The 576,716-nt window shown below is 35.3% G+C and overlaps 2 protein-coding genes across 3 annotated transcripts; one reads left to right on the top strand and one right to left on the bottom strand.

The window, feature by feature from the left end:
• The first annotated feature begins 106,157 nt into the window (after positions 1-106,157).
• On the top strand, positions 106,158-518,270 carry LOC145694290 (uncharacterized). 2 transcript variants are annotated; one of them, XM_081770386.1, is made up of 4 exons: positions 106,158-106,317; positions 245,373-245,406; positions 367,687-367,762; positions 505,269-518,270. In XM_081770386.1, exon 4 carries the CDS (start codon positions 505,281-505,283, stop codon positions 506,832-506,834), a length of 1,554 nt encoding a protein of 517 aa, XP_081626512.1. In that variant the 5' UTR covers positions 106,158-106,317; positions 245,373-245,406; positions 367,687-367,762; positions 505,269-505,280; the 3' UTR covers positions 506,835-518,270. The 2 variants fall into 2 exon arrangements, with proteins under 2 accessions (XP_081626512.1, XP_081626507.1); XM_081770381.1 differs by lacking the exons at positions 106,158-106,317; positions 245,373-245,406; positions 367,687-367,762 and adding an exon at positions 489,953-490,195.
• LOC145678775 (uncharacterized) lies at positions 185,029-185,730 on the bottom strand. The gene has a single exon (XM_081749278.1). The coding sequence runs from the start codon at positions 185,728-185,730 to the stop codon at positions 185,029-185,031; it is 702 nt and encodes a 233-aa protein (XP_081605404.1).
• Positions 518,271-576,716: the final 58,446 nt, after the last annotated feature.

The raw sequence follows: 576,716 nt of genomic DNA, 5'->3' as shown, positions 1-576,716 counted from the left end.
GTTTCGTCCATGTTTATGTCCTATAAATACAGTAAAATACAGTAAACGAAGCATTTTATGAGTATTTTTCTTTACAACTCTATTCGTGGTCCCCTCAAAATACTATTTCCTCCATCCTAAAGGCTCTTTTCGCCATTTCTATCCTTGCTTTTATTTCACGTTCGCATGTCAAATCATCACTAGTAATAGTACTCAGATATCGAAAACTAATCACTTGTAGTTTTTTCCCGCTCCTACTTCTATATTTCACACCGATCGCTTCGTTTCAATCACCATGGATTTTGTCTTTCTAACATTTATTTTCATCCCATATTCTTCACAAGCCTTTCTCAAGTTTTCTACATCTTATTAATTTTCTTTTTAGATTCTACAACAACAACCATATCAACCCCAAACCGTATACACCTCACCATTCTATCTTCTACGGAAATTCCATCTTCATTATGTAGACTCGTTTTCGTTATCTCTTCTAAATAGTTATTAAATAAAATATAATCGGCGGAATATAGCCCTATAATCTCTGTTGAACTCATCTTCCAATTACACTGTCTGTCTACTGCGCATGCACCAGTGAATTTCCATGGAAAATCATGAATAATTCTGATAATTTATATAATATTTATGGCCGAATATGTAATAAAACCTATATCAATAATATATATCATTCCTCAAAGTAACGAATACGGTAAACATTAAAAAATCAATAAACATACTACAACAGGGTGAAATAGCTATAAACTTCAGACACTACAAAATACATTTTATTTGCTCTTCCCGCTGGTCTAGTGGCTAGCACGTGTGCCTCAGGTGTATGTGGTCCCGGGTTCGATTCCCCGTGGGGGAGGTTAGGAATTTTAACTGTCATACCTATGTGGATGTTTTTGTGTTCGTGTTCTTGTCGTTCAAGGTTAATGGAAAAGATTGTAAAACGTGTATAACCGAGTAGAATATAGAGACAAGTTACTCATATGTCAGATACGTTCGGTGAATCAGTTAACTTAAAGAAAAGAAAAAAGTGTCCAAGGCATTTGTCTGTAATTTGCAAAAAAAAAAAAAAAAAAAAAAACTAACTCTTAAAAGTTACATCCAAACCCACCAAAGTAACATTTTTCTTTTATCTGTTCTCGAAGTTCCTCTTCGTATTTCTATCTGATTCGATTAAATAGAGCTTCGAATAGAGACTATGTTGAATTCATTTATTGACTAAGCCTGAAATTCTGATAAAGATATGGCTATGATTTTATTACTACTACTACTATTACTACTATTATTATTATTATTATTACTATTATTATTATTATTATTATTATTATTATTATTATTATTATTATTATTATTATTATTATTATTATTATTATTATTTAAAATACGAAGTTTCAAATCAGGCGATGCAATGTTTACGTAAACTAAATGATAATTTATTTGATAATATTTACTAGTCAATTATACATTTGTGAGGTTTTGCTTTGGGAAATTAAGTGCATACAACATTGAATAGTAAGAGTATTACAATAAAAATATATTATTAAAAATATTGATTAAGTAATTGGAGTTAAACATGCTTTCCAGTAGGAACTATATATAGAGAGGATTTACTTTAAAATGTGATGCAAACGAATATTCGAGTTTTAATCCGAATAGAAATCGATAACTTACAAAAGGATATTTACTTCATTAGTTGTATAAATCTTTATGCTTATCGTATTATAATTCTATTTAAAATTATGATTTTTCCATTTCAAAACGTAGAAGGAGAAATAAATATAATATTCTATTTGTTAAGGAAACCTTTCAAACAATGATAATTTCAGGTCATGACCCGTCGGAGAATTTGAGACCCTGTCGACATAAATTTCCCCTTCGTGGCCATAAGTTATTTTCGATCATGCTCAAAGTAGACTAATAATATTTTATCAGTTTTTTCTCATTCATATCTTGACCATTACCGGGGAGAATCTTCTGAAATCGTCAATGCTTATAATTACTTTTTAATTACAAATCAAATGATAATAATGACATATTGAACATACTTAATATTTTGTTCTCAGCTGTGGATTTTAGATTAGCAATTCATATAATGTTCGCTTCTAATCGAATTTGAGAGAAAAGTAGTTTCCAAAGATTTATTCAAAGAAATGTTCTCAGTCCTCTGATGAAAATAGGAACACACTTTTAAGAAAAAAACAAAACGAATATTTTCTACAGGGTTTGAACACATAAACTTCTGATTGACAGACTAGTCACCCAAACCGCTCGACCAGTTCGTATGTCTTCAGTGACCTCTTTTGACTTTTGTGTTGTAAAGTGGTTTCCTGCTCCACACTCTTTTGTTTTGTTTATGTCGATACAACTATAAGTTTGTGGTGAGTATTTGGACGTTACAGATCTTGCAATGCATAAAAGGGTTTTTCGTATAAATTACATTCAATTTTATGTCCTAATAACTTTTATACAACAGGTTGAATCTGTGAAATGATTGGGGTTGGAGTGATCGTAAATATTTTCATAGTTAGGAGCCTGGATATGCAAACCCGCTCAGCGTGGGGATTTACTTCTGTGAAATTTGGTACAACTTTTGTTTTGATTGCTTTAACGGTTTTCAAGATATTTACTTTAAACGTACATAATTCCATGATATAATTTTTTGGATATTCAAATTTTGAAGCCCCGTAGCTCCTACCCTTCTGGTCTATAGCACTTTAAATTTTGCTCATTTTCTTTCTCATGGTGCTCTATCAGATGTGCTATGTGACAATCAAATTTTAGCGACAACTTGTGGGACCCTCCAGTGTTAGAAGAGATTCATACGTGCACGAATCCCAAACTGTCGAAGTCCTAAAAACGATTACACTAGAAAAGTTCTCAAATTCTCTTATTATCACTGGTCCTAAAGACAAGAAGCTAATTCTTGGGAAAGTCTTGAACTGAAGTGGCTATTAAAAATAACCAATATCTGTAGTACAGAGCGTTATTTATAGTTTTCCTTGGAGGGAAGGAGAACGTCCAATATTAAGAAAAAAAATTACGTGTTTCATTAATGTTGTTTTTATATACTATTGGTTTATGTACACGTGTATATATAAGGATGGACCATTTATTTTGAAACGTTCTCATAAGGTTCCAACTAATAGATAAAAATGGCTGAAAATTCGTACCATGGAAAAATCGATAGGGACATGGGCGCCCGAAGGGGAGGGCGGGGTGGGGTCCCCCTGACTCACGAAAATGTATAAATTTCTTAATATAAATTAAAAATACCAAACGTAATATAGCAACTACGAATTTGAGACCCCTAGATAATTTTCTTTGGGGTCCCACAGATAGGGAGGCATTGTTTGATATACTCTCAATACTATGAGATTAACAGCGTTGGTAACCCAACAAGAAGCTTTATTAATGCCAATGCCGTGTCATGATGTTACATATTTCAAATGTGTATGTCAAAGGAAAACTTACAACACCATATTTATTATTCAGTATTGCAAACTAAAGAAAGGACGCTAGAGTATCATAAACATCGAAAAACAACCGAACTTTGTAGGCTTCTACAACAGCAATAACGCAAGTAATACGGATAGAGCAACTTACACCGAAAGTATCTTAGTGATCCAAGTAGGTGTTTTTTTTTTTTTTTTTTTTTTTTTTTTTTTTTTTTTTTTTAGTCTTGAGAAAAAAAGTAAATTTCTCAATCCTGTGTCTTTATGTTTCTATTTGTTCGAAACTTGACACTTAATGATCATAGTAGTTATTTAACTCTAAGGTACTTGGGATCAGTGTTGAATTCAGACATTTTCACCAGGGAGGGAGAATGTCAACTTCGCGGGGGAGAGTTGTTTTTCTGTATTTTTGCAAGAAAGCAGCATATTTAACAATTCCATTCACATCTTACCTAATATTGAGACTAATTGCTGATAAATATTCAATGTGAGATTATAATTTAAAAAAAGCAATCGTTTAATTTTATCTAAAACATTAAATAAAGAGAGGCAAAAATATTTTAGACTAAACTTTAACTGCTATTTACAGTAGCTATTTTTGTTATTATTTCCTATATTCAGTAGTTACTGTTTGTTACTAATTTACAATTTTTAAAAAAGATTTAAATTAACTCGAATATTTTTTTTTTCCTAAAACAAACATACATAGGAATATCTTAACAAAAAGTTATCATTCTTTCTCACACTTCTGATTCTAAATCAAGCATGTTAGCCTTGGTTTCTTCACTGCATACACATCAATAGTTTAGTTTATGAAATCTTCAGTAGGATTAGTGTCGTGTCGTGGAAAATCAGCGCTTGGCGCGAGAGTATATGACGGCACCCCCGTATATATGAGTGAGGTAGTAGTATGGGCCCCACCTGTGGACACTTTTGGCCCCTGGGTCCCTACCTCAGGACCCATGGTCCCTGGCCCGGGGTCAATGACCTAGGGGTACATAGGACCACCCCCTCTAAATTTTGGCTGGGGTACCTTGGTCCACCCCTAAATTTTGGCAGGGGTACATAGGACCACCCCCCTTAAATTTGGAAATTGCCAAATCTAAAAATTTGGTATGGTAGCATAGGACCATAGTATGTACCTCTATTAGTATTGGGGGTCTATGTCGTTCCCTTTCATGGGTAAAAAATTGCCAAAAATTCAAATTTTGGAGGTTTTTGATCTAATTTATCGCCTTTGATGAGGAGTTACTATCCTATATGGTTACATGGGTGTATACAGGGGTCCATTACCTTTCATAAGACATGGGTATATTAATGCACCCCATTTAAATTTTTTGGAGGGGTACCTTGGCCCACCCCTTAAATTTTAGAAATTGCCCAATTTAAACATTTGGCATAATAGTAAAGAACCCTAATATATATTACTATAAATTTGGGTGGTCCACCTTTTCCCCTTTTAGGGTACAAAATTGCCAAAATATAAACGTAAGCAATACTTTGTACCACATGTTTGGTCTTTTGGCCCAATTTATCCTCTTGGATGAGGTCCTATTACCTTATATTGTTATATGGTTATGCATAGGGGTCTATTCCCTATCATAAGACATAGGTACATTTGTGCACCCCTTTAAAAATCTGGGAGGGGTACCTTGGCCCACCCCTTCAATTTTAGAAATTGCCCAATTTAAACATTTGGTATAATAGTATAGAACCCTAATATAGATTACTATAAATTTGGGTGGTCCACCTCGTTCCCTTTCATGGGTGCGAAATTGCCAAATTTTGGTAAACCACGTGTTTGGTTTTGGCTCAATTTATCCCCTTGGATGAGGTCCTATTACCTTATATGGTTATATGGTCATGTATATTGGTCCATTTTCTATTATAAGACATAGGTACATTTGTGCATCCCTTTAAAAATTTGGGAGGGGTACTTTGGCCCACCCCTTAAATTTTGGAAATAGCCCATTTATATATATTTGGTATTATAGTATAGGACCTTAATATAGATACTATAAATTTGGGTGGTTCACCTCGTTCCCTTTCATGGGTGCGAAATTGCCAAATTTTGGTAAACCACGTGTTTGGTTTTGGCTCAATTTATCCCCTTGGATGAGGTCCTATTACCTTATATGGTTATATGGTCATGTATATTGGTCCATTTCCAATTATATGACATAGGTACATTTGTGCATCCCTTTAAATTTTTTGGGAGGGGTACCTTGGGCCACCCATTTAATTTTGGAAATTGCCCATTTTATATGTTTGGTATTATAGTATAGGACCCTAATATAGATCACTATAAATTTGGGTGGTCCACCTCGTTCCATTTTATGAGTACAAAATTGCCAAATTTTAGTACAACCACGTGTTTGGTTTTTGGCCCAATTTATTTCCTTGGATGAGGTTCTATTACCTTATATGGTTATATGATCATGTATAGGTGTCCATTCTCTATCATAAAACATAGCTACATTGATGTACCCCTTTAAATTTTTGGGAGGGGTACCATGGCCAATCTTTTAAATTTTGGAAATTTTCCAGTTTAAGCATTCGGTATTATAGTACAGGACCTCAACATGTATCATGATAAATTTGGGTGGTCCACCTTGTTCCCTTTCATGGGTAAAAAAATTGCCAAAATATAAACATAAGCAATATGTTGTACCATGTGTTTGGTTTTTGGCCCAATTTTTCCCCTTTGATGAGGTTCTATTACCTCATATGGTTATATGGTCATGTATATGGGTTCATTTCCTATCATAAGACATGGGTACATTGATGCACCCTTTAAAAATTTGGGAGGAGTATCTTGGCTCATCCACTCGGTTTTAGAAATTGTTTAATATAAGCATCTGGTATCATAGTACAGGACTTCAATATGTATCAGTATAAATTTGGATGGTGCACCTCGTTCCCTTTCATGGGTACGAAATTGCCAAATTTTGGTAAACCACGTGTTTGGTTTTGGCTCAATTTATCCCCTTGGATGAGGTCCTATTACCTTATATGGTTATATGGTCATGTATATTGGTCCATTTTCTATTATAAGACATAGGTACATTTGTGCATCCCTTTAAAAATTTGGGAGGGGTACTTTGGCCCACCCCTTAAATTTTGGAAATAGCCCATTTATATATATTTGGTATTATAGTATAGGACCGTAATATAGATACTATAAATTTGGGTGGTTCATCTCGTTCCCTTTCATGGGTGCGAAATTGCCTAATTTTGGTAAACCACGTGTTTGGTTTTGGCTCAATTTATCCCCTTGGATGAGGTCCTATGACCTTATATGGTTATATGGTCATGTATATTGGTCCATTTCCTATTATAAGACATAGGTACATTTGTGCATCCCTTTAAATTTTTTGGGAGGGGTACCTTGGCCCACCCATTTAATTTTGGAAATTGCCCATTTTATATGTTTGGTATTATAGTATAGGACCCTAATATAGATTACTATAAATTTGGGTGGTCATCCTCGTTCCATTTTAGGGGTACAAAATTGCCAAATTTTAGTACAACCACGTGTTTGGTTTTTGGCCCAATTTATTCCCTTGGATGAGGTTCTATTACCTTATATGGTTATATGATCATGTATAGGTGTCCATTCTCTATCATAAAACATAGCTACATTGATGTACCCCTTTAAATTTTTGGGAGGGGTACCATGGCCAATCTTTTAAATTTTGGAAATTTTCCAGTTTAAGCATTCGGTATTATAGTACAAGACCTCAACATGTATCATGATAAATTTGGGTGGTCCACCTTGTTCCCTTTCATGGGTAAAAAAATTGCCAAAATATAAACATAAGCAATATGTTGTACCATGTGTTTGGTTTTTGGCCCAATTTTTCCCCTTTGATGAGGTTCTATTACCTCATATGGTTATATGGTCATGTATATGGGTTCATTTCCTATCATAAGACATGGGTACATTGATGCACCCTTTAAAAATTTGGGAGGAGTATCTTGGCTCATCCACTCGGTTTTAGAAATTGTTTAATATAAGCATTTGGTATCATAGTACAGGACTTCAATATGTATCACTATAAAGTTGGATGGTGCACCTCGTTCCCTTTCATGGGTAAAGAACTACCAAAGATCAAATTTCGGAGGATATTGACCCCGTTTAATAAGGATTTAACACGTTATATGGGTATGTACAGAGGTTTATTACCTTCATATGTTTATGTTCCCTTATAAATTTGGAAATTATCAAATAACAAAATTCGGTAAACGTTTTCTAGGACCCATTGTAGATGTTGGTGTTCCTCTTATGACAAAATATTCAAAATTTAAAGGTTATTGACCGGCTTTATTATTGAATATGTACAGGATTTATTACTTTTTCATAAGACACAGGTGTATTTGTGTACCAATCTTAAATTTTGGGAGGGGGACATTTCTTATTGTCGTATCAATACTTGGTAATTGTTCTTAAAATTTGATAGTATCTCATTCATTGGGTAAATCATTGTCAAATATGAGTATGATTATGTGACCTATGATGGGATTAGGAGTCCAGAACATTGGTACATTGAAATTTTGTAGGATAATTTGAGAATTGTCAAATGAAATTACGTCATTGGTTTTGATTATTCCAGCCTATGGACCAAATATAAACGTAAGCAATACGATGTACCACGTGATTGACCTTGATGACGGAGTGTACTGGGATTGATTTCCTTTGTTGTGGTACTTCTTAAGTTTGAGTACACACTTGCAGAAAAACAGTTGGTTCTACTCAGGTAAACAATTGACGGACATTATTGCCCTTATTGAACATATATTGATATGATTAATTCTAAGACTTAGGTATATCGAGAGAAGTATTCTTTAAATTTGGGAATTGTGATAAACAGATTTAACATAAGGCGCGAAATTTGAAACAATACTTTGAACTTTAGTCACAGCTCATAGTCTAAGATCATTGGTGGTGATTGATTTGACCTTGAGCTTTAGAAATCAGATAGCTAATTTTATTGAATCTTATGCCTCATAGTCTTAAGAGAATACATGCTACAACACTGAAATTTAGTCACAAGGTGATGTAATGTGACACTGGCAAAATTATTGTTAATGCAATTTGATTGGTTGATCACTATCTTTCGTGCAATCCGATTGGCTGATCACTATCTTTCGCACAGTCTGATTGGTTTATGATTTTCAAATCTTTGCTGCATTCAGTTTTGTTTTGTTTAACATTTAAAAAGTTTTGAAATTTTTGTTTGAAACTTTGGTTTGACATTTTTTCGTTTGATATTTTTAGTTTGAAAATTATTGTTTGAAAATTTTTTGAATTTTTTGTTTCAAAATTTTTGTTTGAAACTTTGGTTTGAAATTTTTTCGTTTGAAATTTTTAGTTTGAAAATTTTTGTTTCGAAATTTTTGTTTAAAAAACTTGTTTGAAATTTTTTTCAAAATTTTTGTTTGAAAATTTTTTGATTGAAATTTTTAGTTTGAAACTTTTTGTTTCGAAATTTTTGTTTGAAATTTTTGTTTCAAAATTTTTGTTTGAAAGATTTTTGTTTGAAATTTTTTTGTTTGAAATTTTTGTTTCAAAGGTTGGTTTGACATTTTTAAAAGTTTGTGCACTCATTAGTGAAGAACCGTAACTGTTTAGAACAAAAACCTCTGGCAACATTGTTTGTCATGGTGCAATAGTACACGTCAGAACATGGGGTTGTACTTGAAGAAACACAATTCATTGAAATGGATCATTTTATTACACTGCACTGGTTAATCACATACATCCATACCAGATAAAGGATCTGGATATTGTCGTTACAATGTATTTTGAACTTTTTGCACTAGTTTGTCTTTAGCGTATAATTTTAATTCCAATTGAAGTCTTTTAAGGTCTATTGCAATATCAATAAGTGGAAACTCAATGTCCATTTGATCGCAAATAAACTATTTATCAATACAGGTATGCACCCACGAACGATGTTAACAACCATCACAACATCTAGATACATGTTGTACAATATGCATGACACATTTCTCAAAATAGTATTTTCAGGAATATACTTGTTTTGTTGCACAGTTCCACTGCATGTTTAACACACTGGAATACGTTGATGAATTTGTTCCATTCCGTTTGCATTAGATACACCATATTGCGAGGGACATGGAATGTACTCTTTTTACGTAACAGCACCATCTTTTCTTCGAGGACTGTACGCAGCACCACTTCATGATTTGAGCCTAATGATTTGACTATGGTCACATTTAGCTCATCATGAAAATAATCATTCATTTCGATTCGTGAACATAATATTTGCCATTTTTCAAAGTTCAGTTGTACATCAAATTGTTCTGCTTTGCCCAATCGAATAACTGGTTCAAATGTTCTAGCACTGATACCAATCATCACATGTTTTGTTTGAAATATTTTTATTGGATAATAGCTTGCGAAGATGAATTCTTTATCGTTAGAAGTACACATCTTTCCTCCTGAAACGCACTTGCTCAAATGATTTCATGGGATAACACTGTATTGGTTGATTTATATAACTACGGCTGACGTCATTGGAAAGAAATGTGCTGACGTTTGAATTCATGATTTCATCACAGTTGCTGACATCATGCTGACCAACCAAATTCATAGATCGCATTCAGCATACAACTACGTCTGATGTCAAAGGAATGTGCTGACGTTTGAATTCATGATTTCAACACAATTGCTGACGAAACCGGCTGTGTACTAAATTCAAATTGATGACTTCGAACAAAGAATCCTTTGTAACATAAAGATACAGATCCAGTATTTAAAAAAAGCAGCAGTTCTTCTTGTTTTGATGCTTCCATGGGTAAATATCTTGCTGATAAAATTATATTCTTATCATTTTGAAGCTTCACTACAATTCTTAATCCAAACTTTGTAGGGATTTTTTTTTGCTAGCTAAGATTCTATAAGGTACATTCTGCTGTAAATCAGTAATCTTGGTAAATGATTTCATCACATCACGTGTGTTTAGAAACTGCAGACAAGTAGCCATGATGACGTTATTATGAATACTAACTCGAACGATACTTATATATGATGCAAAAACTGAAGACGTTGCATTATCATGTTCTGACGTGTACTATTGCACCATGATAAACAATGTTGCCAGAGGTTTTTGTTCTAAACAGTTACGGTTCTTTACTAATGAGTGCACAAACTTTTAAAAATGTCAAACCAATCTTTGAAAAAAAAATTTCAAACAAAAAATTTTCAAACAAAAGTTTCAAACAAAAATTTTTCAAACAAAGATTTCGAAACAAAAATTTTCAAACTAAAAATTTCAATCAAAAAATTTTCAAACAAAAATTTTGAAAAAATTTCAAACAAATTTTGTAAACAAAAATTTCGAAACAAAAAATTTCAAACTAAAAATTTCAAACGAAAAAATTTCAAACCAAAGTTTCAAACAAAAAACAGCAAAAATTTCACAAAAAGTTCAAACAAAAATTTCAAAACAAAAATTTTCAAACTAAAAACATCAAACGAAAAAATGTCAAACCAAAGTTTCAAACGAAAATTTCAAAAACTTTTTAAATGTTAAACAAAACAAAACTGAATGCAGCAAAGATTTGAAAATCATAAGCCAATCAGATTGTGCGAAAGATAGTGATCAGTCAATCAGATTGCACGAAAGATAGTGATCAACCAATCAAATTGCATTAACAATAACTTTGCCAGTGTCAGATTACATCACCTTGTGACTAAATTTCAGTGTTGTAGCATGTATTCCCTTAAGACTATGAGGCATAAGATTCAATAAAGTTAGCTATCTGATTTCTAAAGCTCAAGGTCAAATCAATCACCACCAATGATCTTAGACTATGAGCTGTGACTAAAGTTCAAAGTATTGTTTCAAATTTCGCTCCTTATGTTAAAGTTCTGTTTATCACAATTCCCAAATTTAAAGAATACTTCTCTCGATATACCTAAGTCTTAGAATTAATCATATCGTTATATGTTCAATAAGGGCAATAATGTCCGTCAATTGTTTACCTGAGTAGAACCAACTGTTTTCTACAAGTGTGTACTCAAACTTAAGAAGTACCACAACAAATGAAATGAAGCCCTCCCAAAATTTAAGATTGGTACACAAATACACCTGTGTCTTATGAAAAAGTAATAAATCCTGTACATATTTAATAATAAAGCCGGTCAATAACCTTTAAATTTTGAATATTTGGTCAGAAGAGGAACACCAACATCTACAATGAGTCCTAGAAAACGTTTACTGAATTTTGTTATTTGATAATTTCCAAATTTATAAGGGAACATAAACATATGAAGGTAATAAACCTCTGTACATACCCATATAACGTGTTAAATCCTTATCAAACGGGGTCAATATCCTCCGAAATTTGATCTTTGGTAGTTCTTTACCCATGAAAGGGAACGAGGTGGACCATCCAACTTTATAGTGATACATATTGAAGTCCTGTACTATGATACCAAATGCTTATATTAAACAATTTCTAAAACCGAGTGGATGAGCCAAGATACTCCTCCCAAATTTTTAAAGGGTGCATCAATGTACCCATGTCTTATGATAGGAAATGAACCCATATACATGACCATATAACCATATGAGGTAATAGAACCTCATCAAAGGGGAAAAATTGGGCCAAAAACCAAACACATGGTACAACATATTGCTTATGTTTATATTTTGGCATTTTTTTTACCCATGAAAGGGAACAATGTGGACCACCCAAATTTATCATGATACATGTTGAGGTCCTGTACTATAATACCGAATGCTTAAACTAGAAAATTTCCAAAATGTAAAAGATTGGCCATGGTACCTCTCCGAAAAATTTAAAGGGGTACATCAATGTAGCTATGTTTTATGATAGAGAATGGACATCTATACATGATCATATAACCATATAAGGTAATAGGACCTCATCCAAGGGAATAAATTGGGCCAAAAACCAAACACGTGGTTTTACTAAAATTTGGCAATTTTGTACCCCTAAAATGGAACGAGGTGGACCACCCAAATTTATAGTAATCTATATTAGGGTCCTATACTATAATACCAAACATATAAAATGGGCAATTTCCAAAATTAAAGGGGTGGGCCAAGGTACCCCTCCCAAAAAATTTAAAGGGATGCACAAATGCACCTATGTCTTATAATAGGAAATGGACCAATATACATGACCATAACCATATAAGGTAATAGGACCTCATCCAAGGGGATAAATTGAGGCAAAACCAAACACGTGGTTTACCAAAATTTGGCAATTTCGTACCCATGAAAGGGAAGGAGGTGAACCACCCAAATTTATAGTATCTATATTACGGTCCTATACTATAATACCAAATATATATAAATGGGCTATTTCCAAAATTTAAGGGGTGGGCCAAAGTACCCCTCCCAAATTTTTAAAGGGATGCACAAATGTACCTATGTCTTATGATAGGAAATGGGCACCTGTGTACGCCCATATGACTATATAAGGTAATAGGACCTCATCCAAGGTGATAAAATGAGCCAAAATACCAAACACGTTGTTGTAGTAAAATTTGGCAATTTCGCACCCATGAAAGGGGACGAGGTGGACCACCCAAATTTGTAGTAATCTATATCAAGGTCCTCTACTATTATACCAAATGTTTAAATTGGACAATTTCGAAAATTGAAGGGGTGGGCCAAGGTACCCTTCCCAAAAATTTAAAGGGGTGCATTAATATACCTATGTCTTGTGAAAGGTAATGGACCCTGTATACACCCATATAACCATATAGGATAGAAACACCTAATCAAAGGCGATAAATTAGATCAAAACCTCCAAAATTTGAATTTTTGGCAATTTTTTACCTGTGAAAGGGAACGACATAGACCCCCAATACTAATAGAGGTACATACTATGGTCCTAGGCTACCACACCAAATTTTTAGATTTGGCAATTTCCAAAATTTAAGGGGGGTGGTCCTATGTACCCCTGCCAAAATTTAGGGGGTGGACCAAGGTACCCCAGCCAAAATTTAGAGGGGGTGGTCCTATTTACCCCTAGGTCATTGACCCCGGGCCAGGGACCATGGGTCCTGAGGCAGGGACCCAGGGGCCAAAAGTGTCCTCAGGTGGGACCCATACTACTGAGGTCGACAGACCAGCCGCGAAAGGTGAGAAAATTTTAAAAAGTAAACCCTGCTTTTTCTTGATTTGAGCACTTTCCATTACTTTCTTTCCTTTCATTTTATATATATACACATGTGTTTCATTCCTCTGTTTTTCTTTCCTTCTTTTTTTTCTTTTTCCTTCCCGAATTTTGCGCCCCTTACTTCGGCGCCCGGGACCGTTTCCCTTCTTGCCCCTCCCCCATGGCACGGCACTGAGAAGGATCTTCATCACCTTCAATGGCAATCTTTCACTTATATACTATTATTAAATTGATAAATTCTATATAAATCTGTTACCCAGGAGGAATAACTGTTCCTCACTGAACCCTCTAAATGACACTCTCTGAATCTCACCCTTTAATTGAATTATTTTTAGTTAAAGAAAGGTGTGTTTACTTTAACAATCGAAAAATACTTTTACGTCTGATACTTTCGATGCGAGAAATGGGATTTAGGCGCTCTATTTCAAATAATGCAAGAACTGTACATTTTCAAGAACTGAAGTCTGCTAACATCAGAGATCATATGGAATGATCGAAAGATCTTCCTTATCTTTCCTTTCCTATCTCAATCTGTGCTAGTGCTATCTACTAATATATAATATAGGGCGAGAGTATAGTACCTACTAAAATACAAACCTTTCTTCAACAGTTAACAATTTCATGTTCTGCCAAACTCGGTCATAGCGTTAAGAACTACAAGTTTTATTGACTATTTGGTATTCTATCTTAGATGTTACATATTTAATATTTATATAGAATGGGTCTGCGTCATTTATATGTATATTGAGAGATCGGATTTCGTCTGCACGTGCGCGGAAAGCAAATAATTGGGTGAAGTAATTTCTACATTTTGTGACTGAAATTTTTTGTTTCTCCGGGGGGGGAATGAATTTTCTTCGGGGGGATGTCCCCACGGGCTACCCCCTCGATTCAACCCTGCTTTGGATATGCATTGTCTCATCGGCCTCGCTTGTGCTGCCACTATTGTAGAAACTTCCCCAAATTTTGTTATCTTTCGATATTTGTGATATTGAAGGGTAGCGTCATTAGATTGTAACATTGAATGATAAGTGTGGTACTATAAGGTTTCGTCTAACATGCAGTTTTGAAAAATGTAATAACCTGACTTGGTGCCATTTGGAAAAGAATAGTACAGCTTTATGTTCGGTTGGCAATGCTGTTAATCTATACTAGTCATAAAACTCATAATTTCATAATTAAGGACATATGCGGGAATTTTTAGGATGAACGTATTTCATAAACTTCTGAATATTATCCTACAGTATAAGCCCTAGAAATCTTCAGTCGAGAGTTGTATTGCACAATCCTTTACAAGAAAACTTGAATACCATTTACTGTCCTAGTTGTACTACTAATTAGATAGCTTATTTTGAGCACTTCAGAGACGGACCAAATCCTCCACAGGCATTGAAGTCGAGAAGAACATATTCTATCTAGAAGAAGCTATTAAAGTAGGATTACTACCTTTTGACAAACTTACAGCGGAACACATTTGTTGAACATGTACAGATCGTTGCTTTCTCATACGCAAATTTGTACTTGAAACAATTTGTTAAGCATAATAATAGAAAGAAATTCATGAGTGGAAATTGTAAGAAAGATTTAACCCGAAACTCACGAAACTGAAAACTGATAGCGTAAGCTTGTAGGTGGTTATTTGGTAGATTTTTAAAGCCAAAATAAATATTGTTTTATATAAAAAAAGAGTTTCTATGGTAAGAAAAACTATTAATAATTCTTATTCTTTAAATTATAAAGAAATTATACTGACATAGGCTTACACGAATCAAACGCATTGAAACTATACGTATTCTTACTCGTCTACCGTATCTATTTTCATAACGTCAATCATACGTTAACCCAATATTATAAAAAAATATGTTAACGAACAAAAAAAGAAAAAACTTAGAAAAAAATTATTATGGTTAAACGAGTTACATATAAAGATTGGCCACAGTATGTCCATTTAACAAGAGACTCATTTTCAGAGACATTTTGCAAAACAATTATTATCCACTGGAGAGAGGAAATTCTGTACGTACATGAAAAATTACAAATACATGAATTCATTGTATGATAACGATCAGGAGAACACAGGAGAGGTAAGTGCATATGGACAAAATATTGTCTACAGTAACATGCGTGGGTATTTGTTAGTAAATCATATTGTGAAATCCAAATCGTGTACATGATCTATGAGTGACAGCGACCCGTGATTAACTTAACAGATTGCGTATTCATGTGAATATGCTAGTATTGGTTTTTATCCCTCTGGAAATCCAACAATTTGTAATTGCCAAATCCAAATAAACTCTCAACATTGTGTAATAAGCAGGAGTCCAAACAAATATGTGAAAAATACAAACGTGAAAAGAGGTTTCAAACATTATTATTATTTATAGTAACTTTTTAAAACATTTTAAAATTATTTTCTTTCTTTCTAGCTCTTTTCAATTATCGCTGCTTTTTAGTGTGTGTTTTCATCTTTTTCTCGTACCATTGTCCAAAATTATAGTTTCAATCAGCAGCATCATCTTAAGTATTTCTTTGGAATGGAAAGGAAGAACTTCTGCTATATGTAAAGTTTCACATTTATCACTAGTATGTTATTATGCAATTGATTGAAAAATATCTAAATCCTAAAACTTGCGGCGGGGGAAAAAGATAGGACGTTCATGGGTTCAATAGTAACTTTGTCAGGAAAACTTGTTTTTCTTGGCACAGATTTAAAAGAATATTATTGTACCTTTCAAGAGCGTAATTCATTTCTTACTCTTTTGTCAGTATTTAACTATATCTATACCTATCTATCTATATATACCGGTAGTCGGTTTATGTATTTATCAAGTTTTCTTTCACTTTCTCGTTACTCCAGTGGTTCAGGTAAATACGTACCTAAAGTGTAGGGTAGTCTATAAAATGTGTCGATTTATGAAGCATACATGAACAACTTTGTACTTTTTCAGACCAATCTATGCGTTACGGGATTACACGTAAACGTGCACATAATAATTTTATTACTTCATTAACACTGTCAGCTGTTCGAGTTTCATGGTCTTAACACCGACGATTATCACTATACCCTGATGAAATTTGCGTGAAGTCTCCGCGGAAATATAAGTTTTCAACCAAGAAAAGGATAATTAATATCCGTGCAACGATGGTGAAGCTATGCTAAAACATACCCACAATAAACATGGTAATAACACTACCCGTTGAGAAGTTTTATGGTTAATCTCCAAAGATCTTTATCATATCGGAATGAAATTAACCATGGTTATCAAGGATGTATACTCTTTGAAGCAAACAAACGAAGAGAAAACAAATGAAATAAACATAAAAATAATAAGAGTAACCATAATCACAATCGGCGCATCTACGTTGATGTTATATGTAAAGATACAAGAATTACAGTATTAACATTGTAACCTGTTGAGAAATTAGAGTATCTAGCTCCAGATCCTGATCAAATTTATATGGAACCACCGGGAAAACATACTCCTTCATAAACAGGAAAAATAGAATAATCAAAATCGGTGGAATTACATTAAAGTTATGCATAATTAGCATATAGAAACATGAATCGAATAGAATCAAAAATCTCTTCCTCATTAAAAAAATCGGTTAAAAAATATAGTCGTGTTCAAAGATATCCAACAAACACATTCCTTCTGAAAGCTCACTCATAATTATTTCATTTGGTACTTAAATTTGACAATTATTTGCAGTAACAAGAGATGCAAAGAAACTGGCTTTTTGAGAAGGAATTTCCTCATTAAAAATGACATTTTTCAAAAAAAAAAAAAAAAAAAAAAAAGACGAAAATTTTCATTTTTGACTTTCTACGATTTTGTTATTCAAGGATCATCTTTGTTTTCCTGTAATGGATCCTGATCCTAAGACGAATATTTGGGCCAAAGAAGAACGGGAATGGGGAATGGCAAAAACTTCACTTCGAGGAACTTCATAATTTATACGGTTTACCAAACATTGAAAGGGTTATCAAGTCTATTAGGCTCAGGTAGGTAGGTCATGTAGCCAGGATGGAAGAAAGTAGGAACGCTTGCAAAGTTTTAGGTGAAAGTCGAATTGGCGAATGACAATTAGGTAGACCTAGGCGGAGGTGGGAAGACAATATTAAAATGGATCTCACAGAAATAGGAGTACAAAGTAAAACCTGGATGAGTTGGCTAAGGACAGAAGGCAATGGAGAGCTTTTGTGAACACGGTATTGAATCTCCCGGTTTCATAGGCCATAGAATTAGTTAGTAATGGATTCTACCATTTTAAAAGTATCTCATTTACTCTTACGAATCCTGTGCTCACACAGTTCTATGCCATCTTCATTCGTTTTCGAACTGGCATTTAATTGATGGCCAGCAAGCGCAAATTATGAAACCTAATATATCACACGGGTCAGATTGGTTCCTTGTCATATGTGTTGTGGGGGTTGCCTAAATTCAAACTGTCCGACAAGGAAAAAAAAGGTACAAACCCAACCACTTTCTCCGATCTGAAAAATTTTCAGTGCAGGCATTAGTGCTGAATTAGTGATAATTGGTGACAGATTTCCAGAATTAGTGCAGGCCACGTTGAAAAGTTACGGCCCAACCAAAAATTCTCAAACGACCAATTTTTACCAGAATCCCAGAATTAGTGGTGGTTTCGTTGATAAGTTAGGACACAGCAAAATTAGCTGGATCAATGTCTCACTCGCCACACTATTTTCTCTCAAACAAGCAGCAGACATACAAAATGAGAAGTTACTTGAAATTAATTTTTCTTAATCTTGACTTAAAACAAAGATACTCCATAATCAAGAAAATAGTGTTCTGTATATATACGTTGGTAGCCCTAACTTCTCAAAGAAATAATTATTAATTCTGGGGAAACGAATAATTTACACTAATTCTTGGCGCGAAAATTTTCCATTCTACGAAATCGGTTGGCTCAATGTGAAGTTATCCCAGCCAGTTTTGCTGATCTCTTACTTTTCAACTAGACCAGATGTTGCACAGGAATCGAGTACTAATTCCTGTCCTGAAAATTTTTCAATTCGGAAAAAGTGATTGGAATAGTGTGAAGTTAGCCTCGCCAAATTTGCTGGGATCTAACTTCTCAACGAGACCAGCAGTAATTGTGGGAATCGAATACTAACTATCACTAATTTCTGGCGGAAAAATTGTTCGATTCGAAGAAAGTGGTTGATGCAACTTCAAGCATGTCAATTACTAGATTCACGAGTAATTCCCAAAGAACAAAATGTGAAGAACACCTAGATCATTTTGTGATTTTAATTTTCATTAGATACTAAACTGTGTTCCGGTTTTACGTTCACAAAGCTTTACGTTTTTCTATAGGTACATTTTTATATGTATACGCTTTCTTCATATTATTTCTACTGTAGTAGTTGTACTGTTTCTCGTTAATTCTTTCCGGCTTATTTCGGATAATACCAATATATATATATATATATATATATATATATATATATATATATAGATAGATAGATAGATAGATAGATCCGGATTCATAATTGTCTGAAGGGGGTGCACCAATAACTACCAAAATAACCAGTCACACTGAAACTCTTCAAAGTGACATGTGACAATATCCTTTACCTTTGACAACGCTAACTCAAGAACAGAGAAAAGTGAAGAAGGTTGAAGGTTTTTTAAAGAGGTTGCAAGTACTCTGAAGGACAAAATGTTGTTCTTTACTCCTGGCTTTTGTTTGCTTCTTTATTTGACAAATGTTACATTGTTTTGCCTGGTGAATCCTCTTCCTTAAACCTTTAGAAATTCGACTTAAACTATTGCTTTTGCAAAGCTCTGCTTTCTTTTAAGCCCAAAACGAAACACGATGGCAGAAAGATTCGGAATGCGTTGCTATTTTCCCTGCTAGCTTCTCATTTTAGATAGTGTATATTTACAACGAATGGAGAAGGGGTTCACGTCCACCGGTGCACCCCCTAAATCCGGCTGTATATATATATATATATATATATATATATTTCTTGTCATTTTATTTCTAATGTCGATTAGTTTTGCTGTTGCAATAAATTATTTCTGTGATATTTCTATTATTATAAGCTCAACTCCTCCATCCTGTCCCTTTTCTCTAATATATTGCTGCACGTGGATAGAAGTTTTTCTTTTTTTTTTTTTATCGTGGGAGGAGCACCTACGCTATTATGGACGTTGATGTTGACACGAACAATGGCATGTTTCATTGAGTTATATCATTATTCTACTGTTTTATCCGTGTGGTTTATTTTACTTATTGGTGGTTGCAATATAGGAATATCTAGAGAATGGGTCGTGCAGCGGTGGCTCAATGGTACAGCGTTCACCTCTGGTGCGTGGGGTTCCTACTTCAATGATAGTTCGCACCAAGTGGGCTTTGTGATGGATAAACACCGTGTGCATGGGTTTGCTCGGGTTCTTCCGTTTCTCCTTCTTTGTTCATTCCACTACTTCATTCATTTCTCATCATCACTGTCTCCTTTAGCCTACATGGCATAACAGTGGGACGGAAAATTATAATATTTCTAGAGAATGCGTTGTCTGTTCTTCGTCTGCAAATTGCAGAAAACAAATGAAATGAGTTAATGTTTAGAGATATAATAAAAAAAAAAAAAAACTGTTTACTCGTGGCTGAAATGTTCGTTGATACTCCTAGAATACTCAAGATCAGAGGCATGTTTTTTTTCTTTTTCTTTTTTTTTTCGAGAAGAAGGCATGAAAGCCGAAGAGAGGCAAGAAGGGTATTGAAAAATAGTACTGTATAGAACAAGGAAAATGATGATAAATTCCTGGTAGTTCTGATACAGTACACACAAACAAAACATGATTTCTTAAATATTAATGGGAATGAATATATAACACTCCACCGATGTCAGTCCCAAGCAATAGAGATGATTGTCAAGTCTTAAACAAAATATATGTGTTTCATGAAAATTGAAATTTTTAAACAAATTATCATTGAACATAGATATAAAAATAATTATCAAATAATGGAAACGTATGAGTAAAATGCAACTTGTGGAAGATAGTGTGGAACTATTGTTGGCCCGTAGAACATGTAATTTGTCGTGAAATTGAGGCATATAAGTCATGAATGGTTTCCAGAGGAATATTGCACCACTTTTTATTTAGTGCAACGCCCAGTTCCATCAGTGAGGATGGAGGATACCTGCTGCGGATTATGAGCTCCAGAACTGATTTTAGAATGAATAATATTGAGGTCTGGGCAAACAATCAGAACCATCTGTTGAACCATGTTTTAATTACTTACTTATTTATTTTACGGAACTTATGGTTAAACAGTCAGACCTTCACGAACACTTAAATGTATACACATCGAATGGAGAATCACACTTTCACTTGCTCCAATTATACAATTAAACGCACTCATGTCGTTACTCACACCCAGGGAGATATGCATTAATGAATATACAATAGGAACATGATTCTAGTAAAGTTTACGTAGTGAATTGCAAGTAAAAATTTTGGTCACATATGTTCTGGATTCTAAACAATGAATTTTATATCATCTTTATTATGTTAACCAACAAGTAAGATTAGTAAATGATAGGAAAAGACTTATCAAATGTTTCGTGTGAAATATTGTACTCTACGAGGACTCCTATGTGAAGGCATGGAAGCTTCTTACTTTGCGGCAAGTCATCTGCCAATAATGACAGAATGCAATTACAATATGATGATGATGGCATTGTGGTGCACGGAATCTCAGTTTGGGTAAGTAATCTACCAATAAGGCATAATACAGATATGGTGATGATGATGATGGCACCGTGGTCTATGGAAGCTTCTCAGTTTGCGGCAAGGGATCTGTCAATAATGGCAGAATATAGTCTCAGTGATGATGATGATGGCATCGTGGTGCATGAAGCTCCTCATCAGTACGGCAAGTTGTCTGCCAGTAATGACAGAATAATTATTTTGATGATGATGATGGCATCGTGGTGCATGAAGCTCCTCATCAGTACGGCAAGTTGTCTGTCAGTAATCACAGAATAGTTCTTTTGATGATGATGATGATTCATTAGGATGTTAATTTCATGTAACAAACTAAATCACAAATCGTGGTCATATTGTTTACTAACATGCAATACCTTTCGAGAACTTCTTGTTTAATATGTCTTATCTGATTTGAAAATATCACTGAAGAAGGAAAAAGGATATCCCTATTTTTAGCGCTATTGGCAACGTCATGGAGGAGGAGGAAGAAAGAAAAAGAACCTTTGAACTCGACAATTTGTTACTCAGGCGATTTCATTTTCCTGTCACTTGACACATTCTCAGGAAAAGAGGGAGCTCGTATCGGTCGCTACAAAAGCAGCTGAAAATGGTGCATCACTTCATCTGAGAAAGCCACCTCGGCAGTCACCTAGCAACCTAACTCCTTCATTCCTTTCCCTTTTTCTTTCTTTCTTGCTTTCCCTCTCTCTTTTATGTTATGAGATAATGAAAAGAAAATCTTAAAGATTGTTTTTTTCTTTCTTTCTTCGCAGCACAGTTATTGGAACCATCTTGTCACGAATCGTAATTAAAGATTTTGATTAATCTGTCTACAGTACGTACTTAGTTGGTTGCCTGGAAACTTACACATAGGATTACTCTGCATCACAAATACCCATTTTGTAATTGGGGATCACTCGGGGTCTGATGAGTTCATTCATAATCCTCCAAAGGGTTCGTGCTTACTAATCTCAATGACGATCACGCTAGCACGATTAAATACTTACGCTCCGAGTCAACAGAATACCATACTATACGCAAAATACACAAGAAAGAAAATGTGTCAAACCTCTACTTCTTACTTCCCAGAAATTCAATCTTCCATTTCTTTTCGGTCTCTTTTAGAACGCCTTCTTTATAGGTTCAAACGCTGATTAGGATTAGGATTAGAAATCGTTAATTTGATTTCTGGGCTGTCGGCATCTAAGACCATTTAGCCCGTTACGTATATGAGGGATGATGTCCCTTGGCAAGCACACTATCTGACGAAAGAGAAGAAAGGAAACGACCTGGGATCATTCTCTTAGATACCATCCCGGCATTTGCCTGGTGTGAATGAGGGGAAACCCAGGAAAAAAAACTCACTCAGGATGGCTAGCCTGAAAAAGCTGTTACATTTTTTCGACAGAGTGTTCCCACCGGGAATCGAACCCGGAACCGCCTGAAGCAAAGGTGAGAGCGTTAGCGACTACGCCACGCGGGGTCGCAGGCTCAAACGTTGACTTCTAGTAGCCTTCTTCCTATGAAAGTAGTGGTTTTTATACTCAGTGACTGATTTATATTATTTTAGTTTTAGTTGTTCCTCAGAATCACTGAGAATAATTTATTATGACGTCCGTCTTTTAAGTTTTTCTAATCAAGGATAAAATTCCAAAATTAATTTTGAAATAAATAGTGATAATAATGATTTCCCAGTCATTCTATTTATATATTTTAAATTATAATATATGGACATTAAACAATTTGAGTTGTTGAAGTTCACATTGAAAGACCAGATGATTCAATGTGCTTATTTCTTTTACAAACCAGCAGTAGTTTACTTTTCGGATTACATTTAATATGTTAGGCGTTAATGCTGTATTGAAAATCAATTGATGATATAGAACTGTTTTAGATCGTGGCCATGTTTTGATAAAATTCCATCAATTTTAGTGCTTTATACGTATCTGTTTGATTTCAGTAATATATCTCTGGTTCATCTCTTATTTTCATTTTCCATTTTGGTGGTTATTTCTTCTATTTTGTTGTTAACAATGTATTTAAAACTGTAAAAAGATATTTTTATGTTCGTGTTCATTCCCGTATAAACCGCAATCTTACATAATCCATCTGTTTCTTCAGTTCATTCTATGTTTACGTTTTCCCTTGCATATAATAATGATATTTTAAAATTATCTTTCCGTAGAATATGATATACCTTTTTTTTTTAAAATTAATATATGTTTCAAGATCTCTGCAATGGCCAATTGATGTTATTTAGTGTTGATATTACACTTAAAGCATCTGTAGAAATACCGATGGATTTAAGATTGCCTTTTCTAACATGCAAGAAAGAAGTCTTGTCTTATCGCAAGTGCTTCTCTTTCAAATATTGTTTTCTAATTTTTAAATTTGAAATTTCGAGAGCAGCACCCACAGATTTGTTTCCTTGTTTAGAAGTACAATAGGATGTCTATAGTCCGAAAGTAAAAAAAAAAAAAAAAAAAAAAAAAAAAAAAAAAAAAAAAATCCGAAACGACAAAAATCCGAACGCGGTTCCTAGAAGCTCTTTACATCTAGTCTTAGCGCTAACGATAAACAAACAATAGGGTTGTCCGTTATCGGACCGACGCAATGACCTTGGTGTGTCCTTATTTTCCCTTAGGCCTATACAAGTTAAGTTTTAAGCGTGAGTTATAAGAACAATATAATTTAGTGTACCAGCAGGTTCTTCAGAAATATTAAATGTAAGTAGCCTTACATGTACCGTATTGTAATTACTGTATAGCCACTGTATCGATGAAAGAACATACGGTACAGTATATTTAAAACTAAAAGGCATTTTCTTGGTCATTTTCCGAAATCCGAACAATTTGAAAATCCGAACTACCTGTGGTCTCAATTTATTCGGATTTTTGACTTCCTACTGTATCTGTAAAAATGAGTTGATATTCTATTAGCAGAGAATCTGTGTGAAATTTTCAGATAAAATTGTATGTAATTCGGAATTATAGACGGAACTTTTATTAGATGTACGTACTTCATATTGGAATACATAAGCCACTATTGATTGTGCCTCAGATATTCTTCTCTGCAATCCTATGAATCCTATCTATGAATACTATAAAGACCTGGGGTAATATTTTATTATATAGTAATTTCTTCTTTTTATTCATGAGTTCCAGGCTCACTAATTTTTAAATAGTATCCGAAGAAATTTTAGCCATTCTGGATTACAAAAAGTTGCAGTTAATTTTAAAATATTTATTTCTAAAGATTTATTCCTAATTGTTTCTAAAATTGCATTTTTTTTTTGGACAAACGGAATTTGTAAAATAATTTTGAATGTATTATAGTGCATTATCTGTAATTTCAATAGAATAATATTATATTAGTACTGAATAGCATAAAACCATATAGAATTTTAATCATGAATATTTGTGGGTTCATTTGATTAAGAACTTGTGGCTAAATTCTCCATTTTTACAGTCAAGTTTTGCAGGATATTGTTAAATTTTTAGCTTCTTTGGTTAGGTTGCGGATACAACTTCCACGTTAACTATTTATCTAAGACCTAAATATTTTATTTGTTTAGAAAAAAATAGTTGTTTCTATAATATTAATCTAAGGAATTTGATTTGTTTCTCTCTTCGTAATAGTAAAAGTATATTTTGACCAATTAATGTCCAGTCCCTTATAGAAGCTCCATTTCTGTATCAGATCGATGATCTGGTCAATTTTACTTGCTCGTGTCTGTAGATATATTTTTTTGTTTACTAATTTAACTGAATTTAATATGAATAAGTTGAAAAGAATAGGACTTAATTTGTTGCCCTGAAGTAGACCATTGGAAATTCTTGCTATTGTGTAAATGTTGCTAATCTTTATATGAATATGCCTATCATGAAGAATGTTGTAGATAATAAGAGTATACTGTTTTGGAATGCTTAAGTTAATTAGCTTTCTTATTAATATCTCTAAATTGATGGAATCATAAGCTTTCTAAAAGTTCACGCTTACTGTTATTAAAAATTGTCTTTGTTGGTAAGTTTCCTATATATATCGATGATTAGTGGGCCTATGGAATCTAGCATAGAACTGTTTTTTTTCCTGAATCCTCTAATGTTATCAGGGAGAATCGAATGATGTTCAACTGATCATTGTGCTCTATTTAGGATTAATTGTTCGAATATTTGAAGTGCACAAGTAGTAGTGTTATATCATTACACGGTGTATCCGGTTTTAATATAGGAACTCTTAAGGATTTCTTCCAAATTTAAGCATTTTTCCGGTTTCCTATATATCATTTAGAAAAGGTAATGCTATTTATTTACCTTGTGTTGGTAAATTTTTATAATGTGAATAGTGAAATCAATTCAATCCTGTCAAAGTATTATTTAAAAAAAAACTGCTTCCAGTTCTACTAAGCTCAATGGAGGTTTCTTTGTTTCCAGCAATTAACGAATTATCACCGTTCTAAAAATCCGGAGTTAATATTCGATGAAAGTGTTCTATCCAATAATTGTCATTTGACGTCAATCTTTTGATGACATTATTTCTTTAATTTGATGAAAAAATTTCCAAATTAGTGTCTTTGGAGCTTGAAATGAAGTACTACTACATAATTCTCCCAATTGGTTCTTTTAATTGTATTTAAAGTAATCTTCATAAGTGCACAGCAAGAACTGAGGTGTTGAAACAACACACAATGACCACCACTTTAGCATGTGTTTTGATCTTTTTTAAAATATTGATTTCGATTCTTCAAAGAGACAATTTCTGGAGATAAACCTTAATTGTTAACTTTGGCTATTGAAAAATTAATTCAATCTGAACAAATCTAATTTATTGGCAGTTACAGTCACAAAATTAACAAATAGTGTAGTGGATACCAGTGAATGTATTATTCCCTCACGGGGTACTGATTTAGCTACCCAACCCACAGCTCAGAGTTCGAAGAAAAGATAAAATGACTTACACTATTGTCTCCGGTTCCATGCTCCAAAAAAGATTTGATTTCCGATCGCTTCGCAGTGGAGTAACGAGATTAGGAGAGAGACGATGAGATTCAGAGGGAAATGACCCCGCTGCTCCCACCCAGCTGTTTTATTTGGAAGTTTATCTTTGTTCTTTCCTTTTGTTTAGTTATTAAAACCCACTTTGATAGTCATTTATCTAAAGGTTGGGTGTTAGCATGAGGGGTCAGGTTTTATTTAGTTGCATACTGGTTTCCGTCGTTGTCAGTCATTTACTATCTTAAACTGTTTTTAACACTTAAAGATAAAAAGAAAATTCGTTCGTCCTTCCTGGCGGATATATAACACATGTTACTTGTGTAAATTCAACACCAACCACATCGCCTTCAGAGCATATCAGAAGTACCTCCTTACCGGCTGTGAATTTTTGCATTGTGTTTTAGTGTTTGGTATGAGCAAAGCTTTGCGAAATAAATTTCGCATTTATGCCAAATAACGAATAATCTATGTTTTCTGTAATCAGTCACAATAATATTGTTGTCAACCTGTGAATCATCTGACAACGCATGTACACAGATAGCAGTGCTCCCATCTATTTTCTTTATCTGTTATTCTTGTCTTAGCACGTATGAACAGAAGATGGCAGAACTGTTGCCGATGTAACTGTTGTCAGATGGTGCACAGGTTTTTGTGACCAATTAAGAAAACATAGATTATTCGTTAGTTGGCATAACTGCCAAATATATTTCGCAAAGCTTTGCTCACATTAAAGGATAAATACCCGTGCAAATTCTCTCAGGTAATAACGAGTGATTTCTGATATGCTTGGAAGGCGATGTGCTTGGGGCTGAATTAACACACAAGTATTACGCTAAAGTGGTAGTCATTTTGTGTTGTTTTACCACCTCATTTTTTACAGTGTGCTTTTGTATTTTTATATGTGAGGTAATCTTGTATATTCTTCTAAATTATGCATTTTTCAAATGGTATTTTTCTCGTATTGATTGCTTTAGGTGCTTCCTGGTTCCACGAAATCGATTTATGATAACTTCTTTTATATTTGATAAATGATGTTTTTACTTACTCTGTTTATTATGATACTTTTCTTTGTTTTTGCAGCTGATTGAATTATTAAGTTATTTATCTTCCAGTTTGTTTGACTTGAATGTTTTAATTTTTCCAAAAATTCTCGTTGGTATTCATGCCAGTTGAGATTGCAACAAATTTTGTTAGTTATATCAGATATAAGATTTAAGACAAGATGACTGTTTTCAAAAGTAGAATTAAGATAGATTGTATGAGTATTGATTAATATTGGCCTGTGTCCGCTACCAAAAAGATCAAAATAGACAGTCCATGATACTTGGATGTAATATTGAATATAACAAGTCCGAAATTTAAGGAATGTGGTACGGAAAATTTTTCATGGGGAAAAAACTGTCCTTAGCCAAGCAGAAATCGGTTTGTTCAGTCATTAATCACATTGATTAGATACTTGCTAATGAAATAGAGGCATGAAACTCTGCAAAAAGGTACCTTATAGTGAGTTGATACTCGATTTGCTTCTTCTTCTACGGCTTGGAAGTCACATTGAACAAACATCTTTTAACAAAACTAAGCAATTTAAATAAACAAGTTAGGACTAAACATAGCCCCCACCCTTGAACGATCTAGTTTATGATACACACAAAAATGAATTAACACAACATTTGACATGAACTATAAAAATAGATACAAAATGTAAATGAAAAACGTCTTTTCTGTCACGATAACGCAATAGTAGAGTCGAAATAGGCAATTTCATTATGTACTTTCAAACGTAATGAATTTAATATGAGATTTATCATTTTAGCTAATAGCAAAGAACCACAGAGATCTAATCGTGGCGAAGACACTTGTTTGATTGGAACAACCTTCGTTTTTTCCATAACAATGTTCACACTCACTTGGCTGTCTTGAGATACAGGCTTCATATACAGCACTCCATAATAGGCATTTTCGGAAGAATCACAGAATCCTATTAACTTTCTTCCCGTAGCTTGATTGACACTGATACACCTATTGATTTTGATGTTTTTCAATAAAGAAAGCTCTGACTAGTAATTCCTCCATTTTCTCAAAATCCATTTTTTAACTGTACTGTCCCATTCTATATTTAGCTTCCAAATTTCTTGCAATAATATTTTCGCAAAATCAAACCTAATGGATCGAACACCTTTGCACATTCTGATAAAATATTACGCTTAGTTACAACTGATTTAACTGGTACAAGATAGACATTATACGAAAATACATCAACTGATGTATACCACTGAATTCCAAACGTTTTAACTGAATTACTACTATCAAAATCTAAACTACTTGCCACTTGCTTTAAATGAGATGGTACGGAGTCCGAAACGTTGGGACTCTTGGATGCCCATTTTCTCAGTTCAAAACCTCCTTTCTGCAATAATGCACTGACTTGTTCTTGTAACTGAATTCTGCATAGAGTTGGCACCACTGATCAAGTCATCAACAAAAAGTCTTGCTGTACCATAAGTTATCATCACGAGCCTGTAATCTTTGATCGGAAGATTAGGTACTTCACGCCACACAATTCGCTGGAAGTCTCTATGATCTGGTTGGATTCTCACCTGTTTATGCATTTTCTTAATATCAGCAATCAATGCCACAATATGTTGTCTAAAACGCACAAGTAATGGAATTAAGTCACACTGCAACCTAAGTCCGACAAGTAACTTATCATTTAATGACACATTAGATGAAGTTTTACAATTACCATCAAAAACTACTCTCAGTTTTGTTGTAGAACTGGAATCTTTTACCACTGCATGATGTGGTAAATAACACACTTCACTGTTTGGTTTCAGCATTTCACTTTCTGGAATACTCTCCATATGCCTAAGTACCTCATACTCATACATAAAATCTACATTAATTGACGCATTTTAGGCCGCTTCTTCAACCGACTTTCTACTTGCTTAAGGCGTTTCATTGCCACTTCACGTGACTTGCCTAGTCATGCACTGTTATCACGAAACGGTAACTGCACATGAAACATACCTGTCTTGTCTCTTTGATTGGTCTTCTCGAAATAAATTTCACACTATTTTTCTTCTGACGACATTATATTTTGTGTAGGAATATCTTTTAATTTTCCAAAACATTTGCAAAATTCTTTCAGTGTTGCACTGGATATGTTGATGCTGTGAATTCTTTACGTTGCACTTTATCGTCACCAGTATAACCAAACAACACCCATCCTAAATTGGTGTTCACTGCTACGGGAGAACCACATCCACCAATAGTAATTGAGGATAAATAACTGCACCCAATAACAGATCAATTATATCAGGAACATTAAAATTCGGACTTGCTAATGTTAACGTTTTAATATGCGACAACTGCTTGCTCTTATGAATATACAGTTTTGGTAGCATACCTGTTACCTTTGGCAATACTAATGCCTCTACAGAAAATTCTGATTTAACATCATAACTTGATGTAAACACAATATTAACAACACCTTTTGCCCGTGTAACATTACTGGAACTCGAATATGTGCATATACAAGCTGTTTTTGTAAACCGAGCGGTTGTGTGCAGTTTTCTAACTGGCTGAATTTAACAAGGCTCTCACAGGTTGTAAATTACCATATGAATCCTTCACCAGCACTACTGCAGTTTGTAATAACATGGCAGGTTGCACATTTGTTTCATTTGAAAAGTAAGTCTCCACAGAGACACCTGAGTTCTGTTTATTTAAAAAATGAAGTAAAGGTGATGACGCTTGACACACTCACGACTCGACGCTGGTCTGCAACTGGACAGCTTATGATTAACAATTGAGGGGCTTAGTGGAAAAGGGGTATCCCACATTTGTATGTTTTCGAGATACATAAAGTTTTGCTTTGCAACTGACAAAAGTTTTACTATGGAAGAAAGGTACATAAATATAACAATATATATTAGAAGAAGGTCTGATATGTTTCAGAAAAAAATCACCTTGCATTTTACTTATCTTTAAAAAGAAATAAACATAAGATATGCACATGATCATGGTTGTCAAACCAAAACGAGCTTTCTATATTAATGGATCAAAATGAAAGTTCCAATACGCGAATATGCATATAACGTACAGAATAACACAACATGTTAAACCATGTTCGTCTCCGTAAATAACGTTTACGTATTCCTCTCAGTGAAAAAATCACACATATTCGTACCGCCACTCAAATAACATGGTTTCGATAACAAAAATATTTTCTTCGTACGGCAGCACTCTAATATGCTACAACCGTACACACTGTAAACACAACATTGCAGACAGATATGATACATATTATATTTCACAATAAACTATTATTTAGGGCACAGTACTCGCGCCTCTGAAGAGACACTTCACTTCATACAATCACTCGATATCGCTACTGTCAATATCCTCTAACCCTCCGTGGTGTTGCATTTTAGAGACCTATAATATTCGTGGTGGATATGTGGAATGTAGTTTAACATGCTCATTAGATTATCATACTTATGTTTCTGAATAGGTCTTCCTTCAGGATACTTGGAAACCAAAAACATATCTTGCAGAGAGCGCGATCGTCCTCTTCCTTGCTGCAAACTTAGAGTACTCCAAGGCTCACACGTCGAGTATGTGTATTTTACTTGGACTAGTTGGCTGCCTTTCAGAAATTTCATACTAGTTGCTGCTCTCATATTGAAGACTTTTCCATCTTCTGTTTTCTTGTGAAATGTCAGGACTGATCGCAACGTTGATACAACCTTTATGTCTTCTGTTGTCATTTCAACGACTTGAAATGGTTTGTTTTTGGGTGCTGTCTTTATCAGAGTGTCCCAATTGAGCGGGGGTGTACACAGATTGTGTTTTCCTCTTCGCTCTCTCAATAATACCGAAATCAGCGTCGCAGAGGAGAAATGTTTGGCCAGGAACGAAAAATCTATATTCTATTGTCTGGAGGTCGGTGACATCTAACAAATACAGCAAGAGTCCCATAATGACCGAATTTGTATTTTGCCCGACTCATGAATCACTGTACACTATTAAATTACGTCTGTTGCGAATATCCTCTGGTAGGTGCATCATCACTCAAAGAATACAGCTTCCAATTTCATCACTACCACGAGAAGCGACAGATACTGGCCAGACACACATAACAGCAGAATCATCATGACAGAAATGGAACCCAGAACAATATGTCCACAATTGCCGCAAATAAAAAACAGTTTCCGTGCTTATCATGATGTTGGAAATGCTTATTCCAGATCCATAGCAACAACTACGATATTCAGGTGGTCTAGGTTCTACGCTTTGCATCGAATAACAAGTTTTACATGTGTCGGTGCTTGGCATTTTAAATATGATGTTAAATTCATTATTGAACACATATAGACATGTATGTAATTTCATTGGACTGATTTCCCTTTTTTTTCATATTGTTCTACATACAAATCGTACATTTGTTGCACTGAATGCACCGAAACTATATATGAACGTTCAGGGTTTCCAGATGTGCTGTAGTGAGTATCTTGGAAACGACCTAATGTGATTCCTGACAATATCTAGTTTTTCTTCCGAAATAGCATGGGAGTGGTTGAGATGTTTACCTCGAAGGTCCTCTTTGGGAGAATGCAACGGTTTGGCAGGCATATCATTCGTATGTATTCACCACAGGCGGTACGCAGTCTACGTTCAGTGATACCATGGGTATTGCAGAATGCTTACTTGCATACATTAACTTTCATTCCTGATGATAAACGAAGAACGTAATGAAGAGTATTGGCGCGCCTGGAGACATTCACATTTTTCCTGTTTTTAATGTACACACGTTCACATTGTGGCCTCCTGATTAGCCCAAATAGATAGGCCTTTTGCGTGTTGAAATCTTGCATATTATAAAACGAAATGAAACTATTATCTTTGGTTTCAGAATCGATATTCTTCATATATCTACACCACTCAGTTTTACAACACCTCACATCACCTCGCATTTTATCCGGTACTTCCTTAACTGTGTGTCCAACGTAACTCTTTCCTGCGTTTCTCTTACGCTTACGTTCATTATCCTTCCATTTGTCTTCATTTCGTTGTCCTTTTCGTGGTTTAACAGGCGAGTCCTTCACAGCAGCCATTATTACTTTCAACAGCAACATGTATCAGCAGTCACGCTTGGCTGATTTCTAGACTTATAACCAATGACAGATAGTGTTATATCACCACAAACTCACAATATAGCTGGAAGCGGGATACGTCATTTTTCCACTAAGATTTTTGACACAAAATATTTCCTCGTTTTCGTCCTATGCTTATGGGATTCTTAAGAGACGGAGCCGAGTCATAACACTTCTGCTCAATATACAGGATAGTTCCATGTATCCAAATATGTAGGTATCTCAATTTTCCAAATTTTGTGGAATACGCCCCTTTTCGACTAAGCCCCTTATTATTAAAACTTAATGCTTTGTTTTTCACTAAGGAATGATGTTTCTTAACTGACAACGAAAAGAAAGTCATCACATTTATGCAAAGGATGATTTTTGCTTTTGCACTGACAACACGAAAATTGAGCTGAAGCATGATGCGCTATTGCTGATTTTTTATTGACGACCCATTGGGGAAAGTAATGCTTCCGGAAGTATGTTCTTTAGAGTTCTACTCTAGCCAGCTGTTTTACGCGCTATCCTAGCCAGCTGTTTCAAGTTGGTCACAAAATTTATATCATAGAGGTCACGGTGGAACAAAACGGGGCTTCTACCCCGTTCCTACTGCTAATTGTTGCAAACTTTTCACTACTAAATATGGTGCTGAAGGTGTTCCAGATTTTACTGTCACTAGAAGTGTAATCCTTGACCCGAATTGTGTGGCGTGAACAGCCCAATCTTCCGATCAAGGATTACAGGCTCGTGACGATAGCCATTAGGTGCTTCTTAATGAGATAAAGATTTGAAACTGTCCATAAAGGTACCTTATAATGGCTTGAGTTTAAATTTTGATTTTTTTTAACGGGTGAAAAACTGTTCTTACAGTCAGAAACCGGGAACGATTAAGTTATTCAACACATCATGTGCATAGTGATAATTTTGTTAATCGTATGAGTGCTTGAGTTGGCTAAGCCGAGTACATACAAGGTCTGTATGATAAGTAATGAGACTCGCCGCGCCGCGGCGCGCGTGTCGCTGGAGCGGGTTTGTCGGTGATGGAGGATGTAGGGGGGGGTCCGAGCAAAGCAACGCACCGCGCGTCAGTTGGCTCCGAGCCTTAGTGGAGCGCGGACAAGCCTTGGACAAAGCCCTTGTGAACATTCTTGTCACGGCGGAAAATCAACAAACATGGAGGGTTCCATCGAACAGCGTTATGCGATCAAATTTTGCGTTCGCCTGGGGAAAACGGCTACTCAGACGCTTTCTCTCATCACGGAGGCCTACAAAGAGGAAGCCCTATCCAAAGCCCAGGTGTTTCGTTGGCACAGTGCGTTCCGGAACGGCCGGGAAAGCGTTGAGGATCTGGAGAGGGCTGGACGCCCGACAACAGTGACTACGGACGAAACTGTGGCAAAAGTGAGGGATCTCCTGAACTCAGACCGTCGATTATCGTTGAGATTGATTGCTGATGAACTCGATATGAACCACACAACAGTGCACAAGATTGTGACGGAACAATTGGGAATGAGAAAAATCTGTGCGAAACTGGTGCCGCGAGTGTTGACTGACGAACAAAAGCAACGACGTGTTGATTGTTGTCAGGAACTGTTGAACCTCATGAACATTGACCCTAACTTTGAAGATGACGTCATAACAGGTGACGAGTCGTGGGTGTTCCAGTACCACCCTGAAACGAAACGTCAAAGCGCGGAGTGGCACACTCCTGCGTCCCCGCGCCCCAAGAAGGCCAGAATGTCGAAGTCAAAGGTGAAAACAATGTTGATTGTTTTTTTTGACCATGTGGGGGTGGTCCACAAGGAGTTTGTACCCCAAGGACAAGCCGTCAACGCCGCCTTCTACAAACAAGTCCTTGAGAGACTGCACAGGAGCGTCAAGCGGAAAAGACCGGCGATCGCTAGCCGGTGGAAGTTGCATCACGACAATGCCCCTGCCCACACCGCCTTCTTAGTGACCTCCTTTTTGATCCGGATTGGGGTGGAAGTCCTTCCACAACCACCCTACAGCCCAGATGTGAGTCCGGCCGACTTCTTCCTCTTCCCGAAGCTGAAGCCACGCTTGAAAGGAACCCGTTTTGCAGACGTCACAGCCATCCAAGCAGCCGTGACCACATTTCTAAAGGACATGCCGGCTGCTGACTTCCAGGGGGCGTTTGCAGCGTGGAAACATCGATTGCAGAAGTGCATCGACGCAAGAGGAGAGTACTTCGAAAGCTTTTAAGTCCCTGTACAGATCAGATCAATAAAACAATGTTTCCAGACCTGGTCTCATTACTTATCATACAAACCCTGTACTGCAGTAAATTTGGTGGTTGCAAACCCCGACAAGGAAAGCTAATATTTTTTCTTTTATCGGTGAATATTTTTCCTTTATTGCAGTCATTGTTATTAAATAGATATTGACATTGAAATTAAATTGATAAGAAAGAGAATACAGAGGTGGGAATATTCAGAGTTAATGAACTTTTCCAAAAAATAAGGAATCTAATTGTTCGACGTTTACATATGTTGGTGGCAAATATAATTTACAAGCTATTTAAAAGATGTATATCTCTAGGAGGAAAACCCAAGGCAGTATGAAACTGCGCAACATGCCCGCCACGTAATGAACTCCATAATTTCGCAACGTGGAAAGGTAGAGAACAACTAAGTATATTGAAACACCAGCCATGTCTAGTGATGTAGCATCGAGGATTCAGCATCAAGGGTTTTGGGGCCCTGTTGATTGCCTTTGTATTTAGGTAATGAAAAATGAGCTGTTAGCAATCTTGATTTTGTAGCTCGGATAAATGAATGAGAATCTCGTTCCGACATAACTCTCTGACAGATATTTATTGGAAGAAACCATTTCCTCTGGTCGAGTGGCTAGCACGTGCTTCCTTGTTGTACAGGAGTCTTGGGTTCGACTTCCCGTGGAGAGCCCTTGGGAACTAATGTTGCATATGGCACATTGTGACTCCTTGAAAAATGTGCAATTCTAAATTTCAATCCAACAATAGGCCACAATTGAGAATTTCAATATACTATATTAATATGGTGAACTACAAAAAGAAGTGAAATCTGAACAAAAACACTAGAGGTTCAAAGAGTGAGGCCAAGTTCATCAGCCTCAAAAAGTGTTGAGATGTGCGAGGATGATCCAAGTTCCTAGGCCACTGCACTTTCCGTATGAAACAATATAGGCGATCAGGATCTCACATACGAATGGACGTATATAACATATAGCTGACGAAGGGTGTAACGTTATATTTATATTTTAACTTGTTACATTTATTGCCCACAGTTCGAATCACTAAAATGGGTAAACATGATTAAACACCTTAATTGTTACCTATAATTGCAATATTTATTAAATATCTTGAAAATCAAGCACAATAAATGTTTGATGCAACTGACTTTTATTCTTGTTATTTCAGGAATGAATTATTCTTTTGCCATATGTAACGATTGCAAAATCGTTACATTTTTTGTTAATAGTTTCATTATGGAAATTACTTTTTTTGTTTTCCTTTTTTAAAAAAGTAAGAAGTTTACTGTTTTTGTTTTTGAAGAATTATTTTGTTATGCGTTGTTTAATTGAAATGACAGTACTTTCATTGTAAAGAGCGTGAAAAAAGCTTTAAAATGATATATATATGTTTATTTGTTAACTTAGTGAAACTTGTAATACGGCAGAGAATCAATTCTGATTTTTTTTTTAAATTACACAACCACTTCAGTTTAGCGCAGTATTCAGGAATGACGTATGTAATGAGTTGGGCGCTGCGCAGTAGCGAGAGTCTTGCTCCTATATATGGCATTCTGATCCGCTGCGCCTCATAACTGTATCGTAGTTTATTGAGCCAACACGGGTTGGACTCAAGTATTAGACATTATTACTTCGCGCCGAAAATTGTTCTTTTTAGAAAACGTGGTCGAGAGTTCGTTATAGCTGTGCCTCGTTTAAACTTGTGAAGTGTGTCTTAATTACAACTGTGATTCTAAAACTTAGTGTTAAATTACTAAGAGTTTCAGAAATATAAAATTAAATTGTGTCTAAATAAGTTCTGAAAAGCTAAATCAGTTTAAAAGTGAAAAAGTTACTTGTGTTTCTAGTGTGTGAAGTTGTGTTAAAGTAAGACGGATCTTGCCAGTGAATGAAATTAATAAGGTCTAAATTTCCTCTTAATAATACTTCCGTAGTTAAACCCTTTTAAAGGCTAAAAACTACGTTAAATTCCTAACGCTGTTTTGTGAGAGACGGAACACGTGTGTTATGTCATCGAGTCTAGTGCGTTTCTTGCTTTCGTTGTGCCACTGAAGGTCGAGTAAGAAATTTAACTGGGTAACTTTAAATGGGGGAAGAAAAATAAAAAGTAAAATCAAGTATTAAAATTCCACTTTTAAATTGCATACTCGCGTAGTAACTAATATGAGAAGGATTTCCTTAACTTATTTTCATTCATTATTAAACTTTGTCGGTAATTAATGGTAATTAAAATTCCTAATTACTTTTGTTTTTGTTCTATTAAATTTTAAAATCTAAAACAGTCTCTAATAACGTGCTTAAAGATTTGAAGAACTAAAGTAAAATATAAATTGGTATTTCCTGCTGTGGAAATAGGTTAACTAATTTACAGTGCTGTTAATGAAAAAGTCACTAGTTACCTAATTCATTAATTAACTGCTGTTAAATGCATATATTACTATTTTAGTTCTCTTGGAATTCTCGGCTAGGTGTCAATTGTAAATTTGAAGTAAAATGAATAATTTTGATTAAATCTAGAACATGCTGTCCGACCGAATAAATTTTTGCTTAATTTTTAAATGCTGGAAATATTCGCGTGCACTGTACTGTATGGAATGGTATTGTAAGGAACAGTCTCTAAACCCAAGAGGATCTGGAGTTGAGAAATGGTAACTACCTCTGCTATACTGTCACTATTATTTCCTGCTGTATTACGGTAAGTGTGAAGTAGTAATGCTAGTTAAAAGTATTGTAGTTAGTTAAAAAGTTCATAGTAGCACAAGCACTGCGAACATTCCTTAATTAAGAAATACTGAGAGAATTAAAGAGATAAATAGTTCAAAGGTTAATTGTTAATAATTATACGAGGCTACTTCGAAAGTCACGATATCTTTTTGTTACAGTTAGATTAAATTGATTGACGTGGTTGTTACCTTGCTGTTTATGAATTATAGAATTCAATTTAGCGTTTAATATTTAATGAATTGAGAGTTTTGATTGTGTTATCTTCATTCAAAATCTAATTACTGTAAATGATCTCTGCCTTTCAAAAATTAACTGTAGTTGTTAGAGTAAAGTTTTTTTCAATTAAAATATTGAACACCTCCTTCGAAAATAAGAACCTATTAAGAATTTGTTTAATTGTTATAATTGCTCTGAAGGAATCTGAATTGCATTAAATATTTTAAATTAACACTTCTGGAATTTCATTAAATAAAATCTGTAATTCTAATCACCCACCTTCACTCAGTTTAGGGAGTAAGATTGTGTGCTGGCGTGAATGGTACCTAGTTGTTATTTACTTGCTATAATAATATCTTTTTTACAGGATTTTCCAATCAGGTGTGGTTAAGTCACTCGGGGTCACATTTAGTTTCCTTTTTAACTATTTCAGCTAATAGATGCAGGAAACATTCTGACCGCGATACCGAGAATTGTGACAAAAAAGATAAACTACGAAACAGTTATATATTTGGTTTCGGTGATTCATAAATTAGCCTGTAGATTAAGTCTTTTGTAAGGTCACCGACTATTGTAAATAGAATTACAGTAATTGTTAATATTTTCATGATTGAAGTTAAATTCCGGATTAACGAGAGTTATTTAAAAGTTAAGGTGTGTAGGATCCTTCATTGTGTGAATCATTTTCGGAATTTTGATTGGGGGATAGGATTTTTAGGTCCTAAATTAATATTAATCTCCGCGTTTGCTTTTTTGAAGTCATTGTTGGTTAAAATCAGTTCAGTTGATGATTGCAAGTTTATTTTTGCTAAAAATTGGATTTGCTTGTATAGAGTTTGAAAATTTAAAGGAATTTAGTTGGAATTTAGTAAGAATTAACAGAGTTAGCTGTTTTCTAAAAACAGTTTGAAGTTTTCATAGCTCCAATTATAAATGCACGAGTGACTTGCAACTACACAAGCTGTCAGCTGTGGATGCTTTCTATTTACATTTGTTGTTAAATAAAGTGAAATTTAATAAAAATTTTGTCAACCTTTATTTGTACTGGCTTGCGTGCTAGAGATTGAATGAATGAGTTTCATTGTAGAAGTAGTTGTAGCGTAGCTAAATTGAGTATTTATATATTGTAACAGTTGAATTTGTTTCTGTGTTACTATTTCCTTATTTAAATTGTACTGTGTATTTAATTTACATTTTGTTTATTTATTGTGGTTTAAACATGGAATTTGACAATCGATCTGTTCTTTCTAATGCTAATTCAGTTTTTATTGAAGATCCTATGATAGAAGTAGTTGAAGTATCTGACATGTCGACTCAGTTTCTACAGGAGAACATTGTAGCGCCACCTAGGTTCGAAAATGATATTGTTTACCAACTAAGCGATGAATTGAATAAACTGAAAATAGAAAATGGGGTTAATAGTAAAGGCGCAAACAGGTGTTTTGCAGGATTAGGTGCTTCCAGTAAATTACCACAAAATTCTGAATCGTTTAATCGAGTTGTTGGTTCTCATCGTTATGCAAATAGAAATTTTACAGTACAACCTAACTTTAATGATAAATATCTTAGTCATAGAAGTGAACATGCGGTAAGGTTTGAGCCTGGTAGGTCGTTTGAAGTTAGTCATCAAGAACCATTTGTTGAAGGTCATAATTTAGGTAATCCAAATATACCAGTGGTGTTTAGTGGTTTAGGAGTAAATGATCATTGTCACATGCCAGATCAGAATCAACATTTAAATAAGAAGGAAATAAATTTTGATAATTTAAATCAGGAAAGTCAGGGAAATGATAGAAAATTTATTGTTCCGCCTCCTCCCTTGTATTATAAGGGTGCTATCCCTAAGGTAAGAGACGTTAGGTCTCAAATGAAGCCTAGTGTTCACAATATTTGTAAAAAAGACTCTGAAATTGAAACCGAAGTAAAGCAAAGAGTACTTGAACAACAAAACTCAGGGAACTTTGAACAACCGCCCCAGTATGTAGATAGTGTGGGAGCTCAAGTGTTTGATGGTATTCATAATACTTATAGACATAGTCAAGAATCAGTAAGGTCTCAATATTGTGAACCTCCTAGAGCCTTTATGCCTTTAAACACATACAGTGTTCCTGAGAGACTTCCGGTAGCAACAAACTGTGGGGATAATTGGAAATCTTTTAATCCTTTAATAGATAAGTATGTTTTCAATAAGATTAGTATTCTTATTGACACTAAACTTGGTTCTTTGAAAAAGATTGATGGTAATGACAGTTTTCAAGTATTTGAATTGATGCTTATTTTAAACGATCTTGTTTTAAATTACAACTTCTCTTTAAGAATGATTTTGTATGCAGTTTCTGTTAAGACTTCAGGGTTGTTGTATACAGAAATAATGAATAGCCTTACATTAAATAAAACTTGGCCCGAATTAAGGATGACTTTGTTGAATAAATTTATTTCTTTAAACGTTAGGGGATATTTAATAGGAGTTAAAGTATATAGGCCAATGAAACCTAGTGAACATGTGATGGAATTTATAGATGACGTGTATAATTCAGCCAAGGTCTTAAATGTAGGGTCAAGCGAGTTTGAAATCTTGGAAATTATCATTCATGGTTTGAATCCTGCGTATAGATACAAATGTTTTTCAGATAGGATTCCACGAAACCTTACGGAAATGAAACATATAATTGTACAACTTGATTTGTACAAAAGATCAAAAAGGGAATACTTAGAAATTAATTCATATAAAAACAGAAACTTAAAAACTTGTTTTGTTGCAAATGAAGATCAGGAGGTAAGGGTGGCCAGTAGTGGTCCATCAACTAAGAATGCTTATAAAGGCAATAGATTTAAGCCTAATTATCCTAATGGAGGGAATAGGTTTAAGGATACCATGAATTATAGATCTAATAATGATTCTAAAAAAGTTTCTGAAAATAATTTTTCAAAAAATGTCAATAAGAAAAACTTGGAATTTGAACAGGGTAAGACATGTGTAAGTGGTAATAATGTGAGGTTGTACTCAGGTAAGTCTAACCAACTCAGTCTCAACACAGGAAGTCCTGGGAAATCCATAAATGACAGAAGGAGTGTAAAAGCATCTCCTACGTACAGAGTGCCTTCTAGTGGAGATAATTGTTCTGCAACCTTTGTGATTGGGTCCATTAGTGATAAGAGACTTCCTCTTTGTATTGACAGCGGAAGTTCTGTAAATTTAGCATCGTCGACTCTAATTAATCAAATTAGTCATCTGATTAAGAGGCAACGATCTATTCCGTCGATGAAAATGAATTCTATGATGTGTTCTAATGTGACAGAACCTAGAGAAGTCACTGTGGACTTAAACTTAGGTGGATTCAGATTTGAAGTGGACTTCGTAGTGATAGCTTCTTTACCCTGTGATGCGATCTTGGGTACTCCGTTTTTGCGTTCAACTGGTGCCATGCTTGACGTACTTGGAAATAAACTTTATTTTCGAAACCAAAGAAGATACGTTCCTCTGAGATCAATGGAGACTTTAAAAAATTTCTTTGAAGTAGATGACATCCATGGTTCGAGTGGCTTGAAGGATGAGGGTCTGAAGCCTGTTTGTATTTATCTACATGGCTTCCGTCGTCGAAACAACTTCATCCCTTCCGTTCCTTCAGTGGTGTCTGGTGCTAGGGAGATTGGAATCCAGTGTGAACCAGTTCCTAATTTGGACTATCCGGAACCTGAAGATACAATAGTTAACACTTTTCCAACATCAGTTTCTGGTCTTGTGGATCAACTTGGACGTGTTAATGGACTTCGTGATCATACTAGAAAGAACCAAATATCTAAAATCGTCTTAGCAACTGGTGAAGTGTACGCCGATAAGGATGGAGTGTTAGAACGGGTAGATTCAGGTGAAACCAAAAATGCTAACGAGTGGAGTGGATCCTTTGAAGAAGAATTTAGTGAAAGATTTAAGAAGTTAAAACAACAACTTGGACTGGAATCTTCGAGTGACATAATAGTTTGTGAGAAACCACCACTTGAAGAAACTGAAATTAACTTGGATAATAAAGAACTTCATGAACCTGAGGATGAATCTCCTATTGGTAGTTCTTCGGAAGATGATAGTGATTATTGGATTGATCCAGATATAGAGTCATTTGTGCGATCTCTCAAACAGGATTTTGCTGATGTTGTGAGTGAGAAGGTGGGCTGCCTCAAAGATTTTAAATGTAAATTGTACCTTCGGGAACAAAAATATTTTAGAGAAAAACCTTTTCCCATACCCAGGGAAAAGAGACAAATTTTTGAGAATGTTATTAAATAATTAGTTGAACGAGATGTGTTAGTTGAAACAGATCATTCAAACTTTGGCAGCACTTGTTTCATTGTGAAAAACCGAGATGGTTCATCGATTAGTTGCTAACTTTGTAAAATTGAATAGTATGTTGTCAGATTATGTTTTTCCGACACCTCACATGGAAGAATGTTTAAGTAACCTGTCTGGGTGCCCCTATATATCTTTGTGTGACCTAAAGAAGGCTTATTTTCAGCTGGAGCTTGATGAAGCGAGTCGAGATTTAACTACGATAGTCACTCCGATTGGTACCTTCCAATATAAGAAGCTCCCAGCTGGAATTAAGGTTGGAAGTAGTGTTTTATCTAAATGTATGAAAGATGTACTTGGTGACCTTGAACCATATGGTGTTCATGTATACTTTGATGACATTTTAATCGCAAATAGGGATAAGGAGTCACATAAAAAGGCAATTAGAATGGTGTTAAATAGGTTTAGAGAATATGGTTTGACTATATCTCCTGATAAGAGTTTTTTCTTTAAAAAGAGGATTAAATATTTAGGTTTTATAGTCGATGGGGATAATATCACCATGGATCCTAAACGAGTTGAGTCTATTCTTAATCTTCCACCACCTAAGACCAGAAAGGCTGTTCAGCGATTCTGTGGAGTAGTTAATTTTTATTCAAGGTTTCTACCAGGATTTCAAGAAATTATAGGTCCTATATCTGAGTTAAGATCTATTAAGAAGAAGTTTGAGTGGGGGGAAGCCCAAAATAACGCCTTTTTAGAAATAAAAAGAATTTTCTCAGAACAGCTTATTCTAAAAACACCTGACCTTTCAAAGAGGTTTGTAGTACACGTCGATGGGTCCTCGCGAGGCTTAGGAGGCGTGATTTCACAGAAAAATGATAAAGGTGACTTAATTCCTGTGGGTTTCTTTTCGAAGAAACTAAGTGAGGCAGACCGTCATAGATCAATCTACGAGATTGAATTTTTAAGTCTAGTTAAAACTATAGTAAGATTCAAACATTTTTTGTTTAATGAGTTTGATTTGTATACTGATAACAAGGCCCTAAGTTGGATAATTAATAACTCTAAAAGACTACTAAAGTACGGTTCACTTATAGAACAACTTTTCCAGATCTCATTTAAAATCCACCATTTGAAAACGAATGAGAATAAAGTAGCAGATTTCCTTTCTAGGCAGTATGATATGTTTAATTTTGACCATAGTGTTAAGGTAAAGGAAAATAATGATAAAACATATTTAGTTTTGACAAATCTTTGGAAATTACCTTTTCTAAGTGAACCATTGATTGAATTACAACGTAAAGATCCTGAAATAAACGAGTTAATCGTTAAGGTAGAAGGTGGTGAGAATTGTAATGAGTATCAAATCAAACATGGGTTTTTGTTAAAAAAGACTAGGGCAAAGAATAATGAGTGGAAAATCGTTGTTCCAAAAGATCTGAGAAGTCTGGTCGAATACTATCATTTAGAATATCTTACAGGTGGTCATTCAGGGATATATAAAACTTTACGTAAAATTATGAAGCGATTTACATTTGATGGTTTACGTAAAGGAATTTGTTAGGTCTTGTCCAGAATGTCAAAAGGCTAAGCCTTTAAATACTAAGAAATATGGTAGACTAGGGTCTCATGTAACTCGCAGGATAAACTCAAACTGGATGATTGATACCGTAGGGCCTCTACCTTCTTCTGAAGGGTATACTTATCTTCTAATAGCAGTGGATAATTGTTCTAGATATTGTATGCTTGAAAAACTAAGGAGATTATCTTCAAAAATAATTTGTGACAAATTGTATGATTTGTTCTCCTGTTACGGGTTTGTAGAATCAATATCTAGTGATAACGCCTCAGTATTTACATCTGAGTATTTTCAGGGATTTATGTATAGTTTGGGTATTAAGCATATAAAACTGAGCCCTTACCATCCGGAGGCAAATATTGCTGAAAGGTTCATAAAAACTCTGAAATACTCTTTGAAATCTTACTTTGCTGAAAGACAAAACAAATGGAGTAAGGTTATTCGTGAGCTCCAGTTTAATCTTAATTTGTGTGAGCACGAAGGACTAAAAGCTGTACCTTCAGAATTATTTTTTGGTAGAGAGTTAAATAGTCCATTAGAGATCAAATGGAAGGTTATGGATGCTGATCTTAAAGGTTTGAATAGTCAAGATCTTTGGAAAAATGCAATGGATAACATGGTAAAATCTTGGGAAAAACGTCGTAAACTATTTGAAGGTAAACGAAAGGATGTAAATTTGGTAGCTGATCTTGTGTTAGTTAAAAACCACGAAAAATCATCTCTGAAAGATAAAGTAACTAAGAGTTTAACGTATCATTGGATTGGTCCATTCAAAATTGTGAAATTCTTAACTTATAACTCCGTGTTATTAGAAGATGTAAACAATTCTAATAATACTAAGAGAGCTCATGTAAGTGATATTAAAAAATACTTTGTGAGAAGGAATGGAGCAAACACCAACTGAACAAATAAAAATGAGAATCCTACACATGTAGAGTTATACTAGAAGAAATTAAACTTTAGTATGTAAGGTTAGATTAAGAAAATTTAGATTTAAGTTAGGTTTAGAAGTAGGTTAAGGTAGGAATTAAGATGTCATGTAGATTTAAGATATGATCACAATCGTTTCACGTTCATTTTTTCATGTTCATTAAAAATTTCATTTGTGAAACATGCATTAGGGTAGATTTATATCATTTATAGTGTAGTTAATAGTTGAAATGTATAACATCTGAATAATATTATCTACATGTGAAAGGGAAAATGTCGAAGATCTTATTCTCATTTTGAAAATAAATCCTTTGTTACTTTACAGGATTAACATCTTGTAATTGCCTGAAATTAATGTTTCTATTTATATTTGTAGATTGCCTTTTGTTTTCCTTACATTGATGTATTTTTATGGAGACATGTCAAAATGGTCAACGCATCCTGTAGAATGGCATATGGTCTCGAATGGAACCTAAGCTGTAAACTTGGAAGTTTGGAAATCTCTTATCTGGCTGGCTGTTCTTAAACCCAGACATTGAAAATTGGTCTACATTTGAGTGGAATGTTGAATCAAACTGGAATGGAAATTTTACTGAAATGACAAAAATTCCGAATGGACATTTTGAGAAATATCGTTAAAGGAATGATATAAAATGTGAAAATAATGGAAGTTTAACATGGAATTGTATATTGTATATAAAATTTTGTTCTACCTTAAAATTTTATATTTAACAAGGAGGTGGTGTTTGTAACGATTGCAAAATCGTTACATTTTTTGTTAATAGTTTCATTATGGAAATTACTTTTTTGTTTTCCTTTTTTAAAAAAGTAAGAAGTTTACTGTTTTTGTTTTTGAAGAATTATTTTATATGCGTTGTTGGATTGAAATGAGAGTACTTTCATTGTAAAGAGCGTGGTGAAAAAAGCTTTAAAATGATAGATATATGTTTATTTGTTAACTTAGTGAAACTTGTAATACGGCAGAGAATCAATTCTGATTTTTTTTTAAATTACACAACCACTTCAGTTTAGCGCAGTATTCAGGAATGACGTATGTAATGAGTTGGGCGCTGCGCAGTAGCGAGAGTCTTGCTCCTATATATGGCATTCTGATCCGCTGCGCCTCATAACTGTATCGTAGTTTATTGAGCCAACACGGGTTGGACTCAAGTATTAGACATCATTACTTCGCGCCGAAAATTGTTCTTTTTAGAAAACGTGGTCGAGAGTTCGTTATAGCTGTGCCTCGTTTAAACTTGTGAAGTGTGTCTTAATTACAACTGTGATTCTAAAACTTAGTGTTAAATTACTAAGAGTTTCAGAAATATAAAATTAAATTGTGTCTAAATAAGTTCTGAAAAGCTAAATCAGTTTAAAAGTGAAAAAGTTACTTGTGTTTCTAGTGTGTGAAGTTGTGTTAAAGCAAGACGGATCTTGCCAGTGAATGAAATTAATAAGGTCTAAATTTCCTCTTAATAATACTTCCGTAGTTAAACCCTTTTAAAGGCTAAAAACTACGTTAAATTCCTAACGCTGTTTTGTGAGAGACGGAACACGTGTGTTATGTCATCGAGTCTAGTGCGTTTCTTGCTTTCGTTGTGCCACTGAAGGTCGAGTAAGAAATTTAACTGGGTAACTTTAAATGGGGGAAGAAAAATAAAAAGTAAAATCAAGTATTAAAATTCCACTTTTAAATTGCATACTCGCGTAGTAACTAATATGAGAAGGATTTCCTTAACTTATTTTCATTCATTATTAAACTTTGTCGGTAATTAATGGTAATTAAAATTCCTAATTACTTTTGTTTTTGTTCTATTAAATTTTAAAATCTAAAACAGTCTCTAATAACGTGCTTAAAGATTTGAAGAACTAAAGTAAAATATAAATTGGTATTTCCTGCTGTGGAAATAGGTTAACTAATTTACAGTGCTGTTAATGAAAAAGTCACTAGTTACCTAATTCATTAATTAACTGCTGTTAAATGCATATATTACTATTTTAGTTCTCTTGGAATTCTCGGCTAGGTGTCAATTGTAAATTTGAAGTAAAATGAATAATTTTGATTAAATCTAGAACATGCTGTCCGACCGAATAAATTTTTGCTTAATTTTTAAATGCTGGAAATATTCGCGTGCACTGTACTGTATGGAATGGTATTGTAAGGAACAGTCTCTAAACCCAAGAGGATCTGGAGTTGAGAAATGGTAACTACCTCTGCTATACTGTCACTATTATTTCCTGCTGTATTACGGTAAGTGTGAAGTAGTAATGCTAGTTAAAAGTATTGTAGTTAGTTAAAAAGTTCATAGTAGCACAAGCACTGCGAACATTCCTTAATTAAGAAATACTGAGAGAATTAAAGAGATAAATAGTTCAAAGGTTAATTGTTAATAGTTATACGAGGCTACTTCGAAAGTCACGATATCTTTTTGTTACAGTTAGATTAAATTGATTGACGTGGTTGTTACCTTGCTGTTTATGAATTATAGAATTCAATTTAGCGTTTAATATTTAATGAATTGAGAGTTTTGATTGTGTTATCTTCATTCAAAATCTAATTACTGTAAATGATCTCTGCCTTTCAAAAATTAACTGTAGTTGTTAGAGTAAAGTTTTTTTCAATTAAAATATTGAACACCTCCTTCGAAAATAAGAACCTATTAAGAATTTGTTTAATTGTTATAATTGCTCTGAAGGAATCTGAATTGCATTAAATATTTTAAATTAACACTTCTGGAATTTCATTAAATAAAATCTGTAATTCTAATCACCCACCTTCACTCAGTTTAGGGAGTAAGATTGTGTGCTGGTGTGAATGGTACCTAGTTGTTATTTACTTGCTATAATAATATCTTTTTTACAGGATTTTCCAATCAGGTGTGGTTAAGTCACTCGGGGTCACATTTAGTTTCCTTTTTAACTATTTCAGCTAATAGATGCAGGAAACATTCTGACCGCGATACCGAGAATTGTGACACATAGCAACAACAGACAAATACCTATCTTCTTTTTAACAACTGACATTACATGATTATCTATATGAAATCAACATATATTCTACATTTTTTCTTCTTCTTCTTATCAACAAATTGTGCACTTCTAAGCGCCGTTGCTCAAAATAACTACAAGAAAATGGAAGTAATTTACAGATTAGATATACAATTTCGTTGTAAGGTAACATACATATACATATATATGTAATATAAGGAAAACTGTTAGAAAACTGCAACGGCATGATGTAACATTTAAGAGTAGTGCCTTTGTAGCATACGGATAATGTATTCTCCGTACTGATTTCTATAGTAAGCAAGAGTATTCCGTGTATTTGTACAATATACCGCTGTCCGGAGAACGGATTTTTCTCAGTGCAAGGTTTGGCGTTCCTCATAGAAAATGGCTATATAACCTCTATATGTCTAAGTTTGATTTATTCACCTCTATAGCTCGATATTTGGATGTTCCTTAAGTAAGATGACTAGTAAAAACAAAATACTAAACAAGAATGAAAAACAATAACAATACACATTAGCAACAATGACAGGACTGCCAACAATGACAGCTACGTAAAAGCATAGAGCTAAAGCTTCGAGTTATCAAGGACATCTGGTTATCGAAGTCCAACTATATATATATATATATATATATATATTCCATTCCAACGTTTGGTCAAATTTTGTAGCATATCTATAGATTAGTAGACCTTGTAAATTGAGAAAGAATGATTGTTTCTTGAAATTATCAAAGCTTAAAGATATCCGTGAATTATTTATTAATTTAACTGGATCTTTTTAAAACGTGTATACTTTAACTCAAGACGTAACAAACGTTCATTTATTTATTTATTTATTTGTTGAAAACCCGTTCGTCGCACTTGGAGAATAGGTTTGTGGAAATAGTTTCGGTTCTATTTTCTCCTTAGAATACGCATTTGAATTGAAAAGAGTAAGGATAAAAATTTATAAATGTCACCCCTTTCCATCCCTGCCCATTCTCACCCGCATGCAGATGGTCCTGAACTTGTTCTTTAAGAGCTTTGGCAATGCCATTATTCATCGCCTCAACCTCGCAAACTTTGGATTAGAAACTAGTATTTGTCGTTTTTGATTATATTTACATGCCGCCCGTTCCTACTTCGATGTGTTTGGGGAATAAATGTGAACTTAAAGGGCATCGAGACTGTCACTATTCATTTCAGCGTATCTGATAAGTAATAATTAGTCAATTATCTTTCCTTTTCGATTCTTTTTACATGTCACCCTTTCCCACCGTATATTGATAATATAATAAGAACCTAAATCCATGCTGCAGTCATGTACGAAAAGTCATCGAATTCGGTGCAGCTTCCTAGGAGTTGACCGTCAAACATTCTTACATTTCATTTTTATTTATATGGAAAATACTCATTTCCTTCCTTAAAACAGATATTTTTCGAAAACAACTTATTTCTAAGAGGAGTTTATACACTAAGTTTCATCTTCCATACTTGGGCTCATGAATATGTCCTGTACCTGACCAAACCCACACGGGCATTAATTTTAAAATATATGCCAAGAATTACTGCCCAATTAGTGCTGACGACCTGTAGTGTTTAAAACAAATGTGTTGTTATATAAACGTCAAAAACCAAACAAAGAGATTCTGGATAATGAATTGAGTTGATTTTAAGTTTAACGTCCCGTTCAGCAGCGAGGCTATATGAGACGGGACCTACTGATTAACGTGGAATCCGAACCACATGAGCTCCCGCCGGGAATCGAACCCGGGTCTCCCACGCTAAAGGCAGATTCTGGATAAGGCCACGTTCACACTAGCCCCACCCACTCAACCGATAGAGATAAAACTCATACACAAAGTTAATGTTAAATTAGTGCTGATGATGCCACATAGAAAGGAAATTCGTGCTATATATCTTATCATAAAAATGAGTGATCGATTTGTTTCTTTGATGATGACGCTATTAAAGATTTTCGTGTATGTTTTGGCTTTCTGATAAGAGCAGTACTGAAAATACTGTAATCGTATCAATTTGTATGGAATTTTGTATGTCTTTCTAACATTTAAACCACATAAGCGAGTTCATCCTAACACAATGACAAGATAAAGGATTGGCTTATACGTATACATCCTAACATTCTATAAAATTAACATAAAATCTGTTGGAATTTTGTGTAGTAATGGGAATTAACTGAAAATCATGGTTCTTATCTTAAATTATTATTTGCTTTGTTGTTTTGGGTACAATTGAAATATGTCGTAAGTGAAACAATCTATATTTAATAAAGTGTATGTAGCATTCATTAAGAATTCTGATATAATCAAAGAACATATATACATATAGTATTGTAGCGTCTTTAGCAAAACAAAAATAAACATAGCACAGAGGAAACAGAAATTAAATTCATTTTAATGTTATTTAGTTTTTTTACTTGGTTATTATGTATTCGGAGCTATACGCTGGTTTTGACTATGTAGGTAAGAAAAAATGGTAACAAACTGTTCAGCAATTTTAAAATTCATGTAGAAGGGAACTTTATTTATTTTTTAAAATAAAAAATAAATATGTTTTTAATTAACTTTTTTATTCTTTCTGTGTTTTGTGTTTCTGCTTTGAGCACTGAGCTGTAAGTATTACAACAACAACAAAAAAGAAGATTCCTTAATTAAATTTTGGAGAGTCAGAAATGGGAGTAAATAAATACATAAACTATTTCATTTTTAATTTCAGGTAACACCTATTACATAACTTTTTGTTATGTTCTTTGTATTTAAAAGAAGAGGAAAAAAGTAATGAAATTTTGTATTTTTGCTGTCTTACACTATCGCATTTTGGATTTAAACCGCTTTGATATATATATAGCGTGCTTCTCGAGATTTCTGCTTGTCTGCGAAAATCCGTTGAATTGATTTGTTCATGCATGCAGTCAGAAAAGTTCTTACAAGCGAACCTACAAAGTAACATCAGTGTTTCCACTTCGATATTTGAGAGATATCATATCCAGTAGCTTGAGTGGAGCAGACTGCTTCTGTATCAATTCACCAATCCCGGGTTCACTCAATTCCTCCTGGAATGATATGCGTATTTTTTTCGTAGAAGGCGGAAATAATTTTAAATGTTTAATGTCAAAAAAACATTTCAAAACGTTCATCGTCAAGCAGCATTATTCAACTCATTATGTGAATAAGTGTGATAAGTTTGTTAATAGAGAATTAAAAATGGATGTTAACAAATGTAACTAACTACTTATAATAATAATATCAATAATAATAATAATATAGCCGTATTAATAATCTATATATAAAAATGTCTATACCTATCTATCTATCTATCAAAGTATATATATCTCCGACTTCTATCAAAGTATATATATCTATCAAAGTATATATATATATATATATATATATATATACAGTGGCTCAATAAAGAAGTCGGAGATATACATACTTACACATTTCAAGAGAGAATAAGCATTCCAAGAGTACGTTTCAGAGAAGAAAATGTATATTTTAAGTACTCTATATTATTTAATTATGAAAAATAGAAACATTAAAGACAAAATTCAAATTCATGACTATAAAAAATACAAAAAGTGAAAACGTAGCTTAAATCCATGTCAAAAAAGAACTCGGACACTTTATTTGAATCAAAAGTTTAGAATGTTATTAGGTATTTTTAACATTTTAAGGGCAATCATTTGTTTTTCACGATAACTTTCAATCTTGCTGGCATGGATTTTATGTGTCCAATCCATACTTTTCGGGATCGCTGAGATGAACAGGAACAATTCCGATGCCGTTTAAGTCCAAATTCAGCCCCGCAACTTGGGGAGGTGGAGATATATCAAAATGACCGATATTCGTCCTTTATGTTCAAAATGAAACGTATTCTTCCCTTGCGATGAACGCGTGTTCTGCTAGTACTAATATAATCGTAACTAGTATTTTTAAAATTCTACTGAGCGTTAAAGGATAAGTAGTGACATCGCAGTATGTTGGTCAAATTTAAAATTTAATTTCAATGTATAGAACTGTGATATTCAAATGTAGTCCATTTGCTACCGGTGCCTTCCATTTCAACTCAGGCAAAAAAATATAAAATTGTACCATCACCATCTCATATATTGTTGAAACTTTTTTATAGCAACTAGACATGTTTTTAAGAGACCCATATTTTTTGTTTTGTCGAAAAAAAATTTTCCCGCCAAGTAATGGGACATCAAAGACGGGGAGTACAATTTATGAATTGTAGAAGACATGCAAAATGGTCAACTTCGGAACCTCACCATTCGGCTATGGAGACAGGTAGAGTTATAATTCTTGTTGTGGTATGTACATAGGGATATAAATAAACTATATTTTATTATAGTTTGGTTTGCGCATGCGTATCTTTTTGTACATAAATTAACAAATGAACGTCAATTTATCTGAAAAGTCGAAGTTTGTGAATTTTTTTCGAGCACTTTCGGTTCGAATTTTAAAATTCTGTTTTTGCGGTTGGTAAGACCTAGCTACCCGCTTTCCGAAAAAAAATTTGTATTGCTTGTATGTGCAACCGTTTTGTCGCAAAAAAATCGAGAAATTGTAAAATTTTCAAAAATCGCCATTTTTGGGCGCCATTTTCTCGAAAACACCATCTTTTAAAATTCTAAAATTTTTGTCAGATGGTTTCACTTTACATGAATAATAAACACACCAAATACCATTCTCGACTAATGCTTCATGAATTAACTGCAGCCTTTTAAAGTTAGCGTAGTTTCGTTAACTTTGATGTCACAGTTAGCAACACTGGGAACAATAAAAGTGCAATCATTTGATGATGTTTGTGGTTCACATTCATTAAATGAAGAATAACAGGTTTTCTTGACTGTTTTTTTTATTATTTTGATCAAGAAGGCTCTCTGAAATAGTAAAATGAGCCTCCCCCTACTCCTCCGTTTTCTTAAACCGAAATAATCTGAGGTGGAAATTACGATTACGAAACGCAAAAATTTCAAGTTCACTTACTTAAAATGGTCTTCGGAAACAAAATTTTACTGATTTATTATTATTATTATTATTATTATTATTATTATTATTATTATTATTATTATTATTATTATTATTATTATTATTATTATTATTATTATTATTATTATTATTTTATATAGGCCAATCATTTGCTTGGTTGGTTTCTTCTTCGCTAATAGCATGTAACCGTGCAGATGCTAAAATAGGTGTTGGCTCACTCACAACTTTTTTAAATTTTATATATAAATAAAACCGATTTCAGAGTTCGGAGCTCTCAAAAGTACCACTAAGTAGCAGTATTAACCCCCCTTCCAGAAGTCCGTCCTGGATTTGCCCCTGCGTAGCACATTATCGATAGTCACAAGTGCTGAAGGTTCATGTAGAATCATAAACAGCACTTCAACTTCACGTAATTCATGATTTATTCATAATATTTCTGCTACGCACCACTGGTTATCATACATATATGTATGTTACAAAAGTTCCTTTATGCAGATTTCTTAAATCTAGACTTTGAATTGCAGAAGTTCGATTTTGGGGGAAGCATGAAGTTAGTTCATGGTGACCCGTTACTGCCATAAAAACTTCGCCATTTTCCGAAAGCCAAAGATGACTTCGTTGAATACCAGTTACCGGTCGCATACTTTCCCTTTTTTTATTGCGGAAGTCGTCGAATTCAGTTCCAGGCAACAAAACGAGAGTAATACCCGGAGTTTGTACTTGCACTATACTCACGAATTCTTCTGCGGTTTTAGTGAGGGTGCGGTGGCTCAGTGGTAGAGCTTTCACCTCCTTTGTTTGGGGTCCCTAGTTCGATCCTAGTTCGAGCCGTGTGGGCTTTGTGGTGGACAAACACTCGTGGGTTTTCTTGGGGTTATCTCGTTTCCTCCCACTTTCTGCATTCCACCATTTCATTCATTTCTTATAATCACCGTCTTCTTTAGCCTAACCGGCATATACCTGGGACGTAAAACAAAGATTTCATTTCATTTTTTCTTCTGCGGTTTTAATACTGTGTATCTGTTTTTGCTGAAGGTTATGCCGCGTTGCCACATTCTTTACACCTCCCCCCTCAATACCGTCGCAGAAACCCTTGCATGGCCGGTTTCACTGCAAAACCACTGCTTTATCGGACCTGTCTGCATCTCGAACATCTGAAAGCGATTTTTAAAGTGGGATGCAGCACCATCAGAAATCACTGTCACGGTTGGGGAAATTGTAGACACTAATTTTCACGTATTCAAACCTTTTTCTATAAAATATATTTTCGCTTTCCTTCGAGTATTTTTAGATCTTGTCTATGGCTATGAGTACATGAGCCGAATCGTGTGTTTTATCGTCGTTTATTACAACAAAACTGTCAGTTGTTTCATATTCCGGTGATAATTCTGAATTTCACTTTGCAGAATAACAGTCCAGTTTTCAGCGAAGTCCACATGAAGTAAAATAGAATTTGTACCTTGAAATTTTATAAGGTGCTTTTCGGTAGCAATTAATTCTTGATGTAGTCATGAATTACAATTCTTACAGTTAAACCAGCAATGTACGATACGAAAACAGAAAGTGGCAGAGTTTTTAAACGAGATTATTGTTTTCCCATATGCATACGTAACATTTTCATTTTCATCAGGATCAATAATTAAATACTCCACACTTATTCCTTCCACTCCAGGATATTCACCACATTTTTGAAGAAGACAGTTGTCATTTTCTACGGATCATACTACTAAAGGAAATAGGTCACTCATGACAGCTTCAATACAGGCTGCACCTTTGATTTGTAGCAACGCAGTAGCAGCTAACTTAGAATTTGCACAACACACACACACACACACACACACACACACACACACACACACATATATATATATATATATATATATATATATATATATATATATATATATATATATATATATATATATATATATACACTTCCCTCACAGGTTGCGGACTGACCCACTTTAGTCGAATACTGTAAAATTCCGAGTGACCCATTCTTATGTTGGGATTGTTCTGTTTAAAAAGTCAGTAAATTTCTTTGGAACGCGTAAGAAAACGTTTCGATTTTTTTTTTTTTTAACATTTTGTCCTTTTTCGATCACTGTATTGACATCGAACTTAATTGAGACTTTGTCTGGAGAATTCCAAATCATCACTGAGGTAATAATTCAGGCCTTTGTAGATCATCAGAATTTATTGGATGGCCATTTCAAGTAAACTTAAAATTTGTGTGTTTCGTAATCGTAATTTCCACCTCAGATTATTTCAGTTTAAGTAAACGGAGGAGTAGGGGGAGGCTCATTTTACTATTTCAGAGAGCCTTCTTGATCAAAATAATGAAAAAAAAAGAGTCAAGAAAACTTGTTATTCTTCATTTAATGAATGTGAACCACAAACATCATCAAATCATTGCACTTTTATTGTTCCCAGTGTTGCTAACTGTGACATCAAAGTTAACGAAACTTCGCTAACTTTAAAAGGCTGCAGTTAATTCATGAAGCATTGGTCGAGAATAGTATTTGGTGTGTTTATTATTCATGTAAATTGAAACCATCTGACAAAATTTCAGAATTTTAAAAGGTGGTGTTTTTGAGAAAATGGCGCCCAAAAATGGCGATGTTTGAAAATTTTCCAATTTCTCGATTTTTTTTTGCGACAAAACGGTTGCACACAAAAACAATACAAATTTTTCTCGGAAAGCGGGTAGCTAGGTCTTACCAACCGCAAAAACAGAATTTTAAAATTCGAACCGAAAGTGCTCGAAAAAAATTCGCGAACTTCGACTTTTCAGATAAATTGACGTTCATTTGTTAATTTATGTACAAAAAGATACGCATGCGCAAACCAAACTATAATAAAATATAGTTTATTTATATCCCTATGTACATACCACAACAAGAATTATAACTCTACCTGTCTCCATAGCCAAATGGTGAGGCTCCGAAGTTCACCATTTTGCATGTCTTCTACAATTCATAAATTGTACTCCTCGTCTTTGATGGCCCATTACTTGGCGGGAATTTTTTTTTCGACAAAACAAAAAAATATGGGTCTCTTAAAAACATGTCTAGTTGCTATAAAAAAGTTTCAACAATATCTGAGATGGTGATGGTACATGCTCTGCCTGAATTGAAATGGAAGGTACCTACCGGTGATCCACGATGTGCTAATGTACGGACGGGGTGGATTTTGCAGTCATATCTAGAAGATATATGAAATGTACAGTAGGTGTTTGTAATTTTGTTTTGCTTCAAGTAGTGCTTGAATGATTCTTTTTATACTAGGTCAGGAATTACTATCTTTTTAATGAGTAGTTTGTTTGAAACCAAAAAAAAAAAAAGACAATAAACTAATAATATATAAAATTTGATTATTTTAGGTATGTGAAACAACTTTCTGAGAAATTATTCTTGTAGTTATCAACATATTCACAAAAGTTACTGATAAGATCCTATCGATAAACAACAGAAATATCAAATATTAATACTTCAATTTGACGTATTTGGTGTTAAATTCAAATATAAGTAGTCAATCTTTCTTTCTTCCTTTTAAACACCTTTATGCCAAGTGAAGAACCTTGTACCATAATTGGCAGGGGTTGAAACATAAGTATTAGCAATGCCTGAAGTTAGAATAACAGCTTATAGGAAATATCCAAATACCAAATTTCATTTCTCTAACCTTAATGATTTCGCGATATGGACATCTCTTTATAAGTTATTCCCCTATTTTACTCCCTTTCAAAAATGTTTCCTTAGTGATAACTTCCATCACAAATTCTATGTCGCGTGAGAGACTATAGTTCGATTCCCGATGAGAGCTCATATGCTGTATTTCGGATTCCCCTTTAAGCTGTATGTCCGACTATCATACAGCCTCGCAGCTGAAAGGAAACTAACTCAAATCAAATCAATCCAAAACAAATTCTATATTGTATACATTTGAAGTTTCTAGCTTCAACAGTTTGTCAAGACGCTGATCTGTCATTCAGGATTTCTTTATATATATATTTAGAGATTAACATTATCTTTAAAGGGGGACAGTCTACATCAGCTACTGGGGCTTGTAATGTACGGTGTACCTCTTCTGTAAACAGAAGAAGTCTCCTATTGCTTGCACCACTCTACCAAGGGAGGATGTGTTGATTCCTTCCAATGGTGGCATACACTTACCATTGGGTTCGGAAGGTAACAGCTACAGCATGTACATAGTACCTAAACACCTAAGAGGTAAGCAGTTCCGTATTGCTAGGATGAGGCTATCAGGAGATAAAACTACATTGGACTCCCAAATGGCAATGTCTGTGCGTGGATGGTCTACATCAGTCATTGACTTTGGTAATGTACGACGTAACTCTACCGTAATTAGAGGAAGTCTCGTATTACTTAGATGATCCTACAGTCGAGGAGGGGAATATCAGTCTATTGCCTGGAAGGAGAGTGAACGGCGACTGAGGAAAGGTGCAGATTCTATGCATCTGGGTGAAGGTTTCTGATTCCAATGGGAGAGAGGAATGTCTTTAGGATAACGGACTTGCATCAAACCCAAATGGTGATCTCACACGTACCATTGGACCCAGGATGAGATACGGGAAGTATCTCAATTTGTTTGCTGTACCTCTATACTAAAAGCGGTTACTATAGAAGAATAGAGGTAGGCAGGACAGGGAGTCAAACTCCCTCGTGCTTACCTGAGGTTCCCGCAGGGAGTTAAACTCTGCCGCGTTCTGGACAAACTTTGGGACTATGTAGCTGTTTCTTGCTCTGGCTAGAGGAGAACTTGTCTTATAACACTCTGGCATCAAGTCTACAGAGCATGGTAGCCTTAGCTTGCTAGCAACGCTGCCTTGACTTGTCGGTTAACTGGTAGGCACTTGAATTTGGTCTGGCCGCACAGTGGGTGTATCCCACTCCCTCTAACAATAGGAGGTCACAAGCTTTAAAGCTCAAGGATCGAGGAACAACCTTAGACGGTGCACTCAAACACGAGGACTAGAATAGTCTAAACATTTTGGAAATACGGGTAGGACAGTAGTTGGTACTGGCCTATTAACGTAGGCCGACTGGCTGTAGCACGTCATTTGTGATGTGTGAAATAAGTGGCAATAGGCCACCCTGTCTCTAATGTTCTAGTTTGATAATTTGGTATTTGCATCCATACAAATTAGTATTTCGTCATTTTTATGTCTCATAAGTTTATGTTGGGTTTGTTACAATTTATGGTTTTGTAACTTCCTATATGTATTTTGAGTTCTATGCCAATTGTCCTAGAATTTCAATATTGTATTAAATTTAATGTTTTTAACTTTACCGTCTGTTTACTATTACCGCAATTGGTTTCACTCATGTATAATTTTCGTTTAGTTTATCTCCTGTGCCTGGTTTCTCACCTGAATTACATTTTATAGATTTCTTTCCTACATTGATCATTTCCTTTGATCCTATATCTGTTACTTTACTATTTTGTGTAAGGTTCCTGAGTGAGGATAATGTCAATCTCTTTTTTTCTGCTAAATATTGAATATCGTTCATGAGCGTCATTAACAAGGGAAGTTCGGGAGAAAGCATTTGCCTCTAGAGAAACTAAGCATGCCATTTGAAATACTAATTCATGCTGATTACAACAAGCTAATAAAATTTCTGTAGGATTGAAAACTTTTCGAGAGATTCAACGTTAAATGCACGTTGGCGCCTCCTAGCGACCTACCATTATTATGCAGCCTGATGGTTTGAACTTACTGTTACTTGCTCACTGGGGTCCATTCGCAGACAAATTATGGATTGCAAGGTGGATGACGGATGGCAAAGACGTAATGGTTGAGAATGTGAAAAAAACTGCACACGATTTGTACAATCACTTGATGTGTTAGGATTCAGACAAATCAAAGATTATGACAGGAGATTTGTACATGGTACGGAAGGTCTTCATCCGAACGTTATGATGTACCAACAAAACAATCAAATAAAGTTCGTGTCCATGCTAGTGAATCATTCCGATCACCGCGATACATTGGATTGTTTCAGTTTGCGTTCCACAAGGCAGGTTACCGAACAAATTACACATCTTTTGAATCACATGTCGATTCGGTTCGGTTATGCGAATTGTTCCCTTGACGGATGCAACGCATTGCACATATAAAATGTTTATGGTACAAAAAAGTCTTTTTCCCGTGTCATTTCTTCATAGAACAGAAAAATAACAGTGATCAATTTTCATCTTTAACCTATCATTATTGTAAACAGTATAATGACTAATTTTAACTAACAAACCTGTTGATTATTGCAAAGCAGTTTTTTTCTGTTACCTCCGATATACTTCAATTTGTATGTCAATGTTCGTTGCTACTAATGTATTAACGCATTTAAATGCGCATACATTCAATTTCTCATATAAACTTCTAAGTTGAATCTCTCGAACAGTTATCTATCAACTGTACAGGAATTTTATCAGCTTGTTGTAATCAGTATGAATTGGTCTTATAAATGGTATGCTTAGTTTTTCTGCTTTTGAGTGCTTTCTCCCGAACTTCCCTTGTAAGTTCCCTGCGTTGATCTGGATGATTTTAATTTTGTTTTCTGTGTTTATTTTAATCATCACAGTAGTACAGGATCAAAATTTTTAACATGGCAACGTGGTCAAAGGCGATTCTTCCGTATTGTTTAGCTAATTCCCTGTACTATTTTTCCAAATATAATGGTTTTGCTCTTCTTTTATACACATTATGGATATGTTCAACAAGTGTGTGAATCAGATTTTACCCCTTTTGTCTCAAGTTATATTTCATCCATGTCTTCCAACTGTGGTTTTCCAAAGTTCGATATGTTGTCATACCAGATGTCTCAATGTCGTTCTTAATAGTTTGGATTCTTATAATTTTCCGAGAATCATCTAACTTTCAATATTCTTATAAAGCTTTGCCGTGTCTTGTATTTCTTTACTATTATGTTGTTCCTTTCTTGTCAGTAGTCTCCCCATCTTGTCAGTTGAATACCAGTCTGTTTTCTTTTCAGTCCTCTTTGATATTATCTCCTTTTGATTTTGATCTAGATCTTATCCTTTTTCTTTATATTTACGGACAATTGTATCGTGCTCTCCTTCTCATTATCTTACAGTGTCAATTTAGCCTCTTGCGATTGATTGAGGTCTTGTCAGGGGTAAAAAAAAAAAAATGCGGGGAACGCAGGGGAACGCCGTCCCTTACCTCCAAAAAATATGTACGGAGTCTCCCCAGTTACTAAGAAATTAGAATGGGCAAAGATAGACAGGGGGACTGCGTGACGTCATACCGCTACCTACCGTCCCGTTACTTTTTCAGATCTACTTTTACCTCTGAGTCTTGTGTATTGTTTCCTGCAAGAAGCGTGAACAACAATCTTGTTTTTCCCTCTAGAAATTTTGTGCTTTCTTCCTTTCTTGCAATATTTGCCATCATTAAATCCTCCATTTGTTTAGCCTACGCCACACTTATTACTAAGAACATCATTGTTATAAAATAAAGACTTTCCAGTCACTGTCATACACTGTGTAGCTGTTAATATCAGTATAACGCACGAACACTAGAGAAATAGGCTATCTTTGCATATGCTTGAACCATTAGGAGAATTAAGCATGATGTGGAATGTGACGCACAAAAGACTTACACAAAAGAGAACCATACCCACTTCCCCACCCGCACTCCGCTTGTACCGGTGCGATAGTGTGTTTGATCACGAAGTTTTGTGTTTCCTTTTTAAAGTGTTTGTAGGTATGAGTCTGAAAGTTGTTTGAATACTTTTAGTTGATTTTACCATTACAATAAGATTTTTGTTACATATATACTTTTTTCTTATCTCTATCTACGTATCTCCGACGTCAGTGGGGCTTGCACTTATATAGGTATGGGTTCACTAATCCTCAGTGGGGCTCGCGCTCACTATTCTCGTTCGGGCTTACACTTAGTCAGGCTAACATTTTTCAACGAAGCTCACCCTCACTTGCCTCCTTCGGACACTCGCTTATTGGACTCCGGTTCGCTTCATTCAGTGGGGCTCGGGCTCACTAATCTCAATTGGTGTAGTACTCATTCTCAGTTACTTTCATCAACTGGACTCAGACTCATACCATCAATGCGGCTTTCATTCATCTGGACTTTCATTCATTACCGTCAGTGGTACTCAAGCTCACTATTCTCGTCAATTATCGCGCTCACTCAGACTCGTACTCCTATTCTTCAACGATACCCGCATTCACTGGCCCCCTTGGAGTTCGCACACATTAATAACGTTCGGGCTAGTGCTCACTTGGCCTCGGACTTACTCTCAGTAGAGCAAGCGTTCACTCGGGATCGCGCTTACTAACTTCATTTGTCCTCGCACTCTCTATCTTAAGCAGGGATTGCATTCGTTTGGCCTAGCGACCAATAATTTCGTTCGGGCTTAGAGATTAAATATAGCTCGGAATCATTGTTTCCAATTCGGCTCGGGATTGCGCTCACTAATTCAATTTGAGGCTTGGGCTCCCTAACGTCAAATAGGCTCGCTCTTTGGTTCATTTTCCTCGCGCTCACTACCTTCAGTGGGACTTGCACTCATTGACTTCGAGATCAATAATTTTGTTCGGGCTCGGAGATCAAATGGATCGAACCGTCATTACTTTCAGTATGACTTGAGATCAATCGAGATCGAGCTCAAGAAGACTCGGGTTCTCTAACCTCATATCGTGTCGCACTTTTGCTCAACTGAGTTCGGGCTCACTACCCTCAATGAGGCTTCCACTCATTTAGATTCGGGCTCAAAAATTTCTTTTGGGCTTGGAGTAATTATTTTCGATGGTACTAGGTTCATTACTGATTAAAATAGGAAATAATACCTATAGAACCCACTATATGATTAATACTAATATATTCAGTATCTGAGTTTATATACTCACCAACTATAACAAAATACCCATTTAATGATCTTAATAAAAGTCTTCTGATATCTGCACTTTTCTAGCTAAAGACTGAAATTTTTTTCAAATCCACCTAATATTTTTGTGAATGATAAGCTCCTTTAGAAAGATAAAAGTTATAAAAAATTTAACTTAGAATAGTTGAAAAGCAACTTGTTCTTTAATTAATCCTCTGTTTAAGGGTTTCTTTGTCTATGTGTGTGAAACTACGTTAGAAGTTCTTGGTGAAACCGAAACGTACTTCATAAAGAGTTTGTAATTCCCTGTCTGACAGACCTGAGCCTTCTTAAAGTTTAGCCTTGCCTTTAATCCTTTCCACGTGAATATTTTATGGAAAGAAGAGAGAGAACGAGAGAGATTAAGTTGTTAAGCTATCTTTGTCTATGACACACCACCTTTTTAGATAAATAATAATGTTAAGTCAACTTTGGGGGAAAGTTCATTTAGTGAAAGTTACTTTCACAAAAAGTGGTTTCCTTAAAAAGCTCTCTTCAATCTACATGGTTAGAATATGTACTTTCGATGCAGAAGATTTCGTTGCGACTCCCGGTGGGAGCTCATGTGGTTTGGGTCTACGTTAAGCTGTAGGTCTACGTCTCATATAGCCTCGGTGCTGAAAGGGATGTTACATGCAATTCAACCAATGTTATTTCTTTAAGGGTTTTTACTAATAGATGAATCGTTTACCACTTTTTGGTGTGAGAAAATGCTTTAGCTAGACCTTGATCTATACTTACGAGGAAACCGATTCAAGTGTGACACTAAATTGTGGTCGAGTTTATGAGCAAACGAAGTGTTTTTGTGTACAATTAAATCCATTAGAAAGAAAAACCCTCGATCACAACCGTTCCGAAGATATAGAGGAATAAGGGGAAGGATGGTGTTCAGATATTTTGCGATTTTTTTTTGAATATGTAGCAATAGTACTAGGGAAAGAGACTTTTAAAAACGAAGAATTCCTTCATCCACGAAACTTTAATAATATGTAGCCTTAGACATGAAAGTTACAAAACCGAAGAGTCCATAAAAATTCTAGGGAAATAATGTTTTGGAGGGGGAAGGCGAAAATAACGGAGTTCAATTGTTGCCTGAAATAGGTGTGTGAGATGTCTATATATAGGTTTCTTGGTACGCTGAATCGAATACAAGCACCATCAGGTCAAATAGGATGAAAACTATAAAAAATGATGGCCGTTCAAACTTTCCAAACATGTATAATTTCTACAATTATTAACGGACCGGAACGAAAAATTGCCCAAAATTGCGCGTTTTACTATATAATAGTTCAGGGTGAAAATCGGAACGATCCATCGAAAAGAAGAATGAAAATGATAGCCGTTTAAACTCAGGAGAATACACATGCATATCAAGTACTGGAAACACAACTGCCATTGCATGATCTAGGATTTCAATGTATAGATCATCGTCCTCATTCCCCAGATTTAGTTCCGTCCTGACTATTACTTATTCCTGAAAATCAAATAACACTTGAAAGGTTGCCATTTTGGATCTGATAAGGGTAGTACTACTACCAGAGATGCGAGGAACAGTCTCCAGGTATTTTAACTTGTCTTCAAAAGCTGGAGCACCGTGCAAGGAAGCATTGAACTTCGCGGGGAGAATGTAAAATAACTAAAATTCTTCATTTCACTTGCATTTCTTCTAGGTTGGGCTACGAACTTTACAGCAGTTCCTCGTACATTTCTGTTCAATATGGTAGACGTCACGTCAGTGCTTTGAAGCAAAATGGAGCACTAGTACATATCAATTATTAACTAAAGACCAGCACTCTGACAGTGCATTTTATTGAAAGCTAACAATTTAATCCCATCCATTTATTGTTATTTATTATTATTATTTGCAGTAAGGGAAAGAACAACATTTTTCATATCCCTCAAAAATTAAACTCTGGTATTCACAGATTAAGCTGTTACAAGCCCATCCTATGAATACCGAATGTCGAGAATAATGTATCAGAAAAAATAGAACCTATGAAACCTCTAAAAGAAAAACAAAATGTGTAACTCAAGACTTCAAATCTGGATAAATACACACGAAAATATATATAATATAATTAATATTTTTACCTTTCATTCGTTTCTCATCGAAGTTGATCCAAGGCGAAAAAAAAGTCTTCCAACTCTACTATTGTTATTCGCTAGACAAAATGAAAGCTCTGTTTTCAGTTGAATGGGATCTACAATGTAGCCAATTCTCCAAAAAAGAATGTTGCATATTCTCACTGTGGGAAATTAAAATTCATAAGAAAGAACTATAACTAAAATTTACTGGAAAAAGTGCTAGAAAACAGAAATATACGTGCATACAAAGATATTCAAAGAAGAAAGCTTGAGCAGTAATCGCCGTACAGTAAATGCATGGATAATTACTTGTACAATCTGACAGTGAAATTAGCTATGGCATTGACGTACAAAATATCACATTTAAAATGATTTAAGAGTGTAGGAGTCTGGATGGGCAGTCATAGGGCAGGAGTAGCCACCGGGAACACTCACACTCTTGCCCCCTCTGCTGTCGTCACTGACATGAACCCCTACTTCGATTTCCGGCGTTAGCTCGTATGGTTTGGATTCCACGTTAATCATAGGTCCACGTCTCATAAGCCTCGCTGCTGAACGGGACGTTAAACTCAAAATCAACTCAAATCAACTCATGAACCCCCACCTGCATTCGAATCCGAATCTAAACATGCGCACGCTAACGAGGAAGCTCTCTAGCAGATCTAAGAATATGTGCACTTGTACTTATCGTTTTCATTTAAAATATTGAACTCCTCCTACTTTTCCATTAGAAGTGAGATAATTTTTGAAATAAGCAATTGATCGTTCGTTACGAAGTTGAAAACTACTGACTACTAAATTTATTGAATAGAAAATATATTCGATTATTTCGTTTGATATACGTAACAATGGCACCGACTTTCCAAAATTTATGTCGGTGCATATCAATGCAGGGACATGTTATATGTTTTCATTTCCTTTTAGTTAAACTCTTTTATGAACACTGTCATAAAGGGCTGTGTTATGATAAAGTAAAATATGCCGGTACTATAAGTTCGGACTGCCGTAGCTCAGTCTGTAACACGGCTGACTTAAACGCAAGAGAAACGAGTTCAAACCCGGGTCCAAGGTTAAGGATAAATTACTGTAATGAATATTTTCAACATATGTAATCGTAACATTATACTTTAAACAACTTACATGATGCACAACGATTGCAAGAGGCAATGATATTATCAACAGGTTACTAAAAGAAAATACCACATTCATACAAATTAATATGAAAAAGTCTTCATAATAATTTTAATGATATTGCAGAAAGTACTGTACAAGAGTTTTGTTGTAAACATAAATTACAAAGTGACTAACTTAAGTGTGTTCCTTGGTTGCCTTTGTACAAACACATTTTTGACTATAAAAATTTTAACTTCCATCTCAATGTTTTAATTGCTTATTATTTTTGATAATGGTAAATGGAAAATATTTATTTTATTTTAATCCTATCAAACAAAAAATCTTGTGGGTGCTGGAACCCCGGAGCACCCACGTAGTCGGCGCGCATGATACGTCGCCTAATAAAATACCTACAAAATAAGTTTTGAATCCTCGCAACTTATATTTTCATTTGATATCCAATAGAAAATATGACGCCATATACCTATTTATTTGTTGTACCAAATTGACGGCCACTGAAATAATCAATACACATTATCTAACAGTAAAGTAATTAATAAGGAAAAGTAAGCTTTTACCTGGAAACAGGTCAATTAGCTGCGGTAACTCCTATCTTCTTAAAATGTTGATTACATACTCGTCTATTTTCCAAATGAATAGTTATTTTTCTTGTGTGTCATATGGTATTTTCATTCCTTCGGATTCTTCTACGAGCAATATCACGTTTAGACACTAACCGCTAGACAAGATGCCATTTCCTTCCCATGATTACCCAGAAGTGGAGTAGATACACATGAGCTTGTAACTAAATACTTTGGTTAGGAAAGCAAAATAACTTCAGATTTGGTTGACACAACAAAATTAATCAATTGAGTGTTCTGATAAAATATATATATATATATATATATATATATATATATATATATATATATATATATATATATATATATATATATATATATATATATATATATATATATATATATATATAATGTTAATGACCGAACACATTTGATGTAAATTACTAAATTTTGATAAAACTACCCAAATAAAGTGACCAAATGGCCTGATAAAACAGATTTGGTATTCCTGACCACAATCATTTTTAAAGAGTAACGAACTGAATGTCATACGCAAGCTTGTATTACTTACATGACATAGAGAAATAATATAATATTAAAGAGACCTTTTATGAAATAAATTATTTTCGAGAAATATTGAAAAGGATAATCATACTCACTCTGCCAAGTGAAATATTACTTTTGGGGACATTAAGATAAACTAGGCGAATCTCACAGTGGTAATTTTCTTGCGGTAATGGAACTTTTAAGTAAATATAATCCCATTTTGTGTCGATAAATAAATTATAAGACAAAGACCAAAAATATATTTTCAAGTCGTGAAATACAAAATGATATTATTCAAATGTCAATGCAAATAGAAAAACAAATTATTACACGAATAAAGGAAGTTTATTTCTTTTCTTTGACTTTGGACACACTCACAATGTTTCAAAACACGACCAATTTTCACTTTTCGATACGTTCTAACAAAGAAAGATATAAATGACACCCCCGTAGGGTTCGCAATACATGAAAATTTCTTGAGATTTTTTAAAGTGTTGGACGAGGATCGGTACGAATTAGTAACCATCATTTTACAATTCATTGGAAATATGGGAATTTCAACAAGACATTGCAGGGGACAAGACTATGACAGGGTGAAAGTGATGAGCGAAGTGCATTCAGGAGTGAAGTCTTAGCAAGAGACTTGAGCCTTCAGTTAATAATGTATATTGTGCTGCTCACAACTTGAATTTAGTCCTTAGGCACGCAGCTAAAATACCACAGGTAACATCCTGTTTTTCAGTTCCAATATTAAAAGATGGTAACTTCTAGAAACTGACATGAAAGTCACAACTCTTAAAAGAGTACGTCCATCAAGGTGAGGTACAGCTTATGATGCCTTATTAGCTATCCGGTTTCGTTATTCAGATATACTTAATGCTTTAAGCAATATAATAGTTCATCTAGTAAATCAGCTGAACGTGGCGAAGCAATTTCTTCAAGAAAGCAAGTGACATCCTACGAGTTTGTAGTTCAAATGGTAGCACACTATAAAGTTCTAGGAACTACCAACATTTTATCAGAAAAATAGTCTCCAAATGAAGTTATACAAGCTATCACAAAATTACTGGGCGAGGCACTTATTTCACTTCAGGAATTAAGGAATTCTTTTGACAAAGTAACTAAAGATTCTGAAGAAATTCCACAAATGTGAGGAATCGAATGTACTTTCACAAATACATGCACAAATACGATAGAACAAAAAAGCTTTTTTAATGAATTGTGTGATGATGAAAGACTAAATAATCCCGAAGAATATTTCGTAGTTAATGTGTTCTATGGTTACTTAGATATTGTATTAAGTCAATTGCGGATGAGGTTTCAAGGCATGATGAACATTACTGAAAAACTCGAGTGTTTGCAACCTAATGTTTTTCTGAACATCAGTGACAAAGAACTCCATTTAATGACAGAAAGACTTGTAGTGAGGTATCCGGATGATGTTTATCCAGAATTCTCTCATTAGTTACTCATGAGCTGTAGTGTGCTTATAAACATATAAAAGTGGGAACAGTGATAGTCTTTGGTTCTTATTAAAAATGATATAATTATTTTCAGTATCCCTGGGTATCTCTGTGGAGTTGAAATTATACAATCTACTAATGGAAGGAGTGAAAGTAACTCTACCATCGAAGTGTCCCAATTTGGAAGATTTACCTCCTACCAAAGTATTCCGGTATAAAATAGCAGAAATGTGGTCCCTGTTAACTATTACCATTGTTTCGAGCGCCGACTCCTTGATTAGTTCTTTTACTATTTTATACTCTCTTCTTATCTTCTTGTATTCCAAGTAATTAATAGAAATAAATTTAAATATTATTATTTTGGGGTACAATGACTGTGTTTATTTTTGGGAAATTCGATTTCAACACATTAGTACTTTTTATGTATGCTAAATGGAATAAAAACATTTTCTTTGCCGTCACATTTTCGCGCCAGATAATAAGTCCAAACTTGAAAACTGTGCTGTCACTTATCAGATTCGCTGACACGGGATGTTTGGTGTATCTCCTACCTCTTGCGTGAAATCATGTATGATCAGTCAACCTTCATGTAAGGTTACTATTCTTTCAATATGACAAACGTTATATGATGCTTTGAATCATCATACTTCTCTCGTCTGTCCACTGAACATTTATCTTAGTCGTATATGTAGTTTTGAATATGTGTTAACAATTAAGGTATACCTAGGTAGTTATAACCTATGCTAGTTACAATAAAAAAAATCTTCTGACCTAAGGACCAGTTAATGAAAGCAAGCTTCACAATAATACAAATCTGAATTGATACATTGGCCTACATGTTTTGGCCGTAAATTAGAAAGGTGTTAGACTCGTATTTCTGGTTGTCATGGCGACATGACATCCGGGATTTTTCCTGCCCTGGTGACAATCTTAATATTCCAACAAAAATGTTGTTAAGAGCATATGTTACTGCACAGGCGATAATATTTCATTCTGCTCCTACTAAAGCATATACTCGTGGTACAGTTGTAAGGTAGTCTACGTGACGATTATAGGCAAAACTGAAGAAACAACTATTTATATCAGGAAGTAAATTGCATATTAAGTCGTATTTTCAGTCATACCAGAGAGGAGAAAGGAATGCAGTGTACGTTCGCAAAATCAAATAAAGAACATAATAACCAACTATTTCTATTTGTTTCTTGGATATATTCGATGAGCCCTGAAATACAAAGTAGCATTATCTTGTTATATTTAGTGTACATAGCAATTTTTTATTTAAAAAATGGACGTAAATTTCGTTGAGAATCAAGACAAGATAAGATTTTTCCCTACAATACTTCTCATCTCGTCTCGATTCTCGTGTTGTGGCCATGCGTAGAGTAGTCCTGGGTTTGATTGCTGATGGGGAGACCATCGCAAAGGTATAAGAGCTTTTTCAGACCAGCCATCCTAAGTGAGATTTTCCTGGGATTTCCTAATTTACACCAAGTAAATGCTGGGATGATATCTCGCATATTTATCCCAGGCCGCTTCTCTCCTTTCTCCTCAACTCTCTGAGCAGTGTGATCGCCAAGGCACGTCATCTCTCATATATGACAGGCTAACATACCATAGATTCCGAAAGCCCAGAAAATAATTCCTTATCCTAATTCTAATCCTAATCGCTTGTTGTCTTAAAGGCAAACGAAAATTGTAAATTGCTTCTTCTCGTCTTGGCTTCAAAATATGAATTCTCGTCTCGTCGGAAATGCTAAATTGAATGAAACGAAACGATAAAATAGTATGTATTTACCTAATGATTTGAAGGTGGAACTAGTGCAAACCATCGAAGAACGGCTATCGGAGGACCAGTTTGGATTCAGGAGAAAAAGAGGAACAAGGCAGGCAATACTAAGTCTACGGTTGATCATGAAACAGCACATCCGAATAAACAAACCAATTGTGGTTGCATTTGTAGATATAGAGAACGTAGACAACGTAGATTGGAATATCATGTTCAGAGCGTTGAAGAAGCTGAGAGTAGATTACAGAGACAGAAGAACAATATACCAACTTTATAGGAACCAGACAGCTGTTATAGGAAGAGATCAGAAGGAAGCAAGAATAAGTAAAGGAGTGAGGCAAGGATGTGGACTTTCACCTCTCCTGTTCAAGGTCTATATAGAAGAGGCTATGAAAGAATTCTTTGATAAAAACGAGAAAAGTGTAAAAGTAAATGGCCAGGTTTTCAGCAAACTAAGGTTCACTGGTGACATAATACTGATAGCGGAGAGCGAAAAGGACTTGCAGGAAGCACTTTCAAACTTGATAGACCAACTGGATAAAACATGCAAAATGAAGATAAATGCACAAGAACAGGTCGGGAAGGGGCAAACGAAAAGAACATTCAACGACTATAACATCAAGAAACGTGTCGTTGGATGTTCGTTAACGATTTATTAAGAGTCTGGTGTGGAGCGTGGCGCTTTACGGATCAGAGACTTGAACACTGAGAAAGGCTGAAATATCCAAGCTGGAAGCATTTGAAATGCAGTGTTGGCACAGAATGCTGGGCATATCATGGACCGAAAGGAAAAGGAATGAAGACGTATTAAAAGAAGCTAATAAAGGACAACAGATCATGAAGATAATAGGAAAAAGAAGAAACAGCATGCTTGGTTATCTTATTCGGCACTCCGACTGGATCATAGTGTTGATAGGCAGAAGGAAAACCAGCAAAACTAAGGCCAAGGATAGAATATCTAGATGCAGTTACAAAGAAAAGCCCTGAACAAAAAAAAAAAATAAAATGAAATCTGCGAGTTTTACGTCCCACGCTTATGGAGACTGTGATGATGAGTGATGAATGAAATGGTGGAATGAAGAAAGGGGGAGAAAACGGGAGAACCCCGAGAAAACCCACGCACACGGTGTTTGTCCACCACAAAGTTCACTTGGCGGGGGCTGAGATCGAACCCGGGACCCCAAGCACCAGAAGTGAACGCCACCGCGGCCCTCCCTTAACAAAGAAGAAAACAGCTCTCCTAAAGGAGAGAAAACTTTTAAAATTTCCATGTACATTATTAAGTTAATTACTCTAAGTATATTACTCTTAGAACAGAGTTAATTGAATTGAGTTGATTTTGAGTTTAACGTCCCTGTCAGCATCGAGGCTATATGAGACGGGACCTACTGATTAACATGGAATCCGGACCACATGGGCTCCCGCCGGGTCTCTCACGCGAAAGGCGCGTACGCTAACTGCTTAACCATGAATGAGCTCTAGAACAGAGATAATGCAAGCAATCTGGCCTTATTTATTCCTATAAATCAGATACCAGGTTTATATGTAAAATAAATTTAATAAATTTTCTTCATAATTAACGAGTTTCTCAGTAACTTTGAGGATTCCTGTTTGAATGTGTGTGTGTTTCGTTGTCAGGTATCCAAGCATAGACACGAGCAAAGCATTCAGATCCTAGCAAATTATAGGGGTCGGAGCGCCTTTGACGACCTTAGGATCGGTCCGCATCCTTACAGTATTCTTAATCTTTATTAGTGAAATCCTCGAGAATTGCAGAGTATTACAAGGAAATCATATATAGAATGTAAGAGAAATGAAATGAGAGCAAAATCAAAGCACAAATTGGAACTCAAAATCAGGTAACGTATACATTCATTTACTCTGAAGAACGAGATGAACAAGAACATAGTAATCACTGTTCACGAATAACATGATTGATTATTATTTTAATCGTTTCATATTGCTTTATGTGCGGTACAAATTCACTTGGATTAGGTTCCTGCTGTATAATTTTAAGCACTTTGGTTTACAAACCAACAGATTTGACCGTGTACTCTTCCGTCCGGAGACCCCCCCTAAAAAAACAGTTTCTGTATCCGTCCTCCGGGACACAAAATAAATCTAGAACTACTTGAACGATCACCACCAATTTTGATCAGGATATAGAGAGTTGAAAGTTTATTAATTGAGTTCGTTGATGGAGGTAATATAACTTCCGGTTTCACTATTGATCTTCATGGTGCAAAATCGATAAGGTATAGCGAAAAGCTTTTTTAAAATTATCATTCTAAAAATCTCTCTTAACCTGCTATTCAAACCGAAGTTGTTTAAGTCAACCATTTCCGGTTTTATCGTTGATTGCTAAATATATATTCCATACCCACTCTAATCTCTCAACTAAATTTACTACCACTACCTGTTTTAAATATTGAGAAAATAGCACGTCCCGAAAGCCAAACTCTTTTATGTGGTATAAATGTGATACTGCTATGTTTCCACCAATAGACTCACTAGAAAATCTTATCGTCTGCAATTGTCTACAGCCTATATTGGGAACACAATCAACTACATCTCTCTGAATTTCAGGTTCCTTGACACTACATTAAATCACATTGCTTTATATCGGGGGAATATTAATTGAGGTAAGCAAGTAATTATCTGATGCGAGAGACCAGGATTTGATTTCCAGTGGAAGCTCATACGTAGCTTCGGCACTGAAAGAGACGCTAAACTCCAATCAAACCAACCAATCAAGAAACTACCTGTGTAACGAAGCCATAATTAAGAGTTCTTTCATACGCGACATTCCTAATTCTAATTCTTAACCTAGTTACTTCTTTACCAGCACCTAATTTTGAGTCGGTCATTATTCCTTTCGAACAACAAGAGATAGAATCTTACCACTGAACTTGTGGCTTAATGGGCGTCAGATTCATAGTCAGTCCGATTTCTTAGAGGAGTCAGAAATTAATACTGGAAGAGCAATGACAGATATCAAATAACATCACGAAACTGATGTATTTATTAGCTCCCGGCGTAAGCATATGAGAGCTTATAGTTTCACTCCAGATGTACGTATGTGTGTGTATGTGTGCGCGTGTAAAACTTTATTTCTCGGCAACTATTGGCAGGATTTGAACCAAATGTGGTGGGCAAGTAAAACATGGTCCAAGGAATAAAGACCCTATTTTTCATGGCCAGGCTTGGTTCGCCTTGTATATGGCATTTTACTTCACAATAACTACTGGCAGCTCTGAATGATATTTGGTGGACAAGTAGCTCAAACGCTTGCTATATTTGGTGGCTAAGCTTGGCCAGAGACAGGCTGGGCTCGGCTCGACTTGTATTTGTAGATCTACTTTATTAATCGGTAATTACTGCGGGTCTGAAGATATTTGGTAGACAAGTAGCCCAACGTCTGAGGGACAAAATTCATTATATTTGATGGCCGATCTTGGTCAGGGACAGGCTTGGCTTGGCAACAGAGACTCTGTTTCACAGGTTTGCACACAGGAAATTTCTGAATTCACTTTATCTCGAATTGTTATTTATGGAATCTGTAATAAAGCTGTACACTTTTTTGATCTTACATTTTTGACTGATTATTCTTTTTCATATACATTTATCTAAACAAACGACTTAAAATTTGAATGGGACTTGAAGGTGGCAGCCAAGGGTGCTAACCCCCTTGGACTCCTCTTAGTCAAGAGTCTGCTCTACAGTTCATTTATGTTTGCATTTATCGTTCTGTACTATGATGCATCTCTGCTTCCACGCCTTTGATGCATGCAGAAGTAGGGATGGGTTTTGATCGGACTGAGTCAGCAAAACTTTCGGGGTCAATGGCCCTGAGGTCTCCCTGCGGTCATTGACCTAAGAGTAACTAGGAGCACCCACTACCAATTATTGCTTTTTGACCATTCCCATATTTAAGGCGTGATCCTAGGCATACCTCCCAAAATTTAAGGACGTTCCACCAATGTATCCATGTCTTATGAAAGGGAATAAACCGCTATACACAAACATATAACAATATAAGATGATAAGACCTCATCAAAGAGAATAAATTAGATAAATAATCTCCGAAATTTACAATTTTTGGCAATTTTTTTTACCCATGAAAGGGAACGAAATGTACTCCTAAAGTTACAGAGGTACATACCCAGGTCCTATACTACCATACCAGACGTTTAAATTTGACAACTTATGAAGTTTAAGTGGGGTGGACCTAGGTACCTTTCCCGAAATTTAAAGGATAAGCCAAGGTACCCTTGCCAAAATTTAGATGGGTGGTCCTTGGTATCCATAGGTACTTCTATGTCAATGACCCCGGACCAGACCTCAAGGTCATTGATCCCGGAATTTTTGCTGACTCAGTCGAATCAAAATCTATCCCTTTAACTCTTGTCATAGTGCAATAATAGAATACTGAATTTGGAATTCCTGAGAAGTGGAAAGGTCAATGGAAGATGTTTCCACCTAGCGTCTAAAAAGAAGCTTATCATTTTATGCACAAATGAATAAATTGAATTTGGTTTCATAAATAAAATTGCAAGAATTCCATATCTAGTTTTGCTTTAATTGAAAACTTCTTCACAATGTTGTTTTTTAAGGGATGGTAGAAACAATTATGGAAGGCACTACTCACTCTAGCCCCTTCCTGGATACTATGGGGCCCCTTCCTGGTGGTCGTCTATCTATGCTCAGGTAAGTGGGTTAGAAACTACTTTAGTAAAGAATACTCAGACATATTCATACACACACCTATAGATAAAAATAATAATGTTGACACTGGTAGTATTATCGCAAACACCCTGTGCATACTTTAATGTAAATTTTCAAATCAGAATTACAGCAAGATAATCGGTTTGAGAGTGGTTGATTTGATTGGAGTGTAACACAATTTTAGGCGATGAAGTGCTTCCCACATAAATAGAGAGAAACAAACAGAATTGGATTCTGGAAAGATTTAATCCAATTATTGTGGAGCCTGGAAGAGAAAATTTCCTCAGCAAATGTCAATTTTCAGAAACAGAGTTGTTTGTAATTCGTAGTAATCAGCAAATTTATCAAGATGGAACTTAGTAATTAAAAAGAGAAAGATAAAAGTTGTAAAGAGATTGTATGCAATATTTTAAACTGGAACACTAACTATATGTTTTACAATAAAACAAGCACAGTTTAAACCAGTGGTATTCATTATTATTATTATTATTATTATTATTATTATTATTATTATTATTATTAATAATAATAATAATAATAATAATAATAATAATAATAATAATAATAGCTTATCTGTAAGGACATTTTTCACTTCAAGTATGCATCATCTGATTTAAATTGTCCTTATTTCGAATTGTTGGTTACTATATGAAACAATTAGTTATAAAATTTATTATTTTTAATTCAATATTTACTATATACTGGAGAATAATGCTATAAGCTTTATACAACTATGGTACAATTAGCATAAAATAAATATTATATATGTTATGATCACAAACTTTCTGACCCTAATGATATACATACAGGCTGATAATGATATACATACATAATATGAGATGATATATGTGTATATGTGGTATGTGCGATATATTGTATACCATCACATAATATAAGATGGTATATACGTACTGTATATGATATATGTGTAATACATAATGATATATATGATTACATAAATAATGGTTGAGTTTGTGTTCTGACAACCAGCTGAATCTTTATTACTGATCATGTCAGTGGTGACTGTGGAATTAAGTGATTTCTTATAAGAAGTAAACAGTTCAAGTAATTTATGATTACGAATAAGGTAAGGCGTTCTTCTGCTCCGGTCAAATGAGCTTACAACGATGATGTATATTTTTGTATGTACTTTTTAAGTATTGTTAATATTTACGGGCAAAAGTGCTATTTTAAAGGCACAAGCAATTAAGAAGAAGAAGAAAAATATAAAGAAATAATTTAAATATTTGTATCATATCTAGATATTTCTTAATTTCGTTGCTATAACAACTTGTTTATCTATTCGATGTTGTTACGGTAACTAACAAAGATAGATAAAACGAAGAACCATCTTGTATAGACTGAATGTATAACATTTTAATGTGACAAACACGATATATGTTGAAAGGTAATATATATATATATATATATATATATATATATATATATATATATATATTCATCCTCACGGCATTGTCAAGGCTCTATATTTGTATTTTACATTTAAAGTTGCAACCGGGTGTCTGTGACTTCCGTATTCGGTAGCCCGATCATCACCCCTGTTCTTCGCGCGCAGAGTCATTGGAAGAACTGAAAACGTACTCTGTACACAAAGAGTTTATGGTTGTGAACTCGGAAAGCCTGGTACTTCTGCTTGTCAAGGTCAAAAAGTGGGAGAAAAAATGATGTGTAGAATGTAAAGAGGGTGCAACAGTGTCTGATGCTTGTAAGGGAACATATTCATTTGTAGTTCGTGCACATTCCGCCTGTAGCGCTACTGTGGCACAACGTATATTGTAACTGTATAACTCTTGTACATCGCTAGTAGGTCTATTCGCGTTAGTAACGACCGAAACTATGTTGTCAGCTCTGACTGCGATAAGGCACTGTCGTGCTGCTTTTGCTTTTCTTTTTTCCCCTTTTTCATTTGTGAGACGCCAAACATGTTGTTTTTGCTTGTTGCACGCGCTGAACGGGTTCCTGCGAGCGAAGTATTTAAGAAGTTGACTACATATTCTTGTTTGCGATAGTTTTAAATTGGTTAACTGTTGTAAAATATACGAAAATAAAGCTGTACTTGTTAAGGTATATTAGTCGACGACGTAGCTACTGACAGTGTTGATTACAGATTTTCTCGAGGAAGAATTTAATTACAGTAGAGGTGAAAAGGAGACGTCCATTTAGACAGCCCCCCCCCCCCTTATCAGACTCAATCGGAAATGGTCTCAATGTGCAGGCGAATTTTTCGTTTGTACACACTTAGGGGCGCCGTCAGAACGAAAACAAAGTGGGGGCTGTCTAAATGGTAGTCCCCCACTATGTACAATTGAATCAGAAATTGTCGCAATCGTTTGTACATCGTTCGTACAGAAATCTGCAAGCAAAATTTTCGTTTTTAGACAATTAGGGGCGTCGCCAGAACGAAAAAAGTGGGGGACTGTCTAAATGTTAGCCCCCCCAAAATGTCCAATTCAATCACAAATTATCGCAATCGTTTCTACACCTTTTGTACAGAAATGTGCAGGCAAAAGTTTTGTTTGTACACAATTAGGGGCGCCGGCAGAACGAAAACAAAGTGCGGGCTGTCTAAATGGTAGCCCCCCCCCCACCATGTCCAATTCAATCACAAATTGTCGCAATCGTTCCTACATCGTTTGTACAGAAATGTGCAGGCGAAATTTTTGTTTGTACACAATTAGGGGCGCCGCCAGAACGAAATCAAAGTGGGGTCTATCTAAATGGTATTCTCTTCCACCATGTCCAATTTAATCACAAATTGTCGCAAGCATTCCTACATGGTTTGTACAGAACTGTGCAGGCGAGATTTTCGTTTGTACAAAATTAATGGCGTCGCCAGAACGAAAAAAATGTGGGGGCTGTCTAAGTGGTAGCACCCCACCATATCCAATTCAATCACAATTTGTCGCATTCGTTTCTACATCGTTTGTACAGAAATGTGCAGGCCAAATTTTCGTTTGTACACAATTAGGGGCGCCGCCAGAACGAAAACAAAGTGGGGGCTGTTTAAGTGGTAGCACTTCACCATGTCAAATTCAAGCAAAAATTGTCGCAATCGTTTCTACATCATTTGTACAAGAATGTGCAGGCGAAATTTTTGCTTGTACATAAATGGGAGCGCCGTAAAAACTGAAACAAATTGGGGACTGTCTAAGTGATAGCCCCCCCCCCTAAATGTCCAATTCAATCACAAATTGTTGCAATCGTTTCCACATCGTTTCTACAGAAATGTGAAGGCTAAATTTTCGTTTGTACATAATTAAGGGTGCCGCCAGATCGAAAAAAAGTGGGGGTCTGTCTAAGAGATAGCCCCCCCCCACCATGTCCAATTCAATCACAAATTGTCGCAATCGTTTCTACATCGTTTGTACAGAAATGTGCATGCGAAATTTTCGTTTGTACATAATTAGGGGCGCCGCCAGGGCGAAAACAAAGTGGGGGACTTTCTAAGTGATAGCCCAATCACCATGTTCAATTCAATCACAAATTGTCGCAATCGTTTGTGCATCGTTTGTACAGAAATATGCAGGCGAAATTTTCATTTGTACGTAATTAGGGGGCGACGGCAGAACGAAAACAAAGTGGGGGGCTGTCTAAATGGTAGCCCCCCACCATGTGCAATTGAACCACAAATTGTCGCAATCGTTTGAATATAGTTATAGAGAAATGTGCAGGCGAGATTTTCGTTTGTACCAGGGCCGGCGCTAGAAGTTTTGCCGCCCTGGGCGGTTCTTTCACATGCCGCCCTTTTATTGTTTTCTTTCTCAAATTTTGCCGCCCCTGTATTCTTTTCTTTTTCAAATTTTGCCGCCCATCAGACTTGCCGCCCCGGGTGGTGGCACGGCTCGACCCCCCCGCGCTCCGGCCCTGGTTTGTACACAATTAGGGGCACCGCCAGAACGAAAACAAAGTGGGGCTGTCTAAATGGTAGCCCTCCCACCATGTTCAATTCAACCACAAACTGTCGCACTTGTTTGTACGCCTTTGTACATAAATGTGCAGCTGAAATTTTCATTTGCACATAAATGTGGCCCCGCGAAAACGATAACAAACTATGGGCTCTCTAATTGATAGCCCTCCCACCATGTCGAATTCAACCACAAACTGTCGCTCTTGTTTATTACGGTTTTGTACAGAAATTTGCAGGCGAAATTTTCGTTTGTACACAATTACGAGCGCGCCAAAACGATAACAAAGTATAGGCTGCCTAATTGGTAGCACCTCCCTACTCCGATTCAAAAGAAAATTATCTTAATTGTTTGTACATCGTTTGAGCAGTAATACGCAGGCGAAAGTTTTTTTTTCTACGCTATCAGGTGCGTGGACAGAACGAAAAAAAGGGGAGTTGTCTAAGTGCTAGCCCCACCATGTTCGATTGAACCACAAATTGTCGCGATCGTTTATACATCGTTTGTGCAGAAATGTGTAAGTAAAATTTTCGTTTGTATTAAATAATATACGGATGTGAGTATTTTTAATATCTGCGATCAACGTTAACCGGTTTGAATAACGGTTGCTGAGTTTGAAAATGGTACCTATTACACTAGTCGAAAAAAAATCTTTTTCTCTGGCACACGGAAGAAAATACCTGATTCTAATAGACCTTTTCACGTAGAATTCGAATCTGCAATCAGTTTTTCTCTATCACCCTCAGTTTTTCCGTGACAGAGGTGTTTTCGGAAATTTTCCCCTCAAATTTCTTTTCTTTTTCTTTTTTCTTTTTTTAAAAACCATTTTCACACTTGTACCTTGGGTACGTTAGGTATATAAACACACAAATTATATTGTATGTTAGCTTGATTTGTACTTAGTAAGCCCTCTAAGTAGCATTATTCTATCTAGAGAAATAAACATATTTATATAAAAATATGCTATGTGTACTGTTCATTTTACAATATTCATTATTGCAGATAAAATTACATATAACTTCCATTACAATATAAGCACGGTTTATATCTTATTGGATTTGAAATAAAACATATTTTCAATGATGTATACACCGTGTCAGCATTTTATATCTACTTAATAAATAATACAATAGAAGTGAGTGGTATCTTCTTAATAAATGGACACTTACTTACCTCAACTAATATGTTTTAGTTGTTTACTTTCTTCTGTGTTTGGTTTCTAGAACATCTCTTTTAAGTGTCCAACAGTAATCAGCTAGCATTTTTGAACTTCACCGTCACTGGTATCTCTTCTCCATGGAGGAATTGTCCTGATGAAAATGTTCCCCATACTCATCACTAACAGCACCAAAGTTTTCAGGAAAGAAATGCAGGTGGGAGTCTAGAAAGTGAACTTTAAGTGACATGTTGCAACCCATTTCATTGAATGATTGCCGGAAATCACTCACAATTTCACGGTAATTTGGGGCTTTCTTGTTTCCTAAAAATTCTCTGTTAAACATTTAAATGGACACCAAGCTACTTTCTCAACCAGAGTTAAGAGATCCTCAAATTTTTGGTCACGAATCAAACATCTTATTTGGGTGTCTGCAAAACTCCCTAGCTTCACTAACCCGAGGAATTTTTTCCTTGAGGTAACAAGATCCTGCATTACTTTTGTCCATTGCCCTAACAAAGTTTTTGAAGAGCCCCAACTTTATGTGAAGAGGAGGTAGAATTATCTAATCAGGGCTCACCAGTGAGGAATAAACAGCATTCTTCTGTCCAGGAGTTAATACATGCGTTGGCCATTCCTTCTTGATGTAATGTTCCGCTTTGTTCCTGCTGTCCCATTCGCAGAGGAAACAACAATATTTCGTATAACCAAGCTGCAAACCCATTAACAAAGAAATGACTTGTAAATCACAGCAAACGGTCCACTTGTATTTCTCATACTGAATGTTTTCTAACACTATTTCGATGTTTTCATAGGTTTCCTTCATATTAGTTGCATAAGCCAAAGGCACTGAAGGAAATTTGTTGCCATTGTGCAAAAGGACAGCCTTAAAACTAGTTTTCGAAGAGTCAATAAGCAATCTCCACTCTGTACTTATGTGCATGTCCAAGTGTATCCATCACAGCACAGACATTATTACAATACACTAAATCATTTTCTTGAGAATAATAGTTTTGAAACTCTGTATGAAGGTTTCGAAAAATACATACTTTAGTGTCACGATGGAGCAGATTCCAGCCTTAAGTTTAGTATCAAGAAGTTCTGTCTGTGTCTTGGAGAGTTTTAAATCCCGTACGAGGTCATTTAGTTCACCCGGAGTTATCAGATGGGGATCCAATGTAGATGTGCTTCCTACATAAGTAGGATCATCATCTTCATTTGGAACTTCAATAGTTGCCTCAAGTACGTAATCCTCATTTACCGTAAGATGAGGAAGAGGTACTGGTACAGGTAATTCTGCACTGTGTGGAACTGGCCTAATTGCTTATGGCAAATTAGGGTACTGTACTGTGTGGTTAGATTTACTGCTTATTTCTTTTATCTGTGTCATACAAAAGTAGCAGTCTGAAGAATGATCTTTTCGTTCCCTCCAGATCATCGGTACTGCGAAGTTCATGTTTCGTCCACCATTTGCCCACCCAGTCAGACGTTTCACGCAAGTACAACAAATGCAGTGAGGAACCCAGTTCTTATCTTGGTCTCCTACACAGCAACCAAAATATAACTGATAACACTTCCTCACAAGTGGAGTAAAACATCGACGTTGTGATTTAAATATCAGCTCCCCACATACATAACAGAAATTGTCCGGTTTATTACACACTTCCTCGACATCTTGTATCCTGTAACGTATCACACACACACACACACACACACACACACACACACACACACACACACACACACAGGAATGTACACTCCATCAAATTCCCACAAAATCCCTCTAGAAATTTCCTCATACAAAAATGGTGACATGGTGAACACATCATTGAAAATGTTTTATTGGAAGTCCAGTGAGGTATAAACCGTGGTATATTGTAATTTTCGTGGAAATTATATGTGTTGAAGACCGACCCGACCCCACCCGTGACCCGAATTGACTGACCCGACCGACAACCCGACCAGAGCTGACCCGATTGGCCCGACCCAAAGTGACCCGAGTGAACCAACCCGAAGTGACCTAACCCGACAACCGACCCGAGTGACCTGACCTTACAATCTAATCAGTTTGAGAGAGCTAGAACCTTACAAAACTGCCACCAAAAAAAAAAAAAAAATGCTGACCAATTCTTATGCATAAACCATTGTTTCGGCTTTTTTATTTGTAGTATAATTATCCTCCTCCTCCTCCTCCTCCTCAGTGTTCTGCCATTAATGACAGGCCAGTTTCTGTGAATTAGGTAAGAAGCTTCCATTTTTGCGATTTCCCGCTAATATCTGCCTCGCAACCCAACATAAAGTACCACCCTCCTTATTACAATCTATCAATTGCTACCTTCTTACACACTCTCGCTCTCCTGATATCACCCCCTTTACTACATCTCTCAGAATGCAATCCCTTAGCAAGATCGAAACTTGTGATCCGTCCATTTTTTCGCTTCCTTATATCGTCTAATATTGCTCTCGTCTCTTGCATTTTTTCAGCATTTCCTAATTCGTTTTCCTCTCTACCCTGCTAACCTTCTTTATTTTACTCCACATCCAAATTTCCAATGTTAAAATTTAGGCATTCAACTTCGAAAATCAAAATAAAATTTGACTGAGTTCTGAAGACAAGTTCTGAAGGCTAAAAGAATAAAAGTTCTGAAGACAACATTATTTTCTAGTAAGGAATGTATATAGAACTTCTTTTAATATTGTTTGCTGTGTAACAAACAACAATTTCATCACGTTAACATTCCGATTATTCTATTTAAAAACAGCGTTGCTGTCTGATAGAATCATAAGGAACTAATTGCACTGAAATATCATTCTGTAGGGAATTACCTTTTATTTTTTCTTGATTAATTTATCTAGGAGATATTTGCAACGTTATATAAAATTAGCAAGTATTTTATTGCGGAGAAAGTCAAATCACTACCCCAGCAATAATAATAATAATAATAATAATAATAATAATAATAATAATAATAATAATAATAATAATAATAATAATAATAATAATAATAATAATAATAATCTGAAGGTGACCAAGAAAGTTCTGTCTCTTTGTAGAGGTCTGTGTTCAATTGGCCCTCACACCGTGAGTTGAATGCGAATGGATATAAGGTGAAGGTCAGTTGTTGGACGAGACGAGACGAGACAGAATTTTCATGAAAGGGTACGAGATGATACAGAGCTCTTTCAATAGAAACATATGCAGTTTTCCAGACGAGACTACCTTCACGACACATTTTCGAAACGAGAATGCCCCAAACCAGGTCTCGTGAGCAACACTAGTAAGTATATCCAACATACTACTTGGTTGTGGCTGTTCAGATACACCGTGAACGTGCGTAAGGACTGAGTGAACATGGGGCCTTCACAGAGCGTCATAAGGGCTTGTTTGCTGTACGAGTTCAAATTGCTGCTCCGCGGAGCGGAAGATATGACAGGCCTTTGGTGAGGGTGTCGTGACTACGCGGAGAGTGCAGTGGTATGACGGTTTAAGGACGGTGACGAAACACTCGAAGACGCACCACGTGCCGGAAGACAAACAGATGTTCAAAATAAAGATCTTCGGGCAGCAATTGAGGCGAAGACAGACATGTGAGGAACTGGTACTACCTTTCAGTGTAAGTGGAGAAACCATTCGGCACCACCACCATCAACTTGGGAAGCACTGCAAGCTGGGTTGATAGGTCCTACATGATTTGACTTGGAGCCAGAAAGCAACGCGAGCAGACACCTGTGTTTCTTTGGTGTCTCTTCTGAGGAAGGAGCAATTTCTGAACAGGGTGTTGACATGTGATGGGAAGTGGGTCCTGTACGAAGCTCCACGGCGCCGTCATTGTTGGTTAGCATCCCATGAATCGGTTCAAAAACAGCCCAAGCCAGCACTACGCCAGAATAAGGTTCTCCTGTGCATTTTGTGGACTGTTCGAGGCATCGTCCATCGGGAACTGCTACCAGCTGGTCAGATCATCAATGCAACTGTGTACTGTCTGGATCCAGCAGTTCTGAATCGCAAAGGGGTCCTCTTGTTACAAGGCAACGCTAAGCCCCACGTGGCTAAAATGACCCAGTACATCATTCTACGCCTTGGATGGAAAACACTATTGGATCCGCCATACTCCACGTTGTACCGTCCGATTATCACCTGTTCCATTCCTTGGACAATCACCTTAGAGAACGCCAATTCAAACAGCTAGTAGAGGTTCAATATGCACTTGATACCTTCTTCACTTCACGTCCCACCAAGTTGGACTGCGATGGAATCCATGGCCTTCCAGAACGTTTTCAGAAGGTCGTCGAGGCTGATGGAGACGATTTTTGATATTCCAGGTACGTCTTAGGTTACATACCAATGTTCGAAGGTGTTGGTGAAAAGGCAGCGGAACTTTCTTGGGCACTCTTAAAGTTATAATAATAATAATAATAATAATAATAATAATAATAATAATAATAATAATAATAATAATAATAATAATAATAATAATAATAATGTGTCCTGCCCAAAGGCAGATGTTTGACCCGAAGGTCCATGGGTATTGATTCCAGCTCGTACCAAGTAAGTTTTCTGGTGGACAAACCCCATGTGCATGGGTTTTCTCGGTGTTCTCCCATTTCCTCCCACTTTCTTCATTCAACCACTTCAATTATTTCTCATCATCACTGTCTCTCTTAGCGTTGGTGCATAACGTGGGACGTTAACTAGATATTTCCTTTCAATTTCACTTAATGTGACATTTAACTTGACATAGAAACGCAGAAAGGAAAAAAGTCAGTAGTAATATTAATTACAATTACAATACCAATTAGTTAATATAGGGTAAAATTAAAATTTTATTACTATTTCACCTTCAATTAGTCACATTTATCATTCATTCACCAACTTCGAATTGAATTCCAGAACAAAGCTCTTTATAGTATTCCGTATAGAAAATAAGTGAAGAATGTGACGACCCGACCCGAGTGACCCGACACGAGCTAACCCGACTGACCCGACCCGACAACCCGACCCGTAACCCGACCCGTTTGAGAGCACTATCAGAGGGGTACTATTTACAGTACAATTTATTTTGTATGGTTTAGCGTACTTTAAGGCTACCATACTTTTTGAAAACAGAAAAAACGGGACATCTTACAAATTAGTAGTAAATATTGCATTTTGTATTAATTTTATCTTTCGAATTTTACTACAGTATCGCACTAGTTATACAACTTAAAATAATGTATTAATATAGTCCATACTCAGTGGCGTATTTAGGGGGAGGGCTTCCGGGCTCAAGCCCCCCACCGAAATCTTACTTACTATAGTAAAGTATATGAAGTATCTTGCAGAATTTTCATATTTTCAGGCAAAGCACCCCCGGAAGTTAGCAAAGCCCCTCCCGAAACAAAATCGTAAATACGCCACTGTCCATACTTAATCAACAGTGCTAAAAATTATTATAGAAGCTAGAAGCTGTTATACAATATAAACGCAATCAGTGAACATACAATATTTAGGCAAAAATTACATTTTCAATATTATTACGCATACCACCTTTACATGCTCTACATGTCTATAAAGAAAAATATCCAGATTTATGAAGTTGTTTCAAAATTTCAATAGGCTGATTTATTTTTGTTAACCTAAAATGCGAACTAAAAGAAAGCAATTTGCATAATTGTTTTTCTGAAGCAGAAAAAAAATGTGTTTTCGGGGCTGGTCTGCAACGTCACAAGAATTTGTTGCCACCTCGGGGTATACATTCTTACTTTTAGTGATAAGAGTGCTACTTAGGAGGATTTAAACATTGCATGTTATATCCGGGGAAGCAACGATTGCAATAATAATAAAGATTAGAATGCAATTGTTCCTATAGTATTGTCGGAATTGAAAGCAAAAGGAATAAGTCGATTTTATTATCTTTTCAGAAATTTTGATATGTAATTAATAATAATAATAATAAAGAAAAAACAGGACAAGAAGGAAAATTTCTGCACACCGGGACAAATTTTAAGAAACCGGGGCGTATGGTAGCCTTACATACTTATTTGCATGCGGAGTGTCAGTACGGAGCCACTACGTAGCAGAGTTGAAACAAAACCTCGTAAATAGGTTGCCAACTCAGGAAAACAAAATTACCGGCACACCCTCAAAATTATCTGTACAAATGAGAAACTGAAGACTGTATTGATCGTTATTGTATTTACCAGCAATTGCCACTTGTTTAAAATTATCGAAACAGATGAATAATACTGGATATTAATCTTTATGTAACAATAGTTGATTCATAAAATGAAATTTATTCTATAAACTTCACTTCAAACAAAGGAAATTGCTTTAAAAAGTCATTTTCTACTCTCAATAAATGAATAAAATTCTTTTACAATAAAATATAAGTGTTATCAAATTTGTTATGTTAAATAAATAAAAAAAACTGCCTTACGTTAAAAAAATATCGATAATGTATAATACAACGGAAATTTGTGTTTGTAAAGGCACTGTTGAAAAATTTCGATGTTCAATGTTATATTCTGGATTGCAGATTGCAAAATGCTCGTCAGAAGGGGGCTAATAAGAAGTTTGTACCGGTCACCGGCCTTAATCAAAATTACAGCAAATACCAGCCAGTTAGCAACTCTACTCGTAAATCAGAATGCTGAATGCACCAAAATACTTCACCATGCATTCTATAGTTTCTGCAAAATGAGTTTAATGAAGATGATCAAATAAAACAAAATACTGTGTTCTAATTTTCCCTTTAACAGTCTACTTTGTGAATTTGTTATATCTTCCACTTATCAATTTCCTGTACGAGATGAGAATAACGGTTTCTGCGCAAGATAGAAAGAAAAAAATACATTTTTCTCATAAGGATTCAGTTCACGTAAGAAATAATGAATAAGTTTAATAATAAGAGCCGAGGAGTGAAAAACTAACTCAGCAATAATCATTGTAAGTATAAATATAAATATAAAAAAACAAAAAAAAAATTAATTCCATCATCGTTAGGATAAGATCAATATAGTGAATCACACGATAGTGTGAACAAACCAAACCACACAATAGTGTGAACTAAGTCCTGTTAGAAAAATACTCCATAAATGTGACACATTTTTTTAATGCTTCTACCATTTATACAAACCCTCACATTGTTTTCGTTCTGGCGGCGCCCCTAATAGAGTACAAACAAAAATTTCGCCTGCACATTTCTGTGCAAATGATGTACAAGCGATTGATATATTTTGTTATTGAATTGGATATGGTGGGGGCTACCAATTAGACAGCCCCACTTTGTTTTCGTTCTGGCGGCGCCATTAATTGTGTACAAACGAAAATTACGCATGCATATTTCTGTACAAACGATGTACAAACGATTACGAAAATTTGTGATTCAATTGGACATGTTGGTGGGAAGCTACCACTTAGAGAGCCCCCAGTTTGTTTTCGTTCTGGCGGCGCCCCTAATTGTGTACAAACGAAAATTTTGCCTGAACATTTCTGTAAAAACGACGTACAAACGATTGCGACAATTTGTGATTGAATTGGACATGGTCGGGGGCTACCACTTAGACAGCCCCACTTAGTTTTCGTTCTGGCGGCGCCCCTAATTGTGTACAAACAAACATTTCGCCTGCTCGTTTCTGTACAAACGAAGTACAAACGATTCCGACAATTTGTGATTCAATTGGACATGGTGCGGAGGTATTACTTAGAAAGCACCCTACTTTGTTTTCGTTCTGGCGGCGTCCCTAATTGTGTACAAACAAACATTTCGCCTGCACATTTATGTACAAACGATGTACAAACGAATGCGACTATTTCTGATTGAATTGGACATGGTCGGGGGCTACCACTTAGACAGCCACCACTTTGTTTTCGTTCTGGCGGCGCCCCTAATTGTGAACAAACAAACATTTCGCCTGCCTGTTTCTGTACAAACGAAGTACAAACGATTGCGATAATTTGTGATTGAATTCGACATGGTTGGGGGCTACCACTTAGACAGCCCCTTTTTTTCTGTTCTGGCGGCGCCCCTAATTGTGTACAAACGAAACTTTTGCCTGCACATTTCTGTACACACGAAGTAGAAACGATTGCGATAATTTGTGATAGAATAGAACATGTTGGTGGGGGGCTACCAGTTAGACAGTCCCCACTTTGTTTTCGTTCTAGCGGCGCCCCTAATTGTGTACGAACATACATTCTGCCTGCACATTTCTGTACAAACGAAGTACAAACGATTGTGACAATTTGTGATTCAATTGGACATGATGGGGGGGGGAGCTACCACTTAGACAGCCCCCACTTTGTTTTCGTTCTGGCGGCGCCCCTAAGTTTGTTCAAACAAACATTTCGTCTGCACATTTCTGTACAAACGATGCACAAACAAATGCGAAAACTTGTGATTGAATTGGACATGGTGGGGGAGCTACCACTTAGACAGCCCCCATTTTTTTCTGTTCTGGCGGCGCCCTTAATTATGTACAAACGAAAATTTCGCGTGCACATTTCTGTAGAAACGAAGTACAAACGATTGCGACAATTTGTGATTGAATGGGACATGGTCTGGGGCTACCACTTAGACAGCCCCCAATTTTTTTCGTTCTGGTGGCGCCCCTAATTGCGTGCGAACATACATTTCGCCTGTACATTTCTGTACAAATGAAGTACAAACAATTGCGACAATTTGTGATTCAATTGGACATGTTGGGGGGGGGGGGCTACCACTTAGACAGCCCCCATTTTTTTCTGTTCTGGCGGCGCCCCTAATTGTGTACAAACGAAAATTTTGCCTGCACATTTCTGTACAAACGAAGTACAAACGATTGCGATAATTAGTGATTGAATAGAACATGTTGGTGGGGGGGTACCAGTTAAACAGCCCCAATTTGTTTTCGTTCTGGCGGCGCCCCTAATAGTGTACAAACGAAAATTTGGCCTGTACATTTCTGTACAAACAATGTACAAACGATTGCGGCAATTTGTGATTTAATTGGACATGGTAGGGGCTACCATTTAGGGGAACTCCCTCGAGAGGAATCACTCTACTTATTTATTGCAAAAAGCAGAATTTAAAAATTCGCATTCGTCCAAAGTTATCGTGTGAAGTAACAGCCGTTTGTATGTACGTACTAATATTGATAAGGTCCACTACGCGATCCCAATTAATAGTTCATATACCCGCGCCACACACACACACACTAGCATTTGTACACACGAAAGTATACCTGGTAGTATCCACACGCTTACGCCGGAAACTAGAAACAAACAAACACACACACACACACACACACACACACACACACACACACACACACACACACACACACACACACAGGGACAGAGAGAGAGAAAGAGAATATCTTGTTGTACCTTTATACTGAATGCACCATTACTCACAAAATCAGTTAAAAAAGAAAAAAGTTGTAAATGAAACTTTCAAAGATTGGTACCACTGCTGCGTGTTAACATGAGATTGTTTCATAATGATTGATTCGTAATATGATGTATATGGGTTTCTTAATGGTAGTATAACAAAATGCCTTCAAATTGACCACTAAATAAAAAGTGAAATTTATTTCTCAAATTTTGTAAAATCGAAGTCGGTGGGCATTATGGGAACAGTCTACAATAACAATATATGCAAATAAATATTAATATACTTCACGTTTTCCAGTGGGTGCAAGAAAGCTTCGAATAGTATTTGTTGCCAGAAGCATTAGCTGATGTAAATATATATATATATATATATATATATATATATATATATATATATATATATATATATTCAAAAGTGCTTAACTGTGTTGCGTAATTCATGATAATCTTGTGTGCTTTATAAATATTCAATATATACATTTTGAATCAGGGAATGTAACGTAATAGATTATATATAATTAACGTTTATATTTAACCTATATGATGCCGAAACTGTGGAACTTAGTCAGAAGTATTAGTCAACTATCTCACTCAGCATCTCGGATTACCTTTTACTACGAAATAAAAGAAAAATATACCGAAGACCTAAAATGAATACCAATACAGGAGTTAAAGATGTCGATATTCCTGCAATTGAGACTTCGACGGATGTGATTTTTTTTACGACAGCTAGGACAGCAGATGAATTCCATGACACAACAGATGGATTCCAAATTGGAACAAGTGACACATCAAATAGGACGGCAGATAGATTCCAGATTGGAACAAGTAAAGCAGTAGATAAATACCAAATTGGAAATAACCGACAATAGGATGGAGCAAATTATTCATAGCTTTGCAGTGGTGAGAAGTACTGTTGTGGTAGTAGACACGCAGGTCAATGAAAATACAAATCAAATTCGAAGACTGCAAGAAGAGATTCATACCACCAAAGAGAAAATCAGTACGGCCAAGTGTAATCCTGATCATTCCCTCAACGTTGTGTATGAAGAATATAGGAGACCTGAGTCAAAACCCTGTGAAGAAGATAACTCATCAGAAGTCCATTCTGAAAGGGAGGACAGCATCTCTAGTATTGAGGACGAAGAAAGAAGACCACGTCGTAGGAACTATACACACGTAAAGCATCGACATCTAAGGTATTTTAGTGCTAATAATAGTCGCGTTAAATTCAGTGAAATAAGATCATTAACTAAATTCAATGGCAGATCTGAGGACATCTCAGCGAGTACCTTTTTGGAAAATTTATTCAGATTTTAAAAATGCTTTGTTATCAAATTTTGAGAACGGGTTTATGTTAGCAGATCGGAATGCCCAAATTAGAAACCGATGTTTTGATCCTAAAGTGGACAAAAGCCTTACAGATTTTGTAATATCAGTGTATAATGACTTGAAACAGATCAATCCATATAGGAGGAATCACGTATTATCGCATCAATAAGAATATTATTACCGTTTAAGTTACAGCAAGTATTGATCTCTTCGCAATGTAATAATTTTAAACACTTAATAATGATAGTTCAGAATGATGAACGTCAGACTAGATTGCAAGGTAATAATAACAGAAATCAAGCTAACTAAATTCCTGTTCTAAATATCAACATTAGAGAAGATTGTAATCATAATACGAGAGGTAATGTTAGATTTTCTCGTAATGGCAATATGACCGAACCTAATTTCAGGAGAAGCAGAATAATAATCATATAGCTTTTAGGAATAATGAAAATAATCGAGCTAATTTCTCACTAACTCTTAGATTTCGTTGTTATTACATAGGTGGCAGAAATTTTCAAAATAGAAACCAAAGGATTGGTGAAGTGAATAACATGCAGGACTGTACTCAAGATTGTGCCATTTAATGCAACCTAATCGAATATTTTGGTAATGTAACTTAAGCTAAAAGTTATGGCATCCGTCAAGACATATTCAATTAATTCTTGTTTTGTTTCATTTTAAATATTGTTATGATTTCATTGTAATTTTTACTTCGTTCTCATTTTTATGTAATTACATCTATGCATCGATACAAATATTGTCTATCAAATTTATGCTAACTATGCCCGAATGAATGAAATAGGTCATATTGTATTTTAACACACACCAACTTTATTGTTAACGAGTATAAATGGCATTGAATTAAAGAATTAAGACCTAAAAATAACCAACAAACTTCCACATTTTGAATATGTCCTTCTCATTGATAATATAGAATTAAAATAAAATTGATTATTGTATAAATATAAGAAAGATATTGAAATAAGGTGAAATATATTATTTTATGAATTGTAATTTTTATATATATGAAGGTTATTCAAAAAGTAAGGTTACTATGTATATGAAATGTTTAGCGGTCCAGGATTCTTTCTTCAATTGTGATCAATTTAAAGAAGTCTCATGGTTCGGGAGACATATATACAACAATAATGTATATTTTTGTATGTACTTTTTAAGTATTGTTAATATTTACGGGCAAAAGTGCTCTTTTCAAGGCACAAGCAATTAAGAAGAAGAAGAAGAAGAAAAATATAAAGAAATAATTTACATATTTGTATAATATGTAGATATTTCTTAATTTCGTTGCTATGACAACTTGTTTATCTGTTTGATGTTGTTGTTCCGGTAACTAAGAAAGATGGATACAACGAAGAACCATCTTGTATGGGCTGAATGTATAATATTTTAATGTGACAAACACGATATATGTTGAAAGGTAGTATATATATTCAAAAGTGCTTAACTGTGTTGTGTAATTCATGATAATCTCGTGTGCTTTATTAATGTTCAATATATACATTTGGAATCGGGGAATGTAACGTAACAGAAGATATATAATTAACATTACAAGCTTTGTAACAGACAAATGCCATGTGAATGGATTTCCTCAGAGTTCTCCCGTTTCCTCTCAATTTCTTCACTCTACCTCTTTGCCCATTATCACCATCACCGCGTCTTGTAGCCTCAGAACATAATCGTGAGCAATTAAACTACTACTACTACTACTAATACTATACTACTACTACTACTAATGATAATAATAATAATAATAACCGCTGCAAGATTTCATTGTTTGTGTTAGACGGTACACTCATAAGCAAAAGGGATTCTTGAAACAAATAGCAATATTAATTCTGTCTGGCAGAAATAGTTTTCACTATCAATTAAGAAATATATAGAGTATACATGCATTATACAATTTTAAATTTACTACATACTTTACATTCACACTCATAAAATTAGATAATACCTTTTAACAAGGGTTATGTACTTATTGATACGAAACCCGTAAATTTGGTAAATACAAATTGTAATAGTAAACTTAAATCTCATACGATTAATAATTACTCTTTAAAAAATTCTCATCCAAGTTCGGATAACATTTAAAATGATTGATACTTGTTAATTTGAATGTGTAAAATAGACTGTAAATTAGAAGATCAAATATACTCAAGTTCATCATCACTTGAAAAATTTACTCGATTTGAAATTTTATATTTTTAATAGTAACCAGAACACTATCTCTCTTCTTACCATATTGATCCTTTTATACGCAAACCCTGTCAAAATTTCATAATAATATACATTATTATATAGCTACATTTCGTTAGGAAATATATCATACTCACTGTTAGTGTTATTCCAATCCACGTATGTTCTGATAATAAACTAGAATATTATCGATTGCTATAATTTACTTCAGTTTGGTAACATTGTCAATTAAATTTAATGTAACAACATATCTGCCCCTTCTCTCTTCTTTAGTTTATTATTTGGTCTAGGAATTAATTCGTGTGGTTGGTACGCACACATTGAAGCTGTAGTACAAACACAAAATACATAAATACCTTAAGAAAAATATTGTCCATCGCTAGCCACCACTTTCGCCCATCTGTCAGGCAATGTACGGATTCCGTGGCGAAAGAAGTCCTCATCCTTGGAAGCGATCCAGTCAGAGACCCATGTTTCGATATCTTCTGAAGAAGTAAACCGCTGTCCAATCAAATCGTTGTTCATGCAATCGAACAAGTAGTAGTCCGAAGGAGCAACGTCTGGTGAATACGGCGGGTGGGGTAAAACTTCCCATCCGACATTTTCTAAATAGGTTTTGACCGGTTTTGCGACATGTGGGCGAGCGTTATCATGTTGAACAATAAGTTTATCATGTCTGTTCTCCCATTCTGGTCGTGTTCTGGCCAGAGCTTGCTTCAAACGCATTAATTGTCGTCGATAACGTTCTCCATTCATAGTTTCACCCGGTTGCAGCAGCTCATAGTACACCACACCTTTCATATCCCACCATATGCACAGCATAACCTTTGCACAGTGAATATCTCGTTTTGGTTGTGATGGACCTGGTTCACCTGGTTTCACCCAGGTCTTTTTTTGTTTAGGGTTCTCGTAATGGATCCACTTCTCATCACCCGTAATAATTCGATGCAGAAACCCCTTTCTGCTCTGTCGTTGAAGCAGCAATTCGCAAATGGTTTTTCGTCTTTCAACGTCTCTGTCTTTCAATTCATGTGTAACCCAATGTGACATCTTTTGAATCATTCCCATGGCTTTCAAGCGTTTGGAGAATGTTGTTTGATCAACGCCTAATGCTGCTGCAAGTTGTTCCTGCGTTTGACACGAATCCTGCTCGAGCAATGCTGTCAATTCTTCGTCTTGAAATTTTTTTGGCTGTCCAGCTCGCTCTTGGTCTGCCAAGCCGAAATCACCACTTCTAAACCGTGCAAACCACTTCTGACACGTTCGCTCAGCTAGAGCATGGTCACCATACACTTCCACCAAAATACGATGACTTTCAGTCGCACTTTTCTGCATGTAAAGTAATGCAGCAGGATACCCCGCAAAAACACTTTATCAGGCACAAATTGCGCCATGTTCACTTAACTACAAACTGGTGTTGTTGACGCTTTAATCCACTGCCCTATACTACGAACGATACGCGATGACAGGGGTTTGCAACACATGTGTGGATACACGGAACTGTGTGACGCTCCGTTCGTTGCGCCATCTCTTGTCCACCCGCACGAATTAATTCCTAGACCAAATTGTACCCACAGTAACTACCCAGAAATAAACAAAATCTTTCAGCAGTGGCGGATCTAGACCGCGTTCGGGTGGCCTAGCCTCCCAATTTTTTGAGTGACAAAAATAATTGAAGCTATTATTTATATATTTTTGAAAATTTATAGTTGACTCGTAATATACCTATCATAGTCTGCGGTCTAGCTTGCCTAGTTTTTACCTTTTAGGCCCGCCACCGTCTTTCAGTTTGTTTTTCTTCTTTTCTTGTTTCCTCAAACATCTGTGACTTCAAACGGGAAAAGTACTAATTGATATAAATTGAGTGATTTGCAAGGTCGGGCTTTTACCAATGGTATTTAAGTTTATCGTGACCTTAGGCTTCCAGAATATTTCAATTTATCTGTTCTTTCAAATTTTATAATAATTTTTCCTTCCGACTAAGCCGGTAACGAATTACAGAAAACATAGTTTAACAAAACATTTTTCGATATAAACATACTCGATTTTGTTTTACATTTATAAGAATTTTGAGTGGTGTCCTAAAATATTAATCTAATTTTCACATTATTATGGGTTCAGTTTTCTGTAGAACTAGATTGTAATTGCTATCAATGTAAAGGTGGAGTATGATTTTTTTAAATTCTCTTTTTCTGTGTTACTTCTTGAAAGTAAGAAATAGTGTTACACATTATAAAGTACTACGTAAGAAATAGTGCTGTCGAAATCGGTTTTTGAAAAAACCGAAAACCGGTTTTTGAAAAAAGTGAAATTTCATAAAACCGAAATGTCGGTTTTGAAAACCGCATTTGCGGTTTCGGTTTTGAAAACCGCTTTTGCGGTTTCGGTTTCGAAAACCGCTTTTGCGGTTTCGGTTTCGAAAACCGCATTTGCGGTTTCGGTCTTGAAAACCGCATTTGCGGTTTCGGTTTTGAAAACCGCATTTGCGGTTTCGGTTTTGAAAACCGCATTTGCGGTTTCGGTTTTGAAAACCGCTTTTGCGGTTTCGGTTTTGAAAACTGCAAATGTCACAAAAAATCTACAGCACTAATATCAAGTAACGACGAGAAAACAGCAAAGAATCTTTCCCTACACCGGCTCACAGTTGCCAAATGGAGGGAAATTTCCCTCGGCGGCGTAGGGAAAAAATGATCAAAATTTGCAGAAGGAAAAGAAGGTATTTTTTCTTAAAATGTCCTAAAGTGTAGGGAAATTCTATACTTTTACAATTGGCAGAATAAAAAAAAAAGTTGCAATTTCTCAAAGAGGCACGCTATCGTTATTGGGAAGTAAAAAGATACAGAATACAATATGATCGGTGTTTCCGTCTAGTATAAACTATTGCAGGTGTCTGGGACTTGCGATAAGAAGCCAGTCGACACATGCAAAACCACAACATTCACATTTATCGGAGTGGCAACAAATCAACAATAAAATTGTGTATTGCGATAGAGATTTTCTTTCTTTCTTTTCTCTTTCTTTATATTAAGAAAGGGAGGTGGTGCCTTTTTGTTAACAAAAGAAAGAGTGGCAGTACTATTTTTAAAAATATGGGGAAAGAGTAATAATAATACAAAAGATGTCAGTCTAAGTGGATGATATTTCAAATTGATTTTCATGAGTTGCATGTGTAGTGATTTTAAATAGGGATATACCTTATTTCTATTGAGCTTAGTGTTGGCTTATTACCCTATTTTAGCGGGTACCACCCGATTTTCAGGTTATATATTCGTCCCCCGCTTAAACATATCTTAATCACGAAAAACCACCCGCTTTTTGGGATTGGAGAAAAATCTAAGAGGACTTAGTTGATAAAGTGTTGGTATGGTATATTCAACGTAAACCACTACACCTTTGACAATCTCAATCGCGATTGAGTTAAATTTGGACTCGCGCTCAGGCTCAGGTTCTGGGCTGTCTGAGCAGTGCGCGTGTGCAGAATCATTTGCTAATAAAAGATCTGCTCTAATGCACAATGGGTTTCTTTGTATAGTTCATGTGTTTTCTATGTAATGTATTGGAGGTTCTATACGAATGAATATTCGTTTGTAGATGTTGTAACAAACATACTTGAATTATTAATGCTTTCACAAGCTACAAGAATGCCGAACGACAATTTCAAGTGTAACTTTAAAGACTCTTATAGAAGCGAATTTACGTTTCTTAACCAGGGCAGAACTCAGTTTGAAGCAAAATGTATACTCTGGAAAACTGTTTCGTTTGAAAAGTAGGATGCAGAGAAGCAAATTGGACCTCCCCTGATTTTTATATATTTTGTAAACTAGATCACGAGGAACACGAATCTGAAGGCGTTTTGACATTCCGACCTCAGGAACTCGAGATATTAAAACTTAAAGTTTAATATAGACGCTATATGAAAAAAACACAATATTCTCTATACGAAACATATTATGTCCTGTGAGATATATAAAGGTAACCAAGAAAGTTCTGTCGCTTTTTGTGGAGTTCTGTGTAAAATTGACCCTCATACCGTGAGTTGAATGCGAATGGAGATAAGGCGAAGGTCAGTTGTTGGTGTGGGTATATCCGACATTCTACCTGGTTGTGGCAGTTCAGTTACAACGTAAATGTATGTAAGGACGGAGTGAATATGGAACCTCCACAGAGCGTCACAGGGGCGTGTATACTGTACGAGTTCCAACTTGGATCAAACGCCACTGTAGCGGGGCGGAAGATACCTCAGGCCTTTGATGAGGGTGTCGTGATTACGCAGACAGTGAAAGGGTGGTTTAGCAAGTTTAAGAACGGTGACGAAACACTCACGAAAGACGCACCACACGTGCCGGAAGACCAACACATGTACAAGATGAGGATCTTCAGGTAGCAATTGAACCGAACAGACATGTGAGGAACTGGTGCTAACATTCAATGTTAGTCGAGAAACCATTCGCCAGCACCTCCATTAATTTGGGAAGCACTACAAGTTGGGTCTATGTGTCCCAGATGATTTGTTTCCGGGCCAGAAGGCTACGCGTGCAGACACTTATGATTCTTTGCTGTCTCGTCTGAGGAAGGAGCCATTTCTGGACAGGATGTTGACATGTGATAAGAACTGGGTCCTGTACGAAGCTCCACGGCGCCGTCATCATTGGTTAAAATTCCATGAACCGGTTCCAAACCAGCTGAAATCAGTAATGCAGCAGAAATTCCTCCTGTGTGTTTGGTGGACTGCTCACGACATCGTGCATCGGGAACTGCTACCGGGTTGTCAGAGAAGAACATCAATGCAACTGTCTACTGTCAGCAGTTGAGCCGTGATCAAGAAAAACTCAAAATCCTGGAGCCAACACTTCTCAATCGCTAAGGGGTTCCCCATTACGGGACAACGCTATGCCCTACATAGCTAGAATGAGCCGGAACACCATCCTACACCTTGGATGGGAAACATTATTGCATTCGCCATACTGTCCGGACATTATACCGTCCGGTTATCACCTGTTCCTTTCCTTGGACACTCACTTTAGAGGACTCCAGTTCAACTCCGTAGTAGAGGTGCTAAATGCACTTGATACCTTCTTCGTTTCACGGCAAACCAAGTTCTACCGCGAAGGAATCCATGCCCATCCCGAACGTTGGCAGAAGGTCATTGATACTGATGGGTACTATTTTTGATCTTCCAGGTACGTCTTAGGTGACATATCGATGCTCTAAGTGATAGGTCAAAAAGCGACAGAACTTTCTTCGTTACTTTTATACATATTACATAAAACTACTGTATAAGTTCTAGTATCTCGAGATCGGGAAATCGGAATGTCAAAATTCGTTCAGATAATTGCTAATTTTGGTCCAGTTTACAAAATATATAAAAATCAAATAGTGTCCTTTTTGCTTCCTGGTTACTTTATGTTCGAATATCTCGAGTTCAGAAATTCGGAATGTCAAAATTCCTTCAGATTCGTGTTTCTCGTGGTTTAGTTTACAAAATATATAAAAATCAGTTGGGGTCTAGTTTGCTTCCGTTTTCACTTAATGTTCGAATATCTCGAGTTCTGACATTCGAAATGTCAAAATTCCTTCAGATTCGTGTTCCTGGTGGTCTAATTTACAACATATATGAAAATCAAGTGGGGGTCCAGTTTGCTTCCCTGCAGCCGAAAAGTACATTGAAAGTGTCGTCAAAGAAATAACTAAAAAAAAAAAAAAAGCTAAGGATCGAACATCAGTATTTGTCACCCTAATTTAGCTGTGACTTGTACAGCCATCGAACTATCCCTTTCGCACTGTGCTGCACATATTACCATAATAGTCTTGGAGCAAATAAAAAAAGTTAAAACACACATATACATCAATACATTTGTCTCGATCGATAGATGCTTTCACAATTGTTAAAAGGTGTAATTAAAAACAGCAAATATTGTTTCTGCTTTGAAAAGGACAATCCTTATAAAACCGCAAACACGGTCTCGGGCGGCTTTCTGCTTTGAAAAGAGTTTTTGTAGTTTGGAAAACCGCATTTGCGGTTTCGGTTTTGAAAACCGCATTTGCGGTTTCGGTTTTGAAAACCGCTTTAACCGCTTTTGCGGTTTCGGTTTTGAAAACCGCTTTTGCGGTTTCGGTTTTGAAAACCGCATCTGCGGTTTCGGTTTTGAAAACCGCATCTGCGGTTTCGGTTTTGAAAACCGCTTTTGCGGTTTCGGTTTTGAAAACCGCATTTGCGGTTTTCGGTTTTCAGAAAATCGGTTTTCTCAAAAACCGAAAACCGCAAATGTCACAAAAATTCAACAGCACTAGTAAGAAACACTTTTTTGTTATTATAAAACTATATTGATGACTCAACAATCAAGGAGTTGCTAAGATTTCAATTTCTTGTTTATAATAATCGAAAGTTCTCGAAGTGTGGTCCGTTTTTCCTCTTTTCTTTTTTATCCAGTAACATGAGGCTGAAACATTACATGCAGTGAAATAAATTTTCATATTAGAATTTTCAACAAATCTAGAACTGACGTTAACTTGGCTGTTGAGATTACTTAGGGACAACAGAAGGGAAAGGAACAGTGCCCTGGAACAAGACCCTCTGCAAAGGAAACTTCTACGGTTGTGTACCTTAATGGTATCTTCTTGAGGTTTCTTTTCTTATTGTAATTTGCAAGACAAAGGAGCTGAGGGCCTTTATACAATCAAGTGGCATCTTCTCAGGCCGGCAATATCCCGGAGGATACCTACAACATTAAGAAAGAGTAAAACTAAAGCGTGAGTAAGTTTAAAATTCCGTTTACTCGTTTTCGCAAAAAAAGATTGTTTCCATTATAAGATTATACAGATAAGTACATAGCGCGAAAGAAATTCGAAACTATACTCAATATTCAAGCTTTTATTATATTTTCACTTACCTTAATGTACTTTTTATACTCCTCAAAAATCCTCAGAACAGATGAAGAATAATATCTAATCTGGAAACAATGGATACAGTGTGGTCTTACATTTATGTTAGAAGGTACACATTGTACAGTTAGGGATATAATATTATGAAACGCCAAAATGGGGACACACTGATCCTACCTAGACATATAATACGCACAGTAATAGGGAATAGAATCTCAGTGTACCTACATTTAACCATTTAAATATTTGATTTTGGATTGAGTGCCCCTTTCAGGAGCAATGCTATATGACACGAGAACCTACAACTAAACGTGGGATCCGAAACAAATGAGCTCCCGCAGGAAATCAAACTCCGGTCTCTCACGTTAATATTTAAATGTCAATATTTGCACAAAACAGTAGAATAGCCTCGGATTAAAGCACAGAAAGCATAGATATGGGAGGGAATGCGGATACATCCGCATTAAGACTGCCGTATGGTGACCCTATCCAGAGCAAATACGTTTATGTGTATTTGTCACAATCATATTTGTTCAAAACTGTTTAAGTACTTTCGTTTAACACAGTTTAATCACATAAGTACTTCTTTTAAATTGACTTCTTTCAGTATTATGACATGATTCGAACCTTTCCATAACACACAGTATGACATAAAACCTTAACTGGGCCAGTTCGGTTAAGCTAATTTCTTACTGCCAAAGTATAATGGAGAGGTGGTTCATCCTATTGAAAGAACGGCTCAGCGAAGTTAGCTCTGGTGCTGAGTTATGGCACTACCACGTAACGAAGCATTTCTAGATAATTTACTCCTGTAAACTTTTAGTTGGTTGTTATTAGATTGACAGAGAGATAACTTATGATAGTAATATCTTAAACTGCTATGGCAACTAATGGCCAATAAATCCAAATACTTATAAACCTTGGAAATTCACTTTTATTAATTTAGTTAATGATTTGTACGTGTATTTTCCAGACTAAACATATATATATATATATATATATCACAATTTCGTTTTAGTACTAACACATTTTAATTTTTACTTGATAGTTTCAAATACAAAATAAAACACCAGCTATTTATATGGCCGGTAAGGAATCTGTACAGCCACCAGCCTTATTCAGAATAACAACATTATTTCTGGCCCTACCGGGTAAAATACCGATCAATTGACAACCGTATAGTTACCAAAGCCTATCCTATTTCCTCGTTTTAAATTTTAACATCTAATGCACGAGTTAATTCTTTACGATACTATAAACATTTTTACTACTTTTTTCAGAAATATCATATATTTTTATAGTATTGGGACGCTCGAAGTTGGAGCCGTTTCTCAATAAGACACCAGCCCGAAAGGATCCACCTACATCAATCCTTTCTCTGAATATTTTCGTGAGAAATTCCAAATTGTTGACCCACAAAGGTAGTATTTACAAGTATATACGAAATGTGAAAAATTTACAAAATGTGAATAGAAGTATAGGACGGTATTCGAGAAAATCATTTGAACAAAAATAAATTCCATCACTAAACTATCATGTTTCAAGTTTTATGAGGAAAGTGAAATATGCCGTGTTGGGACGTTGTTAGCGGAATGTTCATTTATGAAATACATGTAAGAATGCTAAACTCATTTTCTGAAAACCGTTTAAGAATAAATCACCCCACCATTAATTTGTTCGCTGCCACTTAACGCCATATGGTGTCATTCATGCCTATTACTGAGTGCCACTTGGCGCCATATGACGTCATTCATACCTATTGTTGTGTGCCATTGACACCAGGTGGCGACAAGAGGTAGTTCTCATTCTAGATATTCTCTGTAAAATGGCACGCATGTATTAGAGATCTGCATGGGTTGGGTCCTAGCCCTCGGACCTACAAAGCAGATATCATTTCTGGCCTGGTCCGGGCAGTGAATTTTTAAATATACCACCATATTTCTCGGGCGAAACTTTGTAAATATAAAGTACAACGATATTGATTGGACCGTTCTTTCTGGAGAACTTTAAAAGCACAACTGAAAAATTAAACTTTAATTGCTGTAAATAAAGGCTGGTGTATAGCCCGCTCTCCCAGTTCTTTGTCACTGGAACTGAAAGAGTCGTCACTACTACTACTACTTATATATAGAACAGAACCCAACCAACCCCTGCGGCGCTTCTAACCTGTTCCTACTACTACTACTAGTACTATTACTACTATTGCTATTAACTACCACTACTACTACTACTTATACTGAAGCCTCCTCACTACAAGATTTACATCTTAAATCTTTAGAACATGCGATTCCAATTCATTATGAACTAATATGAATCGTTAGAATCACTATGATTCGTTAAAAATCACTGGGAGGAGCGGGCTACACTCAATCCTAATTAAAAGTACAATTTTGCGGTAATTATTACGTTTCTGTAATTCGGGCTTATTTCGGACTCATTTGATTATCACACGTGTGCTACTCCCTTCTGTTCCCATGTAGAAGAAGGACGAAGGATCTAGATTAGAGTCGCAACTAAGACAGTGTGCCCTCGCAAGAAAGTACCTAATTGGATGTAGCTAATAAATCTGATGAATATCGTGGACATAGTTATGCTGACCTAAATGCCAATGAAAGAAAACTTGGATATTCAGACGTAAATGAGTCTTACATCCAATGTATTTTCGTACAGGTAATGTTACCTGTAGATTCCGGAGAACGTTGGTTTACATATACATCAAATTTTTCTTTTAAACTTCCTGGCAACAAACCCCTTTCGCGAAATATAGAAAGCAGAAGAATAAATAATTGTAGTTTATATCTTTAGGTGATTATTTTGTGGTGTAAAAGTACACAAAATTATTTTTCAAAATTAATTAGTAGTTTTCGTTTTAAGACAATACACTATATATTACACACTTTCTTCTTTTTCAAACTTAATTACAAAAAATTTCAAAGATTATTTATATGTCAGAGAGACAATTTTACAACATAAACATGAGGTAATTAACAAGTAATAAAAATAAACCCAATAGCGCAGATAGACATAACATCGGCATATATATAAAAATGAATAAACATAAACCAAACATTGAAACATTAACATTGAAATTAAATGAACAAATCTGTAACGGTACGTTACACACGAGCTCAGGCTGGGCTAGGGCCTAAATGCTAAAACATATTTCGGACTCGGGTCGGGCCTCACATTATAAATTCACGGGCCGGTTCGAGGCCGGGCTAAAAATTCCGACCCGTGCACACCTCTAGCAGGTATAGAGCTTTTATACTCTAGTGGCACACAGTATTGGCCTCGTCATTTTCTGTAGTGTGCTTGCTTTCGCTAGATGTAACTAGTTAGTTGCAAAAGGCTAAATGTTGGAAAAGTGTAGGTGGCACATTGGGATGGGTAACTGAAATCAAGGTGATAGCAAAAGAGTTAAACTACAATACATGAACAAAATCGAGTGAGTAATGGTCTTTTATTTCCAGATTTCCAAAATAAACCATTCTTAAATATGGGTTATATTATAAAACGGCTATATCTGCCTGTCTGTCTATTCGTCTGTCAACAGAGTGAAACGTTAAACGATAGCGAGGAATGTATTTTGATATGGATTTTAATGTCTTAAGAATATATTCCTATGTCCTTTCTCAACCGTGTATCGAACCGAAAGTGATAACAACAACTTTTAGCTTCGAAGTTGATCATCATAGAATAAAAATGGTAATAGATAAGAAGAAGCTGTTTTTTTTTAAAAAAAAAATCATCGTCTAAAATCTACGTTTCAATTTTACCCTTACCCGTCTACTAGAATCATAGCCCTAGTGGGGGCCTCGGTAGCGGAGTGGTAAAGCGTACATATCTGGTGCATAGGGTATTTCGTCCGATCCCAGCTAGCACCAACTGAACTTTGTGGTGGACAAATATCGTGTGCGTGGGCTTTCTCGGAGTTGCTCCGTTTTCACTTACTTTCTTCATTTCATTCATTTCTCATCATCACCATCTTCTTTAGCCTAGCCGTCATAAACGTGGGACGTAAAACTGAAAGATTTCACATGTTTTCAATTTTTTAGAATCATTGTGTTACAAATTTATTTATGATTTCCATATAGAACTTTATACTGTAAATCACAACGATAAGACATGAGGAGATATGACATTTTGGTATGAATTGACGTCCAAATAATAGATTTTACCTCTACCCATATCCTTCTATTTATACCTGGTGTGATACAAATCTATGATTTCCGTTTCAAACTCTGATCTTCATAGGGCAAAACCCTGCCAGATAAGGAGAAACGGTATTTCGATATGGAATCGAGGTCATAAGAATATGTTTTTCTTCTAACCCTCTATTTAAAAATAAACTATATCGACTTGGTTTCGAAAAGATCTGTGTTGTTATTTAAAGATGGAATTTAAATCTTTTATGAGCCATGAATATAAATTAGCGTCTTCATTCCATCGCGAATCTTTGGACAATTCTTTGCGCAAATATGAAATCAAACCCGGAACGAAGTTCATAAAGGACGCTTAATAAGTATTATACTCTACTGAAAACAGTTTAGTTGAAGTATAATTTTAATAATGAACCGATGTTTTAGAAATTTTAAACTGCAAATTAATTTTACTGTAAGCATTTTATATGAAAATTTAAGTTTCAGTGCAAAACAGACGCATGTCAGGTGAATCACTAAAAGCTTTCCAGTAGCTAAACGTACTTTCTTATACTGAATATGAATACTTTAAGGACGTTCACAAATTGTTTTACATAATGTTGAAGATCCTCATGCTCAGTTTCGTTCATCCTAAAAGCTTAATATTTTCAAAACATTTCACGAAACATTTAAGCAATTCAACATTTAATATAACACTTTGACAGAGATAACACTTTTAGTAACTGTTTACATCTCGATTTCAAGAAAAAAAAATCATGTCATCAGATTTCATCTGTTAGCTTTACTATGTCTAAAACAGAATGTTCATAGAGGTTATTAATATTAGGTTAGAAGATGATCAGCCAGGAGAAAAACAAACATTTTGGTTTGAAATACCACTGGCGCAAATCCCAGGGGGATGAGGGAGACATGTCCCCTCCAATCTTGGAACTTGGGGGCTGCCCCCTCAATAATCCGATTTGAAATGTGTTTTTTGGGGAGAAATTTAATTATTTGTGTCCGTTGCTACAAAGGAAAGTGAGATGAAATTGATGTCTCCTCAGAATACACCTCAAATCTGCCTGCCTCCTAATGTTGAAGACAACTCTGGTCTCCTGATCCTCCACAGCATTGGCTTTCAACTTCATATTATTTTGAACATCGCTTAAAAAAATATGGGAACGGCCTCACTCGTCCCCCCCCCCCCCAATGTTGAAGACAGATTTACGCCGCTGTAAAATACAAATGTCAAATGATGTATAGAAAAGAATTTGTGGTACGAAAACGGTTATATACCTTTCTCCACTTTCCAACATTTGCAACATACATATTCAAGTGGACATCATAGGGTGTTATCAATTTTCTGTATAATGTCATTGAAATCTGTTACAGCTAATGCAGGGCAGAAAATTTCAAAGTAAGTGGCACTAGCCAATCCAAAAATGATAGTCGCCAGTACCTCTCTCACACTCAAATTATGAGAGGTCCCCGTTCCTCACGGAGACAAACCATTTCAATTGAGGGTGGGAAAAGAGGGGCGAATTAAACGTTGTGAAGACTTCACTTTCCATGTCCGTTGTGAAGACTTCACATTCCGCGTTTTCTCTCTCTCGGTGACAATTATTTTCGTTCGGAACAGAAACGGTTCTGTGAGTTTAGACAGAAATCATTCCTACTAACCACTGGTCGCCAGCTCTAGGTTTCTAGTCGCCAATGGCGACCTGGTGACAAGAAATTTTGTGCCCTGAGCTAATACATTTAAAACGATATTGCACGTCCCCGTGATTTGATTGTTAAATTGACAGATTTCATTTCATTTTTTACAATGCGATATTGAGTTTACTAGCAATGGGAAAGTGATTTCCCGTTTATAAAGATATATCGGTGGTAGTGAATTCACAAAGCAAGTAGTGGTGAAAGACATCATCTGTGACGTATAGTTTGGTTTCATATCAACCTAAACTTTAGTATAGTGTAGTAATCATTTCAATAGCTTTTCCATTGGTAAAACAGTCTTCAGAAATATATGTGGGAAGTGTGCGAAACCCTCAAAATAATTCTCCATTGATTATTAAAATAGACGTACGAATCTTCATGAAAGTTTAAAAGTATGTAATCATGAAATGGTATTAGAAATTCACTTTTATGGTGTAGACGGTACATAAGTAATAGAATCGTTAGCTTTGGTTCGATCCCATTTCATGTAAGTATGTGGAGGATGTCATAGTGTCCAGAGATTTTCCTGAGATTTTCTTATATTTTCAATCCCCTAAATTTTCTATCATCATTCACATGGAATTGTTATACACCTTCCACCATACTTTACAGAGAATTACCATACAACAGTAATTGAAGTTGTTTTTACTATGCTTGTTTTTCGTATGTTCCAGTTATTTAGGTTCATTGTCTATTGCATAGTCTATTCTTTTTAAAAAAAAGTTTGGTCCCAGATATTTAATAACGAGTGAATATTGTTGAATATCAAATCGAATAACGTACTGTTGATCTCCTAATGATATAGTAAATGAGTAGAGGAAAATTGAAACACGATCCTGAGAATTGTCATTAATTCTAACAATGATCGTGTCAAAATATCATACAATTTCCTGTATATTTGATACTCAATTTATTATGTTGTGTTATTCTGAGGTAAAATGTGTTTCAAAGAGATGATGATGATGTACACCTATTTATTGATATAGACATTACACAACCATACTCCTCTCAGTACATTATTTCATTTAAACATTCCATTAGAAGAGAGTTTTTTTTTTCATATTCTTTGCTTTCTTTTCCCATTATATCAGTATATCTTCATCGCTGTAGTTTCAATCACTGCTCATATACATCAAATGTCTTCATAACAGGTTGTTATTACTGGCAACCGAAAGTATTTCAGTTCTTTATAGACATTTTTTCGGGGGGTTAAAGATGGAAGAATCATTAATTGTGGCCATGTAATAAACGGATATCGAAGTCAGGATTACTTTGATTTGAACGCTCGTTGATATTTTTATTGATCATGATTCTCGATATTTGGAAAGCCCAAAAGATTGGATGATTTCAGAAGCACCCCCTTCCTATTCTCTCTTTCTCCCTCCTTCCATGTAAGTGTCTGCGTGTGTTTGTCACAGAAAAAGACAATGCTTTGTCCTAGCTGTGTCCTAACCCTTTAGCGAAGGGGTTGAGGAGGAGATGGGGAGAGTTAAAAATGCGAAGAGGAAGAGACGAGCAGCAATGACAACTCCAACCAACTGGTCGCTTTCGATGGAGCTCGTTCGCTCCTCGCTGCGATCATCCATCGATCCCAGCGGGGTAGGTTGGCCCAGGCACTAGGGCTGACAAGACTTGGATGGAAGGCCCCCAGCTGAAATTGCGCCTGCGCCTGTATTGCGTTTCCCGGACTCCTGTTTGAAGCGAGCGATCGCGAAAGAGAGAGAGAGAGAAAGAGAAAGAGAGAGCTTCCCCGGTGCTATCAGTTGATTCAAGACGTGAGAAACACGCGTCTAGGGGGCGTCCTCGTCCTCGGCTCGGCCGACTGGCTGACTGGAGAAATTTTCGACCCGTGCGGAACACCACGAGACCAGCAATATAACAACAGGTGAGTGTCACGTGTTTTTACTAACGACCCCGTTAATATTTGTGAAAGCGTTACAGACACGTGCGCTGTAAATTGTGGATGTCATCCAAAAATTTCCCTTGTAGATTCACGAAAATTAGAAGCAAACTTTATGAACATATTGAACTGTCAATTATTAAAAGAAAACCCACAAACAATTAATTTATTACATAGAGCAGTCGTGTCAACTAGCTTACTAAAGCAATTGATACGTAAAATCTTCAAGTCAAAGGAGAAAATACAGTTCATACATGGAAAAGGCCCCAACAATTATTAGCAATGTCTATCACGAACTCGAAGAAGAATGACTCGGAGAACGTAGTTTTGGTAAACAATACTTGAAGGTGGAAAATCAAAGGGAGCAAATTATCAATATATTTCAAATTAAAAATTACATTATTCTTTGTATTTAGTAACTTGTTGGTTACTACTATTCTTCAGTTTAAAGAAGGAGCATGGTAGCTTAGTGGTAGAGCGCTTCTCTATGATGCAAGAGTACGGCTGGTTCGATCTTCGGCCATGTGAGTTTATGTTTCACAATATTGTATCTTTGAGTTGACTCGAGGTTCTCTCGTTTTCTTGCACATTCTCATTTCATCAAATCTTTAATAATCATGCTCGTCCTTTAAATACCCATTTCCTCTAACTTAAAGAACATAACTGTGAGGCATAAAACTGAAGTATTATTTTCCGAATTGACCTTTCCCCACTGAGATTTTAATATTTCAGCAGAACTACTACAGAAACAAACAATTTATGAGAACATTCTGGAAAGTGGAAATTTCGGAATTCATATTGAACAGCGACGGGCTATTCATTAGGTTGTTCGACACATATGTGGTAATGGTACTAATTTAATTTGAAATCGCTTCATGTACTATTTTGTAACCCAATGACAGATTTTGCTTATTTTACCTTAATTTTAGTTTAGACTCCGTTTCGGCAGCGAGGCTATATGAGATTAAACCTGCAGCTTAACGTGAGATCCGAACCACATAAGCTGCTCCCGGAAAATTTATTTTACCTTAAAACGAATTTGAAGAAAGATAATTTTTACATTTATAACGTCCAGTTTCTGTATGTGACCACATGATCACATTGCTAAATGTAATATATCAAGCTGATTTAGATAAAAGTATAGTTGCTGTGCCCGCTTGTCTAGTGGCTACCGCGCACGTCTTTGTGTACGGGGTCCCGGCTTTGATTTCCGGTGTGAGAACATTGAAGGCGTTATGGTGGTTCGAATTCCAGCTTGAACTTGAGGTTCATACCCCAGTGCTGAACAGAGACGCTAAACGTCAACCAAATAACTTGCTAACAAACTAACAACTTAAAATAGTCTAACCATTAACTAACTATAGTTTGACAATAACACACTTATAGACATACAACTAACATTGAAGGATTGCGTGGGAGAATTTGCTGTTTTTCTATATTAGTTGTATTACAAGGATAATATTAAAATAAGCAATAGCTAATCGTTGTTATTATTGGCTGTTATTTTAGTATCAATCATATTGCTTCTCTTACCCATGGCTGGTTTTAACGATAATGAACACATATATTAATGTTTTGCTATAGCGTCTAAAGGTTATTGTCTTTTGCACATTCTCTTGTTTGTCTCTGTATTTTTTCCCGAAAGTATGTTCTAAGTCTTTTAGTTATACGCTAAATCGCACAGCGTAGTTAATACGGCAAATATAGAGTAACCTGTTCTTTTCCTACGCGGTACAAAAAGGTTTGTTGAAAACTGTAAGTTTTAAAATGAAAACTATACTATAGAAATAAATTCAGAAGTAGACTAGCTGAATTGTCCATTCTTCCCGCTGAAAGAATGGCGTTGTGGAATTTAATATTTGAACTCTCTTTCCCCGCATCGGCCTTAAAATGCGTATTTGAATCTAAATGGAACGGCGAGAATCCAGCAGTGACCCAATTGCTAAATATGTTCACTTCTTTCGTGTAATTTCCTCTCAGTGTTTCTTTCAGAAACAATGTTCCGGAGGGGGGGGGCACACTTGGTATTCCGGAGGGCACTGCTGATACTATTCTATTTATTATTACATTATAGACGTATTATTTTGTTCACCGGGGGGGGGGGGCGGCAATGCCTCCCCAAAAACAGGTTTGGAAGAAACACTGTTTCCTCTTCGTCTGCAGTTGTACATTTGTCGTTGGACTTCCGTACCTAATGTACCTTCTCAAGTTTGAATGTTTCCTCGCTGTCATTGTGTGCTTTATATTGACAGTCTTAAAACAATGGAAAATATGTTATGGCGTGCAACAATACAGAACGCGTAATATTTAAATGTAGTAAGAAATGAATCCATTGTTTCGGCTATGCCCTTTAGGCTGAGAGAGACAATGATTAAGGCAAGTGAACGATGATGGAAGAACTGATGGGATGATAAATTTGGAGGAAACGGGAGTACCCCGAGAAAACCCACGGACAAGATGTTGTCATCACAAATTTACTTGGTTGGGGATCAAACCAGGGTCCCCACGCACCAGAGATAAGCGCTTTACAATTGAGCCACCGTGCCCACACCCCACTAACAAAATTACTAGCGTTTTTATTAATATAAATTAGTCATAGTGAATAAGATCTGAGGCATTATTTGAACATTTGTTTGAAAGGTTGCAATTATCTCTAAAGGTATTAAATATTTTCAAAGCGTGAAATCGGGATATTTAGCCTGGAAACTTTTCAATTGAAAGATAGGGAGTTAGAAAGCCCATGTAAAGTATTGGTAATATACTTAGCGTGAAACGGGCCACAAGAGCAAGGCAGAAGTTGGCTAGGACATACCAGAATGGATGGAGTATTATTGCTTTTGGATACAACATGCATATACGATGTTTTAAATTATACGTAGATTTTGTAAGAAAAGAACTTTTTAAATCTTAACCTACTTCATTGCACTTGTTGAGGTATTTCATGGTCTGAAAACTATAATTACATTCTGGTCAAATTTATGTGTTACCAGCCAGGAAGTAAAGTACATTGTTTCAAACATAGAAAGAATGATCGGAATCGGTCGTCGGTGCACCTACATATGTCGAAGTTCAGTGTAAATATACTCACAAACCTAGCTATATATAAACGGGTCAAATTAAGAACTTCCTTGTTTTCTCAAGTTCGTTAATTAAAAATAGGAACATTTTTGGGTACAGACTTCAAGTGCGAAAAAGTCGGAACGAGGATAAAAAGATATGAAAGAAATGTCAAATCAAAATCGGGACGTCAGATACCTTATTTATCCTTTAAGGTCCAGGATACATATTCTAAATTCTCCCGACATAAAATCTTCCCATACACAAAAAGGAAAAAAAAAGGAAAGGAAAAAGTCTTTATTCCCTAATATGCTCTTCCTCAATATAGATACTACCATGATTAAAAGTATTACTTGGAACTAAATGATATACAACTCTTACACACATTTTTACTTTATTATCGAGTTAAATATATCGTCTTTCGCCCCACTCCAAAAATTTCAATGACTTACTGCCGGTGGCATAACGTCCGATCCACTTCGGGGGCACCTATGTCATTTGCATATGTCAATCAATATGACCTACGATATAATAGAGGTCATTTTACTTCTAATAGTGTCACTACGAAGTCTAATCCTTGACCAAGAATACAGTGAATGCTGGGCTGGATTAACCCATCTGGAGGCTAGAAAAAATATGTGGCTCCTTCTGACTTCGCCAAATACTTTTCTGTCAAAGTACAGCAGGAAAATTAATGGAATGTGTTTCATATTTTTGGTCACATTTTATTTTATGATGATTGTATCTTCATGATTCTATTAAGATAGCCAGTTGAGATTTTCATCAGAGTGGAGGTCTCTGTAAATCTGGAGACCCGGGGCTATAACCCCTGCCCCGAAGCGCGCCCTTAATCCGGCCCTGGTGACATGACTTAAAGATGTGATTGAACCCATGACCCTTATCTCTAAGCAGTGTTCCTTTTTTTCCCTGAAGGTATTCAGCAACGGTACCTTTCTAAAGTTTAGAAAATATGATTTCTCTAGTCACTTTTTTTTTTTTTTTGGTATTTGTGAAATCACGTTTTTAGTTTAAATCGATTTGAAGACTCTAACAGCAATATATTATATGCATATGAAAGGTAATATGATCAGTAGTTTGCAGCACCTGCTAAGCTCTTCCACTTGATAAGAATTTGACGCTTGCCTTCGAAGTCTCTAAAATTTCGCTTAAATGAGAGAGGTGTAGTTCTCGGTTTTCGTGAGTATAAGGAAAATAGTCTCGGACTTACTCTCTAAAAATTTTCTCTAAAAAGACATTTTGGCCACAACTATAGCTTCCAGCGAATGGGCAAGGAATTTTCTCTAATGAACCTGATAGTAACTTCACCAAGGTTATCTTTGCTTGTACGGATAAATTCAGCTACCGAGATGGTACGATTGTCTCTCACAGAGTTTAACCTTTGCAAATATATGAAATTATGGCTACTCCAATGTCATCACTCAGCGGTTGATTCTAAAATCAAGCAACCTAGAGGTGATGAAGGTATATCGGACGATATGTTATGAGTGTGAAACCCTCTGTAATAACTAATTCCTTGTAGCCACTAGTACTTTCTTTTCAGAAAAAAAAAGAAAACTAGTACTGTGTCTCAATGTCCCGAAAACTTGTAAAAAGCTGCAAATAGTTTTATTGAACTATTGTCGATTTCTTGAGGACAAGACTAAACCAGATTAATCTGTCCCATTACATAAATAGATGAAAAATATACAAATGGAATAGTTTAAAATTCGTTACATTATATTATTATATTACCATGTACCGTGTACTATATACTTAGTTGTAGCCCACCCTTTTCATAGGGCATGCATAAAGAAATTAAAGCAGAACTTTTCATGTGGGTGAACACAAAAGAGATTCAAGCCCATTCACCCTCTCGCTACAACATTCTCATATGATCATTATATTGTGCTCCAAGTGTATTCAAATTAACGTTAAATGTGATTTCAACGAATAGAAGAAACAGAAGTAACGAAATTTTAGAATGCATGACAATTGACTAAAAAAATGAATCAAACTATTTTATAAGGGTGTTCTCATACACACCGCGTAATTACACCTTTGCATTACATACAAACAAAAATGTTCGTCTTGACTCCGTAAATAGAAAGAAAATTAAAGTTGACCAAACTTGCCAAAAAAATTACTTCAGACCATTTACATTAATAAGTCTTACGTTGTCAAATCTGCAATTATAGTGTGAGTAAATACTTCTACTCAAGATATATATACACCTTGACAATTTGTATGTAATTAACTGACGTTTCTTTATGAAGCGAATATCCTTTGTGCAGTGTGGCCACACCTTAGTATTCCTTCAAATCAAGGAATTAAGGAGGTAATCATTTACGTTTATATAGTAGTTACGCTGTATCAAGAATTCAGCTATTGTATTTATACATATTATTAATTAATCTCTTAATTGTAGGCAATCACTTAATGTAACGTGTTAAACAGTATTAATTTTTGATTTACACTGAAGTTGATAATATTTCGTCACAAGTTATCGGAACGCTTAGCTCAAGTGTTTAACATTTGAGGAATACAAAGATATATGCCCATTCGTGTTTTCATTGTAAATAATTAAAACTAACGGCAATGCATTAAAACATCAGGAAAAAAGTTAAACTTGTCTAATGTCGATTCTTTTTACTAAGTTTTACTCGTTTTGCTTAGTAAATCACGTTTACGTTGTTAAAACGCTTTATTGAGTTGGTTAATATTTTTAGATGTGAAATTTCAAGAATAATGAGTCGTTCTATATGTATTATTTCATTCGAGACCAAAAAATGAGAATCGCATATATACGCACCAAAGTGTAGGCTATCTTGTAACATGTATCGATGTGTAAATATATTTGAAACATTTTGGGTTTTGTGAAGATATCTAACTTAAATACTGCTTCTTTATTCTTCCAAACTATCTTCGCACTTTTAAAAATATTGTAAAAATTAGAAGATAGTAGACTACTAAACTTTAACAGCTTCATTTTTTAGTAGTTATACAAACTTTTGTGTAATTTTAATAGTTTTTCTTCATTGTTAAACAGTAATATCTTGCCGGAGGAGGGACATTAAGCGGTTTACCGCTAAATGGTTTCACTATTTCTCCGGCAAAGATTTGTGGTTACCTGTTCGTTTCATTTACCCAGGTGTGTGTGTGTGGAGAGAGAGGGGGAATAGTTTAGGAATATCTTCGTCGGGGGCAATCGAAGCACCTCAAAGTCGCGAAAATAATCGTATTACACTTTCGACTCTCGAACAGTATGTCTATAATTTATATTATGTGTTCGTGATGTACTGCTATAACGTAACTCGTTATATACAGGTCCTCACTCCAATTACATCTAGATTATGTTACTAAAAATCATTCAAAACAGTTTATGTTGCGTTTAGATTTCCTAGCTTTTATTGTGGCACACACTTATTAAATTAAATACACCTCTCATGATTATGCGTTGATTTTCGTTTATAAATAATGAATTATAACGATTATTTACAAAACGTTGTTATGACAACGTAAAGACAAAACTCATCAAAATATCATCATCATATTAGAATCAATTTTGATTCTCTTTCCATTTTTGTATTTTTTTCTTCTTCTTCAAACTGGTTAGTGCATGTTTTAAAATCATACATTGCCCGGAAATATAAGAGAAGATATTTAAAATTACACTGAAAATAAGATGTCGTTGCATCATGTCGCCCGAACTATAGGACTTTCTTTCATTGGGTTTACAATTAAAAGAAAATAATACTGGATCGTTAGGTAATACATATTAATCACTCGAGTTTTCGAATGCACCTCGTATATATGAAAATTACAATTCATATATATATATATATATATATATATATATATATATATATATATATATATATATATATATATATATTAAATTTTATCATTGACTTCATTTATTTATATATTTCAACAACGATAAGGCACATTTGAGATTTGATTTACAAGTACTTAATTTTAAGTCCATTTCCGTTCTATTAAAAAGTTGTTAGAAGTTAAATCATTTACTTGGGCATAATGAAGAAGGTTTTGAAAAAGATGTATTTATGATATTCATATGGTTGTTCTTTGAATGAAAAAGGATTGAGTACATGTATCTTCAACAATAACAATAATACTTAAAATAAAACAGGATGATTAATATCAGAAGAAAAATTAAAGTTACACTCTGAACAAAAGACAAGATCTTATCGTAATTATGAATGTACAGAATTTGAATAGAAATGCAAATAACAAACAATATCATAACGATATTTAAAGCTAAATAAAGCAAAAATCAATTGAATACATTCTTTCGGACGCCATAACTTTAGCTTAAGTTACATGACCAACAAACTCGTTTAAGTTGCATTGAAAGTCATAAATCGGAATACAATTTTGCGCGTTATTTACTTCTACAGTTCTTTGTTTCTTACCTTGAGAATTTGTACCATCTATGAAATTTCTACGAAATCCAATTCGAATGAAATTAGATCTAATGAGTACATGCTTCTTAAGTGTACGATTACTATTACTGTTGTTACTAAGATTAGGTTCGGTTACGCAATTACTATTACTGCTACTGATAAGGTTAGGTTCGGTAATCTTACCGGTAAAATTAGGTTCAGTTCTCATTCGTTTTACTGGTGGCGAAATGTCGTGTCTCCTAATGGATCTGTACTTGTCCTTTACACGATATCTACGGTAGTCTTTCCTACCACGGTTTCTGTTTCTTTTGTAATTAAGTTCGGTTACATTACCGGTACACATGAATTTAGCACCATCTTTTATAATGGTTCCATTTTAATTTCCTTAACACTGGGTTTCTTCTAAATATCTGAGTTGATACTTAAAACATTATTAATAAACGGTTGGCATTGGAAAGCAACGCTGTCACTAACAGGGATTAATTCTTGAATAATTTTGTCATCTAGTGTACGTATGGAAAATTTTTTATTCTCAAAATGTAAAACAGTACGTAATTGGGTTAAGAAATCTAATCCTATTAATACATTTTCATTTAATTCATTGATAACTAGAATGGTAATGGTAATTTCGTAATCTTGGATATTAATTACAATTTGCGTTTTACTCATTACCCTTTTCTTGTGTTTACCTGTATAATCAACTAGTATCAAATTATCCACCTTTTGCAATCGAGGATTAGAATAATCTTCCCTAAGTTCACGTCAAAATGAATAGAACAAGAGTAATACTGTAGCCCCTGTATCAATTAAAGCTTGAAGAGGAATTCCAATAATTTTAACGTGTATTTTAGCAGTACTACAGGTTTTCAGAAAAACAAAATGATCTGAAGTGTTTACCCCCCTAGTTCATCATCAAACATCCAATAACAATTGGCAATAGGAATGTATTGATAGTTATCATTTGTATCTAAAATTTTAAAATTAGTTTCATTTTCGGAAGAAAGTTCTAGTGCATTTAACGCTGATGTGGTTTTGACCCCCTCCACGTCAGCCGGATTTAGTTTAAATTACGACAATCTGCTGATTCTGATAGATCATATTGTATTCCACAATCCTGAGTATTTTCCTATCTGCTGTATGCTATTACCGTATCTTGATTTCTATTGGTGTAATTCCTGCTACATGTGAACTTATTTCGTGAAAAAGCACCACGATTATTATTTCTGTTGTAGTTTCTACGATTAGGTTCAGTTCGAGTGCCGTCAACACTTCGTTCATTTGTTCTTCTGTTATAATAAGAGCGGTTGTTGATTCGTACATTTGAAATATCTTCTTATAGAAGGATTATTTCTTCGCCGTCGACCCACAAACTTCATTACTGCTAGTTGACGAACATTCAGCGGAATCTTCACTTTCTTTCTCGTTCCTTTGATGATGCGGATGATAACGAGATGTCCGTATACCATCAATAGGAATTCTATTATCGTTCGTAGACACATTACCATGATTTTCACTAGCCACCAGAAGGTTTCCTTTAATAGAATTCACTTCTTCTTGCAATTCTTTAATCTGGTTATTGTGTTCATTTATTCGGGCGGGGTGATCATTAACTATAATTTCTACCACTTCGATGAAATTTTTCATTTCAGTGAATCTATGTATAATTTGTTCCATTTTAAGATCATTTTGTTCAATCCGTATAGTAGTCTGGTCGATTTTACTATTGAGTTGGGTCATCTGTTCACCAAGATCTTGCTTTAATTGTCCTATCTGTTGATTCGTTTGATCACAAAAATTTTGCTTTAATTGGTTCATCTGTTCCGTTTGTTGATCCATTCGGTGGTTCATCTGTTCCGTTTGTTGATCCATTCGGTTATCAAAATCTCGCTTTAATTGTTCTATCTGTTGGTTCATTTGTTCCGTCGATTTTACTGTTAAGTTGCTTCGATTATTCCATTTGTTGTTTAATGATATCGGCCAGGTCAGAAAAACTAATTTCCCTTTTCCCATCTGCTTCAGATGTATTTCCCCTACCAGTGAGACTCATTTTAATATTCCTCGGAATTTTTGTGTCACTTCTCAACACGGTAAACTCCATCTTGTTACCTCTTTAGTAAAATCACCTTGCAGCCTTATAGTCAATCTGTACTATTAACATTTATTATTTAGGAGAATGCCTACTGTACTTCGACGAATCCCCTAAAGCTTCTTGTCGGCAAACCACCAAAATTTTATAACAAACTAAGGTCCATGGAAAAATATGATGTAATCCTGCGGCGAGGACCACCAAAATTTATATAACGTAACTCGTTATATACAGGTCCTCACTCCAATTACATCTAGATTATGTTACTAAAAACTACTCAAAACAGTTTATATTGCGTTTAGATTTCCTAGCTTTTATTGTGGCACACATTTATTAAATTAAATACACGTCTCATGATTATGTGTACATCTCCGTTTATAAATAATGAATTATAACGATTATTTACAAAACGTTGTTATAACAACGTAAAGACAAAACTCATCAAAAAATCATCATCATATTAGAATCAATTTTGATTCTCTTTCCATTTTCGTATTATCTTCTTCTTCTTCAAACTGATTAGTGCATATTTTAAAATTATATATTGCCCAGAAATATAAGAGAAGATATATAAAATTACACTGAAAATACAGGATGTCGTTGCACTGCTCAAAAATAAATACTATAACGTTTTAATTACTCAAAATTACTGTATCTAAGAATTTCATCATTTTTAAAGGATACTTCGCGCTATGCTGAAAATAGTTCCTCTTTCTTCATATCGGATACCTGTAAGTGATTATGTGATATGTGTATTTCGTATACCAAGAATCTCTCTCATGCTATATGTCATGTATGTATGTTAAGTAGTTCAAAAAGAGTATTATTAATGTGTGATTTTTCCACTTGCACATTAGGGTGGAATGTCAGAAACTTTCAGGTCATGGAGATCTACCCAACTGATGACTTATTATCTTACAAATAATAATAATAATAATAATAATAATAATAATAATAATAATAATAATAATAATAATAATAATAATAATAATAATAATAATAATAATATCTGTACAGAAAACAGTCCTTTTTCATGATGTTGCACTCTCCCACCAAGAATCGAATTGGGTCTCTCCCACCGGAGGTGCGTATGAAACTCAAACAGCCACGGGGAGTTCCCAATTAATAGATTGTCATGAAATGAACAAACTAATTAACTGGAAACTTATCTTGATCTTCGAATTCGTTTTTGACCGAAAGTACGATGAAGCTTTCAAATCAATTTTCCTGCTTCATCCTTACTTTGAATTAATGTAACTAAATAACATGATGTAAAGTGAAATGTTTCTCAACAACCAAATCTTTAATGCTGATCGTCTCTCCTCCCGACTGGTGATCACCGTTTTTGTCACAAAATATTTGTACATTCTTTAATCTTCGGAGATCGTTTGGGATGGCACTCGCACTGTCTTTAAGAAAATACGCTTTAATTAATGCACTGGGATAAATGTGCTTAGATGAAATGTACGTGTATGATTTTTTTTAATTGAATTACCAGTGATTCAAGATATTGAGTTGCAATAATTATTTAAAAAACAATACCACCACGTGAGCGCTAACGTAACGTCACTTCACTCTTTAAGGCGCCCTAAGGTTAAAGCGACCACTTTACTCCAAACATGTTTTGTAGAGTAAGATACCTTCAGTGTTCAGAAATAGTTGCTAAGTAATTTTCATCTCTTGATTGTACAGGAGGGTGAACCTTGGTCTGTCATAAACATGTTTGATATCCCGCTGGGTTTGTGGAAAAGACATAAGTTCATGTAAGGATGAAGCTTTCGACGCGATGCTTGTAAGTGATATTTCATAATAAGCATCTACATGCTGCTTTTAACAGAATAGTTCTTTGAAGTAAAATTAGGATATCAGCAGCAGGAAAAATTTTCAAGCCTAGCAATTTTCAGAAACTGATTGACATAATGTTAGCCTGTAAGTGAAACCAACTGGTATAAACATTTCTTTTCTTAAAGAATACTTTTTCTTTATCTCTTCATTTTAATACTGTTCTAGGTAGTTTTCACAGAGTTTGTGTATTATTCCATGAATTCGGGAGTTTAACAAAAGCTTAAAAACAATAGTCTAAGCCGACTTCAAATGTTTTCCTTACTTCTTTGTGGATCGATATTTGTACAGTGCAGTCTTAATAACATGTCAATAAACTGTATTCTACTTGTACTTACAGTCTGATTTTTGAACTATGGCTAATACACAATGGAAAAAGAACTAAATATCACACCACTAGTAAAAAATTATACACGTTTGCATAAATTTTTAATTACGCTTTTTTATAATAATTTGCGGATCTAATGCAACTATTTCTAAACATACTTGTCCATGGAATCACGAGAAAAATAACCTCAAAATTTGGATCTTTGAGGTACAACTTATGTTAACAGTAAAAGTGCTCACACTTTGATACATTTCTAATTGTATTTTCTATACTATTTTGAGTATCGTGAATTCGACTGAATTATTTTCAAACATTTCCGTCCATGAAGTCACAGAAAAAACTTAAATTTGGGATACGTTTTGTTTATTTATATCCAGAATTTGAAATAAATTTTCTAGGCACCCTATGGATGCGTATGTTCAAAAATAGTCTCATTTTTGATTTAGGACCTAAATTAGTATAACAATTGCAACTGGAAATGTATCCAAGCATGGGCAGTTTTACTTTTAGCATAAACGGTACTGCAAGGATTTCAATTTTGAGGTCATTTTTATTGACCTCATAGACATGTATGTTTATAAATAGTTTCACTGGATTCAGTATTAGCTCGCGCCAAGTGAACTTTGTGGTGGACAAACACCGTGTGCGTGGGTTTTCTCGGGGTTCTCCCGTTCCCTCCCACTTTCTTCATCCCACCATTTCGTTCATTTCTCATCATCACCGTCTCCTTTAGCCTAGCCTTCATAACCGTGGGACGTAAAACTTAAAGATTTCATTTCATTTGATTTTGGATTCAGTATTCTCAATTAATATATATATAAAACACAATTAGAATGTATCCAAGTTTAAGCACTGTATGCTAGTGGTATGATCGTTAGATCCTTATGTGAGTAAAAGCAGTCGGACATACTAAAGATCTTACAATTTAACTAGAGTTCGGCTTATTTGAGTTTCACTCTCTGATTTGAAAATTATCGGTAAATCAATGAATCGTTTTTTAGAGTACCACGTCTCTAGACGAACGATTTTAATTGAAAATTAAGAGTGGTTGCAATTATACACTCCCTATTTTAATTCCGTGAATCAAAAAGCTTCAATTTATAAAGTTGAGTATATTACGTTAAGCGGGTTCAAAAGTTAGATACGTCATATTAATAAGATCCATTTCAACCCTTATACAAACTGAATTTTTATAAAATCTTTTTTAGTGTGTAAACCTAGCAGTTTAAAGAACAACTCTGCTAAGTTTAATTTTATGTTGTAAAGGAATTTCTACAGATTCCATTAAATATAATTGTATAAAATTTTATGACTTAATAATGTAGTTAGGACTCATATCTATTACATCCGAATATTAATCAAATAAGTTAAGTATAAATATTAAATTTTGGAACACGTTATTGTTATCATCTGATGATAAGTATATACATATATATAACGTGTATATATTTCTATAATTCATTACTCATAATTCTACTTCAATATGTCGTGTAATATTCAGTAAACATTCTTGTATAAATAAACACACAAGTCCTGATTAATTTAAAGCAAAGACCTTCAGCCGGGTTGTTGGCAGCGATGTGTTAGTGAAAATCCATTTCTACATGAAGAGTAGTAATGGCAGTGCACATTGAACTGAGTAGACAGTGATAGTATTAAATGGACGATCTGTCTAATTTCCAAAGAGGTAAACTGTTCGATCAAGGTTATATGGTGGGAGCGTGATGATAGTGGCAAGCGTGTCGTGCATGTCCAAGATAATGACAGGCTACACAACTCACGAAAGAATCATATCGGCAAAGAGGAACGGTGATCAGAAGGAAGCCCTTAGTGGCAGGTTCTACCGAACGTTAAATCACATTATCACTCAAAATAATTGTACGACTAAGGTGCAAATGGTAGAAGAACGCAAGCAACACTGGCCACAGCCTGTGCCGACAATCATAGTTCGCCGAGAACCGCTGAGAAGGAAATGAACCGCTAATGACTGGAGTCATCGTTTAATATATTTCAAATCACAGGTCATGTTTATGTGTATCGGACACCCGATGAATCACATGAACCGCAGTGTCTCTGCCCAACCTTGAAACATATCGAGGGGTCTGTCATTCTATGGGCCACAGTACCATGGTTTCTAGTGGATCTTGTAGCGACGCTAACCGGTTACGTCATTGTCCGTGATTATGTCATATTTTTGTGGATCACGTGCATCCTATAGTCCGTATGTTATTTCTGGGCAATGATTCCATATTCCAGCTCACTCAAACAGCTGGAGATGTTTCGTCAATTTAAGGAACGTTGAGATGAAGCTGAACACCTCTCGTGGCCCACCTAATCTCCGGACATAAACACAATTGGACATCTGTGTTCCGTTTTTTAAAGACACGAATCCGACTTAGATTTTCGTCTCCATTCTCTCTTACGAAACTGCGTGACGTATTGCAAATGGATTGATGTAATATTTCACTTGCTATAATTCAAGACCTCCATAACTCCAATCCACGTCACATGAAAAGTGTTCTGAAGACGAAATATGGTCCAACGCCAAATTAATCTGGTAGACTGCACCTTTTTCAAGTTTTTCTATTAAATCAATAACGATCAGTATATAAATTTAATTTTGTCTACAACTCTATATTCTTTAGCCGCAGCTATAGTTCAATATAAGCTTCCACTTCTAAACATTGTCAAACTTGAATATATTCAATTTTACTGACTTTTGAGACACTAAAGACATGAAAAAAGCAGAGAAATAGGTGTTTATAATTTTTTTTAAAAAAAATAGGCAGTAAAGTCTCAATCAAAATAATGAAGTGAAATATTCAATAACGTTCAAAAACTGAAATTCAGTCATGAATATGTGTAATATTTAATGGTTGTTTGCAGAGAACATAACAGTATTTAAAGAAAGAAACTTGAATTATTTTCATGTACAGAAATAAATGTATTTACAGCATTTTATCACAACAGTACAGTCTTTTTTCAACACTTTACACACGATAGTTTGAAGAAAGAAATTATTTGTCAATTTCAAATGAGTAGATAAATTATTAAATATATTTCAATTTAATCATTTTGCTGATCCGTCACAAGGAATCATTAATTGCGATTATATAAGTTGCCAATTGATAAAGTATGTCTTCGATTGCACGTATAATATATCTTTTAAACGGAAAACAATCTTTCTACATCTACGGATGCAATTTGAGCACTTAAAAGCACGCAAGAGCGAATGGCTCAGACTCTCTTGATACATTTTCACTTTTGAACACTTGTCAAAATACCTTTAATGCATATATATATATATATATATATATATATATATATATATATATATATATATATATATATATATATATGTCCTTATTAGCTGCAATAACTCCCTGAAATTTCTAGCTGTGTAATTTTCCCTATACATTCGAGTGAACCTACCCTGGGCATAAGTTACATTATTTACAGTTTCGTGGAACGGACAGAAACCTTTCTTCCTTTCTTGACACAAGATACTCGTGTAGCTATCTTAATGAATTCCTGAGTTTTGAAAAAGATGTAAATGATAGTTGATTTTTGGCATTTAAACAATAATATAGGAAATATAAAATAAAATAAGCAAAATATATTTTTCTGACATTCAAAAATGACCTCGAAAAAGAACTTAAAAAATTCATTGTTACTCGTATTATGTTTCTAACATTAATGAAAGGCATTTTATCTAACTTGGGGTCTCTATTAATAACATTTTCGACCGTTTACATTAACACTTCTCAACAGTTGCGAAGTTGTAGTGATTAGTAAATTAGTAGTTTTTTTTTCATTTTTGCATAAGTTCAATGTAAAGATATACTGTAATATTCAACTTACAGTACACTATACTTTTTATTATGTGTATCGATATTTGCAATTCTACCTTTAAATCCGTAATAAACTTCATTCAAATTAGATCATGACATGTTAGATTGAATTTAACTAATTATGAATTTCCATATGGGAAGTTAAACCATTTTAAAGTACTCTATGTTGTTCTTAAATAATCTCATTTGCATTAAATATACAAGTTGTTTCTAAACAACACCGAAACGTTTGGGAGATGATTCCTGACACCAAGATAAGACTAAAAGTATAGACCAACCTGGGTGCACAAATGCTTCTTTTCTTAGTTACAGGCTGCCCAAAACATGAGAAAATGAACTATTAAGGTCCATAGCTCCAAAACTGTGGGACCTACCTTAATCGGGTCAAGACTTCACTTAGGAACTAATGTGTGCGCTATCCAAAAATACATGTTTTAGAATTCTAAGGTCTCATGCAACAATGTTTATAGAGACAGTTTGCCTATAGGCGTATAAGTTAAAGTACTCACCAACTTCCTCTATAAAAAATTTTGCTGAAGTACCGCAGGATTCTGAAACTTGGATCTTTGGATAGGGCACATGCTAGTTTCTAAGTGAAGTTTTGAACCGACTACGGTAGGTCCCATAGTTTTGGAGCTATGGACCATTAAAGTTCATTTTTTCGTGTTTTCGGCATCCTATAGATCCAAAAGGAAGCATTTGTGCACCCAGGTTGGTCTATTCTTTTCGTCTTATCTTGGCGTCAGGAGTCACCTCCCAAACGTTGTCAGTGTTGTTTTGAAACATCCTTTATATTACATATGTTTACATCTTTCATGTATCATTTTTTTTTATTTCCCATTCCCTTAATTCGTTTGACAATAAGCATATAACAAATACGGTACGAAGTTTCATAGTTTTAATAAATTGAAAAGGGAATTTGCACAGACTTGTCTACAGTGCTGTATATTCTTCATTAATACTTGATATTCTTATCTAAATAAGACATTTTTATAAAGGTTTTCTAAGTATTTTACTAATTTAAATGCTTCAAGTAATATTTACTCGACCTTACAAATCGTCGATGACATACTTTATGCCAAATTTCTCTACTGTGGGCACCCTTGTATAATAAAGTCTTCATCTTACTTGGATCTGGATCATATAAAAAATGCCAGCTTGCGCAAACTAAAAGGTAAAATGTTAAAGGGTTAAAGTTTGCCGAAAGGGAGGGGGTGGATTTAAGAGTTTTTCATTTCATTAATTTTGATCATAATGTTATTCGATTCTACACTTCGTAACTACTTTACACACCAAATTTCAATTTGCAGAAGCTAAGGAGTTAAACATTGTGGAAGTCAAAGTTTGGTCAAAAGTTAGGTAGTTTTTCTTTTAATTGATTGTCTACTTAGTTCACATACCAAATTTTAAAATAAGCAAAACAAAGAATCAAAAGTAATTGAATGCAGAATTTTGTAAAATGTTATATGTAAATGGAAAAGCTTTTTGCAACTTAATTTAAAATGTCAATTAAAAGAAAATTTTTACCCTTAGGTGGCCAAAACTGCAACTTCTAACAAAGATGGAGTAGTGCAAAATGAAGCATTTTACTCACATAAATATTCTTTTTTTTTCACTTTTTTAAAAAGATAAAAGCTTTCAATTTAAACACAAACGTGTGATTTAAATTCTTACAGTTTTAATTCAATACAGCAGCGTTTATTTATATGTTTTATTTCAAAACTCTTATCTCTGAGTTACGAGTAGGAAAATGATAATTAACTGGTCAAAATTACAACTCTTAACAAAGGTGGCGTGGTGAAAAATAAGTCACCTCATTCACACAATTATACTTTTATTTAGTTTTTTCTTAAACATTCTAGGTTTTCAATTTAAACAAATTAATATATTCAAATTTTTACATGTTTTAATTCAAAACAACAGCATTTATTTATATGTTGCAATTCAAAACACATATCTCTGAGTTACGAGTAACCCTTGTGAACCTGGCCCCCCCACCTCTCGGTACAAACGATTTCCGCATATCAATAAAAAGTACTTCGTTTGTACCGGTTTGTACCGCAAATATTTTTGTTTGTACTATACTGCAGTATGAGAAATTAAGAAAACAAAGTGGGGGGGCCAACTTCACGCAGCCCCCCCACATTTTCCTAGGATCGATTTAATTGGCTCATTTGAAAGATTTTCGTTTGTACCGGATTGTACCGTAGTTTGTTTCGTTTGTACCGTTCTGAATTATGAAAAATTAACGAAACAAAATGGGGGCCCAGAACAAACAGGCCCCAAATCACGACTTAATACACCTGGTACACATGATTTTTGTATGTCATATGAAAGTACTTGATTAGTACAGGATTGTACCACAAAGAGTTTTATTTTAGCCGTAATAGATTATGAAAAATTAAGAAAACAAAATTGGGGGGGCTGTGTGAACCTGGCCCCCCCACCACGTTGTATAAACGATTTAGTTGGCTCATTTGAAAGATTTTCGTTTGTACCGGATTGTACCGTAGTTTGTTTCGTTTGTACCGTTCTGGATTATGAAAAATTAACGAAACAAAATGGGGGCCCAGATCAAACAGGCCCCCAAATCACGACTTAATACACCGGGTACCCATGAGTTTTGTATGTCATATGAAAGTACTTGATTAGTACAGGATTTTACCACAAAGAGTTTTATTTTAGCCGTAATAGATTATGAAAAATTAACAAAACAAAATTGGGGGGGCTGTGTGAACCTGGCCCCCCCATCACATAGTACAAACGATTTAGTTGGCTCATTTGAAAGATTTTCGTTTGTACCGGATTGTACCGTAGTTTGATTCGTTTGTACCGTCCTGGATTATGAAAAATTAACGAAACAAAATGGGGGCCCAGAACAAACAGGCCCCCAAATCACGACTTAATACACCGGGTACCCATGATTTTTGTATGTCATATGAAAGTACTTGGTTAGTACAGGATTTTACCACAAAGAGTTTTATTTTAGCCGTAATAGATTATGAAAAATTAAGAAAACAAAATTGGGGGGCTGTGTGAACCTGGCCCCCCACCACGTAGTAGAAACGATTTAGTTGGCTCATTTGAAAGATTTTCGTTTGTACCGGATTGTACCGTAGTTTGTTTCGTTTGTACCGTCCTGGATTATGAAAAATTAACGAAACAAAATGGGGGCCCAGATCAAACAGGCCCCCAAATCACGACTTAATACACCGGGTACCCATGATTTTTGTATGTCATATGAAAGTACTTGGTTAGTACAGGATTGTACCACAAAGAGTTTTATTTTAGCCGTAATAGATTATGAAAAATTAAGAAAACAAAATTGGGGGGGCTGTGTGAACCTGGCCCCCCCACCACGTAGTACAAACGATTTAGTTGACTGATTTGAAAGATTTTCGTTTGTACCGGATTGTACCGTAGTTTGTTTCGTTTGTACCGTTCTGGATTATGAAAAATTAACGAAACAAAATGAGGTCCAGCTCAAGCAGGCTCTCAAATCACGACTTCATACACCAGATACACATGACCTCTGTATGTCATATTAAAGCCCTTGGATAGTACCGGATTCTACGGCAAAGAGTTTTACTTTAACCGTAAGAGGTTATGATAAATTAAGGAAACAAAATTGGGGGTCTGTGTTAACCTGGCCCACCACCATGTTGAACAAACGATTTAGTTGAATCATTTGAAAGATTTTCGTTTGTACCGGATTGTACCGTAGTTTGTTTCGTTTTTCCCGCCGTAGATTATGTTAAATTAACGAAAGAAACTGGGGTCCCAATTCAAGCAAACATTCTAATCAAGTTTTAAAACACAGGATACATATGACTTTCGAGAAATTTGAATTTGTCATGGCAGGTCAACCTGGCCCGCACATGTTTGTTTTCTTTCCAATTCGAATCAAAACGTCACCAAAAATTTGTACCCAATATGTATCAATTTATTGCATCAAAGTTAGAATTTGTACCGCCATCAATTTCGAGGAATTTGAATTTTTAATGGCGCGTCAGGCTGGGCTGGAGAACTTATTTTCCTTTTCAATTCGAAGCAAAAAACTACCAAAACTAGTACCCAATATGCACCAATCTGTACCACAAAAATTCAAAATTGTACCCCGAATATTTTTTGAGAAAATTTAACTTTTGTTGGGAAGTCAGTCTGGACAGCACAAGTCATTTTTCTTCTCAATTCCAACTAAACCGTTACCAAAATTTGTACCCAATATATACCAATTTGTAGCACCAAAATTATAATCTGTACTACCACCAATTTCGACAAACATGAATTTTTATTGGCGGATCAAACTGGCCCGCACAACTCTTTTTCCTTCGAATTTGAATCAAAACGGCACCAAAAATTTGTAACCAATATGTACTATTTTTTTATTATGAAAATTACAATTTGATCCCCCATGAGTTTCGAGAAATATTAATTTTTGATGGTGAGTCAAACAGGCCCACTCAACAAATTTTTCTGTTCAATTCGAATGAAAATATCAAAAAATTTGTAAGAATTTTTACTCCCACCAATTTCTACAAATTTAAATTTTTGATGTGTCACGCTGGCCTGCACAACTTGTTTTTCTTTCCGATTCCAAGCAAGGCGTTACCAAAAATTTGTACGCAATTTGTACCACAAAATTTAGATTTGTACTCCCACCAATTTCGAGAATTGTGAATTTTAGACGGCGGATCGAAGTTACCCTCATAACTTATTTTTCTTTACAATTCGAATCAAAACGGGACCAAAAATTTGTACCAGATCTGTATCAATTCATACCACTAAAATTAGAATTAGCACCAGCATCAATATCTTGAAGTTTGAATTTTTGATGGAGGATCATTCTGGCTTGGGCAACTTATTTTTCTTTCAAATTCGAATCAACACGGTATCAAAAAATTGTAGCCAATATTTACGAATTTGCAGTATCAAAATTAGAATTTATATCCCCACCAATTTCGAGAAATACGAATTTAGATATGCGGGTTAGACTGATCCGCACAACTTATTTTTCTTTAAAATTTGAATCAAAACTGTACCAAACACCTGTACCCTATATGTAACGATTTGTACCGTCAAAATTATAATCTGTACCCTCACTAATTTCGACAAAAATGAAATTTTCATATATAACGGGTGAAGCAGAGCCGAACAACTCTTTTCCCTTCCAATTCGAATCAAAATGGCACTAAATGTTGGTACCTAATATGTACCAATTTGTACGACGACAATTAGAGTTATACTCCCAACAAATTTCGAGAAATTTGAATTTTTGTGGAGGAAAAATTTCTCCTCCACTGCTTTTTTTCATTCTAGTTCGAATCGAAACGGTACCAAAAATTTGTACCCTATATGTAGAAATTTGTATCAACAAAATTAGAATTTCTACCCCCCACTAATTTCGAGAAATTAGAATTCTTGATGGTGGACCAAATATTTGTACCCAATATGTACCAATTTATACCACCAAAATTAGAATTTGTATCTCCACCAATATCGAGAAATTTGAATTTATGTTGGCGGTTCAAGCTGCCTGCATAACTTGCTTATCTTTCCAATTCGAATCAGTACAGTATCAAAAATTTGTACTCAATATGTACCAATTTGTACCACCAAAATTAAATTTGTATCTCCAGTTATTTCGAGAAATTTGAATTTTTGGTGGCAACGTCAAGCTGGTCCCCACAACTTATTTTCTTTTCAATTCGGATCGAAATGGTATCGAAAATATGTACCTAGTATGTACCAATTTGTACCACAAAAATTAGAATTTGTGCAACTACCAATTTTGAGAAATTTGAATTCTCAATGCTCGATCCAACTTGACGTCGAAACCTGGCTCGGCCAACACATTTCTTTTATTAATTCGAATCAAAATGTTACCAAAAATTTGTGCCAAATAGATATTAGTTTGCGCCATTTATAAACACCGAAGACAAAATTATTTTAATATTTTTCTACGGTGTACCAAATGTTAGAAAGAATAAAGGAAAGCATTATCACAAAACAACTTGGTTGGGGGAGAGAGAGTCAAACATCTACATATGTTGGGGACTCCAAAATATTTATGAGTGGGTGATTTTTTTCTCCAACCATTTGTGATCATGGATAATATTAATTTTTATTATATGACTCATTCAGAGGATCAGTTCTGTGAAATCGTCTCTATCCACTCATATCTCCGTTTCGAAAACAGAGTCTAAGTTCTAATTTTGCTTATACAAATTTTTACAAATTCAGTTACCATCAATAATACACTCCAGAGTTAAAATGTTTAATGGAAATAGTAACAAATTCATTTGCGAAGTAGTGATGTCGAATTTAAAAAATATGCGTTTCTCTGGTTTACCTTGAGATCAAATAGATACACACATTTGAGTAAGCATTTCAGATTTATTGAATTGGTGCAGGTACAATGTAATATTTTTTTGTTACAAATTGTCTAAAAAATTTGGACAAACTCATATGAATTCTGAATAAGCCTTTGGCCTGGAAGAGTTGACTTGGTGATAAATTGGCCCTTCGTTGAATAACAATTTCTAATCTTTATTCGTACATGATTTTGCTCATGCAAATCATAAGCAAATTTCCGTTCCGTTTTTATGAATTGCGGGGAAATTTGTTTGCACGTTCTCGTTCGAATCGAATACTATTTTGATTGAATACCAAAAAAAAGGATTGCCATGCCCAGGAAGATTGCAATGAAAATTTAAATTTCTAGAAATTGGTAAGGTTGGAAATTCTAAATTTGAGAGTACAAACTGGTACATACTTGCCACAAACTTTTGGTAACATTTTAATCCGAATTCATAAACCAAATGTGTTGCGCGAGCCAAGTTTCGATGTTAAGTTGGCTCCAGCATTGAAAATTCAAATTTCTCCAAATCGTTGAGGGTACAAATTCTAATTTTATAGGTAGAAATTGATACATATCGAGTACACATTATTGGTACCGTTTTCATTCGAATTGCAAAGAAAAATAAGTTATACGGGCCAGTTTCACCCGCCACCAGAAATTATAATTTCTCGAAATTAGTGGGGGTACAAATTCTAATTGCGGCGGTACAAATTGGTACATATTTTGTTCAAATTTTTGGTGAGGTTTTGATTCGAATTTGAAACAAAAATAAGTTGGCCGGCCAGTTTGACCTGCAATTTAATTCATATTTCTTGAAATTGGTTGCTGTACAAATTCTAGTTTTGGTGATACAAGTTGTTACATATTGGCTACAAGTTTTTGGTACAGTTTTGATTCGAATTAGGAAGCAAAAAGTTTTGTGCTCACCAGTTCAAGTCCCTCGAAAGTTCCTCAAGTTCCTCGAAATTGATGGGGCTACAAATTCTAAGTTTTGTTGAAAAAGTTGAACATATAGGGTACAAATTTTTGAAAAATTTTGATTAAAATTGGAAAGAAAAATAAGTTGTGTGAGCAAGTTTGACCTGCCAACAAAATTCTGTCTGACGTGACTTGCCACGCTCCACGAAATTTCTTGGGATATAAATTCTAATTTTGGTGTTACAAATTGGTACACATTGGGTACAGAATTCTGGTACCGTTTTGATTTGAATTGGGAAGAAAAAGTGTGCAAGCCTACTTGACTCGTCATTAAAAATTCAATTCTCGCGAAATTGGTGAGGGTGCAAACCATAGTTTTGGAGGTACAAATTGGTATATATTGTTTACAAAGTTTTAATACAATTTTCATTCAAATTTTTTAAAAAATGTGTTCTGTAGGCCAGTTGTGGTCATGCTGATCCACTGATCCTCCATTACATCCCAATTTTGTCGAAATAAGTAGTGTGTACAAATTCTAATTTTCATGGTACAAGTGGGCGCATAATGGGTACCGTTATGATTCAAATTTTTCGATACCGTTATGATTCGAATTTGAAAGAAAAATAAGTTGTGCAATCCAGTTTGACCCGCCATCAAAACTAAAATTTCTCGAAATTGGTGGATGTACAAGTTCTAATTTGGTGGTACAAATTGGTAAGTATAGGGTACCAATTTATGGTGTCATTTTGATTCGAATTGGAAAGAAAAATAGTTGTGAGGCTCTGCTCCACCCGTTATAAAAAATCCAACCTTTTTCGAAATTGATGAGGGTACAAACTTTAATTTTGGCGTTACAAATTTGAACATATCGGGTAAAAATATTTGATACCGTTTTGATTTGAATTTTAATGAAAAATAAGTTGTGCGGGCCAGTTTAACCCACAAATCTAAATCAAACTAAAACTCATTGTGTTACAATCCGCTACTAAAAAAGTACCTTCATATGACATACAAAACTCATGTGTACCCGGTGTATTAAGTCGTGATTTGAGGGCCTGTTTCATCTGAGCCTTCATTTTGTATCGTTAATTTTTCATAATCCAGGACGGTACAAACGAAACAAACTACGGTACAATCCGGTACAAACGAAAATCTTTCAAATGAGCCAACTAAATCGTTTGTACTACGTGGTGGGGGGCCCAGGTTCATACAGCCCCCCCAATATTGTTTTCTTAATTTTTTATAATCTATTATGGCTAAAATAAAACTCTTTGTGGTACAATCCTGTACTAACCAAGTACTTTCATATGACATACAAAAATCATGGGTACCCGGTGTATTAAGTCGTGATTTGGGGGCCTGTTTGATCTGGGCCCCATTTTGTTTCGTTAATTTTTCATAATCCAGAACGGTACAAACGAAACAAACTACGGTACAATCCGGTACAAACTAAAATCTTTCAAATGAGCCAACTAAATCGTTTGTACTACGTGGTGGGGGGGCCAGGTTCTCACAGCCCCACCAATTTTGTTTTGTTAATTTTTCATAATCTATTACGGCTAAAATAAAACTCTTTGTGGTACAATCCTGTACTAACCAAGTACTTTCATATGACATACAAAAATCATGGGTACCTGGTATATTAAGTCGTGATTTGGGGGCCTGTTTGATCTGGGCCCCCATTTTGTTTCGTTAATTTTTCATAATCCAGAACGGTACAAACGAAACAAACTACGGTACAATCCGGTACAAACGAAAATCTTTCAAATGAGTCAACTAAATCGTTTGTACTACGTGGTGGGGGGGGCCAGGTTCACACAGCCCCCCAATTTTGTTTTCTTAATTTTTCATAATCTATTACGGCTAAAATAAAACTCTTTGTGGTAAAATCCTGTACTAGCCAAGTACTTTCATATGACATACAAAACTCATGGGTACCCGGTGTATTAAGTCGTGATTTGGGGGCCTGTTTGATCTGGGCCCCCATTTTGTTTCGTTAATTTTTCATAATCCAGAACGGTACAAACGAAACAAACTACGGTACAATCCGGTACAAACGAAAATCTTTCAAATGAGCCAACTAAATCGTTTGTACTACGTGGTGGGGGGCCAGGTTCTCACAGCCCCCCCAATTTTGTTTTGTTAATTTTTCATAATCTATTACGGCTAAAATAAAACTCTTTGTGGTACAATCCTGTACTAACCAAGTACTTTCATATGACATACAAAAATCATGGGTACCCGGTGTATTAAGTCGTGATTTGGGGGCCTGTTTGATCTGGGCCCCCATTTTGTTTCGTTAATTTTTCATAATCCAGGACGGTACAAACGAAACAAACTACGGTACAATCCGGTACAAACGAAAATCTTTCAAATGAGCCAACTAAATCGTTTCTACTACGTGGTGGGGGGGCCAGGTTCACACAGCCCCGAATTTTGTTTTGTTAATTTTTCATAATCTATTACGGCTAAAATAAAACTCTTTGTGGTAAAATCCTGTACTAGCCAAGTACTTTCATATGACATACAAAACTCATGGGTACCCGGTGTATTAAGTCGTGATTTGGGGGCCTGTTTGATCTGGGCCCCCATTTTGTTTCGTTAATTTTTCATAATCCAGAACGGTACAAACGAAACAAACTACGGTACAATCCGGTACAAACGAAAATCTTTCAAATGAGCCAACTAAATCGTTTATACAACGTGGTGGGGGGGCCAGGTTCACACAGCCCCCCCAATTTTGTTTTCTTAATTTTTCATAATCTATTACGGCTAAAATAAAACTCTTTGTGGTACAATCCTGTACTAATCAAGTACTTTCATATGACATACAAAAATCATGTGTACCAGGTGTATTAAGTCGTGATTTGGGGCCTGTTTGTTCTGGGCCCCCATTTTGTTTCGTTAATTTTTCATAATTCAGAACGGTACAAACGAAACAAACTACGGTACAATCCGGTACAAACGAAAATCTTTCAAATGAGCCAATTAAATCGATCCTAGGAAAATGTGGGGGGGCTGCGTGAAGTTGGCCCCCCCCACTTTGTTTTCTTAATTTCTCATACTGCAGTACAGTACAAACAAAAATATTTGCGGTACAAACCGGTACAAACGAAGTACTTTTTATTGATATGCGGAAATCGTTTGTACCGAGAGGTGGGGGGGCCAGGTTCACAAGGGTTTACGAGTAGGCCTTGCTAATCCAAAATATTCTTGTGCATGTACATTGAATTGGACAATGGATTCAAAATGTATTTCATCGAGCTAAATGGATATTGGCGATTGGCTCTCCGTTCTGGAGTTTATCTCGCAGTCCATAGTCCATCTATTATCTTGTCTCTTGCTTTCTTGATTGAGACAGGTTTAGTGACCGAATTGTCTCTGCCATAATCTTCTCTCATCAAATAGATTATTACCTTTCTATGGAAGCGATCAGCAAGTGTGAAGTGATTTACATATTGACTCTGTTCTGATTGAGTAACAAAACTATGAATCTGTGATACATATTCGGATAATACGTATTTATTTGTGTTGCAAGTCATCTCAATTGAATATCCCCAACAATATTCTTTGGTGTTGATTTGAGTAAATACCTGGTTATTTGTTCTACATGGTCATAGTTGTTACAAGCCGAAGAAAGTTGGCATACTGCACATGGCCGAACAAAGCAATGTTAAATTGTGTTGAAGAGGCAGTTTCCATTTGATAAAAATCTTTGGTCATATTGAAATTGCCCCTTCTCCCCAACCCTTTGAAGCTGTGCTATATCGATATATGTTCAAGTGGAGGAGATATTGTAAAAGTATATCGGAATGACTCATTTTTTTCCTAGTCAACTATCAAAATGATTCCTATTACTACCCGGACAAACCCTGTATATATGTGGTAACTTACGTCACAAACTCAATGTAACAACAAAATTTCAAGCTTCATGTCTGAGCAATTTAGTTTAGGCATTGATCAATCAGTTAGTGAAAAACTCTTCTAATAATCGTATATAGAGAAATTTTGTTTCTTCACGTTACTTTTTTGTTATATTATGAATAAGTAGCGTTACAGGTGAAATAGGTAGCGTGTGATGAGTCAGTCGATTTAATCAAATAGTCAACAACAATGATACCTATGTTTTGAAAAATAGTCTCATTTATTACCAAAAATAGTGTAGATGAGTCCAAAATGGCCTGATCTTTGACGTTTCGTGGGATGCAAATCATCTTATCGTTCCGGTGGTTAAAACATTGCATAAACTTGCATTGTGAATTTCAAATTTTAAGGTTGTCTTTTGTCTGAATATTTTATTCGAAGGCAAGCTAAAGTTTGCTTACTTATCGTATGTCTGTGGTGCTCTTGCCCCCCCCCCCTCAAACGAAGTCTGAAATGATTTCCCTGAATTGTTGCTTCTTGTTACAGATATTCACTTGCTTACATTAATTAATATTCTTTCTGCATAAGAACTCATTCATGTCTACATGCTTAGCGTAGACTATGCGCCTTAGGAGCGGGAGACCCCAGTTCGGTTTCTAAAGAGAGTTCATGTGGTTTGGATCCCTTGTTAAGGTGTAGATCCGTGTCTCATGGTGTCCTGAATAGGGTGTTAAACTCAAAATCAATCAATCGGACCTCGGTGACTCAGTGGTAGAGCGTTTACTTTTGGTGCTCCAGCTCGCACCAAGTGAACTTTGTGGTGCACAAACTACCGTGTGTGTGGGTTTCGTCGGGGTTCTCTCCTTTCCTCCCACTTCCTTTATTCCACCATTTCATTTATTTCTTATCATCACCGTCTCCTTTACCCTAGCCGGCATAATCGTGGGACGTAAAACACAAATATTTCATTTCATTTCTATATCAATCAACTCACCTGTATAAGGCACTCTGACCTCTTATAGTATCAAGAAGACAGATACTTCCAAGATATACTTTTAGGATCATTAACATACAATTAAGAGGAAAATGATATTTTTTTCAATAGTTTAAAAGTAATTTAATGTCAATGTGAAGATTATGTGATGCGAAACTACAGTTCTATGTGGCTTCCAAACCACAGAATAACATGAATTTAAAACAAAAATTTCTGGCAACTTTACCACTCAACAAACTTTGATTATCCTTACGTAACAGAGGTCATAAATGAAAGACTTACTATAAAAGTGGAATCAGAACGATTTCTCAAGTTTGTATCCAAGACGTTGTACTCTTAACAGGGTTTGAACATGCAAATATATATACCGTAAGCAACAAAGTACCTTCTTTAGCACACGGACAATGTGACACAGAATTCGCAATTTAACGTATAATATGATCCACATATGAACATAATATTGAAACGCATGTATACGAGTATACACAGAAATCAGTATGTAAGTAAAGACTCATCGGGAGATGAATATAACTGTACTTATTTGAATAAAACCTACATAAATATCGATTGTCAACTGTTGGTTTGTAAGAATGTTTGTTTAGAATTTTTTTAAATAAGCAATACACTGTAGTGCTGCATGTTCTAATTGCATAAAGAGCTCGTTTTAATTGTAAACACTGGAATGTTTAACTAGTGCAAATTAATTTTCACCCTTGAATTCCGTAGCTTGAATACCGTCACGACGTTATTCTAAAAGCTTATTATCATGCAGAGTTTCTCTGCAGTAGGTGCTTACATACCCTGGTCCAGCTAGTTCTTCCCGGGTGACATCCCCCGCTGCCGAATTCGCTAAGTTGGCCCGGATCAATTCCCTCTTGCACTACCCCTAGCTTTAAACGGTTCACCCAGCACGAGCCGCGAAACTTGCAGCTACATCCCTTCCATTGTACTCTCATATGAAAATGAACGTAAAAATAGTATTATAATAATAATTCTGCAATTGTTAGTGTTTAACAGAAAAATCGTTCAAAGATGAGAGATGTATCAATCGATTTGATATAATTGAACTGAATAAGATATCATGATTGTCATAGATATTCACCAATTATTGGCAGGTCACTTGCCAAAACTCAGAAGCTTCTATGATCCACGTTCTTCAGCTAACCTCTTCGTCTTTACGTACGATTTTTCTGCTGTGAACATCTAACAATTGTAGCCTCCTTCGCTCGCTCCCTCTCTTTCTTGCCGCCATACCCTCTAGCAGTTCCGTCTTAGCCAATGTTCCAACTAGTTTCTCTTCATTTTTTCAATAATTTATGCACGTGTTTCCCAATAGATGTCCAGAATACCATTTTTTAACAATTATAAATAATACGAAACTATAGCAATAATAAATATATATGTTATTTTGTTTTATTGGAGTTCACCACGTTAAAATTCAGACTTTATAATCGTCATCAGAGACCTCAAAAATATGACGAAACTAGTTTTCAGCCTGTTTGCAGAACCTCTAAAAATGTTTACCCACCATATTAGATTCGCCATTTTGATTTTTGTTTGTTTTTGACCTCATTATCGTTATTAGCAATCTCGAATACTTATATATTCATAACTAGGTTTTGGCTAGCTGGGGGCTCCGTCTTCAGACCCCCTGCATTTGCTCGGCCTACAGTCTCGCGTCTCTTATATATCAGCCTTTGTATCAAGAGTGAATTTCCTGCATTTGCTTTTAACATTTCCTAAATTTGAATCAGCGGGGGGTTTAGTCTCCTGACCTCCGTGTTTACTAAGTATACGGCCTTGCACATCTTAAACCCACAATTCTACCAAATTTCAAATTTCTTTCCGTATTTCAACTATCTAAAAAATAAGATTTTGAATCCCAAGAAAATGCGCATTTAAATTACATGGGAATGCGCTTGCGCATTTAAATTGCATTTAAATTACATGCGTAGCTACGGTGTCCCCCGTTTTGACTCCTTAAAAACTAAACATATTCACTTTTTGCAGTTTTCCTGTAGGTTAGTTCTAAAAGGCTAAAAATCATGTCAAATTTCATTCTAATCCTGCCGGAGGTGCCTAAACATTTTGGGATGTAGATGATGTTCGATATAAATAACATGGGAAAGTTTTTGAATTCGCCATAAACTAGTCTTTAGTTGGAATTTTTTATTTTTAGTGATTTATTTAGGTAACGCTAACGAAAACGTAGAAGCATACCGAATTTTAAGTTTTTATTCCAATTTCAAGTATCTAAAATATGAGATTTTCAAAAAAGTGCATTTAAATCGCATGGGGAATTAATTTATCTCCTCTTTAGAATCCCTAAAATGAAAAATATTCACTTTTGGCAATTTTCCTGTAGGTCAGTACCAAAAAGCTACACTCATGCCAAATTAATTATTGCAGCCCTATAGGAAGTGCCCAATAATTTTGAAGTATAAAACATGTCCCATAGAAATAACATGGAGAAGATTTCTCAGTTGCTCATAAAACCACTTTAAAGTTGAAATAATTTATTTTTAGTGAGTTACTTTGATAACGCTAATGAAAACGTACAAGCATACTGAATTTCAAGTTTTTATTCCAATTCTAAGTACCTAAAACATGAGATTATAGGTAAAAAAACAGGCCCATGGGGAATTTTTCATCACCCCTTAAACCCCTACATATTAAAAATATTCACTTTTGGCAATTTTCCTATGGGTTAGTTCTGGAAGGCTACTATCATACAAACTTTCAACTTTCCACATCAACAGGAAGTTCCCGTTTTCATATTTGGCCAGCTTCTTGAGACTTCGATCCGGGGGGGGGGGGAAACTAATATTTTAAATGATAAAAATGTTTGATTGATGTTTATCGGGAAGAGTATTCCAGTAAGAGTACATTGAAAAGTTAGGAAATATTTTTCCTTACTTTACGGTTAAATTCTATTTTACCTACGTAGTATAAATTTACCTGTAACTTTAGGTACTTTAAGCCATGTTTTAAAGCTAGATTCTGTGCACCATTTAGCTATTTCTCAAGGCACCTGTTGCCAACAGTGTCAAGCGCTATTCCGGAAGAGAATATTGCAAGCAATGATTTCAATACAATCGTTGTATCATGTGAATATTATTTTCCCTTATATAAGAGCGTAGATAGACAACCTTTTCGATATTGATTTGATTTTCTAATTCAAATCTAAGCACAGATATTCCTTATTCAATTGAATTATTATATTAATTAATTGACAAACACATTACCATTTATTCAACTTTAATATTAGTTTTATTGACTATATTTAGGAAAGTTTTGCCTTCTTGAAAATTCCTAATCAGGAGCTTAGAGAATAAAAAGTGAATCAGAATATTGCAGTCGGAGAAATAATACCTAAAGTAGAAGTAATAAAATTCATACAATGCTTTTTGTGACTAAGAGCTCCCTCCTGGCTATGCGGATAGCGTACGCGCCTTTATACGGGGAGACCTCATTTATTCGGATCCCACTTTAGGCTGTAGGTCCACGTCTCATATAATCTTGCTAAATTTAACTCAAATCCAAACGCAAATCTTTGTGACCAATTAGCAAACATGAGTGTTTCCTACACGTGTTGCTTTTGGTTCGATTTCTGGTGGGATTCTTGCTTTAGATACAATCCATAATAATGATTCGGAACTCATCTTAAACAGCTTCTCATATAGCTTCAGTGAAAGGGAAAGAAACAGGAATAAGAAATATAGTAGCGTTACTAGTTCAGCAGGTTGCTGGAGCGAAACGAAAAAGCATGCAAGATGTCCAGAGAACGTGCACAATGTTGTGTGAGGGAATATACACAGAACAGTCAAATCCGTTTCCAAATAATGTTGTGTTGTTAATATATTGAAGGTCTAAGGAAACTAGCAACGTTACTTTTTCATTTTATAAACGTAACCAAGAAAGTTCTGTCGCTGTTTGTGGATGTCTGTGTTCAATTGGCCCTCACACCGTGAGTTGAATGCGAAGGTCAGTTGTTGGTGTGCGTATATCCAACATACTATCTGGTTGTGGCATTCAGTTACTTGCGTAAGGAGAGAGTAAACATGAGACCTCCACAGAACGACATAAGGGCAAGTATGTTGTACGAGTTCAAACTGGAGTCAAACACCGCTGCAACTGGGTGGAAGATATATCAGGCCTTTGTTAAGGATGTCATGACTGCGCGGACTGCGCGGTGTTTGACAAGTTTAAGGAGGTTTAACAAGAAACACTCGAAGACGCATCATGTGCCGGAAGACCAACACATGAACAAAATGAAGATCTTCAGGCAGCAACTGGAGCGAACAGTGACCAGACATGTGAAGAACTGGGATTGCAATTCAGTGCAAGTAGACAAAACCATTCGGCAACACCTCCATCAACTTGGGAAGCACTACAAGTTAGGGCGATGGGTCCCACTGATTTAACTCCGGGCCAGAAGGCTACGCGAGCAAACACCTTTGCTTGAGGAAGGAGCCATTCCTGGACAGGGTGTTGACATGTGATGAGAAGTGGATCCTGTACGAAGCTGTGCAGCGCCGTCATCATTGATTAGCTTCTGTGAAAAGCGACAGAACTTTCTTGGTTACTTTTATACATAGGGTGTCTTACCAATGTGTAGCCCAAACGGATACTGCGAGTGGAAAGTTCCCACAATTTTAGATTGAAAACGACGTATTTTTTTTTTTACAAATTTTCCTCTATTTCCATTTCTTTCGTACTTTTACTCATAACGTAGTTGGCCTATGGCTCCAGAATTTTGATTCACCCTGTAGAAAAGTTTATTCTTGTAGGTAAATATAAGTTGTAGCTATTGAACTTCTCGGGAAAAGCAATGGACAACAGTAAGTCCCCATTGTAGTTTATATATATATATATATATATATATATATATATATATATATATATATATATATATATATATATATAAACAGCCAGCTTTAAATATGTCATGGTTCGGATTTCGGGAAAAGTATCAATTAACAACATGACGCTGTTGATTTAAGTCTAATAGACATAACCATACAAATAATGTTAATTTATTTAAATTTATTCACTCACAGGTACAAAGACGTATTCTCCAGGTCAAAGTTTGGAAAATTGACGGGTGCAAGCTGTTATTTTACAAAGACCAGATCTATTTCGTGAGCAGAGGCAACTACCCCAAATAGGAAACGTAGCAAGTTTACTACTTCTAATTCACTCTTCAGATTCAAAATAATCAGAGACGATGAATCATTTTTGTAGTAGGTTTTACGACTGTGAGTGTTGCGAAGTGGAGTATCACTATCATTGAAGTAAAATTTGGCACACAATCATTTATTCATGAATAATATGGAATTCTCAGCTACTACATTGGCCCTGCAATTTAATTTCGCTCCAGATCCTGTAACTCGACTGAACAACTCTGCATAGAGTAATAAAGAAATTTATGTGTAGAGTCGCTAAACTCTAACTAAAGTAAAGAAATACAGTTGATCATTAGTAGAACGCTAACCTATAATGAGAGGTGTCCTTGTTTCCATCCCAGACCATCTGTATTCTTAGTGTACAACACCGCGTACATTGAATTTCTCGGGATTTCTCATTTTCTAGCACCAATTATTTCACAATCATTCACTTGCATTAATCATACATCTCCTTTACCTTACAGGGTATAACAGCGGAACATAAAACTTAATTTTATTTCATTCTGTAACTAAAGTAATAAATACACCATTTACGTTTGTGGTCGATTCCGCACAGTCAAAGAACAATGATGTGCTTAAGAATCCAAGCGTTTCAAAAACTGTTCCTAAACAATAACAGAATTAGAAGATTTAAATCCTTATTCCACATAATTTCTTAATTTGTTTCGTTGATTTCCTTGAAAATAGCTAAAAATCCTACTCGACAAGCTTAGAATGCTTATATATAAATATAGGATGTATGATTTAAAACCAGGCACAGTGGCTCAGTGGTTCAGCGCTTACCGCTGGTGCCTGGGGCCCCTGGTGCGATCCCCGGCCAAGTAAGTTTGTGGTGGACAACATCGTGTCCGTGGAATTTTCTCGAGATAACACCACTTTCTCATCCCACCAATTTTGTCATCATCACTCACTGACTTTAATCATCGTATCCCTTAGGCTAAAGGATATAACGTGGGACGTTATTTAATATCATTTCAGTTTACAATGCTTCGAAAACTTACTGTGAACTTTTTTCGCCCTTGCGACAATATAAGTTAGTCTTCCTGCTGCCAGAAGCAGAACAAATTCTGCCTTCCTTCTTGTGTATAGTGCGTATAATTATCAGTACAGAGCTTAGAGGCTACACCATACTATTTCCCTTTCCACCTGCCACAAGGAGACATAGAAAAGAATTTGTTTAGGTACAGTGAATGTGTCATTACTGGTATATTATACGTAAGGGCTGGCTTTAAATGACTGTGGGTGGACGCTAGAAAGACCCAAATTAGAACCAGAACACACAAACAGCGAATAACATCAAGCATCATGACTTGCACCATGTTGCCAAATCTCTTATGGATATCAACCAGGTTTGTAAACTTCATATTAAATTACTAACATTTGTGCTCCCTCGTTCCTCATTTGAATCCTGAAAAAATGTCTATAAATATATGTGTTTGTCGTTTAAATTTTTGCGTAGTCATTGGTAAGGTACGTGACTTTGTAACTACATTGTAAAGCCGCTCCTAAATAAAGGCTAACATTTAGAATATTATTCTTCAGTAGGTTTTATTTTGAAGCACTTCTGTTTCGTCTTAATTTATTATTTGATTCAATAAATAGTTATACTCTGTTTTGAATCTTGTGTCCCTACTAGCAATAGAGCAAACGAATCATAGGAAGGAGTTCTATAATTTGAAGTAAGTTTTTTTCTTTAAATATATAAGTTCGTATATCGTATTCTTACTTGACAAGAACAAAAATAAAACTTCAAACAAAATTTATGCTTGAATGCGAACTCCTACTTTACGTTGAATATTTTGCAAAAGATACGTCAGTGGGCGTCTTGTGAAGGAACTCGTCCTACGGAGTTCCAGAAAGTTACAAATGCTCCAGAGATGAAGGGTAAAATATTCTCAGAAACAGTTTTCTTTTCCTTTTTTTTAAAAAAGTTACTTTTCTTTTAGAGTTATTGATAGGAAAATCTTACTTATCTTTTAGTTCCTGCTGAATGTTTGTGAAAGTTTCAGGAACTTAACTATCTCTCTTGGTTTCATTTTATGTGAGTTGATAAATACTTTGGAAATTAACTATTATATGCAGACGTGATATTCTGTTTAAAAATAACATGGCTATGATATAGAAACAAAAGTTTATTGCTTGAACTTCATAATTTTTAAGTAATGTTTAAAAAGTAAAATGTATAATTTTCAAAGTAATGTTTAAAAAAAGTAAAATGTTATAAGTTTATCACGTAGCTTAAAATTGACTAGTGGAACGTAATTATTTTCTGTTTAAAAGAGGTAAAGGGCAGAAACAATAAAGAAAGGTAATTTATCATATGTACACTGGTGGGAACGTATTTAGCAACAAGTAAGTTTCGTTTCATAGTGTAAAACTATGATAGACTTCCAAACTATGTGAATTTAATACGATCCCGTGTTCGATTCCCAGTGGGGACACTCGGTCGAACAAGTGTAAAAGTTTCTTCAAGCCAGGTATTCTGAGTGAGGTTTTCCTGGGTTTTTGCTCATTTATACTATTCAAACACCGGGATGGTACCTAACATACAGGTCCCAGGCCGCTTCATTCCTTCCGCAATTCTGTCTTCCTTCCCTTTCCTTGGATAGTGTGATCGCCGAGGGACGTCATCCTTCATATGTGATGGGCTAACATGATCATATATGCTGAAAGCCCAGAAATCTAATTCTTAATCCTAACCCAGTGAATTTAACACTCGAACTTGAAGTACTACATCTTAAACTATTAGTTACAATAGATGAATAAACTTAAAAATTGATTCTGTTCCTTAGACGCTGAATCAGTATCGAAAAGCCATTACTCGTAATCAATTACTGTTTCTCTTCTCTATGAAGATGAATATTAAAACCGGAAGTAGAAGTAAATTTTATTGCTCTTGGTTTTAGTAGAGAGATGGGGTCAGGGTAGTCTCTTTTTCCATATACTAAATCGATTCCAAGAAATTGTTTGTTATCTGCAAGCAATAAAAAATAATTTAAACATATAAACATGGGGGAGTCTTTCTAATTTTATAATAGCGCAGTACTAGTTCATTTGTGACCAGTAGTTTGCAGAAGCTATTCCAGCAGCCCTCGTAGATTAATGGTTGGAAAGGTGAAGTAAAAATCGTTCAGTTTAACGTCTCACGATTATGCCGTGCACACTAAAGGAGACAAATGATTAAAGCAATTGAGTGATGATGGAAGAAATTGTGGAGTGAAAATTAGGAGAAAACGGGAATACTCCGATGAAATCCAAGGACGTGATGCTGTTCACCATAAACTTCATAAACTTATTTGGTCGGGTATCGAACTAAGGATCTCATGCACGAGAAGTAAGCACTCTAGCAACTTTTTGTTAAAGTTAACTGATTCACAGAACGAATCTCAGTAACTTCTCTCGATTTCCTACTCGGTTATACTAGTTTTACAGTTGTTTTGTTCAGTAAGGACAGGCACACGAGGGACAGGTCAGGCAGTAAGGACACACACATCAAGGACAGTTAAAATTCCAAAGGCTCTCCCAGCGGAAATCGAACCCGGAACCTCAATACCAAAGGCGCAGATACTAGCCACTAGACCAGCGGGGAGGGCAACACTGAGCCATTGTGCCCTCACGGTAAAAGTAAGGACAACTTTTTTCAGACTGCGTGACACTCGGGTCACCAGCGGGAGATAATTTGTATAATTGTAACTGACGCTCATGATTGAGTAATTACACGTAAAAAATGTTTTCTACGTGACATGTGAAGTCCGGGTAAAATATTTAAGGTACGAAATAAATTAGAAACAGGTCTACAAATTAAAGAAAACATTTATGATGCGGTTACTGTTTGGTTTGGTACAAAGTAAAAGACTTTTAAAATGATTCTGCCGAATTTGTATGGCTTTTGCTGGATTTTGCAATTATATAAATTGCCATATTACTTTCTAAAGTAGCTTCACCTACATAAATAACAAATAAGTATTACGATTTGCGCGCAAGATTATGTTTTCAAGAAGTTCCATAATATAATCCTCCTCGGGCCCAACAATTTTTTGGGGGTAGACATTTTATGTTCTAATATTATAGTTATCTTCGGTTGTATGCCCTGTTAGCCAATTTTCAGTTATTCTTTTTTATATCTTTGTCAGTTGTCTGCTGAGTGCATGTCGCCTATATGCAGCATGGTGACTCAGTGTATACATCATGTATAATTCACATGTCGCCTATTGGCGACACGGGATCCGAGGAGGTTTTAAATATTCTATGGTCGACAAATTTTAAATCAGAGAAATCATGATAGAATGACGGACGATTGTACAATGAAACAATGCTCGTTTTGATATCTAAAGGCAGGGATCTATGAAGGGAGTGGGTCCAAGAGGTCGAGAGCCCCCTCCCCGAAGTCCTGACTTTTCTGTAAATTTTGTCTAATTTTATAGGTAATTTTACAAATGCTAATATAATCTATTCTCATATCAGAAAGCTGCGGATCTCTTTCGGAATAAATTTCTTCGTACGAGCCTGTTCATGCTCCTTCGAGGTCTTCTACACACAAAATCCCGCTCCACTTCACACTGCTGTCGGCTGTTTTGTCGCTTTTAGTTTCCAATGTTGTCTGCTACGGAGTCTATAATGAAGGTAAAACAACTAATATAATAGGATTCACACAATTTATACAAATATTTCCTTTACGTTTACACCTATTTTATAATAAGAATTTTGTTATAATAATGTTATAAGGAAAAAAAATTATTATCTTGAATGTTTGCGCAGGCTACATTAGACATCTGTTGTTGTCACGGCATGTCCATATTTAGTGTAACACTTAATGTCTGATTCTACCGGTATCCTGACAGGAAAGTGCGAGAGTAATTGAAAGTCAATGCTCCCAAGTGTAATTGGCGATATTCACACAGTTTTTTCGGCCTTGATCCAGCATGTGAATATCTAAATTTTAAGTAACTGACTCTGACTCTGTAGAAGTCCAGAAATATATTTGATGCGAGCTATTGTACTGACAAGGCAGGGTATCTCAATATAACACGCCGATTGTGATAAGTTTGCACAGACATAGAGAAGATCGAAAGAGAAGCGACACGTATTTTTTACATCGGCCAACAAGCGCATTGAAACGGTCAAACAGGGGCATGAAACTGGAGTCAAAATGAGATTATGTGGAATATAGCGAGAACGAGAAAAGATATCGGAAAAGGTTTAAATGTACGAAATACTACTCATAGTCGACGCAAGGCAATGAAGTAGAACACACCCATGCGAAGAAACCAGAACATCCGGAAATGGACCAATCACGTGTACAACATTGTCGCAATGTGTTACGGAAATGAGCGAAAAGGGTGGTAAGGAGCAGAAAGAAAGAAGAAACGAAAACATTTGCTTTGGGTGCATATGTTGCCCGTATGCGAAAGAGACGTAGATTCATCTCAATGCACGAAGATGGGATAACACGAGGAAGGATGCAAACACCATTCGTACAGGCAGAAAGTGTAACAGTACACCGAAGTGCGTAATACAACAGTAATTCATAGCAAGTTGAATGTAATAGCAGGTAGTCCACATACGGTACGTAAGATAAACAGCAACAGTAATATCAGTACCACGCATAAGTATCAACATTACATCACCATGAAAATACACGTACACCATAACAGGAATAGTAACATTTTTGTTTTTGTGTTACTACTGCCTACACACATGTTCGTTTCCAACATCCATCTCATCGTTCTTTCCATTGCGTGATATATGCAACCCACTGAGCAGTACCGTCTCGCTGGCTGCCTGTACGAATGGTGTTTGCATCCTTCCTCGTGTTATCCCATCTTCGTGCATTGAGATGAATCTACGTCTCTTTCGCATACGGGCAACATATGCACCCAAAGCAAAAACACGTATTTTATGTTTTCGTTTCTTCTTTCTTTCTGCTCCGAACGACCCTTTTCGTTCATTTCCGTAACACATTGCGACAATGTTGTACACGTGATTGGTGCATTTCCGGATGTTCTGCTTTCTTCGCATGGGTGTGTTCCACTTCATTGCCTTGCGTCGACTGTGGGTAGTATTTCGTACATTTAACCTTTTCCGATATCTCTTCTCGTTCTCGCTATATTCCACATAATCTCATTTTGAAACCATTTTATGCCCCTGTTTGACCCTTTCAATGCGCTTGTTGGCCGATATAAAAAAATACGTGTCACTTTTTTCTCGACATTCTCTATGTCTGTGCAATCTTATCACAATCGGTGTGTTACACCTGGATACCCTGCCTTGAGAGTACGTATCGCATAAGAAAAAAAAACTGACATGGGATAGAAATGTGTTGAGCAAACACTATGAAATTATAGAACACATACGTTTGTGTGATAGTACTTGTTACAGTCTACAAGATATTCATTCTGATCACGTTTCTTTTTCGGTTAATATTCGGTATCTAGGAAGATACCTGTTACAAAACAAAATGAACCTTAGCTTCTACTTTTTAATAAATTTAGGTTACCAACCTAAATTTTTTTCCATATATCTACCCTACCTGTCCGTATATATATATATATATATATATATATATATATATATATATATATATATATGTGTGTGTGTGTGTGTGTGTGTGTGTATGTGTGTCCGTCCGTCCGAAAGACAAAAAAATTCTCAAAAATTACATGATGTATCACCATCAACTCTAGCCAGGACGTAGAGGGTCAAAAAGCCAGAAATCGAGCTTGTTGATAGAGGTGGTTCATCAACCGGAAGTTGTAGAGATCAATCGTGTCTGGTTTTAACATTGATTAATATAGAGCAAAACCGGTAATGGTTATAGTGCTGCCAAAATGTCTTGAGCCGTGGCAAAAATGCGAACTAAAGCTCACACCCTCGACACATCCACGCGTTGAGCCAGTACGGGTTCAGCTGTTGCTAAGCGAGAGAGCCTTAGCGAAAGGGAGTGGAATTCCTTCAGCCGATAGCAGCGCTTCGAACGGAAGACTAGGTGTCAAGTCAATGTGGTACATATATAGCAAGAAGCGGTTTCCTGCAACCGATTAAGCTTCTCAAGAATACATCTAATATCCGTCTTTAACTCTCTTCTAAAAGCAAAAGTGATAGAAATCCATTAAAACTTCCGATGTTTCAATATTGATCTACATAGAGCAAACACGATCAGAGATAGATAGAAACGACTTTTTTAAAAATAGTCGACTTAGTATTCTAAGAATATGTGCCATAGTTTCTCTTAACTCTCTATTCAAACCGGAAATGACAGAAATCAATCTCTTCTGGTTTTAACTTTGATCTCCATAGAGTAGAAACCGTAATAGATAACGAGAAGCGGTTTCTGTAATCTGCGTCTTAAATATATATATATTCCATCTCTGCTATAACCTCATTACTAAAACCAGAAGTGGTAGAAATCTATTTCCACTTCCGGTTTCAATATTAGGTGAGGAAATATCTCACTTACAAAATCAAACTCCTTCACGTGGTGTACACGATACTGTTTCTTGTATATATGCAGTTACTAGTGGAGTTATCTAATATAGCTAAGACCTTTTTAGTCATTAAAGCAGAAGAGATTTCCAGTGCCTTACAAATTCAAAGGTAAAAAATTGAAAATGAAGGAATTAGAGTGGTAGCACAAATTTAGAAGAATTAGTATTAGGCGTATCACGTATACAAGAACGAAGTGTAATACAACTTCATTACACAAATATTCACTTGCAGACGTAAAGTAATAGTTCTCTAATTAAAGGATTTTCTCTTATAGTGTCAAGTACTAATTACAATATATGGAATAACATTCTCGTAGCAAAATATTCCTTTTCTTCCCCTCTCTCTCCTGGAAGAAAATGTCAGCAAGAGATGGATTTGCAACTTCCTACGGTTTGTAAAAGTCTTAACATTATTCAACACATGAGAGTCGACAGTGACTCCCTGGTATCGTATTTATTTTTTTTTTCTTTCTAAAACAGCAGTTACGCTTTGCTTGAAAATAAAACGCAACTTGTACCATAATTTTATGTTAAAGTGGTAAATAATAATACATAATAATTAAAATTAATCTACGTAGATTTTTCAGTCTCTTTTTAAATGATGTCTCACTGCATGTATCCACAGCCATTTTGAAGTTAAAATATAACAGAGAAAAATATTTCTGGTAAAAGTTTACAAAGTAGAAAATGAAGAAAAATTGCTATCTTATTATTCTTAAGTTGATCTCATATATAATTTGATGATAGGGTGTGTTCCTTTAGTAAAGTTTGCTACTAGGCTTTGCTCCAGATGGTTAGCGACTGTAATTTCAGCACGTGAGGTGCTGGCCTCAATACTTACTGGAGACACAAAATTTTGAACATTGACCAACATGTCTAAATGCTAAAAATAAAACATTGAGATATAATACAGTATTCTGACCAATCATGATAAGCCACTAGTTTTTGAACGAAGTCGTTAGACTGACATAAAAGTCACTGGGCACAACAGAACTGTTTGTGAGACAGTGACAGGAATCTCATTCGATCAGTCAGTGTAACACTTGTTCGTAGAATGAGAAGGCCGGTGATAAATCAGAGTTTGATAGGGAACATATTGTGATAGCTAGAGGTTGGAACGAGCATTTCGAAAACAGCGGGGGTGTTTGTGAGCTATCGTGGTTAGTGTCTTATAAAAGTAGGAAAAGAACGGTGAAATCATCACCTAATAGCAATTCATGAACGCCCACATCTTATTAAAGATGTCGGACGTCTCCACCGCAGCCGACGTCCTACATGTGTACCAAACGTCATCGTTAACCAATGGAATGAGCACATGTCCACCATCATTGAACCCACAATATTGCCTTAATCACATCGATACTGCCTTAATCTGTCGTCTTCCAGGAAAAGAGTTCCGCGAAATGTTCACATCAGGATGACAACACGCCACTTGTGGTTCCAATATGATTTGGTGAACCTTTACATGGCCCAGTAGTGTGTGTGGAAAACACCACGATAGCTCCTAGCTACCGACAGGTCATTGTTGGTCATGTACACTCATTCATTTCGATCATGTTTGTAGCTGGCACTATTACCTTTCAAAAGAACAATCCCCTTGTCACAAGGCCAAGATTGTTCTGGAGTTTTTCGAGGAGTACAATGGTGAATTTTTATTGCTGCAATGACCCCCAAACTAACCGATCTTAACACAATTGAAAGCGTCTGGTATGCCATAGGACGTCAGATCAGAGCTCCACGCTCTTTTCACAAATGTACAGGAATAGAGTAATTTGTGTGTCTTGGCGTGGTGCAAAATGTTTGCAGGCACCAACTAAGGCCTCATTGCATCCACGCAAAACCGCCTTGCTGCTATCCTGCGAGCCAAAGGTGGACATAACGGGTATTAGGTAGGTGATCATTATGTTTTGACCGGACAGTGTACATTTTGTATGTTATACCTCACGTGAAACTACCTTGATTATTGTTTTAATAGAGATTAATTGTTTGAACTTATTTTTCGTAAGATGTTATTACATAAGAAGAAAATAAAATATTAGAACATATCAAATATACACTTTAGAAAGCATTTATGAACATACACACTTCGTAATATTTTTAGGATTTATGTTTCGTTTCTGTAGTAGTATAATCTAGAATAATTCGCAATAACAATGTTGTGTCTATATTAATGTCGTACGAACAGATTATATAAAAACATCAGCCTCATCGAGATTTGAGTTCTACTGGAACCGAACCTCAGTTCTGTTGATAACAACACGGGATCAAACTCGTCTTGTCTTGTTATGTCACCTACTAATTCAGGCCAAGATAAATCTTTCTCCTATGGTATCCCAGACTTCAGTGAGAGAAAAGGTTTTAAAATGAAGAGTAATCAAAACCTGTTTCAAGCGATAAACAAAACCTTGTCACATGTGCTTCTGAATTTTACGTAATGTAACGCTGAAAGAGAATAATATAAGCAGTGGATAGAATGAGTTTCGGATGTTATCGAAGTATGGGATTAGAGCTAAATGCTTTTTGTAAAGATCTAGAAAAAAACAAACGTGTGAAAAGGAACCTTCAACAACTTTGAAATTTAAAATTAAAGTAAAAGAATATTTAAGATACCATAAAAATATAATTATAAAACTTTTTGTTTTAAAAAATCTTAACGGACTTAACACACCTAACTCACTTATTTAACATGTTACAAACAACAGAGACAATATGATGTACTATGAAAGTGTTCGAAAAAGTAGGTTGAACCCCTGTTGTGTTATGCGACCATAATTACGGCGAAGGATGTATGGTTGCCTGTAAACATGCAACTTTGTCATAATTTGCATCCTTTAAGGTGTTTCAAAGTCTAGCTGGGTAGATTACTACCAAACCCTACAGAAATTTATATGAGATCACCAGGAAGGTATGCTCTTTCAAACAAAGGGAGAATAATCAAAATTGATACACTAATGTCAAAGTTATGTGTGAACATATCCAGAACATATATATAAACAGGTTGAATTGAGAACATCCTCCTTTTTTTAAAGTCAGTTTAAAATGTTCAATGGTACTAGTCGAACTACACTTAAAATTGTTATTTGTGATTTGACTCCATATCTTTATTAGACACCCATAACTTATTACTAAAGAAGAATCTGAAGTAAAACTGTTGGAAGGACATTAGCGGTCATTTGCGGACAGCAAATGAGTCAACTGTTAACTGTTAAAAAGGCTTAACATTTGACATTGTCATCAGGAGACTCAAGAGTTGAGGCGAGAAGAACACTTTTAAATGCGATACAAGATAAGAAATTTCTCGAGTGTTGAATTTAACATTATCTAATAGTTCATTTAAGTCTTGACAGATCCCAAACACTGTTTTAGTGTTACATGATTTGTAATGCAAAAGCTATAAGTTGTTAAAATGATTGCAAATACAATTAAAGAACAGTTACATCGTACATTTATCATCATTGAAGGATACACAAAAGTCATTACATAACATACGCCAATAATAAATAGGATTTAAATGTTGCTATATAACACCGTCCACGGATGGGAAAGGTTTATGAGAACTTTTAGAAAAAAAATCAAGACATAAACATTGTACATCATTTTCCAAAATGAGACGAGACGAGAAAAACTATTTTTTGTCTCGTCCCGTGGACAATACTGATCATTGATTATATCTTCATGATTCGTTTATATTTCTAATTTGTCTTCATTTGTCCATAATTAAGAACAGTAGGAAAACGATATTGAACTGCTGTTCAAATTATTTGTGTACATTAATTTAACGTAATATATTTCTATTTTAACAAAACCTTTCAGTTGATCTAGTGACTAGTAAGTTAGGGTTTAGTAATCTCAGGTTCGATTCCCGTCTGAAAGCTTCGGTATTTGAACGCATTATAGTGATTCAAATTCTACATTAAGGAGTAGGTGTACATCTTATATAGCTTCGGTGCTGCAACGGGAAGCTAAACGTCAGTAAAAACGAGATGTGATCAAAAAATGATCACATCTCGGCCAAAAACTAGCGGACCAAAAGCAAGGTGTGGCACGGCGCGTTTCGTGGTGAAGAAGGAAGCCATTTATCCATTTAATTGGCGATTAAATGCTTTTCACTAACCCATACAAGATGTTTAGTTCTTAGGAAAGCTCTCGAATAATCATTCGCCTGTTTGAACAAATCATTTGTGTCTTTTTTTCACATTTTCATCTGTTTTTGATGTGGAATTACGTCTCGATCGTTTCTCATTTTCAACCGACTGCTTGCCGCTATTGAATCACTCATATCACTTGTAAACACTCTTCAATGCCACAGTTTCATCGCCATACACTGTTTTTGACAGTTTGTGAACTTCTTTAGCACTTTTTTGCAGCTTACCGTAGAACGAAACTTAATGTTGGTACGCGACAGACACTCTTAGCACTTTCTCATTCTTCTGTTTCTGAAAGTTACCTAACATGTCAGAACTCGTTCAAACTCGACACTGACTGTACTAAAGGTTTAGGCTACCGAACTCACTAATTGAAATGGATACAACATGATAGACGGCACTCTGTAACTACATTCACCGTACGTTTTGATCACACCTTGTAAAACAAGAATATTTTTTTTTTACCATTCTTTTACTTTCGTACATCAAATTTCTAAAGAAAATTCCCAAAACAAAGAAAACAATTTCGAATAATCCAAGAATAAAACATTTTGTTTCATTTTGTTTAACGATGGCTACAGTAGAGATTGGCTATTGAAAATTTGAATCAGAAACTAATACAGTTTACAGATGATTAATGTCTCGGAAACTAATAGTTATTGCTGCACCAAATCAATTATGGACATGCAAAGTGGTAGATGGCTTAATTAGGGGGTTCTTTAACGTCTGTCTCTATGGGAACTCTAACGAGGATTTCCAACTTCTAAACTTCAGTCCCTCGTAGCAGGTAGTTAAATACTTTACTCTCTAGAGGAATGAGCAGCGTTTATTGAATACGTGACATACACCGAGCAGGTGTATGCATTTCTAATAATAGTGTAAAGAGTTACGGAACAAAACATAATTGAACCATAACAATACAGTTCAAGATAGATAATAGACTTATTGGTTTAACCAAAAGGTCATAAAAGGTCATATTTTTTAGAATAAATATTCATAAAGCTTTATGCTACTTGATTAGCCTTATGTGTGGTGACGGCATGTGAATTGGATCACTTGCGCGTTGTCAAACATTTGGACGGTGGTGCTCGTATTAGGATTGAGTATGCACTGTATTAGTACATGTTTTTAAAACCGACTTCAAAGCAAAAGTTTGGAATACGCATTGTTTCTCACTTTTTGCGCATCGAAATACTTGTAAAATCATTACATACAGTATGTCCGTAAAGCAGTGGTGGAATGTTAAAATTTTTTGAAGCAAACCATGGTAGAGAGATTAACTATACGCTAAATTAAAGGGAAACTCTCCAAGCTTATGTATGTAAAAGCTTAAGCGCAGATGCCAATATGCTCGAGGTCTATCTAAACAAACAATCCGGTGACCAGCATCGATGTCTGATGAAACGATTCAAGCCGGGTCAACAAGTTCCTTGCGTAGTCCGAAGAAATCAGTGCGCAAATATTCTAGAAAGTTGGACATTCCTGAAACAAATGTTCATAATGTGTTAGAAACGGTTACGTTTCACTGAGTACAAAATTTAAAAGCTACAAAAACAGTATCAGAGGACAAAGTTAAAATCTTTAACTCTTCTACAGACATTCTGAAAAGGTTAGAGCAAGATTAGGATTTTTTAAACAAGTTCATTTTCAATTTATCTTCTTGACGGGTACATCAGTATAATGTTCCTATACGAGGTATTAATCTCCATATACCGTCATGGAGGAACATGAGCGTGTTAGTGAAACACTCTTTAAGAGATCGATTGTCGTCTTAGAAATGTTCCCAGGGCAACTAAGGGTGCACACATCGAAGTCTACTGCAAGAATGTACGCAGGAATTTATTTCGGGTGGGGTAAAAAATCAATATAATGATAAATTGTTTTAAAATTTGTAAATTTATTCCTAAAATTGGACTAAATTTATAGAAAAGTCGGGATTTCAGGAACTCTTCGACCACCCTTTGTGTACGTCCCTGGTCTACTGAAGAGGAAAAACATTTGGTAAGTTTCTTTTAATTTGACCTACAGTTCATCTCTCTACCATGCTTCATTCTGAATTTATGACCTTAAAATTCAACCATTATTTTACGGACACACTGTACTACTTATGCTTCTACTACTTATAGACGTTTGAATTTAGTGTCACGTGAAATTCACATGACTACTTTATATGTTAATAATTACGAATAGTGTTGCCAGGAAAATGAGACGAGGCAAGAAATAAGGCTGTCTCGTTTCGTTTTGATTCTCGAAGAATTATTTCTAATATTGTTCCGATTTTCGAAAAGCTTCTTTCTCGTCTTCTCTCGTTTTGTAATTTTATGTACAAAAATTTATGGCCTGATTTTTTTCTAAATTTCATGTAAAAGTTGTCAGAATCTTTCCGCGTCACAAGAGGTCATCGAACGTTGTAATATAACAAAATTTAAAACAATATTTCTAATTGGAGTATATTGTGAAATGACTTACAAATCTTCAAACGTTGATAAATGTTCTTTAATTGGATTTACAATCACTTTATAAATTCATAGTTCTTATACTATGAAGCAATTTACACTTGGATGACCTTGTGTTGCCCATGAAACATGTGAAATTTCTGGTGGCCTTGTATCGATGCTTGTCTCAAGGATGAGAGAATAATTATAATGTATTTTTTGACTCATGTTTTACTTGAAAGTATAGTTCTCGCTTTCGAAACAGAAATAGAGATTATACGAGAAATATTCAACCTTGTGGGAAATATTAATCGCAAATATTAATAATACTGTATATGATACAATGTTTTCATTTCTAAGGAAACAAAATGACGATGTTGCTTACATTCGGCCTCCATGGACCTAAATTTAGACCAGTAGAATTTAACAATAGCAACCACAAATTTTTAACGAGATACGCGTCCATAACACGCAATTGTTGGTGCATAAGAATAGGATTACATAACCAAATTGATTAATAACCAGCTGGTCTTATAAAATTACTCCTTACAGCAAGAAACCATAAAAAAGCGACATGATAATATTTTGTATAATTTGCCATCGTGACAACCGAATTATGCGATCATCCAGAACTTTTAGTCAAATATTTTCTTTGGTTTGCTTAGTTTCATACAAAAAGATAATCTAAGAGTAATTGATTTTTTACTAACTAAATAAAAAATAACGCGTTTATAACATGTAGTTTTTGTGGTTTAAAATACTATATGGTAGTCAGGTGTTATATGGTATCATCTATATATCTTTAATAATAATAATAATAATAATAATAATAATAATAATAATAATAATAATAATAATAATAATAATAGTAATAATAATAATATGTTTTATTGGTCTTCAGCTTTTCGCATAGAAAGGAGTAACCTAATAGAAGAGTCACCAAATAGAAGAGCTTCACTAGGTCTCATCACATATAAAGCCGCTTTTCAATTTTCGGTTCGGGAAGGATTGACGGGCTGGGAAAATTAATGAACATTTATGGCTTGCCTGCATGCAACCACCAATACATACTTGCTATGTGGCGTTGCATAACATCATAAAATAAATACCTGGACAATGGAAATATTGTGGGGACATTCTTTTCGGACCAAATTCTGCGTCTTTTTCTTTTCTACGACTCGGTAATGAAGGGTGCTTAGGTTTTGAAATGAAATGAAATGAAATATTTCAGTTTAACGTCCCACAATTAGCCCTTTAGGCTAAGGGATATAGTTGATTAAGGCAAGTGACTGATGATGAAAGAATTGGTGGAATGAAATTGCGGGAGGAAGCGGAGTGGTCTGAGAAAACCCATGAGCACGATGATCTCTACCACAAACTTATTTGACCGGGGATCGAACCACGTACCATACGCATACGGGTGCTTATACCTAGTAACAAATGTGTGGATTCCATCAGATTTTACATAGAATGAAATTGCGTAAAGCAACTAATTTTTGTATACAGATACTTTTCAAGAGATCTAATCCAATACGAACACTTTTATTTAATTTCCTGCTCCTGGGTGATTGGCACGGAGTCAAATTTATGCACGTTTCAGGTTGTTTCTTAGAACGCCTTGCCTGTATGCAACCAACAATGCATGTTTATTATATGAGTTAACGTTACAGGCTAGGATAAAGGTGTTGCTCATCTTTATTTATATAATTCACTCGTTTCTTTCATACTCCAATAATTTTCCATTAAAAATTATAAATTCCTCCAAATTCAAAGAAGGCGCTTTAGAATTATTTGTAGATATAGCAGTAGAATTAATATATTAGGCCAGAAATCGATGAATTTAGCTTTTTCAGATGAAAAATAAATAACACGCAGATTGATAATGTCCGGGTAGCCATAATATAGCTAGAAATGTAGATTTTCTCTCTTGTTATTTGCAAAAATCGGTTCCTCATACCTTTAAAGTTCATATTTTATTAGCACTCATACTATTTTCTTATCATTTACGATACATATTGAAAATTGATGACTATATTTGCAGTGTTATAGATATGCAAGGGCTGCGTAAAAAGTACATTGTTGTAATTCATAACTGGCTTTATTCACATAAAAACACCCAATATATTCATTCAATGTGATTGCTTCCCATCTCTATCACTTTCTGACTCACATATGGAGGACGTTGTACCGGTCAGCGCGTCAATCTTTGTCTATATCCCACTGCGATCGTTATATCTATGGCACGGATAATGGTTTCTCTAGTAACGTAGCGCTTCCCGCGAAGTGGTCACATTATTTCGTCAAAGAAGTCGTAATGACGTCCCTGAGAACATTGTTGTGCACTGTGTAGGTTGAAATTATTTTTTGATCCAAAATACGGACAAACCTTAAAATGACGGCCCATCCAAGATACAATGCCCAAACACAGAATAAATAATTTGAAATTTCTTACCTAAAAATCATCTTTTTACGTTATCACACAATTGTTTACTGTAATATTTAAAATACTATTGTAAAGTAAAATGTTTTATATTTTTTTCATTAACACAAATACAACAAATCATGACATTAAATTACGTATATTAAATCTAACTAAAAGAACCCTGGAATGAAAAAAATGAGACACTTTTTTAAAAAAAACATAACCTACTTTATTAATAGTAACTAAAATATAAGTTATATGAGGAAAACACAATTGTTTTCGCCCGAGATATTATCGATTCCCGACTCGGAAATTTTCGGGCAGCTTCAAAAACTGTCAAACACGGACATTTTCTGATTTCATGTTTTGTACGATACGGACACAGACCCAAAAATACAAACAGTTCGTACAAAATACGGACATACGGCAACCCTATCACTGTGCCCCTGTGAATCTTGGATCCATGCACGGTGTTCGTTTTTCTGAAACATATTGTTATAGCACTTCCATTTTCCTCCTCTACAACAATACTGCTTTTGACAATAACATTCGTTGCTACTCAAAACACTTTGTCTTATATTTCCTAATTAGCTACTGAATTCTTCTAATACTAAATGGCGTTCCCCTCACGTGAGGGCAATGTTGTCACAACTTTTTATCCAACCTATGTAATTTAAAGAAAAAAAATGAAATGGGATAATTAATTTAGCGTCCCATGCTTATTATGCCCTTTATTCTAAAGGAGATTGATCATTAATGAAAATAAATGCTAATTTAATAATTGAGAGAGTAGAAGAAAATGAGAGAACTTCGAGAAAATGCACGAACGTGATGTTATTCGTTATTAACTCACATGGCCTGGAATGTAACCAGAGACTCTTCGCACTACAGATTAATACTCTAAAAGTGACCCAACATATGAAGGTTGCCTTTTTTTCTTGTGGGTGGATGATCATTATCATAGGTATTCTGCCATTATTGGCAAATCACTTGCCGCTAACTGGGAAGCTTCCATTGAACACTGTGTTCAGCTAACCTCTTCGTCTTCATACAGCACTGCCTGCTTTACTACATCCATCAACAGTGATGGAATGGGTCACTAATTTCGTGATCCATGACCCGGAGTTAACTGGTCTGACCTAGTGACCCAGACAGACTCAGTGTAACCGGTCAGATCCATAATTCAAAGTGGTCCCATGTGACTCAGATAAAACCGGTGTACCCAGTCAGACCCATGACTTGAAGTGAGCCGCTTTGAATCAAATAGAATAAATTTTCTTTCTTCTTTGTTGTTTGCGTCTGTGTGTATTATACGTTGCGCTGAAAGATAACTACAAGGTTTATCAAACTGCAAACGCGTTGGAATCACTGAAAAGATAAATTATACATTTCTCTTGTGAGGGATCGTCTAAGTTTAATCGACCTTAGTTAAGAACTTCACACTGAGAATGAAACAAATGAATGTTCAATTCTGAGTAATGAACATCATTAATCAACTAGAAAATTCTGCAGTAATCATGCAAAGATGATTTTTCGGCTGCTTCTGGGTTGTCGGCACAGTTTGGGTCACTTCGTCTGACTGAGTCCCAGGGTATGTCCGGTTCACCGAATGTGACTGGGTCACCGGATGTGACTGAGTCACTAGGTTTCTCTGGGTCTCGTGTATGACTGAGTCGCTGGGTTTGCTTGGGTCACCGAATGTGACTATGTCTGTGGGTTACCGGGTCAGGTTTGGTCTGAGAAGCGAGATCTATACCCAAATTACTGGGACGAAGGTCGGGACTCAAGTGACTCGGTGACCCATGACCCATTCCGTCACTTCCAGCAGCTGGTGACTTTCGTTTTCTCCCTCTTTTTTCCTGACACTGTGCTTTCTATCGTATCTCATATGATACAGTTCCTTCTCAGCCAATGTCCAAACTAGTTTGTTTCTCTTCTTCTTTCCAACTAACTGTTATTTTCTCCTCTACCATACGCAACACCTCCTCATTCGTTTCAATAAACGGTGTTAGCACAAGTGCCTGGCCACCAACTATTCTACGGATAGACTCTTACAAACAAACTTGAAACTTCCAAATCACTGAGGAAAAGTAATAATCTGCATCTGGTAATGACTTCCTCAAAGATTTGCAAGTTTCCTGTTTGATTGTAACAATTTATCTGTAGTCCAGCCACACATATTAACACCATCTGGCAAAGCCAGTTTTGCCATATTACGCAATAATACCGAAAAGCGTTTTTTTTTTCTGCATTCTATTATCACGGCCGTAGTATGTTGGTGTAAATGTATCGTTCTTGTTTCACCCAGTCTACTCATTAACATTCCTACTTGTCCACAAACAATGACACAACTGTCTCCAATTCATGATTTTTCATATATCGCAAGGAAAAACTTTCATTACCTTCGTATGTTTCTGACATTCGTGAGAACGAATGTGGAAGCCCCCTCTCTATTATTTATATCTCAAAAATATCTCTCAGACAAACCTCCGCTTGGTGGCAGTTTCATTTCATTTGCACTTACGGCTGAAAAGTTCTTATCCTCCAAATTTCGGGTTACACAACTTTCCAAATATCCTGCAGAAGGATCTAAGAAATATACTTTTATTTTCCCCTTAAATGTTTCCTCACCAATATTTCATGTTCTTTTTCGAAATGACATTTGACATGTACCCTATATATATATATATATATATATATATATATATATATATATATATATATATATATATATAAGTAAGTAAGTAAATAAGTAAATTAAGTTCACGTTCAGTGGAATAGCAAAATAGAATATAGTGTCGAAGAAGTTTATGTACCAACAGAACAATGTCAGTATAATTGAAGTTGTGGTATTAGTAACAGTGCTTTCATGGTCACAGACAGCACTGTTTGATATCCCTACTCTCAAGCACTATCAGGTACCCCTACGATCAAAGTCAGGTGGAGCATTTAAGATGGCTGGCATATGTGAGTGCACCAATGACCACACACGGGACAAATAATGATACAGATAATGATTGCGTTTAGAGATCGTTATGGCAAGAACTCACCTTGTAAAAAAAAAAAAACCGCTTGATTTGGAGAAACGTGTGTCAAAATTTAGTGAGAGGTCATGGAGGATATTGAAACGTATATATCTGTTTGTACAGCACGACGGATCACATAAAGATCCGTTGGGTACTTAGTTCGTATGTGCAGCCACTCGCCTTTAGTATCTATGTAAAAGAAAAAAATGAAATGAAATGAAATCTTTAAGTTTTACGTCCCACGGTTATGCCGGTTAGGCTAAAGGAGACGGTGAGGATGAGAGATGAGTGAAATGGTGGAATGAAGAAAGTGGGAGGAAACGGGAGAACCCCGAGAAAACCCACGAGCACGGTGTTTGTCCACCACAAAGTCTATGTAAAAGAGTGTCCCATAAAGAATGTACCTTTTGAAATGCCCGCCACTTCTGCTCTGGTAAGTTGGCAGCACTGAACGTTACACGATTTTCATTTATCGTCTTTGTGGTTACCAGTTCAGGTATTGACAAGCTGGGAAAGTACATAGCATTTATCTCCATATTCCCCTTTTGATTGCTGTTATCTCATGCCCTGTAACGATGACCAACTCTAACCTTTAATATCCATTAGTTTGCAGAGCTTCCGTTTAGAGGCACAAATGATATATTACCAATACCAAACTGATTACCTGTAGAATCGTCAGTATAAGTGAAGTAAGATTTTCTTTCTTTGTAGATCTTTACTTTTGTTTGCTTTTCAAAACACGTTTTTTATTTCGTTGAAGTGAAATTGGTCATAAAGTTAAAAATACATATTGTATTAAAAGTGAAATTATTGTTAGTTATATACGATTCTTTCATTTACGTTTTACACACACATACACAGAGACACACATTATATAATATATATATGAGAGAGAGTAAGACGAAATTTCACGAATAATTTTTTAGCGACTTTTCATCCAAAATTGGAGTCAAATAGCGTATGATCGTCATCAGTTTTCTGTACTCGTAGGAACGAAGCGCTTCATGAAGGAACAGCGTGTTGTCATAGTGAAAACTTACTACAAGAGTGGTGAATTTTTTGCTGACAAATTGTGAAATTGTTCGCAAGCACTGTGAAATCTTTGGTAAATGTAATGTACCGAATAAGTCGATTGCTAAATTTGAGAAAACTGGTTTGCTTGGGGACATTAAACCGTCAGGGTGTTCTCGTGTTACTTGTTTTGTAAAACCAAAAATCACCATCATGAGTGATAATGTTACGTTCTTTAAGGGACACCCTTACTAAATAAATGAATAAACTAAAATTACATTGACATTACTCTCTTTATTGCTTAAACCTAGGGAACTTCTTGGTTATCCTATATACTTATGTATTCCTGTAATAGTATGTATTTAAAATTTGAAGATGTTATGGCAAGTTGAAAATATTATTCATAAAAATAATAGGCCTAGATTATAACCGAAAAACGCAATAATACAAAAATACTGCTTAGTCGTATCTATATATATTTTTTTTAATGTTTAGTACTAATGGCTGGAGACAAGGGGTCTCGAGATCGAATTAACAATCAATAGAAGTGGAAATGGTTCTAATGAAAGCGAGATACGAAATCTAACAAATGTTATCAGCAATTCATAGCAGTCAGTAAAATGTCCAAAATGTCCAGCCTTTTGAAATGATCTACTGTATTTGAAATTGGATTTCGATTTTGATGGAAGCACCAACTGTGTCATCTATAATAGTTCCATCTACATCCACACACAATTATTTCCAGTTAATACGAGCCATTAAAGACCATACGGCTAGAACAACATCTGTTCTTAATGGATTTGTAAAGGCTGTTCATAATGGATTTGTAATAGTGAGCATTTCATTTGTCATCTCGTCTAGTTCCACATTTAAGTAGGAAGAACATTTGCACTTCTAATTGCGATTAGGTTTGCAAAAGCTACGTTCTTTTTCTTCGTTTAATCAATATCTGGGCGTCTAATATGGCCTGTTTCCTGTTAGTAGGAGAAGTCATTTCATAGCATTAACCAACCAAAGATTTTAATGCAAAAAGTAGTTTAATTGTTGGCGGTTATTAAGCAATTAGTACTTTTTGTATGACATGTTTTTGTTTTATATGCTTATATTAACAAATATAGTTTAAGGAATCTAAAGTTCATCGTCGCAGAACAAACGAACGCTATTAGATCCTTTTCTCTGAAAAAACAACTCAGTTCTGATTCTTACACTTTGCTTCTTCAAGATTATATTTTATATTGCTCCCTCACTTTCTTCCAATAGCGATATGTTGGCTCAGTGATACAGCTCTCACCTACGGTGCGATCCAGTTCATATGAATTTGTATTGGACAACATCGTGTCTTTGAGTTTTCCGGAGGTTCTCCGACTTCTCCCCATAATGTTTCTAAATTAATTCCTATCTTAATCATTCATTTTTATTAGAACGTTTCGTTTCCTTTAGCCTAAAGGACATAGTGACGGGATATTAAACTGGAAATTTCATTTAATCTTTCATCTTCTTATAGGTCCACCCAGAGGTCTCTTACAGAGCATTATGGCTCTGTGGTAGAGATCTCATGTCTATTGCGAATGGTCTCTTCTTCGAATCCAAGCCATGTGAATTGGTGGTGAAGAACAGTCGCTGTTTTTTCTCTAGGTTCTACAGTTTTCTCCAGAGGCATCATTCCAGACTTCGCTTGAGGGGGGCAAGAGCACCACCTACATAAGACTTCACATTTTGTACTAGTATAGCAGTAGACAATATATTAAAGTATATGTATTCCTCAAACTCTTGGGGGGGCAATTGTCCTTCCTGCCCCCTAAATGACGCCCCTGGTTTTCTCCCACATTTTCATTTCACTAAATCTTTCACATCATTCACCTTCACCAATCACTCGTCTCCTTTAGCTTAAAGGGCAGAACCCTGAGGTGTTAAGGATTTCATTTCATATCTCAGAAATATCTTAATAGTTCAGTATAGCTGGCATAATTTTAGGCCAAACTGGGACATAATTGTTGAATTTCTGAAACTTTGCATACGAAGTTTTTAAGGTAAGTGTAACAACATATTAAAAGTCCCTGCCTCTCCCACGCTTGCTTCATCCACTATGGCGGACAATCAATCATGGTTATCAGCGTACTTATGGAAAGCATAATTTTGTATTTTTCTTGCTTCATGTTGCATTTACAGCAAATGTCTGTCTCAATTTCATCTCAGCTGTACTGGACTATTTGTATACTATAATTTGATAGTGAATTTTCTTTGATAGTGGCTAATTTATGCTCATTTCTTCTCTTAAGAATCAACTGGACTCCTCAAGTGTTATGCATTTTGTACAAAACGTTAATATTTCTTCTCCTTTGTAGGCAGCATTTGAACTTTTTGTACATCTACTTATTATTACTTTCTAATTAATTATTAATTTTGTTTTATTCATTATAGGAAACAATAATTGAAGGTTGCATGTGGATATAGGTTTTTCTTCAAGAAATGATTTCCAAATATGCCTGTATACACAGAAACTTGCTATCTTCTTTGTGCTAAACCTTTGAAAGATGCATCGACTGTTGAAGTAAAGAAAGGTTTATTAACTCTTATTAAAACCAGTGAGCAGAGAGGTGGTGACTTGCACCAATAGTTATACATATTGGGTGTCACAAACAATACACTCGATAAACAATTTTCATTTCCGATCTAAAGTGTAGTACTAGTGATAACACAGATACTGTAACATCGAGACCGTTCAGTCGTTTTAGTTCACTCAATTTGACTTTAAACGACAATGTATCTTTTGTAGTGAAGTAGCAGATGCAGAGGCAGAAAGGAAACTCCCATGACAATATCGTAAAAAAACATCAGTTCGGTAACTCTCTTACAGGTTAAGGAAACTAAAAGAGTAGAGGTGCAGTCACGCATTAGTAGTACCATAGACCTTGTTGCAACCGACGGTCGATACCACCAACAATTTTACAAGACATTCTGTAAGCCTAAATCATTACCTCCACTACTCTTTCGAGTGAGTCCTTGCAAAACATTGGAAATTCAGTAATGTCAGTAAAGCAAGTAATTTTGGAAAACTGTGTCAGTTCGTGAAAATTGACGATGAGTGTCAATATTCTATGGGTGAGTTAATGGAGAAGACGGTTAATTTCAAAGTGATGATTTGACGTACAGTGAGAAACAGCTGAAAATGAAACTTTTGGACTGTTTCGGAGATCGTGTAATTATTACAAATGTCCCAAGAAGGAGAAGCATAGTGACTTTGAAAGATGCAGCAGCTAATATTCTGAACGATGCATGATATTGCGAACGTAAAGCAGAACCGACGAAAGAAAAAGAGAGCATTATACTTACTCCGGCACAACTTATTTAACAAGATATACAAGAATATACATATTCGATGGGTAAATGCCCAATAACTGACGATATGGAGAAAAAAGGCGCTTCATCCATTCGAGCCTCTCTTCATATATTTCTTCACGAGATTATAGTGAAGACGAAGAAAGACAAGGGATCATAGAAAAGAAAATGAACGTCGATAGGCAATTGCATAATAGAAGCAACCAGACTTGTTTATATTCTTGCTACAGGAGTTCATGCTCATCGTCGATACGCATCTCGTCAACTGGTAGACTTTCTTCGCAGCATCGGTTTCTGTGAAGACTATAATGAAGTTATGTGATATGAAACATCTGCTCTATCACGTCCTGCAGAAGTTTCTGTAGAACGAAAGGCTTTTGTACAGTTCGTGTTTGACAACGCCGATTTTAATATCAGAACTATAAATGGTCAAGGAACATTTCACAGCCTTGGTGGAGCACAATGTATAACTCTAGGTAATGCTGTCAACTTTCTTACTGATATGAAGCAGACAAAACAAACACCATCTACAGCAATTATTGGGGAATTCAGTGCTGTTCCGATTCTGCCATACAAAAGTCCATGCCTGAAGAAATAAATCCCTACTGCAGGTGCACGGTGCTTGCACTGATGATACGTTGGACACTTGTCGTTACTTCATGTATAAGAAATATGTAGCAAGCCAATGCCTGTCTTCAAACTTCAACCTAGCCACGCTTCCACCGACTACAGATACAAGTAAACTCCACTTCTTGTGCGTCTATCATCAAGTGCAGGCATGGTTAGGGAACAATTTAAATCTAAATGAGTGTGAATGGAAAACTATGAATGGACATCTTCTTCCAGTTCCGTGTCTTCAGCTCTTAGCTCCAGATTTTCTCCTTACATTAATTTCTTGTGCATGTAAAACAGCTGAATGTATGCGTCGTTCATGTCAACATGCAGGTCTTTTATGTACAAGTTTATGTACTTACTCTAATGGTATCACCTGTGGAAATTCTCATACCTACCGTACAATGAATCTGAGACGGAAAATTCGGATGATGAACTATGTGAGGAAACAAATGTCTGTTCAGAGAAGGAAGCACGTTTTCAAACGATTCAAGTTAGCTGCTTAATAAGTGGAACATTTTTAATAACTCCATTTGTTAAATTGCTTTTAAGTACAGTTTTGCAAGGTATTTTTTGTTTAAGATAATATTCCAAAATAATCCAAATGTTTGAGCGGTCTAGGTGGCCAGACTATTATTGATGAGGTCCGGAGTTCGAGTCTGGGCATGAGGTGTTTTTGAACTTCAAATAAAAATTTAAACTTCGAAAGAGCCAATAAAGGTTTAAGTCAACCCAAGCCACCCGTATACTCGTAGAACGCATCGCGATCTGCATATAAGTAAAAAAAAATACACAATACAAAATAAAATGCCTACACATTTCAAGAATACTCATACATCTTACAAGGAAAGAAATATGAAGCATAAGATTTTGTAAAAAATTAAAAAGTTATGGAACTCAAATAGTATTTCCTATAAAGTACTCTTTACGGAACTTTGACTTTTGTAGTATACGACTATTTTTTTCAGAATGATGTCGCTGTTACTTATGCTATTTAATAGCAGAGTAATTAAAACTCAAATTGTTACTCCTTTAACAAGAAAGCCTATTTGTTTGAATCATGCTGAGAAAAGTTTAAAAGCAACATTCCTGTTTCCTGTTTTCGTACTCCATTTTAACCACTTCATCTTAATGTCCTCTGAAATACAAGTTTTGTTTGCTATTCCTTGAACAAATATAGTGAATTTCATACTAAATATTTGGAAGTTTAAGTACTTGTTTACATTGTGAATGACTGAATCAATAGAGACATGAAATATATAATGTTTACCTTTCAGTTTTTCCTTTGAATTTTGCACCGTCTCTTTGGGAGTGAAGTTTTTGATACTATGTATTTTATTCCTTTTTGGTTGGGTTATGAATTATTTATATTAATTTTTCCTGGAATATTGATAAATATTAAGAATTAGATAATAGTAATATATATATATATAATATGAACAGATAAAATTAAAGAAATCATAAGATTTCATTAAGGGAAGACAGGAGTAATGGGGATCAGTAGGAACTGGAAGACATACAAGTTTCTTAGAATCTACATGTACACTTATACACTTGCTCCGACACTTGCTACTCTCTGGCCATAATAACATTAAACACTGTAGCTAGCGGCACTATTTGATCTGTCAATGGAGAGAATTTATTGAAGCTAGTTTTGTTTTTTTTCAACATGCTTTTAAGTTTATGATTTCTTCTTAATTAAATGACATTTAGTGTTTCGAATTTTCAGTTATAGTTTTTTTTTTAATATTGTGTTTCACTTACTTTCTACTAAGTAAGTAGAATAACAATGAGATGCAAATTCGAAAATCATTAAAGGTAATCAGCCCAGACTAAACATTGAAGTCATAGGTAACGACTGTCGTAAAGGTACTTTCTTAATTCTAGAATCAACTGCAAGAAAAGAAAGATGGTGTTAAATAAGAAAATCATGAAAAGACAAAAAAGATAAAGTATATGTTTCTTTCTTTTTTTTAAAAAAAAAAAAAGGTCATATCAGCTTTTCATGAAGAGAAAACCTTAATTCCAGAAAGAAAGGAGTTTTTTGCATGTCTAATATACACACAGGTTTGTGACCAGAACACTGAGCAAGGTGGTCCGAGATAGTTTTGGTGGGCTAACTTGAATTCAATCTACTTTCAAAGAACCATATATATATATGTTAGCGCGTAAATGCAATTCTTATGAAATGTGATTTTCCTTAAACTACGTAGAAGCAAAAGCATTTCAAATGCATTGCACAATCGTCACAATTTCTTGTGATTTTAACGGGTTCTGAAAATTGATCACAAAATGAATATGTAATTCCATCAAGTGAATATAAAACACACCTTCCCTTCCTGCAGAAGACAAAACCATCTGGTAGTTTCGTGGAAAGTAAAAAATGGAAATGCCGGAGCAGCTAGATTAGCATAATACTTGAAATGCTGCTTCCGACAAGACATTAGAATTTCTGAAAACAAGAAAAAAAAATCCATCCCTTTTTAGTGGTACAAGGATCGTTCTCAAGTCAATTGGGACAGAGAAGACTCCTCTTTCATAGAAACAATAGGCTGCAAGTAATGAAACTTTAAACTGGGTTATCTATTCACACCAAAAACGAATGTGAACTTTCCGCTTTTTTTTTTTTTTTAGGGAGGGGGAAACTTGTAACGAACTAAGCTATGAGAACTTACTGATTGCTTATTTTGTGAACATATCTTTATCTAAAGGAAGAACTGGAAGTTTTAGGGGGCTACAACATGTCGCAGCATTCTCAGCTCTTCCTGCCCTACTGCCTTCAGGACAGGTCTTAACTTTCTTGTTAAAATACTTTCGTGATTATAATGTTCATGACTTGTAGATCTTGAGTCAACTAAAATTGTTTTAGAAAATACCATATGAATATAATGACTTACTGCTATGAGTAAAGTCTGATTAAGTAGGAAATTTATTTTCAAGTGTACAGTCTTGTTAAAAAAAAACACTGGCTACCCACCTCTCTTTGAAGAGCTCTGTAATGTAATCCACATTTGGAACTATATCAAACAAATTTTGATTTTTTTTAGGTCAATAAGATTTTTACCTAAAGACAAATTATTTAAATTTTCTAAGCACGGTTGTCAAAATATAACTCTTTCAAGATTTTTTGAACAAGATTGTATATAGAATAGAACATAAAACGTATTCCTTATGTTTCTGAAATTTCTTTGAGGTTTAATGTATTGAATACACGTAACTTGACTACATCATATAATTCAGTTTATAGAAAACCAATATGTAATCTAAGTACATTTGAAATGTAAAATGAAATGAACTCTTTCAGTTTTATATACGATAGACATACACTGTAGACTAAAGAAGACGAATCATTGTTAAAAGTACTCGGGGTATTGGTGTAATGACAATGTGGAAGGAAACGGGAAACCTAGAATACGATGTTGTTCACAACAAACTCAGATTGCGAGGGATGAAACGAAGAACGCTTCACACTAGAAGTGAGCACTCTAATGTTGAACCACCTTGTCTACCAAAGTGTATTTGAATAAGTTTCTGTGAATGCTGAGCGCTGGGGGATATGGTATAGAGTCTAACTCAAAATTTACCCGTTTTCTTTTGATGGAATTTTTCATTGTTTTTGTGTCAGTGATAAATGACTCGATTCTTGAATAGATTGATTATTGCTTAGTCTAACCAGTGGCGTACGCGGAGGATAGTTTTGGATATTAACTACAGACGTGTTCAAATTTAGACTCACGCTCGAAAAATGCAAAATTGATATAGTAGTCCTAATTTCAGAGTTCTAGAACATTTAACTTAATGGTTAAACCACCAATATAGGATCCTTCATTTGTTTACTGTACAGTTGAAGTGGTGATGTCACCGTAGAACAGCAGATGGTATTAGTGAGGGGGATTATTCTGAAAGTGGTGTTTCAGTTGTAGGTAGCTATGGTGGTTCCTATCAACAAGTTACAGTCTTAAGTGTTGTGGTTGCTGTCGTAAGAAGTTAATGACATTCAAAGCGTTCAACAGTTCGAATGGGCCAGTTTAAAATGATCGTGACGTGTTTCGTGTATCAATCTTTTATTCTGTGTAGTCTTGTAATTACAGCATAACGGGAAAAGTAAGAAACCTTTCTCCGCGTAAAATGGAAGTTAACAAAATGCTTCTGGTGGAAATAAAACATACACGACAATACATTGCTGATAGATTTGGGATAGGATAAAAATTTGAGTAGAATCTCTGTTGAAATGAACAAGAGGCAAAATAGGTTTGGGAAAGTGTGGGCGAAAACCAAAGGTATCGCTAAGAGGTATCAAAAAACTAAAAAGATTGGCTCTGGGAAACAGAAGTGCAACTTCTAATAGACTTAAAATTGCTGAGTATGGCGCAGACATTTGGCCCGAAAGTGTTCGAAGGATTCTTTGCGCCGAGGGAATAAAAGCACACGGGCAAGAAAGAAAACAAAAATTAGAGTCTACTCCAATCGTGGCAAAGAAGCGCCTCGAATGGGCATGAGGCCTAGAACATTGGACTGCTGACGATTGGAGAATAGTGTGTTTCAGTGATGAATCATGTATCTTTGTGTCTGATGAATGTTCACAATATGTACGACGTTGACCTAGGAAGGATTCAAGTTGGAATGTCTTTAATAAACCATGAAGCATCCTCTTCCGTCATGGTTTGGGGTATGATCTCTGTCTTCGGGCTTGGAAGACTATATATATTAGAGAGGACAATGAAGCACGACTAATACCGACAAGTTCTTCAAGAAGAATTGCTTTTCCAGACTGCACTCCGGTTTGATGACATACAATTCATCTTTATGCATGATGGAGCCCAATGCTACCGGGCCAAATCTGTGACAAAATTCTTCGAGGACAACGAAATTGGTGTTCTTCAGTGGCCAGGCACTAATCCTGATATGAACCCGATTGAAAACTTTCGGAGCTTCATTAAAGAAAAGCTAGAGAAGAAGCACATTAGAAACCAAACTTCAATTGATCAAGGATATCAACAATTTGTGGTATCATGATGCTGAATTGAAGTCAAAATGTGCCAAACTCGTACATAGGATACCACAAAGAATAAAAGACTTAACAAAGAGTAAGCAATTTCATAAGAAATATTAATCTTTGTGTGAGAGAGAGTTTTCTTGTAAGTATTTCATTTCATTTTTGTTTTCAATTTGGATATACACACTTTATAGTAATTATATTTGAATGTTACGTAAGTATTTGGTTTACTGGTATAGAAAAGCATATGCCACACCCGCTAGAAATTACGACAGAGTTACAAAATAGTAATTTGGGCTAAGTTCGAACGTATTTTCTCACGTAATATTGTAAGAACAGTAAAATATTCAGAAACTGAATGTTGAGTCTAATAATTTGAACACGTCTGTATGTTTGTTTTCTAACTCCTCCTAAACCACTTGATCGATTTTTGCGATCTTTGACACCTGTCTTTACTATTACCAAACTTAGGTTCCTACTAGTGCTGTCGAATTTTTGTGACATTTGCGGTTTTCGGTTTTTGAGAAAACCGGTTTCCTGAAAACCGAAAATGCGGTTTTCAAAACCGAAACCGCAAAACGGTTTTCAAAACCGAAACCGCAAAAACGGTTTTCAAAACCGAAACCGCAAAAACGGTTTTCAAAACCGAAACCGCAAATGCGGTTTTCGAAACCAAAACCGCAAAAGCGGATTTCCAAACGGAAACCGCAAAAGCTCTTTTCGAAAGCGAAAGCCGCCCGAAACCGTGTTTGCGGTTTTATAAGCGAAACCATGTTTGTCCTTTCCAAAGCAGAAACAATGTTTGCTGTTTTTAATTACACCGTTTAACAATATTGTGAAAGCATCTATGGATCGAGACAATTGTATTGATTTATATGTGTGTTTTAACTTTTTTATTTGCTCCAAGACTATTACGGTAATAAGTGCAGCACTGCGCGAAAGGGATAGTTCGATGGTTGTACAAGTCACAGCTAAATTAGGGTTGCCATATTTTAAAATCAGAAAAGTGGCGGGTTCTAAACCGTACGGACTGATGTGAACTTGTGTGTTACAAATACTGACCTGGGATCCTTCGCACTTTTTTTTTTTTTTTTTAGTTATTTCTTTGATGACACTTCTAATGTACTTTTCGGCTGCAGGGAAGCAAACTGGACCCTACCTGATTTTCATATATTTTGTAAATTAGACCACGAAGAACACGAATCTGAAAGAATTTTGACATTTCGAATGTTGGAACTCGAGATATTCGAACATAAAGTGACCATGGAAACAAACTGGACTCCACCTGATTTTTATATATTTTGTAGACCACGAGGAACACGAATCTGAAGGAATTTTGACATTCCGAATTTCGGAACTCCAGATGTTCGAACATAAAGTGACCACGGAAGCAAAAAGGACCCCATTTGATTTTTATATATTTTGTAAACTAGCCAAAAATGAGCAATAATATGAAGGAAGTTTGACATTCCGACTTCCCGAACTCGAGATACTAGAACTTATACAGTAGTTTTATATAGTATGTATAAAAGTAACGAAGAAAGTTCTCTCGCTTTTTGACCTATCACCTTAGAGCATCGATATGTCACCTAAGACGTACCTGGAAGATCAAAAATAGTACCCATCAGTATCAACGACCTTCTGCCAACGTTCGGGATGGGCATGGATTCCTTCGCGGTAGAAATTGGTTTGCCGTGAAGCGAAGAAAGTATCAAGGGCATTTTGCACCTCTACTACGGAGTTAAACTGGAGTTCTCTAAGGTGAGTGTCCAAGGAATGGAACAGGCGATAATCGGACGATGCAATGTCCGGGAAGTAAGGCGGATGCAATAGTGTTTCCCATCCAAGGCGTAGGATGGTGTCCCGGGTCATTCTATCCATGTGGGGCTTAGCGTTGTCCCGTAACGGGAGAACCCCTTAGCGATTGAGAAGTGCTGGCTCCAGGCTTTTGCGTTTTTCTTGAACACGGCTGAACTGTTGACAGTACACAGTTGCATTGATGCTCTACTCTGATCAGCCAGTAGTAGTTCCCGATGCGCGATGTCGCGAGCAGTCCACCAAACACACAGGAGGACTTTCTGCTGCATTACTGGTTTCAGCTGTTTTGGAACCGGTTCATGGGATTTTAACCAATGATGACGACGCCGTGGAGCTTCGTACAGGACCCACTTCTCATCACATGTCAACATCCTGTCCAGAAATGGATTCTTCCTCAGACGAGTCAGCAAAGAAACACAGGTGTCTGCTCGCGTAGCCTTCTGGACCGGAGTAAAAATCATGTGGGACCCATAGACTCAACTTGTAGTACTTCCCAAGTTGATGGAGGTGCTGCTGAATGGTTTCTCCACTCACATTGAATGTTAGCCCCAGTTCCTCACATGTCTCTCCACTGTTTGCCTCAATTGCTACCTGAAGATCTTAATTTTGTATATATGTTGGTCTTCCGTCACGTGGTGCGTCTTTCGTGAGTGTTTTGTCACCGTTCTTAAACTTTCTAAACCACCCTTGCACTGTCTGCGTAATCACGACACCCTCACGAAAGGCCTGAGATATCTTCCACCCCGCTGCAGTGGTTTTTTACAAGCACATCTTTTCGGTGGATACAATATACACAGTCCACTGGGTCTTTTATCCTCCATTCTTAAGCGTAACCATGCTTTTACTCTCATTAAAGTACTAAATGAACGTTCTACTGTGCAAGTAGCCGCTGGGAGGGGAAGGAATATTTCTGTTACATTCCCAACAGCGACAGCCGAGGCTTCGGTAGCTGTGTATAGTTGGTGAAAGCAAATGAAATGAAATCTTTAAGTTTTACGTCCCACGATTATGCCGGAGAGGCTAAAGGAGACGGTGATGATGAGTAATGAATGAAAATGGTGGAATTAAGAAAGTGGGAGAAACCGGGAGAATCCCGATAAAACCCACGCACACGGTGTTTGTCCAAAACAAAGTTCACTTGGCGCGAGTTGGGATCGAACCGAGGACCCCATGTACCAGATGTTAAAGTTGGTGAAGGCAGTCGGTGACATCTGGATGATTTTCAAACATGTCCAAAATAACTTTAATGAATTCTTGTAACTTGGAAAGATCTATTGCTTCTCCCTGTAAAGCATTTGTAGTTGGCTCTAAAATAGCACTGTATTTGGCCATGATATGCATTGATATTAATGTACCAGATGACGCTGAAGAATGTAAGTACGTAATGAGTTCTTTCTTGCGAGCTTCTGTTTCCACCAGGCAGCTGTTTTAGGCAATTCACTATTTCTGAGACTTTTCCAAAAATATTGTGATGTTTTTGTTCTTTGCAGACCACCCTGTTTCACAGAAGAGAGGCACATTATGAACAAGACAGACCTGACAGACCTTTCACGAAAAAAAATGATTATATTTTGCATAGTTGCAACTGAATTTCGAATGTGTTTAACTTCATTATTGTCATTAATAACCAAATTTAATTTATGGCTAGTACATTTATGAAGAAATAACGCCTTAGGATATTGTTTTCGTATTATTCTGTTCACACCACCTTCCGCTCCTACCATTGTGTCGCATCCGTCATAACTCTGTCCACATAATTTCGACATATCAAGGTCACATTTTGACAAAAATGATAAAACTTCAGTTACAATTACCTTTGCATTAAGATCCTGTAGAGCCACAAAACCAAGGAATTCTTCTATTTTGGGTTGATTTAGAGTTGAGTCTAAATATCTAATTCCTACTGACAACTGTTCTACACCAGAAATGTCCACACTTTCATCAGCAATTACTCAGAATGATTTTCTTTATGTGCTTCGTTAACTAAAGCAATTCCTTTTCACAAACTGAAATCAATTCATTTTGAATTCATTGTGAAGTATATTTCGCATTGCCGATCGTCATTTAATGTGTTCTTTGAACACAGTGAACTCAGTGAAGATTTCAACCAACATATGTTTCCTGCAGTAGTGAGGCCTTTAGTATGACGCTAATCATACGTCAAAACTACTCTGCGCAAAGCGGAGTGTCTCCAGGCTCGACAAGAAAGTCTAACACATCAAGGAACACATCCGAATTTGATTTATCACCTCGAAGAGATATATCATGTGTTGCGCAGAAAAAGATGGAAGATAATATAGGACCTAGCTTTCTTTCTGTTACTTTCAACTTGCTTAATTCCGGAATTCGGATAATGTTATTCTGACCTTTTTTCCTCTTAGTAAAAAAAGTAATATCCATTCTGAACACTACACCATTAACAGAAATTAAAAAAAAAAAAATCTTCGGCTTCCGAAAGCAATTAAACTCAAACTTTTGTCACCAGAAGAGCCTATAAAAGTTAAACTTTTTCGAAAATCCAAAAGGGCAATTGTCCCCTCTTGCCCTCCACCTCTATGAGCGCCTATGGTCTATATTAAACCTTAAGTTTTAATATCTCGAGTTCCAGAAGTCGGAATGTCAAAACTCCTTCAGATTCGTGGTCCTCGTGATCTAGTTTACAAAATATACAGTATAAAAATCAGATGGGGGCCGGTTTACTTCCGTGGTCACTTTATGTTCGAATATCTCGAGTTTCGAAATTCGGAATGTCAAAATTCCTTCAGATTCGTGTTCCTCGTGGTCTACTTTACAAAATATATAAAAATCAGGTGAGGACCATTTTGTTTCCCTGCAGCCTACTTTTCAAACGAAACTGAATTTTCCAGAGTGTACATTTTGCTTCAAACTGAGTTCTGCCTTGGCTAACATACGTAAATTCGCATCTATAAGAGGCTTTAAAGTTACATTTTAAATTGTCGTTCGGCATTCTTGTAGCTTATGAAGGCATGAATAATTCAAGTATGTTTGTCACAACATCTACAATCGTATAAAACTTCCAATACATTACATTAAAAACACATGAACTACACAAAGAAAACCATTGTGCATTAGAGCAGATCTCTTATTAATAAATGTACCTGCACACGCGCACTGCTCAGCCCACAGCCTGAGCTTGAGCGCGAGTCCAAATTTAACTCAATCGCGATTGAGATTGTCAGAGGTGTGGTGGTTTACGTTGAATATACCACAACTTTATCAGCTAAGTCGTCTTAGATTTTTCTCCAATCCTAAAAATCGGGTGGTTTTTCGTGATTAAGATATGTTTAAGCGGGGGACGAATATAGAACCTGAAAATCGGGTGGTACCCGTTAAAATCGGGTAATATGACATTTTATTGTTGACTTGTTGCCACTCCGATAAATGTGAATGTTATGGTTTTGCATGTGTTGACTGGTTTCTTATCGCAAGTCCCAGACACCTGCAATAGTTTATATGTGAAAGGAACACCGATCATGTTTTATTCTGTATCTTTTTAGTTCCCAATAACGATAGACATGCCTCTTTGTGAGACATTGCAACTTAGTTTTTTATTCTGCTAATTGTAAATGTATACTGAACAAGAATTTCCCTACACTTTAAGACATTTTAAGAAAAAAATATTCTTTCCCCTCTGCAAATTTTGAGCATTTTTTCACTAAGCCGAGGGAAGTTTCCCTCCATCTGGCAACTGTGAGACGAAGTAGGGAAAGATTCTTAGCTGTTTTCTCGTCGTTACTTGATATTAGTGCTGTCGAATTATTGTGACATTTTGCGGTTTTCCGTTTTTAAGAAAACCGTTTTCTGAAAACCGAAAACCGCAAAAACGGTTTTCAAAACCGAAACCGCAAAACGGTTTTCAAAACCGAAACCGAAAATGCGGTTTTCAAAACCGAAACCGCAAAACGGTTTTCAAAACCGAAACTGCAAAAACGGTTTTCAAAACCGAAACCGCAAAAGCGGTTTTCAAAACCGACATTTCCGATTTATGAAATTTCACTATTTTCAAAAACCGGTTTTCGATTTTTTCAAAAACCGATTTCGACAGCACTAGTTCCTACCTTATATCATGTTATTTTGATTAAAATAGATATCCTACGGAGGAGCAGGAAGGTGTCAGAATTTAGGCGAAAAATTGACTATTTCACAGTTCCTTCCGCTTAGGAAGATTAATTTAGTATATAAGATATTCTTTAAAATAGTAGAACCCTCAACCCAGCGTTATTAAAATTCCCGTTTTAAGGACGATAAATGAATGTGTGTATATAAATGAATGTAAACAATGATCTTTGTTTTCAAACTATTTCTAGACCACTGGACAAATTACATCTAAAAGGAAATAGCATAGTTTATACACAAACTCTCCGTGTAATATGCTATTTTATTGTTTTAGCTTTTGTTGTATTGTTGTGCAAAAAATTATGCAGTACGCAAGATACACACACGGTATTTTTCACATCGAAGATGATACATTTCAAAAATATTCCTAAAAGTATGTAAGCATTTACCTTTCTTTCCTTTTGTGTATTATTAAATATTTCGTTGGGTGGTTGATTTATCCTCCCGGAACCCGGGATAAATTTGAATGTTGCAGAAATATTTCATTATGATTTTCAGTTTTCGTGAAAGACATGTAACTGTAAAGCGAGGAGGGTTAGGTTGCTCTAGCAACCTTCAGGTCTCATTGCTACGCAACCCTTTAGAGACAGTCATTTCTGGTGTTTTCGTAGACTGTAAGTTAATGAATTATAACTCAAAGAATATTGAGTTTTAACTCAAAGACTCGATTGATATCACTAAGAACTTGTCTTTAGAAAGAAAATGAAATCTTTAAGTTTTACGTCCCACGGTTATGCCGGTTAGGCTAAAGGTGACGGTGATGATGACAGATGAGTGAAATGGTGGAATGAAGAAAGTGGGAGGAAACGGAAGAACCCCGAGAAAACCCACGAGCGCGGTGTTTGTCCACCACAAAGTCCACACGGCGCGAGCTGGGATCGAACCAGGGACCCCAAGCACCGGAGGTGAACGCTCTACCACTGAGCCACCGCGCCCCTTGTCTTTAGAAGAAGAATGTGACAATTTTATGGCGTAAGTTTGATTCCAGCGTTTCCAACGAGAGGGAAATTTTGGAGGGAAGATTTTTTGGAGCTGGCACATAAATACATGAGTCCCAGTCACCTCAACAAATTCTTTGGTGTGTTGACAACACACAGTGAAAAGGTGAAGTCGTTGGCTGCTATACAAAGACAGAAAGAAAAATCTCTCTCTCTCTCTCTCTCTCTCTCTCTCTCTCTCTCTCTCTCATTGTACACACGAAATTGTGACACCCTTTTCCTCCTGAGAAACAACAATCAACACCTAAAATCTGAAATTAAAATTTTCTGTGGCTGAAAACTGCCACCAGACAGACGCAAGCTTTCATCATTAGTATCGTGACGATATCTAATAAACTAAGCAAGTCATTAAAAAAAATACCTCATTCTATCTAAGAAAAAATGACAATTATCTTTCCACTTAAAGAAAAAAGTCTATTGTAAACGTCAAATGTACTTTCCCTAGTTATCCAAGTGAAACTTTCTATGGTGCATTGGATAGGAAAAGAACCAGGATTTCAGATCCAGGTTCAGGTTTATTCCAGTGTAGCCAACCAGAAGGAAATTGTAGAGCAGAGAAAAAATGGGATATTTTCCCAATTTCCCCCTAAAATAGAGAAAGTTCTATGGCTGGAAATACTGCTACTAGACAGACGCAATCTATCTTAATATAAACTTTAGCATACAGTTAATATATCCCATAAGTATCGTGGTAACATCTATGAAACGAAGGTTGTAATTGAAAGAAAAAAATTATGGAATATAGAAAAGTGAAAAAAAATCAAGATTTAGAACGTAAATTAGATTTTTTGTGCGCTCTTTAAAACCCAATTGTAACAATCTATATCTGCTTTTGTTCAGTAAGAACTGCTGTTTGACAGGCGTAAGTTGCCTTGCGTTCGTACATATAGCTACGGATTTATAAACATATGTGCATGATTCAAAGTTGCCTAAAAAATTAGGTATCCATATGAGGTATATACCTGACACGTCATAATTGTATCTCTCTAAAACGAAGGAAGTTATACTGAAGAAACTAAAAAAGCTACTTCGAAATTCTCAAATTTTTTACTTTGAGGTCAAATTTGAGAGGGATATTCGACAATCAGATAAAAAAAATACCATCAGAATAGACTATTGTCCAACCATATTTGGCATAGAAAAAATCATCCCGATATCTTAATTAGTGTTCACACAGCAGAGGATTAAGAAAATGACAACCCGTGTGCGTCACTTTCCCGACTCTGTCTAGAAATGGTTAAGAAGAATGTGTTTTCTGAAGTAAGCAAAAATTTTCTAATTATTTTCCCTTTACATTGCTTCTTTCATTAGAGAATGACATATACTTTGATATATATATATATATATATATATATATATATATATATATATATAATAGGGTGTAACAAACAATACTTTAAATACCTACATTGTTTAAGCCTACATTTTATAGAAGTGCATATAGCTATATAGCGCACTGGATTTCTCATATATATGCATTTCTATAAAAAGTAGACTCAAACAATGCAAGTATTTACATTATTGTTTGTTACAACTGTTTATTATAGCCTATTGGTTGTTATAGCAACCACCTACTTTCATCAAACATTACAATCAAGCTATTTACAAATTCCGACTTCTAAGTATATGTGATAATTTCTTACACATTCATTTTTACCAAAAAGCACAAATTTTGTTTGGTTACATGTCGACTGTGCTACCACTTGTGGCGGAATAAGAAACTTCTGCAATTTCCGGTATATTCCGACAAGGTTGCTCGACGAACTGTCTGGTTCACGATCATTGAAACCATGAGGCGACACATAAAATCACAAAAGAACTGATGGTTGCTTGAGCAACCAAAAATTAGCCTTAGGTCCCACGAAGTTAAAGTTAACCGTTCGTTTCCATCAGCAAAACTATATGAGACGTACAGCTTGATGTGAAATCAGAACCAGATGAGCTCCCAGGAGAATCGAATCAATATCTCTTACTTCGTAAGCATGCATGCTATTCACATAGACTTATGCTAATCATGGTCGGAACTTTTATTACAAAGTTTCTGAGAGAATGAAAGTTGTTACCTTGCTTTTTCTAATAGTTGAAAATTTTAGTTATACCTATTTGTATTACAAGATATCACGACATCTTTCAGTTTATCTTCCCACGATGTAGCCCTTTAGACTCAGGGAGATGGATGGTTTATGCAAGTGAATGATGATATTGGAATTGGTGGAATAAAATGTGGGAGGAAAGAAGAGTGCTCCGAGAAAACCTACGTACACGATGGTGACCACTTCAAACTTACATGGCCGGGATCTAATCAAGCACCCTATGTACTAGAGGTAAGAGCTCTATTACTGAACAACCTTGCTTTTTTCTATTTATATTACAAAAAAAGTAAAATCTAGATATAATAAGCGGATTTCTGTTAAGTGACCTTTCTAAAATAAGCAACCTTCAGTTCCACAAAGATTTTATTTCTCATGGTCTCCTTCAGAGGGTAAAATTTAACAAACAGCGGTGCCACGTGTACATCACTTGAAGGGCTTTGGTTTGTATGGCTTGACATTTTCTCCACTAATATTGAAACCGAAAATAGTGGTAGATTTATACCACTTCCGGTTTTAGTAGAGAGAGATTAGAGCGGAGATGAAGTATATCATTGAGGCACTTAATTGATTGTAGAAATCATATTCTCGTTCTATTATCAATTTTGCTCTGTAGTGATCAACGTTACAGCCAGAAATGGTTGATTTCTGCCACTTCCGGTTTGAATAGAAGGTTAGAAGACAAAATAGTACAAATTGTTAGAGCATTAAGACGATTAAACAGAACAGTTTCTCGCTATCGCTTATCCTATTTGCTCTATGTAGATTAATGTTGAAACCTTTAGTTGTAGTGGGTTTTTATTTTTTCCAGCTTTAACCGAGAGTTAAGGATGGGGATAAAACATATTCTTCGGGCTCTTACTTGTGTGCAGGAAACCACTTCTCATTATTCATCACCATTTTTTCTCCGCAGTGACAAATAATCAACGTTAAAACCGGAAATAATTGCTTTCTACCATTTCTGGTAAAGGGATCATCCATCAAGTGGTTCTTGAGAGTTATCGACTCCCAAGCGGAAGGAGTCGGATGGACAGAGAGCATAAATATGTAAAGAAGGTTTAGTTGGGAAAGCAATCTATATAAAAATTAATTACACGTATAAATAATGAAACAGGTCATAATGACATCATCACTACGTGATTTATGGAGTAAGTTACTGTATGTTGCCGACATTGGGAAATCAGAAGGAAGTTCAGCAACAGAAACCAACGAGTCTGTCTCCATAAACTTTCCTTTGACGACAGAGACACCTGTTGATGCACGAAACTGCGACGACACACACAGCATTCTCGTAACACTGACGAAGAAGAACTCAGTACGAAAGGAAGTTTTAAAATTGTTTTATTTACTACTTAGTTTTTCACCGTCTATAGAACGTTTCTCCTTTAGCCATCACAAGCCACAAACTCTTGTGACAGACTCGGTTGTTATTTGGTTGATAGCTTTGCGGACTTCACGCACAGGATTTTACATTCGACCGCAGTACAAGATAAAGGAGTTCCTGCTGGGAAGTTATTTCCATCTTGTTCTGACATTACAAAGGAAGAGGGAAGGAAAGAAGAGCAAACGAACCGACGGTTAAATTGTGACAAACAACATGTAACAAGCCTTTAAATGAGCACAGTAAGTATTCCATGTGTTTGAGGAAGGGGCCAAGCTTTGGGAGGAAGGCCGTCCAGTACTACAAGCCACTATGTCTATGCAATAATGAACGGGTATTATTCTGTACCCGAAAGGGTGGTAAGTACGAGGCATGTCCGAAAAGTAAATACCGTTTAGGAAAAAAAAAGTACTAAAACAGGTTTGTTCATACCAAATTTATCTTTACGTGAAAGAGGATACCTTAAACTTTTTTTCGACATAGTTTGCACCAATGTTCAAACACTTGTCATAGCTCGTGATCAACTTGTCCAAACATTCCTCAAAGGAACATTCCTCCAGTGAAAACAACCGTAACTCTATAACGTTTGAGTGTGTGTGTGTGTGTAGTCACTGAAATAACCTAAGCAGTCGGTAACAATATCATGCAAAACTGTTCTCGAAACTTGAGGAAACTCGTCTGAAAGCATTGTCATTGTGCACCATCTATTCTCATAAATTTCCTCATCCACTTTCCTCATCAACTCATCAGTTAAAACAGGCCACTCACTTCGTGGTTCGTTTGTGGACATTTGTTCGCCCTTCATTGAACTGCCTTACCCACTTTCACACCATTCCATCACTTAATAGTGCATTTTCACCGTAAATCTGTACAATTTGATGTGATGAATTTCGGCAGGCGTAACGTTCCTTGCATTCAAAAACCGGATGACAGGACGAATCTCACATTAGCGGGAAGTTTCGTTGAGAAAGGTTTGGACGAGTTGGTCACCCGCTCTAACAAGTGTTTGAATATTGGTGGAAACTATGTCGAAACATAGTTTAAGGTATGTTCTTTCATGTAAAAGATAAATTTGGCTTGAACAAAACTGCTTTAGTTTTTTTTTTTTTTTCAAAACGGTAGATTACTTACTTTTCGGACACGCCTAGTAATTGTAAAATATTTCCACCAATATTTTCAGAAAAAATGATATAACTAGACTGTTTTTATAAGAGAAAAACTACAGATGAAACGTAAAAAATTTTCGCGCGATATCAATAATTTCCCTCTTAAATAAGCATAGTTTTATAAGTGTACAAATGTATGTTGGGTTAGGAAGTATTGGAGGGGTCCGGGCCCGGAAAACTCCCTCGTGGGTGCAGATAGAACGAGAAATTTATCCCTTCTTCAATTTATAGAGTCTAAGTACAAATGCATATCAAATTCTCATTTCTGAAGAACACACTATACTATTAAACAAAAAAGTAAAAGTGGCTTACTCATAAACACGTAGACCATTTAAAACACAGATAGAAATCTAAAATTCAGACAGATAATTCCATTTACTATTAAAGCAAATGATAAGAAAGAGTGTTTGGAAATAGTACTTATCCTAAGTATGGTAAAAACTAGATTAAATTTATTTATTTATTTGTTTATTTATTTTTACCGATAATGGAGTATCTCAGAATCCCAAAGCTAGAGAAATGAAATTTGATATATGAATTTCTCGTGAAAAATATATAGCTGGAAACTTGTTTCTGCGTTTTCGAAAATTCTGCTTTTAAAGCAATTTCTGTAATATTCAAATTTCCGACATTTTATAAGGGAAACTCCCTATGTACGGGTTCACTTAAATTAGATGTGTAAAGTTGGTATATAAATTCTCCGGTAGAAATAGTGAACACGTGTTTCAACGTTTTCAAAAATTCCGCTTCTAATTGGGGAAATAGGGGTAGGATAATTTCTACAATACTGATATTTCTAGTTTTGTATTCATTACACTTTACTCTACCCGTGAAAAAAATGGACACTTCTATTAGCAAACAACCAGAGTATTTTTTTTTAATGTTCAAAGCCACGTTATTTTAAAATGTACTAAAAGTAAGTGAACAATATTTATGACCAAAAAATTGAACTGTGATCGCTCTTATTCGGAAGAGAAAGTTTTTGCTCTTTTTCGGGAATTTTCATTTTTAAAAATTTTAAGTTTCATACAATATAATGTGTATTTATTATTATTAATAAGATCTCATAATTTTGATTTCAGTCAAAAACGATGTTATTAACAGTTTTTAAAAAAGCTTTGAAAGTGCACCTTTTTATTGAAATCACTTCAAAAATCAATATTGTACTCTTTATTTTATACTTTTATGATATTTATTATATATATATATATATATATATATATATATATATATATATATATATATATATATATATATATATATGTTATACTCATTGGCAGCTACGGGGTGAGTCTGGTGTGCCTTTACACAAACCAATAAAATGGTTTGATTCCTTTTTAAATCGTTATATAAGTTTCTTCTAAATTATTTTTATTTGTAATTCATCAATTCGTTGAGATAATATTACAGTAGGATCCCTCTAATCCGTCACCTTTGGGACTACAGGTATGATCGGAACGCGAAAAAAGTTGGATTATCACAAAATATATATATAAAAAAATGCGGGAACACAAAAATGGCTGTATTGTTTTCTACAGTAAAAGCAAACGAACAATGAGCACTAAAACTGCATAGTACATACAGAAAATACGCACAACGAAAGAAACGATACAAGAGATGGCCTAGCACTAAAGCGGATATGAGGTAACAGCAAGTAAACAGCAATGCGGCGACAGTATAAACGACAATAGGCCTCGTGAATCACCGATTGTCGGATCAACCGGAGTGGCGGACTAGCCGAGGGCGGACGAGAGGGGTTCCACTGTATGTCTGATTTTCAGTATACTTAATAAAGTGGGAGGGGAAAAAATAGAACAAGTGAATAGTTTTCGATATCTGGGTAGTATTCTTAGTAATGACATGAAGTATGAACGTGAAATAAAAGCAAGGATAGGAATGGGAAAGAACCCTTTGGGGGGGGGGAGTCTGTTTTGTGGGACCTTGAATAAAGAGTTGAGAAAAAGACTCATAAAATGCTTCGTGTGGAGTGTTGTACTGTATGGGGCGGAAACGTGGACATTACGTAAAGGTAATGAAAATCGACTGGAAGCCTTCGAAATATGGCTGTGAAAAAGAATGGAGAGAATTAGTTGGGTCGAGCGGAAAACGAATGAGAGTGTTAGAAATGGTGGGTGAGAAAAGAACACTTTTAGATATTATTAGGAAGAGGAAGAGAAACTGGTTGGGACATTGCCTAAGAAGAGATTGTATCATGAGGGACGTCCTAGAGGGTATGGTGGCGGGAAAGAGAGGGAAGGGCGAAGGAGACTACAATTAATTGATGATATAAAAACAGTAAGATCATAGTGAAAACTAAGAGGTTAGCAGAGGACTGCGGAGCATGGAAGCTTCTCAGCTGCTGCAAGTGACCTGCCAGTAAGGGCAGAAAACCTATGATGATGATAATAGCCAATAAACTGTGTACATGAGAATGTTCCAGTAAGAACGAGGGTGTTCTTTATTTTTTCGTGCGTGCTTATATGAAAAGTTCTGCTTTAGTTACTCTTGTGTACACCCATACAATTATCACTCTTTTAATTTCCTTTGTGCATAACCATATGAAAAGTTCTGCTTTAGTTACCTTTGTGCAACCCATACAATTATCACTCTTTTAATTTCCTTTGTGCATAACCATATGAAAAGTTCTGCTTTAGTTACCTTTGTGCAACCCATACAATTATCACTCTTTTAATTTCCTTTGTGCATAACCATATGAAAAGTTCTGCTTTAGTTACCTTTTTACACACCCCTATGATTATCTTTGTTTTAATTTTCTTTGTCACAATAGTATGAAAAGTTCTGGCTAAACCTATGGTTATACTTTTATACTTTTAGGAAGGTTTGAGTCCTCCCTGCTCATCAATGTTCATATTAAATGTCCTAATACCTAATTATCGCTGGCTGTAGAAAGTTATAACATTCTAATACCCCGCCCTTTTAAGACAAGGTAACCAAGTTTATTGATCACTCTCAACAAGGGGTGAAAGCTGATCTAGGTATTACAGACTACTTTATTCCCGAGTTTTCATTTGGTTTGTTGAGTGTTCAAGAGTATTTTTTCACACAGAACACACTTAATTATTTTTCCTTTTTCTGCGATAAATTTTCTTCAGCCACCTTCAAAATTCTTCACGTTCCTTCGTTTCCATTGGCTATTTCAAATCGATTTTCTTCTCTCCCATTGGTCGATTTGATTGGTACCTACTCTTAGTCATTACTTCTCTGTATCTTAAGTTTCTGCATGCAGTTTTGCTTTGCATCTCTGATGAAGGGTAAAACTGCTGCAAAATATTGTGATTTGCTTACTTGGATTTTAGTTTAATGTCCCTTTCATCAGCGAGGCTATATGAGACGTAAACCTATATCTTAACGTAAGATCCGAACCACATGAACTTCCACTGGGGTTTGTAACCGGGTCCCCCACCTTAAAGGCACGTATGCTAAAAGCTTAGTCACGAGGGAGCTCTCGATTTGCTTGCAAAAAACTGTTGGTTGTTAATTATTAGTTATTCTTTATTGTTCCTGCTTGTCCATCTTTGGAGAACTAATAAAGAGACCAACCCCTGTTTATGTGACAATATTCATCTTGGTGTTTAAAAGTTTCGCTGAACCACAAACTATTTCTTTAATAAAAGTCCTTTATAGAGGCGAACATAGGCGGAATTAGAGGGGGGCCAGAAGGTGCTGGTCCCCCTAGAAGCCAAGCTGGCCCTCCCCAGAATTTTCCTACTGGATGAAAATAATGTTATTAATTTACCTCAATTTATGCATAACAATTTTAGTGATGCTTGCGTTCGACATATTTAATAGTGTCTATACTCTTCCGCCCACCGACTTTTTTTTTAAAAAAAAATATGGTCTGGTGCGTGGATGTAATAAAATCCCTGAATCTATGTGATAGTGGGCAGTATAGCGCTATGTGCTTTTTTATATTATTTCATTAATGTAAATTACTTTGTATTGTTTCAAGTAATTAACATTATGGACGTAGTAAGTTTTTCTTGTTTACATATGTATGATAAACCAGTCTTGTTATTATTTTATTTATAGCATAGTAATGTTTGAATAGTTAAGATTCTCAGTGCAAATTATTAATCTACACTAAAAACACCAGAAAGGAAAGATAGAAGCTGAATTCTTGAACTGATAAACTCAAGTGATTGTTGCCTTCTACGTACATGCATACAATACCCATTCAAAAGTCACTATTCAATGTCGTTTGTTGCTTTTCCTTATTACCATTATTATTATTATTTATGAACTGAACTTTGTGGTTACATTCTTAAAGTACGAGGGGCGTTCAGTATGCTCTAATACTCACCAAGACAGCAAAATATAATAGCAATGAAAATATGTTTATTTTTCAACATAATCCCCTGCCCTTTCAATGCTCTAGTCCATCGCCGCTCCAAAGCTTCTATACCCTGTTGCAAGATGTACTCTTGCTTCTGCAACCACGTATAAACAGCATCCATGACGGCATTGTCATCCTTTAAAACCTGTCCACGGAGATGCTGCTTCAAATGTGGAAATAATTGGAAGTCACTTGGGGCTAGGTCGGGTGAATAAAAGGGATGAGGCACCAATTTAAATACAGCTGTATGAATCGCAGCCATGGCAACACCGAACTTGTGAACGGGAGCATTGTCCTGATGCAGCAACACTCCACGTGCCAACATTCCTCGTCTCTTGCTCTTTATTGCAGCTCGCAATTTTGGTATAAAGTCAGCATAATACTGGTCCGTTATTGTGGTTCCATGTTCCAGATAGTCCACCAGCAGTATTCCCTTGGCATCCCAGAAAACAGTTGCCATCCCAGAAAACAGTTGCCATATCCTTTTTGGCTGACTGTTGAACACGAAATTTCTTCGGGGTTGGGGAGCTGGTGTGCTTCCATTGCATTGAGCTTTGTTTGGATTCGGGGTCGAAATAGTGAACCCATGTTTCGTCCACTATCACAAATCGTGTCAATAAGTCCTCTGGATCTGCACGATACCTGTCCAAAAGTTGCCTTGAAAATGTCACTCTGCTACTCTTCTGATCAGCATTCAGGTTTCGAGGGACCCATCGTGCCGAGACTTTCTTCATACACAAATGATTGGTCAAGATGTTACAGGTATGAACTGTGCCGGTTGACAACCCTATATTCTCTAATAATATACCTGATGTAACTCGTCTGTCTGCCATAACCATGTCCAGGATTTTCGCAATGTTTTCTTCGGTGGTCACTGTTACTGGTGGCCCACCTTCATGGGCATCTTCGCGTGATTGCCTGCCACATCTGAACTTACGACACCATCTCGCAACTATAGGATATGATGGAGCAGACTGTCCTAATGTTTGTACCAAGTCGTCATGAATATCACTTGGCTGCAAGTTTTTCAATTGCAGGTACTTGATGACCGCACGAACCTCACTATTTTCCATTTTCACAGAGTTCTTATAGATGCTCTACTGCAACACCTGCAAAGAAGAAAGTACATGGCCAAATAACTTGCACTGCGGCATAAAGTCATCATAAGATGTCTACTTTACAATGTTAAAATCATGATTCTACATGAAGGGGAAGGGGGTCAGTATTAGAGCATACTGAACGCCCCTCGTATGTATAAACTGTAACCAGGCACGCACACAGACATGTTTGTGCAGAGTGTCAAAGGTTGGGAGGGGTATAATATTGCAAGACACAGACACGACGTTATTCTGCACCCGAGTAAACGATAAATAATTTTCAAGTAGCGGAAGTCGTGCACCCCAGGAACACTTTTTATATTTTGCTTTTGAAAAGTGAGTATATTTACGTTATGCTAAACAAACAAACAAAAAAACAATGTTCCTGATAACCTGATATTTTAGTTTCATACTGTAGAAGTTACATGAGTATCGCAGCAATAACAAGAATCAGAGCAATTTTAGCCGAGCAAGTCATGTCGTCTCTTGTAAGGGGAGGGGGCATGTACCAAGGGACTTAAATTATTTTACCTAGGGACAACCATACACAAACCATAGCTTGCTTCCTCATTCTCAATAGAATGGGAATTCTTGCATTGTCAAGTACCTTTGTATCTAGATAAATACAAGGAATATAATGTTATATAAAACAAATAATATTGCAGTTTTATCACATTATTTGCAGAAATGGCATGCACACTGAGAAAAAAATGATATGCAGAGTACGTAAAATCGTATGTTACATTTGTAAAGCCTGTAGTTTTTGGACTTAACGTACGGCAAACGTATAACTGAAAACGCATGTTTTATAATACTTTCTGTATAAGTGTTCCATCTATACATACTTTCCGTATGAAACAATATAGGCGGTCATTATCTCACATACAAATGGACGTATATAACATATAGCTGACGAAGGAAACATACATATATGTATGTAATATAAGGAAGACTGTTAGACATCAGACATCCTGCAACGACATGATGTAACACCTAAGGGCAGTGCCTATGTAGCATACGGATAACGCATGCTCAGTTCTGATTTTTATATGTAGTAAGCAAGAGAATTACAATATACCGCTGTCCGGAGAACGATTTTTTTTCAGTGCAATGAGTATGGAACTAGGCATATTGGTTTTAGAAAAATACAAATTCATAAGTTTAATAGTTTTACATTAAATAGGTATCAATCATTATATGCAAAGTATTGTCCCTTGGTACATGAAAATTCATGTCGCTTGGTACTTGGATCGTTCTATTTATAAATAAAAGTAAATTTAACGAAAGGAGTGCATAATAAATTAATAATCAGAATGTAGAAGCAATACATAGGATCTTAAATATGCTGGAACATTTACTTGTTACTTCCACTTGCACGCAGTAAGAAAAACTCTTCAAATGTCAGAAAAAAGAAACTTTGATATACGAGGAACATGTATATTGCCTTCCAGTTCACTTGTTTCTCTCTATATGCAATTACTTTATGTTGCCCAAATGAAGCATAGAAAACTGAATTCAGTGGTAGAAAGACACGAAATTCAGGTGGGATGTAGATGCCATTTCATCTAGTACATTATGTAAGAGGAACGCACGACTTTCCCTTCTTTACCTATATTCAAAAGAAAAAAATACAGAACTAGATGAAATGGCATCTTCAGCGTTTATAAGCATCTACATGTCGCTTTTATAAGAGAGGAAATGATACAGATATAGTGTAAGATCAAATCTTTAAGCCACATTAATAATTTCTCTGTTAAAGTAAGTATAGTTTTATTAAGAAAGTGCACAAATGTCTGTCAAGTTACTAAGATTGGACGCGGTTCAGATCGGATGGAATTTCCATGAGTGTGTCCTGGTACAGACAAAACACAATCATTAAAGAAAGAAAAGATTTTTTGAGGGTTCGGATCCGTGGGTACTCCCTGGCTGTAACCATATTTATACCGACGGTTGATACTAACAATGCAACTACAACAGTATGCTCAGAAGCTCATATGTAATTCAGGAATATTATGATACAAGAGTTGACTTACATATGCTGCTAGACGTTGAATATACTAATTTTAAAATCTGATTTAATGATTTAAAATAAAAGTCAAAGATGTTATAAAATAGAGGATCTGCCCATATGTATCTTCATCCTATTAAATCAATGAAGCCAAAAAAAAAAAAAAAAAAAAAAACAACAACCGAGCACTGGCACATCTGATTGGCTACTCTCGTTTCCGCCATCGTCTGATTGGCTACTTTCGCTTCCGCCATGATTGTTGGCTCAAAACATTGCGATGCTATTGGGCGGAGTAGGCAGAGTAGGGGTGACGAAACTGTGACATATGGCTTCAAAATTTTGTTGTAAGGGCAGATCCTCTATAATATCCTTGATAAAAGTCCTTTTATACCATTTAACTCGCTTTCTTTCTCTCTCTCTTAAAATATTGGGATCAACATTATCAATCAATTCTGCTGGTTAAATCTTTGTTTCATTAAATGTTTGTTGCAGTGTTGAATTTAGACTTTTGTACAACGGGCTGATAAAAATTTAAGGGGGGTTTCTAAATTGCAATAGAGCAACAGGAGTGTGTCACAAGAAAACTCGCGACTTGTTACTGACTGGTCGGTTGCAATAACCAACATTTTGCAAGTTTTCCGTAACTTAAAGGTGTAAAGCGTTTGTTTGCGTTTGTATCTTATTTTCAAGTTTTTATTTAACTTCGACTTTATTTGAGAATGTGGTTTGTTAATTAGAACAATTAGGTTGGACAAAGGAAGAAACTAATTTCCTTTTTTTAAAAAAAATCCTTGCTTTTAAGACTTTTATTTCCGAAAAAAATAAACAAAACAAAGCAAATATTTCAATGCATGTGTAATTATAGATATTCTAGGGAGGCTCAGCCCCTTTCCGTTGAACATGCCTGAATTCAACACTGGTTTGTTGTATCAAATTTTACAATCACTTCTCCTTGCCCATTTGGACCACTTATCATAGTAGGTCTTCCCGAAATTTTTAAATTGTAAGGTGTGTAATTTAATATTTCATTGAAACTATAATGAAAAACAAATATTTTTAATAGGAAAACGAGTCTCTCAAGTCCGTCTACAAGTCTTCTCCTGCAGTAGTGTGACCTGTTTATCTTCTAATTGCATTTTTCAAAAAACATATTTTAGTTGTACGGGAAGTTAGCCAACTATATTTCTCCGATTCGGTAGTTTTACATAATATTTTTTCCTTTTTTTTAAAGTTAAAAATGTTTTGTGTATAAAATGATTATATTTCTTTCTTTGCAAAGGTTTGTGTAATTAAGCTGCAACACTAGTACACGACAATGATTTATTGTAAAACAGAATGAAAAGATTTTACACTTTACTTTAAATGCAGAAATGAATAAATATTAGTAGTATAGGAAAATTAGTTCGAAGTGCGGAAAAATAGTATAACAAGCTGAAAATTGGTGGATGTGTTCTTTGGATACCCCTGATTAACATACTCAAAATCCCAAAAAATCCCACCTGGGCAACATGCCACCATCTTGGAAAATGGCCGCCATTGAATTTTTTTTACTTAGGTTCCTTTTGAAGGCCATAACATCGGACACAAGAGAGATATTGATGTGTGGTTTGCCCGAGGTTATCGCAAACACTCCAAACTATTCACTGAAAACAACATTTAAACCTTTTATTGGAAATCTATGTAAACAAAGTATATAAAAATTACAACTGCGAAAATTTTTCGATACATATTTTCAATACAACTCGATTTTCGCTCTTTTCCGTCCGTGTTATCAAGAAAAGTAATGAAGCAAATGTTGTAGAGCACACAAAAATAGACAAGAATATATCCTAGTTTTGTCCAAAAACTCAAGTCTGAATGGTTTAATAGAGCGCGCAGTAAACGCAGTGTCACTTGCTTAACCTTAGTTAGTTGCTGCACAAGAATGTAACAAAACAACTTCCAGATGGGCAATACTTCCAAATATTTTACTTCGAGCATTTTCTTTTGAAGGACCTACGGATTTAGAGCATCCACGTCGCTTGCTTGCGGTTGATATCGGGTTCGGCATTTCGTTATCGGTCAGGTCTTCATGTTCTTCTTCATAGATCATTGAATCTGCAGTATCCTCTTGATTTGTTGTTTCCATGAATCCGCTCCATCCTACAAAATTTGACACTTTACAACTTGGTCCAGACATCCATAACAAGTCGATATTTCTAGCGAATTCAGCATTCTGTGGCTTAATGTTAAGTATGGTAACATCCTCCATAGAAAAATGCTTGAGTCCACTTTTGTAGTGCTTGCTATACGTCCTGATCTTTGTGTAACCAAACCTCCCGATATTGTTGGAAGAAGGCACTGACGCTGGACGAAGAACCTCATTTTCAATTTTCACGAAAGAAGCTGGCGTTGCACAGACGTTTCCACCCATTACATGAAAATTACCATATCCGTCAACACTGCTAACGTTGTGTTCTAAGTTATCGAACACATACTGAACGAAAGCTCTGTCGTCTATTAATGTTGGGGCATGTTCCGTTACTGAAGATTTATACTTAATCGCTTCACTGTAAGATGAACACAATCCAATGGCATGGAAAAGGTCGATAATTGAGCGGCACCGAAACCTTCTATGTAAATAAACTGATACACCCAATTGAATTGGTGACACGAATGATCTTGGCCGTACTGCTGATATAATTGCATGGGCTATGGTCAGTGTTGTTTGTGATTTGCAGTAATGTTTCTTCTTTGTTACTGTTTCCAAAAACAGTTTTAAATTTTCTGGAACCATGTCAGCACCCCCTTTTCGAATGTCTTCAGCTGATGGATATGTGTCAGTCGTGTATACAACAGAACAAATATTTTCTTTGATAATCTCTGCTGCCATTTGCACTATTCTCTTCTTTCCATTCGAAAGATTGATTTCCACTCTTTTAAACCATTCGTCCGTTAGTACACGGCTCACTACACTTCTAAATGACACTACGATGCCCGATTTGCCTTTGATGTGTGTGAAAATTACTCTTGGGCCAAAATGTTGCTGTAGTCTTTCTTTAAGGCGCCTTTCACTGTACAGTTCTACACCAGGAGACAACTCACTCATTACCCGATGAAGATCGGCTAAACGATATTGGCACTCATCATCATTTTCCATGAATTCACACAGTTTTGCAAACGCTGTATCCTTTTCCAACTCAGGCCCCCTGCCGTGATAACCCACAGATGGACGATTTTGATTTTTCGCTGCAAACGTAGAAAAACATTTTCGGTGATAGTTAGCTTCAACTGCAACAAGGTCAATCACAGAGCAGACCCGTAGAAGAACTTCTCTTCCCCATTCGTCATTTCTTCTTTTTGCTTGTGCAATGATAGTTTCTTTAAATGGCAATGTAGTAACACAACTAACTGCGGGAAAACGTTCGGGATGTTTTCTCGATTCGGCAAACTGGGTTGGTTTTCCACACAGCAAGCAGTGTGCCTTGAAATCAAACGTATCGACACTTTTACTAGGTTTATGCTAAAATCTTGTCCCTTATCTGTAACTTTCTTAATTCGATGTGTGTAGTCTTTCCTACATTTATTATGTACTGTCACTTTTTCTTTGTCCACTAAACTCTTATGCAAGTCATCTCCTCGAATTAAGCTTATGGAGTGAATAGTTTCTAACCCTCTAGTCACGATCGCAGCCTCATTTTCGGATATCGGGTCTTTGCATATAACACATACAACACTCTCCATCATATCCATTGTAAACCCTATTCAACACGAAAATTAGCACAGTTTGGTATTCATTTTCAAGCCAAAACCACTGATCCCACCAAACACTGTTCACTAGTCAAGTTTTTTTAACGCTGTCGAAACTGCATATAAAGACAGAGTTACAAACAAAAACTTCGAACCGTTGTAGATACAACAACGCTAACATGTGTTAACGCTGTTGCCAAATTTACGCGTTGCCAGGTATGCACTATTAAAGAACCTAGCTTATCAAATTTTCTTTTCCATATTTGGGGAAATAAATATACTCACATACTTGGTTTTCTCGTACGTAAGAAACTAACGAACTTATAATTTGTGAAGATATAGTTTTGTACTTTCAAGTGCAAATATTTTGATTGCTTTTCATATAAATGAAAAAGGCACATAACAACCGGAGAAAAAAAATACTGCACATGGTGCCGCGTTTACTGGGCGCTCTATTAAACCATTCAGACTTGAGTTTTTGGACAAAACTAGGATATATTCTTGTCTATTTTTGTGTGCTCTACAACATTTGCTTCATTACTTTTTTTGATAACACGGACGGAAAAGAGCGAAAATCGAGTTGTATTGAAAATATGTATCGAAAAATTTTCGCAGTTGTAATTTTTATATACTTTGTTTACATAGATTTCCAGTTAAAGGTTTAAATGTTGTTTTCAGTGAATAGTCTGGAGTGTCTTCGATAACCTCGCGCAAACCGCACATCAATATCTCTCTTGTGTCCGATGTTATGGCCTTCAAAAGGAACCTAAGTAAAAAAAAATTCAATGGCGGCCATTTTCCAAGATGGCGACATGTTGCCCAGGTGGGATTTTTTGGGATTTTGAGTATGTTAATCAGGGGTATCCAAAGAACACATCCACCAATTTTCAGCTTGTTATACTATTTTTCCGCACTTTGCCCAATTTGGGCCTAATTTTCCTATATTATAGCCCATGAATGATTTTTAGAAAGTTATAATTTTAAATTATGTTATTACTTGTATATTTATTTGTGTTTCTATTAGATGTAAGAGTAAACTGAGAACATGATAGCTAACGTTTACGAATACTTTGCTCAGAATTGCACGAATAAAACAGTAACAGAAAATTATGAGTATTCATAATTAGAGTAGATTTTAGGTAGTTATTTAGTAGCAACAGAATATAGGACATGTACAATTTTAAGCAAATTTCTGATGTAATTAGGACTGCGCACGAGACGAGTCGAGACACGGCTCTTCCAATAGAGAAATATACATTTTTCGAGTCGAGACATCACTTTTACAGCACATTTTCGAGTCGAAACAGCCACAAGTCTTTTCTCGTGCGCATTCCTAGATGTAATAGATTTTCACTGAATTGTTACATGACAATGTCGTGTTAGGAGAACTAAATAATTTGAAGAGATGATAATGAGTGCAGGGTAAGGGGCTCGGAAGAAAATCTAAAAAAAAAAAAACATTATTACAAGGTTTTCTAAAAGATATTTTCAATTTTCAGAACTAAGGGCCCGTGGCCCTCCCATAGGAAATTTTCCTAGTTACGCCAATGGAGGCGGATTCAAGGAATATATATCCTCCCAAAATACGATAGTCTTATTTGGAAGCTTCTTAAATAATACAACAGACAAGTAAATCATAAGATTCCTCTAAATCATCGTTCAGAATCAGAAGACGGATTTTTCGTACTTACGTGATTAAGTTAATTTTGTTAGTCGCATTAGGATTATTGGAATTAAACATTGAGATAATAAAAAGAACTAGAGATGCCTTTCCGTATGCCGCAGTGTTGATTCGAGCTTGCTCTCGATTGTAGCGTTCGATTCGAGATATCCTCTCTCAAGATGGCGTATTCCGTAAGTTTCAGTCAGCGTATAAGTAATGGTGTGGACCCCCAGTTGGAAGCTCTCTAATTTGTGATACAAAACCATAGGCAACACTGTATGTGAGAAGTGCGTAAACTTTACAATAACCCTGCGAAACTTGCCAATTAGTAACATTTTGGTTCTGGTACCTTTTAGAAAATATTACACTTACAAATGGTACACATATGATGGACTAGTTATTTAACCTCTGCCGTATATTGGATTACTGTCATGTTTTCAAGTGCTCTGCTCTTGTGGTATTTAACTAAGCTTAATCCCTCCAATGGTGCATATATAAGCGAAGTGGAAGTTAAGAAAATCTGTGGAAGGCAAACTTGAAACAAGTCCCTAAAAGTTACCGTAGATTTTGAACAATACCAAATGCTACAACCCATTACGTTCTACGTTCTACGCTTTACGACACTAGATCGGAAATTGTTGCTTTTAAAGGTAAATAGTAGCGCCTTTGATTTTTAACTAACAAATTCCGTCAAAACAAAAATAATTATATACTATATACGAAATATAAATTTTCAATTTGGTAGAATCGTCACGTGAACCCATTTACAAATATACTTTTTTTGTACGGAATATCGATAAATAACGGGCAACTTGTATGGGAGATAGACCTATTGTTCCTTTTAGCAGTGAGTGGGGATTATTTTATGTAGCAATTGCCATCATTATAATTTTTAACGTAGGTAAAGTATTTCTACTTCCTCTATAACCAAACAGTTGCCTTGCCAAGGTTTCACAGAACACTCGAACGTTACATAAATTTGGCACAATTTCCAACAACTCATAAACATATAGTTCAATAAACAAGCACTATATATAGCAACAAAAATAGTTTGAGAATTCTCTAGTTAGTAGTCTTTAGCAGCCTTTTGACAGTGCAGAAACAATGCACCCAATGTTCTATTCACCCAATGTTATTACAGGTACACAACGACATTATATTAATGACTGGTACAGGATAAAAGGAGAAGAAAATGACACCTTTGACATATTATGAACATCCAAAGAACGATTTTTTTCGTCGTACAATTTTTCCTAGGAGCACAGGCAATCAACAATAAAAGCCTTACGTCAAAAATACTTCTTTATCCTCTTCCAATATGGCGGATCGATTCGGATTTTTGAAGAGAAAGAGATGGTTTGGAAAGAAAAGTCCTCCGGAAGTAACGAAATTCCCACTAGGTGCCATATCACAGATCATGCTCAACATGGGTATCAGTGCACCGAAGTACTACTTTCACCTCCGTATATTGGAAATACTTCGACGGAAAACTAATGAAATCACCACTGCATGAATCTACATGTATAACTGTCCAGGAATCGAGCTCGGGTCTCAAGTATCACAGGCAGAAAAGTTTTACCATTTTATCATGAGGGAACTACTTGGTTTTGTATTCGGACTTGTTTTGTTGAACTCAATGCTTTGAAATTATACATTTGAAATGTCGACAGATACATTTTGCTAGAAGAATAGATAAATTTTGCTCCTGCACTGCACGAACACAAATTTCATATTTGTTGGTTATCGGACAGAAACTCTTTCGCTTGAACTACAAGCTAGAGTTTCTGTATTTGTTGCTGATCACTCCCTAAGCACGTCAGTTAAACGGACATCGTCTGCCAAGTATTTTGTATAGGGAATTATTCCTATTCTTCTTATTGTTATTTCCATATTTGTATTGAGGTTTTTCTCGTTTCAAAGTAAGTACGAACAATTTATACATTGTTTTATTGAAACGTAATTTCTCACACTATATACAGCACGTAAGCTCAAAATATCAGTCTATGTCCCCAATTCAATATTAAATTACGTACAAGACTACACAGGAATAAATCAGTGTTTGAACATTATTTAGAGATGACTTTTAACATATCCAAAATATTCCCTGAAGGATTTTATCAGAGGTCAAAAAACGTTCAGAATGCATTCTAACAGTTGATAATAGAAACTGCTCTAAGAGTATTCAAAATTAACTTGAGCTCCTGATTCGTTCAATGTGTATGCAGGCAGAAACGACTTGCAAATATATATATAAAGTTTCATAACACTGTTTAAAAAGTGGCTTCTGCAGGTATACTCATTGCACACATTTAGGTTCATTTTGAACTTTCTTAAAGTACTTTTTATTGACTACCGCATTCAACAGTTTTTGTTCACTGATATAGCACTTCGGGACATTTATGGACAGGTTAAACAATGAACAAAGGTGGTCTCTAAACAGAAATATATTCACACTGATTTATTTTATACAGTGTAGAATATAATTTAATGTTGAAATGGAGGCCTACACTGGTATTTTGAACTTACGTGCTGTGTAGTGTATGTGAAATAACTTGAGAATAAGAAATACTATTTAACTTATACATACTTTTGAAGCAGAAGAATCCTCATTTTACTTTAAAAAAATTATTTAAACTAACTTCATATTATGTAAATAAATAAAATAAAAAAAAATAAAATAATAGTGGAACTAATAAAATAATGTGGAATAAGGTTCACCTTCCTTAGGTCTATGGACTGTGTAAATGTATCACTGACTGGTGGTCGCGAATTTACTGGGCCCCGTGTAGGTATGCTATCAACAATCACCGATCCATTCACCAAACCTGTTGTCCCCGGAAAATGGAACTCAAAGTTTTCCAAAAAAAGATAATTCCAGAGCCTTTTCCATCACAACTCACAGCTCAGCATCTAGGCCTGCAGTACATTATTTACAACCCAACAGCTATATCTTGAACAATATTGGAGAGAAACTTTTAAAAAAATCATTCATATTAATGATTTTACAAGTTGATATTTGATGTCAGATTTGACAGAAAAATCTGGCAACATGTACTTTTCGAGGAATAATAATAATAAAAAAACATGTTGACATTCGAAAATCAATATTACTAATGACAAAACTGACCTTAAACCGACATTCATCTATGTAATCATTTTCCTTTATGTAACTATTTAGCAGATGATTGGTGGGCTAGAACTTCTCAAGTTTACTGTAATTTATTTTACCCTTGTGTCTTTGCACAGTGACTCCGGCAACAGGAGTACATTTTTCACTACCTGCGCTCTATGCTCGGAGCATCTTCACTTCGTTATGTCTTTTATTTCATATTTTCATCATAGACATAGTTTGACACAATAAAAATAATAGGGGGTCTATATATCAATACATAGTAAAACTTAAGCTAAACCTGATCTAACCTAATCTAATCTAAACTAACTTAATCTACTACAATAGAATTTTTTTTCACACATTTAACATTCCTAGCTCCCACATCACACCTGAGTCATAAAGACGTAGTAATGTAAACGTTACTGATCAAACCGAAGAAATTTTATATATATATATATATATATATATATATATATATATATATATATATATATATATATATATATATATATATAATTTTTCAGACGAAATTTAATAAATATGGTATTAAATATTTTATTTATATTCTCTTTAAACAAGATTGGATAACGTCCACGAGCTATTAAAAAGAAATTCTGTTGCCAAAAGATACCATGATGCACCCACAAAGTATACTATCTGCACCAGGTTTTCAAAGTAAATATGACACGTAATTGGGAATTTTAAATATTTCATTTGGATTCACTACTGCCAAATCAAAAAAGGTTTTAAAATTTTGTACGTTAGGAGCAGTATCTTTGTTTCTTAAAAATAACTTGTAATTTCGAGTGAAGTATTTTCCTTATGGAATTACATTTTTGAAATGTTGCTAAATAATATTAGGATGAGACTTGCACTCACAAGGGACACAAGCCTGTTTATTGCGACAATCGAATTATTTTTTGATACCCCTTCTCCCCGGCTCATCCGCGTAGGACCCGTGTTCACATGATAGACGGATGTGATCGCAGCTTCTAGGGGAACAGAATTTTTGTTTTAGCACTGCATGATAATATCATACACGAACACTACGCATATGTAAGCCACCACTTCAGTCCAAACAAAATTTCGAGGTTAAAAAGAACGATAAACCACAATTTAATGTTCCATACGGAGAGGTAAAGTACAACAGTCTAAAATTCCGTGCAATGATTAACTTTACTGCCGACTTCTTTGTATATCCTCACATTTGACTAGACAAAGAAAACAGGAAAACCTTCTCCTGCACTAGTCTTCTATACCGAATCCCACATCTTGTGCATACAAAAAAATTAAAGATACATATCCATCTTTGTCATACCTATTCTCGACAGCCACTATACAGCGATGCTAATTTGTTTAATTCTTCACCTCACCGTCCATTGAGCACTGCATCACCGCAAAATTTCTTATTTTGTTAAATTGGAGACCATTTAACATCAATCACAGTAATTTTCATAGACTTTTACACAAACTTTCCACATTCCACACAATTTCGACGAGAAATTGAATTGTATGTCCTATCTAACACGGCTTTAGGTAAAAGACAAAAAAATAACAAGGGGAAGAGAGCTAATTGGTTCTTTGGTGACGCAACAAAAGGATAACACCTAAACTCTCGACACATGAAAAGAAGCCGAACCAATGATAAAATCTGGAAAGAGCCTCAAACGAAACTGAGATTTCTCTGCTCCAATGAGAAATAATTTCTACCTAAACAAAGGGATGTGCCAAAAGACATCATGGCCGAATTTCAAAATGAAATTTTTTTGAAGAAATTACAGAACTAAATTTTTATAGTTTTCTTGCGAAGATTCCCTACATCTAAATTCCCTTGAAAATAGTACAAAACCTATAAGAAACTACAAAATATACACCTTTGAACCCACATAACATAATAATGACAAAATATGCAATATTAATAAAATATAATATTATATGTAATTTTATGGACACTACTTCTATTTTATTTTGACAGAATAGTACAATTTGAAGCTAAACCCAAAATATAATAGTTATTTAAAATCATTTTCAATTGTCTTTCTGAAGCTAAGCATGAACATGAATATACTGGGGGTTCAAAATATACATTATAATTTAACACTCATATACAAATAATAATAATAATAATAATAATACATTAATCATTTTTTTGAAAACATGTCCAAATACTGATTTATTTTTTGCAGTGTACTTTCCAATAAAAATGTGAGAATTTATCGCTGACTTTAGGTTAAAGTATGTAACTCGAGTTTCCTTACTTGTATATTAATATTAGTGCAGTGCTGTGGTACTTTACTTCGGGGAAGCTATAGGTTGTTAATTTTTTAAAAAATCCTAAAAAAAAAGTAAAGATATTTTATTGTGCTTTTTAAAGTGAAAATATTTAATATACTTAAAGAGAATAATAATTGTCCTATTTCATGTACCGTACAGAATAATCTTGTATCTTGGTTTTGATGCCATGATGTCAGTAATAATGTAATTCTTGTAGACTGATATACGGCGCGGTTACTGATTGAATGTTTTTTTAAATCACAATATTTTAAAAATGCTTTTTTGAATTATTAAAATCGGTGTTGTTCATAAAAGTGCCGTAGCTAATTCTTAATTCTGTTTAATGTTCACACAGAGTTTAATTTACTGCACCAGTTACGTCCAGCAGTCTCTATTTAAGTTTCTGTGCAAACCGTGATAGATATAACGTCGTTATATAATGTACATGCTAAATGGTTTCTTTTAGCATCAGAGTCAATAATACTCTCAAAAAAGTGTCTTCCAGCTGTAAAACACGTTTAGAACATAACTCAGTGAATAAAGCTCTCGAGTAATGTTTTCCATCTTCAAAACGTGTTAGAAAATTGGAAAAGTGGCTTTATATTGTAATAGGTACTAATATTTCAGTGCCAATGCTCCATTAAACCTCTAAAACAATGAAAATATAGTAAGACAGAAACTACTTCGTAAATCAACCAAATGCCTTAGCGTGTGGTAGGTCAAGATACATCACATAAAATATATTTTAGCAATCAGTTGAGTGAAGGAAAATTTTATGCCTCAACAATATATCTTCATGCTAATTACTTCTGGCAATAGTTGTTCACTAAAATGTCGTGGAATGAATACAAGTGAGGTTTTTCTTTTTCACGCTGAGAGAGTATAGAAAACTTCCAAGCTATGCTAATTCAATACTGGAACCAAAAGTAGGCCTAATAGATATATAACTTCCGGTTGTAATTGAGGGATACGGTCAGAGATGAAACCCGTTTTGGAGTACTGAATCCATATTAGAAAACTACTTGTCGCTATTTACATCCATGTTTTCAATATAACAATCTGTGTCGAAACTAGAAATCGTAATTTCCATCACTCCTATTTTGAATAGAAAGATAATGGACATAAAACTTATTCTTGAGACGCATACATATCTCGCTATCTGTTACTCGGTATGTTGTATAGAGAACAACATTGAAACCAGAAGTAACTGTAATTTTCTATTATTTCCAGAGGTCCATCGTGACTAAGAGGTTAGCGTACCCGCCTTTAACGTGGAGATCCGAGGTCGATTCTCGGCAGGAATCACGTAGTTCGGATTCCATGTTCAGCTGTAGCCCATGTCACATATAATCTCACTGCTGAAAGGGACGCTATAACTCAACTCAACTCTACCATTTCCAGATTTAATAGAAAGAGAAAAATGGAGGTGAAGTCTCTTCATATGTGCCGTCATATGCAGAGGATATTACAATATGTGTCTTTTGGAAGATCTCTGTGTTTCAGCTCATATTTTGTTAAGGAAATTCTGTCTCATCTCGTCTTGCCTCGTCTCATCTTCGTTAAAGATATCAAAAAAGTTCCTTTTTCGGACAGAGACATTATGAATGCAGCAAAATCTAAAATTTAGTGGAAGTGTGTACATGTGAATCTACTAACATATACATATTATTGAAAATTAAAGTAACTTGAAATCTAATGTGTTATGTTGCATGGTATATCACAATGCTATTTATTATCAAAATAATCTTATCCAGTTTCTTACTGCTTATTAAGGCAATATGGTATTAGGCACTGTAAATTAATATATTGGTTCCTTATGTACGGTACAGACGTTAACCAGTGGAAGACAATATAAATAATGCTCTTGGACTTAGAAAACAAGAGCCTGCTGAACAGGCAACATTGCTTTTTCATTTAAAATAGGGCACCTTACCAGTGTGAATCCAAACAGATGGTACAATTTTAAAAATTCCAGCATTTTAGATTGAAAACTACTTACAACAACTTCCACTTTTAATTTTTTCCGCATCTTTATTCATAATGAAGTTGTCCTACGACTTAGATTTCTGATACACCATATTATTGTTTGATGTTTCCTGGCAGAGGTACAATACTCCTAATAGTAACGCATATATTTCTAACAATGGCGCAAATACTTGTTATAAAGAGAACTTTGAAACAACAACGAAACTATATATAGACTATTACAGGTAAAGTTCTTAAATTAACATACACAATAATAAAGTATGATTAATACACTATACATAAGTCGTAGCAGTAACATAAAACATTTTTTTTTTAATTTTCAGCTTGTTTTCTTTGAGATGTAGATGTCTTTTGATTTTGGTTTAATTACAGTTTTCTGTCTAGAATTCTCTTTCTGACGCGTAGATTTTGTCGCAGTTTATCAAAAAACTGGTGTTATTTATGAGTATTCAGTATGTCTTTCAAGTGTATGACGGATGTGTTTGAGGGTGAGTCGGCAAGCATTTTACATTGACGACAAAGACTGCCAGCATTATGATTATGAGTGTGTGTGTCCGTGTATGAGTACATATGAGAGACTTCTCGTTGAGCCAGTTGTGTGGAGATGTAGGGATGAGTAAATAGACAGGAAGGCCGAGCGAGGTTCCCTACATAATAAATGTAAAAGCTCTCTCAGCCCGGAATTTGCGTACATGGAGAAAGAACCACAAGCTTAACTCTCCTTTTTGAGGTTAGTAACGGTGATGGTCGCTGGCGTTGTGTAATGATTTTCCTAAAGGCTATGAAATAACGAGCCTTCTGTTTGCAACATCTCCACTTAATCAGCTTTCGTGTTCTTCTGTCTCAGTGCAGAATTGCAGACGGTCTTTAGTTCAATTTCGTGTTACGTCACGTTCTTCCCCGAACCCTTTATTGTTTTATGAAAGAAGTAACTCTCTTTAGAAAGTAATGAAAACCATTTCTGATGTTTCTCTGAGATCCGTGACTTCTTAATTTCAACTTATCTAGAGTTTGGAAACAAAATTAAGGGGCTTCGCTTTAAAGAGTCAATGATACGATTTCTTTTCTAAATATGTTGAGTATTTTGCAGCTTTCTCCTTTCCTTTAAGTCTCTACATTAGACTTGACAGTTGATAAATTTACGAATTCTTGGTTCATAGTTTGAAATACGGAGGTCCCATGGAATATATATATACGAGGGTCATTTAACTCGAACTGGGTAACACTGCTACGATTGGAGTTTCGTGTGGGCAGGAGACAAATGACGAACGTAGTGTGTTCCGTAGATGTGTACGAGTCTTTTCAACGCTGCTGCGGTCCCATATTACTGTGATGTGGCAAATATACATTGCTAAAGTGATTGTTGTGTGAAATACCGCCCTAACGCAATGTTCAAGTGTGCAGAGCAACGTGTGTTTATGAAATTCCAGGTGGCACAAGGGCTAAATGCTAGGACTATTCACAGAGCATTAGTAGAGGCCTGTGGTGAAGCTGCTGTACCGTATCGGACAGTGGCGAGATGGGTTGCAGAATTTCAGGCGGGACGACAGTTAACAGACTAAAGGCACGGTGGAGGGCATATGCAAACGGCTACGGACGAAATTCATCTTGCAAAACTACGGACACTACTTGACAGCGATCGGCGCTGGACTTGTAGTGAACTGGCGCAGGAGCTGAACATTTCTTCCGGATCAGTGTTCCGCATGCTAACACAAGATCTTGGTATGCGGAAAATTGCGGTCAGATGGATGCCCTATGCTCTAACCGAGTTTCAAAAGTGGCATAGGTGTGCGCGCCTACACCTTCAACATTACAATGAGGAAGATGATGACTTCTTGCACCGTATTATTGCAAGTGACGAAACGTGGGGAAGATCCTACGAGCCTGAATTGAAACGGAAGATCCTACGAGCCTGAGTGAATGGCGCTACCCAGAATCTTCACGACCGAAAAAGCTTAGGCAAGAGCCAGCAAACGTGAAGGTGTTGATGATAATTTCATAAGACCCCGAAGGCGTTATCTTGTCACATCAAGTTCCACCGGGCGTTGCCGTCAATGGTGCATACTATGCTTCATACCTCAGTTATCATTTGCGACCTGCATTGCGACGCAAACGTCCACATCTCCTGGAGTCTGGACCAATTCTCCTATACGACAATGCCAGATACCATACAGCCAATCCAGTACAGACTCTGCTACGACGATGGGGTTGGGAGGTACTGGAGCACCCGCCATACTTCCCGGATATGAGCCCCTGCGATTTTGATCTTTTCCCAAAAATGAAAGAACCTCTCAGGGGAAAACATTTCAGAGACATTCCCAGCATTGTTAGTGCCTTATGGTGCACTGTCAACACACTCTCACAAAGTGGGGCTTTGACAGGTATTCAACGGTTACCAGACATCTGGCGAATGGTTCGACAAACTGGCAGAGACTACATCAAAGGACTAAGTTTCTTGAGGTGAGTGATTCCCTACATTCCATTTCACAACTATGTTGCCACTTCGAGTTAAATGACCCTAGTATATATATATATATATCACAATCTCCTGGCTTGTTACTTCAGACTTATACCTATAGGATTACGTGAAGGTAGAGATACAATGATCCTCTGTATAAAAAATTTCAAACAACTATCTACAGAGATTGTTAATCCATAACGTCAGAGACTTTGCGGGCTGTTCAACTTGAGTAATTGAAATCATTGTTAGCACATTACAACATATTAAACATATGTTATGATTTTAAGTGTAGTGAATCCAATGTAGAGTAAGAGTGCTATCTATGTATTCTTTTCGTCAATTTCGCATACAATCATATTAACAGAATATAGATTATGTCTGGTAGCCTATATATTCTGTAAATATGGTGTAACCATCATAAAAAAGTTCATCACTTACATATGGAACAAATGAAAACTTCAAATTCCTTGCCTACAAATATAATAATAATAACCATAAGAAAGTGAAGAAAGTTTATTTACATAATTTTCCTGGATCTACTTATCTAATCTTAGGAACACTATGGTTTAACCAAATAAGCCCAATCTGCTGAATAATCTATGACACACTGCCTTAGATTTATTTATATGTATAGTTCAAGATACAGTATTATGGCAATACCGCTGACGTCATTGATCACATCTCCAATTACTTCCTTCATTTATTCTGACTAGGACCTAGTTTTAAATTTGTAAATTACAATATACGAGAATAATCCAAAAATTAAGCTGCTGCCAACACTGTTGTGTTGATTTCCACCATTCCGTGCAATTTCGCACGGTGCAGTCTCACACGGTGGTCATTACCGAGCAATTACGCACGGTCTTCCTTATCGGATTAATCATTCTGCAGGTGTGGTGCATTTTCACACGGTCCACCTGTCAATCATATGATTCATCCTGAAACTGCTTTCACTATAGAGGGTGGGAGGACAGAACAAATGTCAACTAACTAAGAACAGAAACAGAGCAAACACAAGTTAAAATAAATACAAGCAATTGAATTAATACTAGCTTCAAGTATTTTTTTCTAATTGTACACTATACATGCAGATATAGGAGTAACACACAATATTGATTATACCAGTCTAGTATGCATTGATGCCAGATAAAATAGAACGAACATGTAAGGAACTGTTTACATTTCTTAAAATGTGGTCTGACCAGAACGAATCTCGAGTGCTGAAAGTTGATTCTTTTACTTGCTGCAATCAATGCAGTGCGTACGGCGTTTCCTAATTCACAGCTTTCTGGCTGCTATTGCCATTTTAACCACAGCATCTGGTGGAAGTATTTTAGGTTTCGTCGAAGGATACCTCCACAGTGAAGATGTACGTCATCATGTTCGTATGTGTAGTGCCTTAGCATTAATATAATCAGGCAGGATCGATTAAGGTTGGCTCATCATCATGGAAATCTGTCCGTCTGGCCAGAAAATCGAAAAGTTAAACGATTATTACATCGAACAATGGATGGACATTCCAAACACGTTCAGAGAAATATAGAATTGCAACGGTGAAAGACACAGAATAAGCAATCCAGTGGAGGGTTGGTGCAATAAGTTAAAACGCAGCATATCTAAGAGTAAACCACATATCTTGAAGCTTGCGAGTGTACACAAAAAAGATGTGGCGCCTAGTTTTCATGCTTTTGCGAGACAGGCTTAAAAATCGCAATCTGGAGAAGCGTGGAAAATCAACTTACATCCATCTTGAGCACAGATTGCATTTAGTCCTGAAGAAACTAGGAAATGGCGTTTACTTTAAACAAATGCTTGAGTAGCTTGAGCTTTAAGGATGGGCACGAGTCGAATTCAAGTCGAGTTTCGAGTCGAGGTAAAGGTACTTTTCTCAAGTCGAGTTTGATAAATACCTCCCTCGCTCATCTCGTTTTCACTCATTTTTGAACCATGACCTGATAAGACTGGGAAATAAAACATGAGATTTGAAACAGTAACGTCGAATACTTTCAGTGTTGCTCAAAAAAGGGGACACTGCTCGCATCTCATCTCGTCACGGTAACGAAACGACAATAGATTTTTACAACGAGACAGTCTCAAATGTTGTGAGCACAATGTAAGTATATATTGTAGTTCTTACCATCAAAGCTGAGATCTGTACGGTCGAATTGTTGAGCCCAAGCAGAAGCCCAACCCGAGTAGTGATGTCAACCGGCTCTGCTTGGTTCAACTGAGCGAACAACTCGAGTCGACTCGGTTGGGATAAATCCATCGGCTCGGCTCAATTGAGCCGATAGCTTGGGCAGGCTGGGTTGAAACGAGTCCATCAGCTTGCTTTAACTCGGCTCAACTGAGCCCATGGATCGAGCCGGCTCGGTTGGGGTAAGCCATCAGCTCGGTTCGGTTCGTCTCAGATGAGCCATCGGCTGGGTTCGGCTCAATTAAGCCGAGGACTCAAGCCAGCTCTGTTGGATGACTTGTAAGCTAGGCTAACTTCTCGGTTCGGCTCGATAGTGAATGAGCTGCAACCCGAACCACTCGAGCCGTTGACAACACTAAGCCCGGGCCGAACAGTTTTGAACATGTTTACCCAGCACCCTATAACTTTAAACAATTTTTGGCTCGAGCCCGAATACTTGCTACACCGAACTCAAAGCGAGAACCTCGTGAACGATGTCCTTGCCTCCTAGACTTCATGACTGCTGAAGTCGGTAGTCAACTAGTTTTTGGTATTCAGATAGAAACCACCTGTCTTTCTTGTTTATGTACAGTATTGTTGTAATAATAATAATAATAATAATAATAATAATTAATAATAATAATAATTAATAATAATAATAATAATAATAATAATAATAATAATAAGTAGTAGTAGTAGTAGTAGTAGTAGTAGCAGTAGTAGTAGTAGTACCAGTATGTCTATATAGGATACTTGAAGAGAGTACTTGAAACTTCACACATGATTTGGCTCACTTGACTCGAAACTTGATCTGAATTCGGGTCGAGTTGGAGGAAATTTTTCCAGCTGAGTTCTCGGGTTGAGTTCAAAGATGTCAGTTTCGAGTCGAGTCGAGTTTCAAAAAAAAACAAGACTCGCTCGAACTTGCTCCTGTCCATCTCCAAAAGCTGGAATAATGAACTATGAATTGTACAAAATGGATTGACGATGTAGAGAAGTATGAAAGTTCCAACATAATTATGAGTTATTCGCTCGGAAAAATAACAAGACGGCAAGGTTCTTCAAACCGCCTTGGAGTTTGGACTTATGTTTTGTGTTTCACAAATCACAACGTTTTTCTATGCTCGGAGCGCGCACATTGTTTTCGATTTTGAACTTCCTAACTGAATTCTCTGATGTGCTGCTTATTTAATTTTTATTTTAATTTGTGATTGTTCTATCTGCTATTCCTAATGATTACAATTTTTGAATGTTCCTTTTCGATTCTTATTTATTTTCATTTGTTATTCTTTTTTTGTTTTCATCTATTCCACTTTGCGATAGGTTTTGTTATTATTTTTCTTATTTATTTCAATTTCATATTGTTTATGTTAATATTTTCTCTCCTTCTTTACTATAACTTTTGTTTGCTTATCTTTTGTTCTGTCTTGTTCTTAGTTATTTTAATTTCCGGTTATTTTGATTACTCTTTTTGTGAAAGTGAAACATTTTCTAAGATCTCCTTCCCCAGTATTAATAGCAATTGTTCGTATTTATTTCAAGGTTCCTACTGATCAGTAGAAATCTATTTCCCTGACTTCTCCCTGACCTTTTGCAAGAAATTGCCTGGTTTTCATAACAGGTGTTGGAAGACGTTGACATATAAATATAGAATAAATAATGGCGAATATTTATATATTAGATCATTTATTCTACAGAGACAAATAGTAAGCAATTACCTGCCATAAAAATCTGAGAAACGTCCCATATTGTAATCGTTAATATCTACCTACAAACGTATGACAATCAATTACTCTCAAAATACGAAACTTATACACTTATTTAGCTGATAATGGTTGGCTAAGCTGAATTTGGTGTACAATTAATGTTAGAAAAATATATTTTATAAACTTTCTCTGACTTTCCCTGATTTCCAGTATTTTCCCCTGAGGTTCTCTGACCTGCACCATTTTCCCTGAGTTTTCCTTGACTTTCCTGACTTCCCTAGCCAGTAGAAACCCTGTATTTTAACTTGTATTTGTTATTTTTCTGATCTTATTTAGTTGATACTTGTTTTTTGTCCTCCCTCCCCCTACAATGAAAGCGTTTTCAGGATGAATCAAATGATTGACAAGTAGACCGTGTGAAAGTGCACGACACCTGCAGAATCCGATAAACAGGACTGTGTGAAATTGCTCGATAATGAACACTGTGTGAAATTGCACCGTGAGAAACTGCACGTCACCTTTTCCACGCTCCCAATGAATCCTGAGCAGATCCTGCGGGGACGCTCAGTTTTGACTTGGCAGCCGTGAGTAATGGAGCTCCTGCTTGGCGTATTTATTCACTTTTTGAAAGCAAAAGGCGCTAAACCAATTTAAATTCACCGTCAATTTACGGAAATGTATGACAAGTTGTGCATGAATGTCAAAAACGTCCGCAAGTGGAGTAGGGAGTTTACAGCTAGTCATACTGAAATTCACGACTAAGAAAGGAGCGGTAGACCATCTATTTTTGACGACACGGTCGAGAAGGTTGAACACCAGTTACCTTTTTCTTAAGAGATTAACTAAGTTGGTTAGAGGAGCAGTCAGAATGTGCTGATGAGCTGGTTTGGTGAGCATACAAAACTGCCACAGCGTCTACAGAAACGCACCGACTAAAATGGCGATTCTGTAGAAAAATAGATAAACCTACGAGCTTTAAAATGACAACAAACATTACTCATACCAAATGTTTCTTTGTATTTCTAAAAGATTTTACTTTTGGGATTACTCTCGTATAAAGTACGTAAATTTGAGATTTATTTTATACACAACATTTTAGTTGCTGGTGAGTTTAAATGCTTTAACTATTCTTTCTTCAGAATTACACTGGAATTTCAATGACTCATTTAGAGTCATCATTTACATAATGAACAAAATTGGTTTAACGGTTAAATGAAATAAGTTTGAGAACTTGCGTGTTATTGATTATACCATACTCTTTTACCATTTGACCTTCTTTCACTTCGATTATGAACTAATTGCTGTTTGGAAGGCTCATTGAAGCAGCCCATTCCGCTTGAATTACTCGATATTATACCAAAGGTATCGAATTTACAATACTGATGGCAATTGTTTGCTTACTCACGCCCTGATCTGGCAGCTTGGCAGTGCAAAATTATTCATAGAAATTCACTTGAGCGTGGAGATTCTGCTAGTGATAGTATTTGATTTACGAGATGTTTTAAAATAGATGGTAGGTTATAGACTGACAACACACAAATACTATGGGCATAGATTACAGACTGACACAAAAATCTATGAATATTAGTATAGTACGAGTATAACTAGATGAAATCGTGAGCAAAATAACAATAAGAGAAATAACACGACATTAAGTTAAATAAAAAAAGAATTATAATGATAGTAGTATGACGGATTACAGCATTCATGGCCAAAGTTTATAATACATTAGGACGTTTCTCCGAGCACCATTTTTCAAAATTCCAAGCTAGTAACATTTCAAGATGGTATGTAATAGGTGGACAACTGATGTGGTTATACAGGGTGTAACATTAATGCATATCCAAAAGTAACGAGGTGATTGCGGGTATCCAAATAAGTAAAAATTTTCTTCTAAACATGGGTCCGATACCGCTTCGTTTCCAAGATACTTGGTGTTCAAATGTTGAGTCCCTCCAGTGGCTCACTATGGGAAAGTGAATGGAAACGTTCGATCTTACGGGAATAATAAAATCAAGTGGAATTATGCCTTTGCAAATACGTTTACTACACTAACATAGAGAATGAAACTAATCAACATGTGAGGTTATTGAGTTGTCAGTGTTGCCAACCTGGTACAAAGTGTTATGTTCACAAATAGCACTAGACGTTCACACAAAGTGGGCAAACTTTGTTGTCCAATAACACTACTTTGTGGATTTTAACATTTAATTACTTTGTGGTTTTATAGGTGTTTTATAGGTGCATTCATTTGTAATAACACAATAACACTTTCATGCAAGAGTTGTGATCTATGAACCGTTGTTTCCTATTGTCCGCCGTTAATTGACTTCACACTTGGACGCCTTGTCTTTCGAAAACGAAGCGGAATCTTAAGAACATTTTGACGTCAGCAATCATATGCTACCGTGTGGATGTCTAGTGCTATTTGAAAACATAACACTTTGTCCCAGATTGGTAACACTAACAACTTAATAACCTCAAATGTTGATTAGTGTCATTCACTATGTTAATATAAATGTATTTGCACAGGCATAATTCCACTTGATTGTATTACTCCTGTAAAATTGAACATTTCCATTCACTTTCCCATAATGAGCCATTCAAGGGACTCGACATTTCGACACCCTGTATTTCGGAAACGAAGCTTCATCGGACCCATGTTTATAGGAACATTTTTACTTATTTGGGTGTCCGCAATCACCTCATCACTCTTGGACTTGTATTTATGTTACACCCTGTATATTAAAGGAGTTGGATTAGAGAATTTAATATCGATGCCAGTTTTAAAGCGTAACATTTCACATTTTCTAACCTTCTATAAACGTCTTTGTCAGTACTGATCCGAATTGTATGGCCATTTATCACACGTGCTAGAAGAAAGACCTTATTATACTTTAATAAAAACATCAGATTGAAGTTTAAAAAATGGTTAAAGCTAAATTCTTCAGAATATTTGATCTATTGATTGCTTTATTGGTTTGTTCTTAATCTTCATAAAAGTTTATCAAAAATGACGTGATTTTGTTCGAATTTTTCAAGTTTCCAAAAGTTTTGAAAACTTGTGATTTCCTTACCTATTTATAAGATAAAATTCATATTCAATCAAATTTCATAAATATGTTGTCATACTCACAGTGTTCCTACATCGGAATTCCAAGAACGAATAGGTACCGTAACATTTGTTCCAAATTTGGAACACCAGAAATGAACAGTTACAGTAACATTTGTTTCAAAATTGGAATATCAGGAACCAACAAGTAGGTATACAGTAGTATTTCTTCAACATTTCACGTTAATTGTTCTATAAACTGAATATCAAGAACGAACGAGAGCAGTAACTTTTGTTTAACTCCAACTACACATAAATATCATCATAAACTAAACGATTATTTATATATATTTATGCCTCAAATATATTACTTACATAGATCAAGAATATATGCAATGTTACAAATATCGTAGTAAAATAACGTGTATAAACAATAAGATTAGAATTTCAGCGTTATCATTTCATACTGCTAAAAGCAATGAAACAGAAATACATATGTACTTCAGAGCATGTAATTTATACATGAAGTACATTAGAAAACAAAATATTAGCTTATTATGTATTTTATACACATTGACTCTCAGAAAATATATCGAGTCTGTTAATAATTAATTTGATCATTTCAGAAAACGAAACTCTGGAAAACTAGGACTAATATATGAGGGCCAAGATGGCTCAGTACTAGAGCGTTCTCCTCTAGTGCATCTGGTCCTTGGCTCGATCCCAGCTCGCGCCAAGTAAGCCTTGTCGTGGACAAACACCGTAGGTTTTCTCTGAGTTCTCCCTTTTCTTCCCATTTTCTCCATTCCACCATTTCATTCATTTCTCATTATCACCGTCTCCTTTAGCTTAGCCGGCATAAACGTGGTACGTAAAACTTAAAGATTTCATTTTTTAGGACTAATATATTTCTTCTCTCATTTCTTAATATGTTTCAAGCAGGGTTTCAGATGTTTTCCTCCGGGGGTAAATGAATACACTGGAGATGAAAAATATCACTGCGAAAATACCGAGTACCATACTGAGCACAATAGGAGATACGGCCCAGAATGGAATTCGAATCTGCGGGCAAAGAATTGTCTAGTGGGCATCGCCCGGAAATCGTGATTGGTTTCGAGACTGTCCATAATTGGTTGTGATATAACACTAAAAGAATTAGGCTGGTCAATTAATTTATTTTTGGTATCACATTTTTGAAAGATAGAACCAATTTCCGCATAAGCAAGGAAAACCTAAGATGATGTATTGGCAGATTATTCACTGTTCCTTCTCAATGTTAACCAAGATTATCTTCCGCACTATCAGCAGCATCATGAAGTGGAATACGCTGCAACACTGGCATATTCTTCGTTTTCATCTCATGCATATAATATTTCTTGCGTATTCAAAACCTGCAATTAGAATAGAAACATTAAATTTTCACGTAACTACATTATCACAATCAATTAGTTAATATTACTAATACTACCATGGTTCACGTTATTATTATTATTATTATTATTATTATTATTATTATTATTATTATTATTATTAGTAGTAGTAGTAGTAGTAGTAGTAGTATTAGTAGTAGTAGTAGTAGTAGTAGTAGTAGTATTAGTAGTAGTAGTAGTAGTAGTAGTAGTAGTAGTAGTAGCACTTCCACTACTACTATTACTACAATAGTAGTGGAAGTGCTACTACTACTACTACTACTACTACTAATAATAATAATAATAATAATTACTAGTGGTAGTCAGTGTGGTTATGTAGAACGGAATTTAAATATCAAACTGCGATCTGAACAACTATATTGCATTCAATACCACTTCACCAGGAATTGAATTCTAGGCGCCGTACACCAAAGACATTCTCATCTGTTCAGTAAGAAGAGACATGTACAGCAAGATACATGCATTCTCTTAGTTGTTGATAGTTCACCTCACGATATGTTTAGTTCATAGAGTAGAATGTTAACTAAATAATTACTTTGACTTTATTTTCTGACACTTAAAATTTGAACATGGCTATCGGTGTCTTTCAGGGCTGGATTAACCCATCTGGAGGCCCGGAACTATAAAAAATATGTGGCCCCTGCCGACTTCACCTAGTATATAAATTGCTGTGAAAGTAAAGTGGGAAAGTTAAGGGAATATGTTTCATATTTTTGGTAATATTTTATTTTATTATGATGATTGTATCTTCATGATTGTTTTTAGATAGCCAGTTAAGATTTTGATCAGACTGGAGCCTCCTATCCATTTCGAGGCCCGAGGCTATATCCCCCCTAAGCCCCCCTTAATCCGGCCCTGGTGTCTTTGTACACTTACAACAAAGTATCTATAAACACATAGACCAGAAGCTAATCAGGTGAACATCTCATCATGGAAGATAAATGAAATTATGTTCAATATTTTAGGCTCGTAAATCAAATTTACTATTAATAAAAAGAACGTTGTCGTTCGTTCCTGGTGTTCCGTTATTGGAATATTACAGTTTGCAATGTATTGTGTAAGTTGTAGTTATTTATTTTCTTACAATTCTTGAATATGGCACCAAGTAACACCTAGTTAAGGATTATACAACAGTTAAAATGATCAAATATTTTTTTTAAAATATCACTTACATTCTTTTATCCATGGTGCAAATAAAATTTTCACTTAAAGTTATAACGTCAGTACGAGCTGAAAGAAGAGACAATACAGCAAGTGGTTCTACGCATTCTTCATTCCACACTTTCGGAACGTATTGCGTATGTTCACAACTACCCTCTATACAGTGTAGCCAGGTAAGTCAGATTTTACGACATCCTTGAAAAAAATGTTCTAATATCGAAGCACTGAAAACAAATAGGTTAAAATACTCAATCCAATCTCTTATATACCTAGTTTATTTTCTTTACGTACATAGTAAATACGCGTATTTACCTGTACTTTCAAACTAACTTATTATTGTACTACCATGCCCTGATATCTTGAATATCATGTTGAAGCATTTACGGTCCAACTAGTTTAATTTTTAAGTAAATTTAAGATCCTTTGCGTGTGGTACATTAGCAACAAATATTTGAAAAGAATCAATAAAAACATAAATTTATTGATTACAATATTACATAACAATTCATGAAATACTAACTCTGGAAAGCAATGTATTTTCAAAATGCATTAGTAGAGTAAGATATCTTTCCCTGATCAATTTTCTGTAAACTATTATATTAAATTAAAATTTGGTTTCTTCCTTCAATATTTTTTCTTGCTATTGTGGTCATTGCACATCTGCAAAACTCTGCCGGAGGAAGGAAAGATACTCAGAAAATTGTTTTATTTAGATAAATTGGGATCATGAACGGAATCAATTAATGGAAATATTGCATTAGTTTTCGGCATTGTTATTAATAAATATTTTGTTTGACGTTGTACCGGAATGATGAAGTGCTTATACATAGTTCGAAAGGTTTTAATCCTATCCTAGACACTAGTTCACGGAACTAAAATCTCAACAATACAGAACGAATTTGATACATAGGTCTACATGTTTTCCTCTCAAATTATAGTTATTATTGGCATTGACCAATTATAAATATATTAGTCGAATTCAATATATTTGAAATTGAGGGTAAACTTCATAACAATTTTATTATAACTTGTTTTTGATCTATCCAAGCACATAGACACCAGAACTACTTGTAGATTAAATTAGGAACAGTAACATCAAACAATGGACACAACGAAATTGCACTCACTCTAAATCCCGAGTAGCAGAAGAACTTCGATTGATCTTAAATAGATCTTGATCCTGCGTCGCTACTTTGATAGCTGCAGGTTCCGAGCGCAAAACAAGTTCTTTCTTCAGACTAGAATAGAGAGAGAAATAAAATAAAATAAAATAGTAATTCTCTTTAAGTATTAAGTAATTTGACCAGTAAATATCTGTCAAGATAAAATCACTTTTTACAATGTTCAAGTTAGCTATTTAAAACGGTTCTTAAAATTATGTTATTGAGCCATTCAATAAAACGAAGCTACGTTGCAATTAATGCCATTTATTTATATCTGGTTGTCCTGCCAACTTCTTATTCACAATCTCATTATTAAAAAAAAACTATGACAACATATAAATATTTTCTTTATATAAATATTATATCAGACTAACTTCTTTTTCTTCTTCAAACAACATAGTTTAGGTTTAGTACATATATAAAAATACTTTACGCCGAAAATTTACAAGTGATAACAATGTACAAAAATATACAACGTACCGTTGTATATTGTGGCGCCCGATGGACTTTCCTTTTTATTCATTTACTTATAAAAAGAAAAAGAGCTCTGGATTGTATAATTTTACATATTAATCATTTGAGTTTTCGAATGCACCTCGTATACTTGAAAATTACAATTCATATAATTATACATATATATCATATTTAATTCTATAACAATATTATTATCATATTTATTTTAAACTTTATCATCATCTTCATTTATTTATACGTTTCAACGACGATAAGGCACATTCGAAATTTGATTTGCAAGTTTGTTTGATTTTAAGTCCTTTTTCGGGTCCATTAAATGCTTTGTACAAATTAATAATTATTTATTTAGGCATCATGAAGAAGGTTTTGAGAAAGATGTAAGTGATATTCATATAGTTGTTCTTTGAACACAACATGATCGAATATAAGATATAGTTAAACAAATATAGATCAAGATTGAAATATAATAATAATTAGAACATAACATAATAATGAACTTCTTATTAACATCATGAAAATACGAGTATTAAAGAAAACACATAACATTAAGACATTTGTTGACATAAATTGTGTAACTGTGATCATAGACATGAACTTAAAGATTAAATAACATAAAATAAAATACATTAAACCAAATTACATATTCAAATTACATATCCACAAAATACTTTGTTTTTCTCTTTTAGAACAAAATGCTATCTGTTATATATCATTTACATTAACTTTATAGAACTCAAATAAGGTACGAATAACAAACAAACTTATAACGTTATTTAAAGCAAAATCAATTGAAACGGGGTTTTCGAACATCGGAATCCCAATCTAAGTTACATGACCAACAAATTCCTTATAGAAAATAAAACTTATTAACTTCAATATATATCCTCGCATTACAAATAAGCTTTCAAATATATTTTATAACATGAAACACGAATGATGCGATTAATAATGTGTTCTGCTATCATAGGAAAACGCATGAATATTATGAAATACAAATATCAAAGAAAACACATAACATTAAGACATATGTGGCCATATTAAGAATCAATTTGATATATCCTTTCGGACGCCCCTACATTATGTTAAGTTACATGACCAATGAATTTGATTAAGTTGCATCGAAAGTCATAAATCGGAATACAGTCTGTCGCGTTATTTACATCTACAGCTCTTTGTTTCCTATTTGGAGAATTTTTGCCATCTGAGAAATTTCTATGAGATCCATTTCGAATGAAATTAGATCTAACGCTTACATGCTTCTTAGGTGTACGTACTCGTACTACACTACGATTAGGTTGATTTACACAATCACTATTACTGTTACTACTAAGATTAGGTTCGGTTATCTTACCGATAAAATTAGGTTCGGTTCTTATTCGTGTTACTGGTGGCGAGATGTCGTGTCTGTACCTATTCTTTCTACAACATTCACGGTAATTTGTCCTGCCACGGTTTCTGTTTCAAGGAGTCTTCCTCTGGTCATCTGATGTCTCTCTGTTCTCAAATTTTTCAAGAAACTCTCGCGCAGGTATGTCTTCCGGTACACCACTAAATTTTGTAAGTGATTTCACTTCACTAAACCGTAATGATTTACCTGTATTAACCTTTAAATACCTGTAGTGTTTACGCTTCTGATAGGATGATCGACTCATTCTTCTTTCTCCTTGGGCACTGTCTTCATTACAGCTCGATGATTGAGTATCTTCAAGAATTGTTCTTGGATTACATGTAGATTCCCAACCGACAGATGTGGGATGTACAGCATTCATGTACCCACCATCTTGCACTGCACCTTCATAAATACACTTTTCTTTAAGGAAGTTCACTTCATCCCGTAACTGTTGAATTTGATTTGCATGTTCATTTACCGTATTTCCTATAATATCAACTGCGTCCTGAATTTCTGTGCATCTCTGTACTATCTTTTCCATATCTTCATCATAATGTCCGAATTTAGCAGCAATTTATTGATTCATCTGATTTAATTGTTCCTGTATTATTAATTCATCTGATTTAATCCCACTTACCATCATTGCGTTGCTGCAATTATTCAAGCTTTTCATCAAAATGTTGAGCTTGATCCTTGATTTGTTGCGATATTTGTCTTAATAAGTCCATCATGTTGTCTGAAGAATTTGTTATTTGAGTACCACTCGTTTCACTTTCTGTAGTACTCATAACGTTTCTATAGATAATTCGGCCACTTCCCAAAATGGTACAATTAGTAACTGGCTCAATGTTGTTCGCTTCTACTTTACTTCAAAACGAACGATACAACTACTCACTTCCCTGTTCCCTGTGTTTCACGGTTCAACTTTTCTTTCATTCCCGGGATTCGGCACCATATAAGACGGTTCTTTCAAAAATTATGTTATTGAGCCATTCAATAAAACGAAGCTACGTTGCAATTATTGCCATTTATTTATATCTGGTTGTCCTGCCAACTTCTTATTCACAATCTCATTATTAAAAAAAAAAAACTATGACAACATATAAATATCTTCTTTATATAAATATTATATCAGACTAACTTCTTTTTCTTCTTCAAACAACACAGTTTAGGTTTAGTACATATATAAAAATACTTTACGCCCAAAATTTACAAGTGATAACAATGTACAAAAATATACAACGTACCGTTGTATATTAAAGTTTTCTTGTTTGTAATTTCAACTCGACATTTTTTTAGAAATTTCTCCGGCGTGCCTCATATTCTGAATATGTAGCACTTTTAACCATCTGACACTGCTTCACTCTGAAGTTATATCTTTTCAAATCTTCTTTCTTCATGTATTGGTTTCTTCGTTTGCAAAATTCATGGTAATCTCAATTTTATTTTGTGACTGTATCTCAAGCAAAGATGAAGTCACTTGATAACGGAGACAGTAAATAGAACTATTCATTGTGGCTCCTTTAAAATACGTACTTCCGCCAAATTTGTCACCCGAGGAACTCCTAATGGTTCTGAATCCCATTTTCTGTTAAAAAATTATAATGTAACTTTCGAGTAAGAAGTAGGAGAAGTTAATACCTTTATTATCTGGTGTCACTGAATTCAAATCTGCAAATGCATCGGGTCTTCTCCGTTTCATGCAAATATAAAATATCGGAAAACGACTTTAACCACATTCCTGTAAAATACAATAATAAGCAAAACTCTTTGAAATGAAATCACGTACGGTATCTACTTAATTAAGCCTGCGGATTCAAGTAGACTAGATATAAATGCTTATTGCTCTTGAATCTTCTCCATCAAGATTGCCCAAAAGGAAACCTACATCTAATAATCTTACATCCTGCAAATATCTTCCTGGAACTTACTGAGCTGCAGTTTCAAAGTCTACATAGATCGATCTAATATTTTTTCCAGGTTTTAAACTTATTACTCCCTATATTGCTTTGTAAGTTTACTTATCCTTCCCCGGCAAAAAACTCATAGCTTAAGAGTCAAATAAAATCCATTCTTGTAAGCATGGATACTGGAAACCTGATGCAAATTATGAAGAGCGTAAATATAAGCGAAAACCTCAACGTTACTTGCTTCAGATATAAATCTGAAATCCAAGTTTAAACTATTTTGTTTCTACAATTGCATTATAATGTTATTACCATTTGTACTTTCAAATGTAGCAATTCCTTAACTTTTCAGTTGTTCATCAATTTGAAGTTTAAACTTTCAAGCTTACAGTGAAAAAAATAGAAATCCCGATAGTACACAATATTGAAATAATACTAAATTGTGTTACATACACTCTGAATATGTACTGTAAATGACATCATTGTACTTTCCTGATATTTCTCGCGTTAGAAGAACAATAATCTTAGCTTCTTTACTTCTGCACTAAGATTAAGGATTTCATACTCCAATTTATTATCTGAATTTCAATATATTAGTCTTGAGGATAGGCGTGTAATACACCAGCAAATTTTGTTGTATAAAATTGTAAATTATAAGATAGATGTTTCAGAATTTTTGGAAAACATTTCATTTAATGCTGTTGGAATTAGAAACAGGAACAGAAATTTATTTAAATATGACATTCCTAGAACTGAAAAATTCAAGAACTCTCCTTTAGTACGTTTGTGTAAATTATATAATGACCTGTCAGCAAAAAATCTAGTTTTGGATTTAGGAGTTCCCTTGACAACATTTATAAAAATCATAAAATCTGTAATTAAAAATTCAAATAGCTAAGTATGAATATTATATAAGTATCCTTGTCAAATTTGAATTTTAACAATATTATACATTCGTCATTGTTAATATGGTATTAATAAAATATGAGTTCTTCTAGATGAACATTATTTTTATACTGGAATTTAGATTTTTGTATGTACGCATGATTTATTTAGATTACTTCTTTTGACTGGTTTCATTTTTTTGTTTTATTGTGTTTTATTTTTTTACTATGCATGTAATTAATAGTGTGTTATTTATTGTATTATGTACATTTAATTATATTATTTAGTTTTGTATGTATATTATTTTACTGTACTGCTTATTGATATATATCTAATTTGTGTAAGCAGTATTTGTAAGCCTTTTTAAATTGGAGTTATTTACTCTGTTGAAGGCATAAATAAATAAATATTTCTCGCGTTAAAAGAACAATAATCTTAGCTTCTTCATTTACAAATACAAGCTTTTCTTCATCATGACTGAACTCACTTTTTGTTTCAGCTGTTTGCTCAACAACCTGTGTAATATGTCTCAGATGAACAACTGTAAATTTTCACCGAACATAATACATAGCTTCTCCACACCTCTACATATCCTTCTGTGCTTTTTACTCTGTATGTGACAAATTAAAATGCTGAGTCTTTAAAAATGATATTCTGCCTGTCATTCGGAAATATCGCTATTGTTTCCTTACAGGTTTCTCATAGATCGTAGCCAGCCCATAGCAGATTTTACCTCTGACAACATTGTTTCATTTCTTTGTGTGCAATTCTGTATATTATGACAGCTTGTAACGGATTATAAGATAAAATTGTTAAAATTAGAAACAAACAATTACACTACAGCCAAAGAAACAAAACGCCCGACTTGTATATTCAGTCACTATGTAACCTTGAATTTTTAGTCACGTTTATATAATATGAGTCTGTCCTTCTCTAATATTGTAGATTCAAGAGCTATCAGATTTCATAGTCAGATAGACCAGAAACTAAAGGAATAAACGAGTAAACTTATCACTTATCATTATTATACTCCACATACGACCACCGTCATTTACAAAAATTTTGCGTATTGTTGAAGCAAAGAAATAATTCGTAAACGGCTCAAGGTAACCGAATTCTCACCTGATCATACAGTACCCTTAACCAGAAATAAATACATTTTAAAATCATTTCTTCCTATAAGAACGATAACAACAACAAAAAATTCAATATGTTATCTTTTAAAGATACTAAGTTCTCAAATTCTGAATTTCAATAAATTCTGATTTCAGAAAGTGGCATCATCCAGTTTACAACTTGAAGGAGTGAAACAGAAAAAAGAAATTAAATCAATGTTGCCTCCTGACACAAATACCAATATTATCCGGTCTATCATAGCTTGCTGTTTTTACTTCTAACATTATTTGAAAGCGAAAGAAAAACATACACACTACTTTGAAGTGTAAAGAAATTTCAATTAAAATTGTTAAACGAGAATAGTGTTCATGTTGTTTCACTATTGCTATGGGTACATTCCTCCTTTCTAACCATGTTCTCAGTTTAGGAAGATAGGTATGTGAACCTCTCAGAGAAAGACCGACCGAATGTGAAACATGCTTTTGATAGAAACGTTGATGAGAGCAAATTCTGTTGGATTAGCTCTCTCTTTTCGGGGAACTGCTGATCGTCGGATATTTAATTGAAAGGGATTTAATCTTGTGGTTACAAAGAGCCAACGAGATAAAATCGTCATTCCTACTAATCAGCATGAATAGGATTTGGGATTCTGTAACTAGGTGGTGTAAATGAGGACATCCTGACAAATCCTACGCATTCATTTTAGTCAATGTTAAATAGATTTTTCATGCTAAAAAGATATATTAATATGGAATTTAATATGTTAATGTTTCCTTTTCATATGTGATACTCAATATAAACAGATACAGATTTCATTCATATATTGTAAATACAGAATTTATCATACCTACAACGACTTAAACTTACTTATTTAGACTTACATACTACAGTATGTTACGTATAAGTATTGGGAGTCTTATAGAATGATTATGTCTATTCGTCTGTCGTCTCTCGACGTGTATCAGAGGAAAAGCGGTTTTCTAATGTGAAGTCTCTTAATAATAGGTTACATCTCAGTTGTTATCCCATTATTCCCAGCGGAAGTGATAGGAATATATCATTTTCGATTTCAATATTGATTCCCATTGAGCAAAAATGGTAATCGATACCGGGATTTTTTTCGTGATATTCTTTAGCGATACCAAAATAGGTTCTTTCTCAATCCTAATCACTATTTGTTAAACCAGAAGTAGTTTAAAACCATTGAAACTTCAGGTTTCAATAGTGATACTCATAGATCAAAACAGTAATAGATAGCTAGAAAAGGTTTTTTGATTCAATCCATTGTCCCTAGAATGGCCCAAATCTCGACTTTAATCCTTATATTGAAACCAGAATTTGCCAAACATATCGCTTCCATTATAATATTGGATTTTAATAGACCAGAAACGGCAAGTGACGGGGAGCGATTGTTTTCAGGTATAGACTTAGCAATCCAAAAGTTAAGTTCATTCTCCATCTTGCCCGTCTATTTAGTCCAGAACTGAAGCATTTATTACTTCTGATTAGAATATTGAGACACCTATCCCAGGCAACATAAAACACGTAGAACACTTATGCACGTGTGCTATTTTCCGCTTTCACATGTACACTACGTTTGCACTCACACTTGGTCGAAGATAGAACACCTATAAAACTATACGTGTACATATGAAACTGTACTTTGTACATGAGCAACATTTGTGTTTCATAAGTGTACGTGAACACATAGGTGTGCATGTTTGCACAATCCGTATTAATCCACATATGCATAAGTACGATTTTTGAACGGAATATGCATCCCGCTGTACACATATGTGTTGTCTGGGATAGTTTCGAGTTCCACAGTCGTTCTTCAAGGTGAAATGAAACTCAATTATTTCTTACATTTTACTCATATCTGTCTTCCTATGTACGTTAAAATAGCTCATTTATTTCTTATCATTATGAACGTTATCTTTAACGAGGATAAAACAAAATATCTTAGTCCTACTGTACTGGACCTATTCACTTACTGTAACCGAAAACGGATGGAAACTTACTCAGGTACCTCTGTTGTTCAGACATATTTGACAATACGGGCCTTAATCTTAACAGAAATCTCTATTAGTGGTAGGTTCCATAAGATTACATAACTATTTCTGCTACAACTGACGCTAAAAGAACGTAAAGACGGAAAAAAGCAAGACTTAGGGTTCGGTTAGTATAAATTATTTTTAAATAAACACTATAGCAAATTATAATTACCGAAGAGATGACGTATCCATCTACGAAAAATGAAGAGAAATATTGAGCACAGATCAAAAGTAGTGTTATTCAATTTATTCGAATGGTTTTCCTGGTGTTATTCGAATATTTAGTTTCAATATTTGAACGATTATTCGAATAACTATTTGTTATTTAAATAATTGTTCGAATAATTATTTGTTAACCAACTAAGTGTTCGAGTAATTATTCCTTATCTGAATGAGTCTTCAGATAGTATTCATTATCCTAAAAAAGTATTCGAATAATGATTCATTATCCCAATGATTGTTCGACTAGCTATTCAATATCCGAATATTTTTGCGAATAGTTATTTCTTATCCGAATGATTATCCACTTCTGTATAATTGTCCTAATGATTATTCATTATCTGAATATTTGTTTAATAATATCCATTATCCGAATAATTGTTCGAATAATTATCCATTACCCAAATAATTATTCAATATACGAATAGTTGTTCAAATACTTGCTCATTATCCGAATAAATTTTTGACTAATTATTCATTATTTACTTAAATAACGAACATTCGAATTTTTGCACCACTTGTCGAAAGCTATAATAAGTCAGGCACATAGCCAAGGGGGGACACTTGCCTAGAGTGACAGTTGCCCGGACAGTTGTCGTAAATCCAACGAGCTTAGATGAATCACAATTTTCCATGTGACACTTGCCCCGAAAGAGACTTTCAGCTGGGAACAAAGAGTTGATTGACTGAATGACTGCAATATCAAAATCCATAACTACAGGCTCGGGATTCCAGCTAGATATGTGGCTGTTGATTGCTGCAAAGAGTCAGTCTATTGTAGATCTGACGTTCCTTGTTTGGTAGAAGAACGTAAACAACAGGAATGATATTAGTTTCTTCCAAAGAATTTCCCAGATCAGCATGAATGCAGAAAAGTTGTCCGAACTGCTTACTGGAGCTTTTAAATGTCTAATAAAAAGAATGATGATGCTAAGGCTTCTCTTCTTTTGGCACTGGCAAACACAAGTAGCCTATTCTGAGGTCCAAATATTTCATCGTGAAGAAGAAAATTTCATTCGTCGTTCATCGTCAAGAACTGTTCTGGTATACAGATATCTGCTGAGATGTCGAGATCAGATATTGTTCCTAAATATTTCCCCCTAATACGATGAAATGACTGCTTGGCGCTTGTTCGCTTGGGCATCACTGTCACAAATTCGTACCTGCGATTAAATAACTTCTTTTGTGTAGATTTTGGAAATAGAGTAATCCGTCTCCCTCGCTCGTTTCTTGGCTTTAGCCATTTGCTTTCTAACATAATTTCGGACAACGTCCGGGCCACGAATATGACATGGATCGCCTGAAACAGCACTGTTTTGAGTTGAAGCATGTCCCTTACATTTTGTCTTCCTTTAATCCACACAACGTCAACGTGGTTTCCGTCAACTCCATGAAAGTTGTAACGAAACCAAAAAAAAAAAAAAAAAAAAAAAAAACCTTCGTTTCAATTTCCAGATATGCAATTTATTACTGTAATAAGTCTGTAATATGAGGGTATTTTATATTAAAATTTGTATAATTGCCCGTAAAAGTGGTCTAAATTCACACCAGTTAACCTCTTCCAGGACAAGTCCTAGGTCAATTCTAATGGTCTGTTAGGCTTTTCAAGAATGGTTATATTAAAAAATAATGAGAATCGAAATTATGTGAAACTCTTCTAAATTTTCTAAAACATATCTGAAACAATACAAATACTATCAGATAACACACTTCATCTACAATACTATTGGACTGTTATCTTCTTCCAGGACAAGTCCTTTGTCAATTCCAATGGTCTGTTAGGATTTCCAAAAGTGGTTATATTAACACATAACACACAAGCATGCACGCAGCAGCAGTTGATAATAATAAGGACAATGTATTCTACAATAAGGATAAAGGATTAATACATTCAATTAGCGGCCTTTAATTGGCTGCCAATTTACCAATCAACGGCCAGTATTCGCTCACGCTAGATAGAATGCAGAGAAATTCAGGAGAAGCTATAAACACTGGCAGGAAAAAAATAAAGCATTCAGTCAACTTAATTTTTTTCTGAAACTTTTCAACTAAAGTTTTTTTTAAATAAATGAAAATTATGAAAAAAGATCTTTCTAACATACAAACTTATTTGAACCTATTGTAAATGTTAACGCTTCTTTCCCTAGCTTCCGTGCAAGCGTCATCATCGAAAATTAAAAGGCTTATGTCATTGACTTCTCCGGGCAACTGTCACCCCGGGCAAGTGTCATAAACTCGGTGGTCCGGGGGGGGGGGTCTGAACAGCCTTCGAGACCACAAGTAAAAAGAAGAAAAGGAAGGGTGAAACAAAAAGAAACGAGAAAAACAAGAATGAGCTTTAAAAGTAAAACGCTACAGCAAGCGTTTGGTTACTCTTATCTTATGAGGAGCTATGTATGGAGGAAACGGGGGAGGGGGATCAAGTAAAAATGGATATTATTGTAATGGAGAATTCTAAATTCCATCTAGCTCCATGCTTATGAGGAGCTATGTATGGAGGAAACGGGGGAGCTGAATCAAGTAAAAATGGATATTATTGTAACGGATAATTCTAAATTCCATCTAGCTCCATACTTATCCTGTGGACTACAAATATTTGTTAGAGACAGAATGAGAAGGTTATTGATGGGTGTTTTACTGTCTGTAACAAATGACAAGTTAAATAAGCATTAGCCAATGATACTCAAACTTGAGCACAGCGTTGTCGACATGTGCCCTTCTCATTGTTTCTTCTCCACTTTAGCCTTACGAGGAACGCATTAGCTGAATTACTTGCAATACATGGTGACAAATGAGAGGGATATCCTGTAAATGTCAGAGAATTTGAAATTTCTAGAAAAGTTACGGAATTCTCAGAATTTCTGCTAGTAATGAGGGAAATTTCAAGCTTTCGAAAACATAGTGTTCTGTAATGGTGTGAGCACTTTTTATAATAATATTTCGTCATCGCTTCTCTGCAGTATCAAACATGTTATTTCAGAAACAGTTTTCTATTGCTCCTTTAACTTGTCATTTGGAATAGACAGTAGTTGACGGAATAATAAAAACAAAAATTTATGTGGAGAGAAAGTTCTGTTAACATTTTACATAACAGAGAAAGGAACGGAGATATTGTGAAATATTTAACAAGACATTATTGGATATGTGCTTTTTATCATAGTAGATATGCACCTTTTATAATAGTTGAGGTCATAATGAAAGGAAAATTGTTATGTTTGAATGAACAGAGGAAGGAACGTAGATATTGTAAAATCTTTTTCAATACTTGTTTTAAATATTCTTTTAATATTTCTTTTATATATTTAAATTTCTTCATAGTTTGTTATTAAAATACTTACCAACATATTCTCATTTTATTCTTCTAACAAACCGATATATGTTGCCAATAAAATAGTTTAGATTGATCGAGCCCCTGGTGTGATAACCAAAGTATTTCATGTAAGCTCCCCCCCCCCGGAACCAATAAACGTTGTCATTAAAATAGTTTAGAATGATCGAGTCCCTAGTGAGATAACTACTGTATTTCATGTTACGGACCTCCATTACGAAATCCTGGCTAGGTGCCTGTAATAAGTACATTCTCGAGTAACGTGTGGAAGGGTGGAAACAGGTAAGATACATGCCTTTGGCACTATACTGGTCACGGACGATGACGTAAGATAGGTATTAAAACATAAACAAAGATAGTAGTGTTGGCTATTTTTATTATAATATTTTTTTAGTTTTGAAATAAAAGAATACTTCGTTCATACGTCGTATACGTAATACGTCGTATACTTTATTAATTCACTTCAAAGAAGATCCTGTTTCGTTGCAAGATGAATACCTTTAAGTAAATAAATGCAAAATAATTTTATTTACTATTTACTGTACGCATTTACTTGCTTTCTCCGTTGAGTAAGAAATATAATTATCATTGCAAACTGCATTGCATCAGATGATATTCTCTCGTATTCACTTATGTTATACGAATATTAATTTGTTTCTATGGTGATGACGCCGTGTTGAAGAGAGAAAGCTTATTTCGGCTCTGACCTTAATTCACGTCCTTCCGCGTGAAGTATGCACGACAGAAGTTTTCCACCCGACTTGTAAGGAATTCGGGGGAAAATTCTCCTTGTAAGACCAATACAAATGAAAATATTACTCATCCCTTCTGCTTCTTACTTCACTCTTTAATGCTCAAGGATAGGGAGAGGGAACAAGTAAAATGATATAGACTTTTATCTCATTCGGATTAACTTCTCGCCAAATTTCGAAGCGCGGTCTATTTACTCCAGAATGGCATTCAAGGAAAATGAGAACATTTTGCAGAAAGAGAAAATTTTAACCATTAATCAAGACCATTATTTTCCTCGAGGCATGGTTGTGAGAAAATGAGATAAAAGCTTTGCAGAAGTAGCTATGGTTTGGGGAATTCTATTTTCACCTTACATAAACCAGAAAGCCGCCAATTCGCTAAGGAAACCCCGAGAAACTTCTCTAATGCCTCCGTCTAACCTACAATTAAGCATCTCTTGGATTTTATCAATAACTCCCAGTCACCCAGTGTTAGACGTAATCTGAACCACGAATCTCGATTTTGCTTCTTCTCTCATCTTTCCAAAGTTTAGTGGTAGTTATCTCGTGATTATTTATGAAAGTCAAATCATATCGCTGTTTATTTATCTCACCAGATATTTTGAATTTAGTGAGTGTGGTTTAGTATCATTGCTAGACGTGGTCTTTATAAATAGATGATTTGTACCAAGCTTCCACATCTATAAATGAAGAAATGACGATTTAAATCTATTCGGAACCACTAGTTCCACAGAGGCGTTAATTTTGCTTACAAAGTTGAGATATAAAAAAGGAATTATGGCAGATTTACTACATTTGTTTTATCACAAAGTGTGTATTAGTAATTATGTGCATTATAGAGTAAGGGTATGTTTTACTATTATTATTTTTATAGCAGATTTTCAGTACCTATCGTTTACCAATATGTCACTTGGACACTTTCATAAGACAACAGAAGTAATAATGAAATTTTCGCAGAAATTTGTTTTTTCTAATCTATGGAAGTGAGAGGGAAAAATCTGCTGTCATCACTGGTTGATTTCATCTCTAAGCAATAGGTATTATGGAAGAACCTTATAGAACTTACACATCATGTTCTGCCAAAATCAAGGGGCCGCGGTGGCTCAGTGGTAGAGCGTTCACTTCTGGTGCATGGTATCCCTGATTCGATTTCAGCTCGCGTCAAGTGAATTTTGTGGTAGACAAATACCGTGCGCGTGGGCTTTACGGGGTTCTCCTGTTTCTCACATTTCTTCATTCCACCATTTCATTAATTTCTTCGTTTCCTTTAGTCTAACCGGTATAACTGTGAGACATAAAACTTAAAGATTTCAATTAATTTCATATTCTATAAAAATCAAATATTCTTTCAAGAAAATTATAGTGGAACACATTTTTTCGGGTTGGGAGGGGAGGGATATAAACCCACTCCTTCATTATTCACTATTTTTCGCTATATGCAGTGGGATTATTGGAAAGTCTCAAAGAAAATATGAGTCATTTGAAAACCAAGCTTTTTTAAAACGAAAATTATAGTGGAGTATTTTTTTAAATTTTTGAAATGAGAGAGAGATGAATTTATCTTTCCATTCTTGCCAGAGTTTAACTTCAAGCAGTTGGATGATTAGGAAGCCTAAAAGAAAATGCACACGTTATTGCATTATTCTCCAACCACTTTTGTTAAAGTTATCTAGAAAAAATATATTTTCTTATTATATAAATAAAGAGACTTCGAAGTTTGGTTAAACTTATCCCTATATATTCGATTATCCTTGACCTATATTTCAACCACAATTAATGGAAACAGTTTGAGTGCCACAAGAAAATGTATATACATACAGTATATTTTATCAAAATATAACACTTTTTATGTGATTTATAGTCAGTGGCGAATCTAACCCGGAGGCAGGGGGCCTAGGTCCCCCAGTTTTTTAAGTCACAAAATAACTAACCCTATTATTTATATATTTTTGAAAGTTTATAGTAAATTCATGACATACGTATAGTCTGGGTCCTAACTGCCCCCCAAGGTTTTACCTTCTAGATCCGCCACTACTTATACTGGAAAATTGTTGTGTATCTAAAGGACATTCCATATAGGACGTCGAGTTTTTTTTTTTTTTTTTAAATAGGGAAAGCTTCATGAAAATGGTTATACTTTACTTATAAACAATGAGTAATATCTCCGATTTGCGTATGAAATACAATCAGGCATCTGTCCATATACACTGAGTCTGTTTGCATGTATAAGCTCCACAAAATTATTGAAAACCCTCTCAAAGATATCTATCCCGATGCTTCCAATCACGCGCATGATCTCCACCTCAGTTCCAGAAGAGTACGTGGTTTCTTGGCGTACACATGTGATTTCACAAATCTCCATAAGAAGAAAAAGAATTAATTGATCTTGGTGGCCATTCCTTACAGGTGTCACCATAATAAAGAGAACATTGTTCAGTAGTAAACTCCTCATGACTGAAAACAAGAAAACGAGTCGAAACAATTTTGGCTATATTAAGTAACCACAGACAACAGACAACAGAAACGCAAGAACAAATTTGCCAACTTCGACACCTAAGTGTATAAATACGAGAGTACTTCAGCATCCCACACGGAAGATCCTTTATATATGGAAATTTATTTAGAACACAGTGTGAATTCTTCCCTTTTACATCTTATTCTTCATAGATTGGAACCCCAAAGAATAAAGTTTTTTTTTTTGTTGTAAACTTGGACGAAATAACATACCAAGTTTAATTTAGAATTGAATAAATTTTAAGACAGTTATCGAAAAAAGGGCAGACGACCAGGCACACAATTGTCAGCTGGGTCGAATGTCGAAACGATAGAATTGCTTTATACTCGCTCCGTTTCTTTAATACTTTTGCATTGAAGAGATGCTGTTTATTTTAAATATTCACTCTTTCAATTATTGACCTACAGTATGACACTTCCCAGTCTTTATTCGACTTTAGTCTAATACGTTTTTTCTTGGCCAAAACTATTTAATTTAGCTTTAATTCAGCAGTGAAAATGTCTTTTCTATTTGAACTATTTATTCGACATTTCTTCCCCAACAAGAAGTTTGGTTCATTGCTTGTTTAGTATTGCTCACAGCACGGAAGCTTACATTTAATTTTGAGGTGGGCTTATAGTTTAATATTGGATATGAACACATGAACTCCCACCGGAAATCCAACCTAGAATTCCAGTGCTGGTATGTTAACCATATAGCCACGAGTACATTACAATGCAAAAAGCCACTACATTACTTTCAATCCCAATGGTCACTATCGACAGGAACACACTTAGAGAACAGGACGATGTAAGATTGATGAAATAGGTACAGATATACTGTATATAGAAAATAAATGGAGTTCGAAACTCATATGAACAGGGCGGATCTTTCACAACATGAAAAAATGTTCTATTTTCAATTTATTTCTCTCTTAATAATACGTATGAACGTACCACTGTTGAAAATTCCCATGTAGTGTTTCACTGAACATTATAAATTCCATACTTCTGTTGTTTAACCGCAATGTCTCCGACCAAGACCAAAACAGACAACGGCGTCGTGATGCAGAGTTTGGAAAGCATCATTCTAAGGCAGAATTTCTCAAAGTTCTTACAAGTGAAAGGGCATTTTTATTAGTCACAATGTTATACATACCATTCTACTCTTCCCCTCTCTTTGAAATCAAATTTATCATATTTTGTTATGATTGAGTACATTTATATTTTAAAAATAATATTACTTAAAAGTGTTTAATATTAGTGAGATTTACAACATGGAGTACAAGAAGTCTTTATAAATCAGGTGAGATAAATTCGTAACGATTGAGTTAGAGAAATATATGCTCTAGTATGCTGAATGAAATGGCTCTAGTAGTAGTTCAGAAACTTAGATAGGAAGGAAAAGAAGCAGTAAAGTCCAGAAATTTCACATTCTTTTACGGACAAGGAAATAAAACCACCAACTAGGAACAGGGTTTTTCGTTCACAACGAATATTAGCAATTAAACTGGTTGAGCCAGGCAATTAGCAATTAAACTGGTTGAAAATGATTGACTTCCTTTTATTTGTATTAATGGGTCGATGTTGTGAGCTTATTGCTCTAAATGTGTGTACAATGACGGAAGAAAAGGTTGGCGATAAAAATGACAATTTTTACAAATAAGTAAAACGTATTTGACCCATTCTCACGATACTATTATGTTACTTGATTTAAATTAGAAGTTAAGACGAGATAATATTTTCAAACCTATTACATTGAATGAAAGTCTACATAATGAAAGTAATGACAATGGTGTTGGATGCGTGAACGTTGCAACATTCAAAAACATTATCGTGAAGAGCACAAAATACCCACTACATTGCGGCATTCATTAATATACTTGGACCTCACCTGATGGAAGAACACATAATCAAAATCATCAAGTTTTAGTAGATAGCAGAAGACAACCTAACATGAATAATGTTTGGTCGTTAAGAGAAACTAATTGTGACACACATAATTACCTCGTAGCAGCAATAACAAGAGAGAGATTATCGTTAAATAAAGGAAATATTCAACACAGGAAAAGGTTGAGGTTTAATTTAAAGAAATTAGAGGAGAGCCAGGCGAGAGGTAAATACCAGATTGAAGTGTCGAATAGATTCTGTGTTTCAGAAGGTTCAGATTGCACGAGTGTTGAGGATATTTGGGTTGAAACTAGGAATAATATTAAAATTTCATCAAAAGGAAAATTTGGGGCAAGCAGAAATACATAGGAAAAAATCATGGTTCAAAAATCAGATGAAACAACTACAAAAATTTCGATCACATAAGGCGGGGAACTTCCAAAATTTTTAGAACAAAGAATGCGGCATTTTGAAAGCTAAAACTAATAAACTTGAAGATAATAATGAAAACAAAAACATTTTCGGCATGTACAAGGACATAAAGGAAAGGCGACAAAACTATAGTAATCGAGGCTCTCTCTTCTGTCAACATCTTATAAAATCCTCTCAAACATTCTCTTAGTAACATTGATCCCATACGCAAATGAAATTAATGGGGATTATCAGTGCATATATAGGCAAAATCACTTAACTATCGACCAGATAATTATCATTCAACAAATACTCGAAAAGAAATGGGAATACAATACCTCTGCAAATAAATTATTTATTGATTTTAGAAAGACCAACGATTCGATTAAGGGGGGAAACAACATTCTTACAGAATTTGAAATATCAAAAGGCTAGTTAGGTTACTTAAATTGTGTGTAAATGAATGCCAAAGTAAAGTCCGTATAGCAAAATTCTTGTTCACTAGTTTTCACGTCGAGAATGGCCTAAAACAAAATGTTGTTGTTGCCATTATTATTGAACTTTGTTCTTGAGTACGCTATAAAGACAATCAAAGATAGCAACCAGTATAGAGCTGAATAGTATTCACCAAGTTTTGGCTTATGCTGATGATGTAAATATGATAGATGGTGATAAGAGAACAACAAAAAGAAATACAGAGATCTTATTAAACGCTTGCCGGAACAAGGGTTTAGAAGTAAATTCAGAGGAAACTAAATATATAGAAGTTCGCCGGAATCGTAATACTGGAAATTATGGATGCGTCAAAATATCAACCAATACTTTCGACAAAGTGGATACTTTCAAATATCTAAGATTAAAACTGTACGTATGAAGAATTAAAATGTTCACTGAAAGCAGGATTTTGTGTTTTTATTCAATTCAAGATATTTTGCCCTCGCAAATTTGAAGCTTAAAATATATAAAACGATAATCATGCCTGTTGTGCTGTATGGTTATGAAACATAGTCGCTTATTCTGAGGGAAGAACACAGATTGAAAGTATCTGAGAATTGACTATTGAGTCGAATATTCGGATCCAAGAATAATGGGAATGGGGAATAGTGGGAACTCCATAATGAGGAACAGTATAATTTATATGTTTACCAAACATTGTTAGGGTCATCAAGTCTAGGAGGCTCATGTGGGCAGGTCATGTAGCTAGAATGAAAGAAAGTAGGCACACTTTCAAAGCTTTAACTGGAAATCCATTTGGAAAACGACCATTAGGAAGACCTAGGCGTAGATGGGAGGGCAATATTAAAATGAATCTCGCAGAAATAGAAATACAAAGTAGAAACTGGATCCAGTTGGCTAAGGACAGAAGTTAAAGGAGAGCTTTCGTGAACGTGGTATTTAACCTCCAAGTTGCGTAGGCCATAGAGTTTAGTTAGTTAGTTACTAACACCCTTCGCTAAGATACTCCCACTTCCTTTTCAAATTTTAACGAATAATATGAAGATAAGGCAGAATATAAAAAATATACCAAGTAAGCCAGATAATATTTACAAGACACTATTATTATGAATTATCGATAATAATTAGTTTCAATACTTTCCATACAGTACCTAATTTTCCATGCCAAACAATTATGGTGGCAGGCAAATTTCTAGTTAATGACAAAAGATTTAAAAGTTTTATTAGGTTATTTAATAGTATTTTGTAGATTCTGTTCGGATATTTCAACATATTTTTATATTCTTCATTCTCTTTGCACTATTCAATTCACTAAACTTTTAGAAAGCAGTTGTGGGCATAAGGAAGACATTTAATAGATATTTTTTAAATAATCGGATATTTTTTTTAAATAATCGAAATCTATCAATAAAATTTCATAATAATACGTTTATATAAGCTAATGAGGTTCGAATTAGTATAATGTTTACCTTAATAAATTGTAAAATATCTTATTTGTTTAATTTTCATTTCTTTGAGATTCTCAACTGTAGTGTGAGGAACGCAAATACATCGAATTTGTTTATTTACTAACAGAATATCTGTTTTTCGTGCGGGAAGAATATGTTTCATTTTAAACATAAAGGGCTGAATTTGAATTTATACGGCATCGGAAGTGTCACTGTTCATCTCAGCGACCCCACAAACTATGGATCGGCACTAATATCGATCATTTTTAAATGTTTCCCCTTTCTCTAAGTTGCACTTTCAAAGTGAAATGATAACATCACTCCCAGGCCCGAACCGCTTGTATGTTGAAAATTTGATCGAGATCGGTCGGATGATCCAAGAGTTATTGAATAACAAATATAGCCACTTGCATTTTTATTTACTTTTATATATATATATCTCCCCCTCCGTCAAAGTGAATTGATGAAAATCATCCAAGGCCAGAAAATCGTCTATGTAGCAAATTTACCCGAGAGCGGTCGCGTGGGTCAAGACTTATTAAGTTTTGTTTATTTTTATATATCTCCCTACGTTGTAGCGTGAAAGTGAAATGATAAAACCGTCTCAGACCCGAACATCATCTATGTTGAAACTTTGATGGAGATCGGTCTGGTCGTTCAAGAGGTACGTCCATTTTTATTTTTTATAGATTTATTTGTTTGTTTTTGACTAATGAGGACCTCAAAGGAAGATCTCGCGGACTTCAGTTTGAGGTACACTGCTTTATGTTGGGATATAGTATAGGCACAAAGTGCGTGAAATTGTACGCAGACCGTTATGTAGCGGTTGTTAGGCAAATAGTTTGTGTACTGTTTAGATTGAAAGAGAATCTAGATTATGTTGATGTAATTAAGATATGTATAGTTGAAGATTATTGAATATCTAGTAGTTACAGGGTGTGATTGTTTATCTGATAAAGATTACCTTGGATAGCTCATATGAAAAGTGTATACCAATAAGAGGTATAGAAATAAAAGTTAGCATTGGTGAAAAAGTGTGGTACTGTTTTGTACAAATCGTTAGCAATAGTATAGACACACTTTTTGTATTTTGCTTAGATTACACTCTAAGATATAATATTATGATACATCAAAATTTTCTAAGCAAACCAGACAATTCAAACATCTTAAACTAACAATATATCTCGAAATCATTTTTAGGTTAAATTTCTTCAAGTTTTTTCCCCATCTCTCAAAACAACTTAGCTGGTACAAGCTGACGTAACAGCTGATGACGTCAGATACTCAAACTGTATTTGAGTTTCGTAGCTTGAACGTTCTTGTTTCGCTCCTCCTCCCATCAATCACCCCAAACTCTTGTTGCTTTCAATTTACATCTGAGATGGTAAACATCCCTCAAGGAGCAACCCTGAATTCGTGTTTCGACGCGCTCTGCAGAATCGGCTAAGAAATTGATTTAAAGCGGGAAACACTCTTGTTTAGCTAGTATATGTAATAAGGAGATGGAAGAGAGCTTAGAAAATGCATATCAGGGGAGAATATATGATGGCAAATATTACCTTTTTCTATTAGGAAGAAAAAGTAATATTAAGATTTTTTCCCTAATGGATTATGTAATGAAAAATGAATATGGAAAAGTATACTTAATTTCGAAATTAGATATTTTTCTGCTTTTCTTCCGACAGAAAATTCAATCATCATAAAATATTTGGTACATTCTGTGTTAAACATGGAAATAATGTTGTAAGAACCTTATTATATCTTCCAAAGTGCAACCTAGAATTATATATAATGTTAGCAAAAAAAAAAGTATTTTTTTGGATATGATACTGTCTTCAGGCTTACAATATGATTAGTGACGCCTCCAGGGGTTCACTTTAGCATCGTGCAGTGTCTTTAAGTGTTGTGACATGTGTGGGATCTATGAAGGAGGGGAGATGATATAATGAAAAACAAAGGATATGGTAAATAATGCAGTTTGTGTAATAGAAAGATCATTATTTCCTTTGAAAAAAAAAGATTCGTCATGCAGAAATGTAATCTTGTAACTATAAATTTGGAAGTTACTGTACAATGTGTGAAAAAATCTAGTTGGTGTTTCAGTGTTAAATTTCTAAGTGTGATTGTTTATATTCTGTAAAAATAACATTCATTTATTTGGTTAAATTCCTAAAAGGGAACATTGATTCTCTTAATCTTCCTGAGGCTCTGCATCTTGGCCGACCCTGATATGTCCTTCTTTGTGAGCAAACTCCTCTTAACCTGGTTAGAATTGAAAGTTTTGAAATTTAACAGTTTGAACTTCAAATAACATGTGTGATTCTGGGTTCGATTCTCGATCGGAGTACAAGATTTTCCAGGATATAAGGCCGTATAGTGGTTAGGAATCTACTTAAGAAATAGTTCCCGTATCATATAACTTCGGCGCTGAAAACTCCAATCAATCAGTTTACCCGGTGAGAGCTCACGTGGTTCAGATCCTACATTAAACTGTAGGCCCATGTCTCTGAAGCTCATGTGGTTCAGATCCTACATTAAACTGTAGGCCCATGTCTCATCAAGTTCCAGTGCTGAAATTGCAAATAATTCAATCAAACAGTCAGTGAATGATTATTTTATTAATTCCTGGTTATTAATTGGTATGCTTCACATTGTCGCTTGGATAGCTATTAAAAATATTCTTTCAAATCACAACAATAGCATTTTAACCTGCCAATTAAGGTTCAACTTGTTTTCATGTCTAACTTTGATCATAGATGGCTATCGTGAAATCTTTTTGATCTCGATGTGGCCCCAATTCAACATTGGACTTGTAAAGTGCATAATCTTAGGACAAGTTGGCGCACTGATTTGATGCACGGTACTTCAATTTCAAAAATTATTTATTTATCTCGGAAACGTCACTTATCGAGCTCACCTCACCAGTAGCTAGCACGCGTAGATTTGGTGCATAAAGTCACGGATTTGATGGCTGGTAGACATGGCTGGTGGCTGGTAGACAATATCCTTGACAACGTGGATATTGTGTTTGATGCTTTGACTCAATGTAATTATGAGAAATCATGGTATTTATCATTGATCGTTGAACGGGTACAAATGTAACATGGCGATCGGAGACGATTGTAACATGTTACAATCGTCCCAGACAAAGTTGTACTGAACCATTATGAAAATAAACTAAACATGACCGAAGATATTACAACTGATGTAATCAATAAAACAATGTACGTATTACGTATGCTTTTCCGGGGCCACAAGTATGTAGCGGGGGCCCGGCCCGTCAAAAAATCCTTGGCGGCCTTAGTGTATATCATTATCATTATGGTTACTATAGTGAAAGAAAAGAATTTCACCCCATATTTCATTATGAGACTTCCCGTAACTTCTCTATACACTCTCATAAACGTTTGGGGCTGTCTGTGGATCACTGCTTTCGATGTTATATCAGAATAGGCTAATGTTTTAAAATGTCCCTTCCTTATGTTGTCTTTAAATAACCTATAAGTTTTAAAGACTAATTTTTCAAATAGGCTCCCTTTATGATTCATCAGAAATGATCAACAATGTAACTTTTCATTTGTTTTACTTAATCTCTCTCGCACAGTAACATATTCTCTGTTCGTATATTTGTGTGAGATGTGTATATAGGAGTTGCAAATGCAGTGTTGGTGTCTAGTACAATATCATTAGGACTTGAAACAGTGGCATAACAGTAGGGTAGGCAGGGTAGGTATTGCGTACGGACGCAGTGCGCTTGGGGCTATGAAAGCGCCACTACGGATTTTGTGTAGGGACGCCAAACGCCATTGTTACGTCACTGAACTGAATATTTATGTTAAGTCATATTTTAATCTTGGCTTCCTTGTCCATGTTTAAGTTAGGCCGAAGAAAAGTTATTTCGAGCTAATGTGGCACGGCACCGGTAACAACTAACTCATCATTTATGCATCCTGTTGACGCGTGGAAATTATGTATTTTTAAATAGGTCTACTTTTAAATTTGAGGATGTAGTCTATACTCTTAGTTTTTTGTTCCCATCGGTATTATTATTCATAGTATAAGTATTAATTAACCATGCATATTGTTTTGCCGTACCATATATTGTACTTTTCATTAAAAACATCATGGTATGATTGTCCCAAAGCTCTGTTACAATTGACCCGGGCACGCGGACGTTTGTAACAAGACATATCCTGTCATAAATTGCTTCGTAACTTTCTACATTAGAAGTTGTCATGTATGAAAGAATTGAATGGAGCAACAATGCTTCACTTAAGATATTGTAATTACCAGACTTATTGATGCATAAACATTTGAGAAGAAAAATTAAAATGTAAAATTTGTTACAATTGCCCCCGGTCTCCCTTCTCTCTCTCTCTCTCTCTCTCTCTCTCTATATATATATATATATATATATATATATATATATATATATATATATATATATATATATATATATATATATATATATATATATATATATACATATACAAGATGTTTCAAAACAACACCGACAACTTTTGGGAGGTGATTCCTGAGACCAAGAGAAGGCAAAAAGTATAGACCAACCTGAGTGCAGAAATACGTCTTTTCTAAGTTACAGGCTGAGAAAAACAAAGGAAAAAAATGAAATTTAAAGGTCCATAGCTCCAATATTATGAGAACTATCGTAGTCGGATCGAGACTTCACTTACGAACTAATATGTGCGCTACCCAAAAATGCATTTTTCAGAAACCTAAGGTACTCACGTAACAATTTTTATAGAGGGAGTTTGGATACAAGCATATAATTTGAAGTACTCGCCAACTCCTATAAAAATTGTTGCGGACGTACGGCAGGATTCTGAAACATGTAGTTTTGGATAACACACATATTAGTTCGTAAGTGAAGTCTTGATCCGACTACTGTAGGTCCCATAGTATTGGAGCTATGGACCTTTAAAGTTAATTTTTTTCATGTTTTAGGTAGCCTCTAGCTCCGAAATCACGGCTTTCTGCACCCAGATTGGTCTATACATTTTGTCTTCTCATGGTGTCAGAAATCACATCCCAAATGTTGTTGGTGTTCTTTTGAAACATCCTGTATATAAATATAATTTCCAAATTAGAGAATTACGTATATTCACTCATTTTTTCCTTTCTTTTATGTATTTTATTTATTTATTTATGTATTTTTTAAAATATCCTTCTTCCCTGCTCTTCCGTCGAGAAAAATCTTGCAAAATCATCACTATCCTGTGCGTTTAAGAATGTATAGTACTGCTATTACGTTGTTTCTACTTATCACTTTCAACAAAATGTACTTGATTATGAAGGAATTGTATTTATAACCTTAACTTGAAGGTTAATCTTTAATATTGCACGTAATCTTTTTCTTCCCCTTCCTTTTAAAGTGTTTCTTTCAAATAATGTGTTCTTTGTTTGCTCTGCGTCTTTTACTTTCTATCAAGGGCACTATCTTCTGCTCTCTCGAAGCGAAACGAAGAAAAGAAAAGTAAACAATTCTGATTAACTAACACTAGATGGCGTAAGAGTAGCTCGGCAGTAGATTGTCGTAAGGAAATTGCAGCTGCGAGAATGGAGGGAAATACACATTATTCTGGCTTCTTGTTACACAACTGGTCGTTTAATTTTATTCCCATTCCTGTTTTGTCTTTTCTCCTTTCACTGCGGTGTTGAATTGATTTTACTTTTTTTGTGTAGCTAGATCGCTATTACGGGATAAATCAAAGTATTTTCTTCTCTTCTGTTATGAAACGAAAGGGGACAAAGGAATATAATGGTTAAAAAGTAAAATATCTAAGATAAAAGATGACGACACAATAAATATGAAGAGAGAGAGAGAGAGATACGATAGAAATCCAATCTGTCTGTCTTTTTTTCTTTTCTTTTTTTTTTTTTTTTTACAAATTTAGTGTAATGGAGAAAACGCTGGAAGGGACAAAATTGCTTTTCATTATAACGTCAGAGTGGCCATGATGTAAAAGATCGCTAATAGCAGCGTTAATGGATTCGAGCGTTGCACTAGAGAGTCAGCAAAGAGCAAGCAGAAGAAAGACACGGAATGAGAGAAAATGACATTGTTAACGTTCTGGAAGAGACAGAATACAGACAGTGAAAGTGTAAAGTATAAAAAAGTTTTAATAAAAGATGTTCTACAATATTATTAACTATGAGATTAAATAAAAAAGAATGAATGTCCAAAGAATGAAACATGCCGATTAATAGGTTTTATTGAGCTGAACAAAACAATATGCATGAGTATAAAGTATAGCAGGAGTGTATATTATAGCATGAGTATAAAGTATAGCATGAGTATATATTATAGCATGAGTATAAAGGATAGCATGAGTATATATTATAGCATGAGTATAAAGGATAGCATGAGTATATATTATAGCATGAGTATAAAGGATAGCATGAGTATATATTATAGCATGAGTATAAAGGATAGCATGAGTATATATTATAACATGAGTATAAATGATAGCATGAGTGTATATTATAGCATGAGTATAAAGGATAGCATGAGTATATATTATAGGATGAGTATAAAGTATACAGGAGTATATATTATAGCATGAGTATAAAGTATAGCATGAGTATATATTAGGTCCTATAGCAAGAATATAAAGTATAGCATGAGTATATATTATATCATGAGTATAAAATATATCATGAGTATAAAGTGTAGCATGAGTATTAAGTATATCATGTATATAAATTATAGCATGAGTATAAAGTATATCATGAGTATATATTATAGCATGAGTAGAAAGTATAGCATGAGTATAAAGTATATCATGAGTATATATTATAGCATGAGTAGAAAGTATAGCATGAATATAAAGTATATCAGGAGTACAAAGTATAAGGTGCAAAATGTAAAGTGCAGCATGAGTATAAAGTGTAAAGTACAAAGAGTTTTAATAGAAGAAATTCGATAATATTATTAACTATGAGAATTAAAAAGGAACGAATGTACAAAGATGAAACATACCCAAAGATAGATTTTATTGAGCTGAGTTGAAGAAAGCAATGCATTTGAGTGTAAATCGTTATGTATTGTTCTTGTAAAAACTCAGAAAGACGAATGTGTTTTCTTGTAAATCTGAAACTCGATGCTGTGCGATAACCCCACTATCTATGAGGATGAAATTTATACTGAGGCATACTATTATCGAGCTATTTATTGCAAGACTAGCAAGATCAAAACATACAGTGTGGTTGATAAGATATGACACAAAATTATCATTAGCTTCTAAATTTCAAATTTTTGTTTAATTTTAACATCATGCTAAGATAAATCATATATTAATCGATGGATCACGTCGAGCTGAGCAAAAATAAAATGCTTTTAAGTAAGTCTAACAATGTGTAGTTTTTGAGAATATCAACGAATATACACTAAATTTATGGCGCTAAAGATATATCGTTGTTTGCCAATCTGATGCCGTTTGACAAGTGTTTATTCTGCAGCAATAGATTGCTTATTTGGGGCATTCGAAGCACAAGGGATTCAAATCCAATTACCAAAGGTCTGAGAAAAAGAGACATAAAGTTTGTACGCACTGTTTAAAATATTTGGAAAAAAGAGCATTCTTTTCACATTATATGAGTTCTTTACAAAATGTGGAGACGAATCTTTTAAGCGGTGAAGAGAGCTTCAGATAGAGATCTTAAATACGAAATATGTCGAAAACGACCAAGAAGTGGACTTGAATCCTTTGTGCGTCGAATGTCCCATGTATTGTAATCAAATATATACGGTGCTACGTGTCAGATTCTAGGTATTGTTTCTTGAATTCTACTAATAGTAATGCATATACCCGTAAGAGTAGTACACATACTACTTGTAATAACTAGGATCAAAGAACACATGATCGGATTTTCTGTCAGCTGAGATTTAACCGCTTGACTACCACTAAATACGGCCAGTACGTCATTGAGCCTGCATTCTTTCCAGCAACTACATACGGACAGTACATAATTAGTTCAAGCGGCTGAAGAGGAAATATTCTTGCATAGTAGTGTCCATGAAAACGTACGGGGAGAACCGAAGTCTATGTATTGCTGTGACATCATTAGAGCACGTGATTTTTGCAAGCAATGAGCAAAGCACGATCGTCATGCCATTTGTTGCTGAGAGTACCAATCCCTGCTGTTAATAAGATGTGTTTTCTTGTCCTAGAAAATGGAGGAAGAGCGGAGTTATTGTTCGTCAAGTTATGTTCCAACAAGTCCAACGCTCTAACCACTAAACTACAGGAGATCCAAATGTTAATTGCAATAATTTTAAAACAATTAAGGTATAAGCAAGCAATGTGGCTGATGATTTGTTTGCACAATTTGTTACCCAATGCTCTCCGCTTAGCATGGTCGTGAGATTCTGCATTCTTTCAACAGGGTTGGGATTCAAGGGGTTAACTGCATTTTCATGACGAAAGGCCTTGCCAGCACGCTCATATAACGCATTCATTTAATTTCACGGTTTATGAGCACGCTCAGAGGCGAGTGGGACATGAACTTCATAAAACCAGATAGAACCTGAAGACAATTAGGCAACGAAATCAAAGTTCATGATGCATACTATGGATTTCAAAGAAATTATGTCAAACTTTATTTTTCATTGAAGAACGATTCTGCGTGTTAAAAAAGAATGTTATTCAATACGAATCAATCCCTTAAGCTGAGATATTTTAAAGTTATTAGCAAATATTATTTTGTTAGCTAGCAAAGCTGAAGCGGGAATGTCTTTATAGCAGATTTCAAATGATAAGCGGCATGGCCTTGAGTTGGCTTCACGCGGCGTCCAATTGGCTTTGAGCGGTGTTGACAATTCGCGACAAGCAGTTCTGCACGCTGACTTCTCGCGCTACTGCGAATCTTGACAATAGCAGAGGCGCATATTAGAAATATTGTACTAGCACATTAACTGCTCACTTTACGAAGTAGAGAAAAGAATTACGAACACATACGTGAAAACTACATCTTTTTATGACAACTGGTTGTCATGATACACGCTTTGAAAGGTTTCCATATAAAACAATTAGTAAAACGAGCGTTGAGTCCCGTCTAATTTCCAGTGGATTTTTCTTCGATTTGGAAATGGAACTCAACTTTTATTAAAGGATAATCAGGGGTGTAATCAACAGGTTGTTCTAGGGGAACATTACTTTCAGGGGGAGGAAAGCTTTTCACACATTAAAAACAGAACAAATGACCTCTTTCAGAATATGAAAGCATTTTAACTCACCATGTATACTATACACATATTATGTTTTCTCGATGCTACCTTAACAATTAGCCAGACGGATCCTGACAGTACTGAAGTTGAAAACCGGATTGTAAGAGATAAATCAATAAGCTATTCATAAGAAAACAAATGCTGTTTCTAGCAGTCTGTTTATCCGACTTTGTGTTTATGTAGGTTAAAATACTAAAGAGAAAAAAACTCGAAAAAATATCAACTCAGATATTATTACGCAATAATATAGTAGTGAGATCATACGGTGAGCGTCCAGTTAGGAAAATGAGAGTATAAAGCATATAATTAATTAGTTGTTTTAATTAGGCAAGGGCGCCGATCCTGGGAGGACTGAGGGAGCCAGGGCCCCTCATTTTATTTGTAAATGTGCAATATTAGGCATAATTTGAATGCAATTTGTCTTAAAATCATCATATATGCTTTCTGCATCTGAATGCACCCCCCCCCAATTTAGACAGAAATCAGCGTCCTTGTAATTAGGTACAGAAACGGTATTGATGATGTTTTCTTTTTTTAAAAAAATCGTATTTTATTATAAACGTTCCTAATTTGCATTAACTATTAAATAAGTTTGCTAAACATATACCAGATGAATCTCATTTCGGGGCTGGAAATAGTTTGGAAAGTCAAGGCCCTCTTTTCCCCCGTTTCTACACCCTTGAGAATAGTAAGCGATCGAATTAAATAACAAGCCTCTGCAATTTGATTCATATATCTATCTATCTATCTATCTATCTATCTATCTATCTATCTATCTATCTATCTATATCTATATCTATATCTATATATATATATATATATATATATATATATATATATATATATATATATATATATATATATATATATATCTATATCTATATATATATATATATTCGATTCCCGGCGGGAGCTCATGTGGAAGAACAGAAGGTATGGGACATTCGTAATATTGTTTTGAAATTGCCTTCATACAAGATTCTTCCTTATTTGACAGAAGAAACGCAGTATGATTTTTTTCTTCGTTTCAAAACCTTACGTATGTGTGGCCAATTACGTACTCCTTCTTTACTCCTCTAGCAGGGACGCAAAAGCACCAGGCGTCTGAGTGGTGTCATAAATTATTGTAACCCAAAACAAACTCGACCATATCGTGTTGCTTACGAATCAGATGGATTGTTGTTGTGAGACCTCCATCAAGTATAAGAGTATGTTATTATAGGAACAGACATGGAAGCAAAGGAGCTGATTGTGTGTGTAGGAACGCAACTTCTCTTCTAGCATAAACAGAATTCATCAGTGTCTGGGTTGCTTTCTTTCGTGGTAGTTCATTTGTTCTCCAAAATTATAGTTGACAATGTCTTTAAGGAAACCCAGTACAAGTGCGGAATTTTCTTTTTCTTTTCTTTTTTTTTTTTTAAAAAAAAGTGCTACGAAGTGAAGCTCGAAGAATTATTTTTTGTGTTTACAATTTTTGGAACTCATAATAAAAAATTTACAAGAGTCAGATTCAGACAATGGCGAAATATTAATTGACATAGACGATAGTGAAAGTAGTGTTGAAGACGAACGTTTAGCAGTTCCACTGGAATAAGTTAATAGGTATGTTATTCAGTTGCTATATATACTTCTAGGATACACAGCCAAAATCTTTGAGTTTGCTGGAATAGCATATTTACATTGTGAATAATGTTGCCAATGTATGTGTAATAATCTCAACTAGAGGAAGAGCGAGAAGGGAAAGGGGAGTCCGAAATCCGGCAACACCGCGCGGAATATCGCACAGCATTGGCTACTGCCCGTGATGCTCTACATCTGAAAAACACAATAACTATGATCATTTTTTTTTTCAAAAGAGGCAAGTTTTGAGATATTATTTTACAGAACGACATAACAACAACCACAGTCAGGATCGTTACTTTGTGATACTTTGTTGTAATTATCAAAAATGACCTTAACATTGCTCACAGGCATACGTTTTCCTATTTTCTTCCGATAATTCATTTTTCTTGTAGAATGATTTTGACTTTTCCTGTGTCAATACAGCTTATTGTTTTCGTTTTTGTTTAGCAGGTGACTAAGTACCAGTTACTGACTAGTATTTATGGACTATGACATTACAGTTAAGTATTACGTCTTTGTGCTGGTAATTCCAGTCTTTGTTAACCAAGTAATCCTGGGAAGGTTGACTGACGCTGTAGCTTGTAACATGTTAACTAGAGCCCTGCACGGGCCAGGCGCTCCCGGTTCGGCCCGGAATATGCCCGGCCCGGCCCGTTTCAAGTAATATCAAACTGGACCGGGCCCTAACCGGGCCGGACACAAATGCTATAGGGCCGAACCGGGCCGGCCCGGCTCGGCCCGGATACTCTGAAAGACGGATCGGAAACTAATGTTGTCATTCTTTTTCTTTTTTTTTTTAAATATCCTCCACCACCCCTGCCTTTGCCGTGTTCATACGGTCTTACTGTCAGCCTATGTTAATCGTAATGTGTTTGGGAAACTGACTCTTTATTCAAGACTGCAAAGTACTGTAATACTACTAGTATTACTACTACTACTACTTCTACTACTACTTCTACTATTACTACTACGACCACTGCTAATACTACTACAACTGCTACGACTTCGCATCAGAGTTGACATGTATGGTGGTACAGAATTTCCCTTCTAAGTCCAGAAAAAAACGGAGAAATGCTAGTTACTATGGCCGGCCTGAATAGAATGTGAACCGATGCTTGATCTACGAGGGACAATGGCGGCTCTGTAGGAAAAGCATTCACATCTGGTGCTAGAGGTCATCGGATCAATCCATGCTTGTGCTCAGTGAGCTTTGTGGTGGACAAACACCGTGTGCGTGGGAGTTTCCGGGGTGGTCCTGCTTCCTCCCACTGTTTTCATTCCACCAATTCATCCCATCATCATCCATACGACCTGAGCCGTAGTTACCTAAAGAACATATGATAAAGTCAAGTACTTGACCTACTAAGTAGAATTTGGTACGCTACCATAAGACCATGGAGGCCAAAACCGTGATCTGGCGTGCTCATAAGATCAGTGCAATTTGTAGTAATGTTCAATTAGCAAGGCAAATACCAAATAGTGTTACATGTTCCTGTATTGTTTATAATATGATACTACAAATATAACAAAATATAATGATCAAATAAATCACCAAGACGCCAGGGTCGATTAGGTGTTCCTGGAACGGTGGTTCAATGGTTGAGCGTTCACCTCTGGTGGATGGGGTCCCTGGTTCGATCCCAGATCTCGCCAAGTGAACTTTGTGGTTGACAAACACAGTGTGGGGGTTTCTCGGCGTTCTCCAGTTTCCTCCCACTTTATTCGTTTCACCATTTCATTTATTTCCCATCATCACCGTCTCCTTTAGCCTAGGCTGCATAACTGTGGGACGTAAAACTCAAAGATCTGGCTGTCAAGAGAACTAATCTACATTTTTACAGAGGGTGTTTCTTTCTTTTGTTTTTTGTTATAATTTTTGGATTGTTATAATTTTTAAACTCCCATAATGACAAGTTTTCTTAGTGAAAATAGTGTTTTAGAAAATATAATCAGCAACTAAATTGTGTGCGTTTTTATTCATAATTTTTCGTTTTATCTTTACAGAAAGCAGAAACACAGGCAGATCTAACTTAATCAGGTACGTTGCTAGTACTATAATTATTTATTCGGTATTAAATCTTGCAGTAATTATGGCATCTAGCAATAAAAATTGCAAGGTAATTTCACTCGTGTATTTTACATATTTAATCACAAATCATTTTCCTGTGTGTATAGTTTCTATGTTCATGTGCAATTTTAATTTAGTCATGCTTAATGAGGTGCAAAGCCAGGGATTTAATTGGTTCTCCAGGATTAAATCGGCTTTGTTACTTCATTGCTGAAAATTATACACACGATAAGCATGATTTATGTAAGTTAAACTGAAGGGAACATGTAGAGTATGTGTAGTACAAAGAATTTAATTAGTGAAGTTAAATATGTCTACATCCATTAGGTTTTATACATGTGGTCGAATAAGTATTTTTTTTTAATAATAATTCATTACAAAAGGGAAAAGTGATAGTTATTGTGTATGGTTACTTCCTGAAATGAATCCTTAGTGCTGTCTAGTAGATATCAGTTGGGTATTCTAATATGGTAATAGATAGTACATTCAGGTAGTATGATATAAAAGTACACTTCTTTCAGGCGCGCACACAGACATTTTCGTTGGGAGGGGGGAATCCAAGCTTTTGTGAGATTGTCCAATACTACAAGCCACTGCATCTATACATAGTGTTTCAAAACAACACCGACAACGTTTGGGAGGTGATTCCTAACACCAAGATATGACGGAAAGTATAGACCAACCTGGGTGCACAAATGCTTCCTTTCGGAGATATAGGCGTCAATAGCAAGGCTATTTGATTGCATGATAAGACCGAGGACCAACACATTCTGTGCATTAAAAATTCAAATAAAACCCCTAAAAGAAACCGAAATTTTAGGGTAAATTCGACAAAATAAGGGGTTAAAACTAAAACGAATTATAAAAGAAACTCAAACAGGGGACATGAGAAGGAAAAAAGAATGCATAATAAAATATATATACCAAGAAAATAAATCAAAAGCAAAACCAATAAATAGTAAAACATAAAATTAAAAGTTTAGAAAGAAAAATTTCAGAGCATATGAACTATTACAATCGTACAAATGACACGTATAATACAGACCGCATTGCACCCTAAAACCTGATAAACATTTTTAAGAAGTCCTATATGTTCTCTGATGTCCGAGTATTCTGGACATTCTACAATAATGTACCGAATACTCAGAGACAATAAAATGCGGACGGTTATCGCCACACACTAAATAGAAATGAGTGAGTCTGTGGTAATAAAATACGGACGGTTACCGCCACACACTAAGTAAGAATGAGTGAGTTAGTGGTAATAAAATAAGAACGTTTAGCGCCACACACTAAATATGAATGTGTGAGTCAGTGGTAATAAAATACTTACGGTCAGCGCCACGCACTAAACAGGAATAAGTGAGATGGGAGCGTCTAAGAAGCAAATGCATTGGGATCACTTTATCTTGGCATCTATTATGTGTCGACGTCTGCTAATTGCTCAAAATAGGTTTAACTTTAAGTGAAGCTTATTTTCGTTCTTTTAATTCTAATCTCTTTGTCAGTGAGAATGCGTTGGATGAAACAAATACTAAGATTAAAGCACGGAATTGGCTAATTTTCTCATATCAGCTTTAGTTAGTATGGTAATAAATATACCTAGGTAAATTCGCAACAACTCTTGCATGGGAAAGGGAATGTTGTAAGTTGTGCGGGAGATAATATTAACAAAAGTGCACAATGTTCTGAAATACAGTGGAATGCTCTCACAGTTCACGATCGGAAATCTTGGGATATGAAATACTATTCCGGCTTAAGGCGTATGCTGATAATGTAAATTTAATAGGAAATGATAGGAGAACAATAGAAAGAAATGTACAGATCTTATTAAACGCTTACAAGGATATGGGTTTGGAAGTAAACACAGAGTAAACTAAATACGTGGAAGTTCGGCGGGATCGTAATACAGTAAATTATGGATGCGTTAAAATATCAAATAATACTTTTGATAAAGTGAATACTTTCAAATATCTAGGATCAGTATTAACAGACGAAAACCATATCCACGAAGAAATTAAATGTCGATTAAAAGCAGGAAATTCGTGTTATTATTCAGTTCAAAATTCCTTGTCGTCGCGAATTTTGTCGAGGAGTTTGAAGCTTAAAATATATAAAACGATAAACGTGCCTGTTATTCTATATGGTTGCGAAACATGGTCGCTAACTTTGAGAGAAGAACGTAAGCTGAAAGTATTTGAGAACAAGAACCTGAGACAATATTCGGACCCAAGAGAAACGGTAATGAGGAATGACGGAAACGAGGAACTACGTAATTTATACCGTTTACCAAACATTGTTAGTGTCATCAAATGTAGGAGGCTCATGTGGGCAAATGAGGAAGCCAGAATGGAAGAAAGTAGAAACGCTTTCAAAGTTTTAACTGGAAGATCAATCGGAAAACAACTATTAGGAAGACCTAGGCGCAGATAGGAGGACAATATTAAGATGGATGTCGCAGAAATAGGTATACAAAGTAGAAACAGAGTCAAGTTGGCCAAATATAGAAGTCAGTGGAGAGTTTTTGTGAAAGCGGCATTGAACCTCCGGGTTCCATAGGCGATAGAGTTTATATATACCCTATATATATATATATATATTGCATTGCGACATTGATTTAGTGAGCAATGTGTTAAAGTTACATCGTAAAGTTGTCCTTTATTTTCAACATGACTGTAAACCAAACCAATCCTTTTTCAAAACTTGTGAATAATTCTTGTACAATCCGCGGCAGAAAACCTGCAACATGAAGATGTAAGTTTATTGTGAAAATACGCCTAACAGCACAGGGAATGAACATAACGTCTAAGTGGAACGAATCACGCCAGAATAAACCTCGGCCTCCTCCCGTGCACACTTATTTTGGAGCAAAAGACTTCGTCAATTCACAATAAACTTATATGTTCATGTTGCAGGTTTTTTGCCGCGGATTGTACAATGACCTTTAGAAGACTCTACAATCCACCACAGAGTTAAGGTCTGATTTCCGTAGGGAAACTATTGGATCATCTTGGTAAAGAAGTAATGTAATCCAATAAATAGCAACTTCAAAAGATATTCTGTAGATACATAGCCTAAAGTACAATGTCTCTTGAATATGTAAAAATAGTTTCTCAGTCCTTTTCAAAACATTTATCAGAAGTTTTGACAGCTAAAGGATTATGGAAAAAGTATGGAGGATCTTTCTAAGGAAATGCTTCAAGATATTCTGTTTGCTACACGATTTGTATGAAAGGTTTTTGGATTTACAAAAAAAGATTTTTCTACTCTCTAGTGTTCAGCATTATAAATCTACAAAATCTGAGACATATTTTTTTTGTGTGCTCGTTTTCGTATAAGACTACAGTATTTTACAAATTGATTTATATTGAATATACTTACGTACAGGAAACTTAAATTATATGATACAAGTTTCGTTACTCTGAAATATCTACTGTACAGCATTGTGTCATCATAAAATGACAATTCCACTGCACTTAGTTATAAAGAAAGAATTTCAAGAAATGCATTGTATTTTTTAAATACGGCAATACTCAGAAATAAATACAGTAGAGCGTCGATTATCCGAACGTCGGTCAACCAAACGACCGCTTAACCGAACTGTGTACTCGCTCGCACCTGTTACTCTCCCACCCTACGTCCATCATCCCCCTCACTCCCAAACCAAGTTTCCCACAGTAGTCGCCGCACTGAGCCACCGCTGGCGGAACATTGCTTCTAATGGGGCCTTCATAAGACGCTGCTGACCGGCCAAGCCGCCAATTACTGTGTTTCAACAATCAGCACACTTCTGTCGGTTTGGCACTGGCTGTAGAAGTAGCGGCAGTATCAAAGCTGTTCACAGCAACAGCTGCGCCAGCTTAGAGTTGAGGCGTGCCGCTCCGCGCATGGCAAATAAACATGTACAGTTCGATCATCCGAACAAAGCAGTTTTCCGAACACCCATGTCCCCCAATTACTTCGGATAATCGACGCTCTACTGTAAATATATGAATCTCACATAGGAAGTATAAATAAAGTTCACTACAGCACATAAAGAAAGTTAAGATATCCCAATTACCGGAGTTGTAGTAGACTAAATCATTATAAGGTTTATACTCTAAGCAGACAATTCATTGGTATAATCTCAAACAGAAGAGATGAATTTAGAAAGGTTTGAATTAAAAGAATTCAATATTTTCAGATCCAACTCAAAAAGAAATGTTATCAAGATATTAAATATTATAGGTTTATGTTTTAAGCTTTTAAAAAATAAATAAATTTCAGACATTTGGGAAATATTTATTTATTCTTGATTTCTTTTACATGCTCAAATATGGACGAAATAGGGATGTGCGAACTTCTCCCTGCACTTAACCTTTAAGTACTCGCTCCCCAAACAGGTAACATTTGTGTTGCTAGCAACAAGTCCTGATGAAAAGATATTTTAAAAAGTCTCAAAAGAGTACAAAATATCTAATTGTAGCAAATAAGTACTTTTAAAAACATGTCTATGCTACATTGTCTTAATTATTTAAAAATATACATTTTTATTGTTAAAAACTAATATCAATTTGGGGGTATATTGGATCCCCGCGCGAGTGCTGGTGTCAAAAAAGGGCGCGAGTACTTACGGGTTAACCTCGTTTATATACGGTATTCAATTACACTGTTCAACAACGAAAATGTAAATTGAACAAAATCAGCTAATTCTTATTGATTTTGTGGTGCTGATCACGAATTTGAAAGTTATTTTTGAATATTAGCTCTACTTATCGTTTTACAGGCATGTCTAATAATAACGCTTTAAAAATAAATATATTCGCTTCGTTTGGGGTAAAATGTTACACTGATCCGGCAACACTGGAGAAACTATATGAATGCTTGGTTTCATTGTGTTCCTTATCTCAGTAGTGTTCTGCTATTGTTAGAAAAGACAGGTTTAGTGCAGTTATCAGCGTTTTGGGTGTGACGTTTGTGTAGTGCAGGACATAAAAATACAACTACAAGTACGCAAAAATACTGGCATTTCGAATGTATATTTTTAAATAGTTGTCGGAACTATTTCAAGTGACATTTTGAGGATTTCAATAAACAAAAATGCCGCGAAATTGTGTAAACAGTGCAGATAGCTTCTGCTACGTGTGGGGAAGTGACATTTTCCTCACAAAAGCAGACTATAACACCACTAATAAGAAAAGCCTATCAATATTACTTTGGTTGTAAAATTGGAGACCAAGATAAATCTTGGGCACCCCACATTGTGTGTAACACTTGTGCCAGCGATCTAAGAAATTGGATTAATGGGAAGGGACGCTCAATGCCTTTTGCAGTGCCCATGATTTGGAGGGAGCCAAGCGACCACATCAGAGACTGTTATTTTTGTATGGTTCCTTCCGTCAAGAAGAGAATTTCCACGAAGAAGAAGCGGGCCTTGATCTATCCTAACATTCCTTCTGCAATGCGCCCTGTTCCACATGGAGAAGGACTACCTGTTCCTGACCTACCTAAAGAATACGATCTTTTTTCTGATTATGATCAAGAAGTTGAAGCTCCTGAATCAAGTACTTCGAAGGACGATACGTTCGTTCTAGAAGAACCTCCATGTGTACCACGTAGACTTACTCAAGAGGAACTAAGTAATCTAATCAGAGACTTGGACCTCTCGAAAAGCAAAGCCGAAATTTTAGCGTCACGCTTAAAGCAATGGAATTTATTGCAGGAAAAAGTAAATATTTCTGTGTATCGGAATAGGGAGAAGATGTTCACTTCATTTTTTACTATGGAAGACACACTTGTGGCATGTACAGATGTAAATGGTCTCATGAGGGCACTTAAAATTAATTACGAACCTACGGAGTGGAGGCTCTTTATAGATTCATCCAAGATGAGTTTAAAGGCAGTACTTTTACATATTGGAAATGAACTTCCTTCAATTCCTGTAAGTTACGCAGTTCATATGAAGGAATCTTATGAAAACTTGAAACGTTTACTTCAAGCCATTAAATATTACGATTTTCAGTGGCTCATTTGTGGTGACCTTAAAGTAATAGCACTGTTGCTAGGTATGCAGTTAGGGTATACAAAGTATTGTTGCTTTATATGTGAATGGGACAGTAGAGATCGTGGATCTCATTACGGCAAAAGTGATTGGAGTACCAGAGAAACTCTTCAGCCGGGAGTGAAAAATGTGCAGCATGAACCACTGGTTGATCGTAACCGAATTTTGCTTCCCCCTCTACATATTAAATTAGGTCTTATGAAAAGTTTTGTTAAGAGCATGAACCAAGAGGATGAGGCCTATAAGTACCTAAGAGGACAATTCCCTCGATTAAGTGATGCCAAAGTTAAAGAGGGTGTTTTCATAGGGCCACAGATTAGGCAACTATTCAAAGATCACAAGTTCGACGAAATTCTCCAAGGTGAGTAGAAAGCTGCGTGGGAAAGCTTGAAGAGTGTTTGTTCACAGTTCTTGGGAAGACACCGAGCAACAAATTACAAACAACTGGTAGCAAAGTTGTTATTGTGCCACGAAAATCTTGGTTGCAATATGTCTCTGAAACTCCACTTTCTTCATTCACATCTAGACTTCTTTCCCGAAGATTGTGGAGCAGTAAGTGACGAAAATGGTGAGCGTTTCCATCAAGATATTGCAGCCATGGAGAAGATATATGAGGGAAAGTGGAGTTCTAACATATTGGCCGACTACTGTTGGACTATTGCAAGGGATGCTCCAGATGTAATCTACAAAAGGCAAGCCAAGCGAAGACGCTCAAAATAAAATAAACGTAATCCTGTACAAGGGATCACTTGAAACTTTTGTCTACATTGCAGTGCAGTTCTTGCACAAAAAGGTATTTGTACATATTTTTCATGTTTTGATGTTAATACTGATTTTTATTACGGAATTGTTAATGTTTAACTTGACCACGGTTACTTTATTTTCTGTATCGCTGTGAAACTGGTATTTGCGCAATTTTGAAAAAGAAAGTACAAGGGTATAGAAAGCTATAGGTTAGGGTACTTCTTAACTCCTCAGCTTATCACATCAAAGTGAAATAGATAAAAAAAAAGTGAAATGTAGGATTTTACAAGGATTTTGCCTAAATTAATACATTTGTATATATACAGCTACTGTTGTACAAGGGCTTTTTTTTCACAACCTGAGCTAAGAAAATTCTTCTATTATCATTTCCTTTCATATTATGCTTAAATGAATGTAAAAATCGCAATTTTAAAGAATTTACATACTTTCGATCAAAATTTGTTGAACAGTGTTATTTTTAATCTGTAAGATACACAAAAAATACAAAGGATTACAAAAGAAACGGATTGTAATTCTTATATCTTCTTATTATTCTACACAATCTTCATATATAATTTAATATATTACATAAAAAATAGAAAGCTACATGGAAATAAATACAAGCTGCTACACAAAGAGAATAGTATCTAAAATACAAGTAAACTCTAATAAAGATAGTAAAAAAGATCATACGTAACTTACATTTATGATGCGATTAGTGTTTTATACCCTCTCATATCTGACGTATAAATTTATGCTAGTAGTTGAAGCGATTAATATTTTATATCCTATCACATTGGATGTATAAATTTATGCTAGTAGTGAAATTAATAAGTATTGTATACCTTCTTTAACTGAAGTATATTAGTCAGTATGCATGTAGTTGAAGCGATTAGTATTTTATACCCTCTCATATCTGATCTATAAAATTATGCTTGTAGTTGAAGTGATTAGCATCTTATACCCTCTCGTATCAGATGTATGAATTTATAGTAGTACTGGAAACAATTAGTATTTTATAATCTCTCATATCTGAAGTATAAATTTATACAAGTACTTGAAACAATTAGTATTTTATACCCTCTCATTTCTGAAGTATACATTGATGTTAGTATTTGAAGCGATTAATATTTTATACTCTCTCATATCTGAAGTATACATTTACGTTACTAGTTGGAGCAATGAATATTTTATATTTTCTCATATTTGAACTATAAATTTATTTTAGTAATCAAAGCGATTAATATTTAAATCTCGTCGTATTTGAAGTATGAATTTATGCTAATATTTGAAGCGACTAGTAGTATTAGGTACCCTCTCACGTCTGAAGTGTGTGCGGTCCTAGTATCGCCAATATTTTTTTTTTGAAGTTTAAGCAACAAAATCTTTTATCGTGGAAAACACTTACAATCTAAAAACATACATAAAGAACATTTTACCTTTAACCTCAGTATACATTCCCATGTACCGGATATGGATAGCTACTTCCAAAGTCAGTGATACGCGTTAACATATTAATTCTATTAACAATATCAGCTGAAATAATCGGTCCTTGCTTCTTGCAAGAAAGAGTACTAAAAGATCGTTGTCGTTTAAAAGTTATCGTGTGAAGTAACGGATTGGTATATATATATATATATATATATATATATATATATATATATATATATATATATATATATATATATATATAAACAGTAGAAATAAAGATGGGTGATTCATATGTTTTAGTAGTGTATATGTTGGTTCATCGGTAGTTAGTATTTTGATGACATTTGAAATTTTGAAAGTACTGTCTATTTTGTCTTTCTGCCTATGACAAAGAAATTTAACAGGTTTTTCTTTAGATTTGTTAACTTGTAACTGATTGATGTGTTTGTACATCTTTGGGTAGCAGTGAGACAATACAAGACGAAACCTATAGTTCAAAGTGAGATTGTAACCATTACAATACATTCGATGCTCTCCCAGCGTCCGCGCCTTTGGCGTGGGAGACCCGTGTTCGATTCGCGGTTGGAGGTCAGCTGGTTTGGATTCCACGTTAATCAATGATTCCCGTCTCATGTAACCTCGCTGCTGAAATGGACGTTAACTTTAAAATCAACTCAACTCGATGTTCTCCCACTGGAAATCCAATTCAGGATCACGTGTACCAGGCGCAAGCAATACTAGCCACTAGACTAGGCTAGAGAAGCTTGGCAAGTGTTGATACGTTAAGTATTGATCGAGGTAATTGCTCCAGATGCATGTAGTATTTATTGTAAAAAAAAAAAAAAAAAAAAAAAGATCTCGAGCGCGGACTTGAATTATAATGGGGTGTAAGAAGTCGAGAATTATCACATAATATGGTACCACTTTGGTAAAAGTTTAATAAATATTCAAATCTACAGTTCTCGTACAACACTTCTGATAGTGTATGTTACACAAGAGATTAAAATTTACTGTAAGTTAACAAAAATAAATCAAATGCAAACATTTCGCACCCTTTCTTGGATTATCATAGCGATTAGATTAAGCTGATCGTAATAGTTAAGATTTTGAAATATTAATGCTTTGATAAGTTTAATATTTCAGATATACGTATCCGGTGTTCTAAAAATGGCTTCCACGGACCACAGAGCACTATTTTACAGGTCAAAATAAAACGAAAATGTTATATGATGGTTTGCCCTTCGGTGCCTCCTTCATCCGCTATGAGGAATCAAAATTTCAAAATGTCGCAACGTCGCAGATTAACTTGGAGTCATTAACATTACTCTACGAATGCAACAAACAGTTCAATCAATTGCTATAATAATAAGTTATGCTAATTTCAATCAATATTGACTTTAGCTGCTATCTAGAAAGAACTGATATAATTATTTGATAGATTTGTTCTATCTAATCTAGGTTCTATCTAATCTAGGTTGTGTTTCCTTACGATGGCTCGAAAATTATATATATATATATATATATATATATATATATATATATATATATATATATATATATATATATATATATATATATACAAGGTCTGTATGATAAGTAATGAGACTCGCCGCGCCGCGGCGCGCGTGTCGCTGGAGCGGGTTTGTCGGTGATGGAGGATGTAGGGGGGGGGTCCGAGCAAAGCAACGCACCGCGCGTCAGTTGGCTCCGAGCCTTAGTGGAGCGCGGACAAGCCTTGGACAAAGCCCTTGTGAACATTCTTGTCACGGCGGAAAATCAACAAACATGGAGGGTTCCATCGAACAGCGTTATGCGATCAAATTTTGCGTTCGCCTGGGGAAAACGGCTACTCAGACGCTTTCTCTCATCACGGAGGCCTACAAAGAGGAAGCCCTATCCAAAGCCCAGGTGTTTCGTTGGCACAGTGCGTTCCGGAACGGCCGGGAAAGCGTTGAGGATCTGGAGAGGGCTGGACGCCCGACAACAGTGACTACGGACGAAACTGTGGCAAAAGTGAGGGATCTCCTGAACTCAGACCGTCGATTATCGTTGAGATTGATTGCTGATGAACTCGATATGAACCACACAACAGTGCACAAGATTGTGACGGAACAATTGGGAATGAGAAAAATCTGTGCGAAACTGGTGCCGCGAGTGTTGACTGACGAACAAAAGCAACGACGTGTTGATTGTTGTCAGGAACTGTTGAACCTCATGAACAGTGACCCTAACTTTGAAGATGACGTCATAACAGGTGACGAGTCGTGGGTGTTCCAGTACGACCCTGAAACGAAACGTCAAAGCGCGGAGTGGCACACTCCTGCGTCCCCGCGCCCCAAGAAGGCCAGAATGTCGAAGTCAAAGGTGAAAACAATGTTGATTGTTTTTTTTGACAATGTGGGGGTGGTCCACAAGGAGTTTGTACCCCAAGGACAAGCCGTCAACGCCGCCTTCTACAAACAAGTCCTTGAGAGACTGCACAGGAGCGTCAAGCGGAAAAGACCGGCGATCGCTAGCCGGTGGAAGTTGCATCACGACAATACCCCTGCCCACACCGCCTTCTTAGTGACCTCCTTTTTGACCCGGATTGGGGTGGAAGTCCTTCCACAACCACCCTACAGCCCAGATGTGAGCCCGGCCGACTTCTTCCTCTTCCCGAAGCTGAAGCCACGCTTGAAAGGAACCCGTTTTGCAGACGTCACAGCCATCCAAGCAGCCGTGACCACATTTCTAAAGGACATGCCGGCTGCTGACTTCCAGGGGGCGTTTGCAGCGTGGAAACATCGATTGCAGAAGTGCATCGACGCAAGAGGAGAGTACTTCGAAAGCTTTTAAGTCCCTGTACAGATCAGATCAATAAAACAATGTTTCCAGACCTGGTCTCATTACTTATCATACAAACCCTGTATATATATATATATATATATATATATATATATATATATATATATATATATATATATATATATATATATATATATATATATATATATATATATATATATATATATATATATATATAAAACTTTATTTTCAATTGGAGAATACTGCTTTGTTGTCATAGGGCGCCATTTTTAGAGCACCCGATATATATATTTATATATACGAATAGTATTACATTGAGAGGCTCCTAAAGCTCTTTTACAAGCATCTTTTATGTGTCCTGATCAATAAATATTTTGCTTTAGTATGATCTCTAAGGTTTGATACCTTCAAAGAATGAAATTATAGTAATGGAGAAGTCTGTATATTTGAGAATGGATAGCACTAATAGAAGAACTAATTCTTAGAGCAGTCAATTAGGAATCGTTGCTTTTAAATGTGATCAGTGAACCGTATATTAGTCGTTGACTTTTCTTGTATCGTTATTTACTTGCTTAATGGCATGCATGATGTATAAAGAAGTATAAAGTTGAAAATCAGGTAAATGTGATATTTTCAATAGGATAAAAGTTTAGGAAAGTAATTTATGTGAAAGGAAAGAGCATTAAAAAAGAAAGAAATGAAAAAAACTGTAAATGTTAAGAAAAGATAAATTTTAGTTACAAAGTTAGTATTCGAAAGAGAGGAAAATCTAATTTGTTTACTTTTGGATGCAACTTGAAATAACTTCTACACAGTTTACTTCTTATACATATTTTCGCCTCAAAGAGAGAGTTGCTTCGATATTTAAAGTGTTCTATCTACACTCTTCAAATAAAAATAAATTATGTATATATTGAAAGAAAATAAATTAGTCGAAACGTACAGATAGGCACATATAAAACTTTTTAGAACAAACTTTTAAATTAGGATATGATATACATCCTTAGGTACGGTTTCCAATACTCTGTGTTTCCTTCTTTCACCGTTATTTTAATGAGGCTAATGATGTGATATGCCCAAGAGAGGGGAACATCTTACATTTGTTGGTTTTCTTTCTTAAAGAAGTTTCATCTCCACTTGCTTCGGTGGAGAAAAACGAAGACAAACTCTATATGAGCTGCGCACATTTTTTTTTTCGGTTTGGCATTTCCTCCCAATTTCAATGTTGGAACAGGAAAAGTCTGACAGGGATGGTAACATTTAGGGATTGGAAAATAGAAAATGAGCTAGCATAACAGAAAACTAATAATATGTCAATATCTATATCCAAGTATGTACCTATTTATTGATAACACTGTTGCTAATACTATTTAATTCCAATATAGGCGTTACAGAACTAATATATATATATATATATATATATATATATATATATATATATATATATATATATATATATATATATATATATATATATATATATATATATATATATACATTCCCTATAGTATCGTGAGTTCTGTACACAGACGCTATAATTCGGTTCCAGCCTCTTTCTCGCTGTCCAAATCAATGTTGTTGAGCTACACAACATATTCCACAGAGTGAAATTAACAGATACCCGACAATAAGATACGATGCACAAAATTCTTGAAGATTTTTTTTTCACGACCGCCTAATAAATCCAGAAATACTTTATGAATAGGGAAAATTACAGAATTCTAAATGTCTCTTTTGTAAAGAAACATGCAATGCATTGCACTAATTTATAAGTGTAACACTGTAAAACAACTATGGAATTTTGTATGATGTGAGACAGGTTGTGAAATTCCAACTTCCATCACGATAACTCACCACTGTCTAACCATCATAGTGTTCCATTCGTTATACGATTTCTAGCCTAGCCTATTATATCTTGAGACCTAAGTTCTATTAACCAAGTTTGGGGCATGATGAGAGGGTCCTGGTCTTGATCGCCAGCCGGGCTCCAGTAATAATATCACACAACTACACGAAACTTATCGTACAGCAGAAAAACATCCAGCATCAGTACAATCAGTTACCTGCCGGAACATTTTATTATGTTGTGCTCTGTGTGGTTACACTTGCTACCAATGTGAGCACTAAATGCTATGAAGACATTCTGTGATGTTCGTAGTTCATTCTTTTCTTAAGTGCCTACTTTGTCGATTGTGTTTCTTGTCAGGTCCTTCAGACTTCCAAACTATGTTCTCTTAAACATATTGGTTTGAGGAGATTAATACGCAATTACTCGACTGGCAGGTCCAAAGCCCCTACCTCTACCATATTGGACATCTTTGGGATTAGTTGGAGCAGTAGTTAAGGGCCCAACCAAAACGCTCCTAAACCATCACATTATTAGCCATTTTGCAGGAAGAATGGAAGAGAATACTTACCAAAGTTTACCGTAATTTTGTAGAAAGTCTTCCTGGAAAATCCGATGTTGTCACCGACGGCGCATTGGGAACATACAGCATGCTAACTTTTTTATAAGCGTAAGATGAACTAGTTCTTAGTGGTGTACGGTTCTTAATGACAATATACTACGTAGTGTATTCGGAAGTATGGGAAGTCTTATTAATCCATCCTGTCCTTCTGTTTCTCTATTAACATATATCAGAGCAATAAGTGTAAGTAATAGGGACAAATGTTCGTTATTGTAACATGGATTCAGTGTTCGAAGATTTTACATTATCTCCGCCCTTAACCTTCTACTAAAACTGGAAGTCAACCTTAGTGTCAATCTAAGACGAAACTAACTAACTTCATCCTTAGTATCCATGGATACAAAGCCACCTTGTTTATAAACATTTTCAGCTGTGCGTTATGGGATTACTTTTTGTATGAAATTTAAAAATTCATGAAAATAAGAATTGTAAAAAGAATTTTCTTAACTATTTAGTCGAAAGCTGACATGTAGATTACCTCGATAGTTATTACAAGGTGATCACTTTATCGGTTACCTAGTTGTGGTCTGGAACAAATTTGTCTCTATGATTAATAAGGAAATCTCTTAAAACAAATAAGCGTAAACAGTTCGATCTATAATAAGTTTATTTTTACTTTTTTATTCCTCTTAACACTTATCGTAAAAGGGGGTAACTACGACAAGTTTTCAGAGTTATCTGTACTGTGGAGCCCATACAGTGGACGTAGCAGAAGTTATGTTTAGCAGTTACACCAATCAGTATCTTGTGATCATATATGTTTATAGGCCATTCTCATTGGTCAGGAAAATAGTTGTCAATAATGCTATTATATACATGTAGATGTTACCAAAGTCGGGGTAACTTCGACACTTCCTGAAGAAAATCTGTTGTTGACGTTGATGCCTGATTGAGTAAATTTTGACTACAGAAAATCGTAGAGGCAAGTTTTATTCCCATTCTTTGACAAAAGTGGAATACCAGAGTTGCCAAAATACTTCCTTTACTACAAACGTAAGTTGTACAGTAAAACACTGTCAAAAGCTCCTTCTCTCTGCAAAAGAACAGTTCTAATCCTTCGAGCATACATAGCACACATAGTACGGGTCTGTTGGTCTTTTATTGCAGACACTATGGATACATTTGTTGCAGATGATACACATTGGATCCATCCTGGACCGCGATAGTGCTCAGTCATATTTGCAAAGGACTCATATGTTGTCATCTTCTTCTGTGTTCATGGCTCCTCAGGGATCAATGCGCGACTTTGCTCTTCCGATATTCTCGGCTGCTGGTCACTGTTGGCTTCTGAAATGTTATGCTCAGGACTCGCTGCTTTCTCCCCTGTTGGTACCTAACCTGAGACATCAGGTACGCCCAAGTCTTCGATACATATCCTGTCAAATGGATATGGAAAAGGGTTTGGCGAAATTCCTGCAGCACCTCTTCAGGTCCGAATGGATGTAGGCTACAAGATTTGAAGCTACTTTTCACGTTAGCCTCAACGGTTGTCTAAATACTTCTGAAGAGCTGTCCCAGAAACCCTGGAAAGTTATGCTTTGAACGGCTTCCTTTTTCCACTTCTGAAACAGGGTTTTTCAGTGCGACTTCAAGGACTTGAAAACGGTTTGCTTAATGTGCGTGGTACTTAGAGGGATGGTCGTGAAGAAGATATCATTCTGTTTGCACTTTAGACAACCTCAGGAATAAAGTGCAATGCAAGACTGTCCCCTATGATGATCTTCTGTCCAGGCTTCCCTTTGGCGTCTGGAATCAAGACCTTGTTAATCCACCGGAAGGCAGTTCTGCAGTTAAACCAACCTAACGGTGTGCAGTTATACTTGGCTACTGCACGCCCACCTTCACGCCAGTTCTGGTATACGTTCTGGGATTTTTAAACCACAAAAGCTCTAAGTAGGTGTCTAGTGGCCGTTTTGCAAAACATGAGGGAAATTGCGACTTGGAGTGAGTGCTCCATGATTCTTTTCACTCTTCGATGTCCACTTGGCATCACTACCTTCTTTGAATCGGAGTCGTCTGTCACGTTTGTCTTATTGTAGTTATAAATACTCGATGGTGCATTGTTGTCAACTTCTCTTCGATGTTGTACATCTGCCAGACATCGTCAAAACTCACAGACACCCTCGTTTGTTGCTGTACGTATGGGTAACTTGTATCGCTTAATGAACACACGTACAAAGTCATCCCGAAGAACATTGTTTTTGAACTGAGTGACTCCTCGCCCTTTGCGATCAAGGTAGTATGACGTCCAAGTTACTTAAACGGATATCCCAGAAGCCACTTCTTTCAGGGTATCGATCATTATCTTCTCCTCGTCGTCGTAAATAACGCGGTGGTAGCCCACTACGCTTTCATGCTTATCTCTGACCATGTTCAGAAGCGTAATTCTTGGCACTCTTATCTTTTTGCCGGCTACAGGCATCGACATCCCATCAGCGACAAGTTTGTCGCCTACTGCATCTGTCTAGGGTTTTAGCCTTCCGCTTCCTTTTTGTACTTCCTAGGCATGGTACCTACTGCTTCACCTCCAAGATGAGACATTATGACCGTTAGAAGCTTGTCTTTACTTAAAACCTAGCTGCGAATGTGATATCCCACTATCCTGTTGAACTTACCCCACTTTATGGTACAATATTTGTGAACACCAATAGAGTTTAATACAAAACAAATGGCTGATTATCAAAATTATTATAGAGCAATTTATACTTATATTTATATCTTCAATACTCAATAAATGAAAATTGAAACATTTAAATGATTCAAAACAATTTTAGGACAGTAATGTCCATTAGTCGTGAATGTGCTCATATATAGAGAGAAGTTCAAATGTACATGCACAGTTCTTTTAAATCTTATATAAAAAATAAAAGCTCTTTCTCATCAATTTACGCTTCAAGTAGCCTATAATTAAATTCTGAACTACGGGTAATCGATGTAATAAAAATGCTAATCACTGGGGAAAAAAAGCGCTATTCAAGTTACCTATTAAAACCGTTTACAAAAAAACAAAAAAAAATGAAGTAGAGAGAACCGTGGATGGTTGGGAAATTACGCTTTCAGTTATATTAATCGCATATTTCACCCGCTATAAACTACTCATAAAACGGTTGCAGAAACCAACTTTAAAATGTGAATCAATACTCTTTCTTCGTCTGTTGAAACTACCAAAAAAATACTATGATGGATATTGGATTGCAACTTCAAGTGAGTTTAAAACGTTATAAAACACCAAAACTAGTTCTGAAACTGCGTTTCTGTTCGCAACGGGGAAACTAAAAACTGCAAACACAACGAAATGAAATTGTTAAAGAGAGAAAAATAACATTTTTTAAAAAAATTAAATACTGCTCTCGCGGGACATGAAATTAATCTGAGAAATTGAGGTTGTGCTATATACAGGGTTTACTAAAAGACAGTCATTTCTTTTGCTGAACACTCTTTTTACGAGGAAAATAGTAAATAAATGGCCTGAATCTTGTTTTAATAAATTCTCAAAACTCAGATCTGAAACTCATGGAATTATGTGTATGTTATAAATAACTGTGGAGGTTATTCCAAAATGTAAGGTATGGATGTTATCAGGGTAAGAAAGAAATATGTTAATAAGCACTGATCAAAAATAACTTTTTACTGTTGGTTGATTATTTTAGAGTTCAACCTACCTTTTCAGCATGTGTGAACGTGCAACTTAATGTGGTATCCGAGGTACCTGTACGTGAACTCCCTCTGGAAATCAAATTCGGGTGTCCCGTAACAGTTGAAAATGCAGCTTATTTTGTTTTTATTTTTCTACTGTTTGAAAATAAGATATAGTGAAAACAGTTCTACAAACTATACGTGAAATGCAGGAGATCGAAGTCACAGAACTCAATTTCCAGTAAATACTTTTTATTTGTTTATAACTTATATTTCTTTATACTTTTAAAAAATATCATCTACATAGCATGAAAGTCTATCATGCTTTTCAATGCAAGTCTAAATGTGCTTCATAAGAGATATGCGCTAGCCCCATTTAGCATGAAAGTCTACCAAGTTTTTCAATGCATCTTAACGTGTTCTATAAGGGATATGCGCTAGTCCCACTTAGCATGAAAGTCTACCGTGCTTTTCAATGCAAGTCTAAACATGTTTTATAAGGCACATGGGTACTACCTGTGGAATCCAAACCATGTGGTTTAGATTCTCCATTAGGCAGTAGATCCACGTCTCATATAGCCTCGTTGTTGAAAGGGGCGTTAAACTAAAAATTAATTCAACTCGACCAGAGGAGAGAAGTGAAATTGTATTCGCTGTTGTTTGTCAGACTTTCTAGGGTAATGTAGGACAATGAACGACACCTAAGAATTTAGAAAGACACTGTAAAAATCCATTACACACATTGAACTGAAACGTTACTCAAAATCTATACACTTCTTTGTCAATATAATTAAAAATGTCTAATACAAAATCTAAGCATATTTTTACTTAGAAAACAATGATAGCAGATATAGTTTTGCAATTGCCACTCGTTGCCCCACACTGTGGAACAATGAGCGACAACTATGTTCATTACTAATGTCATATTGATTTTTCATACTATTAATTACATATTCTCTGAAACAACTTATTTTACTTTTTATAATGTTCTTTAGACGTTCTTAGAATGTTTTATAATACTCTTTTACCAATAAGTAATATTTTCTGTGTCAAGTCCAACTTCTTTCTACAATATAAAAATTGAATTACATGGGAATGCAAAGTCTGCCACAGAACACAATAATCACACTCTTAAAAAAAAAAAAATCACAAACATGAACTTGAACTATTCATGGTGTACTTCTAATAGCTCCACATATGGAAAGAAAAATATTTGATCCACACTTCTTTGGATTTGTTGTTCAGAAATCTCCATAAATTAAGCAGAAGCAATTCTCTGTTTATTATATACTTCGTTAACTTTCGTTTTAGTGGACTGTCCCCTCCCTTTTTAGATCTTCTCATTAACTCTAGTTAATTTAAATAATTACCGTCTTCTAGATAACTTAAATTCCTCCTTGAACTTTTCTTTTGAGACATTCCTTGCCTCGTAACGCATTTCTTCTTCGCTAATAGACTTTTCGAATGAAATATCTGACAAAAGAAAAATATCTTCATTTTACATATCTTTCTCTGTATATCTTCTTACAACCTTTAGAATATATGAAATTTGCTGTAAATCCTCCCTGCAGTTAGTGGTCGTGGAACAAGTACCGTGAATTTTCGAAAATTGTCGCTCTTTGCCCCATCACTACAATTTTTCTTTCCCTTCTTCACTGGCGTCAAAATGGTCAGCTACTCAGGTGATTTTTCTACTAAATAAATTAATAACAGTCTTGTATGTACAACTATATACGTACGTATCAGTAATTTCCTTTACTGGACAATCAGTATATGAAACCACTGCGTCGTTGAAGATGTAATACCTCGCATATCCGATTTTGAATATTTGACATAAACCTGATGAGAAAAACATAACCTACGTTCCAGTAAACCTTCGTACGTCACAAAACATCTATTGCTGAGAAACAATCAATTATAGTGTTGGCTTTCATGTCGATTGTTGCAAACTTTAGGTGATATTTCGTATGGCAGCAAGTTCAATATATTATAACCATTTGTATTGTGAGAGAGTAACTGTGTCAGCGTTTTTAAAAAGGATAACGAACTTTTTAGAAGGTCTGAAATATTAATACTGTGAAGAGATATAGTGAAGTTCTTCAGTCTTTTGAAAAATTAACAAATTGGACATACCAGATTTCAAATCTTAAATGAGGACTGTATCTGGAGGAAACTATGATTAGGTGAATTTTCATGATGGAGCATCCATTCCCTGCAGGGACGAACCAAAGGCCGGGCAAGCCGGGTTATTGCCCGGGGCGCCACAGAAATGAGGGCCCCCAAAACGAGCCTGACTTTTGGTTTATCTTTTGTAAAGTAGCGTCAATACATAATCTTTCTCCATTCCACCATGGAAGAAGAGAATTCTATTGTATTACAGGGGCTGTATCGACAAAGGAGACATGGCATGTAGAAGAAAGAGTGGAGGGAGAGTTGGGGCCATGTCCTTTGTGAACTTTTCCCAGGCAATGAATGTTATCGAATTTTATATATGTTACTCTTTCAAAGTGGTATTTATCATAACATGAAAACTTTATTACACTTTATCCAAGGCCTATTCAGAAAAATGGGTGGAGGGGCAAATATATAGAGTCACTATTTGACAAATACAATCGTAAAGCTAATTTTTGCATGAACTGAGGTAAACTTATCGCATTATGTTCATCCAATATAATATTTGAATCCACTAAAAGCAATTCGACCGTTCTGATCCGATCAGAGTACATAGTTGCAACTTTTAACTGGAGCCAAAACCATATACCTGAAAAATATAATATTTTTTATTATTATTAATTGAATCGGAAATTATGAGAAACAACGTGCAAAGTGGCTACGCATATGTAATTTTGAGCCGTTCGTAAACTCCAGCTGAAATTCAGCGTAATGCAGTTACCATCTTATTTAAATTTTCTGCGCACGATGTACGAAGAAAAAGTAAAACAATCATCTGATGCGTATTTTGAAAATTTTAATTGTTTCATAACTAAGATATCAATAACAATCAAAAGTAAAAATAATGAAGTAGTATTCAATAAACGCTGTAGTAGTATTAGTATTCAATCCCGGGGTATGAAGGGGACATGTCCCCCAATCTTGGAACTGAGGGGGACAGTCCTTCCAATAATCAGATTTGATATGTGATTTTGGGGAGAAATGTGATGATATGTGTCCGACTGCCAGAAACGAAAATGAGATGAAATTGATGTCTCTTGGCTCGTTTCATTTTCACTACTTCATCTACATCGCCTGATATATAATATACAAGTGGTTAACCTCAGAAATCAGATTCATCTATCGTAATGTGAGTCTCATCTTCCCCACCCCAGAATAAGCCTCAAATCTGCCCACCTCCCAATGTTGAAGACAACTCTACTCTCCTAATCCTCTATAGCATTATTTTTCAACCTCATAAATATTTTGAACATTGCTCAATATAAATATATATATGGGAACAGTCTTACCCGTCCCCCAATGTTGAAGACAGATTTGCGCGGTTTGTAGTATTCAATAAATGCTGTTCGATATTGTTTCTGTTCATACATATCGGTACATAAATAATAATAATAAAAAACACAATGTAATTGATATCATATGTATATTTTTAAGTACTAAAGATACCTATAGCATGTATTTGAGTATTAGTTTTTTCTTTTTGAAAAAGGGGCTTAAAATATTAAAATCACTCTAATAAAATGTAAAATATAGGCTAGGACTAGGGGGACGCCAAAAAGTCACTTTGCACGGGTGAAAATTTTGCCTTGGTCCGCCTCTAACTCCCTGTTCTTCTACACCCAGATATTTTGTCTGTAATATCCATTGTCAGTCGTCACAAAACACTGCGTTGATTGACCAGGGAGTCATATTCTGTGTAGACAATTTCCATAATTTGAAAATGATGATCAATATTGTCATTTGTGTACTGCATTATTTTTCCTGGCATCTTTGTTCTGCGGAATTTTAACTCTGAGTACTGTTCGTGCTTTTTGCACTATTAGCTTCGTTTAGTATTCGAACCGTCTTCGTTGTCAATTTCCCTAGTAGTGTATAAAATTTTATAGACAGAAATCCTCAACTTGACTGAGATATCAAATAAATACTAACTATAATATAATTAAATAATGATGCGTTATTGAACAAATATTCATCTTTATATGTCAATATCGCTCTCATAGGAGGCAATTTGTTAAGAACCAGGGTGAATGACGTAATGATAAAATAGAATGGAGGGATTTTAACAAGACTGGAATATTGTGAACATACAAAGATTTGAGAAAAATCATTCAAGTCAATTGGACCAGGGACTGAATCTGAAACCTTTGTAGTTTTTTCTTTTATTGAATTGAGTTTAACGTACCTCTTCAGCACAGCGGCTATTTATAAGATGGGACTTAATGTTTAAAGTGAGATCCGAACTCCTACCCAGATTTTAGATCCGAGGTAAGTACCCTATGGTGAACCAAAGTCGGTACCATGCTTCCAGAAAGCCAGGGCATTAGCCACTTGACCATGAACGAGCAACTGGAAGTTTGGCAGTGCCTATTATCGAAGGTGAAATACATAAAAGAAATGCCTTGGGTTTTCTATGTTATCTGGCAATGGTTTAAAAGCAGGGGTAAAAGTGAGGTTCAACGAGGAGGGACGCCGTCTCCCCACCTCCAGAAAATATGTATGGCGTACCCTCAGTTCCTAAAAGATTACAATGGGCAAAGAAAAGCAGGGGGAACGGCGTGACGTCATGCAGCTACCTATCGTCCCCCTACCTTTTCAGATCCACTTTTACCCCTGTTTAAAAGTAAAGAAAAACGCTTAGATTTGCTGCTTGTTCGAAATAATTTATATTGAAACTCATTTTATTGGCCTACTAATAGTGTTCTTTTAAGAACCTTAACAGAACCAAATATAAACAATCACATCACGCATTGCTCTCAGAGCACAATCTAATACTATCTCTCATAAAGTCATTCTTGTTAGTGGCCACACAGGCCACTACACGAAAGAAGGAAAATCCAAGATGCTAGTTACCGCTATTCCAATCTATACGTTTCTTCTGAGAGGAAAGTGAAGACAAGTACTTAAGAAAGATCTTAAGCCGCTTTATTGGGGTTCTTTCTACGCCCTCTTATGTTTGTTAGGGGGAACAAGTACAATCAGCTATTGATAAGAAAAAAAAAGTTCTCCTTTAAGCTTTTCCCAGCTTCAAAAGAGGTTCACTGCTTTAATATATACTTTTTTTCTCTCTCTTTCTCCCTTTCTTTTTCAAAAATATCCTTTGTTTCACGATACCTTGTTTATTTCTTTCTCAGTGAACAGAAGAGAAAAAAAATCTGGTAGGGAAAAAATAAAATAAAAATAGGCTTGTTCTATTGTAAAGCCAGATAAAGCACGCGTCAAAGAAAGACAAACTAAACAGAGCACCGCAAAGCCTCTACACTGTTACGTAACGAGTATGTTGGGTAACTTAAAAATGTATTGCGAGAGTATGAATAACGCCATTGCAGATAATAAACTTTTTAAGTTAACATGGGCCCGGGAAGGCTTTACTTCTTTTCCACGTTAATTAGTTGCGGTTCTTAAGCAGTGTTACATTAGTAATAAAAAATAAATTATATTGGTATATATCAAGGTAAAAGGGCTTCAAAAAACTTCGAAACTTGTTCATTAGAATTAGTACGTACATTAGATAAGACATCTTCTCTTAGCTTATAGGATACAGTTTTTTTTTTTTTTTTTTACTGACATGATGTCCCTCAAGAGCCACCATTGCGAGATGGAACTTTAACAATCAAAAGTTTCTAAATCAGGTAACGAACAAAAATAAAACTGATCTTGTGTGTGATCGAGTCACGGTAAAACGGCTGTACCATTCAGAATGAATGTAGGAATGACAATTATCACGTACTTCATATTGGATTTAATTTCTCATCATCACCGTCTCTTTTAAGTATAGCCGGTATAAGCTTAAGACGTAAAACTGAAAGATTTCATTTCATTTCACTTTTTCTCGAATTAGTTTTTTCTTTATCATGTCAATTAGATTAAAATGTGTAGGACTTATGCGGAAAACTGCAATTTAAGCAAAAAATTGAGTATTTCACAAGCCCACCTACACTGACGAGGGAACGGTTATATCTTCGCAACGGTTGCGATCGAAGATGTATCCCTTTTCGTGTTATGTTCTTTTGGGACAAGGTATCCAACGGCCATGGTCTCGACTCGAAGTCAGAGTAACACTTGGATAGGTTCCCTCGTGAGAAAAATCAGTTTTCCCCGACAGCGATATATTGTGCAAATGTACGAAATCCTTATGTTTACTACAGAAATCTGTACGCAGTATACGTTATCCACATGTTGCATACGTTCTGCCTTTCTACCGCTTAGATGCTACACCATGCATCTGTAGGATATTTGACATCTAACAGTATTCCGTATATTGCATACGTATACGTATGTTACCTACGTCAGCTATATGTTACATACGTCCATCTCTTTGTGAGACCTTTCTTTCATAAGGAAAGTACGTATAGATGGAACATTTACGGAGAGTATCATAAAACATACGTTCTCATTTATACGTTTGCTGCAGGATTTTACATATAGTTGCACTGTTAAGTCCAAAAACTACAGAATTTACGCATGTAACCTACGTTTTTACGTACCCTAACATACATCCTCTGTGTGGTTAGAAAGACAAAACTCGGTATATAAACTCCTCATTAGAAATAAAAAATACTTGAGCTCTAGCGGTTCTCGAATTTGCCATATTGAAAGAAACCTTGTCTGATATTTCTGATCTTGACGACTGAATACTTTAAAATTAGTTTCTTGAGCATACGAAACGAAATGAAATCTTTTGGTTTAACGTCCCACAATTATGCCCTTTAGAGGAAGGGAGACGATGAAAAAGGCAAGTGAATGATGGTGGAATAATTGGTGGAATGAGAATGTGGGTCATGCGACCAGAAAACGGAGTATGAAGTTTTGAAATGAAATGAAAATGAAATGAAATCTTTGAGTTTTACGTCTCACGGTTATGCCGATTAGGCTAAAGGAGACGGTGATGATGAGTAATGAATGAAATGATGAAATGAAGAAAGTGGGGAAAAATGGGAGAACCCCGAGGAAACCCATGCACACGATGTTTGTCCACCACAATGTTCACTTGGCGGGGGCTGGGATCGAGCCCGGGACCCCAAGCACCAGAGGTGAACGCTCTAGCACTAAGCCACCGCGGCAGAAGTTTTGAAGCATAGTAAGCAATTTCCTTGACCTAAGTTATTACCATGTCACTTTGATTCCAGGCCGTATTCTGAGAGAAAAAAGTGGCCAATTTTTTTTTCCCGAAACATACGAGCCTTTCAAGCTAGAAATATGAAACTCGGTACATAGACGCCTCGTTAAAAACCAACAGGCATGTTCTAGCGTTTTTGAAATTTCCCGTGTTAAAGAGAAAGGAAGGGGAAGCATTTTCTAGATTTTTCTGACCACATTAAAATTGACGTTGTCTGTTGTTTTGTTGATCGCATCACGAGAAAATGACTCACCCGTTTGAAATGAATTTAGGAACATAACTAGTAAGCTACTTCAAACTGGATTTCTGTCACGTCATGCATGAATCTTCTATCTTGTTAGGGAGATTCAGAATTCTATGCCCCAAAATATATTATCTTCCGGGTTGTTATTATTTTAATAGATATTTCATTATTATTTTAATAGAAAAAAAGTATTCTAAAGAGGAAAGAAGTTCAAATAATTACCAATGGGCAAGGAATGGGCATTATATCTAGTAATTAATATTTAGCAATAATAATACCTGGCAAGACTACCTGGCTCGAAGTGAAAAACTTATCTTTATTTTTGTGATTCTCTTTCGTATAATTATGACGTAGAATCTTCAATACAGTTTACCAAATTCAAACTATTGTTACTTCCTTTTTTCTTTTTCCTTTCTCTTTACACTTTGTCACATCCCTTAAAACCTGTTTTCTATCATATTATGTACAGAATTGTTCTGTTCTACATTTTTCACCGAATAATTTTCTGTTCTACTAACTAATATTACTCATGCTATTCATAACCACATTTTGAAGTCTTCTTCTTGTTCTTTATCACTTTATCGTGTTGTCCATACATCTGCTACATTAAAATACCTTACAAGAAATGTTTTTATCAACTTTTTCCTTAATTTGCTCTTCAATCGCAGGTGTAACTTGAAAGAAATATGTATTTGTATATGGAACTCGCAATTGGGAGATACGAGTATTTAGGGTAAAGGAGACGATGAGTAATTCAAGTTTAAGAATGTTTAAGAGTTAACAATGATAGTTTTAGGTTATTATATACAACTAACCATATTGTACAGGCTCAATTTGCTAGTGTCACAATGAAATGATTGATGGAGAATTTTACTACCAGTTTCACATTAGATGCCATGTTTTCGAGTGTATTTTACATATCTTTTTCAAGGGATCATTGATGAATATTGAAATAAATAAATTAATCGTGTAGAGTTATTGAAACGTTAGTTTATTTATACATGTTTCTGGGCATTACTGGTACAGTCCGCAGCAAAAAACCTACAACATGAGCACGTAAGTTTATTGTGAAACTACGCCTAACAGCACAGGGAATTAACATAACGTCTTGGCACGAATCACGCCAGGAGAAACCTCGGCGTCCTCCCTTGCACACTTATTTTGGAGCAGAAAACTTCGTCGTTTCACAATAAACTTACATGCTCATGTTGCAGGTTTTTTGCTGCGGACTGTACCATAAGCCTGTCACGTATAAGGAATGATGTCTTTCGGCAAGCACCCTACCCTGGGACATGGAGAAGAAAGGAAGAAACCTAGGATGTATAAGTTAGGAATCATCGCGTCCTTTGCCTGGTGTCAGTGAGGAACCCCCCCCCCCCTTCAAAAAAAATCTCACTCAGAATAACTAGCATGAAAAGGCTTTTCCACTTTCCCGACTGATAGAGCTTTTCAAGTTTGATAAGAAAATCTGTCTATGATTTCTCTGTCGGTCAATTTGTCTACAATTTGTAGGTGTCTATGATTCCAAGTTCCACCATTTGACCTGTAGAACTGAGGGGAAAAAAACGTCAAAAACTTCAGTAAGAGGTGGTCGGCATCGAGAACTGAGCCTGGATCCTATCGACTGTAAAATTAGAATATTGTCTACTAATGTATGCCATCTATAAATAAAAATACACTTTTTATATCTGAAATTTGATAGTGATTATTATTGTAAAAAACATAAAATGGGTAAGCTATATAATATAATACAGGCAATCTAATATTATTATACTAAGTTTCATTTATTTGGCCGATGTTACAATCACATCGAAAACGTATATACAATCAACTCTCCCTCTCTCTCTTTCTCTTTGTATGTGTGTGTGTATGTGATTGCCACTCGATACACAAACATAAAAGCGTCAGTAGGTACACATAACAATCTTATTAAGGGTAAATATACAGCACCCAGTGTGGTGATTCACAACGTCAGTTTTAATTGAAATTAGTGGCTTTGATAACGCTGACTTAATTTGTCACCCGAGAATGGTGTGGAAGGTAATTCAATATGTCTGTTCTATTACTTACACCGTAACTGAAAGTTTGAGATACCAATTAGTGTGGGGTAATTTCGATTATTTTGTTCACTAAAACATAACACAAACGTAATTTCGATTATTTTGTTCACTAAAACATAACACAAACAATATTAAGATATCTATTACCTTGTATAATGTAATATAATTCCACATATCAATTCGCTATATCCCTACCGTTTCTCCTACCACAATAACAGTTATAAAAGTTACAGAGTTATGAAAAGCATGCATTGGACAAAGTTATTCTGTCTTGTTATCATCATAGAATGAGTGTTAGCTATTGAATGAAATAAGTCGTTATAGATATACCACATTGACTTAATACCTAGTCTTCCATTCCAAACGCTGCTATCGGCTGAAGGAATTCTACTCCTTTTCGCTAAGGCTCTCCCGTTTAGCAACAGCTGTACCCTTATTGGTTCAACGAGTGGGTGTGTCGAAGGTGTAAGTTTAGTTCGCATTTTTGCCATGGCTCAAGACATTTTGGCAGCATTATAGTCGCTTTCGTATCTGAAGCTCCACTAAGAAGTGGTCTGCAAGTTGAATATTGCGATTTCTATTATATAATAAATTTATTTATTTATTGAATAAATTCAGAAGATACAGCATCATTTTGCCATTTTACACAAGAAAACAAACAGGAAAAAAAGGAAAATAAATATCAATAACAATAACAACAGCAGTGTCAACAAAGAGTGCAAAAGTAATATTATTTGATCAGCATGCGTTTAATTACTTTGTCAAACAGCGGGAACTCGAAAAAATACCCTTATCAGTTGTTAGATGATTATAATAGTTTGGTATTCTGTGAGACAGGGACCTTTGTATAATTGCGAACCTGGGGCGGGCAAGATGAAATAGATGGGTATTCCGGGTTTTGCGGGAAGAAACACGTAACGGTAGTTCTTAAAGTTGGGTTTCCAATCTTAGGTTCTCATTAACTATCTTATGTGAAGAAATTTCAGGTCAGAGTTATTTCTGCGTTCTCCAAGTGTCTGTATATTAAGATATCGCAATAGTTAATATCCGAAGTGCGGGAACACGAAAGTGTACTATAGCAATAAAGAAATTGAGAATAGAATCAAGTCTTTGAGAGGTGTGTAGATGCAGCTATGGTCCATATGGGAGAGCAGTATTCGATCTTGTATGCTATTAGTGTTTATAGAATTTTGCTGAAGTTATAATTACGTCATCTATTGTAAAAGCTCGTATTACATTGATTTCTAAACGATTGATGTTTTTTTAATGGAACAGTTGATCATAATTACTATCATTCCATCATTTCCAGAATGTTACGTCGAGCTACTATGTTTACCTTTAGCTGTTTGATGCTGAAATGAAATGAAATGCAATTTCTATATCCTGTAGGTAAAGGAGACAGATAATTAATGAGAGTGAATGATTTTGAAGTTATTGGTGGAATGAGAAAGTGGGGAGGAACGGGATAACCTTAATAAAAGCCAGGGACACGATGTTACCCAACCCAAACTCGCGTGCCCAGGAATAGAACCAGCGGGACCTAGTACCAGAGGTGGGCCCCACACATGTACTGCGGATACAGTGATTAAGTACATCTGGTACGAGAGACTCCTGGTTTGATCCTAGGTTATGTGACTTTGTAGTGAACAAATCATTTCTAAAGTAACCATTCAATTTCATGAATCATCCTTCTGCTTAAACTTGTAGCGTATAGAACTGAAGGTTGTCTACAATAAGAAAGAAAAATACACTTATGTGCTCCATATACTTAATACATAGTTTAAAATCTTAAAACATGAGAGAATGAGACATTTCGGATGAAATCGAAAATAAAAATGCTGTTACCGACCGATCAATGCAATACTTGATAGCTTCCTTGCTTTGGAATTGCAAGTTTACGGGTTAGAACCTTCGGCCGGCCATGTGGACTAAGGTTTCTGCAAGCTTTTTTCTTGAAACCACGCCAAAAACCAGGATGATATCTTTAATTATATAGTGTAATCCACTGGTTCCATTTCCTTTCACATTCTTGGTTATTATTGATGTTGATTGTGTAACGATTCCTATGCCTGTGTATTGACTTCGCAACTCATGTCTGGAATTTTGTTACATAATTTAAACTTTTAAAGTTATGTAATGTCTATCAGATGCTTGTTATTTGAATAAATTTAATTGAAATAATTTTCAATTCCATCACTATAGTGGTTCAACATGGAACATTTTTGCATTCGGATCTAATTTTGAGCCATGCACACGAAAACACGAGCCCTCAGTTGAATATTTTATCACTTATTTCTTGTTTCAAACCCTGGATGAAGACTGAGAACTCTATTAATAAACGCTGAGAAAAAAAAAAAAAAAAAAAAAACTAGTCGTGTGGAGTTGTTCGAGTAGATAAGAAAATCTTTTACATTTGTCTCTCTACGATCTCCGTTGTTTATAGGAAGACATATTTCGAAAAATATTCAACATCATACGTGTAACTTACATAGTTGTTATGTTAATGGAGTTAAATTAAAACTTATCACATGTACTCTACGGTGTATAACAATTACTGAACTTAAGCGTTATTCAAAATAGCGAAATTTATCCTTCTAAAAATATGAACACCACTTTGCCATTTTCGTTACCGAAGTACGCAAAATGCACAGATCCGCAGATTGACTTTCACGTTAGACCCTAGACGGCTGATATTCTGTTGGACTAGAATTGAAATCAGCTGTAATTATTATTATTATTTTAAGATGAGGTATTTGCGCTTCTCTGAGGGAAGAATGCAAACTGAAAATATTTGAGGATAAAATCCTGAGACGAATATTCAGACCCAAGAGAAACGGAGATGAGGAAACTTCATAACGAGGAACTGCATAATTTAAACAATTTACCAAACATTGTTAGGATCATTAAGTCTAGAAGGCTTAGGTGGCCAGGTCATGTATCCAGAATGGAAGGAAGTAGGATGCTTTCAAAGTTTTAACTGGAAATCCAATCGGAAAAATAACCATTAGGAAGACCTAGGCAGAAATGGGAGAATATGAAGAAAGATCTCGCAAGAATAGGAATGCAAAGTAGAAACTGGGTCTAGGTGGCTAAAGATAAACAAAGGAGAGCTTTTGTGAACGTCGCATTGAACCTCTGGGTTGCATAGGCCACAGAATTAGTTAACAGTTTCCTTCTAATCAAGACGAGAAGAATCAGTGATATATTATCCCTCAATCATTTGTTTTTCTCATCTAAAGAAGTAACTTAGCATTCCTGCCTGAGTTCAATATCATTACTGATCCCATAACGACTGGACACACATACACAGGGACAAGATCGACTGATTGCAATTTAAAGATATCTTCATCACCAAGGCTATATGAGATGTATCTCTTGCTTAAAATTAGCTCTAAACCACTGCTCAGGATTTTATCTAGCGCTATCGTTCCCATCAGAAATGGAACCCTTCATTATGTTCATAGAGAGTATACTGTTTTCATTTAAAAAAAAAAAAAAAAAAAATAGGTTTAGTGGCAAGTAGAGCCGCATGTTTCCATTAAACTAATAAGGCTATTTTCAAGAGAATTTCACTCACAAGGGAACATCTTATATTGATAGCAGCGCTGTCAAATCAAACAATGTGCAATTGATAGAGTGAAAAAAGTGAGAAATCCAAAGTTTTACGGGCCGGCACGCAGAAACACAGGAGATACAGAGGAAAGAAGGATCTAGAATCATGTGAAGACCTATCTTCAAATGTTGGCAACACGGTACCTCATGACTTCACAGGTATGGTTCTAATCATAATTAGTTTTTCCACATGTTATAATTTGTGTTCCGTGCCATTTAACAAAACTTCATTTTGTGCTCAGTTGGCAACACTGCATTACATAAGATGTTATTGAGCATGTCTGTGGGTACAATATTTGCTTAGTATACTTTGTGTAAATACTATTTTGATTACTCTAATCATTTTGAAGTTCTTTCTGCGTCAGTATATCTTTTGCATTGCTATCTTCACATGATTCTAGATTCTTCTTTCCCCTGTATCTCCTGTGTTTTTGGATGTCGGCCAGTAAACCTTTGGATTTCTCACTTTTCTTCACTCCTCTAACGATTGCACATTGTTCGATTGGGCAGTGCTACTATCAATATAAGATGTTCCCTTGTCAGGACGTGACAATGCTTATGGTTATTTTTTAAGGACTCTGTGGTTATTTCCCTTTGTAAATTTCTTGTCTTTTCTCCTAAAAATGAATACTGTCGTAGCTCTTTTCCGCAAGAACTGGTCTCCTCAAAGATGTCAAATGAATCAGGGATGAAACAAATAAAAAATATTTATCACTGAAAGTACGTATGGGTAGGTCATGCCATTTTGGACAGACCAAGCGCCAAGTCCAATGAAGGCCCAAGTGCTGTGTTTAGATAAAGGTTCCACACTTTTTTGACTTAGCACCAGGATCCGCGCTCCGGCCTCTTTACTTCTCCAGGACCTACTTAAATAAAGTTGTGAAATCTGAAAGTTGAATTGGAACGAGGGGAAAACGAGAAAAAAGTCTCCTCCTCATCAGGATTAAATCTGGCCCTACCAGTTGCCAGGTAGATACCTTACCGCTACTGCGACCCTAGACGTCAATCATTACTACATTTAAATATTGCACTACTAACAGGGACTCAAAAGAGTTTCAGTTAGAAGTTACTTCACTGCATTGACACTGTACAAATAAGTTGATTGTGAACATAAACCACTTAAACATAAATCACTATTAGGGAACTGTACCATCATAGTCCATGAAGGACTGCAAATAATGTAATACAAAAATGCCAATAATAAATTCAACATTCCCAGTACCCAGGCTTGTGACTAGCTATTCATATTTATAGATAATGTGTAGGCGTGTAAAAGACTGAGAATGAAGCTCGTTGCCATAGGAATTGGCTTATACTTAGTTATATATTCAGTTTCCCCGTAGAGAATTAACATATACTTTTGTAATTATGTACAGAGTTTAGAAATGTTTGCAGAAACTATCAGCTCTGATTGCATCTCAGAAATATCATTTCCTTGTTAGTAATGCATTGACCTATCTATAGTTAGGTATTATGAAATTAATCAAATTCAAACTACTTGCTAGCGGAACGATTTGACACAAAATCTGTAATTTTGGTCAGAGTTGTGCATGGTTATGAGCAATATTATTAATTTTTTTGTGAGATCTGATTCAATTTTACATGAATTGAAGTTATTGTAGAACGCCAATAGAAGCACTTACTGTACATTTACAATGCAATGAATTATTCAAACGAATGAAACTCTGAAAGATTAGTAAAAACCACAATATAAGAACTTCTGCATGTGCAAAAGCACTGTTAACAACCAAAAAGGTGAAAACCAACTTATATTTCTTTCATGCGACACATAAACTGGCGCGGGAAACTTGGCTTCGATTCCCGACGATAGCTCATATGATTCAGATTCCACGCTTAGCTGTAGGTCCACATCATTAAAAATACAATGCTGAAAGGGATGTCTAAGTACAATCCAACCAACCATCTAATTCACAAAATACTATATTCCTGTTAAGAAAATGTTAAGAAGTATAATTTGACAATATTCAGATGTTTTAAAACATGTTAATTTAAATAAGTACTCCCCTTTAAAAGATGAACGAAAAAGGTAGTGCTGCTATACAACTCAACTAACACGAGCATGGTTGTGGCTACATCACCTTCATCATGTGCCAAAATTAAGAAATTGTGTTGGTCTTTACCTTTACATAACTCGTGAGTCCATTAGATCTGGCCCATATGGCTCTGCCTTTTATTATTTAGATGACAAGGTAAAAAGTTGGTCAACTAAGGAAGAAGTTTTTATAACGCTGATAGAGTTTCCAGATAATTTCTCATAATAAAAGGTAATAGTTGTAAAGGGTGCTACATCCTGGAAAAGTTCTTTCTGGGAATTAGAATATATGAAGCATATGAAAAGGAAGGGTAACATGGATGAATATGAATTTTACGGATTGGTTAATTGATTGTGTTGGAGTTTGGTGTCCCTTTCGGCATCGAGGCTATATATGAGACTTTGATCTATACAGTTTAAAGTGGAATACGAAACGCCGGAACAAATTCAAATTTTTCAAAGCTTTCTCACCGCACTAAGAAAAATCCGTTCTCCGGACAGCGGTATATTGTATATACAAATATATGGAAACCTATAGTTTACTATTGAAATCAGTACGGAGCATACGTTATCCGTATGCTCCATAGGCACTGCCCTTAGATGTTACATCATGCCGTTGCAGGATGTCTGATATCTAACAGTCCTTCTTCTGTCTAACAGTTATATACGTCCATTTGTATGTGAGATTCTAACCGCCTATATTGTTTCATACGGAAAGTACCTACAGATAGAACACATATACAGAAAGTATATGTTATAAAACATGCGTTTTCAGTTATACGTTTGCTGTACGTTAAGTCCAAAAACTACAGAATTTATAAATGTAACACATGATTTTATGTACGCCACATACAATTTTAATCTCAGTGCTAAAGCCGAATTCAAGGACATTGTTCACAAAAGTTAGTGCGCCAGCCAGTGGATTAGCGGGAAGGAATAATAATAATAATAATAATAATAATAATAATAATAATAATAATAATAATAATAATAATAATAATAATAATAATAATAATAGAACTCTGGTATTAACTAAGTTCAAAAAAAGAAAGACATTCTCAACTCGATACGTTTATTTATATATATAGACCTATATCTTGAAGTTTATCCTCAAGCTTTAAAAAAAAGTCGTATCTTTTCTGTATCTGGTGTTCAAATATATACAAGACATTTCTTTCTGTAAAAGACAAAAGAATTCCTTTTGTTGTTACTTCTTAAAAGCACTCGGTTAACAAGCATTCATTGACGTAATTAATGGATCCAGAAAATTAATAAGCTCAAACACATATTTGTAAATAAATTAAATTTATTAAACCTAATTAAGAAAATATACAGAAGTGAAAAATACTGATGAAGTAGGAAATTGATGCATGAATCTACTAATTACAAAATAAAACTTATACAGAAAAAATAATGAGGCGCTAAAAACTAAAAAGAAAAGAGAGAAAAAATTGTTTATCGAACACAATGGCTAAATAGCACAAAATTAAGATGGGAGTAAATTCATAACGTGAATTTCTTTTTAAAGTTGTTATCTTAAGGTGGATCACTAGGTGTTCTTGGTGCTATGCTAAACGCTGCTTGAATAGTGCTGCGTTGCCAGGTAGTGTCGGGTGCTTACTGGTGCCAGATAATAAAATAAGTAATCATGGAATTCTGCTTGGATACTTACTGGAGAAATTATTTTTCGACCCTTACCGCAATTCACAGATAAGTTCCGCTTCTCGAACTGCAACGCTAGAATCCAGGAATTAAACGTACAAATTTGGCAACAACGCATTATGGCGTTCTGCGCAAGTTTCTTCTCAAAATCTATTTTCTTAAATGTAAATTAATATTTAAATAAAATGTGAAACATAAAACGAAAAATAGTCAAACAATATATCTATTTCGTAATAAGATTGTTACTTTAAAATACTTTACACATACAAATAAACATTTCATAAAATTAAGCACTTCTAGTAAGATCTAACAGCAAGTGCCATCTTGTGTGCTCATTGTAAAACGAATCAAATATTTTCTTTTATTTGTTACATTTTTCGATATTAGAAGACACAACCTAATGAATCAGTGTCTTGTGTTGTAGTTGAAATATAACTTTATCTTATAGTACAATATTTATAATATATAACGTTTCATTGCGCAGTAGTTAAGGGAATGAGCTAAAATATGTACTGAATTCCGGGTGGTGATCTTCCTTAAATAAAGAGAATGGAAAACAATATCAATATAAAAGAAAAGTAAACTTCCAATTAAATTCTCGGTAATGTTTGTGAAACCCCAGCAGAGTGCAATGTTTTAACGATAACTAATTAGAGCATGTCTGTCCTACTGCTGCACTGAGAAAAAAAATCTTATGTGGCATACGTAAAATTGTCTGTTTCATTTGTAAATCCTGTAGTTTTTGGACTTAGCGTACAGCAAAAGTATAATTGAAAACGCACGTTTTATAGTACTTTCTGTATAAGTGTTCCATCTATACGTACTTTCCGTATGAAACAATATGGACAGTCAAGATCTGACATACAAATGGACGTATATAACAGATAGGTGTCGAAGATAACATACATGTATGTATGTAATATAAGAAAGAGTGTTAGATATCAGACATGCTGCAACATCTAAGGGTAGTGCCTATGTAGCATACGGACAACGTATGCACCCTACTAATTTCTGTAGTAAGCAAGAGGCTTCCCTATATTTGTATATACAATATACCGCTGTCCGGAGAACGGATTTTTCTGTGTGATTTGGGAGAATATTCACTCTCAAGGTCATACAGAGGTAACAGGCCCCTCATCAAGAAGAAAGAAAGTATAGTACTCTTAGCTAGACTTTTGAAGTTACATGATGACCTAGTTAGAAAGTTAAGTCATCATTGGCGTAGCCTTAGGGAAACGACAGAAAGCCATGCATTCCCTGTTCATGTACTAAAACCTTTGTCCATGCACATGAATTGTGTCTGTTTGCACTTAACATACAGGACGAACACAAGATTCTCGTCTTCAAGGCATATGGTCTATCTTCTCTTGCCTTTCTAACTACACTAGACAAAGACGAAAGCGAGCGTTGGAAACATTGCAAAAGTTTCTTGCTAAAGCGAGGATGTATACTCGTTTATAGACGCTTGTTTTCCTACCTCTTTTAACTTTTGCATCTCATGATTTTCCTATGAAAGTTGCTGGCATATTTAAGTATTACCAAGGCTACTTACAGTGTTTAAAGTCTTAGTTTTTGTACAAAACCCGCCGTTGCAAGAAAAGAGAACAAAACAAACGTGACAATTAAGTAAATACGTAAGCAGTTAAATATTAGATAATAAGTTGACGTAAATTACATGAGTGTAATAAAGTACTACATATTGTATCCTTTTTGTGCATTAGATAGATATTGTTGCAAATAATGAGTGGTTTCTCGCTACTGAACACAATTTGTATTTTATTATTACAGAAGGTTGTTTCGGGTTTGTGGCAACGAATTTGGTACACTTATGGGACTCCAAACACAAATTTCCCGAACAACAGACAGATTAGGAACATCTAACTACTATAATTACTATTACGACTCCTATAACTATTCTTCTTCTATAAGTTGACATTCAAAAATCCAGACCTGAGGAGTGTCAGTCAAATTTACACACACTAAAAAAAAAATAATAAATAAAAATAAATAAATAAATAATAAAAAAAGATGGTTATATCTGTTGTACACATTTCACAGGAAATGGCTACCTGTGCAGCCCTTTATAGAAAGAAACGTACGATAAGCCATAAATGAAAAAATAGATTAAATTTTTGTGTGTAAGAAGTAAACACAGTAATACAGTTTTACCATATTTTAGTTTAATTAGATGGATCATATAGTTTTACAGAATTTTATATTTTAACTAATTAAAATAGTTTATCAGAACTATAGCGTCATCGAAACATAAATGGCGACTCAAGGAAACAATGGCACACCACAGAGGTAAATGTAAAAATGCATCTCCGTAAATCCATGACGGAAATCTGAAAGAACCGAATTATCGATGACCGAAGTTTTGTACGTCAACCTGTACTGTTATTAGTATTCGTAATAATCATACGAGTTAATGGTAAATCACATTTAGCCTTTTAGACACTTGGTCCAATAACTGTAAAAGCTTTTTCAAGCTAGCTATCCTCAGTAAGGTTTTCCTCATTCACACCAGGCAAATGCCGAGTGGTATCTAACATATATGTCCCAGGCTTCCTTCCTTCCGTTTCCTCGGATAGTGTGATCGCAGAGGGACATCATCCCTCATACGTGACGAACTAACATGGCTATAGACACTAAAAGCGCGGAAATGTAATTCCCAATTCGTCATATTTAGACTTTATATGTAGAACTAGTTCATGTAGTAATTACCTATTGAAAGAAACATTGCTAACATCTACTCTATATGGTGTTAAAGCAGACACTGACTTCCTTCAAAACAGCATTCTTCCTGAATCCACTGTTTACTTTGTACGAGATTTTTACCCACAGAAGAGGAAGGAATTGGTTTTACATGATCACTGCTTAAAAACTTGCTTAACAAGCATTCCCTGTCTTAATTAACGTACCCAGAATATATCTGCATTAATAAACTCAGAAGTTATTAAAAAGTAGCTATTCTCCAGTAAAACAGGAAAAAATATACAGAAGAAAAAAAAAGAAAAAGAAAAATATACGCTAGGAGCTAATATCTATAATAATTAACAAAGGGAAAGTAGCTTATACTCATACAAGGAAAAAAAATAATTGAACTCTAGAAAAAATGTCGGTGTGTTTGAGAAACAAAAACTAAATAATACAGAAGAGATATTTAAAGTTTATTTTACATAGGAAAACTATAACTGGAATTCCTTTCCGGAGTTATTTAAATAAGCATCAGAAATGGATTTTTTTAAAAAAAATACATCCAACTACTTTTCTCGTTCTGTTTCTGACTCGCCAGTAAAGAGCATTGTTTCACCGACATCCAATTAGAGTAACCCTGTGGAACTGCTACTCGGGGAGAATTTATTTGTTTTGAAGGTCACAGCAGTCTCCTTATCAAGGGAGAAAGTAGAGAGAACTCTACCCAGCTTCTGACCTTACATCAAGATTTGCTAGAACATTAATTATGCGATTCCTCGTGTTTGTTTTTATCGAGTTTCACTCTCAAAGATCATGCTCTGTTGTAAATGTACCCAATCTATTTCATACCACGATCTTTTTTTTTTTTTTTTTTTTTTTTTTTTTTTTTTAATTATACACGTGTATTCTCCTTCCAGCGAACCCTATAAACAATTTCCGATTTGGAACAAGCTTTTTTTATTATTGCAAGGAGAGCTTTTCTTTTTCGGCCGTATAGCCTTAATTTTAAATTGTACTTTAATGAATAGCAGATTTTGTTGTATTTAAATTTTTCTTGTATTTCAACATGCAGTTTCTCACCACTTCCATTTTTCCTTTACTGCAATTGTTTTTCAGACATTGTTTATAGTTAAAAACTTAGTTTAATGTTTTACTAGACAAAAAGTGTGTCTATCAAAATGCGAAAATATGTTTTTCTGCTACTGCACCCTAATTACATTTATCCTTTTCACCTCTTTTCGCCTCCTCTATTTCTTTCGCGACTGCTATAGGAGTCCCGACCCCCAAGTTGAGAAAGAGGACAAAGTAGAGTTGAAAAATCCATGTATAACGATAACAAAAGAAATTGTGGTCAGGCATATCCAAGGCGAGGGTTTGATTGATTGACTGTATAGAGTTTACTATGTCTTCCACCATTGATGCTATAGGAGAAGGGGCTACTGCTTAAAATGGGTTCAAATACTATGAATATCGGAATCTGAGGTAATGTCCCCACCAGTGATTGCATTTGGAATCACAAGTATAAGAAGTACGGTTTAGCCTATTTGCGGTAACCAATTTAAGGCCTTAAATAACGTTTCCTACAGATCAAAATTTTCTATCTGTAGTGTGAGTGCTTCTTTTGACGCAGAAGGTCTGGGGTCGATTTTCGGTGGGAGTTCTAATGATTAGGTTAGGTTAGGATTTAGATTTCTGGGATTTCAGCAGCTATGGCCATGTTAACCTGTCTTGTATCAGAGATGACATCACTTGACAGTGAAATTGTGGACGAAAAAAAGGAATGAGGAAGATAGGAAGTGTCCTAGGACAATTATGTTAAGTACAATTCCAACATTTTCCTGGTGTTAATACACAAAATCTTACTCAGAATAGTTGGCCTGAAAAAGCTGTTACACTTTTTCGATCAAGTGTTCCCGCCAGAAATTGAATCCGGGACTGCTCGCACCAAAGGCGGGGTTCACATGGTTCACATGATTCAAATCTTACGTTAAGTTGTAGATTCGTGAATCACATTGGTTCAATGCCGAATAAAGGCCTAAAACTAAAAATCGACCAAACTACTATTTTCTATAATCCTGTATCGTTGCAATATATATTATTTTCTTGATTGTACTTCATTTAATTCTGATATTGTCTTACTACTAATTGCGCCCAATGTTTTAAGTCTTACAAGTAAGGGACCATATGGTTGTCGCGCAAATCAGATGCAGACATACGCCATCTGATTGAGCATGAAAAGATATGGAGAACACAGAAATTTAAGGTGCTAAGGGCCATAGGGAGAGGAGCGAGGAAAGAGGAAACATTGAATGTCGGCAAAATTGAAGAAAGTCAGGAATGACGGGTAAAGTTAATTTCTTGCAAACAGGGAAAGAAAGTCAACCAAAAGAAAGAAACTAAACATAACAAGGGCATCAAGGACGAAGAAAGATCATAATCAGGGTTGCCATCCGGACCACAGTGTTGCCAGCTCTGCATAACTTTGATATGGAAGATATAGCACAGTATAGCAATTCATGCACAAGAAAAAATATTAGTAACACAAAAGACAATTGAAAAGACTCTGTACACGTGCGTAAAAAGGTTTAACGATAGTCGTGAGTGAATAATGTACATGAGGGAGGACAAATATAGACATGAAAGTGAAGGGGGTACACATGATAACACAGAAACGAAAGTGTTTGGGAGCATCGTTCCATGATGATGATGATGATCGTTCATCACAGATACATTAGTGTTCTCCAGTATTAATGTGTGGCAACGTGAGAACTTTCTCCGCCTTCAGTCGTTTGTTCATTACCAGTTTTCCTCTAGGCGATTCCAAAAGATGATACGCTTTGCGTTTTTCAAATGTGGCTACTCCAATGAACATCCTGGACAGTTTGAAACACCTTCCTTATATTGCTTTGAAGAAGGACTCACAGAGGAATGTTGCAGAGACGCGTGTGACCAGCTTGCTTTTATCCGCTGTGCTCACTGCGAGAAATATTTGTGTGTTGACCACGCATTCATTCGTGATCTTCACGTCAACTGCAATTAAACTACAAATGGTGCGTACTGTTCTCTATTTTCCTCCATCTGTATTCACGCGGGTGTAATATTCACTCACGACTACGTTAAACCTTTTTATGCACGTGTACAGAGTCTTTTCAATTGTCTTTTGTGCTATTAATATTTTTCCTTGTGCATGAATTGCTATACTGTGCTATATCTTCCATATCAATGTTATGCAGAGCTGGCAACACTGCAGTCCGGATGGCAACCCTGATTATGATCTTTCTTCGTCCTTGATGCCCTTGTTATGTTTAGTTTCTTTCTTTTGGTTGACTTTCTTTCCCTGTTTGCAAGAAATTAACTTTTCCCGTCATTCCTGACTTTCTTCAATTTTGCCGACATTCAATGTTTCCTCTTTCCTCGCTCCTCTCCCTATGGCCCTTAGCACCTTAAATTTCTGTGTTCTCCATATCTTTTCATGCTCAATCAGATGGCGTATGTCTGCATCTGATTTGCGCGACAACCATATGGTCCCTTACTTTTTAGTCCCATATCTCCAGTTTACACCACCGCAAAAAATTCTCTCTTTTAGTGCATTTAAAGAAACTTACTTTTAAAAATCTTTAAAAGATTATTATTTACTTTATAGTCTTCTTTACACCCGATTTCCTTAACGTGAAATTACATGATTTTAATCTATAAATTTGCAAATTTTATTTTCTAAGAAGATACAGTATTAAGAAAACTTACATCTCAATCAACAAGGCATTAGTGACAAACTGTCATGGTTTTTGTTAAAAATGAAGTCTTTAAGTTTTACGTCCCACGATTATGCCGGCTACGCTAAAGGAGACGCTCATGATGAGAAATGAATGAAATGGCGGAATGAAGAAAGTGGGAGGAAATGGGAGAACTCCGAGAAAATCCACTCACATGATGTTTGTCCATCACAAAGCTCACTAGGCGCGAGCTAGGGTCGAACCAAGGACCCCATGTACCAGAGGTGAACGCTCTACCACTGAGTCACCGTGCTGCTTTTTCGTTAAAGGTGCCACATAAGCGTCTCGTAACAGCATTGAACCAGTGCTGTGTCATCTATTGAAAATAATACTTAACGTACGTTGACTACACATGTACGCAATCTAACTCTTTATATTTGTAATAAACTAATTAATTTTACAATAAAATAATAAGCTGTAAGCGAAAATTGTGAAAATATTATACTATTATCAGATTTATGTATACGTACGAAACTTCATAACCCTATTTAAGGTTGCTCATAATTGTGTATATAATGTTTGGCTGAGCGTAGTATTTGTATAAATATCACATACGCAATTTGGCCGTACTACAATGTGTTTATGTTCAATTTTGTGTACAAGTTATATTGCTAGGTTTTTATACCATTGTCTTTGAAAAATTAATTACATAATTAAGGACCACCCTGTAGTATAAAAGCGAGAAATTTAAGCTGGAAAATTTGAGTCAGAACAAACAAACAAAATGAAAAGTAGCCTAATAAAACTTTGTAACGATCACAGGTATTACTTTTTGACACAGGTTGAAGGTGAAAAATAACGAATATTATTTGCGATTCATACTTGTTCAGTATTTTCTTCAATTTTGTTTTTCATAACTTCATATGAACTTGTAATTCAATAGCAACGAAATGACATCTTATGAAAATCAAATTAAATCTTTAATATAGCGACCTTCGAGTATACTCTTTAGCCTAAAGGGAATCTGCTTGCTTCTCGGAGTCAGCGACCAATCACAGCATAAGTCTGAGATATTTTGGCAAAAGTCGGATAAGAGCAGCATGTAAGCAGTCATGACATCGCCAATAACCTAAACATGCATCGCCAAAGAGTGTTAAACCATTCGGAGAAACCTGGCTACAGAAAGAAGCTTGACGTTTGTATGCCACAGGATCTGACTTAAAAACATTTACTCGATCGAATTTGTATCTGCGAATATCTACTGAAAAGTAACGAATTCGAAGCCATTTCCGAAGCGATTGATTACGAATGATGAAAAGTCGATAGCCTACGACAACAATGTATGAAAAAGATCGCATAAACTGCAGCAAAGACCGCACTGACGAGCAGGAAGGTTATGCTGTGCATTTGGTGGGTATTTGGAAGGGCATCGTGTATCACGACCTGCTACCATTGGCTGCATCGTGCATTTTAACCTAAACTGTCAACAATTAGAACGAGTGCGTATACCGTGTTGATAACGCCAGACAACACATGTCCTTAGCGATCCGTCAGAAATTGAGATAACTTGGCTAGGAAGTTTAATGTATCCACCGTATAGCCTAAATCTGGCGCCGTCAAGCTATCGTCTGTTTTGACCTCTGCAGAACTTCTTGAATGGTGTTAACTTTATTTCAAAAGAGGTATGTGAAAATCACGTGTCACTTCTTTTTTTTTTTTTTTGACTAGAAACCACAGAAGTTCTGTAGTGAAGGAATAATTGTATCAAAAAGAAGAAATAATAGCAGAAAGTAATCGGACAAAATGGTGCATGTGTAGTTTCATAATTCTAGTTTAAATCATAATAAATTTATAATCAATTTTGACCTCCAAGAGCTCAATACATTTTTAGACAATCTGATATTATTATCTTACAACTATCTTTGTTTCTATTGGATTTTATATCATTATCTCCTTTCCGAAGTCACTTGGAGCACCATTTGGTACAAATTTGAGCTGAATATATCATATACAGTAGACGTGTGCATCCGTAGTCTGTAAAAATGAAAATATATGAAATACGAAATTCGAAATGTTTTGTTTGCGGTTTGGCATTATAACAACTTATAAGTAGTTGCGAAATCTAGCTATAATTAACTTGTTTATTTCTGAAGGATGTATTTACCGGGAGAATAAGTAGAAGTCAATTACTGTTAGCGATAATAGGATTGTGTTATAATTATAAGGTAAGATAATTTATCGATCAGTTGTATGCAGGACGGGATCCAGAATTTTCTGAGGGGGGGTGCACCAATAACTATCAGTACATTTGAATCAAATTAAAAAAATTTTAAATGCCTTTAGACATCTGTAATGTGTATGAGGAACTGACTTAAACTATTGTGTTTAGCAAAACCGCTTTCTTTTAAGCCCGAAACTGAAACATGACATGAAATTTTAGGAAAGTATTGCTATTTCTACTGCCAGTTTCTCACTTTAGATAGTGTATATTCAGGACGGAGGGGGGTGCTCTAAATCCGGCCCTGGTTGTATGTATCCCTCAGAAAACTGGAAATTTTCTACTCATTGCTTACAGTTCATTTAAAGAAACAGTTCTGCTATTGTAGAGGACTCAGCTTAATAGCCAGTGGTGGATCTAGCTCAAGGCCGAGGGGCACTAGGCCCTCCAGTTTTTCGAGTGACAAAATTATTTAAGATATTACTTTGAAAGTTTATAGTAAACTCCTCATATACCTATCATAATTTGGGTTCTGCCTGGCCCCCCATTTTTTACCTTTTAGATCCGCCACTTATAGCTGCTTCATAGTTAATTCACCCGATGAGGTGAAAGGAAAGAAAGACAGCTAATAAATTGACTTTGTATTCTCATAATGTAACGTCGGTTCCTGTCACCACGGCATGGCGCGTCCTCAGGTTGCGGATCGAGGAGAAGGCCTCTAGATATAGAGGTTAGCTGCGAATATATTGAATAAGCAGTCGCGGACAGACGACTAGGAGTGGTCCTCCAGCTTGGGGGTTTGGGTAAGGCTAACACCCTCATCCTGTAAAAAAAGGTACTTGTTCAGAAACATTCATAAAGCCTCGGACAAGGACTGATAACTTGGCACGACATCAGCAAAAGAAAATGGGCATGAGATTTGGAACATGGAATATTAGAAGTCTTTATAGGGCAGGCGCGTTAAAATCTGTAACGAGTGAGTTAGAGAAATACAGGATGGACTTAGTAGGAGTTCAGGAAGTTAGGTGGGAAAGAAATGGATCTGAGAATTCCGGAAATTTTACGTTCTTTTACGGGGAAGGAAATAAAAATCACCAGTTAGGAACAGGGTTTTTCGTTCACAAACGAATATTACCAGCAATTAAACGGGTTGAATTTGTTACTGACAGACTTTCTTTTATTACTCTTAAGGGACGATGGTGTGATATTATTGTTTTAAATGTACATGCTCCAACTGAAGATAAGGGTGACGATATAAAAGATAGTTTTTTCGAAGAAGTGGAACGGATATTTGACCAACTCCCGCAATACCATATGAAGATTCTATTAGGGGATTTCAATGTGAAGGTAGGACGAGAGGATATTTTCAAACCGATTATAGGGAACGAAAGTTTGCATAAGAAAAGTAATGACAACGGTGTTAGACTCGTGAACTTTGCAACATCCAAAAATCTAATCGTGAAGAGTACAAAATTCCCACATCGCGACGTTCATAAATACACTTGGACATCACCAGACGGAAAAACACATAATCAAATTGATCACGTTTTAGTAGATAGAAGAAGACAATCTAGCATAATTGACGTCCGGTCGTTTAGAGGGGCTGATTGTGACACTGATCACTACCTGGTAGTAGCGATAATACGGGAGAGATTATCGTTGAATAAAGGTAATATTCAATGTCCGAAAACGAAGAGATTTAATTTAAAGAAATTAGAAGAGAGCCAGGTAAGAGAGGAATACCAGATTGAAGTTTCGAATAGATTCGCGGTTTTAGAAGACTCGGAGTGCACTAGTGTGAAGGATACTTGGATTGAAATTAGAGATAGCATTAAAAGTTCAGCAATAGAAAAATTGGGACACGCGGAAATACATAGGAACAAACCATGGTTCGACCAAGAATGCATTAAACTAGCAGAGAAGAGAAAACAGGCAAAACTACGGTGGCTACAAAATCCGAATGAAACAACTACACAAAATTTCGCAGATATCAGGCGGGAAACTTCCAAAACTTTTAGAACAAAGAAACGGGATTTTTGAAAGCTAAAATTAAGGAACTTGAAGATAATAGTAAAAATAAAAATATTCGGTGCATGTATAAGGGGATCAGCGAATTTAAGAAAGGCTATCAACCTCATGCTTATATATTAAAGAAATCTGACGGAACTGTTCTCACCGGTACGGATAGCCTCTTAAATAGATGGAAAGATTTCTTTGACGATTTGCTGAACACGCAGCCAAAAACTAATGTGCGTGGAGAAAAGGAGATACACACCGCAGAACCGTACCCAATCCCAATCGAATAGAAGTGGAAGCCGCTATAAAGAAATTGAAGAAACACAAATCTCCGGGTGTAGATGAAATTCCGGCTGAGTTAATTTTAGCTGGAGGCGAAAAATTGTGGAACAAGATACACAAACTCATTCTCCTTATCTGGAACAAGGAAGAATTGCCACAAGAGTGGAAAGACTCAATCATTGTTCCAATTCACAAGAAAGGCGACAAAACTGACTGTAATAATTATCGAGGCATTTCTCTTCTGTCAACATCCTATAAAATCCTTTCAAATATTCTGTTAGCAAGATTGACCCCATACGCAGATGAAATTATTGGAGATTATCAGTGCGGATTTAGACGAAATCGATCAACTATCGACCAAATATTTACCACTCGCCAAATACTCGAAAAGAAGTGAGAATACAATACCCCGGTACATCAACTATTTATTGATTTTAGAAAGGCTTACGACTCGGTTAGGAGAGAAACATTATACAACGTTCTTACAGAACTTGGAATACCGAGAAAGCTAATTAGATTAATTAAGATATGTTTAAGTGAATCCCAAAGTAAAGTCCGGGTAAGAAAATTTTTGTCCACGAGCTTCCACGTCGAGAATGGCCTGAAACAAGGAGATGCGTTGTCGCCATTATTATTTAACTTTGTGCTGGAATACGCCATAAGGAAAATCAAAGATAGCAACCAGGGCCTAGAGTTGAACGGAATTCACCAGGTTATGGCATATGATGATGATGTAAATTTAATAGGGGATGATAGGAGAACAGTAGAAATAAATGCAGAGATCTTATTAAACGCTTGCAGGGACATGGGTTTAGAAGTAATGCAGAGAAAACTAAATACATGGAAGTGCATCGGGACCGTAATACGGCAAATTGTGGAGGAGTTAAAATATTAAATAATGCTTTTGATAAAGTGGATACTTTCAAATATTTAGGATCAATATTAACAGACGAAAATCATATTCACGAAGAAATTAAATGTCGACTAAAAGCAGGGAATTCGTGTTACTATTCGGTTCAAAATCTCTTGTCGTCGCGAATTCTGTCGAGGAATTTGAAGCTTAAAATATATAAAACGATAATCATGCCTGTTGTTCTGTAGGGTTGTGAAACATGGTCGCTTACTCTGAGGGAAGAACATAGACTGAAAGTATTTGAGAACAGGATCCTGAGAAGAATATTCGGACCCAAGAGGAACGAGAATGGGGAATGGCGGAAGCTTCATAACGAGGAACTACATAGTTTATATGGTTTACCCAACATTGTTAGGGTCGTCAAGTCTAGGAGGCTTAGGTGGGCAGGTCATGTAGCTAGAATGGAAGAAAGTAGAAACGCTTTCAAAGTCTTGACTGGTAGACCCATAGGAAAACGACCATTAGGAAGACCTAGGCGCAGATGGGAGGACAATATTAAGATGGATCTCGCAGAGATAGGAATACAAAGTAGAAACTGGATGCAATTAGCTAAGGATAGAAGTCAGTGGAGAGCTTTTGTGAACGCGGCACTGAACCTCCGGGGTCCATAGGCCATAGAGTTTTAGTTTTTTTTTAGTTATTCTCATAATGTAAATTTATTGTGGCTAAACCGTGGCTAAACCAGGATATACTCTGCTCCAAATTAATTACTCACATGTGATTAATTTAGTCAACTATTACGTGCTAATCAGAGATTCTGAAAACAGTTATGATAACCATGCGTTAGTCAAACCCTTAGTATAGTGCTAATCATACATCAAAATGACTCTGGATAAGGCCCTATAATTTTTACAAGTTGGATATGTCTAATAACGTCCATTCACTTGGACCTTCCATATTGAGGTTTGCATATCATGCCTAGGTTTGGTTGGATAATTTACATGGGCAAGATCTAAGTGGAATGAATTAAAAGTTCTCTACGTGTTTATAACATTGATGAAAATTACTTAATACATAACAATTAGTTCTACAATATTCTGTTTGTGTCAATGTCCTTACTAGGCGAAAAAAAAAAGTTTACTTGGTATCCTTTATGATCTTCCTGGTCCTTGGTAAACTTGCAAGGTTGTAACTTTGGCTTAATATATTCTTAATAATACTCCAATAAGATACAGTATTATTTCGTCATAAGATATTTATGACTTTAGACGTACATTTCTTACCGTTCTGCAGTACTTCATTGCATGCTTTTACACCATGTGCCTTTAAAACTTGACATAGAACAGGTGTCTGACGGAAAGGACGGGAGTGTCAAGTATTACGTATGCTAAGAAAAGTAACACATTGTGTTAAAAGTTTATTTCAATTCTACCGTTTTCTTTTCCTACACAAATTAGTGCCGCTGCAATGACTTCATGTTTAAACAGGACTTCATCAAGTGAAATTGCTAACATCACCGACACAATTGGAAATGTTGTCCGTTTGCTTTCTCAAAGACGAGAATCAATCCAATTATTAAATGGTTCATGCTAGCTTTGCTATTTTTTAATAAGTTACACTAAAAATACAAAGAGCTGAACATAGCAAAGTTTATTTTAAAAGATAACAAATGTGTGACAACTAACTGAACATATTGGCTACATCAAACACTCTCTTTAAAGAACAAATCACCCTTTATTTCTCCCCTTAAATCTCCCCCCGCTCCTATTACTTCATATGTCCTATCACACAGGTCATTTCATTTTGTCTTATACCATTGTTTTTCCTCACTACCACTGCTTCCCCTTTCTCCCTCCAGTGTCTGATGGGAAGCCAGTATGTTCAGTTAGTTGGCGAAACTGTCACACATTTGTTATTTTTAAAATAAACGTTGCTTTGCTCAGCGATTTCTACTTTTAGTGTAAGTTACTCAAAGACGCCGGTGGGGCCACAATGGCTCACTGATAGAACGCTAACATATGGTATGATGGGTTCTTAGTTCGACACACGAATGTACAGTGCACAACTTCCTGTCCGTAAATTTCCTCGAGGTATTTTCATTTCCCTCATATTCTGATTCTACAAAATGCTTCATAATAATTTACTTTCATTATTTATCCAACTCTTTTAACTTAAAAGGGCGTAAATAGCAATTTCATTTAATTTTATTTCAAATTGGCAATTGTCACTAATCAACAACTACCGCAAGAAAATACAATGTATTCAAGAATTTAAAGAGGGAGATTTTTAAAATAAGCTTTGGCAACCCAACAACTAAGCATTAGATAAATATTATGTAACAAGAAAATTCATTGAAATAAACAATATATTTAATTCTTTATCCATTAATATAACGTTTACAGTTATATGGTGAACACTTTTTTCTTTGTGTTCTTATCTATAGATATAGATATAGATATAGATATAGATATAGATATAGATATAGATATAGATATATAAGAAAAATACATACATTTTGGATTAAATTTTAAATGGGTATTTCTTAAGAAATGTTATGTCACAGAGATAACAAACGTAGTCTTCAACACTTTTTGCCCTCTTTAAAATATGTTATATATTTTAGCTTTTAGAAACACATAAGCATTCTTCCCTAGTAGAATGGCTAATATGTATGTCCCTCCCTCGTTTAATGGACTGCAAGGGGACAATAGAATTTCGAAATTGGCGATTGTCTGTAATTTCCAAGAAATATCTGTAATATGTTATATAAAATTGAAAGTTACTATGTTTGTGATTTAATAACTCTTGAACTACTAGACCAATCTCGATCAAATGTTCAACATAGATGAGATTCCGATCTGAAAAGTTTTTTTGTCACTTCACTTTGACGGTACAACGTAGGGGAGGGGGAGACATATAAAAGTAAATAAAACTTAATAACTCTTGAATCATACAAGCGATCTCGATGAAATTTTCAATATAGATGAGGCTCGTGTTTGGGACGTTTCTTTATCATTACACTTTGACGGTGCAGCTTAGGGGAGTGGGAAGAGGAAATATTTAAAAATGGTTGTAAATTACCGATATTAGTGTCGAATTCATTAATCTGCAATAGCAATAAACAACGTCGATGTATTGTAAAATTTCAAATTAAAATATTTTACAATTATGAAAAATGAATAAATATGAACCCATGACTGATTTTAAACACATTACAATATTAAATTATAATATGGCATTACATTTAAATTTATTTGTGTTCTTATAAAATGTAGAGAGCAAACTGAGAACGACACGAGTATGCTCGCTTTCTCCCAGAAATGTACAAGTAAAGTAAATTGTGTGTAAAACTGTTAGGAAATTATGAGTTTTCATAACTAGAAAATATTTGTAGATAGTTATTTAGTAACAACAGAAAATAGGAAATATATAATTTAAAATAGATTTATTACGTAATAAATTTTTACTGATCTATATTGCATGACGTGTCGGGTTAAAAACACATAGAACTTATGTTTTTGAAAATAGAGGGGAAAATGGAAATAAAAGAATCAACAAGCTTGACTAATCTGGATGAAATACTATGTGAGAGATCGTAGCAGTAAAAGAGAGAGAGCCAACGAATTTGAATATATGATTATGAGGGAGGGGAAGGAGGCTCAGTCGATAATACAAAACAATGTCTTCTAAAAGGTTCTTGTAATTTTCAGAAGTAAGTTCCCCCTAAACAATACATCCGAGTTATGCTAATGTCCATAATTAAAATATATATATATAACTTAGGAAATAGTTCATTTCTACAGTCTCCGTCAATAAAAATGTATACACAATTTAATAAGAAACATTATTGTGTATTGTATTAGAACTTGAATTATTAAATTAAATATGTAGTATGATGTTTTCTTAACAGATGTAATGTCAGTACACTCATGGTTGTTACAAGTGACGTATAACGTATGGTTAGTGGCATAAAATGGCTGGAGCACAATTGACGTAACGAAATACTTTCTAAAGTGGTATTTCAAATTCGAAACTGTCAATGAAAGTCAGCGTCAGCGGAGGTGGGATCACGATGGATATCGTGTGTATATCAGAAAATTAGCTACGTTGAGAGATCTTCATGTAGAAATTACAGCATATTAACAGATGTTGCTCAAGCAACAGTTTGCCATTGAGATATGTGTCTGGTTTGGCCTTCAGTTGCACAAAATTTGTATCTTGCTTTATTATAATAGGTATTAATCTTGATGTATATACAATTGTTTAACAGAAACACACAAAATAGTTTTCGGAAGCAGGGGAAGAATAGTCAGTCATTTAAATAAAAAAAGACCCTTCTTTTACTTTCCTTGCTTCTAATGATTCTCTAAAACATTCAAACTGTTATTGTCCTAGCACGTGCCCAAATGTTTGCGTACATATTGATAATATGCGGGTAAATTGATAGGATTCCCTTACTGGTATAAATACGCCTCCTGACGAACACTATAAAACGACTGTGCAAAAACTACAATCTACCTACTAAAACTTTAGGGACCTTATACAGAGTTGTTATGATGCATGATTAGTGCCATACTAAAAGAGTTCGACTAGCATATGTTTCCTGCAGTAGTCAGGCCTTTAGCATGACGCTAATCATCAAGCGCGCCGATTTCTCTGTAACTTTGGGGGGGGGGGAATTCATAAAAAATGCATATAACAATACATATAACAAGAAAAAAATAAATATACATATTCATAAAAATACAGGAAGCCCCACATGAGCTTGGGGGGGGCGGACCCCCAGGATACATCATACATCAAAACGACTCTGTAAAAGGTGGTAGATGTCTACTAAATTCGATAATGCTATCTAACCGAGTTAGTTCAGGAGTGCAGCAGGGAGGTCCGCGCGAGGGTGCTTCCAGAGGGAGGATATGCATATAAACGAAAATAGTGCAAAAAGATACACTTAACATCGCATAAAATCACATAGGTTAGAAAACTTGTAACGGTTTCACAGTATAACTGTACTGTATACATGTGAACATAAAATATAAGTTTCCTACATCGTGCTGAAATACTCCACTCACTCGTTTTAACAATAGTATAACCCCTGCTGTAATAGTTTGAGGCTAGTAACATTATACTTCTAAAGAAAATACCTTACTGCATTCCTATATTGTGCTGACAGTGGAAATTAATATCCTCGACAATCCATTTCATGTACTCTCACTCATTTTAACCTTAAAATTACAATTTTTATGACGGACTAATATGCACCAGTACTTAGTTTTCTTTTGTTCAAGTGTGTAGGAGTATGCATTTTTTTTTATAGATTCTTTATATTTGGTTGGGGCCACTCGGTCGAAAAAGTGTAACTGCTTTTTCAGGCCAGCAATCTTGAGTGAGGTTTTTCCTGGGTTTCCATCCTTCACACCAGTAAATGCCGGGATGGTACCCAACATCATGGTTCCAGGCCGTTTCCTTCCTTCCACAATCCTTTCTTCCTTCCCTTTCCACGGATAGTGTGCCCGCCGAGGAACGCCATCCCTCATATACGTGACGGGCTAAATGGCCTTAGATGCCGACAGACCAGAAATCTAAATCCTAATTCTAATCTTTATATTAGGACATAAGATTTTTAATATATATATATATTTGTGTGATACTTATGCGTTCGCAGTAGCGTTACTCTCTTTCGTCAAATATTATACTCATCTACGCTCACCAGATATTTGGATCAATACATATTGATTTAAAACTCAGGATGAGTAAATAATTCGAACATTGTGATAGTCTTTTGCTTTATTACACATAAACATCGGGGTATTAATCTTTACTTAACATATTGATAGATTACATATAGTGAAAATCAGCAATTTTGCTCGGCGTGACCCATTTTACAATAGTCATCATCGCCGTTCTGTACAAAAGATAGTTTTTTGTTTTTCTTCGAATATGCATGTATGATATTTGTTCTGCATCGTGAAACCTGCAAGCAGGCAATCATAACTAGCTGTTACACATCCAATGTGTGAAAAGAGCAAAACAATATTAATTGTATTTCCAGCTCCCAGCTAGGGACAGAAAGTCAAAACAATTTTGATTCATGTTTGCGAGACATAGCAATGAGATAACATCTTTTATTTTGCGAAATAAAATGACTAGTGTATGTACCACGTCATCTTCGGTGTATTGTTCTCATCAAATTGTTGCAGGCGCTCTCATGGTTAAGAGAGCATTCACCAAAGCTGCCTCTGCACCAATCATGAATAGAGAGTATTGTGTAAATTTTACACAGTCTGCCGAACCCATTGTTTCAGGCGGTGTCACTTACAGATAGATACAGTATATGTGTTACTGTATACATATATACTATACTGTTTATATACATATACCTAACCATGTACTTGCTGACCATAACTCTGTGGGCGTTCAAAAATAACATGAACAATATACAACATTTCAAGTGTTAAACATCTTCCTTTTGATTCATTAACGTTGAAATATCAATGTTCAAGTGAAAAACAAAAATCTTCAAAGGGTTTTACTCTTGCAGATTTACAGTTTTGCATAAAATATTTTTATGTAAAGAGTTTGAAGCAGAAGTGAATGTTCGTATCTGACTGCTCTTGGAATTATATATCTATGGTGTATCAGATCGTGAATCAGTGTGTTACAAAGATTAAATCATGTAATTTGTACCGAAACTTTTATCATTCTTCTACTAAATCTTTGCGAAAAAGAAATGCGCTGTAATTATAAGTACACACTGCATGTATATACTTAAAGTTTAAACTCAAAATAACGTTTAACAGGTTTGTTCCATTTTGTATTTCCCCTTAATTCTTAATCTAACTAGCAAATAGTGTTTTTTCTTTCTTTTCGCAAAAGTTCAAATCCCAACTCAAGAACTAAAAGTGTCAATGCGAAAATACTTCACACATGTACTAAGCAGGTGGAGAGGTCAATTTCTATATCTAGTGTGCTCAAGATTATATATATAATTTCTGGTATTCTAAAAATGGCACCCACGGACAACAGAGTGCTATTCTTCAGGTCAAAATAAAGGGAAAACATTATATACTTGTTTACCTTGCGGGGCCTCCTTCAGCCGCTATAGCCGTTTCACTATGTGGCAACGTCGCATATTAACTTAGAACCATTAGCATTGCTCTACGAATCCATCAGACAGTTATATCGATTGTTACGCTAATAATGGTGCTAGTGTCAACCTGTATCGACTTTAACTGCCATCTGGAAAGAATCGATATAACTATTTGATGGATTGGTAGATCGATTCTATGGTTCTTTATCTGCGACGTTGCCACATAGTGCAATTCGTGTCTATAGACAACGACCCGAAAGGTATACAATTATATATCTTTTGCTTTATTTTGACCTGTAGAATAATGATAGAAATATATATATTTAAATATATATTTATGTTTATATTTAAAGTGGTTTGTTTTTGTTATTCTATATCCACGTTAAGACAAGAAAACAAATAATAATGGCACTCAATGACACTATTATCATTTAAGCTGTCAGAAACCAGAGTTTATTCACTACATTCTCGCTGATTTCAAAGTTTAATCATGAAATTACTTGAGCTCTACGTGTTTCATGCCGAATCTTATACCATAACAAACTAAGTGCAGAAATTTACGCAACGGACACGTGAAGCCTATTTCTCACTGACAGTAGTTCGTGTTAAGTTCTAACTGTTTCCATAAGGGCCAATTTCCCGCAGCACGGAAAACATAAAGTTCTCTTTGACTTTAGGCAGTTCTAATTATCTTTGAAATAAAATGGGAAAATTTAATTAACTATACCAACACAATTTGTAAATTTTATTTTTCTGGCACAAATTATGATACAATTTAATGAATCTGGATTTTTTCTTTAGTTATAAGTGAATAATTTTATTTAAAGTTTAACGTTTACTTTTAATGATTGATTAAGTGCTGAACTTAGATTTTTAATAACTTTTAATATTTGTTGACATAACATATCTTCATTAATATATTTTAAAAAACATAGTAAAGTCTATGTGTTTTATCTAAAGTTAATCAACAAAGATTAGAGATCAGATTTCCTATATATAATAACTAAATTATTGAAACGAAAACTCTAAATGGCTGTAACGGAGTAACTAATTACGTATTATCCGCTATATAATATATGAATAATGTACAGTTAAAACACATCTGCCTCAATGAATACTATTGAGCATTTTCACTACAGTTCTGCAAATTCAATTTTCTAATTACTTCATATATGCTGTGCATTCTTCTTTTGTATTAATCATTTCATACAAAATAATAAATGGAATATAGTTTCGGGTTTGAAATAACTTTTGAAATCTAGTTAGTATCTACCCCATGGTGGGCTTTTAACATTTCACGTCAATTAAAGTTCGTATTCAATGAGGGTAAGATGTTCCAAAATGCATGCCAAAAGAAGAGGATCTTAAGGATTTTTATTATTACAGTTGGATTGATATGCGCAGGGTTGATATGTTTAAAACAAAATGTATAAAACATTTTAAAACGATGGGTGTTCTTTTCTTCAGTTTGTTTTAAACGTTTTAAACAAATTATTTTAAACGTGTTTTTTTAGTGTGGTTGAACGTGTTTAAAACATTTAAAAATGTCAAATTGTAGAAGCTAACTGAATTTTCTAACAAACAGAACCCATTCTCCGCAGGATTTGTGCATAGAGTAAATTACAAGCAGAGTTATATTATTATAACAGCAATTACTGAACGAAATTCTGCACAACAATGTGCGTATAACTAAACTAACATAAATTCAAGTGAAGTATATGAACATTTCTTAAATTCCAAAAATAACGAAGTTTAAACACACTATAAACTATTCTAAAATCCAAATTCACGAATTCAAAACTTGAGTATTTTTGGTCACTATCATATCCATAATAATGAACAATTCTCATATCATAGGGTATAAGAAATACTTTGACAAATACAATACAACTCAAAGAAAAGAGCAGTGACTAGCCTACAAGGATCAAATAACACATTTTAACAACAGTTTTCAAGATTCATCTCTATCTGCAACATGGATAACTAACAATGACTAGTATCTACGTGATAAAATCACAATTAACCTTTAGACGCCAGGGATTTTAGGAAAGCCGTAGACTCTCACGTTGAGGGCTCTGGTGACCCCCATAATTATCACAGTCATGATTCATACATCGTTGGAAATCTTGTAGAGCATAAATTCCAACTAGGTAACATTCATGCAATTTCCGCCATATTTGTAGAAGAAAAAGAAACAAAAATTTAAAAAAATAATATAAAAAACTGACTTTGCGGGGCCCTGGCAACCCTTGCAGTCACCCTACGCTGACAAAATGATGCTAATGTGTAGGCCAGACACTTCTGGCAATAATACAAAAAAATGATAGCTATTCTGCATTACAAAGCGAGATGAAAATTCGTAACGAAATTCCTATAAAAACGCCCTGTATATCAGTTTCGAAGGGCTGTTGCAGAGTTCCGCGTTGGCGGCTCTAGTGATCTCCCTAATTATCACAGAGGCATGATTCATACACCGTTGAAAAGCTTATAGAGCATAGATTCCAACGAGGTAACATCAATGTAATTCCCGCCATATTCATAGAAGAAGAAGAAACATAAAAAACATAAAAAATTGAAAAAAAAAGGACGCGGGGCCTTGGCAACCCTTGCAATCACCCTACGCTGACAAGTGTAAGCCAGACACTTGTGATAATATAAAAAATGGTAGCCATTGATGCGATACAAAGAGTAATGAATTCGTTTTATGTAGGAAATATTCTCAAAAACATGTTACGCGCAGAAAAAAAAATCATTGAATGTGTTCTCTCCCCTCCCCCACCATAGTACCACGTTCATATACAAATCATTTTTGCTTCATGTACATATACAGGAACAAGAATTATGCTTCTAGATCAATTTAATGAAAGATACCTTGTCTTATATGGAACTGTCCTGAAAATAAATATCAGTTAGACAAATTTGCCCACCTCCCGGCTCCTCTACAAGCAACAAGTTACACATACAGGTTATTATCATGTAGTGGACTACTTTATTATTTCACATACCAATTTTTATGAGTGTACCACAGAGCGGGGAAGAGTTGTCCCCAAAATCTGATGAAAATATAAAATAAACGAAATTCACCCTCCCCCGTAGGCTGTGGTAACTCCCCCCAAATGCATACTAGGGAAAGCCTCATCCCTCAGGAATATATTGGTACCAAAACGTTTTTCTAGCTTAATTAGAGGCTGAGCTATTGATGTTTGTTGTAAAAATAAATGTAATTTAAGTATATAAAAAACTCCAAAAATTGACCAAATTTGCCCCCTCCCTACTCCCCCACATAAGCAAGAAGTACAAATACAGGAGGATATCATGTAGTGGCCTACTTTATTGTTTCTCATACCAATTTTTATAAGTGTACCCCTAAGGGGGGAAATGCCCCCTAAAATCCTGTTGAAAAAAATAACACAACTTTTCCCTCCTCTCAATCCCCGGCTGTGGTATTCCCACATACCTAAAATGCACACCGGCGGAAAACTGCATCCTTTGAAAACAAATTGGTACCAAAATCATCTTCCTACCTTAGTTAGGAGCTGAGCTATTGAACTGAGCCCCGACGCAACAGTTGCGTCAATGTTCGTTTAAAGCAGGGGCGGATCCAGGAGGGCGATCGGGGCGATCGCCGCCCAGAAGAAAAAACTGTATTGTTTTTTATATATAAATAAAATCCATCCCAGAGTTTGGAGCCCTTAAAAGTAGCATTATGACAACCCACTGCCCCTCCCAGAAGTCGGTTCTGGATCCGCCCCTGTTTTAAAAGTTAAGAATGCATACAACCACCAGAACGTAACACAAAGAAACTAAATTACACGACATTCCGTGAATGGAAATCGGGAAGCTCCCGATTCCTTTCTCCGGAATCGAACGTTTGGACGGATCGAAATTAGGGAAGTTCCCGAAGTTTGGTTTAGCGGTTAGATGGCAAGCAATATCTGGTAAAAATGTAATATATATATATATGTCTATTTAGGTTATTGTTTTAAACAAAATAAACATTTTAAACGTGTTTTTTTGTTTAAAACAAAGATTTGTTTTAAACGTTAAAAACGTCCTAAACGAAAAAAACATGTTTTAAACAAAAACGTTCTTTTTTAAAAAATGTGTTTTTTTCAACCCTGGAAATACGTAGCCTAAGGGGAAAGGAGATTTTAATATTTCCCATGCACCTATTCTCTCCGTGAGAAGAACAATCATTTTAAGCTAGTTACTCAATAAATTTGTATATCATTTAGATCTGGACTACCCAGTCGTTGACATGTTTTGGGAATTCTACCGACAGTGAATAGGGAAGGTTAATTGGAAATTGGTGGCGATCAGATTATTATACATATAGCAACAGTAGACATGAAAAATAATATACAATCTCACTATCTTTACCTTCTTTTCCATTTTTGAAAAAAATGAACCCAATAAACTTTTTCTTCCCTTCCTATCTATTTTGTCGATATACGTATTTACTTTGATTTATTAGTTTTCCAATACCGAAAGGAAGTTCTGTAATTGTAAAGTTGAATGTCCAATTTAGCTGCTCAACATAAAAGCGATGAATTTAACCACAACAGAAATGACACATCGATAGGCGATTGTCGGAGTTGTAACTCCCCATTCAGTTTTAAATATAGGACTGAAATTAGAAGGATTCTAGTGTTCTTAACTTTTGGAACAGCAATAATTTCTGTGTACTGTATGGAACAGCGACAAATTATACGTATAGCATTACATCACTTCCAAATTTTTAGAACATGTGAATGAGATAATAGAGCAAGAGTTTTCAATTTTTTCTACTGTTGCACTACCAAAACATATTAATTATTAATCACACCATATATCATACGTAGCACTAACAATAGCTCTCACACTACTAATGGTACGTGTAACACAGATTGAGAACCCTTGTATAGAATATATACTCATCCAGGGAAGGAAAGGATTGGAATAAATATTTGATTACAAATTATGATAGCTGTATGTTATTTCTAAGGATTTCAGTTTTTATCTAACCGTGCAAACCCAACCGAATCTTGAAGAAAATGCGTACAAGATTAGTTGTGGCACCAAATCATAATTGTATTACGTATAGACCTGGATGAGATCCTAATTATAATACATTTTTATTGTATTTTTAAAGTATTTTTAAAGTATATTTTTATATTTTTAAAGTTATAAAGTATTTTTTAAGTATTTGTCAAGTAATACATTTCAAATATTTCATTATTTTTATGTGAAGAAGGAAAGCTACAATCGAACTGGCACGTTCTAATGAGATAGACCAATAAACTCTGATAATGGCAGTAAAGAGAACCACGCGAAGCTTACATGTATGGGATATGTGATATAAATAGCAACTGTTAAAGTCGTCGTTAGCCTTTAATATGTTAACGGATTGACTTAAGGAACTAACACGTTAATGTTCTAGCTATCTATTGTAAGAATAAGAATTAAAAAGTTAGCTTATATTTATGAGATAATTATTATCGTTAAAGCTGCCGTTACCCATTAAGATGTTAACGTATTGACTTCGTTAACAAATCGATCGAGATAATCGTTCTAGCTATCTATTAAGAAGAGCAGAATTTAAAATACTAGCTTACATGTATAGGATATGGTCCTCTAGCCTATGATGATGAAAGGCTATGATGATAGCCTATAGATTACCACCGTTACCCGTTAAGATATTAACAGATTTACTCTATTAACGAATTCAATAGACTTAATCACTCTAGCCATCACTGCAAAATAATAATGATAATTAAAAAAATTGCTTCCATGAGGTATAGGCAACCTCCGTTACCAATTAAGATGTTAACGGAGTAACTCAATTAACGAACTCATTCGAAATAATAGCTCTAGTTATTCATTGCAAAACAAAAAACGTAATTAAGAAATTTCGCTCTCGTTCAAGAATTAGCTTCGAAATAATGCTTGGAAGGACGGACATATTAACACCACAATTCCTAATTATCCTAATAATGGAGCGACGGAGTGCAGAGATCTTGTGTTTGGAATCTAAACATGAAGTAAGGGCGAAAAGTTCATGTTTATGTGATGGTGATAATGTCAAAGACAGAAGTTAAAATGTACTAACAATGTACTAAATGTGCTACGAAACACAAGAAGATTTAGGCTTGGGACATATTTGTCCTTCGAATATTTCTCGTTGTACCTATCCGTAGTGGTAATGGTGACAAAAACGGTGTTCCGGATTTTAGAGAACAGAAACTGGTTTGGAAAGCTTTCAAAAGCTCGATTAGGTTTTCTATCAAATCCTATTTCCGTTCTACACAGCCGATTTTGGTTTTTAAACACGGTTCGTTTTTTTTTCCCACAGAAACTTCTTGCTTCTTCGTTAACTTACTTATAAATGAGTACTACAAGAACAAGAAAGATACCGGCTTTGGCAAAAAAGAATCATACTGGTTACAGTAAAAATCCAGAACTACTTGAAAAGAAAATAACAGTTTCGGTAAAAAATCGAACCGGTTTTTCAAGTGAACCAGAACTGATTTTGGTGAAAAATCTAACCGTTTTGAAGAAAACCGAACCTGTCATGAAAACTCGAAACTAGCTTTGGTTAAAAAACCTAACCAGTTTTGGAGAAAATCGAAATGTCGGTTTTTCGGTTTTCGGTTTTTCTACAAACCAGTTTCCAGTTTTTATAACCCGCTCTGCCCATCCCTAATTCATAACATCATATAACAAAGATGTAAGGATTTATTTAGACCTGTTCAGAGTCATTCTTAGTATCATTTTACTGACTATGAGTTATTAAAATTTTTGTATTGAGAAACACGATAGACGACGAAAGAGTTTAGCAATGACTTTTCTGTAGGGTTGTAACATTATAAACCAAATTAGGAGAAAACAAGGTAAGAGATACTTTTAAACAAATACAACGCTAGATATTAAATCAGTGGAAATCAAGCAAAACAATCGTCTTAAATGACAAAATACAAATAAAGAGTACACGGGAATAACGATCAAAATCCATGGAAATTTTCTTATTGCAAATTTGAGCGGTTAATGCCGTTTTATACAACGAATAATGGTCTTACATATAGTAAACTGTGTATTTCCAAAAAATTACCAATGTTCCTGGAATTTAGCTTTGGGTTTGTGTACTGTGGAAAAACGATTCAAGTCCACAGATCCATCGGGAAAATGATCAAAGTGCTCAATTCCATAATCCAATTGATTCAATGCAAAGACGAGTTGATACTCTGGATACAATGGATACACTCGTTCACCTTCGAAAGTCATACTTTGGACCATATGAAATATACAAAATCATAGAATCCTTTCAACTACGAGAACTGAAAACAGATCCATTGCCTCCAATAAAGCAGGGACAGTCGATTGGAATTTCCAATACAAAATTTGAAGACTTGCAATTCTTGAAGTAATTCTGTGGGCCAGAAGCTCAACTGTAGTTCAGTACATTGAGAATATGCGAAAGTGAGGTGGATGAAGGCAGTGAGAAAGTTTCAGTAAAGACACGCCTCACCCATAAACAAGAGACAAGGTGGAATATTATCTCTATGCGTGTATAGTTTATTCAAGAAATGTTCTGTATTTTTGTTCTATGTAAACTGTCAAACATTGTAATATAATTACTGTAGAATTCAATAAAACGGTGTATTACTTAAGAACAGAAAACATGACGTAATAATTGTCGAGAATAAACTGAAAATGGTCCTTATACTTTTAAATCGTTTTTTCCCAAAACGTTTTTTAATAGACTTCGAGTGCCCGTGTGCCCGTGTGCCCGTGTGCCCGTGTGCCCGTGTGCCAGTGTGCTGACTTTTCCGTGTGCCCTTCAAATATGTACAGTATAGTAAGGTTCCGGAAATCTGATCTGGATTGCATTCTAAATTACTTTATATACGAAATAAATAAATTTATTTGCATATAATATAATACTAATTTACATTTGTCTAGATTTGGAAACAAAAAACTGTCATGTAATTTATTTATTTCATATAATATAATAAAGCAATCACAAAAGAACACCATATTTCGTTAAAAGGCAGTAGTGGTGACTGTAAGATCTTCAAGTATTGAAACCCTGTTCCAAAAATGCACCAGTAATTTACATTGATATTACTTTGCTTCTAATAGGGATTATCTCGTTTTTCTGGTTGTATTACTGTTATACGAAATTACTGTTATTACTGTTATACGAGTACAGGGTATAACAAAAAGGCACTGCAAAATTTTACTGGTGGATTCGTTATAGGTAGACAAGTAAAAAAAAGTTCATATGACCATATGTCGCAGAGTGCATTATTACAGAGTGACGGTGTGAAATAGTCACATCCTGGACGCCCCTGTTTCCTTACTTGTAAGTAGAAAGCCATGAGTGATACATCAGCGGAAACAGTATATAACAAAGGTTCCAACGAGTTCAAGTTTGCTCATTGCGCGCTAAGTTGTAAAAGAATCAGCAGAATAAGACTAAAAGATCATGAACAAAACATTGGGACGTTTCATTTCCTTAATATTAAAGTATAATAATACTGCAAATTTATGACGCGGAAACGCTCCGTATTCGTATCGACCCAACTCGCCAGAGAATACGAAACACCCCTGAAACGTAGGAGCGCGTTCCATACTTTCTCCGCTGATGTATCACTCATGGCTCTCTGATTGTAAGTAGGAAAACAGCGGGGTCCAGAATGTGACTATTTCACACAGTAACTCTGTAACGATGCATTTTCCGACATATGGTCATATGAACTTCTTCTTCTTCTTCTTTTTTTTTTTACTTTTCTACCCATAAGGAATTCATTCCTGAAATTTTGTCTTGCCTTTTTGTTATATTCTATATCTTATCTATCTATCTATCTTTATATATATATATATATATATATATATATATATATATATATATATATATATATATATATATATATATATATATATATATATATATATATATGTGTGTGTGTGTGTGTGTGTGTAGGAAATGTTTTGAAACATATAAGGCGAAGAGTACCATTTAACGACTTGCGGGGAAATTTCTTGGATAACAATGTTGTAAAAAATTATTTCGAATATGAAGTAGTTTTGATTGCAGTTCAATTCACATTTTCAGCACTAAATAACAGCTTCGTATTGGAATATACGTATTGTATTTTATCATTTAAAACTATTACTTTGCTTGATTCCTACTGAAATGTAAATTTCTAGCATTATATTTATTTAATATTCTCTCTTACCTTGATTTCTCCCACTGTGTTTGGACAACCCTGCGGAAAAGTCGTGGCCGATCTTTTTCGATATAAATCGTGGATAACATAACCAATGTGTTTCTACGAGATACAGAAGTTATCATCATGCGTTAGTAAAGCTCTTAGTACGACTCTAATCATATATGAAAACGTCTATAAATATGGGTGATTAGGTTTTAATGTAAAAAGCACATATTCTGATATAAAGATTACATAATGTAAACAAGATACAAATGTTGTTGAAAATAAAGTTTATGAAAAACCAAATGGAAGTGAAAGTTTAGCAGACAGAGAAGAGAGAGAGCGAGAGAGAGGCTTTTATTAAAAGCAACAGGATTGTAAGGAACAACTGGGCAAAATTTATGACTTGGCTTTCGTAAGATTAAACACACGTCGTATAAATCACCCAAGAGCATGTATACATTTTTATAAAACAGAACTGGTCTCCTTCCCATTAACTGTATGCTAAGAGTTCAAGTAAACAATGACGCGATTTCTATATGACTTTTGTCTTATTCAAAGTATCTGGACTGCATTAAACGCTTGGTGTAAGTCCAAGCTTTTAACATATGTAATGCAGAGCTTTTATATATAAATAACCTTGCAGGTTAATAACGCAGGTTATATACAAATAAACTTGGTTTTGAATTTTTTAAAAATGAAAAACGTTAGCGAACTATTTCAGCTCTTAAATGCTTTATTACATTCAGCTATTACGTGTGATATAATCAAATGCCCCGATATACAAGCCTTAGCTGGGAATAGAATGTGAAAGAATCATCCAATTGAAATGTAGAGAAATTGCACTTCTAAACCCTCATGCATCCTATAAATAAGATTCTGTAGAATAGTTTGTTAATTTGTTTATATATAAACAACAATTGGTACATAGGCTCTCATTCTTACAATTTATGGATCACTACATCGGTGTTTTGTGTCTCTTAATTCAATGCTCTAGTTGCTACACATACAATATATATATATATATATATATATATATATTACGCACGCCCATTATAACCCACTATGATCCACCATCCACTGTGACCTACTATGACCTACCATGACTCTTTCTGACCCACCAAAACCCATTGTCATCAACTCTGATTAGCCCTCCTCTCCACTGACTAAAGAGTTCATACTTGTAATAAAACAAGACTGTGAAATCATGAGTAATCGGAGTTTGAACTTCTACAGCCAATCTCTCAAACACCTCTGTGTTATAATAGTCTACTTGTGGATCTGACCTTTACGATATAAAATGGTAAAGTGTTTGCCACTTACAAAAAAAATTTACAGATCTTTCCTCCTTTAAGCCACTGTGAAGGGTCAACTATTTGCATATGGAGACACAACGGATATTACCATAGAGAGAAAACACTGCCTCAATCTTTTAACAAGTTGATACAATACCTCATTACAATTTTTTGTATGCAACTTTGGGAGATCAATAATTGTTGCACTCCTGTCAAACTGCTCTCTTGTCAGGGGCGAATTTCTGAAACGATTGTAGTGCTATGCGCGCAATGAAAGATTATTTGTACCAACACTTACTACAACTACTGGCTGCACTCGTTAATACCGCAGCCATTAGAGAAATTGATCCCAACTACAGAGACAGCGTTTATTAAGAATTTGAATATATGAATAGCTTGTTATTTTGTTATTGTGTGTGTTGTCTTTCTACAAAGTTACGTCACTACCACTTGTTATGTAACTGGTTGACCTCATGCGTAACACTGCAGCCATAAAAATGGTTTCGACTAGAGAAGCAGAGTTTGATAGTAATTCGAATATAGACACGTTTTCTACCACGTTACACTCAGATCGTACATACATTCTCTGTAATACTTGAGAGGGAAAGACCCGTAGCCGAAACATTAGGACAAAGAGAGGGGAGTTTACTTTTGAGAGGGCTACCTTGACTTCACCTTACATTCTTGATTGCTTTTTTCTAATACATTTATCTACATAAACAACTGAAAGTTTCAAGAGGTTTGAAGATGTTCCAGAGGTGTTAAGTCATCTCTAGCTATGAACTTGAAAAGGGAGAAAATGTTCAGTTTTCTTTTGTGTACATGTGTGTTCTGTACTGCGTTCGACTAAACTGGAACAACCAATCACTGAAATTCGAAATATTGTTTGGATTTACCTACATACTACTTCGTTTATTATGTGAAATATACAGTAATTTAACTTTATTCTCCACTTTTACCTCATTCGTCAATGTGCCTTTCTCTTACTTAATCTCACTATGACGTCAGTTGATTTTACAAAATGTACTTTTTCATGATTCTTTTATACGTAATTATGAAAGACAAGTTCTAATCTCTCTCTAATCTCCGTAACTTGAAAAATGATGTTACTGATTCAGCATTTCTCTGTTCTATGTTAGAAACTGTGCTATTTTATTTTTTAACCAGTACATTGTTTCACGTTTTGTTAAACTAGAGTGACCGTCACTTCTTTTTATTAAACAAAGGGAGATATCTGCCGCGAGCTAAAGCGATCAAAGAGGTCAGTGAATCGAGAATGTTCATCGATCCTTAAATTATTCAAATCCAGTAACTCCCTCTTTCTCTCTCTCTCTCTCTTACATTTCCAAGCATTTTTTATTTTACGTAGGATAGGGCAAAAGGTGTTACTAATTAAAGCACATAATTCACTGAAAACAAATTAGTTACCTACTGTCAAAAATCCAGTAAAAAGTCACCGTTCATTATATTGTTGCTACGTTACTTCTTCTCTCTTAGCGTAATAAATTATTTTTCATTACTTCGCAATTGTGTATGTGCTAGTGCTATATCATGCAGAAACTAATAACATTCTGCATTATAGCTAGACATAGCATTACTTAAAATCTATTTTAAAAAAAAAACTAAACTGTTTGAGGAGAGAGAGTGCATACTTACTTAAGTAGCGCATGTAATAACGCCCCTTCCCGTTGCTTTAGTTGATAGCCTTTGTTGAGCGTGTTCCAGGGTTCAATTCCCGATGGGAGAGGATTGAAGACACTACAGTGATTCGATTCGTTGGTTGAGTTGTAGTTTAGTCATTTTCAACACCAAGGACCACACTCACCACTGTACCTGAACAACGAACATCTCAGGTTAGAATAAGAGATTGGTGGCTTGGTGAACGGACAAATTAAGTTTCAAAATATTCTATATTGACTGCCGAATTCTATTGAGATATTATCGAGGTGAGAGCAACTTGCTAGCATGCATTGCTGAGCAAATCGGACAAATGATGTGATGGTTTGGTGAACCATTGAGTAGAGCACTTGATTTTGTCAGCTATGTATTGAGCAAAATCTCGTCAGTAAAAGCTGCCAGGAATTCTGTTCGACTACCGTAATACGCTTCCTCATGAAAACCTTATACGTCATATCTCAGTAAAACAAAAAGTAAATAACATCTATCCCAGTATGAGCAAACCACGGAAGAAACTCCCATTAATCAAGCACGACTACGGTAAATCTATGTTTGCCCTTAATTTCCCTTGATAGACAACATTAAAGATTCTCCCTGTGTAGGTTTCTGCAAGTGTAAACTTTAAGTCACGCTTCAAGTCCAGCTAGCCTTGACATATAGACCTGTGTACGCTTAAACCAGATGTGAGACTGAAGACTGCACAAAACATGTGAGCTTTAGACTTAGCTTTAACGATTGTCTCTGGATATAGTTTTTGTTACAAGTATACTTTTTAGGTCATGCTTGACAGTTCTGACAATTTAAGGAATTTTAAACCTATCCTTATGTTATGTATTATTGACAACCCTGAAGCAAGTTTGCAATCGAGAAACTAACAAATTTGCTTTAGCTTTTGTTAGGTCCACAGCTATGTAAATGCCACCTTGTGCAGGCCTATAGACTTAGCCTTGAAAGGTTGAGTAAGGCTATCAAAAATATGGAATGCTATTAGGGTCTTGCTTTTCTGTCCTGCACGGTCGCCTGACATGTCACCCGTCGAATAAGTGTGACATACTGATCGCTGCTTTGTTGGACATACTCATTCAGTACACTATGCCGATGGCTTGAGGATTCGCATAGTAAGCGATTAATCAGAATATATACAAGACCTGCTTGATTCGATGTCACGAAGTGTAGAAGTCTGATTGTAACACTAGGAAGCCCATGTCATACTAATTTGTGAACTTTACGAGTGTCTTTGAGTTCCGAAAGTGTAATTTTTTCAGTATAGTCATTTTTCTAATGCGTGGTGTAAATTTCATTCTTTCCACATGTGTCCTTCTTGATGGTTCAGTTTCCACAAACCGCTGCAATGGCACACACAGCTACTCTTTTCCGAGACCTAAGTGGTCATCTAGATCTCCAATGACAAAAATAATATATGCCAATATCCCTAGGATGTTCAAGGAACATCTTTGTTCTACCTGGGAATATTCTCATTAAAGCTTCTAAAACCCTTTCTTCTGTCGTGTTTCATACACACTCAAACAACTTGGTTCAGTGTTGACAATGACTTTTGGAGTGTAACGTTCATTTTCAGCAACCAGATTATGTAAGACGTGGAACTACAGTTTAAGGTGGAATCTGAGTCTTCGTAATCCTTTCTAAAGTTCTCCCACCGGAAATCAGACCCAGGGTCTCGTACACCAAAAGTACAGGCCCTAGTAACCAACAATCTTATAACATATTTGCCATTCCCCATCTCATATAGCCTCGCTGCTGAAAGAGATGTTAAAATCAAAATCAACTCAACTCATATTTGCCATTTAGGAACGTTATTCCTGCATACTATATTAAACTACTATGCATATATAACTTCACCTGTGCTAGATACACGTATTGATTTTCCATATTATATCCATAATCTCGAAATACCACAAGCTCGCTATATATATATATTTTTACAAAAAAAAAAAAAAAAAAAAATCCAAGAAACTTCCTACTATTACCATAGACACCAAGCCCTGCAGGGCTGTTAAATTTCATTATAACTTATTGTAACGTTTTATGACAATTTATACATGACATGTTCTGATTATTACATTTCTCAAGCTTATCATTCTACGTACCCCTTTGTGCACCCTTTAATTTATTCAAGTTTGCACAGTGATTAAGCGTCCTGATTATATTATTTGGTATTTCGTCTAATTAATTAAATCAATATCCAATTTAATCAACACAATAATTACCATTTTCATTTATCTTCGTAAAATCATGCCGTGATAGTGTCACACCATCATTAAATCGTTATCCAAATTATTTTTCGAAAGCAAAACAAAAAAAAGTAAGAAAATGAAATTTTTAGGAAATACAAAATTACGAATTAATTAATAAAAATTGGAAAAAGGGATAAAAACAACACTTTACAAACTTATAGGAATTAAGAAATTTACTTACATAGATCAGTGGCGTATTTACGATTTTGTTTCAGGGGGGCTATACAAAACACGTGAATAATCACTTATATTTATCCTTAGAAATTTGTAAGAAGGATTATTGTTGTACGTGGAATTTCGGGGGGAATTGAGCCCGATGGCGATCCCCTAAGTACGCCACTGCATACAACCCTATGAAATCGTTTAAATTGTGTCGCTATTTAAGGTCTGCGGGAAAATAAATTTCAGTAATAAAGGCTACTCATATGCAATCGGCTGAAATTGAACTAAACGGAAAAAAAATGTGTTAAGTTATACTGTGTAACAAACTCTGAATTTCTCTTCAGAAAATCAAGAAACCATATGTAGTAATGAACACTGGAATTCATCAAGCAAACCCTCAAAGTTATAAATTGCTAATAGTTTCTTTTGTTTAGAAAGTAAAATAACATGTTTTTGTTCACGAACAGTACGATTATATACCACAATTTATTACTCTTTGAAATTGTGATGTACAGTTTTGTATTCTGAGCAGTATGACGAATTAAATGAATATTTATGGACTCTGAACAGTGCGTTAGGAAGATCTTATGTTAATGACCATATAATTTCTAATTTGCAGATGTTTTTCCTTAAAGTAACAAAGCATACAACAATGCAAAGTCAGAAAATACAAGGATCTCTTCTAAATCATGCTTTTATACGGGTAATTAATTTTTTTAATTGAATGTGAATATAATAAAGTTGAACATAATTGAAATCGATTTCCATTATACAGTGAATTTTAAGTAATCCATATTTGATATAACCTCGTAGGTCAAGGTGACCAGACGTCCCGTTTTAGCCGGGACAGTCCCTTATTTTCAACCGTTGTCCCGTTTTTTTCTGGTTCTCAAACGGGACGCCTAAATGTCCCGTTTTTAAGCAAACATGACCCAGGTTTCCCGTAATTAGGCCTATTATTCAAAATATAAATGGTCAATGCTAATTCTACACTCTTCCGTACCAACACGCATTGAGAAGGTTCAGCCGTGCCTAGAACTTCTGAATATTCAAATGAGAATTGAATGTTTTGTGGTTCAAGTGGGAATTCAGTGGGAATTCTGAGTGGTAAAGTAGTTAAAAGTATTGTTGCGTAGCACTTAAATTAGAAACGCTGTGTTATCATTCTTACTTGTGTATTTTGTAAATTGAAAACACTGCTGAGTCCCAAACTGCAATGTGGAAGTCACCCTCCCTCCCCCCGTCGCCAATTCGTATGCGTCCCGTTTTTGAAAGTAAAAGTTCTGGTCACCTTGTCGTAGGTGGTAGCATGGATTACGGGTCCTTTGTTGTCAATACTTTTGTCATTCGAGTCTGGGTCATTCGAGTCTGGGTCATTCGAGTCTGGGTCTCACCTCTGACACCTGGTGTGACCTGGAGTGGCCCTGTGACCTGGAGATCCTAATGAACCCGCTGACCCGGAAGCAACTGACATATCAACGCTATAGCATTACTGCAACTCGAATATTTTACTGTTTGATTCCAGGTGTAACATTTGTTAATCAAGGTACTACGTCCTCACTATTTCAAATATAACTTCATGTATATTCATCTTTCCATAGTGAAAGAAAGTAATGCAATATTTTTGAACATAGATTACAGAAGAATATTTAATGTACACTGTTTGCATTCTCTTATATTCTACGCCGAAGTTTTACAGTTTTGCCGATTAAATTTTGACAATCCCTCATAAGAAAAAACAGATATCTTTAGATTTCTGCTATTCTCATACACTTATTCTCTGATAGATCTTGCAGTTATCTTTCAGTAAAGTAGTTTGATGTATAAGACGCTCAGAAAAGCGAAAGAAAATTATCAATTAAGTAAAAAAAAGAGAGAGAAAAGACAGAATAATGTTTCTCCTCTCCAGCCCGACTAGGACACACGTCACTGGTATTTCCTGGTCAGACTTGGTCTAGTAGGAGCGAATTCCGTAAGTCGTTTCATCACTGCATCGTAGCACATGTTAATGTGCTTAACAGTAATTTTAGCGCTGTATAGAGCAAATGGCAATTGCTAGTACATCATTATAGCATTGACTAACACTCGACATAAACATTACTATTATAATCGTTCATTTTGTTTGAAAAAGAAAGGAAGCCACCTTAAAAATTTTACGAACTTTTACATTTATTGCACTAGGATCACCAGAAAACGATACTATATGGCTAAATTATTATTGCTACATTCATGATGCTGTTATTAGTGTTGGTACTGTATTGTATTTTTTTAATTTTATGCTCCATAGCTCTGCATTCTTGGCAAAAGGGGCTTATGAGAAATGAATGATGAGAGTGAAATGATTAGTGAAAGAACAATATTTATCCTGAGTGGAATTTGAACCCGTGACAATCAATTTATCCTGAAATAAATATAAGTACTTGAAAATTTAAAAATTGTCTTATTATTATTTAATATGGTTTACAGTAATAGAAACTGGCCGTAACAGATGATTGCAACGTTGAAGGTGCTTTATGTTTTAGAAGAAAGGATTATTGTATGGACATATGGTCATGTTATGTTTTGAATCTAAGACCTTTCAGGGGATCAAGCCGTTCCATATAGGCGAATTAGGCAGCCGCCAAGGATGACAATTTTAGAGGCGTCGCAGCGGCTGACTGTTTTTGTTTCACGGAGTTCGTAACATTAATAGGAAACAATTATTACAACAGTTAAAGTATTAAAGCTATCTACCATATATTGTAACAAGGTCCTCGCGTACTTGATCAAAGTTAAAATGACATTAACTTATGTTCAGATAACGAGACTATTTTTTTTATTTAGGTAAAGGCTCTTTACCTAGACAAAAAGGATAATCCACTAAATCAGGGGCCCTCGAAGTATTTACGGTGTCAAAATACCAGGATCTTGTGACGGTAGCTCAGTGGTAGAGCGCTCACCTCTGGTCTTAGTGAATCCTTGGCTAAGTGAATGTTAGTAGATTGTGTCCGTGGATTTTCTCAGGTTCTCCTGTTTCCTTCTACATTTTTATTCTACCAATTACTCCATTCTCATTTAGTTTCGTTAATCATCTGTCTCCTTAAGGCAAAATGATTGAATTGGATTGGATTTGAGTTTATCACCCCGAGTTTAGCGAGGCTATATGGCAAAGGGGCCTACAGCTTATCTTTGAATCCAGCAATACTTTGATATCGAAAAGAACTATCAAAACAGGAGCTGGAAGAAGGCAGAGAATGAACTCTTCTCTGTGATGACTCTCTTAACCCTCGTGCCGAAACGATATTGAATCGTATGTCTTGCAAATACAAGAAGGGCTGTCAACAAGCTTCTGTTTGCCGAGATCTGGACACCATTGTTTTCTCATCTGCACTCAGTGTGACGACTCCTGTAAAAACAACCAAAATAAACAGTATACTTTTGCCGATGAAAATAATTTAGAAAAAATCGATAAACCACCAGCAGCTGAACTATCTCTTGAGTTGGATGAGACTGAGTTACATGTTAAAAGCTGCATTCATCTGGTGCCTTTACGTATGAAAATGAAATGAAATCTTTGAGTTTTACGTCCCAAGGCTATGCTGGTTAGGCTAAAGGAGACGGTGATTATGAGAAATGAATAAAATGGTGGAATGAACAAAGTGGGAGGAAACGGGAGAACCCCGAGGAAACCTACGCACACGGTGTTTGTCCACCACAAAGTCCACTTGGCGGGGCCGGGATCGAACCCAGGACCGCAAGAATCAGAGGTGAACGCTCTGCCACTGAACCACCATGGCCTTTCTGCCTTTAGGTATACCATTAACTTCAAGACAACTTCAGAAGATCATTGAGAAGCATTGTGCAATAAATAAATAAATAAATAAATAAAAATAAAAAATGAAACAATTGAACTTTTTACAAAAAATTATTTAGTGCTTACATTATTTGACGCAACCAAATAAAATAAGCAGAAAATAAGTTTTTGTCAAAACTAATTATTTTACATTTATTTTTATCTATTTATTGTCAAAATATCAATCCACGAAGAAATTAAATGTCCACTAAAAGCAGGGAATTCATGTCATTATTCAGTTCAAAACATTTTGTCGATGCGGATTTTATAGAGAAATTCGAAGCTTAAAATATATAAAACGATAATCATTATTTTCATGATGTATGGTTGCGAAACATGGTCTCCTACACTGAGGGAAGAACGCAGACTGAAGATATTTGAGAATAAAATTCTGAGACGAATATTCGAACCCAAGAGGAATGGGAAGTGGGAATGGCAGAAACTTCATAACGAGGAACTGCATAATTTATACCTTTAACAAACATTGTTAGGATAATCAAATCCAGGAGGCTCAGGTAGGTAGTTCATGTAGAAAAAATGGAAGAATATAGGAACGCTTTCAAAGTTTTAACTGGAAATCCAATCGGAAAACAACCATTAGGAAGACCTAGGTGCAGATGGGAGGACAATAGTAAGATGGATCTTGCAGAAATAGGAATACAAAGTAGAAACTGGATCCAGTTGATAAAGGACAGGAGTCAATGGAGGGCTTTTGTGAACGCGGCATTGAACCTTCGGGTTCCATAGGCCATAGAGTTAGTTACATCATATTATTTTGTATGATGTAAATATTGATAATGCGATTTTTTTTTACTTTGTATGTCATTACTATCCGTTTGTTAAGATATATAATAAATATAAATATGCTTCAAAAGTACGCGAATAAGGATGGGAAAATTCAATAATAAAGGAAAAATTTCTATTTTCAGATTACGTTTGCTCATATCTTTTTTGCAACATATTTTCGAGGCGGCAAGCCTCAAATTCGATTCAGCGGCCCCGAAATTAAAAATGAACCAAATAACAAAACCACCTCAAAATTTGCAAGGTAAAACTATAATATGATTGGATTATTTATTCACGTGTAAGTAAAGACAACAAATTTAAAATTACAACAGCTAAAGCAAAATTCCAAGAAGTGTACCTTGTGAGAATTGTAATGTCTTTATCACGCTTTTATGCCATCATTTCATACTGAGAGTTACGATGCTAGAAAAAATTTGTTCTCTATATATTTTGCATAGAACACTTTAAAATTCATTATTTCGCATTTGGAAATTGATTTTCTTTCATTCATTCATTCATCAGTTTCTTTTCTTCTACCTTAAAATACCAGATTACAATTTTCGTTCATCAGTGGTTAATTTTGAGTAACTTTGCTATCACACTCCACAAACCACTTCCTCAGTAACATGAACTTTTCTGACTTTAAAAGTGTGATTAAAATTTGATAGTTAACACTGGTTTTATGCCTATTGATCACACACACACACACACACACACACACACACATATATATATATATATATATATATATATATATATATATATAAATGGCGTAGATTTTATATAAATGAAAAATCCCAATATGTTGGCAATTTCGACAAAAATTCCCATAATCTCTTTCCGAAAATTAATGTAAAAGAATTCCGAGAAATGGGATTTTTTTCCACTGGTTGACATCACTGGTATGATTTAAGAAAATCAAGAAAAACAACAACAACAACACACACACACACACAAAGTAGCGGTTTATGTCTTGCTACTCTCTTTTTCGTCTCCCTCCGTATCCATTGTGTTTCAAAGATTCGTCTCATTTTGAGGTCAATACGGAAATTGCAATATACTACTAGTTAGCAAAATCTCTAATGTTGATAAGAATGCTTCAAATGTGAAAAGCTAATTTGTTCATAAGAATAAGTTGACATAAGAACAAAAGATAATCAAGGTTACGTTTCCTGGACTTGTTTACATATAATTTTCAAATTGTAATCAAATTACCTATTTTAATATATGTGTACGTGCAAAGAGATAACGTAACTAACAGAGAATAAGTTTATACTGTTTGTTGAATTTGTTTCTAGAAGCAAAGATTTGCCTCACTGCCTCTTTTTTTCTTCAAAGCATGAGAAAAGAATGATGCACGTTATCATTTAGTCTATGCTGATGACAATTTGTCAGTTACGTGACACCGAAGGCACCCTGACGTACCTCAACAGTTAATTTTTCATTGTTTTTTTTTTCCCGCACCTTCTTTGCAGCTACATATTTTTGTTTTAGCGTGTCAGTTACCTTCACTTATGATGCTAAATTGAATGTGCTGTAGAACTCGTGACAGGTGGTGTTAATTTTCAGCCTCTTAAATCATTTGCTACTGTCATTGGCCTCCGCATTCTTCCCATGTATTATTTTGTGGTTGCTTTCTGCACAAACTCTTATAAAAATAAATGTGCTGAGCGTAGCATGCAGTAAACAAGTAACTACCAATATATTTTTTTTAGGAGAATCAAACGTTTCAACTGTAATATGAAGCAACAACTTCAAGAGCTTATAGTTTTAAATACGACTACAAGATTTTACGCTATGATTAATATTTATATATATACAGGGTGTTTCAAAACAACAGCAAGAACGTTTGGGAGGTGGTTCCTAACACCAAAATAAGACAAAAACTGATCAGCCATGATAGATCAACCTGGCTTCCTTTCGGAGTTTCAGGCTGCCGAAAACGAAAAAAAAAAGAAAAGAACTTTAAAGGCCCATAGTTGCAATACTATGGGACCTACCCTAGTCGGGCCAAGACTTCACTTAAGAACTAGTATGTGCACTATTCAAATATCCATGTTTCAGAATCCTGCGGTACTTCTGCAAAAGATTTTACAGAGGTAGTTGGTGAGTACTTCAAATTATATGCTCTTAGCCAAACTACCTCTATAAAAATTGTTGTGTGAGTACCACAGGATTCTGAAACCTATATTTTTCCATAGGGCACATATTAGTTCCTAAGTGAAGTCTTGACCCGACTACGGTAGGTCCCATAGTTTCGGAGCTATGGATCTTTAAAATTCATTTTTTCCATATTTTCGGAAGCCTATAACTCCGAAAGGAAGCATTCGTGCACAAAGGTTGGTCTACACTTTTTGTTTTATCTTCAATTAATTATTAATCTTCAAACCACTATTAAAATTATAACTACATTGTATCATAGCAAAAGTTTTATAATAAAACGGTTGTGGAAAAATGGCCAAATCCCGTGTACATTATTGCTCTATCAAATCTGCCTCAGTAAAATATTTCCATAATATTTAAGTTAGAACTGCTACATAACATGATTTAGTTTAAGAAATTAGAGCTTGAAAGTTTAATGAGATAGCCCGTACCTTTTTTACTTATTATCAGTAACCCAAAGACAGTGAAGAATGTAAGATAACTTAAGGGTCTTCATCTTCACTACAGCGAAATTAAACTACCGCTAATTTTAGAGTTTTTCTGTAGTATCTTCAAAACAAATTAAAATATTCGAAAAGCAGAAACGTAGTGAACTAGACAATACAATTTTGCATGTGATACCTTTACCATAATTCATCTATCTGCTTTTGGTATTCCGCTATTTGCAGAACCCACAAAAAATGCTAAATCTATCTACAGTTGCAAATCGAAATCAGATAGATGAGTTGTGATAACGGTATCACATGGAAAATCGTATTGTCTACTTCACTACGTTTCTGCTTTTCGAATATTTTAATTTGTTTTGAAGATATTACAGAAAAACTCTAAAATTAGCGGTAGTTTAATTTCGCTGTAGTGAAGACCTTTAAGAAAAGAGTCATGTACTCGGTATTTACTAGTTGCTATTGTTTCTTCTTTACAATCAGCTTTTCCTATTTTTTTTTTTTATATTGGATCACTGGTTTTAATGAGTTTCTACACAGGTCGATATGTCTTTTACCTATTCCACATCCAGATGCTTCTTTCTTATGTTGTCCATAAGGCCCTTATTTTCTTCATTTCTCACCGATTTCTATAGTCGTTGCTTTTCTTCCAACGTAGTTGTTGTTGCTTCTCATATCATGGCCAAATTGTCTTTGTCGTTATCTTTCCTTTTCCTTGAGGTCTGGTGCTTTTACTGTATCCCTTATCTGTGCATATCCATTCTTTCTTACTTTACTACACATATACCTTATATTCTCATTTTCCGTCCTTTTAATTGTATTCAAGCCTGCTGTATTAAAATATTTTGTTTTTCCTATGGCAAATATCAACGCTGATCCGACACAAAGTCTGGGTGGCTAATATTCACGATTACATTACGAAAGAAAAAGATATAATACATTATTGTAATTTTATTAAGCACATTATTCAATCTGACAGTGTTAATAACCTGTACACTGTACCTAGGTAAATATTCATTGTAATACAGCAAATCCAGCACTTTTATTTTAAAATCACAACTCCCCCATAGGGAGTAGGACTTTCAAAGTGAATAGGCTGCACCAGAATTTGTCGGTTGCTTCCGATATTCATTACAGGGAGATCTGTAAGATTTGAAGGTTAAAGCTATACTGTTCCTCTTTGTTTAACTGATATATATCGAACACAAAGTGTTAAATAAACTAATGGATAGCTTCAAGTTTTCTAATAATCAGAAGTTTGTAAGCGAATTTTATGACATAATTGTTGTTCCACACTCAAACGTCCGTCCTATTTGAAAGGCCTTTAAAAAATTATAGGAAATATATTAAAATGACTTACTTTGAAACATTACTATAGAAAACGTATTACTACAAACATTTAAGGGGAAATGGTTTGCAAAGAATAGCTAAGAGCTATTCTTATCAATATACCTACAAAGTGGTATGGTCGAATGGGTTACTTTTAATTGGTTGATAAGTGGTAAAGCCATTTTTATACCTGTCTAAACTGGAATTCCCTCCTCTCTTCAATCATATAAATCCCTCAGTTGCACCATGATGCTGAGTCTACACAGATAATTCTTTACTCACCAGGTATCGAACTCAAACCCAGGCACGCTAAACATTTGCTTTGTACTATAACACTTTTAATGTGGTAAACTCATCACGGAAAGGGTTACAAACAAGCGAGATATATCCTTTCCGCTTCTATTATGATGAACCATTGTTGTATAGTAAAGTAAATCTTGCGGTAGAAATATACGGATATTCTTTACTGCTAAACTTCCTTAATATACTGTATATACCAGAGTATTACTATATCTAATTACTGGATCAAACCAGAGGACGTCAAAACAGAAAGAAAAAGGAAATATCACTTACCACTTATAATGCTAATTGAATGTATAGTTGTAAGAATCTTGCTTATGTTCTTTATGTGAGATTTTAAGTCTATCAAAGCATAAACCTAATTTCAAAATATTTCACGGATCTATTGCTGTTATATAGTACCTATTTTAGACAGAATTATAGAGGTATGCTGATTAACTTTTGAAAAATTTCGTGCTTTAAGTATAACAACTGCTTCCGACTTGTCCGTGTAATTTTTTGCAGTGACAAAAATTCAAAGAGATTGATAACATTTGCTATTCTAGCTCAATTGTTGAGGCCGGTTGAGACTTCTTGTAAGCCAACTCTCTTGGAGGCGAAATAGTGTGGTAGGGAACAGCATTGAGGGTTGATCTTGTATGATGGTCTATAGACCCACCTATTGCAACGGATTCATACCCTGGTCGTAGTTGAAAAACACGTAATTATTTATCCCTTTCTCCATAACCATGACCTGTTGTAAGCATAAAAATCATTTTTGAAATATTCAAACACTACACTGAAAAAAACCACGTACAAACGGCGTATGTAAAAATGTAGGTTACATGTGTAAATCCTGTAGTTTTTGGACCTAACGTACAGTAAACGTATAACTGAAAAAGTATATTTTGTACTTACTTCCCGTATAAGTGTTCGGAATAAAACACTTTCCATACAAACGAAAGAACTGTATATAGGCAGTCAGGATCTCACATACTGATGGACTTATGTAACATATGTGTATGTAATATACGGAAGACTACTAGATTTCATACATCTTGCAATGGCATGATGTACCATCTAAGCGGGGAAAGTATGAACCATATGGATAACGTATGCTCCGTACTGATTTCCGTAGTAAACATAAGGATTCCTTATATTTTTTGCAGTATACCGCTGTCCGGATAACTGATTTTGATCAGTATATTTCATTAATATTTAAGAAAAAAGTGCATTTTATTATTAGTGAGTATATCCTAAAATCACACTATTGAATAACCAGACCAACGAAAGTTTCCAATGTACTTGCTATACTGCTATCCAATAATGAGAAGGAGTACTCATTCACAATATTAAACTAACGCACACATGATATAGACATTGTTTTTTTAATGGTATTTATAACGTATCCACAGTAGTAACGATGTTGAACCTTGTGGTATTCCAGTTTTCGATATGAACTAGTTTAACTAATAAATAGAACAATAAATCAAGGTAATAGATACTTTGATTTTTTACACTGAATAACCTTACAGTTTGACCCAGAATCTACTTTGTTGTATTTAGTTAGCAAGTAGAGGAAGTTTTCATTCATACTATTAATGAGAGATAAGCTGTCTCTTTGAAAGGCTGCCAATTCAGTGCAAACACATCCAATAAACTTATAATCAAAACAAATTGATATCAATAGATACATCAAAAGAATTTTAAAAATAAATAGCACATACCTACAAATCTGTTGTTGCAATATCTACTGATCTCAAATATACAGTATGTATATGAAGGTATTTATTTTCAGCTTAACGAAAAACATGGATTGCACCAGGGATACGCTTTGCTTGTGGCATTTGATCTTTTGCTATGTTTTTAAAAAGTATTTCTAATCTCATCCGTGTTCCTCTTTTGACTTGATTTATGAGTGTTGAATAAAACTGTCGTATGTGTAAGCCGAGGGTAGAAAAAAGAGCAATATTAAAGCGTCCCGAAGATTTTGATCGCTTGTCTGTCGCTGAAATGTGTCCCAGTTCTCCTCTTCGTTCAATGTGCTTCGTTTTATACCTTTGACGATAGAAGAGATAGAGAGAAACGAGATGGGAATTAATAAAGAAGAGTGAGACAGGTCTTTTCCACGGAGCATACAGAGAAACAGAATAAACAGTAGCTTCGTAAAAGGTAGAATTAACTATATGAAATCAGGTCACAGTATAATAATACAGTTTTAAAAAAGTTGAGCTTAGTTACACAAAGAGCAACGGTAACTAAATCTAAACGAGATTATTGATTTTTTCCAACAAAGGTAGAAAAAAAAAAAAAAAGCATTGTTTCAAGAAAATTAGTACATCCCTAGTCTATACTGTTGCTATTGTGCACAGCAACATAATTGACATTTGACTTTGAAGCTGCTTTTACGTCAACCAACCAGCTTATTGCAACGTTGCCAACTTTATGGTATGGAAATCCGCTTCGACAGACACACTGGATGTTTGTCGGGTCAAAATATCGCAATATGCACTCAGCGAAAGCTAATTCCTTACCGGAGGTTCGGTATCAGTGCGTCGTGCTATAAGTTCTCATCTTTTGGTAAACCTAAAGTGAAACACAATTATCCAACATATACACACTTATACACGACGTCGGTTTATTATTCACAAACTTTGTACATAGAATAGTTTATTATTAATAATAGAAAGAAAGAGTATAGTGTTGAAAGAAAATTGGAAAGAAATAGAAAACACGTAGTGTTAGCTTGGTAGTAGCTGAAAATAAATTATGAACCATTGCATCGATCAAAGGATAACATTGTTGCCACTAATTTCTCTGCTTCCTCGACGAAATGTTTTAGCCATAAAACCATATTGATAACTTGATGATCATAGGCACGCATCTTGGGTAGAAATTTAGAAATCTTACTAAAATTTTCTTTCACATGTTTTCGTAAGTGGTTTGAATAAATTGGCGGTTCTATCATAGATGATTCCAGACATTGAAAATTTTCAAACATTCTGTATGTCCTGCCAAGTAATCCAAACATGAATCTCCACTGAGAACATTCAAACGGAACTTTAAAAAAAATAGGTATGCTTACGACCGGTACACCGGTCATCATCCTGACCGCGTCCTCGCTGCCTTCTGACCGCAACTTCTCTTGAAATTTTGCTGATGAATTGATCTACATTGGCTGGATTTACACGAAAAAAAGGAATTCTTTGTACAGATATTGCTGACGCTACAATTACTAGATGTTCTCTTTTAGCCAGACATGTCCTCCTTTCTGAATCTTAAAAATAATCCGGACGGGTTTTTAGGAAAATGGAGAATGTCCTGCTTTTGGAGTAGAAACAACACGAGTTTCAAAATTCGTAAAAAAAAAAAAAAAAAAAATAACCTTTAAGTGCAAGTTACAACGAGATACTTTGTATCGATTGATAATTACCTGTATTTTTGGGCAGAAAGTGCTTCTACATAAGCACTATACTTGATATAATGTTAATTTAAAAATAACAAAAGAAGAATGTTTTTAATATATGTAAGAAATATACATTATTGTATCAATGGTTGCTAGGTAGTTGTTTATAGATACATAATTAACATGATTGATAGCAAAACAGTTTGTATGAATATACGTTAAAAGAGAATCCACGAATAAATTATTTACTACTCATCATCGACTTGTAATTTCAATATAAAAGGTGAGAATACTAGTGTATATAATTACGGAAGATATTTGAAGGTGTGAACAATTACGGCCACTAAAGGATATACTTATGTTATTAGCCGAACCAGGGTTGACGACTACCTTTGGTGAGTCGTTGTAAAGTTTCAATAACTTAAAATTTAGTCAAGTGTCTTTTTTTTTTTACTTATTTATTTATTGTTATTGAAATACCATATGTTTAAGTGAAAGATGAAGAAATATTACGTATAAATGATAATTGACAATAGATATTGACCTGCAATTGTATTAATATTTCCGTAATCTATATTGTAAATATTTAGTTTTTAAATTATAATTTATCGCTATGTCATTAATATAAATTGTAAAATCTAACAGCCTTAATGTTCTCTTTTATAAAATGTGATAATCGTGTTGTTACTTAAAAAAGGTGTTACAGAATAAAGAAAATAAAATATTGTAGTATATTTTACTTCGAGGTCCAGGATCGCCGAAAATAATCGTATTATTGTCTTATTTTATTAACATAACATGATAACATGATTATTAATATTATTAATATCATGGTATGTTACTGTCTGTAATACGTATAGAAATCAAAAAAACTCGAAATGATAATTCAATAATTACAGTCAGGAGAAACAAAATAAAACCAAGTGTTCCACATCACTTTTGTACGGTGTCATAGCTAAAGTGTACTTTTCTTGTTTTTGATTCACATGCGACGAATACTATTTTTTTTCAATCATCCTTATGGCCCAACTTTCCTTCCTCTCAGAACCATTTTAGAAGGAAGCATCTGGCAGCTTTGAAAATACTCCCCTCTCTCTCTTTCTCTTTTCCTCCCTTTAACGACGTCTCTTCCGTTATGAGAGCATTAAAAGGCATATTATAAAACGGCTGGAAGGAAGAGACGGTCTGGCGACTCCTAACATAAAATACTGTATCGTACACTCCTGCAAGATGTATAGTCTCTCACCCTTGGATACTAGATATTTACTGTGGTTGTATATATTGTGTACGCTCCTACAACCAAGTATATGAAGTATAAATTTTCTAGTTATACGTTCGTCGCTTACGTGAATGCATGTGCTTAACTATTATCTATGACTTACACACCTGCTTTCTATACTTTATAAGTAACATGGTATAGTGTTTACAGAAAATCATAATAGACTACTGGCACTTAAAAAGTATGGTAAATAGGTGTATGATCATTAATGTAAACATAACGAAGGCTACAAGAGCAGAATCACAGATTTGACTTTATAAGAATAATGATAAACAAGTGAGGTTTGTTTCATAGTGTAAAACTAAAATATACTGGCAAATTATGCAAATTCAATACTGAAAATCGAAATAGTACATCTGTAACTTGTGGTTACAATAGAAAAATAAGATTAAAGATAGAACCTCCTCTTGGCACTCTGAAACCCTGTCAACAAAGCCATTAGTCCCTATCTCTCACTGTTTTGGCTCTATGGGAATCAACGTTAAAAACCGAAAATGATCAATTTATACCACTTCCGATATCCTCTCCTATAAACACTACCTTTACGAAGACGTTTATATGTCGGGTGGGGAGAATTGCAACAGTGAAATTTAGAGCTATGTCATCGGTGGTTCACTACTAGAAGGGCCACCCCTACCGGATTGGTCTAAATGGTGGAATAGCCAGACAAAAAGTTTTCTGGGAGAAGGTAGCAGTTTTCCTGTAGTCAAGTTGGCGGAAATCATAGTGATTGGTACGGCAACTTGGATATTAGTCTCAGGCATGGTCAGAGTGACTTTAACGGCTGAGAGCCTGCAATGTGGAAGGGAACGGGAAACCACAACTCTAGTTTTCCCTAGTTTGTCGACAGCAGAAAGAGAATATAAGTACAATGGACTTTCAAAGGTTAAAATATAGTTCCGGAGGTAAAATATCCTCCCACTCTGATCTCAGAGAGAAGAATGCCTTGGAAAGCACTATTGAACGAGAAAATAACAATGTGAGAAACATAGATAGAGGAAGAAAGACAATCGAGAGCAAAAGGTTTAGGATAGGAGTATGGAATATGCGTACCATGTTACAGGAAGGAAAACTAGGAAAATCTCAAAGAAGAAATGAAATGAAATAATTTAGATTTAGCAGGAGTTTGTGAAGTTAGATAGGGAGGTAATGGGGTATTGAACAACGAAGGATATAGAATATTTTACGGTCATAATGGTGTAAAAATAATCCTAGGTAAGCGCTTAAAACAGAAAGTAGTGAAAATAAAATGTGTCAATGATAGAGTTGTGATGTAAAGACTGAAAGAAAAAAAGATCTAGTAATGATACAGATATATGCACCGACGACTTCGTATACAACTGAAGAATTAAAGCAAAATTATGAGAAAATAGAGGAAATTACAAACAGGGAGAAGAGGGGTGTATGAATAATTGTAATGGGAGATTGCAGTGCAGTTGCGGGAGAAAAACAGTAAGGTAGTGTCATAAATAAATATGATTTAGGCGAAAGAAATGAAAGGGGAGAAGGACTAGGCAGTTTCTGTAGGCAGAATTCGCTAGTAATTGGGAACACTTGACTTAATTAGTATAAGAGAAGAAGATATGTAAAGAATTTCTCAATAGATGACCGAATATATCAGATAGATTATGTTATAATTCAGGACAAGTATCAGAATAGCTTGAAGAACGCGAGGACCTTTCCCGAGGTCGACATGTTCTTAACGTAACCTTGTGCTTGCGGAAGTGGATATTCAACCGAAAAATGTAGGCAAAAGAAAAGTAGACAACAAGATGTTGAATAATGAAAAGTTGAAAAACGAGGAAGTAAGAAATCTTTTCGTTAAAAAAATTCGAAGAAAAATATTCAAACGAGGAAATGATAGATGCAAGTAGTAACATACAGTAGGAACACATTAAACTTTGCATGCATTAGGTTGTAAAAGAACTAGTAGATTGCGCGAACACAAAAATGCTAAGAAACCATAAGTCACAAACAGATGTTCCAGAAAATGAGGGAAAATAAGACGTGGAAACAGGTTGATACAAAAGAGACCAGAAAGATATGAAAGAAGTTAAACAACGAGCTTCAAAGGAAAACAAACATAGTAAGGAACAAATTTTACAAAAGAAAATGCAAGGACAAAATAATAAGAAATGACAGCAGAGTGCAATTCAAAGGAACGTTCGATAAGGATGCTGTCTTTCGCTAACACTGTTTAATATGTATCTAGAATATCTCGATAGGAAGTAAAATGATTAAGTATATACGGTTTGTAGATAATATGGCTCTTGTTGCGGAATCTGAAAGAAAATCAATAAGATGTTAGAAAACTTGAGGAAGAAATATGAAAAATATGGGGTGAAAGTAAATGTTACAAAGGCAAAAGCCATGGTGATTGGAATGAAGCGACGGGTGCTGAATATAGGAGTAAGATAGGAGAAAATAGAACAGGTGTTTCGTTTTTGATACCTGGGTACTAGTATTTGTGATTTTGTGAAGTGTGAACGTGAAATAAATACAAGGATAGGAATGATCACAGAAGCCTTTTTGAGGAAGAAAAGTCTATTTTGTGGGACCGTGAATAAAGAGCTGAGAAAAAGACCCATAAAATGCTTCGTGTTGAGTATTGTATTTTATGGGTCATAAACATGGACATGAGGTAAAAATGAAAAACAGCTGGAAGCTTTCGAAATATGAGTGTGGAGAAATGTGGAAAGAATTAGCTGGATCGGGCGAAAAACGAATGAGAGAGTCTTAGAAATGGTGGGGGAGAAAAGAACAATTTCAGATATTACTGAGAAGAGGAAGAGAAACTAATTGGAACATTGGGTAAGAAGGAACAGTATCACGAGGGATGTGCTAGAGGGTATGGTGTCTGGAAAGAATGGGAGGGGGCGAAGGAGACTGCAATTACGAAAACATTGTGGATGGTATCAAAACAGAAAAATCATACATGAAGACGAACAGGTTAGCTGAATATCGTGCAAGATGTAGGGAACTTAGTTGGGCATAATACCTATGATGATGATGATGACTACCGGATTGAACCGGATGAATTAGAGCCTATTCCTGGGTTTCCAAATCGATTGCAGAATACAGCTTTTCGATATCACTTACATTTTTTGACACCTGTCGACAGACGAACAGACAGACAATTAACGGACATAGAAGTTTTATAAGATATCTGATACTTATTTGTAGCATAGTTTGGAAGTTAAAAACTGTATAGGCAGCAACTACTTTTGTTAATGAAATATAACATTATCAAATGTTTAATATGTAACATTTCCAGTTTTTATCCACCTACATTTATACTGTTAAATCACTCATTATTAAAAGCGTAAACAGCGAAATTATCAAAATATAGTTATAATTTATTTTATTTTCATGTAAATATAGTTTATATAAAAACTTTGTCAACTTATACCTCCATGAGTGATTGTGGACTCACTTGTGAGTTTAACTATTTTGCCACAAGACACGGCATAAGTGTTTGCGATGGCATATGTGGGACGCTGAAATATCTAGCGAGACATAGTAGTTTACAGACGCCACTGGATAACCGGATTGTTACTGTTGCCGATTTCTTCGAATTTTGTCAAACTATAACCAAGTCAAACATTTTTTTAACCGAGGATGTTGAAAATATTCGTCCAATGCTTCAAAAGAGACCGAAAAGCCATCACGTTACAAGGGGCACGTGAAAATCGTTGTTATAAACAACCAGCCTGTCAAAACTTGAAGGCAGTCGTGTATCTTCTTCAAAGACAGCATTAATTCTAAATACTCGAGCAGAATCGAAAGACATTAATCTTTCATGTGAGCAATTTATTGAGTGCATTTATGACAAGAAATAGTGGATTTGAAAAAAACAATTGAGAATTTACAAGAACATCGTGACTGTAATGTTTCCTTCAACCCCATGGCCCAAGAAAACGTTTTTCTGGCCAAAAACTCCTCACACATGCTGGATTCCATATGAAAACTGCATTATTAATGTTGGAGTGCCCAGTATTTCAACTGGTACTGGCAGAAATTACAGCATTACTGAAAAAGAAATTCAAGCTATTGAGAAGACCTCTGAAATTGGTGATAAGAGATATTTTTCTTAACCGTCATTCGTTATCAGTAACACTGAAACCAGCATTTCAGGACACTTCATCAGTGTTGTAAAATTCTGTGACTAAGTTAAAGGTGTTTGCAGGAATACTATGTCTTTTTTTAGAATCAGGTTTGGGTAAAATACCATGTTCATTTCTAATCATGGCTTTACGCACGAGATACTCGGTTGTTTGAAATGTTTCAACAGTTTTCATAATAGTCAATTATTTTGGAACTAACAACAGAACCTGAGTCCTTTTAGCAATGGTACTTGAAGTATCAAATTTCTGGCACAATTCATTTATCAAATCACCTCAGTCTTGACAATTATGAACATTTTCAGCATGAAAAACTGGAAACAGTCATTGGAAATTTTGTGGGTTTTGTGCAAGTCCGCCCTCAACTTACACTGGGTCATATTTTTTTCCTGAACATACCAAAAAACACCTCCTAATTTTTTATATGTTAAAGAGAAACACTAGAGCTACTTATTTTTAAAATTTGAGGTTGATCTTAGTTGGACCGTTTTCAGAAATAATTGTCAAATTTTGACATTATGTTTTCTTCTTTTCTTCTCTTTGATAGTGAAATTTACATGCCTAATCTCACTTAGTCAGTTCGTTACTACAACGTTTTAGATGCTACAAGCGCTAAGATTGTTTTAGTAAAAATCATTTTCATAGATTCAATATTTCCATTATATTTGGGTACCACAAGATAAAATGATAATCTTAGTTACAATCGATTTGCTTTTGTAGAATAATGTATGATTATTTTTTTTTTATAAAATAGAAAATCTATTCACTAAACTTATAGACCTATAACATTTAATGTTTTCACAATCGTCTGATTTGTAAATCGGTACAACGTATATTTGGTTTCGTTTCGAAGAGAATACGCGGGTTTATAATGAAATATTAAGAATGTTCGATAAATTTGTTGTTACATCATTAGTGTATTTTAATTATGTAGTACGGAATATCGTCAGTTTCAGATGTAATGCTCCCTTTAATTTTTCTAACTCTACCAAGTTGTTACCCTTTTCCATTGCTATTAATTGCTTTAAATAAGTGCTTTAAAAAACTGTGTACGAGTACGGGTGTACTAATATGAAAGCTAAATGAAATGAGATCTGTATTTTTACCTCGCTCGATTAAGCCCTGTAAAGGAGACAGATGACTACGAAAGAATTTATTGAATGAGAATTTGGGAGGAAACAGGAGAACCTCAAGAAATGTCCACGGAAGCATTCATATACTGACAGTGCGGTTTCTGAGCAGCAAAAGCTTCGACAGCACTTCAACATTAGGAAACATGGAAGAGTACCAGAACGGCACACCATTCGGAGGTGGGTTGATCAGTTTCGTGCTACATCAAGTACCACTAATAAGAAGGCACAGAAAAAGCCGAGAAAGACATAGACACCAGAAAACATTTAGAGGGTACAGAATGCTATTGACAGGAGTCCTAGGCGTTCAGTAAACATACATGCTTTAGTTTTATATATGACAGACAAAAGTTTGCGCCGCAGTCTCCACAGCTATTGAAGTTATCATCTGTATAAAGTACGGATGACCATAACTTACCAGAGTGCGACTGTGCTTTCCGGAAACGGTTCAGTACGAATTTGATCGACCTATTGGACAAGAAAAGGGACATTATTCCTAACTTGATTATGTCGAATACGGCAAACTTTGAACTGACAGGCCGTATCAACAAACAAAACATGCGATACTGGAGTAATGTGAGTCCGCAGGAACTCCACAAAAAACCATTGCATATTGCACAGGTTACGGTTTGGTGCGGTGTTTCGGTTTCCAAGATTTTTGAACCCTATTTTTTTTAAGGATCATCACGGAAATGCAGTCGTGATCACTTCGAAACGTTACAAAGGCTTATTGACGACTTTCGTGATTTCTGAATTTTAGAGACAGGATGTTGATTTGTCATCAGTTTATTTCCAGCAAGATGGGGCAACTACTCATGCAGCTTGAGACACGATAACTATGTTCCATACAGTGTTCGTGGACAGAATCATCTCACGTTTTGGTGACAACGTGGTCAGCTAGATCCCTCAATCTAAACATTGTTCAGCGTAAGCTCTAAACTCCGATAAACAAAATATTTGTATCCTTCCGCTTGTCACAAATACGATTAGTTAGTGATGTATCACTCCCACTCCTCACGGGTAGGAGCAAATTATACACGTGCATTTTGACAATACTGTATCGTGTTGTCCAGATACTTACAGCAGCAGCAGAAAAGAAAGTAAAAAACTCGAAAGATTGTAAAAAAATATTTGAATTGTGCTGGTAAATAATTGTTGCTTAGTGAGTAAAGGTTTGCCTTGTTGGTGTTTCACCACAATACTCGCGGAACCGGGATTCATTACAGCCATCTTTCAGACTTTAAAAGCAGAACACCCGTCCACAGTTGACTTGGCGCCATAATTACTGCGCATGCTTAGTGTTTATTTCTATTGTTTCATTAGCCACACTCGATTGCAGTATTATTAGATAATCCGTATTATATTTTTGTCATTTATAATAATATAGCAGTTTTATATGAAGCTTCATAGTAAAAGTAATAATGCAATCACATAAACTATTTTGTGGAGGAGTACAAGCGTTTGTAGGCCAACAGCAAATCAGCGAGTTTTAATTTCACGTGGCTTTGTTTATCGCAGTTTAGAGCTTACGCCGAACAGTGTTTAGTTGTTTGCAATTTTTTTCTGTGAGGCACCTCAAGAGCCAAGCGTTTGCATCACGTGTCCTAACTTAGAGGTTCTGAAGTGCCGCATCAGTGAAGAGGTCATGGCAATTCTATCTCCAACGCTGGGGAAAGTAGGCCTAATATACAGTTTCGTTCTTCGACTTTGTCAGTGCATCACAAAAGACAGCGGATATCTCATACATGTGATTTTCAAAAAAAAAAAAAAAAAGTGTTTTAAACAAGACAAAACCTAACTTGGGTTATGTTGTCATAAAATATCAGTATGTTATTTATCACTTTCCATCCTCATCCTTTTCTTTCCTTATGTAGTGTTACTGAATAACCTATTATAAAGTTGAAGATTGTTTCTTCTGGACCCTTTATTTACTCTCGAAATTTAAAGAAAGAAGAATATCTGTAAAGTCCATTACGAAGTTGTAATCTTCTCACGATATAAAGTAAAGAGTTACATACCAAGTCTAACTTCAGTAATGTGTTGTTCGTACGCCATTGGGTTTGAATTATACCCAATCTAGCTTCGGAACTGTGTAAAGCTAAATCGAAATAAAATTTGACCAAAGCAAATATCATTTATTATCAATCTTTTCTCCAGTCAATGTTTTCTTTGACCAGATTTTATTTTAAGTCATAGAATCGTGACGAATTTTTTTAAAAGAGGTATACAGCTGCGAAGAAGTATTGATCTAATCAAACAATTGACCAGTCAATAGCGCGAACCGACTGACAGCCTTGTGTAATCAATCTGAAACCAGAGTGGCTAATCGCAACCACAGAGATTCAACTGACAACAAGAAGACCAATGAGTAATTAACTGGTACAGTTCCACTTTAACTCAATTTATTTCAGAGATCAATTTAAACAACTCTTTTTTGTTTCTATGTAAGTAAAAAAGAAAAAAATCAGTTCCTTTATTTATATCTTGGTGATTGGATTACCACATGGCATTTCACACGTCTAATTTACACGATACTTCCCATCGTATCTCTAATGGTTAATGCCGATCAATTTCTTTGGCTTTCTAGTTGTTTCCTTGTTGACGTTTAGCCAGAGGAAAAAGTAAATTTAACTTTAAACGAACTGAAACACTATCATGGATAGTTTAATCGTAAGATGTTTCCTTACCTTCCAAAACCAAGTTAATGCCAGAATAAATACGAGAAGCCGTTAAAAACTTGTCGGAATTTCATTGTAAATATTTATCACCACAATATAGATCAGCGTTTCCCAACCGGTGTGCCGCGGCACACTGGTGTGCCGCGAATGGGCCGCTGGTGTGCCGCGAGGAACTCGTAACGAAATTATTAATTCTATAGCAGAAGTATCAAATCTAGTTGTAAAAATGATTAATTACATAAAAACAAGCCTCTTAAAAGATTATTTTCAGATCTGTGTTCTGCAATGGATCAAGAATACACTCAGTTGCGTATTCACACAGAAGTGATGTGGTGGTCTCGTGGTCACGTATTGTCAAGTTGTTATGCACTTAAAAAGAACAACTTCTTTTCTTTCTGTAAGAAGAAAGTGAATATGCCGATTTCCTTAGTGATGATTCTTGGTGTAATGAATTTGCTTTTCTTGAAGACATTTCCAAACATTGAATGCGCTGAGCAAAAGCATGCGGGGGACAAAGTTTGCTCATTTAGGGAGAAACTCTCATTTTGGGAGGACATGAATAGAAAACAAAACAAATGTGATATGTTTGAGCTTACAAAGTGCTGTAAAGTTGACACAAATTTCTCAACCCTCATTTCAGACACACACACTTTGCTGTGTACCATTGTTGAGAAATATTTTCCTACGCTTGAGTTGACTTCATTTGACTAGGTGAGGGACCCGTTTGCGCCTTCTGTCCTACAGTCAGCAGAATTAAATGTCCGGGAAGAAAGTGAATTGATCGGTAGAGGAATGACTTAAGTTTGAAGCTTCACAGTAAGATATGGCACCATTCTGGATTTCTCTCGGCGAGAATATCCAGCTATTTCCACAAAGGCTGTGAAAGTTCTCATTCACTTTTCAACATGCTACTTGAGTGAAGGAGGATTTTTTGCAATGAACACAATCGAGTGTAAGAACAGGTCACAACTGCTATCTCCGGAACAGATATGAGTTTGTGTTTATCAACTATGCGTCCAGAATTGAAGATTATGAAAGAACATCAAGCTCAAATTATACATTAATTTTGTTTCGTGCACCAACTTTTTTTTACTTATTTTTGAAAGAAGTAATCTTCAAATATTATTATTAAACAATTGTAACCTTGAATAGATATCATTGAAATATTGTTACATTACTAATATTATTAAACAATTTTAACCTTCATATAATATTCAAAAGTTTCATACTGTGTTACTATTCTTTATATTTTTAATGTTTAACAAAAGTATTTGTTATCATTGTAATGACCAGTATTGCTTCTTTAGTGTTGCAGCCTATTTCGTAACTTGTAATTTTAAGATATCATTCAATCCTTTCGACAAAGCAAATATGCATTACATTTGTGTTTTACAACTACAAGAGATTTTTTATTCGTCCTTGGTGGAAGGTTGGATACAGTTTTTGAAAAAGAAAATATGTTTTTTTTTCTTTTAAACTGAGTCCTATATTCCATTGCAATTGTTTTCTATTTTTAAATTAGCATAATGAAAAGAGCATAATGAGCATAACTCAGTAATCGAGGTTTCTTCTCTGCAGGGTCGGATCCAGGACGGACTTCTAGGGGAGCGGTGGGTTGTAATACTGCTACTTAGAGCTACAAACTTTCGGATGGGTGCCTGGATCCGCCCCTGCTTCTCTGTGAGGAGATCAATATTAACAGAAAACAATACCACCATATTTCATATTTACAAATAATAATAATAATAATAATAATAATAATAATAATAATAATAATAATAATAATAATAATAATAATAATAATATCTTAGTGTGCCGCGAGAATTTAAGTTATACCCATAGTGTGCCGCAAGTTGAAAAAAGTTGGGAAACGCTGATATAGATACAAATTTACTTTATCACCTTCAAAATAGGCGACTTGAGAACACACACGAATACTTGTTCCATCGCTTCTGCTATTGCTGGGAACAAAGCTGAAAGTCCTGTTCCTAAGTTCAGCCGTCGCGTTGGTTTGGATGTCTTCTGGAACAAACGGGTTTCTGGCTCTTCCCAAAGATCAAAAAGGGCCTCAAAGTTTTGCCACCGTAGAAGACATCCAAACCAACACGACGGCTGAATTTCGGAGCGTACCAAAACAGGACTTTCAGCGTTGTATCCAGCAGTAGCAGAAGCGGTAGAACAAGGGTTTGTGTGTGTTCTCAAGTCGCCTATTTTGAAGGAGATAAAGTAAATGTGTGTGGGGGTGCGGTGGCTCAGTGGTAGAGCGTTCACCTCCGATGCTTGGGGTCCCTGTTTCGATCCCAGCTCGAGCCGTGTGGCCTTTGTGGTGGAGGGGTTCTCCCGTTTCCTCCCACTTTCTTCATCCCACCATTTCACGCATTTCTCATCATCACCGTCTCCTTTAGCCTAACCGGCATAACCGTGGGACGTAAAACTCAAAGATTTCATTTTTAAGTAAAAGTGTACCTATATTGTGATGATAAATTAGGAATGGCCAGAACCGGTTCTTGGTGGAACCGGTTTTCGGGTCTGAACGGATCCGGTTCTAGAAGATCCGGTACCGGAACCGGTTTTTCGGATCCAGGTCTGGAACCGGTTCTTCGGATCCAGGTCTAGAACCGGTTCTTCGGATCCAGGTCTGGAACCGGTTCCGCTGGAACCGAAACTTTGTTACCATCCCTACCTAAACGCGAGCTGCTGGCAAGCTGTGAACAGTATGCTAGATGAAATGGTGGAAGCGACAGGCAGGCTCCCAGACGGCGGCAGCTTGTCTCATTTGGCTAAATAAACTGGGTAACTGGCAAACTCATTGGCTAAACAGGCAAACTGGCCAACTCATTTGGCTAAACACCCACTGGTGGGCCAAATTTTTTTTTCTGGGGGCACAAGCGGGTCTGGGCGGGGAAGGAACAAGCGCATGGTCCTCTTTGCATTATTTTTGAAGGTGAACTTTGTGCCTCCTTTACGGGTCTTTGGAGGCTTTCGGATCCAGGTCTGGAACCGGTCCCTAAGATCCGGTTCTGAAACCGGGTTTTCAGATCCAGATCTGGAACCGGTTCCTAAGATCCGGTTCTGGAACCGGGTTTTCAGATCCAGATCTAGAACCGGTTCTTAAGATCCGGTTCTAGAACCGGGTTTTCGGATCCAGGTCTGGAACCGGTTCCTAAGATCCGGTTCTGGAACCGGGTTTTCGGATCCAGGTCCGGAACCGGTTCCAGAATCGGTTCTGAAAACCGGATCTCCGAGAACCGGTTCCTCGCGGGACCGGTTCCGCCGGAACCGGAACTTTGTGGCCATCCCTATGATAAATAGTTACAAAGAAATTCCGGGAATATTTTGACTGCCCATCGTCTTATAAAGAATAACTGAAGTTCCATAGTTTCATCATTGTTTAAGTTAATCTATTGTAGAAAAATAACAACTCTTTTTTCTTACCTAGTTGGGTAATGTTGTTTTATTCAATGTATCATTTTCCACATTTTATTGCACGTTTTAAAGACATCTTCCTCAGATAATTTTTTTCAGAACAGTGTAAAAATAACAGGAAAGACATACAAAAAATTTTATTAAGGCGGTATTAGGAATTGGTTTCATTCCTGTTTGATTTATTTTCAATAGTATCTAAGAAATTCAATGTCACTTCACTAGTGAGCATGCTTTTCGAGCTCATAATTACAAATGTGCATCACAAAATGTAGTAGCTCCGATTCGTATCAGTAGTATAGAGTTTTATCGTTAAGGTGAGATGAATAGAAATATCTGCCCATCGTACCTTCAAACTTAGCATGTATCTACATCATTGTTTATTTAATTATTTGACTTAAAATGCACAAATGAGATGAGTAAAATTCATACTAATACACCATACAAATTCCTTCTTAATTATGCACAACAAACTACTGCCAGTCCTCGATTTACATAAATAGATCGTTCCAAGACTCATTGCGTAAGTCGAAATTTATGTAAATCTCTCAGGTTTAGTGTGTTTGATGCAGCATTGACTAATTAATACTAGTTCATGTATCACTCACTAGATGGGTCTCAAAACAAAATTTAGAAATGAAAAAAATGAAATGAAATGAAAACTAAGTTTTACGTTCCACGATATGAATGGAATGGTGGAATGAAGAAAGTGGGAGGAAAAGGGAGACCCCGAGAAAATCCACGCACACAATGTTTGTCCACCTCAAAGCTCACTAGGCGCGAGCTGGGATCAAACCAAGGACTCCATGCACCAGAGTTGAACGCTCAACCACTGAGTCATCGCGGTCCCCATTTTGAAATTAAATATTACTTCTAACTTCAGATCTAAGTACCTTTCGCAAATTTTCAATATAGGACATTTCTTAGATGTATCATTTATATAAGTCGGGAACTTTCTGAATACAAGAAAAGCAACAAGAACAACAGCAACAACAACTATTACTACTACTACTACTACTACTACTAATAATAATAATAATAATAATAATAATAAATCATAATAGTTGTTATTTATTTATTTATTTATTTATTTATTCATTCATTTAGGTACTATTTATCTTTACTTATTTCTGCACTGCATTCACAAGTTTCATCTGTAGTATGTGCTCAGTTGTTAGGTACCCTTTTACACATCGTTTTCAATCAATTTTCTTTGCATTTGTACTTTTCTTGTTTTCATTTTTATCGCATTTTCACAGAAAAGTTGTTTTTAAATTCAAAGACCGAAATTTGAATAAATTGAAAAATGAAAAAAAAAAAAATGTGTGAAAGAGATATCGAAACCATCTGGAGAAAACAGAAGGAAGAAACTTACGACAATTTACAATCTCACATATGGTCGTGTGTAGTAAGTTAAATGATGTACGCAATCTTTTTCTAAAAGGAAGACTGACGTAAAACACAGAAACCAGATCTAGAAAAGTCAATTTATTAACAGAAAATGTAAGTCAGATAACGTTGCTTTCAAATGTCAACAGATAAAAGTGAAAGTTCTAGTGATAAAGGAAACAACTGTGTTTATTCCCGAATTTATTATGGTACATTTTGCGTTAAGTGATGGAAAACAAAGAAAATGTTGCTTGAACCATTGTAACTTTAATTCGACGGTATAATGTCCAGTCTGACCTTTCACATATTTCATCTTTGTCATCTGAGTGTCCTTTCTTTTTCACTTTGTCAATATACGTAAAATGAAAGAGGAACATCCTAGAGATGACTCTTCACAAACATCTATCACCATACAACAAAAATAGAAATATATAGCGACAATTTTTTCTGACATCTATTCAGGGTGTCAAGGAAATATATGATCAGGACCCGCAACATTCTACCAAAACCGGAAGTGGTTGACATTTATTACTACTTCCTGTTTCAATTCTGATTCCTGTAGAGCAAAAGCAGTGAGCTACATCGGGATGCAGTTCTTTCCAATCGATTCAGCTTCCTAAGAGTAGGTTCTATTTCCTCCCTTAACCATTTATTCAATACAGAAATAACGGGGAGCGCGGTGGCTCAGTGGTAGAGCATTCACCTCCGGTGCCTCGGGTCCCTGGTTCGATCCTAGCTCACGCCGTGTGGAACTTGTGGTGGACAAACACGTGTTCGTGGGTTTTCTCGGGTTCTCCCGTATTCTCCCACTTTTTTCATTTCATTCATTTCTCATTCTCACCGTTTCCTTTAGCATAATCGTGGGACATAAAACTGAACGATTTCATTTCATTTTTTCGATACAGAAATTGCTTGAATTAACGATTTCCAGTTTCAACCTATATCATCATAGGGGAAAAAACAGTAAGGCACAGCGAATGATGACTTTTTGATATGAAATTAGCGTTTGGTATGAAGAAAAGGCTCTATTTTTGATCTTATTAATAAATAGCAACCAGTAGTTATAGATGTACTACTTGAAATTTTAGTGTAGAATTTCCATTGTTACGAAACCCACTTGTTTTTGTTAAGAAAAAAGTGACTAGATTAACACAAATGGAACCATTATTTATAATATAATACATCAATATGTGACATCTGGTACATTTGGTTAGATTATAATCGTGAATTCCTTATAACAACGAAGTGGTTTATGCGGGCAAAATCAACAAGCAATACATGGAAAATAGATGGAATGCTTTGATACCCATATCAATGAGGTGAAGAAAGTAACACGTAAACTATAATGTATATTTATGGAATAATACAAAAAAGCATGTCGTTCTATCCATTTTTACCTAAATGGTTAATACCTTCTAATGCATCATCAAAAGTGTTCTTGATTTTACGCAAAGTGTTAAGCTGCTAAAGTTAAAGTATTCCATATAGTATAATAATTTATTTTTATGCTTTAGTATAATAATTTATTTTTTTCTAAGCACAATTTTAAATCTGTATTGTACAGTCATGAACATTAATGAATGGAGGCTGAAGCCATTATTTCTTATGGCTCCAACCTCCATTTATTAATGTTCGTGACTGTACCTAGGTACTTGAATATGTATGTTTCGACATCTATTTCCAGAGTACTTATGTATCTTAGTAATCCGCTCACTTACTATTCATGCGCAATAGTATCTCAACCGGAAGACTAAAATACTAATTGCTCGCTCACTTTGAGGGAAGAATGTTGACTGAAGCTATTTGAAAACAAAGTCCTGAGGTGAATATTTGGATTCAAGAGAGGCAGGAATGGGGAATGAAGAAAGCTTTATAACAAGGAATTGTATCATTTATACCGTATAGGTTTACATAGTTACTGTTTTTAAGTCTAAGAGGGTCAAGTGAACCGGTTATGTAGCTATAATGGGCGAAAGTAGGAATACTTTCAAACTTTTAACTAGAAACTCAACCTAAAATAGACCATTAGGAAGGCTTAATCGCAGATGGATGAACCTCGCAGAAATAGGAATACAAAATAGAAACTGGATCTAATTGGCTAAAGACATAACCCCATGAGGAGGGTTTTGGAATGCGGCATTGAGCATTTGGTTTACATAGGCCATAGGGTTAGTTAGTTTAGAGATTATGCTAATAATCACTTGAAAATATGTTCATTCTTGCATTGGATTTGTGGCTAGTAATATGGAAAATTTAGTACGTATAACCTATATTCTGTTTAACTTCGAGCCTTTAAAACGATTATTCCCAATCTGGAGGACGCATCCCTCTTTGGGACGTCAAGAGGAGCAAAGTAACGGAAGATACTGATAGAAATACAAAAGGCAGTCAAAAAGTTACAGGAATTTCGTTGTAACTATTTATTATCGAAATATAGGTACACGTTCATTTAATCGCCTTCAAAATAGGCTCTTTAAGAACACACTAACTCGCTCCATCGCTACAGCCATTGCTGGAAACAACCCTGAAAGTCTTGTTTCGGTATGTTCCGAAATTCAGCTTCGCATTGGTTTGGATGTCTTCTACGGTGGCAAAACGGCTAACAGAAACGAACATTCCCCTTCTCTCCCATCCTCCACACTCACCGGATTTAGCACCAGCGGATGGATAGGTCTTCCCCAAGATCACAAAGGGCTTCAAAGATAACACTATGTATTAAACTCAGGCAATTTCTTCCCTGTCATTCCACAATTGATGTCCCTGGAGAGAAATATATAATTTAGTATAACTAAATATAGTATAACTAAACTTTTATAATGTCGATTACGGAAGTATTACAAATATTACAGTGTGAATATTACGAATTTCGAAGATGATGCATATTGTCTATACCTCCTAAAAAGGACACTTAATCATTTTCCCAGAAAGATGTCCGAACTGGACCATTTAAAAGAAGACATGTCCGAGTTTGGTAACCCTAGGTACAAAGATCGTAGATTTGTTAAAGAAAATGTAGCTAAATATATGATAATTAAGAAAAATACACGATTCGTTCTTCCCATGTGCTTACAAGCATTTTTGTCGAGGTAATTATGTGTCACCCTAAGCTTATTCTTACTAGGATCATGCTAGTAGTCTTATGAGATTCTAATATTTGTACGTTCGTCCGTCCGTCTACTATTCCATACGATAACTCTTGAACGAAAATGGATTTTTGAATTCTGTTTCTTTCATTTGATTTAATTTGATCTGAGTTTCTCCTAGTCGCTTTCAGGAGCGAGACTATATAAGACGTGGACCTACAAAATACCGTGGGATCCAAAACACTTGAGTTCTCTTCATTAATCGAACCCGGGTGTCCCACACCAAAGGAACGTACGCTGACCACTTTGCCACGAGGGAGCTCATAATTATGTTTTTTTTTTTTAAACAACAGACAATAGACTCATAGAGCGATTATTTGGGCTGACTTCTTTAACAAAGTGATGTCTCTTTACTAGCATAAATTTTAATGAATTCATTGTATTCTTCACAAAGATTATTACTGATTTCTTCAAGTTTAAGCAAACATTCATTCATAAATGTAAATTTTGTGTGATTCTTCTTGCATTAGAGACCCCAAGTAAATGTATTCTATTCTCTCTCTGTGTGTCTATTTGTATGTATGTATGTATGTACGCGCGTGTGTGTTAAAAGCACAAGGTCTTAACTCATTAGTTTTCCGTACACGTTGCTCGGTCGGTAACGAAGGAGGAAATTCAATCCACCCTTCACAGCTTTCAATCGCAGAGCTAAGCTTCCGTTGTCCGCCTCTTTTACATAATCCATCGGCTGTAAAACCATCAAATCACCAAGTGACACGATCAAAGCCACAGGCATACTTCCTTTCCTTTTTTTTAAAAAAAAAAAAAAAAAACACAATCTTCGACTTCTCACGGTGCTGAAAAGGAAACGGTGGATAGAAACGATCACAGATGTTTGACCAAATGAGAGAGTTATAGGGAATGATGGTAGATATTATTGAAAGAAAAGTTATATTTATCAAGCTCCGAGACTAAGGTTCGCGTATACATTGACAGCTTTCTAAAGACTAAACGAATGAATTTTAATTCAAAATGAGTAAGAAACTTATTATTGCGTATTCTGAGAAGTTCGCTTTTTAAAAAGTCTTAGACACTTTCTTTTTTAGATAAGAATAGATGTCTGCATTTTCTGCAAGTTCAAATAAATAAATATACAAAATAATTTAAATAAAAACTTCAAAACGAAGTTATATTGTGTCTCATATTTTTCAATCTTTTTTTTTTCATTACACTAAATGTGTAATATAAAACCCTATACAACAAACCTAGATAAATTTAAAGGTTATTTCTACATAACTATTGCCAAGTTACTTTGTATTTTTGATCATAAAGAAGCATTATCTCTATAACTATAACTATTTTGATTACCAAAATGTTACTGTTACCGAATAGGCTAGCCAACAGTGAAAATGTAACTGGAATGAAATAGATGTTTAAGTATATCGACCACGCTCACAACGAAAACGACAATGAAAAACTGGAATTAGCTCTCGTTTCCAAGTTAAAGGAAGAGGGTGCATTTAATTATATTTATTATATTTTATTAGCATTCATTGTCAATCCCTTCCCATATAGGCTTCAAATCCCGCTGATTGTAGACAAAATGATTAAGTTTCCTGCAGGCAACAATAGCTGTGTGTATTTTGTCGCTATTTTTAGCCCGGGTTCGTAGCAACAACGGGGCGGGAAAGGAGAAGGGAAGGGAGGAGTGAAGCATGTTTCATTTAAGCGTAGGTTCTGTCTGTTACAAGCTGTGTGTTGTTCTTGTGCTGGAAGAACGTGTTATTGAAGTGTAGTTAGTGCGTTTGGTCATTATAATTCCTGTGATTCAATATGCCTCGCAAATGCGTTAACAGTGCTGACTATTTTTGTTACAATTGCGGACAGACTACATTGAAATCGCAAAGGAGGCCAATAACGTCATATATTAGGAAGACGTATAGACTTTGGATGTGAAATCGGGAACCAGGACAAACCCTTTGCTCCTCATGTATGTTGCATATCTCGTGTCTCGAGTCTTCATTTGTGGTTAAACCGTAAAAGATCTTCCATGGGCTTTGCTATACCCATGATCTGGCGAGAACCATCAAACCATGTGGATCATTGTTACTTTTGTATTGCAACTCTGCTAACACATGATATTTTCAAGAATAAAAAGCCTTCCTTGATATATCCTAACATACTGTCGGTGATGAGATCAGTGCCTCACAGAGATGGAGTGCCTGTTCCTGTTCCACCTGATTGTGATAGTGACGAGGGCGGTAGTGAAACTAGTGCTGCACCATCACCTTCAAAAACCATTTCTTCGAAAGATCCTGATTTTGTGTGTAACGATGAGTGTACAGAGATCACAAAATAACACAGTGTGAACTTAATAACCTAGTGAGAGATCTGGAATTGCCGAAAGATAAAGCTGAACTGTTGGCATCAGGACTACAACAGTGGAATTGCCTTTATAAGACGGTAAATGTGACTGCATTCCGTAACCGCCATATTTCATTCCTTACATTTTTCGAAAGTGAAAAGAACTTGGTATTTTGTAGTATGTAGAGGGAATAATGGCAGCTATGGGCATTCACTATAAAAGTGATGAGTGGAGGTTGTAAACTCCTCCAAAATAAATCTCAAATGTGTCCTCCTGCATAATGGCAACGTGCTACCATCGATTCCGATTGGGTATGCACCTTAGATGAAAGAAACATATGACAACATGAAACAATTGTTATTGCGATTGAACTGTGACAAGTTTAAATGGCAGATTTCCGGGGATCTGAAAATCATAGGCATTTTACTTGGGCTACAACAGGACTACACCAAATACTGTTGCTTCCTGTGCCTCTGGGGTAGTCGCGCCAAAGCACTTCATTATAAAAAAGAAAGATTGGCCTAAGCGTCAATCATTTGAACCAGGACCTTACAATGTTATGCACGAAGTACTTATTGAATCCAAGAACATAATTCTTCCTGCTCTTCATGTAAAACTGGGCCTAATGAAAAATTTTGTTAAGGCCATGGACAAAACTGGGGAAGAATTTCTCTATTTGCGCGAGAAATTTCCACGTCTTAGTGAGGCGAAAATAAAAGAGGGGATTTTTGTGGGTCCTCAGATACGTACACTGTACAAAGATGAGCATTTCAACACTATCCTGACAGGTGATGAAAAGTTAGCTTGGGATGCCTTTGTTCAAGTATCAACAAACTTTTCAGGAAATAAGAGGACAGAAAACTATAAGGATCTTGTGGCAAATCTGTACTGGTGCGATAGACTGGGGTGTAACATGTCCTTAAAGTTACATTTCTTAGCTTTCCACTTGGAATTCTTTCCTGACAACTGTGGTGCTGTAAGCGACGAGCACGGTGAACGCTTCCACCAGCAAATTTCGGAAATGGAAATGAGATACCAGGGAAAGTGGAATGCATCAATGTTGGCTGATTAGTGTTGGACACTAATCAGGGAATCACTAGAAGAAAACTACAAACGCCAGGCAAAGCGGTTGCGCCTTCAGTGACCTTCCTCCGAGTTATAACAACAAGGTAAATACACGGATAAGCTTATATAGGCAATAAGGTAAAATTATCAAAACTTCAAAACGAGAGCTAATTTTGCATTTTCATTAACATTTTCGTTATCAGCACACCCGAAAACATAAAGATTAGCTGTTCTCATACCAGTTACAGAAAAAAAGTAAAATTTTGTTGGCTAGTGATATGTTCGTATAAATAATAAATCTTTCAATAAATCGAGCATTATATTCCGTACATGTAAGAATTATGCCAATAACGTTATACTATTGTATTTCAGTGTTTCTACTTTAACCTAGACTAATAAAATAGAACTAAATATCATCCCCATCAGTCAAAATATTATAACCATCTACCTAATATCTCATATGTTCATCTTTGGTTCACAGAACCTTAACAATGTGGTTTGGTATTGAAGCAATTAAGTCTAGGTAGGTGAGTGGAGGCATCTTCATCTTCATACACATTTCTCTTAGTTCCTGTAAGTTCTACGGAAGGAGGCGCTGAGCTCTGATTTGACGTTTAATGACATCTCAAAGTTGCTCAATTGTGTTAAGGTCTGGAGACCATTCTAGCAATCAAACTTCATAACTATGCTCCTCGAACTACTGCTACGCAACATTGGCTTTGTGACAAGAAAAGTTGCCATACTGAAAGATGCTATTGGCAACTGAAAAACATAGCAAACATGAATATAGCCTATGTGTATAATCAACAATGACCTGTCAATAGTTAGAAACTGTCATGGTGCATTTCTTACGCGCTACTGGCACCGTGGATGAACATGTGAAGATTCTCCAAATCGTAATGGAGTCAGCATTGGCCTGTTGTCGCCTTACTGTGCATATCTCGAACAGCTTCTCCCGTGGAAGAAGACATATTCTGACCCAGGCATATCGTGATTCATCGGACCATCCAACGTTGCTTCATTGCTCGACGGTCCAAAGACAATGGGCATATGCTCATTTCAGTCGTAATCGACGATGCCGTACGGTTAACATTGGTACACGTATGGGACGACGGCTGCGGAGGCCTATATCTAACGGTGTCCGGTAAACTGAATGCTCATATATACTAGCACTTTGTCCACTGCACCGTCGGTTGTTAATCTTGCGAAAGTTCGCACCCTAGTCAGTTTTACGAACCTCGACAGTCCACGACATCCGACATTTTTAGTGAGATGTGGCTGCCCCACGTCTTGTCGTTTAGATCTGGTTTCATCGTCCTTTCCCATCTTTGTAAGACACTAACCGAGAAATCCGGTTGTTTTCTAGATACTCGTTTTCAGCCATCTCTCCATCATAGTATGGCCCCTATCAAACCCTGATATATCGCTGGCCATTCCCATTCTTCTCACAACGTCCCACCATCTGATAGAATGAGATACCTGTAACGGACTGGCGGGCGGTTCTGTTGTGTCCCGTGATTGTTATTTCAGACAATGACTTCGTTAAATAAGTAACAGGAGGTCATATTGATTTGCGTAGTAAGTGCATATGTCCCTAAATTTTAAAACCACAATTCCATTTTTACTAATAATAACTAACTGCCTGTTTTTTAAATAAATCAGAAAGCTATAAGTAATTATGTTTTTTTTTTAAGAAACCATTCACTTTTATATTGTAGAAATTCTTAGCGCATACAAGAATAATATTTACCGATAGATATAGAACTATTTGAAGACTTTTCATCTTAACTAGAGCTTTTCTTTCCTTAAAAGTTTCATAATAGACTGTCTTAAGTATATATTTTCATTACTACATTGAATTACTTGCTCTCTCTACGCAGCGCATCATTCACATACGAGCATGAATCTTCTTGTCATTCCTCTTTGGCAAAAATCGGCAAGGAGTACTATAAAGGAGATATTTTTTCGATTATTTTTTCAATATCTCATACTGTTGGCAAGATTTGAGCCTATTACCGGCTGCAGTTTCTAATTTATTTATCATCAGTGTTTTCTTTCTTCTTGCATGCAATATGTAATAAGCAAAATACATTACACACACAATTAATTATAATGTCACTGATATAGTGTTCGCTGAGCAAAACACTGCAAACAATAAACAATCATCTTAGACTGGAGAAATGGTTAGCCTTCGTTTTTCATTATCATTTGGCCATGAAACAAACGCCTGAGAATATATACAACTTCTGCATACAATGATGTTGCATTGGAATGTATAACTCATAGGATATGGTGACTATACTTTTTTTTTCTAAATTTCAGCACTTCCAATGTACTCCTAAAAAATGGGAAAGAAATAACAGTCACGTTCTTTAAATATTCAATTAGAACTGAACAATCTACACAAAATTTGGAATCGCCCAGCGAAAATGGCACGTTTCTAGCATTTGCGGTTTTTGAGATCTCACTGTCGAAAGGATTGGAGACAAACATATACACTTTTCTAGCATTTTAATATATAGACTAGCTGAACCCGCGCTCTTTACACAGCGCATCATTCATATATGAGCATGAATCTCCTTGTCATTCCTCACAACATCTGTGCATGTCCCTTTACAGACACAAGTGAAGGACGTCTTGATAAAAATCGGCAAGTGGTGCCACAAAGGGAAGATTTTTTCGATTATTTTTTCAATTTCTAGCATTGTTTGCACGATTAGAGTTTCCAATTCATGTATGATCTGTGTTTTCTTTCTTCTTGGATGCAGTATGTAATAAACAAATATATTACATACACAATTAATTATAATGTCAGTGACATATGGTGTACATTAGACAAAACACTCCAAACAATAAAGATTCATCTTAGCCTGAAGAAATGGTTACCCTTCTTTTTTATAGGGGGCGCGGTGGCTCAGTGGTAGAGCGTTCACCTCTGGTGCTTGGGGTCCCGAGTTCGATCCCAGCCCCCGCCAAGTGAACTTTGTGGTGGACAAACACCGTGCTCGTGGGTTTTCTCGGGGTACTCCCGTTTCCTCCCACTTTCTTCATTCCACCATTTCACTCATCTCTCATTATCACCGTCTCATTTAGCCTAACCGGCATAACCGTGGGACGTAAAACTCAAAGATTTCATTTTTTCCTTCTTTTTTATAATTTGGCCATGAAACAAACGCCTGAGGGATATGCTACCCCTACATACATCTGTTGTGTTGGAATGTATAACTCACAGGATATTGTTCTTTCCAGTGCACCCCTAAAAATGTAATAAAGAAATAACGACCACGTTTTTTTTTAAAAAAAATATTCAATTAGAAGTGACATAACAAATACATGTATTCTACAATTTCTCCTAACACCCTATTGATTACTTTGCAGTTATTACATGTTCTTCTTTTGGATAATGTGTGTAACGCTGAACTGCATGTGCTGTTACGTTAGAATTTACTATAGTCATATTAAAACAAAAAAACTTGTCATTCACTTATTGCTAGAGCAATGACGAGCAAGGTACGGTCCGCAGACCAGATGTGGCACACTGGAAAGTTCTATCCGGCTCCAACATGATTTCTATTATGATGAATGAAAAGAAGAATAAGGCAATTTCGAAGAAGTTGTATTAAAGACACACAAGCAATATTTAACTTCAGTTTCGAGTGTCAATGCATCTTAGTTTGAATTAGAACATAAGAAATCTTAATCATTAATAGAGCACAACGTTACAAGAATTTTGTCCAATGTATCATTGTGTTTTTAATAATTTATGTTGGCCTGTCCAAAGTATTTTTTTTTTCCTTTTTTTGGTCCTCTCCCGAAAATGTTTTCTCATTGCGGTTCTAAAGGTCATGACATGAAATAAAAATTTCCAATTTAATTGAATCCTGTAGTCACCATATGTAATGAATATATATCATTTATTCTTATTATTTTTATTCAAGAATTTTTTATCTAATTATTTGCTTTGAATGTCACACAGACAAATACAGTAAAAGCTTGTTATATCGCACCTCGAAACAACATGGAATCGGCAATACCATGTTTTTAAAGTCAAGTTGACCTTCCTTTATGTGTGCAGTCTAGTTCCAATTTCCAACATCTTTGGCACCGAGAATTGCTGTACATATTGCAACATTGCGTGATTTGAGCACCATTTTTAGAGGATACTCCACCAGTCTGCCTAACATACAGACAACAAGTGTAAAATACAATTGTTAAACAGGTAGCTAAGACATGCTCAATCATACTGTTATGTATTAATTATAGCCCTTGATGGTAGAGCAGGGAAGTCAGAGTAAAATTTAAGTAAACAATTAAAGACTAACGACAACAAGACAGTATACAGATATGAAAGGATAGGTAAGACTAGAAAGGTGCACCAAACCAATCGAGAAATTGCTAACCTGAGAAGAGGCTTTACGAAAGAAAAAAAATAGAATTACTGAATACTAAGCTAGTTATTAAAAAGATATTGGTTTTTAAATAACTATTTTTAGAAGTACTACCAAAGCATTGAAGCAGAAATTCAGTTTCGTACGAAAATTAGAATTCACCATGGACAGAACTAGATATATATTCTCGATAAATTTTGCACAACGTCAATTTGATCACTTAAAAAAGTAAGAACGAAAACGAGAAGTAGAGAATCTATTAAAATTTTCAATCAGCCGTACTTCTCACAAAACAAGAACAAGTAAATCTTCGAAACGAACTTAAATCTTTTAGAGAGAAAGAGAGAACACTGACGTCCTTATATATTGAGAAAGTTGATAAAATGCCGTACTCTCTTGAATTGATGAATGTTGAAAGCACGTACGCCTCTCATACTTTTTTTTCATCCATCCATCTACACACATACACACACACACACACACACACACATACACATAGAGACTACTGAAAAAAGGAGGAGGCTTTCCAGAATTTCCTCTCGTTCTTCAGAGAATAGAGAAATCACTAAAAGAGCTGACGTCACAAACCGTTTTCTTGCTCACTCAACCGAGATGTTGAAGACCATCCTCTCGGTTTCGAATCAATAGATTGAATTATGGTGAATCTTCAGACGAATTGATTCTTTCTCTTCCTAGTTTTTTCTTCTTTTGATCCTATGACTTCGAATTTACTCCTGATTTTTTTCTCTCTTTCATTCTTTTTTTTAAACACACACTTACACGTAAAAAATAGTATTATTTTTAAAGTTTTCTCCAACTTTCACTTTCAGACATAAGGAAATCAAGATCTGAACCATCCTTTTTTGGTATTATTGTTAAAAAAGAATAAACGTCTCTTCTCAGTTCCGATGCTATATGAGACATGGACATGAATTCAAACCATCGCAATGCATATAAATGTCAACGCTTTCCCACCGGGAATCGAACCCAAATCCCCATGCACCCAAGATGAACGTGCTAGCTACTAATCTAAGTGGCTAGGATGACTAGGTGTTGGAAAACATGTAATGAACAGAATCTTGCCTGTGGGGGCTGCGGTGGCTCCGTGATAGAGCGTTCACTTCTGGTGCTTGGGGTCCCGGGTTCGATTCCAGCCCCCCAAGTGAACTTTGTGGTGGACAAACACCGTGTGCGTGGATTTTCTCGGGGTTCTCCCGTTTCCTCCCACTTTCTTCATTCCACCATTTCATTCATTACTCATCATCACCGTCTCCTTTAGCCTAACCGGCATAACCGTGGGACGTAAAAGTCAAAGATTTCATTTCAAAGATTTTCAGAATCTTGCCTATAATGTTTCATTTCTGTTATGGGCGAGTTTCCGTTTAATTGTGGTTATAATGAAGTGAGTAATACTATTGACCTATATATTCACACGAGGCTATAGTTTTTCATAGAACGAACTGTGTTTCTTTCTTTCTTTCTTTTGCAATCAAAATTCTTCAAACCTTTGAGCACAGTCGTCCCACCAACTTTCTTTCAATGCATGTAGTACTTGGTTCCAAGGGCGTCATTTAGGGGGCAAGGGGGCATTTGCCCCCCCTGAGTTTGAGATTAATATAGGTTTTATCAATAGAATAGTAGTAAATCAGTGAGAAACACGAAATTTTACTTATATCAAGGGGTCTTGCCCCCCCAAGCAAAATCTGAAATGACGCTCCTGCTGGGTTCCCTCCACATTCGGTTTGCATACGAGGAATATAAACCTCCATAGTGGTTCGGACCTTATACTACTTAAAAGAGTTCCGTATAATCTCGACGATGCAGGAAATTCATCTTTTAACATATCAATCAGAATGTCAATAAATTCTTCATGCAACCGGAATATGTGATAGGATTATGTACCCCAGCTCTTTTGGAAACAAGACAGCCTATAGGTGTGGAAGTAACATTATAGTGTAGAAGGACCTGCTGGGTGTACTGATTTTGTATAATTAAGCCAGTCGAATTAGGTATCGGTAGTAGACACAATAATGTTTTTTTTAAATAGGATTCTTTAGAGCACAAGCGAATCAACTCCAATTACCAAACTTGTGAGAAAAAAATACATAACGCTTTGAAAAAAAATACCAGTCGTTTTTGCATTTTAAGAGTTACTTGCAATATCTGGACATGAATATTTAGGAGATTTAGAAGGAGAAGATTTAGATAATGTTCTTAGATGTGAAATATGTTCAAAGTTACCCAAAAGAGTTGACTTGATTCCCTTGCACTGAACACGCCAACAATCTTCTTCATTGACATAGTAAAAAGTTTCCATTAATCCGTATTCTGCTAAAGCCGCTTATCTTGGACAAATAGAGGGCATAAGATGTACAGTACCTTCATTTGGTTTTTGGATCAAAAGACCCAATATATTCTCAGGCTAAAAGTTTCTTCTAGGCCTTATATCTCAAGAACTACATGTAGTGTACCCAAACCAAAACTACCAATTTACTCAGTATGATGTGCTTATTCCGTAAAAAATACGAAAACTTGATTTAGGGTCCGCTCAAAAATTTTGCGGCCCCTGATGTATTTTTTAAAAAACAATATATTTCATTCAAACATTTTCTTGTACCACCCATATTTTCAGAACTACATATAGTGTAGTCAAACCAAAACTATTGCTTAGCTCAGTATGATGTGCTTATTCCATAAAAAAATACGAAAACTCGATTTAGGAGCAGTTCAAAAATTTTGCGGCCCCTGACTTCAATATATTTAATTCAATCAAACATTTTCTTGTGCGCCCCATATTTTGAGAACTACATATAGTGTTGTCAAACCAAAACTAACAATTTACTCAGTATGGTCTGCTTATTGTGTTAAAAGTACGAAAACTCGGTTTAGGAGCCATTCTAAAATTTTGTGGCCCCTGATTTAAAAAATCAATACAATAAAAGCTCTTTATTCGCGGGGTATATGTTCCATAAATATGCCGCGGATACAGAAACCGTGAATACGGAATGGTAATTTATATGGGATTATAGGTGATACGTTCCTAGGCGACAAAAGTAAAAAACAAATACATATATAAAAAATCAATTTACTGTAATTGAAGTTTTTGACCATATTGATTAATTATTATCTTCAGGCTTAGGCAATGGTTTGAGGAATTTTGTAATTTTTCCTAGCTTGGCAGTTTTTAAAGGCTCCTGCAATTCAGACTGATATTCAGCAGTGGCATTAGCAATTTGTCTCTTAAAAATAAGACTTCGTTCCATAGACGGATCAATTTTCATAAAGAAATCACAAAGCTCATTTGCCATTCTTAAACCTTCACTAAGATTTTTCAAATTAAATGTCACGTTTCCAGTGCTTGTTGAAGCCTCTTCTTCAATGTGCTATGAATTTAACATTTCCTCCAAGTCGGTTTCAGCCAAAGCTTCATCTTGCGATTCAAGCAATTCCTGAATGTCACTTGATTCTATTTGTTCGAACCCATCTCGTCCTATTCCATTCGCAATTTCGGCTATGTTTGCAGTCAAAGTTTGAATTTGCACACATTCTTCGTCATTTTCCGCAGTCAGAGCAGGCCACAGTTTTTTCCAGCATGACTTCAATGTGTGTGACTTTAATTCTTCCAATGATTCTTTTATGTTTACGATGCATTTTGCTATGTCAAATTTCTTTCAGCATTCCATAACATTCATATCAGGATTACATTTCATATTAACCAATATGAATTTGAAGGTTCGTCTAATGTAATAGAGCTTAAAGGCCTGGATTATTCCTTGGTCCATATGTTGAAGCAAAGCCGTCGTGTTGGGAGGTAAAAATGTCACTTTTATATTTGGATGCATAGTTTCAAGTTCGCGAGGATGACCTGGTGCATTGTTCAAAACTAGAACAGCTTTAAAGTCTAAAATCTGTTTTTTTTTTTTTTTTTTTTTTTTTACAAAAAAGTTTCAACTCCAGAAACAAAACAATGCCGGAACCAGTCACAAAAAGTAGCGCTTGTAACCCACTCTTTCTTATTAGCACGCTAAAACACTGGCAGGTCGTCCTTGTTTTGATTTTTTAAAGCCCGAGGATTTAACGATCTGTAAAGCATCAATGGTTTAATGACACAATCTCCAGATGCATTAGAACATAGCAGCAGTGTAACTCTATCCTTTGCTGCCTTAAATCCAGGAGCAGACTTTTCGCTTTTAGAAATGAATGTTTTGTTTGTCATTCTCTTCCAAAACAGTGCAGTTTCGTCTGCATTAAATACTTGCTCAGGTTTGTATCCTCTATCAGCTACTAAGTTTGCAAATTCTTCTGGATATCGTTCTGGTGCAGCAGTGTCTGCAGATGCAGCTTCTCCAACGATTTTAATGTTATGCAATGATTGTCTCACCTTAAATTTATTGAACCAACCTTCCGATGCTTGAAATCCTCCATCTGTACATTCACCACTACAACTACCATCAGGTTCTTTAAAATGAGCGTAAAGACGCTTTGCCTTCTTCCGGACCATTGGACCACTCAGGGGCACCCTTCTTTGGTTGCGGTCTTCGATCCATAATGACAACGCCACTTCCATTTTTTCTATTGCTGGATCACGAACAATTTTCGCTAACAGTGAAGTTGAAGCTACAGACGACCTTATTTTATCTTCAGATTTTTTTATCGATCGTACAGGTGATTCGTTGACAATGAATGAGCGTGATATGGATGCAAACGACTCTCCAAGGCGTAAACGATCAAGCATTTCTAATTTCACTTTAAGCGGTAACACAGATTTTTTTCGTGTCGAAACTCGTTTCTCATTTTTTTGTAGTTGACATTACTGTGTAAATTAGGAAGACAGCGGTAGAGACGTGTTACTCGATCACAATTTTTTTAACGAATGGAAAGACGAAACAATAAAACACGCAAAGCGGCTCTTACCAAAGGACGGAACGTCTAATAATGTGGTGGCATTTAAAAATATTCTTTATTCATTGAGTAATAAGGTTGCTTTCATTCTGTTTGTTTACATTCTCAAAAACACCGATCGCGGCGAAGGCGGCTTATGTCAAAGTCCGAACCAATACAGCGGCGATATCATTTAACAACATACTTTAGGCAAAGTTGTAATAAGGTCTATTTTACATTTTATTAGTCCATTTGACGGCGTTTACAAGGGATATTGGGTTGGATACCTATTGGAATCCTTTTTATTATTATGTATGTACGTACTGATTAGATCCGCGAATAAAGAAATCTTTCGCGAATATAGAAATTGGGTCGCATTTTTTTAATCCGCGAATAGTGAAAACGCGAATGAAGGAAGCGCGAATAAGGAGCTTTTACTGTATATTTCATTCAATCAAACATTTTCTTGTGCGATCTATATTTTGAGAACTACATATAGTGTAGTCAAACCCAAACTATCGCTTAACTCCGTATGATGTGCTTATTCCGTTAAAAAAAAAAAAAAGTATGAAAACTCGATTTAGGTCCGTTCAAAAATTTTGTGGTCCCTGATCCGGAAACTAATTATTGGCCAAGATTGCAATCTTTTGATACATTTTTTTTATTATTCCTAAAATTCTTGTTGGCTAATTTCTCAAAACGGCTAACGTTAGAAACAAAACTAGTTGAATCAATTTGAAAGAGCTAGAAATTTCCTACCAAACAGAACTTTTAGTTTTTTTCCCAAGACTTACTATTCTCCTGAAATAATAGTCACTTACCCGAAAGATTATGTTAAAAATATCTGAGAAATATTAGTTTTAATTGAATATTGAGAACGCCTTACGATTAATGATCTTCATTCATTTTCAAGTAATAATTTTATGATGAATGGCGAATTTGAGGAAATTTCTTGTTTCCTGAGGATCGGAGAAATCTCTCCTCCATCCCATTTGAACTGCTTCTACTACTCAAGAAATGTTTTTTTATTAAGAAAATGAAAACGTGAATGGTACTTATTTCATCCTTCAAAATGTTAGTACAGTCCTGTCGTTAATATCAATGCTGTAAGTAAAATGATCCAAGCAGCCAGGGCCCCTACTCAAATAACGACTTAAATAATAATATAACAGGAAATAATTTTCAAAAAGTCCTTATAACATAGCTCGAAAACGCCATAAAAGTTGGCATGGCACTAAAGATCACACCAGAATCAGTATTGCAATGATACATTTAGTATTCTCTATTTGAGTTAGTAAAGTTAGTATAGAACATTCAACTGTTCTTAAGTAATTTATTTCAGATAATTGTTAATGTTTTTCATAGCAACAGTGTTGTATAAGGAGTAAAGCAAAAACATGCCAATTTTCCACATACTTCTATCAATCTGCTATTGTTTTAATTTTTCACTTATCACCATAACAATACAGTTTCTCCTCATTGTAGTAGTTCCTTAATGAAGGAAAATATTGTGATATGAAGTGGTGTTCCTATATGAGATGCATGATGGTTTTATAGTCACAGGTGACTTTGTGCTTTCCAGCATTTCTAGAAAGTGATCCTGAGCTTAACAGAACAAACAAATAGTACTTTTCAACACACTTTCAGAGATAAGAAAAGGTCACAGAATATAAAATCTCAATAATGTGGAGCTCAAGGAAGAAGATCACTGTATGGGCAACCAACACAGGCGATCCACTTGTTTGATAGCCACCTATTGGGTTCATTTCTGTAGTGTCTTTAGTTACGCGAAATAGTATTCATCGGGCCAGTTTCGTACTGTGAGGTAAATGTAGGACTTATGCAATGTGACAACCGTCTTCCATTTGGACCCTGCCTTCATTTTCCCCACAGTTTGCTGTATAATATCTCATGTTCAACAATGTGACACTGAAGAAATTGTGAACCCGCGCACAGGCTATGGCTGATATTCGACTGCGCCAAATGTAATTTCTGGGCCATACCACGTTGATGTGATGGATTATCTTGGTCTGCAAGTCGACGAATTCCACTAACCATCTCAGGTGACACTTTCGCTGGTAACCTCGAATAGTCCCCGATTTTGTTATCAAATTTTCTGCATGCGCTTGCATAGGCACAATGTATTAGTGGTCACTCAAATTGTTAAACATTTTTCCGGAACTGTTTCACTATTCAGCTGTACGCACATATTTGCTGAGTTTCAAGGGTTCACTTGCATTCACAACAGGTTTTACCTCGGTGAATATTTTATTGCTTATTATTCCAATGGCACCTATTGTCTACATCATTGTTACCAGTACCACTAGAATTGAAATTGTAGCACTGGAAAGTGAAGTGGTTGATAAGGATATGCTCGGTTCGCGGAGAACGTCACATCTTTTCTCCATGTTTATCGACGAAATTATATATTCGTACCGTGAAAAGAAAAGATTAATATAATATAAGTGTTACCAATGAATAGAATATATCAGTCTCAATATTCAAAGTTAAGCATTGACTAATATTGCTAAACATAGTACCGGTACTTGAAATGGAAGAACACGTAATGTTTATACATCATTCAGCGTAAGCTCTAAACTCCGATAAACAAAATATTCGTATCCTTCCGCTTGTCACAAATACGATTGGCTAGTGATGTATCTCTCCCACTACCCACGGGGAAGAGCAAATTATGCACGTGCATTTTGACAATACTGTCTCGTGTTGTCCAGATACTTACAGCAGCAGCAGAAAAGAAAGAAAAGAAACTCGAAAGATTAAAAAAAAAAAAAAAGGATTTGAATTTCGCTCGTAAACAATTGTTGCTTAGTGAGTAACGGTTTGCCTTGTTGGTGTTTCACCACAACACTCGCGGAACTGGGATTCATGCCAGTCATCTTTCAGACTTTAAAAGCAGAACACCCGTCCACAGTTGAGTTGGCGCCATAATTACTCCGCATGCTTAGTGTTTATTTCTATTGTTTCGTTAGCCACACTCGATTGCAGTATTATTAGATAATCCGTATTATATTTTTGTCATTTATAATAATATAGCAGTTTTATATGAAGCTTCATAGTAAAAGTAATAATGCAATCACATGAACTATTTTGCGGAGGAGTACAAGCGTCGGTAGGACAACAGCAAATCAGCGAGATTTCGTTTCATGTGGCTTTGTTTATCGCAGTTTAGAGCTTACGCCGAATATAATATAGTTAGAGTTTTGGCCAGTAATAATAATTCCATAGTTCATTTTATTATAGTAGCCTGTGTTTCTTTGAGGCCGATATCTCTCAAGAAGAGCCACTGGTCTATTGGATTTGTTCAAAACATTAGAATACCTGACATTGTGATTTACCTTTTGAGACCGAAGCTTGAGCACCTATTAAAAGAAATTAGAAGGCTGTGCAAATGACGGAAGTATATTTTAAAGTTTTACTTAAATTCAATTAAAATAAAAATAAATCACTAACTCAAATAGAGTTGTTACCCATTCCGATTTTGAAGACTCTCAATTTTGGAGATAATGTTCCGTGTCCAAATGTGGTGAAGCTTTAAAATGTCTCGATTTTCATATTTGTTGATGAAGTTGGTAAATGTCATTATTATTGGAACTTAGTTTCCGCATTGTTACACAGTCTTCAAAATAAGAGATATCTCACAACAATGGTCTCATTTTGTAATTGTAATTGAGTGAAGGTCGACTGCTCGAAATACCAACGAAAAAAGTACATTTAAATATGAGCAGAAGCAGCAGCAGTCCTATGATTGGCAGCAACAGAAACAATAATAACAACAAACGATATTGTTTCTACAAGAAAAAATATATTAAGGTAGTAGGTTAACAAACTCTTTCTATTTTGTATTTTACATGCATTTAGGTATGTAATATATAGTCCTATACACATATACTATTCATGTATATACTATACTATAGTATGGGCTACTATTTAGTAAAGCATATTTTTTGTTATATCCTATATTTTATAGGCCCTATATAATTTAAACTGTCTCACTTTCCTATTATCAATTACATATACATCATTCACCCTTCACTCTAGAAAGACTTACATTATATTATTACAAAAAAAAAAAAAAAGGATAAAGAAAAAGAAAAGAAAAGAAAGAAAGAAACGCTGATACATTTCCCTCGAAAAGTTGCATGAAATAGAGGTCTGCATGGACTCGGGCCTAGAGAGCATAGATCATTTCGGGCTCGGGCCGGACTCGGGCCGTAAATTTTTGAATATACAACCATATTTAAAGCATATCTAAATTTGTAACTTGAGACGCCCACACTAAAAATCTATCATTGTGCAATTGACAGAAAAGCTATCTGCGCAGTCGACTAGTGAAGAGAAAAACTAAAAGTTATAAAAATTAACATGCTTAGCATGTTTGTGAGTGAATCTACTATTTCTTATATTAAAATGAAAGAACGAAAGCATTCAGAATAAGTTGTATTGCTTTTCTTTCTTCTAGATGATGTCAGTTTATATTTTAGTTTATTATTATTATTATTATTATTATTATTATTATTATTATTATTATTATTATTATTATTATTATTAATTTATTAATTTATTTATTTTGCTTACATCGGAAGCATTTCTTTCACAACCCCCCCCCCTAAAAGAATTCCCATTTTCACTTGTTAAAAGAGGTATCAAACGTTGCCGAAACTGAATAGTAGACCCTAACAATTGCAACTATTCCCCACTTCAACAGTTTAAGAACAAGGAAAACTGATGATTTGGTGAGCATGGTAAAAAAAAAAAAAAAAAAAAAACGAAAACTGGTTTGAGGACTGTCTGAGCGAGTTCAGTACACACCCATTTGCAAACAAACTTCCAAATATTAACATTCGGTTTTAAATATTTCGTGTATTCATGTTTCCATTCAGTGAGAATTTCTGTAAATGAAATGAAATGAAATATTTAGTTTAACATCTCACGATTATGGACCGAGGTTAAGGGAGAATTTACATAAATGATCATTTTCTTTAGAGAATTCATAGCTATAATTAGTAAGTGTAAACGATAACTTTTATTTCGTTATTCTCTCTGAATCATGTAAGCTTTTAAACTGCAAAATTAAGCCTCTAATAGTTGTAAATAAAAATATAATTTTGTGTTAATCATTAAGTTTCAGTAATTCTGGCTTATCTCGAGCCATTTGATTATCTCCCCGGCTGGGGCCGGGCTTGGGCCTAAAGGCTAAAACATATTTCGGACTCGGATTGGGCCTAACATTATAACTTCACAGGCCGGGCCCGGGCTAAAAATTCCGGTCCGTGCAGACCTCTAGCATGAAATACCCGTACATTTTGCTTTGGAAAAGTATTAAAATTGGATTAAGTATCTCGACATTTAGCTTTGGAAAGCTGGCAACCCTAAACCCAAAGAAATCAAAAGCAGTCACACAGAAACACACACACTCACACACACACACTCACACACACACACACACACACACACACACACACACACACACACACACACACACACACACACACACACACACACACAAGGAAACTCTTGAAAAAAGTATTAGGGCATTTAATGGCAATGGCATTTGTAAATAATAGCTGTGTCCTCATAAATGCACTAATAGTTTTTCTCAAGTGTTTCCGTATAGAGCTGAAATTTTAATGCCTCACAGAAACTGCACATTCAAATTTTTGACCTATACTAAAATGTTTGGAAACACTCGCTAGTGAGTAAGCGGTTAATGTATGTGCCTTTTGCGTGGGAAACCCGCATTTGATTCCCGGAGAGAGCTCATGTGGTTCATATCCCATGTTAACTGTAGGTCCAAGTGTCATATAGCCTCACTGGTGAAAGGTATGCCATGAACAAACCAATCAATTATCTATTGTTTATTATTTTGATAGCATTTAGCGGGTAAGTATGATGACCTACCTCACTTTACAAAGTCTGTTCTTCATTGTTCTTGATTGTTCTTCATTAGTAAGATCAGTCCAAGTGTCATATAGCCTCACTGGTGAAAGGTATGCCATGAACAAACCAATCAATTATCTATTGTTTATTATTTTGATAGCATTTAGCGGGTAAGTATGATGACCTACCTCACTTTACAAAGTCTGTTCTTCATTGTTCTTGATTGTTCTTCATTAGTAAGAACAGTCCAAGTGTCATATAGCCTCACTGGTGAAAGGTATGCCATGAACAAACCAATCAATTATCTATTGTTTATTATTTTGATAGCATTTAGCGGGTAAGTATGATGACCTACCTCACTTTACAAAGTCTGTTCTTCATTGTTCTTGATTGTTCTTCATTAGTAAGAACAGTCCAAGTGTCATATAGCCTCACTGGTGAAAGGTATGCCATGAACAAACCAATCAATTATCTATTGTTTATTATTTTGATAGCATTTAGCGGGTAAGTATGATGACCTACCTCACTTTACAAAGTCTGTTCTTCATTGTTCTTGATTGTTCTTCATTAGTAAGATCAGTCCAAGTGTCATATAGCCTCACTGGTGAAAGGTATGCCATGAACAAACCAATCAATTATCTATTGTTTATTATTTTGATAGCATTTAGCAGGTAAGTATGATGACCTACCTCACTTTACAAAGTATGTTCTTCATTGTTCTTTAGATAAAAATTAGTAAGTGTTGTCCTACTGAAGATCCTTAATACTAAACTATAAATAATAATCACGTTATGTAGTACAGTATCACACTCACACGTTTGATATTAGAGTCTTCTCCAACTCATTCTTATATCATACATAACTCTTTCGTACTTGTTAGACTTCCAAACTAGGGTATGCATAACTGATGCAAATCTTATAGAACGGCTTTGTCTGTCCGTCCATCTGGAAAAAGGTATGAGGTATCAAAAACGTAAGAGATATCGAATTGTGGTTTTCACTAATCGATTTAGCGACCCAAAGAAATGTTCCATCTCTCTACTCAAACCGGAAACGGCTTAGATTAGGCACTTCTTGTTTCAATGTTTATCGCTCTAGAACGAAAACAGTAACAGATAGCGGGGAGCGATTTCTTGCTTACGATTCAGTGTCTTAAAACATGTCATGGCTACCACAACACTCTACCGAAACCGGAAGTTGTTCGCCTTTACTATTAATTCCGGTTTCAATACTGATTTATACAAAAAAGATACATGCTATCAAGGTACAGTTTTTTGAAATCAATTCAGCAGTCTCAAAATAGATTCTATCTCCTCCGTTAACCGTCGAATCAAACCGAAAGTGGTTTAAATTAGCCGTTTCCTGTTTCAACGTTTATTGTATAGAACAAAACGGTAACAGATAGCAAGAAGCTGTTTTCTGCAAACGATTCAGATTCTCAAGATAACATATGTATGATTGTTACCCACAATTCTCTACCGAAAACAAAAGTGCGACAAATTTAGTATTACTTCTGGTTTCAATACTGATATCCGTAGAGCAAAAATGGTAAAGTACATCAAGATGATGTTTTCTGCAGTCGGTTCACCTTCACAAGAATATGTTTTATATCCTCCGTTGAAACTCTATTCAAACCAGAAGTGCTTAAAATTAGCCATTTCCGGTTTCAGCGTTTAATACCACGTACCAAACACGGTAATAGATCGCGAGAAGAGTCTTTTTGGGAACAATTTAGCGTCTCCAGGCAACATATCATGATTATCCTCAACATTCAATCTAAACCGGAATTGGTTCTAATTTAGTATTATTTCTAGTTTAAATATTGATTTCAGTAAAACATATTAAGAAGGACTTTTTGCAATCAATTCAGTATCCCAATAATAGGCTCTTTCTCCTTCTTTAAGCTTTTATTCAAACCGGAAGTGGTTGAAATAAACGGTTGTTCGTATCAACACTTATTACCATAGAACAAACACAGTGAGGTATTACGACCGAGTAATGGTAGTTATAAATATACTATTTCAGATTTGAACGAGCATTGAATACCTATCCCGATGTCTTACTTTCACGCTCACTTCCTGTATTTTATGTGTTAGCACTTTAGTCAATCCTTAAGCAAGATAATACAATTTTAAATACTGAATGTCTTACCTTCCCTCTCTTTCTACTATTGGCAATTTGTATGAAGAAAAGAAGGAAAAACTTGAACAAATTTCTTACAAGTGGGTTCTAGAAAATATGTAGAACCTCAGCCATAACTAAAAATATTCAATTTAAGACTAAAGCACTATCTCTTTGTAACAAATTTAAAAATCTATCAAATTTTAATTCATCATCAATGGTATGTAGATTTAGTTCGTTCGTTAGCTGCGAGAGCGAAAGTTGTGTATTGGATTGACGATAAGACGTGTATATTCATGGTTTTGATTGAAAGGATATCAATAAATAACTGCAAATAAAAGTAATTTCTAATATAGATAGTCATGATTTTTAATTTTTCTTCGTGAAATACATTTTATACCACAAAATATTTTTACTTTGGATAGTATTAAATTCCATTGAATGCGGCTCTTTACCTGCATATGCTATTTTGATACATTGGAATATTCGTACACTATGCGAGTGAAGAAGTTATAGCGAGAAGGATGAAAGATTCTTAAAAAAATAAAAAAAGGCATAAAAAGAGGGAGTAACCGCAAAACTATCCTTTTAATGCAATATATTACAAAAAAAAAAAAATCAAAATTTATCACGTTAAAATAGGCAGTGGACAGAAGCTAGGTAGGTTTGAACATCCTTCTGCCCTTGCTCTTTCGCTTCACAATATGCTGCTGAGTTAACGCATGCAGGCTGGCCTTGTGAGCAGTTTTTAAGCTCAGTTTGTGACGTGATTTACTGTCGATTGGGCCACAGATACTTGTTTGACCATAACAAACTGTGGTATGGATTCTCACAGGTCCGCCATACCCCAAATCTTTAGCACAGATCTTGTAACAATGTGTCACTGACACCATCTTTGGATGCAACTTCCATGGTGATGCGGATAGTGAAGGACGCTGCCGTGCATAACATCTAATTATAACGCTAGAAGTTGTCAGTCCTACCTCAAACTGCTCTACTATGCGCGAGAAATGATAAAGGTTTTCATGGGAAAGAGCCACGGTATTCACTTCCCAAAATACATCTATTTTCGGCAGCTTTTTGCCCACAACAACTTCGTTCTGCTTCAAAACAGCTGAGAGATGGTACATGTATGCCAGTGGCGTAACTAGTTTTACTGCGCCCTGGATCGATCGATCATCGATTTACTCATACCCTCCCCCTGTCCCATGCATTTCAGCATATGTATACTAACAGTATACAAAGTTATTTTTATTAAGAAACCTAAAGATTTAATTATCGTTTTTCTAAGTTTTCACTATTGTCCAGGTATCGCCCAGTGGAAATCCAGAAAAAGGGGCATAGGGCTCGCGTGCCCCTCCATAAGTAGTAAAATACACAAATTAGTCCTTAATGAAGCGCTTGTTCAAAGGATGTGAAAAAAAGTTTTAAAATTTCTCACAAAAGGAAGATTCTGAGTGCGTTCTCCACTCGTTGCAGATAATGTATGCGTTTCCAGTTCATAGCAATCCTAGATTCTCTTGCGTTGATCAACATGGCTTTCTTCAATGCCGCCTCCAGAAGGACGAAGATAAATACGTATTATGAAGCACTGCAGTTCACATTTTTCGTTAACGAACCAAATATAGAAAAATGTCTCAAGTTTATTCTTCAGACCTGGGCCCTTCAAAAATTCCTGCATCTGCCCCCGGTTCAGGCTGTTGCCAATGAACTGCTAATAGTCATAGCGTACCTTTTGAAATGCTTTCAAACGTTCTTTGCATAAGAAACAGTTTTTCGTATTCTCTCTTTTACTGTGCGCCTTGGAGCAACAGCTCCACTCGCTCCACTCGAGTTACGCCACTGATGTGTGTGTACAGTCTTGGTGCTCTGTGAAACCCTGTTTTACATGTATCGCAAAGATGAACTGTTGTATAAATGGAAGGAAGTAGTTGTTTAGCTAATTTACATTTTACACTAAGTTGGGCTAACGTATTGTTCAACTTAATTTGTGGAATTACTAATATCCAGCCATGCTTATAGCCTACGCAGAGTTTATGAAGAGTGCAGCTAGAATATTATTTAATATATCAGAAATAATAAGAACTTGAGTGCTAGATACTCTCTTGCTGAAATTCTGTGTACACCACTGTTCTGAAGAAGTTAAAGTGATAGAATTGAAATATTCTACAAAATACTCGTAAAAGAATGCGTGTAAAACTCGACGTGTTTGTCAATACTTGTTAAAAATATGTTTTATACTAGTACTATAATTTAATTTTGGTGCTGAAATCTAAAGCAAACCAAATGGATACTATTATTAATTCCTGCTGCCTTGGATAAAACAACTTTTTTTTCTATTTCTAGAAAAGTAATAAAACTGAAGTAAATCTCTGTTTCTTTCGACCACATTTTTGTCCACTAGAGGTGAAAAAGAAACTTTATTTTTTACCCGCTAAAATCCCAATTCTGCTCGGATCTCAATCAACTCAAATAAAACTGTACTTTTCGTCAGCTTGAAGTTTTAATGAATTCCACTTCAAAGAGAAAACCGTTTCTTTTAATGTTTACTCGTCCAAAGCCTTTCACTCACAGCTCTTATACACTCTGAATGGGAAAGCCAGTCCAAGCACTCACGAGTTTATTTTTTCAATGTTATTTTTTTTCTTTCGCTCTCCATGTACTATCTGTTGATTTGTTTTTCCTCCTCGTTGATCAATGGTTCACACAAATCAAAAGCCACTGGGCAGTTTGTGTTTTTGTTTCGTTTCCTATTTCAATCGACTACTTGCATAGTACTGATTTTTTTTTTCATTTAATGAAAGTGGAATAGCATTTTTTTCCTTTTTGTTTTTTACTTTCAAGTGAGTGACTGAAGTAGCAAAATGAATTTCAGAAAACTAAGAAATTGAAACATGAGTTTTAGATTTATGTAGATCCTTTAGTGGATCACTCAGAGTAGTTTTATATCGCAGACTATACAGAATTCGTCTATAGGTATATTGTTTGAATACGTGCCTTCGATAAGAGAAACCAAGATTCGATTTTCAGTGGGAGCTCATGTGGTTTGTGGTGGGGTTTGGGGAGAATATACAGGGAGTAACATAAATGCATGGCCAAAAGTGACGAGGTGATTGCGGACATCCAAATAAGTAAAAATGTTCCTATAAACATGGGTCCGATGCCGCTTCGTTTCCGAGATACAGAGTGTTCCAATATCCAGTCCCTCCAATGGCTCACTATGGGAAAGTGAATGAAAATGTTCAATATTACACGAACAATACAATCAAGTGGAATTATCTTGCTCAAGTATATTTACACTAACATAGAGAATGAAATTAATCAACATTTGAGATTATTGGATTGTCAGTGTTACCAACCTGATACCTATGAACTGTTGTTTACTATTGTGAGCCGTTAATTGACTTAACATTTGGACGACTTGTCTTTCGAAATCGAAGCGAAATCTGTCTCATGTATAGGGATGTTTTGATGTCAGCAATCATATGCTAACATGTGGACTTCTCTGCTATTTGAAGACATAACACTTTGTACCAGGTTGGCAACACTGACAGCCCAATAACCTCAAATGTTCATTAGTTCAATTTTCTATGTTAGTGTAAATCTACTTGAACAAGTATAATTCCATTTGATTGTATTATTCCTGTAATATTGAACATTTTCATACACTTTCTCATGGTGAGCCATTGGAGAGACTTCTCATTTGAACGCAATGTATCTTGAAAACGCAATGTATTTAATGTAATATACTATAATGCAATCCGATTGTAATTAATATGTATGATCGGTTCTTTTTGAAATCAAATGATGGTAGAAAATTTGGTGCTCTGAACAACTGACTCAAATCCCAGGGGGATAAAGGGGACGTGGCCCCCAATCTTGGAATTGAGGGGACTGTCTCCCCCAACAATCCGATTTTTTTATTTTTTATTTTTTATTTTTTGGGCTAGGAATGTGATGATTTGTGTCCGACTGCCACAAAGAAAAGTGAGATGAAGTTTATCTCTCTTCGCTTGTAGCATTTTTACTACTTCATCTACATCACCTGATATATAACAGGTTCACCTCAGAAATCAGATTCATCTTCTGTAATATAAGTTTCATCTCCCTCTCCCCCCAGAATAAGCCTCAAATCTGCCCGCCTTCCAATGTTGAAGGCAACTCTGCTCCCCTGATCCTCCACAGCATTGTTTCTCATCTTCATAAATATTTTAAACATCGCTTAAAATTTATGGGAACGGTCTTACCCTCCCCTCCAATGTTGGAGATTGATTTGCGCCGATGCTTTCAACAATGCATAAAAGAAAATAATTACAAAGTGCATGTATTAATATGTGACTATTTTTGTAACTTGACTTCAAACAATGTGTGAATAATCTTGAATTTGATTAAATTACTGTGAATATTGTCAGTAACTGCAAAATACATTGAAAATAGGTGGAGTGTGCTGCCATCTATTGGCGGTATTCGAACTCTTAAACTCACCTTAAGGGGAGAAATACTCCGTAACTCATATGATATAATTAAAAAAAATGATTTTGCAACATTGCATCGCTCTAAAGATATAAAATCATTTGGTAGGCAGAAACATGCTATATTAATCGTACAACATAGTAGTACTAAAATTATTATATTTCTTCCTTAAACATCTGTTACGAGTAAACTTCAACTGACTAAGTTATTTCTTTTTTCTTTACAGGCCTATGTGAACATTGGTTAAAGAGAACCGAAGTCAAAATTGAGAAAAAAGTCATCTTCAAATTATTGGTGTGAAAGTAAGTAAGTAAATATTTAGTTTTATATTATTATTTTACAATATATATATATATCACTAATTTACAAAGTCAATGAATTCAATCCTGTAAGGAATGCCCGACAGTACCTGTTTAGCAGCCTGTCATATTTTGTATAGAATCCAATCTGTTGCTTCTATTCAATCACCATCTTTAGAGATGCTCGTTGCTATGACAACCAAAAATGAGATATCTCCAGCAGAACTGGCGGATGTAGAAATAGAATTATATAATAGCAGAAGTTTCCATGTCGGTTGTAAAAATGAAATCAAGGAATACGATACGTTTCTCTGTGTAGTTAAAATTATGATAGGTGTTTATATTTCTGTCTTAATTTACGAATGCTTATGTTTATTTTCCGTAATGATTTGCTTCTCATTTAATATAATTAAACGTCTAATTAACTGATATGTCTTCATCGTTATCAAAATTACGTTACTAGCACTGTAAGGTATGTGATAACTTTCCACTGTTCTCTGTGTTGTCAATATGTTTGTGTTTGCTATTCTCTACTCCTTTGTGTGATACTAATTTACCGGCTGTACCCAAAAGAATATCAGAGCTTTATATATACTGTAATTTATTTCACCTGAAGTATGAAATCATAAATCAAACATGAGATGGAAAAGTTCTACAACGCCTACTATATGCCTTCCTTGCTAGTCTAGTACACTGAGAGAAATCCGTTCTCCGGACAACGGTATATCGTGCAAATATACGGAATCCTGTTTCTTATTAGAGAAATCACTACGGAGCATATCTTATTCGTATGCTACATAGGCACTGTATGCCCTTAGATGTTACATCATGCCGTTGCAGGATGTCTGATATCTAACAGTCTTCCTTATATTACATACATGTATGTATGTTACCTTCGCCAGCTATATGTTATATACGTCCATTTGTATGTGAGATCCTGACCGCCTATATTGTTTCATACGGAAAGTACGTACAGATGAAACTCTTATACAGAAAGTATTATAAAACATGCGTTTTCAGTTATACGTTTGCTATATCCATGTTAAGTCCACAAACTACAAGATTTACAATTTTATGTACGTCACATACATTTTTTTACTCAGTGTAGTTTGCGCGTTCCTTTCGTGCATGGGATTTCCTGGTTCTACATTACGTTGGAGAGCCATGAACTTTAAACATATTAGGGAACAGGCTTTTATTATGATTTTGACTCAACATACGGGTTATTTAAGTTTTGTCTTGATCACTGAAAAACCAGAGACGGTATGTCCTCATTACAGAAAAACCAGAGGCGATATGGCATACCACCCTATACCGTCTCACTTCGACCACTGATTAAAAGTGAAGCATGTCGCAAACTGGAACTGGACGGTGTGGTGAAGAATTTTCAAACCATCAAACAAAGGCGATTTGAAATTTTTGAACGTTTGAAAGCACTACTAGATTGCCAAATTCTTTCAAGTGCAGAAGAAACGTTCGGTTGCTTAGATGAAAAATTGTGAAAAACATTTGATGATTTCGAGAAATCGTTTGAAAGCTTTTAATGCTTCTAGAGTAACTGCGTATGTGCACTCTGCAAAACGACGTTTATAAGTCAATCCATTCTAAGTGATCAAGCATGTGCCGCTCAACCATCTCCAAAAAATTTAATTTTTCATGAATGTTTGTACTAAATCAGGGTACATCAAAACCACAATTAATTATTTTTTAAAACATCTCGTAGCGAAGCAGTTTCTGCCGCCATTTTGCGTTTTCTCGATTTCAGGCGTTTACGTTGTTTTGAATATTTTAGCATGTATTTGTCCTAGCAAATTGAAAACTGCTGGGAGCGTCCAACTTGTGTAGAGCTAAAACTTTGCCCTCTTAACATTTTTGCCTGAAACCACTTGAAAATGTTGAAATCAGGGCCTACAGTAGCAACATTTTTGGACATTGAAGACATGTTTGGGAAGAAGAAGCACTGATGTAGTCTGAATTTTTGTGTGCATGTAGTCAGGGTCTTAACAAGTTTACACTCAAAAGTTTGCAGACCTGAGCTGTTCCCAAAGACCTGAAAAAATATCGTAAAGTTGGGGAATTTGCGAATTTGGCATATTTCATTGTCCAATATCTCCACTAGGCCTGGATAAAAAAAAAAAAATCTGAAATTTTGGCGATTGGCGATTGTTAGCATACCATAACACACAACGCAGCGCGTTTTGTGTTTTTGAGCAAAAGGGGGTCAACGTATTAAGGAATGACGTCACACTCTATGAGGTGTTTTGTTCACAAATTCAACTGGAAATTCGTTGTTGTGAAGTGAAATAAAGTAGGATGAATGGCTAGTCCAGTTAAGGCTCTCAACCTCGTTTCTTTCCTCTAGTTGTGACTCACTGTCTTATCACCCACAGCAGCACTGGTGAAGAATGCCGCTGTCAGCAGAACGCGAGAAAAGTCAAAATGCATGTTTTGCACAAAAAAAAAAAAAAAAAAAAAAAGAGGTCCGTAAGTACTCATTTTTCTTGCTGCTTGCTATTTCAATGATATTCAATTCTGTTTCTTGCTGTTTTAACTGTCAACTCAAGCAGGAGACTGTTATCCTTTCGTTAAATTTACATTCCCCAGTCAGTGTTTACAGTGAGTGAGTGTTCATTGACTGGGGAATGTAGATCAAACGAAAGGACAACAGTCTCCTGCATGAATTGACAATTAAAACAAGCATAATCATGTTTGAATATCATTGATATAGCAAACAACAATGAGTATTTGAGCTAAAAGAGTAACGATTCCCAAAATTTCAGATGTTTTTATACAGGCCCATTGGAGATATTGGACAGTGAAATATGCCAAATTTGCATAATTCCATTCCCAAAATTTCAGATTTCTTTTATCCACGCCCATTGGAGATATTGGACAATGAAATATGCCAAATTCGCAAATTCCCCAACTTTACGTTATTTTTTTCAGGTCTTTGGGAGCCGCTACAGGTCTGCAAAGTTTTGAGTGTAAACTTGTTGAGATCCCGGACTACACGCACACAAATTTCAGACCTCTACGTTAGTTGTTTTCTCTTCCCAAACATGTCTTCAATGTCCAAAAATGTTGCTACCGTAGGCCCTGATTTCACCCCTTTCAAGTGGTTTCAGGCAAAAATGTTAAGAGGACAAAGTTTTAGCTCTACACAAGTTGGACACGCCCAGCAATTTTCAATTTGCTAGGACAAATACATGCTGAAATATTCAAAACAACATAAATGCCTGAAATCGAGAAAACGCAAAATGGCGACAGAAACTGCGTTGCTACGAGATGTTTTACAAAATAATTAATTGTGGTTTTGAAGTATCCTCATATAGTATAAGCATTCATGAAAAAATTAGATTTTTTTAGAAAAGGTCGAGCGGCAATTTTTCTTTTTTCTTGATCACTTGGCATGGATTGAGCCTTATGTTTATAATGTTTGATTCCTTACAATCAAACACAGTATGAAACTATATAGAGTTCAGTTGTTTATTCAGAAGTAGATCATAACCATAAATTATGTAAAAGTATGCTTGCCTAAACTGTTACAGCATAAATGGACAAAAGCCAGCTTGGAACTGAATGACTCATATAGGTAAGACTTTTACTTTTGAACACTTTATACTGATAGTTTCCAATCTATAGTGCTTAATTTCATAAGTCTTTGTAGCACCAGTACGTCGTCCTGGAAAATTGCCATAATCGGTCAGTGCTTCGTATTGCCTTTTCAATAGAGACATGCAGAAGGAACTAGGGATGGCCTTTTTCGAAAAATCTGTTTTTCGATTTTCGGAAATTTCATTTTTCGTTTTTTCGTTTTTCGCTTTTTCGAAAAATTTTTCGTTTTTCGTTTTCCGAAAAATTTTTCGTTTTTCGTTTTCCGAAAAATTTTTCGTTTTTCGTTTTCCGAAAAATTTTTCGTTTTTCGTTTTTCGAAAAATTTTTCGTTTTTCGTTTTTCGAAAAATTTTTCGTTTTTCGTTTACCGAAAAATTTTTCGTTTTTCGTTTTTCGAAAAATTTTTCGTTTTTCGTTTACCGAAAAATTTTTCGATTTTCGTTTTTCGAAAAATTTTTCGTTTTTCGTTTTTCGAAAAAATTTTCGTTTTTCGAAAAATTTTTCGTTTTTCGTTTTTCGAAAAAAATTTCGTTTTTCGTTTTTCGAATAAAATTTCGTTTTTCGTTTTTAGTTTCCGAAAAAGTATTTTTTGAAAAAATGTGGCCATCCCTAATCTCAAGATTAAAGAGATTCGCAGTCACGTCCGGATGTGTGCAACACTGGCACTAGTACCCGTAGACTATATTTCTGATGGTTTGTTGATCAACATGGAGGCTGTCCGATTAGACGAAGAGTCGAAGTCTTCAATGATTAGGAGCAATGGCTGGAAAATCGAAATTTTTCTCCGGAAAGTTGGAATTGTAGCAGTCACAGGAATCGAACAAATAAAGCAGTAGAAGACTGACAGAAATGCTTAAACAAAATATTATCCAGAACCCCTGCACATTTCCAGTCTTGTGAAGACTATTGAGGGAAGATTCTATATGTAATCATGTTTTCAGAAGAATGGAAATGCTGAGCATTACTCAAAAGAACGGAAAAGCCATGTATATGAAAGTTGACGATAGGATACAGTCAATACTTCATAATTTGAGAGAACATGTTGACCTGAGAAAATGTCTCAGTCGCTTGAGCTTTGTATGTACATAACCTTGAACAATTTCCTATGGGGGCGCGGTGGCTCAGTGGTAGAGCGTTCACCTCCGGTGCTTGGGGTTCCTGGTTCGATCCCAGCTCGCACCGTGTGGACCTTGTGGTGGACAAACACCGTGCTCGTGGGTTTTCTCGGGGTTCTCCCGTTTCCTCATTTCATAGCGTTGCACCATTTCATCCATTATTTTGCTCATCAGCTTCTCCCTTAGTTACGCAGCCCCATTCGAGGTCCCTCGTGACTATATGTTTAGCGTATGCGTTTTCGGTTCGGGAGACCGGGTTCGATTCCAGCCTGGAGCTTAAGTGGTTTGTATCTCATGTTATGCTGAGTTCACGTCTCTATAGCTGAGTAGGACGCTAAACTAAAACCAATATCCTCATCATCATCGGAACACATTTGCAAGGTGTTGAGCTTAAAATAAAAACTAGATTGCGAATCTTCTATTTATATGTTTTCTTTTCACTTGAAAAATATTTTGAGTCTCTTTAAAAGAAGAAAACACAACAATCATTTGAGATTTTACATTTAAAGAAAGAAAAAAATGATTAATTAGGCTTATATTATATGCAACCTCTCCACTTTATAGTATAAAAATTTGAGATGGGCCATTTATCTTGATACGCCCATGTAATTTTGAAACTAATTGACAAAAATGGCTGGAATTTTGTAAGATGCAAATAACGACAAGGGAACTCTGTCTAATAAACTCTGCAGTACCAACAAATTAATAGTGTTGCCAACATAATATAAAGTTATATTTTTAACGCCACTATGCCATGTTATTACATATCTCAAATCTAAATATTAAACGAAACCTTACAACACAAATTTTTATTCAGTGTTGCAAATTAAGGACGCTGCAATATGACAAGCATCTAAACTTTAGAAACCTGATAATAGTATTAATAAAAGCAGAGGCGGATTCAGGACGAATTCAACGGTGAGGAAAGAAGGTAGTGAAAGATTCTGTTTTCTCTCTCACCGACTTTTGCAGCACTGGTGATTGTGAAACTCAGGGAGGTGAATAACCTTTCCCCCCCTGGATCTGTCTATGAATAGAAGTGAGACGGACAGTGAAATGCAAACCCGAAATACCTTAGTGTCGAATACTATGACCATGAAAATTTCTTACATAAACAGAACGTCTAATCACGTAGGTGATTCTCAAAAGACGTAAACTTCTCGGAGCCGTTACAGCAATTTGATATCTCAAATCGTTCAGGAGATATGAAAAACGTGAATACTGATAGTGATACTCCTAAAAATGACGTATTTGGGGATTGTTCGTAATGTATCTTGATTCTTTTTGCTTTTATAACATTACAGAAACAGATTTTGGTACTTGTAATTACAATAAATTCTTGCAATTACATAATTTTAACCAGTGTTGCAAACTTTACCAATGTGTATCACATCTCCAGATCAGTTTGAGATATCAAATTGCTGTAAACTGCATTATGATCTCTACGTCCGTTGAAAACCTTCTATGTTGTTGGATATGATACTCATCCATGCAGTTATCGAAATAAAATCTTTCTGGAAAAAAAGTCAAATTTTCAATCCCTTACGTGAAGACTAAGGAGCATGGAAGCTTCTCATTGCGGCAAGTGACTTGCCAATAATGGCAGAATACCTATGATGACAACTTTGTACCTATTTATTTGAAATAAATCATATCATGATCATAGTATGTAATGTGCTAATGTGCTGTGGATGTGCATGCCCCGTCCAAGTTATTATTTATTACTATTATAGAAGCCTAAAACATTTGGATCTTTGAAGGCCCGTGCTGGCCCACCGGGACATGTCCCGGTGCGCCCTCCGAAACATCTCATTATAAATAAAGGTACAACTTTTTTTATATATATAGATCTAATAAATTCTTACATTTATTATTGCTAAAGAACTGGTGGTGAATACAGCGCGTTCTTTACATAAGACGCCCTCGCGAACTACATAAAAAATAAACAGTTTTATTTATTCTTCTGTATGGCACAATTTTGTACAATGAATACATACTGTTACTGTTGGTAAAAAACCCATGAAGATTACAGTGCGCCCTCTATATAAGGCGCCCTTGCGGAACCTCACCAAAGATAAACGGTTTTATTTATTCTTCTGTATGGCATAGTTCTGTACAATGAATGCATACTATTACTGTTGGTAAAGAACCCGTGAAAGGTACAATGCGCCCTTTATGTAAGGCGCCCTTGTGAAACCAAGTCAAAGATAAACGGTTTAATTTATTCTTCGGTATGACACAGTTCTATACAATAAATACTTACTGTTACTGTGGGTAAAGAAACCATGAAGAGTACAGTGCGCCCTTTATGTAAGTCGCTCTTGTGAAACCAAATCAAAGATAAACGGTTTAATTTATTCTGCGGTATGACACAGTTCTATACAATAAATACTTACTGTTACTGTGGGTAAAGAAACCGTGAAGAGTACAGTGCGCCTTTTACGTAAGGCACCCTTGCAAAACAACATCAAAGATAAAAGTTTAATTTATTCTTCTGTATATTGGTGGATCCACGACCACGTGGGGGCAGAGGGGGCGACCGCTCCCCCAAAGGTATTTTACTTCCAGTTTACTTTCGGAAATAAAAATATTGTCTTTTCAATCTGGCCGATCCAACCTGTGTGACAAGCCTAGCAGAGTCTAATCAAAATGTATGGTACTTAATACAGACATATTTGAATTGTGAATACTTCTGTCCCTAGTTCCTTGAGACTGTCACCATAAGCCGCAAACGAGCGAGAATGATTTATTCGTTGAACGAACAGCTGTAGGAAGAAGGAAAGATGGATCACTCTTTGAACTAAAAATGTATATTTTAAAACTATATCCTAGAAAAAAATGATGTGTGATTCAAAACCCGAATCTTCAATTACGTTTACCTTGAATAAAGAGAAATATAGAATATTCAGCGCTCCTTACCGAAAAGCTCTCTGAATCTAAAAGGAGACTTTTCGGTTGGTTGATTGATTGATATGTATTTATGTCGTTTGTCAAAAGCGATGCTTTACAGAACGAGAACTAGAGTTTAAAGTTGGATCTGAACCACTGCAGTGCGTTCTATGTTCACTTACCTTGTATCAAACCACAGAACCTTATGCATCAATTATCAAAGGTATGTCCGCTAGCTACTACATCAACAAAGAACTGTGACTTTTGGGGTTCAACACGGAAACATTCATTGTGACTTTTAATGGCATTTCATCTTTTCTTAGGAAATAATACAAGCTAAAAGCTGTTATTGTAATCATATATAAAGAAGTCGTCCTGATCTTCGCACAGGCCAAACCGCTTAAGCTAGAAACTTGAAATTCGGACAGTAGATAAGATTTTCGATCTAAGGTATCACTAAGGAAGGATTTTTGGGAAATTCAAAGAAAGGAAGGGGGAATGGGGTGGGAATTATTTTAATAAGATGATCATCTCTCCGAATCCCTTAAGGTTAGAAAACTGAAATTTTGATTTTGATTTCTCATTTAAAATAATGCGTTTCAACATTTTTTGATACTTCAGTAAAATGGGGAAAAGAGGTGTAAAGAAAAGGGGGCGGGGATTGCAATTATCATAATAAGATATCAATATCTAAGAATCTTTGAAGGTTAGAAACATGGAATTAGATATATGGACTTCTCACTTAAATCAATTCAATATATATTTCAGCGTTTTGTATTATTATTATTATTATTATTATTATTATTATTATTATTATTATTATTATTATTATTATTATTATTATTATAAGATGACTATATTTCGGGATTCCTTACGGCTAGAGACATGAAAGTTGCTAATTTGATTATTCATTTAAAATAATGAAACATGTATTTGAGCATTTTTTGCCACTTAACGTACAGTAGAAAGGCAAAAAAATAGGTGAGGGTTGACTAAAATGCCTTGCGAGGTGTTTGAATTTCGTGACACCGTTTTAGCTCGATTCAATTATATGTATATGAAAGACACAGAAGGGAGAACGCAAAATATTGTGCCACAATACACGTAGAAGCATTTTCTACATTGTACAGGGCCGTATTCCGAACAAATTGGGGGTCTGGGAGCGAAATCTCACCTAGGTAAAGGCTACTATAATATAATTTTATTGTTGTTGTAGGCATACATGTTTCTAAATGCTGCTTTTAAGAAATTAATTAATAGGCAACACCCTCTTCCTCGTCTGGTCTTTTTTTTTTTTTTTACATACTCAATTATACCACTGCAAAAGCAGAGTATTCGGACAAAATACCCTATACGGTGTTTAAAGTCCCCAGTTTGATTCCCGTTGAGGGTACATTTCAACGAAAAATGTGGTTCGGATTCCATTACAATCAATAAGTGCACGTCTCCTTTAGCCGTCATGTCACTACCATGGAACGTTAAGCTCAAGCAACAAATCAAAATACCCTATGTATAGAGGTCTACACTTTTGTAATAGTGTCCTATATTTGTCTTCTTGCTCTCTCCTGCTTAAGTTAAAAATTCCTGAATGTACCAGAAATTGAATTCCTTACACATTCATCTTTAAATGCATCAATTGAGTACAGTTGGGAGCTTTTCTTGAGAAATGAACTATTCCATGCACACATAACGTCAAGGCTTATCAATGACTCCCCAACTCCTCGTGAATCCTGGGTTCTATACAAATCATAGAAATGTTTTCTTCACCTTTGATACATCAGAAGATTTTGGTACGACTTATGTAGCCGCAATCTTAACGCGCACTTAAGAAAATGTCAATAATGTTGATAAACTGAAATCATGGTGAAATATTGAGTTTAGCAAAACGAAACGTAACGGAAATCCAACATCTTGCCCTCAGGAAATGTTCAAAGATCAGATTAGAGAGACAGTGAAAAAAAAATGTCATGGATAGGGGTCGACGAACGTCAAGGTATTCTATTGGATAATGAAATTGATAGTTACGTCAAACTTCATGTTTTCTTGCGATCACTTTAGTAAACAAAGGGAAGCTATATTTATATACACAGAGGAGATATGGGAGAGGCTCGTGGCAGATAATAGATGACATATAAATGCCATCGTCAATATAGTACTTTGTGTAAGTACTGTGCAAGACAGTGCATCTGATATATTGTGGTGACTAAGTGTGAAGTGAATTATGATACCACCACGCCTCCGAAACGGAAGTTCGTATTTAATTTAACTCTAGAGAAAGAATATACTTACATAAAAATAATAATAATATTATAATAATAATAATAATAATAATAATAATAATAATAATAATAATAATAATAATAATAATAATAATAATAATAATAATAATAATAATAATAATCGGGTCACAAAATATAATCTGAGAATCAGGTTTACGCCCCCCCTCCTCTCCAACCCCGGAATCATATGTGTCCCATTTTTGCAAATTAAAATTCTGGTCACTTTTAGGCTATCTCATCTTCCAGAAAGCGAACCGCACCTCCAAACGATACCTCTGGATCCGCTAGTGCTTCTGTATGGCACAGTTCTATACAATATACATACTGTTATCGTTGGAAAAGAACCCGTCAAGGCACCCTTGAAAAACAACATCAAAGATAGACGGTTTTATTTATTTTTCTGTATGGCTTAGTTCTATAAAATGAATACATGCTGTTACTGTGGGTGAAGAACCCGTGAAGGGTGCAGTGCGTCCCGCGCATAGAGCACCCTGCGAAACACCACGTTAGAGGGAAGTGGTTTTAATTGTCCTTCTGTATATCAGTTCTATATAGTAAATTCATATAGTCATTGGCGCAAATCCCGAGAGGATGAGGGGGACATGTCCCCAACCTTGGAACTACGAGGGACTGTCCCCTCAATAATTCGATTTGAAATGTGTTTTTGGGGGAGAAATGTGATGATTTGTGTCCGACTGCCACAAAGGAAAGTGAGATGAAATTGATGTCTCTTGGCTTGTTTCATTTAAAAAAAAAAAGAATCGTATTCTTTCATATTTCAAACTGAACTTCGTATCCTGGCGTATTTACGTCACACCAATCTGTATTAATTCAGCTCCCGTTACTTGGACACAAATTGCAATAAGTGTCAGAAAAGGATATGTGCCTCTCCTCATGCTGGAAAATTGTATCAGCTGTAGATAGGGCATAAATCCCGAGGAAATGGGGAGCCTGCCCCCCAATTTCAATACATTAAATTCGTCTTTAATTATTGTTAGTCTATTTATTTAATTCCTGTAACGATTCCTATAATGCTATTGAGATCATCATCATTTTTCTCAAATAATAGTATTCTTGCGTCATACATAATTTATTTTCTTTCTTCATAGTTTTGGGAAAGTCATTATTTAAGTTATTATAAAATAAGTGTCCTAAATTTTAATGCGGTCTAAGTAGAAGCATACCAATTACAAATATGCATGTATTCAGATTTCAGAATAAGTTCATGGCACTGATTTGTAATACTGATATTTACCACTATTTCATCTACATCGCCTGATATATAATATACAACATGTTCACCTCAGAAAGCAGATTCATCTGAGTCTCATCTGCCCCTTCGCCACCAAAAAAAGCTTTAAATCTGCCCGTCTCCCAATATTGAAGACAACTGTGCTCCCCCAGTTTCTTTGGGAGCCACCCTTGCACCGCCACTGCACTTTATCCGATTGTACACTAATGGAATCTATGACTAAAAATAATGGACATTCACTTTTGCCCAATTTCAATCCGACATTTTGTTCTGGAGTATGTCTGTTTTTGCATTTTTCCGAAAATTTTCGGATGGTCATCGCTCCGAGGCATTTCTACACCCAGGTTGGTCTATAATTTTCTTTTTATCTTGGAGACAGGAATTAAATCTTCCAAAAGACACAGACAGACAGACACACACACACACACACACACATATATATATATATATATATATATATATATAACGTAACCACGTTTGTATGAGCGCCCTCTTGGTAGACTTGTCCACCGCCCTCATTAGTAAGCCAGCACGGGCCTGGATCTTTGTGGATGTTTGTGATACTGTAGCATCCTTAGTTTGTAACAAAATTTCAGCCTTTTTTTATATTATTCTAAAAGTTACAAGAGTGTAAAGATAAATAGTCCACTAAGTGTGTTCGTGTCACGTTATTTTTTTATTTTTACTCTAAGAGTGTCAAACACGAGTGTCCTCTAAATAAATCTTATCTACCCCACTCGGGGAGGGGGCTAGAAGATTCAAATGACACCAATGTACAATCACTTACCTCTGTTTCTTTTGTGGCTCCATCTCTGGATCACCCTCGGCCTCAATAATCTCTTCCAGTGACTGCTATCTTGATGTTTCCTGTATAACACCAACGTGTCGTGATCTTAAATGGTACCACAAGCCAGTCGTTGAATTTCGATTGTGGATAATACTTCGACAGTAATTGCATTTTGAAGAAACACCATCATTTTCACGAGTGAAATGTTCCCATATATTCGACTTTCCCATTGTAAATACTTCCCGAAAATATCTCTTCTTGCAGTTATCTTATATAGTTCGAAACAAGCTCTGCGTTGGTAACTGATATAATGAACTCAGTTGGGTATTCCTCATAACGAACTAATGCTTCTCCCACTAGGCCAATAAACATACCAGAAGTGTTGATATCGTAGGACACGTGTCCTTTCTCTAAACAACAATCTTTTATTGTTACCAAAATATTCAGTCACAGCGAATACGAAACCACGTACCGTATCAACAAAGGCGAGTACGAGATAGCTAGCTAAAAGCAGTCTCAAATAGCTATTACGATTAGAACACGCCGCATCAGCGAAATAAGATACTATTCAATTTCATAAAGCTTATCTGTATGTAATGATGCGTTTCTTTTCTTTTGTTTATAACTTCAATCAAACCAGGCAGGGAAGGAAATGTTGCTCTTTCGCAACTTCAAATTTCTCATCAGTTTCGTTTCGTCCCTTCGTGTTCCATCTCCTTCTGTTTCGATTTTTTTCGTTTTTCGTTTTCCGAAAAATTTTTCGTTTTTCGTTTTCCGAAAAATTTTTCGTTTTTCGTTTTTCGAAAAATTTTTCGTTTTTCGTTTTTCGAAAAATTTTTCGTTTTTCGTTTTCCGAAAAATTTTTCGTTTTTCGTTTTCCGAAAAATTTTTCGTTTTTCGTTTTTCGAAAAAATTTTCGTTTTTCGAAAAATTTTTCGTTTTTCGTTTTTCGTTTTCGAAAAATCCATTTTTCGAGAAAGTATTTTTCGAAAAAATGTGGCCATCCCTAGAAGGAACTCCACTCCACATTATCTGCGGAGAGGCTGAGTCCTTAGCTACGCCGCTATAATGGAAATTAACTTAAAAGTGCCGCCAACACATTTTTGTATACGTTGTTTCATAAATAATGCATTTCTTCCAACTACCTGTGTTGGAATGTTCTATTGAGATTTCATTTTTAGATTTTTCATCCATAATTTTCTTCTTGTTGTATTTTCCATACATACTCACTTATGTAAAGTTTTGTAAACATTGTTTTTGAAGATTTCTGGAAATATTGCCTGGTTCAGTCAGTACAGACCTAAATAATTATAACGAAGTAAGTAATCGTGTAAATGTGTTAAATTGGCTCCATCGCTAACGAGTGCGTTGATTTGCTCAATTGAATTGTTTGGGAAGTCCATCTACCATTTGCATTGCAAATAATTGTTCACTGCTGTTTATGCATGTTGTACCATTTCGGAGGACAACTGTAGCGTTGCTCTATGTATGTTAGATTTCTGTTGACAACGGGTGCTTGTCTGCTTATAGAGAAAACATTGAGAATTCAAAGAGTTGTGTGTGTGTGTGTATGTGTGTGTTAACTGGATATGTTGTATGTGTTTACACATGTACCTATTTGCATGTGTGAATGCATTTCTATATGTATATATGTATTTGAGGATTCCTGAACGAACATACACAGAAAAGTATTTAGTGAACTATGGTCTAAATGCAATTGCCTTCTATTGAAATATCTTGTTGGCCACAGGTGTTCACTAGAGATACCGTATTAGTCCGTCGTGTGCGAATCTATCCCTCAAGCCCCATCTCTCTCTCTCTCTCTCTCTCTCGCATACACACACACACACGTCCAGACAGAGAGATTGAACACAAGACGGGTTTTAACAAAGTAGAACGAAAAATGACAGAGAGGTGTTTTACTGAGAGAATATTGAACATTGCGCACGTGATTTTACTATTTTTAAACAACCACAATATGAAATTCATGAATTCTAGTTGAAACTCGTATGTGGCTGGAATTGATAATGTTGTGTTTGGTTTGCTTGTTTATATTGCGTATACAAACAACCAAGAAATAAAAAAAAGTACTTTTGGGCATAAAACAGCAAACTTTTTATTCAAACTAACAACTAAAAGGTAAACAGAGCTGCCAGGTACTAAAAATATGAACTTTTTTCTGAATAGTACAAGTTTTGTAAACTTTAATTAGTCTGATGCATATGGACAAAATTACCATTTCAAACATCTGCATGGTTTTCATTTTTTTTAATCTTGTTTCCACAGCTGCATGCAGCAACCTTGCAGCATATACAATTACAATTTTGATTTCTTTTTGCAATACAACAAGTAGCCGTGTCACTTGTACACTATGTGAAAGAGTTTAATTTGTATGACCTGAAGGAACTCTACCATGAGGGACATGCCAGAGGGTATGGTGGCAGGAAAGAGAGGGAGGAGGCGAAGAAGACCACAATTAATGGACGATATTAAAACAGAAAAATCATACGTGAAGACCAAGAGGTTAGCGGAAAGAGCATCGAAGCTTCTCAACTCCGGCAAGTGAAATGCAAAAAAAAAAAATAATAATAATAATAATAATAATAAAATAAAATAAAATTAAAATAAAAAATAAAAAAAAATATAAAAAAATAAAAAGCAGAATACCTATGATGATGATATTTTCTTAATTAATATTGAAGCCGGAAGCAGTAGTAGATTTCTATTACTTCCGCTGTTAGTAGAGAAATTAGAGTGGAGATCAAACATATTCATAGGACGCTTAATTGATTGCAAAAAAAAAAAAAAAAAACAACAATTCTCGCTGTCTAGTACCGTTTTTGTTGTACAGTGATCAATATTAAAAACAGGATGTGATTGATTTCTAACACAGGTGGATTTTCATGCAAGTGCCCGCTGCGTTCTTTGCTTGCGATAAAATAGCCAATAGTGGAACTTGTTTAAGCACGGTTCTACGTGTAACACAAAATTTTTTGTTGAGTACACATACAAATCGCAAGTAACGGACGCTTGTATGAAAATCCGCCCTTACGGTTTGGATAAAATTTAAGAGAAAAGATGGCGACTGTTCTTGGAATGCTGAATCGGTTTTGCAAAAAAAAAAAACTTTCTCTTATTGTTTTTGTTATATCTACATGGATCACGGTGGCTCAGTGATAGAGCGCTTACCTCTGGTGCATGGAGTCCCTGGTTCGATATCCGGCCAAGTAAGTTTTTGATGGACAACATCATGTCCGGAGGTTTTCTCGGGGTATTCCCATTTCCTCCCACCTTCTCATTCCACCAATTCTTTTTATCATAATTTATTTGCCTTAACAATCGTCTCCCTTATCCTAAAGGGCATAATTTGGGACGTTAAACTCAAAGATTTTCTTCTATGTACAATAATATTGAAACCAGAAGTTCTACTGAATTTTTATCATTTTCAGTTTGAGTAGAGAGTTAAGGATGCAGGAGCGTAAATAATGGGCCCCGCAGAGCCCGCATTGTGGGCGACGGGGGAGGCAAGCCATCTGGGGGCTCCCAAATCGTGAAGTGGGACGTAGAGAAGGGGCCCCACTCCACGCTATGTGCGGAAGGGCTCCCAAGTCTTTAGTTACACACCACTGTAAGGATGCACCTGAAATGAATTCTTGGAACACTTAATCGAGTGCAGAAAACCACTTCTCGCTGTCAGTTACAAATGGTTGATTTCTACCGCGCACAGTTTGGTTATCACGTCTATCAATCAACTCGATCCATAACTTTTGAACCTGTACATCCTGGCTAAAATTGATGGTGATCCATCAAGTAATTATTAACATGATTTTTTTGTCTTCCTAACAGGCAGACGCACAGATAGACTTGGTAAATATATACATAAAGGAGTTTTGGTATATCAAACTCCTTTAAAAATGAAACTAAATTACATTTCTAATTTAATGTCCTTTAGTAGTTTAAGATAAAGGGATCGGGTGATTGAAGAAAGTGAATTATCAGGAAAAGACGGTGGAATGAGAAAGTGGAAAACGAGAAAGTCTCGAGAAATCCCCAAGGACACGACACTGTCCACTACGAACTAGCATGCTCTAGAAATGACACAGGATCCCTCACTCTATAGGTGAGCGCTCCACAAGTATTTTTCATAACTTCCGGCTCAAATTTTCTGTTTCTGACTCTTTGACTACTACAAGACTCGACAGGGACATGGACACAGAAGCATCGAGGAATGTTCAAAACGCCTATCTGTTTAAAAGATCACGAACATACAAACATCGAGGACTGATCGAAACGCCTATCTGTTTAAAGGGGCACCAACATAGAAACATTGAGAACTGTTCTAAACGCCTATCCGTTTAAAGGGACACCAATACAGAAATATCGAGAACTGTTCAAAACGTCTTCTTTCAAAGCAATGCGATCACAGAAACATCGAGGACTGTTTAAAACGCCTATCCGTTTAAAGGTACACCAACACAGAAACATCGAAGACTGTTCAAAACGCCTATCCGTTTAAAGGTACACCAACACAGAAACATCGAAGACTGTTCAAAACGTCTATCCGTTTAAAGGTACACCAACACAGAAACATCGAGGACTGTTCAAAACGCCTATCTGTTTAAAAAGACAGTAACCTCCAAAGGATTTCGTCTCACCGTCGCCAACCAAATGCCTTAGACCTCTCGATTACACTGCATCGACACTGATTCGCCTTTCACCTTTATACAAAAGGCATTTTATTTAAATATTTACTTATTTGTATCGACAAAGAATACAGAAACCTGCATCACAAGGATATTCAAGCATCACTCAAAAGATGTCAAGATTGAAAGGGATAGAAAAGAATAAATTAATAAGAAATTTCTTATTGTTTACAGAATTGGACTTTCATTTCTCTTGTAATTTCTAGAATATGCTGGTTTTTCTTTTCCTTTTTTCATTACAACTCCCACTTCCTGCTGCCTTGGCCGATTACTTTCGGACTCATTGATGACAGACGGAACTGCCTCTTGCCTTTATTCTCTCTCTTATGCTTTCATATTTCGTTTATTATCTCTTTGTCTTTTCTGCTGTCATAACTCAGCAGATTGAGGTGTGGCACATTTTTTTTTCAGCATGGCACCTGATATTTAAAACCATTTTATCCCTCTTTTTTCTTTTCTTTTCTTTTTTTATTTACCCGTTTTACATACAGAAAAAAAGAAAGTAAGTGATTAATACATAATATAAATAACTGGGATATAGCTTCTTATTCCATCCTTGTTCTTAGTTTCCTAATTTGAATTTCATTTTCATTATTAACGTAGGCATTTCTTCTTAATGCAGTCCATTCACCACTCTGAAAGTAAAAAAAAAAGTATAAATAAAATATTGTATTTAGAAAAACAAAAAGCGTAGAAAACAATATTTTCTCATTTTGATGTTGATTGTCTGTGTAGTTTGTTGTTTCTTCCATGGTTCCATATGTATTTATTACACTGTTTCTCATACGTGTTTATAACACTAACACTCACAAAACTGACACATTCACAATAAAAAGAGGTTATAGACATAGACTAACACAAAGAAATAAATAAATAATAAAAAAATAGCGTAAGGTTGTACTAAGTTGTGAGTATTTTCTTGTTTATATTAGAATTTGATTTATTTCATTGGTTTATGTCTTTTCAAAGTGCTATTTTTTTTAATTACCTTCTTTGTTGGATTCGTTCATTTCATGGGTTTCTCACTACGTGTTCTCTTATTTAAAAAAAAAAAAAAAAAGTTGTCGAATTTTGTTCTATCCTGCCGTGAGCTAGTGAATTCTTTATCTCTAAGTTCATCTATGAGATTCCTTATTTCTTCACTAGTTACGTAATTTTCACATCCATATTAGGTGTTCAGCTGTTTGGATTTCTCCACGTGAATACATTTCGTCATTTTCAATGTTTTCAATATTTTCAAATGTGTTTTGAAAGGTCTATCTCCGAAAGCGCTTCCAAAGTTTCCTTGTTTATTTCGCCAATTTCTTTGCTTACTGGGCCGGTGTGGCTCAGTGGTAGAGCGTTCACCTCTGGGGCATGGGGTCCCGGGTTAAAGCCCTGCTCCCACCAAGTGAAATTTGTGGTGGACAAACACCGTGTGCGTGGGTTTCCTCGGAGTTGTCCCGTTTCCTCCCACTTTCTTCATTCCACCATTTCATTCCTTGCTCATCATTACCGTCTCCTTTAGCCTAGCTGGCATAACCGTGGGACGAAAAGCTTTAAAATTTCATTTAATTTTTCTTTGCTTACTGTAATAATTGGAATGTATTCTCTGAGTTTTTCTCCTTTTGTTGTGATGTACCATTCCTCCTGCCATAGAATAAATTTACTTCGAAACTGATGTGCATTGCATTTGCAAACTCTTTCTTATATGATTCAGTTTTAAATTTGGAGTGTGCATTACATTCGATAAGGCATTTGATTTCGTATGACTTTCCATATATGATATTCGTTCTCAAGTTTTTTTTTTATTGTCCTAGATTTTCGGAGCACGCTAAGACGCTGGAAAGCTAAAATGAATTATTCATAACTGGACGTGATCGAGATTAATAGGGTTCAAATGGCACCTTTATACTTTTACCACTTACAGAAATTCTACTGAACAAACAAATTTAGAAGAAAAAAAAAGTAAATTCAACGCATTTTTATCTGCAATGACTCAATAATAAGGAATTTCCACCTCTAGTTCGGGTATCTGCGCACGCTCATTTGGGTATCTTCTACAGTATAACATAATTATTATGCTTAATTCTTAATTATCCATAACATTAAGAAGAAAAGAAACATATAGCAACACAATTGCACCAAACTGCAGTGTACTGCATTATAATTTGGGAAATATGAGGAGAATTTGAAATAGCTCAGGAGGACGTGATGCAAGCTGTTGCTTCTTTCCTACAGGTTTTCGTTTCACTCCGTAATTTTTTCACGTGACTAGCTTTCCAATCTCACTTTATAGTCTCTCCCTACAATCTTCTCGAGAGAGAGAGAGAGAGAGAGATCAAAAATGGCAAGAGGAGGAGAGACAAGAAGAGAACATAGCCTCTTGCACCTCATTCCTCCTCTCGTCCCTAATTTGCATTCTATTTGCATCGTTCAATCTCTCTCTCTATCTCTCTCTCTCTTTCGAACACAGACACTTAAACACACAGACACATACGCACGCGTGTATATATATATATATATATATATATATATATATATATATATATATATATATATATATATATATATATATATATATATATACATGTTGCCACAACATGCAGATGAGCAGAGCTTGGATGGGAAGGTATTAGCATTTCCTAGTGACCTCTTCTGGAAACACTTGTTTGATCCGCGGGAAGCGTTCAGGAGGCCTCAAATTGCTAGCAGGCAGAGAACGCTTTTGCTGGAATGAAAAGCAGAGAAGGAGAAAGGAGGTGGTACTGGTGGTGGCTCATTCGGATAGAAAACATCTCTCTTCTCTAACTACTTCTCTTTTATTTTATTTTAAACTTGTTCTTTTTCTTCTTACTTGGTTTCCCTACTCTCCAATCAGTACGATGGAAAGTTGGTTGGTGGTGAAAATAAATTAAAAAAAAAAAAACTTTAGACTTCATTAATCAGATTCTGGTTAAAGCTAGGGTCGTCCTCCGTGTTTACTATGAAACTTTATTTTCCGCTTATTCCGTTGAAAATGCTCCAATAAACTCACTCTGATGGAGTTGATCCGAAATGGTTTAGTTAATACCACTTTTCGGACTTATAATTATGCATAGAAATTCAAGAGATTTTTATTAACCTCGTTTTAATCTTAATGACAGTTCTTTTTTTACAACTCTTCTCTCTCTTAAGTACTTATAAGCCTTCAGAATGAGTAAGGGTAAACAAAACGATTTATGGATAGTTTGGTGAATATAAGAGATTTTTTAGGAGATGAAAATTCTAGTTATGGTTGTGAAGGAAGCCAACACAGAGGCGATCTATTTTCTAGTTCTATGTATTACGAAAAAGATCACATTTTTATCTATGATTGCTGCTTAACATCTGTTTCTACCGCCAACACTACATGACGCAGAGAAACAATACATAGGGACAAGCACATTCCTATATGCGCTGTGGAAATCCGTTTTGATAGTCTATACAGTCAAGGAACCAATCAATGTGTTCGGTTTCGTCGCAAGAAGTTGGTGCTGCCATCGGTTTCCGCACGTGACGTCGTGGGTTGTCACAGTAATCCTCATACTTTCATCTGCATCACTTGCCTGAATAGTAGATTCAGTGCAGAAGAATCAGATAGAAAATTCGCCCTATTGCTTATCTGTCAGCTACTCACTTGTTTCTGCCATTGTAGCCACTAGAAACTTAAATAAGAGCAACTATGTATATATTTCATATCAGCCTCTTGTGTGAATATATCGTGTCGAATACGATGAAGATGTGAAATAATAGCAAGGTTTGAACATGTGATATCTTGGATTAAAACAACAAGTATTACTTATTTGACCTTACTGAAAAATGAGAAATCGAGACCTTAATGCACACTTGGACTACTGTATCTAGGTTTGGACATTAATTTCCCTATTTATAAATATCTGTGCATATCACAATCCCTTCATTACATACCAATTGACAGTTAGAGTCAAAATGTTCACGAATATGCAGATCGGAAGGTAGTTCCTAAGTCGTGAAGCAAAAGGCGCTATTGCACCAATCGTGTTATTGGGCACATGAGATTTCAAGTATTTCGGCATGTTTATTGGCTGTATATTTCTTGTATGTACTATATGAGACAAAATCTACTATTGAAACATGTGTCGTGAAAGGACTAATAACATAAATGTTATATCGAGAAACATTTTGAGTTCATTCAAATACGTTGAAACATGTTGGCATGGCTATAAGCAAATGGAAAATATAACGGGCACGTTAGCTTTTGTGTACCATTAGATTCAACATTGATTAAAAATATTGCTTATGTTAAACTTCACAGATAGAAATGTATGTTTTCATAGTTAGTTAGGTTGTTCCAGTCAATATACAAAAATTCGTGATACATCCCTAAGAAGTCCGTTCCTAAAATTATATCCCGACTTTTTTTTTTTTACCTTCGCGGTCCACTGCTGCATTACGGTTATTACTATACAGGGTGTTTCAAAACAACACCGACACAACAATTCCGATTGGGAGGTGATTCCTGGCACCAAGATAAGGCGAAAAGTATAGACCAATTTGGGTACACAAGTGCTTCCTTTTGGAATCATAGGCTGCCGGAAACATGAAAAAATGAAATTTAAAGGTCCATAGCTACAAAACTATGGGGCCTACCGTAGTCGGGTCAAAACTTCACTTAGGAACTAATATGTGCCCTATCTACATACCAATGTTTCAGAATCCTGCTGTACTTCCGCAACAATTTTTATAGAAGTAGTTGGTCAGTACTTCAGTATGCCTGTAGCCAAACTCCCTCTACTCTCCCTCTACTCTACTCTGGTGTACATCTCCCGGAATTAGCGTACAACATTCCCTACTTTTTCTATATTTGTTATAATAAAACCAGATCTAATTTACAAACTACGATTATTTTCGTTCATCACATCACATGATTGTAGATTATAATATGACATAAATTCACACACATTCTTGCATTTACGAGAGCTTATTTCATAATTAAATAGTGTACCATTTATTTTCGATAAATTGAAGTCATTAATTAGACGAACAGAACTTCTTGAGGACAATTAGTTTCAATTGCGAGTAAATATTAGTTTCAATTGTGCAATTCAATATTAGATCCCGGTGAGAAATACCAACACAAATACGTATGGTTATCCCTTCGGTGATAATTTTAGCATCACACCTGTCCAATAAGGATATGTAATGTTTGGTTAGGGCTGAAATTAGAGCACCTTGTACTTTTGTTTTACAAGTTTTGATAGAATATCTGTCTTGTCTTAACACAGTATGTCTGTTATCAAATAGTTCGGCATCATAATGAGATTCTTTAATCCGTGCGTCAGTGATTGCAATTAGGTTGTAGTTATTATTAGATAATACAGCACAAAAGAATTCATCTGTTTTACCACGTAAGCTACGGGCGTCTTGATAAAATATTTTTAGAAGCTCTTTATTGTTTGTATAAGACGAGTTGTTAATTTTGAACTGCACACACATGCTTCATTAGTATCATATAAAGTTAACTTACCACAAGTTCCACTGCATTTCCTTGTTAGTCACACTTTGTTTGTTTGAGGGTGGGTCAAGACCGCCCAAGTGGTCTTCCTCCCTCTTTTGTTGTCGGAAAAGGGAATTTTTGCATAGATGGTTGCGTAGGCTGGCGTTTATTTAATCACTTCTAATGTTGCAAGTTTAGTATTCGCGTTCTTCAGAAATTCTTCGTGTTCTGATGGCGATGCGCTGTTTTGTTGCAGCTCGTCAGGGTAAATGCCTTATTGTTTATAAATAACTTATACTGAAGCTTTGCTTGCTTACCTTTGGAAAGCGCATCCCACATATATACAGTTAATTCTATGAGAATTTGTTGAACTGATACAGAGAAATCTTCCATGATTGAGACAGGGGTTCCCTTAGATATGCATGCTTTAGTATTAGATTCTTCTTCTTTTTAAGATGATAATTTTACAATGATAGGTCTGTTATCTCCGTGGCCTAAATGGTAGGCTCTTTCTATTTCACACAAACCCAAGTTACTTTCAGTTGCTCTGTGAGAAACTGTATGACACGTTTCTCGAATTCTTCTCAAGTTTCCATACATTTGCACGCGCAAATGTTTCGAAATATTAAATTATTTCTTCTTGAATGTTTCTTAACTTGTCAAAGAGTTCACTATTAGCACTCTGTTGATTTCTGAGTTTTCTTTCTCCTTTTTTTTAACAGCATTGAGGTCTTTCACAATTATTAAAACAAAAAATGAGATTTCAAGCACTGGAACACCAAGTTTAAAATTTCGAAGAGGTTTGAAAACACTGAAACTTCTTGCTTGCAGGAAATAACCATATACGAGTTCTCCAGGTTGAAGTATCTGCTCCCATATTATAACGGTTTGTCAAATATTTTCCTAACACTGTTTCACTATTGTGTTGAACAAGAAAAGTACTTTGAAAAGATCCACGATGCACTCTGCTCAATAAAGATTTACTTTTTTTTTCGGCATTTCACTAGCTACTTCTCCAGGCCTGAAAACTGACACAAGATACAAATAACAATGACAGTTTCACCTCCTAGCTCAAGCACACCTCCGACAGAAGTGCTGCTAAATAAATCGGACTTAAACCGATCAATCTTCAGTAGATACAAGTTATATACTTATAGAATACCAGATATTCTAAAAGGTAGTGAGCCTTTTAAACATGAGATCGGGTTAGTGTCTCAAATTGTAAGGTATATGGGTTGCATCTGTTGAGGCCTAATGTCATTCGATAACTGATACTTGAAGCTGGTATACTTACAAAAATGTTGAAATGCTTATATTTAGACGTAAAGCACAACGCAGTGAGGGTGAGTGAACTTTCCGCAAAACTGTACTATATGTGACAATTTTCTTTCGATAAAGGCGCAAATGCTGGGCACACCCGTCAAGAAATTTGTGCTGTTTGTGGGCAAGATACATTATCAAAGACAATAGCTAAATCATGTTTCGGTAGTTTTCGTTTCCGGGAGTTCGATGTTCAAGATGCTTTTCGCATTGGGAGACCAATCACAGTGAAAGTGCATAATATTCTGGCAAAAGTCGAGTAAGAGTAGCATGTAAGGAGTTATGGCATCACCAATGAACGAAACATCCACCTTCAGTGTTAAACCATTTGGAGAAAACTAGCCATATAAAGAAGCAAAGCGTGCGTGTGCCATATGCTCAAACTAAAATACATATTCCCGATCGACTTTCTATCTACGAATTCATACTGAAACGTAACGAACTCGAGTTATTTCTGAAGCTGTTATTCACATATAACGAAAATTGGATAACATATGACAACGACGGGTGAAAAATAATGGTGGTTGATCCAAGAGGAAGCTCCATAGTTCCTGGTAAAGTACACACTGATGCCCAGGAGGCTTATGCTGCACGTTTACTGGGGTTGGAGGAACATCATACATCACGAGCTGGTGACACTTTGCAGAACGATAGATTCGGCTTTGTGTTGTTGACAATTAGCGCAAGTACATTTAAAAATTTAAAAGAAATGGTCAGAACTGGTCAACAGAAGGGTATCGTGCATCATGCTGAGAATACCAGACCATACACGCCTTTAACTGCCCGTTAGAAATTGAGAGAAACTGGCTGCAAGATTTTAATGCATTCACAATATAGCCCAAATCTGGCGCTATCAGGCGACCATATGTTTCGGTTTCTGCAGAATATTGTTAAATAAGTTTCAAAAGCGACTTGTGAAAACCACGCTCACAATTTTCTAGCCAGAAACCACGGGAAATCTATAACGACAAGATCATAGTGTCCGAAGAAATAACCGAAGATCATCGAAAAGAAAGGTGCATATGTGGTTTTATAATATTATTTAGAAATCAGAATATATATATAGTCTTAACTTCCTTCAAAAACTCAATACTTTGTATACAACCTGATAGTGGGTAGAATAAAAAAGAACAAGAAGTATTACAAAGAACGAAAATACTACGAAAAACGTTTACAATTTTAATCTAGTTTCTATTTACTGTGCAGCTTGTATTATGTGACCTGAAGCGAGTTCGTTCCTGTGCTTTTCCCAGATGACTTTTTCTTCAATAGCAAGTAATGCAGCAAGCAAGGTAGTTAAAGCTTTCTAGCAAGGAAATTTGTTGAAAGTAGACTCATTCTCATCATTTTAGAATCATATGTTTTTAAGGCAAGTACTCAGATACACATTTTATAGTCTTAAATATTATTCTTCAATAATAAGAGCATTATTTACCAAACTGAAAACTATCTTATACTATTTAACAATACTATATGCAGAGTAGTAGCAAGATCGACGACCAAGGACAAAATTTCTGTGAAGAGTTTCCAAACTGTGAGAGCCTCCCATTTCGCCAATAACAAACGTGGCGAAAACGCTTGATGTAACGACATATGGTTCAAGTTGGCAATATTAGTGTTCAGTCATTACAACTAACGAGCTACAATTGTTCAAGAATTTATGCTGATAGTTATAAGGTTACAATCTATATTTTCTAGATTTATTTTCGATTGTATTAAATTTAAAGAAACTTAAAACACCATTGGTGGCAAAGTATCGCTGGCAAAGTTTGCCGTAGATATGACCATACATCACAACCAACTGGATGGTGACTTCAGAAGATCATAATTGAATGAAGAGAAGATAAAACACCCGGTCCCCTGATGTTTACCTTATGGGAAGACTGGTAGCAATGACTGGGTATGGGAAGGCTGGTAGTCCATCTACTAAGATGTATCTACTAAGCGGGCCCATCGGGTTTGTTCCCAGTAAAGCGAGCTTTATTTCCGTTCAACACCAATCCATAATACGATTAAAAAGTTGACAGGGCGTCTGGGAAACTTAACAGAAAAGGGGAGGTATAAAGAAGACAAGCATGATACTGATGTATCACATTATCTAGAGTACCAATTATATTATGTTAATTTTATTTTAACGTTATTTGTCAGAAAGATTCCATGTCAGAAGGTCCCGAACAGAAATACCCGCGGAATCGTTTCTTCTCGGTCATCTCTGTCCGGGATCTTCTGATATGGAATCTCCCTGACAAAAAACTAAAAACGCGGGTCCTTTTAACGCTGGGTCGTTTTCACTCGGACCTTTCTATCCTCGGCCTTTTGTCTGGGTCCTTCTGACGTGACCTCTCTCAGGACAGGCGACACACAGCTGACGTGAGATTAGATCGACTGTTTAAAATGGGATCCGAACTACTCACCAGGTTTGTACGAGACAACAATCCCTACTGGAAACTGATTCACACACACAAGTCTATTGTACACTGTAACCAATAACCGTGAAAATAAGTGCCTCCTACCATAAAAAATATACGGTTTACCGTTTTTCTAAAATAATGGTAGGAGACCGTTTTCCTGTCAGATGCTTGTGTCGGGCATGCGCATTGGAGAGAAAAAGCACATGTTCGAAGCTAGGATTGATGGCGCGTAGGTTCGGATGTGTTGTGCTTTGTTTTGTTTTGTTTCTTTCTTTCTTTTGTTTGTTTGTTTGTTTAGTGTGTGGTTTTCTGGTGTGACATATACAATAGGCCTACCACTGTTGAAGATATCCTGGAAATTCAACATTAAGCAAGGTAATGTATGGGAAAGCACCATGTTAATATTTGAACTTCGTTCGGTGACAAACAAAACTTTAGTTGGCTATCGTGGTAAGCAGATCGCTCCAAAGTGCAACGATTCAAAACCAAGAAGCTGCTGGATGTATAAAGTCTTATGATAATGTAGCCAACTACGAGTCGTGATGAAGCTAGAATTAGAATCACAATGTTAAAAAAAAAAAAAAAAAAAAAAACTTTTTAGGAAAAGTGCTTCGTAGTTTACCGTAACAGCATTACATAAATTGTGTTGCATCAACTGGAATTTTTCATGTTACAGAAACAAAAGTATACTGTCACTCATGTGTGCCCGAAGGAGGGGCAGGGGATCGCTCCCCTAACTAGTGAAAACGTATTAAATTTCTTAATAAAAATAAAAAAAATATCAGGGTATATAGTAATCAGGGAGTTGAGTCCCCTAGATAATTTTCATCGGGCGCCCATGCTGTCATTATTTTTTCTGGATAAATAAATTGTTAGATTTGAAAATTATTTCTGTAAATGTTTTTTATCTTTAATTTTGTTCTGAGTACCTATAATCTGTTCTGGTGTCTCGTTAATATATTTGAGCGTTTAATAGTCTAAATGTGCAAAAGTTCGATACTCTGGAAGTTTGGTGATTTTTTTTTTTTTTTTTTTTTTTTTTTTTTTTTTTTTTTTTAGCATTGATGTCACTGTTACATAATTATGCAAACACGTATTTATTAATTTGAGATAGCGGATACTGGATACTGTAGGCAGTGTTGTGAGAAGTCATATGGTTTTACACTTGTTTAGTCGTACTTCTGGTCATTCTAAGCTATGTTGTCTCTTGCCTGCTTGGTTATCTGAAACCGTAATAATGCGACTAATCGAATGAATCGCTGATTAGAATATTTGAGGTCTATTGGTTTACTGTTACTCATAGCGAAAATACATGCAATAAAGCTAGTCTTAACACTGTAACAGAATATCGATTTATGAATATCTTAAAAGGGTATGGATGTTTGTTCCAACTACATCTTCAAAGCGTGCGAAAACTCAGCTATAAAATTCAAGATTTTTTTTGTATGTAATATCGAATCCTCTTTTGGTGTTTTGTTCAATACATGACAAAATTAGTAATTTTGAAAAGAAAAAGCAATGTATGTTCAAGATGATATCAGAACAAGGGTTCGATATTACAAATTAAGAATTAATTTCAACTTTTATTCTTATGGATATTATGCACGTCGTAGGTGCAACGCTTCTTTCGTTCACTTTTGTTTTCTTTAGTTAAGTAGTCTTTAACAGCAGTGGACCAGTGTGCACTCTAGTTGCATCCATCCATCAAAAATTATTGCTAGCCAGTGTGTGTACTGATACAGTTTCCAGCAATTCGATGAAAATTGGGTCAATATATATTGACCAGCAAGAATTCTTACTGGATCTAGCAAGAGGGCACAGGTGTGTTATTACCGTAAATCTTTTTTTTAAAAAAAACGACCCCTAAATATTACGGTAAATTACCGTAAAATATACGGTACCAAATTTGTTTCTAAACACGGTCAATATTATTTTGCTTCTAAATATACGGTCTGCCGTTTTTATGAAAAAAACGGTGGTCCATAAAATTTAGGGTAATCGGATGGCAGCGAGAGTTGACGGTAATCGGTCAGTAAATTTAAGGCGAAATTTTTTACAGTGTACAGAATTTTAATTGTCTGGAGCAATACCCCAACCAGTGCCGTGCCATAGAGTGAGTGAGCGGGGTGACGACCTCGGGCGTCGAAGTAAGGGGCGCAAATTTCGGGAGGAAGAAAGAAGTGAAGGGAAGAAAAAAAGAGAGGAAAAATTACTTGCAATATTTTAGATCAACAGCAGTTTTCTTGACTCTAATATTTAATTTGACCAAGGGTTTATTTTCGAAAATTTTCTTACGCTTCGCGACTCAGATGTTGGCGCTTCGCTTCTGGTCTGTCGACCTCACTCATGTGTACGGAGGCGCCGTCGTATACTCTCGCATGTGGCGCTGATTTTCTACAGCACGGCACTGACTCCAACACTCTGCATAGGCTTATAGTACTCTGTTCTAATATCATTAAGAAATATAGATTAAGGTTAAGACAAAAATGAAATGAAATTTCTAATTTTACGTCCAATAGTTATAAAGCAGACGGATACATTGCTAAAAATGAATGATTATGGAATAATTGGTGGAATGAGAATGTGGGGATGAAAAGGGAGAACTTCAAGAAAATCCACGAACGTGATATTGTTTATTACAAACCTTCGTGGCCAGCGATCAAAAGAGAGATACGTCACAATAGAGATGTGCGATCTAACACACAACCATTCTGCTCTCCGTTATGGAGTAAATGTGTTTTGGGAAGATGAAGATGAAGGTATTTTGTATTGAATTATTATTGCTGCTTGTTGTTTTGGTGCTGCTGGTCACTATCACTGTGTGACATAATCCTTGGTGAGTTATAATATAATACAATATGTTGATAACAAATGATATATGAGATATTCCGTATTTATATAGTAAACTATTGATCAGAAATACCACTAGCTTAAATTTGTTGTGAATACTAGTTATTATTATAAGTTCGAGAAAGATAAGAGCAAATCGTTAGCTTTTCACTTCAATAGCCTAGATTGAATGGAAGGTCATAAAATATGCTGATAAAATACAATTTTGACAGTTTATTTAGAAGATTAGATTCCTATCTTGCGTAAATTTTAGTCACAGTTTCTCACGTTATTCTCTTGTGTATATATACGGTAGCATTTAATTACAGGCTCGAATAAAGCTATGATTAGAATACATATTTTTGAAAGATTTGTGTTCGTAATAACATTCTTGAAACAAAAGTGGAGGTTGATTTTCCAGTAATAAGATGGATCTCATTGTAAATCGAATAAACAGAAAATTTTAAAAGAAAACAACAAATGTGGGTATGAAACTAGATGTAAAGAGGTAATTTCTTGCCTACTTTTAAGTTCTTCGTTCTTCGCTGATCTTTCATTTATCTGGTTGGGATGTACAGGGAGGAGTGATTTTCTTATTGCTGTATCAGACTATACACTAATGTAGATTTTAAAATATCGTTTCTTATTGATAAACTCTTAAGGAAAGATGGAGTTTTCAGAATGAAGTCTTTGCAGCCAATTTTCCAGGATTGGTTTTCACCGTAGGTGGACTTTTTCAACTCCTGTATGTGTTCTACCACGCTCAGACAATCAATAGACCTTTTATTCATTCGGACGATGTTGGCGTATTGTGTCTTAAGACTTATATAAAGGCACACTAGTCTCAATTTCTTAAAAAAATCTTTTTATCGTGAAAAATGAACAAATAAATAGTCTCTAGAGGTTGTTGTTAAAGTGTAGTGTCACTGTCTAACACCAACGCTATATAAAATATGGACCTACAGTTTAACAGTTTAACCGAACTATCGCAAAGCATTGAAATTTTTAATGCTCTCCCACATGGTATCTGACCCTCGACCACGGGTACAAAAAGCGCGCGCACTAGCCACTGGACCAGTGGATAGGGCTAACAACATTGATATTTTCTTCTGAATCTTGGTTTGCTATACACTAAGATTAAAATCGTGTGTCAATAAATTATTTTAAAATTTTAAGGAAATTCTCTTCGTAAAAGCAAGAAATGATCTTTTCTTTAAGATTGGCAGTATTATATACGGTATGTGTAAGTTGTTGACTGATAAATTGAACGGGAACTCAGTGGTAAAGTGTTTACATGTGGTGATGATAATTCTTTGCTAGAAATCAGGCTACCTGTGTTTCTGGTAGATAAAAGTGGTGAGTTTTATCTTGATTGTATCTGTTTATCACATTTCGTATCGTAAAATTTCCATAAACATTCAGTTGCATTTATTTTCATCTGTTTTTGTTATCCTACAGAGCATTGTTAATCCCTAAAATATTGAGGGCTATAAATTCGTCTTCAGTAGCCTATTGCTGAAGCATGAGTGGCGTATATATACGTTTTAAACTGGGTTCTACTAGATCCAAATAAGGACACAAGTATTTTAATAACGTATGCACTTAAATATCGTTTCTTCACAATTCGGTTATAGAAAAGACGATGGCGACACAGAAGAAGACAAAGAAGAAAAGCACATGGGAAGAAAATTGAGTTTTAAAAAGTTTACCAATAAATAAATAAATAAATATCGTTTTCACAAGCACCTTCTCCCCCAAAACGTCTTAACTAAATGTTAACTTTACTTAAATCTTTATTATATTTCAAAGAGATAGATAATAAAGCACACAATATGTTTACTGCGGATTCCGCCTGGACCAGTCATTCTTATCTATGTATAATTACCAATTGATAATTCCTGAGAGAATGTGTGGTAGGTCGCGAATTTCCCCTATCAAATTACATTCTTGCACGCAAGTTCACGATTATTATTAGTATCTTTTTAAAGCAATTAAGATAAATATACGTGGAAACTTCGGATGAAGCATAAAGTAGCTCGTGCCGTTTTTTATTACCTATTTGAACAAAAGAAGATGACATATTCTGTTTCAATAGAAACATAAATACAAAAGTAAGCTTAATGCATTTTCAGATTGAAGACTTACAGTAGTGACCATTCATTGTATTATCCTCAACTGATGAAAAAAGGAAAACATGAGAAGCCCAACTGTCTCATTCATTCGTTGAATATCAAAATGTTTGATTGTTTTACATTTCAATGTATGTTTAATTAGATGAATTCAATTTTAGGAGTAACAGAGATTGTTGGAAAGGTAATTCTTGGTCCCTTAAAGTACAATATTGTTCCATATATTCCCTTGAACAGGATAAACACCGACAGAGTTAATTAACTGCCTCGTTTCGCCTTCCTTTTTACAGCAGATTTTAATGAAAGAACTTCCATTATCCCAAAAGTGGTAGGTTTCTAGAAAGTTTGTACTTCTCTATAGCCAGCAAAGTATATTTATTAGGAGATGTAGAATCACATGATGGATAGGTTGAATGAAACTTACTCAGAGATTAAATATATTCTCATCGTAATTCCACTTTTACATGTAGGTCGTCCGCGTTTCATATAACTTTGGTGCTCAAAAGGGGCATTCGCTCAAGGCAAACCAAAACCAAACTATTGTTCCTAATCTTCATTAGCATAATCGTCTGTGGCAAGTAAAGTTAGGGAAACAATCACCACTCTAGCAGCTTGTCTAGCTAAATTAAATACTGAAGAGTATGCAACACTCCACTCGCCATTGACGTGTGTGTTGCATAAGACTCAGGCATTTTTCGAAGTTTAGATGAGAACTGCGCTCGTGTCGGAAACTAAAGCGAGAAATTTCGGATTTTGATACCTGTAAATGTTGTATACATTTTTCAATTGTAAGCGAGTAATTTAGCGACTTTGGGAATATTCATTTAGAAAATACTTTGTGAAATCAGAATAGAAATTTATTAAATTTATTTAGTCTCTCAGAGCAAAGGTACTTTTCCAAAGTAATATATTGTTTAATAAGATTAATCACCCGATCTAAACAATATGTGGAACTGCCCGGCTTTTGAAACTCAACAAAACAACCTATGCATTTTTTAAAAAAAAGTCATACAGACTATTTACACACAGTTTTCATTAGCATCAATTTGCAGGACGAATACGGTACGAGTAGGGCCGCGGCAGAGCGGGTTTGTGAGATCCGTAGTTCGATCTCAGGCCATTTGACTTCTTGGTGGTGAAGATCGTGGCTGTGGGTTTTCCCGGAATGTTCTCGCTTCCTTCTACACTTCCATTCCACCAATTTTTCACAATCGTTCGCCTTAATTAATCATCCATCACGTTTACTTTAAAGGGCATATTGTGGAAACGTAAAACTAGAAATTCCTATTCGTTTCGTTTCGAAATAATCCCAAACTGGTTGTCATTGATCCAATGTTCCATTATATCGAAAATTTTCCCCTCCTCGTTATCTTCTCTTATTGGTTAATTTAAAGTTTAACGCCCCGCTCAACACCGAGGTATATGAGACGTAGACCTAAAGATTAACATGAGGTCCCATCGGGAATAGGACCCTGGGTTTTCTCTTGTTATTACTATTTTGAATTGGCTCTTCATACTGAAGTATTCGGTCTGACCGCTGGCCATATAGTGACGGAGAAAATTTTGGAATTTACTCCAGGCTAATGAAATCTAACATAGGTGCGATTTTTTAAGAGCCTGAAATGAGAAGTCGTCTTTGCTGGAGGATGTAATATGTGCATGGAACATTTATTTCAAAAATGAAAAATCAATAAAAAGTCACCTTTACCCAAGAAACAGAAGAAACGTCTATCTTGTTAGCTACTTTGTACAGAAGTTTGAAATATATACATATATGCGTGTGTATTGAATTAAAAGGAATCTGAGGATAAATGACAGTTTGTATTTTCAGGTAAAACGAGGCTCGCAAGATATTGTGTCTTCATGGAGGTGATTGCATAGTTGTTGTTGTATTCATGCTATTTGCACTGGTGCAAATACCAGGGGGATGAGGGGGACATGTCCTCTCCAATCTTGGAACTGGGGGGACTGTCCCCCCAATAATCCGACTTGAAATGTGTGTATTTTGGGTAGAAATGTGATAATTTGTGTGCGATTGCCACAAAGGAAAGTGAGATGAAATTGATGTCACCCCAGAATAAGCCTCAAATCTGTGCGCCTTCCAATGTTGAAGACAACTCTATTCCAATGATCCTCTACAGCATTGTTTTTCAACTTCATAAATATTTTTAACATCGCTTAAAAAAAGATTATGGGAACGGTCTTACCCGTCCCCCCAATGTTGAAGACAGATTTGCGCCGCTGGCTATTAGTGGGTATTTTTTTCTAGTAAGATCGCTGCTCTGTCATAGTATCCGGGTCATAAAGTTAAAATAAACGATTTACTTGCAAGAAAATGGATTTGTGTGTTCCATGGTTCTTTAATTATTTGCAACTGTGATGAAAGTTTCAATAATGCTTTTAGAGATTTCTATTTGTTGATTGATATCTTCACTGAAATTATGTTTTTGAACGTCAAAGTTAATTAGGCTAACACCAAATTTCTTATAAATATTTTTAATAATTTCTCAGATTCTGATCAGTGTAGAATTTTGTCATCTTGCAGTTCCACGCAATTTATGATTGGAGCTCTTCACCTGCCACTGCTTACCTGACTCAGCGTGCTCACTCACCCATCAGCTGTAGTGGACGTTGGGTCAGCACTTCAGCAGAGACGTTACACGACGCTTTCTGGCCAGTGTTGAATGTGAACTATGAAGTCGTTTTAGCAAAATATACTTTTCTTGTTCTTGTTTTAGAGTAATAACTAACTATACCAAACATAAAAACGTAAAATGGAATTATATATATATACTACTTTGCAATCCCTCTTAGTTCGATGAAGTAGTTGTATACGCAACAACTTTAAATCATATAATGATAAGTGACGAATTTGTCCTGATTAGTTAGATAGAACTGAGCGTCCCTTTCAGGACCGAGGGTATATGAGAATTGACCTACATTTAAAGGCGTTCAGTGCGTTGTGCGTTCCAATTATTACAAGGTACTCTTTCATGTCTCTAGCATTGAAAAACGCTCAACAACATTCATAAATTTATTTTTTAAAATTTAAAATTTAACTAGCTAAACCTGTGCTCTTACACAGGGCATCATTAACATACAAACATGAATCTCTTTGTCATTCCTCACAACATCTGTACATGTCCCTTTATAGTCACAAATAAAAGACGTCTTGATAAAAATCGGCAACTTGCCACAAAAAGAAAAATATTTTCGATATTTTTTCAATATCACGCACCATTTGCAAGATTTGAGCTTACTTCCGGTTGAAGTTTCTAATTCATGAATGATCAGTGTTTTCTTTCTTCGTGCATGCAATATGTAATAAGCAAATACATTATATACACAGTTGATTATAATGTCAATGATATATGGTGTTCATTGGGCAAAACACTCCAAACAATAAAGATTCATCTTACAATTAGACTGGAGAATGGTTATCCTTCGTTTTTTCATTATAATTTAGTCATGAAACAAACGTCTGGGAGACATACAACCCCTGCATACAACTATGTGGCGTCGGAACATATAACTCGTAGATATGATACTTGACTTTTTTAAAATTTCACTTCCAGCGTACTCCTAAAAATGTAATAAAGAAATAACAGGCACGTTTCAAAATATTCAATTGGAACTGGACAATCTACATAAAATTTGGAATCGACCAGCGAAAACGGCACGTTTACAGCATTTGTGATTTTCCTGATCTCGTTGTTGAAAAGATTGGAGACAAACATTGAAGAGAACCTAGGATTAGGCTCTCACCCAGTCGAGAATTGGAGAGAATATAAAAATATAAATGTTTGGAAAGCATATTGTGTCTAGTTGTTTTGGCCATTGTTTGTTATGATTTATGACAAGAAAAGTATAGGTACGACGTGTCCCCAAATTATTCTGCCTGTGAATATGCCACAGACAATAAAATCACATTATGATTCAAATTTTATGGGTAAAGAGAGATGCAAATAATGGATAATGTCATTTGAAATCCATCTTCCTATGTAGTATGTAGTATGTTCTGCCAGTTTGATTTTTGCTCTGTATTCTAGCCACACAGAAGTTTCACAACTTTTGACAATGATAAACTTTCTTGACAGTTCTCGTTGCGGCATTGTTATCGCTCCTCCATGTGCATGTCATAATTTATTGCTGGCAAAGAACAAAAGGAAGAAGAAAAGAAAGATAAAGACAAATATACAATTGGAAGTCTAAAACTAGCAGAATTATTTTTTTAAAAAAGAGAGAGAGAGAGAAAGAAAAGGAAAAGTTATTTCTTTTTGTGTGTAAGAGAATGTATCCCGAGAGAAATCTCAAAACTTTACAGATCCTCAAACAGATTGTAACAGATTAACCATAAGCATTGAGGCTTGAGTTCTTCGTAGTGGACTTCCAGACAATTATACTGTCCGTTGCCATGGTTGCATCACGCAAGGATACGAAATCATCTTATAGTGGTTAGCCCTTTCGGAGAAGATGATGGTGTGGAGAAATGGTTTGACGAAGAAATATCAGATGTCAAATAGTACCTGCAACTACATATGAGGCACAAGTATATTTATCGAAGGGAGTGTAGTGAGCTTGCACCATTTGACTAAACCAGCAAATATCTGTCTGCCCATCTGTCTGTTCCACGATAACTCTAGTAAAACTTATTCAATTTTAAATAAACTTTACATCTATCTTCTTCCAGCCTTACAAAACAACTCTTTCATTTACAATTGCAATCAAATAAGGGGGCGCGGTGGCTCAATGGTAGAGCGTTCACCTCCGGTGCTTGGGTCTCTGGTTCGATCCCAGCTCGCGTCGTGTGGACTTTATGGTGGACAAACACCGTGCTCGTGTGTTTTCTCGGGGTTCTCCCGTTTCCTCCCATTTTCTTCATTACATTCATTACTCATCATCACCGTCTCCTTTAACCTAACCGGCATAACCGTGGGACGTAAGACTCAAAGATTTCATTTCATTTTTTCAAATCGTGTAAAATTCACCCCATGTTATTAGTTTGTATATGTGCATACCAAAGAATTCTCCTGTGTGAACGAAGTGAACATTATTCGATTTTGATCAAAAACACTGTATAATTTGCTTACGGCATTTGAATCATACAATTGGTTGCAATTGAAATCAGTCAAATGTAAGCGAGTGCAAGAGGGTAAGTTCCCTTAAGCTTTGAGGTTTTTCTTATTTAAACAATATGATAAGGAAGTAATTATACCCAGTTTTTACCAAAATTACTAACCATTTTGATGAGATAGTACGTATATTTTCTTTGAGGTCACCAATTATTCCCACTCTTCTTAAATTTAATTTTAAATTTAGTTGACAATAAGAGAGTGGATTTAATTCCATCTGGATTATTAAGCATGATCCACAATAGTTTTCGATTTTAATGAAATATGATCTAAATGTTCCATGAGGCTTTGTGAGAAATCTTTGGACTTAAAAACCGGTCCAAATTAAAGGGGCTGGAAATGACACGTTTCCTTAATTTATAAACAATTCTCGGAAATTTCATAACAAGTCTGTTATTTTTAAGAGTCAGTAAAATTGTTAGAAGCTAAGGCGATATAAAATCTACAAATTAAATATAATCATTGGTTTCTAGAATCCACAGCATCAGTAAATTATGTGTGAACCAATAAGATATCTTTATACATTTATTTATTTAGTTTGGTTATAAAAATAATTATACAATTGTATGATTTATAATTGTTGGTTATTGAAGTTAGCTTTCCTTGTAAGTTCGTTTATGTACTAAAGCTTCGAGACGTATACGTTAATCATTAATAGTCATTTAACACATGTTACTTCTTCCTTTGATTTTTATTTCTTTTATCATCAGTTTATGCCTTACCTCTTACATACATCTGTATCAATTACCAATTAAAGTCTTTAGGTTAAAGACCTCTCATACTCCTGTTTACCAACAAATATCATTTAACAACTTTCCTACCGAAAGTTTAGTCTACTGTCATTATTAACACGATCAACATTACACAGATCGTTTTCTTAAATAAATTTATACACTTTACTTTATACGTAAAGTAAAAGGTATTTCCTTTAAACAGTGTTTACTTGATTAACTAATTCCAATAATAATACAGAATGTAATTTTATATGCCAAATTTAGATTAGATTTCAGATTTACATCATTACTTAAATATTTATTATTTCTTTGCTTAATTTGACAAAAGAAATGTTTTGCACATCTCTGATCTGTACATAAAACTGAATAGTTATAATTTGCCTATATAAGAAATAAATTTTTAAATATTCCATTGATATATTAGACTGTATAAATGTTTATGCACTGTAATGTTTTATTAGATACACAAGTGAATGTATTTAAACATTCGTATTAATTGAAAAATGTCAAAATGCTCTTTGTTTGATTTTTTCCAGCGCATAATATTCTATCCAGGAAAAAGTGTTTCATTTATGAATAATTATACTTTTTACACATTGTCCTGTAATTTACTTAGATTTACATATGTCAATCTAGACAGGTGAAGCGAACAGATTGTCCTATGTACGCAATGAGATATATTAATTGACGCACCTTGGTTCTCCAAATCGTTATTTGAATCGTGAAGTTCTCTACACACACACACATTACACACAAACACACACACACACACACACACACACACACACATTACACACAAACACACACACACACACACACAAAAGAATGGACTATGATGAAATATTACAATTTGAAATGAAAAATAAAATTTTTAAGTTTTACGTCCCAGGGTTATGCCGGTTAGAGTAAAGGAGACGGTGATTATGAGAAATGAATGAAATGGTGGAATGAAGAAAGTGGGAGGAAAAGGAATAACCCCGAGAAAACCCACGAGCACGGTGTTTGTCCAGCACAAAGTCCACACGGCGCGAGCGGAGACCAAACCGGGGACCCCAAGCACTGGAAGTGAACGCTCTACCACTGAGCCACCGCACCCCGTATATTACAATTTATTCGAAAGAATGTTCTTAATGTAAAATATTGAAAAAAAGTTTTAAACATAAATTTAAATTTTCACTCTCTTTTAAATTGTTTCATCTAATTTTAATTACAATGATTGTTTCTCCTGTCAGACATTGCCATCTGGAACAGATATAACTGATAGTTTTATATCTATACAGGATATACAAGAATAGAGGTACTCAACTGTATGAAAACGTTGTGGTAGCAAACAAAGATAATTAGTAAAAGAAAATTTATTCAATTAGGCTTTAATGGTTCCTACTACATCCTAATTAAAATAAGTATGCGTTTCTGAACGTTGTGCATCGCATAAACCGTGCACAAAATTTCCGATAATTCAGTCTTAACCTAAGTTTTAATAACATACGGTATATGTTGTCATCACGTAGACCGTGCACATTTCCAATAATTCAGTCTTAACATAAGTTTTAAGTTTAATAAGTATACGTTTGCATCGAGTAAACCGTGCACGATATTTCCGGTTATTCAGCCTGAACCTAAGTTTAAGTTTTAAAAAGGTACATTTATATACAAAAACACAAGCAGCAAACAAACAGGATTTATAATTATATTACTTACTGGCACACTATTAAAAATCCATTTCTATAATTGATATGCAATCCACTAGATCAATAAAGTATATACACTATGCTTAATTGCAATCACTTACGTCAATTAAGAAATGCAAGCATATCTTCCACGACGTCATTTGATGTGTACGTGAGAGAAAATCTAAGCTGATTGATTGGTTGACATAGAATCTATCACTCCCAAAATTTCAAAATTCCTAATTTCTACCTCAATACACATTTCAGAAGTCGTTCGTTTTATAGTAACATGAAATAACGCACAGAAGTATAACAACTAAATAATTTGCTTTCCAAATTAATCGGAAACTTAATATTTTGTTTCGTAGCGTCGTGTAATATTTGTGTTACACTTGACGTTTCAAAGAGAACACTACTTCTGACATTGATAAAAGCAATCGTACCGCCTTTTCTAAAGAGAAAAGTTTGAAAGTGAGTAGTCAAAAACTACGAGAAATTTTTACTATGGTTACACAGAAAAAGAAGTAAAAATTTAGTTGTAATGTGAAATTTGACCTCGCGAGCTTAATAATATGTCTCGCGTAGATAGTTATTAGAAATTGTTTTTACGGTCCGCCCATCGTCAGGTGGGAATGAAAGAGATAAATATTTAATTTGTAGATTAGTGTTTTTGTAGCTTATAAAATTTGTGGTCAGTAGCAAATTTGTTTTAGTCCCCTATTTTGAAAATGAACCAAACTGTACAGGGTGTGCAAAGGGATACCATGAAGCGTAGAGCGTCGTGAGAAATTGTTAGGTAGAAGGACAGAAATATTTAAACTAATTTGATTGTTCGTTAAAATTATACTTTCATTGAACTATTCCTACTTTCTCTAATGGACGTGATTATAACTACTGATCGGAGATAGTATTTGACTTAGGGAGATAGTTCCTATTTCCCATTCGTAATAAATTACTTCACGCATATGTTGAAGTTAAGACAAGAAGGTCTACAATTTCAAAATTTCCATAAGTTATTTCCAGAATTTTAAGTCAGTCAAAATGTACACATACACTCCCCTCGATATTCATTTGGCATTAACTTGCGATGTAAATCACGCCGTTGCTTCTTACACCAATTCATGAAGAAGATGGGTTCTAATGTTAAATATGTAATGTCAGTTTTTCATTTATATATATATATATATATATATATATATATATATATATATATATATATATATATATATATATATATATATATATATATATATATATATATATATATATATATATATATATATGCATATATAAACCCTATGTAGCAACTCTTAATGCTTTGACTTCAAATAAAGATCAGAACTGGTTAAAGAGGATTTGCCTTTGATCGTCTCTGGATAACAACACAGGGCTTTTCAGAGTGAGGAGTAGGATATAGGTTTTATTAAATAAGATCGTATATCTGATACGATTAAACTATAGGTATCTTGTGCTTCCAAGCTCAACTAAATCTTTTCAAGTCAATCGACAAATTGCATTAATTATAAACCTACAAACTAATATTTCCTTATTAGCTATATGAAATATCAACATACAATTTCAGCTCAAAATTCTAATCCTGGTAAGTCATTTTCCTTTCAACTTTTTCAAGAATATATTAGATACTGCCTTAACTCAACTTCTATAGGCACGATGTTTAGGGTTTTATAGCTTATAATGAAATCATATAAAAAAGTTATTTACTCACACTTTATTAACTACATATCTTTATTAACTATTAAATATATTAAGTACTATACAAGTGGGTAAGCAAATTAGTATGCTTTGACGTATACTTTCAAGAACTGAGCAGCCTTGAAAATCCAAGGTGGCGGTTGTCCCCCTTGCCCCTCGCTGTTGGTGGCCATGTTCGTAGGTTTGTGATTTGAAACCGTCTAAATTATTCTTATTTGAATTATTGCCCTCTTAGTGTTAGCATCAGGACGTAACTTTAATGTAGAATACTGTTAGAGTATTCTATGCAGAAGTAATATTTTATTAAAACTTAGTTCATCATAATAATATTTAGATATTAACATCGGCGTAAATATGTCTTCAACATTGGGGGGAGGGGGGGAACGGGTAAGACCGTTCTCATATTTTTTAAGCGATGTTCAAAATATTTATGAAGTTGAAAACAATGCTGTGAGGACCAGAGGAACAGAAGTGTCTTCAACATTGGGAGGCGGGCAGATTTGTGGCTTATTCTGGGGGGAAGGAGAGATGAGATTCATATTACGGTGGATTTGTGAAGTGAACCTATTGTATATTATATATAAGGAGATGTAGATGAAGTAGTCGTACATATCAATATTACAAATCAGTGCCGTGAACACATTCTGAAATCTGAATATATGCATATTTATAACACTAATTAACAAAGGTTTTGTTACATAAAAGGAAATACCTGTTCTTAAAGGAACTTTTTGCGTTGAATTCGGATATGCACTCGGTTTTTCTCCATCACCTACGATTTTCCCGTAACAGGGATTTTCGGGAAAATCCCTAAAAAATTTCCCTTTTCGTTTATTTTACACCCCAAGATCTTGTCCCCTTGCATATACTAACATAGAAATTATACCTAAGTATACTTTGATTCATATTTAACAAACCCTCCAACTTTCGTAATAATCGCTTTATTCTTTCTAGAGAAATAAATATGTTTGTATGTATACTGTATGTACTGTTTATTGCACCTTATAGTAATGCTTTCAGATCTCTTAAGTTGATGTAAAACGTTTTGCTTTATTACCACAAACACATATATAAAATATAATACAATATAATTTACAAGTGTGACAATTTACAATAAACAATAATACAAATGTACCAAAAGGTCATGAAAAGACAATCAAAACTATCACAATATATGAAACTTCCACTGGATTACAAAAACGTACACTACTTCCTTCTTATGTAAGAAATGTTGCATTCTCTAACAAGACCCCAACAATAGTCACCCATCATTGAAGGATCCCATCGTCCCTGGTACCTTTTCTAAATTGCCATTATATCTTGGTGGAATCTTTCCCCCTGTTCGTCGCTGAGAGCACCTAGGTTAGCAGGAAAGAAGCTGAGGTGGGAGTGCAAAAAGTGGATTTTTAAAGACATCCTACAACCCAACTCTTTGTATTTCTGTATCATGTTCTGTACGATTTCTGTGTAACTCTCAGCTTTGTTATTGCCCAGAAAGTTGCGCATCACTCAGGTTACGGAACTTATCTCGCAAATATTTGAAACCTTCACCAGATGTGTCCATGGCTTTGACAAAGTTTTTCATAAGTCCTAACTTGATATGAAGTGGCGGTAGTAATATCTTATTAGGATCTACCAAAGGAGCGTATTTGACGTTGCATTCTCCAGGTACGTAATTCACTCTAGGTTCCCATTCCTTCACTTCATAATGTTTGTCATCAGCTCGGCTATCCCATAAACATAAAAAATATTGGTACTTCGTGTAACCGCACTGCAGTCCTAATAAAATACCAACTACCTTGAGATAACAACATATTTGCCAACAATGGTCCTTGTAATTTATAAGATTTAGCAAAGTTGACATGGTGTCATATGATTCCTTAATCTTCACTGAGTGCGCAAGTGGTATAGAAGCTTTTTAATTCCATTATGTAAAAGGACAACTTTAAGGCTGACCTTTGACGCGTCGATAAATAACCTCCATTCTTCTGGAACGTAAGGAATTCCTAGCTCCGCCATCAACCCATTTATATCCGTACATACGCACACATTATCTTGCATTGAGAAATAGCTATAAAATTGAACATGCCTTTTCCTGTACACTGATATGTTCGTTTCTGCATCCAATAAGTTCCACTGCTGGAGCCTTGATCACAGAAGTTCCGCCTCTTGTTTTGTCAGGTGCAAATCACGGACTAGGTCATTAAGTTCACATTGCCGGATGAAATGTGGCTCGCGAACACAGTCAGGGATGAACGTTGGATCCTTGGATGTACATGTTGATGTCGATGGTTCATCAAGGTCATGATCATCATCAGAGTCTTTTGGCCATATCTCTTCCCAGTTGGTAGGGGGCTCGGGAAATGGAAGTTCATCCCCGTGCGGAATAGGTCTAAATGCGGATTTAACGTTGGGATAACTTATTGTGTATTTGCTTTTTTTTAGAATGTCCCTTAACTACTGTGAGACAAAAATAACAATCATCCAGATGGTTGGTGGGTTCCCTCCATACCATTGGTACAGCAAATTTCATGAACCTCCGTTTCCCTTTGGCCCATGCAAGTAAAGTGACGTAGCACGACGCACAAATTATGTTGGGTGCCCAAGTTTTGTCCTGATCTTCCACACGACATCCGAAATATATATAATATGCTAGTACATTCTATTTTTATACACGTTTCTAATTTACACAGAGCAATACAAGTGTGTTGTTGACTATTGTAAATATTCATTTTTATGTCTGTGTTTGTAGTAATAAAGCAAATCGTTTTTACCCCAACTCAGGAGATCTGAAAGCATTACTATCAGGTGCAATAAACAGTGCACACAGTATACATACAAATATATTTATTTCTCTAAAAAGAACAAAGCGATTTTTACGAAACTTTTAGGGTTTATTAAATATAAATCAAGGTATACTTAGGTATAATTTCTATGTTACTATATGTAAGGGGACAGGAGCTAGGGGAATAAAATATCTGAAAAAGGGAAATTTTTGAGGGAATTTCCCGAAAATCCCTGTGTTACGGGAAATCTGTACGTGATGGAGAGAAATCGAGTGCATATTCGAATTCAGCGCAAAAAGTTCCTTTAAGATCAGGTGATTTTTCTCATGTAACAAACAAAAAGTTTAAATTTGTTAACTAGTGTAATTGGTATATTTCTACTTAGGCAAAAAACATATTTCAAATCGTATTATTGGGGGCACAGCCCCCAGTTACAAGATTGGAGCAGGGGTAAAAGTGGGTCTGAAAAGGCAGGGTGACGGTAGGTAGCGGCATGACGTCACGCCGTCCTCCCGCCTATCTTTGCCCGTTATATTTTTTCATGAAGTGGGGGAATCCGTACATATTTTGTGGAGGAAAGGGGACGGCGTCCCCCGCAATCCCCCACACTTTTACCCCCTGGATTGGAGGCACGTCCCATTCACCCCTCGGAACTGTACCAATGGATATTAATAATCATATTTCATAATAAGTTAAAGAAGTAATGGGAATATAAGGATAGAGTGTCTGTTAAGTTTCATTTCCTATCACATTCGTAATGAAAAATCAAGTAAAATCCACCTAACACACGAAATCGATGTAAAGGGAATAAGTGTAGTTGATCTATTGACCCTAGTGACATCTACCAACCATAAAATAAACTTCCGGGAATTGTGTAAAGTTATGGAACCGTAAAACGATGTCGTATACTTTCCCTTGTAACTTTAGTGTTCAGTTTATGTAGTTTCCTTATGTTCTGTAAAACGATCTTCTTTAAATGTTTTATGTGTAAAAGAAAATAGAGAAAATAGTGGTGTTTCTCTTGCGCACATTCTTAAGGGTGTCTTTTCTTTTTATAACTTTCACACAAAATATGAAGACGTCAGCTCCAGCATTATTCATTAGATTTTCTCTGTAAAAGCTTCGGGGCAAGAGAAGAATTAGACGCCTTAATTGCGTGCGCAGCTAAAAAGAACAGAGACTAAGCAGTGAAAGTGAAATAAAGGAGAGTAAAGAAAAGGGAAGAAGTAGGAGACTCGAACTAGAAGTGTTGTCAACGTACTTATTTTGTCGATAGATGTTACTGCTATAAAGCACGTCTGTGGTAAGCTTCGCTTCATGATAATAATTGGACGCCTGCAGTTTTGCTTGAGCGTTTTTCCTTGTCGTATTTTCTCTTTACTATCTTTTCTTGTGAAACACACTACTTTATTCTTTGTTACATAATAATAGCTATGTTATGTGTCTAATACATAGAAATTCACGCAATACACTTCTTTAAAAATACTTTTTTTTTTAATTATTACTCCGTCGCTAAAGCTTTCGTCTTTGGTGCGAGCGGTTCCGGGTTCGATTCCCAGTGGTTACACTCGGTCAAAAAGTATAAGTTTATTTAAGCCAGCCGTCCTAAATGAGGTCTTTCCTGGGTTTTTCGCATTTACACCAAGCAAATGCCGGGATGGTACCTAATATATGGTCAACTCGGATAGTGTGATCACCGAGGTATGTCATTCCTCATTTGTGTGAAGGGCTAACATGGCTATAGATACCAGTCCAGAAATATAATTCTTAATGTATTTAATTTTATACCAAGTTGAAATATTTTGGTCTGAAGTACAGTGTAAAGTTACCAGATGTTTTTGTACCGGTATTTTGTATTTCATTCCAGAGTAAATCGTCTTCGTGGAGTCCGAATAGGCTTCTAGCAAGTCTCCTCTGTCTTAAATTCCATTCTGTAATAAAACGTTCCATTCAATAATAAAACGTTTCATAATAAAGCGACACTGTTCGTATAATCGAAGTCTATTCAAAAGTAATCACCAGTGGCCTGAGCATAGCTATCCTACTGTTTCAAGAGCCGAAGGATACACTGTTACCAGAATTCCTGTGGCTGTGACAGCAGCTGGTCATCTACTGTATCCTTCAGTTCGTTGTCCGAATTGATCGCTTCTCTTTGACATTTTTTTTAGCGGACCAAATAGATGGAAGTCGCAGGGCTACATGTCTGGAATGTAAGGCAGATGCTTAAGCTGCTAACACTTGAACTTGTCCAGTACTCTATGTGACTTGGGAGAAAGTTATCGTGGAGCAGAATCACTCCGTCCGTGGGCAGCCCAGGCTGTTTGCCCTTGATGGATTTGCGTAGGCTACGGAGTGTCTTACAGTAAACGTCACGAGGAATTCGATAAGCCTCGAACGTCTAAATAGACGGTGAGCATCACTTTGCCTGCTGTCAATTGGAATTAACTCACAACTTCTGATTCTCTTCTGCGTCATGTGATAGGCACTCGCGCATGCTACCACACCGAACACTTTATAGTCTTTCATAGATATCGCACTACGTTCTCCCAAACCGGCATATTCCTATTTCAACCGGTTTGCTTTTTACGACGTTTCGTATCTTTCCAATTGAACACTCCTTGTAACAGTCTACAATAATGAATATTTAGCCTCCGCGAGATATTTGGCACCGATATATGGGGTCGGGTTCTATGGGCAAAACAGCTGATAGGAGACGATATGGGTTTAGTACAATGATGCCGTAAACATACAATATAGACCACTTATGACTAGAAATGTGTCTTATGGTCCGATAAGACATTTTATTTCAAACCATTGGTTGTGTTTATGTGTAACGGATGCATAAAAAAGTGCATGATTCGTAGTGTCTTCACTCAACCATGAAACGAGGTGGTGCATATGTGATGCTGTGAAACACAATATCATGGTTTTCAGTGCGTCCTTCTGTGCTAACGCTTACGTGTCGTGTCACCGACCATGATTATGTCTGCACTTTAGGGAACCATGTTCGCCTTGTAATCCAGATTTTGTTTGCTGGTAATATTCCAGAATGATCATGCGCCCATTCACACAGCTGGAACTGTTTCGGCGTAGTTTAAGGAACATTGGTACATAGCTGAACATCTCTCTTGGTCTATCCAATCTCCGAATCTCAGCAAAATTAGATATCGTGGTCCGTTTTGGGAAAACGAGTTTGGCGCAAATTTTCGCCTCCATCCTCTGTCAAGAATCTGAGTAATACATTGCACGCTTAATGGTGTAATATTCCACTTGGTAGGCCTACCATTCATGACTTCTTTACTCCAGTCCCAGAGCTGTTCTGACGACAAATGGTGGCCCAACGCCATATTAATCTGATAAGTTACACTTTATTAAGATGCTTTTATTAAATAGATAAAAATCTGTAGTTAACAATTAAAAACGAAATTGAGTGTCAGTAAGGCGAGTACCTACATACAGGACGTTTGGGGTTCGATCTCAGGTGTACTCTCGCTAGAAAATGGATCAGAGGTTCTCCCAATGTCTTTGAATGTGAGAACGACATAACAATTGAAGATGTCACGTCTCCAAAATATAACGTGAAGGTTATGTTTTGTCTTGAAAATGGTTCCTGTCTCTATTGGGGAGAGCTCTGTTTCGTCTCGAATTGTTACGAAAATTCACTTTTGTTTCGTTAACTGGAGTTTGATATGGTCTACACCATCACGTCTACACCATTTGTGAAGAGAAAAACGTATTTGGCATACGTAAAAACGTTGGTTACATGCGTAAATTCTGTAGGTTTTGGACTTAACATACAACACTACGTAACATCCTTCAGTAAATGTGTAACTGAAAAAGTGTGTTTTATACATACTTTCCGAATAAACTTACTTTCGGTACGAAAGAAAGGACTGTATATAGGCGATCAGGATCTTTCACATAGATGGACGTATGTAACATATAGCTGACGTATGTAACTTACGTATACGTATGTAATGTACGGAAGAGTGTTAGATTTCACACATTCTACAGCAGCATAATGTAGCATCTAAGAAAGAAAAGGGCAGTACGTATGTAGCATATGTATAACGTATGCTCCGTACATATTTCCGTAGTAAACGTAAGAATTCCGAACATTTGTACAATATACCGCTGTCCAGATAACGGATTTTTCTCAGTGTGTACATTCCATATACCCTGTGGAACACTTCGTCTTCTCTGTAATGGGAGCACATGTTGCCTTACTTTAGTTTAGAAACTGATGAAAAAATATAAGTAAATAATTAAATTTAATTTATTTAATGGTTATTTTTAAATGCAAAATTAATAAAACGTTCAAACGCAGCCTGCACGTAGGTGTACTGCATAAATATACGTTGGTTATGCCATAATAGATTGAAAGGTTAAATCAGTTGTCAAAAAAAGCAATCACTATAAATTGTCTGTCACGGTTCTGTAAGAATAAATTGAAAAGAAGGGGAAAATGAACAGTACAGCAACTCATCCCAAAGTCTAATCAACGTCCTCAATAATTAATGGATTTCGTAAGTTCAACTGGTCTTTAAAACAGTTTGCAGAGTGAGACTAAAATGTTTGTTTTAATCTAGGATCAAATTTCGTGGAAATAATGATGGGCAATCAAACTCATATTTTGAAAAAAAAAAAACTTTTCTGTTTAAATACGCACACACACACACACACACACACACACACACACACACACATATATATATATATATATATATATATATATATATATATATATATATATATATATATATATATATATATATATATACAAGAAACTAGAATAATTACCTGATTTGGTGTACCTTAAATACATTTGATATTAGAATATGAACTAAAGTGAATAGGAGAGAAAGAAAGAACACGAAATATGGTTATTACACCACTGCAATCTTCATGAGAACATTTATCGCATCGTTTACATTCGTTCTCATTTAACTTGTAGAATTTAATAATTACTACGTAAGCTGTTTTCTTTCTTTACTTTTTCTCTTAAAAAAAAATCAACTTCATGATAAAGCTTTCTCCAAAAAAAGTCATATTGTTATCATCCTTTGTTCCTATTTCATAGAGATATAAAAATAAACTATCGAAAGAACAAAAAAGGTAAAAAAAAAGTGAAAATGAAGTTGCTGGCTTTTCATGTGTCTGCTTGTGTATGTTTTCTCGTTAAGTGCTGTTGAAATGAAGTCAACCGACTGTGACTGTTGCACAAAATCAGCCATGACATGATCGATAATGGTCGCTAATGCACCAATCTCATTCCTCTCCTACGGAATGAAAGACCGAGTTTTTTAAGTGAAAGCTCAGCTCTTTCAACATAAATAGAAAAAAATAAATAACTAAACCGTTCATATAATAATATCAGAATATGTTATAGAGTTAAAATTAGGTTTAAGCACTATATTGAGATTATAATGCAACAAGAGATGTATTTTTAGCGATGTGTAATTACGTCATTCCCGTATGAAGTGCAAGCTCGTAGGTCAAGGTAAAAGTTAATTACCATAGTTATAAAAAAATATTGTCCTTTCGTCGATTTTGTATTTTACGTAAGCATAAACTTATGACGATACGTAATTTTCATTGGTGGGAAAGTTAACCATTCACCTGCAAATAGAATTGTAAAGAATAATATTCTCAAGCAATATGAAGTAAACCTCTATACCAGCCATATGGTACATCTGGCACCCGGGCTGGCTCAGGCCCACTGACCTGGTATTTAAAATGTATTTCCTATATAACCTGTTAAACTAAGTTGAAAATTTTTCGAACCCTCGACTGCATAGTGTGAGACTTATCTCTCGTGGCCTGGCAACGATGAGAAAATAAGACAGAAACTTATGTTTCTCTACACTTCTACACTTTCCCCTGATTTTATGCTTCGAACTCGTCAAAAGTAAGAAAGTGAGAACTAGATTTTACCTTGTTTTCCTCTAGTAAGATATTTTGGTTACTGTTTTTGTGTTCCTGTGATGTTTCTATACAATGAATGAGTTTCTCTATTGCATATGGCTATTCAATTCTTGTGAAAATGTTATACATTGTCTCATATGACCCTCGACGCCAGTAAGTTTTCTGTGACTGACCCACATCCTGTTCCAACTTGTACATGCCTGCTATGTATACAATAAGCTAGCAGGTCTTCGTTATCAATTTTCGAGTTAGCTTGTAACCAAATTGGTTCCTTGAGTTACCATCGACTATATAATACTCAGCTGCTTTGTTGTATGGTGGCTGTGATAAATCCTTTGTTGTGACAAATGAGGTAATCAGTGAACAAATCATCAGGGATATGTTGGTTAGCAATCTCTTTTAGGAGGTGGCGTCCTTATCTTCAATGAAATGATTTAGAACTTTGATTGTGCATAACTTAGGAATCAAAGGTCTGTATAGCATAATACTTCACGAGGTTTTATAGCAGATGTAAATCTACCGTCATATCAATTATGATTCGGATCTAATGAATTAGTACGATAAATAGTGTCCTTTGTGATAGAGGTTATAGGGAAGAATCAAATGAAGGATGCTACTATGTTACGACAGTGACAACGCTAGAGGGGAACAAGGCTACGAGTGGGATCGTCCTCCATCCCAATTGCCGCCATATTATACATGTCATATTGGAATGTAAGTCAAGTCATATATAAAACTCATATTTTACAAAGATGGTCCCCTCAAAATAAGATGTCTCCGCCTCTCTTTCTGTCCCCCCTCCAAGAAATAAAAACTGGCTCATCACTGTATTAGAATAACCTAGAGCAGGTCGTATGGACGCTGCTTTTATTATTTCCAATTTCTAATGAATGAAAGTTGTATTAGATTTGCATATATTTTGAATGGAAGCTACACAACTATGTTTAGTTTAAAGTCCATTGCCTTTGACCTGTACATAATGATGTTGGAATGAACTAGGCATGTGATCTATTGTCCGGAGCTGACATATGTGTTCTGTGGTTGTCACTTAATTAGAGGGAGTTTGAGCAAATGAAGTAATTAGATTTTGTGCAATATAGTTTGTGGGACATTGGGAATTGTTGGACAGAGAATATCCCTTAGAAATTATGATATATTTGGAAAGTTTGACGTGATATACAAAGGTAAATCAGTAGTGTGTATGACGAGATTTGCGAATAAACTCGTTGAAGCTTATAAAATGTGTAATATCAGGCGATCATTATGAATATTGTCGTCAGGGTACAGTAAAGGTATATTCTAATTCATTAATATGATTACATTATATTCTGGCGTTCATTGTGTCCCGTTAAGAAGACGCCTTGATTTAGCCAAGACTTCTGCATTTCAACATTATAGGAAATATTTCCCTGTTAAACAAATAATATATCCAAGACAATAATTGGAATCTCAGTAATCTAAAAAAAAAGAGCAAATCTCAGAGCAAATCTAAAAAAAAAAGTTTCAATTACCTACCTAAGCAATTGAAACATTGCTTTATCATTACTGAGATTCCAATTATTGTCTTGGACATACTTGTATTATTTGTTGATAAGTGTCTTGTCTTGATGATAAGTGTCTTGACAACAGGCACTTTTCATCACTTTATGTTAAGTGATAAATGAATATTGCATTAACAGGTTGAAGTTTAATGCCTGTTGTTAAATCGAAGCTAGAAGAAACGAGTCTTACTGACCAAAACGGAATCCGATTCTACTATAGGATTTGTAGCTGAGTCAAATATTCCGTAGTCAAAGCCAAAACCTCAAGCATAGAAAGACCGAGGTCATTGATCACTTGACCATAAAGAGATACAAATATTACATTCTATGTAGCAGTAAATTAATTGACGTATGCAGTATTAAGAATAAGACTTCTAACTTTCTGTTGGAAGTTACCCGGACATGTCAATTGAAATTTCTCCATTGCGACAAATCAAGTAATCAGTGCATGAATCACTATCGGATATGTTTATCAACAACTGTTTTGGAGACGGTGTTCTTATGCTCAATGAATGGACGTAAAACTTTGGTTTTGTGCAACTCACAAACTAATTTTCGGCATAGCAAGTTAAGGTGTATACCCATGCCAAGTTTAATCCAATTTAAGTTTGTTTGAACCCATATGATATATTAATGTTCTTCGGAACTAAAAAATGATTGAAGGATAAAACATGATAGAACATGCAAGAGTAAGTCTTCGGGACGATGCTATTATTAATTTCAAATTTTAATGTGTAATAGTGTTACATAAAATGTTATTAGTCTAAATTTTGGTGTAGTTTGAATGGAAGGTACACAACTTTAATTTAAGCCCATTGACTTTGATCTGTGCGTAATGGTACTGAGTGAAAAGTATTGTATGAACTAGGCATGTGTTCTATTGTTTCAAACTTTGTATACTTCAATCCGTCTTTAGCAAAATTCAATGGAACTTGCAAGCATTTTCGTTAAAGATAGGTTTTCGGTTCCATACATATATAATAGACATACTGAAATAAAGTAAACTGCTGTATGTACCTTACAGTATTTCCGTTACGAATTAATACACTCAAAATTTAAAATTAACAGTAAAAGAGTGTTTATACGTTTTCTGTATGTTTTACTATTCATCAACAAGGGATTTTTGTATACATTATTGTTCTGGCGCTCGACTTTCCACAAACACTTTAGTCTGAAAAAACACACTAAGCACATTGAGAAAAATCCGTTCTCCGGACAGCGGTATATTGTACAAATATACGGAATCCTCTTGCTTACTACAGAAATCAGTATGGAGCATACCTTATCCGTATGATACATACGCACTGCTCTTAGATATTGCATCATGCCGTTGCAGGATGTCTGACATTAACAGTTTTCCGTATATCACATGCATATACTTATGTTATATTCCTCAGCTATGTGTAATATACGTCCATTTGTATGTGAGATTCTGACCACCTATATTGTTTCATACGGAAAGTATTTATAGATGGAACACTTATACGGAAAGTATTATAAAACATGCGTTTTCAGTTATGTCTGCTACGTTAAGTAAAATAACTACAGGAATTACGCATGTAACCTACCTTTTTAAGTACGCCACCTACATTTTTTTTCTCAGTGCTTATGAAAATTATTTCGCAGTAAGGCAAATTGTTGTAGCTCGTCTAAACTTATGACAGCATCTTGAAAAGTCTTTAGCCTTCACTCTTCTACCAATTAGGAAGTGAAACACTACATTTGAGACTAACTACGAAAATTGCATTTCGTTCAAGAAGTCGATCCGTATCTCTAGCCTTACATAGGTTTGGTCGACTGATAGTTGAATGTGTAAGTAAGGCAAGAAAAGAACAAAGAGCTTTTCACAGGCAGCGGAATGCATATATACCTGACCTTCCGCAAGATGTCTAAATTTGTTTTAATCGCTGAATTTCGGAATTTGAAACTTTGCATTAAATGTTATGTTGGTTCCCGTTCAAACATAATTTCTGTTTACTGAAGTAATTTATATCGTGTTATTCGTCCTTAAATTCATGAGACCGTGAAATATTCCCACGTAAGGCAAGCTTTCGTGTAATAAGGAGTCCGTTAAAGGCAATTTTAATGTGCTTGGTTTCAGAGTTCAAAATAGTCAATCCTTGTGGACATTGCACGAAATCTGATGAAATACAGTACCTTAGAACAACGACGCAAATAATAAAAACAATTTTTAAAGATTCAGCAAACCGAAAAGTTAGGACAAGCAGAGCATAGCTTAGGATTGGGACACAAGTTTTACAAATATCACCATAGTACTCAAGTGCAGCAATTTTTGGGATATAATAATAAAGAAAGCCATAGCCATCTCACATGAATGAGACAGTCTCAATAGAGACAATGAGTTTCAACCAGGCGAGCACCCAGAAATTTTTGTTGAGGGGGTCCAGTACTACAAAGGGTATTATTCTGCATCCGAAAAGACAATGAGTAATTGTAAATTACTTCCAGCTATGTTATCAGAAGAAAAAACATGATAGTACTGGATTGTTCTTATAAAAGAAAGAGTAGAGATAAGTGTAAGATTAAATATTCATGCTACATGAATTATTTTCCCGTTAAACAAGTATGGTTTTATTGAGAACGTCGTTTGCATTAGAACGTTGGATATCACTATCTTCAACTGGTTGATAGCCCGATAATACTTACTAAATTTTGGTGGAACTATTCTCAAGTATTGCCAGTATCGATAAATGTCAGTCTTTCTACAGAAATAAGAAAACGTGTTTTTTAAGTATAAGTGTGCAGAGTGGAGTGAATTCACCTTGTTATCTATGAACGATTCAACCGTAAGAGGCAACTCTAAAAGTTCAAAGAAACCAGATGCCATATTTCATAATTCTTTAACGAAATTTCTCCTTTGTCAACTTTGGTGATTCCTTATGTATGTCCAATTTATAACGAGATACTTTGTATCGGCTCATAATTACATATATCTCGGGCAGAAAGTGCTTTTACACAAGCACTATACCTGTTATAATGTTAATTAAAAATAATAAAAGAAGAATGTTTTAATATATAAGAAATATACATTATTGTCTAGTTGGTTGCTATGTCGTTGTTTATAGATACTCAGTGGACATGTTTGATTGCAAGTCAGTTGGTGTGAATATACATTAAAAAGGAATCAAAGAATAAATTATTTAATATTCATCATGGACTTGTAATTTCAGTAGAAAAGGTGAGCATACTAGTGAATATAACTTCAGAAAATATTTTAAGGTGAAAACGATTATTGCCACTGAAGATATAACTGAACCAGGGTTAACGACTACCTTTGGTGAGTCGTTGTAAAATTTTTGGTTTACCTCACCCGGGATTCTTGTAAATTCATATCCCGAAGTCTAAGTAAGGGTGAATTTACCTTAGTAAGAAGGTTCATGAATACGAACTCAACTATTCTTAGAAGTGGTAGAGTAATTACAAGAAAAATCATGATTGGTGAGACAGTAGTGAATGAAACTGTTGATGATGCTAACAACGGGCAGAATATAGCTCCTATTGCACCCGGAATGTTGACATTAGAAGACAGAATTCTACTAGCATTACAGCGACAGGAACAACGACTAGAACAAAATTTAACTCAGATGTCCAAAGAGTTAAAACAAACGGTACAGCAAAAATCCGAAGAATTGAATGGACGATTAGAAACACAGTATGAAGAATTGAATGAACGATTAGAGAGACAGCATGAAGAATTGGGTAGGCAGTTAGAACAAATAGATCAAAAGTCCGAAGAAGCGAAACAATCTGTAATACAAGCTGTGACAGACATCACGTTACAATTCGACGAGAAGTTAAAAAGATTATCTGAAGATTGCAAGGATAATTACAATCATGTAATCCAAGAAGTTAATATTGTAAAAAAAGATTTTGAAGTAATAGAATCTTCTGTTCGTCAGCAAAAGATTCAGGTGACAGATAATTCTAACCAAATACGTGCAAATACACAATTGATATCTACCTTACAGGAGGAAATTAGGACGTTACAGATTAAAGACAACGCATACAACAACAACATGGTTAATGATCGTTTGGAGTTCCCTCATTCACAAGAGATGACCTCGCATTCACCCGAAGCAGATCGACAAGGACCTTGCGTTATCTCTTCCTCAAGCAACCCATCCGATGAGGATATTATTTTGGAAAGAATTCAACCAAGGAATACAGATGGGCGGAAAAGAGATGGTGGAACCACACATAACGCAGTAGGTAGAAATTTTCACTCAACACGAACACGAAACGGTGAAAGAAATGTAAAGTTAAGTGTAAAAATGAGCGAAATACGTGCTATGAGTAAGTTTAGTGGTAGATGTAATGAAAATGCTACTTCTTTCTTAGAAAAATTTCAGGACGAATGCAGTATAATGTGTATAGATAAATCTCAATATATGAAACTAATCCCTCATTTATTACTTCCACCGTGTTCTTTATGGTTTAAAGCGGTACGGGAACACGTCAATACATATGAGGAATTCAAAGCAGCGTTGATCGCAAATTATGAGAATGACTTTTTGCTTGCAAACAGAGACGCTACGATTAGAAATCAACCTTTTAATCCTCGCTTGCACAAATCTGTTGTTGATTTTGTTGTGAATACGTATAATGAATTAAAAATCGTAAATCCATTGCAATCTGAATCTAGAGTGATTGCATCTATTCGAAATCTACTACCGTTTAAATTACAACAAATCCTGTTTTCTACGCAATGCATGAGTTTTAATCATCTATTGATGCTTGTTCAATGTTATGAAACTCAATACCAGGCACAGAATCATCAAGCGGGAATAGGCAAAATTAAAAACAATTCAGATAACTTTAGATCAGTACCAGTCCGGAATCTAAATATCCGTAATGTAGACGATACGGAACATAACCTAAATCGAGTAAATTTAAACAATCAGAACAATCAGAATAGGCAAAGATATGATGGGAACACACCTAACCTAACTAATCGTGTCAATAATTATGTCAGACCATTTAACCAAAGTAGATTCAAAAACAGACGAAATACATGGCGAAATTCTAGAAATACTGTAAACTTCATTGATAGACGTAACCGTAGTTCAAGAGATGGCATTTCGTATCAAAATCAAAATAATGACACAATTCCTGTACAGAATAATAATGCAGAACATAATCATGATTGTGCGGTACAATGTACTTTATTGGAATCATATACAAGTACGAATCTAAACTGATTGCAGTTGATGTGGTAGGAGTTAAACCCATATCAGCTATTGATTCTTATGAATATTTATGTGTGAAAATAAATTTAATTTCTTCTTTTCGTTCACTTGAACATAGATTATTATATCTACCATACGGGAAGATGTTAATGTTGTTACTGATTAAAAACAAAGATTATTTATATTATATTGATTTATGTTGAAACTTTATTGTCAAAGATTATATTCAGTAGAAGGTTCATTCTATTAAGCTAATTATCCGACGACTGTACTCATGTGTCACCTTATATGATATTTGGATAAGATTCTTTTGTATCATGACGCCTTGTTGATATGATGTATACTTTAAAATACCATCTTACGTAATTGTTATATAATGCGCCCTGGAAAGAGCAAACATTTTTTTTCCATGACCGTTTTTAATGATGAATGAAATCGTTGATCATTGTAATTTGTGTTTTAAAATGTAATTATCTCGTACGCTTTTGATTTCGCATCCTTCGTTGATTGTATTAGTAAGCGACGACATTTTTAATGATAAAAGATAAATAATAATGGAATAAAAGTTTTATTGTAAATGTATTTATATGAAGGAAACTTAATGAAGTTATATATGAAGGGCGATCAAAATGTAGAGAACACAATTATTATCATGTCATTATTATAAACGGACCAGTGGTTCTTAAATATAGAAGTCAAGCTCCCTTGTAACTTTTATATTTAGTCCCTTTATCGGGCGACATTTTATATAACGAGATACTTTGTATCGGCTCATAATTACATATATCTCGGGCAGAAAGTGCTTTTACACAAGCACTATACCTGTTATAATGTTAATTAAAAATAATAAAAGAAGAATGTTTTAATATATAAGAAATATACATTATTGTCTAGTTGGTTGCTATGTCGTTGTTTATAGATACTCAGTGGACATGTTTGATTGCAAGTCAGTTGGTGTGAATATACATTAAAAAGGAATCAAAGAATAAATTATTTAATATTCATCATGGACTTGTAATTTCAGTAGAAAAGGTGAGCATACTAGTGAATATAACTTCAGAAGATATTTTAAGGTGAAAACGATTATTGCCACTGAAGATATAGCTGAACCAGGGTTAACGACTACCTTTGGTGAGTCGTTGTAAATTTCAACTTCAAAGTATAGGAGTTATTAAATTTTTAATCAAAAATCCTGCCAATTTTATAATCAACGAAAATTGCCGTGCAACAAACACACATAAATACACAAAATAATTTCCTTCACTTACTGCCCCATATGTTGAATGTTGTATTATTAGAATGTACGTCGCTTTATTAGCAAGAGTTTCTACACTTTGTGTGAGGGTGAAGTACCGAATTCGATTCCCAGTGGGGGTTATTGGCTCTTATAGAAACCTGACTAGCATTTTGGATCCAACTTGAAACAGTAGGAATTGTTTTATATGGCCTCTGAGCCAAAAGGAATTTTAAATACTAAACAACCAACCCACAGTAATATATGTACTCAGAACCCTTATAAATTTAACACTTTCAACACTTATTTTAGTCCTACCTCGTTCTCCCCCCCCCCTTTTTTTTGCGCGAACTGTGTTACCTTTCTCCTGCCTCTGATCACAAGAGCCAGCTCTGACTCATATATTCGGGTGCTGGAAATGACTGATATAAAAAAAGCAACATGCATAATTAAAAACATGAATATATTTCTTCTACTCTAATTGAGGGAAGAGTTCCACATTTAAAATGGATATCTTTTTTTCTTAATTTAACAAGTGCGTATTAACAGGTTAAGTGCCGCGTGAGACCACGTTCGTCTCCACATAAAATCTTTTCTTATGGCCACGTGGTGCCAGGTTGGTCTCTTGTTGTCTTATGGCCTATGGTGACTCCCTGATGTCACTTTTTACATAAAATCTATTGTAGTGTATAGTAGTCGGTCTGGTAGTACGAAAACCAGTCTTGACTTGTGGAAATGTGAGTCCAACGTGGTCTCACACGGCTCTAGCCAAAGTGGCAAAAATAGATTACCCAGTGGTCTATATATTATTCAAGTCACTCAAAACTGAGGCGATACAACAATTACATGGAGTAAAAGTACAACAAAGTTGCCGCTAAGTCGTTACAAACTTATGCGCATTGTGCGTTTGCATTTTCCTGCGAAAATTCGGACACAATCAGCTAAAATTTGCGTGGTGACATGTTGATCTCACGCGGTCACTAAGTCTGTTCCGGGCGACAGTCTATCTGGTGCCACGTAAGACTAACGTATCATTACAAAAGTATCAATACTACATAGTACCGATAATACAGAATGACCTAAAATGATTTTAATTTACTACTTAGGACACACAGAAACCAGAAACGGAGAAAATAAATTCTGGCTACAGATGTTTTTGTCGTGATATAGGTGGCACCAGGACCGGATCCAGGATTGTCTGAGGGGAGGTGCACCAATAATTCCCAAAATAACCAATCACACTGAAACTCTTCAAAGTGACCTTTTACCCCCGACAACGCTGATGCATAGAACGGAGGGGAGTATTTTAAAGAGGGTCGCAAGTGTTATGCAGGATAAAATGTTCTTCTCTCCTCCTGGCTTTTCTTTTCATATTTGGCAAATGTTATATTATTTGCCTTGATGAATCCTTTTCCTTCAACCTTTAGAAAATAGATTTAAATTATTGGTTTCGCAAAGCTCTGCTTTCTTTTAAGCCCCAAAGGGAAAAATAATGGCACAAAGTTTCACAAAGTGCTGCTATTTTCACTTCTAGCTTCTCATTTTAGATAATGTATATTTACAACGAAGGGGGTGCACGTGCACCGGTGCACCCCCTAAATCCGGCCCTGGGTGGCACTTAACCTGTTAAATAGCCAAAACTTAAATACTATAGTATAAGAAACTAGTCTTTTCAAGTATTATTGCTTGCCTGGACAGGAGTGTAATATTGTAATCAACACCTTTGGAGGCGATATACATAGTTTGGTGGAATCTCTGCTGTGAGGGCTGATCTTACATGATCTCACAAGCCTACTGCAACAGATTCAAGGACCGGTCGTGGCTCCGAGTAGATTGTTCTTCATAAGCTTGGTGTTGTATAATGATGCAAGACACAAAATCTTAAACTTAGGCATTAGAGCCGTGTGAGATGCTCTTGTTTATTCAAAAGATTTTCAGAAGATTTTTCACTGAATATTCCAAGGACAACTTTTCAGTGAATTCTAACTTCCTCATTTCTTGCGCATATATTAACGATGTAATGTCACTCCCACATACCATGGGAAATGACAAGCGAGAGAACCGGGCTTTCTAGAAAAGATCTACTCTATATGCCAAGCGTGTGTGGGTAGGTGGATTGAGATTGAGTGTGCTGAAGCAGTAAATGTTGTGGATGTAGCAAGGTCATTGTTCCGTGGTGTTAAGCAATGCATAGTGTAACAGGAACGTTGAACGTAAATGGAAACTACAAAGAAAAAGTGCAAAAAACAGGAAGAACCATTCCTGAAAAAAAAGCTTTATGTGTTCAGTGAACCCTATGGATGTTTGAACATGCTCTAGCTTGTAATTTTTCAACTTTTAGATCTCTACATCCATAGCACAGATCAAACAAGTACAATCTAACCATGATGAGTTCATTATTATCAGAATTCCAAGGTAAAAGTATAAAATTCTTAAGCTTTTACATAGTTAAATGACTGGACAGTGATTACGATTAATTAATTTTAAATTCACTTATATACGTAGATCACTATTATGTAATGAGGGATAGAATTCTAAAAAAAAAAAAAAAAAAAAAAAAACCTTGACCATTACATACGTCGAGCTAATGAGGCAGAGCAATACCTGTTCATGATTTATTACAAGGTAGGTTATCAACAGAGAGCGGATTTTAAGGTGCAGCACCTTTTCTAAAAATGAAGTTGCTACAACAATCAAAGTTCAAAATATGTATTTCCGTGCATAAAGTGAACTGCACCTTTTTAGTGAATGTTGCACTTTTTTTTGCTAGATTAAAGTTTTCTTTTCAAAAATACCGAGTTGGTTTTACCATAATTGTATTACAATAATGTTCAATGTTGTACACGTTTGGGCTTAAATAAACAATTTTGCAATTTATGTCAAATGTTTAAAGCCAAGATTTTAACAATATTTGCTGTTGTAATGAATAAGGAATGTTCATGTAACTGTAAACTATAGCACTTAATAATGATATCCTATTAGCACCTTTTTTGCACATTTTTGAATCATTTTTAGCCCCTTTCATTCCCTTTTTCCTATCACAATTTGCGCCTTAAAATCCAGTCCCTAGTTATCAACATCATCATAAGTGTTCTTCAATTGTAGCACACTTGTTTGTTTGTTTCCAGCACTGACAAGGAGACTTGCGGAAGTGTAACTCAGCGACTTGAATGAAACGTTGCAAAATTGTAGAACATCGAAAAAAAATCGACACATACTTTTTTTTATTTCGACAATGGTGCAGGTTTAAGGGTAGAAACCACCTTTTGAACGTTAGGGGTGATTTCCAAGCATAGACTGAAAACAACCATTTAATGTAGAAGAAAACATACTGTTAGGAGGGATTTAGGACAGCTGATTCGGAATCTGACCTCAAAATTACAAAATTCAAAGTGGCGGATCCAATATGATGATTAAACTTACCAAACGTCTTCTGGTTTGAAATGCAATAACAATCATAGTTGGCACTAGTTACTACAAGAAGGTTACAGACCGATTTGAAAAACCTTTTTTGTACTTATTTTAACTGGATGCTTGAGTAAAATGTTTCTCTGTACCTCTCCTATTCGGGGTACTTATTTATAGTGAGTCCCCTCGCCTATCATTGTGTCAGAACTTCATATATCCTGAATTGTTATAATAACGAATTTATTGAGAAAACGTTTTACAGTAATGATATTTCGCAAAAAAAAAAAAAAAAAAAAAAAAGTATGTGACGCATAAACATTATTTACACCACTCAGGTCTTATTGCGGCAATTAACTGTGCACAAATAACTTAGCAATAAGTGCCAATTTTTATCACTATCTTGCTCATTGGGGGCCGTAGAGTTGTGTAGAAGTCGTGTAGAAGTAAGAGTTGGAGGGCTCCTATTATTGCGTAAGTGGTATCGGTTTTTACGCTTAGTACAGCGTTTGTATTCTACGGTTTATGCCTAGTATACAAGAACGTAGAGTCGTGTAGAAATAAGAGTTGGAGGGTTCCTATTATAGCGTAAGTGGTATCGGTTTTTACGCTTAGTACAGCGTTTGTATTCTACGGTTTATGCCTAGTATACTATTAGCAGTGCAGGATTTTACGGCTAGTATACTGTAGTGTAGTATAATAATGTAAGTTATTATATCTACTGCGGCGTAAGTAGTGTATAATTTTACACCTAATATAGTTTGTAAGTAATGTAGAGTTTTAGGAATAGTATAAAATAAGTAGTGAAAGGGTTAATGCCTAACATAGTATACTGTAAAGTTGCACTTCTAGTGTACAATATAGAGGGAAGTGTTTTACTCCTCGTATAGTGTAAGTATTGTAGAAAAGTGATATAAAAAATGAAATCTTCAATTGAAAGTCCCACTGTTGTGCCCTTTACGTGTACGGAAAGTAAAATATTAAAGGGAAAATGGTGGAACGAAAATCTGGGAGCAAACAGAGAACTACGAGAAAAGCCACGGTCATGATATTGTCCATCATCAATTATTTGACCTGTCAATTCAGGGACCCCTCACACCAGAAGTGAGAGCTTTATCACTAAGCCACTATTTTTATTAGTCATCTGCAATGCTCCGTACCTCCATAAGCAGCGTAGAGTTTTACACCTACTATAGTATAAGTAACGTAAGTTTTATACCTAGGACAATAGGTAATACTATATCTGTTTGTCACCGTGTGCGTGAGTTTTCTTAGGGTTCTCTCGTTTCCTCCCACTTTCTTCATTCCACCATTTCATTCATTTCTCATCATCACCGTATCGTTTAGCTTAGCTGACATAATCTTGGGACGTAAAACTTGAGGATTTAATTTCATTTATTTTTTCTTCTTTTTGTATGTAACTATGTGTAAATATGTATTTTTTCCAACAGTATAGTATAAGTAGTGAAGAAGTTTATGCTTCATATAGTATAAGTACTATAAGTTATTGCACAGGGTGTTACATAAAGAACTCAAGTTTTGAAATGTCAGCCATTTCAGTTCTAATAAGTTGGCAGCACTGAACGTTACACGATTTTCATCGTTTGCTTTTGTGGTTAATAGTGACGGTGCGCCGAATAGTGCATGTTCGTCATCTATTTTCTGTACTGGTAGGAATGGATCTCTTCACAACGGAACAGCGTGCTGTCATAGTGAAAACTTATTACAAATGTATTGAATATTGTGCAGAGACTGTTCGCAAACTTCGTGGAAAACAGATGACAATCATGCGCTATTCCGCGCTCTGTGACTACTTACCCCAAAGACAACAGATGAAAATCGTGTAACATTCAGTGCTGCCAACTTATTAGAACTGAAATGGCTGACATTTCAAAAGTTGAGTTCTTTATGGGACACCCTATATAAGTAGTTTAAGGTTTTACTCCTAATATGGAAGTAGTATGAGTTGTATACCTACTGTATCATAAATAATATAAATTTTTACGCCGAGTATAGAATGAATAGTCTAAGGCTTTATACTTAGTATAGTATGAGTATTAAGTTTTATGCCTAGTGTACTCTACTATAGGTAGGACAAAGTTTTACACCTAGTATAGTATAAGCATTATGAAGTTTTAAAAATGTTTAAAATCAATACAGCATTAAGCTAAATGCTATTTGAGTAAGCTAATTTACGAGATTTCCCTTAATGTTCTAACGTAGAACATATAACCGAAGTTAGAAACAGATTCAAGTGGTACTTCATCTGTTTGTATACAGCTACATGTAAAGCAATTGTATGCAATCATAAAAGAAGAGAGAGAGAGGAGAGAAATGTGTGTAATTTCAGTTGATGATATTAAACTTTCACCAGAGGATGTAGTAGTTGTTGTTGTTTTGTATGCAGATACGTACGTGTAGTTGTAGCTGAGGAATATAGCGAACATTAAGATAAAATGTTTTCCCTTGCAGCTGTGCGTTTATATATAGTCTACTGGAGGTTGTTAAGTAAATCAATGAAGAATTTTCCTTCTGGGGAATCTCTTCATCGTATATATGAAACAGGTGTAGTGTAATACAGGCTATAAAATTAATATTATGGAAGAGAAAATGTGCTATATCCCCGAGAGTTTATGACAAAAATTTAATAGAATATTGATTTTACTATTTCTTCAATATAAGTGTTTATATCGCTTTTTATATTGCCTCAACCTCTTAAAGAAAAGAAACGTATACGGATAATTATCAAAACTGATGAATGAATAAAATAGAACTTGCCTTCTTAATACGGGTTTGGACCTCCATCAATGTGTAGTACTTTTTATGGGTACTAGGAACGGGTCACCGGATCACTTGGACCACGTAGATCGCGACTTCTTGTCAGGGTCATCCGGGTCTATATCTTGCTTCCCAGACCCGGTTTAACCCGGAAATGGCCCGATAACTGTACAGACAAGGTAACATACCCGGAAGCAGCTGAAATATCAGCTTTACAGCATTTTTATGATGGATTAATAATGTCGAGTACTCGAGCTCGAACATTCATTAGTTTGATTCCCGATGTATCATTTATTAATAAAAATGAAATGAAATGAAATCTTTAATACCAAATAATTATGATAGTTTCGCTTAGGGAGACAGATGATTAAGGCAAGTGAATGATAATGGAAAAATTGGTGGAATGATCATGTAGGAGGAAATAGAAGTACCCGAGAAAATCCACGGACACGATATTCAGCGGCATATTTTTATGTTCTAAAGGAAAAATTTCATAAGTACTGCCGAAAAAACCCTTGTTGATTACTCGAAGAAAAATATGTAGCTTATGTTGTTGCGATTCTCTCGAGTTTATATGCTGATAAAACTTACAGTTATCTTTCAGTGCAATACATTGTTGCACACAGATATAACAAACAAACGAGAAAAAAATAGTTTTAATGAGAAGACAGAGAGAGAGAGCGGAGAATTGTGTTTGTTATAATTACGAACCTCACACGTACTCCCCATGTAAGTATATCACTTCATTTCGTCGTCCCTGGATCAAACTGCGTAACTCCGTGTTACGACGTCTGATGGGTCATGGATGAGACTGCCTCCGGGTTATGGGTCACGAACTTCAATCACTACTCACAACTTGAAAATAACCATACGCGTAGAAATTCTACAATGTTCATATTTGAGGATTGAGCAGGCGAATAGATGTATTGACATTCATTCTGATGTTCTTCACACACCAATTGTGTGTGTTGGTGCATTATCATATTGAAAGACTATTTCGTTGTTAGTGTCCCCATAGTCGCTAACGCTCTCGTCTTTGGTGTGAGCGGTTCCGGTGATGACACTCGGTTGAAAAATGTAAAAGCTTTTACAATGCCAGTCATCCTGAGTGACGTTTTCCTCATTCAGGCAAATGCCAGGATGGTACCTAACATAAAGTCCCACGTCCCTTCTTTCCATTCCCAACCCTTTCTTCCTTCCTTTTCCTCGGGTAGAGTGATCGCCGAAGAACATTATCTCTCGTATGCGATGGTTTAACACGGCCATAGATGCCGAAAGCACATAAATGTAATTCCTAACCCCTGCTTCGTTGTTAGGAATCAATATCTGCACCATAGGATGTAATTAATCATCTGAAGTTTAAATCTTGCCAGTGGCAGGAATTAGCCACTTGAGAATAATAACAAACTTTGCTAAAGAGAATAAAGGGAGTCATGTAAAATTTACATGTATGGGATATAGGTAGCCTCAGTTAAAATATCGTTACCCGTGAATATATTAACAGATTAACTTCATTAATGAATTAAGCTAAGATAACCGCTCTAGTTGCGTATTACAGAAAACACAATTCAAAAATTCGCTTTCAATGGAGAGTTATCATGTGGAATAAGATAATAACGGATTCAATTAATTATCAAACTTGGCCGAGAGAATCGACCCAGTTATCTATTGCAAAAATCAGAACTGAAAAGATTTCCCTTTCTTTGGAGAGTTATAGTGTGGCGTAACGAACGGCATTATACAGTAGGATGTTAATGGATTTGTTCCATTAACAAACTCGTCCGAGATAATAGCTCGAACCTACGTATTGCAAGAAACAAAATTCAAAAATTCGCTTTTATTCAAGAGTTATCGTGTAGAGTAAGCGAATTGCATGCGTAACATATGCACATAGTGTCACAATCTAATAAGGCCAACTAGCATGATCGTAATAGGATTATCGGAATACAATCCATGTGCTTTCAACAGCATAGTAAGGCCGTTGACATTTAACAGCAGGAGATAGGCGGTCTGGAGAAGGTATTGTCTCATTGGTCTTTCACCATACAAAAGCCTGAACTATTTTTGGACACAAGGAGAAACATGACTTACATGACTTATAAGTGTATATATATATTGTTGCATTAAGAAAGTGGGAGGAAACGGGAGTACCATAAAAAAAACCAAGGACACGATGTTGTCCACCACAAACTTACTTGGCTTAGGATCGAACCAGAGACTCCACGCACCAAAAGTATGCGCCCCATTACTGAGGAGCCGTGCCCCCGCTCCATGTAATAAAATGGAAAGCAATTATAATGTATGCTTGAAAAAATGAATGAAAGTTTGTAGACTACATGTGATCTATTGTATAACATAAAATTTCAAATATTTAAGCTTACAAGTAACTAACGATTTTTGTATACAGGGTGTTTCAAAACAATACTGGCATGTTTGGGAGGTGATTCCTGACACCAAGATAAGACGAAAAGTATAGACCAACCTGGGTGCACAAATTCTTCCTTTTGGAATTATAGGCTGCCGAAAATATGAAAAGATGAAATTGAAAGGTCCATAGCTCCAAAACTATGGGACCTATCGTAGTCGGGTCAAGACTTCACTTAGGAACTAATATGTGCACTATCCAAAAATATATGTTTCAGAATCCTAAGGTATTCGCGCAACAATTTTTATACAGACAGTTCGTTACGGACATACAATTTGAAGTACTCACCAACTATCTCTGTCAAAATTGTTGTGAAAGTACCGCAAGATTCTGAAACATTTATATTTGGATAGAGCACATACTAGTCGCATTCTAGCACGGGACTCTCTTAGGCATGGGGCACGATTGGAGACAGTTAGTTCAACCCTGAGAGACATCTTTCTTGCGTTGTGATCTTGAATGTGGTTAAGAATTTTCGAAATCCGAACGCAGTTTTTGAAGGTACGCAACTCTCGTGTAACTGTGATTAAGTAGAAACAACCTTGATTGATTTCTGAAGTCAGTTATGTCATGGCCGTTGTTTATACCTAACACACTACAGTCTGGATATACTTGTTAAAATAAACCTTCTAGTTACAATGTGCTTTCTTTGAAAATAGAATACTCCCTCACAGAAGTAATGCTCCCGGAAGTAGGAACTAAATACACTGTTCTGATTGGTTGGCGTTATCCGTTTCTCGCCACATAGGGTGTATATAACAGAAGTCAAACAGTTGCTGCTGTTTGTCCTCATAGCCGAGCGTGCTAGTGCAACGCACTAGGAATGTAATCGTTTTGACGTGGGTTCAAACTCGACCCAAGGAAAGCTTTTTTTATTTTTTAAAATTTTCATGACCTTTTTCAGTAAAATAAGATGAAAATAATACTCAAAAAAGTTATTTACTTACGTTAGTGTGCAGTTTTGCTATACGGATCCATAGTATAAATAGTACTACTAGTAGTAGTATACAGAGAAAAATCCGTTCTTCTGACAGCGGTATATTGTACAAATATACGGTAAACTCTTGCTTACTATAGAAATCAGTACGAAGCATACGTTATCCGTATGCTACATAGGCACTGCCCTTAGATGTTACATCATGCCGTTGCAGGATGTCTGACATCTAAGTTTTCTGTATATAACATACGTATACTTATGTTACCTTCGTCAGCTATATGTTATATACGTCCATTTGGATGTGAGATCCTGAACACCTACATTGTTTCATACAGAATGTACGTATAGATGGAACACTTATACAGAAAGTACGTTTAGATGGAACACTTATACAGAAAGTATTTTAAAACATGCGTTTTCAGTTATACGTCTGCTGTACGTTAAGTCCAAAAACTACAGGAATTACGCATGTAACCTATCTTTTTAAGTACGCCACCTACAATTTTTTTCTCAGTGTAGCAGGACGAGGAGGAGGAGTAATAGTAGTAGGAATGAGTTAGAGCCACGCAGGGCTCGTTTTGTTCTACCTTGACCCCCATGATATAAATTTAACTTCAGCTGCTTCCTTGTAACCAGTTTTAAAAAGCTGGCTAGGTAGCGCGCAAAAAAATTACTTCCGGAAGCATCACTCTCCCGAAAGGGTCGTAGGAGAGAATTTTCCGTTTTGTATCACTAATCTTTAGCATACTACACACAAAATACGAACTACACCTCCTCGCGAACTATACTATTCACAATCACCTAATATAGACATCTGGCAAGATAGCCCCCGACTTTAGAAAATTAAAACAATGACTAGGTCATTCCTTTGTACTAGGTTTGTACCATTTGTACCGAAAATATTTTCGCTTGTAACATTTTCCTTATAGAGTTACTTGAGAGGTCAAAAGGGGGGCGGCTATCTTGGCGCCAAAATAGCCTTCCCCAGTATCACAGCACAAAAAATTGAAATACGCCATTCAAAAGCAAATCGTTTTTACAGTTTCTACCGAAAAAAAAGTTTTGTTTGTACCCTAATAGTTTTTGAGAAAGAGAGGATGACATTTGGGGGGCTATCTTGTACGCAAGATAGGCCCCGTAATGTGTATTTTTCCATGCCCATTAATAAGTATTATGTATTTATCCATGTGAATTTATGTGTATTGTGAACTCTGGTTGTGCATATCCAAATAAAAAAAATAACTTTTTGGGAACGCTCAACGTTAAAATTGAATCGGCGAGTGGAAAAACAGTGCGAGTCCAAAATAATCCATTTTGAGGTAAAGGCAAAAGTACCACTAAACATGTTGAACTACAAGTTGTAATGAAGAGCAGTACAAATTGTAAGACCTCGCACGTTATAGCAGAATCCTATAATGTTGACTGTACACTGAGAAAAAAAGGGCTAGGATTTCCGTGTGGATACCTCGTATTTACGCGGGTGCGCTCCTTAAGTAATGTAATTTCATGTATAAGAGTACAGCAGGTGGGAACACCATGCCAAGTCTGGAGTTCGGCGTCGAACTAGACTCGCTGTGATTGGATAATTTTATTCACATGATTGATTTCGTGTTAAATACTATTACTCTCGTAAGGTAGGGAGTCACAGATTTAGAAATAACCAAGAGGGGACACTCGTAGGAAGGTAGTAACAACATTATATACCTAAGTTACCACCGTCAGAATGGGTATGGCGTTAATTCTAGATCTGAAATGGTGGTCCCACAATACAAAATTTTCGCTGGACGGTGGTGTAGATCGTACTACTGATGAAACAACATTACTTAATGTGGTGACCCGCGTAACCTGGTAAAAACAGCATTTACATGCCGACCGGATTATGCTTTTTTCTCCGTGTACATTTGTGGCATTAACAAACGAAAGTTCTTTCTTCAAATATCTCAAAATGCGTTTTCTGGACTAGTAGTGTTTTTCCACTACTAGATAGAGTTCGCGTCCATCAAAATGGTATATGATGGTGAGAAGTGGTTTCCTTGTGATCGATTAAGCGTCCCAAGCAGGGGCGGATCCAGGGTGTAGGATCGGACGAATGTACCCCCCTTCCCCTACAGAGGACTAAACTTCCTTCTTTTGTATATAAATAAAGCCCATCCCAGAATTTGGAGCTCTTAAAAGTAGCTCTAAGTAGCAGTATTACAACCCACCGCCCCCCAGAAGTCCGTCCTGGATCTGCCTCTGGTCCTAAGGGCATATTTAATCTTTAACTCTCTACTAAAACCGGAAGTGACGGAAATCTACTACAACTTCCGATTTCATTAATAATCTACATACAGCAGAAACGACATGGAATACCGAGAAACGTTTCTTTTAATCGATTTACCGTTCTACGGAGAGATACAATCTTCTCTCTTAACCTTTTATTCAAACAGGAAGTTGCATGAATTAACCACTTCAGTTTTTAACGTTGTTCTCTATAAGAGTAATAGATAGCGAGAAGCAGTTTCTGTATTACGTAAATTGAGCATCCCTAGAATATATTATATCTCCACACTGATCTCTTTTTCAATGAACCTACTAAAACCGGAAGTACTAGATTTGAGTTGATTTTGAGTTTACATCCCTTTCAGCAGCGAAGCTATACGAGACAGGACCTACTGATTAACGTGGAATCCAAATCACATGAGTTCCACCCAGGAATTAAACCCGGGGTCTTGCACGCCAAAGGCGCCTACTTCACTAATCGCTTAGCCACAAAGAAGCTCGGAAATACTAGAAATCTACATCTAATACTAGTTTTAATAATAATTATTGAGAAAAAATACAAACCAAATTCCTTCGCGAGGTGTACACGTGATACTGTTATTACTTCAAAATAATATAATTTTGTTCGTTGTTATGCGTTTAGAAAATAATCATTCGTATTTGAATTATTTTAAGCATAAAACAAAGAATTAGAATAACAAGAAGAAATTGATTGAATTGAGAGACTATCCAAAGAATATCCAATTTGAAACTCACGTGAATGGAGTGCTTTCTCAAGGAAAATGAAGTGTCATTTTACCTTTTCATTCTTTACAATACGCACCCGCATTTAAAAATTGCATGTTGTATTTCACATTATAGATTCTATATTTCGCCTTATATCACAGTTTGGCAACTCTGAAACTTTAAATGGTATATTATTATTATTATTATTATTATTATTATTATTATTATTATTATTATTATTATTATTATTATTATTATTATTATTATTATTATTATTATTATTATACGTCTTCTAGATAGCCTGGAATGTAAAACGAATCCAAAAGCAATCCAACAGAAATCTTTTTTTCTTTTTTTTTTTTTATTTTATGCAACAGGGAAAACTGGAATTTCTGTTCCGTTCTAACACTCATATTACACCGCAACCTTCACTGGTATCTCAGCCACGAATAATAACGGCAGAGAGTAAATGAGTTCTTCCCATGTTGTTATGCAAAACTCATCAACCTGTAGTTAATTGGAATACACGTTTCTCTTTCTCTCCCTTTATCTTTTGTGTTTTCATCTGGCGCTTATATATATATATATATTCTCACACACATTATACATATCTCTTCTATGACTTAACATAAAGCTGACCGAGCAAACACACAATATGATGCAAGGCAACAGCAAGAAGGAAGGCATCTGACCTACTTATACAGAGTTAATACATCATAATGAACTATGGCTAATTATAAAATGTAGTTTAAAAGGTTGTACGTACATAATACTAAGAGCAAACCTATATTACGTATATGCTACGTACGTACAGTACATTAGAAACAAAGGAAGGATTAAACAAACAGATTTACGTGAGTATTGTTTTAAATCAAAAGATTCTGTAAATGTAATCGCTTATTCCTTTGCGGCTTTATTAAAATAAAACCTTCTAAAGATTAGAGGAATCGAGATAATTAACGGATACAAGAATAAAAGAACATAGTGAAGACAACATACTCAAAGCATTGTATGAACCCAACCACCGAGGCCTAGATTAAACTCAGCTTTGGAAAATAATAAAATATATAAATGGTTTGGGGTGTGATCTCTGTCTTCGGGCCTGGAAGACTTTATATAGTAGAGAGGACAATGAAGCACGACTAATACGTACAAGTTCTTCAAGAAGAACTGCTTTCCCCGGCTGCACTCTGGTTTGATGACATACAATTCATCTTTATGCATGGTGGAGCCCCATGCCACCGGGCCAAAGCTGTGACAAAATTCTTTGAGGACAACGAAATTAGTGTTCTTCCGTGGCCAGGCACTAGTCCTGATATGAACCCGATTGAAAACTTTTGGAGCTTCATTAAAGAAAAGCTGGAGAAGAAGCACATTAGAACCAAACTTCAAGGAGATCAACAATTTGTGGTAGCATGGCGCTGACTTGAAGACAAAATGTGCTAAACTCGTGCCACAAAGGATAAAAGACTTAATAAAAATAAAGGATTTCATAAGAAATATTAATCTTTAGTAAGAGATAATTTTCTTGTAAGTATTCCATTTCATTTTTGTTTCCAATTTGGATATACAAACTTTATAGTAATTATATTTGAATGTTACGTACGCATTTGTTTTATTGATATTGAAAGGCATATGCCACACCCACTAGAAATTAATACAGAGTTACAAAGTAGTAATTTGGACTAAGTGCGAGCGATTTTTCTCATGTAATATTGTAAGAACAGTAAAATATTCAGAAACTGAATATAGAGTCTAATAATTTGAACACTTCTGTAAATATAGCTCTTACATATAAAGGAATAATATTGCAGTTGCATTTTTTTCCCTTCTTATTGCTTTTACTAAGCTTCTTGTGTTGTAAATTGAAAGCGTAACCAAAATGCTAATTAATGTTCGTAATTTTAAGGACACAGAAGTTAAAAAAGCAATACCTCATAGGTACAAAATACTTCATAAATAAGCGGATTTTGTAAAAGAATATATCACAGATTTCATTTCAAATTTCCTATACATACGTACCTTATTAACTTATTTTAATACATCAAAGAATACAGACAGTTATTGATACTAATAGAAAGTCTAGTTGTTATACCTTACCCTGTCTCTTTCCATTACCGCTCGTAAAGCACTTGTAATTTTCTTATTAAAAAAAGAAAATCTCAGTACTTAATTTCAACTCAATCAGATAGTCAATCGTGTATGCAATGCATGTAAGTAGCTATCCACTTCATGCTTGTTGTTGAAACTTCAAACAAAATTACCACCTTTTCGGTTTCCAAACGGTTTCTTAACGATGATTGTGCGAAACCAAATTAGCAAAAAATCTTTCAACGACAGCGGTAGACGCTTTTGCAGTTAATAACTGTACGATAACGGAAAATAAATTGTTGCGAAATTGTTACGATAACGGAAATAAATGTCTCTATTATATATTTATGACTTTTCTACCATTCATATTTGGACTTTTATGTCTTTATTGTAAAAATCAAAAGGAAAAGCATTTGCGAATATTGGATTCTTCAAAACTCATTCAAATTTTTTCCGTGTTTTTGCTAAGTCTTCTATGATGCATTCTTGCATTTCATCAAGTGCTGTAGCTATAAGTTTGAAAAGTTGTAACACACTTCAGGTTAAGCTTTTGGTGCACGATTGGAAATCTTCTGTACAGGTGAAACAATTACTAATCTGTTTCCTTCTCGTACTTTCACATTGGTTAACCAACTGTTAACTTGGTACTCTTCGAAACAATCTGCAAAACTATTCCATGGTACCTCTGTTAGAAAAAAACAAGTTTAGGTTCCCCAGCTTCTCTATATGCCGGGAGACAATGAGTTCATATAATAAGCAGGTAAATTAAACACATGAGCTTAATAGACTATAAAAGAATATAGTATGTCTTACCTACCTTTTCTATTTCTTGTCGCGTTTCATAACATGCATTACGCAAAAAAAAAAAAAATTCAAAAAGGATTTTTAAAAAAAACACTAAATTAATATATCTAAAAAAAAAAACAACTGGTTTAACCCATGTCTAAATCAAAGCTTAAACCAAGCTGATTTAAATCACTCAACTCTGATCTGAATATTGCATTACGTTTGATCCTCTCTCACCAGAACTCATCCAATAGCACGCACTCTAGTTGCTAGACTCGAAAGAAAAGTTCCAAAATTGTAAATTTAACTACAGACGATTCTGAGAATGCGACCTCTTTAAGTGAGGCAAGTGGCATTTTTGATATAAATAGGACTGTACATTCTCCTTAGTAATTAAAATCATAAGTTTTTAACAGTGCCGATTACAAAACAAAGAATATGTAATCTTTTAACTCTTTCCCAGAATATTTCAAGAGATGAGAACAATAATAATAATAAAAAGAGCCAGTCGACCGCTGGCTTCTGGAATACTTAAAGAACATGTTCGTTTCATCTGACAGGTGTTGGGAGCACTAGCATAATTCTTATACCACTTGAATATGCATGAAGAAGGAGACTCAAAGTCAAAAATGCAAAAAACCGTGCATTTGGGAATGGAATGGAAATGTTCTTTTCTTGGCTTTTTCTAAAAAAAAATCATTAATCATATATCACGCTTGTTTACCTCTAGTGGTTTCTATGATTAAGAAATACTTTTACAACGTTCAGTACTTGTAAGCCCTATGTTTAGGGCTAGCTATTGTGCTGCCAAAATGTCTTGAGCCATGGCAAAAATGCGAACTAAAGCTCACACCCCGACACACCCACGCGTTGAGCCAATAAGGGTTCAACAGTTGCTAAGCGAGAGAGCCTTAGCGAAAGAGAGTGGAATTCCTTCAGCCGACAGCAGCGCCTGAAACGGAAGACTAGGTGGCAAGTCAATGTGGTATATTTATATCTAGATTAGTTTTTAAGGAATTTGGTTTCCTCAAACTTCATACATTTACCCTATATGTGCGAGTGTGTATCTGTCTGGAAGACAAAAAAATATCAAGAAGTACAGTATTGATTGGATCACCATAGTTTTAACGTTTATCACTATAAAGCAAGAAAGAAAATAGATGGCAAGAAGCGGTTCTCTACAGTCAATTAAGCATCTCAACAATACATTTGATTTCTATCCTTAATCCTCCACTAAATTCCAGAGTGAGAGAGAGCTCCTCCGTGGCTAAGCGGTTAGCATACGCGCCTTCGGCGTGGGAGGCCCGGGTTCGATTCCCGGCTGGAGATCATGTGTTTCGGATTCCACGTTAATCAGTAGGTCCAAGACTCACATAGCCTCGGTGCTGAACGGGACGTTAAACTTCAACTCAACTCAATTCAACTCCAAAGTGATAGAAATCCGCTGTATTTTCGGTTTCAATATTGATCTACCTTAAAATGATAAGAGATAACGAGAAGCGACTTTTTTGGAATCGATTTAGCGTTCTATGAGTAGGTAATAGCTTCTTTATTCAAATCAGAAGTGGCAGGAATAAACCACTTCCAGTTATAATATTGAACGCTATAGAGTAAAAACAGTAATAGGCAATGAAGAAGATGTTTTCTGCATTCAATTAAGCGTCCGAAAAACACGTTCCATCTCCACTTTAATATCTCTACTAAAGTCGGTAGAAATCTATTACTATTTCCGGCTTTTAGTATCAATTGAAAACATATCACACCATACAAACTCCTGCCCGTTGCTTAAATTGGCTTTGAATTTTATTGTCAACAACCGTAAAGTATGCAACCCGTTTATGACATATGTCGTTTGGTTGCCTAACAACTTTATTAGTGCCTGAAAATTCCAGACATCTTTTCATACGTGTTATTTAAGTTGCTTCAATTGAAACTGGCAGGCAAGAGTAAACCACGAACTGTTACAAACATTAAATATTCAACTACCTGACATTCGTCATAAAATCAGTGATGTCAAATATCTGTACAAACTCACACATGGCCAACTCAGGTCCGAAATGCTACTCTCAAAATTGTGTTTCCGAATTCCATTCAGGCAAACACGTAACACACATCTTTTTCATATGGCGCGAAATACACTGTCAATAGTTCAATGCTCTCTGTTCTACATGCTCCCTAAGTTATGCAACGAAATGTCACATACACCTGTAGATTTATTTAATTCTGAAGTAGCATATAGCTCCGCGCTACAATGTCATTTTAATGGATAAATTCTAGTCAGTTATTGTTATTACTTATATGTTGTTATTTTATTATTATTATTATTATTATTATTATTATTATTATTATTATTATTATTATTATTATTATTAGTAGTAGTAGTAGTAGTAGTAGTAGTAGTAGTAGTAGTGCCCTGTTATAATCTTAGATTTGTTAGACATTCAGTGTAAACGGCGTTCAGCTGTATCTGGCATTATGTTCGTAAATAAAATAAAATAAAATGTCATAAACCAAAAAACAGGTATAAAATTTCGCTTACATTCTAGAAGTCACTTTGGTTTGAGCTTTAGATATTCTACCAAAACCTAATAAGAATTATTGAAAATTAAAACCTTAAACGAACATTTTGGATACGGTATTATCTTATCGGAGTAATACTTTGTAGATTAATCATAGATTTTCTTCTTTTTTATTGTTATATTGTGTCAATATGTTTGAAATAGGGAACTCGGGAATTGATATTTTTAACTTTCTTCCTCTCTAATTTTGACTTGTTCCTCTTATTTTTGCAAATAAGATGTATCTTTAGTTTCTAAAACAAATTGCTAACTAAAGTTTTAATTTATGCATAAATTGAAGACCTGAATTGCGTAACATCCCAAGTCCACTCTTTTTCTTCGTATTTTGCGTTTTTTTCTTATGTTAGCATCTATGTTTTAAGGGCTATTCACTTGAATAATACGTAAATCCCAATCAAAACCTTTTTCAAAAGTACAAAATAATTTCAGATAAACAGAATAGCACGCCAAGTATAATCTCCTTGTCTTTCTCTTAAAATGACAAAAGTTTTCCGGTGAATTTGGGATGTTCTGCAATTCAGGTCTTCAACTGTAAATCATAGTGTGATGGGACAAAATATCTATCGACTACATTTCCAGAATAGTTATTGCTTATACAAGTAATATATTTACCAAAAAGAGTTCCTCGTGAGGCGCGAAAGACCTCGGTTGTGTTCCCGGTGGAAGCTGATATTTTATTAAGCTATAAGTCAACGTGTCCTATAGCCTCTAACAAATATTTCATATATGCTAAAGTCCAATTCAACAAACCAAGCAACATTTTAACTAATACCTTTTTTGTCGTTGAGCATTATTCTAATTAGCTTTGAAGACAACTTGGAATCAAAAACTTCACTTCATTCATTGATTTCTCCTTTATAATACCCTATCGAATGACCTATTTTCTTTGATTCTTATAACTTATGAAGTTTCATGTTTATTTTTTTTTTCAGAATAGAGTTGCTTTCTTCTTTGGTGTTGTAATAGAAAAGAAAGCATACTGTTGTTGGAACATACTGATATTTCTCCATTAAAATTGAATTATAAAAACATATACTTTTCAACAAAAAGTAAAAACAAAAACTCTTTTCTTTTTCCGTTTTTTAGCATTTGCACTTCTACTGAGAGTACGTGATATGTTATCTCGAAATGCATGTAACATTTGAGTATATATGATTCGGTTCGATGCCTACAAAGTGCACTCAAATCGTAACACCTCCATTTTGTTTTTCACAAGACTGGTAACATGTAGAACGTGCTGTTTGTTTCAAAATACGCGAGCACTCGTCAATGTCTCTGCGTGGCAGAGATGACAAGAACTCTAGCGGGAGCGGTGAGAGTGATGGCTGTTTTTGATACTTACGACACTCATGATTTTCTCCATTTGCATGGTCGCTTGAAATTCATCGCCAGTTGAGTGAGACATGCGATGATAGTGTCATGGATGAATCTAATGTGCGTTCCTGTGTGCGACAGTTCAAAGAATGCAGAACGTCGTGTAACAACAAACCAAGACAATCTCCTCTTCCCACAAGCAGCTCTGACGACATAATCGGACGAGTGTAGAAAGTTGTTTTTAGAAGGTTGTCCAATGAGTGTAGAACACATCGCCTTCAAAGTTGGCATTTCCGTTGGACCTGTGCACACTGTCGTCAGACCGGCTTGTGCAAGGCTGAGATTCTTTTGGTTTGTTGTCACACGACTTTCTGTCTTCTTTGAACGGACGTAGTCATGAACGCACATTAAAGACATTCATGACACCATCATCACATGTCTCACTCAACTGGCGATAAATTTTAAGCGGTGTCACACCACGCAAATGGAGAAAACGAATGATTACACGCTGTTCTTGTAATGAAAAACGTCGCTATTTTACGAGCATCGTAAGTATCAAAAATAGTCATCACTCACCGCTGTCCCTAGAGTTCTGTGTGCCATATGGTGTTGCCATTTCTGTCACGCACTGACAACGAGTGCTCGCACATTTTAAAATAAACAGCACATTTCTATCGTTACCAGTTCTGAGAAGAAAAAAAAAAGGTGCTATAACTTGAATGCACCTCGTTCATTAAATAATAGGTAAACGACACAGACTACAGGCCCGTATGCTAAACTCGAAAGCTAAATTCCAAGCAAATGAAATCAAAAAGAATTCAGTTCCATTGATTTGAGACTAAATTCCTTTTTCAGCACCTAGATGTTACAAAATGGAATCCAAATCACTATTTGGGTTTATATTCGAGTTTCCATCACCGGGATTCAACTCTGGACCTAAAATATATACAAAATGTGCTTGTTAGTTACTACATGACAAGAAGTCACAAACAATGTGTATACACATTCTATAAACATAATATTATTACCATTAAGAACAGTACATTTTTTAATTATACGGCATACATTTTCCGAAACTATTTTTGTGAATTCAAAGAGAAAACAAGACAGTTGTCTTTTAAAATATGTTTAAAATGAGTTTCTCTCCAAAAGATAAAATAAAATAAAATAAACAGAAAAGTTGTTCTGTTCTAGTAAAGGAGCTTGAGGTTGAACATTTCCCATATTTCCCAGGACAGTAATGAGTTGCGGGAAAAATTTGTGCTAGAGTCGCATCGCGTTGCGTTCTATGGCATCGTCTGTGAAAAAGGACTGTCAAGGGTAATTTCTTTTTTTCCCCCTTTCTACCTCTTTCATCCCAGATTTTCTTTCTTTTTCTGTGACGAAACGACGAAGGAAATGTTGCAAGACACAGATGCTTTCTACAACATAGATATTCTCTGACAGCTGCAAAACACACACAGAAAAAAAAAGTTTCCGTAGAAAAGAGAAATGGAATATAGAGCAAGACAGTGAATAGCAGAGAGATGGAAGAAAATCTGAAGGTTGGTTGTGCTGCCATCTATTGAGAAAGCACGAGTCAAGAAACGAACTCTTGCTTCTACTTTCTTCCTGTCCCAACTAGAAGCAATCCTTATTAGTGTATAGAGAGAATGTTCCGAAGATGGCACTTTTACGTTAGTCTGGAAACTTCAAGTGATAAACCTGGATCTTCCTTTCTCGACCAAGCAAGCATTAACATTATTTCTTTTCCTAAAATAGAAAGAACTCGAATTTTGCCAAGGAGAACTTTTCTTAACATATTTAACATAAAGGTACCATATTCATTGCAAAATTACCCTGCCCAATATTGTCCTGATAAAATCATAAATAAAATAATATACTACCAAAGTAAGGCAAACGTGATTAAATATGAAGTAAAGGAAATCATACATACGCTCCGAAAATACATATTTCACCAATGTGCAACGGCTATGCAAGCGATTCTCTACAGGACATAATTCCCAAATTATTATTATTAGCATTATTATTTGTATTCTATAATATGTTATGAACAAAGCCATGTTAGCTAGAAACTTTAAAGCAGCAGTTCGATGCATTTTGTACAAATTATTTCCATTTGTAGAGTTGAGTATTCTAAAAAAAATGGTGTTTGTTTGATCGCGATACGTTCAGTCGTTAGCGAGTAACAGAGGAAAAAGATTTTGTGATCACGTCATCCGTTGTCAAGCTGCAAGAGCAGGCCAAGCATTGGCAAAGAATTTTTGTTTGTGAGTAATGCGATGACACGTTCTAAAGTGCGATTTCCTTTTCCAGAACTGGTTGCAAAGACTTAAAAATGTCATCTACATCTAGAAAATAATAATATCCGATGTTTGGCTGCACAAAACCTTTTATAATATAAAACGTAGTTTTTCTCACAAAGCATAAGTTCAGTGTTTTACAAAAGGAACTAAAATTTCGAAAAGAATACCATATAAATAGTTGGCGGGCGATATTGCTACAACTCCTAAGTACCTTTTCTTTAATCATAGTTTCAATTCCCAAATATAAGTATGTTTATTTCCACGTTTTGTTGCAATTTTTAATGATGACCCTATAATTTTGTGCTTCAAGGTATATACAGGAACGAGGCATATGTGACAAAAATGAAATAACATTTGTAAAGTTTGCCAGAATACGAAAAATACTTTACCGGTTAAATTTGTTTTATTTGCATCGCTCTCCGCGGAACAACTCTCGTTACCCGTTTCATCATTGTCACTTGATACACAAAAATTAAACGATGAATTAATATCCTAAGGAACACTGTCATTGTCACTGACTCCTTCTACAATAGGGTGGAGCGAAAATAGAAAGTTTTAGCATATCGAATTCTAATAGGACTCAAAAGTTGCGTATTCGCGTGGTAATCAATGGAAAAATAACGAAAAAATAACACTTGGATCTTCAGATCGCGCAAACCGCCTAAAGTTTGAAAAAATGACAAAATACACCAAAATTTACCTTTACGCCAGAAATATACAGATTACTTTTTTCTTATTTCTATAGCGTCTAAGTACGGTACTTTATTTTAGTTGTGTGAGGTCATGTTTGTTAATAATTCGTTAATGTGACTGATTTTATACATTTTATTTTCACAATGATTTTGCAGCTCCTCGTTCATTTCTCAACACTTTCTTCTTCATGAAATGAAGTATATATTATGATTATGTAAAAAATAGGATTGTATTTTTAAAAGGGGAAAGTGCATCAATTTACTTCGGGTCCTTTTCTTTGCTGAGTAGGGCTAATAGACTCTCCAAAGATTTCTAGGAGATACATAGCTACACATTTTCACATAGCTAAACGCCAATTAGGGTTTCCTTATGAGAGTCAGGTTTCGCCAGAATTATTATAATTTTCATGCGATATCCAGGTTGTCAGGACATTAAACTAATCTACTGGTTGTTTCTTGAGATAACTTAACCTCTCCTAACATGATTATGGGCGTTCAGTGAACAAGGTAATCAAGTCCAAATTTTGTCACTTTAGACATATTTCATCTTTAAGACCTCAACTTGAAGATTCTTTCGAAACTTAAAAAGAAGTATGTACAGATAATGTGGAAAGCAGTATTAACGTTTCCATGTAGTACCTTACAAGCTTTATATTCCCTTTTTCTTCAGAACTTTGGTAATTGGACATAATTCCCTTGTGCTCTGAACGACCCAATTATTTCTAAGTGAAATGCATAATCCCACATAAAAAATATACTGCTATAAGAAAGCAGGAAAAAATAAAAGTGCTCTGACCTTCCGGCAGTATTAAGACGTACTCTTTTCGCAATCTAATCCTGCTTTCACACAACAATGGAGCCTTCTCCTTTCAAGGATCTGACATCACTTGATGTCGTCATAAGAAGGTTTCATAATTTTACAAAAGTATTTTCATAGCCTATCCTATCTCCATGAAATTTAAACCCAGAGCCACTCGCGGAGAAACACAAGCGTAAGCCATAGAACTGCTCTTTCTCTTCACATGACTTCAAAAGTAATGTAATGCATACAGATACGAATAATCTGAAAGAGAATATCCGAATATTTACTACTGTGAGAAAAGGTAAGATCCAAATCATTTAGCAAATTATTATTTTAATCTAACAAGCTTTAGTCTGAATAACGTACTCTGTTCCTGATTGCACAATTTCATTGTTTTCGAATACCTGGAAAGAATTTGTTTACTTCCACGTATGCGACCAATCAAATTTCAAATCCAGCAAACAAGAATGACTTTTCCTATTTAAGAATATAAATAGAAAGCCCCGTTAGAACAAAACTTGTTAAACAAGCTATTAACAAAAGCAATTAATAAAAGACCCCTCATTTCTAGTTAAGACAAGATATTAAGTTACCAACACTAAGAGTACTATAACAGGATTTTTGGTTCCGCTATTGTTTGATAGTGAATGAAAATTTTTGAGTTCAACACAAAAGTTTATTTTTTTTTTTAAGAAAGAACCCTCGCTTGTATTTGATTCTATCTCACCTTTTTGCTTAAACATAATAGACTTAAGAATAATCCTCTAAATAGACGTAAAGTAATTAAGCTTTGGGAAATGACTTTTGCAAATTACCCAATCGAGTATTCTCTCTCTACAGAAGTTTCTCCTCCGACATGTATAGCCTACTGCATTATCTCCAGAATTAGAGGTAGCTAGTTACACGCTTCATTAAACCTTGTTCCCTGGACTCCTAATATAAATTAGTCCAACAGCAAACTTTAGCTTTAAGTTATTTAATAGCTATAAATCAATTTCAATCAGCAAATAACATTAAACGCTTTACTCTATTTAGTGCTTCAGGTATCCACTAACAGCTATGTGTCAAATTGCTTCTACGTATTATCCACTGGTGTCCGATTATAGCAATATTAAGCGTGTTAAACAACGGATTGTGTTGGAAACTTCAGATAACAAAAAGTTCTGATATTTTAAAAATTGAATTTTAGTTGAAGCATTTAATACAGTATTAATATGTATGGAGAGATTCCTTAATAGAGATGATTTTATTTACAAGTGTACTGTTCTTTTGTATATTCTATAACATTCTTGTAATAAAATCTTGAGCCACTCCCTTATAGCGTCAATAAGCTGTGTGAATTATTACAAATAAGGACTTAAAGGAAAGCTGCATGAAATAAGACATGATGAATATTGCACTTTTCACTGCAGAAACGTGGATGCTGCTAGGAACTGATGCAAGACTGTTCGAAATATGAGTCTGAGTCAGTATAAAGACAATTAACTATTCGGAACAAAACGAAACATCTACGAGAATATGTAGGCAAAAGTTTGGTTAAGAAGATGGATAATAGATATAGAAGGTCTGACAATTAAGTTCACGAGCTTTGCCACTGTGTGTGCGTAAGCAGCTTTGTATTTTTTCAGAAGCCTATTATTTCAGTATCTCACAGCAGTGTTTGCGTTCACGCGTGACCAGGCCCGTATCCACGGGGGGCTAGGGTGGGCCGGGTCCCCCTAATTTTTACTGGCCCCCTAAAATTTTGATGGTAGGCTTGCAAATGAACTATAATATGGTGATGAACTATGATATGCTTGGGTCTCCCCCCCTAACTTCTACCGCGCTCCCCATAGATTTTTGGGCTGGCTACCGGCCTGCGCGTGACAGTTTCGTACTGACAAGAGAGGGTCACGAAGTGGCTCCGAGAGATCTGAACGAGATAATTGTATTTGCATTTGATATATTATAACTAGAGGAATCCCAAAGTTATACGTGCCACAGGGCGGAATGTCGTGAGTTACAACATATTTTGTAATGCAAAAGCTACGTACATACAAAGCTAACAGAATAGTTTGAACCGGGTCATTTGTTCGAAAACAGTTGGGTAAATGGAAAGCTCAACAAACACGTATCCCATCATTTTCAAGGACACACTTTTTGGGATAAAGAAGTTTGCCCAAGGATCCCCCGCAGGGTTACACACGGGAACCAACTCAAAATTTTCAAATGGCAAGGGGGGTTAAGTAGCACATCGTTTGAATGTTGTTGTAAAATGAAAGAAGATGGAGCAAGCCTCGACTTTCTACGACAACCCTGTGCAAAATGGCGGCGGCTCAAAATGTAAACAAAAGCTTAATTGAAAATCTATGGGCACCTTGAATCCAAGATTGTCGCTTGAAACCTATGTCATTCATAACAGTACAAATCTAAATCTCTATTTTTCTGTATTATGTATTTAGAAACAATAGGAAGACTAAAGAACAATTGAATTTCGATTCACTTCAACTATTATTTCATTCCGTAACAACACATATATGTTTTGTTCCTAATGCAGGTTCGTCACAGTTCTCTCGATATCACTTACGTGAATATAACGAATATGCGATGAACGCACAACTCTAACCTCCTATTCATACTGCTAAACAAATGTTGAATACCTTCGTGTATTTTTCTAATTTTGTCATACATAGTTCATACATAACGGACTTGCTGCACCAGTCAGGCTAAGGGCTCTATTGTAACATATTCGTGATGGCTACATTTGTATGCCATTCGTTGCTTTGATAGCAATATTTCAAGCAATACCAAACACACAAAAAACATTCATTTACAAGATTCACGAGCAGTGCAAACTAGGTGTAAATCATTTCAGTGCATCGAGCTGCGCAAGCTTTGTTGGTTTTTCACAGAAAGAAATAACATATTTATATACAAGTTCATTTTTCACGCTGGCAGCCATATTGGATTACAGATGATACTCTGATATTTTATAGATATTTGCTATTAACCATAAACGTAAATACCACATTTCGCTTCTCTAACACCAGTGATCTGAGATAGACATGCGCTCGATACAGAGTGCTGCTTTTTGAACTCAAGGTGTCGCTTTTTGAACATTTGGCATCTTTCGTCACCTACTGATCAACATTCAAGCCAGATTTGGTTTCCCTAGTTTCAGTAGTTTGGTATGCCTATTCTTTCGATATAGGTTTTAAGCGGCCATCTTGGATTCAAGGTGCCCATAGATTTTCAATTTAGCTTTTGTTTATATTTTGACTCGCCACCATTTTGCACAGGGTTGTCATTGAGAGTCTAAATTTGCTCCCAAATGATGTGCTACTTAACCTCCCTTGCCATTTGAAAATTTTAAGTTGGGCTTCATCTGGGACACTGGGACAAACTTTTTTATCCGAAAAAGTGCGTCATTGAAAATGATGAGATACGTGTTCGCAGAGTTTTCCATTTATCCAACCGTTTCCGAACAAATGACTCGATTCAAACTATTCTGCCAGGTAATTTTTTGTAGCTTTTGCATTACAAAATATCTTGTAACTCACGATATCCTGCCCGGTGGCACGTATAACTTTGGGATTCGTCTAGTTATAACATATCAAATGCAAACACAATTATCTCGTTCGGATCTCAGCGGAACAACTTCGTGACCTTTCCTTGTGAGTAGGTGCATTATTGCTGTTGCTTCCGCGTGTATTCTGTCGTGAAAATGTCTGAGCTGGAATTCGAGCAACGAACAAACGTGAAATTTTTTGTGAAGCTAGGAAAGAAGGATAGTGAAGAAAACCGTAGTATAGAAATGGGTTAAACGATATTCTGAGGCGAGGATCAAGGGCTGATGACGAGAGAATGGGGTAGGCTGTAACGAGTCGAACAGACGATCATCGACTGACTGCAATTCATAGCAGACGAAGTAAACATTGATAGAGAAATTGTGCAGAAAAATTTAACTGAAGACCTTGACATTGGTAAAATGTGTGCCAAAATAATCCCAACAAACCTCACCGATGATCAAAACCGTAGGAAGATGGTAATAGGCGCAGACCTATTAGAGAGGTGGAACAAAGTTTTGGGCCGAATATTTACAGGTGATGAAAGCTGGGTCTTTGTATATGACCCTGAAACAAAGCGACAAATTGACCAATGGAAGACAGCTGACTACTCAGAGCGAGAAAGTTCCAGCAATCAGAATCACAAGCCAAAACGATGTTGAAAACATTCTTTGATATCCGTGGGATCGCACACCAGGAGTTTGTTAGTACGAGGTCAGAGTAGTTTTTCAGAAGATCGATTCCTTTCCGCATATATATCTAAATTGAGGACCGCGGTGGCTCAGTGGTACCTGGAGACCCTGGTTCGATCATAGCTCTCGCCAAGTAAACTTTGAGGAGGGCAAACACCGTGTGCGTGGGTTTTCTTGGGGATCTCACGTTTCCTCCCACTTTATTTATTCCACCATTTCAGTCATTTCTCATCATCAGGTCTCCTTTAGCCTGGCCAGCATACGTAGAAAAACCTTCATAAAAGTGAAAGATTTCATTTCATTTTTACACCTAAATTGAGAAGTAACAAAATGAGGTGAAACTTGTTCTCAAATATCCAAAACATACAAGTTGCAAATAATTATTAAAAGTAATAGTTACAAGTAATTGCCTCGTTGAGAATGACAGAATAACAATAATAATAAGATGGCACATCTTGAGTTCCATAAGTTGATTACACTGTATATGGATCATCAGAAACTCAAAATTTCATTAATACCAAGATCAAACTTGAAATTTTACAAAAGGCAATAATAATTTCTGATAACAATTCCCTGACAAGGAAGATGCGTTTCTCGCAAGCGGAATATGGATTTTTGCAGTGTGAAAAAAAGAGATCACATCGAGGCTGTTTCTCTTTGCATTATGGAAAAAACTTTGTAAAAGATAGTGACGCGTGCAAAAAATGTATATTTTGCGCTTTGTTGTTTTCCATTATTACATACACTGGACTTCCAGTTTACAGAGAGAATATAATGTCATAATGTTTCAATCCATTATGACTAAAGTAAAATATATTTACTTTGTAAATGTAATGAAGGTCTGTATAAACAAATATTGTGAAAATAAACTTCATATTGTGTTGCAATTCTACATATTTCTAAATACACGCACCCATGTTTGTAAAATTATTACAGAGTTAAAAATAAAATAAAAGGTATAGTGATTCTGAGAACAGTTTTCAAAAAATCAATACAAAATATACTGTAACAGACCAATGTTCAATGAATGGAACATGCCTAAAACATACTTTCCGTAGTAGTGTTTATGTTCTGTTGAAATATGGTCAAATATAGGCTGCGTGGAATATCCAAATCTCAACTCAAAATAGCTTTAGAAACACAAATCTGCATTAAGAGGCCTTAACACTGTAAAATTAAAATACCGCTAATTTTACAGAAATAATGTGATATCTTCAAATCGATAAAAGATAATCAAAATGTGGAACAAGATCGCCCAAGACAATATTAATTTGCATGAGGTACCGTTATCACGAGTCACCTAGTAGCTTACCGTTTGCAGCCACTTAGAAACGCGAAAATAAATTCCGATTTTCTAAATGGCTGGAAATCGAAAGCAGGTAAGTGAGTCGTGATAACAGTATCTCATGTAAAATAATATATTCTAGAGAGCTCCTATTCCATTTTTTGATTATCTTTGATCTATTTGAAGATATCACATAATTACTGTAAAATTAGCGGTATTTTAATTTCGCCGTGATGAGGCCTCTTAAAAAGGTTAATATATATTTACCCTGTCTGTTTGTGTGTCCGTTCGGACGAGGAACAAAAAGCTCTCAAGAACTACTTGATGGATCTTCATTAATTTTGGCCAGGCTGTAGAGAGGCCAAATTTAGGAAATACAATTCGTTGACGGAATTGATCCATGCGCCGGAAGTGGTAAAAAAATCAACCATTTCCGGTCTAAAAGTTGATCACTATAGAGCAAGAACGATAATAGATAGCGAGAAGCGATTTTTTTAAAAATCGATTGAGCGTCCCAAGAATACATTTTACCCATGAATATCCCATCTCCATTCTTAACTCTCTAATGAAATCGGAAGTAATAAAATTCCACTACAACTTTCAGTTTAATTTTTTTTTCTACACAGAACAGAAACAAGAAGAGACAACGAAAACTTTTTAAAGATCGATTTGTTGTTCTAAAAATAAGTACCACCTTCTCTTTTAATCCCCTATTTAAACTACTGTAAAAGTGAAAGAAATCAACCACTTCTCGTTTTTAGTTTGATCGTTATATAATAGATATCGGAAAGCGGTTTCTACAGTCAATTAAGTGTCCAGAAAAATAAATTCTACCTCCATTATAATTTGTATACTAACAGTGGAAGTGGTAGAGATCTACTTCCATTTCAGGTTTCAGTGTGATGAGAAAATATCACATCATGCGAACTAAATTCCTTCACGTGGTGTACACACTATTCCGCTACTTGTTAATTATTCAGAAATCAATTCTTTACTCGTAAACACTTTGACTCGAAACAGTTAAACGATTTCAACGTGTAAGCGTATATATGATTTTATTTTCTAAGAATATTTTACAAGAACGTACAAAAACAAACAGTTCAATCAAAGCTAGCAGAATACCCGTTACGTCTCCTTTAGCCTAGCAAGCAGAAACGTGGGACGTTAAACTAAACCAAACTAAACCAGAATACACGTTCTTCACACGGAGAGAATACGTTTCATTTTGGACATAAAAGGCATCAAAACTGTCACCAACCAATTTGGAGACCCCAAAAACTATGAATTCGACACTAATATTTAGTCATTTTCGATCATTTATATATATATCCGCTCCCCTAAGTTGCAACATCAAAGTGAAATGATAAAAACTGTTCCAGGCCTGTACCTCATCTATGTTGAAAATTTAATCGAAATCTGTCAGGTGCTTCAAGAGTTACTAAGTCACAAACATAGTCACTTTCATTTTTATGTACATAAATGTGTAGAAGAAGATATAAAAATATGTTCTTGAAACAAATTGATATGACGTCTACAAATTGCCTAGTTGTCTGCAGTCAACCACGCTATTGTCATGGGTTGAGCTGTATAAACAGCAGAAGTTCGATTAATAATACATGTATGACTATCTTACAATGTTTGCATTAGGTTATACGCTAAGGACAAAAGTACAATCTACTTTTGAAATGTCAATAACTACATAAACAAATTGTGGAAGAGGAGAAAATGTCATCATCATATCTTACATCACAAAATAAAATTACTGCAGCTGAACAGAATTAGATCCAGTATATTCAAGTTGATCTTTTGATGCTCATATTGACCTTTTATTTTTTAAAAACTGCTAATAAATCTCTTATAAAACTAGACTACCATAGTCTGTCACAACGTGGGTCATATGTGTAGTTGATGAATTGTGTGACTAACCCTCGTTCCCTTTTGGTTGCATAGATTTAATTTTAGAGATTCACTGTTTATTCATTGGTATTGTAGAAAGTGCATTGTGGCCACTGCAAACATGTGTTCGTGATGCTGCATAAAACAAAGCACAAAATCGTTTTTAATCAAACGTCCAATTTTCCGCTTGTCCAGTTGTTATGCATACGTGGACAGGAAGATAGGATGTACACATAAAGTATTAAGGCTCTTTCTATTCAAATCTCTGTTGTTACATCGCAATATTTCATTGTGGTAGCATTTAATATTGCGATTTCATTCGATTTAATCCCGTTTCACAAAATCTGTTGAAACAAGGTGAATAATAACCGCAACATGAAAATAAACAAGCCTCGCCTAGCAGAGCAGAAGCACATTTAAAAAGTATTATTTGAAACATGACTTATAATCAAACTCATTTTCAAGTTTTAATGATAATGATGATCACGGAAAAGTAGTAACATGTATGCTCATTAGGAAGAGGAGCATTAACAAATATTTAAAAAAAAAAACACCAGTGCCGGTACTACGGTCCTCTAATCCAGGTATCTTATAGGCAAAAGAGTATGGTGGGGAACAGTCTAGAAGGATTGCGTGATGGTATGTGCACTCACCAATGCCCCATAATGGTCGTGGTGCGGAGCCAACGTAAATTTTGCGCTTCATAACCTCGTGTTACATAAGGGCGCAAAACCGAAATCTCGAACTCTAAAACAAAGACACGTTCGCTGGAGTTAAAAAAATGAAATGAAATCTTTCAGTTTTACGTCCCACAGATATGCCGGCTAGGCTACAGAAGACGGTGATGGTGAGAAATGGATGCAATGGTGGAATGAATAATGTGGGAGGAAACGGGAGAACCCCGAGAAAACCCACGCACACGGTGTTTGTCCACCACAAAATCCACTTGGTGCGAGCTGAGATCGAACAAAGGACACCAAGCACCAGAGGTAAACGCTCTATCATTGAGCCCCTCAGCCCCCTCTGAAATTTTAAAGTCTATTGTCAGAAGCTAAGCTATATGTGAAATGTGAAGCTGCATTTTTATGTACGGTTTGAAGTTAGACCATAATCTCATATTATTATCATTGGACACCAGATTTCTCCTTTAACAGGAAAGAACGCCAATTGTACGGGCAAGAACAGAGAGAAGGACAGAAGTTTAGTTCTAGTAATCTTAATGAACAACGTTGTTTTGATTAAATTTTATTCTAAACTTTTCAAATTTTGGGATATTTATTCGATAAATTGAGTGTAGTGTGTATTATATATCTTATTCCGGTATAATTGATATTGCTTTAAAAATATACACTAACCCCCCCCCCCACACACACACACACAATTCAGATATACGGATCACGATTTTTAGATTTCTGGGCAGTCAGTACCTAGGTTCATGGTAGCCCGCCACGTATAAAGGATGACGTAAATCGGCGATCACACTATTCAAGAAAAGAGCAAGGAAGAAAGGATTGGAGAAAGAGAGAAGTGACCTGGGACCTGTACGTTAGGTACCATCCCGGCATTTGGCTGGTGTGAATGAGGAAAACCTCAATCAGGATGGCTGGACTGAAAAAGCTTATATACTTGTTTGACTCGGTGTTCCCACTGGGAATCGAATCCGGTACCGCTCGCACCAAAGATGAGAGGGTTAGTGACACTTATGTTTCGCTAACGCTTCCGATATATATATATACCTTCCGTCCATTCGTCTTGAAACATCTTTGTGACTTTTAAACTAACTGATGAAAATCAATTAAAGTTTGGAATATACAAATGTCAACAGAAGATTTGAATACACCACACAATATCATTCGATTAAGAGTGTTGCCAATCCAGCATAAAGTTGTATTTTAAAAAAAAATGTGGTAAGTCAGATTATTGCATATTTAAAATCTACAAGTTCATCGAAAACCTACAATACCATAGATTTCTTATTCAGCGTTGCAAATTAAGGACGCTACAGTCTATCAAATATCCTTAAACATCCTTAAACATTCAAATTTTAAAGGCCTCTACAACAATAACAACGCAAGTGAGATAAACGTGGCAATTGAAGTATCTTAGTATTGAGTACTATGATCATGATACGACCTGCTTCTAATAAGACGGAATAAAGTTACGTGATTAAAAAGTTTGCTTTCTTCAAAACATTTTCTTTCGAAAAGGGCTTAAATAAGTATCATAGAGAATCACAGCGATGGTGACATTATACATTTCCTTAACTTACAGGTTACTTTTGTCTCATATTGTATATATTATAAATGCATTGAAAACTTGAGGTCGCTTGGGGTACCACTTAATATTATTCAGTTGAGTTCGTTTTTTTCTCATGCGTTTCCTCGGTCTGATATGGAACCATTTTAGGGGGTGACTCCAAGAAAAAAAAATAGTAAGTCGAAAACATGAGGACCATCCTAATTTATATATACCAGAGGTAGTTAAGTGACTTTACGTTTATTCACTTGTAGAGGTGCCACAGTCCCCGCAATTTTATCAGCCCACGGCCTTGTATGTCATGTATCAGCCTTTTTGTTTCCGTTCTTTGCACACATGAATATGTTTATGGCATCACCCTTTGCCAAAATTTTAAACTCCTTTCCCCCCTTAGAGTACGTATTTCAATCAAAGTGAAATTATAAGAAACCCATGTCTGCTCAAGTACTGTGTTCAAAAATTCATTTCAAATGATTCACTCACTATTTTTCCCTGATGATGAACCTGATGACTTTGAAGTCACTTTAGTATGTTGAAAAAGAAAATAGAAATTGGAACTATTATCTCGTTAAAAACGGAATGTCGGAAAACGCTGTTGTATATTACTATTTTTTTTGAACAATTACTTTATACTGTATATCAAGTTTCATACTCCTAACATGTCTTTTATTTTAAGGAATTTCAAGATGTGGCCTTCTTATTTTGACAATTGGAACCCTCATCTTATTTTTCTTCTTGTTTTTTCTCTTGTAGGAAGATATCAAAAAGCACTGAAGCACGTTTTTAATTATTTTAAATGATAGATCTAAATACCAAATTCCATTTCTCTAACCTTTAAAAAAATTTTGAGATATAGTCATTTTATTATAACACTTCACCATCCTTTTCTCTTCACGCTTCTGTAACGTCTCTTCTATGGAAAATATCAAGAAACGGTGAAATAAGTGTCTAATTATTTTAAATAAGAATCCGTATACTAAATTTTATGTCTTTACCCTTCAGAGACTCGGAGGTAAAGATATTTTACTGTAATAATCCCCCCTGTTTCTCTCGTTCTCGTCGAATTTCCAAACATCTTTCCTTCCTGGTACTTGTGTTAGTAATTCTATATACTTCCAAAGTTTAGGTTCTAGCTTTAGCAATTTGGCCTGGGTGTTGATCAGTCCGTCAGTAGCTCACTCATTACGGACTTCTACTTATATATATATATATATAAATTAGCCAAATCGTGAAACGCTATTATGTCATACTCGTATTATTTATGTAAACATTTTCCTGCTCGTGGGCCGCGATGGCTCAGTGGTAGAGGGTTCACCTCGAGTGCATGGGGTCCTTGGTTCGATCCCAGCTCGCGCCAAGTGAATTTTATGGTGGAAACACCCGTATGCATGGGTTTCCTCTGCGTTCTCCCGTTTCCTTCCACTTTCTTCATTCCACCATTTTATTCATTTCTCATCATTACCATCTCATTTACCCTAGCCGGCATAGCGTGAGACGTAAAACTTAGATTTCATTTTTCCCTTACTCTTTCCTTGTGACGACACCCATTCACTGATATTAATTATAAAGTAAAAAAAAATCTATTTAATTTACGTACTACATATTTTTAAAAATATAGTTTTACTCGGGATTTCTTACGTCTAATACATTAAACTCATTTGTCACAAATTACATATTTTACTTTACATTTACACATTTATAATAATACTAAAAAGTTCACGCTACAGTTACACAGCTCGCTTGGGCTTGGTAAAGATTATCTTAGGTTCAAAGTAGAACAAAATTAACAGAAATTTCCTCATTAAACATTCTCAAACTTCCGCATTTAACTGTTTTTCTTATTAGTCATAATGACTTCCACGTGCATTGTAGAAAACTGCAGAAAAGTGATAAGAGCTCTTTTACCTAGATGAGGAAAAATCTTATTAAATAGAAATCCAGAAGCTGTATAAATCTCATTCTTGGTATTTAAGTTTTAAAGCATGGTTGTTCTTTAGGTCTTCCAGTTCCTTCTCTTCAATATGTTGAAGTTTACAAGTGATGAAGGATGCGAAATGATTTTCTTCTGTCTCAAGATTTCTTAGAAAGAGTCAACATTTTGCCTGGGAAATGTTTTTATTTTATTAAAATATTTGCTGAAATGTTCATTCTTGTACATTAGGATATGTGTTTCAATGAAATTCTAAAGAACAATTTCCCTTAGTTACACTTTGATCACAAGACGTCGCAATTTTAATACAAAAAGAAGTGCAATTAAGATACTTGTGAGAGATCTGTCATTTTAAATTCATTTCTATCGCTTTAAGAAATAACGAGATGGAGAAATGTAAATAACAGTTAGGAGTATGTAATAGATTAGGAGAATATATTTTTTTCAGCGAATTTTTTACACAAATTTCTTGGTAATTTCTCAGTGACATAGTAGATAAAAGTAGCAAGTGGATTTGAATAACAGGAATTCTAGAAACAGAATGACTCGAAACACACATGGATTTAGAAAAGTTGTCAGGAAGGACACAAAACAAATGCTAAAAATACGTGTGAAGTTGGGACGTTCTTTCTGTGTCTGACATGAGTAGACGCGTAAGAGTTAGCAAGTAAAAGGGAGATTGACAACTCAAGGAGAAGCAACACATAAGACACATTTTCTCAGTATAACGAAATTGCTGAATTTGAGTTGCTAGAGAACAGGAAAATTGATATTTTTAAGTTTTAGTTGTAATGGTTGCTGTCGAACTACTACCAAGGCCACAAATTTGCCAAATTTTGAAAGAAATTTATTAATTTACCAGCAACTGCATTGTAATTATGAAGCTTGATATAACTAAAAATGCATGATTTCAGGAAACTTGTGCAATATTGTGCTACCCTTATTTTTTGTAAAATAAATAGCAGTAGGGTTTTAACATACCCCTCGTCTGATATTCTTTTATAGGTTATAGCTATATTTCTGTGCGTTTTTACTTCTCAGCGACGATAGGTGAAAAGAAAGTATAGTGAGCTTGAAAATAATCGAATTCCAGATGCCAACGAATTTACACATTTCATGCCAATATTTTTTTAAATGTCTTAACGTATATTCATCCACCTGTCTCTTCGACCCGATGCATAGGGTGGAGCAGAAACAATTAGTTATAAAGTGGGATGTTAACTTTATTCGCTGAAAGAGACAGTTTCAAAAACCTTTAGTCATCATGCAGCGTTGATCGGAAGAAGATGGAGTTTCTGTTGTGAAAGGATTCATAAACAATTTCGTTACAGTAACGCAGTTGGTTTGGTTAAACGCGAGATATGTTTTTCGCAATCAATTCAGCGTCCCAAAAATAAGATCTACTTCCTCTATTAACCCTTCATTCAAAGCAGTAGTGATAGAAATCAACCATTTTCTGTTTCAACATATATTGTCATACAACAAGATTGGTAATAAATAGCGACAAGGGTTTTTAACAGTCGATTCAGGGTCTGAAGAGAACATACAATCACCATCCCCACTCTATTAAAACCAGAAGTGGCTGAAATTTACTATATATTACGGATTCAATACTTATTTCTATAGAGCGAAAATGGTAAAAGATTTCGAAAAGCGTTTATGTTTTGTTGCACAGGTTCAGCTTCCGAACAATGCGTTTTGTCTATCTGTTGAAACAGGAAGTGGCAGTGGCGGATCTAGCCCGGAGCCGAGGGGGCCTAGGCCCCTCTAGTTTTTTCAGTGACGAAAATAATTGAAGCTATTATTTATATATTTTTCAAAGTTTATAGCAAACTCATGATATATCTATCATAGTCTAGGTTCTAGTTGGCCCCTCCAGTTTTTACTTTCTAGATCCTCCTCTGGGAGGTAGTAAAAAAAAAAACAACGATTTTTTTTTTTTTTTTTTTTTTTTTTTTGGTTACAACTTTGATAGCACAATGGATAAAAACGGATGTAGATAGCAACAAGCAATTGTTTTGATACGGGTTCAGAACCACAAGAATATATTTCATCTTTGAACTTTTTTCATTTATTTCAACAGAAAGCGATAAACTTCAATCAGCGCTTCTTGTTTCAATGTTAAGATGTAAAGACCCAAAACAGTAAGAGATAGCAAGTAATGGTTTTTAACATGGATTCAACGTCCAAGGAACACATATTCTGTTTTAGATCTTATTCCTCTATTGCAATCTGCAGTTATACTACTTCAAGTTTGAGTATTGGGTACTCTTAGTTTGGAAGTCTACCTACAGTAGTTTCACTCTGTGGAACGAAACTCTCTTGTAATTTTATATCTATTTGTAATTCAATTTATAAAATCAAATATAAAAATTATCAAAATACACGTATGTGATGTACGTAAAAACGTAGATTACATGTGTAAATCCTGTAGTTTTTGGACTTAACGTACAACAAACGTATAACTGAAAAAGTATATTTTAAACGTACTTTCCATGCAAGTGTTCAGAATAAAGGTGCTTTCCGCACGAACGAAAGAGCTGTACATTGGCGATCAGGATCTCATACACAGATAGATGTATGTAACGTATGGCTGACGTATATAACGTACGTATAGGTATGTAATATTCGGAAGACTGTTAGATGTCATACATCCTGCAACGGCATGGATCCGTAAAAGTACATAGCATATGGATCCGTATGCTCCGTACTGACTCCCCGTGTAACCATAAGAATTCCGTATATTTGCACAATATACCGCTGTTCGGATAAGTATTAAAAAGATCCTACTCGATGTAGTATTGAAAAGATCCTTTAAAGAAAGCAGGAACGCTACAGTTATGCAAAACTGTCACGCCAGCATCTTTTCCCATTATGATATGTCACATTATTCAGATATTTACCGAAGTTTACCGGAGTCCTATTGTGATAACAGCTACAAGTGTTCTATTATACGTATTGTCTACAGAATGTTATGTGTTCGTTTGCTGTTATTGGTTGAAGAATCTTTGGGAAAGAGAGGTATGAATGCATTTTTACATTACAGGGTGCGAAGATGGTCAGAATATAAAGGCATTAAAGATCAATACACAATGTCCATTTCTTGGCTTGTGTTATTGTTTTGATTGTTGCTATTGTTTTGATTTAAAATGGAAAATATAAGAAAAGAAACACCACACATAGTAATGCATTCCGATATTAGGACTACATATAACACTTTATAGAAGAGAAAGAAAAAATGGACTCATATTCTATTTCATAAAACACCAAACACAAACTGCCTGTGCGATAGACAGAAGTGTGACAACTGTTATTAATGTTGGTATATTTTATTTCAACCATACTATTCAAATTACATGCATAAATTCACACTATAGACCAAGGGTATAGGGAAGAGGCTGACGCCCTTAAGCCTATTTCCTCTCGGAATAGTGATATCAAAAATTGATTCTGCTAATATGCAGTATATTCTATTTGTGATCCCCGATCATGGCACTTTTCTTATCATGTGTATTTGCAGTCATCTTAAACACTTACTTCCCATAAGCTCCCGTTAACCCTATATACAATTTTAACAAGTTGGTTATGTATAATGAATTGGGGGGAGAGGCTCTTTCTTATCAGCATAAGCATCGAAATATATCGTCTGCAGGTGCGAGTAACAGCATAAAAAGGGAAACAGGTTGTTGAAGTTTTTTTTTTAATTTATTGATTTGCTTAGCTGAATTGTTAGCTCAGGCGACTTCTTAGTACGTGGTCTCTGGTTCTACCACCAATTAGAACACTAGCATTTTCTAGTGTTTGATCCGTCATTATGAAAGGTCGCGGTAGCACAGGAGTAGAGCGCTCCTTTCTAGTGAGTGAGGCAACTGGTTTGATCCCAGCTCGCACGAAGTGGATCTTGTGGTGGACAACCACTGTTGCATGGATTTTCTCCCTATTTCTTCATTCCATCATTTCGTTCATTATCATCACCTCCCTTATCCCCCAAGATATAAACGTGGCTTGTAGAAGAAAGATTTCTTTTCATATTTTCATAATCATGAGACAATTGGGGAACTACGTGAATTAAGAAGTAGCGAACTCAGATCCAGAAAGTCAGAAATAATGACACTTCAAAGATGATGCACTGATGATGCATCACTACGTTTAATGCTCTACATGTGGCTAGTCATAGTTCTTCATGAATTGTAGCGGCAGTGAGTTGAATATTTCTTTATGCCTGTTAACTAACTTCATCAGTATTTTAAAATTGTATGACTAAAGAATGGGACTTAGTTGTTATCTGTTTCCCTTGCAACCCAGCTCAGCTCTGTGTACTGAAATAAAATAGTGAACGCAGTATAACGAAAGCACATGAAAATCTGTCCGGCTATGCGGCGAACGTTTCAGCAGGAACGCATGGCCATGCATCAGATTATATATACCTGTATATATAATTTGATATTCTAATTATATACTATTTGATAGGGGTACAAGTGGATATGAAAAGGTAAGGGGACGCATGACGTCACACCGTTCCCCGTGCCTATTTAGCCCATTGTATTTTTTTAGGAAGTGGAGGGACGCCATAGATATTTCCTGGAAGTGGGAGATCGATGTCCACCCGCGTTCTTCCTCACTTTTATCCCTGGATAAATGTGTATATAAAAGTGTGTAGTTTATATGACAACAGCTTAATATAATAAATATAGTATCAGAGGAGGGTTATTAGAGGTCAGTGGCTACCGATAGTGGCTTAAGGAGATAGGTAAGACGAAACTAGGATGGTCGACCTTAACAGAAATTGAATCAATTGGGAATGAAATATTTTTAAAAATAGGAATCATTTCATTAAGGGAAGAGGTACGTCTTGAATTTGAAGCATGTATTCAAAATCCATGGGGGAAGGGACGGCTAACCGTGGGACGTAAAACTCAAAGATTTCATTTCATTTCATTATCCATGGGGATCGACAATAAAACTACTGTATAAGACCAAAACATAAAACAACTTTTAAAAGTACAGTATGTGTAGAGTATTCCTTCCAGAATCTGAACGCCTCAAAAGTAGAACAAATCGAAATCCGAAAGAAAAAATCAAGCAAATTTTGCTTAGACAATCAAATGTTTCTCTTCATGTGTGTTTGTGCGGACATTTTCCCAGAAATGTGGATGTCTTATGTTACCAAAGAAAGTGACTTGTTATCCAAGCATAATCTCTCCCTCCTCCTCCTCCAGCTTCCACATGTGTCAACACATCATTCCTTGCACAGGAAATACAAGTTTATATATATACAGGAGCGGATCCAGGATATGATCAAGGGAGGGGCTAAACCATATTTTGCCGCTTTATCCAGCGTAAAGCAGGATGAAGCTCATTTTATCCACTGTATATCTGAGCGTCAAGGAGGGGGCTATAGCCCCTATAGCCTCCCCTTCGATCCGCCACTGTATATACAGTATATTGTGTATGTATAAGTATGTGTACGTATGTATAATGTATGTGTACGTATGTACGTGTGTACGTGTGTACGTATGTATAATGTATATGTATGTGTATGTATATACATTATGTATGTATGTATGTATAATTTTACTTACTTATTTATTACATTTTTACTCAAACATTATTATTTATTAATGCAGTGAATAATGCAGTGTACTAACTACTAATAACATTTTGAAAAATCGAGTTCCCGAAACTCAGGAATAGATTAATCCAGTTTCTATTACATAGGTATTTTAAAAGAAAAAAAAATATGTCTTGCAACTCAAACGATTTGGAAGTTGAACAGCCTTCTAAAATGGATTAAGTTCTGATTCAAAGGTATCACTGTGTAGTTTTTCTTTTTTCTTTCTTTGCCAAAGACTTGAATTGTTTATATATAAAAGAGGGTCTGTAGGGAGTAATGAACTGTTCTTGTAAACTTCTTATTGATGAAAAATGTTCTCCATATGGAACGGAAAGCCAACAAATGAGAGAGAACCTCAATGAAGCGTATATATATACATATATATATATATATATATATATATATATATATATATATATATATATATATATATATATATATATATATATATATATATATATATATATATATTCATTTCACATTTGTCAAGAAGATAAATCGAAAACGCGAAAGAAGAAAAGGCTGTTCAAAGGGTAAGAGAAAGAAATGGAATTATCTTTTCTTTCAGTAGCCCTAAAATGTCTTGTTCTGGGCCCTTTCTTGTGCGAAAAGTTTTGTTTTGTGTTCTATAAACTGGAAACGAATGATAAGAACGCAATGGAAACAACTAGAAAAGTTCATTCACCAGATTTTACAGAAACTGTTTTGCTTTGATCATCACGGCTGTTTCAAACTTTTGTCCTCGGATAAGCATCCACGACTTTTATCTTCAAGTTTCTCTTCAATAGTAGGGACAGTCGTGTAGTATATACCGGCAATTACTCTCCTAAAGAAAACATAGTACGTACATATGGCAAGAACGATATGAGGCTCTATATTTATTTCCCCGTTAAAAGATGTAGAGAAATTGAATCTTTCCTTTTTGTTCGAAAGGAGAGGAAGGAAGATATGATTGTACACGTATTATCCACTTGTATTTATAGCGTTTTAGTTAACTGGATACTTTTTCTTTCTTTCTTCCTAATAATTTAGAAAACAAATGAAGCGCTTGGAGGATAAAGGTGTTATGTTACATTTTTTGAAACGTTGCATTCTGGCGGTTCATGCACGTGTTATATGTTAATTATGCCACGTAACACCTTATTTAGTGAGTCCTCGTCTGGGTGCAGGTATTTAGAAAGGATGAAGGCGGTATGTTATGGGACAAAGTTGTGAAAGTCAATTTTCCCATCATATTCAATTTGTTACATAACACCTTTATCTTCCAAGCGCTTCAAATTATAAGTATAGTTTCCCAAGAATAAATTATTGAAGTGTAAGATACTCATAGGCAAACGCTTTTAGGAGACGGTCAAAGAAAAAGATAGACTGACCAAAATAATTTATTAAAGGCAGCAATGGTATATTTTACAATTTCTCGTAATACTAAGCCCTATCTCATAATCTGGTTCAAACTGAATGGACAATTCACAGAATTTGAAGTAAAATGCTCAACCGTCAATTTGTTTCTAATACAGCTTTTTCGAAGGAACTCTATTCTGTTTTTACATTTGTCAGATCAGGAATCGTGTCACAGGCAGGTAGGAACATTAACAGGAGGCCGGATCTGGTAAGCGGAGTACTTTTTGCTATTCTCTAGTATAGGAGATAAAGATTCTGTTCTCGGTGGAGACTCATCGGGTCTAAATCTTGCATTTATTACAAGATATTTCTAGTTTCACGTTTCACGATTTTTTCTTTTAGGACAAATGAAAATGTATAATAATGAAAGAATTAGTGTCAGAATATGGAAGAAAGCGGAGCAATCTCGTAAAACCCAAGCGACACGATAGTTGTCCATCACAAACTCACATTGTTTAAAATTGAATCAGAAATTCCTCGCTCCAAAGGAGAGAGCTCTATCACTGAGCCACTATGGCCCTTTCCTTGTGTTTATTGGGTTTTAGCAAACTTGGCAAGTGTCATTTTCTTCAAATAGTTTAGAAAAGCAAACGAGAGTTTGCCGTCGATTCAAGTTCAGTATTTGGGGCATCTTCGTGCATAAATGGTTAAAGTACAAGAGATAAAGCGTGGCATTCCTTGTGAGAGCTCGTGTGGCCCAGATCCTACGTTTATCTATACGTCCACATCCCATATAACCTCGAGATTTTAAAAAAAAGGAACGTTAAGCTCCAAACATATAAACAAACAGACTTTCGTATTTCTTTGTGTGTGCTGCAATCTTTTAAAATTCATTGAATCAACAGAAACTTTCAGACTTCATGACTAGGGCTTTTCTAGATTCTTGAAAAGTAATCTCTAATAAGACAATCCATAAGGAAGATCTAACTGTAAATGATTCTGTCGTAGAGTGTTAATCTCTGGTACGAGATATTCTTAGTTCGAACCAAGGCCATGAGAACTTGAGGTAGTTTGAGGATTTATAAAAATCTAATAATTTTGTGTTTAGTGAAACATGGCTTGGCATGACCATATCTGAGTATGAATCATGTAGTTACCAGTGCATTAGACAAGTAAACATTGTGCAGTGTTCAAAAATGTTAAGGAGGTTGACTGTCGGGATATGAAATAAGAAGATAGGAAATTCCACTTTACCCCATCATTAGTATATTGAATTTATGGTATTTATAGTAGTAATATAGAGGTTCATATTTAAGAGTATCAAGCGTGCGTATACACTGGCCAGCCAGAACATTATGACCACCTACCTAATATCTGATATGTCCACCTTTGACTTGCAGGGCACAGCAATGCGGTTTGGCATGGAAGCAATGAGAGTTTGGTAGGATGGAGGCGTAGTGAGCCACACATGCACGAATAAGTCACCTAATTCCTGTAAAGTCCGTGGAGATGGGTGGTGAGCTTGGATCTGAAATTGAATCATATCACAAAAGTATTCGAGTGATTTTGGGTTGCAGCCATTGCAACAGTTGAAATTTACCCCTGTGCTCTTCAAACCACTATAGCATAACATTGACCTTGTGATAAGTCGCGTGGTCCTGCTAAAATATGCCATTTCTAGCTAGAAATATGACTTATATGAATGATTGTATGTCACCAGCAATCCCATGTTGATAGCTGGGAGCCCTACTACACACGCACTACCAGGTGCATGTATGATCATTTGAAGGTTCTCCAAATCGTAATGATCAATCATCGTCCTATCTTATCCCACTTTGCGCGTCTCGAGCAGAAAGGCGACGCATTTTGACCCAGCCATCGATGTGATGAAGGTAGTGTTGGGATTCATCGGACCATGCAGTATTATGCCATTGTTCTGCTGTCTTATGGTGATGGGAACGCGCCAATTCTAGCCATTATGGATGATACCGCGAGGTTAACGTTGGTAAACGAATGGGACGCCTGCTGCGAAAGTCCATATCTAATATTGCACGGCGAACTGTGTGCTCAGACACACTCGTGTTTTGTCTACCATTAAAGTCTGCGGTTAATTGTGCAACAGTTAGCACCTATCCTGTTGGACCCACGTCGGCAGTCTAGGACATCCAAGATCCTTAATGAGGTATAACTGTCCCGTGTCTTGTAGTTTGATGCTGGTTTAATGCTGACCGTCCTTGTCCTCCCTTTGGAAGACACTAACGACGGCGGCTCACGAATAACCGACAAGTCGTGCCGTTTTCGAAATGATCGTTGCCAGGCGTTTAGCCATCACAATCTGGTTCCTATCGAACTCTGATATATTGTCGGCCCTCTTCATTCCACGCACAAACGTCAATAAGTTCGTGGTTACCGTCTCAAGAGCATTGCTATTTTTAACTGTCTTCGACGTTTCTACTTTTGTGTCCATCTCGAATTGAATTAAGTAGACAATTGAATAAAATTACTTGTTACAAGACCCTGAAGACAAATGTCTCAGTTCGGGCGAATGAAAAAGAAATGGCAAGCGTGCGCGCCTTCAAAACTAGTGATTCTGGGTTCTATTCCCGGTGAGAGAGCATTGAACGCATTACAGTGGTTCGAATTCCATTTTAAGTTAAATATCGAAGTTGCATATAGCTTCGCTACTGACTGTGTGGTTAACCACCGCAATAACTACCATTTTATAGGACTATATAAATTATTGCACCACATTATTCTGATTTGAGGCAAAACTCCGCATTTGAAGCCTGCATTAATAGTGCAGAAGGTGTTTCGCCCCCTCCAAAAATGCTTTCTGTATCCGCTAGTGACTAAAAACTGACGCTAAACTTCAATAAGCAAAGAAAGAGTACAAGTAATTGAATCGAAATATTTCTTTCTTTGAATTTTACTGACATTAGAGGTTTCTTTTTATTTTATTAACTAGTCCTTTGTAATACAAAATACTAATTTGTGAAATAAGCCATAAAATCATCATAATACACTAGGTTGCCTGTCCCCACCTCTTTCTCTCTCTCTCTTTTTTTATCTTTTACCATTTTTCTTTCGGTATTTTGTTGAAGGCTAAAATTAAACTGTAGATATTTGAAGATCAGCACAGCATGATAACGAGATAAATATTTATGGTCAGCCATCTGCTTCAAAATTAAAAAGGACCTTGAAATTTTTCGTCTTCAGCTCAGAAGCAAAACGTGAAATAGGAAATAGAAAGAAACGCAAGCAATAGAAAAATCTGTTTATAACTACTATATTATTGATGTTTTAGTATTGAAAGAGAAAAGTAAAATTCATAGAATGCAAATAAAGGTGTACATAGATGGAACTATATACAACATTTACATTGCACAGGATCACCTACAGATTAAACCTGATAATAAGCGGCTGAAAACCTATACTTAAATTACTGTCACTGTTAGTTGCGTGCGTAACAGTGTTAGATGTGTAGAGGCATGTGTTACTTTTAGAAGTATGTGTGTTACTGTTAGGAGTACACGGTGTTTCGAAACAACATCGACAACGTGTGGAAGGTGATTCCTGATACCAAGATAAGACAAAAAGTATAGACTAACCTGGGTGCATAAATGCTTGCTTTCGGAGTTACAGGCTGCCGAAAAGATGAAAAACAAAACTAACTTTGAAGATCCATAGCTCCAATACTATGGGACCTACCGTAGTCAGGTCAAGACTTCTCTTAGGATCTACTATGTGCCCGAACCGAATATCCAAGTTTCAGAATCCTGTGTACTTCTTCAACAATTTTTATAGAGAGAGTTTGACTACGGGCATATGATCTGAAGTACTCACCAACTACCTGTATAAAAATTGTTGTGGAAGTACCGCAGGATTCTAAAACTTGGATATTTGGTTAGGGCACATAGTAGTTCTTGAGTAAAGTCTTGACCCGACTACTGTAGGTCCCATAGTTTTTGAGCTATGGACCTTCAAATTTCATTTTTTATGTTTTCGGCAGCCTATAATTACGAAAGGAAGCATTTGTACACCCAGGTTGGTCTATACTTTTTGTCTTATCTTGGTGTCAGGAATCACCTCTCAAACGTTGTCGGTGTTGTTTTGAAACACCGTGTACTCCTAACAGTAACACACATACTTCTAAAAGTAACACATGCCTCTATACACATGTCACTATTAGGAGTATGTATCACTGTTAGAAGAGTCATAAGTTAGGAGAATAATAATCACAATTTATTATTAAAATCAAAATGAGAATATTTTACAAATTATCATAAGAAATACACCAAATGAATAAATATTTTCCTTGACCGAAAAGGTTGATGACTGCTTTAGTACCAGTTTAACCTTAATAGATAGTGTGGCGACCATACTGCATCATATATAGTGCTGTCAACGTGTCGGGTCGGGTTGAAGACCGACCCGACCCGACCAGTGACCCGAATTCACTGACCCGACCTAACCCGAGTGACCCAACCCGTGATACGACCCGATTGACCCGACCCGACAACCCGACCCGCGCTGACCTGATTGACCCGACCCGACAACCCGACCCGAGCTGACCCGACTGACCCAGCCCGACCCGACCCGACCCGTAACCCGACTCGAGGTGACCCGACCCATTTGAGAGCACTATGGTCACGACACTGGGTAAACGCCAAAATGCACTTCCATTGGGGATTAAACCCGGACCACGTGTACCGAAATCTTACACGTTAACCACTAGCTAGATCAAGCGGGGGATTTGTATATGCATCTTAATGAATATTTGGCACTTTTGAGGTTTGGTTATTTCTTTTGATAACTGATATATCCGACGTGGGAGATATTTATTTTTTTTATTGCTCTAGTTCTATGTGACGAAATTTTTCTTCAAGGTCAGTGTTCTCACCTGCTCGGACGGCAGGGGATCTTCTCGGAAGGCAGTAGCAAGAGTCTCTTGGCGGAGACAAAAGGAAATCGTTTAACTACAATGATGAGGGTTGAGGAAAGGGAGAACACCTGTGATTTTTCCAACCCTTCAATTTTCATCCCAAAATAGGTTCTTATGATTTCGGGACCCGCGCCACTTTGATTTTTCTTTCTCGGTAATTAAAACGTATTTTACAGTATATATAGTTGCAAGTAAGAAGATACATAATATGAATTTTGTAATTTAAAATTTAAAAATACAGTATGATAATTAATTATAAAGTACTAATTTTATTTCATCACTTTCAGCCCAACAAATGAAATTCAAACAATTAGCTCCCTGGGTCTTGGTCATCAATACTGCGTCTTATTCTTTGTCTTGCAGTCTAGTCTTGGTCCTGCATTTCGTAGTCTTGGTGGACTTTCATGCTATACAAGAGCCAAGAATGCTCGCCTCATCGGTACAAATGAAGACCAAGTGTGATTTTGATTATGGTCTTTCATACTATGCGGAAAGCAAGAAAATATACTCATCGCTACTTGGTGATCACCAAAACAAGGCCAAGAGCAAGATTACTATACACTTCGTCTTGTATATCCAATCTTTATCTTGTTCTTGTATCGATGTTCTTGGGCTTGGTGAAATAAAATATTCAGTTTAAGGTCCCTCGATTCTGCACCGAGGCTAAGGGATACGGAGACCATGAGAAATGAATGAAATGGTGGAATGAAGAAAGTGGGAAGAAACAGGAGAACCCCGAGAAAAAACACGACACGGCATTTCTCCACCACAAAGCCCACTTAGCACAAGCTGGGATCAAACCATAGACACCACGCACCAGAGATGAATTCTCTACCACTGAGCTACCGCGGCCCTGCTTGGGCTTGGTCGTCCATATCCAATCTTTCTTTTGGCCTTGCTTAAACAACTTCTAGATTTGTTCTAAATACAGACTCCATATTGGCGTAGATATTAATATTACAGTCGATTGGTAAAATCAATCTTCCACATTTAAAAATTAAAGTACACACAAGTACAAATATAAGCATTTACCATAAAAACACTAGCTGCAAGTGTTCAAAATAAATTTATGGTTTCTATAAAATCAATTGAAAATTGCTATTTTTAATTAGGCAGCTAGTGAAAAACAGCAGCTTTCGACTCTAGCCGAGTTTAAGCTCAACCTAAACTCAGTTGACCAAAGTGCACTTACCCGAGTGACCTGACCCGAGCTAACCCGAGTGACCCGTCCCGACCCGAGCTGACCCGACAACCCGACCCGAGCTGACCAGACTGACCCGACCCGTTTGAGAGCACTAATCATATGTAATATTTAACACTGCTTGGTACGTTAGTTAATTTTTATCTATCTGGTCATTTTCTGAGATCAGTGGTGATTTCAGATTTTCTCGGATGGGAAATTCTAGTATTAATGGACTGGGGAGAGAATAAGTATTTGTACGAAAGTAATAGAAATCAGCAGAGCACGATAGAATAAATGGGACTGGTAAGAAGGGGAATGGGAATGGCTCCGGGGAAAAATTCCCTGAATAAGAATTAAAAAGCAATTATTTATAAATAATAAGGAAACAGAATAGAGAATAAAAGCATTAAAGATAATATCATCATTCAAATGCAAAAGAATTGGACATCAGAAAGATAAACCAAAATTAGGGGAAAGAATTTATTTTAAAAACGTTAATATCGAAAGCTAATTATATAGGTACAATGTATCGATCGATACACGCATTTTTGTTTTGATTCTTGTGGATTGATTGTTGTCTTATGGAGCATAGCTCACTAGGACATGTGTTGAGCACCACTAATGCACTTCAAACGGTGTTAACACATGAATGAGAATTTCACTATCGTAGGAAAGCCAAGTGAAGACTCGTATTTGAATTCCACGTTAAATCATAAGCACTATCGTAATTTTATTATGTTGAAGGATACACTATAGAACATGAGTAATATATAGCCTTTAACCCTTTTAGGATTTCCACTTTTGAGGTAAATTTTAGACTTTTACTTAAACAGCTACTGCTTCCTCACTATTTATCGTAGGGTCATGGTTCATACCTCGTTTTTTCAGGATTCCAACGGTTCCACTCAATTGTCGGTATTATACACCAGAAACGGGAAAATAGGAAAAAAAACAGGAGAAGAAGGTGAGCCTTTTCTCGTTTTATACATATAAAAATATTTCAAAAATGCACTGCGTCAGTATTACTTGACCTAGAATCATGATTCAAACGCCAAGTTCTTCACTATAACGAGCCCTTTCCAACGGTACCACTTAAATGTTCATATCATACACCTGAACAGAAAAAATTGGAGGGAAAAAAACAAGTTTTTCTGAAAATCCCGCCAAAACACTTTGCCCCTCTGGCCAGAGCTTGGGTTGATGTAGGAATCTGAATTTATTTTAAAAATACGTTGTTATGTACATAATACGTGTGCAAAATTTCAATCTTGTATCTCGAAAACAAATGACGGAAAATTGTTGGAAGTCTGAATATCGGACCTATGTACACTCATGTCCAAAATTATTGTCGCATGTCTATAAATATGTTGTTGTAGGAATATAATTTGATAACGAATTCGCCCGGTATTTCTTACAATGTTAGTATGTGTATAATCGGCAAAGACATGCATCTAGCAAATTTCATGTCAAAAGAGCAGTAAAAAAGTATAATAAAACGAAAATAAAATTTTCTTGCCTATTTAGCAACATTTTATTTTACTTATTATAATTTTCGTATTTATAATTCTTTTCCTATGAAATTTACCACAAATATACATTTCCTGATTATACACATAATATCAGTGTTAAAAGTACCCTGCAAAATCATTATCAAATTATATTCTTACAAGAAGACAGTTATAGATATGCGACAATAATTTTGGACATGAGTGTACATATATAGACATAAATATACACATTATAAAAATTTTCTGCGTCATTACTATTTGGCTTAGAGTCATGGTTTAAACGTCATTTTCTTTAGTATAATCCCTTTCCAACGGTACCGCTCACATCTCCATATCATACACCTGAACCGAAAAAATCGGAAAAAACCGGAAATTTTTCTGAAAAAAATCACCTCTCGGAACACTTGCTGCCCTCGGGCCAGGCCCTGGTATCACGTAGGGGTCTCAAAAAATTTTAGAAGTATCTAAATGTACACACAATTCGCATATTAAATTTCAATCTGATATCTTGAAAGCTAAAGGCGTGAATTTTTTTTTTTGAAATTTGCCTTAAGAAAAAATAAAATAATCATGCCGGTCCACCCCCACTTGGCGCCGCCAAGTTGACCATCCGGTTCTAGAACGTATCTGAAGTGTTCGTTGGCCCATACTTTACTTGGCCAATAAAAGCAGGCTTAAATACCTGTTATAGAACCTAAATAAGCGATCAAAGACGGTACTACACCATGGTAACAGGAGTTACCAAGAATCCTAAAAGGGTTAAGTCACCTTTGTGTAGTTACAAGCACTAAGCTGGCAGAGACAGTGTTTGTTTTCCTCCGCCTTTTAGAGATTGAAAGGACTTTGAAATTTTAATACGTTTTACTCATATTATTTATCGCAATTTTTTGAATAAAAATTCATTTTATCAATTATGTGTAAATTTTCATTGCTTATCATTAATTAATCTAAAACACACCTGTTGCAGTAATTTTACGACAACAGTGATGCCAGGGGCCGCGTTTCTTTCAAAAACCACCCATTTTACGGACTTGCATTAAATAGCCTATTTATATGGCAACACTGCATCAACCTTGTCACATTTTCGCACCAATGGATAAATGTTGATGCATACTGTACATATACACAGGAATTCACCCGCAGGAATTCAGTTTTCTGCAACTGAATATTGATTCTCTTCATTTTAAACATTTTTTATTTTACACTTTCGGTAATTTCTTTCGTTACTAACACAAAAATGTTACAAGTTGCAGCATTTTTCATGATCTCGAAAATATCTACATAGAACATGTTTACATTTGTTTCAAGTCTTAAGCTTTATCATTCTTAGATCAAAAGATATTTGCAATCAAACTTTGGGTTGCGCGACTTTACAGACACACTGTACATAGCGAAAAGTTGTCTTCTACAATCAATTAAGCATCTAAAAGTATATTCTATCTTCATTCCAATCTTTGTACTGAAATCGAAAGTGGTATTAATGTAGGCTATTACCACGTCCATTTTCAATAATAATTCAGATAATAGCACGCCATACAAACCAACCTCCCTCACGTGGTGTGCACGTGACTGCTTCTTGTTTCATTATACTTGAGAAAATGACTAAACATTTTCATTCATCTGACAAAATGAATAAACAATAGCCTTCATAAATATTCATTCCTTTTCATTAGTTGCAATGGGCTATTTTGTCAATGTAGTAAACCAGTTGCTCTTTCGTGGGTTCGATCTTCCATACAGAATATTTGGCCTAGATAAAAGCCTGAATGCTAGTTTGGACTTAAGACAAAAGTCACTTCAAAAGTAGTAGATTATATTTGATTAAAAAAACTTAAAATTCCTATAATAATCAATTAATTACAAAATAAAACAGGGGTATAACATTTAGGCATTACAGTCAGATAAGAAAATATATGCTAAATGTTCGAAATGTGAAATGTTCCGAAAAAATGTGAAATTAATTTTCTTTTTTTATTATTTTAAAATATTTTCACTTTATAGTGGTTAATAGATCTACTAAATGTCATTAATATGGAGTATACAAACCTATATCGTCTATATTGTTTAGTGTAGGTGTCCAAAGTTATTATATTTGGTTAGGTTAGTTTATGAACTTAAAATATTAGTCACAGAAACAATTACATATTAGGATGTAATTTACTGTAACATTTTTATTTTTTCGTACAAGATTTTAAGTGAAGTGAAATTTTCTATTTTTACATCCCATGATTATTCCCTTGAAGCTAAAGGAGATGGATAATTAATGGAAGTGAATGATATTGCAAGATGTATGGAATGAGAATGTGAGAGGAAACAGGAAACTCCGAGAAAAACCATGAAGACGATGTTGTCCACCATGAGCTCATTTCACTTGCTATAGAGCCAGGGACCACTAACACCAGAGGTGATACGTCTACCACTGCACCTTCATGCTCCCGATATAATATGAGGTTAGTGAGACTTCATCAACATTAAGTATAACTAAAGTCGATGCTTGTTCTAAATAGCAGATGTTCTGTTTGAATATCTAACTTCAATAACTGTGAAGACAAGAAGACAATTTGTTTACATGTTACTTCTGAACCTAGAAGAGACACGTAAATGCCAAGCTAAAGCCTAACGAATAACCTTCCATCACATGTATGATCCATATTAATATTTGTTCCATTATGCATCACAGCATTATTATAAACCTTTGATGAATCATTAAATTATTCAGTAAGTATTAAGACCTCTAGTCAGCTTAAACAAGCTAATAGGTATTATATGATAACAAAAGTCTTTATAAACCTTTCCATATAGACACATAAACCAAACAATAAACAAAATACAAAATCTAGACACATAGTATGTTCAGGATATTCGAAATAATATACACACAATTTACCTGGATTGTTTTCGTAGTTCTCTTTTGATAACCAACAGGAAGAGGGGAAGTGTGTAATTTTACTTCAAACTTATTTGACGCCACGTAAGATTTTAGAAATTTATTTTTATCAATAGCTTAACAATAAAAAATGTAATGCTCAAAATTGTGAAATGTCGAATTTTCAATAAGTTAAAAATAGCTGTTCTGCCTTATAATATCTAAATAATCCAAACATTTTGACATGTTCCAAAATAGCTCTTCTTCCAGTACTTTTTCTGGAGAAAGGGCCAAGTCGAATGTGAGGGATACATCATAATAGTGACATAATAGTGACATCATAATAGGGTCACATTATCATAATAGTGACATGTATTTTATCTTCGCTCCGGAAGGGCCGTTGGACAGCGACAGCAAGGAGACTTTGCCATTTCTTCCTGGAAGTATGCCTACAAGAAATACTATCCCGAAAACCAATATTATTTTTATGACTTATGCAGTGTCTCTTGATGTACTTTGTACAGTAAGTTCCGAGCTTGTAACATAAGCCCTAACATTAACTTTAGGATATCACTATGAGATAAATACGCAATTTCCTCACAGAAAATGAACTCTTTTCCGATCATCAAGTGGAAGGAAACGGGATAGTGAAGTACCGTTCTCTCTTTTGTATAATTTCTTTGAAGTTCTGCTTTTTTTCTAGTGTTTCCTCCTCTTTCTTAGGTGAGGGCTAGTGACTGTGAGAGACATCGATAATACGATCACCTCTCTCTCTTTTGTCGTGTCTTTCATGTTTGCCAGCCAAAACAAAGTGAAAAGGCCAATTAAACTATTGCTTCGTTAAGCTAATACTAAATTATATCACTTTTAATTACGGCATCGACAGAAGAAACTTAATTACCTTTATTACAGTAAAGGGATTTTACATAGACAATGCTTTTCAATTCTTTTAAAAGAATTTTAATTTTTTTTGTGCAATACCTACTGTAATATGTATACATCACTAATCACAAACTAAATACAACTTTCTTACAAGGCTGTATAATCTTTATTATAAATTAATTAGAAGATGGACACAAGGCTTTATATCATAACACCACTACAGAAGGCTGTTTTATCCTTATGGTAGCAATTTGCAGTCGCCACCAGAGGCGCTAGTTTCGCGTCAGCAACGTGACGCACGCAGTACGGAGTAGCTAGACACTTGTGTACGAGCCGTACAGAGGAGAGACGTGTGTGAGCAGAATGCCGCCGAAAATCGACCCTTTTTGGGAGGGCTACATCGTAGCACTTTCTGATATAGGCTACAGCTATAGCCAAATAAGAACACAGTGCAAGAAGAAAGGTTTCACAGTGTCTAGTAAGGGAATTAATGCAGCCATCCATCGCAATGCAAACCCAGAGCAAACCATTGCCATGCGTCGTCAAAAGGGGCAAAAGAAGCAACCGGCTCCACAACGCAGTCAAGACGTCATTGCTAAGGTCCGCCGGTTTGTGACCCAGGAGAATACACCCACCCAACGTGACATAGCGAGGCGTGTTGGACGGTCAACTGCAACTGTACACCGAATCATACGCGACAATTTGGTACTCAGAAGTGCACATAAGTAGCGGGTCCATGTTCTGAAGCCAACGCACATCGCAGAACGGCGGGTGGCATGCAAAAGGCTGTATGAAGGTTACCTGGCAGGTGACAAATGGCGTTATGTGATCACCTTAGATGAAGCATGGGTCTACTTGACAGGATCCCAGCAGATGCGTGCAATTTACTACCGCCGCAGTGATGGAACCGATCATGCAAAGTGGGTTCGCTCCTGCAAGGAGAGTTTTCCAAAGGGATTTACGGTAGTGACGGGTTCCTGTGCAAAAGGAAAGTTTCCGATACCCCGGGTGTCATCAAATGTCAAGGTGAATGCAGCGTATTATATCGAGCATGTACTGGAACCCATCTATCGCCAACATGCCCCGGCTTTGTATGGCAATGACACTGACAGAATGTTCATCCACCAGGACAAGGCCAGCAGCCATACTGCCAAAACGAACGGTGGCCTACATGACACGTATGGAAGAGGAGACAGGTATAAAGGCTATCCCAGTTCGAGACATCCCCGTCAAGTCAACGGATGCATCCCCTATGGACTTCTGTGCTTTCGGCCTCCTCAAACGGAACATCAATAAACGTCGTCCAACCACACTTGGTGGCCTTTGGGAAGCGTGCAAGGAGGAGTGGGCGAAATTGGATCAGGCAGTGCTCAATGGAGGCCTCCTTCAGTGGAAACTACGATGTCGTGCAATCGTTCACCAACGGGGCTTTCACATCGAACATGACCGCTGGTGGAAACGGGGTTTTACGCCCTAGGGCACGGGTCTGTACTTCACTATCATAAAGCTGAAACAGCCTTCTGTAATATATCATAATTACTGTCAATCTATTAAATTCATTAACTTGAGACCAATGCTAATTCCTTTTAGTAGAGACAACGAAGAACAAACTTTACCTTGATTTGGAACTAATTGCAGTATAAATGATTTTAATGCCAAATGATGCAGTTCAGTGTAGAGAGTAACATCACCAAAATTCACCACGTAAATATTTAGATAAAATCTGCCATATTGATTTTTTTAGCAGGAACTTTCTGCCGAGTACAAGAATCCTAACTTTACTGAATGTATTTTATTATGTGTTTCATTTAAATATAAATAGTTATTGCTGAACGCGTGAGATTGAAATGATTCAACACCAGAAATCTGTGTCATTATTTAAAAACAAAACATTATGATTTACAAAATGTCTAATCGCTAGAGTCTGTAACTTTTCTTCGTTTTTAGACAAAAGATATATGTATATTTATTAACCATTTTAGGATTTCCACTTTTTGATGTAAATTTTAGACTTTTGCTCAAACAGCTACTCCTTCCTTATCGTAGAATCTTACTATTTTTTTTTAAAGGATAGTGCATACTTTGCAACGGTATCACTTACTTGTCCATATTATACACCAGAAATAGGAAACTCGGGTAAAACCGGGAGGTTTTTCGGAAAAACTTCGAAATTTTTGTGCCCCTCTGGCCCAAGCCTGGGCTCACGTAGGGATATGAATGTTTTTTGAAGAATACGTTGTTATATACATAATGCATGCGAAAAATTTCAATCTTGTATCTTGAAAACTAATTTCAGGAGAAATTGTTGAAAATCTGAATTTAGGCCTTACATACATATATATACATATTATAAAAATTTATTGCGTCATTACTATTTGGCCTAGAGCATTGTTTAAATGTCATTTTCTTTCGTATAACAAGCCCTTGATAACGGTATCACTCGCATCTCCGTATCATACACATGAACTGGAAATATCGGGGAAAACTGGAAACTTTTCTGAAAAACTCACCCCTCGGAACATTTGCGCCTCAGAAACATTGCGCCTTAGGGATCTCAGAAACATTTGAGGAGTACCCAAAAGTATACACATTCCGTATGCAAAGTTTCAACCTGATATCTTGAAAACTAAAGGCGTGATTTTTTTTTTAAATTGTCTTAAGAAAAAATAAAAAGTCGCGCCCCTCTGGCACCACTTACCGCCGCCAAGCTGACCATCCGGTTCCAAAATGCATCTGGGGTGTTTTTTGGTCCATCCTTGACTTGACCAATGAAAAAACAAGCGACTTAAATATCTGTTATAGAACCTAAATTAGGGGTCAAAGACGATACTATGTCATCGTAACAAAAGTTAGCAAAAATCCTTAAAGGGTTAAATTTTGTGCTTTATTGCTAAGAGAAGTGAATATGAAAGCGTGTCATGTAGATCATATTTAATGCACTTCCTGCAGTGTTTCTTTAAACAAAGGTGAAACGAAAGTAGTATTAGCAGAGAAGGGTGTTCAAAGAGTCTTAACTGCTGCTACTACCATTTGACAAAGTATTACTGTAGTGAAATGTATGGGTGATTGCATTACATCACACACAGAGTGGTTCATGGAAATAAAAATTTTGAATTTAGGACCTGTAACATAGTAATATAGCATTTGTTCGAAACCGACAAGATATCATTGAGAATGTTTTGCCATTTAGTAATAGTGGAGCATTGGAGTGTTGCGGGACGTGTCTTCGCTGAAAAGCGGGTCATTTCAAGTAACGGTGATATTCCATGGCCTCTGAGATCTCCTAAACTCAGTGTTTGCAATTTCTTTCTGTAGGGACATTTAATAAACAAAGTGTACAGCACATGTCTCGCAACAATTGCTGAACTGAAACAGAAGAAACGAAATAGAAGAAATCATTGGCATTCCTTAGCACGTGATACATAGCATTAGCATTCCACAGATTTAGGTACCCCTAAACGAAACACATCTTTCTGATGTGTCTTATTTCTTTACTAGCTTTGTCCAACATGATTAATTACTATGCAACCCATTTATACTGAAAACATACGCTCAGAAAAATGTTATACTTTCTTTTCCCTTCCTATGAATAATCATTAAATTAGTTATTTATCAAACACTTACCTGATGCACCTTTTTTATTGATTTAAAAGATTCCAAATTTAATAAGAAAGCTACTTCAAGTTTTTATCAATCATTACATTAGAAATATCAGATTATTGTTAAAAGTAATGCCACAGATAGTTCTCTAAAACCTTTGGCATTTTTGGTTGGAGGTTTCTAAGAATGAGCTTTCTTGGATGCATGAGTTATAATATGAAGAATCTGGTTTGTAAAAAAATGGCAATCCTAAAGAAAGAAAAAAAAATGAATCATGTTTTGAGTGATGAATCAATCTATTTTCATACACACATATACAATATAGTACAATTATCTCTGAATAAGTTGCGTATATGAGATGTATGACATTAGTATCGATAAAAATAACTTTTTCTTTATGAATTTGAAGAAATAAAATAAAAACTTTAAGTGGATATTCTGAAGGAAACTATATCAAGTAAACATGTTATTTAATCACCTTTTCTTCAGAGCATAGCAAACTCTATAGAAAAATTGAAGCAATCTCAACATAGTAAAATTGTATAATTTAGCTCCTAGCATTTGGAAATGTTTTCCATTTTAAGACCCTTCTTGTATACCTGAGTGTATAAGTTATTGAAGTCTGAATTTTAAATGTAAAGCAAGAATGTTACTGGATCTTATTCCCTTGCTGTTACTGCACATAATCATCATGTAAAATTCACTTACGTTCATTTGCAGCAAATAAATGAGCTGAAAGATGAAGTCTCGATGTAGACTCCGATAGACCCAAAGGTTATTAGTTTATTCCACAATTTCTTTCATAATATTATCTCTTGTTTCACTGATCGAAGTAACTCAAAGCATTACTGTAATTTAGAATTACATTCAACAAACAATTTTTTAAATTCCTATCCTCAGTTTGTCTTCCATATAGGCGACTGTGTCAGTTCTCACATAACGTACTCGTTGCCTTAGTAACTGATAATATGACGTGTGGTTTAGGAAGACCATAAAGAATATGTGTGTAGCTACTAGTCAGGTTAAAAAATATCTAATATTTCCCTCGATGTTGCTTACTCTTATGCTGAACGATGATGGAAACTCTTGCTTGTAGATAGCATTTTGTTCATCGGATCTAGTGATGAATAGTTCATGAATGAACTGAGTCTTTAGAACGGTATATTCACTTGAACTAGTAACTAGTTCCTCCATTTTGAACTCCTCATTCAAAACAACTGCCACGATTCCAGTTCCACGTGCGGCTGACACCGCACTGCACAATGGCAACAAAATAGCCAATAAGTATGCAATAAATGGCCATATGAGAATTACAACGCAAAAATAGAAACTAAAATTACGTGGGATGAAACACTTACCTGTTACTGTAACTTTCAGCGATTCACAGAAGAGTTGAGTTGAGATGATGTCAGTTAGATTTCCGTTAAGCAGCGAGACTAGATAAGACGTGGACATACAACTTAATGCGAGATCCGAACCACTTGAGCTTCCATCGAACACGGGTCTCCCGTGCCAAAGGAGCGTAGGCTGTTTACATAGTCACAAGGGAGCTCCGCTTTACAGAAGAAACTAAATACTAATCCCTAGCAATTGTTACAGTGATATGATCTCTTCAATCTTCATAATGAAGAACCAAGTACAAACATTCTATGTAATCTGTTAGAGAGTACGGAAGTTCAATGCACAAAATATTTTCTTCTTCACCACAAAACCGATGCCGGAATGAGAGCATCAAATTCGATAAACAATTTAAAAATGAACTGGTATGCTTGTGTGACTACCGTATCAGTGCCAGACAGAAGGAATTAGCTAACTCTAGCTGAAAAGCTGGTTCATCACATCATTAACGGGATAGTTTCTTTATGTAACGAAAGGGAATAAGTAGTTTAGATCGCTGAAATGTGAGTTGGAACTTGTGAAATATCTTCCGACATGCTATATAAAATATACTTCCATATCTCCGCGCTGTTATTACGAACATCCATGCAACGTAAAAATTAAATAAAGTCAAGAAGGCAGCTGGTTGAAATAACCCGAAAGGAAAAATTCTCCCTATTTTTCCTTTCTTTCCTACAGAGTGAGATGCTTTTGAAAGCGTTCTTCTCGTCTTTCAGCGTAACTGGGAGAATTCATGGAATTCCGTACTGCATGTCAGAACATATGACTCTATTACATGCAGTCCCTGGAAACGAAGTCCTTGAGTGCGAGATGCTGTAATAAAGATTTTTGAGACTACTCATTCTGGGAAGAAATGTTCAAGAAACGTTGAAATCGCTGCCTACGCTATTTTCTTTTCTTTTCTTTTTCATTTTCTGACACATTCAACTGTGACGTATTTAGTAATATAGCTAAGTACTTATGTATATATGTAATTCTATAGAATGCACATGTTTTTATTTTATTTGTATTATTGTTACTGCAGTTATTTTTATATTTCAAGTATAAAACAAATGATATATCATAAGTATATGACAAAAATTTGGAGAGTCAATAGAGTTATTACAAGTTTTCTTAATGCTGGATATTATACGTAATGAAAAAGAAACAATTTTGCATTTTCTTTCTGTCCATGCTTCCTCTGCTAATTTTGAAAGAAAACTAGTGTTTTCTATGATTTTATGAAGGTACCAAGAAAGTTCTGTTGCTTTTTCACCCACCACCTTCAAACATCGATATGTCACCTAAGATGTACCTGGAAGGTCAAAAATAGTCCCATCAGCATTAACGACGTTCTGCCAACGTTCTGGAAGACCATGGATTCCATCGCGGTAGAACTTGGTGGGCCGTGAAGCGAAGAAGATATCAAGTGCATTTAGCACCTCTGCTAGAGATATGAACTGGCATACTCTAAGGTGATTGTCCAAAAAATGGAACAGGTGATAATCGGACGGTTTAATGTCCGGATAGTACGGCGGATGCAATAGTGTTTCCCATTCAAAGCGTAGAATGGTGTCCCGCGTTATCCTAGCCGTGGGGCTTAGCGTGGTTCTGTAACAGGAAAACCCCTTTGCTATTCAGAACTGCTGGCTCCAGAGTTTTGACTTTTCTTGAACATGGTTCAACTGCTGAGAGTACACAGTTCCATTGATGCTCTGAGTAGCTGGTAACAGGTCCCGAAGCACAATGCCGCGAGCAGTCCACCAAAGACACAGGAAGACCATCTTCTGGTTTAGTGCTGGTTTCTGCTGTTTTGGAACCGGTTCATGAGATGCTAACCAATGATGACGGTGTCGTGGAGCTTCGTATAGGACCCAATTCTTATCACATGTCAACACCCTGTCCAGAAATGGCTCCTTCCTCAGACGAGACAGCAAAGAAACACAGGTGTCTGCTCGCGTTGCCTTCTGGGCCTGAGTCAAATCATGTGGGACCCATCGACCCAACTTGTAGTGCTTCCCAAGTTGATGGAGGTGCTGCCAAATGGCTTCTCAACTCACACTGATTTATAGTCCCAGTTCCTTACATGTCTGGCCATTGTTTGCCTCAATTGCTGTCTGAAGATCTTCATTTTGTGCATGTGTTGGTCTTCCGGCATGTGGTGCGTCTTCGAGCGTTTCGTTACCGTCCTTAAACTTGTTAAACCACCGCTGCACAACCCACGTAGTCATGTCACCCTCACCAAAGCCTGGCATATCTTCCACCCCGCTGCTGCTGCGTTTGAACCCAGTTTGAACTCGTAAACATTTTAAAATTTTGAAGAAACCAATGATATTTTTAAAAAATATATTGAAGAAACAATTTTGCGTCTATAATTTAATATCATTGTGTAATAAATTTTGTATGTTGAACAATAGAGTACGAAGTCAATATTGTAACTTTTCCAATAAAAAAAAAACTTTTGCTTAATGTTAACAATAAAATTAAGTTCCATTTATGTTCAAACTTTATCATTTTCGTATGCAATTATTTACGGTGTGGCTTAGAACAGTATTTTGTGTATCTTCATACTGTATTTTAAAGTACACTTATTTTACTAAATAGTAAAGATCACATTTCAGCGACCTATGTTCTCAGCAAGGACAGAAACAATATTTTGGAGCTTTTTTCTACTGAGTGTACTATTTTATTAATTTTTATTAATTTAGCTTTGGTGGAGCTTACGAAAATTAAGAAAGATATTATAACATATGACCACTTGTTCTGTTGATTTTGTCAGATTGAAATATTGATTGTGATTGATACTTTATGAATGTCTACTTTTTTAGCTTTTCATTATGTATATTCTGCAGTAGCTTGATCAAATGAATAATTCCTCAGGACATTATGAATTATTGTAAACTATCAGATATAAACTCTGGGCTTGATAAGTGTTGCAATCCGTAAAGGTACATTTGTCTGTTTCAATTGTTGTTATTCGTTGACGTTTAGCGTCCCTTTTCAGCATCGAGACTATATGAGAAGTGAACCTACACTTGAAGATGAAATCCGAACTATTGTAACACGTTCAAATTTTTCAAGGCTATCCCATCGTAAATCAAAAAGATGAAACTAAGACATAAGTGTTCATTCGATGTTAGCTAGATTCTGTTTCTTGGCACTTGAAATTTTAACTATAGAGTAAAATAATTTAGTATAAAGATAAACGTTTTTATATTTATAAGAAGAAACAGTGGTACATATTTTCCCAGACGGTTGAGCGAATTTCCTCCTTTAAAAAAATAGTTAAGGAGATCAGAGGGTAAAAAATATTACTAGCAGTGTAGACTAAATTTTATGCAAGTAAGCGTTCTTTAAAACATCATTACTGTAATAATTAAAGCTTGGATATGCCATTTTTAATTAAAAAAAAATATTCTCCTCCCAAAAAATCTCGTGGACGCAACCTTTGCCCTAAAATCCACTTGTGGGTACTCTCGAAAAATACTATTACGTTCATTGCATATTCCATGGTCAATAGTATCAAACTGTAGTGTCGTTTGCGAGGCAAACAAAGTAGGTCATAAATATATCATACGTTCAAATACTTAAAAAACAAACATTCTTGAAATAGTGAGACTGGAAGTATTTTTTATTTTTTAATCTGAACATTACTGTCTTCGTTTGTAGTCATCAATATAACATATAGTGCATATAAGGACCAGTCAATTGGGTTACAAGAAGAGAGAGAAAGCAAGAGAGAAGGAAAAAGGGTGAAAAGAAAGGAAATAATATTCTTGTTGTGACTTCATAAAAGGAATTTTACTACTTCCACCAGTTTGAAGATCAAATACGAAATTTTCTCATAAAAATTTTAAATCCTATTAAAACATCCTTTAGCTTTTCTATCTGTGAGCTACAGAAAAGAACGAGCTCTTACAAAGCAATATCATAGAAGAACACACAGAGTACAAAATTGCTTTCTTTCCTTCAACTTAATTATTACTACAATCTTATTCATTTCCTTTTTCCTTTATTTCTTCTTTTTCCATTATGTACTTCAGAAATTTAATATTCTTCCTTTATATATATATATATATATATATATTCCTTATTCTTTTTGATTTATAGCAAAAAATCACTCTTATGTCGTAAGAAGAGTGAGTTATTTTCTGAAAGTGAAAGATGCCGTTCAGTTCTTACAATTTTTTTCTTTTTTCTATAATATAATTCTTGTATTACTCTTACAAAGAAATGCATTATATTTTCCATATATTTTCTAAAAATAGAATTAATAAACATGATTCGTAACCATAACATTACTTCTTGGAAAGAACTATCGAAACTGAGGAGCTCAGGCTATTGACATAGTAATAAGCTTACGAAAGAGAAGAGAAACGGGGTGAATAAAATAAATGATAAAGGAATATGAGGAAAAGTCAAAAAGTTCCCGAACATTTTTTTTTGCTCTATATTACCATAATAGAAGTATACATTTACTAAATCGCCTTCAAAGTAGGCACCTTCGGAACACACATACACACATTTGTTCTACCGCTCCTATGATTGCTGAAAATAGCAATGGAAGTCATATTTTAGTATCTTCCGAAGTTCAGCAGTGGTGTTCGTTTTGGTCTCTTCTACGGTGGCGAAACGGGTACTTTTGAGGCCAACTTTTAGCTTTGAGAAGAGCCATACATCCAATCGCGCTAAACCGTTTTCAAGGCTACCAAACGCATTGAATCAGATTTCTTCCAATTTGCATATAAATTTGATGTTTGCGCGTTGCTCGACCTGTGAAACTGAGCCAGCTGATCACCAGACATTCCTTCGTTCAGCTGCACTACCTGTACACTGACTATTATGATCTCTACACATTTGTCAGATTCATAATTAGTCAGCCTAAGGACTGTACTGCACAAGATTTATTGTGACTGCATCCCAAATAATAAAACTACAACATTACGGGAATGTAAAACGTATCATTAAATTTCATTTGTAACTTTGAAATGACAAAACAATATTCAGTAAGAGACAGTAGTAGAAAGAAAAACACAGAAAACATTGAACAATACCCGTATTTTAAACCTGTAAAGCAATATTAATCATTTTTTTTACTGACCATCATCATTATCATCAGAAGTATTCTGCCATTATCGGCAGGTCACTTGCCGCAAACTGAGAAGCTTCCATTCACGATGGTATTTAACGAACTTCTCTTCACCTACGAATATATTTTTTAATACCGTGCATCAACTGTAGCCTCTTTTACATCTCCCTTATTTTCCTTCCACCGTGCCTCCTAGCACTTCCTTCATGGTATAGGTCTTTCTCAGCTAATGTCAACCAGTTCCTCTTATTTCTTTTAATTACATCTAAAATTGTTCCCCTTCTCTCCCAATATTTCTAACGCTTCTTTCGTTTCCCATTTGTTCAGTTAATTAAAGATTTTTTTTAAAAAATAACGAAACTTCTAGCATTACAATTAATGTTCGTAGATTTTCCAGATACAGGTTCTCCGGATATAGACTGAAAAGCTAATTTACATTCCAGTCATTATAGGGTTCAGTATACTCACTTTCCAATATCTTTCAGCGTTTATTGAATATCTTGAAAACAACAATTTTTTTAAAAAAAATAGGTGCTTTCTTTAAAAAATGAGAACAAAAATATATAACAGATCAGGATAACAATTAAAATATAATTCTGTTTTTTTAAATGCATTTAAAATAGTTTTCTATTTATGTATATCCAGAAAGAAAACTATAGAAAGCAGTCCCTCATACAATCACTTGCTTAAAATGAAAACTGAAGAATGTATAAGTTGATAGTACCACCTCGTGCTTTTCTTTTTAGTTAAGCACAAATAGATTTTTTTTAAATAATTTTCTTGAAAACAGAATTACATTTTTGTATATTTATTTTATTTGTTTGTTATTTTATAAAACAAAGCATGTTTCTAATATATTTTTTAAATTTAATTTAACTTTTTTTAAAATTTGTTATGAAAAATCATAGAAATCTAAAATTTTGTTCGAACTTGTAAATGTTAACCTCTTGATAAACCTGCTTTACCGAAGAGTAAAGCTAGTTGCAGTAACAGTGAAATATTGTATTGTTACTCGGTTTTTGTCGCTGTGCGAAATATTAACATTGTATGATGTTGGAAAATGAGTTGCTTTAAGATTGCAAGATTTGAGAACACGGTTGAATCATTGTAAGTTAACGAAGATTTAAAAAAAATCGAAAGTGTGCAATATAGTGTTTACAAAATTTAAAATTAGTTAATAACTGTTTCTAATTATTTTTTATACTCCAGAAATCGGGCTGTGCATTTTTTAATGACGTCATAATACTGTAGTTGTGTACTCAAATTTTTGCACTTCATTGAAGGTATTCAAATAACAATTACTTTTTAAGTAGCATTTTTGTAAGTATTAGATGATCCACCTCCCAAAATCATCATGTGTTTGTTGTACCTGAATTGTTAACTTAAAAAAAATGGATAAACGTAGTGAAAATTCTTAATAATGTACACACAACAGAAGCCGACCAGAGACTGTGTGTGAATATAATGTTTCAAAAATTGTCTGGTGGCGTAGAACTATAGAACATTATACTTAGCGGTTCGAAGACGAATCTTCCTGATTGGGAATCAAGAACGCTAGCTACTCTTCTAGATCCTAGTTTTCATCAAAAGACTTGAAAAAAAAGTACGATTAGAAGGAAATAAGAATTTAAACCTTTGGGTGTTATAAACATATCTCAGGACGAATACAAATATTTTAAAGGAAAAAAAAATGACTTCCAATTTCTGACGCAAATGCCATGTTCTAATGCGGTTTTTAACTTTACAGTACTTAAATATTTATTGTACCAGCAACGCTTCTCCTTTTAAATTTAAAACGTCTGTACAAACAACAATAAGTATCTATCGTAATTCAAGATAGCTTATTAGTTTACTTTAATATACTGTAAAAAAAAAAAAGAACATATTGTTTACATGTAGCCCCATGCTGGGCGCCAATTAATATTCGTCACATAACTAGACTATATTTTCCACTAACTACGTCAGAACTTTGCTGAATTCACTCAGCTTCCTTGCTGAAGTCCGTAATTTTCATGTTGGGAGATATTTCCGAGGAATATTTGGTTCTTGCAAGCAGCCAGGCGGCATTACTGGAAATAGACAGTTTGTAACAAAACTAAATAAATGTCGTGGCACATCTGGCGCTTTCCCTTTCGATCAATAATAACCTTTTCCCCGAGATCATAAACAGACAGAAAATGCCCTTGCCTCTCTCCTGAATTCGTGCCAAGTGTACACAATTACCTTTCTGGCCAATTGTGATCCAATATTTTGGGTGGTAACTACGCACCCCTTCCCTTCCCTCTACGCACACCCTCCAGCACGCAACAAGAGAAGACTTGTACACGTGTGACGATAGCAGTGTGGTTCGTTCGTTCGTTCGTGTTGACTGTTGGCATGCCACTTTCTATCACGGCTCATTTATAATAACGTGTTGAGTTGTAGAGACGTGGATGTACTGATTAGTTTCCTCTTCAACTTGTGAATCGTGTGTTTTTCGTAGCTGCTGTATTTTTCCACAAAAGAATACAAAATGACAGTAGGAAAACAAGACCAGTCGCAGCCGCATAAAACAAGCCTCCGCAGATATGTTAGAACGCAGGTAATTGAAAATTTCAGAATGAGTTTTTAACATTTTGGGCGTGTTTTTTTTATGATTTCGTACTGTCATTAGTGTCGACGATATGTTATTATTATTATTATTATTATTATTATTATTATTATTATTATTATTATTATTATTATTATTATTATTATTAACCTGACATCTTCATTAATAAATATATTAGGTGTATTGAGAATGTAAACTATTAACAAGATACATTAAAAATACATATCTTATTTAATGTTATTCAAAATGCTTGTATTTCGAGTGCATATACTCAATTTTAAGGACTATACATTTCAAGAGAGCTATGTATTGGAGAAAGATTCTGGGTGTGGTTTGCATTGGAAGTGCTACGTTTTTACTTTTTCATTCTGTTTATTATTTGAATTTAATATACTGTTTCAAAGCCGCGGTGGCTCAGTGATAGAGTATTCACCTCTGGTGCATGAGGTTCTTGGTTCGATCCCAGCTCGTGCCAAGCGAGCTTTGTGGCGGAAAACACCATGTGCATGGTTTCCTCGGGGTTCTCCCGTTTCCTCACACTTTATTCATTCCAGCATTTTCTTCATTACTCATCATCACTGTCTCTTTTAGCCTAGCCGGCATTACTGTGGGACGTAAAACTTAAAGATTTAAGTAAGATAACACTTCATTTCATTTTATATAACGTTTCCTTAGCAGAAAACTCATAGCTTTAACACATTTGTTGCTGAAGATACATTTCAAGAATCCCGGTTGGAGCGTATATGGTTCTTATCCCATTGAATTGTAGATTCGCCATAGTCGCTAATGCTCTCGCCTTCGGTGTGAGCGCTCCCGGGTTCGATTCCAGGTGGGGACACTCGGTCGAAATAGTGTAAAATGCTTTTTACAGGCTAGCCATCTTGAATGAGGTCTTCCTGGGTTTTCCTCATTCATACTAGGAAGGTACCTAACTTATAGGTCCCAGGCTGCTTCCTTCCTTCCCTTTTCTCGAATAAAGTGCTCGCCAAGGGGCATCATTCCTAATACGTAACGGGCTAAATAGCCATAGATGCCGAAAGCCCTGAAATCTAAATCCTAAATCCCTGTAGACTCGCATCTCATATAACCTTGGTGTTGAACAGAAGGTTAAATTTAAAAAAAAATAGTTCAAAATTAATTAATTTCAACATTAATGACAAGCACTAACACCATTAAATTAATTTTAATATAATTAGTATTATAGGGAGCTAGCTTGCTTACCAGCGGGGGCTGAGGTAAAGGGGGAAAAGTTTCAACAATTTTTCTGCCTGACTGTTGCAATACTCCCTTACCCTCCTTCTATATGTCAGCGTTGCCAGGGTTAAAAATTTGTCACATGAATGTCACTCTGAAGAGTTAGTCTGAGTTGGTTATTTGTTGTGTGCTGTTGTGGTTGCGGTTTTGTTGCTTATTATTCATGAGAGGGCAAACTATACACAGCGAAGCTAAAGAAGTAATAAGGAAGGCCATAGTGAAGTGCGACGAAGAAGCAAGGGAGAAAAAACTGAAGCATTTGTTATCAGAGCCTAATTGGCGTGTGTCCACGTATACAGGGATCTTCGATAGGGATTGCATAATTGCATAAACTCTTTGAATTAAGTGAGTATTCGCTGAACTTTTTGACAACGCACTGGCAACCCTGCCCAGGACCGTCGAGTGACCGTTTCTTGACGACGGAGTGGGGAACCTGCCAATCAACTCTGAATTCCTCAGCCTCGCATTAAAGCTAGCTCCCTATAACTGCAATATCGCTCTTCAATATTATTTTGATTACTTTCAGTTTTTCTTTATTTATTCAGTGTTTTCTATAAAACACTTTGTGTTTAAAATAAATTCGATTGTTATATCACCTTTTATCCACTTTCTTTATTTTCTTGCATGCATTTACACAACTCAGCTTCTTTCTTCGCCCCATTGGGTAAGTTCAACAATATATTTATATCCATGGTTAATGGAACGCCGACCGCGTAGTAAGCTTCTAGTAATTAGAACAGTGAATATAACAATAAGAAACAAGGAATTTTTGTCTTGGTAGAATAACTGAGTGCACAAAGAAGTCTCCAGTACATGTTTCACTATAGGCTGTTTATTATTATTTATTATTATCCAATAAAAGGCACCGGTTTCATGTACTTTATCTCTCAATCTTGATCAGTGATAGTCAATAGGGAAGAAAGTTTAACTCCTATTCTACAACTGCTTTAAGTTCGAAAATGTTATTATTTCCCCTTGTTTACCTTCATTTTTAATTTCCCGCTCAAACAACAGCTTGTCTCTTCACACCTCTCATTTTCATACCTTTATTCTCATCGTCGGTAGAAAAGAATGATTAACTAAGCAAACTCATCACCATCAAAGCGCCTAACACGTATTTCAAACTTTGGCCGTTTGATTTTCAAAACGCTCCTGTGTACACTAGAAGTCATTACTCGGCACCTTATATATCACATCGTTATTAATAATAAATCATATAGAGTAACTTTAAGTAGTAAGGTAAAACCTGTGACTCCGATTGAATTGCGTGTGGAACGAGCGAAAAATTTTTTAACAAATTTATTTCTTTGCAAACCGATAACGATAAAGATGTAATAGGGTCCAATACTTTTTATGGAAGACGCATCGTTTAGTCGTTTCCAACACTTTTTCTTTCTTCTAGCTCGTTCGGTGCCCTCTTGCTATTACCGCCCCGCTCGTCCCCTAGGTACGGCTCTGTGCGTAGTAGTAGTGCTAAAACGAAAACAATCCAATGACTATTTCAAAATGATGATATATAGTCTACTGAATTCTCAAAGATCTTTTCCTATTTATTTTCAATTTTTAAATCAATATTCTTTCATTTGTATGCCTTATATCTCGAGAACTACATATAGTATAGCCAAACCCAAACTAAACTATCACTTAACTCAGTATAATGTGCTTATTCCGTAATATATATATATATATATATATATATATATATATATATATATATATATATATATATATATGAAAACTCTATTTAGGGCCCGTTCAAAAATGCTGTGACCCCTGATTCAAAAAAGTCAATATATTTCATTCAATCAAACATTTTCTTGTTAAAATACTAATATGAGATAACGAAATCTAATCAATTGGGATAATTTTTCTCAATATCCTTTATTAGGATATTAACAAAGATATTTATTTCAAGTATAAGAAATATTAGAAAATAGTCACCTAGTTTTTAGAGCTGAACGTAGGAATTCTTACGGAATAGATGCAAAACATTAAACAAAATTCTAGACTATTAACATACATACATTGAGATAATCTCAATGCATACAGAGAAGAAGCAACAATGAAGAAAGAAGAAGAGAATATAAATAATTTTAAATTTCAGCTTCATTCTTGCCTGTTTTATGAAAATCTTAATGGATTTCGGTTTTTGTAATGTTAGAACTGGTAACAGTGCTCAACATAAAGAAAATGAAATGCTCTTTTAGGCTCATGGTAAGGGATGATTAATGAATGTGAATGAATATAAAACAAGTGAGTTTCGTTTCACAGTTTGAAACTACGGTAGACTTCCGGTATGTGAATTCCATACTCAAGAGTTGAAGTAGTGCATCTATAAGTACTTCTTGCAATAGAATAATAGTATCAAAGATAGAACCTGTTCCCCCGATATTAAATCCATATCAAAACGCCATTACTCGCTATGCTTTACTGTTTTTGTTCTATGAAGATAAAGGTTGAAACCGGAAATCGTTAATCTGAACAAATCCCGGATAAAATAGATGCTTAAGAGAGAGGAGACAGAACTATTTTAGGGAAGCTGAATCAATTGCTGAAAACTGCATCTTGATATCACTAACTGTTTTTGCTATACAAAAATCAGTATTGAAACCGGAAGTAGTACTAAATTTTAACCAGTTCCGGTTTTCTTAGAATGTTGTGGGTTGTGATGGTATGTTCTCGTTACATCATGAATTGATTGCAGACAATCGCTTGTTAAATCTGTTAAATTTTTGTTCTATGGCGATAGTGTTGAATGCCGAAATGACTGGATTCTAGCACTTCCAGTTTGAATAGAGATTTAATGACGAATATGGAACCTATTCTTTGAACAATAAATCGATTACGGAAAATCTCATCTGAATATCTTACGGCTTTTGCTCTGTAAAAATCAGTATTGAAACCGGAAGTAATATTAAATTTGAACCACTTAACGTTTTTGCTAGAGTGTTCGGGATAGTCATGGTACGTTACCTAGAGACGTTGAATCGTTTTCAAAAGAACACTTCTCGCTATTTGTTATCGTTTTCGTTCTATGGCGATAAATGCTGAAAGGAGAAATGACCAATTTGAACCACTTCCGGTTTTAATAGAGAGTTAACTTAGGAGTGGAGCCTATTCTTGGGACGCTGAATCAATTACAAGAAACTGCATCTCGGTATCTCTTACCCTTTTGGTCTGATACCTGTCGACAAATGAATAGATGGACAGACAAAATCGTTTTATCGCTTTTGACGCTTATGGATAGCATAGTTTGGAAGTCTAATAATTCGAGAAATGAAATCCAATTAAACGTAAAAACACCAAAAGAGACTCAGAATACGATATTATACACCATAAAATCAGATACCGCGAGACTAAATACATTAAACCTCCGTTCTAGAGGAAATCTCTGTTTATTGAGCTACCGTGCCTGCCTTCTAAAATTCAGGAGGAACCGCGGTGGCTCAGTGGTAGAACGTTCACCTCTGGTGCAGGGGTCCCGGGTTCAAACCCTGCTCCCGCCAAGTGAACTTTGTGGTGGACAAACACCGTGTGCGTGGGTTTACTCGGGGTTCTCCCGTTTCCTCCCACTTTCTTCATTCCACCATTTCATTCATTTCTCATAATCACCGTCTCCTTTAGCCTAATCGGCGTAACCGTGGGACGTAAAACTCAAAGATTTCATTTCATTTTTTCAGGAGGAACCAAAATATGTATGGTCTCTTGAGAAAATTTCCGATCATGCACTCTTTTGAAGTGTAAACTAGGAATGTTTGGAAAGTTAATTAAATTTATTAATACTTATATTATACATGGGAAGCATCTTCTTTTTCCTTTTTACGAGTAGTGACTGGAAATTGCATGATGTAAGACTCACGACGCTCAACTTCATGTTGTTAAACTCTACACATATCTATGCTTTCTAGATGATTTAGTTATTATATTGACTTTGAATTGACAGTATTCGTGAGTTTCTAGGCGGTATCCATTTTCTCTTTATTAGGTAGTAGTCCCAACTGATACGAGACACTAACTAGTCAAAATCAAAAAAATATATTCTACGGGCGGAACCGAAATGAGGGCACCAAACTTGGAAGTCAATAATAGAGCTATTGTATATCCTAGGCTATATGCTTACGATAGGTGTCTTTCACTTGGAAGTACTCAGTTCGATTCTACGATGTTATTCTACCCTCTGTCAGAAAAAGGAAACAAAAGAAAGGAATTTCTTGTTATTACTAATATTATTATTTTATATGTACTATATGTTCAAGTAAGCGAGCCTTTTTACTGTCTTGTCTACTAGATTCTGCCGATGGTACTTTAATACCAACCACTTGGCTTAAGAGTCTTTATCCCGGCGAAATTAAAATACCGCTAATTTTACAGTAATTATGTGATATCTTCAAATAGATAAAAGATAATTGAAATATGGAACAAGAGCGCCCTAGACAATATTATTTTGCGTGAGGTACCGTTATCACAAGTCACCTAGTGGCTTTCCGTTTTCAGCTCTTTAGAAACGCGAAAATAAATTCCGATTTTCAAAATGGCTCGAAATCGAAAGCAGATAAGTGAGTCGTGATAACGGTTTCTCATGTAAAATAATATTGTCTAGGGCGCTCTTGTTCCACATTTCGATTATCTTTTATCTATTTGAAGATATCACATAATTACTGTAAAATTAGCGGTATTTTAATTTCGCCGGGGATGAAGACTCTTAACGGCCCGATTTGTCTGTCTGAGCTGCTTCACGGTTAGCGATTGGTGGAACTACGTCCAGCCTAACGACGAACGCTTGGTCACCGCGCCGCGTCGCCCTATCAGAAGCTTTCTAGCCCTTGTGGCTGTCACGTCTTTTATTCACGGCCCAGAACGCCTCACTTAGCTGTGGGGATACCGAAAAATGGAGAAGCACTGGCCGGGAATTGAACCCGGGACAACACGGACATGGACATTAACCCAAAGCTCTAACCCAGCGTTTCCCAACCGGTGTGCCGCGGCACACTGGTGTGCCGTGAATGGGCCGCTGGTGTGCCGCGAGTAAATCGAAACAAAATTATTGATTCTATAGCAATTAAATTGCAGGACATAGGGAAAAATGAATTTTTGTATTTCACATTACTATGAACCTCGAATATGAATCTACAATTTTAAGTTTCATACCGCGTTACTTTTATGTACATTTTTAATCTTAAGAAAAAGAAAAAAATCTTTGTGTTTTACGTCCCACGGTTATGCCGGTTAAGCTAAAGGAGACGGTGAAGATGAGTAATGAATGAAATGGTGGAATGAAGAAAGTGGGAGGAAACGGAAGAACCCCGAGAAAACCCACGCACACGGTGTTTTTTAAAAAAAAGAAAAAAAGATATTTGTAAATCATTGCTATGACGTTATGACCATTATTGCTTCTTTATTGTTGCAGACTATTTCGTAACTTCAAATTTTAAAATATTCAATCCTTTCGACAAAACAAACATGCATACGAATTACCTACATTTGTGTTTTAAAAGTAAAAGAGATTTGTTTGTGATTTAGTGATCTTCCTTGTTAGTGAAAGTTTGGATGCAGTTTTCGAAAAATAAAGCGTATTTTTAAAAACCTAAGTCCAATATTTCATTGCAATTGTTTTCTATTTTTAAATTAGAATGAAAAATAAGCATAATAATTTACCATGGTGGAAAATCAGTGATCGAGCTTTTTTCTCTGTGAGGAGATCAGTAATCACAGAAAAAGATACCATGGTATTTTATATTTAAATATTATAAAATCTATGAGTGTGCCGCGAGAATTCAAGTTACATCCATAGTGTGCCGCAAATTGAAAAAGGTTGGGAAACGCTGCTCTAACCACTAAACTATTCCCCGATACTTTAATAGATAACTTTAAAAATATGTGGCGCATCAAGTTAGAAAATCACATTCGAATAGAGAAATTCGAATTAGAGAAATTATTTGCTAAATAAAAAGTTCAAACAGTACCGTATTCTCAACGTAAATTTTCTTTGGGGTTATAATTAGAACTTCCCTATCGACCCACTTTTGCGCACCAACGTTACTTGAAAGTTACAGTTTTGCGTCATTTCATTTTTGTTAAATTCAACTTTTAATGAGTTTGCATTAACTGAAAGTATGCAACTAAATTTTATTGTTTTAAACTTTTTTTCCGGCTCAATGGGAATAGAAAATGATTCCAGCAGAGAGCGGGAAGAAGAAGGTGAAAAAGATGTACATTTACATTTGAGTTATTTAAACAAACAAAATGTAAATTATTTAATCACAAACCGACCTTATAAACAAACAAACAAAAAAAAAACATCGCTTACGTAAGCAACTTGTTCACAATATGAGCGCTTTATAAGTCAAATATTGACAAAGGGTTTTTCTCCCTTTTAGATCTGATTACTTGCGGTTGTTGTCATAGCGATGAGATCAACGGAAAATCGATGTGAAATGTATCGGCTTAAACAAGAAGCTGCTTTTATCCATCAAAGCTATAGGATTGCCTGTGATAATTTTTGACTTTACTTCGTAGAGAACCAACTGATAACATCAAGCTTACTGCAACAGACAAAATGGCCATGCTCCAGAAAACGATTTCACTATGTCCATTTCGGTTTTTGTTACTTTGCCCACGAGATGAGAAATGTTATGTCTCGAAAACGAGAAATGCAATTTAAAATTCGAAAGGAAAGAAGAAACATAACAATTCTCGTTTCGTTTTCGAGACGAGATGAGAATTTTTACGAATTGTGTGGGCAGCAATACTTCACCCAAGTCTTAGGTCCCAAACACGGAAGACGAGAAAAGTTTTCGGAGAATTAAGGACGGGGCGAGACGAGACTTATAAAAAATTACGAGACAAACTTATTTTTCGCCATGTCTCGTCTCGTGCTCAATATAGTTATGTTATGAAACTCTATGGCTTAATGATCCCAATTGTTCAACGACACAGAAACTAAAGCCCGTTACTAGATTCTGTCCTATCCATATTAATATTACTTCCTCTGAGATCATGGGTTATATTGTTCTCTTGTCTCCTCATTCGATCCTGAGGACCTTCTTCCGGAAAGCTTTCGAATAACGTTCCGTGTATTATCTAAAAGATTCTACAGATCCGGCTAATATTCGACGTCTCATTGCAATCATTCGAGTTATCTTTACTACTAATAAAATAATGTGTGTGTCTCTGTATCTGTCTGTCATCCGCTGTACCAAATTTGGTACAATGATATATGTTCACCAGGTTTAATTCTGTACAAAGCCCTTTCTTCGAATTTCGGCAAGGGAGGACAATTATGGCGGGGACAAAATGTACACATAAAGGGAGATGATAAATACTCGGAACACCAGTCATTAGTGACAAATTCATAGCTTTCGGGGTCGTAGAGATAAATAATAACACTCCCAGCGCTATTCAATTCAAGCATAAGCTCTCTTCAGCATAGAGGTTTTTGGAGGCGTGAAAAATAATATGTCCAAAAGTTCGATATTAGTGTCTGATAATGATAGACGTTTGCATATTATTCCATAAGACAGTAATATACTTCACTATTGATTCAAACTGTAGATCCAGGGAAGCAATAGCACATACACACCGGTTGCATAATAACAACCTGCAATTATACAAAGCCATGGAACCAGGAATATATAGAAACTGTCTTGGCCATAACCCTTTAGTATGGTTAGTTGAAACGAACTGAAAAAGTAATAAACATTTTACGGTGATAATTTCTTATTTATTCACCGAATTATAATCGATAATATACTCACAGATAAACTAATTAATACATGTTTCTTCTCAATAGCTCAATCAGTTACTAACAAAATATGCAAACACTTTCCCTCCACTGCAGTGACGAGTCTATAGTTTTCGGGATCGCTAAGCTGAATAGTGAGAGTCCATATGAGATTTGAGCCCAAGTTTAGGTAAGATGGGACATAGTAGCCAGTTCGGGAAATGACAGGGCAACGCAGAAGGCTCTTTGTTGCCCTTCGGTATTTATTTATGTAGTTCATATTGAGAGGAACAACGTCGAAGTTGTTACTATTCGTTATTTATTTATTACACTAATACTGACAGGGCAACACCTTATTTATGTCATTGGTTTCTTTTCCTTCAAATATGATATATTGTATAAACCGTATCCTACCCATGCGAAGAACAGGTATTTGAGCTAGTACACTCTAAAGAGTACATCTTTGTTACGCAACTTCCTTCGTTTTCAGCCGTGAAATTTTTCTCAAAAACAAAGAAAAAATCCTTGTGTTCAAAAACTCCCACGTGATACTAGGACTATTGAATTAAAAAGTAACGTGATTTAATTTATGTCAGATTTTTTTTTTCGAATTCTGGCCAACTTTTCGGCTGAAATATTCCATTATGTGATGGATGGATATTGGTTGCATGAATGTTGCGTATGTAATGTTGATATTTCGTTTTGTATAATGGATGAATTTTGAGCAAGAAAGACGTTGGGTTGTCTGGTGACCCAACGTTCGAAAATCGTTGGAAAATGGATGGTCGAAAAATGGGTGACAAGTCGGACCGATTAGGACCGGACGGTCAACGTTGGTCCAACAATTGAAAAATAGTTGACGTCACCGAAAAATTAACAGTAGGTCACAACTTCTGTGCTACTTGGGATTCATTGTTATCAGTGGTTGAAGTGAGACAGTGTGCGGTGGTATGCCATACCGCCTCTGGTTTTTCAGTGATGAAGGCATACCGCCTCTGGTTATTCAGTGATCAAGACATACCGTCGAGGAAGAGTAGATGCTAAATACCTTTATAAATCCATTTTTATACACAGTAACTGACGAATAATTTTGCAATTAAGTAAATAAATAAATAAATAAAATATTTTTTCTGTAGAAATAATTTCTAAGTTGACAACAACGACATTTTTATCTTTTTCCTACCTTTTGCTTTTAAAATGTGGTGTCTTCAAATAAGTTCAACTAGTGTATATTTTCATGTGTCAAATAGAATTGTTTCTTTCGTATGTATGTGTGTAATCTTGTCTAAATTCATATAAATGTCGTGTTTTGAGCATAAACGGATTTAGGGGTTGCCTGCCGTGGGGCGATTCTTCTTGGGGTTTGAAATACCCCTCAGTCGGCTGGGAGTTAGAAAGTTTTCCCGCAGGAAATTGTTGATATAAAAACTCGATTTTTGAGTAATTGTCTATAATACAAGATAATATTTTTTACTATTTTTTTTTTCAGAAAATTGAAGGCGATGGATCAGTCTCTCCATACCCCCTTCCTCCCCCGTGACTAAGGGAAGCTTTCCAGTGATTTTCAGTCATTATGTAAATAGAAATGCACAATGTTTTAGGTAACATACCCTCATTGTATTTCAATATTTAGATAGCCGGTATGTCGTGTCAAAATCGTAATAAAACATACCGCCTCTGCTTTTTTTCTCCACTTCGAACACTAATCGTTATGAATTTAATTCTAGATTTTCAGTTTAAAAAGCTTCGACAGCAGCTGCTATGTCAAGCAAGTACCAGTGTCACATACGCCAGGTGAAGAAGTTTGCTTTGGATGGCGTGATATTCTCTTACTTAATTAACATAGAAATCAAAAGGTTTCAGTAAAGAGAGAGAGGGAGAGAGAGAGAGAGAAGTTTTGGTACTATTGCTGAGCCTCTTAAAACTAAATTTAAAAGTAATACTCATAACCCGCCATTAGCAGTTTTCTGTCATTATTTGTTTCAGTTACTCCTAAATACTTAGTTTTCATTAGTTCCATGAGTACAGAAAATTCGGTTCCTATCGGACAATTGCTGAAGGTTTTCACCTTACGACTAACTTCGCTGCTACCACCAACCACTAGCACTGCAGGCTATCACCAAACGTCACAATTTTCATTACAACAAACACTGTTGAAGCATAGGCTTGAAAATTCAACCCCTTTCTTCCTTCTATGTTTTCCATAACCGGTGAAGCGATGTCGATATTTCGTGATATTAGTCCAAATGTGCAGAAATCCGTTGGGTTGACGTCAGAGCATTTCATAGTAATGTCATGAAAGAAAATAACATGAACTTCCGCTTAATGATTCATGTTATGATGAAACTCAAGGGAGTGGCTGGACGCTTTGTCCATGTGAATCCACAACTATTTCCTGTTTGCTCCATGACTATCGAGAGATGTCTTTGGCTCATTGGGTCATGATGAATTGCACAAAGTAGACTTCCCGTTCATGTTTTAGTTTATCTTACGTACTTCCAAATTCCCCTGGTAAGCACATTTGGTGACAATTACGATTTCCTACGAGAAACTTTCTCTCTACTGGCAGCAAAATTCGGTACTTCCCTTACGAGAAGTTATCACAGTTAGGAATTGCCCGAATTTTTCCATTGCGTATGAGATAACTGAAGTAGCATTCAATGTGACAACCACCTTTCACTTTGATCATTGCAAGTGTTTTTCTTACAAGTTTATTCCAATTTGTCTTAGGCCCAGTAGACAGAATATTATCAATCCCCGGATATTGTAACTGAAACGAATTTAATTCTGGGCCATGTTACGTTTACCATGTCGTGCTGCAAGGAAAATACAAAATGTGTTAATAATAAAACACCTAAGAAACAAGTAAATACTATACCAGAAGGCCACTCTTAATGTAAAGTGAAAAAAATATATAAAAACATGTATCAAGAATTCGTTCTTTTTTAGCTATAACAGCTCCTGTATAAATACATAAAATCAATTTCTGAAGATATTTACTTTGAAACCCATATAATGTATCTCAGACGAATAGTGAAATTATACACATTCTATTCTATCTTCATGCCCATGCTTGCAATCCGTATAGTATATACATAATGTATTTAAAAATATAACACTGGTCGTTTAATGATTTTACACGGATATTCAATTTGCTCTCCTAAAATCTACTATGCAGGTACAGTACCGTTCCGATACATGTATAGCAAGATATATGTTTTATTGGAAATGTGTTTATTTCGTTTGACACAAAGAAATCACCACCCAATGTTCTAGTTGTTTTGACACAGTATGTTCATTTCCCTTGAAGTGTAATGTAGCAACAAATGCCATTTTATAATCTGGTTCAATCAGAGAGCGCATCTCTCCTAATAAAAAGAAGAGAAAGAGCCAAACGAGATGAGAAACGCAATATCGAATGTGTAACGTATTTACGCTCCAAATATTGATATTGACAAGGACATAATTTTACCTATTGCTGAATCCTTTTTATTGTGCTTAGAACAAAATAATTCATGATTCTGTAACGGTGGAATGAAATTTCAATGTTGCTCCAAAAGCATATTTTTCAAGTTTAATATTTTTATGAATATTCCTGGTAAATATATATATGTATACAGACGCTGACGAAATTAAATTGCTACCTTTTACAGAAGATTTAGATGGAGATTTGATTTTTTTTTTTTTTTTTGACATTGGTAAAACTCAAAAGTATTAGAAATTTCGAACTATGTTTTCCAAATTATAGCCGCAATGTCAGTATGATCTCGGACTTGATTTCTATCAGGGGCACAATATTTTTCGTGTTTAAGCATTCTTAGGTTACTGGAAAGTCACAGTATCTCAACAAGGAGATAGAAAACTCATGTTTAGAACTAAGGGGAATTTTACACGTAAGTGGAATGTAGAGCAATTGGCTTTTAGAATTTATGTTTAAAAGCCAGAAAGAAATAACAGTGATGACAGCTGATCTACTAAACACAGATCATCAAAATCAAAAAGCAAAATTGGCAGCCCGTAGCCCTTCGTCGTGAACTGCAAGGCCAGGGATGGTATTATTATTATTATTATTATTATTATTATTATTATTATTATTATTATTATTATTATTATTATTATTATTATTATTATTATTATTATTATTATTATCTGTAACAATTTTTGATACTGTAAGAGAAAACCGTGTTGTGGGTTTTCTCGGGGTTCTCCCGTTTCCTCCTACTTTCTTCATTCTACAATTTCATTTATTTTCATCATCACCACCATCATCATCATCATCGTCATGATTAGCCTCGGAGCATAATCATGAGGTATTAAAAGAAAAAATGCGAGATGATGCTACTCATAAACCTATATGAAGAAAAATTGAAATTACTTTTATTTTTGAATTCAGTCTTCACAATATGTTGGAAAGTAAGCTTTTAATTCATATAGCACTGACAGAGTTAGGTTTGCAGAAAGCAGTGTGGACAATTTTAGGGAGAGCAATCTGTGGATTAATCAATGAGATCCAGTTTTCGATATTGGAAACACTACGGAAGGAGATTCACATAGAGACTCGGAAATTTATTCCCCGGTAACATTCCTTGTCCAACATTTTGTTTAAATTAGATACTATTAACTATACTTGAGATTTTTTTCGGGGCTACTAACAGCGATTGATCGGTTTCTTTTTACGTCCTTTCTCAACAGAAGTTTTCAGTACAATGCCCACAGTACATATAGAAGTAATTTTCAACGGAATACTCAGTGACGTCACAATTTGCTGCTCCTCTTTACAGTAACTCTCAAGGTGACGTCAGGTAACCTGACTTTAATAAAGACTGGTAACAGTCCAACAAGAATATCGATAGTGTACTTGATGCTTTGGCAAGTCATGGGTACATTACTATGTGAACATTGCAAACACTCGCTTACTCTATTCTCGTACTTCCTACCCACTCATCCATTTCCATTGTGGCACGATGGCTCAGTGGTAGAGCGTTAACCTCTGGTGTATATGGTCCCTGAGTCGATCCCTGGCCCAGTAAGTTTGTGGTGGAGCATTGAGCAGCAACAGCAACAGCAATCAACAAGTAAATCAGATGCTACACACGTTAGTACTCCACCAATCGTTACATTTACGGAACCACAGGGTGATGACTCACAGCGCGGTGCAACGGCTAGATGATCGGCAAGTGAGCGCTCACCCGTTAGTCGCGCTTCTACTCCTTCTAATAAGAGTTATGCACCTTCCAACAAGAGTTTGTGGTGGACAACATCGTGTTCGTGGGTTTTCTTGGGCATCCGTCTGCCTTAGCCTAAAAGGCATAATCGTGGGACATTAAACTGAAAATTTTCATTTTTTAACTTACTATGCTGTTATCTACGTGAACACTGAGACTTTATTGTAAGCATACTTTTCACAGACAAATTGTGTTTTTTTACTGTGGTTACTACATTCAGTGGTTATTTCAAATAATTTCTTACTCCCAGGAGGAGGAGGGGCTTTCATTACATGGTGGATGAAAAGTAATACTTCCAAAATACTGGTAATGTACATTGAGCACAATCGGAGATATGATCCAGAACTGAGGGGATTTCTTACCTACAGAGGATTTTTCCCCGGGCCACCTCTTGAGATCCTCACTGATTACGTTTTGGAGATATTCATTTATACCAGATTTTTTCCTCTATTGCTATAATGACTATAGACAATAAACAATAATCACAATATTATGTAGATAGTAGGCCAAGAAATAATGTAGTCGAACATAAAAAAAATGTGTTTTCGATATGTGTGAACATCCAAATACACTTTATTAAAAAAAACTATTCTTTGACATCGAAATTTGTCTCTATGTACATTTCTTAAATACAACAGGAATAAATAGGAACAATGTTTTTTTAGAATTTATTGAAATATCACATATTTCTTTAAATATTGAATAAATATTCTTACACATGCTACATAGAACGTTACTAATTATGCAATCTTGGAGGTTCTAATATTAGAATTTAATAGCAACGGAATTGTATTAATTTAGAATGTTTTAGTTTGAGTTGGACTAAATTGTTTCTGACATAAACATGCTATTCTTATCTTTGCAGAATCCTAACATAATGAAGAAGTCAGGATATACCCCCGTGCCAACTCAGCCTCCTCCGGAGCCGACGATTGTAGTGGATGAACCAACAGGGCAAAAGGAATCGCCTGCTTCGTCAGACTCAGACAGTCCTGAGCCTCCATTCATGGCATCACTACTATATCCAGGCCGAGAAATACGTAAAAGTTCTCTTCCTACTCCGCAATGCACAACAGGAATCACAGCGAGTCAAATAAGACGTCTTTCCGATCGCGCGACTCCTACTCCCCGAGAAGCAGCATTCTTGGCGACACTTACAAGTGCTCCAGCACCGGGTCGAAGACATTCCGTAACTATTTCTCGGGCTCCACCATCAGTCTTCCCTATTTTCAAAAGCCGCCGCGAATCAATCGCTGGTTTCCCTTCCCGAGGGCCTCCACCACTTCCGCCAAATCGGCAAGGCGCTAGTCCGTCACGAACAGCGCGTCGAGAGTCTATTGCTGCACTTCCTTCATCAAGCAGTAGTTCTATTACAGAACGACGACCGTCGCGCACTACTGACAGTGCCCATTTTAATCTTCAATTGGATATTATGGATGATATCGCAGAGATGAAGGCACGCAAAGTTAGGCTTAAGATTCTGAAGACACCTAGCCGTGAACGGATATGTGAACTTCAACCAATTGATGGTGGCCAATCGTCTCCTGTTAAGTATCAGACAGGAGTTAACCAGAGTGGCAGCACTTTTCTTAGAACTCCCCAAACGGAAGGAAGAAGATTTTCAGATTCTGCAAGTTTAATTCCACCTCAACGTGAATATCGACGCAAAACCTCAGAGCAATTAGGAAACAGCGGAATAGTATGTTCCAACACAGATCTTATTTCATTATTATCGTTAACTCATTCAGCACAAGAGATTAATATTAAAGATAGTCAAGAGCAGCAGAAAGAACAAGCACAACAACAACAGAAAATAACAGCAGAACAAAAGAGAAGTCGTCTTAAAGGTTTCCGTTCAAATAGCTTTGACGTATCAATGCTTCTAGGAACGAGCCAATTACGAGGGCCTGCAAGTTGGTTCGTAAAGCGTCACCAGCCAATCACAAAGAAAGATGACATTGAGCAGCAACAGCAATCAACAAGTAAATCAGATGCTACACCCGTTAGTACTCCACCGATCGTTACATTTACGGAACCACAGGGTGATGACTCACAGCTCGGTGCAACGGCTAGATTATCAGCAAGTGAGCGCTCACCCGTTAGTCGCGCTTCTACTCCTTCTAATAAAAGTTATGCACCTTCCAACAAGAGCTCTCCGGATGCAGAAACCAGTAAAGTAGTATGGGACGGTCGAAGTGGATCTGTAGTTGATGCCCATGCATTGGGCAGTGCAATAGAGGTCTACCTAAGACATCAGGACACACGGCGAAAATCACAGGAAACACTTGCATCAGGTGAAAAATCACCAGCTTCCGGTACAACAGCCCCAAATGCGTCTCCCAGTAAAGGATCGTGGTTTGCAACTGAAGATGATCCTGAATCATGCGATAATTCTCTGTGTTCTACCCTAAAAGACCTGTTCGTGAAATGAACCACGGCCACACTTCGTAGTCTTTTGTATCAGAGCAGTGAGCAAGCCATTCAGCAAGGAGAAAACGTTTAAATAAATAATACCCAGCAGATCGTTCAATTCCCATCAATAGGGAATGAATGTGTGATTTAACGTATGCATGTATGGTTAAGCACGCATGTAAATAGTGTATGTATGATTCAGAAGTAGGTAGAGAAAGTGCAAACTATAGTAATATATACGAACTTTAGTTTTCTCTTCGTAAAAGCGTGTTGTGACAATCCCTTTAATATGAAGCTGTTATTAATACAAGATTCTACCTTGGTGGCTACAGAATGGAAATAGCGAAATTTTATTTACATGTACGATCTTAAAATAATATAGACAATATAAAACACGGAACAGGTAGGAAAATATTTAATATATAAACGCCTCCTCTTAAATGGTAAAAATTTACTATGGCGGATGAATTTATAATTAAAAACATCAAGTTTAATGTTTATACATCTTTATACTCTGCAAGGTGTATTCAAATTGATTTAAACGATTTCAACACCTTATAATACTTTTATTAATTATTCAAATTACTTGTAATTTTACACATAACTACTATAACTGTCCAAGATTTAGTGGTAAAAATTGCAATACAGTAAATAATTTCATCAACTCAAGATCGCCAGACTTAAATCCGTGTTTGTTTTATGAGGGGATATCTCGAAGACGTTGTGGACAAGACTTCTACCTCAAGATACCTGTGAACTACGAGAGCGCATTACTGCTGCAGTGGAGTGTTCATTGAAACACATTGAGACGGTTCTGGGAGGAAATAGATTACCGAATTGATGTGGGTAGGGTAACGAAGGGGGTTGAGCATTTGTGAGTTACTGTACTAAAATTGGATAGTTTTAGTATCTATGTGCAAAATTTTAAAGTAATTTGTACAATAAATGAACATTTATAAGGAGTTGAAATCGTTCAAATCATTTTGAAACACATATTAGAGCTGTTAAATGGATTCATGATAATTCAGAATAATTCTTTGAAATATATAATGTAATATGCTCATAAGAAAATTGAATAATCCCAAGATGACATTACTATTAATTGTTGAACTGAAATATAGCAGTGAATATATAAGGTAAATTATGAAGTTGTTAGCGGTCATCTATGTGCTATATTCAGAAAACCACAAAATGGCTGCTTGGTGAAGCAGCTTAGAGTCTGCAACTAAGCGCTTATGCGTCATTGATATAAAAGAAATGGTTAGTTTTGATTTTATGTTGTATTAATCTAAAAGTGATAGAACAAACCGTTTAAGTGAAATCTCCAAGAACATTTATTACTTTAATTGAACAAACGTAAAGAACCAACTTCAACATATAAATTCTGTGTAAAAATATGTGTTACACATTTGGGCACAAATGCCATTAAATAGATATTGCATTTAGGGCACTGTTATACTTTAAAAGACGGAACACCTACATTTTCTTCCATGAAGGTTTTGTTCTTTACCGATAGGTGCGATAATGATGTATCAAACCATAACCTATTTCTTACTGGGTTAGAGCAACGCTTTCGAAGAAACGGTGATGATCAGTATTATTAAAACATCATGATGTAGAGAACAGAAAACATACTTTCTTATCTGACGAAAATCAGAGACACGTTAATAGATAAGGTTTCTTAATTATCCAACGTAAGAGTGGATCGAAGAAAGAATTGAAGCATTTCACTAAATAACGTTGTAAGGTACGTTTCAATGAATTCGAGAAAAACGAAGAATACCTTAGTATGTTTCGAGATAAGATTACTGCTCCGCTCAGAAACCAGTTTTCGAGCATACTAGTGACATCCCTTGGGCAAAAGAATAAATAAGTCTTTCAGTATTCGCCAGTCATATTCCACTGATAACTCAGCACATTCCAAAATGTGCCATGCAACATTATTCGGTGGAAGGGTTCAATGTACCATTACTAAGGAACGTGTTCAACAGTTGGTCACCAGTTGAAAAACAAACATTTATTTTAAGATTTTCGTGGTATACATTGTTATGTAAAAGAAGTTTCATGAATAATTAGTCTACAAGTTTTTGATGCATGTATTTCAAACATCAAGTAACCTGTTTTGTGCAATTTAGACTGATCACACTGAACCATCAAGGTAGAATCTCCAAAACAATTATCAAGAGACCGGGTTTTCAATACTAGATGTACAGTAGTGATGGTGAGAAAATAGTTATTGAAATATCGGTATATTTTTACGAACATTGAGCAAAGACTTTTTCTAAATATTTTGTATTGCATTCTAGGATTCTTCCACATTAAATCTGTTCATGAATCACGTAAAATTTCAAAAATAGATAGACATGGACTGTATTTACAGAATAAATAACTATGAAACAATACTTATGAATGACAAAGATATTTCTTTTACTCACAAATTCTCGATCAGTTTTAATGTGAGATGAATTGTAGAAATCAGGGTTTTGAATAATCTGTTATAGTATCATGGCCTAATTCTATTTAAAACATAATATGAGTATAGTATAACACTACTAAAGTACTAATAAAATGTGCAAATTGCGCAATATCACATTCAACACTACAACATCCTTCTCTCAAATTAAGTATTTTTTAAAAGAATATTATCATAATATATAAGCAAATAGCTAATTTTGGTACTATGTGATGAATCTTCCATAAAGAAAGTTAAGATAATGAAATTTACTAATTTTGTTGATAGTGTTGATACTTGAAAATAACTGGATTACAAATACTGCATGTTATGTATAAAATCAAAGTTCAGACAAAACATATTTCTTTTTCTGAAGAAAAAGTGTTCAATATATGGCAGAAAAAATTAAGGGTAACAATTTACTAGTGTAAATGACGTATTACAATATACTTGTGGTGTAAATCTTTTCTTTTTACATTTACATTAAATGTATACATTTTATACATTTGCTTCTTTATTTCTTTGGATCAGAGTGTTATGATTTTAAAATACATTTCCAGTAGATTGACAAAACAAATGGAGAATTGACTTAAACACTCTTTATATATTGACTTAACCACTCTTTACATCAAGAGCGTTTGAGATCAATAAATTACAGATTTGTACACATATTACAGTGGCCACAAAGTTGGAATACCATCTTTGTTTCCATTCCTACTGTATGGTGGTTGTTATTGAAGCGTCGCCGTAGATAATGCTACTTTAAATCGATTGTTTGCCTTTCATTTTCTTTTACCTTTCATTGTCGCTAATATGTTTTCGTTTCCGATAGGTCATTTGTCCAGATCATCGGTGTGGAGTGCACCATTGTCATAGTACAGCTGAATTCTGTGTCATGTCTTGGCAAATGTTTAGTAAAAATATACCTGGTTGGTTTCCAATCGTTCATGAAAATACGCGTATGAATTTTCCTGTACCCAAAATACGAGATTGCATGAATGCGCGCCCCGATATAGCACATTCATCTGGAACATGAAATTATCATGGGGACAATTCGTTCTGTGTGCTGCGAGAAGCCTAGCATAAGCTGCTTTACGGGCACTCATATCAGCATCTATGGCAAGGACGGTATAGCTTCACTTTCAATAAAATGGCATGTCTCTCTTCATGATCGAAGGAGGAATACCAAGTTCTGTTGATCGTTTATGCATGGATTTCATAAGATAATTTAGCGCAAATATCTCAACACTGTGACATGTTTCACTTCTAGTTGACCAGGATATGCCCACTTTGTGACCACCATGTACTAGAATTAAGTGTTGTTTTCATTTATTTGCAGATCTTAAATTCCGACATGAAAGCACAAAGAGAAGAGTTGAAACAGAACAAAGTAAAGATCCTTAATAGCATTTTCACCAATATTCGATAGGGCTATATCGGTTAGCAATGATGTCGAAACTGATCACATTGTACAGAATGAGTATAAAAATGAATCATACAGATGTGTTGGCTTTCTTAGAAGTTTGTTTTGTACATTACAACTTGCTGTTTGAAGTACATTAACTTTAGACTGCTCTCAGGTGAATATGAGAAGCAAAATATAGATTTGTAAGACCCTGATATTTCAGATGACGAAATCGGGTCCTGGAAACAATCAAAGATAGTGTATTACATCCTAAATCTAGTGAAATTGTAGTGGTGTACTTACATTTTCACTTTTTATCATGTAAGAGTTTAGATCATGTCAATTTATATGATATATTCAATCTGTATTAGTGACCTGATAACTTAATAACGAATGTCAAATTTTCGGTACCATTACATGAAAACCCGGGCTCTAGATTAATATTAATTGTAAAGAAAATGCAATATTATCGTTGAGACATAAGTTTATTCAGGTTGTTTTAAGAGTGAAGAAAATAATTTTAAAAAAAATGATTCGCCTTTATGTATTGTTGTTACCATATCTTATATGAATATCATTAAAATGTTATATCAAGAAATTAAGAGCGTGACAATGCTCGTACAAATCTCTCTCTCTTTTTGTATAACCTTTAAATATATACTTTCTACTTTCCACTTACAATGTAATATTTTATCTTCTCTATTGACTAAATTAATAGACAACTCTATTTAATTAGTGGAAAATGTGATTTTAATTTATCAAATGTAAATACTCACATGCTTCTTCTTATAATACTATGAGTAGTTACTGGTATTATTAGTTATTTTCTATACCTCTTACAGTAAGTTATTCACTATACTACAACATATATCTTTTCCGCTAAACTGATATGACCTCTTTTAAATATTTTCCCTTTTGCGCTTTCTTAGGGATCTAAGTGTTGTTAGCATATTGAAAACTATATTATTGTTCATTATAGAGAGAACAAGATGGTAATCTACAGTACTGTGAAGAGCGCAGAAAAGTATCCGATGTGATGTATATTAATTTCTAATCTAAACTTCCCGGTAGAGCAAAAAGGCCGACTATAAAGAACGTAAAGTGTCATGTATAGACTCTTAGGAGATCGCAACACCCATTGTTGTGAGTTTTAATATTAAAGGAGGGCATTTGCAGCTTTCACTCCATATTTCCAGGGAAAGGCTATGAGACAGAAGGAAAATGAGTGAAACGCTAAGAGATAGGAGACTATGAAGCCCCCTCTACCAATTTATCACTTACAATTAAATATTAGTAGAGGTACAGTATTTAAGAATACATTTTGGAGCGTGGGAGGCTTTGTAGGTTCAATATAGCATACGAAGAATGAAATTAAGTGGATTCATGTAAAGGAAGAAGTTTGAATTTGAAGTTGAAAGAATATTTTTTATAAAATATCTAAGCAATGCTGCCCTGCAGGTACAATATAATAAGCTTCTGCTTGGCTCTCAATCAAGATCGAAAAAACGTCAGTTTCATTACATCAACTAATATGATGCGACAATTCAAATATTACATATTTCATCATTCCATCAACAAACTTTTCTCTATGATATTCTTTTTCTTGTTACAGGTAACGAATTCCAATACTAGAACAAAATAACAGTTACTTATACTTAATATTGTGTGAAAATAATTGGTCTTAGTGGTAAAATTATGCATACTACATGTCGACGCACATTTAAATTAAAAATGAGATGTTTCATTATAATGTTAGTTGCAACTAGAGGATAATTATAATGCATCTCGTGCAGATTTGTTGTACCTGATTAGGCTCAATCATAACAGGATCCATACCCCTGAAAGATTAGTCACATATTTTCTCATTAGATGGTGGTATAATCAGACCAATTACAAGTGACAATAGTTGTTACATCAATTACAAAATGGCATCTAGGTAGATTCTGTACTATCAGCCTCATGATGAAAAGTATACTGTGTTAAAAATGAATCTTCGGTTTACGAGGTGACCTTTAGTTGCGAATAATGATTTTCGTTAAACTATTGTGACCAATAATATGGATGTATTAAGATATCCACATATCATGTTGGAAGAAAAATGTTGTGGGATTGAAATCGTTCATCGAATGTTCATTTATCCTGGAACGAAATAATAAGTTGATAACATTATGTTGTTATTCGAATTATATTAATGTCTGTACACATCCGAAATATTGTTATACGTTGGATTTTTATGGTGGATTATTATGGTAATCGTCGTAGATAGTAGGCAGTGGAGAATTATCAGAAAGGATGCTGCATTTTAGGAAACATCGTGGAGTGGTCATGGATTGAAAGACATCATTATGGGTACTCTGCAATTATTGGCAGGTCACTTGGCGTAACTGAAAAGCTTCCATGCCCCACAGTCTTCATCTAACCTCTTCGTCTTCATGAACGATTTTTCTGTCTTAATGTTGTACATCAAATGTAGCCTCGTTCGCAATCTCCTTCTCTTTCCTGCCACCATACCCTCAAACACGTCCCTATGATACAGTTCCTTCTTAGCCAGTGTTCCTCTCCTTCTTTTTAATAATATCTAAAATTGTTCTTTTCTCCCACACCATTTCTAACACCCTCTCATTCATTTTTCAGCTCGACCCAGCTAATACTCTACATTCTTCTCCAGATCTATATTTCGAAGGCTTCCAATTTTTTTTATCACTTTTGCGTAATGTCCACTTTTCTGCCCCATGCAGTACAATACTTCACAGAAACCATTTTATGAGTCTTATTCTCATTTCTTTTTCAAGAACCCACACATTAAACTTTTCTTCCACCTGAAGGTTTCTTTTGCCATTCGTATGCTTGTTTTCATTTCATGTTCGCACTTCACATCATCATTAATAATACTTATCCAGTTATCGAAACCCAATCACCTGCTCTATTTTCTCCTTTCCTATTTCTATATTTGACACTGACCGTTTCGTTCCAATTACTATATCTTTTATTTATCCAATTACTATATTTCTAATATTTATTTTCATGTCATTTTCACAGCTCTTCCTCAAGTTTTCTAACATCTTATTGATTTTCTTTTCAGATTCTACTAAAAGCACCATGGCATCTGCAAACCGTATATACCTAATCATCCTACCTCCTATCGAAATGCCGTCTTCATTAAGTATGCTCTTTTTTACAATCTCTTCCAAATACATTTTAAATAGTGTTGGCGAAAGACAACATTCCTGTCGAATTCCCCTTCCAATTTCAGTCTACCATTTCTTCTCTTATTTACTAGTTGGTTCATATATAAGTTTGTTATGAGTCTTCGATATTTCAGTTCCAAGCCAACGTTCTTTAGAACTCCCAAAAGCAGTTTAAAATTTACACTTTCAAAAGTTTTCTAGATCAATAAATAAACAAACACCTCTTTCCCTTTTTCTATAAACATTCCACTGATTACTTTTAATAACTCAAATACATGTCTTGTGCCCTTACCTCTCCTGAAATCGAATTTTTCCTTCTCAACTTTCTCATTTGCAGAGACATAATAATTATTTCTTACTCTTGTCTCCCATATTCTTAATGAATTCGATTGGTACATTATCTATTCCAGTTGTCGTTTCATTCCTAATCTCGGATAGAGCTTTTTCAAACTCATCCCGAAGAATACTAAATCCTTTATCATCATTGGTACTTCATTTTCTGACAACATCTAGGTTACACGGTTTATTCCTACTCTGATATAAGTCCTGAAAATATTCTTTTCATCTTCCTAAGACTTCACTTGCTTGATTGATTAAATTCCCATTCTTATTTTCTACTGTCATCGTATTACTCCCTTATCCTAATTCTTCTATGTCTTCACTTTTTCTTTTGTAAAACTCTTCCCTTACTCTGTCTGCTTACCTTCGCAACTCGTTGTTTAACTTCCTGTACATCTTTCTGCTCTCTTTTGTATCAGCCTGTTTTCACATCCTCCTTTCCCTCCTATTCTGTAACATGTTCTGTATGATTTTTTAGCGTCTTCTATTCACTGTAACCTACTACTTTTGCAGCCTGCCGTATGCAAAGTTTAATATGCTACCACAAACTCTTACTACCTGCTCGTATCCTTTCCTTTCTGAGTATTATTCTTTGGATTTTTCAACTAAAAGGTTTCTTCCATCTCTAGCTTTTCAGTATTCAACATCTTGTTGTCTACTTTTCTTCTGCCTTCATTTTTCTATTGAATATTCACTTCGGTCACACAAGGTTATGATCAGAGAAAATATTGGCCCCAGGAAGTGACTTGGTGTTTTTCAAGCTATTCCGATACCTGTCGTGAATTATAACATAGCCTATTTGATATCTTCTGCTATCTATTGAGGATTTCCACGTATATCTTCTCTTGTGCTGATTGAATCAAGTGTTCCCCAGTACTAGTGAATTTTGCCTGCACAATCTGACCAGTTCCTCTCCCTCTAATTTCTTTCGCATAAACCATGTTTCCTATGACACCACCTTCGTTTTCTTTTCCCACAGCTGTATTGAAATTTCCCATTAAAATTACGCATACACTCCTCTTCTCCCTGCTTATAATTTCTTCTATTTTCTCATAATTTTCTTCTACTTCTTCAGATGTATGCGAAGTGGTCGGGGCATATATCTGTATCATCACTAGATCCTTCTTTTACTTCCTTACATCTTAATATCATATATCTATCATCAACAAATTCTACTTTTACTACCTTCTCTTTTAAGCGTTTCTCAAGAATTATTCCTACACCTTTATGACTGCTCTTTTCATTACATTACCTGAGTAAAATATTGTATATCTTCACTTTGCAACTCACAATTTGCTTCCCATCTAACTTCACAAACTTCTAACAAACCTAGATTATTTTGTTACGTTTGTTCGTTAAAATTATCTAATATCAATCTCTCTAACATGGTACGTACGTCTCGTGTCCATATCCTTTGCTTTCGCTTCTCTTCCTTTCTCTAGTTATCTTGTGAAGAATACCAATTATTAGTAAATAATAAGATATGGATATCAATGAAAGATTAATCTGACATTTGTATTATGTCTTCTGAGTTATGAAGCGTAGTTAATGTTGTTTATGCTATTATATTGCTTACTGTGCACAGCGGGAGAGTCGCTTTGGGCAAAGAATTAAACTTTATCTTTTGGTGGCGCCTATTCCTCTCTTCATATCCGAAAAAGTAGTTTATTACAACTTCCGTGTGTTGAGAACTCTGTTAATTGAAATTTATGGCTGAAGCAAACGAAAGCTCTAGTATGTTTTTCATTGAATTAGGATACAAACGTAGCCATAATAAAGCCGTTAGTCGCAGTGGCTAGTTAATGGATCATCTACAACCCAGAACAATGTAGGACATATCATGTTGTAACTGGACAAACTGATGTCGAGATCTCAAAACCAACTCTGCGCCGAAGGAAATTCTCTTTATTATTAATATCTAGAAGACTTATTTTAACTTTTGGATCATGGCTAAGTTATCATTATTATAATATTCTGCTTGAACATACACGATCTGTTCAGGTAGAAGCTATTTCTTTCGAAGAAAACACGTTCAACTACACTTAATCCTCTAAAAATACCTTGAATAAATTGTAAGTTTTCGAAGTACAGGGAACACCATACAAGAAAAGGAGTTGCATAACAGAAGCTAGAAGCTTTTATCACATATCTCTCGACAAATTGAAATTGTATAGTAGAAGTAGTAAACCGCTATCTGAAGTTTATTAGAATCATGCAAGTGAGACATAAAAGTATATAATTTTATTACGTACGTACTATACGTATATACTGTACATAGAATAACTGTTGAACGATAATTATATTTTGAGTTTTGTCTTTTTGCAACAGGTAGCTAGAGCGGTTCATTAATGTAGTATATCTGTTAACTTCTTCACGGTTGACAGTATATTTAACTGTAGTTATCTACATATATCCCATTTTTTACTATTGAAACAAAAGTAGTATAAATACACATCATGTCGCTAAATGGCAGCAGAACATCTTCCACCGATTGACATCTACCGGATGAAATTGAAACTTCTAGCACTTGATTTTCTTTATCATCTACCAGAGTTCATTTTTCTTTTTGCACCTATTCAAGGGAACTAAATGAATATGCATGACAGTTTTATACGAAGTACGGGGTACTCTCATGTTTCCCTAATATTAAGAGCCACAAGAACGCAGTAGGTAAGGCGTCTACCTATTAAGTGGACGATCAGAGTTCGATTCCTGAAGAGCCGGGAAGTTTTCTTGTTATACTTTTGTTCCAATGCGGCTCTGATGTTCACTCAGCCTTTTTGAATTGGGTACCTACGGTGATCTGGGGAAGTATAGGAACCGGATTATATCACCTTCATGAAGATCGAGGTCAAGAAAGTATGGAATATTTGTCTCCTCATCGGCCCTTGGGTTTTCATTGCCTATCCCGAAACAAGGGCGACCATTACTTTTTATATATTTTCCAGAAGCCGTAGAGTTTGATGATTATAGTAGTTTTTTGTGCATTGATCACCATCAGGTATACTGTACACAAATATGAATGTTTAGGCAAATTTTCTGCAACTCTGCTAACTCAAAATCACAAGTTACCAATTCAAATGAACATTACTAAAGGTAGAGACATACCGAAATAATCATAAGGAGCGACTAATGGGTAACTTCGGCCCTTGTCTTTCTATGAGTGGTCTTCCGTTTGACAAGGTTCAATGTTTTCTCTATAATGTACCAGTAATGATTAGCTATTCTGACCAAAAGATTCACAAGTCGAAGGGTCGCAGGTTCGATCCTAGCCAGTGTAAATACATAGTACACCCATCTTCTCCATGGATTTTCTTACGATTACTCAGTTGCTACAACATCTCATTTATTATTTATGTTTACTATGAATCTCACTTATCCTAAGGTGCTTACAATGTTTTGAACTGAAGAATAAATTTTATTTCCCTTTCAGAAAACACTCTTGAAAGTATCAGGCTATTAGTTTTAAGTACATGTTTTAAACAACAATTTATTAATTTTTAAATTAGTGTATCACTTTTAAAGGTATTGAATATTTGTAGTCACCTACTCCAGATACTGACCTGATACAGACGCATGTGTGTGCTCTTATATATTCGTAAGAGAAACAGTATCCTCTTGCTATTAACATGCCTTATCCTTAAACGTTTAATTTAACATACCTTTACTACCAATAAAGTGCCTTTGTACGAGCATTGAATCACGTTTGTAGTTTGAAAAAGCAAATTCTAATTGTGTTGTCTTTACTAAGAAATGTTTAAATCAAAGTTGACTCAGTGAATAATAATAATAATAATAATAATAATAATAATAATAAAGATATTTTAAGTCTGTGTTTTGTACAGCATTTTAGCTCTTTATTCCTATTGAAAACAAATTTAAGACTGTGTACATATTGGATATACGTTGTTCACATCTCATATCTGTTGTTCTTAGTGACTGAGAAGTATGTACAAAAAAAGATATAACAGAAGATTTTTAATGTTTTGTGTTGAAGTTTATTTTTAAAAAGAAATAAACATGTGTACATTGTAATTGTGAGTTGTTCTTCTTAATGTATGACTTTTACGAGTTATACAAGGGTACCTGTTCCTCCTAATTCATCGTTTAGAAGAGTCCTTCTTGATCCCTTCTCCGGATAAAAAGAAGAAAACACTATTTGGGTAGTCCCATGCCAAAACGGACTAATTATATTTGTGTGACGTCTTGTGAACCGAGAATTTTATCATGCCAGAATGAACGAACTTTGTAGTTTATTTAGTTTCCCAATTGATGAAGTGATTTGTTATGATGAGTGGGTTCTATGGCGAGTGATGAACTTTTCAGTTGTCAACACAAATGTCACTTTATTTCAATTGTATCGAAAATGTAGTTAGTCCGTTTTGGCATGGATCACCCATTTGTTTTAAACGTATTCAATGGTTTTGATTTGTAGTATATTTTCCTGAGTATAATCTTGTTTGAAATATTATTTTCTTGTAAAAAATATAAGTTTCATAATTCTCTTAAATTATAAAGTTTCTACCTAGTTTATAATAGGTTTCAAATATTTTTTCTAGATCCCCTAATATTTTAATTACTTTTTGTCGCGATTGCTTTCCCCTCCTTTTGGCACTATTTTTACTTGAAATTGTTGCAACTTAATTTTATATTTGCACAATAAGTTTACGTACTTTTCGGGACATATTTTTCATCCGTATGTTAGTAAAATAGTTGGTATATCAACTTGTTATCAACTATATACAACTAACTGGATTAGTTTACATATCAATGGAAAAGCGTTGGACAATGGAAATCTTATCGAAAGTCTCTTGTCGCTGTAGCTTCACCTAGTTCGACTAGGCGAAAGGACTAGCAGCTGATTTCGGGCAGAGCACCGTAACATAGAAACACAAGTCAAATGTGAGAACAAGATTGCCATGTCACTCACTACTTTTACGAATAAAAGTATCCCATGATTATGGGATTATGGACTTTGTGTTTTTACGTATGATTTTGCCTTGACATGTTCGTGTTCAAGATGACTTAAAAAATCAATTCTATACGTATATCTTTTACATACCCATGTCCTTTTCACTAACGCTTTGCCGTAATGCATGGTTTCAACCTTAAGAACTTGGATCGGATAAGGACAAGGTTATTATTTGGACAAATTGTAATGAAGAGTGAAGTGTGAGAAAGATGAACAAACAAAGAATGCTGAGATTTTTGTTTTGTTATTTTGTTAAGTATATTTTAATTTGTGGTGACGAAGGACCTAGATTCTGAATACGTGGTGGGGAAGTCTCTATAGCCTAAATGGTATCATAGTGTCTATCTTGACATGATAACTACCATACACAATCACTAACCAGATTAGCAAGTATAAAGCAAGAATGGTGGTGTTACATTCTTGATTGCAATCATTACCAGGAGAAGAATTCTAGTAATTTTTTAAACATATGCTTTCTGCCGATGGCAGAACTTTTTTTTTGTCTTTGTGCGATGAGCTTTCGTAAGTCAAAAATTTTCTGCAGAAGAAACACTTGTGATTGTTAAAAATACATTTTACGCGACGTAAAAAACAGTTCAAACTATATTTTTGAGAGTCGTTCGTGCACTAAACACATGTACACATAACAGGCATGTTTTTATACTTTTCTGTTCACTATTTTTTTCCTCTGACAATTTTTCTAAACAGGCGCGGCAAATTTTCTGCGATCACATCGCATATCGCGGGATGTTCAGCTATGGGATTGTTCCCTATAACAGGAAAGAAAAATAATCTTTCTTTGGTTTTAGGAAATCTTTATTATAAATAGACACCGCATTTATAACATATATGATCAACTGCCTTATAATTTATTTTCTTACGGCTAAAATTAACGTTTAATAGGTTTGTTAAATGTACTCTTATTCTAGGCAGAAACTAGAGAGTATCTTTTCCAAACTTTTTACGAAGTCTATATCCGAACTTGGTGAAGGTCGGCAATGAAAAGCCTGCATAAGAAACTATTTCTCGTGAGTAATAAGCATGTCAAGCTCTAACACTATGCCAAGTTTGATGAAAATAGGATGTGTTCATGTTGGTACGTAAGCAGGTCCGTAGCCAGCCCAAACGTGTACGTGGGCGGTAGAAGTTAGGGGGGCCCGATCCAACCATATTATAGTTAATTTGCAAGCCTACCGTGAAAATTTGAAGGGGGCAGTAAACATTTAAGGAGGACCGGGTCGCTTAGCCCCATGGATACGGGCCTGTACGAAAGACAGAGACATAGGTAGACATCCTCGCTTTAAATACCGACTTTTCTGTAAAGTTAGTCTAATTTTAGGGTTCTTTTTTACAAATTTTAATATAATTTAGCCTGTTATTAAATTTTAACCCTCGAAAGTTTTGGATCCCTCCCGAAATTAATTCCTGCGTATCTCTATACTGTCTATGTAATATTGATTTTTTAGAAAGCAAAATCAGAAGAGGAGGAAAAATAATAATTTTCAGTACTAAAGCCTACGGTGTTTAACAACACCTGAGAGCAGGGAAAGCAACAGGAAGCAGAGTGTTCATATAGAATAAAAACTTTGTCATCACAGAAATGAGCAGGAAATGACGCCATTCCTATTTTACATGAGGATTTAACTATAATAGAATGGAAAAATTTTAACAAATAAAACTCTAAGGTTCATTTATTACCCCATGTTCTATCTTCGTAACAAATTCATGAAAGTGCTAATACACATTTTCTTCATGTTAAATTTAAGCGCAAAGTTTCTTATAACCTGTTTTTAAATCTTATCTAACCTGCATTAATTATTGGATTAATATATTCTGTTAATCCTTGTGTAAAGTAATGATATGACAAATAGAAGTTTGAGGTTTAGGTTCTTTTCAGCATCGAAGCGTTGAGACGTGCGCCGACAGTGTCAGGTGGAATACGAATCACAGTAATGCATTCAAATTTCAAGGTTCTCCGATTGGTAATCGAACCCGAGTCCCCGGGTACCAAAGTCACGCTGATTAGCAACTAGATCACGAGAGAAGGCTAACAAAGAGAATTCTAACGATAACTAATTGACTGCAATATGAGATGTAGTCATGCTTGGTGTAAACAACGTATTTATCATTACGGTATGAAGATCACAGGTTGTGAGTAACTAGTAGAACATACAACAACAAAAGCGTATGATTATCCAAATAAATAATTAATCTAAATTATGTTTTACAAATTGAAATTAAAGAATAGATTCGCTACTTTTGCTGAAAACCACAACCACACCTAAGCCTGGCTGTATATTGAGCAGAGGACAGGATAATCGAACCTAGGCATAGCACTGTGAGCAATGCAACCAAATCTCGTGCCTTATATTCACTCAAGCATTGGCTAGACAAATATTATCCCCACAACGACGTGACTGAGACACACACAAATGTACTCAAGGTTCTCTTTTGGCATCATTTCCTGCTTCCTTTTGCCTCGACTTGGCAGATCTTCCTCTGGTCAATATGTGGCCAACCTAATACTTCTGAAAAGAAGGAAGAACAGAAGGGGAAACACTTCAAGAAAAACACCTTCTTTCAAAGAAGAACAGACGGCAACCATAGGTACTCAACATTGGAGAATATAATCTCACTTCGATTTAGAGAATAAAAAGCAATAAAATAAATATTTTTAAACAATAAAACGGCAGTGACTGAAATATACGGACGACATAATCGAAAACACAGGGAAGAAAATCTACAGGGAAATTAAAAAATGTACCACACGATAGGAAAGAAAGGAAAACTGCATTAAACCAATCAAGCGACTGCTGACACTAGAAGAAGATATTAAAATAACTTTTCGACGTTAAGTTTTTCTATACTTATTACGTTTACCCTAATTTTTCTTCTTCTTTTTAAAGGAGCTTGGTTTGTCAAAACTCGTAGAATCTATATGTGTTTGCCATGTCTATCCATGTGCATGTTCGCCCGTCCGAGATACCAAAAGAAACGTATGTCTATCTGTCCGGCGGGAGGGGGGAAGGGGGGAGGATTCTCAAGAACTACATAATGGATCATCATCAACTTTGTCCAGGATGTAGAATGTCAAAAAGTTATTAATCAATTTCACTGATTGAAGTGATACATTTACTAGAAGTAGTAACAATCATTTCTGGTTTTAACATTGACTACTATAGAGAAAAAAAAAGTGTAATACAGGGTGCGGCAGAACCAACTAAGCAGTTTTAATGAGCAATAAAAAGTAAATCTGGATATATATATATATAGTGAAAAAATGTTTTTATTTTCTAAATTAGTACAATATACCATTTTACATTCATTTAGTTTTGAAAATAATGTCCTCAAGATGGCGGCCGTTAGCATCAATACATTGTTGTAGACGATCCCTGAAGTTTCTAGCAGCTCTTGCTCACATATTGCGGGTTATGGCATTCACTTCGTCAATAATTCGCTGTTTTAACTCTGGTAGGGTGTGAGGGCGGCTTTTGAAAACCTTTTCCTTCAGATATCCCCAAAGAAAGTAGTCACAAATGCACAAATCTGGTGACCGCGTAGGCCACTCAACATCACCTCTCAAAGAGATGAGGCGTCCCGGAAACATCTGTTGTTTTCATAATAAGCGCGAACGGCAAAACCACGATGTGCACCGGTCCAGACCATACTAGTTACTGAAATGGGTATGAACAAAGGCAGACCACGTGCAACTGCCTACCCCCACCACAGCTCTCGCGGTAATCGATAGAAACTGCTTTGTCGGTTCTGCCGCACCCTGTAGATAATGTGAAACGATTTCCTGTAATAGATTAAGCGTCCCAAGAATATACTTCACCTCCATCCTTAACTCGATACTAAAATCAAAAGTGATAAAAATCCACTAGAATTTTCTGTTTCCTTATTGATTTGCATAAGAGATATCGAGAAACTATTTTTTTTTAATCGATTTTGCGTTCTAAGAATAGGAACCATCTCCTGTCTTAACCTTCCATTCACACCAGAAGTGGTAAATGTAATCACTTCCGGTTTAATGTTGATTGCTACAGAGTAAACACAGTAATATATAGTGAGAAATGCTTTACTGCAACCAATTTAAGTGTCTTCCATCAACTATCTCTTCCAGTTTTAATATTTAGAAAACAAATCACGCCATACAAACCAAATTCCTTCACTTGGACTAAACGTTACACTGTTACTTGCTGCAATATACTGAGAGTATAATATAAAGTTGTCATAGACGAAATACAATATGTAAAAGTACAAATTATGATAATGTAACTACTGAAGAAATGGTGTACTGGTCTGTAGGTACAGACGATTAAAAAAAATTCCTACCAGCCTTACATAGTGTGTTTTCTTTTTTAAATATTATATTTCACTTTACCATACTTTATATACGTATGTTTTTCGTAACTGCATCTATTTATAAACTACTATATTAATAATATATATCATATGTTGTAATATTCCCCTTTCTACCTTAATTATTAGAGGGCCATCACTTTGTTCGTTAGTACGCATTTGACTTCTATTCACAATATCTTTATATTTTTTCTGTTTTATTTATTACAATACATAAATATTTTGCGTTTATTTATGAATCACAGATCATCTTCTTCTGCCAAGCTCGTCAAACATTCTGCACAAGCGTTGCCAAATGTATTTTATTAGAGTTATCTGCAATTCACACAAGTATAACAATAAGAAGTATGATAAGATAATAGAAAATGTATAAAGTAGTGGTTATACGTGGAAAGTAAAAATCGCAATCGAAAGAAATGGAGACATCTAAATCGAAAAAGAAGTTTATACAGTGAAAGTGAGCTAAATACCCAAGTGAATAGGGAAATTGGTGAATAGAGGAAACTGTATATTGTAAAACATATGTAAAATGAAAAAACATTGGAAATGTGTGTGTTTTGGAAGTGAAGCAAATAAAGTGGATATAAGCACAGTGTCAATGTTAGAAAACAATTTCCATTGAGCCCCGCCCTTCCTATACTGACTTTTCCTTATAACAATACATGTTTCAAACATTTCTCAGAATCACCTGCGAAGAACAAGTCTTCAGTGAGTTAAGTTTATATAGACATATTTACGTATCATACTTTCAGCAACAGAAACCTACTGACGTTCAATGAAAGCAGATAACCTATCTTCCAGCTCCACACTTTTCATTATTAACCAGGAAGTTGTAATGAGGAAAGAACGAGATTACTTTTTGTTTGTTTATTTTCATTCTCAAGGCACTGTTTCTACATTTGTCTTGTATTATTAAGATGAAAGTCTGGTAATAATGTTCCTGTGCAGTGATCTTCTATTTCGAGCTAGGCTCGGGAACTTTTGAGTTACTTTATTAGGTTAGATATTTGATACGTGTTTAACTGAACAACGTATTTTGCCTGAAGGCTGACTGATCTCATTTTAATAAAATCTTGCGAAACTTAACTGTGTTGAATACATAACGCCATCTTTGCTTTAGCCCATTGATTTATATAAGGATTATCTGAATTTTGATTTATATAAGGAATAGTGGCGGATCTAGACTGGGGCCGAGTAACTAGCCCCCCGTGTTTTTGAGCAACAAAAATATTTTAAGCTATTGTTTATATATATTTTTAGAGTTTATGGTAAACTTATGATATACCTATCATACTCTGCTTTCTGACTGTCCCCCCAGTTTTTACCTTGTTGACCCGCCACTGAATTATTTATTTTGAAAGAAACTGGTATTTTAGATGATTTTCCTCGTCTTTATTCAATGCTATTTAATTGTACGTTGTTTTCTTGGAAATTAAATTTTGTGTTACATTATTTGATCATTTAATAACCATATTTAGTTTCAGTAATTTTAAATTTATATATAGCAAAATCAGTTTAAAAAATAACATATAACATATAACTAGACTTAAAGCTGTAATCAGTAAAATCAATATATTAAAATACCAGTTCATTCTAAAGGAAACAGGAAAATAAACCCCTAATATAAATCAATGAGCTACAAAAATAAAAAAATGTGATAGACTTCATACCGTTAGAACTTATTTTAAAAAATGTATCAACAAGTCATTCTTCAATACGAAATAATTACTGGAGATTGCTTTTTTACTATTCTTAAAGTTTACACGGTGGAAAATTATACGCGATGTACATAATGATGGTAGTTGTCCAGAATTCAAAAAAATCCGGATGATTTCAATTCAGGAAAGCTTCGTTCTGTGCAAGATCTCTACTTCATGTCTCTTTAGCATCTTCAGTAAATCAGCCTAAGAAATTAAGTAAAATTTTGGAAAAGAAACTTCTGAAGCCAGGAGACAGATTATTAATTCTGGACACAAAAATCTTTGAAATTTTTCACTTTAACGTTTCACTATTATGCCCTTTAGGCTAAAGGAGAAGGAAAAATGAAATGAAATGAAATCTTTTTAAGTTTTACGTCCCACGGTTATGCCGGTTAGGCTAAAGGAGACGGTGATGATGAGAGATGAGTGAAATGAAGTGAGTGAAATGAAAGTGGCAGGAAACGGGAGAACCCCGAGAAAACCCATGAGCACGGTGTTTGTCCACCACAAAGTCCACATGGCGCGAGCTGGGATCGAACCAGGGGCCCCAAACACCGGAGGTGAACGGTCTACCACTGAGCCACCACGCCCCCGATAAAGGAGAAGGATGATTAAGGCAAATGAATAATGATTCAAGAATTCATGCAATGAAAATGTGCAACGAAACGGGAGCACACAGAGAAAACCCGCGGACACAATATTGTTCATTACAAACTTATTTGAACAGGGATCAAACAGGGGACCCAGCGCCTTATTACCGTACTGAGCTATCGTGTCCTGTAGAGACAAAACTGGATATGTCTATGTCAATAGCGCTGTGTAACTCAAGACATCAAATTTTATTCAATTCTATAAGTAAGCTAAAGACTTACTCTAGAATAATTCCAATATTTTCTTAGCTTAAACAAGTGGTTCCCAACCGGTGTGTCGCGACATTATGTTGTGTGGCACAGTCGTCTGCAAAATCTTTGAATTTAAAAATCGTGAAGGACTTAAGAATTAGTTAAAATTAATTTTGAGACAGATCGTGCGATTTAACTCCTTCAGCGGCTTCAAAAATGTTCAGTACTATACAGAGGCACTACTTTATAGAAACTTATGGTTTCCACTATCATAATTAATATTAATACTTAAAAAATCAAACACGTGCATCATGATGTTACGAACTTTCAATAAAAATGTGTCGTCAGTCAAAAATGGTTGGGAACCACTCATTTAAACAGTAATAACTACAATTCGTATTTGACCAGTGACGGCTTTTGAGGGGAGTTGGAATCTGTACAAATATAAAATCTTATCGCTATAAGCTAAGGTAAAAAAAAACTTATCTAATATACTAATTCTTGCGTACAATAATTAGTAAATATATGTTTCTCCTTAGTTTCTTAAGATAAGATTTTAATTGTTACTGATTGCGACTTACTTCTACAGCCACTACTGATTGAAAATAAATTAATTATTTGAAACATATTAAAAGTCATTTTTCAATATTTTAGGTATTTCTACACTCATGTATTTTCTGTACATTTTATGGAGAGGACACACACAAGAAAAAAGAAAGAAAAAAAAGGAGAAAAGCGGCGAACTTTGAATATCGTCTTCAAGACAGAGGTGTCAATACTTCTCAACATTTAAGTTTTATATCGACATTTGAAAGTTGTCATTTTCAAACTTCTGGCTGCCAATAACTCTAACACGAAAGTATTGGATGTGGACGTAAAAGCTTCAGGTTTCTTTCCCCCTTTTTTTTTTGCTTTTATTTTAAGTTTCTGTAGTCGATTGGGCTATAAATCAGAATGTCTGAGAATTCCATAATGGAGTCCACGGTAACGCTATTGACAATCGAATGAATGGTCGACATTGATAAAATGGAAAGGATAATACATCCTGCGCTGTAGTTTGACTTATTTGAAGGAGATGCTATATAACGTTCCCCTGTTTCACTCAACAAGAGGTGCAGTCTAGCAGAACAAAGATTTTTTTTAACACTTCATTGAGCAACTAAAATAGTACATAGCTTGATGTTGACAATGGTTGAAATGGAACATTGGTTATCGTCCAAAGGCAAAAACATTTTTCCCTTTCTTAAATAACAGATACTAGTAGAAAAAATCTTTCAGTTTTACTTCTCATGATTACGCTCTTTAAGCTAAAGGATGATTAGTTTAAAGTCATTAATCAAAGTGAATGATTATCACGTAATTCGTGGAATTAGAATGAGGGAGGAATTTGAAGAATCCTGAGACAACCCATAGACACGGCGCTGTCTACCACAAGTTCACTTGTCCTGGAATCCAACCAGGGGCCTCGAGCATCATACGTAAGCTTTTTACCTCTCTCATTTCTTTCTTTTTTCATTATCAGTTTAGGAATTATACAGAATGATGAAACATAATTGTATAGTCAGCGACAAAATTTCTTTCCGTTTCGTAAAAATTTATTTTGTTAATAACAGTAGAACATGCTCCGTTTCACCGAGTTTCAAGGCTGGAACGTAGAGAAAATTGTATTTTTTTAATTCACTGAAGACTGTGCTCAAAATTATCCTTCCATTCTGAAGTTATTTACAAAATTAATTTCATCAAACGGAAACAACTTTTGTCGTTAACTGTACAAAGGTTTAGGAGAAGCAAATAATCTAAGAAGGATAATGCATAATAGGTTAAAATATAAAGAAATATACAATAAAATAAAATAAATTAGTAAAAAAGGAAAGAAACTAGGCACAACTTGCATAATTCTGTATACAGGTAAATGTGCAATTTTTTTTTTTTTTAATTTACTACAGTAGAAGTGTTCATCCAATACTTTCCCACAATGTTCCAGACGGGAAAAATGTTCTTATATGTCCTTAAGTGATGGTGGATGTCATTTAATTGACTACACATTCCACATAATGAAGATGCACAAAATTTAATTCTATGGAGTCTGCTGTTGGTAACGAGAAGGTTATGAACAAGATTATACCGAATAGAGCATTAAGAACTCGATTGTGAATATTGGACCAAATCTACCGCTTGCTATACTGATGGAAGTCATCTTAAATTTTAAGAAATATTTCGTACGGTTTGTTACTGTATATAGTACATATAATTAAATTTTTCCTTGACTGATAAGGTAACATCAACAGTGGTATAGCTGCTTCCAAAAATATTGTAACGTAAACAGTTCAGCTGACGGAAAATAATTGCAAATTTAGAGGTAGTATAATTGTAACAATTTCTATCAAATAAAGAGGTTATGTTTTCACGAAATTGGCACTATCATTATACAAAATATAGGATAGTATAAAAAAGATATGTTTGCATTTCAGTTGGAAAGCCGTTAGTTGTAAACCGCTGTGGGATGTAGGTAACGTCGAAACATGAGATCTTAAAAATATAATCTTTCCAGACAAAGAAATATAAAGCCAGTTGAAATCGGTGACCAAAATATTTAAGTAATGACAATATTTGAGTTTTGAGCCAAACTCTTGCAGCCGAATATATATATTTTCAACCCAAACACGTTCTTGCAAGGAGAAACTTCGAAACATCCAACCTTGATATTGCATGGGCACATAAGAGACAATAAAACATCAGTTGTGATTAATCATCTCAGAAACAGAGATTCGAATTTCGATTCCTAAATTCTGAGAGAAGAAACTACTAGAAGCGAGGACTCAGCTTTTGATTGGTACCAAGTATCCAAACGTAAAACTTTCCTTTGTTCCTGTTGAGGTAGGTTCTACTTCTAGGTGTAAATTAAAGGATTAGTTGAAAAACTTTGTATTTATATTTGTATTTGACTAGAACAGTCAAATTGTCTGCAAAACAGCCTAACCTAAAAGTAATATCACTAAGCTGAATACCTGTAAGATGACAAGGTAATTTATGTATCAAAAGTAGCATATACAGATTGAATAATACCACCGACAAGGGACAGCCTTGTCGCACTGATTTTTAATGGGAAATAATGATGAGTGGAAAGTATTAACTTCCACCACAGAACGTGAATTGTTATATATGTTTTTGATTTATTAGATAGCCATTGGGTGTAACGAATATTTCACATGACGAAATAGATTTTAAAGATCCATGGATACGAGAGTATGTGTCTTATCTCTATGAATAACATAGGTTGCTACGTCACATAATGTTATAAGTAAATTCTGCAATTTAGACTGAACACGTAAACTAATTTATGTAGGATGGAGCATTTTGGGGATGACGTTCATGAGTCATCTGCTAACAATGTTGCCTAGACATTTGCTAACAATGTCATAATCTTGATCCAATAAAGGGATAGATATTGAGATACATGATTAGGTCGAACGTATTTTTGGAAGAAGAATGATCAGTCCCGTAGCAAATGTTTTGTTTCTGACTGGGACCCAAAGCATCTCATTTTTCAATTGCATAAATTCAATTTTGATTATGGAAACGATCCGAAAGTATAATTCTGCCTCTAAACCATCGATAACAGGCTCTTTACCATGTTGTAAGTTTTTGACGACTTCCTTCGTTTTGTCACTGGTATATGGTTATAATAAAGGCACAATGTCCTCAGGAGTCATGCTGTTCATCTGTATATAGCCGTTTAAAGTTGTGGTAGAGAAGATGTTACGTTTTTATTTTACTCTTCTGACATGATGGTAGAGATGATGTGAGATAGTAGATTGATTTGTGATGGTAGAACTATATCCGTCTCTAGATGTGAGATTAACTTGTCACTGCGTCGTTAGCGAGTTTTGATGACGTGGTAGAGGCAAACACTCTCATTTAAAAATATTGTCGAGTGTAAACTGGACACTTGTAATTTGGACCTCTGTTTTCATTGCAATTCTAGAATGCATGCTTTGTAATATTGGATGTGAGAGTAGAACACATGATGGTGTAGTTGAAGGTCGCCAGCTTCGTGTAAGCATCGTGTATAAAAACGTAACGGAGAATGAACATCAATGTAATTCATGATCTTCTTGTATACAATGTCATTTAACTTTCTCTTTTACATACGTTTTCCACTAATGCAAGATAATTAGAAATTATTTTTTATACCACTTCACCCACTGCGCACGAAGTCAAACAAAAAGATTTTTCTTACTGCATAATCTTCATATTTAATATCCAATGTGACCGTCCATATGTAACATAGGGGTGGCAATTGCAAATTCAGATTAAATGGCAAGATGATCCATAGAAGATACAATACATCTATATATATAAAAGAGAACGTACAAATCCTTTGTTAGCTCATCACGCTAATACGGCTGAACCAATTTCTTTCATTTTTGGGGGGTTATTAAGATTTGGACCCTAGATGGTTTTTATCATATCACTTTAATTTTCAATTACCAGTGTCTTGAGATAATTGACCATTCAAGTGTCCATAACGTAGAAATCCTTTGTTAGCTCATCATAGCTAAATCTAACCGTATTTATATGCAACCCACATGACCGTGTCACTCGGCGGGTTAACATAAATGACAGGCGATATAATGTTAACATTTACTGCAATCTTCTATGGTTTTTATCATATCACTTGAAAGCGAAAAAGTAAAAATTATCTAAGTAACAAAGTTTATTGCGTTCCGGGGTGACCCCAGCGAAGCGGGGTGAACGCTGCTAGTACGTCATAATTACGTAACCGTCTACTAAATGTGTCATTAACGTAACAGTGGTCTAACCTACTAGCAGTGCTACAGCGTACATATGTAAAAAGATGATCTCCGTGATTGAGAAAAGCACAATGTTTCAAGTTACAGTTGTCTATAAAATATCGTAATGCACGGCTGGAAGTTGGTGCCGGTACAGTTACTCTGGAAAACGTGACAATTCCATATGTATTCCAATTTCGCCAACCAAAAAAATATAATCTACCTTCTCCGTTACCTGGTTTAACTTGTCTTCATTAAAGAAGATCTCTCTCGAATCACGTTGGTGATGTCCAGACGGAGAATAGATATTGGCAAATACAGTGTTGTTCAAGTACAATCCAACACCTCTACCATCTAGCAGCATTGGAGATTCAGTTATAGTAGGGTCCTCTTTCACTAACATAGCTGTACCCTGAATGAGTTAGCCCTAAATCAACATAATTAATATACGAAAGGTTAAGTTATATTCAGTAAAAACAGCTTCTTGAAGAGAGACAAACTCAATATCAAATTGATATATGAATTGTTTAATGTAAATATATTAAGTACGTGAGTAAGTAAATGAATATGTCTTGATATGTACTTCCTAGAACTGAACATCTGTGGGTTTCCATATAAGGGGTTCTACCATTGAAATCTCTAATGCAACCCAGAAAATTGCAAATAATTTACTTTATATATTCTTATCAATTTATCTTCTTACATAATAATTACTTCCTTCCTTTATGTTATATACCTAGGAACCGATAAATAAAGATATTTAAGCTGAAATTGCTAGCAAATTATCATAGTCTTTGTTTTAAGTAGTAAGATCTGCAGTTGACTGTCTTCTGGCATATAGACACTATAAACTAAATTTACAACGCAAACACCAAGTTTATAACCTTTCCTTTGACATTTTAAAATGAACAAAAGGTCATAAATGCTCACGTAGGAGTAGCTAAGCCAAATATTTAACAGCCTGTAAGAAATAAGTCGTTGATCGTTATACTTATTTATCAATACCTGCGTAACATAAACCAATCATTGCTTTGAAAATCAAAATTCTGTGTCCCACTGGGAATCGAACTCAGGTTTCTCGTGCCGAAGACTCGTATGTTAACCATATAGCCTAGATAGAGAGATAGATAAATTACATGAAATAATTACTTACATCTTTAATTGATAAACTAGCTAAAGTACCCGTTCTTCGTACCGGAAAAGAGACTGATGAAAAATATTTGAACTCTCTTGCGAGTCCTTCCTCTATCTATATGCATTTCAATAAAGTTTGATTATCTATAAAATATACTCTATTTTAGGTATAAATTCGGAGTCCTTCTTCCCCTTCTGATGCACCCTTTAATCAAGTTTAGTCACAAATGTCACCTTGAGATAGTATGTAGTATTATGTTCCAAACTTTTTTTTAAACGGTTCAGCTACTTTCCTGTGATGCGATCACAAACAACGGGCAACGTTGATTACAGAGTGACGATAAGATATAGAACATTTTTCCCCTTCTTCCTTAAAACGGAAATTCTGAAAATTGATGAGTTTAAGTACAATTCTTCTCATTCTTAACTTGACAGACTCATGAGCTATTGTAGTTTTGGTATACACTTTGAACTCCGTTAACATCCTTTAACCAAGTAACATGATGAAAACTTACCTCGAGATAGGTCTATCTATACAGTATGCCAAAGATCAATTCAAATTTTTGAACCGTTTCTCTGTGATGCGATCACAAATAACATGTAACGTTGATTCCAATTATAAAGGCTGTTCCTCTCTTCCCTCCCATACAACGGAAATTTTCATAAACGCTCGCCTATTCTCCCCTTATTCTTAATGAATTTATATACTTTATTTCGTCTTCCTAAATTTACGGGACCGTGAAATATTACGGACCGCTACTTTTGGCATATATTATAACTAGGTTATAATATCAAGCCTAATTTTCCTTCCTTTCAAACTTAAAATACGTACAGTTACTCTTCACAAAGAACTTTTCTAAATGGCTAACAAAAATATATTAAATAATGATACGTAATAATAGCATATTAAAACCAGTACTAAAGGGTATTTTCAAAATGAGGATTACGTTTGGAATATTACAGGATTTGAAATGCATCCACTATTTATTACTTTAATGATAATAATTGGTAGCAAGAAGGTTAAAAACAGACTAACAAATTGCCGTTGATAATTTTAACAACTGTTTCCCTCTTTACTGTAAGTGAACTAAATTAGAAAACAAGTATAATCCATCCAATTCAATTAACATTTAATGACTGTGATTGAGTTGTCAAGCTTCATTTTCATCGTTATGTTTGTCACAGTAATTAGCATGTAACAACCAGACTTAGAGTCTCTTGGAGATTGGAACTTAAAGTAGATACAAACTAATGACAGTTTTGTATCTTCAAGTAACGTATATTTGACTTGTAATATAGGATTTCAAAATATCTTTATTCAATATTGTTGTCCAAAGAAGAATTTTGAAGATAAATAGATTTTAAAAATACAGGGTGGACCGTAATTAAGTATATGATATTTCAAAAACTGCGGTAAAAAAAAAAACTAGCAGCATGACAAACATAAACACGTTACTGTCATGTCTTTCCTTACAATAATTTTAATCTCTGTTTTCTATGGCACGGTCCATCAATGCACCATGCGAACCGATACAAGTCGGTGATGAAGAGCAACGTTGTCACATGCAGCTCGACTGACCCGTACTGGTATCCTGTGGACCTTTTCTGTGATAGCTTCCCGTAGTTCGGCCAAATTGCATATGTGATGTTGACACTTTATCCTTTAAGATACTCCATAAGAAAAGGTCAGGTGGTGTTAAATTCGGAAGATCAAGGTGGCAACTCCATAGACACACGTCGACCTATCCAGGGCTTCGGGAATGTTACGTTCAGCCACTTTGGCAGGGTCTGGTATGCATGTACACTAAAGGTTCTAAGTCCAGTAACCGTTATCCCCACTTTCAGACTACACAGCCATATAGAAACTTTTTGTCCAGAATGAAAAATACTATAGTCAGTCAAACATAATATATATAATTGTGGACCACCCTGTAGTTATGTCATTCATATGGATTACTTTTCTTACATATCTCTATTTGTTATCGCTGATTTGAGACCTAATGTTCCATGTTTTTCGTGGATTTTGAAGAATTTCAGTTAACAGAAAAGTCCCGTGATGTTATAGTCTTGGGTATAATTGAAAAGCATTGCATGTCTCAGGTAAATATTTCATCATTATTACTCAAATCACTCTTCGACACAAGCCGCAAACGTACTAGCATCATGCATTGTGCGTCACAGTTCTTCCTGCATATTCACATTCAAGGAAAGATAATTTTCAGCGAGTGTGAATATTTTCCCTCTAAGATGGATCATTTTGTTGCATGTATGCATTTTTTCCTTCTTAGAAAGAAAGAAGAAAGGATGTTCGTGGTCATACGCTTAGACCCATCATTTACAACTGAATGCTCTGTCACATTATTGCTCAAATCACTCTTCGCTCAATGTACCAACATCATGTACTATATGCTTCGAATCGAATTCTTGACTGGAGAAAGAGTTTCACTCTCCCAAATATTTTGCGGATGCAATTTGTGTACAGTGAGGCCTGCGTGGACGACAGTAATGTTCTAGATAGGCCAATATATTTAGAGGAACCGGCCTAAGCCATTCCAATCTTATTGACAAGTCTCGTTCTGGAAGGCCAGCAACTGCCAGCGACGTACCTCATCAAGAAGCGGTTGAGAAGTTGATAAGCGATAAGAGAGAACTAAGCAGAAAAAGATTGTTCTGCAGCTCGAAGCATTGCAACCATCATTTAATTGGATGGATGGACTTAGGGTAAAAGGTAACAAGGCACTTTTTTTTAATTTTCGGTTTTTAACACAGAGTTGTAATATTTTAAATGGCGCTCCTTTGCATGACAAGCAATGTGAAAAAAGGACCAAAAACAAGTATAAGGGACGTGCAAAAGGGAATAATTAAGCTACAATGGGACACACACTGGGTAAAAGGGAATAAATGACTTATTACTTTTTACCCCGAGGAGTTTGTATTAAAAATACTAACTGAGGTTATGATCAGATAATGACTTACTCCTTCATGTTTCTCATTGCAGTTTGATCGTGGCAGAGTGAGGGCGGGACTAAAATCCACTGCAGCATCAATGTGTTCAAGAGGAAGGAAAGTTTTAGAAATGGTAAAAACAAAACAACATGATGAAGAAAGTAAAACTGAAACACCAGTCTCTACAGTAAACCCAACTGTTGTAAAAATGTAAGCTAACTAAATGGTGAAAGATTCGCATCAACCTAGTACATCCAGTCTGGAATTGGAAAAATGTCAATCGTAAATAATATTGAAAATAATAGAAAATAATATTTTTCGGAAGTGCAGAGTGAAACTGTGAGAGAAACTGAAGAAGAGGGAAGTGTGTCTTATATCTTGAGTAGTGACGATAGTGATTAGGATTCTGTTTACAAACCAAATATTGAGGAAGTAAGCCACTGCAAGAAGAAAATGAGTTTTAAAATGCCAATACAAGAAAAGGTGTTAAAGGAAGGTGTAGATAAATAAAAAAGAATAGAAAGCTATCCAGAAATACACGATAGGGTTACGTAACTGAAAGTAGAAAATAAGATGTCACGAAAGGATCTTTTTAGGTTAGGCACATGTCGTATGAAATGTAAACAGAAAATCAGTGAAGAAACGCAAAAGAAAGTTGTTTGATACCTATTGGAAAATGGGTTCTCGTGACCATAGGGCATGTTTTTTGCCAGCATTAATAGACTTTAGTCCCTGAAAGTTCTAAGAAAAATAAGAGACACACCACAAAAGCAAAGAAAAAACATAATAGTTACTTATAAATACCATGTCTCCATAGATGGAAATAATGTAAAAGTGTGCAAATCGTGTTTTTGAAAGTGTTTGAGGAGAGACTGCAAATTTCTGTAGCTTATTTGCTAACAAAAGCAAAAATCTCCAGGATGTACGGTGACATCTGGACATTCTCCTCCAAATAAAATAAACTCATACAGAGTAAGAAAAATTCGTGATTTCCTAACTCTTTGCCAGTACATGAAAGCCATTTTTGTCGAAACGAAACTAGTAAAAAGTACTTGCCACCGTATATAACATTAGCTGAGATGTATAAAAAATACATGGAACAGACACTAAATACTTCATTGTTATTAATGTTTTGAAAATATCTTCCATAATATGAATATTGCCATTAAAAGTCCCAAAAAGGACACATGCCATTCTTCTGATGCATTTAAAATTAGGCTTACATATGCTTGGGTAAAGATAAGGATGAATAATTAATATTTTTCTGACCAGAGTATTACTTCTTAATTAAAAATTATAATATTTCGTATTAATTTCCATAGCATAACGTTTGTTCCTCAGACGTTAATTATTATTAACGTTCGAGTTAGACATTAATAGAACTGAGACGATACACATCATAAAAAAGCACAATTAGCTTTTGAGACTAAAATCACAGATAAAATTCTAGCAAAAGAATGGAATACCTAGTGCTTATTTTTGATCTTCAACAGTGTCTTCCCAAACCCTGCATAGAAACTTCAATTGCGTTCTACAAAAGACAACTCAATATATATAACTTAACTGTCCGTAATCTATAGAATGAGAAAACCTCATGCATGTGTGGTACGAAACCGTAGGAAAAAGAGGGGTAAATGAGATTTCTTCGTGCGTATCAAAAGCTATTTCAGCTTTACCAAAGGACATTAACCACGTAGTGCTTTTCAGTGACTCCTGCTCTGGACAAAATAAAAATACTCTATTTGTGGCAATCCGTGTATCACTTTTGAGCAAAACAACTCACATAAACATTTTAGATCACAAGCTTCTGATCCCGGGACACAGCAAGATAGAGTGTGACTCTGACCATGGGACTTAAAAACTGTGAACTTAAAAAAACAACAGCAAATGCCCATCTCTCATCCTCATGACTAGTCACAGTTAATAAGAATTGCTTCCAAGAAAAATCATTTTAAAGTAATACTGAAATGACCCAAGACGATTTTCTTGATTTTACACATTGGCAAAAACTGAGCTGCAGATTAAAAAAGAAACAATGAGGTAGCAAAATTTGTATGGCAGTCTGTGAAGTGGTTCCGTTAGTGTGGTAATGAACCACTGAAGCTATATTATAAAACATAACTTAATGCTGACAAATTCTGTGTTATTGACCTTTCTCGACAACGCATAAAGAATCTCACTTTGGAACCTCGAGTGTGTTACAATGCATTATTGTCAACTTCAGCAGAGAATAAGAGATATTTGTTTTCCCTTTCGCATTATATTCTACCAATATTTCATGACTTCTACACAGGTTTACCTACTTCAACCAATGTGCAAGATCCATTGCTTGATTTTTATAGATGATGAATAAATGCAGTTGATGGGGGAACGGAGCTCTGAACGGAAGGAGTTTCTTTGAAAATGTATTCTTGGTCGGTGTGCACGAAGGCATCTTAATGATATAGTCATTTCTAAGCCGAAACATGACTAATATTTTTAATAATTTGTAAGGATTGCAAAGTTAGAAAGTATGTTTTTCATTAAATTAATAGTAAATTTATTAATAACTTCACTGCTTTCATTATAATTTTTATATTGCAATTACCTTATATTCCAATAAAATAATAGTTGGCAAACTTTTTTATCGTATATCATAAGACTTCATTCCATCGCATCACCACCATCGGTTGTTAAACATTAAAAAGACAAAAAGGAATTGGAACATACGCGGTTGGGACGTGTGAGGAATAAAATTTGAAAACCTGGACGAGTATCCGAGATTTTCAAGTTTATCGCTAACTCGTCCCAGCCGTGTTTGTTAAAATTTCTTTTTGTCTTTTTAATGTTTAACAACCGATGGTATAATGCGATAAGACGAAGTCTTACAATATACGATAAAAAAAAGGCTGAATAATATTGCCACCTATGTGTGTTCAGTTCCTCTTTTATTTCAAAATATGTGACAATCTATGGGAACGATGGGATATTGTTGAAAATGTTCTAACAATAATCTGAGTACAGTGTAAACATTTATGTAGTTTAACACTACAGTTCTGTAGTGTTCTATTAGAAATAAAGTGATTATAACTGAATATGATGAAGACTTGTTCCTTTTTTTTTACCAGATCAAATATTATTGGACTGAAGGGAATAAGTCACATAACATAATATCGTTAATAATGTTGGTAAGAGTAAAATTCCAATTCGTAACTTCAAAGTATTTACAACGAAACATAATTGTAAAATTTCAGATTTTTAAATTATTTCCTTGGGTGATTTTACTATACCTCAATTAGTTTTTTTGGCTCTCCTGAAAAAGTGAATAAAAATGACTTGTTACCTTTTACCCTGAGTCCGTCCAATTATGAATTTCTGCTCAGTCAAATAAAACGTGAAATGATGATAAATCACTAACGACTGGGGATAAAAGGGTGAAACAAAAGACGAGATAAGAAAATGTCAAAAGGCTTATCGAATTGAATGCTCTGTTTGTCCACAGGCCCCCTTGTCATGAGGCTTTGGGAACTTTTTAAAATTTTAAATTGTACGGTATTTAATTTCATACTTCATTGAAAGAATCACAGGAAAGCAAACAACTTTTTTAGAAAGAAGTTTTTCGTGTTAAGCACTGCTTACAAAATCGCCACCACTTAACTGTGAGTTTTATCTGACTATGAAAGCATTCAGATTTCAATGGAAATTACCATTTAACTGTAATTTTTATCTGACTGTTAAAGAATTCAGAATTCACTGCTAACAATGTCGTCAACGTTGCCCCACACTACAGACTTTTTCTTACAAAAATTGTTTGATTTTCAATAATTCTATCAATGATATATTATATACCGTACAACTTAATTCTTAAGAATAGAAATTGTCACACTACCAATCTTAGAAATTTATTTGATAAACATGACGTTGTTTTGACTACAAATTAAATTTGACTATTATTGCTGTCCCCCAAATCTACGAACTCTCTCTTCCCATATCGTTGAACTTATTTGCTTCCGTGTATTTGCAGGCTTTTAGTTTTGAATCTTATGGGACCTATAAAAAATGTTTGAGTTCTTATTTCTTCACTAGCGCGAAGCCTTGTGTAATTGAGCTGCAACACCAGTAAACAACAGCGATTTATCATAAAATTTAAAATTAAAACAATACAATTTACTTCAAATATGAAAATGTATAAATATTAATACATTACCAATTTTTCATATGTTACAATAATAAGTTATAATATGGCATTGCATGTAAATTTATTTGTATTCCTATAAGATGTAAGAGTGAAATGAGATCGAGCTAGTTACATTTACGAATATGCTTGCTTTCGTGCAGAATTGCACGAGTAAATTGTGTGTAAAACTGCAATAGAAAATTATGAGTTTTCATAATGGAATTGATTTGTAGGTAGTAATTTAGTAGCAACAGCACATTGGAAATGTATAATTTAAAAGAGATTTATGATGTAATAAAGTTTCACTCATCTATATTATATGACAGTGTTGGGTTAAAACATATAAAACTTGTGTTTTTGAAAATAAAAATGGAAAAATGGAAATAATAAAAATCAGTGAACGAGACCAATCTGGAAGGAATTCCATGTAACAGACCACAGTAGTTGAAAAGAGAGAGAGACAACTAAATAATTATGGCGGGGAACGGGGACTCAAAGTAATACAAACATTATTATAACAAGTTATTCTAAACAATACTTAAAATTTTCAGAAATAAGTAGCCATGTATCCTTCCCCAGAGTAAAATATTCTATTTACATCAATGGCTACGCCCCCCCCCCAAAAAAAAAAGCATTTTCTCAACCAAAAACACTCCTTTTTACATTTAATCCTCAGTACCTATTAGCACCAATAGTTTTTATATTTTTCAATATTGTATGAATAGAATTTGTATTGTGACTGCGCTTTTACTTTGCTTTTACAACAGTGATGATCTCAGCATTAATTACTTTGGGATAGGGGTAAACAGAGGAGCAGTAAATTGTGTTTTCGGGGAGGCAGTTTTTCTTACACCGAAAAGATGTTCTTGTACTATTTGAAGTATATTACACCTACAGACTGCAGTACGACATGTCTGAAGGTCAGTTAGAAGTTTGGCATAGATATCGCGAGGAGAGCGCTCGCCTCCTTACTCCCTTCTTGCGTTGTCACTATTTCGCAAAGGTATTGCTTCGTAACTGCTATCAGACTACCATGTTTTTATATCATCCATTTTTCTGAAGTGTGAATAAGGTTTTGCATTAGAGTTGGTTCAGACAAGCAGAAAAGTCTGCTACGGGCCCGCAGCAGACTCGCGCGGGCGTCACAGATCAACCAGTTCAGACGAGCAGAAAAGTGTGCTGTATTCTTGCAACGAACTCGGGCGGGCGTTTCAGTCCAACATAGAAAACAGTTTATTTTATTTTGAGCTACAGTTGTCTTCCATGTTTATTGATTTACGCAATGACGAAAAGAAGTTCTTTAATTATTTTGCATGAGCAGCACTTTGTTTGATGAACTCTTAACGAAAAAAAGTTAAGTGATAAAATTAAAGCAGAAGGTACTATCATAAGACTTCCGATACCACCAATTCAAATGTTAGTTGTTACATTAAATGTAAGCTAATTATGTTAAGTAACTATCGTTTCTATGAATGTAGAAAGTAAGACATTCAGGGACCTATTCATAGACATTTTCAGTTGTTATTAGCGTCCACTAGCGTGGTTTAACTATCGCGTGACTAATTTCGATTTTTTGACGTATGTTGGCAACTTTAAATTTAAAATTATACACTTTTTAAGCGTTTCCAAATATTCCGCTCCTAACGGGGTAAAAGAGACATTTCAGTAACAGTAAAATTTCGATTTCTTTATTCACAAAGAGCCGAAAGTAAGAATTCACTTCGGTTAGAGATGTTAAATTCGGAATGTAAACCCCTAAATAAAAATAATGGAGCCCAGGTTCCAGCGTTTTTTATTTTTTCTCTTGAAGAGGAGAAGGGGGATTTCTATAGTAGTGGGGTCGCTTTGGCTTAGTGATAGTGCGTTCACCTCTGGTGCATGGCGTCCCTGTTTCGATCCCAGCTCACGTGCCTTGCGGTAGGCTTTGCGGTGGGCAAACACAGTGTGCTTGGGTTTTCTCGGATCCTCCCGTTTCCTCCCACTTTCTTCATTCTACCATTTCATCCATTCTCATCATCACCGTTTCCTTTAGCCTACTCGGCAGAAACGTGGGACGTAAAACTCAAAGATATCATTTTATTTGTATAGTAGTGAAATTTCCCTTTATATATTGAGAAAGTGTTTAATGTGAGGATTCGCTTAAATTGGATATGTGAAATTCCGAATGTAAACTCTGCAATAAAAATATTGTATTTAGTGTTTCCGAATAGTCCACTCCGAATAGTGTTTCCGGGAAAAGGGGAATATTTTTATAATTGTAACATTTCCCTTTATTTATTCACACAGTGCCGTGTGTGAGTCTCATAAGTTAAAGAAACCAATTCCAAATATGAACTCTTACATAAAAACATTGGAGCATGTTTCAAGGCTTTCGTATATTCCACTGCTAAAAGAGGAAGGGTAGTCATTTATATAGTATCAAAATTTCCATTATTTATTTACAGTATAAGTGGATAGGGGAGTTCAAAATGTATGCCAAAATTAAAGTATCTAATGGGGTTTTGTAATTACACTTTTATTGAAATGCGATCATCAGAGGAAAGACGGTTCAAATATTTTACGAATAACTACAAAAGGATTTGAGAAAATCCCTAATATGGTAGCACACCACAAGGAGGCAATGCAGCAAACGAAGCAGATGGGCTGATTATTTTGTAAGCTTTGTATTTTGTAAGGTGGAGTTTCATGGCAAAATTTATGTTGTTCTTTATGTCAAGAAACATTCAGTTGTTATCTCTAAAATAGCAACACTGTGCACAATATTATCAACTATACGAGAACCAATAATATTTTTCTTACCGATCCAGCACGCTTTTTTTTAACGTCATGAGTACCCAGATGTTCAACTAATTTTCGTGCTAAATCTAATATTTTTAAAATTTAATATATTAACAATGGACGACAAATTGTTAGCCAAAAAACGATGTTTTTTTTTCTTCATTTTCTGTTCTGCTATGGTTGGTTGATGGTTGTTTTAGGCTTCAGCAAGGGCGCCGATCCTGGGGGACGATGGAGCCTGGCCCCCCAAAGCTCATGTGGGCCTCCGTATTGTATTTATGAATATACAATATTTCGCATAATTTGAATGCAATTTGTCTTAAAATACTCATATATATATACCTTCTGCATCTGAATGGGCTCCCCCAAATTTACATGGAAATCGGCGCCCTTGGGCTTCAGCTTCCCTTTTCAGCACAGAGGCTATCTAATACATGACATCGACCTAAAGTATAATTCTGGGTTACAAATGGTCCATTCATTCCGGAGTGAGTGATATAAGAAATTTCATCAAGGAACTGCATTAACAATAGAGGTTTGTTCTCCAAACCTATTCGTTGTCTATCGTTGTTAATATCACAATAAAGTGTTGATAGCCTCGCTGCTGAAAAGGGATGCTAAACGAAAATCAAATGTGAACACTACATAAATTTATATTATTATTATTATTATTATTATTATTATTATTATTATTATTATTATTATTATTATTATTATTATTATTATTATTATTACATTCGCTCAGCCGCGTAACTCTCAGCCGATGCCTTAAGCATTCAAAACCGGCGAAGTATCATCATTGGGAATGTTTATTTTTTATTTTCGTATCCTTTATTTCATAACTAAATGAAAAAGGGAGAAAAAAGAAAGGAAGAAAAGGACAGGGATAACCACAGACAAGGGATTGGTAAACTCAAACAAAACAAAGCAAAAAGAAACCAAACAAACGAAAAACAAAACAATTAAGATTTAACGATATCTTGACTCTAGTTTTAAGGTGTTACTATGACACTAGTAACACAGCAAGAATATTAGATTCTCGCATTAAAAAATAATAATAATCATATCAATACTGTTTTTCTTCTTTGTTTTTTTTCATTAAATTTATCACATAGGCCTACGATATCACACATCTTGTTCCATTCTTCTCGCTGTTTATTTCTGTCTTGATATTTTTCACACTTTAAATACGATATCTCGGGATATTTTTGAATTTCTTTTATAAAGAGTTCTTCGTCGAGTTCTTCGATTTCCATTTCTGCTGGCGCGGGAAAGTCTGCTCGTGTGGCTTGACTCATTGACAGTAATGGTTTGTCGCCCCGCTACACCTTGCGCGGACTCGCTGCGAGCCAGAGACCACCAACTCAATTTTTGTCCGCTGCGGGTCTGCAGCAGAATCGCGCGAGTCCGCAGCTAGTGTGACATGAATAATAAGAACCAATGTATTTCCGGCTCGCGCGGGTCCGCAGCAGACTTTTCTGCTCGTCTGAACCGAGACTTAGAGGGTTAGTTTGTGATCCAAACTTGAAGACTTTAATTTGTGCAATTCAGTCCGGAAACAAATGCTTATTTATACAAAGATATTAAACAAATTAATGAAATGTCTTCGTGCTTAGGTATAGGGATTTAAAATCCCTGTTAATTATTAATGAGGATTTTTACAGGGCATCAAAACTTAGGAAGGATACATTCGTAGGCACTGATTGTAATGTACTACTAAAAGAAAGTAGCAGTAGTTAGATTTGAATAGCTTATTACATTCAATGCATTGATTTCGTCACTGAGTAAACTTTGTTGTATAGCCCTGTAATATTAATTATTACTTTAAGCTATTCGTTATGCAGTATATCCAAATAAGAGAAGGTATATTAAAATAAATAGTAATAAATGTATAGATTAAATACAGTTTATATTTTTCAAAGAAGCTTTAGGTCCTGTTACTTTTTATGTACATCATTTTATTAGCAATGTGGTACACACTTGAAAAAAATATGAATCATAACTTATTATAAACTATTTCCCTACTGTAGTAACGAGGATAATTTTCCATGTATCAACGTGGGTTTTGCTGTACCAACAGATGACGTACAAATATGACGGTCATTGCACTAAGGGCACGGAAAACAGACAGAAATTCAACTACTGAAAATTTCGGATACTTAGAATCGATGCTAAAACAAAATTAGTTGTTTCCCTAATCACTCAATATTTTATAATCTGAAATATCCTATAACGTAATTAAAACATAATAATGGATATATCCAGTGGGTCTCAAGCTGTTTCCCCTGGAGATTCAAAACTTTACCCAGAAATGATCTCTTCTGTTTCTGTATTAGTATTATGTAATGATGAATCCATGCAAGTAGGCTCATCATTGCATTATACAGAAAAAAAACGAAAGTACGGAAAAGTATGGAACTGTTGTACAAAGGCAAAAGTCTTCTAAGGTGCATTAGTTCTACTTGGGAAGATTCCTAAAACTCCTACCTAATTTGAAAGTACGAAAGGAAGAAAGTGTCTAAAAGAAGAAAAAGAGAGATAATTGATTCAGAAGTAATTTAAAGTTCTACAACTCAAGAGATACAAATAGAAAATATGAGTAAAAATGATTAACGTAACCAATCATTTGAAGACATATAAATGATATTAAAAAGTACTTCGATGGAGTTTCAGTTTATAAGATAGAAAAAAGCATTTGTTTAAATTTATCGTAAATTAAAAACGCACTATAATTGGGTACTATGACATATAAATATATTGTCTTAATTTATTTATTTAGTTTTTAAGTTAAAACAATAAATCTCATAACAAAAAAGAGCAATAAAAATAATAATTTCAGACTACCCATAAAATTCAATTTGCTGTATAATAGGATTAATTTATGTGGTTACAAAAATGTTATTAGTATTGATGTCACTTGATTTCATTACAGCTTCTTTTTATATCTATATCCATATCTATATCTATCTATCTATCTATCTATCTATCTATCTATCTATCTATCTATCTATCTATCTATCTATGATTTTTGAACTGTAGTGTTGCTAAAAACTTTTATCGTGCTTGTTTCATACGTACCCGCTAATAAGAAAAAGAGTGCATAGACATTCGCGACTACTGGATTACATTGTAAAAGAATATTTAAACGTGAATTAGGAAAAAACACTATACTACCATATGCTTTTAATGAGGACAGTCACATAATAACAATTGCTACCTTGAGATGAATTTTGGAAAGTTGCACTTGGGTCTAGTTTGGTTGTTATAATTTCATTTCAATTCAAAAACTAATTCTTAGGGATAAAGAAAGGAGTTCATATATCGTTTCAAATATTTTCCATAAGCCAATTCTCGTGGAAAGAACAACGATTTCAGTTAGTTAGTCTTTCTATGTTGCTTTCTATTCAAGGGTATACATGAGAGAGAAGTGTAATTTTGTTTAGGAAACAGATATGCTCAACTACATTTTAGTCGTGATGTATTTCAAAATTTATAATAACGTTTTGATTAGATTATGAAGAGTTTCCTACACAATAATTCTTCCAAGTGAAAATATGTCAGTGAAAAATATAATTTATACCGAAGTAGCTTATATGTTCTCGTGATAGCAAATAAGACAAAAGGTATTGACCAACCTGGGTGCACAAATACTTCCTTTCGGAGTTACAGGTTACCGAAAATATGAAAAAATGAACTTTACTATGGGACCTACCGTACTCGGGTCAAGACTTCACTTAGGAACTAATATGTGCGCTATCCAGAAATACATATATCCTTTTGATAACAGTATGGATTTCAGTGTCTTTTCAATTACATTGCCAGATGGTCATTCTACTTTCTCGTTGTTATATCGTCACTGCGAATATTCCATATAACAATTATAAGTGAAAGACTTTGAAACAAATGTTACTCGTTAATGAAAAAAGCGGTTCTCCCTCCTGGAATCGAACCTAGATCCATTGCTCTGAAAGAGAAATGTTAAGAACTCATAAACGAGAAACAATGAGTGTGTTACACATAAAAAGTCGTTATTTGTCGTGGAAGTAAGCAGAAATTTCTAAACCTCTAATTGAAGTCAAATTACAAAGAAATGGATGCAATTAGGCATATTTACAAAGATCTTTTAATCTGTTGAATTTACCATGTTTTTCATTCAACAGTTAACATATACAGCACTATACTATGACTTCAAGTTACAGCTTACAGCAATCAAACTCAGAAATTACTCACATTTGTTTTTCTTGATGTAGATGATTCTTTTGACATGAATAAGGTGTTCCTTCTTATAGATTACATCATTATGGAATATTGCTTATATGATGAAATGACATATAATCAACACCAAATTCTCTTAAATAATCTTTCTTTACCATAGTTTTACTAAAAACATTTTCGGAGGTCGTTGGGAAGATTCGAATCACCGCTCTTGGGTTTTATGATTTTCGTATTTTCCATGCATTTTACTAATCGACAATTTTATCACTGTTATTATTTCCTTGCTAGTTTATGTAGAAGGACCAGTGGTGGAAAACAAAGTGTAAGTGGGTTTTCTTGGGGTACTCAAGTATCCTCCCACTTTCTCATCCCACTAATTCTTCTATCATCATTCACTTGCTTTAATCATTATCTCCCTTTGCCTAAAGGGCATAATTGTGGGAAGTTAAACTGAAAAAATTTCATTTCATTTTTTTCATTGCCTCGTTATTCGGCTCGTTCAATAAACAAAAGTAAATAATGTTTGACATAATCCTTAGTTTATTTCAACAGTAAGATTGTTCTACAACAAAATCAAAGAAGTAGGTCTATATTTCGCATTCCGAACTTACATAATACATTTAATAATTTACTTTTCTATCTCCCACAATAAATGAAAAGATTCCAACGATATACATTACTCATGGCATGGTAATTGATTTATTAAATAATGATAACACAACACAAAAAGCAGATATTGCAGTATTAATACATGTTAAGTTTGCACAATGTCATCTCATTAACATGTTGAGAGCATATTAATAGAACACTAATTTATGTTAAATTTTAGTAATTTATCACAGAATCTGGAATCCATTATGGTTCTGTCACAATCCGGTGAGTTTCATAATAACAAATAGAGTGGAAACTGATTTCCAATTATAAAATCTACCAGTTTTCTTATCATTATTGGCCGCTGTATTCTACGCCAGGATCCCCAGTTACTATAGCAACGTTTTCAACAACTAGATTTCAATATCAATAACATTTAATTATCTAGAAATGAAAAATAAACAGTAGCGTTATTGCTATCTCAAAATTGAATAAATCAGTTCATATATACAACTTAGTAATTAGTCGAAACATGTAGTAGTAGACTTTTCCTTTATAAACTGCATTCTGTTGCATCATGGTTATATCTGCAACTCCTAATGAATCAAACATACAGAAGAAAATAAATCAAAATCCGAATACATTTTATTGCACATAAAGCGAGTTACATTTCTTTCTTTTTTTGAACTGGGTTCTTAAAACTATATATATATATATATATATATATATATATATATATATATATATATATATATATATATTAGGAAAACAGATAAAGCCTTCTGATTAGTGATGTGAGGTGGAAAATTTTCCGCTATATTTTTCCGGAAAATTTTCCGTTCTAAAAAAATATCAGTAATCAAGTAACAATTCCTCAGGAATCATGAAATTGATTGAATTCATGTATAGAAATGTTAAAAAGTGAAAGATCGTTTAAAGAATCTGAAAATTTTCATGGCTCACAATTTTCAGTACTATGTAGGAACAAGTTAAACAATTTTTCATGAATCGAAATATTTTCTGCCTTATATGGAAAAATTGAAGAACTTTTTATGATTCGGAAAATTTTCATCACTATGTAGAAACAAGTGGAAAACACTTTTCATAGGCCTGTCAATTTTGGACATTATGTATAGTGATGTTAGGTAGAAAATTATCCACTATATTTAACTGCACATAGAGCTACAAAATTGAATATCAGTAGTGGAAAGTTAGTCAGCAACAAATTATAATTTTTCAATTACCTTTCGGGAACCGGAAAATTTTCTATCTCAAGTTGAAAAATAAAATTTTATAGTATTTCTCTCTTTCTCTTGCTCTGCGAGCTCCTTCGTTGCTAAGCAGTTAGCATACGCGCGTTTGGCATGGAAAACCTGGCTTCGATTCCCAGCGGGAGCTCAGGTAGTTCGGATTCCCCGTTAATCAGTTGGTACCGTTTTAAATATTCTCGCTATTGAAAGGAACGTTAAACTCAAAATCAACTCAATTTAATTACTCTCTCTCTCTCTCTCTCTCTCTCTCTCTCTCTCTCTCTCTGTGTGTGTGTGTGTGTGTGTGTGTGTATGCAAAGTGCAGAGAACATACCTCGAGTTCGTAGAGTACAAATATCCCATTCTATTATTTAAAATTTTAATTTATAAAAGTCATGAATATTTTCAGATTCATAAAAACATACTCCACTTATTCATTCGATTCATGAAAAATTGTTCCACTTGTTCCTACATAGTTCTGAAAATTGTCTAAGCCATGAAAATTTTCAAATTCTTTAAACGATCATTCACTTTTTAACATTTCTATATATGAATTCAATCGATTTTATGAATTCTGACGAATTGTTACTTGATCACTGATATTTGTTAAGAACGGAAAATTTTCCGCAAAATATACAAGAAAATTTTCCACCTCACATCACGCCTAAAAAGCGATGTAGGAGTAAGTGGAGTATGTTTTTATGAATCGGAAAATTTTCCGGAACATTTTAATCACTGTACGGGACAGACAATTTTTCGACTCATGAAAAATTGTTCCACTTGTTCCTACATAGTACTGAAAATTGTCTAAGCCATGAAGATTTTCAGATTCTTTAAACGATCACTTTTAACATTTCTATATATGAATTCAATCAATTTTATGAATACTGACGAATTGTTACTTAATCACTGATATTTGTTAAGAACGGAAAATTTCCGGAAAAATATAGAAGAAAATTTTCCACCTCACATCACGCCTAAAAAGCGATGTAGGAATAAGTGGAGTATGTTTTTATGAATCGGAAAATTTTCCGGAAAATTTTCACCACTGTACGGGACAGACAATTTTTCGATTCATGAAAAATTGTTCCACTTGTTCCTACATAGTACTGAAAATTGTCTAAGCCATGAAGATTTTCAGATTCTTTAAAATCACTTTTAACATTTCTATATATGAATTCAATCAATTTTATGAATACTGACGAATTGTTACTTAATCACTGATATTTGTTAAGAACGGAAAATTTCCGGAAAAATATAGAAGAAAATTTTCCACCTCACATCACGCCTAAAAAGCGATGTAGGAATAAGTGAAGTATGTTTTTATGAATCGGAAAATTTTCCGGAAAATTTTCACCACTGTACGGGACAGACAATTTTTCGATTCATGAAAAATTGTTCCACTTGTTCCTACATAGTACTGAAAATTGTCTAAGCCATGAAGATTTTCAGATTCTTTAAACGATCACTTTTAACATTTCTATATATGAATTCAATCAATTTTATGAATACTGACGAATTGTTACTTAATCACTGATATTTGTTAAGAACGGAAAATTTCCGGAAAAATATAGAAGAAAAGTTTCCACCTCACATCACGCCTAAACAACGATGTAAAAATAAGTGGAGTATGTTTATACGAATCGGAAAATTTTCCGTTTCAAAATTTTCCGGAAACTTTTCATCAATCACTGTACAGAACAGACAATTTTTCGATTCATGAAAAATTGTTCCACTTGTTCCTACATAGTACTGAAAATTGTCTAAGCCATGAAGATTTTCAGATTCTTTAAACGATCATTCACTTTTTAACATTTCTATATATGAATTCAATCAATTTTATGAATACTACGAATTGTTACTTGATCACTGATATTTGTTAAGAACGGAAAATTTTCCGGAAAATATACAAGAAAATTTTCTACCTCATACGACGCCTAAAAAACGATGTAGGAATAAGTGGAGTATGTTTTTATGAATCGGAAAATTTTCCGGAACATTTTCATCACTGTACGGGACAGACAATTTTTCGATTCATGAAAAATTGTTCCACTTGTTCCTACATAGTACTGAAAATTGTCTAAGCCATGAAGATTTTCAGATTCTTTAAAATCACTTTTAACATTTCTAGATATGAATTCAATCAATTTTATGAATACTGACGAATTGTTACTTAATCACTGATATTTGTTAAGAACGGAAAATTTCCGGAAAAATATAGAAAAAAATTTTCCACCTCACATCACGCCTAAAAAGCGATGTAGGAATAAGTGGAGTATGTTTTTATGAATCGGAAAATTTTCCGGAAAATTTTCATCACTGTACAGGACAGACAATTTTTCGATTCATGAAAAATTGTTCCACTTGTTCCTACATAGTACTGAAAATTGTCTAAGCCATGAAGATTTTCAGATTCTTTAAACGATCATTCACTTTTTAACATTTCTATATATGAATTCAATCAATTTTATGAATACTGATGAATTGTTACTTAATCACTGATATTTGTTAAGAACGGAAAATTTTCCGGAAAAATATAGAAGAAAATTTTCCACCTCACATCTCGACTAAACAACGATGTAGGAATATGTGGAATATGTTTTTTTTGAATCAAAAAAATTTTCCGGAAAAATATAGAAGAAAATTTTCCACCTCACATCTCCACTAAACAACGATGTAGGAATATGTGGAGTATGTTTTTATGAATCGGAAAATTTTCCGGAAAATTTTCATCACTGCTTCTGTTATTATTTTTCTCTTAAGTCCTTCAGAAAATAACTGTAATTAGTATTAAAAATAAACATACAAGCACCGTGAGAATAACTTTAAAACTGTGAATCTTTATTAAGTAATTTAATTATTTGTTTGTTATTCCTAGCTCTGGCCTGTGGGGCCCTGGACTTCGTGGTGGACGTTCCCGGAGTTTTCTCTTTTTCTCTGACGTTCTTCATTTCACCATTATCATCCATCTAATTATCACCGCACCATAATCATGGGACATTAAATTAAACTAAAATCTCGACTCAATTTTAAAATTAGAACCTGCAAAAATCATTTTAAAATGCATTCATAACAATTTTCTTTTGCCAGAAAAAAGAGAAATTAGAATTTTTAAAATGCAAGAGTGATACTGATGTTTTATTATGTGGAAATAACCCTCACGCATTTTATATTAATTGTTCCCGTCGACTGAGAGAAAGTAGGATTCTTATAACTTTATTACTTATTAGAAGTTCAGCAGCTTATATTTATGTATTTTCACGTCACTTAGCGGTTATTAATAGACCCCTTGCGCCAGTGAGAACAAATAAGAAGTTTTGCAGTTTGGCTCTCGTTACTTTTCTTTTCTGAGGTAGACCAATGTTAAACTCAAGTCCACAATTGCATTCAGGTTTAACTTAGCAGCTACTTTTATTTAATTAATTGTATAAGACTGATGTACAGCCTGTCTCATAATGGTTGGCTGCACTCTTTATTGCTGTTTTGTGGCAAAGATTTTCTAAGTCCAACTTCGATTATTTTCGGAAAAAAGTAAATGAGGTTCGAACTTCCAAGCCAACCTTTGCAATCGGAAAAATATTTGCAGATTTGTTTTTCTTCTTTTAAACATAATAAGACACGTTACCAAGTGTTGTAAAAAGCATCATTGATTGAAATACTTAATGATACAATATTTCGAAACCTTGTATTAATGTCAGCACATGCTTGTTTGTCTTTTAGCTCTCTACACGTGAAAGAACATTTAGATACGTAAAGGAATCTTTCCATATGTTAAAGAATGCTCAAAGTTAAGATATAGAACATAATTCTCGCCTGAGTACTAAAATAAGAGTCAAAGTAGAACCAAAGCAGCGTTTCCAATGAATATGAATATGATTGTCTTGAGAGCCCGTGTTACATCGCTAGAAGCATGTTACAAAGAGTGCTTGTGTTAGCTCAGTGGTAAACGGTTGGATTTCAAATCTAAGGTTGTCTGTTCGATTTCCCTCTGGGTCAATGCTTTTTATGAAATTCTATTTTCCGCAGTGCATGAAAATTATATAAAATAATTTCATTAAAATACTTCAGTTATATATATATATATATATATATATATATATATATATATATATATATATATATATATATATATAATCATTGCAGAACATAGTAATTATTACGTTTAAAATATAAAATCTGAGACAGGTGTTCACAATACGTTGGTATTATATATGTGAATGTTAAATACAAGTTAAGAAAATAATATCATAGCCATAAATAAGTTATATAGTGTATTTTTTGCAGCTATTTGTCATATGGACGTTACTTTTCAATACTGTCATTGCACCAAGTGATTTACGTTCTTGAAAGCAAAAGAAAATATGCGGGTATAAACAGAAATTATACAAACTCGATTCTTCGTTCCAGACATAAGACTCACGAACCCCAAAACCATGTAAACAGGAAATCTACGAACACGAAGTCATGTCCAAGAGACTGTATTTATACTTTAGAAAAACGGCAAAATAGGTTTTCTTTCCGAAGAATTTCAGTTCAATACTCTGCAATATTTTTGTATGTGGAAGTGGTCACTTTCTCTCCGCTTCTGATATATATAGGGTTCATATTCCGTGTCCATAAAGTCCGGGGTTGCAACGGACTTTATGGACACGAAATATGAATCCCCGCCATTTTGGATGAGGTCAACATAGGGAGTTGAAACTTATTGAAAAATATTTCTCTTACGGAGACCTTTCCAACGATATATTACTCGACCCCCTTTGCCATTTAAAATTTTTAAGTTACCCCATGTACCCCTATATGGGGGATCTGGAGTGGACCTTTTATAGCTCAAAACTCACGCCCCTTAAAATAATTATAGACGTGTTTTGCATTTTCTCATATTCGCAGTCGTTTCTACGATACATGGAGTGGCAACGGACGTTATGAGCACTCTATATACACACACAATATATATATATATATATATGCGTGTGTATGTATGTATGTATGTATATATATAGTGTGTGTATGTATGTTCGATCATAATTCCAGCATGCCTGGAGTAATTTTAAAAAACTTCCTACATATAGTACTTACAGTCTAAAAAAGAGTACTGTCGGGGTAAGCTATTTGGAGTTGGAAGGTGATAAAGTAAAAGCAATCAATTAGTGTCGAATCCATAGTTCTTGTTCTTATAGATAATAATGGGGATGCGGCACAGGGTCGACACGGCACAGGATCGACACGGCATACGACCGATAATTCAGCTCAGTTTCGTCCTGTGCCGTGTCGATCCTGTGCCGTTTCGGTCCTGTGCCGTTTTGCTCTTACGCCGCTGCTCTGAAATAATTTAACTTTTAATCATGTGCCTAAAAAAAATAATATTTTTTTATCTGTTTAATCTTTGCTCTTACAAATTATAAACTGTTGATTCTATGCCTGTGCAAGTTATATGCATAGAATAGGTACGATCGAAACGGCATAGAGCCGACACGGCATAGGACCGAAACGGCACAGGATCGATACGGCATAGGACCGAAACGGTACAGGATCGACACGGCACAGGATCGACACGGCGCAGGACCGAAACGGCATAGGACCGAAACGACGCACGATCATCGCCACTGCGTAGGATCTATAAAACCAAAGATTTATTTCTCATAAAAGCAATCAGAGCCCTGTCAATTGATTTTAAAATATAAGAATTATAAGATATTTACTATATGAATATTAATAATTGTGACAAAAAAATGATAGTGCTAAATGGACAAAATGTAATTTCTTGTGTGCTTGGTCAAAAGCATTTCTACATGTATGGAATACTTATATTTTTATTATTATTATTATTATTATTATTATTATTATTATTATTACGTTTTAACTCGTTTTGAAACCATGGCCTGATTACACTGGAAAGCGAAAGCCATGAGAAATGTAAGCTAAGTAGTAATATGGAATACTTTTAATGTTGCTCACGAGAGGAAACACTGCTCGCATGTCTTCTCGTCTCGATATCGAGACCACAAGAGATTTTTAAATAAGAAGCTGAGTTGGGAAGTAATAACTGAGCCAATGGCTCGAGCCGGCTCGCTTGGGGTGAACCATCGGCTCGAGCTGGCTTGGTTGGGATAAGCCATCTGCTCGGTTCGGCTCATCTGGGCCGAAGGCTCTAGCTGACTCGGTTCGGTGAGCTGTTGGCTCGGCTCACTTCTCGGTTCGGGTCGATAGTGAGTGAGCTATGAGCCGAGCTGCTCAAGTTGTTGACAATTGTAAACCCGGGCCGAACAGTTTTGAAGATATTTGGCCAGTGCCCTATAACTTTTAACAATGTTTGGCTCGAGCCCGAATACTCAACCTATACCCTCAACCCAAATTCAGAAGCTCGTGAACATTATCCTTGACTCTTAGACTTCACGACTACCGAGGTTGACAATCAACTAGTTTTTTAGTATTCAAATACAGACCGCGTATCTTTCATGTTTAAACACAGTGTTGTTATAATTACAATTATTATTATTATTATTTATCGTTATTATTAATAATAATAATAATAAAAGTTGTACTAGTATCATTGATAACCTATATTGTCTATGCAAGATACTTGAAGAGAATACTCGAAACTACACACCAGATTTGGCTCGTCTCGACCCGAATTCGAGTCGAGTTGGAGGAAATTTTTCGAATCGAGTTCAAAGATATCTGTTTTTAGTCGAATCGAGTTTCAAAGAATACTCGCTCGTGCCCATCGTAGGATGACCACATTCTAATAATCGAAAAGAAGGATACAAGTATAATAGTATATGATATCTTACTGCGTCGGCAATACGCATATCATTATTTCATTTAATGTTAACCTTAAGTTAATAAATATTTTTGTTAAAAAGAAGCACTGAACAAAAGAATTAAAGGAATTAAACACAACTCCAAATGCTTTGATGAATAACAAATTGGTTTATTTTATGAACGTACAGTCAAAGTTCGTGTTGGGCTAAAAAAAAAAATAATAAGTTTCGAAGCGTGGTATTATTTTAAGAAATGAGAGAAAATTTTGACCGGGACAAGGGAACTTTTATTTAACTTGGTTAGCATCACTGTCATAAGTTCAAAAAGAAACCTTTCCTGCTGTCCTCAACAAGCCCTTCTCAGTAAAAGCGATGTATTGTAAAAAATGGTTTGTTGATTGTTCTCCATCCCTAGTCTTTTGAGGAGTGTTAAAAAGTGTGTTTGATCCATCATTCAGGAAAAGAGTGTGTTTGATTCAAAATGTTGTGAATAAAGAATGAAACATTAAGATATTGCAAATAAATTAACTCTGGACATTTCGCAGGACATTTTAAAGAAGAAGGATATTTCTCGATTTCCTAGGCATCTTCGTAACACGCAGGACAGCTCTTTGAGAAACAGTACTGTACTGCGAAAATCAGTACGTCTGGTTATCCTAGCCCATCCCTACGAGAAACGCAGTATGGCATTTTAGCCAGTTATATTATATGAAAATATTCATAACTTATAGCTGTCAAGTAAAAATTTGTCCTTGCATTTACATAAAGCGATTCAGAACATGCAATAATAATAATAATAATAATAATAATAATAATAATAAAAGCTATAGTAATAGTAGTACGGAAAATTGAAGTGATAACATTTTTTCACATACTCTAAGTTTCGGACCTAAAAGTAACGCGTTACTTTCGAAGTAAAGTAACAGTTACTTTTTGGGGGCAAGTAAAGTGTTACATTTTAGAAAAAAGTAAAGTTGCTCGGGCCAAGGATGGTTTATGACTGTCGACAGATGGATGCCGTTTATGGCAGACCTTTGTCTGAAAGACTGCCCAAAGTTTATAGTCCAACGGGTTAAGGTCCGGGCAGCTAGAAGGCCAATCAGTGGTAGAAATGAAATGAGGGACGTTCCGTGACAGCCAATCCAACGTTTTTTTCGCTGTGTGGCCTGGAGCGGAATCCTGTTGGAAGGTCCACCTTTCTCCAGGGAACATAGTAGCAGACAGTGGTTACACTATAGGTGTTAGCACTGTGTCCTGGTATACCTTGGCAGATGTTTTAACACCTTGTTCGCAAAATACAGCTGGGTTGTGCTTGAGTAGCTCACTCCCTCCAAACCATCACTGAGGCAGCATGATGTGCCGGGTGTCATCCAGAAGTCCTAAACGGCAGAAGTCCTAAACGGCAGAAATCCTAAAAATATAGGCAGTAGACCTAAATTTTAGGACTTCTGCAGTTTAGGACTTGTGTCGCGGTATGATTTTTAGGACTTTTGCCGTTTAGGACTTCTGTCGTTTAGGACTTGTGCCGCGATATGATTTTTAGGGCTTCTGGCGTTTAGGACTTTTGCCTTTTAGGACTAGTGCAGTTTAGGACTTGTGCCGCGATATGATTTTTAGGACTTCTGGCGTTTAGGACTTCTGCCTTTTAGGACTTGTGCCATTTAGATCTTGTGTCTTTTTCATTCACTTGCTTTAGTTCTGAAATTTGCCACCACCACACGAAATTGCGACGATGCAGCAACTAGTTGGCAATAATGTTACGAACGTAGCTAATTCCAACAATAACAGCTATATTTGCACTACTAAGATTATTATTATAACTATCTGTTCTGCGCTTATACACGAATTACATAATACAACCTATTTCATTCTAAGAATTAATTACATAATTAGTTAAGAAATTCGTTTCTTTCGAATGGAGATACGAGAATCCCAAGACAAATTCCTAAAACGAAAATAAATAAATAAAAAAATTTAAAAATGTTTAAAAAGGATATTTTACCAGACTTCTGAAACCAAGCAAACATTCAGAATTGCAATATATACTGTGCAGAGCGTATTTTATTAAGAGTAGGACAAAAATCCACCAAAGTTTACTTAATTAGGACAAAAGCTCACTAGACATTTTACGAGTGAACATTAAATATCAACTGTATACATAAAGAACGCAGTAAATTTAAAACTGAACAAAGAACATTTATTATGCAATACAGTGGGTGACATTCATAAGTCTTAAACGGCACAAGTCCTAAAAATACAGGCACTAGACCTAAATTTTAGGTCCTGTGCCATTTTTGCAGAAATTACTAAATAGTCATTTAGGGGTGTAGCCTGCAAATTTTTCTAGGGGAGCATGATTTTTATATATTAAAAGCAAATCAAAAGTTTATTTCCAGATTACGAAAGCTTTCCAGTTAGTTCCTTTTTGAAACCTGAACCTTGACAGAGCGTAAATTTAGAACCACAGCTTGCGGGAAATGTACGAAGAAGTTAGTTATAAGAAATCGGAAACTGTTCATGGAAGTCCATTTGTTTGACTGTATTTATCTTCTGTACTCTTATATAAAAGAGTAAAGATGAGTGAATTTTGGGAATACTACTACAAGAGGAGTCGTTAAATTTAAATTATAAAATATAATTTTCTTATGAAAGCAGGACATAAGAAAGAATTTTCGGAAATAAGTATCGTTAAAAAGAGTGGGGCAAGATTTTTTTAAAGGGTAGTGTATCTCGCAAGTTTCTAAAGCTAGTAAAATGAAACTTGGCATATAAACTTTCCTGTTTTTTTAAAGAAACTGAAAATTGAACACATAAAAGGGAAAGAGCAAAGGGAGCACTTTTTTATGTTCGAATTCCCCATTACTTACTCAGAAAATATGTAAATAAATTAAGGAAGGATTTGTTTAAGCTAGATGCGTGAAACTCGGTATTTGAACTTTTAAATAAAAGTAATAAAATACTATATGTTTCAGCGTCTTGAAAATTACACTTCTAAGGGAAAGGAGGGTCAATTTATATAATATTAAAATATCCCCCTGCTTATGAGATTTGGGCAGAAAACTCTTTTCCTTTAGGCCTCGATTCATCCAGTTAAGCAAACGAGAGTACAAAGTGGCTGATTAATTAGGTTCTTTTAATAATTAGGTTCTTTTAATTATTATAACATGTTGACGTAGTTTAATTCTTTTAAAACTGTATTCTTTCACATTCTATTATATAAACATCCTTCATTTGCTGTAATTATTAAACACGTTTAATAAACATAAAACAGGCTAACCCCCGGTCCCGGTGTCACGGTGAAAACCTGCATCGTGAAAAATGTACCGGGGGGTACAAAATCACCGGACATTTCTTACCCCCAGGTAAAAAATAACCGGGGAATTTGTACCCCCCTGCTGTTTTAAAATCTATAAGTGAAAGTGAACTCCAATGGTATCAATCGACTGGACATTGCCAAAGGACTCGATTAAGATAGTTCCAACACTATTGTTATAACTTCCCTTTGATCTAGCCGAGGGGGGTAAGATTTCACCGGGGAATTTGTACCCCCCTGCTATTTTAAAATCTATAAGTGGAAAGTGAACGTCAATGGTATCAATCGACTGGACATTGCCAAAGGACTCGATTAAGATAGTTCCGACACTATTGTTATAACTTCCCTTTGATCTAGCCGAGGGGGGTAAGATTTCACCGGAGAATTTGTACCCCCCTGCTATCTTAAAATCTACAAGTGGAAAGTGAACTTCAATGGTATCAATCGACTGGACATTGCCAAAGGACTCGATTAAGATAGTTCCGATACTATTGTTATAACTTTCCTTTGATCTAGCCGAGGGGGGTAAGATTTCACCGGGAAAATTCCCCCCTGCTATTTTAAAATCTATAAGTGGAAAGTGAACTTCAATGATATCAATCGACTATACATTGCCAAAGGACTCGATTAAGATAGCTCTGACACTATTGTTATAACTAAGGAGGAGACTCAAGTTTAGAGGCAAGGTCGTTGTCAAGCCACCGTCGCAGAAATTCGACGTATGAAATAATTTCCAGATAATACTTTTGGCCAGGAATCTACAACGACGTGAAAAAAAATATGTTGAATCTTGCGATTTTTTGCCAATAGTTAATAAAACATCGCAAAAATCAATACAACTTTGCATCCGATTAAAGAAGACAAAAAAGTAATGCAACAGGTAGGCGTCGACGTTTGTACCTTGCCAGAGGTAAGGGGTTACAAGTATATTGTAGTTCTAGTTGATTAGTTTTCAAAGTGGACTGAAGCCAAACCTCTACAAGAGAAGTCCGCCATAGAGATAGCGCGATTGCTTTTGTATTCAAATTAACGACCAAGGGAGAGAATTTGTAAATTCTATTTCAGATGAATTGCACATACTGTGTGGAGTTATGAAAAAGATCACATCCACGTATCACCCGCATTCAAATGGTCTTGTTGAGAGGCAAAATTAGAATATAAAGAACATGCTGCTCAAAGTATTGCAGAAAAACATACATTCCTGGCCTTCAGTTCTTGAAGGGGTTCTTTTTGCACACCGAACCAGAAAACACACATCTACTAAGTTTTCCCCTTTCTTTTTATTGTATAAAAGGAACCCTGTACTGCCGGTAGATATGCTGATGGACGATGAGGAAGAAGTGAATTGGGTTAGAGATGACGAGGAAGATTGTAATACAGAAAAATTTGAAGATTATGTCAATAAAATTTTATAAGTTAAAGATATCGTGAAAGAAAAAGCACTAAAAAATATAAAGAATTCGAAAGACAAGGACAAGAAATATTACGACAAACGTCATGAATCCAAATCAACAACAAAAGAAGGTGACATGGTACTTATAAGAAATTTACGAGAAAAGACAGAAAAGGAGGGTGGAGTACTGATCCCTGGTCACGTCCTTATTGCGTCTTACAAATATTGTCAAATAATACGTGCTCCTTGCAAGATTTAAAAGGAAAGACTTTTAAAAACGAAACAACATTTAAGTAATTTGAAATTTTACAAACGAAGGAATAACTTAAACGGATACGGAGCTTCAAAGAAAGATAACGAAATTGGAAACAACCAAAATGGGACTATTGAAAATGAAAAAGATTTGGAATTGGTGGCTGAACACACAGAAAATTATTCTTTTTTCCCTGTGAACTGCAAATGGCAAACTGAAGTTTGTAAATATTTAAATGTGTAGGTTAAAAAACATTCTTTCTCGACTCTAAGAAAAGCGAAACCATTAGGAACACCTTCAAAGACTATCAATATATCAGGTGATGGAAATTGTTTTTTCAGAGCCATAGCTTACTGGGTTACTGAATGTCAGGAAAGCCGCGCAGGTGTTAGAGAAAAAATAATTTCTTTCATGAATTAAAATGAAATAAAAGTACTAATTGACGCTTATACTGGCACAGGTAGAAGAAAACAGCATGGCGTCAGATGGTGTGTGGGCTACTGATTACGAAATATTAGCTACAGCTGCTTATCTCCGTACTGATATCTATGTTTTTACCAGAATAAATAACAGAAAAGGCAATGGAACTTGCAAATGAATGAGATTTAAACACACCTCTTTAAGAGGAAATGAAACAGATTACAAACTAGAAAGAAGTATGTATTTATCAAATGAAAGCAGAAATCATTTTAATGTGGTACTCCAGTGTAATAATTAACGTTTTACGAAGCCAGTATTGTTTTGTAAAGAAATTAAAATGGACGTAAATGAAGGTCCTACTTTAGTGTAGGGTCTACTAAACTATGTATTCCAGAAACCTTGTATGTTAAGTTGAATTTTAAACTAGATCAAAAATTGCCAAGCAATACTACCTTTTAAAAAATACTTTATTATAATATTTAATATAAACTTCAAATGACTTATAATTCTCTTTGTTATGAGAGTACTTACATTTAATACTGCATACGTAAAAACAATTATAGCTAAAGCTTTTAACAATTTATATTAAATTAAGTACGATTTAAAGTAACAGTTATAGAATTTTCTGTAATGGTTCTACAATTAGTAATACCATTGTATATACATATTTGTATATATATATTTGAGACTTTTTTTGCTCTTTAATCTGGTTCAACTTGTGAGCACTCTATACTATTGTTATTGTACATTGATTGTGGCGTTTGATATTTTTATATTTTTTTTGAACATATTCAATTTAATAGTTTACAACTTTCTATTAACGAAAAAATATTAATATAATAGCTTAAATGGTTTAATTAGCTGGATAGTAATATAATACCATTTTACTCTGTAAATGTCCAGTCGATTGATACCATTGAAGTTCACTTCCACTTATAGATTTTAAAATAGCAGGGGGGTACAAATTCCCCGGCGAAATCTTACCCCCTAGGCTAGATCAAAGGGAAGTTATAACAATAGTGTCGAAACTATCTTAATCGAGTCCTTTGGCAATGTCCAGTCGATTGATACCATTGAAGTTCACTTTCCACTTATAGATTTGAAAATAGCAGGGGGGTACATATTCCCCGGTGAAATCTTACCCCCTTCGGCTAGATCAAAGGGAAGTTATAACAATAGTATCGTAACTATCTTAGTGGAGTCCTTTGGCAATGTCCAGTCGATTGATACCATTGAAGTTCACTTTCCACTTATAGATTTTAAAATAGCAGGGGGGTACAAATTCCCCGGTGATTTCTTACCGGGGGGTAAGAAATCTCCGGTGATTTTGTACCCCCCGGTACATTTTTCACGATGCAGGTTTTCACCGTGACACCGGCCAAGAATGTGTTTTTGGTGTTAAGCCATCATTTGCCGTCCGTAACATAACCTTTGATTTTAACTTCACGTACTATCAAGACTTAAGTCTCAGAAATGTAGCATATATGAAATATACTACTGCTACTACTACTACTACTACTACTACTACTACTACTACTAATAATAATAATAATAATAATAATAATAATAATAATAATAATAATAATAATAATAATAATAATAATATGTTCTTCTGAAATATGTGTGTATCTATGTGTTATTAATTCTTTCATAATCTTGAAAGAAACTTTTGATTTGTTTCTAGTTTGTAAAAATCGAGGCCCTCTAGAATAACTTGCTGGCTACTTCCTGAATGACAATGTATTGGTTTCTGTACACGTATTGTGTTATCACTTACTAGTCTAGTGTTATTTGTAGAATAAGACAATGGTTCTTGTCTTGGAATATTACTAGTTTGGTTTGGTCGTACAGTGATAGAGTGTGACCTATGATTTAATTTCCCTGTAGGGTATGCTATCTGCAATGCAATAAATTGTATATGCTCCTTCTTTCTAACAAGGCTGGGCGATAAGCCCCTGCAATTCCATTACAAATAAGGACGAAATTATTTTATAAACTACTTGGTGAACCTTTGTTAATATAACGCTATTGGTTCTTACAACCTTTTGTTAATCTTATTTAACAATTGCAAAATGGAATAAGAGAGAAAATATATAATGATGATGATTGTTTATTTACATAAGGTATACATACAACAAAAGGGAATCTGTTGGTGACTACTGCGTATCTGCTAAACCAGGGTCAAACTCTGTGTGTCACAAAAGTTAGTTTAACAGAGTTTAAAATAATATATATTTTGTTTGACTTACAAAGATTATCATATTAGCAAAATGATTTGAAACAACACGCCAGGCATAGGATAAGCCTTGGGCTATATCGCTTAGAACTGTTTTAAGAGTAAATCTTTCATTTATGCATTAAATTTCATTACTGGCTACTTACAAGTTTCGGCCTCGTATTGGAAGTCAGCTTCTCGTGTTCTTTCCATATCCCACGATAACTGTTTTAATTGCACACTCCGCCAAATTACCTTTCCGACGTTACAATACTTTCTTGAAAAGCTGCGGTTAACATATATCACCAAACGTTTCGAAACCCGACATCCTTTACTTCAGGATACAATGTGTTATTTAGCACTTTACCCAACATCTCACCGTTACTATCATTCTCCACTTTCTCTTCTCTTCATCTTATATCACTATACTCTACCACCGTTAGATCCCGCTTTACTTTCATCGCCGATTACGTCATTTATGAAATCTTTCTCTCATTCACCCATCATTTCCAGCACAGTGATTACCATTATTTACTAACATGGGCCTCATTCGTTTTCATCATTGAATAGGCTGAAGATAAGCTCATTTGTCTAACTAATATCACCCTCGTGTTCTCCTGTGTATGCACCTCGCCACATCACTCACGCCCATTACTATATCATACGTATCGTGCATGCTATACCTAATCCTTTGTTATGATCATTAATGTTCTTTGCTTATAATATACTGTCTGATTATTTTCTTATTAATAACAATCATATATATGTAAAGTAACGTTTCTTTTCATCTATTTATATAATCTATCTCATCTTACCTTTCGCACTTCTATTGTTCTCATGTTTTGCTTTGTTTTCTCTCTTATATATACATATATATTTCTATAATTACCATGTTTATATTTATGTTGTATTCAATTATACTCGTTATTATGTTACTGCTGTTATGTTATTAAAACTACACCCACCATTCATGTATGATTATGATCGAAAAGATCATAATGTCCTAGTTCTAGTAATAAATAAATAAATAAATTACTCTTAGCCCACCCATTCCTTACTTTTTTACCATAATACCTTCACTTCTCCCACCCAAGAGAGGGTGTAGCCCTCAAAAAGGGAGCTAGCCTATGGCGAGCACTTAAAAAAACGCTTTTAATTGCTATTGTAGCATTTTAATAGATAGATGTTGTAAACGGTTATCTGTTTGTGGTCAATCCTTTCGACAATGAGATCTCGGAAACTGCAGGCTCTAGAAAGATGACGTTTTCACTGATCGATTGCAAATTTCATGTAGATTGTCCAGTTCTAATTGAATATTTTAAAAAACATGGACACTATTTCTTTATTACATTTTTACGGGTACAATGGAAGGGTTGAAATTTAAAAAAAACTAAAGCATTACATCCTACGCATTATACATTCCAACACCACATACTTGTATATAGGGGTTGTATATGTCTCAGGCGTTTGTTTCATGACCAAATAATAATGGAAAGGCAAGGATAACCATTTCTCCAGTTTAAGATGAACCTTTATTTTTGGAATGTTTTGCCCAATGAACACCATTTATAACTGACATTATAATTAATTGTGTATGTAATGTATTGTCTTATTACATACTGCATGCAAGAAGAAAGAAAACAATGGTCATACATGAATTAGAAACGCCAACCGGAAGTAGGCTCAAATCTTGCAAACGATGCGAGATATTGAGAAAAAATAATAAAAAAATCCCATTTATGATACCCCTTGGATTTTTTAAATCAATACGTCTTTAACTTGTGTCTGTAAAGGGATATGTACAGATGTTGTGAGGAATGAGAAGGAGATTTATGCTCATATGCGAATTATGCGCTGTGTAGAGAGCGCAGGTTCAGCTAGTAAACAATTAATATGCCTGTAACTTTTACCCAAATTGGCATATCTTAAAACTAACTTCACCATTGTCTTCCTAATTAAATTATAGCCCGAAATATATATTGTTATTTTTTTCCATTAACGCTCCCTTTACAAAGGGTAGTAAGGAAATTCTGCAGTAATCTCTAATAACCACATCACAACTCTTAAAAATTATAAAAAATAGAAACATGCACCCCAGCAAACATTTCTATCATCACAAATAGTGCATACATGTCCTGTAACAGAAAAAAAATCATTGAAATCAGAGCCGGACAATTGAGTGATGTCCTTTGTTAGATTTAAAATCAATCAAGAACGATGGAGTGGATTCCACCCCACCCCACTGCGACATGTTTCATACTGGGTTCGATTGATTGATTAATAAATTAATTGAGATTTAACGTTCGTTTTCAATACTATTTTTACATGAGCGAGTTAAGCACCTTCCTTCCGCTGAAATCGATATTATACATGGCAATTGTAATAGAATAATCTAAATATTTCTTTGTTCTATCTACAAAAGTTATAATTCTGCCATTTCGAGATGTATAGCAAGAAACCAGTGAATTATTCTATTTGTCAAGAGAGCATTGAGGAATGATTTTATGTTACAAATCAGAAAGTAATAGTTGATTAATTAGAGTTTAGCCATGGTTAGGACTCCACGCTAATCAGTAGGTCCATGTCTCATATAGCCTCGCTGCTGAAAGGGGTGCTAAACTCAAAATCAACTCAATTAGAGTTTAGCGTCCCTTTCAGCAGCGGGCCTACTTGAGATATGGAAACACAACTCAACCTGGGACCCGCACCGCATATGCTTCTACCTATAATTGAAATCTGGTGCCTTGCGTAAGAAATTACAGTAATACCGTTGAAACAGTGAAGATATTTACTATCCTGTTTTCAGCTATGGCATTTTACATTTACAATTCTTATAATATGGTTTCCTAATCAAATTTGAAACGAAAACACTTGAATAAAGAATTACTTTTAAAAAATGTTCTCAGTTTCCGGGTAAGTTAGAAAGAAAATTTAAAAAATCAAATATGACTTTCTCCATGTCTTGAACACACGATTAACAAATTATTCATCAAACTTTTGGACTATTGTGTACGCTACTTTAGGTTTATTTTGTGTAAAGTGGTTTTCTGTTCCACAGCCAGATACTATAGAATTTGCGACAAATAATTGGAAATTACATTTCTTGCAACATGTTGTATTTTCCTGTTTCGCCTATTTTCACTTCGCCGAATGTCTTTGCCTACTTAATTATCGCACACCTGTGCAGGCGGCCATGTGCGACGCATCAGCACTTTCTGTTATCCCGAAAACTAGTTAAAGAGAATTTATGCCCACAACGGAGGGCCATGAAGTGGCTCCGCTGAGATCCGAAGGAGACAATTGTGTTTGCATTTGATATGTTATAATAACTAGACGAATCCCAAAGTTACACGTGCTACCGGGCGGGATATCGGGAGTTACAATATATTTTTTAGTGTAAAAGCTACAAAACTACCAGAATAGTTGGAACCGGGTAATTTGTTCTGAAACGGTTGGGTAAGTGGAAAACTCGGCGAACACGAATCCCACCATTTTCAAGGGCACACAGTTTGGGGTAAAATAGTATGTCCCAGGTCCCCCACAGGGTCCCAGACGGGGTTCAACAAAAAGTTTCAAATAACAAGGGGAGTTAAGTAGCATATCATTGGAAAGATGTTGTTAAATGAAAGAAAATGGAGCAAGTATCGACTCTCTACGACAACCCTGTGCAAAATGGCGGCGGGTCAAAATGTAAACAAAAAATTAATTGAAAAGTCAATGGTTACCCCTATAAATCGGAAATGGTGAGGCAAATTTGAAAACAGGAAAGGACGTGTGGCATTATTTGCAAAGTGCGGCATTATATTCAAACGATTTAAGTTGAAACGTCTTGTCCCAGGACCCCCACAGGATCCCAGGTGAGGTCCAATTCAAAAGTTTCAAATGGCAAGGGAGGTTAAGTAGCACATCGTTTTAAAGCTGTTGTTAAACGAAAGAAGATGGAGCAAGTCTCGACTCTCTACGATAATCTTGTGGAACATAGCGGCGGGTTAAAGTATAAACACAAACCAAATTGAAAGGTCTATGGCTACTTTGAATCCAAGATGGCCGCTTAAAACCTATGTCATTCATAACAGTACACATCTAAATCTGTCTTTTTTAATTATGTATTTAGAAACAATAGGAAGACTAAATAACAACTGAATTTCGATTCACTTCAACTATTATTTCATTCCGTAACAACACATAGGAATGAAATGAACAACACGTTTTGTTCCTAATGCACGTTCGTCACGGTTCTCTCGATATCATTTGTGTTAATATAGTGAATGTAATATAATGTAATGTATCAAGCAATTATAAAGCTTTGCTTATTCGGTGTAGAGCTTCAATTTTCTCAAAGTTTCAAATAAGATAATGAAATATAATTTACTATCGTATCGGAATTCGTGTCAGGTATTATTATTACTTTTATTGGTGTTTTCCTTTCTTTCAATTTGCACTGTCATAAAATATGCGCTCTTTTCCAATAACATAATAATAAGTGCTCATATAATTTTCAACTTTGAAATTAAGAATTGAATCAGTACAAGAAGTACAATTTGGATAACGAATGATTTATAATTGATGTTTAGTGGCGTACTGAAGGAAAGGAATTTCGGACTTTGAAACCCCCCTTGAGCAAGGCATTATGCAAAAGTAAGCACGTTTATCATATTAGCACGTTTATATATATATATATAAACACTAGATATTATATAAACTTATGTTCCTAAAGCCCCTGAACCCCCTAAACATTTGCGTAGAGTACTGATTGTGTTTCTCTTATTATTTTAACCGTTTTATGTTTTGAACGAAATTTGAAGTGCAGAGACCCTGTGAAGGTGACCACCTTTACTATCAAAATTTCTTTAATGCTTCTCAGTTTTTCTTCAAAACAATCAATAACGAACGAAAAATAAATGATTGGGTTTGATTTAGAATCGAAATTTGAAATACCACCAAAAAGTTGGCCCACCCAACCTTATTTTGTAAATGACTTTTAATAATTTTGAAAACAAACTATTTTCTCTTCAAACCAATCAATAAGAAAGGAAAACACGTTATTAGCTTGAGTATTGAATCGATATTTAAAAGCAGAAAAAACATTGTGAAGTTGACCACAAAATGTATCCTATAAATAGATATATTTTGCTGGTTGTTTTGAAACAAGTGATTTTTTCTTCAAAATAAGCAACCCGCCCCGAAACAAATCACCTTCGTCAACATTATTTCTTAAATATATTCTTATGTTTTTCGAATCAAATTACTTTTCTTCCAAACAAGCAACAACAAATCCATATCAAACGATTGATTTTGGTCTTGAATCGAAATTTGTAAGGAAAGGAATCAGATTGAATTTGATCACATTCTAAATTTATTTTGTAAATCTATTTTTCTATTTTTTCGAAACAAGCGATTTGCTCTTAAAAACAACCAATAAGAAACGCTTAGCATCGGTTTTGATTCGAGACTTTAAAGTGGAGCCAATATGAAATTCCATCACCCATTTCTCTTGAAAAGACTCTTTATGTTTTTCGAAACAGACTATTCTTTTTCAAAATAATTAACAGCATACGCATATCAAACAATTGATTTTGATTTTCAATCAAAATTTTAAGTGGAGGAACAAGGGTAAATTTGGCCATATACCAACTTTATTTTGTAAACATCTCTTTATGTTTTAAGAAAGATACGATTTTTACGATTTTTTCTTCAAAAAAGTCAATAACAAACGAAAAACAAACGATTGGCTTCCGATTTCAAGTCGAAATTTGAAAGGAGGCAACTTCACATAGGTGCATTGCTTCGCTTTAAAAAATCCAAATTTCCAAACGCAAATTCTAAGTCTACAGTTTTAAAATTGCAGTTACATGTTCATACTTCAACTTAGTATACATAAAAAATTACATATTAAATAAACCGTTTAGAATTATTTATCCTTACAATTTTTTATATCCCCAAATTCAAGGTGAGGGATATGCGATATTGATATATTCAGAAAGTGTTGACCATCCTACAGAATGTCGGTCGTACGCTGTTTCGGTCCTATGCCGTGTCGATCCTACGCCGTTTCTCTCCTGTGCCGTGTCGATTGTGTGCCGTTTCGGTCCTATGCCGTGTCGACCCTGTGCCGTTTTGGTCCTATGCCGTGTCGATCCTACGCCGTTTCGTTCCTATGCCGTTTCGATCGTATGACGGTTCTCTTCTATATATCCTTAAGAAAATAATTGTTACTTAATATTGCGTAATTATAAAATAATGTATTTTTTATTATTTCGATCGTATGAAAGTTCTGCTGTCGATCCTATGCCGTTTCGGTTCTGTGCCGTGTCGATCCTATGCCGTTTCGGTCGTATGCCGTGTCGATCCTACGCCGTGTCGGCCCTACGCAGTGTCGGTCCTGTGCATGTAAACCTTAATAATTACAACCCCGAAGCGTTAAGATCGAAATTCAACTCGCATCGTAAAGCTCCTATGTGGCTAAGGGTATTATGTAAATGCTTCCAGCGTGGGAAACCCAGGTTCGGCCCCCAGCGGAAGTTCATGTGGTTCGGATTCTACGTTAACTAGTAGTTCTACGACTCATATAGCCTCACTGCTGAACGGGACGTTAAACTCAAAATCGACCCAATCGGTTCAAATCTCTTCGTCATGGCGGGAGATAAAGGATGAAAAATATAGTAAAATGTCGCAAGTGATTGAGATTAGTGTCAAATCCATAGTTTGGGTTCGTCAAGCTATTACAATCGCAATGGCGTTTAATGCTACGTTTTGGAATTACCAACTGGATTTTGAATTTACAGGGGCAGCATCGAAGGCGTTACTCACACAGCTATAAAACTTTTAATGTATATATCAGCATATATTCCAGCAAAACTCCGAAATATCTGGAGCAACTTTTACCAAACGTAGAAGACATATTACTTTCAATCTAAGAAAAAAATATTGTGGAAGTCAGAAACCTCAAGGGATGGAGTGACATGTAAAAATAGTGTAAAACGACTGATCGTAGAGTGTTGTCCATAGTTTTCTGGGTCGTTGAGATGAATATCCAAATTATACGTTTCACAATATCCAAATTCATTCCCATCTTCACAGGATGAAGGGCTGGGAGATATGACCAATAAAATGTCAAAACTTACTGAAATATTTGTCGAATTGATAGTTTTCGGGCTCGCAAAAGCGTTTTTAATAACTTTGGAATGTAGTTTGTATCCACTTCAAGATGGGCTTTTTAATCGTATCAATTTCTCACCTTAAGAAGAAATGACCATCTCAACTAGTATATGTATCAAGCCAGCCTTCGCAATCTACAAAACTTGTGTGGATGTATGTTATTATATACTTTTTCGTCTTTTAAATTATATACGATATGTTAAAATCAGAAATGGAGTTGGTCGGTGGGTGAAATGGGTCAAGATTTGTGAGTGGGAAATAATAATAATAATAATAATAATAATAATAATAATAATAATAATAATAATAATAATAATAATAATAATAATAATAATAATAATAATAATAGCATTCTCATCTCTTTATCTTGCATGGCAGGTTCGCAAGTCTGATACGCCACTGGTGTCCCTAATCTTGTGTTTGTCTCTCTTTCCGTTTCGTGTGGATGTTTGTTTTTGTGCTGTTACCCTTTAATATTAAACCTGTACATTACGTAACCTTTTAGTTTTTTTCACAAGATTTTTTATTTTTATTTTATTTATTTATTTATTTATTTATTTGATAAAAGGAGCAAAACTGCTTTCCTCTGATATCCATTTCTTACCATTCATCGTGTTTGAGCTGTTTAAGTAAGATCATTTTGTAACTTTTTGTCATCGATTGCCCTCACGGTAGTAAAATCGACATTCTTAACAATTTTATTCTCTTATTTGTAGTTTGTCACACTGATATATTTGTAACAACATTGAGGTTTGGTCCAACTCCTTTCTAAGTCTCAACCACCCTAACGACCCAGTTTCTTGGTTACCTACTATTGCAGGAAATGGAGTATCGCAGGTGAGAATGCTCTTTTGGAGTCATTCATACAATGTCGGTTGAAACAATACGAGCAAAATCCAATTATATTTTAAAATTATATTGTTTGAGATTTGAAAGAATAATTCGGTTTCCTTAGTAATGATAAATGGGAATAAATTTCGCAGATCATTGTTCAACGTAGTCATTAGTGCACCTGTCCTGTTTTTATATAATTTTTGTGCTACGAGTGACAATTTAATGAGGTATTTTAATCATGTAAGTTTTCTTTATAGAGTATTTATTAGTGGTTCATTTTAGTTAACAATTTTAACTACTCCATAAAATTAAAGTTGGTGATTGTCTGCTTATAATTAGATATCTAAAGCGATCGATTTTGTAATGTACAATTACGTAGTACTTCATGGGTTTCGAAAATTTAGCTTATTCGTAAAAAAAAAAAAAAAAAAAAAAAAAAAAGGGTTAACTTTTTATAACATTGAAAATTATATATTATTACTGTAAAAAATGTCAATGTAAGGAATTGATTAAGCTTGAGTTGAAAAATTCATTTAATAAATTCTTAACTTAAACTAATTGAACAAGTATTTCAACTTTGGAAATTCCCTTTTAAGAAGGTAGAGGGGAAAATTTCTTTAATTTTTTCTCGGAATTCAAGTCGTCGTTCTCTGTCTCATTATTATGAGAAAATGGATAAACCGTTGGAAATGAATTATTGAATACAATTAGCATTTTTCTGGAGCTGGGTTTATATCATGTCACTTTTATGTAAACGTATATTCTAAGATAAAAGTAAAGGGTTGAAAATATAGTACGGTGTATAAAAATACAGTGTATTACGAGCACTTCATCTCAGGAGCACCTGCGTAGTAGATGGAAATGAATAAAAGCCCAATAGCCAGTATTAGTAGGTTTCCGAGAGAAAGTTTCCCTTAAATTACAAAAATTTTCCTTTTTCTTATCAAATTTTCCCTAGTTTTTTGTGTCTAATTTCTACGACAGAAATTATGTGGCAAGGTTGATGTATCTATACTAAAAGAAGTGCCAACTATATTTGTTTTAATCATTTGCTATATTTTACTCTATCCTCTTTTTTTTTTTTTTTTTTTTTTTTTTTTTTTTTTTTTTTTACAAAAGTGTTCTAACACAAATACATTCAGCCAGAAATGGGTGGAAATTATCTACTTTGAGCAAACACACGTACTATCGCTATTGTATTGGATTATTTATCAAAAACAATGAAATGTTTAAGTATTTATATTGGTCAATCAGTCAGAGAGAGAATTTCCCTGGATTTTCAAAAAATCTCTTTTCACCTTTTTGCTAAATTTACCTACGAAATTCCCCTACCTTAGGGAAATTTCCCCTAAACTACGAACACTGTCCGATAGTATGTTGCCAGATGTCTTTCACACTCGCACATGAAGCAAGATGTTGTATAGCAGCGAGAGCGTAGCACCGAATGGTTCTAGTGCCTCAACACGAAGCAGTGAATGAAAGAGGCAAGACAATATGTGTCTGTTAAAATGCATTATCGTGGTGTTATTGACAAAAAGATGACCCTGAGACAACTTTTAGGTGGCTTCACATGGGGAAGAAAATCGGGAAACTGAAACAAGGACGAAGTGTGACAAGGTGGCTAGGAGTTTGGTATTGTCCATAGCATTGTTTCATATGTATGAGGAGAATTCCAAACCACAGACGATGTTGTGCAAAGCGAAGCTGCTTGTTAGTCTCGGTAAACTACAGCTGAAACAACCGCTACACTCCGAAACAGGCAAGAAAGAACAGACGTAACACATCTAAAAGACTGGAACACTCCCAATCTCACGTTTCACTATGCCACATCAATTTCATAGAGAAGTTCACTTCCGCGACGGCTATTAGGTTATTTTCCAGTGACATCTCCACATAGGTGGCAACGTTTGCGGTGATGCCAGGAACATGAGGGTTGGACCAAAGAGAAGTGGAGTCGCCTTATCTTCTCAGCTGAGAGCAGATTCAATGTGAGTAGTAATTCTGGATGTCCATTCATTTACGAGAGATGGGAACAAGCAATGTACCCTGGAAGGTTGTCGAACATCTTCAATTTGGTGTTCGGTGTTCTTGTGTGGGGAGGCATAATGTTACATGAGCATACCAATCTCCAAATTCATGATCGCTGTATACTTACCGATCAACGTTATTGCGATACTGTTCTCCTTCTTCACGTGCGACTTCTCAGAATACAGACGTTTTCAACTACTTTATGAATTACAGGGCGTTTCAAAGAACACCGACAACGTTTGGGAGATGATTCCTGACACCAAGGCAAGATGAAAAGTAAAGACTAACCTGGGTGCACAAATGCTTCCTTTCGGAGTTATAGGCTGCCAAAAACATGAAAAAATGAACTTTAAAGTTCCATAGCTTCAATACTATGGTACCTAGAGTGGTCGGGTCAAGACTTTTTAGGAACTAATATGTGCCCTATTCAAATATAAGTGTTTCAGAATCTTGCGATTAGACTTCGGTTCAATATGCATTAGAAAACGGCAAAATATAAAAGCAAATATGCGCTAAAAATGACGAAAATATGCACTGAAAATATGCAAATATGCACCAAAAATTGTAAATATGCACCATTCAAGAGCTAAAGTTAAATGAGGAATTTTATTATTGTAGAGAAAAAAAGTGTATTACATGAACTACATATACTTCGTGTATAACTATGATGCATTCATGCTACAATATACAACTATGTTTTCGTTGTTTTCTAGCAAAACCCTGCATTTATCAGTCAAAACATTACTTTGCATGGAAAATGTTCCTTCCGTGTCACGGGTCGTTAAGAGACACTATTTCCAAGAAACAACGTTACTTGCTGATAAATCTGAAGTTCGTGTGCCGTTCCCAGGAACACTTTATTTACATTAGACAAAACTTTTATGCCAGGATTTTTTGCGTCTATTGATTGTGCGTTTCAAAGAAATGCTTATTCGATTGGTCTTGGTGGCGTCTGTTTCGTTATTGAATCAAATTGTTCAAATGCACTACAAAGTCCTAATCGTCGCTCTTCTAATCTCGGTATGATCTTTGAAATTGAACTAAAATGAGTATTGATAAACGCAAGGTCGCTTTCTAGCTCCGCAAGCGTCCAAGGCTTCTTGAATATATTTGGTGTCTTCGGATTCAAACAGTTCACAGTCAGTATGTGAAATCAAAATATACATCTACTTAAATAAGAACAAAGCTCCTTCGTGGCTAAGCGGTTAGCGTACACGTCTTTGGCGTGGGAGACCCGGGTTCGATTCCCGGCGGGAGCTCATGTGGTTCGGATTCCACGTTAATCAGTAGGTCCACGTCTCATGTAGCCTCGCTGCTGAACGGGACGTTAAACTCAAAATCAACTCATTAAATAAGAACAAATAGGAACAAATAAGATTGTAGGGACATTCCATGTGAAATCAACCAATAAAATGACAAAATCTGACCTGACGATCTCAGATTTTAGTAAAAATTGGTGCACAGCTTTATTACAGTAGGAGATGAAAAAATCCCAAATATTACTCCTCTCCTCATGAAAATGTCCCCATACAGGCTGTTCAAAAATTTCAAAAAAAGTCCTTTTTTTCAGTTACAGTGATTATTAAAAATTGTCATAAAATGGTTAATATGTACACTGGGGACATGGAACAAACACTATTGGAAAGCTCAAAGATTGCTCTACAAGTTGTATTATATTGAAAAAACCTATATAATGAAAAACAACATTTCAAAAATTCAAATTAAAATTTGAATTTTGAATTTCATACAAAAATGTCCCTCTGAATTTGTTCAAAATTGTCCAGATTGTAGTCTCAAATGTGTACTAAAACGTCACAAAGTTGAATTTTGAGCACTTAATGGGATCCGCTTCAAAATTCAACATAAACCAAACATTACAAGATATTGAACATATGGGTTCGGATCGATAACCATTTGCCTGTAGCTATTTACCTGCAGCATTAAAGTAATTTATATTCAACTTCATTTGTTTCTTGATGCATTCATTTGAATTTACACAATTATCCACCTTTCGAGTTATTTAGAAAGGTATTACGTTCCCCAACATTACTCAGTAGAGGTCATTATTCTTGTTGGTCAGTATTGATGTTTCGCCCTATCCATTCCATACGAAATTGTTTGGTCCTATCCATTCCGTCACCTCTACGAACAAGGGTAACTTAGAATGGGTGACGTGGAAGAAAAAAATTTAAGTTGCAGGGTAATGTCAAGCCAAATCCATGTATTTCAACGGCACCAATTTTTCAGACGACAATTTTATTCCGTGATCAATTGTAAAATGTCTCAAATTGTTTGCTATATTTATTTATTTAGAAAACAACACAACAGGCTTAATGCCTAATTATAGTGTCGTATATGATGCTATCCACCCTGTCAGATTAAATTCTCAATGTGTAGAGACTATTACTATTGAACGCCAAGCTACGAAGTGCGAATATAGTCCGTTAATTACATACACACACACACAAACATCCTCGTGCGAAGTTCTAGTGTAAGGGTCAGCACTTGAAATATTCATTATTATACATAAACACTCAATACTTTCACTTGTGGCAACAAATATATTAAGCATATACATCTAGGGATGTCCTATTATTTATTCACATTCACTTTAATGTATATCTTCATAACACTCTATGACGTAAATAGACTATTGGACATCCTATACTTTAAATATATCTACGACTGTTCGAAGCAGTCATATCCCATACTCACAACTTATACGCCACTACAGTAAATAATCGCATACTGATCCACACACGAACCCAGTACTTCTTACTACAGAACCCAACTATATTCCACTTCACAGCGTGAGTTTCATATACGGTATATTCAACGCAAAGCAATATTATCAACGATAATTTTATTTAAACACGTTTATTCTGATAACAACAATGAGGTTTATTCCCATCAGCAATGGATAGGAAAGAAATTGACATTGCCGTCTGGCAGCGGAAAAATAGCATTATGTAGGCGAACTTCTTCATAACTATCTACGCAAAGTTTATTTTCGTTCAGATTTCAATTACTAGACTATGTAGAATATTGTGATTTTAGGAACGTTAGATCTAGAATCAATGTAACTAGATATTTGTTTATATGGACCAGAGATAATATTTACTTATTGTTAATCGTAAAAGAAGGTTCAATTTCGTCAAACCTAAATCACTAAGACATTGGAGTTACCGAAATACGAGCAGCGGATGATACGGAAATCGGACACTGTGGCGCTAGGAGTTTATAAACAACCCGTGCAGTATTAAATACTTCTTGCACTCTGTACGTCACAATACGGAATAAGGCATTTATTATGACGAACCGGAGATGAAGAATTAAATAATAGTCAATACACTGCCCATACTTAACTATATTATACTTTTCAATCACTTACTACTACTACTATCATCAACATTACTGACTACATTACTGACACACACGCTACATTTCACAACAGCACTTACCCAAAGAAAGGGCACAACCCTTTAAACAGGACGACGAACAAAAAAAAAAAATTATTTCACATAAACTACAAAACACATATTAATAAATGTTACTATACATGCTAATCAGCACTACCACCGAATTTAATGATACATGAAATAAACAATATCCGTATTTTATCATATTAAATCGGCCCTGTAGATCTAAAAGGAGGAACAAAATAAATCAGAGTCCAAATGACCCTACTATGAAATAACTCATGGTTCTTCAAGTCACTGAATAAACGGAGAAAATATTGAACTATTAGTGGAAGGGGGTCCCTTTTCCGAAGGGAAAAGAATCCCTAAGGATTTGCTCCTTCAACCCATTTCTACTGGAAGCTACACTCAGCTCGGGAATAAATGGGAGCCCCTGGTTAATTTACGTTTACACAGACATTGTAAAAATCATCCTACCTACAACATAAATTCTATACCGCCATGTATGTTAGTAATTAAAAAACAAATCACACTTACTACTACACAAACAAATCTATAGACGGACAGGCCCCATAACCCTAACATTTATCGTAAAATTTGGAAGGTGAAAATTATCAGGGAACACTTCTTCAAACTATTTTGAAAAATAATAATAATAATAATAATAATAATCACACTCTACAACGGAATCCTGTTCATCACTATTAATTGAAGATAAACATGGCGTCTTCTGAATCGAATCCTGTATTTCACTGTTTCAACCTTTTTTTACTGCTGAATTTAATTGATCAGAGGTCACGTCTGCTTCTAGTCCTTTTATTTATCTATCTAAATTAGCTTTACCTCATCTTTTGCTAGGTTTCCGGTACAAAACTCAAATTTCCAACAGCCAGAATTTTAAGGTCAACTTGCAGTCAAGTCTCGGATGAGTATGAAAAGAGTCGCGCCTTAACAAGATGGCGTCAAAAAATAGTCCTAATC

Source organism: Thermobia domestica, chromosome 1 (genome assembly GCF_964235325.1).
Source record: "Thermobia domestica chromosome 1, izTheDome1.hap1.1, whole genome shotgun sequence".
In the NCBI taxonomy this organism is placed as follows: domain Eukaryota; kingdom Metazoa; phylum Arthropoda; class Insecta; order Zygentoma; family Lepismatidae; genus Thermobia; species Thermobia domestica.
This window is presented reverse-complemented; position numbering and strand designations above follow the sequence as displayed.

What these genes read in the sequence shown, in the direction of transcription:
- LOC145678775 (XM_081749278.1), bottom strand. Translation starts at nt 185,730, where the DNA reads ATGGAAAATAGTGAGGTTCGTGCGGTCATCAAGTACCTGCAATTGAAA.
- LOC145694290 (XM_081770381.1), top strand. Translation starts at nt 490,127, where the DNA reads ATGACAGTAGGAAAACAAGACCAGTCGCAGCCGCATAAAACAAGCCTC. An exon ending in GCAGATATGTTAGAACGCAG is followed by an intron (nt 490,196 to 505,268) that starts GTAATTGAAAAT and finishes TTATCTTTGCAG; the next exon opens with AATCCTAACATAATGAAGAA.